This window comes from Oncorhynchus tshawytscha, linkage group LG26 (genome assembly GCF_018296145.1).
Source record: "Oncorhynchus tshawytscha isolate Ot180627B linkage group LG26, Otsh_v2.0, whole genome shotgun sequence".
Lineage (NCBI taxonomy): Eukaryota > Metazoa > Chordata > Actinopteri > Salmoniformes > Salmonidae > Oncorhynchus > Oncorhynchus tshawytscha.
The window spans coordinates 27418147-27994862 of NC_056454.1; the positions used below are offsets into that span (position 1 = coordinate 27418147).

The following is a 576716-nucleotide window of genomic DNA, read 5'->3' on the forward strand; positions in this document are numbered from 1 at the left end:
CGTTGTTGTTTTGCTATGAAGACCTTAAGTAAATATTCTGGATTTACCCTTACCTCTGCCTGCTGTGTTTCTCTGCACGTGGGTCCAAGTTCGTACTAGCACCATTGTCACAGTAGACCTGGGCCACAAAATGGACCCAGCAGAGATTTCTCCGTCGTCCGAGGGACACTCCGAGCTCCACCACTTACGGTCGGCTCTCACTCACCATGGAACAGTGATTGGTCACCATGAGGCGCGGTGGAAGAAATTGTCGGGGGATTTAGGAACTCTTGTGTACACTCTGCAGACGGGACAGACGGGAGCAACTGCTGCTGCTGCACCTGTGGCGGTTTCTAACCCTCCACTTCCTACCAGCTCATCATCTTCCTCCCCACCGGAGCACTATGAGGGGCATCCTGGGATGTATCCTGGGTTCCTGTTCCAATGTTCATTGGTCTTCGAGCTGCAGGCATCAACGTTTCCCACCGAGCGTTCCAGAGTGGCATATGTCATCTCCTTGCTCTGCGGACGGGCTCTGGTATGGGCCACGGCTATCTGGGAGCAGCAATCAGACATTTGTTTCAATTGGCAAAGCTTCACCCAGGAGATGAGGGTTTTTGATGACCCCATCAGTGGCAGGAACGCTGCTCAAAGACTCATTGTGATTCGGCAGGGCAGCCAGAGCGTAGCTGATTACGCCATTGACTTTTGGACGCTCGCCTCTGAGAGAGGTTGGAATATAGAGGCACTTCACTCAGTCTTTCTGAATGGACTCAGTGAGGTTCTCAAGGACGAACTGAACAACCCTGACACTCTGGAGGAGCTTATCGTATTGGCCATCCAGATTTACAATCGGCTTTGGGAACGTGGTCATGAGGACGGAGGGGTTCCTAGTTGGTTCCAGTGTTTCCGGCCCTGCTGAGGGTGTCGATTCTTCAATTGTTCCACTGCTATAAGCTGGGTCTGCTTGTCCTGTACCCCGGCAGGGTTCTCAATTCGGCTATGGTTCTCCTTTATATCCTTCAGAGGAGCCGATACAATTGGGAGGCAGCAGACTTTCCGCTCTAGCTCAGCTAGTATTCAGCATGTTTTCCACCTTCACAGACTTCCTCTGGACATAGTCTCCGACCGGGGCCCCCCAATTCTGTACTCTTCTGGGGTCATCAGCCAGTCTGTCCTCAGGTTATCACCCTCAATCCAATGTTCAAACTGAGCAGGTGAACCAGGATCTGGAGACAACCTTACGGTGCTGTGTGTTCACCAACCCCGCCATTTGGAGTCAGCATCTTCCATGGGTGGAGTATGCACACAACACTCTCCAGTGTTCCTCCACTGGCCTGTCACCATTCCAGGTGTTGTACGGTTACCAGCCCCCCCTGTTCCCAGATCAGGAGATTGAAGTGACGGTTCCGTCCGCCCAATGCCCCAACTCTTGTTTCCGCCGGACCTGGAAGAGGGCTCGGTCAGCGCTCCTGAGGTCCTCAGCTCGGGTTCAACGACAGGCCAACAGTCATCGCCGTCCGAGTCCCCTCCTGAGTCCAGGCCAGATGGTCTGGTTGTCTACTAGGAATCTACCTCTACATGTGGAATCTAGGAAGTTGGCTCCCAGGTACATTGGTCCATTCAAGGTTCTACGGCGCATCAATCCAGTCGCCTATCGCCTTCGTCTTCCCTGGTCCATGAGGGTTCATCCCACCTACCACGTCTCCAGACTCAAGCCTGTGGTGTTCAGTCCTCTGGTTCTGGCCACTCGGCCTCCACCTCCGCCTCGCATGACAGCCAGCCTACACGGTGTGATGCATCCTCTCCAGTCTATAATTCTGGCAAGGCACTCAGTATCTCATGGACTGGGAGGGTTACAGGCCTGAGGAAGGTTCCTGGGTTCTGGCCCAGGACATTTTGGACTCCGGACTCATTCGGGACTTCCGTCAACGTTCAGCTATCCCTGGTGGAACGTCGGGAGTAGTTCCTTGAGGGGGGGGGTGTACCTGTCACAGGTCAGAATCACCATTGAGTGTACTACCTGAGGTTGCCACTGGAGAGCACCCTTGGGTTCCTTCTAGTATCCAGGTGACCCTGAATGGGCTTATTGGGATCACCTGCTGGATGACTATTTAGGTTCCTCTGTGGACTGGGTCAGTTGCTCGTACTAGCACGAGTTCGTACTAGCACAATTGTCACAATATCTGTACATTTTAAATCTGCCTATCAGCAGAAGAACTGACCATAGGATTTATCGGCAGTGTCAATCAGATGACCTAAGAAGAAAAGGGAAAACCAACAAATATTTAAACCATGGCACAGTACAAGGATTATTTGTCTAATCGAGACACTGTGTTATGTTAGCTTTCAGAGATTGAATTGACATCATGACACAAAGCACCCCGATACAATCCAGTATAACTGGATGAACCAGATGCTCCAGTGCTTGAAGGAAAACTTTATTCTCTGCTCTCTCTCTGAATTCTGCAAAAGTGCACATGAAAGTCAGTTATGTTTTATTTTTAAGAATTTGACACTGTGAATGAACCGCCTTCTAGGCTGGCAAGGGAAGTTTCACACAGCGGGAGGTTTAATGCTTAAAACAGAATTATTATTATTTTTACTACCTTATTCCCCAGCCAGGAGTCCCAGTTGCAGAAGCCACCGTGGCCCGACCAACCTAATGACCTAATTGCTTCATGGATGGCTTGGGAGGTGGAGCAACCCAGAGAGCCCAACTCAAACCAGCTAATGTATTTGGCCATCTTGAAGCAGCTTGGCTCATAACATTCCAACTACGATGTGGAAACAATCCCACCGACATCGGCCCCAGAGTAATATTTCCAGAGCAACAGATATAGAAGACAACTGTGTGAGTTATTGAAACCAAACCACAGTTAGAAACATCATACCCCTCTTCCTCATTCTTCAGTGTCTAATTGTTCAATCTGACCTCTAGATCATGTTGCAAAGAAAGAATGAAAGATCTAAAATTGACTAGATCAGGGATGAGCATCTGGCAGCTCGCAACAGTAAATTGAGACCCCAACTCTGGGTCTCAACTTAGTGTTGCGAGTTAGAATAATAGAATTCACCAGGTGCAATTTCAAAATTTGGTTGTGCATCATCAGTTTTTCTGTTGTTATGTCAGTCACTGATAGTCAATTAGCCCATGTCAGCAAAACATTTTTAGATTGCTAAGTTAGTTTAGTGGCCAGCTATTACCAGCCGAGGGGCCACCATTGATTTTGATAGTCAGTCTGACTCAGATATCATATTAAAAATGTAAACATTTCGCTCCATCCTATGGCAAAATGTGTAGAATTGCAGGGCATTAGCTGTAAAACAGCTAATTTTCCTCTCCACCCCATGACAAAATTTGTATAATTGCATGAAATTTGTTATAAAATTGCAGAATCTTCTCTCCGCCCCATGGCAAAATGTGTAGAATTGCAGCAAACTTGCTTTAAAATGACAACATTTGTAGAACTGCACAAAATGTACTCCAATTTATTCTCATCTCCGCTGTCAAGATGGCGGCCACAAAAATGTGAGATGGGGGGTGGATGTGGGTACTCAGATCCGCAAGCAACTGCGGCCCCTCATGATAAAGTTCAATTTTTTTGTGGCCCCCACCCCAATTAAAGTTGCCCATCACTGGACTGGATAGTAATTCTCCATTTCTCCAGTGGCCTGTGTTACAACAGGTTGACTCGTGTTGTCTTCAGGACATCTGTGAGGGCAGTTGAACAGCAGAGGGGGGGGGTCCTCTCCACATACCCCCCCCTCCTCCATTCTCTCCCACTCCAGCCTCTTGCCCCTCTCTCTGCTCTCCATCCTCAGAGTCCTCAAAGTTGTTGTCCAAAAGTTGTCAGAGCCCATTTCATCATTAGCTCTATTATACCTCCATACCTCCATTGTTCCCATACCTTCATCATTCACCTCCTCCTTAAACTGAAAACACAGGGTCATTGAGACATCTAAACCACATACCCCCCTCTGAGTGGTACAGTGTAAAGGCTTCCGCATGCCCTGTTTCGGCTGGCGCCTGACTAAAATCGGCTAGGTGAATGGAATGAGTGTTCTCTCATAATTCCCTTAAAACAGGGGTTCCCAGATTTTTTCCACTCGGGGCCCCCCTTCCGGCATTGGGGAACATCCCACTCCCCCCCCACCTGCATGCACGCGCCACACAAACCTTTCACACCCCTTTTGTTGGTGGAGAGCATTTTGCAGGTAAAAGCTTATTTTCTGCAATTCTAAACACTTTGTCATGGGTGCAAAGAACATTTTTCAGTTTTAAAGCACATTTTCTTGCAATTCTATACATTTTTCAATGTCTAATGTGTATTCATGTGATATTTGAGTGACTTAAAAATTACAACCATATCTATGGGCTAAAAAACCTAAATTAAAAAAAGTTTGCTGACATGGGCTACTTGATCTGGACATTTCTGACAATTTATACATAGCTCTCTAAGGTATGCAATGACTAACATGACAAGAGGAACTGATAATGCACTACCCAATTTAGAAATTGCACCTTGTGCATTCTACTATTTCAACTTTCAAGAGCACATTTAAAGCCGGACTATGTTCCTTGAAAAAAATAAGGGGCAAATTTGGGCAGTCTTGATACAACAACTTGAACAGAAATACAATGGTTCATTGGATCAGTATAAAACTTTGCACATACACTTTTGTCATCTAGTGGCCAAAATCTAAATTGCACCTGGGCTGGAATAATACATTATGGCCTTTCTCTTGCATTTGAAAGATGATGGTACAGAAAAAATATTTTAAAACTTTTTTTTTTTGTATTATCTTTTACCAGATCTAATGTGTTATATTCTATTAAATTAATTTCACATTCCTACAAGCTTCAAAGTGTTTCCTTTCAATTGGTATCAAGAATATGCATATCCTTGCTTCAGGTCCTGAGCTACAGGCAGTTAGATTTGGGTATGTCATTTTAGGCGAAAATGTAAAAAAAGGGGCGGATCCTTATTAACAGCAAAAAGTAGCAAATCTGATGTTGAAGAGAGATAATAAAATATGTCTAGTGAGATATAATGTAAATCCACGGTGAGATTCAAAATGACCATACATGGGAAATATTTGTTACAGTATTAGTGTTAGCCACCTGTTGATTAGGCAACAATTGGACCCTCCCCATACACTCTACTTGTTGTGTGTGGTTGTTTATCTACACACATTAGGCTGTGTGTGTGTAAGATAGTGTAAGATAGAGAGACAAGGCACATGCATTAACACATGCAATCCACACTTACATTTACTTTATAGTAAATGTTTACTGGAATGTAAAACTTATGGAAGACCTATAGCACATTCCTGTTTTAACAGGAACACTCCTGATCACTGTTACACTGTTAGTATAGTACTCACATGGTGTCAATATATAGCTAATCCATTCCAAACCAAAACGTCTACAGCATGGTTTTGACATTATAGGTCTCTTTTGTTTCATTACCAGCATTCCCCCTGGCTCTCTCACTCACTCACTCACTCACTCACTCACTCACTCACTCACTCACTCACTCACACACTCACACACTCACACACTCACACACCTGACCTAACCGTCTGCTACCAAGCTCAATTGAAGGCGGCTGACGCTTTACTGTAACCCTGTGAACTACCATCAGAGAGACCGCCATAGTCATGGGGCTCTGGGTAAATGTCTGCACCGGCACCAAATCGGTCACATACTGTACATATAGTCATATACACTCAGCGGACAGTTTATTAGGTACACCCATCTAGTATCATGTCGGACACCGCTTTGCCTCCGGAACAGCCTGAATTCTTCTGGGAATTGATTCTACAAGGAGTGGTGGTATTCAAGGGTTGCTCAATTGGTATCAAAGGGGGATACCTAGTCTGTTGTACAACTGAATGCCTTCAACTGAAATGTGTCTTCCGTATTTAACCCTCTGAATCAGAGAGGTTTGGGGGGCTTCCTTAATCGACCATCCACGTTTTCGGTGCCCAGGGAACAGTGGATTAACAGCCTGGCTCAGGGGCAGAATGACAGCTTTTTACTTTGTCAGCTCAGGGATTCAATCCAGCAACCTTCGGTTACTGGCCCATCGCTCTAACCACTAGGCTACCTGCTACCCCATCAAGGGACCTAACATGTGCCAGGAAAACATTCCCCACACCATTACAACACCGCCACCAGCCTGTACCATTGACACTAGGCAGGATACAAATACTGACTCTGCCACTAGCATGACGCAACTGGAACCGGGATTCGTCAGACCAGGCAAAGTATTTCCACTCAATTTTCCTATGTTGGTGAGGCCGGACATTTCTGAGATATTGGAACAGGCGCGCCTGACACCGACGATCATATCACGCTCAAAGTCACTTAGGTCACTCCTTTTGTCCATTCTAGCGTTCAATCGAACAGTAACTGAATGCCTTAATGCCTGTCTGCCTGCTCCATATAACAAGCCATGGCCACGTGACTCAGTATCTGTAGGAGCAAACCATTTGTGAACATGGTGGTGTTCCTAATAAACTGGCCACTGAGTGTACATTGCAAGGTCACAGATTGTCACAAGGAACACTGAACCACATATGACAGTGTATGGCAAAGATACTGTATATGCCAAATATTAATTGAGGCTGACATGATGTTATGGATATCATGTCTAGGGGTAGAAGATAGCCAAAGCCATCTATCTGAAATGAACAAAGTACTTCACATGATAACTATGTTAACCCAAAAGAAACACTACAAATTCCACAGCTAGTGAGCCAGACTGGATCAACAGGTTTCTTATTCACGGCACGCATCATCTAAAAACACATGCCTGAGCCCACATTTCCAAGGCCCCTGCCACCATTGTTGAATTATACCCCATTACGAAGCATGAACAAGTTTGTCCAGAGGGTAGAAAATAACAATTAGGTAAGGTAAGGTAGTCTGGTTTTTGACTCACTTTAACCTGGTAGAACTCTACACAGCTCCTAGACCTGTCCCTCTTAGGATCTTCAGGATTGCCGTCTCCCAGTAATAGCTCCATGTCAAACTTTTTCTGTCCCAGTGGCATCGCCGCTGGGTGTATGTCTGAGTTTCTGTGTGCAGTTGAGATTCAGCAAGTTTGAGGTTCAGTCTGTCTAACTTGACTTATGTATCTCTCTTCTTTTTCTCTTTCTCACCTCTCTCCTTCCCTCTCGGTCTCAGACGTGCCCTACCTACACATTCACATCAACAAGTGTCTGGGTGTGTGCTGCCTCAGGTCCTGGTAGCAAACAGGTAGAGAGGGGATATCTGAAGCTGAGCGGTATTACTCAGTCTTCCATTTGTAAATGGAGAAAGCCTGGCTAATCTAATCACTTCTCCGCTCTTTGGCTGGCCTAGCTTTCTCCTGGCTGCTCCATGCATGTTGTCCCATCCAGAGTAGCCCCAGTGTGGATGGGTGAGTCAGGCATTGTGCTCCTCTGTACAGGCTAGCTCTGTCCATCCCTCTCAGCTCAGCATTCTGTCAGGTGGAAGATCTGCTCACACACACAGGCCAGGGGGAGGGGATAGGGGAGGGGCTCAGGGGGTAGGGGTGGGGTTTGGGGCATCCTCCATACAGATTTTAAAAAGGAGGGAAGCAGGGAGCAAATCATCCCTAATCCCCAACACCCCCTCCCTTCGCCGCCCCCGCCCTTCGTTGCCCTGTCGCCATCCCCAATGTGGTCAGCAGAGTTGTGGGGTGATGATTGTGCATGTGAGAGGGGGGCAGTGTGTGTCACTGCTTTGCAACCTACACACGCACAGCATATACAGCATACACACACAAATAGACAAGCTTTATCATTGCAGATATCTGTTTTGGATACTGTCACTTAACATATTACTCTCTATCTCCAAATTCCACGTTACTCTTCTCCACCTCTGTGTGAATTCTCATCGAACTCCTCTATAGCCAGTCAGCTCTTCAATCGCTCTTCTCCCCTCTCTGTGTCCTCTATTCCCTTATCTCAACCTCTCTTCCCGTTTATGCTTGTAGATGAGAGAGGACAGAGAGAGGAGAGGGAGTGGAGACAGTGGATCACTTAAGCCTCTTTGTGATGTCCAGACTAAACACTGCAGTCAGACAGTTCAGTGCTGCGGCAACCTAGACAGACTGACGGCTAAAGGCTGAGGTCAGAATAACAAACAGTGTAGACTGAGTGTGTCAGTGTCACTCAGGGCTGCTCCCTGTCCATGGGCTCCTTCACACCAAGCACTGATTCAATGCCCATTCAAATTCAAACTGTCTATGTTGACATGAAAATAAATGTCATTGTTTTGTCCCAAGAAGCACAAAACTCATGATAGTAAAGACAAGCAGTGCTCGTCTTCTGGTTTGGCACTGCCCACTCTCATGCAAGTCACACTTGTTGGGCTGAGAGCATGCGCTTTGAGTCTGTCTGTCAGGTAGTGTGTGTACTGTACAGAGTATACCATACATTAGGAACAACTTCCTCATATTGAGTTGCACCACCCCCTTTAGCCCTCAGAACAGCCTCAATTCATCGGAGCATGGACTCTACAAGGTGTCGGAAGCGTTCCACAGGGATGCTGGCCCATGTTGACTCCAATGCTTCCTACAGTTGTGTCAAGTTAGCTGGATGTCCTTTGGGTGGTGGACCATTCTTGAAACACACAGAAAACTGTTGAGTGTGAAAAAACCCAGCAGCATTGCAATTCTTGACACAAACTGGTGCGCCTGGCACCTACTACCATACCCCGTTCAAAGGCAACTTAAATATTTTGTCTTGCCCATTCACCCTCTGAATATACACACACATAGACAATGTCTCTAGTCTTAAAAATCCTTCTTTAACCTGTCTCCTCCCCTTCATCTACATTGAAGTAGATTTAACAAGTGAAATCAATAAGGGATCATAGCTTTCACCTGGATTCACCTGGTCAGTCTATGTAGTGGAAAGGGCAGGTGTTCTTAATGGTTTGTATACTCAGTGCGTTTGTGTGTATGCGTCTGTCTCCAGGTACCGTATATGTGTGTGTGTTTACATACATGTACTATACAATACAGAACGTTGCATTGTCTTACAGAACATGCGCCAGGTCGGACAGCCAGTCTGTTGGCACAAAAAACAGGGTAATAAAACACATCATGTGTCTGTAAACCTGTCTGTCAGCAGAGAGGATTAGGGGATTCCACCCCTTCCTGCCTACCACCAACAAAATGTCAGACTGACAGACATGATTAAGGAGGTTTGGTGTGGAAACCAAAACACACTAAGAAAGATATAGGAAACCATCCCTGTAGAGCGCAGTCAAAAATTTGCTCTCCCTTATCTCTCCCTGCTTACCCTGTCTTTCTTCCCCCTCTCTCCCTCTATACCTCCATCCTTACCCCTTCTCTCTCTCCTTTGCTCTGCACCCTAAAATTAACATATTAAGATGATTATTTGGATGTTTTTTTTTTTTCATGGTTATTGTCCATAATTGTCAGTTACACTGTTACATGATAATTGTTGCAGCCCTAGGCAGGAGTTAGGAAATGTGTGTCAGGGTTCAACCTCATTTGGATTTTATGGCTAACATGCTGACTAGACCGCACGTGCACCATCGTGCGCATGTTGATTTTGTCCACCCACACCAGACGCGATCAGGACACGCAGGTTGAAATATTAAAACAAACTCTTAACCAACTATATTAATTTGGGGACAGGTCGAAAAGCATTAAACATTTATGGTAATTTAGCTTGCTGGCTTGCTGTTGCTATCCAATTTGTCCTGGGATATAAACATTGGGTCGTTATTTTACCTGAAATGCACAAGGTCCTCTACTCTGACAATTAATCCTCAGATAAAAGGGTAAACCAAGTTAGTTTCTAGGAATCTCTCCTCCTTCAGGCTTCTTCTTCCTCTTCTTCTTTGGACTTTATATGGCGGTCGGCAACCAACTTTAAGCTACATTACCACCACCAACTGGACTGGAGGGTGGGCCTCAGTTCATCTTTCATTCACCCACGTGGGTATACGCTCCTAAAAACCAATGAGGAAGAGGGAGAGGCGTGACTTCCAGCGTGTCAAGCGTCACAAATAGAACTAAGTTGTATTTTAGCGCCTGGCTACGCAGATGCTCATTGATGCGCGTGAGCAGTGTGGGTGTCAATGATTGAATAACATGTACATATGTGTACATTTATTTTGGTGTGGTCAACATGTAAGAAGGTTTCGGCTGAGGGAAAGAGCTGCATGCCACACTTTATGCAAGCTTGAGTGTCAGACATGCTGACAGAAAGAGGCTGGCTCGAGGTATACTGTAATTCTGTCACACAATAGAGCTATTTATGATAACAGGCTTTTGTTAGTGTGTTGTCATGATGCAAACTGACATGACTATGTAATTATATGGTAATGAAGCCAAGGTTTCTAACCCTAGAGCCAAGGTCCCCCTGAGAACACTACACAATGAACATGGAGGGAAAGTTTGCCAAGACCACCTGAGTATCTGAATATTATTCACAGTTCATAAAGTTTCTCAATACATACATTTAAAATTACTGAAAGTACACTAGTCAAAAATAACCAAACACTTGGCCTTAACCAGTCTGTCTTTGCAGGAGTTAACCTCTTCTCTGAGAGAGATGTTGCAAGAGAAAAGGTCTCTCTGGGAAAGACGGACATATTTTGATGAAACGTGAGACTACTTAGTTCTATGTATACTTTGTTGATTAAGTACCATTAGTGTTAGCAAACTTATCACAACATGCATACGTTTATTTTCTCCAATTTCAATAGTTTATGAAAGCAATGAGTGTGTATATCTAAGAATTGAACTCCTATCAGCACGCTAAGAGGCAAATGTATTTGTTTATGTAGTACATTTATGTAGTTTATGTAGTCATTTATCATGATGGGGATTTTCTCTACCTTAAGTTAGGACAGAGTTTCACCAATTGCATGGAATTATGTTAAAGAAAATATCCTTACACACACTTGCACACAAAACTCAATCTAAACAGCCTCATAATGTAGCAGCACCAGCAGCCCTTCACACCACATTTTAAAACAACAACCTTTGCTCTCGTCTTCTTTGCTAATGGGATCATGGCCCACTGAAGCTTTATTAATCCCTAGCAGTCAGCTGACAAGTCATGCTAACAATGAGTTTAAAGGGAGACGGTAAGAATACAACCAATTAGATATCTGTTTGTCTGGGCCAACCAGGGCCTACAGTCACCCCACCACACCACAACACTGTTTTTACACAACACTGTTTTTACTTAAAACTATTCAAATTATTTTCCCGCAGGAGAGCTAGACCGTTAGACAGAGCGTGTCCTCAGGCAACACGGTGATTGTTTGAATAGCACTAGGCTAGCCAACCTGATTAGCACATAATGAGAGGAGCAGGCAGGGCTACAAGGGGTTAATGAGTCTCTGGCTGCTGTTGAAACCTATGGATATGAACTAGCAGCTTGCTAATAGAGAGGAGAGTGGAGTATCACTTCATTAATCCCAACTTGGGAAATTGTTTTATCACAGCATGCATAATAGCAAGCTAAGCTGCTAGCCAGGCTAACATCTATTGTTTCTTGCTTCATCTCACTCTCAGAAACTCAAACTTAAAATTCGTCCCCTATGCCTGTCAGTCTTTGTGCATCTGTGTATGTACGTCATTGTAATTGCATCTGTGTATGTACGTCATTGTAATTGCATCTGTGTATGTGCGTCATTGTAACTTGTAATTATTGCCAATGACTTGTTCTTGGGGACAAACATTTATTGAATATCATCTTTCACTCTATAAGCTCAGGGTTTAAGGGGGCTGTGTTGGCTTTCTGCCATAACTGTCTGAAGCTATAAAGCTCTCCTCTCACTCTCCATGTCTGCCACTCTCCCCTCTCACCTTCTCCATCTCCCTTCGTCTACCTCTCACCCTATCCATCTCTCTAACTTGTTTATGTCCATGTGTAGGATGAACTCTTCACTCTCCCTCTGTCTCCTTCCTAAAAGTGTTTATCCATCACTGAAGTTTTATGGCCCCGCGAAATGAAAGGAAAAATCATAAATCTTTTGATATGGAACCAGCAATGACTTTTTTGTCTGCTATCCAGGCAGTAAATATAACATAACCTATGTTCTTGACATGCCAGAGTTAATCTGCTGAGGGAAAGTTTATAAAGACATGTGGTTTACATGTAAGTACCATTAGCCTGTGAGTCTCTGCTCATGGGTGTCTGGTTGTTATTATGCCCAGCCTAGGAACTGGAAGAGGGCAGGAGACAGGTTGAGTCACATAAAAGACAAAAAGGTGAGGTGAGTCACTGCCTGGACACGACAGACAAAAGGACAGGACTCATCACTCAGTCACAGGGGGAATCAAGATATTATCACTGCTGTGTGTTTGTGCATTACTGGGTTACACACAGGTTGGTATGGGTTTACAGTTGAAGTAGGAAGTTTACATACACTTAGGTTGGAGTCATTAAAACTCGTTTTTCAACCACTCCACAAATGTCTTGTTAACAAACTATAGTTTTGGCAAGTCGGTTAGGACATCTACTTTGTGCATGACAAGTCATTTTTCCAACAATTGTTTATAGACAGATTATTTCACTTATAATTCACAGTATCACATTTCAAGTGAGTCAGAACATACACTAAGTTGACTGTGCCTTTAAACAGCTTGGAAAATTCCAGAAAATTATGTCATGGCTTTAGAAGCTTCTGATGGGCTAATTGACATAATTTGAGTCATTTGGAGGTGTACCTGTGGATGCATTTCAAGGCCTACCTTCAAACTCAGTGCCTCTTTGCTTGATGTCATGGGAAAATAAAGGAAATCAGTCAAGACCTCAGAAAATAAATTGTAGACCTCCACAAGTCTGGTTCGTCCTTGAGAACAATTTCCAAACGCCTGAAGGTACCACGTTCATCTGTACAAACAATAGTACGCAAGTATAAACACCATGGGACGACGCAGCCGTCATACCGCTCAGGAAGGAGATTCTGTCGTTCTGTCTCTTAGAGATGAACGTACTTAGGTGCGAAAAGTACAAATCAATCCCAGAACAACAGCAAAGGACCGTTTGAAGATGCTGGAGGAAACAGGTACAAAAGTATCTATATCCACAGTAAAACGAGTCCTATATCGACATAACCTGAAGGCAACTCAGCAAGGAAAAAGCCACTGCTCCAAAACCGACATAAAAAAGCCAGACTACGGTTTGCAACTGCACATGGGGACAAAGATCGTAATTTTGGAGAAATGTCCTCTGGTCTGATGATACAAAAATAGAACTGTTTGGCCATAATGACCATCATTATGTTTGGAGGAAAAAGGGGGAGGCTTGCAAGCCGAAGAACACCCTCCCAACCGTGAAGCACTGGAGTGGCAGCATCATGTTGTGGGGGTGCTTTGCTGCAGGAAGGACTGGTGCACTTCACAAAATAGATGTCTTCATGAGGCAGGACAATTGTATGGATATATTGAAGCAACATCAGCCAGGAAGTTAAAGCTTGGTCACAAATGGGTCTTCTAAATAGACAATGACCCCAAGCATACTTCCAAAGTTGTAGCAAAATGGCTTAAGGACAACAAAGTCAAGGTATTGGAGTGGCTATCATAAATCCCTGACCTCAATCCTATGGACAATTTGTGGGCAGAACTGAAAACACGTGTGTGATCAAGGAGGCCTACAAACCTGACTCAATTACTGTCAGGAGGAATGGGCCAAAATTCACCCAACTTATTGTGGGAAGCTTGTGGAAGGCTACCTGAAACTTTTGACCCAAGTTCAACAATTTAAAGGCAGTGCTACCAAATACTAATTGAGTGTATGTAAACTCGGTCTCAACCTTTAAGTCTTTACTGAAGACTTATCTCTTCAGTGGGTCATATGATTGAGTGTAGTCTGGCCCAGGAGTGTAAAGGTGAATGGAAAGGCTCTGGAGCAACGAACCACCCTTGCTGTCTCTGCCTGGCCAGTTCCCCTCTTTCCACTGGGATTCTCTGCCTCTAACCCTATTACAGGGGCTGAGTCACTGGCTTACTGGGGCTCTCTCATGCCGTCCCTGGAAGGGGTGCGTCACCTGAGTGGGTTGATTCACTGATGTGGTCATCCTGTCTGGGTTGGCGCCCCCCCTTGGGTTGTGCCATGGCGGAGATCTTTGTGGGCTATACTCAGCCTTGTCTCAGGATGGTAAGTTGGTGGTTGAAGATATCCCTCTAGTGGTGTGGGGGCTGTGCTTTGGCAAAGTGGGTAGGGTTATATCCTTCCTGTTTGGCCCCGTCCGGGGATGTCCTCGGATGGGGCCACAGTGTCTCCTGACCCCTCCTGTCTCAGCCTCCAGTATTTATGCTGCAGTAGTTTATGTGTCGGGGGGCTAGGGTCAGTTTGTTATATCTGGAGTACTTCTCCTGTCCTATTCGGTGTCCTATGTGAATTTAAGTGTGCTTTCTCTAATTCTCTCTTTCTTTCTCTCTCTCGGAGGACCTGAGCCCTAGGACCATGCCCCAGGACTACCTGACATGATGACTCCTTGCTGTCCCCAGTCCACCTGGCCGTGCTGCTGCTCCAGTTTCAACTGTTCTGCCTTATTATTATTCGACCATGCTGGTCATTTATGAACATTTGAAAATCTTGGCCATGTTCTGTTATAATCTCCACCCGGCACAGCCAGAAGAGGACTGGCCACCCCACATAGCCTGGTTCCTCTCTAGGTTTCTTCCTAGGTTTTGGCCTTTCTAGGGAGTTTTTCCTAGCCACCGTGCTTCTACACCTGCATTGCTTGCTGTTTGGGGTTTTAGGCTGGGTTTCTGTACCGCACTTTGAGATATCAGCTGATGTACGAAGGGCTATATAAATAAATTTGATTTGATTTGATTTAAACTTCTGACCCACTGGGACCCACTGGGAAATAAATAATTCTCTCTACTACTATTCTGACATTTCACATTCTTAAAATAAAGTGCTGATCCTAACTGACCTAAGACATTTAATTTTACTAGGATTAAATGTCAGGAATTGTCAAAAACCGAGTTTAAACGTATTTGGCTAAGGTGTATGTGTTTGGTATGTTATTGTGTCTGGTATGTTATTGTGTCTGTCGCCCTATGCAACAATATATTGATATGGACGTTAAAATTAGACAAATATTCCAAATTATTGTCTCCCACTGTTAGAGGCTAATATTCCCTATGGAATATTAGCCCCCCCCACACACACACACACACACACACACACACACACACACACACACACTTCTGACGTGCCTCTGCAAACAGTCTGACCTGTCTATCTCCTTATGGCCTCTCCACGGAGACCCCTATTTTTTACAACATAATGGTCACTACCTGCTCTTAAGAAAATGCGTTTAGTACCTACAGCTTTATTATGTTAGAGAGGGCGGGGGGGGGGGTGAGGGCAATATACCGAAATTACACTCAACAAGGGGCCAAGAAAGAGTCAAATTTAGGAAGAAGAGGACCACAGTTGCTAGGCATTGAAAGTATATATGTAGTGACCAAAAAGCCTTCATGTATGTACACTTCATCCATACATACACACTCCACCAGTTTATATCCCTGGCTTTCCATTGGTCAGTTGGAACAATGGGGCTGTCTATTCCCTCTGACAGGTGTCCTGACCTCCTCTTGGGTATTTGTCATCTACAACGCTCCAGGTTAACATTCCTGAGTTGTGATTGGGTGGGGAGAAGAGGAGGGAGTCAGGGGTGCAGTCATCCAGTAAGGTATGTCATCAATCAGTTGGCTATGCTATAGAACTGTAGTGGGGTTATGAAATGTTTATGTAGCTACAGGCCAGTGGTCCTATGTCTCTTTAGAATTGATTAAAGAACAAGTACACTGAACAGTTGTCTGTATACTCTGCAGAGATAGGTTGACAATACCTTATGATTTAGTGCTGTAGTCTATAGAAAGGGTACGGACACAGCTTTGGTAAAGCTAGTGACCTACAAAAAAGAACGAAACATAACAATCGTTCTTTAACCAGGCAAGTGACCTGAGGGAACCTTGAAAAAGAGCAGGTGAGGAGAGAAGAGAGCGAGAGCGAGAAAGAAAGTGTGTATGATCTACCCACTCATTAGTCTTCTGAGTAATCTTGAGGGGTGTTCTGCACAAAAACAAAGGTAATCGTGACTACTGACTGTTGTGCCTATTGTTTGGTACAGGGCACGCAGCAGGCTGGCACAGGCAGTAATCACACTGATTCATATAATCTAGTTATCTGCTTCTGTTGTCAGCACTCCCTCTCACGCATCTATTAAGAACATACAAACATGATGTCCCCAAGCAGTAATTTGTGTTAAATTATCATTAGGAACACCACTAATCTATCACATAAAATGACAAATTAGAACACATTTCGTTTTCCACGATCCAGCATGTAATGTACTACCAAGAATCTTCGAGAGACTATAAACCCTAGCGTCTGATCTCGCCAGTAGCCAATAACTCCAATCACGCATGGCCTTTGGAAGCTGACTTCATGCTCCTGCTCTGACTCAGTTTCCATTGACCCATATTGGGTTTTATGCATGCTAAAGTTATCACCATCATGATTTTATCATCCCTTTATATTCTCCCTAAACTGCATGCTGCTTGCGTGTTGCTGACCTAATTCCTGGGGCTGTAGATGCATTTCTGTTGGGTTCAATCCTCTCCATGGCTGACATATGATGCAGGGTCTCGTTAATCTAATCTATATATAACAGCCACCATGATGCCGCAAATTAACCCCTTTTGTGAGAGAGGCTCTCTGGCTTCAGTGCTAATGGGAGAATTGGCATCATCTGCTAACTTGGCTGGCTCGAAACGCTAATCAGGGCTATTCATCTGCAATGGAGACAATAGCCTAGCATGCTAAAGCCAGGCGGGCAGCCATCAATAATCAGTAGGGGAGAATATCAAATCAGCTGGCTAACCCAGAGTGATTGTGATGTTTTAAATGACCAAATGTCAAAGGTGAAATTACCTAAACATACACATAATGATACATAACATTGCTAGTTTTATATTTTGCAGAAACAAGCTGATAGTTGGGTAGTAGTATACTCTAGTGTGGACAAGAGACACATGGCTTGTCCTCACAACATCTAGTAAATGTCAGAATATGGTTCAGAATATGTTTTTCACCCCAATTTTGCTGATACTGGGGAAATAATTTGATCCCAATTGACCTGAAATAGTTGAAGCAAAGTCATATATGAGAGAGAGAGAGAGAGAGAGAGAAGAGAGAGAACATAAATAAGGAAAGGAGGACGGGTCCAGTCCCTTTGAGGAATATTGCGCGTGTGTACAGTATGTGTAGAGGTTTCTCTGTGACAGAGGCACATAAGCCCAACCAGCCAGGCATGAGGCTGATGATGACTCATTTCTGCTTGGAGGGCCAGCCCAGCACTCCTTCTCTGTCAAAGGCAATCCTCCTCTCCTCCTCTCCCTGCCAGCACCTCGCATGGCCCCTCACTCCGATTCTCTGGTTCAGGGAAATAGTCTGGAAATACCGTTTCTTGTGCTGTGGCCTATTTCAAAACATCACTGCCAGCCATTCCCCCCTATACAGCAGCACTCTGTCAGGCTGGCTGAAGTAAACTTGCCATGAATGGAAATAAACGTGTTTACAGTTTTCAGATGACTGTACTAAAAATCCAGACATTTGTTTGAACCGTTCGTGTAGCAGCAAATTCATCACATTGGACATTTTGTGTTATTTGAAAATAGAGGTAACAGGTTTGTTTGCACAGTGTCAAAGTTGAGTAATGGTTTACCGCCAAAAAATACTTTCACTCTCTGATGTAGAATTTCCAAAATCCTGGTAAAAAAAATATATTTAAAAAAATACTTATATTATAATATAAATATTATAACACTATAAATCATTATTATGTGGTTAACCTTAAAAATCAAAATGAAAATTATTCAAATCTAAAAGTTAAAATTCAACCAGAGAGTGCTCTTCGATCATGGGAAAAGGCCTTGACCGTTGCACTTGAATCATGTCCAAGGTGAATGGCTGAGCCGGTTACACTATGAAACCACACATTATTGCAGAGACTTAGCTATTAGATATTACCGGTCACAATTGATATGGTCAAAACAATGTTCTTCTGCGCCAGCAGAAACTCACATCAATACCTTTGTCAGATCACACTGTGAAACGAAGAATTGATGCTATAGCTAGCAATAAAGAGGAAACTGACTGAACAACTCAAACTCCCCAGCTTATGCTCTCCAAAAGTAACGTTAGCTGTGAGAGCTGAGATGCCACGCATTGACATTTGTTGGCTACATGTCGGGGGATGCAATTCATGAGGAAATATTGTTCTGTCTCACGATTCCCGACCATGACACGGCACAGGGGATGTTCAGTGTGCTGCGTGGCTACTGTTTAGTGACGAAAAACACATTCCATGGGATCGGATGGTGGGCTTTTGCACAGATGGGGCTCTATCTATAACGGGACGGGGGGCAGGATTCTGCACTCTAGTTATGAATGTGTCTCCCTCTGCCATGTGAACGCATTGCATGATACACCGACTGAGCTATAATGGATACACCGAGAGCAACTGGCAACAAAAGTGCTGAGCACAGAACTCAGAGATATGCACTAGGTAACTTTGATTGTAAACTACATTGCACACGCCTGTTCGCAAAACTATGTGGAGATATGGGATCAGATCATGACATTGTTCTATTTAATACCGAAGCTTGGTGGTTATCGAGGGGAAGTGTTGAAAAGATTTTTTCCGCATTCGCAATGGATGTAAAAAACAGGCTTTGTTGACTTTCTGTGTAATGAAAATAAAATGTGTCTCCTTGCCTATGTAACAGACACATTTGGGACACCAACTGAACGCAAGCATGCAGGGGAAGTACAAAAAATACATCTACAGATGAGTAATAGGTCAAATGGAACAGCTGACTGAGCTGTCATGTGACTGAATGCTGCAGACAACGCATTTATGGGTCACTATGGAGGAGTTTTGGTTCCTTATTCAAAAGGGAATACTGTGCCGTCTCCCTCCGAGCATTACAACTCATGGTATGCTGGTTTAGTGTTCTCGACTGCATCAAAAACAAATATCTATCCAGGTTGGATGTGACAGGAGAGGTGCAGTGCTCACTGTCGACCACACCCCGAAGTTATGTCAGACTAATTAGCAATTTATTGTCATAGCCCCACATTAAAAATATATGATGATGAGTTGAGAATACAATCAGAAACACAGTTAGAATGTTTTTCAAATGGGCCTCCTGAGTGGCGCCGTGGTCTAAGGCACTGCAACGCAGTGTTGCGGCGTCACTACAGCCCGGGTTTCGATCCCAGGCTGTGTCACAAATGGCCGTGACTGGATGTCCCAATGGGCTGCACACAATTAGCCCAACGTAGTCCGGGTTAGGGGAGGGTTTGGCCGGGGCGGCTTTACTTGGCTCATTGCACACTAACGACTCCTTGTGGCGTGCCGGGCGCCTGCAGGCTAACTTTGGTCGTCAGTTGAACAGTGTTTCCTCCGACACCTTGGTGCAGCTGGATTCCAGGTTAAGCGAGTGAGTCTTAAGCACAGCTTGGCGGGTCATGTTTCGGAGGACGCATGACTCAACCTTCGCCTCTGCCGAGCCCTTTGGGGAGTTGCAGCGATGAGGGGGAGAAATTGGGGAGAAAAAGGGGGTACATAATTTTTTTAATATAATAATGTTTTGCAATTGACTGCCATAGTCCCAATTAAAATTATTTTCACGTGGTTGGGGTTGTGGGCCAAAAAAGTTTGGGAATCCCTGGTGTAGATGAAGGGGAGGAGACAGATTTTTAAGCCTTGAGACAATTGAGACATGGATTATGTATGTGCCGCGTTCAGACGGTAAATGGGCAAGACAAAAGATGTAAGTGCCTTTGAACGGGGTGTGATAGTAGGTGCCAGGCACACTGGTTTGAGTGTGTCAAGAACTGCAACGCTGCTGGGTTTTTCCATGCTCAACAGTTTCCCGTGTCTATCAAGAATAATCCACCACCGAAAGGACATCCAGCCAACTTGACACAACAGTGGAAAGCATTCGATACCTTGTAGAGTCCATGCCCCAACGCATTGAGGCTGTTCTGAGGGCAAAAGGGGGTGCAACTCAATAGTGTATGTTTAGGTTGATTAAACAGCCAGCACATACCTCAACACACTAACCTCCCATACATCACATTTACGGTACCTTGATGTACGGTAAAAATGTAGGCCATAACTGAAAATATATTATAATAATTCTGTAATGTCCTACTTCAACACTGTCTGTTCTGTATGACAGATTTACATGCTGCTCTCGAGACTCAAGAATAATGTGATTTACCTGCATGTATTCCAGCAGTTTCTTTGATGATTTCGATGTGGAAAAGGGGGTACTCGCATGCTCATGGTCAAATAAATACTTAATCCACAGTAAATTATTCTCAAAAGGCATAGGCCTATAGAACTCTTCACTTACGACATGCAACATCATGAGTTACTGTCATAAATCTGTTATTCAGACTACTACCCAGAACATAGAAAAGTTGTGTTTTGACTAGAGACACTGGATATCAGTAGTAAACTAGGTACCCACTGTGGTCCGAAACTGATAGATACAAAGGCTGTGGATGCTGGTTAATAGAAAATGGCTCTTCAGTGATGTACTATAGTTTGAGGTATTTGTATTTTACGGCTGTTCTCACATCATTGGGTTTCTTCATTATAATGTATTAATAAATGATACACATTCAACATTCCCTATAGCACCCTTGGACATCTGTCTTTTGCAAAAGTGTGTGTGTATGTGTGTGATGATCCAAAAGCAACGGCTCATCCAAACACTATCTGTTTTATTAGACGAGGCAGCAGAGGCTTTTGCCATATATGGTCATAAAAGCATCACCTCGGTAGCAGTGTTCTCTCATTTTGCTGTCTGTCAGTGTGGTGAGAGCTAGCTAGCATTACAGCTCTATCACCACCCATCTGCCTCACAGCATCAACTTCATCCATGTTCAGGGTATTGCTGTTATCCCTTTTGAAGAGTAACAATTGCGTGCTCCTGTTTCAATGCTCCCAAATGAGCTTTATGAAGGTAAGAACGGAACCTTCTCCACACCTGTTGGCCTCTCAACCACGTCTGTGGATGCACACACACACACACACACAATTAAGAGAGCCTCTGAGACTCAGAGAGCAGATCAGGCAGGATTTCTTCACCCTATCCCGCTAGTAGCCAAACCCAACACACAGGCAATCAAAACCACAGCTCCACAAATCTGGAAACAGGCAGATGTTGGGCAATGCCCAGGAATTCCTTTGGGACTAGCAGCGAACCCACCACTAAGCTATGTGTGGCACCAGGACCTTGTTTTACCAAACTCTAAAAATATCCCTATGTCTGTAATGCTCGCTCTGAAGTGCATCCACATAATAACCTTGAAAATATTTGCACTACATTGAACATGTAGCTGAGTTGATTTATGTAGGTCAATCTGTAGGAGGTCCTTGAAGATGCCATTAGAATAAGTGTAGTAGGATCATTGGGATTTCCTGGTGGAAACAGTCCACTACTTTTAAAGTCCTCAACTACTATAAAGCTTTTTGTCCTGCAAAGCCCAGACCAGCCAGACCTAGCCAAGGCTGAATCCAGTCCCCTTACCCTCAGCATAGTAGACCCCAGATGGGGAAGCCCTGAGCAGGAGAAGAGGGTAGTGAGGTCTGGAGACCTGTGTGTATCATGGTGAAATAGAGCAGATCTAATTCACCCAGGGGGAGGGAGGGAAGGGGGGATGGGGCAGTACAGGAGAGGGAGAGACTCAGCCCCATGTTGTTGTTTATGGTGGCTGATGATGATGTCTCTAGACAGAGTCTACGTATCCATGGTTATGTATAGCCCCCCTTCTCTCATCTGCTAACCCCACACTCTCCTCAGTATAAATGGTTGAATGTGTACCAAATTCATTTAGATGGGTCCCTGGATAGTTTGTTAAATACCAAGTCTCCATCAGCATATGAGCTCTCGGTTATAGCAAGCATGCTACTGTTGCTATACATTATATATAAAACTACCACACACATATGTAGAAATCAGGAGGCACAAAGTTCTTTTTATAAAGCAATTCCCTCTGTGTATGATGGGTTTCGGAAGTGTCAGTGGTATGCTCTCTTTACTTCTCTTCTCTGCATTTCTGATGTGGCTGTATTTTGGGTGTGTTGCAGGGTATATATAGTCACATACATCCAGAAGGCACCAATCAAGTTAACCACAATCCCAAACTCCTCCAGGAAACCCCAACATGTGGCCACTCCAAAAACAGCTTGTTGATTGGCTGAGAGGGTAGCTAAAAACAGCCCACTGATTGGCTAAGAGGAAGGCAGGAGGAGAAAGGACAGAGATGCAAGTTAGAAACGACTGCACTAAGTGACGGTGGGACCAAACACAATCGTAACTGTGGTTTCAAGCAAAACATTGCCTATACATGAAGGAATATATTTTGTTATGTAACATCCAAGTCACATTTAACAACATCACACAGATGCTTTTTCCTCATGGAGTAATGGCCTTAGCCATCTGATGTTATTGTTTTACAGAATGGGTTGTGAAGACACCACCGACGGGCAAATACATAGGTGAATACTAAAAGAAACACAGAGTGTAAGTCAAACCTCTGAGTCAATATGAAAGCAATGGAAGGGGATGACATACTCTGACAAACAACCATATAATTCAAAAGGTGGTAAACCACAGCAGAATTGATGCCCGAGGGGAGTCCAATATAGGGGGTGGCTGTATGGCGCCAACATAATGCTGATGGCACATGCTTACATGGTCATGATGATGACTGCTCATGTTTAGCTAAAGAAAGTGTTATTCACTGCTTATGACAGTGTTCTTCGACTCTCATGAAGGTATTATGTTGTTTATCTGTAATTTCTTATATATATTTTTAAAAATCTTTAATTAAATAGGCAAGTCAGTTAACTAAGAACAAATTATTATTCTCAATGACGGCCTAGGAACAGTGGGTTAACTGCCTTGTTCAGGGGCAGAATGACAGATTTGTACCTTGTCAGCTCAGGGATTTGAACTTGCAACCTTTCGGCTGCTAGTCCAACGCTCTAACCACTAGGCTACCCTGCCGCAAAGCAGTTACATTACAAGAGCCATGGCCTTCCCTTAATTAACTGGTACTTGTTTCAGATGCTGTATATGTCCTCCTGTGTAAGTAAATATTGCAGAAGCTCTATGACATAAACAGCATTCCTCCCTACAGCAGTATTTGTGTATGTACTGTATGGTGGGTCAGCAGGAAGTGGCACTAAGGGATGAACAGAGGGCGCTTTTCCCACCATCCCCCAGCCTGAGTTTAAAAACATATGGCGACTGACCGGACTCCCCTACTGTGTGCCCTCTCGACTCTCAAACTCCCACAACCCTTTGCCCTGCCTTGGCACCGCCACAATGTATATGTATAGGTTTGTTTGTGTGTGTGTGTTTTTGGTTTTACTATCCTTGTGGGGACCTGAAGTCCCCACAAGGATAGGACTTTCTGACATTCTGACATTTCACTGGGCCCCACAAGGAAAAAGGCTATTTTAGGATTAGGGGTTAGGGTTACAATTATAATTCGGGTTAGGGAAAGTAGGATTTTTAATGGGAATCAATTGTTTGGCCCCGTAAGGAGAGTAAAACAAATGTGTGTGTGTGTGTGTGTGTGTGTGTGTGTGTGTGTGTGTGTGTGTGTGTGTGTGACGTGCATGCATGTGTATTAGTGCATGTTAGTGTATGTGTATTGAGATCTTGGCAATTTTCTCCCAGTTTCAGTAGCCTGCAACAAAAGGGCCATTAAGGGACAATGTATCCTCCTATGCCCTCTCTCTATGCAGTTACATAAAGCCTCCCCGTCCAAACCCCTCATAGCTAAATATGTGGGAAATACAATCAGCTGTATATCCACCCATTACACAACCAGTACAGGTCATCAGAGCGAGAGGCAGAAAGGAGATCAGCTGGGCTGTTTCCTTCCTCAACTAAATTCATTCTAAATGCCTCGACTCTGTGGCTGAAACTAGCCCTCGGCTAGGAGTTAGCGGTGCTTAGCGTAACATAGAGCTAACCTCCACCGGTCTCCTCTCCACAAGATCCCCTCAGAGACCCTGGCTGCTGCCGCTACATGAAAGTAACCTCCGGTCAAGCATGAATGTCAGAGGAACATTGTGAAAATGTGTTAAAGAAGTGGTAAAGTGGAGTTCTGTGGTTTGAATTGCTGAGAAACGTTGTTTGTTGGTGAACGACAATCACCCAAGAGGGAACGTGTGCCTCATGAAGTACTGTAAGACTATCTAGATATGAATAATCTAACAGCAGATTGTCCTTGCATAACCTACGTCAGAAGTTGAGAGACCCAGGGTTTCTAAGTTAAAGTATTCTAGTAATCTCCTACCCAGAGCCAGGTTGATTGTTTTCCCAAACCTCAATTGCAATCACAAGATTAGGTCATAAAAAAAAGGATTAGGTTAGAAACTACTGGATTACATTACAGTATGTACCACATGAACTGACATCCTTTCATAACAGAGGAGATTTTTGTCTTGAATCCTGGGAAAACAAGAGGATAGGAGTTTACTTTAAAAGAGGACTTTGATTTGTTTCTTCCATAATGTAACCGTTACGTGGGCCTGAAGGTCAGCAAACAGGGTGCATACTTGGACTACAGAGGCTGCCAGAGAGCATTGTGGAGAGACGGTGGAGTGTGGTCTTACACTGTAGTGTTCCTCAGACTTCCCATTTTGACCGATCAAGCATTTTTCTAACACTTTATTTGAAAACAACCATAGACACCATTATCAGAGCCAACGTATGGTGACTAGTTAAATGCTTGTCCTCGTTCTAGTCTTCGCAATTGGTAAACAACAAACACTTATCAAACAGCAAATTTCTTAAAGCAGGGAAACAAAAACAGATGAACGTGATCTGGCTGAAGCTGTCATCAGATATGCATGTACATTATAAATATCTATGACACGTAGGTCTATACACACACACACACACACAATGACAAAGTGAAAACATGTTTTTAGAAATTTGTGGAAATGTATTGAAAATTAAATACAGAAATTGCATTTACATAAGTTTTCACACCCCTTTGCTATGACACTCCAAATTGAGCTCAGGTTCTCAAACTTAAGTAAAATGGGGAACAGCGGTAAACAGCAATCTTCAAGTCTTTCCACAGATTTTCAATGGGATTCAAGTCTGTGCTTTGGCCGTGCCACTCAGGGGCTTTCACATTCTTATTCTGAAGCCATCCCAACATTGGTTTGGCTGTATGCTTGGGGTCATTGTCCTGAAGCAGATTCTCATCAGGGATTTGCCAGTGTATGTCTCCATTCATTGCTCCCTCTACCCTTACCAATCTCCCAGTTCCTGCCGCTGAAAAGCCTCCCCATAGCATGATGCGGCCACCACCCATGCTTCACAGTAGACATTGTGTTAGATGGGTGATGTGCTGTGGCTGACTTTCTCCAGACATAGCACTTTGCATTCGGGCCAAAGAGTTACATTTTTGTCTCATCAGACCACAGAATCTTTTGCCTTATGTTCTCAGTCTTTCATCTGCCTTTTTGTAAACTTCAGGTGTGCTGTCATGTACCTCTTTTTCAGGAGTGGCTTCCGTTTGGTCACTCTCCCATAAAGCCCAGATTGGTGAAGTGATGAAGAGACTGTTGTCCTTCTGGCGGGATCTCCCATCTCAACCAAGGAACTCCTGTCAGAGTTCTGTCAGAGTGGTCATTGGGTTCTTGGTCACTTTCCTGACCAAGGTCCTTCTTGGAAACTTTCAACAATATAAATTGTTTTATACCCTTCCCCAGTTATATGCCTCATCACAATTCTTTCTCAGAACTAGAAGCACAAGCATTTAGCTACACTCGCATTAACATCTGCTAACCTTGTGTATGTGACAAATAACATTTTATTTGATCTGATCTAAGGACAGTTCGTTGGACTTCATGATATAGTTTTTGCTCTGACAAGCACTGTCAACTGTAGGACCTTATATAGACAGGTGTGTTTCTTTCTAAATGTCCAAACAATTGAATTGGTCACAGGTGGACTCCAATCAAGTTGTAGAAACATGTCAAGGATGATCAAATGAAATTGAATGCACCGGAGCTCAATTTAGAGTGTCATAGCAAAGGGGTGTGAATACTTATGTAAATGAAATATTGATATATTTCATTTTTCAATAAATGAGCAAACATTGCTAAAAAAAACATTTTCACTTTGTCATTATGGGGTATTGTGTATAGATGGGTGAAGAAAACAAACAATTGAATCCATTTTGAATTCAGGCTGTAACAATAAAATGTGGAATAAGTCAATGGATATGAATAGTTTCTGAAGGCATTGTAACATAGAGGGACACATTCTCTGGTCGACAAGTTCTCCGTCAGTGAAGAGAGGTGCTTTGAGTTCTGAGTTTTGTTTGTCACTTCCAGATGGCGGATAAGGCAACTATGTATTTGGGTCAGTAATGTTTCACACTTGCTTTAATCCAAAAAAGGCCAACTTCATCAACACTTGTTGGCGCTCTGAAGGAAGGGACCTGAGTCACGCAAACAAAATCTCACAACTAAACAATGTTACCATCACGTCATGTTTAACACACTTTCAACAAAATACACTTTCAAGAAATTTGCCAACGGGCCTAGGCACTTAATTAACCAGTGTTGACTGGTATAGTGATTTTATATTAAGCAGATTCTACAGCTCTTTTTAAAAATCAAGCAATATGTTATATGACATGATATTCCTTCATTTAAATTAGATTCCAAAGTCTTCATCAAGTTACTGTTTACCAATAAGATCCCTGGACACTACTTTACTGAAGGGCGGAGGCCAACAATTTCATAACATATCAGCCAGTAAACACACACAACACATCGCACACAGCATGCATGCATGCACACACACACACAACCTGTGTACAAAATGACAGCACTGGTCACGTCTTTTAACAATTAAGGAAATGGCTGTCATTATGAATGAACCATTAACATCAGGGTTGGGCTATTCTCTTTATTTACAATTAAACAGAGACTGGTTTGTTCTATTTACAGACTCATCTATGTGCTCCTTGGCACATTGATAACCCATTGAGTTGAATGTGTGGGGTAAAAAATAAACGCCCACCTACAGTAGCTAAGACTGCAAGAGAAGAACACTGAATTCCTGGAGTCATGTAGACAAGGTTGAACCAGGTCAAACAGAAAAAGAATGTGTGTGTGGTCACCCCTCTACTTCCCACAACAAACAGTCTCCCCTGCCTCCTCTCACCCCGTCACTAACTGTCATTCAATGGCAGTGGTGTAAAGTACTTTTAAGTAAAAATTACTTTAAAGTACTACTTAAGTAGTTTTTTTTCAGTATCTGTACTTTACTATTTACATTTTTGACAACATTTACTTCACTATATTCCTAAAGAAAATAATGTACTTTTTACTCCATACATTTTCCCTGACAACCAAAAGTACTCGTTACATTTTGAATGCTTAGCAGGACAGAAAAATGGTCCAATTCACTCACTTATCAAGAGAACATCCCTGGTCATCCCTACTGTCTCTGATCTGACGGACTCACTAAACACAAATGCTTCGTTTGTTAATTATATCTGAGTGTTGGAGTGTGCCCCTGGCTATCCGTAAATCAAAAACAAGACAATTGTGCTGTCTGGTTTGCTAAATATAAGGAATTTGCAATGATTTATACTTTTACTTTTGATACTTAAGTATATTTAAAACCAAATACTTTTATACTTGAGTTATTTTTTATTAAAAGGTATCTTTACTTTTGCTCAAGTATAAGAATTGAGTACTTTTTCCATCATTGTTCAATGGTCTGATACCCATCTAAGGGCTTAAGCAAAGAATTATGTTAAATAATTCTGTAAATATCCCTAAGCACTTCCATGGTATATCCCATCTCTCTCTCTGTCCCTCTCTTGCGCTGTCCATTCAGATTCAACCTGCACCAATTTCACAGTCCTAATTCTTCTCATACAGTACATATCTCCCCTAATACAGCTGTTCGAAGTTCATCTAGAAATGATGTGCACAGGGCTATACACAGAGTGCACAAAACATTAGGAGCACCTTCCTTATATTGAGTTGCACCCCCTTTTTTCCCTCAGAATAGACTGAATTCGTCGGGGCATGGACTCTACAAGGTGTCGAAAGTATTCCACAGAGATGCTAGCCCATGTTGACTCCAATGCTTCCCAGAGTTGTGTCAAGTTGGCTGGGTATCCTTTGGGTGGTGGACCATTCTTGATACACATGGGAAACTTGAGCATGAAAAACCCAGCAGCGTTGCAGTTCTTGGCACACTGAAACCGGTGCTTCTGGCACCTACTACCATACCCCTTTCAAAGGCACTGAAATCTTGTCTTGCCTATTCACCATCTGAATGGCACACATACACAATCCATATCTCAATTGTCCTCCACTTCATCTACACTGATTGAAGTGGATTTAATAGTTGACATCAATAAGGGATCATAGCTTTCACTTGGATTCACCTGGTCAGTTTGTAATGAAGAGGAAGAGCACGTGTTCCTGTTTTGTACACTCAGTTTACATTCATCAGTGTGTCAGGTTTACAGCATGTCACTCTGTGTTAAACCTGAAATAGACATGTGTGTGTGTGTGTGTATATATACAGTGAGGGGAAAAAGTATTTGATCCCCTGCTGATTTTGTATGTTTGCCCACTGACAAAGAAATTATCAGTCTATAATTGTAATGGTAGGTTTATTTGAACAGTGAGAGGCAGAACAAAAACAAAATCCAGAAAAACATGTCAAAAATGTTATAAATTGATTTGCATTTTAATGAGGGAAATAAGTATTTGACCCCCTCTCAATCAGAAAGATTTCTGGCTCCCAGATGTCTTTTATACAGGTAATGAGCTGAGATTAGGAGCACACTTAAAGGGAGTGCTCCTAATCTTAGCTTGTTACCTGTATAAAAGACACCTGTCCACAGAAGCAATCAATTAATCAGATTCCAAACTCTCCACCATGGCCAAGACCAAAGAGCTCTCCAAGGATGTCAGGGACAAGATTGTAGACCTACACAATGCTGGAATGGGCTACGAGACCATCGCCAAGCAGCTTGGTGAGAAGGTGAAAACAGTTGGTGCGATTATTCGCAAATGGAAGAAACACAAAAGAACTGTCAATCTCCCTCAGCCTGGGGCTCCATGCAAGATCTCACCTCGTGGAGTTGCAATGATCATGAGAACGGTGAGGAATCAGCCCAGAACTACACGGGAGGATCTTGTCAATGATCTCAAGACAGCTGGGACCATAGTCGCCAAGAAAACAATTGGTAACACACTACGCCGTGAAGGACTGAAATCCTGCAGCGCCCGCAAGGTCCCCCTGATCAAGAAAGCACATGTACATGCCCGTCTGAAGTTTGCCAATGAACATCTGAATGATTCAGAGGACAACTGGGTGAAAGTGTTGTGGTCAGAATGGAGAATGGAGCAAAATGGAGCTCTTTGGCATCAACTCACCTCACCGTGTTTGGAGGAGGAGGAATGCTGCCTATGACCCCAAGAACACCATCCCCACCGTCAAACATGGAGGTGGAAACATTATGCTTTGGGGGTGTTTTTCTGCTAAGGGGACAGGACAACTTCACCGCATCAAAGGGACGATGGACGGGGCCATGTACCGTCAAATCTTGGGTGAGAACCTCCTTCACTCAGCCAGGGCATTGAAAATGGGTCGTGGATGAGTATTCCAGCATGACAATGACCCAAAACACACGGCCAAGGCAACAAAGGAGTGGCTCAAGAGGAAGCACATTTTTTTGTCCTGGAGTGGCCTAGCCAGTCTCCAGAACTTAATCCCATCGAACATCTGTGGAGGGAGCTGAAGGTTCGAGTTGCTAAACGTCAGCCTCAAAACCTCAATGACTTGGAGAAGATCTGCAAAGAGGAATGGGACAAAATCCCTCCTGAGATGTGTGCAAACCTGGAGGCCAACTACAAGAAACGTCTGAACTCTGATTGCCAACAAGGGTTTTGCCACCAAGTACTAAGTCATGTTTTGCAGAGGGGTCAAATACTTATTTCCCTCATTAAAATGCAAATCCATTTATAACATTTTTGACATGCGTTTTTCTGGATTTTTTTGTTGTTATTCTGTCTCTCACTGTTCAAATAAACCTACCATTATAATTAGACTGATCATTTCTTTGTCAGTGGGCAAACATACAAAATCAGCAGGGGATCAAATACTTTTTCCCTCACTGTATATCAGTGTGTAATGTAATGAAAGATGGCTCTCTTTACAGGGGCTGAGTCACTGGCTTACTGGGGCTCTCTCATGCCGTCCCTGGAAGGGGTGCGTCACCTGAGTGGGTTGATTCACTGATGTGGTCATCCTGTCTGGGTTGGCGCCCCCCCTTGGGTTGTGCCATGGCGGAGATCTTTGTGGGGTATACTCAGCCTTGTCTCAGGATGGTAAGTTGGTGGTTGAAGATATCCCTCTAGTGGTGTGGGGGCTGTGCTTTGGCAAAGTGGGTGGGGTTATATCCTTCCTGTTTGGCCCTGTCTGGGGATGTCCTCGGATGGGGCCACAGTGTCTCCTGACCCCTCCTGTCTCAGCCTCCAGTATTTATGCTGCAGTAGTTAATGTGTCGGGGGGCTAGGGTCAGTTTGTTATATCTGGAGTACCTCTCCTGTCCTATTCGGTGTCCTGTGTGAATCTAAGTGTGCATTCTCTAATTCTCTCTTTCTCTCTCTCGGAGGACCTGAGCCCTAGGACCATGCCCCAGGACTACCTGACATGATGACTCCTTGCTGTCCCCAGTCCACCTGGCCGTGCTGCTGCTCCAGTTTCAACTGTTCTGCCTTATTATTATTCGACCATGCTGGTCATTTATGAACATTTGAACATCTTGGCCATGTTCTGTTATAATCTCCACCCGGCACAGCCAGAAGAGGACTGGCCACCCCACATAGCCTGGTTCCTCTCTAGGTTTCTTCCTAGGTTTTGGCCTTTCTAGGGAGTTTTTCCTAGCCACCGTGCTTCTACACCTGCATTGCTTGCTGTTTGGGGTTTTAGGCTGGGTTTCTGTACAGCACTTTGAGATATCAGCTGATGTACGAAGGGCTATATAAATAAATTTGATTTGATTTGATTTAAGCAGCTGAGCCCATTAATCCTATAAGGTACACATACGTTATGGCAGGGCTGAGGAGGCTCCATATGTGAGGTCTTCATTAAGGCACTTTCACAGGCTGTCAGTGTTCATTAACACACACACACACGTCCACTCTTCCTCATATACACATCGCCGACGCTGCTTTCCAACCCATGTGTTGTCCTAAGTGCTCGCTCTTCTTTCATTTCCGCTTTATTCACATTTCACACAACTCCCACCTCTGTCAACCTGACATTTCATCCCTCTCTCATCACACCTATTTTCACACTTTAGTCCTTCACTCCACAGTTCCAAAACTTGATCATAGTGTAAGCATACTTCAGCCGCAGGCTTACGTGTTTTGGCATCACAAATGTAGACAGACCCGTACAGAATATTCTTGTTTAGTAAACAACAAGATAAGATTACTTTGGTCCTAAAAAAAAATCTATGCTATATTGGGAGACATGCTTGGAACCATAACCATACTGTAACTTTGCTTAATTTAAAAATGAGTGTGGTCAAAAAAAAGCAAGCAAAATCCAAACTAATCAATCGAGTCCTGTTATCAGAGACTAGGCCTACCGTACGTGTCCTCCATGTTGGTCTGTGGAAGCTAGGAGCATCGATGCTGCATTGGCAGAGTTCTGCGCTGAGGGGGAGGATGATAGAACATTCTGGAAACATTACAGACATTCTCCAGTGAGCTCATCTAAACACATACAAGACTCATTCTGTAATCAATTAGAGCCTGGAGAGAAGATGAGGGGGGGGCATTATTTGGATGAGTAGTGGTGCAGCACCTGCTGCTGGGGGAAGGTTTCAGTCAGGAAGCGAAACGTGGCGCCAATGCATGGATGTCCTGCACCTGTGCTCAGCCACGCTATTGGCCAGTGATGTGTGTGTGTGTGCGTGCGTGCGTGGGGGGAGGGGGTAGTAACCTGATCAAATAAGAGACTAGTGAAGGGGGTGCATGAGAACCTACTAAAGACCCTGGTTGTTGTAGCATCAGATCAGCTCTGCTCCGTAGCCAGGTCTGTTTACTGCACACACGAGGAGTCTCTAAAGGGATACCTGCTTTCTGTTACACAAATAACCTAATTCCTTACTAAACAGAGTACAAAAATGAACACCCTATATCCGGAGTATGAAAGAGACAGGTATGCATCATCACTATGTGTCCGTGGCACAATCCCCATTTCATAATAATTGTAATTACATGTGTGCAATGTGTTGCCATTCCTCTAAATATTTTAAATTCTATTCAGAGGAGCCTTGATGTTAAAATGATCATCATATAAAACTCTGGAACCAGTCAAGCTAGGTCAACAGTGTTTTGGGGGGTTCTTTTCTTCAGCACATGCAGATTGAATTTCCAGAGAATGATTAAAAACATGATTATGGAAATGGTACCATGTGAGGAGCACAGGAAGACAAGCCCCCAATAGCATTGTCTGTTCTAGTTAAAGATTATTGTCTTAGTCAATCGTTGTTGGTTAATGGCTATTGTCCTGACAATGACGGGGACTGTTCAGCTCTAAGAAAGGTTGCAGTTTTGGATGGGGTCCTGGTTCTGGTCATGTATACAGCACCAGTCATCCTGGTTAATAATCATCTGTCTAGGCATTGGCACTGAGGCTTGGAAACAATCTGTCCTGGTCTACTAATCAGGCCCTAACATGGGGCCTGAACCAGGAATTTTAGCGTCACAGAGATAGCCATGTCAAATTCTTCCCCTTGGTTAAAATCTACATCCTGTTATGGTTTCTCCATCAATTCACCTTAACAAGATCTTATCTAACTTCTAACTCATCCAAGTCCCCATTACTGTACACATACTTCTAACTCTCACTCCTAAGACTCAAAAACATCCATTTATTTTCATTTAGAACTAAAGTTAATCATTAAACAGCCACTAGGGAGATTAGAATACCTATTGTGTTGATCAGGTATGTCGTAACCTCCAGCTATCAACATCAGGGCTATTCTTCTGGCATGGTACATTCTTAACAAAAGGCCAAAACCTACAGCTAACACCTCTGTGTGTCAACATCCTCAAAAGTTAACTGGTCTTGATTTCTGCATTGCTGAAGCATACAGTACTGTACACATACTTCTAGACAAAGCCCATGAGAACAATGGAGGATTTAAGTCAATGGGCGAAAAGTCACGTTGCCACTTCCGCTTTTGTTGAAAGCACATTCCACATATGTATGGGAATGCTATCTGAATTAATAGATGGTTTAACTCCAATCTTGAAGTTGAAATGAGGGCATTAAGAAATTCTGAGCATTGGAATGTGGTCATACAGGAATCAAGTGAATGGGGCAATGTTTTTATATTATGGTTGGTCTGAAAACATGCGCAATCTCCAGCCTCATTGACTTATATTCACAGAGAGGAGAGCCAGGCAGTGCTGGGGCCAGGCGCAGGCGGTATGGCTGGATTTCCATGTGGCCCACACTCCGCACTGTAAAACAAAGAAAAGATACAAAAACGCACAACGCTCAAATATTTAGTCTGACTCCAGCTTAAGAGCTGAAACAGCAAGTAGGATTTGATATAACTTTTTCAGCTTCTCCTGCAAATAGGACAAGTATTTTTTCCACCACCGTTTTAAATATACTAATCTGATCCACTTGTGCGACATTGTCTGTTTAACAGGAAAGAGCCTATAGAACGCAACCATATTAATTCCTCTCATCTCTCACTCTGAGTTGACTATTCTATTGGCTCTTGTGCAATATCTTAAAACAGCCAGAACACCCAGTTCACAGTCATGTTGTTGTGCCTAGACCGAAACGTCAATGACGACCTTTATTTTTCTCATCCTAAATATCGTGCACACTTTTCAACAGCATGTAAACCATTACAGAAAAGTCTTAATGGCTGTCACAGATTGGGCTGCTGCACGACACCAATAAAATCATTTTTTGTACATGATGTAATTTCAGTCCTCTCTCACTGGAACTCTCCCTGGCCCTTCACTTCTGTAACCAGTCACTGCTAATTAAATCCTGTTCCCCAATGAACTGACAATACCTCAACATGATATATCCATGGTAACTGATTGTTTTACAAGATGGTGGTGGGTTCCAACGGACGAGGTCATTGGAGTGGGGAGATTAGTTCCACATGTACACTGAACAAAAATATAAACACAACATGTAAAGTGTCGGTCCCATGTTTCATGAGCTGAAATAAAAGATCCCAGAAATGTTCCATATGCACAAAATACTTAGTTCTCTCAAATTTTGTGCACAAATTTGTTTACTTCCCTGTTAGTGAGCATTTCTCCTTTGCCAAGAGAATCCATCCACCTGACAGGTGTGGCATATCAATAACCTGATTAAACAGCATGATTATTACACAGGTGCACCTTGTGCTGGGGACAATAAAAGGCCACTAAAATGTGCAGTTGTCACAACACAATGCCACAGATGTCTCAAGTTGAGGGAGCGGGCAATTGGCATGCTGACTGCAGGAATGTCCACAAGAGCTGTTGCCAAAGACTTGAATGTTAATTTCTCTACCATAAGCCGCATCCAATGTTGTTTTAGAGAATTTGTCAGTACGTCCAACCGGCTTCACAACCGCAGACCACGTTTATGGCGTTGTGTGGGCGACCGGTTTGCTGATGTCAACATTGTGAACATAGTGCCCCATGGTGGCAGTGAGCTTATGGTATGGGCAGGCATAAGCTACGGACAACAAACACAATTGCATTTTATTTGAATGCACAGAGACAACGTGATGAAATCCTGAAACCCATCGTCGTGCCATTCATCTGCCGACATCACCTTATGTTTTAGCATGAAAATGCACGGGCCCTTGTCGCAAGGATCCGAACACACAATTCCTGGAAGCTGAAAATGTCCCACTTCTTCCATGGCCTGCATACTCACCAGTCATGTCACTTATTGAGCACATTTGGGATGCTCTGGATCGAGATGTACGACAGCGTGTTCCAGTTCCCGCCAATATCCAGCAACTTCGCACAGCCATTGAAGAGGAGTGGGACAACATTCCATAGGCCACAATCACCTGCCTGATCAACTCTATGCGAAGGAGATGAGTCGTGCTGCATGAGGCAAATGGTGGTCACACCAGATACTGACTGGTTTTTGGAATATTTTTAAGGTATCTGTATTCCCAGTAATGTGAAATCCAGTGCCTAATTAATGTATTTGAATTGACTGATTTCCTTATAGGAACTGTAACTTAGTAAAATCTTTGAAACGGTTATATGTTGCGTTTATATTTTTGTTCAGTATAAATTACTCAAATCCAGTTGGATGGAGAGACACAGTCCTATATTGTGTAAACATAGGGGTTTAGGCTGATTGGTCTATGCTTACATCTGGCTAATATAGTCCAGTACATTACAAGAGACAAAAAGTGACCTAATAGCCACATTTAGCGGTATCTTCATCATAACCACCACTCAAGATAACTCGTGATTTGACAAGCTCTTCATCAGACAGTACACAGAGAACAGCGTCAGTGCGTCTGAGTGTGTGTATGAGCACGCCTGTGCACGTCTCCCTGTTTGGTTGAGTGCTAATGCAGCCTTGTGTCACCCAGAGCAGTGTCTTCTCTCATTAGGAAGTAGTGTGGCACCTAGAGCTGGGAGATAGGAGCTAACTCTGTGATTTAACATGAGGGGACGGCCATGGGACTGTTAGCGAGGTTAGTGGTTATACTAATGCTAGGCAGTCAAAGGGTCGTTTAAGGGACCATATGAAATGTGACTGGGGAAGAGCAATCCGAGAGAGTGAAGAGAGACAGGAGGCAAGATAGGGACAGAGAGGGCAAGCCTGGAGAAAACAGTGAAGAAGGGTGGAAAAGGAAGGGAGGGAGGGACTAGAGGGAGTGCCTGCAGAGGGCATGGGGTACCCCAGCAGGTTGAGGGGGTGACAATGGGCAAAAGGGTGGTTGTAAGGGTGTGGGCCGCCAGTCAAATTATCACTTGGTTGAACCCATGACCTAGATGAGATACATCTCTACCAAATATTGATGTCATTCCTTAGAAATCAACAAGCAAACAAGGCTTTCAAGCACCCAAACCTTGTGCTCGCCATGCAGCTAGCTTAGTCAGAACAGCACAGGCCCTTGGCAGAATAAAAAGAACACAGAGAAAGATTGACATATGAGAATACACACCCACTACAGTCTTAAATTGAGCTTTCATAAAAGCTTTTCATCAAACAGAACCTCAATTTGTCGTAGTAAAAAGTGTCTAATATCTTTTTCCACAAAACACCGAATTATGGTTGGTTTTATATACACTAGCATACCTTTGAAGCTCAAGATCGGGTGTAAGAGTTGTGAGCTCGAGCCAAACATTCTCCCTAACTAGAGCTGAAGAGCCTTCCTCCATATCTCAGGAAGATATTCATTAGAGAGGGCATGGAACGTTTTTCCTGTAGATAAGACTCCTCTCTATCCTAAAATCAGACATGACTATAGATAGAGTAGGCCGGGGATCCATCTTCAAACGTCCAATCAGATTGACTACGATGATGGATAAATTCATGGAACCAATGGCAATGCCTTCCTTGAATTTGACATACTTCAAGGATGGTCACTACTTCCGGCGCCGACAGAGATGGCCGCCTCGCTTCGCGTTCCTAGGAAAATATGCAGTTTTTTGTTTTTTTACCTGTTATTTCTTACATTAGTACCCCAGGTCATCTTAGGTTTCATTACATACAGTCGAGAAGAACTACTGAATATAAGATCAGCGTCAACTCACCATCAGTACGACCAAGAATGTTTTTCGCAACGCGGATCCTGTGTTCTGCCTTTCAACCAGGACAACGGAATGGATCCTATGCGGCGACCCAAAAAAACGACTCCGAAAAAGAGGGAAACGAGGCGGTCTTCTGGTCAGACTCCGGAGACGGGCACATCGTGCACCACTCCCTAGCATTCTTCTCGCCAATGTCCAGTCTCTTGACAACAAGGTTGATGAAATCCGAGCAAGGGTAGCATTCCAGAGGGACATCAGAGACTGTAGTGCCGCTTTTGATACCATCGATCACCACATTCTTTTGGAGAGATTGGAAACCCAAATTGGTCTACACGGACAAGTTCTGGCCTGGTTTAGATCTTATCTGTCGGAAAGATATCAGTTTGTCTCTGTGAATGGTTTGTCCTCTGACAAATCAACTGTAAATTTCGGTGTTCCTCAAGGTTCCGTTTTAGGACCACTATTGTTCTCACTATATATTTTACCTCTTGGGGATGTTATTCGAAAACATAATGTAAACTTTCACTGCTATGCGGATGACACACAGCTGTACATTTCAATGAAACATGCCCTGCCTATCTAAGGTCTTGAAAGCCAAGTCAACAAACAGGTCACTGACCATCTCGAATCCCACCGTACCTTCTCCGCTGTGCAATCTGGCTTCCGAGCCGGTCACGGGTGCACCTCAGCCACACTCAAGGTACTAAACGATATCATAACCGCCATCGATAAAAGACAGTACTGTGCAGCCGTCTTCATCGACCTTGCCAAGGCTTTCGACTCTGTCAATCACCATATTCTCATCGGCAGACTCAGTAGCCTCTGTTTTTCGGATGACTGCCTTGCCTGGTTCACCAATTACTTTGCAGACAGAGTTCAGTGTGTCAAATCGGAGGGCATGCTGTCCGGTCCTCTGGCAGTCTCTATGGGGGTACCACAGGGTTCAATTCTCGGGCCGACTCTTTTCTCTGTGTATATCAATGATGTTGCTCTTGCTGCGGGCGATTCCCTGATCCACCTCTACGCAGACGACACCATTCTATATACTTTCGGCCCGTCATTGGACACTGTGCTATCTAACCTCCAAACAAGCTTCAATGCCATACAACACTCCTTCCGTGGCCTCCAACTCCTCTTAAACGCTAGTAAACCAAATGCATGCTTTTCAACCGATCGCTGCCTGCACCCGCATGCCCGACTAGCATCACCACCCTGGATGGTTCCGACCTTGAATATGTGGACATCTATAAGTACCTAGGTGTCTGGCTAGACTGCAAACTCTCCTTCCAGACTCATATCAAACACCTCCAATCAAAAATCAAATCAAGAGTCGGCTTTCTATTCCGCAACAAAGCCTCCTTCACTCACGCCGCCAAGCTTACCCTAGTAAAACTGACTATCCTACCAATCCTCGACTTCGGCGATGTCATCTACAAAATTCCAACACTCTACTCAGCAAACTGGATGCAGTATATCACAGTGCCATCCGTTTTGTCACTAAAGCACCTTATACCTGACTTGTAAGTCGGCTCATATTCGTCGCCAGACCCACTGGCTCCAGGTCATCTACAAGTCCATGCTAGGTAAAGCTCCGCCTTATCTCAGTTCACTGGTCACGATGGCAACACCCATCCGTAGCACGCGCTCCAGCAGGTGTATCTCACTGATCATCCCTAAAGCCAACACCTCATTTGCCGCCTTTCGTTCCAGTACTCTGCTGCCTGTGACTTGCAAAAATCGCTGAAGTTGGAGACTTTTATCTCCCTCACCAATCAAACATCAGCTTCTGAGCAGCTAACCGATCGCTGCAGCTACATAGTCTATTGGTAAATAGCCCACCCATTTTCACCTACCTCATCCCCATACTGTTTTTATTTATTTACTTTTCTGCTCTTTTGCACACCAATATCTCTACCTGTACATGACCATCTGATCATATATCACTCCAGTGTTAATCTGCAAAATTGTAACTATTGTCTACCTCCTCATGCCTTTTGCACACATTGTACATTGTATATAGACTCCCCCTTTGTTTTCTACTGTGTTATTGACTTGTTAATTTGTTTATTCCATGTGTAACTCTGTGTTGTCTGCTCACACTGCTATGCTTTATCTTGGCCAGGTCGCAGTTGTAAATGAGAACTTGTTCTCAACTAGCCTACCTGGTTAAATAAAGGTGAAATAAAATAAAATAAAAATAAAATGGTGAAGCCCCAAAATTGCCCTCGCTAGAAGCATGTGTTTCAGACATAAGGAAGTGGATGGCTGCAAACTTTCTACTATTAAACTCGGACAAAACAGAGATGCTTGTTCTAGGTCCCAAGAAACAAAGAGATATTCTGTTGAATCTGACAATTAATCTTAATGGTTGTACAGTCGTCTCAAATAAAACTGTGAAGGACCTCGGCGTTACTCTGGACCCTGATCTCTCTTTTGAAGAACATATCAAGACCATTTCAAGGACATCTTTTTTCCATCTACGTAACATTGCAAAAATCAGAAACTTTCTGTCCAAAAATGATGCAGAAAAATTAATCCATGCTTTTGTCACTTCTAGGTTAGACTACTGCAATGCTCTATTTTCCGGCTACCCGGATAAAGCACTAAATAAACTTCAGTTAGTGCTAAATACGGCTGCTAGAATCCTGACTAGAACCAAAAAATTTGATCATATTACTCCAGTGCTAGCCTCTCTACACTGGCTTCCTGTCAAAGCAAGGGCTGATTTCAAGGTTTTACTGCTAACCTACAAAGCATTACATGGGCTTGCTCCTACCTATCTCTCTGATTTGGTCCTGCCGTACATACCTACACGTACGCTACGGTCACAAGACGCAGGCCTCCTAATTGTCCCTAGAATTTCTAAGCAAACAGCTGGAGGCAGGGCTTTCTCCTATAGAGCTCCATTTTTATGGAACGGTCTGCCTACCCATGTCAGAGACGCAAACTCGGTCTCAACCTTTAAGTCTTTACTGAAGACTCATCTCTTCAGTGGGTCATATGATTGAGTGTAGTCTGGCCCAGGAGTGGGAAGGTGAACGGAAAGGCTCTGGAGCAACGAACCGCCCTTGCTGTCTCTGCCTGGCCGGTTCCCCTCTTTCCACTGGGATTCTCTGCCTCTAACCCTATTACAGGGGCTGGGTCACTGGCTTACTGGGGCTCTCTCATGCCGTCCCTGGAGGGGGTGCGTCACCTGAGTGGGTTGATTCACTGTTGTGGTCATCCTGTCTGGGTTGGCGCCCCCCTTGGGTTGTGCCGTGGCGGAGATCTTTGTGGGCTATACTCAGCCTTGTCTCAGGATGGTAAGTTGGTGGTTGAAGATATCCCTCTAGTGGTGTGGGGGCTGTGCTTTGGCAAAGTGGGTGGGGTTATATCCTTCCTGTTTGGCCCTGTCCGGGGTGACCTCGGATGGGGCCACAGTGTCTCCTGACCCCTCCTGTCTCAGCCTCCAGTATTTATGCTGCAGTAGTTTATGTGTCGGGGGCTGGGGTCAGTTTGTTATATCTGGAGTACTTCTCCTGTCCTATTCGGTGTCCTGTGTGAATCTAAGTGTGCGTTCTCTAATTCTCTCCTTCTCTCTTTCTTTCTCTCTCTCGGAGGACCCGAGCCCTAGGACCTGAGCTCCAGGACTACCTGACATGATGACTCCTTGCTGTCCCCAGTCCACCTGGCCATGCTGCTGTTCCAGTTTCAACTGACCTGAGCCCTAGGACCATGCCCCAGGACTACCTGACATGATGACTCCTTGCTGTCCCCAGTCCACCTGGCCATGCTGCTGCTCCAGTTTCAACTTCCACCTGACTGTGCTGCTGCTCCAGTTTCAACTGTTCTGCCTTATTATTATTCGACCATGCTGGTCATTTATGAACATTTGAACATCTTGGCCATGTTCTGTTATAATCTCCACCCGGCACAGCCAGAAGAGGACTGGCCACCCCACATAGCCTGGTTCCTCTCTAGGTTTCTTCCTAGGTTTTGGCCTTTCTAGGGAGTTTTTCCTAGCCACCGTGCTTCTACACCTGCATTGCTTGCTGTTTGGGGTTTTAGGCTGGGTTTCTGTACAGCACTTTGAGATATCAGCTGATGTACGAAGGGCTATATAAATAAATTTGATTTGATTTGATTTAACGTTCTTTGCTTCACGGAAACATGGCTCACTGGAGAGACGCTATCGGAGGCGGTGGAGCCAGCGGGTTTCTCCACGCATCGCGCCGACAGAAACAAACATCTTTCTGGTAAGAAGAGGGGCGGGGGCGTATGCCTTATGGCTAACGAGACATGGTGTGATGAAAGAAACATACAGGAAGTCAAATCCTTCTGTTCACCTGATTTAGAATTCCTCACAATCAAATGTAGACCGCATTATCTACCAAGAGAATTCTCTTCGATTATAATCACAGCCGTATATATCCCCCCCAAGCAGACATATCGATGGCTCTGAACGAACTTTATTTGACTCTTTGCAAACTGGAATCCATTTATCCGGAGGCTGCATTCATTGTAGCTGGGGATTTTAACAAGGCTAATCTGAAAACAAGACTCCCTAAATTTTATCAGCATATCGATTGCGCAACCAGTGGTGGAAAAAACTTGGATTATTGTTACTCTAACTTCCGCGACGCATATAAGGCCCTGCCCCGCCCTCCTTTCGGAAAAGCTGACCACGACTCCATTTTGTTGATCCCTGCCTACAGACAGAAACTAAAACAAGAGGCTCCCACGCTGAGGTCTGTCCAACGCTGGTCCGACCAAGCTGACTCCACACTCCAAGACTGCTTCCATCACGTGGACTGGGATATGTTTCGTATTGCGTCAGATAACAATATTGACGAATACGCTGATTCGGTGTGCGAGTTCATTAGAACGTGCATTGAAGATGTCGTTCCCATAGCAACGATTAAAACATTCCCTAACCAGAAACCGTGGATTGATGGCAGCATTCGTGTGAAACTGAAAGCGCGAACCACTGCTTTTAATCAGGGCAAGGTGTCTGGTAACATGACTGAATACAAACAGTGCAGCTATTCCCTCCCCAAGGCTATTAAACAAGCTAAGCGTCAGTACAGAGACAAAGTAGAATCTCAATTCAACGGCTCAGACACAAGAGGCATGTGGCAGGGTCTACAGTCAATCACGGACTACAGGAAGAAATCCAGCCCAGTCACGGACCAGGATGTCTTGCTCCCAGGCAGACTAAATAACTTTTTTGCCCGCTTTGAGGACAATACAGTGCCACTGACACGGCCTGCAATGAAAACATGCGGTCTCTCCTTCACTGCAGCCGAGGTGAGTAAGACATTTAAACGTGTTAACCCTCGCAAGGCTGCAGGCCCAGATGGCATCCCCAGCCACGCCCTCAGAGCATGCGCAGACCAGCTGGCCGGTGTGTTTACGGACATATTCAATCAATCCCTATACCAGTCTGCTGTTCCCACATGCTTCAAGAGGGCCACCATTGTTCCTGTTCCCAAGAAAGCTAAGGTAACTGAGCTAAACGACTACCGCCCGTAGCACTCACATCCGTCATCATGAAGTGCTTTGAGAGACTAGTCAAGGACCATATCACCTCCACCCCACCTGACACCCTAGACCCACTCCAATTTGCTTACCGCCCAAATAGGTCCACAGACGATGCAATCTCAACCACACTGCACACTGCCCTAACCCATCTGGACAAGAGGAATACCTATGTGAGAATGCTGTTCATCGACTACAGCTCGGCATTCAACACCATAGTACCCTCCAAGCTCGTCATCAAGCTCGAGACCCTGGGTCTCGACCCCGCCCTGTGCAACTGGGTACTGGACTTCCTGACGGGCCGCCCCCAGGTGGTGAGGGTAGGCAACAACATCTCCTCCCCGCTGATCCTCAACACTGGGGCCCCACAAGGGTGCGTTCTGAGCCCTCTCCTGTACTCCCTGTTCACCCACGACTGCGTGGCCACGCACGCCTCCAACTCAATCATCAAGTTTGCGGACGACACAACAGTGGTAGGCTTGATTACCAACAACGACGAGACGGCCTACAGGGAGGAGGTGAGAGCCCTCGGAGTGTGGTGTCAGGAAAATAACCTCACACTCAACGTCAACAAAACTAAGGAGATGATTGTGGACTTCAGGAAACAGCAGAGGGAACACCCCCCTATCCACATCGATGGAACAGTAGTGAAGAGGGTAGCAAGTTTTAAGTTCCTCGGCATACACATCACAGACAAACTGAATTGGTCCACTCACACAGACAGCATCGTGAAGAAGGCGCAGCAGCGCCTCTTCAACCTCAGGAGGCTGAAGAAATTTGGCTTGTCACCAAAAGCACTCACAAACTTCTACAGATGCACAATCGAGAGCATCCTGGCGGGCTGTATCACCGCCTGGTACGGCAACTGCTCCGCCCTCAACCGTAAGGCTCTCCAGAGGGTAGTGAGGTCTGCACAATGCATCACCGGGGGCAAACTACCTGCCCTCCAGGACACCTACACCACCCGATGTTACAGGAAGGCCATAAAGATCATCAAGGACATCAACCACCCGAGCCACTGCCTGTTCACCCCGCTATCATCCAGAAGGCGAGGTCAGTACAGGTGCATCAAAGCTGGGACCGAGAGACTGAAAAACAGCTTCTATCTCAAGGCCATCAGACTGTTAAACAGCCACCACTAACATTGAGTGGCTGCTGCCAACACACTGACACTGACACTGACACTGACTCAACTCCAGCCACTTTAATAATGGGAATTGATGGGAAATGATGTAAATATATCACTAGCCACTTTAAACAATGCTACCTAATATAATGTTTACATACCCTACATTATTCATCTCATATGCATACGTATATACTGTACTCTATATCATCGACTGCATCCTTATGTAATACATGTATCACTAGCCACTTTAACTATGCCACTTTGTTTACATACTCATCTCATATGTATATAGTGTACTCGATATCAGCTACTGTATCTTGCCTATGCTGCTCTGTACCATCACTCATTCATATATCCTTACAGTGCCTTGCGAAAGTATTCGGCCCCCTTGAACTTTGCGACCTTTTGCCACATTTCAGGCTTCAAACATAAAGATATAAAACTGTATTTTTTTGTGAAGAATCAACAACAAGTGGGACACAATCATGAAGTGGAACGACATTTATTGGATATTTCAAACTTTTTTAACAAATCAAAAACTGATAAATTGGGCGTGCAAAATTATTCAGCACCTTTAAGTTAATACTTTGTAGCGCCACCTTTTGCTGCGATTACAGCTGTAAGTCGCTTGGGGTATGTCTCTATCAGTTTTGCACATCGAGAGACTGAAATTTTTTCCCATTCCTCCTTGCAAAACAGCTCGAGCTCAGTGAGGTTGGATGGAGAGCATTTGTGAACAGCAGTTTTCAGTTCTTTCCACAGATTCTCGATTGGATTCAGGTCTGGACTTTGACTTGGCCATTCTAACACCTGGATATGTTTATTTTTGAACCATTCCATTGTAGATTTTGCTTTATGTTTTGGATCATTGTCTTGTTGGAAGACAAATCTCCGTCCCAGTCTCAGGTCTTTTGCAGACTCCATCAGGTTTTCTTCCAGAATGGTCCTGTATTTGGCTCCATCCATCTTCCCATCAATTTGAACCATCTTCCCTGTCCCTGCTGAAGAAAAGCAGGCCCAAACCATGATGCTGCCACCACCATGTTTGACAGTGGGGATGTTGTGTTCAGGGTGATGAGCTGTGTTGCTTTTACGCCAAACATAACGTTTTGCATTGTTGCCAAAAAGTTCAATTTTGGTTTCATCTGACCAGAGCACCTTCTTCCACATGTTTGGTGTGTCTCCCAGGTGGCTTGTGGCAAACTTTAAACAACACTTTTTATGGATATCTTTAAGAAATGGCTTTCTTCTTGCCACTCTTCCATAAAGGTCAGATTTGTGCAATATACGACTGATTGTTGTCCTATGGACAGAGTCTCCCACCTCAGCTGTAGATCTCTGCAGTTCATCCAGAGTGATCATGGGCCTCTTGGCTGCATCTCTGATCAGTCTTCTCCTTGTATGAGCTGAAAGTTTAGAGGGACGGCCAGGTCTTGGTAGATTTGCAGTGGTCTGATACTCCTTCCATTTCAATATTATCGCTTGCACAGTGCTCCTTGGGATGTTTAAAGCTTGGGAAATCTTTTTGTATCCAAATCCGGCTTTAAACTTCTTCACAACAGTATCTCGGACCTGCCTGGTGTGTTCCTTGTTCTTCATGATGCTCTCTGCGCTTTTAACGGACCTCTGAGACTGTCACAGTGCAGGTGCATTTATACGGAGACTTGATTACACACAGGTGGATTGTATTTATCATCATTAGTCATTTAGGTCAACATTGGATCATTCAGAGATCCTCACTGAACTTCTGGAGAGAGTTTGCTGCACTGAAAGTAAAGGGGCTGAATAATTTTGCACGCCCAATTTTTCAGTTTTAGATTTGTTAAAAAAGTTTGAAATATCCAATAAATGTTGTTCCACTTCATGATTGTGTCCCACTTGTTGTTGATTCTTCACAAAAAAATACAGTTTTATATCTTTATGTTTGAAGCCTGAAATGTGGCAAAAGGTCGCAAAGTTCAAGGGGGCTGAATACTTTCGCAAGGCACTGTATGTACATATTCTTTATCCCCTTACACTGTGTATAAGACAGTAGTTTTAAAATTGTTAGTTAGATTACTTGTTGGTTATTACTGCATTGTCGGAACTAGAAGCACAAGCATTTCGCTACACTCGCATTAACATCTGCTAACCATGTGTATGTGACAAATAAAATTTGATTTGATTTGATTTGAAAAAGACTCATCAGGATTTCCATGTGTAAATATGTTTTACGGCTGTGAGTGTATGCATGGCACTTTGTCCAGCTGGCCAACATGTGTGTGTGTATTGTGTTTGTTTCATCACCTAAGTCACATCTTCAAGTGTTTTTACAGCACAGAGCTCAGGTGTTTTCAGCACTTGTGTGTGTGAGATTGGCAGGTGTCGTCTCATCGCCTGTAATTTAGGTGTGTAATGTGTGGCAGAGATGGAAGCTATGTCATTGCTCTGTCGATCTACTCTCAGTGACAGATTCAGGGAATACATACACTGGTTTCCTACTGTTTATGGAAGGAAAAGCGGAGGGCCCAATGGCTTTTCAAATGACAAGGATGACAAGCTAGAATTCTGATAGTGTGTGTTTGTGCATTGCGGACACATCTGTGTGTGACTTTCTTCCTAGAGAGACATTTGTTGTGTCGGTTGCATAATTGCTCAAAAGCGTACAGACACAAGAGCTCTCTTCATATATCAGCAGACACAGTGTACAGTAAAGTCTAACCATTCACACTATAATATCCCAGGAGTGGACCACACAGCAGCTCTGTCTCACACTCTGACAACACTGAGTCCATGTGATGATACACACAAAGCTCATAAGCCATTAGCTTGAACAAGAGTCAAGACAGACAAACCAAGCCATGAGGATCTATACATTGAGTAACAGCAACAATGTAATGCCGGTAAAGCCATGTGACACAAGAGGATGAAGCTGACCCCCTGGTTGAGATTATGATAGATCCTACATCTGTGCCTGAAGTGAACATCTTCCCAGAGCCATGTGAAGAGGCCCAGACCCACTGGGCACAGACATCAGTTCAATGTATAGTTTTGATTTATATTTGGTTGAGTTGTCAACTAACGTGAAATCAACAAAAAAGTCACCATATCATTGGGTTTAGTGAAAAAAAAAATGGGGTGACATCTTTTGGGGGGAAATGCACTTACATTGATGGCTTTTTGCAAACCAAATCAGTTTCCCACATTGATTCAACGTCATCAGTGATTTTTTTGGGTTGAAATTATGTGGAAGCAACATTGACAACCAGTTTTTAACCAGTGGGGAGTTTCAATTAGAGACTGATGGATCACAGTAGAGCAGACTTTTCCAATATCCCACTGAACCATCTTACCTCACAGGCCTAACAGAGAGCCAGAGAACACAGGACTCCAATCCACTTTGGTTTATACCAGAGCATAGCTGGGAGCTTTAGTAAAGAGAGTGGGAGAAGGTATATCTCACCTAGAAAAAAGGGGATTTGCAATCTGTGATTGCTACATCAATTTTATTTATATACATGTATACCTGTTGATTGAAGAATATAACCTATAGATGCTTTATTAGCTTAGCTCAACTGTCATACCCCAGCAGAACACAAAATATACTGAACAAAAATATAAACATATAAAGCATTGGTCCCATGTTTAATGAGTTGAAATAAAAGATCACGGAAACCTTCTATACGCACAAAAAGCTTGTGTCTCTCCAATTGTATGCACAAATTAGTTTACATCCCCGCTAGTCAGCATTTCTCCTTTGCCAATATAATCCATCCACCGGCATATCAAGAAGCTGATTAAACATTATCTGTTCACAGGTGCACCTTGTGCTGGGGACAATAAAAGCCCACTCTAAAATGTGCAGTTTTGTCACAACACAATGCCACAGATGTCTCAAGTTGAGGGAGCGTGCAGTTTGTATGCCGACTGCAGGAATGTTCACCAGAGCTGTTGCCAGAGTATTTCATGTTAATTTCTCTACCATACGCCACCTCCAAAGTCATTTTAGAGAATTTGGCAGTAAGTCCAACCCGCCTCACAATCACAGACTGTGTAACCACGCCAGCCCAGGACCTCGACATCAGGCTTCTTCACCTGCAGGATCGTCTGAGACCAGCCAACAGGACAGCTGATGAAACTGAGGAGTATTTCTGTCTGTAATGTTGGGAAAAACTCATTCTGATTGGCTGCACCTCTGCCGAGTCATGTGAAATCCATAGATTAGGGCCCAATTTATTTATTTAAATTGACTGATTTTCTTACATGAACTGTAACTCAGTAAAATAGTTGAAATTGTTGCGTTTATATTTTTGTACAGTGTACAAGCTTGTTTTCGTCATGTGTAAACAAACACTGTATAGCCTCAAAACACGGTTAAAACTAGAGGATAACAGGTGACTGACGTTTCGACGTCTTCCTCAGACTTCTGTACAATGAATTAAAGGGAGCTAAAATAAATCACTCTGCCTTTTTTGATGAGTGCTCCAACTAATTTCTGGCTTGAATTAGTCCTTTTGGATGTTTTTCTTGGTAAACTCTTCTCATTTTCAAGTAGTGAGTCATCATAGATAACACACTGTGGTGTGAAAACCAAATTATTTGCTTGTCATAAACTGTATTTATGGACCACAATCAACGGTACAAATCAAATCTTATTGGTCACATACACGTGTTTAGCAGATGTTATTGCGGGTGTAGAGAAATGCTTGTTTCTCTAGCTCCAACAGTGCAGTAATATTGAACAATTTCATAACATATACCTAATACACACAATCTAACTAAAGGAATGGAATTAAGAATATATAAATACATGGACGAGCAATGTCAGAGCAGCCTAGACTAAGATACAGTAGAATAGAATACAGTATATACATATGAGAAATGCAAGATAAGTAAACATTAAAGTGACTTGTGTTCCATTTATGAACTTGGCAAGTGATTTCAAGTCTATGTATATAGGCAGCAGCCTCTAATGTGCTAGTGATGGCTATTTAACAGTCTGATGGCCTTGAGATAGAAGTTGTTTTTCCAGTCTCTCGGTCCCAGCTTTGATGCACCTGTACTGACCTAGTCTTCTGGATGATAGAGAGGTGAACAGGCAGTGGCTCTGGTGGTTGTTGTCCTTGATCTTCTTGGCCTTCCTGTGACATCAGATGCTGTAGGTGTCCTGGAGGGCAGGTAGTTTGCCCCCATGATGCGTTGGGCAGAACGCACTACTCTCTGGAGACATTTGTCTCTGCCAAGTTTTCTAAAGAAATAGTGGTCATATTCATAATATTGATGTAGTGATTCATGCATAACATGGCCTGAGAATTAAACCAAGGATATTACAAAGCCCAACTAAAACTTAATAAGTGCCATACTCTGCACTTAAAAAATATGAGCTATAGTAAAGGTTGTGTATCTTACGGTACTTATAGTGAATGGAGGCTTTGGCTGACCACCAAACATCTCCAACTCCTATACCTCCTCACCTAGTACAATCTTCCACCCAGGACTCAGGGCCCAGGACTCCCATCACAGAGCAGCTGACAGATTATCATAACACACCCACGCTCACACACCCACACTCACACTCCCGCTCACACAGTGGAACCCTCTGTGGTGACCCATGCCTCGCCCTGAGAATGTGTGTATCAATGCTGAGAAGCAGGTCAAGCATTCTGAAAGTGCAGCAAAGTGAAATAATTGTCACACTGATTTACCCAGACGGTTTAGGGTTTACCACTCAGATACACCCCCACCTCTAAAGGCCCCACTCTCCTGCCCAGTACCATGTCAAAGGCCCCCAATTCAAAGGCAATGGTCCCCGATGGTCTCTGATGAGACTGAGTGTGATGGTTGAGGGTCCCTTTGGGTTTGAAATATGAGGACCTGAAGACCATCTGAAGACAGAAAGCCTCTATTGAGTAATACATGGAACCAATGAGCACATTGAGTAGGATCACTGTATTGTGGGGATACAATATGGTCCTCTGTATATCTCCCATTACATTTAATGTAACATTTCACAAAAAGAGCAATACTGTTGGTCAGTTTATTATTATTATTTATTTTTTTACATATATTTAACTAAGCAAGTCAGTTAAGAACAAATTCTTACATACAATGACGGCCTACCGAAAGGCCTCCTGATGGGATTTTAAATTTAAAAAACTAAAAATAGGACAAAACACATCACGACAAGAGAACACGGCACTACATAAAGAGAGACCTAAGACAACATAGCAAGGCAGCAACACATGACAACACAGCATGGTAGCAACACAACATGACAACATGTTAGCAGCACAACATGGTACAAACATTATTGGGCACTGACAACAGCACAAAGGGCAAGAAAGTAGAGACAACAATACATCACATAAAGCAGCCACAACTGTCAGTAAGAGTGTCCATGATTGAGTCTTTGAATGAAGAGATGGAGATAAAACTGTCCAGTTCGAGTGTTTGTTGCAACTCGTTCCAGTTGCTAGCTGCAGCGTACTGAAAAGAGGAGCGACCAGGGATGTGTGTGCTTTGGGGACCTTTAACAGAATGTGACTGGCGAAACGGGTGTTGTATGTGGAGGATGAGGGCTGCAGTATATGATATCTCAGATAGGGGGGAGTGAGACCTATGAGGGTTTTATAAATAAGCATCAACCAGTGGGTCGATGCTTATTGCGACGGGTATATAGAGATGGCCAGTTTACAGAGGAGTATAAAGTGCAGTGATGTGTCCTATAAGGAGCATTGGTGGCAAATCTGATGGCCGAATGGTAAAGAACATCTAGCCACTCGAGAGCACCCTTACCTTCCGATCTATAAATTGCGTCTCCGTAATCTAACATGGTAGGATGGTCATCTGAATTAGGGTTAGTTTGGCAGTTGGGGTGAAAGAGGAGTGATTACGATAGAGGAAACCAAGTCTAGATGTAACTTTAGCCTGCAGCTTTGATATGTGCTGAAAGAAGGACAGTGTACCATCTAGCCATACTCCCAAGTACTTGTATGAGGTGACTACCTCAAGCTCTAAACCCTCAGAGGTAGTAATCACACCTGTGGGGAGAGGGGTAATTCTTCTTACCAAACCACATGAACTTTGTTTTGGAGGTGTTCAGAATGAGGTTAAGGGCAGAGAAAGCTTGTTGGACACGAAGAAAGCTTTGTTGTAGAGAAAAAGCTTTGTTGTAGAGCATTAAATCCAGCTGACCTGGATTTAATTAGAAGATCTGTCTCTATGTTTTATTCACAGCCATTGGCGATACCTACATATATACAATAATGAGTGGTAGAATCAGAACAAAATTGTAATACAAATATTTGTTTGTCGTTTTGATCATATTGATACATTAAGAGTGCCTATGCACATGGTGGAATCAATAAGTGCTTTTCAGGTTAACAGCTCTTCCTTTTGTGTGCATAGCAATGGGCTTTTAGAGGGGAGGACAGAGAGGCTGAAAAGGGTAAAGAGGCAATTGTTCATTCCTTGCCCCTGCTCTTTTCACCTTGTGACCGAGTGGTCCAGAGAGAAGAGGGGCCACTTAGTACCAAACCCTAAGTCTACTAGAGTGTCTGCAGACCTTTTCATGCGTTTCAGGGACAAAGGCCTGAGCAGGGAGGCAAATGCTGTTAGCACACCATACTGGGGGGGGGGAAAGGTTTGGGGGAAGGTTTTTAAATGTGAAGCTGCAAACAAAGGTGACGGTTTCAGACATAACATCCTCCTATTAGAAATGATATGCATCGACCTATAGAAGTGGTCGTGATCCAGAAACAGCTAAATATAATGAGAGATAGGCAGTGGCAGCGAAGGTCTATGTTAAAAAACAGCCATAGAGAAATCAAATGCATCTCAATTAATCTTAATTAACCTCCTCATTAAGTGGAAGTGGTATGATTCTGTTTTGGGGGGTGTGGGGCGGTACTGGGTATTGTTGATATGAAACATGGGGGGCGGGGGAATCACCCGAGGATGGTAGTGACCCACATTTCGGGAAAAGATATGGGGGGGGCAGCCCACCTCATTGGTTCATTACCGGTGGTAAGCACGCTTATCCCCCTGCCAGACTTTAGTGTCTGCAGCCAGCCCTGGTAAATACCATAGGCCAGATTTCTCCACAGCCCCAGATTCGTATATCGCTCTACACTCTATCCATCTGTCTGATAGGCTAAAGTCAGTAGGGTAAACCCATGCCTCTGTTTGCCATGTCTACTCTACCCTCCTCCCTATGCCACTTACGGTTTACAGCCATGAAGCAACCAACCAATCAATAATAGGGAAGCTTTTTGGGACCTTAACACACTTTATAAGCGCATAGTCATGCCCATGGGCCATTGTGCTCATGAACTGCCTTTTTAGAGCTCTATTGAGCAGAAATGTGCATAGCCACACAGATCTACAGTACACACTATGCCATACCAGACTGAGACAAAGGACTCCTTTCTTTGTCATAACTGGTCTAGGCCTAGGGTCCTTTGCCATTAATCCATTTGCATTCAAACCAATATTGGCCGTTTACTCCTTTATACCTGCAGGCATTTTAACACCATCACAAAGGTAGTCTCCTTTCACTTTGGATTGTGGCCAGGAGACATATTTCATGTGACAGTGCAACAGAGGTGAGAAATGTATTCTTACAATGTGTGCATGTCAAGCTGTTCTCGGGGCTAAAACCTGCCAAATACACTACCGGTCAAACGTTTTTGAACACTTGCTCATTCAAGGTTTTAAAAAAAATCTTTACTATTTTCTACATTGTATAAGAATAGTGACGACATCAAAACTATGAAATAACACATATGGAATCATGTCGTAACAACAAAACAAAAAAGTGTTAAACAATTCAAAATAAATGTTATATTTGAGATTCTTCAATGTAGCCACCCTTTGCCTTGATGACAGCTTTGCACACTGAACCAGCTTCATGAAGTAGTCACCTGGAATGCATTTCAATTAACAGATGTGCCTTTGTAACGGATGTGAAAGGGCTAGCTTAGTTAGCGGTGCGCGCTAAATAGCGTTTCAATCGGTGACGTCACTTGCTCTGAGACCTTGAAGTAGTAGTTCCCCTTGCTCTGCAAGGGCCGCGGCTTTTGTGGAGCGATGGGTAACGATGCTTCGTGGGACTGTTGTTGATGTGTGCAGAGGGTCCCCGTTCGCGCCCGGGTATGGGCGCGGTCTAAAGTTATACTGTTACACCTTCTTAAAAGTTCATTTGTGGAATTTCTTTCCTTCTTAATGCGTTTGAGCCAATCAGTTGTGTTGTGACATGGTAGGGGGAGGTATACAAAAGATAGCCCTATTTGGTATAAGACCAAGTCCATATTATGGCAAGAACAGCTCAAATAAGCAAAGAGAAACGACAGTCCATCATTACTTTAAGACATGAAGGTCAGTCAATCAGGAACATTTCAAGAACTTTGAAAGTTTCTTCAAGTGCAGTCGCAAACCATCAAGCGCTATGATCAAACTGGCTCTCATGAGGACCGCTACAGGAAGGAAGAGTTACCTCTGCTGCAGAGGACAAGTTAGAGTTACCAGCCTCAGAAATTGCAACCCAAATAAATGCTTCACAGAGTTCAAGTAACAGACACGTCTCAACATCAACTGTTCAGAGGAGACTGTGTGAATCAGGCCTTCATGGTCAAATTGCTGCAAAGAAACCACTGCTAAAGGACACCAATAATAAGAAGAGACTTGCTTGGGCCAAAAAACACAAGCAATGGACTGGTGGAAATTTGTCCTTTGGTCGGGAGTCCAAATTGAAGACCTTTGGTTCCAACCGCCATGTCTTCGTGAGACACAGTGTGGGTGAACACATGATCTCAGCTGGTGTGGTTCCCACTGTGAAGCATGGAGGAGGAGGTGTGATGGTGCTTTGCTGGTGACACTTTCAGTGATATATTTAGAATTTACGGCACACTTAACCAGCATGGCTACCACAGCATTCTGCAGCGATACGCCATCCCATCTGGTTTGGGCTTAGGGGGACTATCATTTCTTTTTCAACAGGACAATAACCCAACAAACCTCCAGGGTGTTTAAGGGCTATTTGACCAAGAAGGAGAGTGGTGGAGAGCTGCATCAGATGACCTGGCCTCCACAATCCCCCGACCTCAACCAAATTGAGATGGTTTGGGATGAGTCGGACCGCAGAGTGAAGGAAAAGAAGCCAACAAGTGCTCAGCATATGTGGGAACTCCTTCAAGACTGTTGGAAAAGCATTCCAGGTGAAGCTTGTTGAGAGAATGCCAAGAGTGTGCAAAGCTGTCATCAAGGCATCAAGGGTGGCTACTTTGAAGAATCTCAAATATATTTAGATTTGTTTAACACTTTTTTTTGTTACTACATGATTCCATATGTGTTATTTCGAAGTTTTTGATGTCTTCATTATTATTCTACAATGTAGAAAATAGTAAAACAAAGAAAAACCCTTGAATAAGTAGGTGTTCTAAAACGTTTGACCGGTAGTGTATATAAAGCTCACCAGCCTCACCTGGTTTAATGTACCTCAGGCTGATAGACGCAGGCCGAAGGGCAAAATTGTTGTATGGTTTACTACATTACCTATGCCATCCGGCCTGTCTGCTCCCAATAAGCTGTCACTTACCATTATTTGGCTCTATTGCACGGCTCACACTGTCCTCAGGCACCGGGTTTGGAATACTGCAGCTATGCACAAATCAAAGTGATGCCTCCTCAGCCCCACTGCTGTGTATCAATGAATGTATACTGCGGGAATAAAACAAAAATATGTCATTGTAAATGCATGTAGGCCAATATTTACTAAATCAATCTGACACTAAATCAACTGAGTAGCTTACAGTTAACAGCTTAGCTGTTTCTCCAAAAATGTAGCTAGGCTAGTAGTAAGTTCAGAAATATGTTAGTGTGACCTACTGGACTATAGTAGCCCCAATAAATACATTTAGCCTTTAAGTACTACTGAATACTACCCTGACCAAGAATGCTCTCAAATGCAATCAAACACAGACTATTGGGGAAGTTAGGCCACTAGTGGCCAAAGCCTCAAAGCCTACTACTTAAAAATTGTTACATTAAATGCAAGTTAAAATAATATAAGAACAGCGGCTGGAATTAAGTCTATACAAAATACATGAAAATGCCAGTTGGTCACAATAATGACATTGAACTAAATCTACTGCCATTAGATAAATTAGGGTAACTTACATGTAAAACTATTTTCAAACTGTCCTTTCTCACTATCTAATCCAAAGAACTTGTTTCACCTATAGTCAATAACATTTACATGAGTAACATCTTCATACAACTAATTGTAATAGTATTGATCATTTAAAATAAAGGGTTTAGAATGAGGACACTTTTAAAACACTGAAACATGTATTGGACACTACAGAGACAAGGCACATGGTGCAGGTCCCATAGCAATCTTCTCAAAAGGCTGATTACAGTTGCGTTTTAAAGGGATAACAGTAATTGATTATCGCCCCATAGGTCCCACCTGTTACATTAGTTCTAGAAAAGCCAATCAGGTTGGAAAAAAACGATGCTTGATCTGAGTTCAAAACAGTGTCTTATCTGTAGACTAGCCTACAAGCATGTTTAAAATGCAGGACGTCATCATCACGAACCTGTGCATGCATGGTCAGGGTGTTCTGTGATTCATAGACTGCATCAAAGTGCAGGTTTCGGGCGCCAGGTCATGGATTGCAATGCTATGGCGCACCCAAGTGGGGATATTTTGCTTTGCAACCATTTCCATCCTCTCCCTCCATCTGTTCGTGCGTGCCTGTATAAGCACGTGACATAATTGGAGTAGAAAAGGAGTACACCAGAATTATTTCAATCGATCATTTGTGGAGTGCACCGGAGTCGTCAATTAAAAAATGTCGAACAGATCGCATCAAGCCGACACCCGAAATATGCGGTATTGCTTACACTCCACCAGATAAATTCTTATAATTCTCTTTTCCCAGTCCACATAATGTCATTCATGTTGTTTAGAGTTGTAACGTCAGCTACCTGTCAGCTACCCAAGTTTTGGTGAGGTAGGTTTGCTACCTATCTACACAATATTCCTAGCAAGTGAAGTTAATTACGGTCCATTTTCTTAAGTAAATGTATGTACAGTGTAATTCACAAAATGACAAGTTTGAGCAAGTTTACATTTTGTTGATTTGAACTAAGCTTATGAGTTTGGTCCAGACACGTCACGCCTGCATGCCAAACTTGCACGCGCTAACGTTACAGTAGAGTACCACAGTACGAGTCATAATATCCATAACCTAGCGGTCAAACAAGGAAATGGTTCCAATCGTTTTTCCACCATTTATTTTCCCCATAGAGGATTTTTGAATCACTTAAATTAAGGGCTGTGTTTCGTGTAGGCTTACCCTGGTGTGACGTCTTGATAATCGTGTAAAATCTCTCTAGGACAAGGTTACTTTTTTTCCAATATACCATGTCCCTGTTTGACTGCTAGGTTTTATGGGTAGTATGACACATCCACTGTGGGGTTGTGCCAAGACATTTGTACTGGACCATTAGGGCACAGGAAAAATGGGGTTGCTGGATAAAGCACCTCCTTCTCCCAACCTCATCAAACTGCACAAAGTGTTATAAGAGAGACACATTTTCAGCGGTGGAAAGTACAAATTAGGTCGTTTTTTTGGCTATCTGTACTGTACTATTGATATTTTTGACATATTTTACTAAACTACATTCCCGATGAAAAATAATGTACTTTTTACTTCATACCTTTCCCTCACACCCAAATGTACTCGTTACATTTTGACAGGAAAATGGTCAAATTCACACACTTATAAAGAAAACATCCCTGGTCATCCCTACTCCCTCTGATCTGGCGGACTCACTAAACACATGCTTCATTTGTAAATTATGTCTGAGTGTTGGCGTGTGCCCCTGGCTATCCGTCAATAAAAAATAACATTGTGTAGTCTGGTTTACTTTTGATACCTGTGTACATTTTTGAAATTCCATTTACTTTTAATACTTAAGTATATTTAAAACCAAATACTTTTACTCAAACAGTACATTTATATTTTGCAACGGGGCTATACATTTGGGTGTGTGAACCTTTTGGGGCGGTAAGCAAATTGGAGTGGGTCTAGGGTGTCAGGTAGGGTGGAGGTGATATGGTTCTTGGCTAGTCTCTCAAAGCACTTCATGATGACGGAAGTGAGTGCTACGGGGCGATAGTCGTTTAGCTCAGTTACCTTAGCTTTCTTGGGAACATGAACAATGGTGACTCTTGAAGCATGTGGGGACAGCAGACTGGGATAACGATTGATTGAATATGTCCGTAAACACACCAGCCAGCTGGTCTGCGCATGCTCTGAGGACGCAGCTGGGGATGCCGTCTGGGCCTGCAGCCTTGCGAGGGTTAACACGTTTAAATGTTTTACTCACGTCGGCTGCAGTGAAGGAGAGTCCACAGGGTTTGGTAGCGGGCCGTGTCAGAGGCACTGTATTGTCCTCAAAGCGGGCAAAGAAGTTGTTTAGTCTGTCTGGGAGCAAGACATCCTGATCCGCGACGGGGCTGGTTTTCTTTTTGTAATCTGTGATTGACTGTTGACCCAGCCACATACCTTGTGTCTGAGCCGTTGAATTGTGACTCTACTTTGTCTCTATACTGACGCTTAGCTTGTTTGATTGCCTTGCGGAGGGAATAGCTACACTGTTTTTATTCGTTCATGTTTCCAGTCACCTTGCCCTGATTAAAAGCAGAGGTTTGCGCTTTCAGTTTTGCGCGAATGCTGCCATCATTCCACGGTTTCTGGTTTGGGAATGTTTTAATAGTTGCTGTGGGTATGACATCGCCGATGCACTTGCTAATAAACTCACCGAATCAGCGTATTTGTCAATGTTGTTTGACGCAATGCGGAACATATCCCAGTCCACATGATCGAAGCAATCTTGAAGTGTGAAATCAGATTAGTCGGACCGGCGTTGAACAGACCTGAGCACGGGAGCTTCCTGTTTTAGTTTCTGTCTATAGGCTGGAAGCAACAAAATTAAGTCGTGGTCAGCTTCCCCGAAGGGAGGGCGGGGGAGGGCCTTATATGTGTCGCGGAAGCTAGAATAACAATGATCCAGGGTTTTACCAGCCCTGGTTGCACAATCGATATGCTGATAGAATTTAGGGAGTCTTGTTTTCCGATTGGCCTTGTTAAAATCCCCATCTACAATTAATGCAGCCTCAGGATATGTGGTTTCCCGTTTACATAGAGTCAAATGAAGTTCTTTCAGGGCCATCGATGTGTCTGCTTGGGGGGGGGGGTATATGCGGCTGTGACTATAATCGAAGAGAATTCTCTTGGTCGACATTTGATTGTGAGGAATTCTAAGTCAGGTGAACAGAAGGACTTGAGTTCCTGTATGTTATTATGATCACACCATGTCTCGTTAATCATAAGGCCCCCCCCGCCCTTCTTCTTACCAGAAACATGATTGTTTCTGTCGGCGCGATGCGTGAAGAAACCAGCTTGCTGTACCGACTCCGATTGCGTGTTTCGAGTGAGCCATGTTTCCGTGAAGCAAAGAACGTTACAGTCTCTCTGGAATGCTACCCTTGCTCGGATTTCATCTACCTTGTTGTCAAGAGATTGGACATCGGCGAGTAGTTTTCTCGGGAGCGGTGAGCGATGTGCCCGTCTCCGGAGCCTGACCAGAAGACCGCTTCGTCTGCCTCTTTTACGGCGTCATTGTTTTGGTTCGCCGGCTGGGATCCGATCCATTGTCCTGGGTGGTGGGCAAAACAGAGGATCCGCTTCGGGAAAGTCATATTCCTGGTCGTAATGATGGTGAGTTGACGTCGCTCTTATATCTAGTAGTTCCTCCCGACTGTATGTAATAAAACCTAAGATTACCTGGGGTACCAATGTAAGAAATAACACACAAAAAAAACAAAATACTGCATAGTTTCCTAGGAACACGAAGGGAGGCGGCCATCTGTCGGCGCCGGAAGTATGTTCGTATTTTCTACTCTCTTGTGGGAAACCCTCACTGTTGCGCAGATATTTAGAAACTAAATTGAACTTTCCACAGCTATATTCAATGTGCGGGACAAAATTGAGGCTATGATTAAGAAGGTGGAGCCCATTTCTGTCTGCATTAACAAGGACAACACACAGGCTTTTCATCATTGTATGATTTTTAAATTTTTAAATGAAGTGTGCAAATGAACAAGATTATGGACAATGTCAAATGTGATATAGCGAAGCACCTGAGTGAGCTGGGTGTGCAATTACACAGACACTTTCCCGAAAATGCCCTGCCTCCAGTCCAGTTACCGATATCTGAACAAGAGAGCCTCATTGAAATTGTAACAAGCGGTTCTGTGAAAATGTAATCAGAAGCCACTGCCAGATTTCTGGATAGGGTTGTGCTTAGTTTCTTGCCTTGGCAAATCGCACTGTTAAGACACTGATGCCCTTTGCAACCACATACCTATGTGAGTGTATTCTCGGCCCTCACTAGCATAAAACTAAATACAGGCACAGACTGTGTGGAAAATTATTTAAGACAGACTCTCCAATACAACCCAACATTGCAGAGTTATGTGCATCCTTTCAAGCACCCTTTTTTCATTAACCTGTGGCGTGTTATTCACGATTTAATGAAAAAATAATTTAGCCATCTTAAATATAAAACCTTAAGAGCAAAAGTATTATATTATTTGTGCCCTGGTCCAAAATAGTTCTTTGTCACTTCCCACATGCTGGGTTGTGACAACAACTCACACTCATTCTTATGTGTAATAAATGACAATGACAAAAAACAAAAAACAATGACAAAAAACAACATTTGAGAGTGCGCTGACCCTGGTGCAAGAGCTGGAGGTTGAATTTTAAAAATGTTTAACCCCTTTTTCGTGGTATCCAAATGGTGTCTCATCGCTGCAACTCCCGTATGGACTCGGGAGAGGCAAAGGTCGAGAGCAATGTCACAGGAGAGCAAGCCACAGGAGTCGCTAGTGCACGATGAGACAAGGATATCCCTGCCGGCCAAACCCTCCCTAACCCGGACGACGCTGGGCCAATTGTGCGTCGCCCCATGGACTTCCCAGTCGCGGCCGGCTGCGACAGAGCCTGGGCTCGAACCCAGAATCTCTTAGACCACTGCGCCACCCGGGAGGCCAATTTTGAATGGGTACGGGACTATAAAAGGTTTGGGAACCACTGCACTAGTTCATCTGACTCGGAAGTAGATGAAGGGCCTCATTTGCCAAAATACCGAAGTATCCCTTTAATGTGTATTGGGCTTGACCATAATGGCTTTAATCAGGGCTGATCAAATAGTGAGTGGATGTTCCCATTCCTTACTATGGCTATTTTTCTGATGATGCGAGGTAATTCCTTCGTCAGGAAGGGGGTGCTGGTGACGGAGCTGACCCACATGGAGCAGCACTTCCCGTCCATCAGGAGGAAGCTGGAACGGGTGTAGGAGAGGATGAGAGCCCTAGACATGGCCAAGCAGGTCGGACAGCACCACTCCCTGGAGAGCTACTGTGACCTGGAGCAGGTACACACACTCACTAAACTGCACCTCCTGGTTGTAGTGGCACTTAAAGGAAAACAATGTGTGTTTGTGTTAAACAGTTGGTCGAGACCCTGCAAGCTCCTGTGTACGTCCAGTCTTTTGACCTGAATTACAATTTGAATGCCCATACTGTAGCCATGTGGACTGACCTAAACTCTGCTACTGTAGTTTGAACTCACATCTGACCTAAGGCCTGTGTGTTTCAGCTGTGTAGTTCATCAACATGAGCTGAATAGGAGACTGAAGATCAACATTCGGAATGCCAAGGTTGCGCCCGAGTGGCGCAGCGGTCTAAGGCACTGCATCTCTATAGTGACGCGTCTAGCACTGACACCCTGGTTCGAATCCAGGCTGTATCACAACTGGCCGTGATTGGGAGTCCCATAGTGCGGCACACAATTGGCCCAGCATCGTAAATAAGAATTTGTTCTTAACTGACTTGCCTAGTTAATTATATATACATTTTTTTATGTAAGTCCTGTAATTGACAATTTTTTTAGGGTTGGTCTTTTAATTATTATTTTTTTACCTGGTTTAAGTGACTTGAGTCTGAGCAAGAGAGGCCCAGCAGTAGGCAGGGCCCAACAGGAATGATGAGACCTCCCCATCCAGCAATAGAGACCCTGTTCCCCCTCCAGGAGCAGGAAAGCTTGTGGATGACTAGGCCTACCCGGGACCCCTGTCCCAGCCCTGGCCCTCACCCAATCTCAGATTCCGGACCCAACGTCATAATGGAGGAGATTATAGGAGATTGAACAAGCAGACAAAGGGAATTTAAATCCAGCCATCAACTCACCACATCCAAAACCACTGCAGCTAGGTTCTCAACTGGAGGTTAGTGGCAATATCACAGTAACATTTAGAGCAGAGGTCGGCAACAGGCGGAAAGTGTTTGTTTTATTTTAACCTCCCCAAAGATAAAAAAAAATATATATAAAAAATAATAATAATATACAGTACATATATTGTTAGGATTAGATTTTTTTTGTAAAATTCAGCTAAAAATTGTTAATTCAGGAAAGCTGTTCCCAAGTAGTCCTACAAATAAAGAGACGTGATTGTGTCTCAATGTAATCAAAGTATGAAATTGTTCATTTTCAAACACAATCTGTTTTTGGTTTTTACTTATGGTCAATTTGCAGTGTACAAATTATGTTCTGACCACCCGCTCAGACAAAAATCGTCTCGCGGCCGAATCTAGTTGCCTGCCCCTTGTGAGAGCGCATGTTAGTGCATGTCTGTTGAGGTAAACCGCGCCCCAATATCCTGAGAATAATAATGGTGTTTTTTGATTCCTGGTTGTAGTTATCCCAGCACACCTATCTGAGCTGCAAAGGCCACTGAGAGCCCAGAGGAGCAACAAGAAGATCCAGGAGGACCTCCCACCTGTCAGTCAGATCAACACTGTTGATCTACACAACACACATTTCACATGACAACATACACAAGATTCTCTCTTGCGCCGTCTCGCCCTCTCAGACCTGCGAACGTTCGCTCCACCTGGACAGCCACAACGTGTGACTTCATCTCCTAATATCTGACAGGAGCCATGGTCATAAAGGTGACGCAACATCACATACCACACTGTTGAGTCTCAGTATTCTCACTGTTGAGTGGTGGCATATTTCACCATCCTTTGATTTAACACTAATTCCTCTGTACTAACCTTTTCCTCTCCTCTCTCAGAGAACACAGAGCAGCGTCCGGTGACAGTCACTGTACTGCCCCAGCCGGGCTGGGAAAGACGCCAGCATCACAGACTTGCGGGTTAGTGAGGGCTTCGCTCTGAAAGAGGAGGCCACGGTGAGTAACAGAACTGTGTGGATGTATGTTTTACAGTTGAGTAGAAGATGTTTCCTAGGACCCATGTCTATCTACTGGCTCTAGTTATCTGCCCTCTCTCTGTCCCTGTGTCCTGTGCTATGGAGTGTCCCCCATTCTTAAACTAGAGGAGTTCTCCAACTGACTCCAAGGGCTTTCAAAACAGGACACCTGACTCAGAAAACCAGACCCCCTCCTTTGACCGGTTTGTCTCCCCTCCCAAGCCTGCCCCATGTACCAACCCCTCCCCAGACAGAAATGAAAAGTTTATCAACATTTGATATTTTTTGCTTTGAACTGGACAAATTTTACAGAAATTATAAATGAGCCCCATTGAACACACATTAAGGCCAGGCTAAACACCACATGAGGGACAGAGTTTTACTGTGTGTGTTGCAAATGTATTTCTTGCACTTGATGCATGTGTACTGTCTTCCTACATGTGCATGTGTACTGTCTTCCTGTCCTTCTTGGGTCCTCACACATTGCAGTGCTTCTTATTGCTACTGGCTGCATCTAGAATGATAAACACTTAGTTAGTTCAGGAATTTTACTAACATCTCACTCTCATATATAGTTACAGCAGGCCAAGGTAGGAGAGTCAGACACACACACACAACATAACTCACACTTCCGGTATTGGAGTTGTTGGTTCTGTGGGTCGGGCGGATGGGTCACCAGCATCCTTCTGAATCCTCTTCATGATGGCTGCAGAAGCTGGGGTCCTTGGGAAATGTCGCCTCCTCTGGATATGAGGTCTTACCAATGCCTTGCTCAGCGCCTCGAATGCGCCGTCTCCGCTGGCGCTTCCCTCTGTCCACCCTTCCTTTTGTAGTATTGTAATCCATTACGGTTTTTGATGTTCCAGGCCGCAGATTCACCCATCCCTATGCAGCATAATCATGAGTATCACATTTGCCTTTCTTTGTCACGTAGGACACCAGGGACGTGTCGGCCGTGAACACAAACTAAGCCTGTTCCATGTATTCAACAGCTGAGGTGGGAGCTCTGGCTTGTTTTTTTTTTCCATACTGTTCCTACCAGCTTCCTCTTGAGCTCCTGTCCCAGCTTATACGAAGTAAAAAAGTTATTGCATGTGATGTTGTGGCCACGGAGTCCCTGTGTCACATCCAGGACAACTCGTATCCCTTGGTTCTTCTCAGGCTCCTATCTGGCTTCCCCGTATACACTTGCAAGTTCCACACATATGATGAAGCAGCGGCCCCTAAATGATATAAGCTGCTCAACAGTAACATTGGGCCCAGGGTTGTAAAACATGGGAAGGCGGTCCACCCACTTGTCCCACACTGACCTGATTGCAGCTAGCTTGTCTCTCTGCCGCTGAGCTGGTCTGGTGTCTCGGTTATCAAAGCGGATAATCCTGGAAATGTGAACGTTTTCCAGAGACATTGTTGCGCAGAAAAGTTCTCTGCATCCCACGGGAATCTGTGGATTTCCCATTGGATCTGAAAACACAACTGGATAATAAGGATAATAATAAGGATAATAACCCCAAAGTATGCATGTAAATGATTTTGGTCCGTCTCGCTCCAAAAACACACTTCCCTCCAAATTAGTGCAGTCCAGAATGATTTTCTGGATGGTGTCTTGGATGAACAGTTCAAAAGAAGACTGTCCTGCACATGGGTAACCGCCATCCGTCGGCCCTGGTTGCATCCTTATCAAATTGGCAGCCATGTGTGGTGGCTCATTCCTTGGACAAGACCATTCAATTTCCAAAAAATGTTTACATCCATATTTATCCTGCTGATGGGCTGGTCCTGGGGCTGGCTGAGGGTCAATCACATCTTCTTCCAACTCAGACTCCAAATTGAGAGACATGATCCTGAATCTACAAAGTGGAAGATGCTCCTTCCACACTAGCTTCTCTCTGCAAAAATGATTTCTTAGGCCCTCTGAGCAGAGAATTTGCCATACTGATTGATTGTGGTGAGTCACACATGCAAAGCTATTTTATTTGTGTCCCTCCCTGGCTGGGGTAGTGTATGGGGAAAATACATATTTCTGCCTGTGTTGGCATAATTGATCTCTTTCAGGCAGAGCGTACACCTGGCATCCACGTTATCGACAGAGGGAAAGTGTGGTGTTCCCGTCGCCTCTATTGGCATCCATCTTAAGCCAGGCCCAGCTACACTTGATCCCTGAATCCACTGATTTAAACCTGTCCAATTTACCATGCTATTGTTTGAGGAGAGTGCACAGTTATGAACATAAAATGATATTAATAAACCAATTGGGCACATTTGGAACATAATTACAATGGTTCATTGGATCAGTCTAAAACTGCACATACACTGCAGCCATCGAGTGGCCAAAATCTAAATTGCACCCCCAGCTGGAATACATTAAGGCCTTTCTCTTGCATTTCTTTGTATCATCTTTTACCAGATATAATGCGGTTTTTTTCTACATTCATTTCACATTTCCACAAACTTAAGTGTTTCCTTTCAAATGGTACCAAGAATGTATATCCTTGCTTCAGGTCCCGAGCTACAGGCAGTTAGATGTGGGTGTCGTTTTAGGCGAAAATTTAAATGTGGCGGATCCTTAGCAAGCAATGCCTCTTTCACCCAATTCTCATTCTGAAAAGTAACTAGAGTGAAAACATTAGTTCATAGATAACTAACTAGTTAACATTTCACAGATTGCCAGGGTCCAGTGAGCAACTAACATTATAGCTTGAACGGCAAGGAGTCATATACCAGTTAATACTATACCTAATTGGTTCCTCAATAACGTTACCTCATCTGATGTAACATTACCCAGCTGTCTGACTTTGGACAGCAAATTTTTACACCATAAACTAAGTTTGATAATGTTGCTCAACATTTCTCTGGCCAGCTAACGGATAATTTGATCCAGCTACTGTAGCAAGATAACAATTCTTGTTCCACCACACTTGCTCCCTCACCTCAAACTTTCCAAATGTCTGTTTTTTGGTTACAGCTCAAGTATGCTTCTTCACCAAATCAAAAACTGCCTTTCCACTCTCTTTCCAGAGCACGCGCTGATGCAGCAACTAGCAAGATGGTTGGCTCTTCAGTCTCGTGCTGCATTCTGTTATATGAACGATTGGATGGGCCCAGGCCTTGGATACAGACATTGTTACACGCATCACTGGTTATCGTACAGCCATTAGTGACCCAAACGCGCATTTTAGACAAGCTGTTGGGTTTCGCTGGTCTCAACCCAGTCAATGTTCTGGTCAGACACGTGGACTGCCCACACACACCTCACCGTGGACCCAATCTTCACTGGAGATTGGAGCATAAGTAAATCCCATTGATGTGCAAAAGTTTGAGTTACAGGAAGGAATAGGGTGGCTTTATTTCCTTCCACTTAATCTTTAGTCAGTTTTCACATACGAAACAAATACGCAAATATAACATCTTGCTTCATCTCCCCATCAGGCTGCGTCAGATCCCGGCCCATCTGTATAGATTTCCCTGTAAGGCCATCAAGGTGTGAGTGGCGGGCTTCAGACCCCTGCCTCTAACTGGAGAAGGAGCGCCTGTCCTACCGGCCAGAGTGGAGCATGAACCCTGCTGCACCGCATCCGTTATAGTGAGCAAGATCTGCCTTAGTTACCACCGTCATATCAGTGTAAATCATAACAAGCTGGATACAATGACACGTTGTGGATTATTTGCATGCCCTGGCAACGGTGGTCTCTGTACAACCAGGGTGATGGCAGCAGCAGTCTATGTATTGTGGTTATTCACCATATACCATTCAGCCAATTAGGTAATTGTGAGATCTTGGTGCAGTTAGTCATCTCAGCCAATCATCTCAATGAAGCAAGTGTACTTTTCATGATAATGGTGTTGTCTCAGGCCACTGAGCTGGCTGTGTTCCTGTATGAGGATGCAGCTCTGGTCTACTTGCCTCTGGTGGAGAAAGGACTGGCTGGCACTACAGCAAAAGTCAAAATATGGGTTTGACACTCACTTAGGAGTGCTTTTCAAAGACAGTTTAACATGTGAACACTGCTCAGTTTGCTAGCTTGAACAATGTCAAGTCTTTCTGTAGTCTGCGTATGAAATCCAGTATATCTCACTTCTCTCTCCTTTGACCTCGCCAGAGTTCTGAAGAACGTGTCCACATCACAGGCGTTTCCTGTTTGTTGTGCATTGAGATTTATGCTAGTACTTTATTTAAGTACTTGGTGAAACATTTTATTTAAAGTTTAGTTTTTTTTAGCAGAATGTGTAAAAAGGGCAGACCACTTTTCTAAATATTTTACATCTGAAATACTGTCTGTATGAAGGGTACAGAAGTATTAGTTTAGTTTTTAAACGGCTTCACTGTTTTACTCTTAAAAACAATACCCGAATGTACTCACTGATTTGATTAAACATTTATTTTACCAAAAAAATACAATCAACTAAGAAAATAAATATGGATTAGACATTTTTTTACAAGTCACTCATCACTACATTCAACTCAAACATACTAAAAACCTATGTCAAACAACTCTCACTCCAACATAACTGTGCTTCAGCTTTAGTTCCCATGACGATACCTCATATTGCATAAACAATCCTAGGGCCTGTTGTCCATGACAATGTTACCATCCTTGTCTTTAACTCTGAGGCGTCCGGTGGGGTAGCGGGTCTCCTGTCTGCCATCAGTATAGACTGTCTTCAACGTGCCATCTGGGTACTCCCTCCTCTTATAGTCTGCTGTGTGGATCTCCTTCTGGCCTGTGTTGAACTGGATCTCTTTACTGCCATCCCTGGAGGAGAACATGAGAACAGTGGTGAAAGATACAAGACAGAAAAAGAAAAAAAAAAACACTTAAACCACTGACTTCACGAAAGGGGCAAAGATTGGGCACTCCTCATCAAGAGCTTTTATCTGATCAGATGCATGCTAGAGTATGTAGGTGACGTATAGATATATAGACAGAGGTGTGAGCTCTGTGGACTTACAAGTTAACTTGTATGATGGTCCCGTCAGTGAGGACACTCTCCTCCCTCCCATCTGGATAGAGGTTCTTGACGGTCTGGTCAGGGAATGTGATCTCCTTCCGGCCATCAGGGAAATGCTTCTCTGCAGAAAGAAATGAGGACTTACACACGTTTAAAGCAGCACAGTGATGAAGGGGATAATTTACGTTTAATAGTAAAATAACATTACTGTCAAATAAATGCAATCAAGTCTCACCAGTCTGGTTGTTGGGGAACTGCAGAACCTCGATGCCGTCAGGATAGGTGGTGTGAGTGGTCTGGGCATCCGCATAGTAGTAGATCTGTAAGAGGACTATATTAGTTGAGACACTTACACATATATCTGGGATTCATGCAAGTCTAATATCCCATTAACACCACTGAATATGAAATGTGTTGCCAGGGAAGGGTCACTGTCAATGACTCACCACTCTCTGGTCAGCCATGACCTGCTTGATGTCCCCGTTGAAGAAGGTGACTTTGACTGTCAGTCCATCCGCTGACACCTCCTTCCTGGTCCCATTGGGAAAGATGATGAGTCTCCCTCCACAGGCCAGAACCCTCTCCATCTAAGACAATAACACACACCCGAGTCAATGGAAAGCACTTTGAGCTCCTGGAAAAGCAGGATCACAGAATTTCCTCCCAATCCTTCTCGTCCCCCCTCACCTTTCCATCAGAGTGGGTGAGGACATCTTGACCTGGCTCTTGTTGCTCTTTGACCTCTGTCTCAGTCTGCAGACCTCGAGCTCTCTGTGTGTAAAGCCAGACAGTTTACATTGAGACACCGCAGCATACCTCAACAACAAAGGTGGTGTATACACACAGATCCTATTAAATTACTAATAGAGTTCTAATATGTAATTATATGGGTGTATAGCAGTGTTGAGCCATGTCATGGCAGTGCTTTCATTAAATAATCAGACTCCAGGGATTTAACTCACAGGGGACAGGTTGTTTGAGTGGTCGTGGCTCTGTGCTGGGAGGTGGCTCCTGGTCAAAGATTCTGGTCTATCCTCTGAGCTGTAACTGTGAGCGGGGCTGGGTGCTGGTGTAGGGCCTGACCTCTTCAGGATGCCCCTGATACCTCCTGTTAAACAGACAATGTAGAACAATATCTCTACCTATAACTAAATACAAAATATTTACCTCCCTTTGTTGAATCCATAGTAAATCTCATGATCAGTCCATATTCAGGGATGCAAACTGGTGAGGGCCCAAAAAGGTGACACTTTTTTGTTGTTGTACTGAAACATGCAAAAAAATCCCTGCTTGCAGGAAATGCAGGTTTTACCTAATTGAACAAAGAATATGATCTACATGATCAGCCTGTGTGTAAAATAGTGGTTAATGTGAACCTAACTCACTGCTAAAAAATGTAAGGAGAAGCATTCCAATGTTATTTGTTGCCTAGACTTTACTGCAAATGACAAGTCTTGAGAAAAAAACAATACACTAGTATTGCTGTTAGCCATGACAGCCTTTATAATAGAATACTTGTGACCACACACACATCTAAATATTGCACTTAAGTAGAAATAGAACGAAAACAGGCATTCTATTTTTGCTCTATTATAGTGGCCACTACAGTCGACATCGATCAAGCGCGCAAGGCTACAGGTGTGCAAAAATAACATTCACAGAGTAAAAAAAAGGTACTAATCCCCTCTCACTCACAAGTGTTACTGTCAAGTTCAACACAACAAAAGCAATATCTTTGGGCTACACTGCACATTATTACATTGTACACTTTCTGCCTGTAGACATCTGTTCCACAATGTGCCAGTAGAGTATGATACCCTTTGTTGGCATAATTGATCTCTTTCAGGCAGAGAGTACACCTGGCATACCCCTTTTTATCCACTGTGTTGAGAAAGAGGGTAAGTGTGTGGCGTTTCTTTCACCTCTATAGTGGCATCCAGCTTAAACCAGGCCCAACTCTAGCTACATTTAACTGTTTAACAATCAATGCCTCATTTTCACTTAATTCTGTCATTCTGAAAATTAACTGTTCTGTAGAGGGAAAATAGTTCACAGTAGTTAGTTCGTTAGCTAGTTAACATTTCACAGATTGCCAGTAAGCAACTAACGCATTATAACTTGAGGAACGGCAGGGAGTTGTACAACGTTGCCAGTTAACACTATAGCAAATTGGTTACGTTAGGTTACTAATGTTTGCTCATCTGATGTTGTGACATTAGCTAGCAAACGTTAGTTGTCTAACTTTATTAACCAGCTAATTTTCACCCCAAACTCAATTATTTGATCAGTTAAGTTGGCTAATGTTGCTCAACATTTCTCTGGCAAGCTATAACGGATAATTTGATGCAGCTAGCAAGACACTTAACAATACTTGTTCCACCACACTTTCTCCATCACCTCAAACCAAATGCCAGTTATCGGTTACAGCTCATTAAGTACGCTTCATCACCTTCTCACCTACCTCCGTGGTCGGGCTTCTCACCTACCTCCGTGGTCGGGCTTCTCACCTACCTCCGTGGTCGGGCTTCTCACCTACCTCCGTGGTCGGGCTTCTCACCTACCTCTTCGTTAATGTTCAGGGGACGCGCTACTGTAAATTAACTGGCAAACTGCCTTTCCATGCCTCTTTCCAGAGCGCGCGCACTGATGCTGTAACTAGCAAATTGGTTGTCCTTTCTTCAGTCACGTGCTGCATTCTGTTACGTGAAAGGTTGGCTGAGCCTTGGATACAGTCAGTATTGCTCAAAATGCGCATCACTTGTTCGGATACAGCCAGTAGTCATCCAAAGCCCCCCACACACACACACACACAAACTGTTGTCATCGGACCTACAGGAATGTCACCTATTTTGGATTCAAAATGGCTACATTTTGCAGAAAGGTGACTAGTTTGCATCCCTGATAATGCAGCTACCTTCCTTGTACCTTGAGTGGTGGGGCTGTGTCCTGATGGGCTGCCTTTAGAGATGTTGCTCTGTGGTTGGCTGCTCCTCACCGTGTCAGGAGGACTCTGAACAAACAAATACACACTGTGTTAGGGTTGTTATCCTGAGTCCGGCACAGGACAGAGAATTTAACCACCGCCAGAACACAGACAAACTGGAAAAATCACAAGAAAGTGGTAGTAGTGAATCTGTAAACTCACTGCCAATTTGAGGCACCTGGCTTCAAGAGCAATGTAACTGTCCAACGGCCTGGGTCCCTCCCTCCCCCTTTCCCTCCTGTCGTTCTCTCTTTCGCTGTCTGTCCCAATCTTCCTCCAGGTGCTGAGGCGTAGTTTCTCCATGGTGCGGACCTCGTCTTTCAGGTTGCTGTTGTCTGAGCTCAGGGAGTCTATCTGCTGCCGGAGACGGTTATGTGTGGTGGACCAGCGGCTCTCTCTCCGCTTCAACTCCTCCTGCAGGAAACTCAGCTGCTTCTTCATGGCCTGAGGGCGACAGGGCAGGGTTAATGGTGGTTATAAGACCTCTTCAAAATAAAGGGGGAAAGTGTCTCTCACCTGGATCTCGTCACGCTCCCTCTTGTCTGGTATGGCTCTGGCGGCAGAGGCATGCCTCTCAAACACCTTGCGTTCCTTCTGCAGCTTCTTGGTCTCCTCCCTCTTGAACTCCTCAAACTTGGCCAGCTCCTCAGCCTTGCGCTGCTCAAACTCTGCACACTCCTTCCTGGAATAGAGACAAAATCTGTTTGTCAGACACTTTTATACCCTAGATGAATCCATTTAATATACATTTTGTAACAATGCTTTGTATAGAACCATAGATGGGTGGGTTGTTTAGCAACAAAACGCAGAAAAGAAACGAGGTTGGCTAAAGCCCTATTTGGACAGGATTACTTTTACTGGCGGTCGGATAATGTAATTATGTGCACAAGCAAAAAAACACCACTCCAAATGTTTCCTCTCTAAATGTTCATTGAAAACGTAAATACATTTGCACAATGAGTCTCAAATACATCGTTACATTTGTTAGTTGGTTAGCTAGCTAGCTATTTGTTCTTGCAAAAAGAGTCAAAGCACCTCAAAACAAGATATTGTATCAATAACAAGATGCATAAAACCACACAGCGTTCTGCCTCTGCGATGTGTGCGCATTGTTTTTGTGAAGTTGTCAGGCAATCCGTCTATTGAGGAAAACCCTGCCCATTCCAGTTCAGACTAAATGCGTTACCGGAGTTTCTCCTGGTTCTTTTCGTTCTCCTGTCTGAGTCTGGCCAAGGCAGCATTCTCTGTCCTGAAACGTTCAATCTCCAGCTCCAGCTCCACCAGCCTCTCCCTCAGCTGCCTGGACTGCTGCTGGCCTGACCACACACAATACAAAATAGCTTTATGCTGGTGCTACCAACTTTGGAGAAAAAGTCAGAGCCCTGCTGTTGACGTACTCCATTGAGTTAAGAGTGTATGCACTGTCTCACCTGATCCGTCCTCAGTCTTTCTAGGTTCTGGTGGAGAAGGGGCCTGGGTTTTGGGCTTTAGCGAAGGGAACAGCCTGGCCATGAGCTGGGAAGCGAGAGGAGGATCTGGCTCTTGGTTGGCTGCTGTGATAACAGACATCCTCTCCAGCTCCGTCCCTTTGGCCTCAGCCACCTTTCTCTTCAGTGTCCTCTCTGAGGGTGAAATGTCATTCACTGTTGCTGTGGAAGTGTGTCGGTTTCCTGTTGCAGCGCCTCTTGTTCTGCTGTTGTCCTCAACGATGCTGCCAGCCTCCTCCAGGTCGTTCCAGGTGTCATCATCATCAAACACCAACAGACCCTCGTGGTCCGCATTTTCTCTGTCCTCCAAAAGGGTGGAGTCGTCAAGGTCACTCTGCCCGCCCTCCTCTGCCTGGCTTGTGCCTCCCTCTCTGTCCTGATATGACCTCTTGTCATATGGAGAGTTGGATGCAGGGAGCGGGTTTTCCCAGAGGTTGCTGGAAACTGTAGTCTGGTATGACGGTCGAGCTACTTCCTCCCGATCCCCGAATTCAGAGCTGCTGCGGAACAAGATGTCAGAGATTTCCTCATGTTTGCCGTCGCTCACTTCATCTTCTTCCTCCTCATCAGTGGCTTTGCTGTTTTCCCTCATTACCCTCTTTGCCCTCACAGCAGATACTCCTGGTGATTCAGATGAGCTGGTCCCTGTGCCTTGGCCACTTCTACTGGTGCCCCGGCTGTGAACCCCTTTAGGCAGCGAGGGGGATTTGATGGGCGTGGAGGAGAGGCGTCGCGGACGGCTCCCCCTGCTGCCCTGAAGGGGATGTTGCTGGTCCAGCTGCAGCACCTGTAGGTTTACATTTAAATGTATTAAGCAACAGTGTAGCCTAAATACTCTCAGTGGCCGGTTCAGTGTTTCCACTGCAATTATTTTGCTGTGGAGCTGCAGCACGGCAAAATCATTGACACCACACAAAAAAAAATATTTCTGCTGAGGCGCACTTTGAAGATGCTAGAACAGTCCATATTTCAAATTTTTAAAAATATATACACTTTTTTAATTTTCCTCTGCAAACAAAACAAGTAATTTATAGAAAAGTATTCTATTATGGTGTCGGATTTTATCTATTTATCTAGTTGGCTTGTTGTGTGTTATATGCGAGATAAATATTTATCTCGTGGCGCATTCATCTTGTAATTGCCATAGGGAGGGAAACAGCAACAATCGAAAACTAAGGTTTTATTGGCATTTTTCTAAAAGAGAGTGAACCATTTTAAACCCAGAGTTTTTAGCAGTGGCATGGTTATGCATGTTACCTCTACACAATTAGCAGTGGGTCCATAGGGAGACTGGAGCTAAATGTAACACCGGTGAAACAGATAATATTTTTAGTTGAGCAAGAGTAGTAGCAACAAGGGGGAGAAATGGTGATATGAAGTTTGTGAGATGTCCAGGCAGGGGACATATTACACCAGGTGGCAAGTTATCTCAACAGGTATAAAACTACATTATATACACTGTGTTTATGCATGTTTTTGGGGACATATAATTCATCAATAGGATAATAATTAGTTGAAAGATCACATTTGGGATCTGGCTAATGATTAGCCCAATAGGGTAAATGCAGATAGGGAACCCCATGCTTCAGCCTATTTATTTGCACTTTGCGGCATCTGTTGAGCTACAGGTACATGTTTTTTTGCTAATATCATACCTGATAACATGGACCATGCATAGGCTATATACATATATATACACATGGCCCAATATGCTAAAATAATTCAACACAATTTTACAAATGTGTTATTGGGCTCATTCTGGAGGTGGAAATGTATATTTTAGGTGTCAGTTAGCATACTTTTACTTTCATTTTGGCGTTGAATGCCCCCCTCCCCTCAACAACCTACAATTTTTTCCAGAGGAAACACTGGGCCAGTTTTAGGTACACTACCTTGTTTCACAGAAATGGTTTGCTCCTACAGACAGTGAGTCACATGGCTTGCTATATAATATAAAGAAGTCTGACAGGCAGAGGCATTCAGTTACTGTTCGATTGAACTTTAGAATGGGCAAAACGAGTGACATAAGCAACTTTGCGTGGTATGATCATCGGTGCCAGGCGTGCCAGTATCTCACAAACATCCGGCCTCCTGGGCAATTCACGCACAACAGTGTCTAGGGATTAGAGAATGGTGCGACAAACAAAACATCAGTCAGCGGCATTCCTGTGGATGAAAACAGCTTGTTGATGAGAGGTCGAATGAGAATGGCAAGAAACGTACACGCTAACAGGTGGGCCACAAACAGGCAAATAACGGCGCAGTACAACAGTGTGCAGAACGGCATCTCGGAACACACAACTCGTTGGTCCTTGTCATGGATGGGCTATTGCAGCAGATGACCACACCAGGTTCCACTCCTATCAGCTAAAAACAAGAAGCGGCTCCAGTAGGCACGAGATAACAAACACTGGACAATTGAAGAGTGGAAAACATTGCCTGGTCCGTTGAATTATGCTGATGGCTGAATCAGGATTTGGTGTAAGCAGCATGAGTCCATGGCCCCATCCTGCCTGGTGTCAACTAGAGGTCGACCTATTATAATTTTTCAACGCCGATAGCGATTATTGGAGGACCAAAAAAAAGCCGATACCGATTAATTGGCAGATATATATATATGTTTGTAACAATGACAATTACAACAATACTGAATGAACAATGAACACTTATTTTAAATTAATACATAGAAATAAAATCAATTTAGTCTCAAATAAATAATGAAACATGTTTAATTTTGTTTAAGTAATGCAAAAACAAAGTGTTGGAGAAGTAAAAGTGCAATATGTGCCATGTAAAGAAGCTAACGTTTAAGTTCCTTGCTCAGAACATGAGAACATATGAAAGCTGGTGGTTCCTTTTAACACGAGTCTTCAATATTCCCAGGTAAGAAGTTTTAGGTTGTAGCTATTTTAGGACCATTTCTCTCTATACCATTTGTATTTCATATACCTTTGACTATTGGATGTTCTAATAGATACTTTAGTATTGCCAGCCTAGTTGATAGACTTGAAGTCATAAACAGTGCATTGCTTGAAGCACAGCGAAGAGCTGCTGGCAAACGCAGTAAAGTGCTGTTTGAATTAATACGAGCAGGCTTACGAGCCTGCTGCTGCCTACAACCGCTCAGTCAGACTGCTCTATCAAATCATAGTTATAATTATAATATAATAACACATGAGCCTTAGGTCATTAATATGGTTATATCCGGAAACTATCGTTTCGAAAACATTTATTCTTTCAGTGAAATACGGAACCGTTCCGTATTTTATCTAACAGGTGGCATCCATAAGTCTAAATATTGCTGTTACATTGCACAACCTTCAATGTTAAGTCATAATTACGTAAAGTTCTGGCAAATTAGTTCGCAACGAGCCAGGTGGCCCAAACTGTTGCATATCCCCTTGACTCTGTGTGCAACGAACTCAAGAGAAGTGACACAATTTCCCTAGTTAAAATAAATTCATGTTAGCAGGCAATATTAACTAAATATGCAGGATTAAAAATATATACTTGTGTATTGATTTTAAGAAAGGCTTGTTTATGTTTAGGTACACATTGGTGCAACGACAGTGCTTTTTTTCGCGAATGCGCTTGTTAAATCACCCGTTTGGCGAAGTAGGCTGTGATTCAATGATAAATGAACAGGCACCACATCGATTATATGCAACGCAGGACAAGCTAGATAAACTAGTAATATCATCAACCATGTGTAGTTAACTAGTGATTATGTTAAGATTGATTGTTTTTTATAAGACATGTTTAATGCTAGCTAGCACCTTACCTTGGCTCCTTGCTGCACTCGCATAACAGGTAGTCAGCCTGCTACGCAGTCTCCTCGTGGAGTGCAATGTAATCGGCCATGATGGGTGTCCAAAAATGCTGATTACCAATTGTTATGAAAACTTGAAATCAGCCCTAATTAATCGGCCATTCCGATTAATCAGTCGACCTCTAGTGTCAACAGTACAGGCTGGTGGTGTAATGGTGTGGGGGATGTTTTCCTGGCACACATTAGGTCCCTTGATACCAATTGAGCAACGTTTCCAAGAATTCAGCCTGTTCTGGAGGCACGGTGGGGTCCGCCCAGTACCTAAAACTGGCCACTGAGTGCATGTGAAACATACATAAAATGTTATGCAATTCATTATAAAAAAAGACAGGTAAAAAAGCATCACAAACCTTCATGACAAAGGATGAGTTGGAAGAGAAGGAGAGTTCCTCGGCTGCCTGCTCCAGCAGCTCAAACTCCCCCAGCTCCACACTCTCCTTCTGACGGTCACAGTCCCAGTGCTGCAGCTTCTCCTGGAATGACAGCTCAAAGGAATACTCCGGAACACCTGATTTTCCCTCTGCTGCTCCATCCGGTCTCGATGGACCACTTCCATTCCTCTGCAGTGCTCCAGTCCTCTCCTCAAGCCCAAACTGTTTAGTTACAGCTGCAGGAGTTCTACTCACAGGTTGAGAAGTCCCGTCCACCTTGTTACTAATCACCTCCCTTGGCCTTAGACAGTTAGTCATCTCAATGTTCTGTCTCTGATGACTGCCCAGGACTCTGGGCCTCACTGCGGCCAGCTTGTCTGTCTTGCCCTCTGGTCTGACACTGTCCAGAAGAGGTGAGTACGGGTCTCTTGGTCTGTTCTCCTTGTTGAGCACAGCAGTCTTGCGCTGTACGGGGGGGCGCTGACTGACCTTCTGGGTGGGCTCTGAGGTCCAACGGGTGCTGACCTTGGCCTGGGGATCTTTTTGGGGTCTCCCTTTGTTGGGCATAGGGGCTTTGCTTCGGTTGGTGAATCTGGAGAGGCCCTCCCCTCGCCTCAGGAAGGCTCTCTTGGTATTAGCTCTGGGACTGGCTCCCTCAGCTGCCTCTGGGCTCTGTTGGAGAGACAGCTTAGCATTAGCAATGTTCCATGCAAAACAAAGGGAATGGTACTGCAGCTCCAAAGACCACCATACCTTAATCAAACTCAACTTGTCATTTGGTTGAGCTACCATTTTATTTGATCTACAGCTCATTTTTAGTGTAGTGTAGCAAAAATAGGGTTGGTCTCTGACCTGCTGCTGCTGGGTGGTCTTCAGTCTCTGTTCCTCCAGTCTCAGCTGTTCCTCCAGGAGCGCCTCAAACGTCTGCTTCTGCCCCCCTATCCCTGGTTTAATGGGTCTGGAGATGACCATAGACACGGGAGCACACAGCCAAATCAATGATTTGTATTCTGTGCTGTCAGTTAACTGAGAATAGTGAAATAAATCATGTTTAGACATTTCCATCTCAAATATGAAGTTAAACATGTACCTGTCCTGTGAATCTAGTTCACAGTCATCTCCTCTGTATGCTTTGTAGTCTTCAGTCATGGAGGGAGCAGAATAGGAAGATAATGTGACTTCCTCATCACCACCCCTATCATCAGCATCCCCATTCAGCTGATGACATTTGTGTGGATTGCTCCATGCTTCTGTCCCTGTTTGAGTACAACAGAGGTTTTAAGTCAATCATGTAAAAGCCCCTTTAAATGCGTTTCGGCACCGAAGCACTTTTCCTACCCAGTGTTTGGTCCTTTTCCTGCTCCTGGCCCCTTGGAGGCTGCCGGAATGTAGGCCCCCGTCTCCAGAGCTGGGAAGACGCAGGCCCTTGTGGGGGGCCTATAGGGAAACTCTTGGCTGCTGGGGGTCTGTGAGAGAGGGGGTAGCCCCCCAATAGAGTGTTCTCTCCCCAGTCTGCTCCCGTCAACTTGGAGATCTCTATGTAATCTGTGAGAGATCACACAGGTCGTCTAAATCAGGGGTGTCAAATTCAATAACTGGAGCTACCTGCTCCATACAGCCTGCTGAGCAATAACACGGCAATAACACAGTGAGTGGAGTGTGTTTTTCAGTACCTGCTCCATCCTGCTGAGCCACATGCACCATGCCCAGTAACCTTTGTTGCTCCTCCTGGAGACTGACAAGTTCCTCTAGCTGGTGGGCTTTCAGCTGCTCCTGCATGTGCTGCTGCCACTGCCTCAGCTGTAACACAGCACATACAGTACCCATAAGCACCGCTACAACATTAGACGTAGGCCTACCTATCTGGAAGTGACAAGCCATTCCAAACAGTCATCATGATCTCAAATATTTTATGAAGCCATTCAATACTGGTTTCTTACCCGTTCGAGTTTGAGCATTAGGGGTAGGTCCTGAGACTGATCTACAAACTTCTCCATACTGTCCATCTCTCCAGGTAATGTCAACCCTTGAGACGCCACTGTCTGCAGTCCAGCAAATTGTCTGTCAGACAAAGTCCTATCCACTGGTAGCTGATTCTGTTTGCTCAATTCTGTCCCGGACTCAGCATCATGGACGAGGGAACTGATACTCAGGCAACTGCTGCTACTGGAGACCGGGAGGGGAACAAACTGAGAGGCGAAGGAGTCATTCACATCCCGGGATCTCCAGACAGAGCTGTGTCGAAGAGACTCAGCCAGGTCCAGGGAGGGTTTCAGGATAACCCCGGCACAGGAGCTGCTCGTCATCCATCGGTCAAGGAACTTTGTTTGGGACTGCTGAGCCTGCAACCCAGCTGGAGATGACATGACTTGCTCTCCAGACAGGGCTAATCCGAGATTAGAGCAGATTTTAGAGACAGGTCAAGAGTAAAACAGTGTGACCCATTCAGCATGCCAGATCAAGTGCCTGGTTACCTAATTTAGCTAATTATACCACGTCACAGTGTGGTTATGCTTTGCCTACAGAAATGTACAGTTTAAAAGGACAGTTGTTAGCAACAGTTTAATACCTGTACTGTAGTTTGCTAACAGTGCATTTCCACATCATGACAATTTACAGAGTAACGTTAGTCGCAAGAAGTTGTACATCCCTGAATAGTAAAGTACCTGTAACTAGCTAGTAATATGACATATTGTCAAATAATGACATATAGTTTATAGTGTTAAACTACTCAAAAACAGCTTCGTTAGCAGGCAAACGTTACCTGTCATTGTATTGACAACGCCTTGGTTTGGCTAACTAACGTTTGCAACTAGTTATCTTGCATTATAACAAAGTTTTACCTTTGCAGGAGAGTAAGACAAAAGTTGTGCTTTGATATTATAATGATAGACACATAGCTAACATACATAACGTACCTTGTTTACAGACAGTATTCAATTTATTTTCAGTGTTTGAAGACAACAAATGGGAGATTCGAAGTATACCGCCATCCCAAAACAAAGCCCGCGAGGGAGAAAAATAGGACAAGTTGCATTTTGGGTAATGTAGTACATGGCGTTGAAATCCAAGACGAGGAAGTGGTTTTCAAACCATTGCCATTCGTCAATAGGGCATTTCAAGAGTTCAAATGCATTTCTGGAGGATGTACTGGAGTCCCAACTAGCGGTCCAAACACTTAAAAGACCCTCAGCCCTCAAACTACGTGGACACTTCTGATGACGTACCATGACGTCTGACGAGTATACGCTTGCATGGCAAGGGGCGAGGGAGGAAGGAATTAATTTTATATGGACCGCCCTTACCCGGAAATTTGTCACTCGTTCATCCCGTGATGATTGTGTTTTCAGCTTCTTTTTTTCCTGCTGCTCTTCCTTCTGTGTGTTTTGCGCCACAGACTCTGGGTCAGTTGTATCTGTCTTAATAACCTGCCGTTCTCTTTGTATCTAATTTAAAGACACTGGATCAGTCAGAGCAGCAGGGGGATGGGATCTCCCTGGAGGAGCATCTCAATGCCCTGTGCCTCCTCCGATCCCTCGGCCCGACCCCAAAGCAACTGTGTACTCAACTGGAGTAGATTCTCCTCCGATCTTTTCCAGGACACCCACGAGAGCACCAAAGTGATGTCAACCGCCCTCTACACCCAGTCTGTCATGGAAAGAGCAGGTGTTCTTAATATTTTGTATACTCTTGTATGTTTTACATATATTGGATTTGCAAAAAGTCCGATGAAATTTTAACCCCAAGATTATGTCATCATGGTAACCAATTTTCAACAGAGAAACCTTGTATAAAATATGTAGAATTTCAAGGTTTTACTGCAAACCTAAAAAGCATTACATGGACTTGCTCCTACCTCTCTGAGTTGGTCCTGCCTTAAGTACCTACACTACCGTTCAAAAGTTAGGGGTCAGTTAGAAATGTCCTTATTTTTGAAAGAAAAGCACCTTTTTGACCATTAAAATAACATCAAATTGATCAGAAAATATATCAGCAACCATCACTCCTTTGTTCCAATGGCACATTGTGTTACCTAATCCAAGTTTATAATTTTAAAAGGCTAATTGATCATTTGAAAACCCTTTTGCAATTATGTTAGCACAGCTGAAAACTGTTGCTCTGATTAAAGAAGCAATTCAACTGGCCTTCTTTAGACTTGAGTATCTGGAGCATCAGCATTTGTGGGTTTGATTACAGGCTCAAAATGGCCAGAAACAAAGACCTTTCTTCTGAAACTCGTCAGTCTATTCTTGTTCTGATAGATTAAGGCTATTTCATGCAAGAAATTGAGAAGAAACTGAAGATCTCGTACAACGCTGTGTACTACTCCCTTCACAGAACAGTGCAAACTGGCGCTAACCAGAATAGAAAGAGGGGTGGGAGGCCCCGGTGCACAACTGAGTAAGAGGACTAGTACATAAGTGTCTTCACAAGTCCTCAACTGGCAGCCTCATTAAATAGTACCCACACAACACCAGTCTCAACGTCAACAGTGAAGAGGCAGAGTTCCTCTGTCTAGTGTCTATGTTCTTTTGCCCATCTTAATATTTTATTTTTATTGGCCAGTCTGAGATATGGCTTTTTCTTTGTAACTCTGCCTAGAAGGCCAGCATCCCGGAGTTGCCTCTTCACTTTTGACGTTAAGACTGGTGTTTTGCGGGTATTAAGTGTATGTTGTGTAGTACGATGTTAGTAGCCCATGTGCCTCACCCTGGTAATTTGGTCTATTTGCCCCGCTTAATTTCGCCGACTGTTCTGAGTTGGTGGTGGACATGTAGCCTATAACCTGTTTTAGAGAAATGTAATCATTGTATATTGTAAGAGCTTTCATTGTCAGCTTATATGCCCCCTTTATTTATCCTACGGTTCTGACTTGGTGTACTGGGAGAACACTGTAAGAATGGCCCATGTTCTGATTTCTGTGTCCCTATACATTTCAAAAGTGCTAAACAAATTGTTATATTGACTACGTCCGTCCTAGGTCGCTTATTAATATGTACATTGAAATTACGAATGGCCTCTTATCCGCTTGTCGTCCCCTTATGCCATAGTTTGTGCATCTCAATTGTCATTAGAAACCGTGTTTGTTTAAGCAAGTCAGCCATATCAGCTATGTTTTTTTAAAGGCAGTAAATGAGGCTGAATGAACTGTTTTGCCGCCAGACAAGGCTCCGCTGATAGCCAGGTGTAGCAGTGGTAAGCTGTTGGGACTGCTGTTGGGACAAATTTATGTAGGCCCTAACAGTTTGTGGGCACCGTTTGTCACCGTTATAGTGCAATTACTGTATTATTTAGTGTAGTGTTGTGGCTTTGCTGGCATGCATACATATTTTGTTGCCCCACCAAGATTTACATGCTAAAATTGCCACTGGTCACATGCAAGAGCCAGTAATGGTCAGTCACATGAATGAAGAAAACGTTAATGATGAATGAATTATGAATAAGCTAAATCATGCAATTATAACTTGTCTGTGTATAATAAATCTAACGGGACTGCCCCGAAAGAGCTCCTGATTGACATGTGCACTTGGTGCATTGACTTAGTTGGAACCAGTCCAGTGTGCTAATAATAAATTATGATTAATATTCATATTTAATATTGACTTTGAGTGTCCCTGTGTAGAATTTCCACAACAATGGATTCACTGCTATCAAAGTCATTTCAAAGAGTAGGTTTATCAGAGCAAATGAAGCGTAACCATATTTGATGAATTATATACAGTTTATTCAGAAAGTATTCATACCTCTTGACTGTTGAAGGAGAATGGGAGAAACTACCCCAAATACAGGTGTGCCTGAATTCAATATATTTTTTCTCACCCATCTACAGTACACACAAATATCCCATAATGACAAACTGAAAACATGATTTTAAACATTTGCTATAGAGCAATGTTTCATTTTGTTTAAAATAATGAATAAATAAAGCTGTAAAACAATGGTTCAAATGGACCAATCTGTGTTAGTTACAATACGCTAATCTGAGGTCAGTCAGACATTACCTTGTCAGTTTAAGTGAGTTGAGCAATAAAAATAAAACAATATACGTATGAAGCAGACAGAAAAAACATCCAAACCAATATAATATATTATTCTCACAAACATTTCCCTATATGTTTGAAAATGAAATATAGAAAAATCTAATTTATACGGAACAAAAATATAAATGCAACATGTAAAGGGTTGGTCCCATGTTTCATGTGCTGAAGTAAAATGTCCCTGAAATGTTCCATACATACAAAAAGCTTATCTCATTTTGTGCACATTTTTTTTTACATCCTATAGTGAGCATTTTTCCTTTGCCAAGATAATCCATCCATCTGACAGGTGTGGCATATAAAGAAGCTGATTAAACAGAATGATCATTACACAAGTGCACCTTGTGCTGGGGACAATAAAAGGCCACTCTAAAATGAGCAATTTTGTCACACAACACCACGCCACAGATGTCACAAGTTTTGAGGGTTCGCACAATTGGCATGTTGACTGCAGGAATGTCCACCAGATCTGTTGCTAGTAAATGTCATGTTCATTTCTATACCAATGTCGTTTTAGAGAATTTGGCAGTACGTTTAACTGGCCTCACAATCGTAGACCACGCGTAACCACGCCAGCCCAGGACCTCCACATCCGGCTTCTTCACCTGCGGGATCGTCTGAGACTGTGGGTTTGTACAACCAAAGAATTTCTGCACATACTGTCAGAAACCATCTCTGGGAACATCATCTGCGTGATCGTTGTCCTCACCAGGGTCTTGACCTGACTGCAGTTCAGCGTCGTAAGCAACTTCATAGGGCCAAGGCTCACCTTCGATGGCCACTGGCACGCTGAATAAGTCTGCTCTTCACGGAGGAATCCTAATTTCAACTGTACAGAGCAGATGGCAGACAACGTGTATGGTGTTGTGTGAGCAAGCGTTTTACTGATGTCAACGTTGTGAACAGAGTGCCCCATGGTGGCGGTGGGGTTATGGTATGGGCAGGCATATGTTACAGACAATGAACACAATTGCATTTTATTGATGGCAATTTGAATTCACAAAGACACAGTGATGAGATCCTGAGGCCCATTGTCGTGCCATTGATCCGCCACCATCACCTCATATTTTAGCATCATAATGCACGGCCCCATGTTGCAAGGATCTGTACACAATTCCTGGAAGCTGAAAATGTCCCAGTTCTTCCATGGCCTGCATACTCACCAGACATGCCACCCATTGAGCATGTTTGGGATGCTCTGGATTGAGGTGTATGACTGCGTGTTCCAGTTCCCACCAATATCCAGCAACTTCGCAGCAACTTGGAAGAGGAGTGGAACAACATTCCACAATCAACAGTCTGATTGACTCTATGCGGATATGTCACACTGCATGATGCAAATGGTGGTCACACCAGATACTGACTTGACTGGTTTTCATGCCCTCGCCCCTACCTTTTTTCAAAGGTATCTGTGACCAACAGATGTATATCTGTGTTCCCAGTCATGTGAAATCCATAGATTAGGGCCTAATACATTTATTTAAATTGATTGATTTCCTTATGAACTGTAATTTAGTGAAATCTTTGAAATTGTTGCATGTTGCGTTTATATTTCTGTTCAGTGTGTATATACTATATAGTACCAGTCAAAACTTTGGACACACCAACTCATATTTCTCTTTATTTTTATTATTTTCTACATTGTAGAATAATAGTGAAGACATCAAAACTATGAAATAACACAAGGAATCATGTAGTAATTAAAAAAGTGTTAAACAAATCTAAATACAGTTGAAGTCGGAAGTTTACATACACTTAGGTTGGAGTTTTTCAACCACTCCACAAATTTCTTGTTAACAAACTATAGTTTTGGCAAGTCTGTTACTTTGTGCATGACACAAGTCATTTTTCCAACAATTGTTTACAGACAGATTATTTAACTTATAATTCACTGTGTCACAATTCAAGTGGGTCAGAAGTTTACATACACTAAGTTGACTATGCCTTTAAACAGCTTGGAAAATTCCAGAAAATGATGTCATGGCTTTAGAAGCTTCTGATAGGTGAATTGACATCATTTGAGTCAATTGGAGGTTAACCTGTGGATGTATTTCAAGGCCTACCTTCAAACTCAGTGCCTCTTTGCTTGACATCATGGGAACAAACAAAAAAAATCAGCCAAGACCCCCACAAGTCTAGTTCATCCTTGGGAGCAATTTCCAAATGCCTGGAGGTACCACGTTCATCTGTACAAACAATAGTATGCAAGTATAAACACCATGGGACCACGCAGACGTCATACCGCTCAGGAAGGAGACGCGTTCTTTCTCCTAGAGATGAACGCACTTTGGAGTGAAAAGTGCAAATCAATCCCAGAACAACAGCAAAGGACCTTGTGAAGATGCTGGAGGAAACGGGTACAAAAGTATCTATATCCACAGTAAAATGAGTCCTATATCGACATAACCTGAAAGGCCACCCAGCAAGGAAGAAGCCACTGCTCCAAAACCCCCATTAAAAAAAAAACAGTCTACGGTTTGCAACTGCATATGGGGACACAGCTTGTACTTTTTGGAGAAATGTCCTCTGGTCTGATGAAACAAAAATATAACTATTTGGCCATAATGACCATTGTTATGCTTGGAGGAAAAAGGGGGATGCTTTCAAGCCGAAGAACACCATCCCAACCGTGAAGCACGGGTGTGGCGGCATCATGATGTGAGGGTGCTTTGCTGCAGGAGGGACTGGTGCACTTCACAAAATAGATGGCATCATGAGAGGGGAAAAGTATGGGGATAAATTGAAGCAACATCTCAAGACATCAGTCAGGAAGTTAAAGCTTGGTCGTAAATAGGTCTTCCAAATGGACAATGACCCCAAGCATACTTCCAAAGTTACAAAGTTGTGGCAAAATGGCTTAAGAACAAGAAAGTCAAGGTATTGGAGTGGCCATCACAAAGCCCTGACCTCAATCCACTCTGTCAGGTGGAATGGGCCAAAATTCATCCAACTTATTGTGGGAAGCTTGAGGAAGGCTACCCGAAACGTTTGACCAAAGTTAAACAATTTAATGGCAATGCTACCAAATACTAATTGAGTGTATGTAAACTTCTGACCCACTGGGAATGTGATGAAATAAATAAAAGCTGAAATAAATAATTTTCTCTACTATTATTCTGACATTTCACATGCTCAAACGGTCAGAAACAGACTCCATGAGGGTGGTATGAGGGCCCGACGTCCACAGGTGGGGGTTGTGCTTACAGCCCAACACCGTGCAGGACGTTTGGCATTTGCCAGAGAACACCAAGATTGGCAAATTCGCCACTGGCGCCCTGTGCTCTTCACAGATGAAAGCAGGTTCACACTGAGCACATGTGACAGACGTGACAGAGTCTGGAGATGCCGTGGAGAACATTCTGCTTCCTGCAACATCCTCCAGCATGACCGGTTTGGCGGTGGGTCAGTCATGGTGTGGGGTGGCATTTCTTTGGGGGGGCTGCACAGCCCTCCATGTGCTCGCCAGAGGTAGCCTGACTGCCATTAGGTACAGAGATGAGATCCTCAGACCCCTTGTGAGACCATATGCTGGTGCAGTTGGCCCTGGGTTCCTCCTTATGCAAGACAATGCTAGACCTCATGTGGCTGGAGTGTGTCAGCAGTTCCTGCAAGAGGAAGGCATTGATGCTATGGACTGGCCCGCCCGTTCCCCAGACCTGAATCCAATTGAGCACATCTGGGACATCATGTCTCGCTCCATCCACCAACAGACTTTGCACCACAGACTGTCCAGGAGTTTACGGATGCTTTAGTCCAGGTCTGGGAGGAGATCCCTCAGGAGACCATCCGCCACCTCATCAGGAGCATGCCCAGGCATTGTAGGGAGGTCATACAGGCACGTGGAGGCCATACACACTACCGAGCCTCATTTTGACTTGTTTTAAGGACATTACATCAAAGTTGGATCAGCCTGTAGTGTGGTTTTCCACTTTAATTTTGTGTGACTCCAAATCCAGACCTCCATGGGTTGATAAATTTGATTTCCATTGATCATTTGTGTGTGATTTTGTTGTCAGCACATTCAACTATGTAAAGAAAAAAGTATTTAATAAGAATATTTCATTCATTCAGATCTAGGATGTGTTATTTTAGTGTTCCCTTTTATTTATTTGAGCAGTGTCTATATATTTCCTGATTAATCTGAATATTTTGTTCCTATATTTGAAATGTACTGTAACTTTGCCTGTTCCTGAAAATTACAGGCATCTACTAGGTGCTGCTATAATGCCTTTTTAAATCCATTTAAAATCCAATTTATTCAACACCAAAATATCTAACAGACCAAGAAGGAAGACAACTGTTTATCAAGTGCCACACTTTTCTTAATTTGTGCCCTTAAACTAAACTCAGAATCAAACTGAAAAACATTTTGAAATTCAGGAAGAAATGTGTTAAGTATCAAAGAAAACTTCAAAGTGGAATTTCATGTTTTTATTAAAGCCATAATTTCTCAAGTGCAAGATGCGTTATGGTATGCTTAGATAAGTTAATGAAGTGCCAAATGAAACTAAAGAGCTATACAAGGTACAATTAATATATTCATAAATCATAAGGAGTTATCCTTAGGCATTAGATAAACATGTATGAAGAGAGCTGTACAAGGCAAGACATAAAAAACACCAAGAAGAATTATGCAAATATAAATCAGGTAAATGTGCATATGAAGAGAACTGTGCAAGACAACAAAAAACACCAAGAGTTATGCTTAGATAATAAGGTAGAGCTAACAGAGAGATCTTTACAAGGCACAAAATATCAGAACTATTTCAAAACAAAGTATTAGCCTAGAAACCACAGATTTAACATATTTTGAGCACACAAGTCTGCCTAACTGGAACTCATATACTACCCTTGGCAGCATATGTAGGAAATAGAATGCCTTCAGTTTAGGGATAACATCAGCACAGAACTTCACATCAATAGGCACATCAATAACAACCACCTCGGACAGAGCCCAGACAACAGTTTGCATATCTCCAGTCCTGTGCAGAACATGCCCAATTGCTCCTGCATGTAGTACCCACAGGCTCCATTATGTTGCCGCTGAGGAACTCCATCCACCAGCTTCACGTCGAGGAGTTTGCCAGAGACTCACACTTCACTCAGAACAGGACATTTTAATTTCTAGAAGTTCTTGAGAGTTTAACACTCCATCTGTGGGCTTGCAGAAAGACATGGCTCATTGACACACTACTGTGCCTCTACTCTCCAAACTAAACCCACAGCTCTCCATCCATGTGTAGGCCACCTGCTCGTTTTTCTTGCCATATGTGGTTTCTGAGTTTCCATGGAACCTGGGGAAGAGATGCTCCTGCACAAAGTGGTCAGGATTTGTTGAGGTGCGCACAGGAACATTCTTTACTGAGCTTGCAGTGATCTGAAATTTAAGTGTGTCATACCATGCATAGGAGGCACTCTGTGCTTTAGTAACCTCATCCAAGCTGGCACATTTACACTCCTCCAGCTTAACATAAAAGTCATAAAATTACAAGCAGAGGTAGCGGTAGAGATGGAGAAGCGGCTGGAGTGCTGTCAGAGAACTCAAAAGATCTCGCTCAACCTTTTTGGAGCTAAATTCCACTGTGTCCCCAAATTCCACTGGCATTGCTCATCTCTACACCCCTGTCAATCCTTCATACACGGCATTCTGCACCTTCAATAAAAAATTACTGTTAGAATACTCAATTACAGTACAGAGCACTAGTTTACATGGAGTTCACAGTTGACTAGTTTACAGTTTTGATAAGCTGATCTGTAAAAAAGTCTGACCATTAAGTGTCTGATCACAATTAAAAATAAAGTAACATTCTACCTTGAAGCAATGTGTTGAAAAACAGATGGTAATATGCAAATGAGCGCATATTTAAGGACGGGTTGCCTCATTTGCATATATATATTTTTTTTTAAAGAAATGAAACTTATAATACAATAATGTCTTGTATTTATGTATACTTTCAACTGGTCAAGTTTCAGTCTGATGAGAGTAAAGAGAAAAAAATCCCTATTAGCCTGTGGTTCCCGAATTTAAGCCAATAGAAGGCAACACAACATTGTAGAAGGGCGTGGCGTGTTATAATGGGGCGTAGTCGTGTTATTCTTCTATACAAGGAAGTTTACAGTTGCTAGTAAAGATTGTCGTACAGTAGCAAAATACGTGTGAGTACAGTTACAGCCACCTGTAACATATAATGTAAAGTTATCTTCACTGTAAGACAGCCACAGTAACGGACACCTACTTACGGTAAAACAGTTACATATTTTCTTTATAGGTTTGAATCTATAGCATTTTTCCAAAGATATTGATTTTACTGTGACTATTGTCGACAAGTGGGCTATTTTACTCAACTGGTTATGCACTGATTTTAGTTTCAGGTAGCTGACTGAACTTCACCCAAGTTCATCAGAAACTTCCTTCCCCATGGAGTGGAGTTTTGTCAGCTAGTTGCATAGCTGTCTACGACAGGGGCTTATTACTGTTTCGTTTTTATGTGCTCACATCCATGTATTTGTATACATTTGATTGATAGCCCACATGTATTAATTATCCAGGTAGCGAGAACACACATTTTCAACCTGACAAAAAGCTAAAATATCTGTTGTTACACTCGCACTTCCGCATCTGTAACAGCCAAACATGTTTTGTTTTTTTACCCCCACAGCCCTTGCGCTGACACTTTCTCTCCGGAATCCACGTTGAAACCGGATGCAGTTTGATTGCCATCCTAAATGGAGGCCCAATTCACTAGATTTAGCTCGAGGGAGCGAGTGAACAACTTTTGTCACTTGCGGGGTTGTTATGACCCACACTTCAATGCAAACTAGTCACATTGGTGGCGGTGAAGTGTCAAATGTAATCAACAAGGCTGCATTTTCGGCATGTCAGAAAAAAGTATGACGCTAGCTTATATACACACATACTGATTTTAGCGTTGGCAAATTGGCTTAGTCTCGTAGTGAGCAGCATATAAAACGTTGCTCCATTCATAAACATTTGTTTGCAATTCTGAAATGTATTGGAATAAATTACCAAACTATAAAACTAGCTAGCCAGCTCTAGGTAACTGTAGCGAGCTACGTTAGCGAGATACGTTAGCTTCCTAGGTATATTCATAGCTTTAGGTTAGTTGTTTTTAAGCTCAACTTCAAGATTTCCACCAATGACGTTGCATCTCTGATCATCACGCTCCCTTGCTTGGGCAAGGGGCATTTGAGGTACACTGATGTGAGGATGTAAAACGTTAAGGGCCGAGGGCTGTTAAGCTGCGTTTCAACTCAGAAAAGTCACACCCTTGTCCACTTACCCTCGCCTTATGCCCTTGTGGGAATCCCCGTCACCATATTGGACGTCGGTCCAAACAAGGGAAGTGTACAATTATGTTCACTTCGGGCCTTGAAACCCCCCCATAATTTAATTCGCGTTGATTGTACATCCGCTAAGAAAAGTCAACCGAAACGTAAAACCTCAACGTCAATATGGATAAGTCAACATACAAGTGTAAGTAAACAGGTTAGAAATGGTGCTTCTAATGCACATGACGGCACAACCAGGTCTCATAAAAGTAATTATGGTTTCGGTTTGGTTAGCTTTTGGAAATTGGTTAGCTTTGAAATTTGGTTAGCTTTTGGAAATTGTAGAAATAACACATTTTCCTTCAGAAGTTCCAGCTAGGCAGGATAACGTTAGCTAATTCATTTTCTAGCTATCATACAGTAGGCGTATATTAATAATTATATAGTTACTATAAGTAGACATGCAATCATAATTGACTGTAGAGCATATAAAGCATCTACAAGCTACCAGTGGCTGAAAACAATCATTGCGGAATGAACGAGTGACGAATTTCCGGTCAAGGGCGGTCCATTTAAAAATCATTCCTTCCTCCCTTGCCCTGCAAGTGTATACTCGTCAGACGTCATGGTACGTCATCAGAAGGGATAAGGTTAGTCTGTTAAGTGTTTGGAATTTGAAATCAGGTGTGTGTGTGTGTGTGTGTGTGTGTGTGTGTGTGTGTGTGTGTGTGTGTGTGTGTGTGTGTGTGTGTTCAAACTGGTCTCAGAGCATTTCGTATTATTCTGTACGTACATCAAGAGACCACATAGTATGTTATGTTTTGTATGGTATATATTAATTTGTTGATGTTCATCACCGATTTTGTATGATGTGTTACGAACTGCAATTTGTATTATGTTCCGATTTTCTAAAAACGTACAATATTTTACAAATTTGCAAAATGTATGATATGTTACGAATTCAAGCTAGGTGGCTAACATTAGGATTAAGGTTAGAGTTAAATTAAGGAGATGGGTTAGGGGAAGGATTAGTTTAAAGGGTTAATGGAGTGTCTTGGATTTACAGACAGAATAATATGAAATGCTCTGAGACCCGTCCGGTGTGTTTGATAAGACCATGTCATAAAGGTTTTTCTCTCCTTCAACAGCTATGGCTCTGTTTGACAACTGTTTTGTGGTTTTGGAGCTGAAGAATTTGCCTTATAAGGAGAAGAATAGGCTGAAGCTGGCAATAACAGAGAATGGGGGCAGCATTTCCTATGTGATCAATAAGCAGGTCAGGTGCACAGTAACACAAACAATTTTGAATTCATAGGCTAGATTCAAACATGTTGGCGATATTGATGATCTGTCTTTCTTGCTCTCTTTCTCTCTTGATATATCGCTCTCTTTCTGTCATCCCCACAGTGTACTCTCGTAGTGACGAGCAGTATGTCCAGTCTGAGCTCCAGTCGGGTGCGGAGCATGAAGAAGCATCAGACTCCAGTAGTAGGGGTGGAGTATGTGTCACTCTGCCTGGAGAAGGGAGTCCTGCTGCCTGTAGAGGACTACTGCCTGCCCCCCCCTCCCTCTACCTCTCTCATCCCACCCAGGCCTGCCTCTCCCTTGCCATCTCAGTCAGGTACAAGCCAAACCTTTCCCCTTTCAGTCAAATATAATCTTTCCCAAATTGAAATACGCTTCTTTGGTGATTAAAATATACAATGTTACACAACAATGTTGCCAAAACAGTTGTCACGCAAGTAAATAGGCAAGTAAATAGACTCAGTAATGAATAGATGCTTTATCTTTCTCATCTATGCTTTAATTATAAGTAATCCCTAAGTAATAATACAACTCAGCTTCTTCATCACTGTCAGTTTCAGGCATCACCATTCTCTTTGCATGCAGGCTTTTACGTGTGTGTATTTCCAATGAAAAGCTTCTTGCACATTCAGCAAGCAGAGCAAGGGTTTGTCATCTTTGAGCATTCTCCTCTGACACAATCACAGTGGGTGGTGTCTCTCGCTCTGTTCCCAGCATGTTGACTCATTCACCCAGTGTGTTCTTTTGAGTTAATCAGTCAGGAGGCTGTTTTTTTCCCTACAGTTGTCTTTAACTGACAAAGGCACTGTGTGCTCACTATGGGTGTGTTTCATCTCATTTTTCTGTGTTTGAAGAACGATGCCTTTTTTACGAAGGGGTGTATGTGTAATATATGGATGTTTTGAATAGATTTGAACTTTGACATAGGGTGTGTTTGTGTGCGTGTTATGTGTGTTAGTGTTGAAGGGGACGAGCCAGCCGGCTGAAGTTCAGACCCAGACAGTGAATGCTGTAAATCAAGCCGAGAGGGCGGGGAATCAGGAGAGTACTTACCTGGGCAAATTCAGGTGTGTACCTACTGTACCACTTACCTGTCAATCACTGCCTGACTAGATGTCATACTTTTCCTTCCTGACTTTGACCTGGTCATGGCCCCACATTCGATGACATAGGTCTTATACCAGAGTACTAACCAGTTGAATAACCTAGGTTATGTAATTGTTGTATGCAACTTATGTAATTGCCCTGCAATAATGTATGTATTTATTTATTTAACCTTTATTTAACTAGACAAGTCAGTTAAGAACAAATCCTTATTTACAATGACGGCCCACCCGTAGTGTAGTAACAAGCTACATGACTCATTTGTGTTTTCTTTTTTTTCTTTTAGAGTGTATACTGAAAGTGACAATGATCTACCAACATATCCAACAAATTTCCAAGTGGCCAAATACTCAATTTTTGGAAAGGTAAGCCCACCCATAGGCAGTACAGTTCATTTATCTCACGTCAGCTTTACTTGTTGATCCTGTTGATTGACACACCTGTCTTTACTTTGTGTGTGTGTGTGTGGCAAGAAAAAGTCTGTGAACCCTTTAGAATTACCTGCATTTCTGCATAAATTGGTAATAAAATGTTATCTGATCTTCATCTAAGTCACAACAATAGGCAAACACAGTCTGCTTAAACTAATAACACACAAATAATTGTTCATGTTTTTATTGACCACACCGTGTAAACATTGACAGTGCAGGTTGGAAAAAGTATGTGAACCCTTGGATTTAATAAAAGGTTGACCCTCTTTTTGCAGCCATAACCTCAACCAAACGTTTTCTGTAGTTGCGGATCAGACCTGCACAACGGTCAGGAGGAATTTTGGACCAGTCGTCTTTACAAAACTGTTTCAGTTCCACAATATTCTTGGGATGTCTGGTGTGAACTGCTCTTTTGAGGTCATGCTACAGCATCTCAGTCGGGTTGAGGCCCCGCGTGTCCCCAGGCCCCGTGTGTCCCCAGGCCCCACTGGCTCCAGGTCATCTATAAGTCTATGCTAGGTAAAGCTCCGCCTTATCTCAGTTCACTGGTCACGATAACAACACCCACCCGTAGCACACGTTCCAGCATGTGTATCTCACTGATGATCCCCAAAGCCAACACCTCATTTGGCCGCCTTTCCTTCCAGTTCTCTGCTGCCAGTGACTGGAACGAATTGTAAAAATTGCTGAAGTTGGAGACTTTTATTTCCCTCACCAACTTTAAACATCAACTATCTGAGCAGCTAACCGATTGCTGCAGCTGTACATAGTCCATCTGTAAATAGCCCACTCAATCTACCTACCTCATCCCCATACTGTTTTTATTTTATTTACTTTTCTACTCTTTTTCACCCCAGTATCTCTACTTGCACATCATCATCTGCTCATTTATCACTCCAGTGTTAATCTGATAAAATGTAACTATTCGCTCCTATGGCCTATTATCGCCTACCTCCTCTTGCCTTTTGCACACACTGTATATAGACTTTCTTTTTTCTACTGTGTCATTGACTTGTTTATTGTGTTATTGGCTTGTTTATTGTTTACTCCATGTGTAACTCTGTTGTTGTCTGTGTCACACTGCTTTGCTTTATCTTGGCCAGGTCGCAGTTGCAAATGAGAACTTTTTCTCAACTAGCCTACCTGGTTAAATAAAGGTTAAATAAAAAAAAATACATTCTCCAGCAAAATGTCTTAATAACCTTGGGAATAATTTTTCCGTCGACGATAGCAAGCTGTCCAGGCCTTGAGACAGCAAAGCAGCTCCAAACCATGATGCTCCCTCCAACATTGTTTACAGTTGGGATGAGGTTTTAATGTTGGTGTGCTGAGCCTTTTCTTTTCTCCACACATAGTGCTGTGTGTTCCTTCCAAACAACACAACTTTAGTTTCATCTGTCCACAGAATATTTTGCCAGTAGCGCTGTGGAACATTCAGGTGCTCTTTTGCGAACTTCAGATGTGCAGCAATGTTTTTTTTGGACAGCAGTGGCTTCTTCCATGGTGTCCTCCCATGAACACCCTTCATGTTTAGTGTTTTACGTATTGAAGACTCGTCAACAGGGATGTTAGCATCTTCCATAGATTTCTGTAAATCTTTAGCTGACACTCTAGGATTCTTCTTAACCTCATTGAGCCTTCTGCTGTCATCTTTGCAGGATGGCCACTCCAAGGAGAGTAGCAACAGTGCTGAAATTTCTCAATTTATAGACAATTTGTCTTACCGTGGACTACCTTTTAGAGATACTTTTGTAACCCTTTCCAGCTTTATGCAAGGCAACAATTCTTAATCTTAGGTCTTCTGAGATCTCTTTTGTTCGAGGCATGGTTCTTCTCAGGCAATGCTATTTGTGAATTGCAAATGCACATTTTATAAATGTTTTTTATGGGGCAGGGCAGCTCTAACCAAAATCTCAAATCTCGTCTCATTGATTTGACTCCAGGTTAGTTGACTCCTGACTCTAATTAGCTTTTGAAGAAGTCATTAGCCTAGGGGTTCACATACTTTTTCCAACCTACACTGTGAATGTTTAAATGATGTATTCAATACAGACAATACAAATACAATAATGTGTGGGTTATTAGTTTAAGCGCACTGTGTTTGTCTATTGTTGTGACTTAAAATGTTATCTGATCTTCATCTAAGTCAAATTTATGAAAAAATCCAGGTAATTCCAAAGGGTTCACTTACTTTTCCTTGCCACTGTACATATATAAATGTGTATGTATTTAAACTCAGCAAAAAAAAAAAAATCCTCTCACTGTCAACTGTGTTTATTTTCAGCAAACTTAACGTGTAAATATTTGTATGAACATAACAAGATTCAACAACTGAGACATAAACTGAACAAGTTCCACAGACATGTGACTAACAGAAATTGAATAATGTGTCCCTGAATAAAGGAGGGGTCAAATTCAAATGTAACAGTGAGTATCTGGTGTGGCCACCAGCTGCATTAAGTACTGCAGTGCATCTCTTCCTCAAGGACTGCACCAGATTTGCCAGTTCTTGCTGTGAGATGTTACCCCACTCTTCCACCAAGGCACCTGCAAGTTCAGACATTTCTGGAGGGAATGGCCCTAGCCCTCACCCTCCGATCCAACAGGTCCCAGACGTGCTCAATGGGATTGAGATCCGGGCTCTTCGCTGGCCATGGCAGAACACTGACATTTCTGTGTCGCAGGAAATCACGCACAGAACGAGCAGTATGGCTGGTGGCATTGTCATGCTGGAGGGTCATGTCAGGATGAGCCTACAGGAAGGGTGCCATATGAGGGAGGAGGATGTCTTCGCTGTTACGCACAGCGCTGAGATTGCCTGCAATGACAACAAGCTCAGTCCGATGATGTGACACACCGCCCCAGACCATGACAGACCGTCCACCTCCAAATCGATCCTGCTCCAGAGTACATGCCTTCGTGTAACACTCATTCCTTCGACGATAAACACGAATCTGACCATCACCCCTGGTGAGACAAAACCGCGACTCGTCAGCGAAGAGCACTTTTTGCCAGTCCTGTCTGGTCCACCGTCTCCTGTCTGGTCCAGCGACGGTGGGTTTGTCCCCTTAGGCAACCTTGTTGCCAGTGATGTCTGGTGAGGACTTGCCTTACAACAGGCCTACAAGCTCTCAGTCCAGCCTCTCTCAGCCTATTGCGGACAGTCTGAGCACTGATGGAGGGATTGTGCATTCCCGGTGTAACTCAGGCAGTTGTTGTTGCCATCCTGTAGCTGTCCCGCAGGTGTGATGTTCGGATGTACCGATCCTGTGCAGGTGTTGTTACATGTAGTCTGCCACTGCGAGGACGATCAGCTGTCCGTCCTGTCTCCCTGTAGCGCTGTCTTAGGCGTCTCACAGTAAGGACATAGCAATTTATTGCCCTGGCCCCATCTGCAGTCCTCATGCCTCCTTGCAGCATGCCTAAGGCACATTCACACAGATGCCCAGGGTCCCTGCTCATCTTTCTTTTGTTTTTTTCAGAGTCAGTAGAAAGGCCTCTTTCGTGTCCTAAGTTTTCATAACTGTGACCATAATTGCCTACTGTCTGTAAACTGTTTCTTAATTAACGACTATTCCACAGCTGCATGTTCATTAATTATTTATGGTTCATTGAACAAGCATGGGAAACCGTGTTTAAACCCTTTACAATGAACATCTTTGAAGTTATTTTGATTTTTACAAATTATCTTTGATAGACAGGGTCCAGAAAATGGGACGTTTCTTTTTTTGCTGAGTTTATATATACACTGCTCAAAAAAATAAAGGGAGCACTAAAATAACACCTCCTAAATCTGAATGAATGAAATATTCTTATTAAATACTTTTTTCTTTACATAGTTGAATGTGCTGACAACAAAATCACACAAAAATGATCAATGGAAATCAAATTTATCAACCCATGGAGGTCTGGATTTGGAGTCACACTCAAAATTAAAGTGGAAAACCACACTACAGGCTGATCCAACTTTTATGTAATGTCCTTAAAACAAGTCAAAATTAGGCTCAGTAGTGTGTGTGGCCTCCACGTGCCTGTATGACCTCCCTACAACGCCTGGGCATGCTCCTGATGAGGTGGCGGATGGTCTCCTGAGGGATCTCCTCCCAGACCTGGACTAAAGCATCCGCCAACTCCTGGACAGTCTGTGGTGCAACGTGGCGTTGGTGGATGGAGCGAGACATGATGTCCCAGATGTGCTCAATTGGATTCAGGTCTGGGGAATGGGCGGGCCAGTCCATAGCATCAATGCCTTCCTCTTGCAGGAACTGCTGACACACTCCAGCCACATGAGGTCTAGCATTGTCTTGCATTAGGAGGAACCCAGGGACAATCGCACCAGCATATGGTCTCACAAGGGGTCTGAGGATCTCATCTCTGTACCTAATGGCAGTCAGGCTACCTCTGGCAAGCACATGGAGGGCTGTGCGGCCCCCCAAAGAAATGCCACCCCCACACCATGACTGACCCACCGCCAAACCGGTCATGCTGTCAATCAGTGTTGCTTCCTAAGTGGACAGTTTGATTTCATAGAAGTGTGATTGACTTGGAGTTACATTGTGTTGTTTAAGTGTTCCCTTTATTTTTTTGAGCAGTGTATATATAATATACAGTTGAAGTCGGAAGTTTACATACACTTAGGTTGAAGTCATTAAAACCCGTTTTTCAACCACAAATTTCTTGTTAATTAACAAACTATAGTTTTGGCAAGTCGGTTAGGACATCTACTTTATGCATGACACAAGTCATTTTTCCAACAATTGTTTACAGACAGAATTGTGACACTTACTGTGTCGCAATTCCAGTGGGTCAGAAGTTTACATACACTAAGTTGACTGTGCCTTTAAACAGCTTGTAAAATTCCAGAAAATGATGTCATGGCTTTAGAATCTTCTGATAGGCTAATTGACATAATTTGAGTCAGTTGGAGGTGTACCTCTGGAAAATCAAGAAAAATCAGCCAAGACCTCAGAAAACAAATTGTAGACCTCCACATGTCTGGTTCATCCTTGGGAGCAATTTCCACATGCCAGAAGGTACCACGTTCACCTGTTCAAACAATAGTATGCAAGTATAAACACCATGGGACCACTCATCCGTCATACTGCTCAGGAAGGAGACGTGTTCTTTCTCCTAGAGATGAACGTACTTTGGTGTGAAAAGTGCAAATCAATCCCAGAACAACAGCAAAGGACCTTGTGAAGATGCTGGAGGAAACAGGTGCAAACGTATCTATATCCACAGTAAAACAAGTCCTATATGGACTTAACCTGAAAGGCCGCTATAAAAAAAGCCAGACTACGGTTTGCAATCGCACATGGGGACAAAGATTGTACCTTTTGGAGAAATGTCCTCTGGTCTAATGAAACAAAAATAGAACTGTTTGGCCATAATGATCGTTGTTATGTTTGGAGGAAAAAGGGGGAGGATTGCAAGCCGAAGAACACCATCCCAACCGTGAAGCACGGGGATGGCAGCATCATGTTGTAGGGGTGCTTTGCTGCAGGAGGGACTGGGGCACGTCACAAAATAGATGGCATCGTGAGGATGGACAATTATGTGGATATATTGAAGCAACATCTCAAGACATCAGTCAGGAAGTTAAAGCTTGGTTGCAAATGGGTCTTCCAAATGGACAATGACCCCAAGCATACTTCCAAAGTTGTGGCAAAATGGCTTAAGGACAACAAAGTCAAGGTATTGGAGTGGCCATTACAAAGCCCTGACCTCAATCCTATAGACAATATGTGGGCAGAACTGAAAAAGTGTGTGCGAGCAAGGAGGCCTACAAACCTGACTCAGTTACACCAGCTCTGTCAGGAGGAATGGGCCAAAATTCACCCAACTTATTGTGGGAAGCTTGTGGAAGTCTACCTGAAACATTTGACACAATTAAACAATTTAAAGGCAGTGCTACCAAATACTAATTGAGTGTATGTAAACTTCTGACCCACTGGAAATGTGATGAAAGAAATCATTCTCTACAATTATTCTGACATTTCATATTCTTAAAATAAAGTGGTGATCCTAACTGACCTAAGACGGGGAATTTTTACTTTGATTAAATGTCAGGAATTGTGAAACTGAGTTGAAATGTATTTGGCTTAGGTGTATGTACACTTCTGACTTCAACTGTATATACACATATACATACACATATATATGTGTATCATACTATGCACTGTGTGTACCTATGTGTTTTCCAGGCTAACAGCAGCACATGGTCGGTGTTGGAGCTGCAGAGTGGCAGCGCAGAGGGGGGACAGCAGCAGTACCGTGTGGTGAGGTACTGGAGAGAGGACCATGGTGCTAAGGTGAGCTCATGTCTTTGGTCACTGATTCACAGGATCCATGGATTCTTGGCTAGTTATTATGTCGTTAGGATGAACTATCCCTACTATCCCTATTTGGGTGGACTATCCCTACTACCTGTTTGGTCTGCTGTCTTGTCTGTCAGTCAGCAGCTGTGCAAGACAAGCAGGTGTTCCTCTCCATGTCAGAGGAGGCTGTGGAGGTCTACCAGACTCTCAGGAAGGAGCTGCAGGTCAGAGGACTCACACTGAGGACCACCCTCCCTCCAGAGGCTCCGGATCTGGGCTCTGCCAGCCTGCAGCAGGTCAGACACCCCCCCTTATGTATAGACACATAGTTTCTTAAAAATACAGACAGACACAACATATTATATCAGATTTGCCCCTTTTTACCCATCACCTGATAAATATTCTAATAGATGTTGGCACTCCACTGTAAGATTTGGATTCTATGTGATTCAAATCAAATCAAATCAAATTTTATTTGTCACATACACATGGTTAGCAGATGTTAATGCGAGTGTAGCGAAATGCTTGTGCTTCTAGTTCCGACAATGCAGTAATAACGAGCAAGTAATCTAACTAACAATTCCAAAAAAAAACTACTGTCTTATACACAGTGTAAGGGGATAAAGAATATGTACATAAGGATATATGAATGAGTGATGGTACAGAGCAGCATAGGCAAGATACAGTAGATGATATCGAGTACAGTATATACATATGAGATAAGTATGTAAACCAAGTGGCATAGTTAAAGTGGCTAGTGATACATGTATTACATAAGGATGCAGTCGATGATATAGAGTACAGTATCAACGTATGCATATGAGATGAACAATGTAGGGTAAGTAACATTATATAAGGTAGCATTGTTTAAAGTGGCTAGTGATATATTTACATAATTTCCCATCAATTCCCATGATTAAAGTGGCTGGAGTAGAGTCAGTGTCATTGACAGTGTGTTGGCAGTAGCCACTCAATGTTAGTGGTGGCTGTTTAACAGTCTGATGGCCTTGAGATAGAAGCTGTTTTTCAGTCTCTCGGTCCCAGCTTTGATGCACCTGTACTGACCTCGCCTTCTGGATGACAGCGGGGTGAACAGGCAGTGGCTCGGGTGGTTGATGTCCTTGATGATCTTTATGGCCTTCCTGTAGCATCGGGTGGTGTAGGTGTCCTGGAGGGCAGGTAGTTTGCCCCCGGTGATGCGTTGTGCAGACCTCACTACCCTCTGGAGAGCCTTACGGTTGAGGGCGGTGCAGTTGCCATACCAGGCGGTGATACAGCCCGCCAGGATGCTCTCGATTGTGCATCTGTAGAAGTTTGTGAGTGCTTTTGGTGACAAGCCGAATTTCTTCAGCCTCCTGAGGTTGAAGAGGCGCTGCTGCGCCTTCCTCACGATGCTGTCTGTGTGAGTGGACCAATTCAGTTTGTCTGTGATGTGTATGCCGAGGAACTTAAAACTTGCTACCCTCTCCACTACTGTTCCATCGATGTGGATGGGGGGTGTTCCCTCTGCTGTTTCCTGAAGTCCACAATCATCTCCTTAGTTTTGTTGACGTTGAGTGTGAGGTTATTTTCCTGACACCACACTCCGAGGGCCCTCACCTCCTCCCTGTAGGCCGTCTCGTCGTTGTTGGTAATCAAGCCTACCACTGTTGTGTCGTCCGCAAACTTGATGATTGAGTTGGAGGCGTGCATGGCCACGCAGTCGTGGGTGAACAGGGAGTACAGGAGGGGGCTCAGAACGCACCCTTGTGGGGCCCCAGTGTTGAGGATCAGCGGGGAGGAGATGTTGTTGCCTACCCTCACCACCTGGGGGCGGCCCGTCAGGAAGTCCAGTACCCAGTTGCACAGGGCGGGGTCGAGACCCAGGGTCTCGAGCTTGATGACGAGCTTGGAGGGTACTATGGTGTTGAATGCCGAGCTGTAGTCGATGAACAGCATTCTCACATAGGTATTCCTCTTGTCCAGATGGGTTAGGGCAGTGTGCAGTGTGGTTGAGATTGCATCGTCTGTGGACCTATTTGGGCGGTAAGCAAATTGGAGTGGGTCAAGGGTGTCAGGTAGGGTGGAGGTGATATGGTCCTTGACTAGTCTCTCAAAGCACTTCATGATGACGGATGTGAGTGCTACGGGCGGTAGTCGTTTAGCTCAGTTACCTTAGCTTTCTTGGGAACAGGAACAATGGTGGCCCTCTTGAAGCATGTGGGAACAGCAGACTGGTATAGGGATTGGTTGAATATGTCCGTAAACACACCGGCCAGCTGGTCTGCGCATGCTCTGAGGGCGCGGCTGGGGATGCCGTCTGGGCCTGCAGCCTTGCGAGGGTTAACACGTTTAAATGTCTTACTCACTTCGGCTGCAGTGAAGGAGAGACCGCATGATTCCGTTGCAGGCCGTGTCAGTGGCACTGTATTGTCCTCAAAGCGGGCAAAAAGTTATTTAGTCTGCCTGGGAGCAAGACATCCTGGTCCGTGACTGGGCTGGGTTTCTTCCTGTAGTCCGTGATTGACTGTAGACCCTGCCACATACCTCTTGTGTCTGAGCCGTTGAATTGAGATTCTACTTTGTCTCTGTACTGGCGCTTAGCTTGTTTGATAGCCTTGCTGAGGGAATAGCTGCACTGTTTGTATTCAGTCATGTTACCAGACACCTTGCCCTGATTAAAAGCAGTGGTTCGTGCCTTCAGTTTCACACGAATGCTGCCATCAATCCACGGTTTCTGGTTAGGGAATGTTTTAATCGTTGCTATGGGAACGACATCTTCAACGCACGTTCTAATGAACTCGCACACGTATCAGCGTATTCGTCAATGTTGTTGTCTGACGCAATACGAAACATCTCCCAGTCCACGTGATGGAAGCAGTCTTGGAGTGTGGAGTCAGCTTGGTCGGACCAGCGTTGGACAGACCTCAGCGTGGGAGCTTCTTGTTTTAGTTTCTGTCTGTAGGCAGGGATCAACAAAATGGAGTCGTGGTCAGCTTTTCCGAAAGGGGGGCGGGGCAGGGCCTTATATGCGTCGCGGAAGTTAGAGTAACAATGATCCAGGGTCTTTCCACCCCTGGTTGCGCAATCAATATGCTGATAAAATTTAGGGAGTCTTGTTTTCAGATTAGCCTTGTTAAAATCCCCAGCTACAATGAATGCAGCCTCCGGATAAATCGTTTCCAGTTTGCAGAGAGTTAAATAAAGTTCGTTCAGAGCCATCGATGTGTCTGCTTGGGGGATATATACGGCTGTGATTATAATCGAAGAGAATTCTCTTGGTAGATAATGCGGTCTACATTTGATTGTGAGGAATTCTAAATCAGGTGAACAGAAGGATTTGAGTTCCTGTATGTTTCCTTCATCACACCATGTCACGTTGGCCATAAGGCATACGCCCCCGCCCGTCTTCTTACCAGAGAGATGTTTGTTTCTGTCGGCGCGATGCGTGGAGAAACCCGCTGGCTGCACCGCTTCGGATTGCGTCTCTCCAGTGAGCCATGTTTCCGTGAAGCAGAGAACGTTACAGTCTCTGATGTCCCTCTGGAATGCTACCCTTGCTCGGATTTCATCAACCTTGTTGTCAAGAGACTGGACATTGGCAAGAAGAATGCTAGGGAGTGGTGCACGATGTGCCCGTCTCCGGAGTCTGACCAGAAGACCGCTTCGTTTCCCTCTTTTTCTGAGTCGTTTTTTTTTTTTTGGTCGCTGCATGTGATCCACTCGGTTACACTGGTTGTAAGGCAGAACTCAGGATCCGCATCGCGAAAAACATATTCTTGGTCGTACTGATGGTGAGTTGACGCTGATCTTATATTCAGTAGTTCTTGTCGGCTGTATGTAAAGAAACCTAAGATGACCTGGGGTACTAGTGTAAGAAATAACACGTAAAAAAACAAAAAACTGCATAGTTTCCTAGGAACGCGAAGCGAGGCGGCCATCTCTGTCGGCGCCGGAACTACTGATTCTGTACAGCAATACAGTAATCAATGCTGTGGGTGCCAGTCAGGGGTTGATTGACATGTCTTGTATGATTGACAGCTGCTGCTGGAGGAGAAGCTGAGTTGCAGCAGCCTATCACAGGAAGTGGGCGTGTTCGTGGAGCTGCTCTGGGCAGAGGCCCTTGGTTGTCTGGACAATGTCCTCAGGGTTCCAATCACCAGCCTCAGTCTCAACGACGTAAGTGAGCTGTGGTTGGCTCGCAGTGTTCATGATGCATACTGTATTAGTCTGTCTGTCTGTTGGTCTCTGAGTACTTGTGCTCATTAAAGCTGTATCATTGTTGTGTAGGTGAGCAGGGCTGAGGGGCTGCTGCTACAGGTCCAGAGGAAGCTGAGGGCGAGACAGGGGGAGGGGCCAGACACTGAGGTGGCTTCTCTAATGGAGGAGGTCTACACCCTCCTGCCACACAAAACTGATATGTCCCATCTCCCTCTCCACACTAAACTCATCTCATCGCAACTGGACCTCTGCCAGGTAACACACAACACTGTTATTTTTTATCAGAATGAACACAGTTTAAATGACCTGGGATCCAGTCCCACCCTAACCACTTATTGACTTTCTTCCCTCTACATATATATAGTCCTAGCCCATATCGTGTGTGTGTGTGTGTGTGTGTGTGTGTGTGTGTCTATATATATATATATATATATATATATATATATATATATATATATATATATATATATATATATATATATCTCACACAATTAAATGAACACTAACATGGATCTTTGTTGTAGTTGATCAGAGACGTGCTGAATGTGAGCGAGGCAACACTGAGAAGCCCCATCCCTTCTTGTCTGGGGAAGTACCGCGCCCTGAGGTGTAGCATTGAAAGAGTTCCCCCTGGTCCTGAATTTCTGTATGTCACCGAACTTCTACAGGACAGGTACTGACCCACTCAAACAGGGCCTAAAATGTACTTTTTGGTCCACCAGCCACTGTGGCAGGTAGATGAACAAATCTTTCAGTCACATCCATAATTACATTTTTAAAAAACATCAAAAACAGATTGTGGGGGTTCGTTTCCTTGCCGCTCATTGGTGAAATTAACATTATGACAATATCTTTAATTAAATCATTAAAAATCCTTTATTAATGCAATTGCAGACAGAAGTTGACAACAGGAACATAATGCATGTTTCCGAGTAAGTTCTGCATCAAAGAAAAGGTTTTTATTTTATTAAACCCGAAGTCCAGCCCTAGTGATGTCACTGCCTACGTCATTATCTTCTACTTATGAAACCAAAACCATGCCTACGCAACACAAAAACTCTTGTTTATATAGCTATCTAAAAGCTTAGCAGTAAATGTCCAAGTTGATTTATAGTGGAATGTCTGACTAATCTCTTACACTCCCCTGCAGAGTTCTTTCTTCACAGTCACACATTTCTCAGACAGTTTCTTCATAATAGGCAGAGAGACTAGAAAAGTACTGTGGAACCATATGAAACCTCATAATGTATATATATTGGTAATCTGTAGTCTAGGACCCTATAAATGTAAGGAGGGAGGGGTCTTATAACTCCTCCCCTTCTATTAATACAACATAAGTGTAATCAATTATTATAATACATCAAACATTTGGTACAACCCCTATCATGACCCCTAGGTGAACCTCTTTCAAGATGACCGTGCTTTGTAATGTTTCTATAGCAATAAATGTATTGGTAAGAAGCTATGTGGTACATTGCTCAATTTCATTACATTTTTTTGTGACCTGAGTCAAAATTTTCAGCTGCCATTTTAAGAGAGGGAGGTTACTGTGGTAATGGGGCCCCTCGAGTCATGACGTGTGTGTGTGTGTGTGTGTGTGTGTGTGTGTGTGTGTGTGTGTGTGTGTGGATCTGACTTGGGCATCTCTTCGCTATCAGTTGAAGCAGCAACTGTCAAACTAACATTGAAAAACAACCCAGCTTGTGAACAAAACAATGTAAATAGCCAAGAAACATGAGGACAAAGTCTAACTTTGTAAACTTTTGAGTAAATTAGACCAACTTTTATGCGTGTGCGCAGCGCCTCCAACAATGTATCTATCAGCACTTCACTCAGTGCGCACAGCTCCCTTGCCAGGCAGTTTTGCTGCGTGAGGTAGAATATAGGATTCCTATTTCTGCAATTAGCAGTTATGAAACCAATCTGCAGAAATACTTTGAAAAAAGCTACTGAAGCATTTTCTAACCCAACTCGCACATGTGCTCATACTTGACTTTTTACTTTCTATTTGCGGATGTAATGCTCGGATTGTAGAGCCCTGCAAATTGACCACCAGCCAACGTGGCTGGTGAAATTGACATTCTTACACACCAGTACCTAAATCTATACATGGGTGGCAGGTGTTCATTTTATGCCCTACACTCCAGTGTGTGTGTGCATGCTTGTGTGTTTAACTCTCCATCTCTCTCCTACAGACAGGTGCAGATCTTGCAGGTGCTGAGAGTAAACAGAGGGGTAGAGCTACAGATGTTTAGGGAGGAGCTGGGGAATGTTAAGCCCCTCCTCCACTCCTCCAGCCCCAGCAGCTTTGTGGGGATCCTGTCTCGGTGAGCACACACACGCACACCAATGATTGACATATTGTACATGACTGACGTGATATGTTGCCAATTCTCTGTCTATAGGGGTCTGTTGCTGCCCAGAGTTGGAGTGGAGCATCATGGGATTGAGAGAACAGACATTGGGAACTTGGGCGGTGGCATCTACTTCAGTGATGCAATCAGGTCAGTCGACAACATTATATGCCAAATAAATTATATTGAAACAATGCAAATATATTCTGTTTGTATATATGAACAGCACTAGTTTGAAATAATGTAATATATTCTCTGTTTATCAGCAGCAGTATGAAATATTGTCAATATACTCTCTGTGTGTATCCTCAGTACCAGTTTGAAGTACTCTAAGCCCAGTGTGACGGACGGCAGTCGGCTGCTGCTGGTGTGTGACGTGGCGTTGGGGCGCTGTACTGACCTCCAGAAGAGGGACAGCAGCCTGACTCACTCCCCTGAGGGATACCACAGTGTACACGGGGTTCGCCACACCCCCAAGAAACCCTCAGAGTTTGACGTAACCCTTCAAAAAAAAATCTGTACCTGCGTTTGTTCAGTGCTAATGCTGACATTGTAATGTTCAGATTGTGTGCGTGCTTCCGTCCGTGCGTGCGGTTCCCTACTTGTTTGTGTTTCTGATATGTGTGTGTATTCCAGGATGATGAGTATGTGGTGTACAGCCCGGAGCAGGTGAGGCTGCAATATGTGGTACAGTTCAGACTGGAGGAGGACCAGCTGAAGGACTTCCAGCCCACCATAGATACTTCTTCTACCGAGCTTCCGCTTCCTGTCTCTCCGTCTGATCTCTGTAAGAACTCAGTTCAATTAAATACATCTTTATTGTAAACTTACAACCAAACTCGAGGCCATACGTAAAGCTGACCCAATAGAAACAGTAACAAAGCATTCTCTCCAACCCTGTTTTGGTAAAAAGCTGATGGATGGGGCTGGATAAATGTAACCCTCTCAAATTCATAAACAGAGCTATGCATTCAAGGACTGGCCAGCCATGATATCAAAAGTATAGATATAACCATGTTTTGAGGTTATACATATAATTAATTTATATGTCCAAAAATTGATGTAACAACTGCTGATGGCCCCTTTTTTAAAGTGCAAAAAAATAGACAAGACTTAAAATAAGTACATTTGCTTGCTCTGAGGCTGTTATTGATGACCTGTGTGTAGTGTCCTGTTGTGAGGCTGAGGAGGATGTTGGGAGCTGTAAGAACCCTCTAGAGGAGGTGACTGCAGGCCTGTTGGACTGCTCTGGACAACCACTCCCCCTACAGGCCGTTCATGTCAGGGCCAGGCTGATGGATCTGCTCTCCCAGGTACGACTGGACTGGACAAGATTAGTCCATTTCAGTCCAGTCTAAACTCGACTATACTGGACTGTACCATACTTGACTGGACATCAGTCCTTAAGTAACAGGCCTCTCTCCTATTGGCTACCAGGTCATCATCTTCCAGACATACACCAATCAGAGCACCGTCCCCATCGAAGCCAAGTACGTCTTCCCATTGGATGATTCTGCTGCTGTGTGTGGTTTTGAGGCCTTCATCAATGGGAAACATGTAATGGGACAGGTAATTCACCCTCACCCTCTCAGCAGCACATGGTGATCAGTTATGCATGTGTAGTATTGTGTTGTGAGCTGTTGTGTTGTTTCCCAGGTGAAGGAGAAGCAGCAGGCGCGTAAAGAGTATAAACAGGCCATAGAGAGAGGCCATGGAGCTTACCTAATGGACCAGGATGCACCTGTAAGTCTCTCCATACCTCCTTACCTCTCTGCAGACACACTTTGTCACTTTACATTGATCAGGAAATAGAATGTGTCAAACGTGAACATGCTCTCTTTAGTACAGACAGTGTGTCATATGTTGAACTCTCAGATCATTATTTTAAATCAGATAATGATGATCCTATGGTTGAAATAATCTGTGGTTTCAGTCTTATCATGTCTTGCGTCATGACGGTGATGTCATCTTTGCGTGCCCTCAGGATGTTTTCACCATCAGCGTTGGGAACCTGCCTGCCGGTGCCACCGTCCTTATCAAAGTTACCTTTGTCACCGAGCTGGTCGTCATGGAGGGCTTGATCAACTTCTCATTGCCCGGTAGTGTGGCGCCATGGCAACAGAGCTCAGCGCTCAACCAGAGGACTCAGGTAGGAGGGACTAGATTGATTGATTTTATATGTTATTAATGATGCGTTTAGGTTTGCGTCATGTGTGTGCCATTGTGTGTGTCTGTAGGTGACTTTGGAAAAGGTATGTGTGACCAACCTGGATTCCCAAGGGTGAGTGTTCCTCTTAACCAGCTCTGTAGATGGATGGGTACACCATTCCTGTATCCTTATCATTAGTTCTGATATTCCCTAATAATCCCTTGTCCTCATATTGACCTGTAGTGTCTGTCTCTCCTCGTTCTGACCTGTAGTGTGTGTCTGTCTCTCTCCTCATACTGACCTGTAGTGTCTCTCTCTCTCCTCATACTGACCTGTAGTGTCTCTCTCTCTCCTCATACTGACCTGTAGTGTCTCTCTCTCTCCTCATACTGACCTGTAGTGTGTGTCTGTCTCTCTCCTCATACTGACCTGTAGTGTCTCTCTCTCTCTCCTCATACTGACCTGTAGTGTCTCTCTCTCTCTCTCCTCATACTGACCTGTAGTGTCTCTCTCTCTCTCTCTCCTCATACTGACCTGTAGTGTGTGTCTGTCTCTCTCCTCATACTGACCTGTAGTGTGTGTCTGTCTCTCTCCTCATACTGACCTGTAGTGTGTGTCTGTCTCTCTCCTCATACTGACCTGTAGTGTCTGTCTCTCCTGTTCTGACCTGTAGTGTGTCTGTCTCTCTCCTCATACTGACCTGTAGTGTGTGTCTGTCTCTCTCCTCATACTGACCTGTAGTGTGTGTCTGTCTCTCTCCTCATACTGACCTGTAGTGTGTGTCTGTCTCTCTCCTCATACTGACCTGTAGTGTCTGTCTCTCCTGTCTGACCTGTAGTGTGTGTCTGTCTCTCTCCTCATACTGACCTGTAGTGTCTCTCTCTCTCCTCATACTGACCTGTAGTGTGTGTCTGTCTCTCTCCTCATACTGACCTGTAGTGTGTGTCTGTCTCTCTCCTCATACTGACCTGTAGTGTGTGTCTGTCTCTCTCCTCATACTGACCTGTAGTGTGTGTCTGTCTCTCTCCTCATACTGACCTGTAGTGTGTGTCTGTCTCTCTCCTCATACTGACCTGTAGTGTGTGTCTGTCTCTCTCCTCATACTGACCTGTAGTGTGTGTCTGTCTCTCTCCTCATACTGACCTGTAGTGTGTGTCTGTCTCTCTCCTCATACTGACCTGTAGTGTCTGTCTGTCTCTCTCCTCATACTGACCTGTAGTGTCTGTCTCTCTTCATACTGACCTGTAGTGTCTGTCTGTCTGTCTCTCCTCATACTGACCTGTAGTGTCTGTCTGTCTGTCTCTCCTCATACTGACCTGTAGTGTCTGTCTGTCTGTCTGTCTCTCCTCATACTGACCTGTAGTGTCTGTCTCCTCATACTGACCTGTAGTGTCTGTCTCTCTTCATACTGACCTGTAGTGTCTGTCTCTTCATACTGACCTGTAGTGTCTGTCTGTCTCTCTTCATACTGACCTGTAGTGTCTGTCTGTCTCTCCTCATACTGACCTGTAGTGTCTGTCTGTCTCCTCATACTGACCTGTAGCGTGTGTCTGTTTCAATCCTCATACTGACCTGTAGCGTCTGTCTGTCTCCTCATACTGACCTGTAGTGTGTGTCTGTCTCTCTCTCCTCATACTGACCTGTAGTGTGTGTCTGTCTCTCCTTAGGGAGTTCAGTCTGGATATGTCCATTGAGATGCCCAACGAGATCATCAACCTGCACTGTCTCACACACAAAGTCAAGATCAAGGTAACACAGCAGACTGAGCAATGTATGTGCATGCTTCCTTGTGTGTGCGTGTTTGTAACATGGTGTGTGTGTTGTGTTAACCCCAGAGGACCGACTGTAAGGCGGTGGTGAGGACATGTCCAGGTGAGACTCTGGGTCCAGATGGGTTCCTGGTCTGCTTCAGTCTGGCTCAGATCCACCTACCCAGGATGTGGGTGGAGAAACACCCAGATAAAGACAGCCAGGTCAGTATCTCTCCTTCTGTCTCTCTTAAATACGGCCTGGTCTGTATCCCTTTCTCTCTCCATCTTTCCTTCCTTCTCTCTGTCTAATCATATCCATCTCTTTACGTTTCTCCCCCTTCCAGGCCTGTATGCTGGTATTTTACCCAGACTTTGAGCCCTGCCCCACCTCCAGCGCCATGTCCGGCTCCAGTGAGGTGATCCTGCTGTTGGACTCGTCTGAGTCCATGAGAGGAGAAGCTCTCCAGAACGCCAGGAGAATCGCCCTGCAGCTTCTGAATACCCTGGACCACCACAGCATTCGAGTCAATGTCATCTCCTTTGGCTCAGGTGGGCTCCTATTCAAACAGTCTCCAAACTGAGCTAAATCAACTTCATGTATCATGTCGTTTGCATTCGCTTTGTTAGTGGGGGATTTTTGTTGTTGCTTACTTCAGACTGATGAGTTAGACAGTAAGACACTGTAACTTTTCCCCCATACTCATCTCTCTGACTGTGGTTTTGTCTCATAGACCAGAAGGATGCTTTTCTCTCTGCCAACCCTCTAGTCGAGGCCCTCCAACCAGCCAAGAAGTTCATCATGGTGAGTGCTGACAGACAGGCCCAGGGGCCAATCACAATCTTTTATCATTAGTCTCTAGAATATTAGGCAAACATAAATTTTTTGAGCATATACAAAGCTCACTCAGAATATTTTAATGGAATATTCACAATCATTGGAGTATTATGTGCATGTAAATGTTGTCCTTGATCAAATTCTCATTTTCTGAATGATCCTTTCACCTGTTGTTGTTAGTCCTCCTCACCTGTTGGGGGCAGCACTGAGCTGTGGAGGCCCCTGCGCAGCCTGAGTCTGTTGCCTCCGTCGCAGGGCGTAAGGAACCTGCTGCTGCTATCAGACGGTCACGTCCAGAACCAAGCCCTGACCCTGCAGCTGGTCAGACAGCATGCCCAGCACAGCCGCCTCTTCACCTGCGGCCTCAGCCCAACAGCTAATCGGCACATGTTGCGGGCCCTGGCCCAGGCAGGGGGAGGGGCCTATGAGTTCTTTGACACAAAGACAAAGCACACCTGGCGAGAGAAGGTACCAGCACACTTTTACAGCGACCTCTCCTATGTCTTTAGATGTCTGTATATTATCTTTGGTTCCAATACAACCACATAACATGTGGTCAACTTGGGCGAACTATCCCTTTAAACAGATGTTTTTCTGTGTGTGTCTCAGGTGGCGTGCCAGGTGAAGCGCATCGTGTCTCCAGGCTGCAGCTCTGTGTCTGTGAAGTGGCAGCAGTTTAACCCCTCAGCTCCCCCCCCTGTTCAGGCGCCCTCTCAGCTCCACGCACTCTTCACTGACTGCCACACCCTGGTCTACGGCTTCGTGCCACACTGTACACAGGTATACTGTCACAGAGGCGTGTTTGTGTGTGCGTGCGTGAACATGATATGCCCAGATCACAAAGCCCTGTGAGACTAACTTGTCCATGTGTCGGGTTCCGTAGGCCACTCTTCTTGGAGACCTGAGTGGTCAGAACATTGAGACAATGGTGTCCACCACTGAGCTACAGAAAACCAGGGGCACGGTGAGACCACCACACTCACATCACCTTACTGTTTATACTGTCTCAGTCACACCTATAATGTGTGTGTGTGTGTGTGTGTGTGTGTGTGTGTGTGTGTGTGTGTGTGTGTGTGTGTGTGTGTGTGTGTGTGTGTGTACACGCGCGCATGTGTTTCAGTTCCTTCATAAGCTCACAGCGAGGGCCGTTATCAGAGACTATGAGGATGGCAGTCTTCACACCAACGAGGCTGAACATGAGGTGTGTGTGAACATTAGATTGTGAATGGAGTAGTGTTGTCACAACCAGTATCACTATACTACAACACCAGATTTTTTTTACCAAAAAAGAAAACACAAAGCAGGCTAATGGTCCTTTAAACACCTACTTTGTGTAAAATATTGTGTGCTATAGCTTGGAAAAGAAAGGTGACAACATAAGGCTATTTTTGACCAACATTAGGAGTGTTTTCCTCTGGAAATTAAGGCTGCTTCATGTTTTGTTTCCCTTCCTTCCTTCCTTCCTTCCTTCCTTCCTTCCTTCCTAGTATTGCGGTACTGGTGTCATGACAACCCTAGAATGGAGTGTGTACACTGTACCTATTCTGTGTGTACGGAAAGTTTTTGTTTTATATATATAGTATCAATTCTCTCAGGGGAAGAAATCAGTGATGAAGTCCTTCATCATTGAGCTGAGCAAAGAGTTCTCCATCCTGTCTCAGTTCACCAGCTTTGTTGCCATCGAGGAGAGGGTACGTCTGCCAAACGCTAGTGTGTGTGCGCACACACATCGACAATACTTCAATACAAATGTAGAAAAATACAATGTTCTGGTGTGTTCTTTCTCTCCCAGGACTCAGAGCAGCCTGACGTGGGCTTCACAGATGTTCCCAAACTGATATCAGACGAGGACGTCGACTTCTTACCTTACCTTAGCTGGCAGCAGGAGGAATATGAGGGAGATGGGATGGACTCGGGATCAGTCATCAGTCAATGTCAAACAATGTCAAACTTGCTGAATGGTGGGCTTGGGCATGTTTTATGCAGAAATATCTGTCTAGAGGGGAGGGGGATGGGGGAGGAGCATGAATCGATGGTTCAACTCCAGGTGGATGACGGATCATGGGAAGGATCTGTGAACTTACGTTCAAAATTTCTCAATCAGAGGGCTACGGATGAGGTGCCTCTTGGTAGGAGACTTAATTCCTCTTGCTTCATGGGCTCTATGGTTCTTGCCAGCCCAGTGACCTTTTCCGCTGCTACCGAACCTCTAGATATGACTTTGAAGAGTGAAGGAGCTGTGACGGATGAAGAGATGGAGTGCTTTGATAACATGGTAGTGATCTGCTTCTTTCTTGCTGTTAACTATAAAGAAAGATTATTCCTGTAAATTCATAGTTTAATCACTGAACTGTTCTTGTCTTTGTTTTACAGGACTTTGAATTACGGGAATCTGAACACCCCCTTCGTGGCTCAGTAATCATGCATAGTGAGGCTCTGTCCTCTTCTTCCTCTCCAATTCTCCACACGCATTCAGGCAGCCAATGCATACCAGGCACCCCATACCTTACTACCAGTATGGTGCCTATGGCTATGGAGCTGTCTGAGACCTTCTACTCTCGCCCAAAGATAGTGAGGCGTGCGAAGAGTAGAGAGGGAGACTTTAGACGGGCGGACAGACACAGGAAGGTTTGTGACGGTCCGGCATTTGACCCTGTAGAGACACAGAAGAAGTCTCTCTCTGTTGCTGATGTGCCTCGTCCTCCTCCCTCTGTTCATCATCTTCAGATGAAGTCTTGCGTTGTTGCTGATGCTCTTCCTCCTCCACCCCCTGCTTCTGTCCTCAGTTCTCCTGGTCCTCCTCCATCTCGACTGCAGTCTTTCTTTGCCACAGTTTCAGATGTTCTTCCTCCTCCACCCCCTGCTCCTGTCCTCTGTTCTCCTTGTCCTCCTCCATTTCGACCTCAGTCTTTCTCTGCCGGAGGTTCAGGTTCTCTTCCTCCTCCCTCTGCTCTTGTCTCCAATGAGTTTCGAGCGATTAGATACGAGATGGGAGTTCATGACAGACCTGAAGTTGGGGCTATCTCCCATACTGCAACCTTCCCGAAACTGCGAGCCAGTGGGAACGTGCTACTTTCCAAACCCCGAGAGCCCTATCCTGTGGAACTGTCGTCAATGTGTGAGGCTAGCAAAATGTGGACCTTGGATAATAACTTATCCGAGTATAAGGATTGTGCACTAGTGGAAATAGACCACTGGCAACCTTCTGTTGTCCCTGCCTCTGTGCCCCCATCAGGGTTTGGTTTCGGGGACGGAAGGGCAGGTTCTCAAAGCAGACAACCTCACGGCTCTTTGTTTGGGGCCACAGCCAGTGCATGTTACATTCCAGGTTTATATAAGGCTTCTTCAGCAGGCGGACCACCTCTTGGAGGCTCAGCCAGATCAATGGGGTTAAGTTTTGAGGCACCACTTACTGGCGGACACCTCAGCTCCCTTTCACCTACCACTCATGGCACCTATCTGACCCAATCTTTAGGGGCCTTAGTTGGATCCTCTCAGTTTGGTAGCTCTCTCAGTACACTACAACAACATAATGTACTACCACAAGCACAAAAACCTCTGGATATGAAAAAGAAAGTACAAAAACTTGTCGGAGACAGTGAAAGGTATGTGTCAGCGTCCGTTCGTCCGTCACTTTGTCTGTCTGTGTATGACCTCTATTGGAGACATGTATTGTTATGTGTAGCACTGTGGTATCCTAATGAGGTAGGTTTTGATTTCAGGATGGGAGGTCTTGAATTCAGGGAGAGAGGTCTTGAATTCAGGAAGAAAATTCTTGATGTAGTAAAATGGACAGAGATTTTTGCCCTCCAGCACTCGGTAAGTACAGTAAACGTTCCCTTTTCTAAAGGCCCGTCTCATCTGCATAGAAAATACTATTATTGATAGAAAATATGAACTAATCATATCTCTGTATATACATTCTATTGTTTATTGATAGTGCAGGAGCATGGATTGAATTCAGAAACAGATTTTCCAGATACTCAAAGCATTGTATGGGGAACTCACTTCATCGATACCAATGTGTGGCACCATTTGCCAATGAGCAATGGGAACCATTTTGTGCTAAAAGGCTAATAACATGTTTTTTTTGTTCCAGGAAGGTTACTGGGAGTGCTCTGCCAGCCTGGGCTACCTCCTCGGTGTGGATGTGGACTACTTTGCAAATGTCTTCCTGAAGAATAGAGGCATCAGCTCTCTAGGTAGGCTACACTACAGACTGATACTAGAGAACTGTTTGTCTGGGAGTCTATGAACATTCAGTTTGGGCTGTTTTTGAGCAGTAAGAAAAATGACAAAAATATTGTGTGCGCGTGTCATCCAGGCGCTACAGAGGGTAGTGCGTACGGCCCAGTATATCACTGGGGCCAAACTTCCTGCCATCCAGGACCTATATACTAGGCGATGTAAGTCGAAGGCCCAAAAAATTGTCAAAGACTCCAGTCACCTAAGTCATAGACTGTTCTCTCTGCTACCACGTGGCAAGCGGTACCAGAGCGCCAAGTCTAGGTCCAAAAGGCTCCTTAACAGCTTCTACTCCCAAGCCATAAGACTGCTGAACAATTAATCAAATGGCCACTCAAACTGTTTACTTTGACCCCCCCCACCCTTTGTACACTGCTGCTATTCACCGTTTATTATCTATCCATATTCACTTTACCCCTACCTACATTTACAAATGACTCAACTAACCTGTCTCCTGCCCATTGACTCATTACCGGTACCCCCTCTATATACAATATAGCCTCATTTTATTGTTACTTTAAAAATTAAATAAACTTTAGTTATTTTATTAAATATTTTCTTAACTGTATTGTTGTTGAAGGGCTTGTTAGTAAGCATTTCACGGTAAGGTCTACACTTGTTGTATTCAGCGCATTTGACAAATAAAAATGGATTTGATGTGTGCCAGGTGTGAGGGCCCATGCTGACATCCTTAGGCTGGTGGCCAGTCTGCTGGTGCTGCAGCTGATGAGGGTGAGGAGGCTAGATGAGGGGAAGCTGCTGCTCAGCCTGTTCCGTCTGGACCTGGACCACTCTCCTCCTCAGCCCAGGTACAGTGGGTCTCCTCTCTCTGCTCCACTATATAACACCCCAAGCACTCTGTTCTATCTACAAGGTTTGAGGGCAGTTCATGTGATTCATGTGTCTGTGTTTCTCTTGGGATAAGGGTATATATGTGTTTTATTTTTGTTTGGTGCATTTCTCGATGCGTGTGTGTGCGCGCATGCACTAAATATGGTTACTGTGTGTGTTCCCCCAGGTGTGAGCGCTGGGAGGCAGTGAGGAGGGCGGTGGACTGGGTGTGTTGGGCAGACAGGGAGTACCCGTGTGTGTGCAGCAGGCTGGAGTTTGGCTGGGACTGGGAGTCGTCCACACGGCAGCTCCTGGGCATCGACCCCCCGCACCCCCTCTCTCCCCTCATCCTCCTCGGGATCACAGGGGGAGTGAGGGCCCAATGACTTCCAGAAGGATAAAGGTGTATGACCAGTATATACATCTGCAGCTATTGCTTTTACTATTTCACTTATTACGAGGTTAAGGTACTATGCTATACTGATAACCTCTTCAGTGATCAAATCAGTTTTGTAATTACAAATCTTTGCATTTAAAGGTGTGATTTTATGTTTTCTCAAAATACAAGAGCAATCATTTCTAAAATGTATTGATACTCCTCAATCTATGGCCATGTTCTATATCCATACAGCTGTCATTGTGTGATTTCAGACCTTGCTCCAATTTTCTTTCTGTTTTCTTTGTCTGACTGAAATAATCCTCTGATGGATAAGCAGAACAGCAGGGTAATGTGGTCATGCTATTGGTCACTCGGGTTCCTATTCGATCCTTTACACACACACCTTAAAGCCTTTCTTAAAGAATGGTTTGATTTAAAGTGTCTGTTTCACAATATATAAACATAGTCAGCTTGAATCTGTGTGTGTTACAGCACGAAAGTCAAATCCAAAAGAATCCGACTCGCTAGTGTTGTGTTCACCACAAGGTGTCGCTATAAGAAAGGTCAAGGTTAATGACTATTAATAAAGATGTAAATCAATGCATACTGGGAGAAGAATAAGATGGATGCCTACACCATACAGTAAAGTCACATTCATCTTACCTTTCAGCCTGGACTCTATTACTGAGTAAGGTCTTCAGTTACTACATACAGTACTACTTTTATTTGATTTTATTTTTATTTCACCTTTATTTAACCAGGTAGGCTAGTTGAGAACAAGTTCTCATTTGCAACTGCGACCTGGCCAAGATAAAGCATAGCAGTGTGAACAGACAACACAGAGTTACACATGGAGTAAACAATTAACAATTCAATAACACAGTAGAAAAAAAAGGGGGAGTCTATATACATTGTGTGCAAAAGGCATGAGGAGATAGCTGGTTGAGTAAGAACCTTTGTGTTCTGGATCCAATAGCTGCTGAAACTCCAGAACTTTAATATTCTGACAACAACAACAAAAAATCTGAGTTAGCTTGCCATGATTCCACAACATCCATATCACTGTCAGTCCCCCTTCCTGTTGTCTCTTCTGACCCCTGATGACCTGAAGGTGTCAGAGGAAGATCCTCTTGGCCTTCTCTATGGCTATTTTGTCCAGTTTTGTCTTCAAATGATTGTTCACTTCTTTTGACAGAATTTCCTCATACAACCTTTGGTAATATGGTTGACCAACTTGGCCACACTTGTTTCTGCTAGTGAGACAGGTGCATGAACACACAAGTGCCAGAAAATAAGGCCCCCACCAACCAGAGGCACGCCAATGACCAGGGAAAGAAAGTAGATGGTTATATATTTGTCAGTGAAAAGATCAGATCCAAACAATAAAGCCACTTTTCATCCATCCCTGGGCAGTCTAAATATTTACATAATCTAACCAGGGGCAGCAGGTAGCCTAGTGGTTAGAGCGTTGGGCCAGTAACTGAAAGGTTGCTGGAACGAATCCCTGAGCTGCCACGGTAAAAATCTGTCGTTCTGCCCCTGAGCAAGGCAGTTAAGGCAGCCCCCCACATCTCTCTGATTCAGAGGGGTTGGGTTAAATGCAGATTTTACATGTGGGATATATTAGCATTAAGGCATCTTCAGATATTCCAGTCCTCACCTGAACAAACATAAGTAATAGCTGCTTGTTTGTAGAAAAGGCTACTTCTTCAGATGTTCTAGAGTTTTCACCTGAATGAACATCACAGGTAAAATCCTAGGCTGTGTCACACACTGGAGGGGACATTGTTAATTAGCACACATGCTTCACATTTTTTTGTTGTCTTGCAGCCCAGGGGAAGATAATATGGCCTTTAAATATGTATTTTATTGATGTATCTAATTTAATGTATTTAATTTGTGATACATTTGTCAGTTACCATTGAACATTTGACCAGCATTTAGCCTTTTTGCATTATAAAAAAAAAACAATTTTGAACATAATATAAATTGTCACAACTGAGTCCGTCTTGTATTCAGTGATGACAAGTCTCTCTTCAGAGGTCAGGTTTGTTCTACTGGGAAGTCCCACATCTTTGCGGTGGTTGTTGGTCTTATAGCACACAAACCAGTCTCAGTTTATGAGAGTACCTATCCAGTTGAGTACTAAAGTCAGAAATGTGATCACAAGTTTGGTAGATGAACAGAAGCAAATGCAGCAGCTATAATTCCTGAAACACACACTGCATCTCTTGCGGCAAAACATCTTCTGCTAGATCTTAACAATTAGCATGATAACACAAGTTATTATAATGGGTGGACACAGCATGTGCACTATGCCATGAGGGCCTATGGGTTGTATGCTGTACCATGCAGGCTTGAAGAAGCACGGAAGGTTCAAAATGTACTCTAAAATGAAGACAAACAGGAAAACTGAAACATTGGCAGCTTTGGTCAACAGGGAGACAAGTCTAAGGAATGTCAAAACTGAAAATTTGCCATGGTGGCTGAAAAAAAGTCACAATTCTACAAAGAATTATTCAAAATAGTAGTTTGATTCTATGAAGGTCTGAGGGACAGTTTTGTTGATTCCCTGAATATTTGATAAAGAGTATTGTAGTCCTGCAGATGGTCTGAGAAGGAATTACTGGATTTGCAGATGTTCAAAGGAGAAAATATATTGCTCTCTTCTGGGCTGATGTGTTATATTATTGAGGCTCTCTTGATCACGTTTCAGGTAAGACTCAGATGCAGACAGTGTCGAAGTAACAAAAGTTTATTACTAGAACAGGGGGCAGGAAAAACAACAGGTCAAGGGCAGGCAGAGGTCAGTAATCCAGATGGGGTGAAAAAGGTCCAGAACGGCAGGCAGTCTCAGGGTCAGAGCAGGCAGGGGTCAGTAATCCAGATGGGTGAAAAAGGTCCAGAACGGCAGGCAGTCTCAGGGTCAGAGCAGGCAGGGGTCAATAATCCAGATGGGTGAAAAAGGTCCAGAACGGCAGGCAGTCTCAGGGTCAGAGCAGGCAGGGGTCAGTAATCCAGATGGGTGAAAAAGGTCCAGAACGGCAGGCAGTCTCAGGGTCAGAGCAGGCAGGGGTCAATAATCCAGTGTGGTGTGGCAAGGTCCAGAATGGAAGGCAGAATGGGCAAAACTATGAACTAGAACGGACAGGAGCAAGGGGAAAACGGTAGTAGGTTTCACAAAACAAAACAAACTGGCAGACAACCAGAACACAGGTATAAATGCACTGGGGATAATGGGAAAGATTGGTGAAACCTGGAGGGGGGTGAAGACAAGAACAAAGACAGGTGAAACAGATCAGGGTGTGACACTCTTAAATAGCGATATCTTGTGTAGCCTGGCGGAAATAAAGCCAGCACAGGACACAAAACTAATTTGTGGTTGCTCATTCTGTCAAAGTGTAAAATATCAAATCAGATAAATTAGGGTGATATCACAGCAAAGTGAAGTCACAATCAGGTTCAGTCTATCTCACGATGAAATGAATTACATCTAATTACAATCAAATAAAGTCTAAGTACATTATCTTAGTGAAGTGCATAAACACTTTACATGCACTGTCCACATGATACCATAATCCCACATGGAACAGCAGTTCCACATCTTGATTTGATTTTGTCCTGTTCTTTAACTTTGATTCTTGGTTGAGATGGAGATGTGAATCCAACATATCAATTACTTTTAATGATATCTCAACTGCAATCCAGGTCATTTGGTTAAGCTATTAGAAGAAGCATAGTGATAACACATTAAATTGTATAAATACAAAATATCTGACATTTGTTCCAATTTGAACTTTGTTGTGTTTTTAAATGGTTGAAAATGCAATAATAACACATTTAGATGAACTAAACCAAAATAACACATTGGGAATTCAACAAACTTCTGGCTGACATTTTGAGTGGGTGAATAAAGGTTGAAATCTCATTGATCAAGGTCTCTACCAAATATTACCCAATATTCCACGTTGAAATTATGTGGTGTGTCCAGTAGGTTAAGTGTTTTGGCATTCAGGTCCAAGAAGTTACTTTCTGACCACTTCTACCACAGGAAAATATGTAAAGAAAGTTTCATTCAAATCAAAAGGTGTGCGGTCAAAAAGTGATTGAAATCAAATGTAACAGTCAATTCAGAAAATAAAACAACAATTCCACATTTTCCTCATAGAGAAGCATTGAGGAAAATTGGAATTGGGATTCCAGTTTTGGCTACTTTCTGAATTGAAAGAACTGGAGTCATCAACTCCAATGTGAAACAGGTGATGTATGGATCTGAAACATGGAGATTAAACAAACAGACGATAACAAAGATGTCGAACCAAGTCCTCTAAAGGGGAACTGAACTGGAACCCATTAAACTACAAATAAAAAGAGGTGTTGTTGCATTGTATACACCCTGAACTGGAACCCATTAAACTACAAATAAAAAGAGGTGTTGTTGCATTGTATACACCCTGAAATGGACCCCCCAGGGGGAAAGAAGAAGGGGTCGACCCAGAAACCTTTGGAGGAGAGATGTCCAGGCAGAAATGACAAGAGAGCGGCCTAAACTAGTGCAACCTGGAAAAAATTGCTCGCCCAAACTAAGGGAGATGGACATTCGTCAAAGGCCTATGTGTCTATGGATTCAAGGGTAAGTCTGATTGTATCCATATATCCAGGGTTTGGGAGTAAGTGATTGCATCAAATCCCCCCAAAATTGTCACATTAAACAGCAGCAGTAAAATAACAATAGTGAGGCTATATACAGGGGGTACCGGTACAGTGTCAATGTGCGGGGGCACCGGTTAGTTGAGGTAATTGAGGTAATATGTACATGTAGGTAGAGTTAAAGTGACTGCATAGATAATATACAGAGAGTAGCAGCAGCGTAAAAGAGGGAGGGCAATGCAAACAGTCTGGGTAGCCTGTTGATTAGCTGTTCAGGAGTCTTATGGCTTGGGGGTAGAAGCTGTTAAGAAGCCTTTTGGACATAGACTTGGCGCTCTGGTACTGCTTGCCGTGCGGTAGCAGAGAGAACAGTCTATGACTTATGTGTCTGGAGTCTTTGACCATTTTTTGGGCCTTCCTCTGACACCGCCTGGTATAGAGGTCCTGGATAGCAGGAAGCCTGGCCCCAGCGATGTACTGGGCCATACGCACTACCCTCTGTAGTGCCTTGCGGTCAGAGGCTGACCTGTTTCATATCAGGCAGTGATGCAACCAGTCAGAATGCTCTCTGGTGTAGCTGTGGAAACTTTTGAGGATCGGAGGACCCATGCCAAATGATTTCAGTCTCCTGAGGGGGAAAAGGCTTTGTCGTGCCCTCTTCATGACTGTCTTGGTGTGCTTAGACCATGTTAGTTTGTTGGTGATGTGGACACCAAGGAACTTAAAGCTCTCAACCTGCTTCACTACAGCCCCGTCGATGAGAATGGGGGTGTGTTCGATCCTCCTTTTCCTGTAGTCCACAATCATCTCCTTTGTCGTGATCACGTTGAGGGAGAGGTTGTTGTCATGGCACCACATGGCCAGGTCTCTGACCTCCTCCCTGTAGGCTGTCTCATCGTTGTTGGTGATCAGACCTACCACTGTTGTGTCATCGGCAAACTTGATGATGGGATTGGAGTCGTGCCTGGCCATGCAGTCATGAGGGAACAGGGAGTACAGGAGGGACTGAGCACACACCCCCGAGGGGCCCACATTTTGAGGATCAGCATGGTGAATGTGTTGTTACCTACCCTTACCACCTGGGGGCGGCCTATCAGGAAGTCCAGGATCCAGTATTAGAGGGAGGTGTTTAGTCCCAGGTTCCTTAGCTTAGTGATAAGCTTTGAGGGCACTATGGTGTTGAACGCTGAGTTGTAGTCAATGAATAGCATTCTCATATAGGTGTTCCTTTTGTCCAGGTGGGAAAGGGCAGCGTTGAGTGCAATAGAGATTGCATCATCTATGTATCTTTTGGGGTGGTATGCAAATTGAGTGTGTCTAGGGTTTATGGGATAATGGTGTTGATGTGAGCCATGACCAGTTTTTCAAAGCACTTCATGGCTGCAGATGTGAGTGCTGCGGGTCAGTAGTCATTTTTTATTATTTTATTTTTTACCTTTATTCAACTAGGCAAGTCAGTTAAGAACAAATTCTTATTTTCAATGACGGCCTAGGAACAGTGGGTTAACTGCCTGTTCAGGGGCAGAACGACAGATTTGTACCTTATCAGCTCGGGGGTTTGAAGTTGCAACCTTACGGTTACTAGTCCAATGCTCTAACCACTAGGCTACCCTGCCGCAGGTTACCTTAGTGTTCTTGGGCATAGGGACTATGGTGGTCTGCTTGAAACATGTTGGTATTACAGACTCAGTTAGGGACAGGTTGAAAATGTCATTGAAGACACTTGCCAGTTGGTCAGCGCATGCTCAGAGTACACGTCCTGGTAATCTGTCTGGCCCTGCGGCCTTGTGAATGTTGACCTGTTTAAAGGTCTTACTCACATTCTATGTAGAACGTGATCACACAGTCGTCCGGAGCAGCTGATGCTCTCATGCATGTTTCAGTGTTACTTACCTCGGAGCGAGCATAGAAGTAATTTAGCTTGTCTGGTAGGCTTGTGTCACTGGGCAGCCCGCAGCCGTCCTTCCCTTTGTAGTCTGTAATACTTTGCAAGCCCTGCCACATCCAACGAGCATCGGAGCCGGTGTAGTTCTATCTTAGCCCTGTATTGATGCTTTGCCTGTTTGATGGTTCGTCGGAGGGCATAGCGGGATTTCATATAAGCTTCCGGGTTACAGTCCAGCTCCTTGAAAGCAGCATCTCTACCTTTTAGCTCAGTGAGGATGTTGCCTGTAATCCATGGCTTCTGGTTGGGGTATGTACATACAGTCACTGTTGGGAAGAAGTCATCGATGCACTTATTGAAGAAGCCAGTGGCTGGTGGTGTACCCCTCAATCCCATCGGAAGAATCCCAGAACATATTCCAGTCTGTGTTAGCAAAACAGTCATGTTGCTTAGCATCTGCTTCATTTCACCACTTTTTTATTGACCGAGTTACTGGTGCTTCCTTCTTTAGTTTTTGCTTGTAAGCAGGAATCAGGAGGATAGAATTATGGTCAGATTTGCAAAATGGAGGGCGAGGGAGAGCTTTGTATGCGTCTCTCTGTGTGGAGTAAAGGTGGTCGAGTTTTTTCCCCCTCTGGTTGCACGTTCAACATGCTGGTAGAAATGAGGTAAAATTGATTTAAAAGTTTCCCTGCATTAAAGTCCCTGGCCATAAAGTCCCCGGCCACTATGACCGCAGCCTCTGATGAGCATGTAATAAATTATATGTAATCTGATAACAAAAAAACTGTAACTGTAATCAGTTACGTTACCAGCAAAAATACTGTAATCAGATTAGATACTTTTGAAAAACTAGATAATTAGTTATTGGATTACTGTTAAATTCAGAAAGGATGCTTGTGAGAAAAAAACGGGGAAAAAACGACACCTTTTTGTTTTCTCAAAGACATTAAATTCATCATCTAAAAAAGGCGCAACTTTGAGTTTGTTCCTCCTGAGGGAGTCTGAACACAAGTCAAAGACCACTATGACACACCAACTACATTTGATGGTTCCTTTTTTGTCTTCTAATGCCTCTTAAGGGGAAAGTAATTCACAAGTAACTGAAAGTAATCAGATTACATTACTGAGTTTGGGTAATCCAAGTTAGGTTACTGATTACAATTGTGGACAAGTAACTAGTAACTAACAGTGACAATATTGACTCAAGAAGAGTTCAATGTTTGATATTGCATTAATACCTTACGGTGGGTGTGGAGCTTCTGTCAATCTCATATGTAGCTGCTGTAGACAACACAACATACGGTACTGTATGTGGACTCTGGTCAAGGGAGCAGCTGGAACTATCATAACCCTGTAAATAAAGACACAGCTACCAAGGAGCCATGGCCTCCCTTGGACAGATCATCTTCTGGGGGTGAGGCCACTATTCAATGTGTCTTTCTAAAAAATATGGTGGTTGGAGGCCAGCAACAGCTTTGCTTCATATCACCAACATGTGCATAGTCAGTTGAATTTATCATTGGATATTGTGATGTTCAATTGACTTGGAAGGTCCTTGCTAGATCTTGCTTGATTTTTTTCATCTACATTTCCAGGATGATAGTCATGATCTTTGTGGCCGCTGGACTCATCATCCTCATCTTGTCTGTGTCATTTGCAGGTATGTAGTGAACAATGTGCAGACAAGTAGATGCCGAGGGATTATGGTCATTGTAGTTAATTATCACGTTTTATGCGCTAAACTATGTACAATATTGGTCTGTTGGAAACTACAACTCCCTGCTTCACACAGTTCTGGCTGGATCTGACATACGTATAGAAAATGTGCAATGTGCGATTGAAATCACATAAAAACACGAACAAAATATAATTCAAATAATTGAAGCAATGTCAATTAGTTGTTTAAAAAAGAAAAAATAATCTAAATGTCGGTTAATCGCTCAGCACTATACCTCAGGAATCTTGATTTAATGTTGTCCGGGAAGTAGGCTATTTTTCTTGGCCACCATAACAACATACACCCCAAAATGTTCGGCCAAGGCTTGAGATCAGCATTAATTCCCGCTCTTTGGCTGTTGTTAAATCGCTTGTAGAATCACACATGCTCTTGTCAATTGGCTGTCATTCAGTAAATTATTTCCTGAATCAGAAGATGTTGTTTGATAATGTCCCCACATAATTAAACAGATAGACATCAGACAACTATCCATTATTATTGAAGAACCCTGTTAAACACAGTATACATTTTTGTTTTATTAATCATATTAAAGTTTCTCTCTGTTTGAAACATTGGATTTTGCAATCACATACATTATTTTGGATATGAAAACTGTATTCACAACGTAACATACGGAGATGCGAAATGTTAGGTTACAGTATACTTTGAGACAGCCCCAAAAAAAAAGTGTCTGACAGCAATATCCATGAATTTCACAGGATCAAGGTCAATGTGTAATTAAATTGTTAAATGCTTACTATACGATATAACATCAAACAACAGTATCATAAATGTAAGGGAAAAAAGGTTGTTTTGTCACACTAGTTTTGTGAAGACTCCAAGCACGAGAATGGGTTTAATCATAGGTTTTGATTCAAGTTATCAATTCTATTGAATGTATCTATGTTCCCCCTTTATATCTTAATTTATTCACATGAAAAAAAATACAAATGATTGTTAATGACTTTGCTCCAAACAGTTGTCTACTACAAGATATGCTCACTGGTACAATAGTTTATAGAAAAACCCATATATTATTATTATTATTATTTTTTTTACCTTTATTTTTAAAATACTGTGTATTCACTTGTGTCATCCTCATTGTCAATATCCATGTCATGTCTCTGTTAACATGTAACATGCATTTGAGCATATGTGAGTGCATGCGTACCTGTCTGTGTGTGTGTGCCAGTGTATGTGGGTAACAAAAGTCTCTATGAACTGCACACAGTATCTCTGTGTTAATCAAACCTCCTGTATGTTGTGTTCTCTTTTGCTGTGTGCTGTCCTTTAGTTCAGGGTTTAGGGGGTTCCCAGGGCACTGTGGATAGCAATAACAAGTGGCCCATCGGGAACCTGGGGGAGGATGTCATCCTGAGCTGCAAGTTCAAGACTTCAACTAACAGCGGGGAATCGACCAGTCAGGTGTCAATCACATGGAAGAAGAAGGGACTCAGCGAAGTGGTGTACAGGTACAATAAAGGAGCAGTCCAGCTGACGGAGCAGAACCCCCAGTTTAAAGATAGAACCCAGCTGTTCTCTGACGCCATAGGTGGAGGCAATGCCTCTATGTTGCTGAGGAACGTGAAAATGAAAGATGAGGGGGTGTACTACTGCAGTGTGAATGCCCCTAGTGGCTCAGGGACTGACAGTGTTAACCTCAGAGTTGCAGGTAAGAAGACAAGTCTTAGGCATTCTCAATATTTCACAATTCACATTTGTAGAACTACACACAAAGTAGCTTTCTCTTAAAATATGCTTAATTTCAGCTTTCTCGGCCCCCAAATTTAAGTGGGTCAACACTACCCTGACGGCAGAGGGAGAGAGATGGTTCCCAAAACCAGATGTCCTCTGGTTGGACGTCAATGACAACGTCCTAAACGAGAGTGAAACTAGCTTTTTCAACAATTCCGCCGGGATAACCCGATTCATCAGCTCCCTTCAGCAAATTACATTGAATGACAGCTACACCTGCATCATCCAAAACTATCTGGTGAAGGCTGTCTCCCGGGCAACCGTCAAAGGTCCAGTAAGCACCTTTCGGGGCAAAGAAAATAGTATTTTATACTGAACAAATATCTGGATGAGAAGGGCATGTTAGACGACTCTCTCCCAGTTTAAAAACATTTACACAAGTGAAGTCACTCCCTCAAGTGATGACACCTACATCCTCTTCAGTCTATATCACCATGACAACCTGGCCAACCGTGACAGCTAAACAAAAAATAAAGTGACAATTGATGTGGCATTTAACCCTACAGTCTCTTCAGTCTATATCACCATGACTACCTGACCAACCAGGACAGCTAAACAAAAAATAAAGTAACAAATAATGACTGGTGGCCAGGGTTGGGTAGGTTACTTTCTAAATGTAATCCGTTACATGTCCAAATACCCATACTAGAGTACTACTACATACTTAAACTGCATACTAATTTCGGCATTTGATTTAGTAAAATTCACTCATCTTTTCCAACTCATGTGCTTGACAACAGCTGATAATCAGATAAATTGACACGCTGTACCAAAATAAACTAATGGCGGGGGTCAACACAATCGTGCATTTCTTGATGCATTCGGAGTACTATTTTTTATTTTATTTCACATACTATGAAACGTTCTTTTGTCGCTTACTATTTAGTACGCTAGTATAGATATTCAGTCACGGCCAGTCACTAGTTACCTGTCCAAAATTGTAATCAGTAACACAACCTAACTTTTGGATTACCCAAACTCAGTAATGTAATCTGATTACTTTCAGTTACTTTTGGATCCAACAAACGCATTTGGTGTGTCATAATAGTGGTCTCTAACTCACTCAAGACTCACTCAAGTGGAACAAATGTAAACATACACCTTTTTTCAATGCTGAATTGAATGTCATTGAGAAAACAGAAAGGTGTCAATGTCTTTTTTTAACAAACATCCTACCAAAATGTAAAAGTAATCTAAGAAGTAATCATCTAGATTTAAAAGTAATCATCTAGTTTTGCAAAAGGATCTGTAATCTGATTACAATATTTTTGCTGGTAATGTAACTGATTAGTTACAGTTTTTTAAAAATGAGTTTACATGTCCTGCCCAACCCTGCGTTTGGTAGTGTGCCTACTGTATAGTCAGCATCTTTCCTTTTTATTACAGATATAGAGATATCAACGACGACTTTCTTCTCATTCTCTACTGCAGCTGCACCACCCATACTACTACCCCAACGGCACGTCCTAGCAGCTACAACCAGTTTCTTTTTCTGGATCTACCAACTAACCTGATTAACACATGCACACAAACTACTCTTCATAGCCTACAGGCAAGATGACTAAAATTACTGTCTGTGGTGAAGTGAACTGGTCTGGTGACTTTCGACTTGCCTTGGTCTGCCTGGAGTCTGATGGATTTTGTGTTGGATTAACAAGTGGCGACAAACTGTGTATGTGTGTGTGTGTTTGTGGCCCAGTGGCGACCCGTCATTCAGGGCAGGTGGGGCAGTACCCCACCTGTTTTGAGCCCTACATTTTTAGCAAAAAAATGTATAACAATAATATTTGTTTTTTGGGGGGGCTTGCCTGCTTTGCATGTTATTTTGGCATTACATGTCACATATCAGTTTGCAAACAATGTAAAAATATATATATATATAATTGAGTTATTAAAGCTGCATACAAACATGGTCTCTTTTTTTTTCTTGAGTAAGGCAGCTCCAAAATGCAGGTGCTTCAGCCTAGCTCAGTGTTTTCTGTGGTGGGGCAAGCCGGCTTTTTTTCAAATAGGCTTGGTCGATTTCGGACACCGGTAAATTCTTCAACAAAAACCTGTACAAAGTGTTTTGAAAACAACGAGACAAGACTATAAAAAGACCATGTCACCTATAGACAAAAAGTTGGAGAAGGACCATGTGGATTCCCCGCCAACCCCGACCACAAACTCGAGCTCTAACAACGGAGATAAGGGGGGCGTCGTGGTCAATGAGAGCGCAGCGTGCAGCGTTTGTAGACGTTGATATCGTGAGCCTAAAATTCTGCCATGTTTATACACTTTTTACGCAGGCTGCGGTCGTCAACTGGAACCGTTTTCGGTGTCCCCTGGTGTACACAATGGCAAAGCGGTACATCTGGAAGGCGAGTCGCCCTCCTCTGCCATCACGGGTTTCTGTCCCGAGTGTGACTCTGAGGTGGACATCCCGTTGTCCGGGGTAGAATGGCTGACCACTGACCACTTGGCCCTGGATGAAGTGTTTCTGGAGACACTGATGAGCGAAAACTCTGTGGTATGCGACCTGTGCAGCGACTGGGACACAGAGAAACGTTGTGAGGTTTGCTGTGTCAACCTTTGTGAGTTCTGTCAAGCACAAAGGTGAGTGCAAGAATTTGTAGGCCAAACTCATGAGTCACGACCAATGTCCAATTTGTTGCAAGTTAACTAATAAAAAGGGCTTTAATGGGGTTCGTTTTAGCTTTGGAATGATTATAACATGGTAATTACATAGGCATGTAATTACTGTGTGGTTTATTGTGACCTACCATATGAGTTCACCATATCCATCTTCCTATCTTCCCCAGGAGACAGAAGAGGACGTCGACTCACACCGTCGAATGTCTGGAGGACCTGAAAACCCAGGATCGTCTCTCTCGGCCCGTCCTGTGTTCCCTCCACCCCGTCAGGAGCTGCGTCTCTTCTGTGAGATCTGCGACCTGCCCATCTGCCTGGAGTGTGCCGCCACCTTCCACCGTGACCACTACTGCCTCCCGACACTTGACGTCATCGACCGCCATGGGGACTGTATCCGGTAGCTGGTAACCGGGCTCCTGCTGTCACGGCTGGACCGGCTGGAGGAGTCGCTGCGGAAGGTGGACCTATCCCAGGAGGTCTTGCAGGCCAGGATGGATGCGACGGCGGATGAGGTGCGTTCCTTTGCGAGGGGCTACGCTAGTGCTGTGGAGTCACACTGCCTGTCGCTGCTACGGTGTTTAGTGGAGCTGCGTCTGCAGTGCAGGAACCAGCTCCACCTACAAAGGGCTCAGCTACAGCAGGCCCTGTCAGACGCCCGTGGGGGGATGGCATTCACAGAGCGGTTGCTGATGTGCGGGTCGGACTCAGAGAACCTGAGTGCCAAGGGCGTGACCCTCCGCAGGCTGGTCAACCTGGTGGAGACTGACTACGACCCCCACCCAGCAACCATCGCCCCCGATAACAGTAGCAGTATCTGCTTCCTGCCACGTGAGAGTGCAGGGAAGGTGGGGGGGTACCCGGTGGTGGAGGTGATCCACGCAAAGACACTGGAGCTCAGCAGGTGTACCATCGAGGGGGAAGGTGAGACCCAGACCAAGGCTTTGTCCTGAAACAACCCTTAGCCCCGCCTCCTACACCCTATTTCCCTTAGCCCCTACTTCCGAGACAGTTCCACTGTCCCACTTTTAACAGCCATGAAGTTATCTCTTTAACTATAGTAAATTTTCTCTTCATACTATCCTCTCTGTTTTCTATGGACTTCTAGTAGAAACTATTGGGGTGAGGGAATGATTCCTAAGTCTTGACCCCAGACTGGTTACAGAGGCTTGGGGCTTGAGTTCAGACATTTCTTGGGCGTAAAATGTTCAGGTGATGCTTTTTTCCACAGACCTACGTGCACACACACACACACACACACACACACACACACACACACACACACACACACACACACACACACACACACACACACACACACACACACACACACACACACACACACACACACACACACACACACACACACACACACACACACACACACACACACACACACACACACACACACACACACACACACACTCAAACAGCGCCCTGAGGCAATGGTATGTAGGGGATAACTACCTGGTGACATTCCTTGTCTCTATGGAAACATTTAAAGTGGCAGGCATTTCCTTTGTCAGATGACAGGTATTTGAGACTCACACACTACTCTGTAGCAGCATGCCCACTGTGATAGTGCAAACAGCTATTCTCTGCTTTGACTAACGGTTACCTGTTGAGCTGAGCTGGGGATGCAGGGCTATAGCAAATAGAGGCTTCTGAGAAACCATCTCTCTGTGTCAAAGTAAACTGACCTTTGTCGTATTCATGTAATGTTAATACATAATGCAGGTGTGTGTGTTTTGTCTTTCTGCCTGTCACAGAGCTTGAAGACTGTTTGTTATAAGGTTGGAGAAAGAACCTGCAGCCCAGGTCACTGTTTCTTTACTTTCCATGTTCTTGTGCCTGAGAGTAAGGCTGTTTTAGGATTAGTGCCCATGTTTAACGTTTATATGGAAAGCTGAAAATAACATAAGGCTTTAGTATCGACACATCAGAAAATCCAGGCTTAAGCCATTCCTATCAAACATATTTGTAAATGTGTGCCTTTGTTCATGTCTGTGAAAACTACACAGGCTCTGAGATAAGAGATTTAAGTCAGCGGTTTGGCCCACTCTAGTAGGCCTAGGACAGGTGAAGCAGTAAACTGTTTTAAGAGCAACAGGTGCTGGTGCAGTGTGACAGCCACGGTGCACGGCTTTTACTGGAGCACACACGGCCAGTGTCTCTAGAGACCATAGACTAGACTGTGGGTATACAGTGCCTTGCAGAAGTATTCACCCCCTTGGCATTTTTCCTATTTTGTTGCATTACAAACTGTAATTTAAATAGATTTTTATTTGGATTTTATGTAATGGACATACACCAAATATTCCAAATTGTTGAAGTGAAATTAAAAAAATAACTTGTTTCAAAAAAATAAAAAATGGAAAAGTGGTGCGTGCATTTGTATTCACCCCCTTTGCTATGAAGCTCCTAAATAAGATCTGGTGCAACCAATTACCTTCAGGAGTCACATAATTAGTTAAATAAAGTCCACCTGTGTGCAATCTAAGTGTCACATGATCTCAGTATATTTACACCTGTTCTGAAAGGCCCCAGAGTCCACAACACCATTAAGCAAGCGGCACCATGATGACCAAGGAGCGCTCCAAACAGGTCAGGAACAAAGTTGTGGAGAAGTACAGATCAAGGTTGGGTTACAAAAAAATATTATAAACTTTGAACATCCCATGGAGCACCATTAAATCCATTATTAAAACATTTAAATAATGTGGCACCACAAAAAACCTGCCAAGAGAGGGCCACGCACCAAAACTCACGGACCAGGTAAGGAGGGCATTAATCAGAGGGGCAACAAAGAGACCAAAGATAACCCTACAAAGCTCCACAGCGGAGATTGGAGTATCTGTCCATACGACCACTTTAAGCTGCACACCCCACAGAGCTGGGCTTTACAGAAGAGTGACCAGAAAAAAGCCATTGCTTAAAGAAAAAAATAAGCAAACCCATTTGGTGTTCACCGAAAGGCATGTGGGAGACTCCCCAAAAATATGGGAGAAGGTACTCTGGTTAGATGAGACTAAAATGGAGCTTTTTGGCCATCAAGAAAAACGCTATGTCTGACGCAAACCCAACACCTCTCATCACCCTGAGAACATCATCCCCACAGTGAAGCATGGTGTTGGCAGCATCATGGTGTGGGTATGTTTTTCATCGGCAGGGACTGGGAAACAGGTCCCTGCCGTCCCTGGTCCTGGTCAGCATGGTCCACAAGGAGAAGAAAGACAGGTGAGGAACCATCTGATCTGCAGCATGCACATCTACCTCTTTGTCTGTAGTACTGGGTGTGCAGGGTTTTGTTCCATCCCAGCTAACACATCTGATTGAGTTAATCAAGTTCTTGATTATTCCAGTAGGTGCTATTTAGTCACGATCATGATGTGATAAAAAATAGAATCAAAATCACGTGGCTTGATCGAATCGCAGAGTTGACAAGGTAAAAATCTGTCGTTTTGCCCCTGAACAAGGCAGTTAACCCACTGTTCCTAGGCTGTCATTGTAAATATGAATTTGTTCATAACTGACTTGCCTGGTTAAATAAAAAAATATGTACAGCGGTAGTTATATTACAGTGAGCCATGTCAATAATACAGTATATATATAAATACGCGGTGTGTATAAACAGTGTAACTAAAATGTAATGTACAGATAAATTAGAATGAGCTGTGTAAGAAAACAGTACAGTGCCTTCAGAAAGTATTCAGACTCCTTAACTTTTTCCACATTTTGTTGTCTTACTTAAAATGTATTCAATTTACTTAAAATGTATTCAATTTAGATTTTTTTCATCATTGGCCAACACACAGTACTCCATAATGTCGAAGTGGAATTTTGTTTTGGACATTTTTAGAAATTCATTCAACTTAAAAGCTGAAATGTCTTGAATCAATAAGTATTCAAGCCTAAATAAGTTCAGGAGTAAAAATGTGATTAACAAGTCACATAATAAGTTGCATGGGCTCACTCTGATATACCACGGCTTTCAGCCAATCAGCATTCAGGGTTCAAACCAACCAGTTTATAATATGATTTCTGAATATCTACCTCATCTCTGTACCCCACACATACAATTGTCTGTAAGGTCCCTCAGTCGAGCAGTGACTTTAAAACATTAAAACACAGATTCAACCACAAAGACCAGGGAAGTTTTCTATTGGTAGATGGGAAACAAAACAAAAAAGAAGACATTGAATATCCCTTTGAGCAAGGTGAATGTATTAATTACACTTTGGATGGTGTATCAATACATCCAGTCACTACAAAGATTTTTGTTTGATTTATTTAACCTTTATTTAACTAGGCAAGTCAGTTAAAAACAAATTCTTATTTACAATGACGGCCTACCAAAAGGCAAAAGGCCTCCTGCAGGGATGGGGGCTGGGATTAAAAATGTTAAATAAATCAAATATAAATATAGGACAAAACACACAGCACGACAAGAGAGACAACACAACACTACAAGATACAGATGTCCTTCCTAACTCAGTTGCCGGAGAGGAAGGAAACCGCTCTGGGATTTCACCTTGAGGTGACTTTAAAACAGTTACAGAGTTGAATGGCTATGATAGGAGAAAACTGAGGGTGGATCAACAGCATTTTAGTTACACAACAATACTATCTGAAATGACAGAGTGAAAAGAAGGAAGCCTGTATAGAATAAAAATATTCCAAAACTTGCATCCTGTTTGCAGTAAGAATCTTAAGTAATACTGCAAACAATTTGGCAAAGCAATGAACTTTATGTCCTGAATACAAAGTGTTATGTTTGGGGCAAATCCAAAACAACACATTACTAAGTACCGTTCTCCATATTTTCAAGCACAGTGGTGGCTGCATCAAATTATGGGTATGCTTGTAATAGTTAAGGACTAGGAGGTTTTTCAGGACAAAAAGGAAACGTAATGGTGCTAAGCACAGGCCAAATTGGGAGATGAATTCACCTTTCAGCAGGACAATAACCTAAATACAAGGCCTAATCTACACTGGAGTTGTTTACCAAGAAGACAGTTAATGTTCCTGAGTGGCCGAGTAACAGTTTTGACTTAAATCTACATGAAAATCTATGGCAAGACCTGAAATAGTTGCCTAGCAATGATCAACAACCAATTTGACAGAGCTTGAAGAATGTTTTAAATAATAATGGACAACTGTTGCATAATCCAGGTGTGGAAAGCTCTTAGAGACTTACCCAGAAAGACACACCTTTAATTGCTGCCAACGCTGCATCTACAAAGTATTGACTCAAGGGTGGGAATACTTATGAAGACAGTGAATGTTCTGTATTTAATTTACAATTAATTTGCCTCAATTTCTAAAAACATGTTATTACTTTGTCATTATGGGGTATTGTATGTAGATGGGGGGGGTTATTTAATCCATTTTGAATTCAGGCTGTAACACAACAAAATAAGGAATAAGTCAAGGGGTATGAATACTTTCTGAAGGCATTGTATTTGAATACACAGTGTGGAAAATAGTATAAAAGAAACAGGACGTGTCCAGTGTTTAATGTCTTTATACACACTGAGTGTACAAAACAGTATGAACTCCTGCTCTTTCCATGACATAGACTGACCAGGTGAATCCAGTTGAAAGTTATGATCACTTATTGATGTAATTTGTTAAACCCACCTCAATCAGTATAGATGAAGGGGATGAGACCGGTTAAAGAAGGATTTTTAAGCCTTGAGACAATTTAGACATGGATTGTATGTGTGTGCTATTCAGGGGGTGAATGGGCAAGAAAAAAGTTTGAAGTGTCTTTGAACAGGGTATGTATGGTAGTAGGTGCCAGGCGCACAGGTTTGTGTCAAGAACTGCAACGCTGCTGGGCTTTTCACGCTTAACCAGTTTCCCATGTGTATCAAGAATGGTCCATCACCCAATGGACATTTAGCCAACTTGACACAACCGTGGGAAGGATTGGAGTCAACATGGGTCAGCATCCCTGTGGAAGCTTTCGACACCGATGTAGTGTCCGTGCCCCGATGAATTGAGGCTGTTCTGAGGGCAAAAAGGGGTTGTGCTTTGTAGTCTCTGTGTACATGGGACAGCAGCGTTGGCTGTGAGTGTGTTTGTGAGTATGGGTGTATACATGTGTGTGAATGTACATGTGAGTAAAGGAGTCTGCTTATGCTTTAATAAAGGGGTCATACAAGGTTTGAATGTTTTACTGTTCCTTACATCATAATACATTATATCTGTTGGTGTTAAGAAAAGGGTTACTTGTGTTCTCTGCAGCAGATTGGAGGTGGCGGTGGTGGATAACAGTGATGGCTCCTATTCCATCTCCTACACCCCTGTAGAGCCAGGGTCCTACTCTGTGTGGGACCAACCCCGGGTCAGGGGTCAGCATGGCCCTGTATTTCCATTTTGTATTCAATTATTCTTATACTCATTTCTGTCATTAATTTCTTTTCACTTCCTTTCTAAGCCAGGTTTCCCCTTTTGTTCTAAATGTGAAGAGAAAGGTCCAGCGGCACAGTGGAATGTTCCACTGTTTTTCTTTCTGTTCCAGTGGGGGTTCTAAAGAGGCGCGCTGTGGTTGTACCGGCACCATGCCAGGTAGGTACAGCAGACTACAGAGTATTTGGCTAGGTATGTTTGAAATGGGAAATATTATATACACTTATCTGTGGATCTCAAAGGCGAGGCCACATCTAGTACTGGTGTAAGGACACTGCTAGGTATGTCCTCTATGGGAAGTGTGCCAAGTAGGTGCAGCAGAGTTAAGGCTACTACAGGAGCAGAATGCTAGGTACAGCTGAAGTTGGAAGTTTACATACACCTTAGCCAAATACATTTGAACTCAGTTTTACACAATTCCTAACATTTAATCCTAGTAAAAATTCCCTGTCTTAGGTCAGTTAGAATCACCACTTTATTTTAAGAATGTGAAATGTCAGAATAATAGGAGAGATAATTATTTATTTAGCTTTTATTTCTTTCATCACATTCCCAGTGGGTCAGAAGTTTACATGCACTCAATTAGTATTTGGTAGCATTGCCTATAATTTGTTTAACTTGGGTCAAATGTTTCGGGTAGCCTTCCACAAGCTTCCCACAATAAGTTGGGTGAATTTTGGCTCATTCCTCCTGATAGATCTGGTGTAACTGAATCAGGTTTGTCAGTTCTGCCCACACATTTTCTATAGGATTGAGGTCAGGGCTTTGTGGTGGCTTTGTGGTGGCTACTCCAATACCTTGACTTTGTTGTCCTTAAGCCATTTTGCCACAACTTTGGAAGTATGCTTGGGGTCATTGTCCATTTAGAAGACCCATTTGCAACCAAGCTTTAACTTCCTGGCTAATGTCTTGAGATGTTGCTTCAATATATCCACGTCATTTTCCACCCTCATGATGCCATCTATTTTGTGAAATGCACCAGTCCCTCCTGCAGCAAAGCACCCCCACAACAATGCTGCCAACCCCGTGCTTCACGTTTGGGATGGTGTTCTTCGGCTTGCAAGCCTTCCCCTTTTTCCACCAAACATAACGATGGTCATTATGACCAAACAGTTCTATTTTTGTTTCATCAGACCAGAGGACATTTTTTTGCACCTGCTTCCTCCAGTATCTTCACAAGATCCTTTGCTGTTGTTCTGCACTTTTCGCACCAAAGTACGTTCATCTCTAGGAGACAGAACGTGTCTCCTTCCTGAGCGGTATGACGGTTGCATGGTTCCATGGTGTTTATACTTGCGTACTATTGTTTGTACAGATGAACTTGGTACCTTCAGGCATTTGGAAATTGCTCTCAAGGATGAACCAGACTTGTGGACGTCTACATTTTTTTTTATGAGGTCCTGGCTGATTTCTTTTGATTTTCCCATGATGTCAATCAAAGAGGCACTGAGTTTGAAAGTAGGCCTTGAAATACATCCACAGGTACACCTCCAATTGACTCAAATGATGTCAATTAGAAGCTTCTAAAGCTATGACATAATTTGCTGGAATTTTCCAAGCTGTTTAAAGGCACCGTCAACTTAGTGTATGTAAACTTCTGACCCACTGGAATTGTGACACGGTGTTAAATAAGTTAAATAATGTCTCTGTAAACAACTGTTGTAAAAATGACTTGTGTCGTGCACAAAGTAGATGTCCTAACCGACTTGCCAAAACTATAGTTTGTTAACAAGACATTTGTGGAGGGGTTGAAAAACAAGTTTTAATGACTCCAACCTAAGTGAATGTAAACTTCTGACTTCCACTCTATGTGCAGAATTGGACATGTGCTTTGTCTGGTGCGCTCAGTGGACAAGGCACATCAGGTAACAGGAACTCTTTTTGGCTCTGTGAAGACATGAGTCTGTGTCTGTCAGTCGAGAAGTGTGTGTTCGCTGTCCACCATGACATTAAGCACCAGACAGATGTACTAAGTATTTTCACAACGGCCACGATAGCTTTGCTTTTAATCTCTTACTCCTTTCTGAAAATATCAGATACAAAACTATGAATATTAACACTCTTGCCTTATGTGTGCGCAGGAGGGTTCCGGGGCTGTGGTCACGGCCATAAGGGTCTCCCCGGTAAGCCCCACTGGTTGTGCTGTGGCAGTGTGGTGGAGGCATCAGATTGCCTGCCCCAGAGCGTGATAACGGCAGTGGGGGGGACAGGGTCAGGCTCGCCTCGGGGCCATCTGAGGACAGTACAGCTCTGAGGGACAGGACCAGGACACCCCTAACACCACCCCTAACAGCACCTACAAATCAACCATTTCAGATGATTAACGAAATAGTGGGAAAGAAGTGGTACAGTTGGGGATAAAAGTGAGAAGAATGAATGTAATTGAAAGACCATTCTCTTTCATCTTAAAAAAATCACTTGATGATGTGTTGGTACAATATTAGCAACAGTTATATCATTTCCATCCTGAATACAAAGCATAACATTCATAATAAATGTAGTCATGGTTTAGAATAATAGGCTGAAAGTTTGTTGTCACTGCAGTTCCGTTCTCCACCACTTGATGAGAGTAGTGTGCTATTCACTCTAACTTCAGCCCATCATACCATTTTAATGGAAATATTCCATTACACAGGAGCGCCTTAGAGAATACTTATTAGTGGGGACAGTGCCAAATCAAGCGTGATACCTATCTAATTACGCTGTATTGGAAATGAGTAATAATGTAATCACCATTATCATGTTTAGTTTGTTGGACAGTTGTTGATGTTGCCTACGTGGAAGCTGTACCACTACATGTTGGTTGAAAAGCTGTTGTACTACTGGTATCATTGTGTTAGACTTAACAAACAAACACACTCTCACCCTCCCTGAGGTAGCTGACCCTCCTCCCTGTACAGTTGTTTGGTGGGAGCAGGGAGGTGTAAAGATCTTTAGAAATGATGATGTTGAGGGGGTGGATGACTCAAATACTAACCTCTGTTACCTGATCTCGAGAACACAAGTGTTGAAATCACATTACAATTACACATTACAACACATTAAACCATTGTCTGCGGAGTGGATCCGAGAGAGAAGAGGTTTATGTCCCACATAAACGCTTTAAACCCCTGATTGGAAACTGAGACGTGTCTTGTAAGCTTAAAAACCTCTTCTAATACAACATAACAGAAAAATGTGATGGACAATAATTTGTCTCACACTCCCTCATTCCGCTCCTTTGTCTTCCTTGTATTTTTATTCCTTCTCGCACAAAGAATCTACCTGGTTCATTCACGGACTCTCCCCCTTTCTGTTGGTGTGCTGAGCTGTGACCATCACTCATCGATCCTTTGCATATTTGTGTGTGTGAGGTGATAACTCCATCTTTATTGTTCCTGTAAAGAGCTTGCCACGACATATCGCCAAGACAACCCTGTGAATGACGTCATACTCTGATAGGCTCTTCATCTCAGGGCTCCAAGAGATGAACCACAAGTTCTTCATCATTGCAAATGTTGAAATAGGGGTAATTTAAAAGTACACGAACCCAGAGCGGTTTATAATTATAAATGTACGGTGATGGAATTAGAGTAGAGTCTATCCATGATGAATTTTGAATAATTTATTTAAAATGGTTTATATTAGTTCAACCTCTATTATGCATGTACATTGCAGAACATATTAGTAAATCCCCTTTGGACAAGATGGATACGGCACACAGGCCAGATAGAGTGCGCTGAGCAGGAAGAATCAACTGCATTGTGGCTAATGTTCCATGATGCGATGAGTGGAGTCAGATCATTTTCTTTGTGTGTGTGTGACATAAATAAAGACTCTGACAACGGGTCACACTGAACACAGTGTAACCTGATTTCAGAAAAGGGCCAGAGCCATATCATCACACTAATGTACTTACATAGCTCTAAATTGACCCCACATCACACAGGAGAGTGGAGTGCCCCATGGCAATCTCCAGGCAATAATGTGAACCTGGCCATACAGGACTGAATCTACAGACACCTGGGCCTAAAAGAGACAGAAATAAACTGGTAGCCAGAGTACCTGAATACTAGACAGTTCAATTATCCCCACAAACACTGCTCTGACTGACTGAGTCTCCATCAGATCATCTGATTCCAAACACCACCACTCCAGTCCTGTTTGTAGAGCTCTCTTTATCTAGTACACCTGCTCGTCATGTCACATCACCTGGGAATCGTCATCTGTGTTCTTGGCACCGTAGGATGGCACAGAGATGCCCCATTGCCCTGATCATCAGATATGGAGTAACCCTCACCAACCCCCTCCCCATGTTATCATCACTGGAACATACATTTGACAGATACCCTCTATGACATAGCATGGGAGCCTATCCTCTTGCCCCGGCATAGATCCCCAGGGTGCTATGATGGTACTCTACTTTATCGACTGGATTTAAACCATCGTAATTTGCCACCCTGTTCACACGGCACTCCAAAGCCAGGTGCTGTTTCATTATGTTATGTTTACCTGCTGGAGTATGCCTTTTCATTTGCTGCACCAGGGCCTTGTTGTTCTAAACCTTAATCTCCCTCACCGTCTCTTTCTTCCACTTGTCCTTTCTTTGTTTCTTTTCCTTCACCACTCTTTTTTCTCTCTCTAGAAGTGTTTGTAATGAACACTTTGTCTTTGCTGCATTGTTTTGTTGGGCTTGAAGTTCACCATGAGTCCTGTCCAGGCCAATGATCCGTACCCCTCTGACATTGATAACAAGAGGTGCAGCGAAGCAAACGGCCCCCCTCCCTCCGGAACCTGATATGGCTTTAAAAGTGTCAGCCTTTTGTGTCAGCTCAGCATTTTTGTTTTGGTGTCTTTTTAGGCACAGAGCCAGCCACTCAAATGTACAGTTTGCAAGTGTGCGTGACACATGATGCATCTCCAAAGAAGACTCTACAGTGATTACGGCACACTCTGTGCCACAGCACCACACTACTAATTCACTCAGTAAGGGGTGTCACATAAATCTGCCCAGTGGCCCTGTGGTGCGGAGTGGGACCTGAGCTAATGGCATCTCAAGGACCCACTGACTGACTTGGGCTCTGTCCCCCCACTCAGCAGGACGTGACTGCATTTCAAGATGGATTTACTTTATAATGTGTCAAAAAATCTTCACTCCAGCCCCCCTCTGACATATTGTACTTCCGGCGCCGACAGAGATGGCCGCCTCGCTTCGCGTTCCTAGGAAACTATGCAGTTTTTTGTTTTTTTACGTGTTATTTCTTACACTAGTACCCCAGGTCATCTTAGGTTTCTTTACATACAGCCGACAAGAACTACTGAATATAAGATCAGCGTCAACTCACCATCAGTACGACCAAGAATATGTTTTTCGCGACGCGGATCCTGTGTTCTGCCTTACAACCAGTGTAACCGAGTGGATCACATGCAGCGACCAAAAAAAAAAACGACTCAGAAAAAGAGGGAAACGAAGCGGTCTTCTGGTCAGACTCCGGAGACGGGCACATCGTGCACCACTCCCTAGCATTCTTCTTGCCAATGTCCAGTCTCTTGACAACAAGGTTGATGAAATCCGAGCAAGGGTAGCATTCCAGAGGGACATCAGAGACTAACGTTCTCTGCTTCACGGAAACATGGCTAACTGGAGAGACGCAATCCGAAGCGGTGCAGCCAGCGGGTTTCTCCACGCATCGCGCCGACAGAAACAAACATCTTTCTGGTAAGAAGAGGGGCGGGGGCGTATGTCTTATGGCCAACGTGACATGGTGTGATGAAAGAAACATACAGGAACTCAAATCCTTCTGTTCACCTGATTTAGAATTCCTCACAATCAAATGTAGACCGCATTATCTACCAAGAGAATTCTCTTCGATTATAATCACAGCCGTATATATCCCCCCAAGCAGACACATCGATGGCTCTGAACGATCTTTATTTAACTCTCTGCAAACTGGAAACGATTTATCCGGAGGCTGCATTCATTGTAGCTGGGGATTTTAACAAGGCTAATCTGAAAACAAGACTCCCTAAATTTTATCAGCATATCGATTGCGCAACCAGGGGTGGAAAGACCCTGGATCATTGTTACTCTAACTTCCGCGACGCATATAAGGCCCTGCCCCGCCCCCCTTTCGGAAAAGCTGACCACGACTCCATTTTGTTGATCCCTGCCTACAGACAGAAACTAAAACAAGAAGCTCCCACGCTGAGGTCTGTCCAACGCTGGTCCGACCAAGCTGACTCCACACTCCAAGACTGCTTCCATCACGTGGACTGGGAGATGTTTCGTATTGCGTCAGACAACAACATTGACGAATACGCTCATTAGAACGTGCGTTGAAGATGTCGTTCCCATAGCAACGATTAAAACATTCCCTAACCAGAAACCGTGGATTGATGGCAGCATTCGTGTGAAACTGAAGGCACGAACCACTGCTTTTAATCAGGGCAAGGTGTCTGGTAACATGGCTGAATACAAACAGTGCAGCTATTCCCTCCGCAAGGCTATCAAACAAGCTAAGCGCCAGTACAGAGACAAAGTAGAATCTCAATTCAACGGCTCAGACACAAGAGGTATGTGGCAGGGTCTACAGTCAATCACGGACTACAGGAAGAAATCCAGCCCAGTCACGGACCAGGATGTCTTGCTCCCAGGCAGACTAACTAACTTTTTTGCCCGCTTTGAGGACAATACAGTGCCACTGACACGGCCTGCAACGGAAACATGCGGTCTCTCCTTCACTGCAGCCGAAGTGAGTAAGACATTTAAACGTGTTAACCCTCGCAAGGCTGCAGGCCCAGACGGCATCCCCAGCCGCGCCCTCAGAGCATGCGCAGACCAGCTGGCCGGTGTGTTTACGGACATATTCAATCAATCCCTATACCAGTCTGCTGTTCCCACATGCTTCAAGAGGGCCACCATTGTTCCTGTTCCCAAGAAAGCTAAGGTAACTGAGCTAAACGACTACCGCCCCGTAGCACTCACATCCGTCATCATGAAGTGCTTTGAGAGACTAGTCAAGGACCATATCACCTCCACCCTACCTGACACCCTTGACCCACTCCAATTTGCTTACCGCCCAAATAGGTCCACAGACGATGCAATCTCAACCACACTGCACACTGCCCTAACCCATCTGGACAAGAGGAATACCTATGTGAGAATGCTGTTCATCGACTACAGCTCGGCATTCAACACCATAGTACCCTCCAAGCTCGTCATCAAGCTCGAGACCCTGGGTCTCGACCCCGCCCTGTGCAACTGGGTACTGGACTTCCTGACGGGCCGCCCCCAGGTGGTGAGGGTAGGCAACAACATCTCCTCCCCGCTGATCCTCAACACTGGGGCCCCACAAGGGTGCGTTCTGAGCCCTCTCCTGTACTCCCTGTTCACCCACGACTGCGTGGCCATGCACGCCTCCAACTCAATCATCAAGTTTGCGGACGACACAACAGTGGTAGGCTTGATTACCAACAACGACGAGACGGCCTACAGGGAGGAGGTGAGGGCCCTCGGAGTGTGGTGTCAGGAAAATAACCTCACACTCAACGTCAACAAAACTAAGGAGATGATTGTGGACTTCAGGAAACAGCAGAGGGAACACCCCCATCCACATCGATGGAACAGTAGTGGAGAGGGTAGCAAGTTTTAAGTTCCTCGGCATACACATCACAGACAAACTGAATTGGTCCACTCACACAGACAGCATCGTGAGGAAGGCGCAGCAGCGCCTCTTCAACCTCAGGAGGCTGAAGAAATTCGGCTTGTCACCAAAAGCACTCACAAACTTCTACAGATGCACAATCGAGAGCATCCTGGCGGGCTGTATCACCGCCTGGTATGGCAACTGCACCGCCCTCAACCATAAGGCTCTCCAGAGGGTAGTGAGGTCTGCACAACGCATCACCGGGGGCAAACTACCTGCCCTCCAGGACACCTACACCACCCGATGCTACAGGAAGGCCATAAAGATCATCAAGGACATCAACCACCCGAGCCACTGCCTGTTCACCCCGCTGCCATCCAGAAGGCGAGGTCAGTACAGGTGCATCAAAGCTGGGACCGAGAGACTGAAAAACAGCTTCTATCTCAAGGCCATCAGACTGTTAAACAGCCACCACTAACATTGAGTGGCTACTGCCAACACACTGTCAATGACACTGACTCTACTCCAGCCACTTTAATCATGGGAATCGATGGGAAATTATGTAAATATATCACTAGCCACTTTAAACAATGCTACCTTATATAATGTTACTTACCCTACATTGTTCATCTCATATGCATACGTTGATACTGTACTCTATATCATCGACTGCATCCTTATGTAATACATGTATCACTAGCCACTTTAACTATGCCACTTGGTTTACATACTTATCTCATATGTATATACTGTACTCGATATCATCTACTGTATCTTGCCTATGCTGCTCTGTACCATCACTCATTCATATATCCTTATGTACATATTCTTTATCCCCTTACACTGTGTATGACAGTAGTTTTTTTTGGAATTGTTAGTTAGATTACTTGCTCGTTATTACTGCATTGTCGGAACTAGAAGCACAAGCATTTCGCTACACTCGCATTAACATCTGCTAACCATGTGTATGTGACAAATAAAATTTGATTTGATTTGATTTGATTTATAAAACGGGCAGACAAGACAACACAACCATTATCACAACTTATACACTATGTTTAAAGTCAAAGACTGAAGCAATATTTTCAGACTTGGTGTAAAAATGGGCAGAAAACACATTTTGTCAGGGTCAAAAGCAGCACTCTGATTATAAGCTGACAGACTGAAGATAATTGACTGTGCGCTGTTGCCCAATGGTAGGCAACAAGAGAGTGCATTTTGCTAAGTGTATTTTATAGGATCTAGGATCATGTGCCACTAAATGTCTTTCTACACAATTACAATGTCGTTTTCGACACTTAAAAAAACATCCACTTTCCCATAATTCCCTTGCCCTTAACTGAAGGCCTTGCAAAAAGTATCCCTAGGCAGATGGGTTGTCTCCCACAATGTTAACAATGATGCCCTAGGGCCCTAGGTCTGGAATTTCCAGGACTAGACCAATGGTTCCAAACCTTTTTAGGTTACTGTACCACCAACTCAATTTCTCTGTCCTGAGTACCCCTGAACTATTGAAGCTCATTCTTGCCATCATTTTAATTTTAATACTGAGTAAAAAATGTTTGATATTAAGTCAACCTTTCGAGATGGTAGAACATACATATAGGATATGTTTCATAATCTGTAGCATTGTGTGGCAATTTCCATCTATCCACGTTGCAGAGATCAGGAAAGCAGAGCCGCCGGCATTTGCCCCAACACTTTTGATTCAGTTTGCTAAAAAATATTGACACAAAAAGGTTGAAAACTCATACACAATTAATCCGATTTTCAGTTTGATCAGCTGCAGATAGCCTAGAGAAGCCTATGCGCTCTGATCCCCTCTGGCCATTGGAAACAAAGTGGTAACATCATGTATTCATAGCCTAAGCTATATATTTATACCCTAAAATAGGGCGATTTATTTGTGTGAAGAGAAAATGTGAATGTGATCTAATTTGGTTTAAATTCAAACTTTGGTTGGCTAAACTACCTAGATTTATCAATCCAAAATTATTTACTGGAATGAATCAATCAACAGAAAAGTGATGACATACTGTGTGAGTAACTTTTAAATTACAGATGCAAAGGCCTACATGATGCAACCCTGCATAAAACAAGCTCAGCCCTGTTAGTTATATTGTCCAATCGCAGTTGTTGACTAGTTTTTTATAAAACCATGACCAGATTAGAAAAAATCTGTTCCCATCATAGCCCATATAAAACTGTTTTACAGCTGATTTATTTATATGTGGTGCCACCTCTGAAAGCACCACGCAATATTACAAATTAAGAAACATTTCATATAAGTATGTTCTACTATCTTGAAATGTTGATATTGTATCAACAATTGTATTTATTTTTCATGGAGTGAATGAGCTTCCATCCCGAACCCTCATGTTCATTTTACCAGTAAACCAATGGTCTCATGAGCCTCATACTCATCGTGGATAGGCCAAGTAGCTCTCTGGTTGGGAAACACTGAACTAAACTTCCTTGCAAAGCACTAATTGCTAGATCCATATTCAGCCATTGTGCATTGTAGTCTTTCACATGCAAAACAAATATATTTTTAATACAAGGACTAGCTACAAAGTACAGTCAGTGCTAAATCACACAGACATACACGTTGCAAAACTGACTTGCCTATTTAAATAAAGTTTAAATAAATACAAATAAAACACGTTGCAAAAATACTTTTGTAATTGATAGACGCTCCCTAAATGTACCAGGCTGGGTAGTCGATGTTCGAGATTGTGGGAGGAGCCGTGGTTCGTTGTAGAGTTGCAGCAGTATCAACATCCCTTGACAGAGGCTAGCTATTTAGAGAGCTGTAGAGCTATCAAGAATGAAATGAGCAAAGGGAAAGCAAAACTACAAAATGAAATCATAGATAGCGAGTTACCCGAATATATTTCTGAACACGGCTATTTGGAAACGGTGGACTAGGATGCATGTCTGTCACCGATTTACTCAAAGGCATTATTGAGGTGATGCAGCAGCGGCGAAAAATCGTAACGGACTGCCTCCGGAGGATAGCTAGCCAGCTTGCTAACAGTAGCTAGCTAGCCAGATGCCTTTACAGAAAAAGGCGCAGTCTTTAGCAGGCCAACTCTTTTCCTAACCTCAACATATCCGAGAAACGTAGCTAGCTAATATTACAATACAATATTGCGGGTGCACAATCGGGTAGCTAAGTTAATGTTATTGCTTTTCTCCATTAGTAATAGCTAGATGGCTAGCCAATCCTGTCAATTCAGTGGATGAATTTGGTATTCTGTGGAGACGTTGCGCGATAGACGCAGGCCCGGGTGAGGAAGCTGATAAAATACAGGATATTGGGAATATTCATACAAATTAGCAAGACAAGACCAATTTTTAACCACATAATTTAACAGGAACATAAGTAGCTAGCTAGTTGTCATTTTAACACTTATTTTGCTACTATTGAAATGGTCAAGGGAGAATGTATCTCTGTATTAGAACCTTGTCGAGGATGCGACAATATCTGATTAAAATGTTTCACTATTTGAAAGCATAATAACTGTCCTGTTAAATGAACTTACAATATGTGTTAGTTAGACATTAACAAAACATTTCGAGTTGGTTTTGATTCTGTCGTTGCTTATCCAGCTCATAGTGTTCGGATCACAACCAAAGAACATGGATCAGAATGACAGAATTTGCACGGTAAGATTTGTTTCCTCTACAATTATGCTTATTAGATATTTTTAAGTGTGACTTTGCTTACAATTACACTATTATATTAGGTACTGCAATGGAAATATGTATCGCATTAGATTTCAGGGATATCACTGATAAGTGGAGGTGATGTGCATTGATGTTGTGATGGTATCACGCGCTCACGCAGGTGATTTTGCCATCATCTAGCTACGTATCACTATTTGATGTAACCTTTAGCCAGCCTAACTGAAAGTATCTTTCCATTTTCAAACCGGGTTGACATAAAGGTCTGCCGACTCTCCTTGGAAACGTTTCCTTGTGCTTTATAATTGCGTTCAATGAATACAGTACATTCTGTATGGGCAGTTAATCCTTATGGACTAACAGATTGTGTTTATTCAAAATACAGTTACTCCCAAAGTCAGATGTGCAGGTTCCTAGGTCTTTTGTAAGGTTAATGATTTGGTGTTACTGACTTAAAAGCCTCATTGTTATATTTTGTGATGATTATTCTGACTGTAAAGACAGGTATTGTTCAGGCTACTGAACCAAAGTGTGTATGGTATGTACCAATTATATACCTGCTCTGTCCTCATAACTTTCTCCTTCAATTTCAGAATAAAAAACATAAATTCAATCGTGACCAGTCACTTCACTGAGGGATCTCAACACTTGATTTCTGGACACGTACTCGCCCCCGGAATGAGATAATACAGCATAAGATAATACAGCCGTGACATTTGTCCACCCTGAGTTCATTTCCACAGTCCAACATGACCACACCAGCTCTACTGCCACTGTCGGGCCGCAGGATACCCACCCTGTCACCCGGCGCTGCCTCTTTCCCACACCACAGGGCCACTCTGAGGCTCTCAGAGAAGTTTATCCTCCTCCTCATCCTCAGTGCCTTCATCACTTTATGCTTTGGGGCTTTCTTCTTCCTCCCGGACAACTCAAAACACAAGCGCTTTGACCTGGGCTTGGAAGATGTGCTGATTCCGCATATCGAGGCACCCAAGGGGGCTAAGCATCCTGGTGGACAGGTGGTCATACATGGACAGGGGGGCCATGATGAACACAGACACAGGTAAGAGAGCTGCGCATTCCTCAGCATATCTAGTGTTGTTGCCTCTGCTTTACACATACCAGTATGAATTGAAATACACTACAAAGTGCAAAAGTGTAATCTCCAAAGTTATGAAGAAAAATGGAAGACTTGCAACCTTTTTTCTTTGCTCCTCTATATGAAGAACTCAACAGCTTATTGGGCCCTCAGTAGGATTTACAGTACCTTGCAAAAGTATTTTGATTTCTTCACATTGTCTTACAAAGTGAGATTAAAATGGATTTATTTAATGACTATATATGTTATTACATTTTTATTCATCTTTAAAACTTTGACATGACATAATATTTTGTGCAGATTTTTGACAATGACAAATCAATTTAAATTTGACTTTGCAAGGCATTGTATATAATAGATCTGTTTCGCTCTCCTCTGTCTCTCTCCATCTCTCTCTCTCTCTCTCTCTCTCTCTCTCTCTCTCTCTCTCTATGTGTGTGTGTGTCTCTTCCTTATCTCCAGCAAAATGTGTGTCCACAGTAGAGGTCGACCGATTAATCGGAATGGCCAATTAATTAGGGCCGATTTCAAGTTTTCATAACAATCGGAAATCGGTATTTTTGGACACTGATTTGGCCTATTTTTATTTATTTATTATTTTTTATTTTTTGTACACCTTTATTTAACTAGGCAAGTCAGTTAAGAACACATTCTTATTTTCAATGATGGCCTCGTTCAGGGGCAGAACGACAGATTTTCACCTTGTCAGCTCGGGGGATTCAATCTTGCAGCCTTACATTTAACTAGTCCAACGCTATAACCACCTGCCTCTCGTTGCACTCCACAAGGAGACTGCCGGTTACACGAATGCAGTAAGCCAAGGTAAGTTGCTAGCTAGCATTAAACTTATCTTATAAAAAACAATCAATCAATCATAATCACTAGTTAACTACATATGGTTGATGACATTACTAGTTTATCGTGTCCTGCGTTGTATATAATCTGACTGAGCATACAAGTATCTGACTGAGCGGTGGTAGGCAGCAGCAGGCTAGTAAGCATTCATTCAAACAGCACTTCTGTGAATTTTGCCTGCAGCTCTTCGTTGTGCGTCAAGCATTGCGCTGTTTATGACTTCAAGCATATCAACTCCCGAGATGAGGCTGGTGTAACTGATGTGAAATGGCTAGCTAATTAGCGGGGTGCGTGCTAATAGCGTTTCAAATGTCACTCGCACTGAGACTTGGAGTGGTTGTTCCCCTTGCTCTGCATGGGTAATGCTGCTTCGAGGGTGGCTGTTGTCGTTGTGAGTGAGGAGAGGGACGGAAGCTATACTGTTACACTGGCAATACTAAAGTTCCTATAAGAACATCCAATAGTCAAAGGTTAATAAAATACAAATGGTATAGAGGGAAATAGTCCAATAATTCCTATAATAATAACTAAAACCTAAAACTTCTTACCTGGGAATATTGAAGACTCATGTTAAAAGGAAACACCAGCTTTCATATGTTCTCATGTTCTGAGCAAGGAACTTAAATGTTAGCTTTCTTACATGGCACATATTGTACTTTTACTTTCTTCTCCAACACTTTGTTTTTGCATTATTTAGACCACATTGAACATGTTTCATTATTTATTTGAGGCTGAATTTATTTTATTGATGTATTATATAAAGTTAAAATAAGTGTTCATTCAGTATTGTTGTAATTGTCATTATTACAAATGAAAAAAAAAAAAAAACAAATCGGCCGATTAATCGGCACCAGCTTTTTTTTTTTGGGTCATCCAATAATCGGTATCGGCATTGAAAAATCATAATCGGTCGACCTCTAGTCCACAGGTCTTATTCAAGAGCAACCTGAGCACTGTGTCACATGACTACAGTGCCTTGCGAAAGTATTCGGCCCCATTGAACTTTGTGACCTTTTGCCACTTTTCAGGCTTCAAACATAAAGATATAAAACTGTATTTTTTTGTGAAGAATCAACAACAAGTGGGACACAATCATGAAGTGGAACGACATTTATTGGATATTTCAAACTTTTTTAACAAATCAAAAACTGAAAAATTGGGCGTGCAAAATTATTCAGCCCCCTTAAGTTAATACTTTGTAGCGCCACCTTTTGCTGCGATTACAGCTGTAAGTCGCTTGGGGTATGTCTCTATCAGTTTTGCACATCGAGAGACTGAAATTCCAATAAATGTCGTTCCACTTCATGATTGTGTCCCACTTGTTGTTGATTCTTCACAAAAAAATACAGTTTTATATCTTTATGTTTGAAGCCTGAAATGTGGCAAAAGGTCGCAAAGTTCAAGGGGGCCGAATACTGTCGCAAGGCACTGTATATAGCCAGGTAGGAAACAACTAGTGAGGGGGGGTCACAGAAACCAACACAGTAAGAGCTTACTCTAGCCTTAATGCATCTGGGTTACTCTTAAAATCTCACACCTAGCCTTTGGTTAATGGCTATGTGTGCAGGATGTATATCACTGACATTGGCCTCTACTGACTGTGCTCAACTCATTTAACTGTTGAATTTGAATGAAGACACACACCCTTGTAGTCCCAGCTCAGCGTGAAGAGCAGTGGTGGTGTCAATTATTGTTTCACAAATAAAAATAAAGAAATATCAGAACGAGCAATATCAAGAGTCCAGAATTGAAATATGTGTGTGTGTAATGGCTTCACACAGAATGAAAGTAGGGCACTACTAGCATTTTAGGATTTTAGTAACTAGCTTGCTCCTTATATAATACTTTTAACCTACTTTAATGCTTTGATTTACCTGTAAATTGTTATCACAAAAAGCAGAGTCCCTGTTTACTTCCTGTCTGTGAGAGAGGTGGGTAAAGCGGATTTGTCCGAACAGGTGCGGACATTTGTGGAAACAGTCGTTAGTTGTAGAGTAGCAAATGTTACAGCTTTTTCTCTGCCTCTCACTCAGCAGGGACCTCGGTGTTGCCACCACCCTCCCCTTTGGCACATTTTAATTTGGCAGAAAATTTGCCATAGCTTATTTGTGGTTTGATGTCTGGGAAGAGACGAGACCAAGATCATAAGTGGTACACGACATGTCAATGTGAACAACACTGCAGTATTTATTATTTTGTATTTATGAAATAAACAAAATTCAGTCTGACTGTAGATGGGTTAGTTTGCATTGCAAGAAGGTGTCGGTTTGAGGAGATGGGATATAGTTTATCTACATGAAGAGTTTTGAAAGGCCACTGCGTTTAACCTCCTATAACAATTCATTCGTTTGTTTAGAGTGTTTGTCACTCACAGCTCATGGAAATGTTTTTGACTTTGCATTTTAAGCAGCTGACTCAGCCATTGAAAAAAAACATAATCATTGCATGTTAGTGAGGGTCATTTCCATGTAAAAGGACCCATGAGCACCAATGTGAAGTTCATAGACGCATGTCAAATGAAAGCAGATTTTTTTTATTTGACCTATCTATACACAATACCCCATAATGACAAAGTGAAAACATGTTTTTAGAAATTGTTACAAAGTTATTGAAAATGAAATACAGAAATATCTCTTTTTACATACATTTGACACCCAGTCAATACATGTTACAATCATCTTTGGCAGCGATTACAGTTGTGAGTCTCTCTGGGTAGGTCAAGCTCTTTGCACACCTGGATTGTACATTATTCTTTTTAAAATTCTTCAACCTCTATCAAGTTGGTTGCTGTCCTTTGCTCATTGCTAGAAAGCCATTTTCAAGTCTTGACACAGATTTTCCAGCAGATTTAAGTCAAAACTGTATCTAGGACACTCAGGAACATTCAATGTCTTGGTAAGCAACTCGAGTGTATAGTTGGCCTTGTGTTTTAGCTTATTGCCCTGATGAAAGGTGAATTTGTCTCCCAGTGTCTGTTGGAAAGCAGACTGAACCAGGTTGCCCTGTAGTATTTTGCCTGTGCTTAGCTCTATTCTGTTTTATTTGTATCCTGAAAAACTCCCCAGTCCATAATGATTACAAGCATACCCTTCACATGATGCACTATGCTTGAAAATATGAAGAGTGGTACTCAGTGTGGTGTGGATTTGCCCCAAACATAATGCATGTTTTGGAATATTTGTATTCTCTACAGGCTTCCTTCTTTTCACGCTGTCATTTAGTTTAGTATTTTGGAGTAACTACAATGTTATTGATCCATCCTCAGTTTTCTTCTATCACAGCCATTCAACTGTGCAGGCCAGTGACACAAAATCTCAATTTAATCCATTTTAAATGCAGGTTGAAACACAACAATACATTTGACCGGCCATTCTTACCGGGCTATAGGTTAATTTGCCTTTAGTGGAATTAAATTGGTGCTTGTGTATTTTCGTTAGTCTTCGTGTATTTTATTTATCCCACGCACACAGCATACAGTGTCTTGTTTGAGGAGCGGAATTATCTATCACATGTCAGACAGCACAAGAGCAGCGCCTAAAAATCACAACTGCTGTTACTGGAGTGAAATGTGCTTTTATAAGCCCAGTCATTGCACAACAAATAACAATTATGAATGCAATTGTGTGATAAAAACAGTTTTGATAACCACAATTTAAAAAAAGATCTGCTATTTTTATTTCCCGGAGTCACCACCTCACTGTTGACGTTGAGACTGGTGTTTTGCGGGTACTATTTTAATGAAGCTGCCAGTTGAGGAATTGTGAGGTGTCTGTTTCTCAAACTAGACACTCTAATGTACTTGTCCTCTTGCTCAGTTGTGCACCAGGGCCTACCACTCTTTCTATTCTGGTTAGGGCCAGTTTGCGCTATTCTGTGAAGGGAGTAGTACACAGCATTGTACGAGATCTTCAGTTTCTTGGCAATTTCTGAAGGAATAGCCTTCATTTTTAGAACAAGAATAGACTGACGAGTTTCAGAAGAAAGGTCTTTGTTTCTGGCCATTTTGAGCCTGTAATCGAACCCACAAATGCTGATGCTCCAGATACTCAACTAGTCTAAAGAAGGCCAGTTTTATTGCTTCTTTAAACAGAACAACAGTTTTCAGCTGTGCTAACATAATTGCAAAAGGGTTTTCTAATGATCAATTAGCCTTTTAAAATGATAAACTTGAATTACGTAACACAACGTGTCATTGGAACACAAGAGTGATGGTTGCTGATATTGGGCCTCTGTACACATACAGTGGGGCAAAAAAGTATTTAGTCAGCCACCAATTGTGCAAGTTCTCCCACTTAAAAAGATGAGAGGCCTGTAATTTTCATCATAGGTACACTTCAACTATGACAGACAAAATGAGAAAAGAAATACAGAAAATCACATTGTAGGATTTTTTATGAATTTATTTGCAAATTATGGTGGAAAATATGTATGTGTAGATGGTTCTCAGTGGTGATGAGAGAAGTAGAATACGTTGGTTTGAAGAGTCGTATACTGGTCCCGCATAAATGTGCTTTTCTAAATACTTTACTTAAGACAGCTAATCAGCTGTACCAGTGATTGTCCTGAAGGTGAACTTCTAGCCTCTACCTTGTGTTGATATTCAGAGTTCGAACCACTTTGGATGTGAGCTGTAGCTACACACCTCTCTGGCCGAAATGTTAATTTCTATACCAATCCTTTTATACACTCTAGTCGAAAGTGATGGTTCCTCCAGGCTGACACACTCTCTGACCTCACTCGGGCGTGGCTACTTACTGTGCAAAGTTTCTAGAAAACAAATTATCTCTGATGGCTCCTAAAATCACATCCCTCTCCTAACAAAAATACTTCCATTTTTAAAAGACAACGTGGAGGATGGAGCCTTCGTACATATATAGTGTGTGTACTTTTCAACTTACTGTATTTCCTTTAAACATTTTAATGACATCAAATCAAATGTATTTATATAGCCCTTCGTACATCAGCTGATATCTCAAAGTGCTGTACAGAAACCCAGCCTAAAACCCCAAACAGCAAGCAATGCAGGTGTAGAAGCACGGTGGCTAGGAAAAACTCCCTAGAAAGGCCAAAACCTAGGAAGAAACCTAGAGAGGAACCAGGCTATGTGGGGTGGCCAGTCCTCTTCTGGCTGTGCCGGGTGGAGATTATAACAAAACATGGCCAAGATGTTCAAAAGTTCATAAATGACCAGCATGGTCAAATAATAATAATCACAGGCAGAACAGTTGAAACTGGAGCAGCAGCACGGCCAGGTGGACCTTGTCCTTGGGGACAGCAAGGAGTCATCATGTCAGGTAGTCCCGAGGCATGGTCCTAGGGCTCAGGTCCTCCGAGAGAGAGAAAGAAAGAGAGAGAGAGAATTAGAGAGAGCACACTTTAAATTCACACAGGACACCGAATAGGACAGGAGAAGTACTCCAGATATAACAAACTGACCCTAGCCCCCCGACACAAACTACTGCAGCATAAATACTGGAGGCTGAGACAGGAGGGGTCAGGAGACACTGTGGCCCCATCCGAGGACACCCCGGACAGGGCCAATCAGGAAGGATATCACAAAATAACAACCAATATGACAGGTTGGAACAACCAATATGACATTAGTTTTCTATAGCTAGCCTCTGACCGTCCACCACGTTCTCTGTAAGGAATATTTTCCCAGTATTCACTTTTGAACGTGTTAAAGTTTCAGTGGGGAAAGTCTCTGGGAGCAAAGGAACATTCCTGTGTGAATCCTCTTCTTTAATTTACAACAGGACGTGAGGTGTCAAGCCCCCCACCAGCTCCCTCCTCCACTCACTCTACGGGGGTCTGGCTGAAGTTATCCACTGCAAAGGTGTTCTGACCCAACTGGATCCCCTCAGGGTAGTCATGACGTAACACATGGAGTCATGTAGTAACCAAAAAAGTGTTAAACAAATCAAAATATATTTAACATTTTAGATTCTTCAAAGTAGCCACCCTTTGCCTTGATGACAGCTCTGCACACTCTTGGCATTCTCTCAACCAGCTTCATCTGGAATGCTTTTACAACAGTCTTGAAGGAGTTTCCATATATGCTGAGTGCTTGTTGGCTGCTTTTCCTTCACTCTGCGGTCTAACTCATCCCAAACCATCTCAATTGGGTTGTGGTCGAGTGATTGTGGAGGCCAGGTCATCTGATGCAGCACTCCATCCCTCTCCTTCTTGGTCAAATAGCCCTTACACAGCCTGGAGGTGTGTTGGGCTACTGTCCTTTTGAAAAACAAATGATAGTCCCCCTAAGCCCAAACCAGATGGCATGGCGTATCTTTGCAGAATGCTGTGGTAGCCATGCTGGTTAAGGTTGCCTTGAATTTGAAATAAATCACAGACAGTGTCACCAGCACCATCTCCATGCTTCACGGTGGGAACCACACATGCAGAGATTATCTGTTCACCTACTGTGCATCTCACAAAGATCATTTTTACTCATCAGACCAAATGACAGATTTCCACCGGTCTAATGTCCATTGCTCGTGTTTCTTGGCCCAAGTAAGCCTCTTCTTCTTATTGGTGTTCCTTAGTAGTGGTTTCTTTTCAGCAATTCGACCATGAAAGCCTGATTCACGCGGTTTCCTCTGAACAGTTGATGTTGAGATGTGTCTGTTACTTGAACTCTGTGAAGCATTTATTTGGGCTGCAATTTCTGAGGCTGGTAACTCTAATGAACTTATCCTCTGCAGCAGAGGTAACTCTGGGTCTTCCTTTCCTGCGGCGGTCCTCAGAGCCAGTTTAATCATAGCGCTTGATGGTTTTTGCGACTGCGCTTGAAGAAACTTTGAAAGTTCTTGAAATATATCTTAGTTTTTGATTATTCAAAGTAGCCACCCTTTGCCTTGATGACAGCTTTGCACACTTTAAGCGTTCTCACAGCCAGCTTCATGAGGTAGTCACCTGGAATGCATTTCAATTAACTTCTCACGGCTGAGATCCCGTTAACGGGATCGATATGACAACAGCCAGTGAAAGTGCAGGGCGACAAATTCAAACAACAGAAATCTCATAATTAAAATTCCTCAAACATACAAGTATTTTACGCCCTTTTAAAGATAAACTTCTTGTTAATCCCACCACAGTGTCCGATTTCAAAAAGGCTTTTCGACGAAAGCACACCGTCTGATTATGTTAGGTTAGTACCTAGTCACAGAAAAACACAGCCATTTTTCCAGCCACAGAGAGGAGTCACAAAAAGCAGAAATAAAGAGAAAATGAATCACTAACCTTTTGACACTCATAGGACTTTGTTACACAATACATGTATGTTTTGTTAGGTAAAGTTCATATTTATATCCAAAAATCTTAGTTTACATTGGCGCGTTATGTTCAGTAATGTTTTGCCTCCAAAACATCCGGTGATTTTGCAGAGAGCCACATCAATTTACAGAAATACTCATAATAAACATTGATAAAAGATACAAGTGTTATACATGGAAATTTAGATAAACTTCTCATTAATGCAACTGCTTTGTCAGATTTCAAAAACCTTTACGGAAAAAGCACACCATGCAATAATCTGAGTACGGTGCTCAGACACAAAAACAAGACACCCGCCATGTTGTGGAGTCAACAGAAGTCAGAAATATCATTATAAATATTCACTTACCTTTGATCTTCATCAGAATGCACTCCCAGGAATCCCAGTTCCACAATAAATGTTTGTTTTCTTTGATAAAGTCCAACATATATGTCCAAATGCCTCCTTATTGTTCGCGCCTTCAGTTCCATTATCCAAATAAATGACGCCCAGGCCAGACGAAAAGTTGTAAAAAAATCCATTACAGTTCGTAGAAACATGTCAAACAATGCATAGAATCAATCTTTAGGATGTTTTTAACATAAATCTTCAATAATGTTTCAACCGGAGAATTCCTTTGACTTTAGAAATGCAATGGAACGCAGCTACCTCTCATGGGGCCTGAATGAGCTCATGGCTTTCTGGCAGACCCCTTACCTCAATCAGCTCTTATTCTCTCCTCCTTTACAGTAAAAGCCTGAAACAAGGTTCTAAAGACTATTAACATTTAGTGGAAGCCTTAGGAAGTGCAATCGGACCACATTTCCACTGTATCTTGGATAGGCAAAGAGTTCAAAAACTACAAACCTCAGATTTCCCACTTCCTGGTTGGATTTTCTTCTCAGGTTTTTGCCTGCCATATGAGTTCTGTTATACTCACAGACATCATTCAAACAGTTTTAGAAACGTCAGTGTTTTCTATCCAAATATATAATATGCATATCTTAGCTTCTGGGCCTGAGTAGCAGGCAGTTTACTCTGGGCACCTTATTCATCAGAGCTACTCAATACTGCCCCCAGCCATAAGAAGTTAACAGCTGTGCCTTGTTAAAAGTTAATTTGTGTAATTTCTTGATGTGTCTGTTACTTGAACTCTGAAGTATTTAATAACACCCTCATATGAAGAGGAATGGAATGTGGGATGTGATAGAATGCATTGACCGTATTGTAAAGGAGTGAGTACTTGAATCAGTTACATGCTTTTTACTCCTATTATTGTATACCCCTAAACAGTATAATTAGCTTTTCTATATATACAGTGTGCTGTGTTTTATGTGTTTATTCTCATGGTTGAGTTGAAATGTTATAATCGTAATGTTATAATGGTTGAGGATGAGTTGAGAAATCAAAGTAAGCCTTGCTGCCAGATCTTGTGTTGTTTAGATGTAATTTTCTCGGTACCACCTGTTTTCAGTCCGTTTGTTTTGAATCCTATCAACACATCTAGTTATCTGGAGGGTTCAGCCAGCATTCAGCAAATGGATTTTGGGAGTGACTCACCACCTGGATTTGGTATTTTGAAATGGTGCTGTTTACATTAGATAAAAGTAGAGACTCGGAGCTACAAAAGGGTATATCATGCACTGTATTTGAAGAACAATGGAAAAGTAATTCTGCTTTGAATGTTGATTAGCTTGTAAACTCACTTTTGTCTTTGAATGTTTTTCTATCTAGTGAAAAGCTCTTCTTTGTCTACACTCATGGCCAAAAGTTTTGAACGACACAAATATTAATTTCCACAAAGTTAGCTGCTTTAGATATTTTTGTCAGATGCTACTATGGAATACTGAAGTATAATTACATGCATTTCATAAGTGTCAAAGGCTTTTATTGACAATTATATGAAGTTGATGCAAAGAGTCAATATTTGCAGTGCTGACCCTTCTTTTTCAAGACCTCTGCAATCCGCCCTGGCATGCTGTCAATTAAGTTCTGGGCCACATCCTGACTGATGGCAGCCCATTCTTGCATGATCAATGCTTGGAGTTTGTCAGAATTTGCGGGTTTTTGTTTGTCCACCCGCCTCTTGAGGATTGACCACAAGTTCTCAATGGGATTAAAGTCTGGGGAGTTTCCTGGCTATGGACCCAAAATATCGATGTTTTGTTCTCTGGGCCACTTAGTTATCACTTTTGCCTTATGGCAAGGTGCTCCATCATGATGGAAAAGGCATTGTTCGTCACCAAACTGTTCCTGGATGGTTGGGAGAAGTTGCTCTCGGAGGATGTGTTGGTTCCATTCTTTATTCATGGCTGTTTTCTTAGGCAAAATTGTGAGTGAGCCCACTCCCTTGGCTGAGAAGCAACCCCACATATGAATGGTCTCAGGATGCTTTACTGTTGGCATGACACAGGACTGATGGTAGCGCTCACCTTGTCTTCTCCGGACAAGCTTTTTTTCTGGATGCCCAAACAATCGGAAAGGGGATTCGTCAGAGAAAATGACTTTACCCCAGTCCTCAGCAGTCCAATCCCTGTGTCTTTTGCAGAATATCAGTCTGTCCCTGATGTTTTTCCTGGAGAGAAGTGGCTTCTTTGCTGCCCTTCTTGATACCAGGCCATCCTCAAATTCTTTGCCTCACTGTGCGTGCAGATGCACTCACACCTGCCTGCTGCCATTCCCGAGCAAGCTCTGTTTATTTTTATTTATTTTATTTTACTTTTATTTAACCAGGTAGGCAAGTTGAGAACAAGTTCTCATTTACAATTGCGACCTGGCCAAGATAAAGCAAAGCAGTTCGACAGATACAACGACACAGAGTTACACATGGAGTAAAACAAACATACAGTCAATAATACAGTATAAACAAGTCTATATACAATGTGAGCAAATGAGGTGAGAAGGGAGGTAAAGGCAAAAAAGGCCATGGTGGCAAAGTAAATACAATATAGCAAGTAAAACACTGGAATGGTAGTTTTGCAATGGAAGAATGTGCAAAGTAGAAATAAAAATAATGGGGTGCAAAGGAGCAAAATAAATAAATAAATAAAAATTAAATACAGTTGGGAAAGAGGTAGTTGTTTGGGCTAAATTATAGGTGGGCTATGTACAGGTGCAGTAATCTGTGAGCTGCTCTGACAGTTGGTGCTTAAAGCTAGTGAGGGAGATAAGTGTTTCCAGTTTCAGAGATTTTTGTAGTTCGTTCCAGTCATTGGCAGCAGAGAACTGGAAGGAGAGGCGGCCAAAGAAAGAATTGGTTTTGGGGGTGACTAGAGAGATATACCTGCTGGAGCGTGTGCTACAGGTGGGAGATGCTATGGTGACCAGCGAGCTGAGATAAGGGGGACTTTACCTAGCAGGGTCTTGTAGATGACATGGAGCCAGTGGGTTTGGCGACGAGTATGAAGCGAGGGCCAGCCAACGAGAGCGTACAGGTCGCAATGGTGGGTAGTATATGGGGCTTTGGTGACAAAACGGATTGCACTGTGATAGACTGCATCCAATTTGTTGAGTAGGGTATTGGAGGCTATTTTGTAAATGACATCGCCAAAGTCGAGGATTGGTAGGATGGTCAGTTTTACAAGGGTATGTTTGGCAGCATGAGTGAAGGATGCTTTGTTGCGAAATAGGAAGCCAATTCTAGATTTAACTTTGGATTGGAGATGTTTGATATGGGTCTGGAAGGAGAGTTTACAGTCTAACCAGACACCTAAGTATTTGTAGTTGTCCACGTATTCTAAGTCAGAGCCGTCCAGAGTAGTGATGTTGGACAGGCGGTTAGGTGCAGGTAGCGATCGGTTGAAGAGCATGCATTTAGTTTTACTTGTATTTAAGAGCAATTGGAGGCCACGGAAGGAGAGTTGTATGGCATTGAAACTTGCCTGGAGGGTTGTTAACACAGTGTCCAAAGAAGGGCCGGAAGTATACAGAATGGTGTCGTCTGCGTAGAGGTGGATCAGAGACTCACCAGCAGCAAGAGCGACCTCATTGATGTATACAGAGAAGAGAGTCGGTCCAAGAATTGAACCCTGTGGCACCCCCATAGAGACTGCCAGAGGTCCGGACAGCAGACCCTCCGATTTGACACACTGAACTCTATCAGAGAAGTAGTTGGTGAACCAGGCGAGGCAATCATTTGAGAAACCAAGGCTGTCGAGTCTGCCGATGAGGATGTGGTGATTGACAGAGTCGAAAGCCTTGGCCAGATCAATGAATATGGCTGCACAGTAATGTTTCTTATCGATGGCGGTTAAGATATCGTTTAGGACCTTGAGCGTGGCTGAGGTGCACCCATGACCAGCTCTGAAACCAGATTGCATAGCAGAGAAGGTATGGTGAGATTTGAAATGGTCGGTAATCTGTTTGTTGACTTGGCTTTCGAAGACCTTAGAAAGGCACGGTAGGATAGATATAGGTCTGTAGCAGTTTGGGTCAAGAGTGTCCCCCCCTTTGAAGAGGGGGATGACCGCAGCTGCTTTCCAATCTTTGGGAATCTCAGATGACACGAAAGAGAGGTTGAACAGGCTAGTAATAGGGGTTGCAACAATTTCGGCAGACAATTTTAGAAAGAAAGGGTCCAGATTGTCTAGCCCGGCTGATTTGTAGGGGTCCAGATTTTGCAGCTCTTTCAGAACATCAGCTGAATGGATTTGGGAGAAGGATAAATGGGGAAGGCTTGGGCGAGTTGCTGTTGGGGGTGCAGTGCTGTTGACCGGGGTAGGAGTAGCCAGGTGGAAAGCATGGCCAGCCGTAGAAAAATGCTTATTGAAATTCTCAATTATGGTGGATTTATCAGTGGTGACAGTGTTTCCTATCTTCAGTGCAGTGGGCAGCTGGGAGGAGGTGTTCTTATTCTCCATGGACTTTACAGTGTCCCAGAACTTTTTGAGTTAGTGTTGCAGGAAGCAAATTTCTGCTTGAAAAAGCTAGCCTTGGCTTTTCTAACTGCCTGTGTATAATGGTTTCTAGCTTCCCTGAACAGCTGCATATCACGGGGGCTGTTCGATGCTAATGCAGAACGCCATAGGATGTTTTTGTGTTGGTTAAGGGCAGTCAGGTCTGGGGAGAACCAAGGGCTATATCTGTTCCTGGTTCTAAATTTCTTGAATGGGGCATGTTTATTTAAGATGGTTAGGAAGGCATTTAAAAAAATATCCAGGCATCCTCTACTGACGGGATGAGATCAATATCCTTCCAGGATACCCCGGCCAGGTCGATTAGAAAGGCCTGCTCGCAGAAGTGTTTCAGGGAGCGTTTTACAGTGATGAGTGGAGGTCGTTTGACCGCTGACCCATTACAGATGCAGGCAATGAGGCAGTGATCGCTGAGATCTTGGTTGAAGACAGCAGAGGTGTATTTAGAGGGGAAGTTGGTTAGGATGATATCTATGAGGGTGCCCGTGTTTAAGGCTTTGGGGAGGTACCTGGTAGGTTCATTGATAATTTGTGTGAGATTGAGGGCATCAAGTTTAGATTGTAGGATGGCTGGGGTGTTAAGTATGTTCCAGTTTAGGTCGCCTAGCAGCACGAACTCTGAAGATAGATGGGGGGCAATCAGTTCACATATGGTGTCCAGAGCACAGCTGGGGGCAGAGGGTGGTCTATAGCAGGCGGCAACGGTGAGAGACTTGTTTTTAGAGAGGTGGATTTTTAAAAGTAGAAGTTCAAATTGTTTGGGTACAGACCTGGATAGTAGGACAGAACTCTGCAGGCTATCTTTGCAGTAGATTGCAACACCGCCCCCTTTGGCAGTTCTATCTTGTCTGAAAATGTTGTAGTTTCAAATTAAAATTTCTGAATTTTTGGTGGTCTTCCTAAGCCAGGATTCAGACACAGCTAGAACATCCGGGTTTGCAGAGTGTGCTAAAGCAGTGAATAGAACAAACTTAGGGAGGAGGCTTCTAATGTTAACATGCATGAAACCAAGGCTATTACGGTTACAGAAGTCGTCAAAAGAGAGCGCCTGGGGAATAGGAGTGGAGCTAGGCACTGCAGGGCCTGGATTCACCTCTACATCGCCAGAGGAACATAGGAGGAGTAGAATAAGGGTACGGCTAAAAGCTATGAGAATTGGTCGTCTAGAACGTCTGGAACATAGAGTAAAAGGAGGTTTCTGGGGGCGGTAAAATAGCATCAAGGTATAATGTACAGACAAAGGTATGGTAGTATGTGAATACAGTGGAGGTAAACCTAGGTATTGAGTGATGAAGAGAGAGATATTGTCTCTAGAAACATCATTGAAACCAGGAGATGTCATTGCATGTGTGGGTGGTGGAACTAATAGGTTGGATAAGGTATAGTGAGCAGGACTAGAGGCTCTACAGTGAAATAAGCCAATAAACACTAACCAGAACAGCAATGGACAAGACATATTGACATTAAGGAGAGGCATGCTTAGTCGAGTGATCAAAAGGGTCTAGTGAGTGGAGAGGTTGGTTGGGGGTCACGGCGATTTAGACAGCTAGCCAGGCCATCGGTAGCAAGCTAGCATAGGATGGAGGTCTGTTGTTAGCCACCTCTTGCGTTCCGTCAGTAGATTAGTGGGGTTCCGTGTGGTAGAGGGGATTAATCCAAATCACAACAACAAAAATAAAAACAATAGATATAGTTATAGAGGCCCAAGAAGAAAACATAATAATAAAAATAAATAAATTGTCCGATTGTCTATTCAGATAGCAGCCAGTAAGACAGCTAATGGTTAGCAGGCCGCAGATGGGCGTTCAGGTAACGTCGCGACGGAGGAGCCAGCCGGATCTCCTTCGGGTAGATAATGTCGGCAGTCCAGTCGTGAAGGCCCGGTGGGGCTCCGCGTAGGCAGTAAAACGGGTCCGGATAGGTGACTGCAGCCCAGGAGTGATTTATGGAACTCAGGAGTGATTGACAGAGCTGGCTAGCTCCGGAATAATTGATGTTTGCTCCGGAATCGACGAAGGCCGATAGTCACACGGATAGCAGCTAGCTAGCTGTGAGATCCGGCTATGAATGTCCAGAGAGCAGTCGAAATCCAGGGACATGGAGAGAAAAATTGGTCCGGTATGTTCCGTTCCGAGCCGCGCTGCGCCGTACAGAACTGGCGATAGATTTTCGAGCTAAAGGATAGCTGATGACCACAAACCGTGGTTAGCTGAATACTAACGATTTGCCAGTAAAGAAGCGAACTAGCTTCTGAACTAGCTTCTGATTAGCTTCTGGATTAGCTTCTGGCTAGTTTCAGGCTAGCTTCTTGGAGTTTCTGGCTAGCTTCTTGGAGGATTACAGATTTGAGGTAAATAATACTTTTTTATAAATATAAATTGGTGAGGCGGGTTGCAGGAGAGTGTTTTGAAAACACTTGATCCCCCAGAATACTTATGCAATACTTACACTTATGCAGCTCCACTACACAGTACATTTAAAAAAAAGTCTCGTTCGACAGGATTACCAACACAGACTGACGAGCTTCTATGGCAGACCAATCCGAACATGGCTAGTGGGAAGGTTGCTCTCTCTTTCTGTGGCTTAACCCACAAGGCTCGTAATTTAACAATTGTATTCGTATTTACAGATCTCATACAAGTTTGTTTTTAAGGCACATGAAAATTCACATGTTCGAGAAGGCATTTCTGCCAAAAAAGCATTTTGATAAAATTTAAAAAAAATTAAAGACCTAACGGCTCTCCGGTGAAGTCGTGACTTGCAACATACACCTAGTAGGTATAATTTATGTTATTGTCCATAAAATGTAGGTCAAACCATTGCACAAGAGGACACTTAATAGTTTTTTTGAACAAGGAACATCTTTGTCTTCCAAGTCAGTAAGAGATTGTACTTGGTCTCTCGAAGAAACATTTTGCCTAACCAGTGTCATCATACTTGAGCCACACTTACCAGGGTTGGGATCAATTCATAAATTGAAAAATAGCCTACTCACTGAGTCAGTGTGCTCCTCTTCCGTAGTAGGTGCAGCAGCATCAGTCTCTGCCAGACAGAACTCAATGCCAGAGCTGTGGTTGCACTAAGCCACAGGTAAACGTAATTACATAAACCGCCCCAGCAATGCATCGCCAATAATCAGGTTTATTGCCATGGTAACCCCTTCATCTCTTATTGCCTTGCCAGGGACATATTGAATTGCCAGGGACCTCATGATACGATATTATCACAATACTTAGGTGCCGATACGATAGGTATTGTGATTCTCATGATTCTATATGTATTGCGATTCGATACTGTGATTTTGTTGCGAATCGATGTTCCAAACATATTGTTCACCATATGTCTGCTGCAGAAGGACAAGTGAGCCATGGGAAAACACATTTTGATTTCAAAAGAAGATGGACAACAAGCTATGAAGGAAAAATACTGGAGTTTTGGTGCAGGTAAAGCCAACTAGCACATAAATAATATTGCGATATTGTCAAAACAATAAAAAATTATATCCCGATATGTAACGGTATCATCTTTTTCCCCAACACTAGTTGGCACATATACAGCAGCTGTGGCCTTGCCCTCCAATTCACCTAAATGTAGCATAGCACCTCTGGATCATAGTTAGGGCTGACACTCCAGTCTGCTAATTTATCATAATTAGTGTGATCTCAGGAATCATACCTCTGTTCCGCGCTTCATTCTCTATGTCAGACACACAGCATATGACTTGATACATCTGCAGATTTTTGTGTTTGTATTTTGAGTGTGCCGTTGCACTGAACCATTAATAAAAATAATACACCCACATACAGTGCTTTCGGAAGGTATTCAGACCCCTTGAATTTTTCCACATTTTGTTACGTTACAGCTTTATTCTAAAATGGATTATTTAAAAAACTCCTCAGCAATCTACACACAATACCTCATAATGACAAAGCAGAAATACGTTTTTAGAAATGATTGCAAATGTATTTAAAAAAAAACAACACAATTATTCAGCCCTTTTGCTATGACAATTGAGCTCAGGTGCATCCTGTTTCCATTGATCATCCTTGACATGTTTCTACAAGTTGATGGGAGTCCACCTGTGGTCAATTCAATTGATTGGACATGATTTGAAACAGAACACACCTGTCTATGTAAGGTCCTACAGTTGACAGTGCATGTCAGAGCAAAAACCCAGCCATGAGGTCAAAGGAATTGTCTGTAGAGCTCCAAGACAGGATTGTGTTGAGGCACAGATCTGGAAAAGGGTACCAAAACAATTCTGCAGCATTGAAGGTCTCCAAGAACACAGTGGGCTCCATTCTTAAATAGAAGTTTGGAACCACCAAGACTCTAACTAGAGCTGGCCACCCAGCCAAACTAAGCAATCGGGGGAGAAGGGCCTTAGTCATGGAGTTGACCAAGAACCTGATGGTCACTGACAGAGCTCCAGAGTTCTTCTATGAAGATGGGAGAACCTTCCTGAAGGACAACCATCTCTGCAGCACTCCACCAATCAGGCCTTTATGGTAGAGTGGCCAGACGGAAGCCACTTCTCAGTACAAGGCACATGAGTCCGCTTGGAGTTTATTTTATATAAATCAGCAAACATTTCTAAAAACCTATTTTTGCATTGTCATTATGGGGTATTGTGTGTAGACTGATGAGGGGAAAAAAACCATTTTGGATAAGGCTAACGTAAAAAAAATGTGGAAAAAGTTGAGGGTTCTGAATACTTTCTGAAGGCACTGTAGACGCACTAATACACATGTGCGCACATACACACACAACTCTCATAAAGCAAAACACATTGGATTGCAGATCTGGTGAAACATCAGTTGATAGTCAGCCAATCACACTGAGTAGGAGGCTAGTGTGTATCTGAACTTCTGAACTGGGCTTCTCATCCGCTGTCTCTCAGTATGTAGCTAAACCATGGGCACTGCTGTCTCGTCATACATGGTGAGGCCTACTACTAATAGGCCTGTGCTGCTGCTTCTTCTCTCAAGGGTTTTTCATCATGTGAAATCGGTGTAACCGCTAACACCATGCAGAGCGCTGGGAAGGCTTTTGTTTCTTCATAATTTCTATTAACATGCTGTTGTGTTTTTATCAGATCAGCTCCCTATGTCTCATTTCCCCTCTTGTTTTGTCTCTTATCTGCTCCTGTTTTCCCCCATCATGTAGTGCACAGCTGCACCCTCTTAGACTGTTGGAAAGCTGGCAGCGCTACGAGTTGCTGCATGAGGGGGGCTCACGTTCAGTTGGTTGCATCCATGGTGAACGACTGTGTCACGTCACAGGGATTTCGCTTTGTGAATACACTGTACCGGGGTCAGCGTTGCTGGCTGTCCATGAATAATGTATTCTGTGTGTTTCACTTATGACCCAGAGTCTCTGGCAGGGCCTCTGTTCTTAGGCACTCAGGTCTCTCTCTACTAGTTTCTGCCACCATGAAATGTTTAGGCAACTTAATGGCCCTTGATGTGGGATTCTTATGGACTTCCTGTAGAGGGTTTTGTGTGTGTCTCTGACCATTACAAGATTGTATTCAAGTTGTAAACAGTGTGTGTAATACATCCTGATCCTAAATGTTACTGTGTTGTAGCTTGTGACTGTGCTGTTGCCAGCAACAGTTTTTCAATGTCATCCCAGAGCTCACTTGCGGCTCTGGCTAATGAAGTAGGAGCTCCACCACTGGGGCCACACTGCACACCTGCCTGGCGAGGAGGAGTGTAGAGACAGACACTGCTGAGAGGGAGCAACGCAAACAAAGCCCTAGAGAACATCACCTTACATGGCTGAGAGGTGTTCTTGGCTATAGAAGAAAGACAGCCATAGAAATAAATGACTGAAATATGTCTATGACTAGACTATAATACATGGCCATGAAGACCATGCCTGAAAACAACATGTTTGCCCTAGAGGAAAACATGTCTGAAGCGCAAGAAGCCATGCAAGAAGCCATGCAAGAAGCCATGAATACAGAGCACATGGCTGAAAAGCCGATCAATTTAGTTCAACACACACACGCCATACTGCAGCAGTCCGACTCCACTGTGAGTGAACCACAGAGCCTGTGGCTGAAACAGTAAATGAAGCTTGGATCGTTTTGGACTCAGTGCACCGTCACACAGCGCTGATTAGCCCAGACCTCCCTAGGGGTGGGGAGAGACAAATGGAGGAGACTCCAGTATCCTGCTCATTACTTACGGGACGACAGAGTGTCATCCTGCCACGGTGCCAGCCTCTCCCTTAGTAGCGCTGAGTGTGTGTGTGTGTAAACTAGTCGTCAGCGCCTGTTGGAGTATCTCTCACTTTGTCAGCCTATAGCAGCTCCAGTTCGCTAATGGTGGCAATGTGCATCCTTGAGAGAAACACTTGTTTGTGTTTGCATGTCTGTCTGGAACACAATGCTTTCTCAAAAACAACGGACGGACGGGGGGGTGGGGTGATGCCATGGCTGGCTGTGCAGCACTTTAGCTTCAGCGCTTGTGGCATAACTGCCATCCAACCGAAAGGAGCTGTAGTCTACACTCCACTATGAATCCTGTCAATTTAGTAAATTAATTCAAACTTAGATTATTTTGTGTGTGTGTGTATACTGTATGTGGACACCCCTTCAAAGTAGTGGATTCGGCTATTTCAGCCACACCCGTTGCTGACCGGTGTATACAATTTGAGCACACAGCCATGCAATCTCATAAACAAACATTGGCAGTAGAATGGCCTTACTGAAGAGCTCAGTGACTTTGAACATTTCACAGTCATAGGATGCCACCTTTCCAACAAGTCAGTTTGTCAGACTTCTGCCCTCCTAGACCTGCCCCTGTCAACTGTAAGTGTTATTGTAATTGGAAACGTCTAGGAGCAACAATGGCTCAGCTGAGAAGTGGTAGGCCACACAAGCTCACAGAACGGAACTGCCAAGTGCTGAAGCACGTAGTGTGTAAAAATCTTCTGTCCTCGGTTGCAACACTCACTACGGAGTTCCAAACTGCCTCTGGAAGCAGTGTCAGCACAATAACTGTTTGTCGGGAGCTTAATGAAATGGTTTTCCTTGGCTGAGCAGCAGCACACAAGCCTAAGATCACCATGCGCAATGCCAAGCGTCGGCTGGAGTGGCGTAAAGCAGGTAGTGTGACTCTCGCCTTTGGACTCTGAAACGGTTAAAAACATGTTCTTTTGGAGTAATGAATCACATTTCATCTGGCAGACTGACAAACTAATCTGGGTTTGGTGGATGCCAGGAGAACGCTACCTGCCCTAATGTATAGTTTGGTGGTGGAGGAGGAATTATGGTCTGGGGCTGGTTTTCATGGTTCGGGCTAGGCACCCTTAGTTCCAGTGAAGGGAAATCTTAACCCTACAGCCTACAATGACATTATAGACGATTCTGTGCTTCCAACTTTGTGGCAACAGTTTGGGGAAAGCCCAAACAGATATGGTTTGTCGAGATTGGTGTGGAAGAGCTTGACTGGCCTGCACAGAGCCCTGACCTCAACCCCATCAAACACCTTTGTGATGAATTGGGACGTTGACTGCAAGCCAGGCCTGATCTCCCAACATCAGTCCCTGACCTCACTAATGCTCTTGTGGCCGAATGAAAGCAAGTCCCCGCAGCAATGTTCCTACATCTAGTGGAAAGCCTTCCCAGAAGAGTGGAGGCTGGTATACAGTGTATTCTGAAAGTAGTCAGACCCCTTGACTTTTTCCATATTTGCTAACGTTACACCCTTATTCTAAAATGGATTAAATGTTTTTTTCCCACTCATCAATCTACACACACTACCACACAATGAAAAAAACAGGTTTTTAGAATTGTTTGCAAATGTATACCACAAAAACAGAAATTTCACTTGATCTGGTTTGAGACACTGAAGTGGACTTTGAACAGTGGACATTATGCATTCTGCACCTCTTGGTATTTAGAACGCCCCTCTTCCACCTGCTTGACATTCATGTATTCCTCGCAAAGAGGGGAAACGATTTCAAATGATCGGAGCATGGGCGTGATTTCCAGAGCAAATGACTGATTCTCAAAATAAATAGGATCTGAAACCAGCGAAGATGGCTGCAGTTTGAAGACCCCGGCACAATGAGAGAGAGGGAAAGACACTGTGAATCAGCTATCAAATCCTCAGAGCCGCCAGATGTAATTAATTCTATGGAACGGGAGACCAATGGATGAAGTAATTTCCATGGGTGTGAGACACCTGGGTGCAGCGGAAGTGTTTCATGGCATTACATTATTCATGTCAATCCCCAAAACAGCATCTCTACATTTGAAAATCCTCTTTCGCTCACACATTCTGTTCCTCCCCCTCTCTCTCTGTGTTGCTTGCTGGTGCTGTCAACACTAGCTAGCTAACCCAGCATGCTGCTGCGCCTTAAATCCCTGTTGTTAATTCCCTTTCCGCTACCTTGTAAATAGTCAGGAGGAAAATTGAGGTGAAAAAAACGAAGGCTTACCCATTCCCCCCTAATCCTCGTCTAAAGAGCATATGCCTGGGCCAGAACTGGAGATGAGTAACTCTAAACCCACTGTCCATCTGGACTGATGTTATCAGGACACACACAGATGGAAAGATGGAACATGACCAAACAGAGAGCTGTGGAGAGAGCAGAAAGTAGGAGAGGGTAGTTATTAGGGATACTGGGGTGTTTTGTGTGTGTGTGTGCCAGGTTTAAGGATATGGGGATTGGGGACACAAACTACTTGGCACAAAGGTATGGAGTCAGGGACACACTTATGTTGGATACTGTTTTGTCTAGTAGTGCAATTTTTCCACAGCATTCTAAATTAAATAATTCTCCCAAAACCACTAATTCCTATGATTCACAGCGTTAACTCTGGAAACGATTTTTTTGTGAAGAAATGTTAAATACTGTTTTAATAAGGTTGGTACGAACATGTGGAAATCTGTTGCAGCTCAAGTTGATTACAAAACCCACAATACAATGCTCTCTCTCTGGGCTGGCTGACTGGCTAGCAAGGTTCTATCTAGTAATCGTAGCTACACACAATAATACCATAATCAATATCAGCATGCGAACACGGCCACCTCTAGCCTTTTGGGGGGCCCTAAGCAAGTTATGGTTGGGGGGCCACCACCTTGTGGCAAAACATTTCATTAGCCCCCCTCTTGAAGGTGGAGAGAAATGTTTGTTTTAAAGTTAATTTCCTGCAATTATACACATTTTGCCATGGGGCAGCATATAGCCTAGTGGTTAGAGCGTTGGGCCAATAACCGAAAGATTGCTGGATCGAATCCCTGAGCTGACAAGGTAAACATTTGTCGTTCTGCCCCTGATCAAGGCAGTTAACCCACTGTTCCCCGGGCGCCGATGACGTGGATGATGATTAAGGCAGCACCTCTCTGATTCAGAGGGGTTGGGTTAAATGCAGAGGACACATTTCAGTTGAAGGCATTCAGTTGTACAACTGACTAGGTATCCCCCTTTCCCATATAATTTTTTGTTTTGTTTTAAAGGCCCAGTGCAGTCAAAAACGTGATTTGTTTTTGTCTTTTATACATCTTTCCAAACTGAGGTTGGACTATATTGTAAACATGATGATAATGCTCTTTTAGTGTAAGAGCTATTTGAAAAGACTTCAGCCTGTTTTTAGTGGGATGGAGTTTTGGCCTTCCATGGTGACATCACCTTGTGGAAAATTAGTTAATAGACCAATAAGAAAGAGGGTTCCAAACCTCTGCCAATAACGCCAAGTTTTCCCCTCTCCACTCAGACCACTCTAAGACAGTCCAAGTGAAATTCTTGCTTGAGAAATTGCTCTCTGCTAAGAAGCTATTTTTTAAATATTTTTTTTACCATTTTAATTGAAAACATTGACAGTAAGGTACTTAATTATTTGATGTTGAAAACTGCTGCATTGGATCTTTTTTTTAAAGCACGTTTTCTGCAATTCCCATTTTGCCATGGGGTGGAGAGATGATCTTTTCAGTTTTAAAACTAATTTCCAGCAATTCTACAGATTTTGTGGTGACTTATTATGTTAATATGATGTGAGTGAGAATGACTAACAAAATCAATGGGGCACCCCTGGAAGTCAGGGCCCCTTAGCACGTGCCTGGTCGGTATTTGACAAAGGTTACTACAAGTTTAGATAAATGGCTAGACTAACTTACCAGTCTAAAACATGTTAGATGACATGGGTAATTGAGTGACTGTCAGTGACTGACATAAGAGAGAAACTGCTTGTGCACAACCAAATTTTGAAATTGCACCTGGTGTATTCTACAATTCTTACTCTCAACAGTAAGTTGATATCCCGACTGAGTTCCAACAACATGCTATTTTATCGTGGCCCCCTAGGGCCCTAAGCAACAGCTTAAGTCGGTGAAAGAATGAGTTGAATAATTTGGTCCACTATACTTTGTCATGACGGTATAGACAGATGGATGTGTTCCAGACAAGTATGCCCATACCATCTATTGGCTGATTGTCAAATCTGGAGTGCAGGTAATTGTTTTAAAAGCGTTAGGGAATAACACATCACATTTCATATCTCCAGTGATGGGAACCTTATGATGCGTTACAACACGATTTCCTGATTTCACAAATGGACGCCTTAGAAGTTAAATAATAGTTATTTTACTGACTCATAGAACATAGACTATCACCAAATTGACAGGCATTTCATGAGTGACATTTCTGGAGTGGATTATCCCTTAAATAGCTTTTTGGGACACACAACATTGTTGACAATAGTAGGGATTGGCAGATAGAGAATGCTAGACTTCCATCAGGGCCTGTTCTCTTTCTGAAAAGATCCATGTTATCTCATCTCTGGCTCATCTGCTAAACGCTGCAGTGAAAACTCAGGCTCCGTTATATAAAATAAAAAAACAATCTTACCCTGGCTGGCTTTCTTCTCACACAGAATGAGCTCTGATCAAAGCCTAATGGCCATACTGAACAGTGCAGTGGTAGCTAAGGCAATGAGTCATGCTGCCCCGAGCCCCCCAGACCACAAGCCTCAGAGAGGCAGAGACCTAATGCTAGCCAGCCCTGGGGAATGAAGGCTCCCTGCTCCTGAAAAAGGTTTGATCCCTGTACCTCAGACACAACCATAAGCCAGTGACCACTACGCCGACATTTAGATGAGATTGTCCCTGTGTGTGTGAGAGAGGGAAATAGAGGAAGGAGGATGGGGTATATGAACAAGTCTTAAATATACATTGGATGTTCACATAGGCTATCATTAATGGATTCTCTGAAGCTGTGTGAAAAAGCCACAAGCTCCCTGTTAGAGGTCTGCATGGGTATGATTTCTTCTTCTGAGGATCACCACTTTATATGAAGAATGTAAAATGTCAGAATAATAGAGTGATTTATTGCTGCTTTGATTTATTTCATCACATTCCCAGTGGGTCAGATGTTTACATGCACTCAATTAGTATTTGATAGCATTGCTTTAAATGGTTTAACTTGGGTCAGACATTTCGGGTAGCCTTCCACAATCTTCCCACAATAAGTTGGGTGAATTCTGGCCCATTCCTCCTGATAGCTGGTGTAACTGAGTCAGGTTTGTAGGCCTCCTTGCTCCCACACCCTTTTTCAGTTCTGCCTTTCTATAGGATTGAGGTCAGGACTTTGTGATGGCCACTCCAATACCTTGACTTTGTTGTCCTTAAGCCATTTTGCCACAACTTTGGAAGTATTCCTCCAAACATAACGATGGTCATTATGGCCAAACAGTTCTATTTTTGTTTCATCAGACCAGAGGACATTTCTCCAAAAAGTTTGTCCCCATGTCTTTGTCCCCATGTGCAGTTGCAAACCGTAGTCTGTTTTTTTATGGTGGTTTTGGAGCAGTGGTTTCTTCCTTGCTGAGCAGCCTTTTAGGTTGTGTCGATATAGGACTCGTTTTTACTCTGGATATAGATACTTTGTACCTGTTTTCTCCAGCATCTTCACAAGGTCCTTTGCTGTTGTTCTGGGATTGATTTGCACTTTTCGCACCTAAGTACGTTCATCTCTAGGAGACTTCCTGAGCGGTATGACGGCTGCGTGGTCCCATGGTGTTTATACTTGCGTACTATTGTTTGTACAGATGAACTTGGTACCTTCAGGCGTTTGGAAATTGCTCCCAAGGATGAACCAGACTTGTGGAGGTCTACAATTTGTTTTGAGGTCCTGGCTGATTTCTTTTGATTTTCCCATGACATCAAGCAAAGAGGCACTGAGTTTGAAGGTAGGCCTTGAAATACATCCACAGGTACACCTCCAATTGACTCAAATGATGTCAATTAGCCTATCAGATGCTTCTAAAGCCATGGCATAATTTTCTGAAATTTTCCAAGCTGTTTAAAGGCACAGTCAACTTAGTGCATGTGAACTTCTGACCCACTGGAATTGTGATACAGTTAATTATAAGTTAAATAATCTGTCTGTAAACAATTGTTGGAAAAATGACTACACAAAGTAGATGTCCTAACCAACGTGCCAGAACTATAGTTTGTTAAAAAGAAATTTGTGGAGTGGTTGAAAAACAAGTTTTAATGACTCCAACCTAAGTGTATGTAAACTTCTGACTTCAACTGTATTGGTTTCTTGCTACATTTTGAACCTAAAATGTTTTTATTTTTTGTCCGCTGTAAACGTGACAGACGAAAGCAGCACAATTGAAGTTGAATTCACCGATGCGAGATTTCATAAAGTAGCTGTTGTCTCATTTTATACTCTTGTGTGTCATATTTGGCCCGCTGGCCTTGTTTGACACATGTGCGCTAGCTTATTAGCCACGTTATGACTGACTGACTTGTGAGCATTGCTCCTGCTAGTTTGATTGTATTGACATTCCCAGTCGTCCGTTTTTGTTCAAAATATTGAGTAATTGAAACTGAAACATTGCATCCCGAATGGGTGGAGGCAGCAAACATGAATATGCAAGACCAGCTGTGATTTACAACCCGAAAGCAATATTTTGTGACTATCAAGAAATGTATTGGTGAATTATATTTATCATGTATTGAACTGCATCCATCTATTTTGCCAAAAATGCATTACTGTATGTCATGGAATTGAGTCATATAGAACCTATTTTTAAAACCTCTAAGTTGTTTTTTAAGCATAAACTGGGAATTTTTCTTTTTTTACTTATGAATGTCTCTGTTTCAGGGGGGGGGGGGAGTGTATTACAAATGAGGAAGGGAAAAATATCTGTGATACTTGTCCTTGGTGCTCGTACAATCTGAAACATAAAATGTTGCAATTCTACATAGAGTGTATTATATTCCTGTACGTGCATAAAATGTATACAGAAATGTCCTACCTATGCTGGAGATGTAAGAAACAAAAGGGGACTATTTTTCCATATGTTGTGGGCCTGTCCAGAGTAATCTAATTATTGGGACGGCATAATATTGTTTAGATCTCAGTGTATATCAATCAACTTTACCAGGGCAATAAATGTTTAGGTGACTTCTATCAACAGAAGTTGTGTAATTTAGCCCTTATATCGGCAAAGAAATGTATTGCTCTGCACTGGGAGTCACCCGATTCTCTAACAGTTGCCCATAGGTTTGTGTAATTATCGCGCTAGATACCGTGCGTTATAATATAATCTGCAAACCCAGGTTATTTTTATGTATGTGGGCAGAATACCTGGAATATGTTAAACATAAAGGGTTTAATGTATGAATTTGTACAGTCCCTAAAATAACTAAATGCTTACTGACTAACAATCTTTGTGGAAGGGTGCCTCCGGGTCTGGCCCTCGTGGCCCTGGGTGCTTGGTCCCTACTGGCTCTAGCACACCAGATCCAACTAGCCATTTAACTAGCAAACCTTGGATCTGAGTGGTCTGTTGTGCTGCTGTCAGGATGGATCGGTATGTGGAGTGGCCTAGGGGCGCCAGGGCCGATGTGAGAGGCACCGTCGCAGACTGTTAAATAACTCTGCAGGTGAGGAAATAAGACAGATGGAGCTACTTAGGAAAAGCTCATGATAGATAAATGAATTGAAATGTGCCAATAAGTATACTTCAACAACCTAATGTAGGCCAATAAGTGCAAATACCTAGAGCAAATACCAATGTTTGAGTAATTGTACTTTTCTATTTTATTATAATTATTTGTTTTGTTTGTTTTTGCTTGGTTTCTTGTGTTGTTATTTATGTTCATGACTTGCTTGGTATGATTTGTCTGCTGCTTTCCCATCCATAGGATAGAGATGTGAGGGAGGGGGGGGGAGGGGTTGAGGGGGAGAGGGTAGATGGGGAAATTGGGGTGAGGTTAAAAGTGGCTTGATGGGCAAGAAAAAAACAATACATCCTGTAGGATGAATGACTGTTCAATTGTATTATATGTCATTGTGCAGGAATAATTGTAAAAAATTCAATAAATAAAAAAGATGCCATTGGAAGAGGCTAATGAAAGCAGGAAGTGATTATGACTGGAGGCACTAATCAGTAAGGTGGATGTGATTGCTCTGGTCTGATGAAGGAAACATGCAGGTTAGGCAGGGCGCTTGATTGCTCGGGCCTGGGCTCACGTCTTTGTCAAGATAAATGAGTCAGGCAGATGTTGACATGCTCTTAATTGAGTGTTTGACATTATGAGCCTCGCATGAAATCACTGTGACGCTAGAGTGACTCAGAATGGCTCCGAGGAGGAGAGAGCGAGGGATGAGGGAGTGAGCACAAGAAAGGGCTAGGTTCAGGCAGATTAATGGGTGAATCCATTACCACAAGAGTATTTGTGTGCCCATTAGGCCCGGTGCTGTGTAGTAATGTATCCTGTCGTCATCCTGGCCTTTCCCTCTCACAGGTCCTCCTCTGAAGCCATTAGAGCACAGTGGGGGGCTGAAAACACACTCTCATTTCACACTGCTTGCCATGTCTCTCACACACACACACACAGTGTTTCCCTTTGCCGGTAATTGCCAGCTTTTGGCTAATAACAAAAAAGAAAAAGCTGATTAATAAAATTGTTGCCGGCCAAATTGACCTTAACTTGCTTCAAAGTAGCCTAGGCAAAATCCAACCATAGAAACAAGGTGGCAATTATTTTAAAGACTTCCTCATATGCTGTTGAAACTAGCATTTCTCTCTTGTTCTATTGGTTTTCTTATCAACTTTATTTCATTGTCCAGAAGCCAAACGCACAATCCTAGTCATATTGGCGTCCCATCCTAGTTGTTGCATCTTTAGATTCCCCCTCTAAGTTTCTAACAGAGATGTTGATCTCTGTCACATATGGAACTGCTCTCATTAGATGTGCTGTTTAGCACAGTGTTTTCCCAAGAATTGCATTTTGGCAAATGTTTGGAAATCACATTTTATTGGCTACTTCATTACAGGAGTTGCATGTTCTGTTAAGATGAATTACCATAATCTAAAAGTGATTTCTGCAATTCTGAGCACTGTGGGTGAACGCACTATTGGGTTTACTCCAATTGATATGGTTCATTCATGGTTGATATGGCTGGTAAATTAAAATCTTCCCATCTTCCCATGTTGTCAGTGGCCACATTGTCCTAACGTAAACCCTCATGACCGCAATAGTCAGTCAGTGAACATATCGCACTAAATAGCACATAAATATCATATAGGAGTATATGTTTGTGAGGACGTAGTCATAAATGCATAGGCCTCCAGCCCTCCGGTGGGATAGAACTGCCAGGACAGTGTCTTTATCTGGACTGAGTCAGTTCTAACCACACACAGTGGAAACACATTTCCTATCAATTAAAGTCTGCAGATAGACACACACACCGACATGAAAATGTATTCATGTTTTGAGTTGAGCGTTATGTAAGTAGTGTGGAGCTGTTATTTTGGTCCTGAAGAGTGGATCGGCACACATTAGGGAACTGTATGGTAATGAAACACAACAGACCTTCACTGTGTCTATTCTGGCAGCCAGTTTACTTTTAAAGAAGGGTAATTAGTATAAAATGCCTGTCTGTCTTGGTGAATTAGTGGCTGCGGTGAAATGGCTCATATCTGTGCTACAGTAGGTGATCCCTAACCCCCCTTTCCCCAATGGTCTCTTCCATTCTCCTCTCCCATCTTTTCTTCTAGCTCTTCATTGTGCAGCTGTCTCTCCTCTGCCAGCCTGAGGGCTCATCTTGAGTGAAGTGAGCTGTAATGGCAGATGTCATCAACACACGTCTCCATTCCCACAGTATCCACCTGACCCTTTTTTTTTTTTTTTTTTTTTTAGCTCTCTGTAATCTCTGTCGCTCCCTTCTTCTTTTCTCTTTGCCCTGCATTTGTATACTTTTTTCACTGTACCCCTGGGTCTGTTAGTCTCTTGCTCCCTCCTGCCTGCCTGCCGTGGGGTCAGGTTGTACTTTGTATTGCAGCTGCTAAAATGGATGGCTTTTAGTGTTCTGTTCTCTCCCTTTCTCTCACACACATCCCCTGCTCCCAGTCAGGGTTCGGCCCTCAGGTTCTCAGCCAGCATCTCCAGGGCCCCACAGCTGAGTCCACACACACATTAGACATCTTGTCCCCTCGCGCAGGTCATGTGGAATGACAATGTTTCACTTCTCTTTTCTCTTTTGTATTAGAAAGCTGTCTCCTGCCTCTTGTTGTTGGGTCATTCTATATGATTTCAATCACTTTCTGGCTGCACCACTTTTGATTTTAGAATTCAAATAGTGTATTCGGAAAGTATTTCAGACCCGTTGACTTTTTCCATATTTTGTTGCGTTACAGCCTTATTCTAAAATTGATTAAATTGTTGTTTTCCCCTCATCAATCTACACATAATACCTGATAATGACCAAGCAAAAACAGTGTGTTAAAAGTAAAAAACTGAAATATCACATTTACATAAGAATTCAGACCCTTTACTCAGTACTTTGTTGAAGCGCTTTAGCAGAGATTACAGCCTAGAGTCTTCTTGTGTATGATGCTACAAGCTTGGCATACCTGTATTTGGGGAGTTTCTCTCATTCTTCTTTGCAGTTCCTCTCAAGCTCTGCCAGGTTGGATGGGGAGCATCGCTGCACAACTATTTTCAGGTCTCTCCAGAGATGTTAGATGGGATTCAAGTCTGGGCTCTGGCTGGGCCGTTTAAGGAGATTCAGAGACTTGTCCCGAAGCCATTCCTACGCTGTCTTGGCTGTGTGCTTAAGGTCGTTGCCCTGTTGGAAAGTGAACCTTCGCCCCAGTCTGAGGTCCTGAGCGCTCTGGAGCAGGTTTTTATCAAGGATCTCTCTGTACTTTGCTCCGTTTATCTCTCCCTCAATCCTGATTAGTCTCCCAGTCCCTGCCTCTGAAAAACATCCCCACAGCATGATGCTGCCACCACCATGCTTCACTGTAGGGATGGTGCCAGGTTTCCTCCAGGCGTGACGCTTGGCATTCAGCCAAAGAGTTCAATCTTGGTTTCATCAGACCAGAGAATCTGGTTTTTCATGGTTTGAGAGTCCTTTAGGTGCCTTTTGGCAAACTCCAATTGGGCTGTCATGTGTATTTTACTGAGGAGTGGCTTCCGTCTGGCAAATCCACCATAAAGCCCTGATTGGTGTAGTGCCGCAGAGATGGTTGTCCTTCTCCCATCTGTACAGAGGAACTCTGGAGCTCTGTCAGAGTGACCATCGGGTTCTTGGTAAACTCCCTGACCAAGGCCCTTCTCCCCCGATTCCTCAGTTTGGCTTGGTGGCCAGCTCTAAGAAGACTCTTGGTGGTTCCAAACTTTTTCCAAGTAAGAATGATGGAGGCCATTGTGTTCTTGGGGACCTTTATTGCTGCAAACATTTTTTGGTACCCTTCCTCGACACAATCCTGTCTCGGAACTCTACGGACAATTCCTTCAACCTCAGCTTGGTTTTTGCTCTGACATGCACTGTCAACAGTGGGACCTTATATAGACAGGTGTGGCTTCCAAATCATGTCCAATCAAGTTGTAGAAACATCTCAAGGATGATCAATGGAAACAAGGTGCACCTGAGCTCAATTTTGAGTTTCACAGCAAAGGGTCTGAACACTTATGTAAATAAGAAACATTTTTGAAGTATATATATAAAAAAAAATGTATACGTTTGCAAAAATGTCAAACTGTATTCGCTATGTCATTATGGGATATTGTGTGTGGATTGATTAGGGATTTTTTTTTAAATTCCATTTTAGAATAATGTCTGTAACATAACAAAATGTGGAAAAAGCCAAGGGGTGAGTACTTTCCGAATGCATTGTAGAACATCCCTGTTTTATAGTCTCCAACAATGGTATATTATAGAACAGCAAGAGGACCGGATTGAAAGAGGAACATATATTGTCGACGTTGCAGCTGCTTCTTTGTCCTGAAGTAGGCCTTGCAGGCAAAGTGTTGATGATAAAATGTCTCCTTTTGATCCTTTTTTTGTATTTTCTTTTCCACAGTACATGGCTCCAGGGAATATCCTAAGCCTTGACCATGTAGCCTAAATCTTTACTTAACTTCTTATGGGGCAGGTAGGTGGGACGGTAGCGTCAATAAAGCTTAACTTCTTGTTAATCCAGCCGCTGTGTCAGATTTCAAAAAGGCTTTACAGCGAAAGCACACCATGCGATTATCTGAGGACAGTGCCCCGCATACAAAAACATGAAAAACATTTTTCAACCAGGCAGGTTTGACACAAGTCAGAAATAGCTATATAATAAATGCCTTACCTCTGAAGATCTTGTCTGTTGGCACTCCAAAAGGTCCCAGTTACATCACAAATGGTCCTTTTGTTCGATAAAGTCCTTCTTTATATCCATAAAAACTCAGTTTAGCTGGCGCGCTTCAATAATCCACCGGTTTCCCTCCTTCAAAATGCATACAAAATGAATCCCAAACGTTACCAATAAACTTATCCAAACAAGTCAAACAACATTTATAATCAAACCTCCGGTACCCTAATATGTAAATAAACAATACAATTTAAGACGGAGAATAGTATGTTCATTACCGGAGATAAATAACATAGAACGTGCATGGAAACACTACAGCCAAAATGGAAGCCACTTAGAAATCTACAACTTCTAGCTAATTTTTCCAAAAACCAGCCTGAAACTCTTTCTAAAGACTGTTGACATCTAGTGGAAGCCCTAGGAACTGCAATCTGGGAGGACTTCATGTACTCATAATAAACATGAAAGCCATTAGAAACAGTGGTAGGCTGAAATTATTTTTTGTTGTTGGATGGTTTGTCCTCGGGGTTTCGGCTGCCATATCAGTTATGTTAAACTCACAGACATTATTTGAACAATTTTAGAAACTTTAGGGTGTTTTCTATCCAAATCTAACAATTATATGCATATCCTAGTAACAGGCAGTTTACTTTGGGCACACCTTTCATCCGGACATGAAAATACTGCCCCCTACCCAAGAAAGGTTAACTTTACCATTGTATGACAATGTTTGAATCTTACTGTTTGGTGCCCACTTCCTGCTGTACCTTTTAGGTGCCCACTTCCTGTCTGAGGTTATTCACTTCCTGGTTATGTTGTAACCTGTGTGCTGACTTCCTGTTGTGCCCCTTTAGGGAGGAGGAGGAGAGCCTGCGCGATAAGATTCGTGTGGACCACGAGCGTGCGCTGCAGGAAGCCAAGGAGAAGCTGAGGAAGTCCCGGGACGAGCTGCGGGCTGAGATCCAGACGGAAAAGAGCAAGGTGGTGGAGGACCTAAAGAAGAAGAAGGAGGTGCCCAAGCCCCTGCCCCCTGTCCCCATGCCCAAGGTGGTGGGGGTCAACGATGGAGACCCCGTGGAGCCTGACGTCAAGGAAAAACGAGACAAGATCAGAGAGGTGAGGCAGAAGGAGGGAGAAGGGGTGGGGTTGGGGGGTGTGGATGAGTGTGTGTGTGTGCCGGTGCGCGTGTCCTTATCTTTGTCTTTTGTCTGTCCCTATGTCACGGTCTTCTCTGTATGAAAGGGAGATCTAGGAGACGGAGATGTGTCTGATAGACAGCCAACCTGAGACCGTTTTCCCCATCCGTCCATTCTTCCAGATAATTACCTCTATCATGCCTTTCTGAATGCCACTTAGTCAGAACACTTACTGCGGCACGAGGCAAGCCCATTTGCTCTAAACCTTGCTTTTGTCTCCCAATGAGCCTTTTGTTCCCACATATTATCATTCAGAGAGTATGCTGCCTGCCATACACTCATAGCTATACAGCGGCTGCCTGATTACTTTGTGATTGTGAGCACCAATCATAGCTCTACAGAACAAAGGCCAACTGTCATCAACAGCAATGTTTTCAAGGAGGGAGGATGGCTATGTGTCGTGTTATTGCAAAATGTTGTAAAATCTTGCGAGACTCTTCATCAACCGCTTTTAGTTACTCCTTGTCTGTCACAAATTGTCTAACCAATCTTGTCATGGAATAGGAATGTGACACACCATCTGTCCAACCAATATCGTCCCTGGAATCATCTCTGCCTCATAATGTTTCAACTTGGACATGTAGCCTTGATCAAGGGCACATCAACAGATTTTTCACCTTGTCGGCTCCGGTGGTTCGAACCAGTGATCTTTCGGTTACTGGCCCAACACACTAACCGCTAGGCTAACTGCCAATCATGTCACTGGGTCTTGAAAAATATCTGACTTAAATGTGAACACAAACTAAATGCAGCGGGGATGTTGTGTGTAATTGTCATGCCACTCAGCCGTTGTCCCTAGAAATAGAACCATCTTCAATGTTCAGATTCCCACCATATACACTACATGACCAAAAGTATGTGGACACTTGTTGAACATCTCATTCCAAAATCATGGTCATTAATAGGAGTTGGTCCCCCCCTTTGCTGGAGTTGGTCCCCCCCTTTGCTGCTTTAACAGCCTCCATTCTTCTGGGAAGGCTTTCCACTAGATGTTGGCACATTGCTGCGGGCACTTGCTTCCATTCAGCCATGAGCATTAGTGAGGTCGGGCAGTGATGTTGTGCGATTAGGCCCGCAATTGGCGTTCCAATTCATTCCAAAGGTGTTCGATGGGGTTGAGGTCAGAGCTCTGTGCAGGCCAGTCAAGTTCTTCCACACAATCTCGACAAACCATTTCTGTATGGACCTCGCTTTGTGCACGGGTGCATTGTCATAGTAAAACAGGAAAGGGCCTTCCCCAAACTGTTGCCACAAAGTTGGTAGCATAGAATTGTTTCAAATGTAATTGTATGCTGTAGCACTAAGATTTCCCTTCAATGGGCCTAGCTCGAACCATGAAAAACAGCCCCAGACCATTTCTCCTCCTTCACCAAACATTACAGTTGACACTATGCATTCTGGCAGGTAGCGTTCTCCTGGTATCTACCAAACCCAGATACGTCCGTCGGACTGCCAGATGGTGAAGCGTGATTCATCACTCCCGAGAATGTGTTTCCTCTGCTCCAGAGTCCAATGGCGGCAAGCTTTAAACCACTCCAGCCGACGCTTGGCATTGCGCACTTATCTTAGGCTTGTGTGGGGCTGCTCAGCCATGGAAACCCATTTCATGAAGCTCCCGACGAACAGTTCTTGTGCTGACGTTGCTTCCAGAGGCAGTTTGGAACTCAATAGTGAGTGTAGCAACCGAGGACAGACTATTTTTACGAGCTAGCCACTTCAGCGCTTGGCGGTCCCGTTCTGTGAGCTTGTGTGGCGTGGCCTATGACTTCATGGCTGAGCTGTTGTAGCTCCTAGATGTTACAGTTGACTGGGGCAGCTCTAGCAGGACAGACATTTGACAAACTGACTAGTTGTAAAGGTGGCATCCTATGACGGTGCCACGTTGAAATTCACTGAGCTCTTCAGTAAGGCCATTCTACTGCCAATGTTTTTTTATTTGACCTTTTATTTAACTAGTCAAGTCAGTTAATTAAGAACAAATTCTTATTTTCAATGACGACCTATGAACAGTGGGTTATCTGCCTTGTTCAGGGGCAGAATGACAGATTTTTACCTTGTCAGCTCAGGGATTTGATCTTGCAACCTTTCTGTTACTATTCCAAGTCTCTAACCACTAGGCTACCCTGCCGCCCCAGGGTAGTTTGTCTATGGAGATTGCATGGCTGTGTGCTCGATTTTATACACCTGTCAGCAACGGTTGTGGCTAGAATAGCCGAATCCACTAATTTGAAGGGGTGTCCACATACTGTTGTATATGTAGTGTACCATATCTCCTCCACCATATTCATTTTTCCTATTGGGACCAGAGCAGAAATGCTTGCAGGGATTTTTATGCCATTGAAATCCTTTGTCGGGCCGCCTAAGCGTTTTTCCAAACAATATATATGTTTTTAAAAAATCAAATAAAAATAAAAAAGTGTAAACTTTTTCAGTGTAAACTTGAATGACTAAAACCAGATTTTAAAGTACAGTACCAGTCAACATTTTGGACACCTACTCATTCCAGGGTTTTTCTTTATTTTTACTATTTTCTACATTGTAGAATAATAATGAAGACATCAAAACTATGAAATAACACATGGAATCATGTAGTAACCAAAAAAGTGATGAACAAATCAAAATATATTTTATGTTTGAGATTCTTCAAAGTAGCCACCCTTTGCCTTGGTGACAGCTTTGCACACTCTTGGCATTCTCTCAACCAGCTTCACCTGGAATACTTTTCCAACAGTCTTGAATGAGTTCACACATTGGAGAAATGTGATGAATTGCAGTAAATTTGCTTAAATATAACATTTCTCTACACCGCCAAGATAGGGGTCCTCTACAATAACAGAAAGGCCTGTGTTGTACTGCATTTATAAAGAGATATGTGTGTGGTATTCCCCATGGAGCTGGGTACTGTAACTGTAAAGCCCTGATAAATCGATAGTGTAATTAGGGCTTTTAAATGGTGGCCCATAAAGACCGTAGAGAAGAGGATGAGGCCACCCTCCTCCTCTCTCCCTGCCTCCATCTCTCTCTCCATGAGCAATCCCCACAGTACATAGCAAATGGCTCTGTGTGATCCTTAATATGATCCATATGACACCACTCTATCTAAGATGGTGTGTTTAAATATCACACGTCTCCTTTAGGGTATGATAAAGCGCTCTCTCAATTCAATTCAATTCAATTCAAAGGGCTTTATTGGCATGGGAAATATATGTTTACATTGCCAAAGAAAGTGAAATGGATAATAAACAAAAGTGAAATAAACAAACAAATCAAAAATGATCAGTGAACATTACACTCACAAAAGTCAAAGGAATAGAGACATTTCAGATGTCATATTATGGCTATGTACAGTGTTATAACGATGTGCAAATAGTTCAAGTACAAAATGGAAAATAAATATAATTATGGGTTGTAATTTACAATGGTGTTTGTTCTTCACTTGTTGCCGTTTTCTTTTGAAAACAGGTCACAAATCTTGCTACTGTGATGGCACACTGGTATTTCACCCAATAGATATGAGAGTTTATCAATATTTGTTTTTGTTTTCGAAATCTTTGTGGGTCTGTGTAATCTAAGGGAAATATTTGTCTCTGTGGTCATACTTTTTGCAGTACAATTTCCACCTCATTTTGTGTGCAGTGTGCACATAGCTTGTCTTCTCTTAATTTCTTGATGCACCCATCCCGTTACCGGGAACATTTTCGTCAACATCCGCTGAATTGCAGAGCGCCAAATTCAAATTAAATTACTAAAAATATTTTAAATCACAAGTTAAATCACAAGTGCAATGTAGCAAAACACAGTTTAGCTTGTTGTTAATCCACATGGCGTGTCAGATTTCAAAAAAGCTTTTCGGCGAAAGCGTACCAACCATTTATGTAAGGACATCTCTCTCAGCAGACAAAACATTAAACAGCTAGCAGCCAAGTAGATTGGTCACGAAAGTCAGAAAAGCAATAAAATGAATCACTTACCTTTGATGATCTTCGGATGATTGCACTCACGAGACTCCCAGTTACACAAATGTTCCTTTTGTTCCATAAAGATGATTTTTATCCAAAATACCTCCATTTGGTTGGCGCGTTATGTTCAGAAATCCACAGGCTTGAACGGTCACGACGGGGCAGACAAATTCCAAATAGTATCTATAAAGTTCGTAGAAACATGTCAAACGTTTTTTATAATCAATCCTCAGTTTGTTTTTACAATATATAATCAATCATATTTAAACGGGGACTGTAGCTTCTTCAATAGGACAGAGAGAGAAATAGTCCAACGCTCTAACCACTAGGCTACCCTGCCGCCCCATATACAAGGGGTACCGAGTCGATGTACAAATAAAATGCTTACTTACAAGCCCTTATTAACCAACAATGCAGTTAAGAAAATATTTACTAAATTAACTAAAGTAAAAAAGTTACACAATGACGAGGCTATATACAGGGGTTACCGGTACCGAGTCAATGTGTGGGGGTACAGGTTAGTCGGCGTAATTGAGGTAATATGTATATGTAGGTAGGGGTAAAGTGACTATGCATAGATAATAAACAGCGAGTAGCAGCAGTGTAAAAAAAAGGGGGATCAATGCAAATAGTCAGAGTAGCCATTTGACAACAGTCTTATGGCCTGGGGGTAGAAGGTGTTAAGGAGTCTTTTGGACCTAGACTTAGCGCTCCGGTACCACTTGCCGTGTGGTAGCAGAGAGAACAGTCTGACTAGGGTGGCTGGAGTCATTGACAATTTTTAGGGCCTTCCTCTGGCACTGCCTGGTATAGAGGTCCTGGATGGCAGGAAGCTTGGCCCCAGTGATCCTCTGACACTGCCTGGTATAGAGGTACTAGATTGCAGGAAGCGTGGCCCCAGTGATGTACTGGGCCGTACGCACTACCCTTTGCGGTAGGATGACGTGCATATGCCATACCAGGTAACAATGCCAACCAGTCAGGATGTTTTTTAGGATGAATTACTTCTCACTCTGAAGCACCATTCTGTGTTATTTGTGAAACAGAAAAGTAATCACCGCCATGCATCTATAGAATAAGTAAATATGAGAAAATAAGATCCATTCCCCACAGCACAGCGCTATAAGCCTAATTCCCCATCTAACACGACTCTCCACTCTGCAACAGATTAATCTCAAGAGAGCCAATCTAGGTTTCTGCTCTGTGTGATACACACTGTAGTAAGCCATGCCCATCTGATACCGCCCTATATCCCCAGAAGAGAAGCACTATCTGGTGACCAGCATCCATAATTCATGAGAATGTATGCCTCTATACATTATGTATGGATGTCATGGATCTATATTTCAACACTGTCCTCTCTGCTGGAACCCACCTCTGTAAGTGTGGACTTGTTTGGCCCCGCTATTTCATTACCATTTTGGTGTCGTTTAGCACATCTCTGAAATGGAGGTGGTGAAAAGAAAGGGAGATGGGTGGAAAAGACACGTCTGTATTCCAGGCAAACCATAGCAGCTAAATGCTAAGTATAAGCCTAAGAAGCAGGGTGGTGCTACGTTTGATTAGTGCTGGGCTGATGGAGAGAATGTGACAGGAATTGGCACAGGACAAAACAACCCCCAATTCTGCTCACCTCGGGACTGTTGCCACGGTAGCGCACCTCGGTGTTGTTATCTCTGTATGTGGTGTTTGAACAGATTAAACGGAAGCAGGGAAAATAATTTATCCTGCCTGGATTAGCGTGAGAGATGAGAGAGGTAGAAATGGATAGGGCGCTATCGAAATTGTCATACCTTCATACCGACCTTGTGCCATACTGGGATATCCAGTAATACTGGCACTGAACACAAGGGGATCTGTTTTCAAACCCCACTAAATCCAAAGGTTACCAATGCTAACAAGTAGATGTAAAATCTCATAGAGAATGTGAACTAAATGCTAACAAGCACATTGCAAACATTTTTATGCAGTCTGACCTAAACTTTACAAGTATACTAGTAACCAAAAAATGCTACTCTGCTGCACGCACAAAACAATCAGAGAGGAGATTTTCTGCTCTTACCAAGTGACTAACTAGCGATCAACTAGCAACTAAATTAGCACACCAAATGCACAACTGCAGAGCATTAAGCATTTTTTTTTTTTTTTACTGTTAACTTAATAGTTCTAAGATATCTAGAAGGCAAGTATTTAGTCTTAAATTCTGTACTGTAACTAGATCACATGACGCATACTGCACAACAGTGAGTGACTCACAAGGCTCCAGTCTCGGTCTCTCATCATTGTGTGCTTGTAAACAAACATCACGTGACTGGGGACTACCGGTAACCTTCATAATGAAAAATTATGTGACAGGTTAAATGAAGAATGCAATCTTCTTTATCTCCTAACGTATTGTATGAGTTGACTGCAGGTATTTACTTAAAAAGTACCTACAAATATTCAACTGTTTAACAGTGTTGACGCCTAGAAACGGAGAAGTTTTTTTGTTCCATGTTGTCATCCTCCTGGCTTACTGGGTTGCGTACCTGCCTTCATGTGTCTAGGGGTTTGACTGCTTCACAATTGTTTTTATGAGGCCGACTCTGTGTGACGCTGAGTGGTGTGTGTTTGAGAAGAGGTAGGAGACTGCACGCAAGATAACTTCTTTGTTTCACAATTTTTATGGTTTATTTTTAGTCGTTACATTTCTGTTGCCCCATAAAACGTAATGTTCTCCCTATTGTATAGTATTTCTACTTGCCTGACCCAGACAATCTCGTCATGACAATGCAATAATCCATTTCGTATCCTTTCAACTCGAACAATACGTAGTACTGGGGAACGGGATTGTGGTGTCCATGCCCTCTGTATGTGGCTGCCTTTTGAAACACTCAATGACAGGTGAACTCTCTGGCACTAATTTATAAACTATATTCTCTTAGGGAGCATCTGCAAACGGACAGCCTTTGATCCATGGTCCTCTCACCACTCGTTAGGGACCGTTCAGTCTTGGCAGGGAGAGTGAGAGGAAAGGAGTGTTTCTTTGTTTAGAGTGTTGGCCAGGCTCTCTGGGACCTATAGAGGTCAGAAGAGGGGTGTGGTGTGTTGGCCTGCGATACAAGGAGCCCTGGGGGGAAAGGACTGGGGAGCACAGGGACCACCACTTCAGTGCCAGGTTCATGGCTGACCATATACCCAGCATAGTGAGAGAGAAAGAGGGGGCGAGGGAAGGGGCATAGTGGTGCAGACAGTACCCAAGGTCGGAGAGACAGGGAGAGGGAGGTAGAATATCAGTTAATTTATCCCAAAGAAAAGTCACAGCAGTGTAGAGAGAAAGTGCCAGAGGGAATGGGCCCAGGGAGGTTTAGAGCATGGTCATTCATTTGAAGGCAAAAGCTTCTCAACCAAAAAAGGTGACTTTTTAAACATGATCTACTTTAATATTGTACTACGACCCAAACTTGTTCACCTGACTGCCCTGTTTACTGGCTGTGATTTGTATGACAGGGTGTAGTTCCTGAACCGACCACTTGTCGTGCTTCCATGTTCACACATTGTGACTGGGTCTGAAACCATGATGAGCGTTCTCAGTGGTGAGATCAGTGTGAGAGGACCATATGTTACAATGGAACAGCAACCGTATCATCCTCTGTTATCTGTTAGGACCCGATGCTAAGAGCTGTTAAAGGGGCCATCTGAGCTACTTTACTGTCTTCTTTTAAAGGGAATTTATCACCCTGCCTGGGTGCCATGAATGTATTTACAGCAGTCACATTTTCACTGCCCTCATGCATCTTCTGAAGGGCCGTCCGTTAGAGCAGATAGGATCCGCTGGTGGGGGAAGGATGGAGGGAGATTTTAAATCAATCAGGCTGACTCCAGAGGTTACCCAGGGCAGCACATTCATAACTCCAGACACAGCTCCCCAAAACTCCAGAGCACCGCAGTAGTTCCGATTGCTTCTCAAGATAATTCCGAGCCCCACCCGATATCTGATATCAGGACAGATTTTTCTCCACAACACACATTGCATTGTTTTGAGAGCCGAACCGTGGCCCGCCAAATAACATCAATATATTTTGTTTTTACGACTTCAGAGTAGTAGGCTATTACTTCCCTATTCAACTTTTGTATAAAAGGAATCCATGCCATGAATTAAGAATGGTATTTTTAAAACGTTTTACAGTGAGAGCACATTGACAACTCAAATCGCTCTTAAAAAAAGGGCCGCCTTATTAGTCTTCTTACCTAATGAAAGCCTAAAGCCGATGTAACATAGAATGTAAAGGTTTTCTTTCTTTCTGTATTTATTTATTTAACCTTTATTTGACCAGGCAAGTCAATTTAAGAACAAATTCTTATTTACAGTGATGGTCTACCAAGAAGCAGAAGGCCTCCAGCGGGGATGATGGCTGTGATTAAAAATACAAATGTTGGACAAAACACACATCACGACAAGAGACATTACAACACTACATAAAGAGAGACCTAAGACAACAACACATGGCAGCAACACATGACAACACAACATGGTAGCAACACATGACAACAACACAGTAGCAGCACAGAATGGTAGCAGCGTAAACATGGTATTAAGCACATACAGCAGCACGAAGGGCAAAAAGGTAGAGACAACAATACACCACGTGAAGCAGCCACTCAGTAAGAGTGTCCATGATTGAGTCTATGAATGTAAAGAAGGAGATAAAACTGTCCAGTTTGAGTGTTTATTGCAGCTCGCTGCAGTAGCTACCTGCAGGGAACTGAAAAGAGGAGCAACCCAGAGATCTGTGTGCTTTGAAGACCTTTAACAGGATGTGACTGGAAGAACGGGTGTTGTATGTGAAGGATGAGGGTTGCAGTAGGTATCTGTTATGTTTCTCAGCAAGAAAACCAAAATTGTCACTCAAACAGAAAGGGGAACTAACAAAGAGTCACTGACAACAACCAAAATGAAACAGGTGTGGTTTTAGGAGGGGTTCTGAAAGACACTCGTGGGGGTCTCCACTGAAAGTTGATTAGCAACGACAACTAGGACCTAAAAGACACCCACCATGAGCAACCACAATTTGCCCAAGAAGAAGTTAACAAAATAAAAACCCACACCAAACTTAATGGAAGAAAACCAAAAAGTTCAGTGAAACAAAAACAGGGAAAATCAGACTAAGGAATATTTTTCTAGAAATCAAATAGGGAGACTCAACATCTCTCAAGATAACTGGAGCACTAGGCCACTAGGTCACTCTTAAATATCACCTGGGCCAGCACAGTTGAAACACCTTCTGACTAACGAGATGGACAAGGCAGCAGTCTTCTTACCGAACCACATGACCTTTGTTTTGGAGGTGTTCAGGACAGGGAAAGATTTTTGGACACTAAGAAAGCTTTGTTATAGAGCATATAACACAAAATCCGGGCAGGGCCCAGCTGAGTGTAAGACTATCATCTGCATATAAGTGGATGAGAGAGCTTCCTACTGCCTGAGCTATGTTGTTGATGTAAATTGAGAAGAGCGTATGGCCTAGGATCAAGCCTTGGGCTACTCCCCTGGTGACAGGCAGTGTCTGAGACTGCAGATGTTCTGATTTTATACACTGCACTCTTAGAGAAGTAGTTAGCAAACTAGGCCAAAGCCCCTCAGAGACACCAATACTCCTTAGCTGACCCACAACAATGGAATGGTCTACCTAGGGCTGTTACGGTGACCGTATTACTGCCACATCGACGGTCATGAGTCATGACGGCAGTCAAATTCCACGTGACCTTTTAGTCATGGTCATTAGCCATATCTAAGCTCTGATGCTGGTGATAAGTCATTAGTAGCCTACCAAACTGCCTGGTACTCTATTGTCCCTCTAATCCCTCAGACATCAATGCAAATGTTATCGAAAATCTAATCAAAACACTTAATGAAAGCTCAGGTTCCGCAACATTGCTATAGGCTATGCAATTGCGTGAGAAAACAGAGGGATGTCCTCTATTAAAAAGAGGAGGATCGTCTGGGTGGAGGGTTTGGCCAGCAGGGATGTCCTTGTCCCATCGTGCTCTAGCAACTCCTGTGGTGGGCCAGGCGCATGCACGCTGACACGTCACCAGGTGAACAGTGTTTCCTCCGACACGTTGGTGTGGCTGGCTTCCGGGTTAAGCGCGGGCATTGTGTCAGGAAGCAGTGCGGCTTGGTTTGGTCGTGTTTCGGAGGACGCATGGCTCTCCACCTTCGCCTCTCCTGAGTCCATACGGGAGTTGCAGAGATGTGAGAAGACTGTAACTGAGCGTTTTGTTCTAAAGAACCTTCAATATTGTTTAAATAATCAAATAATATAAACTTAAATAAATAATTAACAGATTAAAATGTAGGATGCAAAAATACTTTTATTTAGTAGGCTATAGCCTAGGGCAGGGGTCAGCAACAGGTGGCCTGTGGGTGATTTATAAAAATGTTTTACCCCCAAATATTTTAATTAAAAAAGTAAATATAAATAAATATATAATATAATATATATAATATATATATAAAAAAATATATAAATATAATTTGGGGGTGGGGGGGTGTTTTTTGTCAAAATACTCAAATCACCAGGGATTCATTAAAAAATGTGTTTAATTTGAGGAAATCTGTTCCCAAATATTCCCACAAATAAAAGAAAGAGATGTGATCGTGTCTCAATGTAATCAAGGTATGAAATTGTTATTTTCAAATACAATCTCTTTTTGGGCTTAGTTCTGGTCCATTTGCAATGTATAAATTATTATAATTATGGAGGGATGAAACAAGTTTCAGCACCACACAAATAATTGACAGTTCTCTGATCCACTGGGTGTGTGGCTGGTAGCCTATATGCTTTCCTCTCTGTTCAGAGTGGAATTCACAACGCAATGCCAAACAACAAGCTCCTGGGTTTGTAAAAAAAAATATTATCTTGATTTAAAAAATTTCCGACCCGGAATATAATTGTTCTGAACCCGTGAGCCGACCCGCAGGTTGATAGAATGTTTTCATTACACCCACCAGCTTTTATCCGGTCAACCGCAGGAAACCTTGGGTATCCAACCCAAATGCAGGACTCTAGGATTGGTCTGTGGTGGGGTAGCTTCTGCTTTAGGAATCACCAGTGGGTGATGATTGAGGATGCTGGGGGTGGGTGCCTGGTGGCCAAGGGGTTGGCTATCATTTGAAGGTCAGAGCAGAGCTCCTAGCTGGCTGTTTCTCAGGACAGGAGACAGGAAGGCAAAGGGAGCACTGGCAGGCCGCACTGCGGACCTCTGAGTTTATAGGCTGTCCACCTCCGTCCCGTCATCCTCCTCTGCCTGAGTTTTGCAGGAACAGGAACAATCCAGTAAACAACAACCTCTAGTCTAACCCGTGGGTGGAGGTGCTACTCAGATTGTTAGGCGTCATTCAGCTGGATAAAGGAAGGTCCCCCTTCCTCACCATCTCTACCTGCTCTTGTCTTTTTCTGTCTATCTTTGTCTCGCTCTTTCTATCCCTCTTTTCCTTTCTCTGCTTTATCTGCTTAGATACTCTTTATGTAGTGCTGTCTTTTTACGTGCTTCTCTCTCTCTCGCTTTCTGTCTCCCTCATCTCTCCCTTCCCTCTTTCTGTGCCTCTGCTCCAGTCCTGGCCTTGCTTCTCCAGGAAGTTGTCCAAGAGATGTGATTTACTCTAAAAGGATGTCACCCTCACGGTTCACTGCAAGGCACGCTTTGAAAAAGCGATCAACCGAGGAAATAATGTCTTCATATAACGTGCCCAAGAGCTCAGCCCACAACAGGCAATGTCACGCTCCTCCTTTTCAAAAATCGGATGATATTTAGAACAAAAGCCACATTCCAGCAGCAGAGTGCTCAGATTATGAAATTACAAGGTGATGTGTCCTCGGAGGCACAGGTGATGAAATCCACTTTTCTTTCCACTTCAGTGTGTACGTATCAGAACTGGTTATGAATTCCCCAGAATGATTAATAATAAAATCTGCCTTTCTCGTCAACCCTAAGAGCTGAAGAGATATACACATCTCAGTGATTGTGGACGAGCGGAGAGAGAGCAGGGCAGAGATTTTAATCTCGTCCAGACTGACCTTAGTAACACTGGGCAACTCTCTGGGCTGGAGACCGTTCCAAGGCAAGGTCGAGCGTATAATGTGGCATGATTAATAAATCTACAGAGGTATCTACACCACTCAATATTCAAATGAGGAGAGAGTCTAATCGACAATCTGTAGTGATACAACACCAGACCCTATTTTCTCTAGGCAGAGGGAGATGGGTTTATATTAGCCTTCTCCTTGGTTCTAAAGGCAGACATTAATCCACACCATGATGGATAGTGGGTAGAAATGACTACATAATTATACTTGTGTGGATATCAACATAAGCAATGTCAGCGTAAGACAGACTGCATGACCTCTGCTGTATGACCTAAACACACGGTTCGGGACGTATTGTGGTTTTGGGGTCACGGTTTGGTTTTTGTACAGTTACCAAAAACTGCTAAGCACCTGCTCCCAATTTCTCCCAATGTGCTATTTACAAACAAATGCATGACTGGCTCAGCTGTTCAGGGGAACTACGGTAAACTTCATAATGCAAAAAAATGTGACAGATGAAATGAGGAACATGATCTGCTTTATCTCCCAATGCAGTGGTCACCAACCGGGCGATCACGATTGACTGGTCCCTCCAAGGCATTCCTTGTCTATCAACAAACATTTATGTAATACATAAAAATAAAAAAAACACTGATCAAGCCTTTGCATTCCTATTATTTTTTAATTCATTTGTGCAGTTGTTAGTAGGTGCGCTTGATTCAGCAGCCCTAGCGCCAGGAAGGCAAAGTGCCATAGACTGTAAAAAGAACTCGAACTCACAGCAAAGTTCGTACTGTGAGAATAAAAAATAAAAAATGTGACTAGAGAGTCTCAATGAATACTGGAAAGAGCTGCTGTTTTTGAGTAAGTTAATGTTTAAGTTATTCAGCACTGTCAGCACTTTTATAAGCCTTAAAATGTGCGTACTGCAGCTGCAATGAATGAGTTTAACAAAATGTTCCGATAAGCTTGCGTTGTTATTGTTAGTGGCTTGTCTTTTTTTAATATTGAGGAATATTTAACTTTCTCTGGTCATAGGAGTAACAACATGAATTGGTGCATGAGTCAGAAATAATGCAGTGCGACTTCAGTTTTGCCATCAGCTGGACTGTGTCCTCTTTTCACAGCCTCATCGCTGCAACAGACTGACTATCAGATGCAGTCCTGTAAAAATAAAATCTATATAATATTATGTTCACTCAGCTGGGTCTCACGAGTAATACAACAAATGATCTATTGCCAGTGTGATCAAATACCAATTAAAAACATTATTTCAAAATTGTCTGAGAAGAACAACATTGGCAGGGCAATTCAAGCATAACCAATATGCAGTGATAATGTATTGGGCCTATGGCCTACTGCACAAACCTCATTGCAACCAAACAGTTTTTAATTGGTTAAGGTTAATGTTACAAAATCAAAGTCATGTTTAAAAAAAACATTTTTTTTTAAGAATCCGAGCGTTAGATCTTGGCTTGCATTTTGACTCCGAGATCTTGACTCAGGACAGTGGTCACCAACATTTCTAACGTATTGCACAAGTTGACTGCAGGTATTTACTACAAATATTAAAATGTATTGAAAAACTTAAAATAAGTGGTTTCAACGGCATTGATGGTATTTAAAACCATCCCGTGGCTATTTCCAAATACCCCAGTTTACGTTATACCGCCCAAGCCTACTCTGGACGACCGCAAAGTTGGAGTTTGGGCCACCTACCTCCCTAAAATGTTTTATCTAATGTGTCAGCCACTCACAAAGTATATACTACCGATCACTGTCCATGGTTCTGAAATTGTGATGTCTATCGATAAGCTATCAGACTATGTGGCGCCAGTGCTTGTAGTAGCCTATAGATTTGCTTTAATTGATGCAGGTTTTTTCTCGTGTTAAGCCTAACGTTTATGTTTCATTAAGCTATAGGCTTACATTGTCACAATGCTGCTATTTAGACTCCTGGCTGGTGGCGATGATGTATTTACTTGTTCAGTAATTCAAGTGGGAAATTCAGACGTTGCAGATTGTAAAATACATTTTCAGTGTACCAGCATACTAATCAGTAATCAATAGATGTTTTTATTTCGTTTTTATTAATGGAAAATAAATATGAAAATGTATAATTTAGATAATTATTCAAACCCCTGAATCAATACATGTTAGAATCACATTTGGCAGTGATTACATCTGTGAGTCTTTCTGTGTAAGTCTCTAAGAGTTTTGCACAGCTAGATTATACAATATTTCCCCCTTTTTAAATTTTTTTTTTTTATTCTTCAAGCTCAAGTTGCTTTTTGATCATTGCTAGACAATCATTTTCAAGTCTTGTCAATAGATATTTAAGCAGGTTTTAAGTCAACTGTAACTAGTACACTCATGAACATTCAATGTTGTCTTGGTAAGCAACCCCAGTGTATATTTGGCCTTTTGTTTGGGTAATTGTCCTTCTGAAAGTTGAATATGTCTCCCATTGTCTGTTGGAAATGAGACTGAACCAGGTTTTCCTCAAGGATTTTGCCTGTGCTTAGTTCTGTTCCTTTTATTTTTATAAAGAAACAAAAACTATTTTCATCCTTGCCGATGACAAGCCTACCCATAACATGATGCAGCCACCACCATGCTTGAAAATATGAAGAGTGGTAGTGATATGTTTGTGGCAAATCCAACAAAACATAATGCTTTGTATTCAGGACATTTTTTTATTACAGTAATACTTTAGTGCATTATTGAAAACAGGATGCATTTAAAAAAAAAAATTAAATTCTGTACAGGCTTTCTTCTTTTCACTGTCATTTATGTTAGTATTGTGATCTAACTTCAATGTTGTTGATCCAGCCTCAGTTTTCTCCGGTCACATCCATTAAACTCTGTAACTGTTTTAAAGTCACTTGGCCTCATGGTGAAACACTGTGTCTGAGTTGTTTCCTTCCTCTCTGGCAACTGAGTTAGGAAGAGTGCCTGTATTTTTGTTATGACTGGGTGTATTGATACACCATACAAAGTGTAATTAATAACTGCACTATGATCAAAGGGATATTCAATGTCTGCTTAAAATTGTTTCGTTTTTTAAAATCTACCAATAAGTGCACTTTGCGAACCTTTGGAAAAGCACTCTGGTCTTTGTGGCTTAAAATTCACTGCTTGACTGAGGGACCTTACAGACAATTGTATGTGTGGGGTACAGAGATGGGGTCGTCATTTAAAAATCATGTTAACCATTATTATTCCACACAGTGAGTTCATGCAACTTGTGACTTTTTTTTAGCAAATTATTACTCCTAGGTTGAATACTTATTGACACAAGACATTGTTTTATTAATATTTAAACATTTCTAAACATTTCTAAATACCTCATTTGTAAATATCTAATTCCACTTTGACATTATGGGATATTGTGTGTAGATCAGTGACACAAAATATAAATTTAATACATTTTAATTTCAGGCTGTAACACAACAAAATGTGTAAAAAGTCGAGAGGTGTGAATACTTCCTGAAGGCGCTGTATATACAGGATTTAGCTGGTAGCCTATTTATATTACACATTGGAACTCGAAATCCACGCTGTCGGGACTATCCGTCTCATCACTCGTAGGCTTACAAGTGTTAACAAAAGGGGGGTCGCTCTCATGAGCGCTGCTGAGTCTTTGGCAGTCATCAGCTTGGTTTTCTGGAAGAGGAACTGTCACTATCCGCGAGGGGAGGAAAAAGAAGCAAGGCCACTGACATTGCCAGGCCTGGGCAGTGAGATCTGTTGCGACTGGAAGACTGCTAGTGCTAGCTGCTGCATAAGTAGGCCTACTAGCTTCCACCTGTGATGGCGTTTCATCAGTCGAGGACGAGCTGGTTGCTTTGCTGGTTTTCAGCAATTTGGCACGAGTTTGGACTTACCTTTTTGTTTATCCATCTTGAACAACACACTGACGCTCCATCCTAGTCTGACCTGATTCACCTAACTTTTTTTTACTTGACAACCCATAAGGTGAGGAGGCTGAGGCAGGTTGTCGGCGGCGCCGCTGAGAAATGGGCTAATTAGGTGCATGACAACTACATTGTCTGTCTGGCTCTCATGTAGATTGGACAATACAAACACTTTGCTTGCTACATGTGGAATTATTCTTGCTTCTCCGTCTTGCTCCGCTGGGGGGTTCTACTAAGCTATATGGAATTGTTTTAAGAAGATCATACCAAGGATCATTTTGACTTTTTATTTTGAATTTCAAGACCCCTTGAAGTAAACATTTTTATAATTATAATGATATTTGACAATCTTTTTTGGCCTGATTAGCCCATACATTGAATAACATATTCTCTACATGGAACAACAGATAGTCCCCCCCCCCAAAAAAAAATCTAATTTAAGTTTGTTTTGAAGTGTCTGTCCTATATCTGAGAGATATAAGAAAGATCAGGTAATGTTTTTTAATGAAAAAAAAAAAACATATTTAACCCTATATTTTTGGCACTAAACCTTCTCCATATACTATACTTCCATTCATTTTTTTCAACTGGTACCAGGGGACCTTCAGACTAGTCTTGTGAGGCCTGCATTCTAGATCAAAATGGAAAACATCTCACGTTTTTCTCCTGTTAGAAGGTGAACCTTTGCCCCAGTCTGAGATCCTGAGCGCTCTGGAGCAGGTTTTCATCAAGGATCTCTCTGTACTTTGCTCCTTTCATCTTTCTGTTGATCAACCAACCAAAAAACATCCCCACAGCATGATGCTGCCACCATCATGCTTCACCGTAGGGATGGTGCCAGGTTTCCTCCAGACGTGATGCTACGCATTCAGGCCAAAGAGTTCAGTCTTGGTTTCATCAGACCAGAGAATCGTGTTTCTAATCGTCTGAAAGGCTTTATGTCCATGAGTGGCCCAGCCAGAGCCCAGACTTGAACCCGATCGAACATCTCTGGAGAGACCTAAAAACTCTAAGCCGGCTGTCACCTGCCTTTTACTGAGGAGTAGCTTCCATCTGGACACTGCCATAAAGGCCTGATTGGTGGTGCTGCAGAGATGGTTGTTCCTCTGTAAGGTTCTCCCATCTCCACAGAGGAATTCTTAAGCTCTGTCAGAGTGACCATCGGGTTCTTGGTCACCTCCCATGATTTGCTCAGTTTGGGACAGGCAGCCAGCCAGCTCTAGGAAGAGTCTTGGTGGTTTCAAACTTCTTCCATTTAAGAATTATTGAGGCCACTGTCTTGGGGACCTTGAATGCTGCAGAAACTTTTTGGTACCCTTCCCCAGATCTGTGCCTCGACACAATCCTGTCTCGGAGCTCTACGGACAATCTCTTGCAATGCAAATAGTCTGTGTAGCCATTTGATTAGCTGTTCAGGAGTTTTATGGCTTGGGGGTAGAAGCTGTTTAGAAGCCTCTTGAACCTAGACTTGGCGCTCCGATACTGCTTGCCGTGCGGTAGCAGAGAGAACGGAGTCTTTGACAATTTTTAGGGCCTTCTTCTGACACCGCCTGGTATAGAGGCCGTACGCTTTACCACCTGTAGTGCCTTGCGGTCGAAGGCTGAGCAGTTGCCATACCAGGCAGTGATGCAACCCGTCAGGATGCTCTCGATGGTGCAGTAGTAAAACCTTTTGAGGATCTGAGGACCCATGCCAAATCTTTCCAGTCTCATGCGGGGGAATAGGTTTTGTCGTGCCCTCTTCACGACTGTCTTGGTGTGCTTGGACCATGTTAGCTTGTTGGTGATGTGGACGCCAAGGAACTTGAAGCTTTCAACCTGCTCCACTACAGCCCCGTCGATGAGAATGGGGGCATGCTCAGTCCTCCTTTTCCTGTAGTCCACAATCATCTCATTTGTCACGTTGATGGAGAGGTTGTTGTCCTGGCACCACACAGTCAGGTCTCTGACCTCCTCCCTATAGGCTGTCTCATCGTTGTCGTGATCAGGCCTACCAAATGCTTAATGCAGTGCATGCAACAATAGAGTTTATTAAATAATATTTAGTCATCTAGCACACTCCAATTGATCATTATGGTGGAAATAACTATTTCCACTTAACTATTTCCACCCTAGAAACTAAAATTAGCATACCTTGTTGGACAAATCCAGGTAGTGACTCCTGGTTTAAGTAAAATGTATTCCGTTGGTGCCTATTGAACATGACCCAAGACAAGCATCATGATTCCACTACTTATCAAGTCAACTCCTATAGTCTCTATGTGCCAGTAACACCATACATGCTATACTTCCTGAGTATTATCAATATCATCAAAAACATAATTTGGTAACGGAAATTAGTAAAAATAGATTAGGATCAGTTTCACTCTTCCCATTCACCAATCAATCCATCAGTTTCCAAAACCCAATTAATTTTCCAACCCAAATTTAGCATGACATTGCTCAGTGATTCACATTGGTCCTATCACTCAAAGGCAAAACCCCTCAATTTAACACACATCGACATTGGCAGGATGCGCATTGATATTAACATACAGTATAGTTATCCTATAATTCTACTATTAACTTTTATCATGATTATAATTACAGATCAGTATCTTAATGCATTCTTAATCTAAATTACCATACATTTGTGTAGTGTGTAGACCTCTACAATCAACCTGATACCCCAAAATAAACTATTTTAGACAAGTCTTAATCAATTTTGGGCACAGTTCACCAATCCCCCCCTTCAGGCACTGAATCTTCTGTCGTCTTCTTCATTGTCAGCTTCAGAAAGCTTTACAGTTCAAAGTGGATGGCCCATGATAATGTCCCAATTTCAATGTCTTACCTGGGCTGCCACCATCTTTACCACTCATTATGTCTTGTCCATTTGTCAACCAGTATACTAGCAACATAAGAGAAGTTTGGAACAGATCTGTCCCCATGCTCACTCCACGTGGACTCCTGTCACACTCCTGAGAGAAAAGCAGTTGACAGCTTAGATCGGATGCTGTACACCGGTTGCTGGCTCAGACTCAGGTCTCTTGGTAGAAGTGGTGCGGACAGGGTCGTATTGAACGCCGTTGTCGCTTTTCTTCAGCGAGTTAAGAGGGGGTTTTGAGGTACATGCTGTTCGCTCCAATTATCTCTTCCATGCCTTAAGACACCTACTGACGTCACTTTTCATGATAACCTTAAGAGAGGACAGATCAGAACAACAGTTTAGTTCAGTTCATTTTTGATTCAGGAAATCCAGACAAGCATAAATTATTACGTTTACCAATTATTCTTAGTACCAATGTCTAAACAAGTCAAAGAGAATAACAACACATTCTATTGAAACAATGTTTTGCAAATTGGTTTATACTCCCCATCACACTGTCAACTTCACCGCAGAGCCACAGGTTCAGGAAGTCAGACCTATAACCCATCGGGAGAAATCCCAACAATCCAGCAGACCTAATCTGGTGAGATTTGTATCAGAACAGAACAAACAACACAACAATACACTCCTTCACATATCACTCAATACACTCCTACATATCACTTAAGGTGTGTAAACTTCAATCCAAAACCTCAGAGGACTCCCTGATTTTGACACATGTCTCCCAATGTGAGTAATGTGTAAAAAAACAACAAAAAAACCCCACTACTAATGGTTAAAAATAAAACAAAGTCATTTCAAATAACAAAATAGAATTAGAATCACTACCCTTAACTCCATAAAGAAAAATAATTGTACACATACGGACATAGGAAAATAGACTTAAGACAGCCTACCCTTGCACCAGGCTGGGAAGACTGAATCTGCAATGGGTAAGCAGCTTGGTTTGAAGAAATCAACTGTGGGAGCAATTATTAGGAAATGGAAGACATACAAGACCACTGATAATCTCCCTCGATCTGGGGCTCCACGCAAGATCTCACCCCGTGGGGACAAAATGATCACAAGAACGGTGAGCAAAAATCCCAGAACCACACAGGGGAACCTAGTGAATGACCTGCAGAGAGCTGGGACCAAAGTAACAAAGCCTACCATCAGTAAGTAACACACTACGCCGCCAGGGACTCAAATCCTGCAGTGCCAGACGTGTCCCCCTGCTTAAGCCAGTACATGTCCAAGCCCGTCTGAAGTTTGCTAGAGAGCATTTGGGTGATCTAGAAGAAGATTGGGAGAATGTCATATGGTCAGATGAAACCAAAATATAACTTTTTGGTAAAAACTCAAATCGTTGTGTTTGGAGGACAAAGAATGCTGAGTTGCATCCAAAGAATACCATACCTACTGTGAAGCATGGGGGTGGAAACATCATGCTTTGGGGCTGTTTTTCTGCAAAGGGACCAGGACGATTGATCCGTGTAAAGGAAAGAATTAATGGGGCCATGTATCATGAGATTTTGAGTGGAAACCTCCTTCCATCAGCAAGGGCATTGAAGATGAAACGTGGCTGGGTCTTTCAGAATGACAGTGATCCCAAACACACCGCCCGGGCAACGAAGGAGTGGCTTCGTAAGAAGCATTTCAAGGTCCTGGAATGGCCTAGCCAGTCTCCAGATCTCAACCCCATAGAAAATCTTTGGAGGGAGTTGAAAGTTTGTGTTGCCCAGCAACAGCCCCAAAACATCACTGCTCTAGAGGAGATCTGCATGGAGGAATGGGCCAAAATTCCAGCAACCGTGTGTAAACCTTGTGAAGACTTACAGAAAACATTTGACCTCTGTCATTGCCAACAAAGGGTATATAACAAAGTATTGAGATACTTTTGTTATTGACCAAATACTTATTTTCCACCATAATTTGCAAATCAATTAATTAAAAATCCTACAATGTGATTTTCTGGATTTTTTTCTTCTCATTTTGTCTGTCATAGTTGAAGTGTACCTATGATGACAATTACAGGCCTCTCATCTTTTTAAGTGGGAGAACGTGCACAATTGGTGGCTGACTAAATACTTTTTTGCCCCACTGTAGACACTTTTCAGAACAAGGTTTTTTTTTCTCCAATAGGGCTTCACCAAGTACCGTGTTTCACACGGAACCCACAGTAACCCTGGCCCCTCGCCCCTATAGTTCGCACCAATCCCCGCTGTGATCAATTCAGTGTCAGGACGGCTCTAAGTCGCCCGCAACCGACCAAAGTCCAGGGATCTGAATACTTTCCAAATGCACTGTATATCCAGTATATAAGGCCCTTGTGTGAATTAAACCCACAATCTTAGTGTTCTTTGTTACCATGCTCAAACCAACACATCCAGAACCATGAGGTTGGCTGTGAGTTTCTTACACATTTTTCTGGCTCAGAGATAAATCACCAGAGGTTGGTCTGTGTGTTTCTCCATCTCTGTGGAGCGTGGGTTTTATTTAACAGACACTGAGAACCCCACCACAAGCTGTCCCAAGCCCATAGTTAGACAGGCAGGATGGCTGCTAACCGACGAGCAGAAGGCCATCAACAGTCACTGGGAATAAAAGCCAAGAGTAGAGAAGACCACGGTTGGGAACATAGCTAGCACTGTCTTATTGCAGTGTGTAGATTTGCCCTCTTTTTGCTGAGGCACATTATTCCTCTGTCTTAGTGTGATTTGTGTATCCCTCATCAGTGCTCCCATGGTCTCAGTGAAGAAGCTGAGGATCAGCTAAGCTGGAGAAGAATGTGGACGTCTGAGAACAGGAACCAGACCGAACCAGAGCCAACCAAAACCCTCTCTCTTTTCAAAGCAGATATAAATACTTGCAAAGCAGATATAAATACTTGCAATGCCACTTAACACATTATGCTTCTGGCCTTCGTCCCAAATGACTAGGGCCCGTAGGGTGCACTACATTTGACTAGGGCCCGTAGGGTGCACTACATAGGGAAACGGGTGCTGTTTGGGACACATCCCTGGCCTGGTCTCACGCTACAGGCAGCGGCATGGTAACGTATGTGTGTATGTCTGCAATGATCTTGACATTCAATATGTGCTCGAGAGGGTAACCTAACCTGAAGGAGCAGCATCTGTTGAAACACACCATAAAGTCATGCATGAAGGGAGAGTTTAATTGGCTATGGCATTTTAGAATCAGACTCCCTACAACAGAAGTGATCTTGAATGCTGGTCAAGATGTTACCCCAGTCAGTCAATTCAGTAATGGTTGTTGGGTTTTAGACTCTAGAAATGATATTGAGTGCTGGTCATAATGTTATAACAACAAACTGTCATTTTTGTGTCATGTTAATGGTATGTTAAGTGAAATGTCCAGTCAGTGTGTATAATGTTAATATACAGTTCAGGTCAAAGGTTTGGACACACCTGATCATTCCAGGGTTTTTCTTTATTATTACTATTTTCTACATTGTGGAGTAATAGTGAAGACATCAACTATGCAATAACACAAAAAAAGTGTTTTAGATTTTTCAAAGTAGCCACCCTTTGCCTTGATGACAGCTGTGTACACTCTTGGCATTATTTCAACCAGCTTCACTTGGAATACTTTTCCAACAGTCTTGAAGGAGTTCCCACATGCTGAGCACTTGTCTGCTGCTTTTCCATCACTCTGCGTTCCGACTCATCCCAAACCATCTCAATTTGGTTGAGGTTGGGTGATTGTGGAGGCCAGGTCATCTGATGCAGCATTCCATCAATCTCCTTCTTGGTCAAATAGCCCTTACCCAGCCTGGAGGTGTGTTGGGTCAATGTCCTGTTGAAAACAAATGATAGTCCCACTAAGAGCAAAACCAGATGGGATGGCTTATCGCTGCAGAATGCTGTGGTAGCCATGCTGTATAAGTGTGCCTTGAATTCTAAATAAATCATAGACAGTGTCACCAGCAAAGCACCATCACGCCACCTCCATGCTTCACAGTGGGACCCACACATGCGGAGATCATCCGTTCACCTACCCTGCGTCTCACAAAGACACGGCAGTTGGACCCAAAAATCTCACATTTGAACTCATCAGACCAAAGGACAGATTTCCATCGGTCGAATGTCAATTTCTGGTGTTTCTTGGCCCAAGAAAGTCTCTTCTTATTATTGATGTACTTTTAGTAGTGGTTTCTTTGCAGCAATTCAACAATGAAATCAAATCAAATGTTATTTGTCACATACACATGGTTAGCAGATGTTAATGCGAGTGTAGCAAAATGCTTGTGCTTCTAGTTCCGACAATGCAGTAATAACCAACAAGTAATCTAACTAACAATTCCAAAACTACTCTCTTATACACAGTGTAAGGGGATAAAGAATATGTACATAAGGATATATGAATGAGTGATGGTACAGAGCAGCATAGGCAAGATACAGTAGATGGTATCGAGTACAGTATATACATATGAGATGAGTATGTAAACAAAGTGGAATAGTTAAAGTGTAGTGATACATGTATTACATAAGGATGCAGTCGATGATATAGAGTACAGTATATACGTATGCATATGAGATGAATAATGTAGGGTAAGTAACATTATATAAGGTAGCATTGTTTAAAGTGGCTAGTGATATATGATATGATTTACATCATTTCCCATCAATTCCCATTATTAAAGTGGCTGGAGTTGAGTCAGTGTCAGTGTGTTGGCAGCAGCCACTCAATGTTAGTGGTGGCTGTTTAACAGTCTGATGGCCTTGAAATAGAAGCTGTTTTTCAGTCTCTCGGTCCCAGCTTTGATGCACCTGTACTGACCTCGCCTTCTGGATGATAGCGGGGTGAACAGGCAGTGGCTCGGGTGGTTGATGTCCTTGATGATCTTTATGGCCTTCCTGTAACATCGGGTGGTGTAGGTGTCCTGGAGGGCAGGTAGTTTGCCCCCGGTGATGCATTGTGCAGACCTCACTACCCTCTGGAGAGCCTTACGGTTGTGGGCGGAGCAGTTGCCGTACCAGGCGGTGATACAGCCCACCAGGATGCTCTCGATTGTGCATCTGTAGAAGTTTGTGAGTGCTTTTGGTGACAAGCTGAATTTCTTCAGCCTCCTGAGGTTGAAGAGGCGCTGCTGCGCCTTCTTCACGATGCTGTCTGTGTGAGTGGACCAATTCAGTTTGTCTGTGATGTGTATGCCGAGGAACTTAAAACTTGCTACCCTCTCCACTACTGTTCCATCGATGTGGATAGGGGGGTGTTCCCTCTGCTGTTTCCTGAAGTCCACAATCATCTCCTTAGTTTTGTTGACGTTGAGTGTGAGGTTATTTTCCTGACACCACACTCCGAGGGCCCTCACCTCCTCCCTGTAGGCCGTCTCGTCGTTGTTGGTAATCAAGCCTACCACTGTTGTGTCGTCCGCAAACTTGATGATTGAGTTGGAGGCGTGCGTGGCCACGCAGTCGTGGGTGAACAGGGAGTACAGGAGAGGGCTCAGAACGCACCCTTGTGGGGCCCCAGTGTTGAGGATCAGCGGGGTGGAGATGTTGTTGCCTACCCTCACCACCTGGGGGCGGCCCGTCAGGAAGTCCAGTACCCAGTTGCACAGGGCGGGGTCGAGACCCAGGGTCTTGAGCTTGATGACGAGCTTGGAGGGTACTAGGGTGTTGAATGCCGAGCTGTAGTCGATGAACAGCATTCTCACATAGGTATTCCTCTTGTCCAGATGGGTTAGGGCAGTGTGCAGTGTGGTTGAGATTGCATCGTCTGTGGACCTATTTGGGCGGTAAGCAAATTGGAGTGGGTCTAGGGTGTCAGGTAGGGTGGAGGTGATATGGTTCTTGACTAGTCTCTCAAAGCACTTCATGATGACGGAAGTGAGTGCTACGGGGCGGTAGTCGTTTTAGCTTAGCTTTCTTGGGAACAGGAACAATGGTGGCCCTCTTGAAGCATGTGGGAACAGCAGACTGGTATAGGGATTGATTGAATATGTCCGTAAACACACCGGCCAGCTGGTCTGCGCATGCTCTGAGGGCGCGGCTGGGGATGCCGTCTGGGCCTGCAGCCTTGCGAGGGTTAACACGTTTAAATGTCTTACTCACCTCGGCTGCAGTGAAGGAGAGTCCGCATGTTTTCGTTGCAGGCCGTGTCAGTGGCACTGTATTGTCCTCAAAGCGGGCAAAAAAGTTATTTAGTCTGCCTGGGAGCAAGACATCCTGGTCCGTGACTGGGCTGGATTTCTTCTTGAAGTCCGTGATTGACTGTAGACCCTGCCACATGCCTCTTGTGTCTGAGCCGTTGAATTGAGATTCTACTTTGTCTCTGTACTGACGCTTAGCTTGTTTGATAGCCTTGTGGAGGGAATAGCTGCACTGTTTGTGTTCGGTCATGTTACCAGTCACCTTGCCCTGATTAAAAGCAGTGGTTCGCGCTTTCAGTTTCACGCGAATGCTGCCATCAATCCACGGTTTCTGGTTAGGGAATGTTTTAATCGTTGCTATGGGAACGACATCTTCAACGCACGTTCTAATGAACTCGCACACCGAATCAGCGTATTCGTCAATATTGTTATCTGAAGCAATACGAAACATATCCCAGTCCACGTGATGGAAGCAGTCTTGGAGTGTGGAGTCAGCTTGGTCGGACCAGCGTTGGACAGACCTCTTGTTTTAGTTTCTGTCTGTAGGCAGGGATCAACAAAATGGAGTCGTGGTCAGCTTTTCCGAAAGGAGGGCCGGGCAGGGCCTTATATGCGTCGCGGAAGTTAGAGTAACAATGATCCAAGGTTTTTCCACCACTGGTTGCGCAATCGATATGCTGATAAAATTTAGGGAGTCTTGTTTTCAGATTAGCCTTGTTAAAATCCCCAGCTACAATGAATGCAGCCTCCGGATAAATGGATTCCAGTTTGCAAAGAGTCAAATAAAGTTCGTTCAGAGCCATCGATGTGTCTGCTTGGGGGGGATATATACGGCTGTGATTTATAATCGAAGAGAATTCTCTTGGTAGATAATGCGGCCTACATTTGATTGTGAGGAATTCTAAATCAGGTGAACAGAAGGATTTGACTTCCTGTACGTTTCTTTCATCACACCATGTCTCGTTAGCCATAAGGCATACGCCCCCGCCCCTCTTCTTACCAGAAAGATGTTTGTTTCTGTCGGCGCGATGCGTGGAGAAACCCGCTGGCTGCACCGCCTCCGATAGCGTCTCTCCAGTGAGCCATGTTTCCGTGAAGCAAAGAACGTTACAGTCTCTGATGTCCCTCTGGAATGCTACCCTTGCTCGGATTTCATCAACCTTGTTGTCAAGAGACTGGACATTGGTGAGAAGAATGCTAGGGAGTGGTGCACGATGTGCCCGTCTCCGGAGTCTGACCAGAAGACCGCCTCGTTTCCCTCTTTTTCGGAGTCGTTTTTTTGGGTCGCCGCATAGGATCCATTCCGTTGTCCTGGTTGAAAGGCAGAACACAGGATCCGCGTCGCGAAAAACATATTCTTGGTCGTACTGATGGTGAGTTGACGCTGATCTTATATTCAGTAGTTCTTCTCGACTGTATGTAATGAAACCTAAGATGACCTGGGGTACTAATGTAAGAAATAACACGGAAAAAAACAAAACACTGCATAGTTTCCTAGGAACGCGAAGCGAGGCGGCCATCTCTGTCGGCGCCGGAAGTAGTAAAGGTCTGATTTCATGCAGTCTCCTCTGAACAGTTGATCTTGAGATGTCTGTTACTTGAACTCTGAAGCATTTATTATGGCATTTATTATGGAGAGAGTTTCATTTTAGTGCTGGCTGGTTTTTGCGACTTCACTTTTAAACTTTAAAAGTTCTTGAAATTTTCCGGATTGACTGACCTTCATGTCTTAAAGTAATGATGGACCACCCCTACCTTGTCACAACACAACTGATTGGCTCAAACACATTAAATCAAATCAAATCAAATCAAATTTTATTTGTCACATACACATGGTTAGCAGATGTTAATGCGAGTGTAGCGAAATGCTTGTGCTTCTAGTTCCGACAATGCAGTAATAATGAGCAAGTAATCTAACTAACAATTCCAAAAAAAACTACTGTCTTACACAGTGTAAGGGGATAAAGAATATGTACATAAGGATATATGAATGAGTGATGGTACAGAGCAGCATAGGCAAGATACAGTAGATGATATCGAGTACAGTATATACATATGAGATAAGTATGTAAACCAAGTGGCATAGTTAAAGTGGCTAGTGATACATGTATTACATAAGGATGCAGTCGATGATATAGAGTACAGTATCAACGTATGCATATGAGATGAACAATGTAGGGTAAGTAACATTATATAAGGTAGCATTGTTTAAAGTGGCTAGTGATATATTTACATAATTTCCCATCAATTCCCATGATTAAAGTGGCTGGAGTAGAGTCAGTGTCATTGACAGTGTGTTGGCAGTAGCCACTCAATGTTAGTGGTGGCTGTTTAACAGTCTGATGGCCTTGAGATAGAAGCTGTTTTTCAGTCTCTCGGTCCCAGATTTGATGCACCTGTACTGACCTCGCCTTCTGGATGGCAGCGGGGTGAACAGGCAGTGGCTCGGGTGGTTGATGTCCTTGATGATCTTTATGGCCTTCCTGTAGCATCGGGTGGTGTAGGTGTCCTGGAGGGCAGGTAGTTTGCCCCCGGTGATGCGTTGTGCAGACCTCACTACCCTCTGGAGAGCCTTACGGTTGAGGGCGGTGCAGTTGCCATACCAGGCGGTGATACAGCCCGCCAGGATGCTCTCGATTGTGCATCTGTAGAAGTTTGTGAGTGCTTTTGGTGACAAGCCAAATTTCTTCAGCCTCCTGAGGTTGAAGAGGCGCTGCTGCGCCTTCCTCACGATGCTGTCTGTGTGAGTGGACCAATTCAGTTTGTCTGTGATGTGTATGCCGAGGAACTTAAAACTTGCTACCCTCTCCACTACTGTTCCATCGATGTGGATGGGGGTGTTCCCTCTGCTGTTTCCTGAAGTCCACAATCATCTCCTTAGTTTTGTTGACGTTGAGTGTGAGGTTATTTTCCTGACACCACACTCCGAGGGCCCTCACCTCCTCCCTGTAGGCCGTCTCGTCGTTGTTGGTAATCAAGCCTACCACTGTTGTGTCGTCCGCAAACTTGATGATTGAGTTGGAGGCGTGCATGGCCACGCAGTCGTGGGTGAACAGGGAGTACAGGAGAGGGCTCAGAACGCACCCTTGTGGGGCCCCAGTGTTGAGGATCAGCGGGGAGGAGATGTTGTTGCCTACCCTCACCACCTGGGGGCGGCCCGTCAGGAAGTCCAGTACCCAGTTGCACAGGGCGGGGTCGAGACCCAGGGTCTTGGAGGGTACTTTGACGAGCTTGGAGCATTAACTTCTTGCGTCGAGCCATCCGGGATCGTGAATACAGCCTCAAGCTCATTACCATAACGCAACGTTAACTATTCATGAAAATCGCAAATGAAATGAAATTAATATGCTGGCTCTCAAGCTTAGCCTTTTGTTAACAACACTGTCATCTCAGATTTTCAAAATATGCTTCTCAACCATAGCAAAACAAGCATTTGTGTAACAGCTAGCGCAGCTAGCGTAGCATTTAGCATTAGCATCAGCAGGCAACATTTTCACAAAAACCAGAAAATCATTCAAATAAAATCATTTACCTTTGAAGAACTTCAGATGTTTTCAATGAGGAGACTCAGTTAGATAGCAAATGCTCAGTTTTTCCTGAAAGATTATTTGTTTAGGAGAAATTGCTCCGTTTGGTGCGTCACGTTTGGCTAACAAAAAAAAACGAAAATTCAGTCTTCAAAACGCCAAACTTTTTTCCAAATTAACTCCATAATATCGACTGAAACATGGTAAACGTTGTTTAGAATCAATCCTCAAGGTGTTTTTCACATATCTCTTCATGATATATCGTTCGTTGAAAGCCTCCTCTCTCTCAATCACTGGATGACTGCGTGCAGCTTGTAGATTACGCACCAATTTAGACAAAGGACACCGGGCGGACCCCTGGTAAATGTAGTCTCTTATGGCCAATCTTCCAATGATATGCCTACAAATACGTCACAATGCTGCAGACACCTTGGAGAAACGATAGAAAGGGCAGGCTCATTCCCGGCGCATTCACAGCCTTATAAGGAGACAATGGAAAACAGAGCTTCAAAAATTCTGCCCATTTCCTGTTTGAAGTTTCATCTTGGTTTCGCCTGTAGCATGAGTTCTGTGGCACTCACAGTTTTGGAAACCTTAGAATGATTTCTTTCCAAAGATGCCAATTATATGCATAGTCGAGCATCTTTTCGTGTCAAAATATTGCGCTTAAAACGGGCACGTTTTTTTATCCATAAATTAAAAGAGCGCCCCCTATATCCAAGAAGTTAAGAAGGAAAGAAATTCCATAAATTAACTTTAAACAAGGCACACATGTTAATTGAAATGCATTCCCGGTGACTACCTCATGAAGCTGGGTGAGAGAAAGCCAGGAGTGTGCTAAGCTGTCATCAAGGCAAAGGGTTGCTACTTTGAAGAATCTCAAATATAAAATCTATTTAGATTTGTTTATCACTTTTTTGGTTACTACATGATTCCATATGTGTTATTTCATAGTTTTGATGTCTTCACTATTATTCTACAATGTATAAAAAAAATAAGAAAAACCCTTGAGTGAGTATGTGTCCAAACTTTTGACTCGTACTGTACATTTGAATATTCAGTTTCTGTAAATCCTATATTCTTTAACAGATGGGCCAATCAGCATTTTATAAACCTGCCAATTAGAGGTCTACCTCGCCATCAGGAGCCAATGGGTTAAGTGGTGTTTTCCCAGTAAGTTAATGTGATTTATAATCTCCTGCTGTGTGGAGACCGAGTGCGTCATTGAATGCCAGCAAGCCAAGAACACAATGAAACTCCTGGCCATGTGTTCTATTGGCTTTGCTCCCTTCCTCCCTTGCCTTGGTGCTGCTGGGAGAAGAGAGGTGAGAGGAGAGGCTGGCAGAGGAGAGCGAAAGGAGAAGAGGAGACTCTGGCTCGAACAGGAGGAAAACCTGGTCTCACATTTTTGGATGGCTGCCATGGCAGACAGAGACAGACCAACAGGGTGAGAAAATATCCTCCTGGGATAGCTAATCCCACCAGACTACGGCCATGATTTAGGAGGAAAAAGGGAAATGTTGAGCGTGCAGTAGAGATTTGGGAAAGCATGACTCTCTGTCAGTCAGCAGCAGTTTCTCTTGAATTTCCCTTGCGTCTCCTCTTCTCTCCTTTGGTCAGAATCACTGTCTTCGTGTCAAGGCTTACCTCACTATCCTGTCTGTTTCTCCCTCTTTATTCTCAGTTCATCTCTTACGGCTCCTCTGTAAAGGTCATGTTAAGAATACAGCTGTGTTTTTATCCTTAAGACACATGTGTGGTCAGTGCCTCCAGACAGTCAAGGAAAACACAATGAAAAAGATTAGAGAGAGGAGCCCTACGGCGCCAATTTATCAATGTTGTCTGAAGAGAAGTAGTTACACGGCAAACACACACACAGACTGTGTCCTGTCCACCCAGCCATGGTGTGAGATGTGTGGTGAGGTACCTGCTGGCCATTGACCTAGAAACTGAGTGACAGAGGAACTGACAGAGTTGTGGTCACACCAGGGGCTGGGGCTTGGGGTGTGTAAAGAGCTTGGGTGTGTTTAAGGGGCTGGAGTGGAGGTTGGGCCAGTGGCTGAGGGGGCACGGGGATGTCAATCTCAGTTGTATCATTTTCCAGAACAAAGGCCTAGGTGCCATTCTCTTTCCAGTGTCAAGGCTGAAATGATGGTGAAAAAAGAATTGTGTGTTAATGCTGATTGTTTGTGCTGTCAAGATGTTATGTGCAGGACTGTATGTATGAGTCATTTATAAAATAAAAGGTATGTGACAAGCCTCTTGTAAGGTTCTCCCTTTAGAGTCTATAGTTCAAGATAGGTTCATGGTGTTGTAGCAGACAAAACAAAATGCTTTGATTGTCTTTCTCTAAATGCTCTGCGTTTCTATTCCAGGTGGAACAAGAGTCAAGACTCGCGTTACGTTGCTGTATTGCAGATGTGTCTAAAGCGTGTGTGTGTGTGTGTGTTGTAGATGATGAAGCATGCGTGGGACAGCTACAGACAGTACGGATGGGGACACAACGAGTTGAAACCTCTCGCCAAGAAAGGACATTCCACCAATATCTTTGGTAAGTGCCATGGCGTTTTTCTGAACCACACACACGTAAATTCACCTTTCCTCTCCATATGTGCACACCCTCCCTCAGAAATACTGGACATGTTCATGCTTGGCCATCATCCATTAACAGTGGACCCCATCCAACCAACCCAGTCTGTCTCTGGGATGTTGCTGTTGTTACTGTTCGGTTCTGCAGCTGCTTTCTGAGATAAAGCAGATCAGACAACTTGGACTGCGGCTCATTTGTGGCGTGTGTACTGTGCATGTATGCGTTTTCTGTATGGAAAATGAGAATGTCCAGTGAAGCAAATTGTCCATAAGCTCTTGTGGTGTTTGATGAGCTGCTGTTAAATGGTGAATGAGCTGCAGTACTGTGGTGTGGTCAGTCTGTCTCTCCTGGTTCTCTGGGATGGCTGCTGGATATATATCCACACTGGGTAGTGATCTCATGTTCGTTGGCCAGAAAACAAAGTGGAGGAGAGGAGGCAGAACCCCACACTGATGAGTACCATCAGCTCACACTTCTCACTAAACCACATTATTGATGAGTCTTTCTCTCTCTGCTTTTGTATCTTGCTCCTCTCTCGCTCTGTCTGATTTTGAGAGGCTCTACAGACAGGACTACTAGGCTATATTGATCCTTCTATCAGTGTGTATGTGTGTGTCAGTTTGTTTGGTGTTTCTATCAGAGAGAATATGTTGGAAGAAGCTTTCAGACTCTGTGATCTCTGTGCTTCCCTCGCTAGAGCCCCCCTCCTCACAGCGTCTCATATATTCTCACAATGCGTCATCTCTACTGTCTGTCTCTACAGTGCCTTCACATGTCAAAGAAAGGGGAATGATCTCTGTGTGTTTGTGCTAACCCAAGCCTATCTAAGTTTCGCCCGCTATGATAGTGGTACAGGCCTGGATTTCTAACAAGAGGATTGGGTGTCCATTGTCCTCGTGGCACCAGTCTCTGTCAGATAACCCTGTTAGTGTCGTGTAGAAACCGAAGAGCTGATGTTCACAGTAGATAGTAAAAGTTTTGAACACGGAATGGTTCACGCAGGGATAATAACAAACGCCTGTCCTTGTAATGGAGCACAATTCAGTTGAGGTTGGGGTGAGAGAGTGTGGAGCTGAGACTGAGCTAACAATACAGCAGTGTGTTCAGATGGAGGTAACGGAGTGAAGTGGTAACAGAGTTGACATCATGCTGAGTTAAGGGGTAACTGAGTTAAAGTCATGTTGGGTTAGCCCCCTAGAGACAATGTCCACGCCCCTGCGGAAATCTAATTGGCATAATAAAACAATCCCCATCAAAATCAGTCAGTTTAAGCTAGAGAAATCAGTCAGTTTAAGCTAGAGAAATCAGTCAGTTTAAGCTAGAGAAATCAGTCAGTTTAAGCTAGAGAAATCAGTCAGTTTAAGCTAGAGAAATCAGTCAGTTTAAGCTAGAGAAATCAGTCAGTTTAAGCTAGAGAAATCAGTCAGTTTAAGCTAGAGAAATCAGTCAGTTTAAGCTAGAGAAATCAGTCAGTTTAGCTAGAGAAATCAGTCAGTTTAGCTAGAGATTTTTGACCCTCTCAGGCTCTGTCAGGTTGGATGGGGAGTGTCGTTGCACAGCTATTTTCAGGTCTCTCCAGAGATGTTTGATCGGATTCAAGTCCGGGCTCTGGCTGGGATACTCAAAGACATTCAGAGACTTGTGTTGAAGCCAGTCCTGCATTGTCTTGGCTGTGTGCTTAGGGTTGTTGTCATGTTGGAAGGTGAACCTTCACCCCAATATGAGGTCCTGAGCACTCTGGAGCAGGTTTTCATCAAGGATCTCTCTGTGCTTTGCTCCGTTTATCTTTTTCTCGATCCTGACTAGTCTCCCAGTCCCTGCCGCTGAAAAACATCCCCACTGCATGATGCTGCGCCACCATGCTTCACCGTAGAGATGGTGCCAGATTTCTTCCAGGTGTGACGCTTGGCATTCAGGCCAAAAGTGTTCAATCTTGCTTTCATCAGACCAGAGAAACTTGTTTCTCAAACCACTCTACCGTAAAGGCATGATTGGTGGAGTGCTGCAGAGATGGTGGTCCTTCTGGAAGGTTGTCCTGTGCCTCAACACAATCCTGTCTCTGAGCTCTACGGACAATTTCTTCGACCTCATGTCTTGGTTTTTGCTCTGACATGCACTGTCAAATGTGGGACCTTATATAGACAGGTGTGCCTTTCCAAATCATGTCCAATCAATTGAATTTACCCCAGGTGGACTCCAATCAAGTTGTAGAAAGATCTCAAGGATGATCAATGGAAACAGGATGCACCAGGATGCAAAGTGTCTGAATACTTATGTAAATAAGGTATTTCTGTTTTTTAATTAAAAAAAAAATCTGTTTTCCCCTTGTCATTATGGGGTATTGTGTGTAAATGTAGTTTAATTTTTCAAAATCCATTTTAGAATAAGGCTGTAACATAACACAATCTGGAAAAGTCAAGGGGTCTGAATACTTTCCGAATGCACATGTTTAAAAAAAAAAGTGTAATATTTCCCGATCTTATCTCTCAGATATAGGACAGGCACTTCAGAACAAACTTATTTAAAATAAAAAAAAATTGGGGGGGGGGCTTTACGGCGAAAGCACACCAAACGATTATTTTAGGTCAGCATGTAGTCACAGAAAACCATAAAGCCATTTCCAGCCAAGGAGAGCCCTCACAAAAGTCAGAAATAGCGATTCAATTATTCACAGATCATCAGATGGCACTCACAGGACTTCATGTTACACAATTAATGTGTGTTTTGTTCGATAAAGTTAATCTTTGTCCTAAAACCTCATTTTTAATTGGTGTGTTATGTTCAGAAATGCATTGTCTCAAGCAAACATCCGGTGAGAGCCACATCAAATTACAGAAATACTCATAATAAACATTGATAAAAGAAACAAGTGTTATGCATGGAATTATAGATAAACTTCTCCTTAACTTCTTGCGTCGAGCCATCCCGGATCCGGGATCGTGAATACAGCCTCAAGCTCATTACCATAACGCAACGTTAACTATTCATGAAAATCGCAAATGAAATGAAATTAATATGCTAGCTCTCAAGCTTAGCCTTTTGTTAACAACACTCATCTCAGATTTTCAAAATATGCTTCTCAACCATAGCAAAACAAGCATTTGTGTAACAGCTAGCGCAGCTAGCATAGCATTTAGCATTAGCAGGCAACATTTTCACAAAAAACAGAAAATCATTCAAATAAAATCATTACCTTTGAAGAACTTCAGATGTTTTCAATGAGGAGACTCTCAGTTAGATAGCAAATGCTCAGTTTTTCCTGAAAGATTATTTGTTTAGGAGAAATCGCTCCGTTTGGTGCGTCACGTTTAGCTACGAAAAAAACCTGTATCCAGGAGTGTAATTATCCCCGCAGCTCATTAGCATAACACAACGTTAACTATTCATGAAAATCACAAATGAAATGAAATTAATATGCTAGCTCTCAAGCTTAGCCTTTTGTTTACAACACTGTCATCTCAGATTTTCAAAATATGCTTCTCAACCATTGCAAAATAAGCATTTGTGTAACAGCTAGCGCGGCTAGCGTAGCATTTAGCGTTAGCATCAGCAGACAACATTTTAACAAAAACCAGAAAATCATTCAAATAAAATCATTACCTTTGAAGAACTTCAGATGTTTTCAATGAGGAGACTCAGTTAGATAGAAAATGCTCAGTTTTTCCTGAAAGATTATTTGTTTAGGAGAAATTGCTCCGTTTGGTGCGTCACGTTTGGCTACCAAAAAAAAAACATATTCAGTCTTCAAAACGCCAAACTTTTTTCCAAATTAACTCCATAATATCGACTGAAACATGGTAAACGTTATTTAGAATCAATCCTCAAGGTGTTTTTCACATATCTCTTCATGATATATCGTTCGTTGAAAGCCTCCTCTCTCCTCTCAATCACTGTATGACTGTGTGCAGCTTGTAGATTACGCACCAATTTAGACAAAGGACACCGGGCGGACCCCTGGTAAATGTAGTCTCTTATGGCCAATCTTCCAATGATATGCCTACAAATACGTCACAATACTGCAGACACCTTGGAGAAACGATAGAAAGGGCAGGCTCATTCCCGGGGGATTCACAGCCATATAAGGAGACAATGGGAAACAGAGCTTCAAAAATTCTGCCCATTTCCTGGTTGAAGTTTCATCTTGGTTTCGCCTGTAGCATGAGTTCTGTGGCACTCACAGATAATATCTTTGCAGTTTTGGAAACCTTAGAATGATTTCTTTCCAAAGCTGCAATTATATGCATAGTCGAGCATCTTTTCGTGACAAAATATTGCGCTTAAAACGGGCACGTTTTTTTATCCATAAATTAATAGAGCGCCCCCTATATCCAAGAAGTTAATGCAACCGCTGTGTCAGATCTCAATAATACTTTACGCCGATTATGTTTGGTCAGAGCCAAGTCACATCAAAACATACAGCCATTTTCCAAAGAAGGAGAGGTGTCACAAAAGTCAGAAATAGCATTGTCAATATTCACTTGCCTTTGATGATCTTCATCAGAATGCACTCCCAGGAATCCCAGTTCCACAATAAATGTTTGTTTTGTTTGATAAAGTCCATCATTTTTGTCCAAATACCTACTTTTTGTTCGCGCGTTTAGTTCACAAATCCAAACTCACAGGCCGCGGGCAAGTCCAGGCAAAAGTTCAGACGAAAAGTCCACAAAGTTATATCAGAGGTCATAGAAACATGTCAAACGATGTATAGAATCAATCTTTAGGATTTTTTAAAATCATAAATCTTCAACAATGTTTCAATCGGACAATTCCTTTGTCTTTAGAAAGGAAAAGGAACGCCGCTAACTCTCACGGGCACGCGCGAGACTGAGCTCATGGCATTCTGCCAGACACCTGACCAAAACAGCTCTCATTCTCTCCCCCTTCACAGTAGGAGAAACAAGGTTCTAAAGACAGTTGATATCTAGTGGAAGCCTTAGGAAGTGCAATATGACCCCATAGACACTGTATATTCGATAGGCAATGACTTGAAAAACCTCAGATTTCTCACTTCCTGGTTGGATTTTTTCTCAGGTTTTTGCCTGCCATATGAGTTATGCTATACTCACAGACATCATTCAAACAGTTTTAGGAACTTCAGAGTGTTTTCTATCCAAATCTACTAATTATATGCATATTCTAGATTTTGGGCCTGAGTAGCAGGCTGTTTACTCTGGGCACCTTATTATCCAAGCTACTCAATACTGCCCCCCAGTCCCAAAGAAGTTAAGGGGTAACAGCTGAGGTAGCCTCCCGAAATCATGTTGTTGTCTTGCTTCCTTTTGAGGTCTGGAGAATTTTGAATAAGCCAAAACAGCTAGAATGACTTCCAGTGGCTAGATTTTTATTGGATGTTACATTTTAAGAACCCTTCCCCGCATGCCCGTAGAATTGGTGTTATGGTCTTCACTGTTTTCTGACCGGGTAGAACATATTTTGCAGAGAGTTGTTGCTTATGCTAGTTTGCAACATTGCAGAAAATGTAAGAAAAACTTAGGAAACTGAATTCTGTTTTGCCAGAAGTGTGCTCTTTACACAGATTCGAGTCAATGAAGGCATTACAACTCCTCTGCTTGAACACTACAAAAAAAAGAGTGTCTACCTACAAGCTATATTAAAAGTTTAGTGTATCAAGTGTGGCTGTCTGCGATATATTGAAAGGGAAAGTGGAGAAATGGAAACATATTTTGATGGGGTTTTAATCAGTGATTTCTCCTACAGCACTAATCTAGTGGGCACCTTTGGGAGCTCTGTCTAAGCAAGCATTTGATTGGTTTGACGTGTTGCGAGGCGTAACTGATTTGCACCAGGTTTCCACCCCCTTTTTGCTACTTTCTGCCATTGATTTCACCAGGATTTCCGATTAGGGAAGCCTGGTTCCTGACAGGCTACAGCTGAGGTTACACCACTTGTCAAACTTGGAAAATACACTCTGGGTGATGCCACAGGCTTGGAGAATACACTCTGGATGATGCCACAGGCTTGGAGAATACACTCTGGATGATGCCACAGGCTTGGAGAATACACTCTGGATGATGCCACAGGCTTGGAGAATACACTTTGGGTGATGCCACAGGCTTGGAGAATACACTCTGGATGATGCCACAGGCTTGGAGAATACACTCTGGATGATGCCACAGGCTTGGAGAATACACTCTGGGTGATGCCACAGGCTTGGAGAATACACTCTAACAGGCACACTATTACAGGCTACTCTGTCTGGCAGAAGACTGGTCTGCAGTTCAGTGATACTGATGACAACCTACCTATGCTCATATTGGATGCAGTCCAGCAGTAGCAGAGTTTACAGGGCTACAGCTGGACTGCTGTCCTGTGTCTTACGTTCCCAAGCAAAAAAAACTATAGAATATTGCTCATACAGAAGGGGAAATAAGAGTTACTGACAACCAAAATGAAACAGGTGGAGTTTTAGGAGGGTTTCTGAAAGACACCACTGAAAGTTGGCTAGCAACAACAACTAAAACCTAAGACACCCACCATGAACGCCCACTGAATTTGCCCAAGAAGAGGCAAACAAAATAATAAAACACACCAAACTTTAAAGAAAGGAAGCAAACCAAAATGGTGGAGCAAAACAAAAACAGGGAAGAACAGACAAAGGAATGCTTTTCGTGAAATCAAATAGGGAGAGCCAACTAAAGGTCTTGACCCTCCTAATCTCTCAAGACAACTTGAGCACTTGGCCAGCCACTCTTAAATAGAACCTGGGCCAGTACCTGTGAAACACCTTCTGACTAGTGAGACGCAACCAGCACAGGTGTAACACATACTGACAAACGAGGTGACACCAATCAGTGCTTCCTACGTGCTAACGAGCTGTATGTGCTGAAGTCCAACCTCAAAACATAAAGAGAAAAAACAAAACCTGTAACACGTGTTACTAGACCAGTTATCAACAGTATCACTGAGCCTGAGCCACACCTTGCAGCACTGTAAACTCAGTGCTGCAATACTCTGTCTGTGTCCCTATAACACAGAACCAGGTAAGGACAACAAGTCTTACCACACTGCAGTTCTCTGTGGGCATAGTCCTTACCTTGTGGTGGATGTTGTGGTATCGTAGTTTACTATAGGCTCATATCCCTAACTGAGTGCCTTGCTTACTCGCCTAACAGGGAATCATAGTCACTCAGTCAGTCCCATCAACTGAGCATTGATTGAGTTGGAAAGCGTTTGACCTGTTTTCCAGGTCAGCAATCGGTCACAGAGAGCAGAGCAGCGAGGGCCGTCCTGTTTACTGTGGATGGATGGAGAACAGACGGACAACCTCTGATCTTTAAACACACTGACCTACTCTGGTGTTTACAGGAAACTGCTCTCCAGGGAGCACAGGGTCAGGTTACGTTGATATCAGCTGTTAACTGGACTGACAGCCACACCACTGGCCAGGCAGTCCCTCTGCAGGGCCAGGCAGACATAATACACACAACAATGTCAACAACCTTCTCATGTTTTATAAACATTTACAGCATTAATGTGGCCATATAAGGAGATGTTATTTTATTAATCAAGTGATTTTTTTTTTGTGGTGAAATTTGATTGCCAACACTACCAATCCAACTGGAGTCCATGTCGACAGTATTTCCAGTGCACTTAGGATCTGCTAACTCATTCATGCAATGACTCCTTATGCAGTGGTTGTCTTTGTGTAAGTGCATGACTACTTGCATTGCCTGGATGTTGAATGTACTTTATCCAAGCCCAGTAGAGCCCACAACTGAGGATATTATGCAACCAGGGCTGCATCTTATTCCAAAAACTTGCTCCCTCTCTTCACTCCTCGTTCACTCTTCTTCACAGATCGGATAGGTTGATGCATGGTGACATCGCAAAGTACGGTACCCTTGTTGCATTGTGGGATTGGATGAGAGTAACGGAGACATCATATGGACACCTGCGTGCACTTCCTACAACCCTAGACAGCACAGCAGGGCTCACATTGTATTACCCTCAAACAGTAGAATCCAGGAAGTCTTCCAGGGAGCATGTCTCCCTCCGCCCCCACCCTACTCTGCTATGGTCAGCTCAGAGAGCAGTTGCCATAGCAATTGAAGGGGCAGCTGAGTTCAGGTTTGTTTGGGCACCTGGTTGTCCCTCAGACCCCAAGCTGCAAGGCTTTGATCCCCAGGCCTGCTAATCAATTGCTACACTACAGACCTGTTAGCCTTCAGTGCTTTGTTTCTCTGTAATACACTACAGATCTGCTAGCCTAGCTGTTGGCACTTTGCTTTCCTATCACAACAGTCCTGCAGGGGAGGATAAATGAATTGATAAGGTAATAAGATTATTTGTTAGTACAGATTTAATAGATCATTTGATCATAAATGTGGATGCCATCCCATGGTCAACAGCTCCCTTTGCTTCCTCCTCAGTTTGCAGCCCGTTAGTTAGTTGTTTTTCAGCATGTAGGTCATATGATCGATTCCCAGTAGGGATGTTAACCATTAATCTGTTAGCCTCCAGAAAATACATTTGAACGGTCATGCTTAGCGATCTATAAGTTAATTTACATAATTGAATGGAATTAAATTGCCGCCTATGTATTTTCGTTAGTCTCCATGAATCTTATTTAACGCATGCGCACAGCATACAGAGCCTAGTTTCGCTCTAGCTGTTACTGGAGCGAAACATTATTTTAGAAGCCCAGTTACTGCGCAACAAATAACAATTAGAAATGTAATTGCGTGTTAACTGTTTTGATGGCCACATTTAAAAATAGCTACTATTTTAAATTCTCGATCTCAACTCGTAATTAAAGAACGCCTTCCATTCGCCATTCTGGTGCTATAATCAGACCCAGGCTGTATCACATTCGGTCGTATACATTATCTCTGGCTATAGTCAGCGGTAATGTAGGCAGGCTATCACCACCACTTTTCAATGTGTGCTTAAGGCAGTATAGTTGTTTTGAAACCTGAACATTTTACTTTACATGAGGCATGTCTTACCTTGCTTCAAAGTAGCATAGCCAAATCCAACCATAGAAATGTGAAGGACATTACTGCTCTCCTCTTCTATTGGTTTTCATATCAACTTTCTTTCATTGTCCAGTTGCCAATTTAGGCACAATCCTAGTACTATTAGCAACTCATCCTAGTTGCTGCTATTAGATTCCCCATGTTTTCTAACAGAGATGTTGATCTCTGTCACATATGGAACTGCTCTCATTAGATGTGCTGTTTAGCACAGTGTTTTCCCAAGAATTGCATTTTGGCAAATGTTTGAAATGTACATTTCAGCTGCTTCATTGCAGGCTAAAGCCTTTTGACAGTAAGACAATAAGCTTGCTATTGCTGCATGTTTCCATTAACCCTTGTGTAGTCTTAACATTCTGTGTACTTCTGTGTACTTGTCCTAAGGGTCAAAAATGACCCACCTTCACTAAACCCCTAAAATAAAGCAGCTTAATTGAATTTTAAAACCCAAATCTATTTTGCATGAAGAAACAACCTGTCATTCATCACCAACTTTGTGAATATCTGGGTTTTCCCTCTTCACAACGCAGTAAGACTGCATTTAATCAGTGGACACCACTCGTTTTTATTACGACACACCTGTCATAATTGTTTTCTTTACTAAAGTAGAGGTTTATTATTATTAGTGCTAAATGTACTGCATAGCTGTAAACAATTTTTTTTTTTGCAAGATATATCACTTGTATAGCCTAAAAGTAGCAGAAATGTTTTGAATGCATTTTATTGAAGGGAAACATTAAACATTTTTGGCAACAAATTGATATATTCTTATACTGTACAATGAGGATTTAATCTACAAAATACTAGTCTTCTCCCATTTTTTAAAACTATTACCCCCACCAACAAGATGTATAAACAACAATAATTAAGAATAAACTAAGATAAGATAATAGATACAAAACAAGAATGTGAAGAACATAAATCAATCAACTCTAATTAGCACATGTAGGACAGTATGCAAGTTTGTGTGCATGGACTTTGCAGATGTATTTCTCACATGTGCAGCACATAGTATTTGTGTTACAGTCCTTCTTTGGGGGGCAGAATTGGCATCTCCTCCTCTTGCCTGCCCCAGCTGCAGCCTCAGGTGGATCAGGACAAGATTCAGCCCCCTGAACAGCTTTCACAAGTGCTGCAGAGGCTGCTGTGCCGGGGAGGTGCACCCTTTTTTGAATGTGTGGGGTTACTAGTGCCTTTCCCAGCTGCTCCAGGAACACCCTCTTGTTCCGCTTATCAGGCATCCAGGTAGGGTTGCTCTTGTTCCATATCACAAAGGCATTGTATGAGGACACATCAATGATGTTAGGGAAGATGACCAGGGGCCAGCGGGCTGTCATCCTCCTGCAGCTGTAAGTTACAATCACCTTGTCCAAGTTGTCCACGCCTCCTTTGTTGTGGTTGTAGTCCAGGATGATGGCTGGCTTCCTGTCCTCATGATCACTGAACTCAGCTGTTTTGTGCAGTGTGCTCAGGAGGACCACATTCTTTTTAGAGTGGTGGTGGGGGTGAAGGCAAACTTTGAGAAGGCCTCTCTCCCCCTTGTTGCGAGGAGTGCAGGAGGGAGCTCAAGCTTGTTCTTTCTAACTGTGCCAACCATCTTCCTCTTCAGGAGCTCCTGGCAGAGTCCAATCAGTAACATACATAATCTCAATTGTGTGTGTGTGTGTGTGTGTGTGTGTGTGTGTGTGTGTGTGTGTGTGTGTGTGTGTGTGTGTAAATTATTTTATAACTGCTGGGTCAAAAATGACCCTAAGACAATCTTTGTACCCTGGTGGTGTACAGCTTTCATGGAAATATGAACAATGGCGATGTTTCACTTTTTCTAATGTTGGTCACTCTAGGAAAAGTCAAGTTGGAAAAAATATAATTTAGGGGGGTTTCTCTGCTGTTAAACATAGTGGCAGGTCATTTTTTACCCTTAAGACAACACAAAGGTCAAGGCTCTTAATGTAAAATGTATGTATCTTGTATGCATGTCTAGTATTTTGTTGGTCACCTCATTTTACTGGTTGAAAATGTTTTAACCGTTTGTTGACCGGTTAATGAGGGTCGGTTCGTCGGCAGCAAAATTGACCGAAATTTGCATCCCTAGTTCCAAGGGCGGAATAGCACACTGGGCTGTGAAACGGTGCCATTGCAACATGCAACAGTGAGAGGTCTAAATCACACACACAGCATGACCGGCAGAGGAGAAATGAGGAGAGGAGAGAGAGGAAAACCTAGAAGTGGATGTCTGATAATGGGATTAAGAACTAAAGAAGATAATTCAGAACCTAGAGGGCTGAGCCTGTCCGAGGAGAGAATACACATACCATCCACTGTCCAGAGGGAGGAGGGAGAAAACAGGGAAAAAGAGAGGGAGAAAGGAGGGAGGTGCTGAGGAAATGCATTTGATGGAGAGAAAAACATGATGGTGATGAGATGTGGAGGGATAGAGAAGTAGAGAAAGATGTGGAGAGAATATGAAGCAAAATGAGGAAGAGGGAGGGAGAACTGAGGTGTCTGTGTTCAGATGGGATAAGATCTGGATAGAATTCACCGATGGTAATGTATGGAAGACCTCTGGAAAATACAGGGAGGAATGTTCATCATACAATATGAATCAACCAGAGAAAATAATCCACTACAGTTACGCCACAAACAAGGATGGTTGAGCCAGGTTTCACAGAACAACATAGGATGTAATCGGTAAGAATTTCAGCATTCTAAACCATTCCTACAGTGGCTCTAAACATGAGCAGCTATTATGACAGCGATGGATTCCTCCAATCACGCCTCGGGGGACTTGGGATTGACAAGACTAAGGCCCTCCCCCAAGTGTTATATTCTCACCTCTCCTCCTCAATATTCATAAGCTCACTACACTATTCCTTTTCCTATCAGCCCCCCTGTCGGAGCACTGATAACATCTCCAATTACACATATACTCTTCTGCTGATTGTCAAACTGTGTTCTCCGGGTGGCTAATATCCTCCTAATGAACAAAGTAATTTCCTTGTTGGTCGACCGTGTTGAAGAGCGTGAGAGAGGGAGTGTATCTCTGCTCTTGCGGGAAATGATACAGCAGTGGTGATGTTAGCTCTCATAGTCTTACAGCTTCCGAGACCTGTTGGGCTGGGCTCTGCTTTTCTGTGTTTTGGGGTCAGTGGGATGGATGCTTTAAGAACTGTGGCAGTGGATGAAGCAGTGTTTTCTGTAATTAAATGGATTAGCCAGCAAAATAGAAAAAGTATCCAGCCAGGTAGTCCCTTGGCTGTTGGGGTCCGTGGGGGCATGCAGAACAAGCTCTGTTTTGGTGTCCTCTTGCACATTCTAATGCATTGATTCCATACAAAATACACAGCTAAATTATTGAATACTTCAACGACTTTACCTCCCAGATTGGTAAAATTAGTTGTGGTATTGTGCAGAAAGAATTTACAATTAAAATGACAATTAAAATGTGTGAATTCAGTGTGTTAGTTGTTTTGGATATTGTCTAGGCCTATCTTCTAAGTAAGAACCTTTTTTAAACATTAAATATGTCTTCTCTTGAAATGAAAGCCTATTTAGTTTTACTGCAAGATATGATTTGCTACAATTATGTTTGTTCTTCAAATTATGTATTTTATTGTCTGCTGCTGTGGGCACTTAGGGTAAGGAAACCAATGTGTCGTTTTTTAATTTGGGTGAACTATCTCTTTAACAGTTTGACCTGTCAATCAATCACTGTGGGTGGGATTTTGAGGGAAGGCAGTCGATTAGTAATCTAGTCAGAAATGTAGTTTATTGTGGCAAAAACCTAAGAAAAACTGTTGTGTTCAAGTAAACATGGAATTCCATTTGAGAAACAATATTGAATAGCAGGAAATGGTTTTAAAAAATGCAAACATTTTTAGGGGGATGTCCCCCAGACCCTCCGCCAGATTTTGCACCCCAGGTTTTTAAGAAGGCAGGAACTCATGAATAGACCTACAGGTATGATTGAAATGAAAAATTAAGCAGATGTTAAACATGGCCTACACAGAAAGCAGAGAGCAGAAAGCAGCAGACTACTCCATTGCCGTCACTTTAATCAAATCAGTCGGCCTATATCAATGTCTTTCGTAATACCATGTAAGTATCATGCTTTTATAACTTTCAATCTTTTTTCATATTTTGGACCAGATTGGGGCTCACTCTCCACTACCTATTGTTCCTGCAGTGAGGATTCAACATTTTCATCAAATGTTTTCATGATTTATCAGCAGATAATCACCAAAAAGCAGAACTAGTCTACCAGTATGCAAATTAAAAATAACACAGGTACCAAGAGGCCAGACAATGAGTCTGTTATCGGCTTTAGCTGATAATTGGCGCTTATGGAGTGTGGAGTGTGGAGGGACGATGTGGTGGTGATGACTTTATAATGACAGCTGGAGGATCCAGAGACACTTATCTCCTCTGGAGAGTATGGAGGAGGGAGATGAGGCTGAACCTAGTGGTGAGGCTAGTTAGAGCAGCTGCCAGCCTGTATCACATTCTCACTAAGGGCTGAGGAACTCCCCAGTCAATACCTGCCCGGCACTCAGAAATGAGCAGACACCTCCAATAAGCCAGCACGCCCTAACTCTCTCTCTCTCCAGGGAGTTGGGGGTGTGTGTGGTGCACTTCTCCATTTATTCATGTGTTGGTTTGTTTGAGCGTTTGTGTGTGTGTGTGTGTGAGATATTTCATGTCAATCCGTAATGAAGTAGTACATTCGTGCAGGACTACACAATAGTGAGTACTGTGCCAGTTGTAAACACCCGTCTGTTTGGTGCATTAGTTCTGTAGCATACAGTGGGTTTCTAGGGGTGCGTCTTACATGGGCTCTGTCCTTGTCAAGTGCATTGGGGTCATCTAAATCCTCCAGTCCCTTAGAGAGGAGTGGATGTTTGGGAAGGAATTGTTGCATGTGGCCTTGATTAACATCCAGTGGCTCTACAGTATTTCTTTATTTTTCCCAGTGCTGCTAGGGAGTTTGGGGGTCGGCCTGGACCTGCTGGCAGCATTAGAGAGAGACACCATGAGAAAAGAGTCTGCATCCAAAAAGGCTCTGGTCAAAAGAGTACACTACTGTATATAGGGAATAGGGGGCAAGGGTAGAGACTGAAGCTAGCTCTGCTCCCTCCCAACAGGATGTTGTCACATTTTCTTCTCCGCTCCTCCAGCTCTCCACTTCTCCCCTATTCCCAGCATTTCACTCCGGTTAAACTTTTAACAGGCAGGCTGATGCTAAATTGGACGGCAGGCAGGAAAGCAGACTGATTTGCCGGCTGCTGAGTCCACTAGGAATGCGTATAAGCCTCTCAAACACAGCGGAGGAAAAAGGGAGAAAGAGAAAGTTGGAACTTTAATGACAGCCTAAAGGAGCACGAAATTAGCTTTTTCTCCCCGCCTAATGTTTGACAACACATCAAATGTGACAAGAGAGGCTGTGTTCTTCTGAGTAACTCTACGAACAATTGGATGGGCCACTCAGGAGCCAATTCTCCACAACTCTGTGCAGCTCTGGAGTTGATAACATTTTCTATAAATATTAGTACTAACGACTGGAGGGGGCCACTTGAAGATGGTACAGGACGTCATGTTCAGAAGATCATGCAGGGAAAGACATTATGGAAGAGGAAGGAAGAACATTTACTGCTGCTGCTCACCACAGTGTAGGTGTCCCTAAAACGAGGCCTCACTCACATTCACTCGCTCACATTCATATTTGCTGAGCGTGTAGCTTAGTAAATATTCATCAGGCCACTTATGGGGACTGGCTGGTCTCACGGCACAGAACCCACATCACACACTCCCTCTGGAGATGGGCCACGGTGGGGGAAGAGGGCTTGAGAGAGAAAGAAATTGAGAGATAGAGGGAGAGAGCGAGAGACTTGGAGAAGAGAGAGAAGCTCCAAAAAGCAAAACTGTTTTAGGCAGGGGCCAACAGAGTTAGGAAGGGGAGGCACCTCACCTTTTTAATGGAAAGAACATTGGTGTGTCCTAGGTCGGAGATGAATGTTCTCCATACTGAGAGTGATTGCATCTTCCGGAGGTGTAGTTATCACCAAGACTCAAAGTCTACACTGAGAGACTGGATGTGAGAATGGATTTTCTCCGGGTGTGAAAAGTCTACTTGTCAGCAGATGTGAACTCTTAACACGCACACGCACACTTCCATTCTCTCCCACGCACATGCACATTACGTGCACACACTGAGTTTAAAATCCAGAATCTCAGCCTACACAATCCTGATTTATCCAGTGCTTTAGTCAATGGTTTAGCCTACTGTATGTCAATACATGACTAGCAAAATAGGTGAAAGGTTAATTGTACCCTGTTTCTAATAAAACAGCCATAGACCTAAAAGAGCCGTATCAAATATTATTTCCATAAGTACAGTCCCTGGTGAGGTGCTTTCCAACTAGAGAGACCCTGGTTTCCCCTTTCAAAGTCCTTGAGCTCGAAGTTGGGCATTGATAGATTAACATAATCACTGTGAGATTATACTGTTTTCAGTACCTCCATACCGCTGGTGTTTAAAGGATCTAGTGACCTTTCTTATCTTCAGCTATGCCACTGTACTGAATGCACTGACGTCTCCACACACAGTTCTCTTTGGCTGAGCTTGTGTATTCCCCAAGTAGCTTGCTAACTTTACTCAACTATCCAGAAACTTTCCCACTCTTGGCCTTCAGCAATAGAAGTAATTTGTTGACATTTTACACAAGATATGGTAATCTGAGAGGGGCCTGGTACACTTAAAGGAACACAAATTGGACATTACAAAGGCTTCTGTAGAGAGATGGAGCGCCAATGGAAAGCCAGAAGGCAAGTCTTCCCCATGATTAGACGTTTGAAGCCCACATGATCTCTGCTTTATTCGTGAATATCAATAATTAGGAGTTTTTCATAGTTCTCCCTCTTTTAAATGAGAGCGTGAAGAAGAGCTTTCAGCAAGAAAGTCCCTCCACCACCCAAAAGAGTTATCAGATGACTTATCCGATGTAATCTCCAATGTAATGTTTTCAAACCTAAGGCATCCAGCAAACTCTGGTCATTATTGATATTTTGACTTTCCGGGTACAACAATATTAGACGAGCAGAAAAAACGAATGTCTGTAAAATCCTAATTGGGATTCCCAGCTCTACCCATTTACACACAATGCCCCATAATGACAAAGTGAAAACATGTTTTGCAAATGTATTTAAAATTATATACAGAAATATCTAATTTACATAAGCATTCACACCACTGAGTCAATACTTTGTAAAAGCACCTTTGGCAACAATTACAGCTGTGAGTCTTTCTGGGTAATTAAAATATGTATAAATATTTATCGTTTTTTTAACCTTTATTTGTCTAGGCAAGTCAGTTAAGAAGAAATTCTTATTTACAATGACGGCCCACCTCGGCCAAACCCTCCCCTAACCCGGACAACGCTGAGCCAATTGTGCGCCGCCCTATGGGAATCCCGATCACGGCCGGTTGTGATACAGCCCAGAATCGAACCAGGGTCTGTAGTGATGCCTCTAGCACTGAGATGCAGTGCCTTAGACTGCTGCGCCACTTTCTAAGAGCTTTCCACACCTGGATTGTGCAATCTTTGCCAATTTTATTTTCTAAATTCTTCAAGCTCTGTCATATTGGTTGTCGATCATTGCTAGACAACCATTTTCAGGTCTTGCCATAGATTTTCAAGTAGATTTAAGTCAAAACTGTAACTCGGCCACTCAGGAACATTCAATGTCATCTTGGTAAGCAACTCCATTGTAGATTTGGCCTTGTGTTTTAGCTTATTGTCTTGCTGAAAGGTGAATTCATCTCCCAGTGTCTGGTGGAAAGTAGACTGAACCAAGTTTCCCTCTAGTATTTTGCCTGTGCTTAGGTCCATCCCCATTTCTTTTGGATCCTGAAAAACTCCCCAGTCCTTAACGATTACAAGCATACCATTGATGCAGCCTCAATGGAGAATATGGAGAGTGGTACTCAGTAATGTGTTGTAATGTTTGGGGCAAATCCAAAGAACTTTGTATTCAGGACAAAAAATGAATTGCTTTGCCATATTTTTTTTGCCTTGTTGCAAACAGGATGAATGTTTTGGAATACTTTTATTCTGTACAGGCTTCCTTTTCACTCTGTCAATGTCACAGCCATTAAACTCTAACTGTTTTAAAGTCACCATTGGCCTCATGGTGAAACCCCTAGTAGTTTTCTTCTTCTCCGGCAACTGAGTTAGGAAGGACGCCTGTACCTTTGTAGTGACTGATTGTATTGATATACCATCTAAAGTGCATTTAATCTTTTTTTTACTAATCTACCAATAGCTGCCCTTCTTTTTGAGGCATTGGGAAACCTCCCTGGTCTTTGTGGTTGAATGTGTGTTTGAAATTCACTACTCAACTGAGGGACCTTAGAGATCATTTGTATGTGTGGGGTACAGAGATGAGGTAGTCATTCAAAAATCATGTTAAACACTTGCACAACTTGTGTGACATAAAGCAAATGATTACTTCTGAACTTATTTAGGCTTTCTATAACAAACGGGTTGAATACTTATTGACTCAATACATTTTAGCTTTTCATTTCTATGAATTTGTAAAATTTGCAAAAAACAACATTCCACTTTGACATTATGGGGTATTGTGTGTAGACCAGTGACAAAATAAAATCAGCATTTAAAGTGAAGGGGTGTGAATACTTTTTGAAGGCACTGAATGTCTGCTGCATAGGGACAAGAGAGCCATGAGAAATTGAGTTTTGATCAGTCATGGAAATCAAAGTGCTGAAAACATGTTGGCTCACCATTTAAAAAGAAGATTTAGAACAAGCTACAGAAGGAAAAAATAATAGCGTTTTGGCGCAGGTACAGCTGACTAGAGCAAAAATAATATTATCCACTATGGCGTAGCAGTCAGACGTTGTGTCCCGTGCATATATATATATTTTTCTTCATATATATTTTGTATATATATTTTATATTTTAACCTCAATTTCAACATACTCTTCTGCCACCTGCCTCACCCAATGTGGTATGGATCTGCTATTTTCTATACTTTAGAACCGGAACCCCCAACAGAAGCTAGCCAGCTAACTAGCTAGTAGTCAGTTAGCCACTGCTAGCGGTCATCAGCTAACCTCAGCCCGGTCAACTCCTGCCAGTCTGCACAGCGCGATTCAACCCAGAGCATATCGGACTGCTTTTTCTCTACCACATCTCTGGATTCCTACAGCAAGGTCTGAACTTTTTCACCTGGATCATCGCAGCTAGCTAGCTGCTATCCGAGTGGCTACTCCCGGCTAACGTCTCTGTCCCGACGCAAGCACCAGTTAGCCTGGAGCGAGCCTCGTGCTAGGGCCATCTCCCGGCTACCTGAAGAGGCCCATCAGACACTTCTTGGGCTACAATACCTATTCTGCCAATTGGCCTGGACCCCTTTTACTGCCGACACAGAGCCCCGCCGATCCATCACGACTGGTCTACCGACATAATCCCCCCGAGGGGGTTTCAACAGGCTCCTCCATTGCGACGTCCCCCTAAGGCCGCCTGCTAGCCCCGGCCCGCAAGCTGTCTGAATCGCCGTGTCTCCAGCTCGCCTAGTTACTCTCTGGACCCTATGATCACTTGGCTACACATGCCTCTCCCTAATGTCAATATACCTTGTCCATTGCTGTTTTGGTTAGTGATTGTCTTATTTCACTGTAGAGCCTCCAGCCCTGCTCAATATGCCCTTTTGTTCCACCTCCCACACATGCGGTGACTTAACCTGGTTTAAATAGTCTTTTGTCTCTAGAGACAAAACCGATCTCATCGTCACTCAATGCCTAGGTTTACATCCACTGTACTCACATCCTACCATACCCTTGTCTGTACATTATGCCTTGAATCTATTCTTCCGCGCCCAGTAACCTGCTCCTTTTACTCTCTGTTCCGAATGCACGGAACGACGACCAGTTCTTATAGCCTTTAGCCGTACCCTTATCCTACTCCTCCTCAGTTCCTCTGGTGATGTAGAGGTTAATCCAGGCTCTGCAGCGCGTAGCTCCACTCCAATTCCCCAGGCGCTCTCATTTTTTAAAACTTCTGTAACCGTAATAGCCTTGGTTTCATGCATGTTAACATTAGAAGCCTCCTCCCTAAGTTTGTTTTATTCACTGCTTTAGCACACTGCCAACCCGGATGTCCTAGCCGTGTCTGAATCCTGGAATCCTAGGAAGGCCACCAAAAATCCCTAACTACAACATTTTCCGACAAGATAGAACTGCCAAAGGGGGAGGAGTTGCAATCTACTGCAGAGATAACCGGCATAGTTCTGTCATACTATCCAGGTCTGTGCCCAAACAATTTGAGCTTCTACTTAGAAAAATCCACCTTTCCAGAAAGTCTCTCACCGTTGCCGCTTGTTATAGAACACCTTCAGCCCCCAGCTGTGCCCTGGACACCATATGTGAATTAAATGCTCCCCATCTAACTTCAGAGCTCGTACTGTTAGGTGACCTAAACTGGCACATGCTTAACACCCCGGCCGTCCTACAATCAAAGTTAGATGCCCTCAATCTCACAAATTATCAAGGAACCTGCCAGATACAACCCCAAATCCGTAAACACGGGCACCCTCATAGATATCATCCTGACCAACCTGCCCTCTAAATACACCTCTGCTGTTTTCAACCAGGATCTCAGCGATCACTGCCTCATTGCCTGCGTCCGTAATGGGTCTGTGGTCAAATGAACACCCCTCATCACTGTCAAACGGTCCCTAAAACACTTCAGCGTGCAGGCCTTTCTAATCGACCTGGCCGGGGTATCCTGGAAGAATATTGACCTCTTTCCGTCAGTAGAGGATGTCTGGTCATTCTTTAAAAGTGCTTTCCTCACCATCTTAAATTAGCATGCCCAATTCAAAACATTTAGAACCCGGATTAGATGACCAGCACAAAAACATTCTGTGGCGTACTGCATTAGCATCGAATAGTCCCCGCAATATGCAACTTTTCAGGGAAGTTAGGAACCAATATACACAGGCAGTTAGGAAAGCAAATGCTAGCTTTTTCAAACAGAAATTTGCATCCTGTAGCACAAAGTTCAAAAAGTTCTGGGACACTGTAAAGTCCATAAGAGCACCTCCTCCCAGCTTCCCACTGCACTGAAGCTAGGAAACACTTTCACCACCGATAAATCTACATTAATCAATAAGCATTTTTCTACGGCTGGCCATGCTTTCCACCTGGCTACCTCTATCCCGGTCAACAGCTCTGCACCCCCTACAGCAACTTTCCCAAGCCTCCCCATTTCTCCTTCACCCAAATCCAGACAGCTGATGTTCTGAAAGAGCTGCAAAACCTGGACGCCTACAAATCAGCTGGGCTAGACAATCTGGACCCTCTATTTCTAAAATTATGCGCAGCAATTGTTACAACCCCTATCGCTAGCCTGTTCAACCTCTCTTTCATATCGTCTGAGCTCCCCAAAGATTGGAAGGGGGAGACACTCACCCAAACTGTTACAGACCTATATCCATCCTACCCTGCATTTTCTAAGGTCTTCGAAAGCCAAGATAACAAACAGATCACAGACTATTTCGATTCCCACTGTACCTTCTCCACAATGCAATATGGTTTCCGAGCTGGTCATGTGTGCACCTTAGCAAAGCTCAAGGTCCTAAACGATATCATAACCGCCATCGCTAAAAGATAATACTGTGCAGCTGTATTCATCAACCTGTGTTCATTCTACATTCTTATCGGCAGACTCAACAGCCTTGGTTACTCAAATGACTGCCTCTCTTGGTTCACCAACTACTTCTCAGATAGAGTTCAGTGTGTCAAATCGGAGGGTCTGTTGTCCGAAGCTCTGGCAGTTTCTATGGGGGTGCCACAGGGTTCAATTCTCGGGCCGACTCTTTTCTCTGTGTATATCAATGATGTCGCTCTTCCTGCTGGTGATTCTCTGATCTACCTCTATGCAGACAACACCATTCTGTATACTTCTGGCCCTTCTTTGGACACTGTGTTAACAAACCTCCAGACGAGCTTGAATGCCATACAACTCTCCTTCTGTGTCCTCCAACTGCTCTTAAATGCAAGTAAAACTAGATGCATGCTCTTCAACCGATTGCTGCCCGCACCTGCCTGCCCGTCCAGCATCACTACTCTGGTCGGTTCTGGCTTAGAATATGTGGACAACTACAAATACCTTGGTGTCTGGTTAGACTGTAAACTTTCCTTCCAGACTCACGTTAAGCATCTCCAATCCAAAATCAAATCTAGAATCGGCTTCCTATTTCGCGACAAAACATCCTTCACTCATGCTGACAAACATGCCCTCGTAAAACTGACTATCCTACCGATCCTGGACTTTGGCGATGTCATTTACAAAATAGCCTTCAACACTCTTCTCAGCAAATTGGATGCAATCTATCACAGTGCCATCCGTTTTGTCACCAAAGCCCCATATACTACCCACCACTGCGACCTGTATGCTCTCGTTGGCTGACCCTCGCTTCATATTCGTCACCAAACCCACTGGCTCCAGGTCGTCTATAAGTCTTTGCTAGGTAAAGCCCCGCCTTATCTCAGTTCACTGGTCACCATAGCAGCACCCACCTGTAGCAAGCGCCCCAACAGGTATATTTCAATGGTCACCCCCAAAGCCAATTCCTCCTTTGGCCGCCTTTCCTTCCAGTTTTCTGCTGCCAATGACTGGAACGAATTGCAAAAATCACTGAAGCTTTAGACTCATATTTCCCTCTCTAACTTTAAGCATCAACTGTTAGAGCATCTTACAGATCATTGCACCTGTAAATAGCCCATCCAACTACCTCATCCCCGTATTATTTATTTATTTTTCTCCTTTGCAACCCATTATCTCTACTTGCACATTCATCTTCTATACGTCTATCACTCCAGTGTTTAATTGCTCAATTGTAATTACTTCGCCACTACGGCCTATTTATTGCCTTACCTCCCTAATCTGACCTCATTTGCACACACTGTATATAGACTTTTCTATTGTGTTATTGACTGTACGTTTGTTTATCCCATGGGTAACTCTGTGTTGTCTGTGTCACACTGCTTTGCTTTATCTTGGCCAGGTCGCAGTTGTAACTGAGAACTTGTTATCAACTGGCCTACCTGGTTAAATAAAGGTGAAATAAAAAATTAAGAAATAGGCAACTCTAGATTTTTTTTACCCCATCACTAGCATTTGGTGTAATCTTGAACCCAGTAGCAAGAAAAACTCTGATCAGGCCTACTGTGTTGTTACGAGTCCCACTGTGTTCTGGTTACATGCTCTGGTGTTATAGCCCTGTGGAGCTAACAGCAAACCCTTTGGTAAGAGAGATCTATGACGTATGGCTTTAATCTAGTCATTAGCATTACCAGTTTCACTGTGTTCTTAGTGGGATGGAGCCTCAAGTGTGTCTGGCTTGGCCAGCACCTTACTGGTGATGACTGGGGATTTACTGCAGGCCAATCTATGAATGTAGGGTCAGTTCCTCCGTGAAGGCCCAGTCAGAGATGCTCAAAGGAGCCGGCCAGTGGACAGATGCAGCAGGAGATGTTTCAATGCAGAGCCATATAATTTGAGTAACTTGGTGGTGGGCATAGGAGGAGCGGAGCGTGGTCTGAGTTAGCCATGGAGAAGGTTGGCTGCTCCGACTACACACTGCTCATTAAGCCAGACCCACTTGCTGTTTACCCAGAAGAAACAGATAGAGTGAGAGAGATGAGAACAGGGTGAGAGTGAAGGAGAGGTGAGAGGAAGGGTGAGGGAGAATGCTAAATGCGCACAGGGGAGAGACAGCGAGGCGCTGGAGAAAGATTGCTAGATAGACAGAGAAGATAGAGGGGGGCTGAGAGGAGGCTTTAGCATATACTCAGCGACTGTCTGTCTGGTTTTCTCCCATAACTCCAATGGGCCCAGGGTTGAGCTATCCCTCCCCCTGCATTTCCCCCCTCATTCACACACCCGCCAGTTTACAAGACAAAATGAAGTCTGAATAATGAAACCATCACGGTTCGTGCCATGTGTGGAGTCATACTGGAGTGCTAGGAAATCTGTCACCTAATGAAACTGGCAGAGGGTCAGAGGGAGGGAGGGAATGTGTAGCTGTGATGATTGTTCCCCAAATAAACCTCATCCTGGGAAATTTGTTTCAGATAAATAATGTCTGGCATCTTTAAATACTACCAGGTGAAAATGCCAATCCAGGTTAATGTGATATGATTGGCCCAATTTGAAAGGTCGTAAGGGAGGGAGGGACCGAGGGAAAACATTTTTATTTATGGTAAGACTGATGGAAGTGACAAGTACATAAAAATGGAGGACAGACAGATGGAGGGAGGGATTAGATAAATATGTTGAGATGAAAATGATGTACAGAAAGGGACTAGGGAGAGAGGGAGAGGAAGGACATCATTTTATTCATTAATTACATTTCAATTCACTTCCTTCATTTAATGTAAATTAATTCTGATGGGTAGAGGGTTGGATTCCAGTGTGTAGCTCAATGAAGGACAGATGGAGTGAGCGGGCATAGATTACATGGTCGTAGAGGAGGGTAAAGGGACAGACATGGTTCCCTGCTGGCAGTGGGCGTGACACGTGGCGGTCCTGACTCCTACCAGGAGGGCCAATCTGTCCAGATCTCAGGCAGCCCAGAGTCTTAGCAGAGCAGCCCAGAGTCTTAGCAGAGCAGCCCAGAGTCTTAGCAGAGCAGCCCAGAGTCTTAGCAGAGCAGCCCAGAGTCTTAGCAGAGCAGCCCAGAGTCTTAGCCTCAGTCTCATCTTCAGCTAGCCAGCCCGGTGAATGTATTTTTAGAGTTATTTAAGGCTGCTGTCAATAATGATAATAACACTGCAACTCCTGCGGAACTACAGCCTGGCTTGTCCTTTATAATAGAGTTACTGATAAGACCCGGGCTGCAGGGTTCAATCCAGCCACAGCAGCACCCACTAGTAGTCCAACCAGCCACAGAATTAGAGCACCAGTACTCTAATAAGATCAAATATAAGCCTAGTCAGGCTGTGGTATTAACAAGAGATGTAGGCCTTGTTAAGAACTATCAAAAAGAGCAACACTATTAAGACTATTACACTGAACTTCAGCATTAGAGTTCTAGTATTAATCTGAGCTGCAGTAGTATAACTCTAGTATTAATCTGAGCTGCAGTAGTAGAACTAGTATTAATCTGAGCTGTAGTAGTATACCTCTAGTATTAATTTGAGCTGCAGCAGTATAACTCTAGTATTATTCTGAGCTGCAGTAGTAGAGCTCTAGTATTAATCTGAGCTACGTTATTAGAGCAGAAGTCTTAAAAAGAGGGCCGTATTAGAGAGCATGGTAGGGCTAGTGATCAAGCTTTGGTCTTAATTGAAGTGAATTATAATGACCTACGCTCACCACCATGGGCAGACTGCATCACTCCCTTGGCCTGTGGTGACATTGAGGGAGGGATTGGAGAGAAAGAGGAGTGGAGTGTGAGTGATTTGGCTGTCAGTCATGTTTTAATGAAGATCACTGCTAGCCGTAGTGGTGTCTCCATTGAAGGTGAGCTAGTAATTGCGTTAGACTCTGAAAAGGGGAGGACCACTCTTCCCATCCCTCTGACTTTAAAATGGTGAAAGCCCGGAATGGCAATACAATGGCAATGACCAAGCTAAAATGGGTTATATCCATCTAGAGATCACCATCTATCTATGTGGTGCAGGGGCCCAAAGTCATGCCCTCTGTAATGACACAGCACCTCCGACTGTTATGGGGACAGCACCTGCTACTGTTATGGGGACAGCACCTCCTACTGTTATGGGGACAGCACCTCCTACTGTTATGGGGACAACACCTCCTACTGTTATGCGGACAGCACCTCCTACTGTTATGCGGACAGCACCTCCTACTGATAGGAGGACAGCACCTCCTGCTGATAGGAGGACAGCACCTCCTGCTGATAGGAGGACAGCACCTCCTGCTGATAGGAGGACAGCACCTCCTACTGATAGGAGGACAGCACCTCCTACTGATAGGAGGACAGCACCTCCTACTGATAGGAGGACAGCACCTCCTACTGTTATGGGGACAGCACCATCTACTGTTATGGGGACAGCACCTCTTACTGTTATGGGGACAGCACCACCTACTGTTATGGGGACAAGACCTCCTACTGTTATGGGGACAGCACCTCCTACTGTTATGGGGACAGCACCTCCTACTGTTATGGGGACAGCAACTCCTACTGTTATGGGGACAGCAACTCCTACTGTTATGGGGACAGCAACTCCTACTGTTATGGGGACAGCAACTCCTACTGTTATGGGGACAGCACCACCTACTGTTATGGGGACGGCAACTCCTACTGTTATGGGGACGGCACCTGCTACTGTTATGGGGACGGCACCTCTTACTGTTATGGGGATAAGACATCCTACTGATAGGAGGACAGCACCTCCTACTGCTAGGAGGACAGCACCTCCTACTGCTAGGACAGCACCTCCTACTGATAGGAGGACAGCACCTCCTACTGTTATGGGGACAAGACCTCCTACTGATAGGACTGTGACCTGACCAGGAAAAACTCTTGGCCCATGAGTTGTGGGTTTCATTTTTCTGACATGGGCCACATATGCTGGGCATATGGTAATAAGTCACTTTAAGACCCTATCCATGTGTCTGTTTGTCCTCTGTCCAGGTAATTCCCAGATGGGGGCGACCATAGTGGACGCCTTAGACAGCCTGTACATGATGGGCCTCCACGACGAGTTCAAGGATGGACAGGAGTGGATCGAGCAGAACCTGGACTTCAGTGTGGTGAGTAGAGAACAAAACCTTTTAGTTCCTGTACTCACTCCAGGAGTAAAACAGTTGCACTTAGCCTCCTTCTGGCCTGTGGTCTTCAGTGCCATATTGTTCAGAGAACCAAAAACCAGCAAACAACATGCTTGATGCCACTTGTACCTGGAAATTAGATCTACTAACAGCCATACAGCCAGGGGGTGCTAGAGTGACAGACTCACAGACAGCAGATATGAGTTGCGCTTTGCAGACTGCCCAGGCTACAGACAGAATGCACTCTTGTTTTATCTCTGACCGGTAGTGAAGCCTGTTGATACATGAGAAGAGGAGTGTCTAGCGTTGCTGTGATGGGAGGGAGGGAGAACTGGACACCCGCTGGTAACCAGGAGACTGGAGTAGGAGTCATGGAAACGATGTGGGCAGGGAGAGCGTTGCAGACTGTGCTGATGCAGAACACAGACCTGGGGAGTGTAGAGCTCTCAAACCAGACCACATATCAGGGTCATTTGTGTACAATCAGTGTATACCCTCAATACCAGTCAGCTTCTCTCTCTGAGCATCTTCACCTCAGTCTTGGTTCTCTGCTCTACAAATGTTTCTCTTTCTGGCTCGCTCCCTCTCCCCTCCCCCCTCTCTATTTCTCTCCCAGGATGGAGTTATTAAAGCCCTGCTGAACTAATGACATCGCAGGCAGAGTGTGTGTGTTTGTGTTTCTGACTGGCTGATGCTGTGAGAGGTAATTAACTTCTGGACCCATCCGGTCAACTCTAGTGGAGAGAGAGAGAGAGAGAGAGAGAGCGAGAGAGACTGAAGGGGAGAGAGCGAGAGAGACTGAAGGGGAGAGAGCGAGAGAGACTGAAGGGGAGAGAGCGAGAGAGACTGAAGGGGAGAGAGCGAGAGAGACTGAAGAAGGGAGAGAGCGAGAGAGACTGAAGGGGAGAGAGCGAGAGAGACTGAAGGGGAGAGAGCGAGAGAGACTGAAGGGGAGAGAGCGAGAGAGACTGAAGGGGAGAGAGCGAGAGAGACTGAAGGGGAGAGAGCGAGAGAGACTGAAGGGGAGAGAGCGAGAGAGACTGAAGGAGAGAGCGAGAGAGAGACTGAAGGAGAGAGCGAGAGAGACTGAAGGGGAGAGAGCGAGAGAGACTGAAGGGGAGAGAGCGAGAGAGACTGAAGGGGAGAGATAGAGAGAGACTGAAGGGGAGAGAGCGAGAGAGACTGAAGGGGAGAGAGCGAGAGAGACTGAAGGGGAGAGAGCGAGAGAGACTGAAGGGGGAGAGAGCGAGAGAGACTGAAGGGGAGAGAGCGAGAGAGACTGAAGGGGAGAGAGAGAGAGACTGAAGGGGAGAGAGAGAGAGACTGAAGGGGAGAGAGAGAGACTGAAGGGGAGAGAGAGAGAGACTGAAGGGGGAGAGAGAGAGAGACTGAAGGGGAGAGAGAGAGACTGAAGGGGAAAGAGAGAGAGAGAGAGAGACTGAAGGGGAGAAGAGAGAGAGAGAGACTGAAGGGGAGAGAGAGAGAGGAGAGAGAGAGACTGAAGGGGAGAGAGAGAGACTGAAGGGGAAAGAGAGAGAGAGAGACTGAAGGGGAAAGAGAGAGAGAGAGAGAGAGAGACTGAAGGGGAGAGAGAGAGAGAGAGACTGAAGGGGAGAGAGAGAGAGACTGAAGGGGAGAGAGAGAGACTGAAGGGGAGAGAGAGAGAGACTGAAGGGGGAGAGAGAGAGAGAGAGAGAGAGACTGAAGACTGAAGAGGAGAGAGAGAGAGAGAGACTGAAGGAGAGAGAGAGAGAGACTGAAGGGAGAGAGAGAGAGAGACTGAAGGGGAGAGAGAGGAGAGAGAGAGACTGAAGAGACTGAAGAGAGAGAGAGACTGAAGGGAGAGAGAGAGACTGAAGGGGAGAGAGAGAGAGACTGAAGGAAGGAGAGAGACTGAAGAGAGAGACTGAAGGGGAGAGAGAGAGAGAGAAGAGGAGAGAAGGGAGGAGAGAGAGAGAGAGACTGAAGGGGGAGAGAGAGAGAGAGACTGAAAGGGGAGAGAGAGAGAGAGAGAGACTGAAAGGGGAGAGAGAGAGAGAGAGAGACTGAAGGAGAGAGAGAGAGAGAGAGAGACTGAAGGGGAGGAGAGAGAGAGAGACTGAAGGGGAGGGAGAGAGAGAGACTGAAGGATGGAGAGAGACTGAAGGGAGAGAGAGAGACTGAAGGAGAGATATGGGACAGAGAGAGACTGAAGGGGAGAGAATGAAGGGAGAGAGAGAGACTGAAGGGGAAAGAGAGAGAGAGAGAGAGACTGAAGGGGAGGAGAGAGAGAGAGACTGAAGGGGATGGATCAGAGAGGGAGAGAGAGAGACTGAAGGATGGACTGAAGAATAGAGAGAGAGAGAGACTGAAGGGGAGAGAGATGGAAGAGGGAGAGAGAGAGACTGAAGGGATCAGAAGATGGGAGAGAGAGAGACTGAAGGGGAGAGGGAGAGAGAGACTGAAGGGGGAGAGAGAGAGACTGAAGGGATGAGAGAGAGAGACTGAAGGGGGAGAGAGAGAGACTGAAGGGGAGAGAGAGAGAGAGAGAGAGAGAGAGAGAGGACTGAATAGGGAGAGAGAGAGACTGAAGGGGAGAGAGAGAGAGAGACTGAAGGGGAGAGAGAGAGAGAGACTGAAGGGGAGAGAGAGAGAGACTGAAGGATGGGGGAGAGAGGAGAGAGAGAGAGACTGAAGGGGAGAGAGAGAGAGAGACTGAAGGGGAGAGAGAGAGAGAGACTGAAGGGGAGGAGAGAGAGAGACTGAAGGGGAGAGAGAGAGAGAGACTGAAGGGGGATGAGAGAGAGAGATGGAAGGGGGAGAGAGAGAGACTGAAGGATGGAGAGAGAGAGAGAGAGAGAGAGAGAGGAGAGAGAGAGAGAGAGAGAGACTGAAGGGGAGAGAGAGAGAGAGAGACTGAAGGGGAGAATAGAGAGAGAGAGACTGAAGGATGGAGAGAATAGAGAGAGAGAGACTGAAGGAGAGAGAGAGAGAGAGAGACTGAAGGATGGAGAGAGATGGGAGAGAGAGACTGAAGGATGGATGGAGAGAGAGAGACTGAAGGATGGATCAGAATAGGGAGAGAGAGACTGAAGGGATCAGAATAGAGAGAGAGAGACTGAAGGATGGATCAGAGAGAGAGAGACTGAAGGATGGAGAATATGGGAGAGAGAGACTGAAGGATGGAGAGAGACTGGGAGAGAGAGAGACTGAAGGGGAGAGAGAGAGAGACTGAAGGGGGAGAGAGAGAGACTGAAGGATGGGAGAGAGAGAGAGAGACTGAAGGGAGAGAATAGAGAGAGAGACTGAAGGATGGACAGAATAGGGGAGAGAGAGAGACTGAAGGATGGATCAGAATAGGGACAGAGAGAGACTGAAGGATGGATCAGAATAAGGGGAGAGAGAGACTGAAGGATGGATCAGAATATGGGACAGAGAGAGACTGAAGGATGGAGAGAAGAGACAGAGAGAGACTGAAGGAGAGAGAGAGAGACTGAAGGATGGATCAGAATAGAGAGAGAGACTGAAGGATGGAGAGAGAGAGACTGAAGGGGAGAGAGAGAGAGAGAGACTGAAGGATGGAGAGAGAGACTGAAGGGAGAGAGAGAGACTGAAGGAGGAGAGAGAGACTGAAGGGGAGAGAGAGAGAGACTGAAGGGGAGAGAGAGAGACTATGGAAGGAGAGAGAGAGAGAGAGAGAGACTGAAGGGGAGAGAGAGAGAGACTGAAGGGGAGAGAATAGGGAGAGAGAGAGACTGAAGGATGGAGAGAGAGATAAGGGGGAGAGAGAGACTGAAGGGGAGAATATGGGAGAGAGAGAGACTGAAGGGGGAGAGATGGGAGAGAGAGACTGAAGGGGAGAGAATATGGGACAGAGAGAGACTGAAGGATGGAGAGAGAGAGAGAGACTGAAGGATGGAGAGAGAGAGACTGAAGGGGAGAGAATAGAGAGAGAGACTGAAGGGGAATATGGGAGAGAGAGAGACTGAAGGAGAGAGAGAGAATAGAGAGAGAGAGAGACTGAAGGATGGAGATGGGAGAGAGAGAGACTGAAGGATGGAGAGAGAGAGAGAGACTGAAGGATGGAGATGGGACAGAGAGAGACTGAAGGGGAGAGAGATGGGAGAGAGAGAGACTGAAGGATGGATCAGAATATGGGAGAGAGAGAGACTGAAGGATGGAGAGAATATGGGACAGAGAGAGACTGAAGGGGAGAATATGGGAGAGAGAGAGACTGAAGGATGGGAGAGAGAGAGAGACTGAAGGGGAGAGAGAGAGAGAGACTGAAGGGGGAGAGAGAGAGACTGAAGGGGAGGAGAGAGAGAGAGGGATGAAGGAGAGAGAGAGAGACTGAAGGATGGAGAGAGAGAGAGACTGAAGGGGAGAGAGAAGAGACTGAAGGGGGAGGAGAGAACTGAAGGGGGAGAGAGAGAGACTGAAGGGGAGATGGGAGAGAGAGACTGAAGGGGAGATGGGACAGAGAGAGACTGAAGGATGGAGAGAGAGAGAGACTGAAGGGGAGGAGAGAGAGAGAGAGACTGAAGGGGAGAGAGAGAGAGACTGAAGGATGGAGAGAATATGGGAGAGAGAGAGACTGAAGGAAGAGAGAGAGACTGAAGGATGGAAGAATAGGGAGAGAGAGACTGAAGGAGAGAGATAGAGAGAAAGAGAGACTGAAGGAGGAGGAAGAGAGACAGAGAGAGACTGAAGGATGGAGAGAAAGGAGAGAGAGAGACTGAAGGATGGAGAGAGAGAGAGAGACTGAAGGAGAGAGAGAGAGAGACTGAAGGAGAGAGAGAGAGAGACTGAAGGAGAGAGAGAGAGAGACTGAAGGAGAGAGAGAGAGAGACTGAAGGGGAGAGAGAGAGAGACTGAAGGGGGGGGAGAGAGAGAGAAGGATGGACTGAAGGGGATGGGAGAGAGAGAGACTGAAGGAGATGAGAGAGAGAGAGAGAGAGACTGAAGGGGAGAGAGGAGAGAGAGACTGAAGGGGAGAAGAGAGAGAGAGAGAGACTGAAGGATGGAGAGAGATGGGAGAGAGAGAGACTGAAGGATGGAGAGAGAGAGACTGAAGGGGAGAGAGAGAGAGACTGAAGGATGGAGAGAGAGAGAGAGACTGAAGGATGGAGAGAATATGGGAGAGAGAGACTGAAGGATGGAGAAGAGAGGGAGAGAGAGAGACTGAAGGAAGGATCAGAGAGGGAGAGAGAGAGACTGAAGGATGGAGAGAGAGACTGAAGGGGAGAGAGAGAGGAGAGAGAGAGACTGAAGGGGAGGGAGAGAGAGAGACTGAAGGAGAGAGAGAGAGACTGAAGGAGGATCAGAATGGGGGGAGAGAGAGACTGAAGGATGAGATCAGAGACTGAAGGGGAGAGAGAGAGAGACTGAAGGATGGAGAATATGGGAGAGAGAGACTGAAGGATGGAGAATAGAGACAGAGAGAGACTGAAGGGGAGAGAGAGAGAGAGACTGAAGGGGAGAGAGAGAGAGACTGAAGAGAGAGAGAGAGAGAGACTGAAGGGGAGAGAGAGAGAGAGATGGAAGGGGATGGGAGAGAGAGAGACTGAAGGGGAGAGAGAGAGACTGAAGAGAGAGACTGAAGGGGAGAGAGAGACAGAGAGAGACTGAAGGGGAGAGAATAGAGACTGAAGAGAGAGACTGAAGGATGGAGAGAGAGAGAGAGAGACTGAAGGGAGAGAGAGAGAGAGAGAGAGACTGAAAGGAGAGAGAGAGAGAGAGAGACTGAAGGGGAGAGAGAGAGACTGAAGGGGAGAGAGAGAGAGAGAGACTGAAGGGGGGAGAGAGAGAGACTGAAGGAGACTGAAGGGGAGAGAGAGAGAGACTGAAGGGGGAGAGAGAGAGAAGATGGACTGAAGGGAGAGAGAGAGACTGAAGGATGGAGAGAGAGAGAGACTGAAGGGGAGAGAGAGAGAGAGACTGAAGGGGAGAGAGAGAGAGACTGAAGGGGAGAGAGAGAGAGAGACTGAAGAGAGAGAGAGAGAGGATGAGACTGAAGGGGAGAGAGAGAGAGAGACTGAAGGGGAGAGAGAGAGAGAGAAGAGACTGAAGGAGGAGAGAGAGAGAGAGACTGAAGGGGGGGAGAGAGAGAGAGACTGAAGGGAGAGAGAGAGAGACTGAAGGGGAGAGAGAGAGAGAGAGACTGAAGGGGAGAGAGAGAGAGAGAGACTGAAGGGGAGAGAGAGAGAGAGACTGAAGGGGAGAGAGACTGAAGAGGGAGAGAGAGAGAGAGACTGAAGGATGGAGAGAAGAAGGGGAGAGAGAGAGACTGAAGGGAGAGAGGATGGAGAGAATAGGGGAGAGAGAGAGACTGAAGGATGGAGAGAGATAGAGAGAGAGAGAGACTGAAGGAGATGAAGAAGAGAGAGAGAGAGAGACTGAAGGGGAGAGAGAGAGAGACTGAAGGGGAGAGAGAGGACAGAGAGAGACTGAAGGGGAGAAGAGAGAGAGAGAGACTGAAGGGGAGAGAGAGAGAGAGACTGAAGGGGAGAGAGAGAGAGAGACTGAAGGGGAGAGAGAGAGAGAGACTGAAGATGGGGGGAGAGAGAGAGACTGAAGGGGAGAGAGAGAGAGAGACTGAAGGGGAGAGAGAGAGAGAGAGAGAGAGAGACTGAAGGATGGAGAGAGAGAGAGAGAGAGAGAGACTGAAGGGGAGAGAAGAGAGAGAGAGAGAGAGAGAGACTGAAGGGAGAGAGAGAGAGAGAGAGACTGAAGGGGAGAGAGAGAGAGAGAGAGACTGAAGGAGGAGAGAGAGAAGGGGAAGAGAGAGAGAAGACTGGAGAGAGAGAGAGAGAGAGAGACTGAAGGATGGGAATAGAGAGAGAGAGAGAGAGAGACTGAAGGGGAGAGAGAGAGAGAGAGACTGAAGGGGAGAGAGAGAGAGAGACTGAAGGGGAGAGAGAGAGAGACTGAAGGGGAGAGAGAGAGAGAGAGACTGAAGGGGAGAGAGAGAGAGAGACTGAAGGGAGAGAGAGAGAGAGAGAGACTGAAGGGGAGAGAGAGAGAGACTGAAGGGGAGAGAGAGAGAGAGAGAGAGACTGAAGGAGAGAGAGAGAGAGAGAGAGACTGAAGGGGAGAGAGAGAGAGAGAGACTGAAGGGGAGAGAGAGAGAGAGAGACTGAAGGGGGAGAGAGAGAGAGAGAGACTGAAGGGGAGGGAGAGAGAGACTGAAGGAGAGAGAGAGAGACTGAAGGAGAGAGAGAGAGACTGAAGGAGAGAGAGAGAGACTGAAGGAGAGAGAGCCTGAAGGGGAGAGAGAGAGAGACTGAAGGGGAGAGAGAGAGAGACTGAAGGGGAGAGAGAGAGAGACTGAAGGGGAGAGAGAGAGAGACTGAAGGGGAGAGAGAGAGAGACTGAAGGGGAGAGAGAGAGAGACTGAAGGGGAGAGAGAGAGAGACTGAAGGGGAGAGAGAGAGAGAGACTGAAGGGGAGAGAGAGAGAGACTGAAGGAGAGAGAGACTGTGACTGAAGGAGAGAGAGAGACTGTGACTGAAGGAAGGAGAGAGAGAGACTGTGACTGAAGGAGAGAGATAGAGAGAAACTGTGACTGAAGGAGAGAGGGAGAGAGACTGAGAGAGACTGAAAGAGAGAGAGTGAAGGAGAGAGAGTGACTGAAGGAGAGAGAGAGAGACTGACTGAAGGAGAGAGAGAGAGAGACTGAAGGAGAGAGAGAGAGACTGACTGAAGGAGAGAGAGAGAGACTGACTGACTGAGGAGAGAGAGAGAGACAGACTGAAGGAGAGAGAGAGAGAGAAGCGATTCCCAAACCTTCCACAACAAAGCCATCACCTTCAGAGAGAGGAACCTGGAGAAGAGTCCCCTAAGCAAGCTGGTCCTGGGGCTCTGTACACAAACAGAGCCCCAGGACAGCAGCACAATTAGACCCAATCAAATCATGAGAAAACAAAAAGATTATTACTTGACACATTGGAAAGAATTAACAAAAGAACAGAGCAAACTAGAATGCTATTTGGCCCTAAACAGAGAGTACACAGTGGCAGAGTACCTGACCACTGTAACGGACCCAAACTTAAGAAAAGCTTTGACTATGTAAAGACTCAGTGAGCATAGCCTTGCTATTGAGAAAGGCCGCCGTAGGCAGACGTGGCTCTCAAGAGCAGACAGGCTATGTGCACACTGCCCACAAACTGAGATGGAAACTGAGCTGCACTTCCTAACCTCCTGTCCAATGTATGACCATATTAGAGACACATATTTCCCTCTGATTACACAGATCCACTAAGAATTCGAAAACAAACCCCATTTTGATAAACTCCCATATCTACTGGGTGAAATTCCACAGTGTGCCATCACAGCAGCAAGATTTGTGACCTGTTGCCACAAGAAAAGGGCAACCAGTGAAGAACAAACACCATTGTAAATACAACCCATATTTATGCTTATTTATTTTCCCTTGTGTACCCTTAACCATTTGTACATCGTTGCAACACTGTATATATACGTAATATGACATTTGTAATGTCTTTATTGTTTTGAAACTTCTGTATGTGTAATGTTTACTGTTAATTTTTGTTCATTTCACTTTTGTATATTATCTACCTCACTTGCTTTGGCAATGTTAACGCATGTTTCCCATGCCAATAATGCCCCTTGAATTGAATTGAATTGAGAGACGGACGGAGAGAGCGAGGGGGACGGAGAGCGAGAGCGAGGGGGACGGAGAGCGAGAGCGAGGGGGACGGAGAGCGAGGGGGACTGGGAGAGCGAGAGCGAGGGGGACGGAGAGCGAGGGGGACCTGGAGAGCGAGGGGACGGAGAGCGAGGGGGACCTGAGAGAGCGAGAGAGGGGGACCTGAGAGAGCGAGAGAGGGGGACGGAGAGAGCGAGAGAGGGGGACGAGAGAGAGCGAGAGAGGGGGACAGAGAGAGAGAAAGAGAGAGGGGGACAGAGAGAGAGAAAGAGAGAGGGGGATGGAGAGAAAGAGAGAGGGGGACGGAGAGAAAGAGAGAGGGGGACTGAGAGAGAGAGAGGAAGACGGAGAGAAAGAGGGGGACGGAGAGAGAGAGAGAGAGGGGGACACAGAGAGAGAGGAACAAGAGAGAGAGAGGACAAGGAGAGAGAGAGGGAGGGACAAGGAGAGAGAGAGGGAGGGACAAGGAGAGAGGGAGGGACAAGGAGAGAGGGAGGGACAAGGAGAGAGGGAGGGACAAGGAGAGAGGGAGGGACAAAGAGAGAGAGAGGGACAAGGAGAGAGAGAGAGAGAGGGACAGAGAGAGAGAAAGAGGGTGACAGAGAGAGGGAGGGGGGACAAGGAGAGAGGAGGGAGGGACAAAGAGAGAGACAGAGGGACAAAGAGAGAGACAGAGGGATAGAGAGAGAGAGAGAGGGAGAGAGAGAGGGGGGGACGAGAGAGAGAGAGAGGGGGACGGAGAGAGAGAGAGGGGGATGGAGAGAAAGAGGGGGAGAGGGGGACAGAGAGAGGGGATGAGAGAGAGAGGGGGACAGAGAGAGCGAGAGAGAGAGGGGGGACGGAGAGAAAGAGGGGAGAGGGGGACAGAGAGAGGGGGGGGACAGAGAGAGAGGGACGGAGAGAGAGAGAAAGAGAGAGAGGGGGATGGAGAGAGAGAGAAAGAGAGAGGGGGATGGAGAGACAGAGAGAGAAAGAGAGAGGGGGATGGAGAGACAGAGGGGGAGAGAGAGGGGGACCGGAGAGAGAGGGGACTGAGAGAGAGGGGGACGGAGAGAGAGAGGAACAGAGAGAGAGAGGGACAAAGAGAGAGAGAGGGACAAAGAGAGAGAGAGAGGGACAAAGAGAGAGAGAGAGGGACAAGGAGAGAGGGAGGGAGGGACAAGGAGAGAGGGAGGGAGGACAAGGAGAGAGGGAGAGGGACAGAGAGAGAGAGAGGGGGGTGAGAGAGGAACAGAGAGAGAGGGACAAAGAGAGAGAGAGAGAGGGGACAAGGAGAGAGGGAGGGAGGGACAAAGAGAGAGAGAGGGACAAAGAGAGAGAGAGGGAGGGGACTGAGAGAGAGGGGAGAGAGAGGGAGAGGGGGGCAGAGAAAGAGGGGGGGGACGGAGAGAGAGAGAGAGAGAGAGGGACTGAGAGAGAGAGAGAGGGGGACGGAGAGAGAGAGAGGGGGGCAGAGAGAGAGGGGGGGGACGGAGAGAGAGGGGGACAGAGAGAGAGAGGGACAGAGAGAGAGAGAGGGAAGGGATGGAGAGAGAAAGAGAGGGGGAGAGAGAGGGGACAGAGAGAGAGGGAGGGATGGAGAGAGAGAGAGGGGGACAGAGAGAGAGGGGGGGCGAGAGAGAGAGAGAGAGGGGCCGGACAGAGAGAGAGAGAGAGAGGGGTCGGACAGAGAGAGAGAGAGAGAGGGGGATGGAGAGGAGAGAGAGAGAGAGAGAGGGGGACGGAGAGAGAGAGAGGGGGACGGAGAGAGAGAGAGGGGGACGGAGAGAGAGAGGGGGACAGAGAGAGAGAGGGGGGTTGAGAGAGGAACAGAGAGAGAGGGACAAAGAGAGAGAGAGAGGGACAAAGAGAGAGAGAAAGAGAGAGAGAGAGGGACAAAGAGAGAGAGAGGGGGACAGAGAGCGAGAGAGAGGGGGACAGAGAGAGAGAGAAGGGGACAGAGAGAGAAAGAGGGACTGACGGACAGAGAGAGAGGGATGAACAGAGGGGGACGGAGAGAGGGAGAGGGGGAGAGAGAGAGAGGGGGACGGAGAGAGAGAGAGGGGGACAGAGAGAGAGAGAGAGGGGGACAGAGAGAGAGAGGGGGTGGGGAGGAGAGAGGAACAACGAGAGAGAGAGGGACAAAAGAGAGAGAGAGGGACAAGGAGAGAGTGAGGGACAAAGAGACAGGGACAAAGAGAGAGAGAGAGAGGGACAAAGAGATTTTTAGAGAGGGACAAAGAGAGAGGGACAGAGATTTAGAGAGGGACAAAGAGAGAGAGAGAGAGAGGGACAAAGAGAGAGAGAGGGACAGAGAGAGAGAGGGAGGAGACAGAGAGAGAGAAAGAGAGGGGGACAGAGAGAGGGAGGGGGCAGAGAGAGAGAGGGACAAAGAGAGAGAGAGGGGGACAAAGGGAGAGAGGGGGACAAAGAGAGAGAGAGAGGGACAAAGAGAGAGTGGGGGACAAGGAGAGAGGGAGGAGGGACAAAGAGAGGGAGGGAGGGACAAAAGAGAGAGAGAGGGACAAAGAGAGAGAGGGACAAAGAGAGAGAGGGAGGGGACCTGAGAGAGGGGGGACAGAGAGAGAGAGGGGGACAGGGGGCAGAGAAAAGGGGGGACGGAGAGAGAGAGAGGGGGGGGCAGAGAGAGAGAGAGGGGGACAGAGGGGGACAGAGAGAGAGAGGGGGATAGAGAGGAGAGAGGGGGACAAAGAGAGAGAGGGGGACAAAGAGAGAGAGGGGGACAAAGAGAGAGAGGGAGGGACAAAAAAGGAGAGAGAGGGACAAAGAAAGGAGAGAGAGGGACAAAGAAAGGGAGAGAGAGGGACAAAGAAAGGAGAGAGAGAGGGACAAATAGAGAGAGGGGGGTTGAGAGAGAGGGGGGACAAAGAGAGAGAGAGAGAGAGAGGGGGGACAAAGAAAGAGAGAGAGAGGGACAAAGAGAGAGAGAGTGAGAGAGAGAGGAACAGAGAGAGAGAGAGGGACAGAGAGAGAGAGAGAGAGAGAGAGAGAGAGGGACAAAGAGAGAGCGGGGGACAGAGAGAGAGGGACGGACAGAGAGAGAGAAAGAGGGACGGACGGACAGAGAGAGAGGGACGGACGGAGAGGGATGAACGGAGAGAGAGCTGGGGGGACGGAGAGAGGGAGGGACAGAGAGAGAGAGAGGGGGACGGAGAGAGAGAGAGAGGGGGACAGAGAGAGAGTGGGACGGAGAGAAAGAGAGAGTGGGACTGGAGAGAAAGAGAGTGGGATGGAGAGAAAGAGAGAGTGGGACGGAGAGAAAGAGAGAGGGGGACGGAGAGAAAGAGAGGGGGACGGAGAGAAAGAGAGAGGGGGACAGAGAGAGAGAGAGAGAGAGAGAGGGGGACTGAGAGAGAGAGAGAGAGAAAGAGGGACTGACGGACAGAGAGAGGGGGATGAACAGAGAGGGGGACTTGAGAAAGGAGAGAGAGAGGGACGGAGAGAGAGAGGGGGACGAGAGAGAGAGGGGGGACGGAGAGAGAGGGGGACGGAGAGAAAGAGAGAGGGGGACGGAGAGAAAGAGAGAGGGGGACGGAGTTAAAGAGAGGGGGACGGACAGAGGGGAGAGAAAGAGGGACTGACGGACTGAGAGAGAGAGGGAGAGAGAGAGGGGGGACGGAGGGAGAGAGAGGGGGACGGAGAGAGAGAGAGAGGGGGACGGAGTTAAAGAGAGAGGGGGACAGAGAGAGAGAAAGAGGGACTGACGGACAGAGAGAGAGAGGGATGAACAGAGGGGGACGGAGAGAGGGAGAGGGGGAGAGAGAGAGGGGGACGGAGAGAAAGAGAGAGGGGGACGGAGAGAAAGAGAGAGGGGGACGGAGTTAAAGAGAGGGGGACGGACAGAGGGAGAGAAAGAGGGACTGACGGACAGAGAGAGGGGAGAGAGAGGGGGGACGGAGAGAGAGAGAGGGGGACGGAGAGAGAGAGAGAGGGGGACGGAGTTAAAGAGAGAGGGGGACAGAGAGAGAGAAAGAGGGACTGATGGACAGAGAGAGAGAGGGATGAACAGAGGGGGACGGAGAGAGGGAGAGGGGGAGAGAGAGAGAGGGGGGGAGAGAGAGAGGGGGACAGAGAGAGAGAGAGAGAGAGAGGGACGGAGAGAAAGAGGGGACTGAGAGAGAGAGGGGGGGACAGAGAGAGAGAGAGGGGTGGGGGTGAGAGCAACAAAGAGAGAGAGAGAGAGGGGACAAGGAGAGAGAGAGGGAGGGACAAAGAGAGAGACAGAGGGACAAAGAGAGAGAGGGACAAGGAGAGAGGGAGGGAGGGACAAAGAGAGAGAGAGAGACAAAGAGAGAGAGGGAGGGACAAAGAGAGAGAGGGGGACAAAGAGAGAGAGAGGGGGACAGAGAGAGAGAGAGAGAGAGGGACAGAGAGAAGAGAGGGAGGGGGATGGAGAGAGAAAGAGGGGGGGAGAGAGGGGGACAGAGAGAGGGGGGGGGGACAGAGAGAGAGAGAGAGGGAGGGGGATGGAGAGAGAAAGAGAGGGGAGAGAGAGAGAGGGGGGGGAGAGAGAGAGAGAGGGGGCAGAGAGGGGGCTGATGGAGAGAGAGAGGGGGACGGAGTTAAAGAGAGAGGGATGAACAGAGAGGGGGACGGAGAGAGGGAGAGGGGTGGGGGATGAGAGAGGAACAAAGAGAGAGAGCGAGAGGGACAAGGAGAGGGGGAGGGAGGGACAAAGAGAGAGAGAGGGACAAAGAGAGAGAGAGGGGGACAAAGAGAGAGAGAGGGGGACAAAGAGAAGAGAGAGAGAGGGACGACTTGAGAGAGAGAGAGGGAGGGGGATGGAGAGAGAAGAGAGAGGGGAGAGAGAGGGGGACAGAGAGAGGGAGGGGGGAGAGAGAGAGAGGGGGCAGAGGGAGAGGCAGAGAGAGAGGGGGGAGAGAGAGAGGGGGACAGAGAGAGAGAGAGGGGACAGAGAGAGAGGGGGGGAGAGAGAGAGAAGGGGGGAGAGAGAGAGAGAGGACAAAGAGAGAGAGAGGGGGACAGAGAGAGAGAGAGAGGGACAGAGAGAGAGAGGGACAGAGAGAGAGGGAGGGGGATGGAGAGAGAAAGAGAGGGGGACAGAGAGAGGGAGGGGGGACAGAGAGAGAGAGAGGGAGGGGGATGGAGAGAGAAAGAGAGGGGAGAGAGAGGGGACAGAGAGAGAGAGAGCGGGGGACAGAGAGAGGGGGGGAGAGAGAGAGAAGGGGTCGGAGAGAGAGAGAGAGAGGGGGACGGAGAGAGAGAGAGAGGGGGACGGAGAGAGAGAGAGAGGGGGACTGAGAGAGAGGGGAGGGGGACAGAGAGAGAGAGAGAGGGGGACGGAGAGAGAGAGAGGGGGACAGAGAGAGAGAGGGGGGGGTTGAGAGAGGAACAGAGAGAGAGAGGGACAAAGAGAGAGAAAGAGAGAGAGAGAGGGACAAAGAGAGAGAGAGAGAGGGGGACGGAGAGAAAGAGAGAGGGGGACAGAGAGAGGGAGGGAGGGGGACAGAGAGAAAGAGAGGGGGATGTAGAGACAGAGAGAGAGAGGGGGACGGAGAGAGAGAGAGGGGGTGAGAGGAACAGAGAGAGAGAGAGAGGGACAAAGAGAGAGAGAGGGACAAAGAGAGAGAGAGGGGGACAGAGAGAGAGAGACAAAGAGAGAGAGAGGGACAAAGAGAGAGCGGGACAGAGAGAGGGAGGGGGACAGAGAGAGAAAGAGAGGGGGACTGAGAGAGAGAGAGAGCGGGACGGAGAGAGAGAGAGCGGGACGGAGAGAGAGAGGGGGACGGAGAGAAAGAGAGAGAGGGACGGAGAGAGAGAGGGGGACAGAGAGAGAGAGAGCGGGGGACAGAGAGAGAGGGGGGCGGAGAGAGAGAGAGGGGGACGGAGAGAGAGAGAGAGAGAGGGGGACGGAGAGAGAGAGAAGGGGGACTGAGAGAGAGAGAGAGAGAGGGGGACAGAGAGAGAGAGAGGGGGACAGAGAGAGAGAGAGGGGGACGAGAGAGAGAGGGGGACGGAGAGAGAGGGGAGGGGGACAGAGAGAGAGAGAGAGAGAGAGAGGGGGACTGAGAGAGAGAGGGGGACAGAGAGAGAGAGGGGGGCTGAGAGAGGAACAGAGAGAGAGAGGGACAAAGAGAGAGAGAGGGACAAAGAGAGAGAGAAAGAGAGAGAGAGAGGGACAAAAAGAGAGAGAGAGAGAGAGGGGGACGGAGAGAAAGAGAGAGGGGGACAGAGAGAGGGAGGGAGGGGGACAGAGAGAAAGAGAGGGGGATGTAGAGACAGAGAGAGAGGGGGACGGAGAGAGAGAGAGGGGGAGAGAGGAACAGAGAGAGAGAGAGAGGGACAAAGAGAGAGAGAGAGGGACAAAGAGAGAGAGAGGGGGACAGAGAGAGAGAGACAAAGAGAGAGAGAGGGACAAAGAGAGAGCGGGACAGAGAGAGGGAGGGGGACAGAGAGAGAAAGAGAGGGGGACGGAGAGAAAGAGAGAGGGGGACGGAGAGAGAGAGAGGGGGGACGGAGAGAGAGGGGGACGGAGAGAAAGAGAGGGGGACGGAGAGAAAGAGAGAGGGGGACGGAGAGCGAGAGAGGGGGACGGAGAGCAAGAGAGAGGGGGACAGAGAGCGAGAGAGAGAGGGGGACAGAGAGCGAGAGAGAGGGGGACACGGAGAGAGGGGGATGAGGGAGAGGGGGAGGACTGAGAGAGAGAGAGAGAGAGGGGGACAGAGAGAGGGGGACTGGAGAGAGAGGGGGACGGGAGAGAGTGAGAGAGGGGGACCTGAGAGAGAGAGAGGGGGACAGAGAGAGAGAGGGGGACAGAGAGAGAGAGAGAGGGGGACAGAGAGAGAGAGAGAGGGGGACCTGAGAGAAAGAGAGAGGGGGACAGAGAGAGGGAGGGAGGGGGACAGAGAGAAAGAGAGGGGGATGTAGAGACAGAGAGAGAGGGGGCGGAGAGAGAGAGAGATAGAGGGGGTGAGAGGAACAGAGAGAGAGAGAGAGAGGGACAAAGAGAGAGAGAGGGACAAAGAGAGAGAGAGAGAGAGGGAGGGGGACGGAGAGAGAAAGAGAGGGGGACGGAGAGAGAGAGAGGGGGAGAGAGAGAGGGAGGGGGACAGAGAGAGAGAGGGAGGGGGACAGAGAGAGAGAGAGAGAGAGAGGGGGACGGAGAGAAAGAGAGAGGGGACAGAGAGAAAGAGAGAGGGGGACAGAGAGAAAGAGAGAGGGGGACAGAGAGAAAGAGAGAGGGGGACAGAGAGAAAGAGAGAGGGGGACAGAGAGAAAGAGAGAGGGGGACAGAGAGAAAGAGAGAGGGGGACGGAGAAAGCGAGAGGGGGACGGAGAGCGAGAGAGGGACGGAGAGCGAGAGAGAGGGGGACAGAGAGAGAGAGGGGGACGGAGAGCGGGAGGGGGATGGCGAGAGAGGGGGATGAGGGAGAGGGGGAGGACGGAGAGAGAGAGAGAGAGGGGGACAGAGAGGGGGACGGCGAGAGAGAGAGAGAGGGGGACGGCGAGAGAGAGAGGGGGACGGAGAGAGAGAGAGACGGGGACGGGGGGTGGAGAGAGAGAGAGGGGGACAGAGAGAGAGAGGGGGACAGAGAGAGAGGGGGACGGAGAGAGCGAGAGAGGGGGACAGAGAGAGAGAGAGGGACAAAGAGAGAGAGAGGGACAAAGAGAGAGAGAGACAAAGAGAGAGAGGGAGGGGGACAGAGAGAGGGAGGGGGACAGAGAGAGAGGGGGACAGAGAGAGAGAAAGAGAGGGGGACGGAGAGAGGGAGGGGGACAGAGAGCGAGAGAGGGGGACAGAGAGCAAGAGAGAGGGGGACAGAGCGAGAGAGAGGGGGACAGAGAGAGAGAGAGGGGGACGGAGAGAGGGAGGGGGATGGCGAGAGAGGGGGATGAGGGAGAGGGGGAGGACGGAGAGAGAGAGAGAGGGGGACAGAGAGAGAGAGGGGGACAGACAGAGAGAGAGAGGGGGACGGAGAGAAAGAGAGAGGGGGACAGAGGGAGGGAGGGGGACAGAGAGAAAAGAGGGGGATGTAGAGACAGAGAGAGAGGGGGGCAGAGAGAGAGAAAGAGAGAGGGGGTTGGAGAGAGAGAGAGAGGGGGACGAGAGAGAGAGAGAGGGGGACAGAGAGAGAGGGGGACGGAGAGAGAGAGAGGGGGACAGAGAGAGAGAGGGGGACAGAGAGAGAGAGGGGACGGAGAGAGAGAGAGGGGGACGGAGAGAGAGAAAAGGGGGACGGAGAGAGAGAAAGAGGGACTGGAGAGAGAGAGAGAGAGGGACAGAGAGAGAGAGAGGGGGACAGAGAGAGAGGGGGACAGAGAGAGAGAGAGGGGGACAGAGAGAGAGAGAGGGGGACAGAGAGAGAGAGAGGGGAACAGAGAGAGAGAGAGGGGGACAGAGAGAGAGAGAGAGAGAGAGAGAGAGAGAGAGAGAGAGAGAGAGGGGGACAGAGAGAGAGAGAGGGGGACAGAGAGAGGGAGGGAGGGGGACAGAGAGAAAGAGAGATAGAGGGGGTGAGAGGAACAGAGAGAGAGAGAGGGACAAAGAGAGAGAGAGAGGGACAAAGAGAGAGCGGGACAGAGAGAGAGAGAGAGGGAGGGGGACGGAGAGAGAAAGAGAGGGGGACGGAGAGAGAAAGAGAGGGGGACGGAGAGAGAGAGGGGGACGGAGAGAGAGAGAGGGAGAGAGAGAGAGAGGGGGACGGAGAGAGAGAGAGAGGGGGACGGAGAGCGAGAGAGGGGAACGGAGAGCGAGAGGGGGACGGAGAGCGAGAGAGGGACGGAGAGCGAGCGAGGGGGACGGAGAGCGAGAGAGGGGACGGAGAGCGAGAGGGGGACGGAGAGCAAGAGAGAGGGGGACGGAGAGCGAGAGAGAGGGGGACGGAGAGAAAGAGAGAGGGGTACAGAGAGAGAGGGGGGGGACAGAGAGAGGGGGACAGAGAGAGAGAGGGGGACGGAGAAAGGGAGGGGGATGGCGAGAGAGGGGGAGGACGGAGAGAGAGAGAGAGGGGGACGGAGAGAGGGGGACGGTGAGAGAGAGAGAGGGGGACAGAGAGAGAGAGAGAGGGGGACGGAGAGAGAGAGAGGGGGGGAGAGAGAGAGAGGGGGACGGAGAGAGAGAGAGGGGGACGGAGAGAGAGAGAAGGGGACAGAGAGAGAGGGGGACGGAGAGAGAGGGAGAGGGGGGTGAGAGAGAGAGAGGGACAAAGAGAGAGAGAGAGACAAAGAGAGAGGGACAGAGAGAGAGAGAGGGAGGGGGACAGAGAGAGGGAGGGGGGCAGAGAGAGAGAAAGAGAGAGGGGGACGGAGAGAGGGGGTTGAGAGAGAGAGAGAGGGGGACAGAGAGAGGGGGGCCAGAGAGAGAGAGGGGGACAGAGAGAGAGAGAGGGACAAAGAGAGAGAGAGAGAGAGAGAGACAGAGAGAGGGAGGGGGACGGAGAGAGAGAAAGAGAGGGGGACCTGAGAGAGAGAGAGAGATGAACAGAGAGAGAGGACAGAGAGAGAGAGGGACAAAGAGAGAGAGAGAGGGACAAAGAGAGAGAGAGCGAGAGAGGGACGGACGAACAGAGAGAGAGAGAGAGGGGCGAACGGAGAGAGAGAGAGAGAGAGAGAGAGAGGGGCGAACGGAGAGAGAGAGGGGCGAACAGAGAGAGAGAGAGACAGACGGACAGAAGGGAGCGAGAGATACGGACGGACGGAAGGGAGAGAGCTAGGGAGACGGACGGGAGGGAGGGAGACGAAAGGGGAGGGAGGGAGAGAGCAAGATGGACAGACTGACGGAAGGAGGGAGAGAGAGACGGAAGGAGTGAGAGACCAACCGGAGGGACGGAAGAGACAGACAGGAGGGACGGAAGGAGAGGGCGGGAGGGAGAGACTGACGGACAAAAGGAGAGGGAGGGAGGGAGAGACAGATCAAAGTAGATGGCTTGAAGGGGAAGGACGGACCAACAGAAGGGAGGGACGGATGGACGGACAGAAGGAAGGAAGGGACGGACGGACAGAGTGCGAGGGAGGGAGGGAGGGAGGGAGGGAGGGAGGGAGGGAGGGAGGGAGGGAGGGAGGGAGGGAGGGAGGGAGGGAGGGAGGAGGGGAGGAGGAAAGATGGAGAAAGATGAGAGAGCAAAATTGGAGGAATGGATGTTAGTAATCTGAAGTGGGAGTGTTGATCTAGATCAGTTCTATCTGTAATGCCTCCACACTCACTGTATTTAGGCATTAACAGTTAAACTCATAAACTGTCATGGATGTTATTCCCTGATCTCCCTCCCCTCCTCAGCCTCTGATGAAAATAGCAATTCCCAAATGAGAAACGGGAATGATTTCAAGTTCTTCAAAATAGTTGTGTTTTGAAGAAGTGTTTTGTAGCTTGCGGTGGTTCTAAAATATAATTTGAATCTTCTGTACTTAGACTTCAGTGTAAATGAAAGGTTTGTTTGAGCTGTATGTTTGCATCAAACCCATGCTCCTCTCCTTTGTTGCTTCTTACTTCCAGGCTAAAATGAGAGCAAAGATTTCCAGTTACTGACTATATTAAAGACATCAGTCTTTGTCAAACTTAATCATGGGCTTACGGCTTCATAGAGGGAGTGAGGGTGTGTGTGTGACGTGTGTGTGACGTGTGTGTGTGTGCGGTGTGCGACGTGTGTGTGTGCGACGGGTGCGTGTGTGTGACGGTTGTGTGTGTGCGTGTGTGTGTGAGCTCGTACATGTGTTAAAGCCTCTACTAATGAATGATTAATTAGCTGCCATGTTGGGCTGTCCTTTGTGGTGAGTCATTGTTAGCTGGATGGCTCCTGGAAGGCCTGTGCTACAGCACCCTGCGATGATGGATGACTCTCAATGCAGTCGGAAATGAATCGTCACGCTTTAAAAATGACTGAATTAATGGAGTCTGTTTAGTCAACACTGGGTTAGGAATTAATTTACCAGAGTTTAAAGTAAGATTTGATGTGAATCGATAGCACGTGGGAGATTAATTAGTACATGATGTCCCACTCGGATTAGATGAACCTCTGGAGTAACATTCAGATGGTTTCCAAGGAAATTCTGACATGTTTTAAATGTTACATGTTACACTTTTTAAACGTTACATCGTATATATCGAAGGAGTTGAAGCACTGTAGTTAAAGTATATCTGTCAGTTGTCACCTTAAACATTATAAATTCATGTCTTTATAGGAGTCACAGAGCTGCAAAACCTGGACCCGTACAAATCAGCTGGGCTTGACAATCTGGACCCTCTATTTCTGAAACTATCCGCCGCCATTGTCGCAACCCCTATTACCAGCCTGTTCAACCTCTCTTTCATATCTTTCATACATTATAAATTCATGTCTGAGATCCCCAAGGATTGGAAAGCTGCCGCAGTCATCCCCCTCTTCAAAGGGGGAGACACCCTGGACCCAAACTTTTACAGACCTATATCCATCCTGCCCTGCCTATCTAAGGTCTTCGAAAGCCAAGTCAACAAACAGGTCACTGAACATCTCGAATCCCACCGTACCTTCTCCGCTGTGCAATCTGGTTTCCGAGCCGGTCACGGGTGCACCTCAGCCACGCTCAAGGTACTAAACGATATCATAACCGCCATCGATAAAAGACAGTACTGTGCAGCCGTCTTCATCGACCTTGCCAAGGCTTTCGACTCTGTCAATCACCATATTCTTATCGGCAGACTCAGTAGCCTCGGTTTTTCGAATGACTGCCTTGCCTGGTTCACCAATTACTTTGCAGACAGAGTTCAGTGTGTCAAATCGGAGGGCATGCTGTCCGGTCCTCTGGCAGTCTCTATGGGGGTGCCACAGGGTTCAACCCTCGGGCCGACTCTTTTCTCTGTGTATATCAATGATGTTGCTCTTGCTGCGGGCGATTCCCTGTTCCACCTCTACGCAGACGACACCATTCTATATACTTCCGGCCCGTCCTTGGACACTGCTATCTAACCTGCAAACGAGCTTCAATGCCATACAACACTCCTTCCGTGGCATCCAACTGCTCTTAAACGCTAGTAAAACCAAATGCATGCTTTTCAACCGTTCGCTGCCTGCACCTGCACGCCTGACCAGCATCACCACCCTGGATGGTTCCGACCTTGAATATGTGGACATCTATAAGTACCTAGGTGTCTGGTTAGACTGTAAACTCTCCTTCCAGACTCATATCAAACATCTCCAATCGAAAATCAAGTCAAGAGTCGGCTTTCTATTCCGCAACAAAGCCTCCTTCACTCACGCCGCCAAACTTACCCTAGTAAAACTGACTATCCTATCGATCCTCGACTTCGATGATGTCATCTACAAAATTGCTTCCAACACTCTACTCAGCAAACTGGATGCAGTTTATCACAGTGCCATCCGTTTTGTCACTAAAGCACCTTATACCACCCACCACTGCGACTTGTATGCTCTAGTCGGCTGGCCCTCGCTACATATTCGTCGCCAGACCCACTGGCTCCAGGTCATCTACAAGTCCATGCTAGGTAAAGCTCCGCCTTATCTCAGTTCACTGGTCACGATGGCAACACCCATCCGTAGCACGCGCTCCAGCAGGTGTATCTCACTGATCATCCCTAAAGCCAACACCTCATTTGGCCGCCTTTCGTTCCAGTTCTCTGCTGCCTGTGACTGGAACGAATTGCAAAAATCGCTGAAGTTGGAGACTTTTATCTCCCTCACCAACTTCAAACATCTGCTATCTGAGCAGCTAACCAATCGCTGCAGCTCTACATATTCTATCGGTAAATAGCCCACCCATTTTTACCTACCTCATCCCCATACTGTTTTTATTTATTTACTTTTCTGCTCTTTTGCACACCAATATCTCTACCTGTACATGACCATCTGATCATTTATCACTCCAGTGTTAATCTGCAAAATTGTAATTATTCGCCTACCTCCTCATGCCTTTTGCACACAATGTATATAGACTCCCCTTTTCTTCTACTGTGTTATTGACTTGTTAATTGTTTACTCCATGTGTAACTCTGTGTTGTCTGTTCACACTGCTAGGCTTTATCTTGGCCAGGTCGCAGTTGGAAATGAGAACTTGTTCTCAACTAGCCTACCTGGTTAAATAAAGGTGAAATAAAAATAAAATAAACATGAATGACACTAATTAGAGTGTGAGACACCTGAATGACACGAATTAGTGTGAGACACCTGAATGACTCTCATTAGTGTGAGACACCTGAATGACACTCATTAGTGTGAGACACCTGAATGACTCTCATTAGTGTGAGACACCTGAATGACACGAATTAGTGTGAGACACCTGAATGACACGAATTAGTGTGAGACACCTGAATGACTCTCATTAGTGTGAGACACCTGAATGACACTCATTAGTGTGAGACACCTGAATGACACGAATTAGTGTGAGACACCTGAATGACACGAATTAGTGTGAGACACCTGAATGACACTCATTAGTGTGAGACACCTGAATGACACGAATTAGTGTGAGACACCTGAATGACACGAATTAGTGTGAGACACCTGAATGACACGAATTAGTGTGAGACACCTGAATGACACTCATTAGTGTGAGACACCTGAATGACACGAATTAGTGTGAGACACCTGAATGACACGAATTAGTGTGAGACACCTGAATGACACGAATTAGTGTGAGACACCTGAATGACACGAATTAGTGTGAGACACCTGAATGACACGAATTAGTGTGAGACACCTGAATGACACGAATTAGTGTGAGACACCTGAATGACACGAATTAGTGTGAGACACCTGAATGACACTCATTAGTGTGAGACACCTGAATGACTCTCATTAGTGTGAGACACCTGAATGACTCTCATTAGTGTGAGACACCTGAATGACACGAATTAGTGTGAGACACCTGAATGACACGAATTAGTGTGAGACACCTGAATGACACTCATTAGTGTGAGACACCTGAATGACACTCATTAGTGTGAGACACCTGAATGACTCTCATTAGTGTGAGACACCTGAATGACTCTCATTAGTGTGAGACACCTGAATGACACGAATTAGTGTGAGACACCTGAATGACACGAATTAGTGTGAGACACCTGAATGACACTCATTAGTGTGAGACACCTGAATGACACTCATTAGTGTGAGACACCTGAATGACTCTCATTAGTGTGAGACACCTGAATGACTCTCATTAGTGTGAGACACCTGAATGACTCTCATTAGTGTGAGACACCTGAATGACAAGAATTAGTGTGAGACACCTGAATGACACGAATTAGTGTGAGACACCTGAATGACACTCATTAGTGTGAGACACCTGAATGACACGAATTAGTGTGAGACACCTGAATGACACGAATTAGTGTGAGACACCTGAATGACACGAATTAGTGTGAGACACCTGAATGACACTCATTAGTGTGAGACACCTGAATGACACGAATTAGTGTGAGACACCTGAATGACACGAATTAGTGTGAGACACCTGAATGACACGAATTAGTGTGAGACACCTGAATGACACGAATTAGTGTGAGACACCTGAATGACACGAATTAGTGTGAGACACCTGAATGACACGAATTAGTGTGAGACACCTGAATGACACGAATTAGTGTGAGACACCTGAATGACACTCATTAGTGTGAGACACCTGAATGACACTCATTAGTGTGAGACACCTGAATGACTCTCATTAGTGTGAGACACCTGAATGACTCTCATTAGTGTGAGACACCTGAATGACACGAATTAGTGTGAGACACCTGAATGACACGAATTAGTGTGAGACACCTGAATGACACTCATTAGTGTGAGACACCTGAATGACACTCATTAGTGTGAGACACCTGAATGACTCTCATTAGTGTGAGACACCTGAATGACTCTCATTAGTGTGAGACACCTGAATGACACGAATTAGTGTGAGACACCTGAATGACACGAATTAGTGTGAGACACCTGAATGACACTCATTAGTGTGAGACACCTGAATGACACTCATTAGTGTGAGACACCTGAATGACTCTCATTAGTGTGAGACACCTGAATGACTCTCATTAGTGTGAGACACCTGAATGACACGAATTAGTGTGAGACACCTGAATGACTCTCATTAGTGTGAGACACCTGAATGACTCTCATTAGTGTGAGACACCTGAATGACACTAATTAGAGTGTGAGACACCTGAATGACTGTGAATGATTGTTTGTGTGCAGAACCTGAATGACTGATGACATTTTCAGTCACCTGAATGACACTTTTTTATTTTTGTTGACCTGTGCAGTTTGTGTGGGTCACCCGTATGACGGCGATCATTTTGTTGTGCTGTGCAGTAGTGCCAACACAGGGTGGTTTTATGACCGCGTTCTCTGTCTGGCACGTAAGTGTCATTGTAAACAGGTAGCGGTGCTGAAGGGGAGATGGATGCTGACGAGGCCTTGAGCTTTAAGAGTTCTCACCACCGTCCTTCAGAGGGGGAGCACGACACAGTGCCTCAACACCCACTTTAACAAATCTCCCCTCCCCTGTCTTCCCCCTTCTCCACTCGCCCAGGGTGACAGTTGGATTAACAGCCCGTTGAGGTTATTACATAGGGAATCAGGCTGTGCTTGTGGTAGAACTTGGAAAGGTGTTCTCTGTATTAGTCAGACATGAATTTGGTGTTCCAGCCTTGGTCTGAATGGTAGGCTATTTGAATTCAGGAATGTGTGCCATTACACACACATAGTGTTTGGTATTACTGTGCAAGATATCTGATGTAATTTTGGCACAAGGCTGCTCTGGCAGTTCTGTGTGGTGTCTTTCTTTCGCTCTCTCACTTTCTCTCTTTCTCTGGCTGATTCTCCCCTCTGTTTCTTCAGAATGCTGAGGTATCTGTCTTCGAGGTCAACATCCGCTTCACCGGAGGACTGCTGGCCGCCTACTACCTCTCTGGACAGGAGGTATCTGCTCATCTGGGATTCGTTTGTCTGTCTTGTCTGTCTTGTCCTGTCTTGTCTGTCCTGTCCTGTCTTGTCTGTCCTGTCTCGTCTGTCTTGAAGCTGACCTTATTTAGTTAATTGGTGGATTGTTTGGTCGACTGAGATTTCTTTAGTCGAGCAGTCGCAAATAGATACTTTTTTTCATGGTGCACAAGACACCGTTCTGATTCGCGCCTCTCTCAGTGGACTAATCTATTGTGGAGGCCACCGGAATGGCACAGTCCATCACTCTAAGACATGCAACTGTAATTGTATATGGTTATATTATGTAAGAATAATGGTGCAACACTAATAAATATCATATAATTTTATTACAAATGCGCTTTCTCCTGCGTTTGATAGCGGTCGCTGTCTGCGGTCATGAAACATAATCTACAGTGCTGTTGAATTGACTCCTTTCCCTATATGTTGCTATGTGCATAATGAAAGTTAACCAGCATATTGCTGTTGAGAAAAATGCAGCCGAGCCGATTTTCTTTTTTTTTTTTACACAGCGTGGCCATCCCGCTCCCTCTTGAGTCATTTGTGTCTCAATGATTTAATTAAACAGTGCGCTTAAAACACGTGTCAAACTCATTCCACAGAGAGCCGAGTGTCTGCAGATTTTCGCTCCACCGTTGTACTTGTTTGATGAATTAAGGTCACTAATTAGTAAGGAACTCCCCTCACCTAATGAAAACTACCACAAGTCTCTCTCTCTGTCGAGCTCCCCTGCCATGCGGTATCAGTCATCCTCTTCTTCCTGCTCCTATTAAAGGAGTGTGAGTGGTGGAATTGAGCTCCAGCCATACGGCTCTGCCGGTCACAGACTACTCAGCTGTTGGGAGCAGATCCCTGGCCACGCTCCCTCTTGATGATCATCCCTCCTTCTTCTCACTCTCACCGCCTCTCCCTCTCTCCCACTCTGAATAAATGGTGATAATTCTGCAGAGGCTGGAGGAGTGGTGGGATAGGGAATCAGAAAGATGTTGAGTGGGGAATGGGAGGGGTGATAACGTTCGTGAGAGCGCTTTATTCCGTGTTCCCAGTCGAGGTCGACCGATTCATCGGCATGTCCGATAAAGTAGGACCGATTTCAAGTTTTCATAACAATCAGTAATCTGCATTTTTGATGCCGATTATGGCCGATTACATTGCCCTCCACGAGGAGACTCCGTGGCAGGCTGACCACCTGTTACGCGAGTGCAGCAAGGAGCCAAGGTAAGTTGCTAGCTATCATTAAACGTATCTTATAAAAAACAATCAATCTTCACATAATCACTAGTTAACTACACATGGTTGATGATATTGCTAGTTTAACTAGCTTGTCCTGCGTTGCATATAATCAATGTGGTGGCTGTTAATTTATCATCGAATCACAGCTTCAACTTCGCGTAACTACTTCAACTTCGCCAAATGGGTGGTGATTTAACAAAAGCGCATTGCCGAAAAAAGCACAGTCGTTGCACAAATGTACCTAACCATAAACATCAATGCCTTTCTTAAAATCAATACGCAGAAGTATATATTTTTAACCTGCATATTTAGTTAAAATAAATTAATGTTAGCAGGCGATATTAACTAGGGAAATTGTGTCATTTCTCTTGCGTTCATTGCACGCATAGTCGGGGTATATGCAACATTTTGGGCCGCTTGGCTCGTTGCGAATTAATTTGCCAGAATTGTACATAATTCTGACATAAATTTGAAGGTTGTGCAATGTAACAGCAATATTTAAACTTAGCGTTGCCACCCGTTCGAATAAATACGGAATGGTTCTGTATTTCACTGAGAGAATAAATGTTTTGTTTTCTAAATGATAGTTTCCGAATTAGACCTTATTAATGACCAAATGCTCGTATTTCTGTGTTTAATATATTATAATTAAGTCTATGATTTGATATTTCATAGAGCAGTCTGACTGAGCGGTGGTAGGCAGCAGCAGGCTCGTAAGCATTCATTCAAACTTTACTGCGTTTGCCAGCAGCTCTGAGCAATGCTCATAAACAGCTCTGTGCTTCAAGCATTGCTCAGAGCTGCTTATGACTTCAAGCCTATCAACTCCCGAGATTTGGCTGACGATACTAAAGTGCCTATTAGAACATCTAATAGTCAAAGGTATATGAAATACAAATGGTATAGAGAGAAATAGTCGACGCGTCATAATTCCTATCCCTACAACCTAAAACTTCTTAATTGGGAATATTGAAGAACTGGGAATATTGAACCACCAGTTTTCATATGTTCTGAGCAAGGAACTTAAACGTTAGATTTTTTATATGGCACATATTGCACTTTTACTTTCTTCTCCAACACTGTGTTTTTACATTCTTTAAACCAAATTGAGCATGTTTCATTATTTGAGACTAAATAGATTTTATTTATGTATTATATTAAGTTAAAAATTAGTGTTCATTGTTCATTCAGTATTGTTGTAATTGTCATTATAACAAATATATATATAAATATTGTCCGATTAATCGGTATCGGCTTTTTTTTTGGTCCTCCAATAAACGGTATCGGCGTTGAAAAATCTTAATCGGTCGACCTCTAGTTCCCAGGGCATGTGTGTGGCAGAACTAGCCCCAACACACACTAATGGATGATGTTCACTTCTCTGTCCCCTCAGCCCTCCCCTCCACCCCTCTCTCATCTTCTTTCCCTTCTTCGCTCTTCTCCTCTTCCACACTGGCTCTCTCCTCTGTTCTTTCTCTACTCTTCTCTATAACTACTTTATGTTCCCTCTCTTGTCACAACCTTCTCTACACAACCCTTCTCTTTTATTTTCTCCCCTGAGAGGTGCTCGTGCCACTGAGACATAAGCAAGACACTTAACCCTAATTTGCTCCAGGGGTTTACGTGAAAGGTGCTAGTGTCTTTGGGATATGTAATTGAGGTGAAGGTTGCTAGTGCCTCTGGGATACAGTGCCTTCAGAAAGTATTAATACCCCTTGACTTATTCCACATTTTGTTGTGTTACAGCATGAATTCAAAATGGATTACATGTATTTTTTTTTCACACCAATCTACACAAAATACCCCATAAATGACAAAGTGAAAACATGTTTTATGAAATGTTTACAAAGTTATTGAGAATTAAATGCATAAATATCTAATTTACATAAGTATTCACACCCCTGAGTCAATACACGTTAGAATCCGTTTCAGCTGTGAGTCTCTAAGATCTTTTCACACCTAGATTGTATCATATTTGCACCTTATTCTGTTTAAAACTCTTCAAGTTGCTTGTTGATCATTGCTAAATAGCCATTTTCAAGCCAATTTAAGTCAAAACTGTAACTAGGCCATCCAGGAACATTGAATGTCATCTTGGTAAGCAACTCCAGTGTATATTTGGCCTTTTAGGTTATTGTCCTGCTGAAAGGCGAATTTGTTTCCCAGTGTCTGTTGGAAAGCAGACAGAGCTAGATTTTCCTCAAGGATTTTGCCTGTGCTTAGCTCTATTCCGTTTATTTTTATGCAAAACTATTCCCTGGTCTTTGCCGAAGACAAGCATACACATAACATGATGCAGCCACCACCATGCTTGAAAATGTACTCTGTTATGTGCTGATGGATATGCCCCAAATAACACTTTGTATTCAGAACATAGTTTTTTTTTTTTTGCCAAATTATTTTAATTCATTCTTAGTATTTTGGAGTAACTACACTTGTTGATTCATCCTCAGTTTTCTCCTATTACAGCCTTTACTCTGGACCCTGATCTCTCTTTTGATGAACATATCAAGAATATTTCAAGGGTAGCTTTTTTCCATCTTTGTAACATTGTAAAAACCAAACTTTTGTCCAAAAATTAAGTTAGTACTAAACACATATTACTCCAGTGGTTGCCTCTCTACACTGGCTTTCTGTAAAGGCTAGGGCTGATTTCAAGGTTTTACTGCTAACCTACAAAGCATTACATGGACTTGCTCCAACATATCTCTCCGATTTGGTCCTGCTGTACGTACCTACGGGTTCGCTACGGTCACAAGACGCAGGCCTCCTAATTGTCCCTAGAATTTCAAAGCAAACAGCTGGAGGCAGGGCTTTCTCCTATAGAGCTCCATTTTTATGGAATGGTCTGCCTATCCATGTGGGAGATTCAGACTCTGTCTCGATCTTTAAGTCTTTATTGAAGACTCATCTCTTCAGTAGGTCCTATGGTTGAGTGTAGTCTGTCCCAGGGGTGCAAAGGTGAACGGCAAGGCACTGGAGCGACGAACCACCCTGGCTCTCTCTGCCTGGTCTTTGTGGTTGAATATGTGTTTGAAATTCACTGCTCGACTGAGGGACCCTATAGATAATGGTAAAAATCATGTTAAGCATTATTATTACAGAGTGAGTCCATGCAACTTATTATGTGACTTTTTAATCAAATGTTTACACCTGAACTTATTTAGCCTTGCCATAACAAAGGGGTTGAATACTTTTAATGTTTTATTAATTTGAAAATAATAATTAAAGCAAATATCCACTTTGACATTATGAAGTATTGTGTCTAGGCCGGTGACACAATCTCAATTGAATCAATTCAGGCTGTAACAAAATATGTCAAAAGTCAAGGGGTGTGAGTACTTTCTGAAGGAAACGTAGAGTTTAGGTGAAAGGTGCTCATTTCTCTGGGATATGTAGTTGAGGTAAAAGGTGCTCATTTCTCTGGGATATGTAGTTGCGATGAAATGAGCTCATTTCTCTGGGATATGTAGTTGCGGTGAAATGTGCTCATTTCTCTGGGATATGTAGTTTAGGGGAAATATGCTCATTTCTCTGGGATATGTAGTTTAGGGAAAATGTGCTCATTTCTCTGGGATATGTAGTTGAGGGGAAATGTGCTCATTTCTCTGGGATGTGTAGTTTAGGGAAAATGTGCTCATTTCTCTGGGATATGTAGTTGAGGTGAAAGCTTGCGCTCTTCTGTCAACAGAGTAATAACCTCTCCGCAGGGGGAGAGAGAACTAGGGAGGGAGAGACTGGGGGAGGGTGAGAGAGAGAAACGAAGAGAGAAAGACAGAAACACAGCCAGCTGATTGCAAAGAGAAAACCGGAGAAGGGAGCAGGGCTTGTAATGTAAGATAATGAGTTGAGAGTCAAGGAAAACTGCAGACACTGACACACTGCAGCTAGACATGGCCTGCTGGAGTCACCCTGTAAAAAGAGGGAGGGAGGCAGATGGAGGGAGTAAGGGATGTTGTGATACACAACAAAAGACCTAGACCGCTGTACAATTATTTTTGCTTCTCTCTAACCTGTCTCTGCGATACATGTTTTTCCTCCCTCCCTCCATCTTCCTACTTCGCTATCCGTCTTTCAGTGAGTCGCTGTGAGCTGAGGCTATGGATCTGTCTGATTTGCTGGGGAGCGCTTGACTCCTTTTCATATTGTCAAACATGGAGCCCATCAAAGGCAGAACACTGCTTCCTCTGTCACACTGACTGACTGGTTGCAACTGCACCTGCAGGCAGAGGGGAGGGGGGGGGGGATTGTGGGAGGTGAGTGACGGAAGAGCGTGCAACGTGGAAGGGTGCGAAGGAGGGGGTTGAGAGAGAAGGGGAGAGCAAGAGATGTGATTGCTACACTGCAGATGAACAGTATCCATGAATATGGATGTGAGCGATTCAGCTATGTCTTACAGGCCATATAGAAGATAATCATGCAATGACTGGCTGAGCTGGAGAGCCCAGGTAAAACCGCTGCTTGATGAAACCGCTGCTTGATTGAAATTCAGTCAGGCAGTTGTAGTTAAATCCCCAAGAACACAGTCCCATGGATTCCCAAGCTTGTTTCAATAAAGCACTACGGACTGATATAATAGAATATAAAAGATGACAAATAATAAAGGAACAACAAGTTAAACGATGAATAACTAGCATGATGAAGAACAAACGTAGTAAGCCCCATGAAGGACGGACAGCGTTTGTTTACTTAATCCTGTCTCTTCCTGGGGTCCTTGAGGGCCTTTTTTTCCAAAACAGGCTCATTCACCAGATTTCACAGTATACCTTCTGATCCTTTTATGGGACTCGTTTACATTTACACAGTGACATCCTCCCCCGGGGAGAGAGATATGAGAGTGTGTGTTTGTTTGTGCACGTGTGTGTGCGCACCTCTGTATGCGTGTGTTCTCTCTGGCAGGCCGAGTGGTCATGGGGTTCTATCTCAGAGAGAGCAAGGCTCATATCCTCCTATGTGTAATAACAGGTTCCACTCCTGAGTTAGAGGATCGGTTGGAGCAGCTGATTCCAGGCAGAACGACGACCAGCCAGCGCTACAAATCTGCAGTCTGGGAATACTGCCGACCTGGCCTCACAGCTAATCCTGATGGCGAGAGGGAGAGAGTTTGTTCAGCCCCAAATTGCCCTTGTTCCTCGTTCGCCTGGTCTATGGGACTGAGGGACGGAGAGAGAAAGACAGCAAGGGTGTTCAAGTGAAGGGGGATTGAGAGCGAGATAGTGGGTGCTCTCTCATTCAACTCAAACTGCTCTCGCCCCTTTATTTGGTCGGCTACAGGTCAGGACTAAAAGTGGCATTGAGAGAGAACATTTTTCAACCCGAGCTTTGCTCTGAGGCACATAAAAAAAAGGCACACTCAGGTAGGGCCTCCATTTTCAAAACATCTCTTTCAGATGTTATGAGTGAAGAGAGGGGAATGTTTGTGTGAATTTGGTGCGTGTTGTGAGTGAATCAATAAGTTTATGAGATGGAATAGCCTATATCTCTCAGTCATTGATTGGCGTGTAGCTACATTAAAAGTCTCTAGTTCTCCGCTCTGGCCTGCCCCTGTATTCATAGTACTATTTTCCTCCCTCGAGCTGGATGGCAGCTCACCACTTCGTCCATTGATACCACTGAGAAAATAGAGAACAAACTGTTAGCCAAAAACCTGTTCTAAAATTGTGTGTTAGTCAAGCACATAACCACTTATTTCATAGTTGGCACCTTAGCTAAAGCATCATTAACGACGAAGGTAGCAACAGCGTTTAGTCAACTAAGCGAGAACAATTTCTTCCGCTGTCTCTGCGTGGATGGAAACGAAAATAGCAGAGAGCTGTTCCGCTAATACCATCCTCTACAGAAATATGTTCAACTGTTAAAGATGAGTAGTCCAATGTTAATTAATCAGTTGTTGATCTGCCCTCTTGGTATAGCTGTAGGCCTATGTCAACAGTAGGCTGCTGATGATGTGATAAAAGTCAGTTCACCAATGACAACTAGGCATGTTGAATGAATGGTGGCTTAGTAAGACCTAACTTGATGGATGAGGTCAGTGATGGAGATGTGTAACAAGCTCATACAGGCCTAGTTTTGTTCTTTCATATTCCAAATAGCCTACAGTAAGCTAGACTGCTACAACATTTCACTAGACTATCCACATAAAGACACATTAATTAGAATAATCATTACCCCTAAATTGAACATAGTGGCATTGAGACAACCTCAATTTAATTTAGAATCAAACATAAGACTTTTGTGTTGGCTACATTGTTTGATATAATTTAAGGCTCTAGGTTTCAGGAAAATTGCTGTTAAATGCTCCAACTTCCTGTGGGGGATTTTGGTGGGAGTGAAATGGGCTGCTTGGGAGAGGAAAATATCATCCCTTGAGAGGGCAAGAACAAGATGTACAGTACCAGTCAAAAGTTTGGACACATCTACTCATTTCAGGGTTTTTCTTTATTTTTTACTATTTAGAATAATAGTGAAGACATCAAAACTATGAAATAACACATAATGGAATCATGTAGTAACCAAAAAAGTGTTAAACAAATCAAAATCTATTTGCGATTTTTCAAACTCATCATCAAAGCAAAGGGTGGCTATTTTGAAGATTCTCAAATATAAAATATATTTGGATTTGTTTAACACTTTTTTGGTTACTACATGATTGGGAGAGGAAGGTTGAGGTTTACAGGGTTAGAGTAGTGCAGAAGTTGTCATATGCTGAGGCAGTGAAGAAAGTAGAGGAAGATGGGTCAAGGGGGGGGGATCCTGAGAGGAGTCATGTGAGTAGATCTACACCAGTACAGAAGGATAGGCCAACAAGTGATCCATGCTTCAGTAAGATTGGATTTTTAGCATTTATAGCAATGCTTATCAACTGTACTGCAGGGATGGAGTGTAAGTCTATGCTGACTGCAGGAATGTCCACCAGAGCTGTTGCCAGAGAACGGAATGTTAATTTCTCTACCATAGCCCCCCTCCAATGTCATTTTAGAGAATTTGGCAGTACGTCCAACCGGCCTCACAACCGCAGACCACTTGTAACCATGCCAGCCCAGTACCTCCATATCCGGCTTTTCCCCTTGCGGGATCGTCTGAGACCAGCCACCCAGACAGCTGATGAAACTGAGGAGTATTTCTGTCTGTAATAAAGCCCTTTTGTGGGGGGAAAAAATATTCTGATTGGGGGGGCTTGGCTTCCAAGTGGGTGGGCCTGTGCCCTCACAGGCCCACCCAAGGCTATGCACGTGCCCAGTCATGTGAAATCCATAGATTAGGGCCTACAAAATGTATTTCTTTATCATTTGACGTGTATGGCGTTGACAGCGTTGACGCTCGCAGCCCGTCTGTTTTCTGTCTATTCATTACTGTGCGTTCTAATTCCAGCGTGTACACGTGAGTTAAAAAAAAGCTTTTCGATTGATTTGGGTGTTACTCTGTGGGTAAGGGGCAATAAGGGACACTAGCTACTTACTGTAGGTTTCCATCCAATTGGCGACAGATTTCCATGCGAATATTCTAAAATCGGCATAAAAAACAATATGCAAACTTTCCCACCAGAGATGTGTCCATCAAATTGACTTGTTGCGGGTAAAAGGCTGTGCGTGATTTTCAACTCTACTGATGGTTTGTCACAAAACAATGTGCATTATGTGGTGAATGTGCCCAATCCGGTCTTGGCACATGTGCTCTAGCAAACAGCTGGCAGATACAGTGCAGGTATAGCCTACATTATCAGATTATTATGGACAAAGGAGCGAGATTATAACTTTTAATTGTCAAACGGCAGCCAAGCATCAATTCATGTCACCAGAATACGACTCTCAATATTTTTGGAAAGGATCATCAAGATGCACTTTCATCACCCTGAAGTTCATGATAGCTTATTAAATCTGTAGCCTAATAGACCTCGTACTTTCCCGAGTCGTAGTAGGAGGACCACATGCGTCATCGCATGACTACAAGTTTACGATATGATGATTATTACATCAATATTTGCGCATAAAAGCATTTACACTGACATTTCTCGCATAATTAATTTTACAGATACAAAAAGATCCCACCTTTTCTAGCGCATTTCGTTTTGTCTACATTTGGAACGTTTTTATTTTCCCAATGTGTACTTGACTTGCATAAAAGGAGTGTTGAACATTTTGTTTCAGTAACCTACCTCTTGAAATGAAGAGAGAAACCCAGTTTAGACTGTTGGGATGTGCGGGCTAATGTCCCACACCTCTTGATGACAGTGTGATAAAACAGTGTAGTCTTAAGAGCTTTATTGCAGCTGTCAGACAGGCTTGGAATCAATGGATGGGGTGTACATTGAGTGTACAAAACATTAAGAACACCTTCCTAATATTGAGTTGCACCCCTTCATGGACTCTACAAGGTGTCGAAAGCGTTCCACAGGGATGCCGGCCCATGTTGACTAATGCTTCCCACAGTTGTCAACTTGGCTGGATGTCCTTTGGGTGGTGGACCATTCTTGATACACACGGGGAACTGTTGAGTATGAAAAACCCATCACTGTTGCAGTTTTTGACACAAACCGGTGGCACTTCAATCTTTTTTCTTGCCCATTCACCCCCTGAATAGCACACACATACAATCCATGTCTCAATTGTCTCAAGGCTTAAAAACCCTTCTTTAACCTGTCTCCTGCCCTTAATCTACACTGATTGAGGTGGATTTAACAAGTGATATCAATAAGGGATCATAGTTTTCACCTGGTCAGTCGATGTCATAAAAAGAGCAGGTGTCTTTTTTAATGTTTTGTACACTCACTGTATATACACATTGACACACAGCTGGGAAAGTGTGACTACGTACTTGAGTGTGTGTACTCTGTTATTCTAATGTGGTTCAACTGTTATTCTAGTGGTCTCTGAGGGGGAGTTTTGCCCTCCACCTCCACAATATGCTCAGCCTCTCCTATAAACCAGTTCAGATGCTTTGCCATGTTCATTTGGCCACTGTTTCTCTGTCCCGTGTAAATGCTTAACGTTTTTTCGGCTGTCTTGTTAAGTCTCTTGTAAAAATATGTTCTCCATCACTGAAGCTTTTTCTCAGCTTTTCCTATAAAGCTTTCATTCACCCTCTCTCTCTTTCCCTCTGTCGATAGGTGTTTAAGGTGAAGGCGGTCCAGTTGGCTGAGAAGCTGCTCCCAGCCTTCAACACTCCCACAGGCATCCCCTGGGCCATGGTCAACCTCAAGAGGTCAGTCTCAGACCACAACACAACCTTAGATTTACATCTGACCACAACCTAACCCTAGATCTACATCCATAACTGCAACAATGGCATGTCAGTAAGATTCTCTACTCAATGATTGAAAGTGAATCCTTTCTCCCTCTCTGTGTGTAGTGGTGTGGGGCGTAACTGGGGCTGGGCGTCAGCAGGCAGTAGTATCCTGGCAGAGTTTGGAACACTACACATGGAGTTTGTCCACCTCACTTACCTCACCGGGAACCCTGCCTACTACCAAAAGGTGAGACACCTCCTTAGTACTGGTGTCTAAGTCTGCGTGTTCCCCTGGGTGAGAGATATATCCATGTCTCCTCTAACCCTGTCAGGTAATGCACATACGGAAGCTGCTGGCCAAAATGGACCGACCCAACGGGCTCTACCCCAACTATCTGAACCCTCGCACCGGTCGCTGGGGCCAACGTAAGTACCTCTTGTCTCTCTCAACTTCAGAGAATAACACTGGTGTGGGTGTGGGTGTGGGTTGAGCTCAATTCAGAATTTTGGAATTGACTCCCATTCAGCTCATGAGTTTGAATTGAATTGGCCACACCGCCACAGGATGTAGAATTTGAGTGACAGGAAGTAGAATTTAATTCAGTGCAATTCAAAGAAATTCCACTCAGCCATAGAACATGAGAGTTACATAGAATCTGACCGGTCACACTTCCAGCTACCAAACAATATATAACTTATATATAACAATATATAACAATGTTCATATACTTTTTTTACTTTGTGCTTAGAATAGCCAATTATATTTCCACCAACCATTTCATTTGGCCTGAGGGTGAACTTGAGGTTTAAACTATTGCATTCTGGGGAATGTCGTATTTTCCCCATATTGAACGATATGTAATAACGTACAATATTTGCATATAGGTTTTCATTTTAAGAGATGGTCCTGAAAATAAATAGTTTAAACAATATTTTATATGCATGTATATAACAACATGTTTTATGTACAAGATGTATATTTGTATAGACTACACCTAATATAAAATAGAAGAAGCGTTTGAATTTCATTTAATTTTACTGAATTCAATTCTATTTCCTTTTATTCAAATGCAGGTGCAATGGGCGCTAGGCTATGTAAATGAATGTGTGTGAGTAGTGTTGTTTTTTTCTTTAATAAATATGTATAATTAGAAGCTGTTGGCAGGCGGCATCTTAACTAACTCTGTTTATTATCCTGAATGAGAGAGAGGTTTAATTACTGTCTCTGCCTCTCACTGCTCAACCTGACCCCCCCACACACACACACACACACACACAGAGCCCCACAGTGTCTACCCCTCTCCAATGTTGTTTGCGTAGTTTTTTGTTATTTCTCTTTTTCTCTCAATCTCTCCATCCCTCATATGAGAATGAATTATTCATAGCAACTTCTCTCTCTCTCTTTTGCCAGGGGAATGCCAATTTTGCATAGAAAACATTTGACTTTGTGTCTGTGAGTCTCTTCAGCTCATCTCTCTCTCTCTCTGCACACTTTGCTCTGAGTGTGTCTTTGCAGGAGATGGAAGGAGGATTGTCACTCAAAGTAATGAGCAGTGTGTGACTGGAAAATCACAAAGTAATCGTGTGCCATAAGTCTATACCACTGTGTGTGAGAGATGTGAATGTATGCGTTGTAGCCATATAGAAAGTGCCAGTGTAATATCGAAGAGATGTCTGTAGGTATTTAAAACCAACCCATAGAGAGAGAGACAGACATAAAGACAGACATACGAGTAGTGTTATCGTCGTAAAGTCCCAGCTGTCAACTACTATAAAAACTGTCTGTTCCAGCAGCACATTTGTTAGCATTAGCTCTCCCCTGACTAACATAACACACCACTATAACATCTGCTGAAGAGATGCCCATCTCACCTACACACCTCTCCACAGTGCTGGACATGCTACAAGCCCAGCCAGCACATTTCACACAGCATTCATTTACCATTAGCCATAAGCATTTAGGCGTTAGCCCCAGCACTAGCTGTGGACTCGGACCGCTAATGGCTCTCGCCCCACTGCTCTCAATGACTCCCTCAGCATCGTTAGCTTCACTGTTGGTTAACACTGCTGAGTCATAAGCTGGCTAGCTCTGTTAACATCAGAGCATGGCTTTAGTCAGAGGGAGGCAACAACACAATAGCAAGTCCTTGCTGGCTAACAAATAAAGCTAAACAGTGTCAGGTGACAGGCCTCATGGGGAAAACACAATCGTCCTTCTGAGTGTCTTTACTCGACTTCAACTATACCACATTGTTTTATACTGCGGATTCATGACTCAGGGTAGTCTGTGAGAGATTGTGTGTTGTGTGCATTTCGTGCACGCGTGCCTACCCATCTGTGTCCTCTCACTGAGTGAGAGTTGGCACAGCCTCCGGATCACTGTAATGTGGTGTCACTGTAACTAGGCCAGCTATAAAGGCTGAATCAACTTCTACTGGGACATTGGGGACATTAAGAAGGAGTACATCAGAGAGAGAGTAAACAACCACAATCTTCTCTGCCATCACACTGAAAGGGGGACAAAGCGTCTCCATGTCGTTTTTTTCTGTAAATTTAAAACCCCTGGCTCTGGTTGGGGTTTGGATGAAAACATCCAATGAATAAATTATCATCTTCCCCTTTTTGTCACTCTATCTTCATTATTTTTCTCTCCCTCACTTTGTCCCACCCTCTCTTTTTCCCACCCTCTCATCCTTCTCCCGTCTCCTCTCTTCCCCCCCCGCTTGTAGACCATACATCAGTTGGAGGTCTGGGGGACAGTTTCTATGAGTACTTGCTGAAGGCCTGGCTCATGTCAGACAAGACCGACACAGAGGCCCGCAAGACCTACGACGACGCCATTGAGGTACGCACCACCCTTACCTTGTCTCCATGGAGACAAGCCACCTTTAACTGGTCTCCATGGAGATGTCTTTGATTGACATACACACAGCTGTGTTTCAACTATCCTACCCAGAAATAGCAACTACCTTGCTCTATATCCTTATGACCAGATAGTTAGGATTGCTCCTCAACTCCTCAAAGTAATTTAACTGCAGTATACTGGGCTCAATCTTTGCATTTTAATCAGTGAGCGATTTAACAGGAAGTAGATGCCTGAACTCTGTTGCCAGTTATTGACGTTGATTGATCAAGTACATTATGTGCCAGGGAAGAGGATGGAAAGAAGATTCTGCTGCTGCTCTCAAGGACTGAAGCTGAGGACACTTAAACAGCTTTGTTCCTGTTCCCTCTACTGTGCCAGGGACTAACTACCTGTCCTTTATCTATCTCTCCTCCCTAAACCCACACACACCTACTCCTTCTACCATCACCACCACCCACACACCCTGCTCCCTAAACCCACACACACCTACTCCTACCATCACCACCACCCATATATATCCTTTCCACATCTCCTTCCAGGCAATTGAGCGCCACCTGATCCGTAAGTCCAACGGCGGCCTGACGTTTATCGGGGAGTGGAAGAATGGCCACCTGGAGAGGAAGATGGGTCACCTGACCTGCTTCGCCGGGGGGATGTTCGCTCTGGGGGCCGACGGCTCACCTGACGACAAGGCTGGACACTACCTACAGCTGGGGGCTGAGATCGCACACACCTGCCATGAGTCCTACGACCGCACTGGTGAGATGGAGAAACACACACACCTAAACTTATAGGGAAAACAAATTAAGTTTAGGGTTAAATGGTAACTTATTATAGGGTGGTTTGGTTGCCATGGATTTTAGTTGTCGCCAAGTGAATATAAGCGTGATGGTGAATCAGATTTTGTGTGAGCTTAAAATAATGATATTTTTTTGATCTTCCTGAAAGTGAAGTTTTACAGTGATGATATTTCCTAGTCTTATCCGGCCGTCTCTTTTTATGAACTTGTGTTCTGTTCCCACACACAGTGACAAGGCGTGCAGAACAAATCTGTCTGCTTCTTGATCACTGTAATCGGTTCCTATTACATTCTAACTCCAAACATTTAATTGGCAGGAAATGTGTTGTGGACCCATCTCCCTCCCTCCCTCTCTCCATAGTGTTGAAGCTGGGTCCAGAGGCCTTTAAGTTTGACAGTGGTCTGGAAGCAGTGGCGGTGCGTCAGAATGAGAAATACTACATCCTGAGGCCAGAGGTCATCGAGACCTACTGGTACATGTGGAGGTTCACCCATGACCCCAAGTACAGGCAGTGGGGCTGGGAGGCAGCACAGGTGAGCCACTGGAAAATCACTCACTAGTATTACTACTACCACATGTGACCTCCCGGCTTGATCCAGTCTTATGTAGCAAAATTTGAAATTGTGTTTTTTACATTGAATAAAAGTAGAGACTCAGAGTTAGAAAATTAAATATCATACACTACAGTTGAGGAACACTGGGAAAGTAATTCTGCTTTGGAAGTTGATAAACTTGTAACCTCAATTTTGAGTAAATGGCCTTGAATATTTTGGTACACCTACTGGAGTGCTCTTCTTTGTCTTCACCCATTCAGAATCATTCACATCCTCTTAAGCCTTATCCCCACCCATCTCTTCAAGGATTCAGTGACATCATGAACATTCTATTGTCGTCCGACATCAAACTTGTCGTTATGAAAAAGTATGAACACAGAAACTACTTGCTGCATGACATCAGCAGCCTGGTGGTCCAAAAGAGCATAACTAGTGTATTTTAACACCAATAAACCCACCTAAAAATGAATTTAGTATACTGTACCAGACAAAAGTTTGTACACACCTAAAAGTCAGGCAAAACATAAAACCTCAACATACAAGTGTAAGTAAAAACAAATGTAAATAAGTTAGAAATTGTGCTACTACTGCATAAACACGTCTCGTAAAAGTAATTATGTTTTTGTTTAGTTAGCTTTTGGAAATTGTAGAAATAAAATATTTTCCTTCAGAAGTTCCAGCTAGGCAGGCTAACGTTAGTTAGCTAATTTAATTTGCTAGCTATCATACAGTAGGCATATTAATAATTATATAGTTAATATAAGTACTTTAGACATGCAATCATAATTGACTGTAGAGCATATAAAGCACCCACAAGCTACCAGTGGCTGAAAACACAATCGTCGCGGAACGAGTGACGAATTTACGGCACTTGCCCTGCAAGTGTATACTCGTCAGACGTCATGATACGTCATCAGAAGTGTCCACTTAATTTAAGGGCTGAGGGGATGGGGTGTGTCTTTTAAGTGTTTGGAATGTAGCCAGTGTCACCAGCAAAGCACCCCCCACAACATCACACCTCCCCCGTGCTTTACGGTGGGAACCACACATGCGGAAATCATCTGTTCACCTACTCTGCATCTCACAAAGACACAGCGATTGGAACCAAAAATCTCAATTTTGAACTCAGACCAAAGGACAGATTTCCACCGGTCTAATGTCCATTGCTCGTGTTTCTTGGCCCAAGCAAGTCTCTTCTTCTTATTGGTGTCCTTTAGTAGTTGTTTCTTTGCAGCAATTCGACCATAAAGGCGTGATTCACGCGGTCTCCTCTGAACAGTTGATGTTGAGATGTGTCTGTTGCTTGAACTCTGAAGCATTTATTTGGGCTGCAATTTCTGAGAATGGTAACTCTAATGAACTTATCCTCTGCAGCAGAGGTAACACTGGGTCTTCCATTCCTGTGGCGGTCCTCATGAGAGCCAGTTTCATCATAGCACTTGATAGTTTTTGCGACTGCACTTGAAGGAACTTTCAAAGTTCTTTAAATTTTCCAGATTGACTGACGTTCATGTCTTAAAGTAATGATGGACTGTCGTTTCTCTTTGCTTATTTGAGCTGTTCTTGACATAATATGGACTTGGTCTTTTACCAAATAAGGCTATCTTCTGTATACCAACCCTATCTTGTCACAACACAACTGATTGGCTCAAATGCATTAAGAAGGAAAGATATTCCCCAAATGAACTTTTAACAAGGCACACCTGTTAATTGAAATGCATTCCAGGTGACTACCTCATGAAGCTGGTTGAGTGTGCAAAGCTGTCATCAAGGCAAAGGGTGGCTACTTTGAAGAATCTCAAATCTATTTTGATTTGTTTACACTTTTTTAGGTTATTACATTATTTCATAGTTTTGATGTCTTAACTATTATTCTACAATGTAGAAAATAGTTTTAAAAAATAAGAAAAACCCTTGAATGAGTAGGTTTGTACGAACTTTTGACTGGTACTGGATTTCAGCTTACGGTTGTGAGTGTGACGGAATAAAAGCGGGGCGTTCATATGTAGAATATTAGAACTTGGACACTGTCTCATTGGCCTAGCGTTATATCCTAACTTGACTTTGGTGCAGGTCATGTTCCTTCACATTACCATCTCAGGTAAACACATACTATATCAAATAAAATCAAAGTTAACTTGTCACATGCTCAGGATACAGAAGATGTAGTTAAATGGTTACTTGCACAGTGGAGTCTTTTGTTTAGAGATGTAGCTAGCTAGCTATCTAGCTAAACCATAATCCAAACTCATAACGTTACTACCCTGCATGAATCTGCAGGTAGCTAACCCACCAGGTTCGATGTTAGCTAGCTAGCTAACATTAGGCTATAAATAGCAATGCAAATGGCTCTGAGATTCAAATAATATTACTACACAGATTATACACGTGACATTAGCTAGCGAGCCAGCCAGCTAAAGTTAGCTAGCGAGCCAGCAGGCTAAGCAGAAACTTAGTCAAGCTAGCTACATTTTCAGATATTCTGTCTTACCCGTTACCACTGCCAGAAGAGGACTGGCCACCCCTCATAGCCTCATATTCCTCTCTAGGTTTCTTCCTAGGTTCTGGCCTTTCTAGGGAGTTTTTCCTAGCCACCGTGCTTCTACACCTGCATTGCTTGCTGTTTGGGGTTTTAGGCTGGGTTTCTGTACAGCACTTTGAGATATCAGCTGATGTAAGAAGGGCTTTATAAATACATTTGATTTGATTCCGCTGCTCTATGTTCGCTACATACTTCAGTCTGAGACTGCCATCGTTGAAGTTGTTTGTGGGGATGTCAAAATTAGGGGTGTTATCAGCAATTGGATCATCTCTAACCAATCAGAGTATCAAAGAAAATGCTGCTTTACCCATGTGTGTTCTGGCTCTGGCCCAACCCATTGGTTTCTGGGACCAATCATAATGGTTAGAATGTGTTTGTGTTCTAGAACTTGTCGGGGAGATACTCAGATCCAGACTAATTGCTGAGAAGAAACTAACGTCCGTGGGCCTGGCGTAACGTTTGGCCGGAGCAAGAGTTTGGGTAGCCAGGCAACTTCTCTGCACCAGTGTAGATCTGAAAGAATTGGATAAGTGTATCGACCCATTGCAACTGTAAAAGGAGAGCGGATCAGTGTGTGAACACACAACAGACTAATCCTACTTGAGGAAGGAGTATTTACTGTTCTCATATTTTTCTCTCTCCCGTTATCATCTTTTTGTCATATCTGTTCCCCACTGAGGCTTTTATTTTCAAAGGTCAGATTGAAACACTTCTGCCTCCTTTCTCTCAATCCTCCTCTCAACCACTTTCACTCTGCTCTCTCGTTCTCTCTTTCTCTGGCTTCCCTCCACTCCCCATCTCCTCCTCCTTGCCACCACTCACCCATCTCATCTATCTCCCTCTTTTCTTCTATCCCTCTTTCTTCCCTTCTCCTTATATCTCCTCCTTTTCCTCCTTTCTCTATCTATTCCTGTGTGTGGAGTGTGTGCGCTGCCCTCTGGCTTTTGGTAATGTTGGTGCTCTTGAGAGCTGAGAGCTGTTGTGGGTCTGAATGCAGCCTCCCTCAGCCTGAGTGATTGAGTGGATATGGAGGGAGTACACTTCTTAATTCTTCCACTACTGCTCCTCTGCACCACACAGCCCTCTTCCTTCCCTCTCCTCCTCTCTCTTACTCTTTCATTTTCACTTGCTCTCATTTTCTATTTGCTCTGTCTCTCTTATTCCTTCATCTTCTTTCTCTCTTTTGAACAGAAACTTGGCTTTGCTTTTCTCTGTGTCTATGGCACTCTCCCTCGCTCTCTGTTGCTTTCACCCTCTGTCATGCCCCTTTCTCTCCTTCTCTACCTCTCATAAAAAGCACCAGACAGGTTCTACACAGATTCTGATCTCCCATCAGCTCATGTTTGATCACACACACACACATTTTCCGTAAGTACATGGAGTAGAAAACATGGGCATGCCCCCTGGGATTTTTTTTTTTTCAGAATGAACTCTATTTTGGTGGCCCCTCCTAGTACCTTCTAATGCCTTGATTCCATCCAAAATACACAGTTAAATTATTGAATACTTTACCTTCCAGATTGGTAATATTGCGTAGAAAGACATGACTTAAAATGACTGAAAATGTATGAGTTCAGTGTTTTATTTTTGCATATTGTCATTGCATAGCCCTATATAATTAGGACTATTTTCTAAGTAAGAAACTTTTTTAACATTAAACCTCTCTTCTAAAGTCATATTTTACAGTTTTGCTGCAAGATATAAATTGCCACTTTGATGTTCAAATTTGTTTGTTTGTTATTCAAATTATGCTCTGTGGACTCTTGGGGTAAAGAAACCAATGTGTCGTTTTGTAATTTGGGTGAACTATCCCTTTAACAGTTTGGCCTGTCAATCAATTACTGTGGGTAGGGTTGTCAGGGGAGGGGGCAGGATGTTTGTGAGTCACAGAGTTGTTAGGGTTTCAGACCTGTCAATCAAACACTGTGGGTGGGAATTTGAAGGAAGGCAGTAGATTAGTAATCTAGTCAGAAAAATGAGTCTTATCTACTAGCGGTGTAACGGTGCAGGTATTTGTACCAAACTGTTTGGTATGGGGACCTCGGTTCGGTCCGCACTGTGAAAAAAACACTACACCTACATGCTATGTCTACGCTGCCTTATAGGCCTATGCCTCTGGAGTAAATCTGAGATTTAAAAAATATATATAATTCTGCCTATTCCGTTATTAAAACAACTTGAGCCTATGCGCATGTTGTAATCAAAATTCGAATCTTATTGGGTGCATTTCAAACTGTCCTTTTGTGTGGCGCAACCGGGAACTAGTTCTGTACGATGGCGAGTGGTGGATAAACCAGAATTGGAGGATCCTCCATCATTGTTTAAATCTCCAGTTTGGGAACATTTTGTCTTCCCACTAGATTACAACGGCGATGGACAGAGTTGTGGATAAAACGGTAACATTATGTCGTCACACTCAACGAGAATAACCTATGCAGCTGCAACACCTCAAATATTTTGACACATTTACACTAACATCACCCCAGTATACTGGAGCAAGACGGAAACGCAAAGAAACAGCACCACAACATCGCCTCTCCTCTGCATTCAAGCAGCCTTAGGCAACTGATTCTAACCAGGGCAAAGAAATTACAAAAGTAATAGGTAGGCTATGTTTATACAGTGCCTTGCGAATGTATTCGGCCCCCTTGAACTTTGCGACCTTTTGCCACATTTCAGGCTTCAAACATGAAGATATAAAACTGTATTTTTTTGTGAAGAATCAACAACAAGTGGAACACAATCATGAAGTGGAACGACATTTATTGGATATTTCAAACTTTTTTAACAAATCAAAAACTGAAAAATTGGGCATGCAAAATTATTCAGCCCCCTTAAGTTAATACTTTGTAGCGCCACCTTTTGCTGCGATTACAGCTGTAAGTCGCTTGGGGTATGTCTCTATCAGTTTTGCACATCGAGAGACTGAACTTTTTTCCCATTCCATCCTTCCAAAACAGCTCGAGCTCAGTGAGGTTGGATGGAGAGCATTTGTGAACAACAGTTTTCAGTTCTTTCCACAGATTCTCGGTTGGATTCAGGTCTGGACTTTGACTTGGCCATTCTAACACCTGGATATGTTTATTTTTGAACCATTCCATTGTAGATTTTGCTTTATGTTTTGGATCATTGTCTTGTTGGAAGACAAATCTCCGTCCCAGTCTCAGGTCTTTTGCAGACTCCATCAGGTTTTCTTCCAGAATGGTCCTGTATTTGGCTCCATCCATCTTCCCATCAATTTGAACCATCTTCCCTGTCCCTGCTGAAGAAAAGCAGGCCCAAACCATGACGCTGCCACCACCATGTTTGACAGTGGGGATGGTGTATTCAGGGTGATGAGCTGTGTTGCTTTTACGCCAAACATAACGTTTTGCATTGTTGCCAAAAAGTTCAATTTTGGTTTAATCTGACCAGAGCACCTTCTTCCACATGTTTGGTGTGTCTCCCAGGTGGCTTGTGGCAAACTTTAAATGACACTTTTTATGGATATCTTTAAGAAATGGCTTTCTTCTTGTCACTCTTCCATAAAGGCCAGATTTGTGCAATATACGACTGATTGTTGTCCTATGGACAGAGTCTCCCACCTCAGCTGTAGATCTCTGCAGTTCATCCAGAGTGATCATGGGCCTCTTGGCTGCATCTCTGATCAGTCTTCTCCTTGTATGAGCTGAAAGTTTAGAGGGACGGCCAGGTCTTGGTAGATTTGCAGTGGTCTGATACTCCTTCCATTTCAATATTATCGCTTGCACAGTGCTCCTTGGGATGTTTAAAGCTTGGGAAATCTTTTTGTATCCAAATCCGGCTTTAAACTTCTTCACAACAGTATCTCGGACCTGCCTGGTGTGTTCCTTGTTCTTCATGATGCTCTCTGCGCCTTTAACGGACCTCTGAGACTATCACAGTGCAGGTGCATTTATACGGAGATTTGATTACACACAGGTGGATTGTATTTATCCTCATTAGTCATTTAGGTCAACATTGGATCATTCAGAGATCCTCACTGAACTTCTGGAGAGAGTTTGCTGCACTGAAAGTAAAGGGGTTGAATAATTTTGCACGCCCAATTTTTCAGTTTTTGATTTGTTAAAAAAGTTTGAAATATCCAATAAATGTCGTTCCACTTCATGATTGTGTCCCACTTGTTGTTGATTCTTCACAAAAAAAATACAGTTTTATATGTTTATGTTTGAAGCCTGAAATGTGGCAAAAGGTCGCAAAGTTCAAGGGGGCCGAATACTTTCGCAAGGCGCTGTATATACAGTACCAATCAAAAGTTTGGACACACTTACTCATTCAAGGGTTTTTCTTTATTTGTACTATTTTTTACATTGTAGAATAATAGTGAAGACATCAAAACTATGAAATAACACACATGGAGTCATGTAGTAACCAAAAAAGTATATTTATATATTTTGATTCTTCGAAATAGCCACCCTTTGCCTTAATGACAGCTTTGCACACTCTTGGTATTCTCTCAACCAGCTTCACCTGGAATGCTTTTCCAACAGTCTTGAAGGAGTTCCCACATATTCTAAGCACTTGTCTGCTTTTCCTTCACTCTGCGGTCCATCTCAATTGGGTTGAGGTTGGGTGATTGTGGAGGTCGGATATATATATATATATTAGTCAGCAGCAGGTCACAGTGAAATATCAGGCACTGAGCAGGCTGTTTCTGAGTGGGTGGGGAGGGTGAGGGCCGGAGAGTGAGTAGTGGGGAGGGCCGGAGTGGTTGGGTTTATGTTGAGTGCACTGGTTGAGAAAGCTCTGCAGGGGGCTGCTGAGTCTCGTGAGTGAGAGGAGAGAGCAGCACAAGCACACATCGTGACAACTTTTTACCAGTTGTAGGTATGCTATTTAGATTGTCAATATAGAGACATCTATTTCCAACCATTTTTCTATAAAACATATTAACGCATTAGAACTGATGCGCATCAAGAAATGATGGAGACAAAGCACTGGAAACCCACTTTAGGCACACTCGAGCACTTTAGATATATTTGCTTGGGGGTGGTTTAAAGTAAATGGTATTCTAATGTCGACTTTGATTATGGAAAACCATATCAAGCAAAGGGTTTTACTCATGCTCAGTTCTTGGGTCTTGAGCTCTGCGTGAGGGGAAATTTGAAATGGAAAGTTATGGATATCCCTCGTCTGCTTCTGTTATGCGAGGAAAGTCCACAAGGAAACTGACATTAAGTGTGGAGAATGATACATTTGCATCTGTTGGCTATCAAATATCCTATTCATTTCTATGCCATTGTAGGCTTCTGTAGCCTACCATTTGACACAATAAATATGTTGAAATGACAATATCGCTGGAGTCGTTGCAAATCAGTTTGTGCCACTTATGTAGGCTACCTGGAGCTGGCAAATGAATTTAATAAATAACTTCTGTTTATTGTTGTTGAAGCCTTGTCTTATTATACTATTACTAATGGCCATTTTTAGTTAATTAAATTGGAAGTTATCAATTGTGATCATGGTCATACAGCTCTATCACAAATGTATCATTCTCCACATTTAATGTCAGTTTCGTTGTGGACTTTTCCCTGAAATGAGATGTCGGCCTATCAGGGGCCATTTAAGCTACCTGCATGTAGCTCAGAAAAAGTTTAATTACAATCATAAACCCAGATTTTAGTCAGTAGCCTATGCCTTTTGAAATGACAAGTCAATCTTGCAAATAGGCAATTTATGGTTTGTAGTCTTAAAACGTCTTATGGCTGGGGGCAGTATTGAGTAGCTTGGATGAATAAGGTGCCCAGAGTAAACTGCCTGCTACTCAATCCCAGTTGCTAATATATGCATATTATTAGTATATTTGGATAGAAAACACTCTGAAGTTTCTAAAACTGTTTGAATGATGTCTGTGTGTATAACAGAACTCATATGGCAGGCAAAAACCTGAGAAAAAAATCCAACCAGGAAGTGGGAAATCTGAGGTTGGTTGATATTCAGCTCATTCCCTATTGAAGATACAGTGGGATATTGGCAATGTTGCACTTCCTAAGGCTTCCACTAGATGTCAACCGTCTTTAGAAACTTGTTTGAGGCTTCTACTGTAAAGGAGGGGCTCATATGGGCTCTTGAGTCAGTGGTCTGGCAGAGTGCCACAAACTCGTGACACTCGTTCACGTGAGAGGTAGCAGACAAAGGAATTATCCGGTTGGAACATTATTGAAGATTTATGTTAAAAACATCCTAAAGATTAATTCTATATTCTATTCTATTCTATATCGTTTGATATGTTTGTAAAGGACTGTAATGGAACTTTTAGACATTTCGTCTGCTCCTAGTGAACACACTTTGTGAGATTGGATTTGTTTACAAAACGCGATAACAAAAGTAGCTATTTGGACATAAATGATGAACATTATCGAACAAAACAAACATTTATTGTGGAACTGGGATTCCTGGGAGTGCATTCTGATGAAGATCATCAAAGGTAAGTGGATATTTATAATGCTTTTTCTGACTTCTGTTGACTGCACAATATGGCGGATATCTTTTTGGCTTGTAGGGTCTCTGAGCACCGTACTCAGATTATTGCATGGTTTGCTTTTTCCGTAAATCTTTTTTGAAATCTGACACAGCGGTTGCATTAAGGAAAAGTTTATCTAAAGTTCCATGTATAACACTTGTATTTTCATCAACATTTATAATGAGTATTTCTGTGAATTGACGTGGCTCTGTTTTTGGAACTACTGAACATAACGCGCCAATGTATACAGAGATTATTTGATATAAATATGAACTTTATCGAACAAAACATACGTGTATTGTGTAACATGAAGTCATATGATTGTCATCTGATGAAGATCATCAAAGGTTAGTGATTAATTCTATCTCTATTTCTGATTTTTGTGACTCCACTCTTTGGCTGGAAAAAAGGCTGTGTTTTTCTGTGACTTGGCTCTGACCTAACATAATCATTTGGTGCTTTCGCTGTAAGGCCTGTTTGAAATCGGACACTGTGGTGGGATTAACAACAAGATTACCTTTAAAATGGTATAAAATACTTGTATGTTTGAGGAATTTTAATTATGAGATTTGTAGTGGAAATTTCCTGTATTTACCAAATCATGAGAGTAAACCACACACAAGTCAGAGTTATCATAAAGTCCATCTTTAATTATATGAGCTCCATCACAACCCTGTGACTCTCAGATCAATTCAGTGTCTATAAATTAATTCTCTGAGAGTGCTTACAAAACAGTTCTTAGTATCATTTATAGCCAAGACACCCATCTCAACTCACATGATGAATAACAGATCTTAGGAACATTACAAAGGAAGACTTTACTTGAGAGAGGAGTATTCCATAGCCAGACAGCATTAGCTATACATTATTGTTCAGTTTGCTCTCCTAAAACGAGGTTCTACTTCTCGTTCTTGGTACAACATAGTACCAAGACATTAGGATATATATCAATTGTCATTTTAGACACTCCCATCCTGGACAAGCTCACGGAGACACAGTGACTGGCACACAGACACAGTGGAGCCAAGAGATAATTGGTTCCCCCTCAATCATCCCTTCACATGGTTTAAAAGATATGTTTACATATGAAGACAAGCTTGACCTCTCCCCTTTCTACGGCCCAAGTAACTGACCCCATGACAGAGAAAGGATAACTGCAAATGGCCACCACTATAGTACAACAAGATACATTCTATATGAGAAGTAACTCACAAGCATATAATGACAATAAAACATCTTATCTATGTTACCCAACTATTCTGATTCATCCCAAACAGATTTCTGTTGTTTGAATTTGGCGCCCTGCACTTTCACTGGCTGTTGTCATATCGATCCCGTTAACGGGATCTCAGCCCTATGAAGTTTTTAATATCTGGCACATAATAACAGCACAATTGCCAGAAAGTAGGCTAACATTTGTCAATGTTTCTTAAACAGAGATTTCGAGATTCTCTGTCCAACTTTAATCACTCATCTAATCACAAATATCCTATCGGATTTATTTATAGTTATGCAAATGCACAAACATTTTATTTATAATCATTTGAGAGTTTAATAAGGGCAAATATATATTTTCTCTTGCTACATATTCAAATTCCTTTAACCAGTGGTGTATTGTATTTAGAAAAAATACTTTTTGCTACTACTTATGTAGTTTTTGGGGGGTATCTGTACCTTACTATGTATATTTTTTTACAATCTTTACTTTTACTTCACTATATTCCTAAAGAAAATAATGTACATTTTACTCCATGCATTTTCCCTGGCACCTAAAAGTACTCGCTACATTTTGAATGCTTAGCAGGACATGAAAATGGTCCAATTCACACTTATCAAGAGAACATCCCTGGTCATCCCTACTGCCTCTGATCGGGCAGACTCACTAAACACGCATGCTTCATTTGTGAATGATGTCTGAGTGCTGGAGTGTGCCTCTGGCTTTCTGTAAATACAATAAAAACAAGAAAATGGTGCCATCTGGTTTGCTTAATATAAGGAATTTGATATGATTTGTACTTTTACTTTTGATACTTAAGTATATTTAAAACCAATACTTTTAGACTTTTACTCGGTGACTCACTTTTACTTAAGTAATTTTCTATTAAGGTATCTTTACTTTTACTCAAGAGTGACAATTGGGTACTTTTTTTCACCACTGCCTTTAACCTCACTTTAAGCTTGCAATAATTCATATTTTGATGGAAATACGAAATTTGCTTCAAAGTCATTACAAACTACGTTGATATTCCCTCGATAATGTTATGGAAAAATGGTTTATTGAATAAATGTGGCAACTGCTTGCTTGCTGCGCACCCCCAAAAATTGGGCTAGTTTTCAAGCTTTGTGGGCAGGTTTTGAATGGTCATTGGACTAGAAATTTCAGCTAGACATGGCAACCCTGCTGAGAAGTCACTTTAGCAGTCACTGGCAAGTTTCAACATGGGCTTTGAATCTTAGGAAAATAAAAACAAGATGTTTGGACATAACTAGATTTATCAATAGCAAAGGGATATAGGAGATTGACATTATTCAGTCATTTTGACACCTTTTGTAAACTGGTCAGCACTTGCTGTTCGGTCATCAATCAAACCACAGTAAATAGCCGATGCGCCCCGGCTCCGCAGCTGGCTATAGCATAAGCCTATAGAACATACGAAAGAAAATAAATGAATGTGCCACAAAACGATAATTATGTTGATTTCATCTCATCTTTACCACTTACATGGAATGTGTAAATTCACTCACAGGAGACGATGAAGAAGCATCATGCTCACCTTCTTCTGTGAAAATAAATTTGACTGCAGCCAACCACAGAGCACAAAAATAAGAGGTACCGGGCGGGGGGACAGACAGCAGACTGACAAACCAGCAGTGTTTCCTTGTCATCTCTCACTTTGTGTCTGACCGGCTGTCTTATCAAATTAAAAGTGTATTTGTCACATGCACCGAATACAACAAGTGTAGACCTTACAGTGAAATGCTTACTTACAAGCCCTTAACCAACAATGCAGCTTTAAGAAACATAAGCTTTAAGTAAAAAATAGATAAGTAAAAAATGTTTTTTTTTAAAGTAACAAATGATTAAAGAGCAGCAGTAAAATAACAGTAGCGGGGCTATATTCTGGGGGTACAGAGTCAATGTGCGGGGGCACCGGTTAGTTGAGTTATGTACATGTAGGTAAAGTTAGTGACTGACTATGCTTAGATAGTGACTATGCTTAGATAATAAATTGAGAGTCGCAGCAGTGTAAAAGAGGGGGGCAATGCAAATAGTCTGGGTAGCCATTTGATTAGCTCTTCAGGAGTCCTATGGCCAGGAGTCCTATTTTTGGTGATGTGGACACCAAGAAACTTGAAGCTCTCAACCTGCTCCACTACAGCCCTGTCAATGAGAATGGGGGCATGCTCTGTCCTCCTTTTCCTGTAGTTTACATCTAATCATCTCATCTCAGCTCTCAACCTGCTCCACTACAGCCCTGTCAATGAGAATGGGGGCATGCTCTGTCCTCCTTTTCCTGTAGTTTACATCTAATCATCTCATCTAATCATAATCATCTCATCTCCTTTGTTTTGATCACGTTGAGGGAGAGGTTGTTATCCTGGCACCACACGGCCAGGTCTCTGACCTCCTCCCTATAGGCTGTTTCGTTGTTGATGATCAGGCCTACCACTGTTGTGTTATCGGCAAACTTGATGATGGTGTTGGAGTCGTACCTAGCCATGCAGTCATGAGTGAACAGGGAGTACAGGAGGGGACTGAGCACGCACCCCTGAGGGGCCCCCGTGTTGAGGATCAGTGTGGCGGATGTGTTGTTACCTACCCTTACTACCTGGGGGTGGCCCATCAGGAAGTCCAGGATCCAGTTGCAGAGGGAGGTGTTTAGTCTCAGGGTCCATAGCAATCGCCGATCGCTGCAGCTGTACATAGTCGATCGGTATATAGCCCACCCAATTTACCTACCTCATCCCCATACTGTTTTTATTTTATTTACTTTTCTGCTCTTTTGCACACCAGTATCTCTACCTGCACATGTTCATCTGATCATTTATCACTCCAGTGTTAATCTGCTAAATTGTAATTATTCACTCCTATGGCCTATTTATTGCCTACCTCCTCATGCCTTTTGCACACAATGTATATAGATTATTTTTTTTCAACTATATTATTGACTTGTTTATTGTTTACTCCATGTGTAACTCTGTGTTGTTGTCTGTTCACACTGCTATGCTTTATCTTGGCCAGGTCGCAGTTGCAAATGAGAACTAAAAATAAATAAAAAATGATCACTAGAAGATGCATATTGTTCGTTCTAGCGGGAGACAGCAATGTGGACTTTTCTGACTCACGAATTAAACCGTGAATCGTAAATGAAAAGAAGCCTAGTTCATTTATGAAATGAAAAAAGTAGCCGGATGACAATTAGTCTGTTATTGGCTGTTTAGCCGACAGACAGCGCTCATGGAAAACACTGACGCACGCTCATACACACATACTGTTTTACCTTAGGCACTGGGTAGTAGCTCCTGGGCACCTTACCTTTCTAATTCCTAAACTTGACCATTAGTGAAATAAAATCTTAGATCAGTGTCTAGGGGCTCCTTCATCGAACTTCATCTGAGTGTGTGTGAGTCATGTATTTTGAAGTTAGTTGTGCCCAGCTGTTGTAGTGCATAGCCCTCAGAAATGAGCCCAGCAGAGAGAAGCTGTGTACATACACACACACACAAAACGATATGCATAATCATGGTAGCAATTATTATGGAAAAAAAGGTTAGAATAAAGGTGGACACAACCGTTCACCTGACACAATCCTAACATTACACTGTTGATTGGGTGTGCATTTTACATTTACGGTACTTTTCACCCCATTTGTTGATAATGAAATCTGTAAATACTCTGGATACATTCGTAAAATGATAGGGGCAGGTGAAACATTTTTTATTTACATTTTTATTTCACCTTTATTCAATTTAACACGGTAGGCCAGTTCAGAACAAGTTCTCATTTACAACTGCGACCTGGCCAAGATAAAGCAAAGCAGTGCGACACAAACAACAACACGGGGGTTACACATTAACAAACGTACAGTCAATAACACAATAGAAAAATCTATGTACAGTGTGTGCAAATGTAGAAGAGTAAGGAGGTAATGCAATAAATAGGCCATAGAGGTGAAATAATTACAATTTAGCATTATCACTGGAGTGATAAATGTGCAGATGATGATGTGCAAGTAGAAATGCTGGGGTGCAAAAGAACAAGAGGATAAGTAACAATATGGGGATGAGGTAGTTGGGTGTGCTATTTACAGATTGGCTGTGTACAGGTACAGTGATCAGTAAGGTGCTCTGAAAGCTGATGCTTAAAATTAGAGAGGGAAATATAAGACTCCATAATTTGCAAATAAATTCATTAAAAATGTGATTTTCTGGATTTTTTTTCACTCATTTTGTCTGTCATAGTTGAAGTGTACCTATGATGAAAATGACAGGCCTCATCTTTTTAAGTGGGAGAACTTGCACAATTGGTGGCTGACTAAATACTTTTTTGCCCCACTGTATATGGGGCTTTGGTGGCAAAACGGATGGCACTGTGATAGACTACATCCATTTTGCTGAGTAGAGTGTTGGAGGCTATATTAGAATTACATCGCCGAATTCAAGGATCGGTAGGATAGTCAGTTTTGCAGCATGAGTGAAGGAGGCTTTGTTGCGAAATTCGGAAGCCGATTCTAGATTTAATTTTGGATTGGAGATGCTTAATGTGAGTCTGGAAGGAGAGTTCACAGTCTAGACACCTAGGTATTTGTAGTGTCCACATATTCTAAATCAGAACCGTCCAGAGTAGTGATGCTAGTCGGGCAGGAGGGTGCGGGCAGCAATCGGTTGAAGAGCATGCACTTAATTTTACTAGCATTTAAAAGCAGGAGGAGGCCACGGAAGGAGTGTTGTAGGGCATTGAAGCTCGTTTGGAGGTTTGTTAGCACAGTGTCCAAAGAAGTGCCAAATGTATACAGAATGGTGTCATCTGCGTAGAGGTGGATCAGAGAATCACCAGCAGGAAGAGCGACATCATTGATATATACAGAGAAAAGAGTCGGCCCGAGAATTGAACGCTGTGGCACCCCCATAGAGACTGCCAGAGGTACGGACAACAGGCCCTCCGATTTGACACACTGAACTCTATCTGAGAAGTAGTTGGTGAACCAGGCGAGGCAGTCATTTGAGAAGCCAAGGCTATTGAGTCTGCCGATAAGAATGCGGTGATTGACCGCCTTGGCCAGGTTGATGAAGACTGCTGCACAGTACTCTTTTATCGATGGTGGTTATGATATCGTTTAGGACCTTGAGCTTGGTTGAGGTGCACACATGACCAGCTCGGAAACCAGATTGCATAGTGGAGAAGGTACGGGTGCATTCGAAATGGTCGGTGATCTGTTTGTTAACTTGCCTTTCCAAGATTGTAGAAAGGCAGGGCAGGATGGATATAGATTCTTAACAGTTTGGGTCTAGAGTGTCTCCCCCTTTGAAGAGGGGGATGACCGTGACAGCTTTCCAATCTTTGGGGATCTCAGACGATAGGAAAGAGAGGTTGAATAGGCCAGTAATAGGGGTTTCAACAATTTCGGTGGATAATTTTAGAAAGAGAAGGTCCAGATTGTCTAGCCCAGGTGATTTGTAGGAGTCCAGATTTTGCTGCTCTTTCAGAACATCAGCTGTCTGGATTTGGGTGAAGGAGAAGCAGGGGTGGGACTTGGGCATGTTGCTACAGGGGGTGCTGAGATTTTGGCCGGGGTAGGGGTAGCCAGGTGGAAAGCATGGCCAGCCGTAGAAAAATGCTTATTGAAATGATCGATTATCGTAGATTTATCGGTGGTGAAAGTGTTTCCTATCTTCAGTGCAGTGGGCAGCTGGGAGGAGGTGTTCTTATTCTCCATGGACTTTAGTGTCCCAAAACTTTATGGAATTAGTGCTACAGGATCCAAATTTCTGTTTGAAAAATCTATCCTTAGCTTTCCTAACTGACTGAGTATATTGGTTCCTGACTTCTCTGAAAAGTTGCATATCGCGGGGACTATTCGATGCTAATGCAGAACGCCACAGGATGTTTTTGTGCTGATCAAGGGCAGTCAAGCCTGGGTTGAACCAAGGCTATATCTGCTCTTAGTTCTACATGTTTTGAATGGGGCATGCTTATTTAAGATGGTGAGGAAAGCACTTTTAAAGTGCAACCAGGCATCCTCTACTGACGGGATGAGGTCAATATCCTTCCAGGATACCCGGGCCAGGTCGATTAGAAAGGCCTGCTCGCTGAAATGTTTTAGGGAGCATTTGACAGTGATGAGGGGTGGTCGTTTCACTGCGGACCCATAGCGGATACAGGCAAAGAGGCAGTGATCGCTGAGATCCTGGTTGAAGACAGCAGAGGCATATTTAGTGGGCAAGTTGGTCAGGATGATGTCTAAGAGGGTGCCCATGGTTACGGATTTAGCGTTGTACCTGGTAGGTTCCTTGATAATTTGTGTGAGATTGAGGGCATCTAGCTTAGATTGTAGGACGGCTGGGGTGTTAAACATGTCCCAGTTTAGGTCACTTAACAGTATGAACTCTGAAGATAGATGGGGGCAATCAATTCACATATGGTGTCTAGGGCACAGCTGGGGGCTGAAGGGGGTCTATAACAAGCGGCAATGGTGAGAGACTTGTTTCTGGAAAGGTGGATTTTTAAAAGTAGAAGCTCCAGCCTCAATAGCTAAGGCATATTGAGGCTGGAGGCTCTACAGTGAAATAAGACAATCACTAACCAAAACAGCAATAGACATGGCATATTGGCATTAGGGAGAGGCATATGTAAAGGTTCTGAGCTTGCGGTGGGAATCCGGAGATATGGTAGAGAAAAAGCAGTCCGATATGCTCTGGGTTTATATCGCGCTGTGCAGACTGGCAGGAATTGACCGGGCTGAGGCTGGCTGATGTCCGAGTTAACGGTGTAGAACGCTAGCTAGTTAGCTGGCTAGCTTCTGATGGGGGTTCCGGTTCTAAAGTGTAGAAAATAGCAGAGCCGTACCACATTGGGTGAGGCGTGTTGCAGGAGAGTTTGTTCAGTCCGTAGAAGGAAATTGAGATTAAAAATATATAGGAAGAAAACGATATATACACGGGATGGGACAAGACAAAACAGACGTCCGACTGCTACGCCATCTTGGAACGTAAGACAGAGTTTGAGTCAGTGGGCTAACTGGTGTCTCCAAGTGGCCACACACCTCTCCAAAGTGGGCACAGTTCCTAAGTAATTTCATTGCACTTGTATAACTCAAAGAAGAGTACAATCTTTGTGTTTTCACAAGGCAATTCAGAGAAATTGTAATTTTGGTGCCCATAGAAAGGAGTCAACAGTGCTTGCTTGTATGACATCAAAGCGGTATTTATTATAATAAATCTAAATACATAATCATCTTAATTTACAGCATTTCCCGCACTCAGACAACAAAATATGTGCAAATGTTGCCCAATTAGCTGCAGGGAAGGGGGCAACTTCTTGTCATGTGCGGTGCTCAAGTTCAGAACGTTTGTCAGTCAAAACCCATACAGCGCGGTGAAGCACAGAGCCTGATGTAATTTATAGCATGTTACTGTAACCCATCAATAGGTTAGAGTGTAAAGGGCTAATGTATGGTGATTAACAGTGCTGCTCTCTGTCTCCCCCTCCAGGCTATAGATAAGTACTGCAGGGTCAGCGGGGGGTTCTCCGGGGTCAAGGATGTCTACTCGTCCAACCCAACCTACGACGACGTTCAGCAGAGCTTCTTCCTGGCCGAGACGCTCAAGTAAGTCCTCAGCCATTTTGAATCAAGACTGCACACCCAATAGCTCTCGGGTTGGCCAGCCCCTGTTCTAGGGTGATATTACACTGGTTGTTGTTTTAGGCTGAGGTGAGGTGGAGTGGATGGGGCAGCTCCCCTGTGTCCTGTTCATTCACTTCCAATTAGTTTGAGATGGGGATGTCCTGGCCTGGCAGCCCCTGGAATGCACTGGAACTGTGTGCTTTACTACCCTCTGCTGGTGACTGTTTATTGCTGTTCACATTGTCTCACCTGTACCATACAAATAGCACTGATGAACAGAATATAGCAGCTGAATATTGTCTACTCTTTCCCTCCTCCTTGTCTTTCTACCTCGCCCTCCCTCTATCTTGTCCAGGTATCTGTACCTGTTGTTCTCCAGTGATGACCTGATGCCTTTGGAGAGCTGGGTGTTCAACACGGAGGCCCACCCCCTGCCGGTACTGCACCTGGCCAACCTCACCCTCCCAGGGAGCCAGGCCCAGCGGTAGAGACCAGGGGTCCTCCAGGGGACCAATGCGTCCTTGCCTCCCTGCCTCCATCTCTCCCTCTCACTACTACAGACTGCAGAAGGAGAGAGCTCAGACCATTGTAGAGTGGAGGGGACTGGAACAATAGCTCCCTTTCTTATTCTTTCATTCTCTCGCTCTCACTTTCTATAGCTCTCTGCTGATCAGAAGGACGGTGGGTGCATTCAGCTTTTGTGATTGCCCTCGTAATGTGACTTTTTTTGTCAGGAGGCTTGATTTGTTTTCACCAAACTGTCTCATAACGGACGCATACAGGGGCGAGAGGGTGTATGGAGTCTGAACGAACAAACAGACAGACTTCTCTGAAGGGATATGTATATTCCAGACAGAGTCAGACTGACAGTAAAACTGAAGACTATGCGATCAGTGGGGTTTGTTGATTTTTGTTTTTTTCATTCTATCTTTTGGACACTGATTGGCGGGGACACAACAATGTGACGCTCCTGGTCCGTCTGCCATTTTCTGTTTACTCTCTTGACCTGGAACTGTATCAGTGTTGCTTTGTGGATAGGAGCAACGGCTTAATGCGTCCCCCTCTGGCACCTTTCTAAAGTGGGCCTGTGAAATGGAATTGATATCCCTTGCGTTCTCTATGCTACATTCGGCCATTTCTGTTCTTTCTCTATCATTCTCTCTTTCCATCTCTCATCATTAGCAGGTGACATATTGTAGCTTAGCCTGGCCTCAAATAATTTTGTTGCTGCTATTCAACTGATGCTGCTTCTCTCTCTCCTCTCAACCTTGTCTTATCACTCCATTCCACCTCCATCTTCTCTTTCTTGTCATATTTCTTCACTTCTCCAGTCACTCCTCTTGCCTGGTCAATTTCTGTTCCTGTCTTTCCATAAATCACTAACACTCCACAGGCAAATTGGACAGGTCTTGATTTGGCCGTGATTCTTGTCTGCTGATAAAATGGCCCCTGTGGATAAATTGTTATGCACTTTGTTGCTTGGATTACTGAGAGGGAAAATGGAGTGAAGTTACAGCACTGTAGGAGCTGAAGACACAAAGCCCTTCATTTATTATCTCTGTGTCTTTGACTCCTTTTAAAATGACTGACACCGAGGCATATTGTTGCTCTAACACTACCACTGATGGGTATAGCCTGGAGTTTTTCCTGTTCAGGAACAACTCCCCACCCTACTGATAGGGTTCTACCTAAACTGTTTCTTGTTCTCATTCCAATCACCACTCGCATATTAGGACTTGGGTTCCGTCACCTGTGCGATGAGTATGTTGAATGATATGCCATTCATTCTCTATGGGCTGTGTTCTTATTGGACCTTTTGTGTTTCATATGAATGTTGTTTCTGCAACAGTAGATGGAACGGAAGGAACTCTGCTGTGTTTAGTGAGGAATCTGTGATTGGTGCATTGGAGTGGATGGGGATATACTTTAGGTTTAGGGGACTGAAGGTAACACTGCGAAATAGAAATGTACCCTGGAAGAAATACAATTTTTGTTGGAAGTATCAAATAATTTAAAGCCTTATCAAGTGTTGCTATGTGTGACGCCTTTGGCCAATACTTTTTTTTAATGTATTTTTATTTTACAAAATGTTATTCATACACAAGCTCATACACCACAAGCTCATACACACCACAAGCTCATACCCCACAAACTCATACACCAGTTTGCTAGAAACCCAGCTGTCGCTCTAGCAGACCAATGATGATGAAGGAATAGTAATGAGGATAATGTTGGGGTTGGGCTGATTACAGAACAACTCCCCTTGCCAATCGATAAAGCCATACTATATTTGTGTTGCTGCTTAGCTAATTGGTTGGTTTCTGTCACTAATTTCTCATGTCTTGAATGAGTACCACCTGGCTGCACCTGTACAACACTTGTCTCACTCTATTCCTCTTTCACACCCTTTCTACTCATTCCTATCCCTCCAGCTTCTATTCCTCTCTTTCTCCCCTGCTATTGCTCCCTCAGTCCCCATCTGTCAGCAGCTGTGTCTCCCTCCTCGTGGTGGTGGCAGTAGCAGCAGCCTACTGGGGTAGAATGCTTATGAAGTATGTTTACCACCTCCACCTCACTCTGACATCCTCACTCTGACATCATCACTGCTTCCTGTCTGGGTAGAAAGCCCAGGCGTTCTTTGGCACCGTCAGTCGCCGGGAGGATGTTGATTTTGAAAAAAAGTGTTCCGTATTTGTATTTTTACTGAACAAAAAAAGACCTGTAAATATGTTTAAAATGAGACAATAAAGATGTTATGGAAAGTGAACAGAATAACTAAAATGGTGTCTTAGTAATGTTTGTTTCCTGTTGTTCACTCTGTTCCCTTATCTAACGCATTTACTTGCAGGATTTAGCTTGCGGTGCTCAGCACCTTTTTACTATACTTTTTATAGAATGTTTATAGAAGGTGAAGTCAAGTCTTCTCTTTCAGATCCTGTCCTGAGGGGGGCAGTCTTGCTTAATATCCAAAATACAAACATCAATTCAACAGCTAGTAAGGCTTAACAATAACGTTTCAAAGATTTTAAGATTCTATTCGAGACTTTGAACACCCAAAGTGTGATCGGACACTTGGCAGGGATGATTTGTGTTATAATCCCAGTATCTAAAGATTAAAGTTTACTGTGCTGTCCCTCATATGTGGTACTGCCTGGGATGGGAATTACCGGAATTGCAAAGAGAACTCCTGTGCACTTTATCTTTGCATGTGTCGTTGATTGTCTGTTTCCGTTTCAATCTAGGACCTTTCTGCCCCAGTCAGCCTGCTGTGCCCTGCTCTCCATGATGTTATCTGAGTATGAAGCCGTTAACAGTTACAGGGAGCAGCAGGTCATAGTCCTGGCATGCAGCCTCTGCCTACAACACCACAGCATGGCACACTACGCTCTCTCTCTCCCTGTCATAACAACTGCTGTTAATAGAAGACAAAACAGCATGTCAGTGCAGAGACATTCTTTTTTCACAGTTTTGTTTTTGTTTCTGTTCATCTAAGTGATTTGAGCAGATCAGTTCAGTAATGTTTCTTCCATCTGTCCAAATTGGGATGGCGGCCTCTCCTGCTCGCATCCACCCCTCATTTCTCAGTTTGTCATCAGTTGCCGTGACAATGGGCTGACGGGTCAGGATGGATAGGCAGAGAGCAGGGTCTGACCCTTGGATATCCATCTGACCTGAGGAGAACCCTTGTGTCATATGGTTTCCAGATAACGATCTTCAGACGTACAGGCCGCATCTTAACAGTCTAAAATGGCTTCCTCTTCATCTGCACGGATCTGAAAGCACAGGATAGGTGAAAGCACAGGATAGGTGAAAGCCCTATGGTATTTGCATACTGTTGATTTTCTTCCACCTGTCCACGTCTTTCAGATCACTGCAGTTCAAGGAAAAGAGACAAATAGAATAAACAAAGCCACTTAAGACTTGAGATGCACTGATGTACTGGTCCAGATGGCCAGAAAGAGAACTGGCAACAATGAAGCGTAGCAAAACACATGAGTCAATTAAGCCTTGACTGTTTCTAGAAGGCCTTTCAATTACATTATAAGGATATATTTGCCTGTGCTCTTGAAGAAGGGACTAGTTGGATGTGGGTAATAAAGAAGCTTAGGAAAATATTTGGGCATAGATTTCTATCGCTGGTTGTGTGCACTGGTTGCTCCTCTAAATGTCATTATTAGTTGACTATGAACTGGCAAAATGTCCTGCTCCTGTAGGCTCATTCATCTGCACACACCCTGGAGTGGAACAGAGTTGAGTGTATATTTGTGTGTAGAGGAACAGGACAGGTGTGTCGAAGATGGAACTCTGCCAAGGTCACAGTGATCTGAATGGGTAAATACGGACTTGATGTCCCAAGCAAATAACTCTTTCACTTTTTACATGCACAGTACCATGGATTCAAGAATCTTAGCTAGACAAGGAAGCCTTGAAATAATGAAGATCCCTACTTCCTCCGCCCTTATGGAGTGGCAGCACGAGCTGATTTCCGTACGTTTGGATTATTTGTTGGTAACAATGTTAAATTTAAAAAATGTGGGTTATTGATCCAACAATAATGAGCGCTGCACACGTAAGCAGACTAGGATCCAATTGGTCGGCCCCTGTGGATTTCTTGTCTATTGCTAGCACAGCATCCAGGACTTATTTTTATGTAAATATCCTAAAAGAAAAGCTTTGAATATAATTTCTCTGATCATTCAGCACGTTTCCCCTATCATTATCCAGCCCAATATCATTGTGGATAGACTTAGAAGCATTTCACTGTAAGGTCTACACCTGTTGTATTCGGCGCGTGTGACAAATCAAATTTGATTTGAAGTTATTTCAACGATATAGCCCGCTGAAATAAAATGGTGATTAAATGCATCAATGATATCATTTTTTCCCGTAATGAGGTCAGTGTCTGAATTAATTTGTCGTGGCAGAGAGGAGGATGTACAACCCTTCGGGGATCAGGGGATAGCTGAAATTACAATCCAAGGTCACAAAAATAAAGATAATATCAAAAAGCATGTTCACTGAAGTTCCTCTTTGTAATGACATGATGCTTAGATTTTTGTATTCTCACATCTCTAACACAAACATCTGGGCAATGGTCACTCATGTCATGGGCAAATACACCAGCAGAAACGGGTGTATTCGTTAAAATAAGATCAATCAGATTTGACTTTGAAGGATCTCTAGGATTGGGCCGTGTAGGCTTAGTCACCAGCTGGGTTAGATTCAGATCATTACACATGTTTTTTTAGATTGTCTGAAGCCTGCATTTCCCAATCATAATTTAGGTCACCCAGGATAACTTCTGATTTAGTAAAAGAAGACAACAAACTAGTTAACTGCTAGAGTGCACCAAGATTAGCTGAGGGAAGACAGTAGACCCCTATAACAGTTATGGATACATTTTTCCCCAGACCAAGTCTTAAAGATAGTAGCTCAAATTCTTTGGCAAGGGAAATGGATTTCAGTAAAGAGACAAATTATTTTTAATAAAAATGGCCTTCCTCTACCTTGTCTGTCTCAGTTCTGAACACATGATAACCCTCAATATTAATATCAGAGTCCAGAATGATTCAAGCTTCAGTCAATACCAGAATAACCAGATTTGTTTGCATAGCCCAGATCTTGATGTTATCCAGTTTAGGAAGTAAGCTCCTAATGTTCAGATGCATCAACCAATTTTTTTTAACGATTTTTAAAGTCACATGGAAACTCCAACTCAAACAAGCTACGTTCAGTAGATGGTTGCAGGCCCTGTCTGATGGTTGATATTGATATAGTTGGTATGGCTATAAGATTGCATAGAACTGCACCATTTGGTCTATCCCTATTAGCAATAGAGGAAGGAGTAGAAATTGGAATTACTTTTCCAAGGTTAACACCATAGGGACTGAGGCCGCAGCCAATGTCAAAATTAGGAACACTCAGAGTAACCAATGATGGAATGATATAAACTGACTTACATGGGCTTTGGTTGCTATCATGCAACAGCCCAAGCCCTCTACGTGCTTTGAAAACCGAGGTGCTATTCAAGTTTAAGGAATTCATAATTCAACAAAAAGCACTGGGTGAACAGACCACAATGGGCTTCTCTTTTGAGCTAACAATAGGATATCTACGGGTGCAGTTCAAACAAATGGTTACAAGGTTACAACTGACAACATCCCTGGCAGTATAGACAACAGTACGACGATAACACTTAGAGTGGATGGGAGGTATTACCTAAGTGGGACATGGTCTGTGTCTGAGTCGATATCTTAACACAGCCTTGAAATATGAAAAGAGGGTCCAGGCTCCTAGATGGTTTGGGTGGAGTCCATCTCTTTAGAGCATCTTTTGTTTCCAAAAAGTGTCTAGATTGTCAATAAAAGTTATGCCAATAGAGTGGCAGTAGTCTTTAAGCCAGATATGACGTGCTAAGAGCCTGCTGAACATTTCGCAGCCGCAACCCACTGACCCTGTTCATTCTAATATTGTGCGTTTGGGGCATCTAAGCCCTCGTGGGGCATGTAAGCCCTGAACGCTGCCTATCATGGCAGCAGTGTCTCCCAGTCTGTGTGCCACCCCCAAGACCACAGCCAATCACATGCAAGCAACTAACAAGACTACCTAGCTAACTAGCTAGCTCAAAAAACTAGCCAAGTTAGCTGCATTGTTCCTTGCATGCGATTGGCTGTATTCTTGGGGGCAGCACGCAGCCTGGGAGACAATGCTGTCAGGCATCATTCAGGGCTTAAATGCCCCGCATACACTTTAGATGATGTTTCAATACACCCAGTCACTACAAAGATACAGGTGTCCTCCTTAACTCAGTTGCCGGAGAGGAAGGAAACCGCACAGGGATTTCACCATGAGGCCAATGGTGACTTTAAAACTGTTGCAGAGTTTATTGGCTGTCATAGGAGAACATTGAGGATGGATCAACAACATTGTATACTCCACAATACTAACCTCATTGACAGAGTGAAAAGAAGGAAGCTTGTACAAAATAAAAATATTCAAAAATATGCTATGCAATTAACTTTTTGTCCTGAATATAAAGTGTTATGTTTGGGGCAAATCCAATACAACACATCACTTAGTATCACTCTCTATATTTTCAAGCATAGTGGTGGCTGCATAATTTTATGGATATGCCTGTAATCGTTAAGGACTCAGGAGTTTTTCAGGATCCAAAAGAAATGGAATGGAGCTAAGCACAGGCAAAATCCTAAAAGAAAACCTGGTTCAGTCTGCTTTCCACCAGACACTGGGAGATGAATTCACCTTTCAGCAGGACAATAACCTAAAACACAAGGCCAAATCTACAGTGGAGTTGCTTACCAAGAAGATAGTGAATGTTCCTGAGTAGCCAAGTTACTGTTTTCACTTAAATTTACATGAAAATCTATGGCAAAACCTGAAAAAGGTTGTCTAGCAATGAACAACAACAAATTTGACAGAGCTTGAAGAATTTTGAAAATAATAATGGGAAAATATGCACAATCCAGGTGTGGAAAGCTCTTAGAGACCCAGAAATCCAGAAATACTAACAGCTGTAATTGCTCCTAAAGGTGCTTCTACAAAGTATTGACTACTTACAGTACCAGTCAAAAGTTTGTACACACCTACTCATTACAGAGTTTTTCTTTATTTTTACTATGTTCTACATTATAGAATAATAATGAAGACATCAAAACTATGAAATAATAATATGGAATCATATAGTAACCAAAAAAGTACTTAAGTGTTAAACTTTTATATTTTAGATTCTTCAAAGTAGCCACCCTTTGCCTTGACAGCTTTGCACACTCTTGGCATTCTCTCAACCAGCTTCATGAGGTAGTCACATGGAATGCATTTCAATTAACAGGTGTGGAATTTCTTTCCTTCTTATTGTGTTTGAGCCAATCAGTTGTGTTGTGACAAGGTAGGGTTTGTATACCGAAGATATAGCCCTATTTTGTAAAAGACCAAGTCCTGTATGTAAATTATATGTTTCTGTATTTTATTTTTATTGAATTTGCAAAAATTCTAAAAACATATTTGGGGTATTGTGTGTATATGGGTGAAAGAAAAACATTGATTTAATCCATTTTGAATTTGGGCTGTGACACAACAAAATGTAGAACAAGTCAAGGGGTTTGAATAATTTCTGAAGGCACTGTATGCCTTTAGTTTTCCATGTGGACCAATTCATCAGTGTATTCTGAAACGCTATCCAAGGATTGTTCAACAGTGTTGTGTTTTTTGGGAGTGATATTGGTTCTTGTAGAATCCGTTTAATTTTCCTCCATATTGAGATAGTTTTCTGAACTATCAAGTTCTTAATGTTCTTAGCTTTACAGTATCCTTTGAAAAAAGACGCATGAAAAGATTATAGAGCATGTGTATCTTCAATATTTACCCATAGATCCTCTTTAGTGCACATAACACAATGTCTCAAGTAAAAGCCTTGGGTGGCGAGTTGATACAATTTAAAGTCTGGAAGGTTAAACCCACCCTCAGACTTAAGGAGATATAAAACTTCCCTTTTTATTTTGTGAATTTTATTTGCCCATATAAAGTCTGTTATGGCAGAGTGTACTTTTTTAAAGAATATCTTCAGTGGGGTAATTGGTACTACCGAGAATAAATACAAAAACTTTGGGAGCCATGCCATTCTAAAGAGGTTTATTCTACCTGTAAGATTTCTGGGTTCCATTTAAACAGACAGTTCCATTTAAATCGATCTGCTTTCATATTGTTGAGTAATGGGATGAAGTTATCTTTATATGTTTGTTGTCACTAATTAAGCTTCCTAAGTATTTGATATTTTTTTGTGGTCCACTTAAAGGATTTCTGTAGATCATGAGTATTATTTTTATTTTTCCTATTGCCATTATGGCATTTTTTTCCAGAAAGATTTTAGATATTTTTGAATATTCAGATTTTTTTTTTTTTGCAAGGGTGGCATAGAGTTTTCAATATTGGTCAGGATTATCAGGATGATCTGCAATTAAGTTTAGTTTATATTTGTATTAAATGTATTATTTCAGCAGGAAAGTTGAAGGTGTTCAAAGTTTTGAATATAAAAAGGCCATTCAAGATGGTTGAAAGCCTTTTTGGAAACAACAGGCATTATTTATAAACCTATATTGTGTTTTTTAGCGTATTGTATTATACTGAAACATGTTCTTGAATTTGTTTGTAAATGTCTATTTTTAATAACCCTTGTTTGGTTCATATGTATTAAGAATTTTGTCGTTCTGTTGCTTATGAGCTTTGTTATTATTTTATTCTGTCAAGATGTGTCTAAAGGCGAAGTCAGGTGGTGTCTAAAGGCGAAGTCAGGTGGTGTCTAAAGGCGAAGTCAGGTGGTGTCTAAAGGCGAAGTCAGGTGCAGGAGAGCAGAGTATGATAAATAAAGCACACTTTTTATTATAGTTCCAAAACGGGAGCACAACAAAACAAACGTGCTCAAAAACACAGAACAATAAAGTAAAGCGCTAAACGAACATCGGTTGACATGAAAACAATTACACACAAAACATGATGGGAAACGGAGGGTTAAAAACAATTAGATTGATTGGGGAAATGAAAACCAGGTGTGTATGAAAACCAGACAAGACAAATGGATATATGAAAAATGGAGCGGTGACGCCGCCCAAACAAGGAGAGGTGCCGACTTCGGTGGAAGTCGTGACATATTCTCACAATTTATTAAATTTATGAGTCTGTAATCAGCAGGGGACTCTCCAGATTTTTCTGGTTTTAATATAACTGAAATATCTGTTTGATACATGAACTAGGAAGTACTGCATTGAGTGACGTGTGTTGTCATTTGTGTAAATAGGGATGATACTTTGCCCCAGAATGTTAAATAAAATTCTATGGGAAAGCCATCCATACCTGCTGTTTTTCTCATCATAAATGTTTTAACAGTGTCTCATATTTCCTTGGGTGATTCCCATTTTTAGTGATGATTTTTTTTGTCTGCTGACAAAAAAGTTGTTTCAGGGTTGTTGAGTCTAAGAAGCCTGTAGGAGAAGTACAACTGTTTAACTGATTAATATCGATTTTCATAAGCTTTAAAAATTGTCATTAATAACATTGTTGTTTCTAATTAAAGCATTTGTATCCTTATCTTTTAAAATAATAACTGGTTTGGGGTGTATTTGTTTTGTAAGGGCTGTATTTTCAATGACGGCCTAGGAACAGTGGGTTAACTGCCTGTTCAGGGGCAGAATGACAGATTTTGTACCTTGTCAGCTTGGGGATTTGAACTTCCAACCTTTCGGTTACTAGTCCAATGCTCTAACCACTAGGCTACCCTGCCACTACGCTTGCCATTTAATAGTATGCTTTATTGAGTTTAACCTGTAGTTGTTGGCTCTCTTAAAAGTAAAATATCATATTCCTGCTAAAGTTCAGACATTTTATTTTAATTGCTTGTAAAGGTTTTTTACAGTTTTTTTTCTAAGATAGTGATTTATTTTTTTATTTCAAATGTAATTTTTGACCGAGTATGAGATTATCATTTCCTTAACGTCCGCCTTAAGAGTATCAAAAATTATGTCTGGGCTGGCTTTTCTCTGTCCTACATTTGTAATGGTAAAGGTTGTTATTTTCGTACAATGCATTTGGAAAGTATTCAAACCCCTTGACTTTTTCCACATTTGAACTACAGCCTTATTCTAAAATGGATGAAAAGTTTTTTCCCCTCATCAATCTACACAAAATACACCATAAAGACAAAGCAAAAACAGGCTGTTTTTGTAGAAATGTTTGCAAATGTATTAAAAATAAAAAACTTAAATATGACATATTCATAAGTATTCAAACCCTTTAGTCAGTACTTTGCTGAAGCACCTTTGGCAGCGATTTCAGCCTTGAGTCTTCTTGGGTATGACGCTACAAGCACACTTGTATTTGGGGAGTTTCTACCATTCTTCTCTGCAGATCCTCTCAAGTTCTGTCAGGTTGGATGGGGAGCTTTGCTGCACAGCTATTTTCAGGTCTGTCCAGAGATGTTCAATTGGGTTCAAGTCCGGGCTCTGGCTGGGCCACTCAAGGACATTCAGAGACTTGTCCCGAAGCCACTCCTGCATTGTCTTGCCTGTGTGTTTAGGGTCGTTGTCCTGTTGGAAGGTGAACCTTCGCCCCAGTCTGAGGTCCATGAAAAGTTTCACGCCCTGACCTTAGAGAGCCTTTTTATGTCTCTATTTTGGTTTGGTCAGGGTGTGATTTGGGTGGGCATTCTATGTTCTTTATTTCTTTGTTTCTGGCCCAATGTGGTTCCCAATCAGAGGCAGCTGTCTATCATTGTCTCTGATTGGGGATCATACTTAGGCAGCCCTTTCCCTCCTTCTGTGTGGGAACTTGTTGGGTCGTTGTATTCTTTATTGTTTTGTCTTTTCTAAAGTTTCACTTCGTTAATAAATTATGTAGAACTCAAAGTACGCTGCGCCTTGGTCTCATCCTTCCGACGACACCCGTTACAGAAGATCCCACCACAAAAAGACCAAGCAGCCTTTCCTAGAGGAATAGACATGGGAGAAGATACTGGAAGGCAATGGACCCTGGGAACAGGCTGGTGAATATCGCCTTCCTAAGGAGGAGCTGGAGGCAGCAAAGGCGGAACGCTGATGCTACGAGGAGTTGGCTCAACGAGGCGTGCACGAGAGGCAGCCCCAGAAATGTTTTGGGGGGTGGCAAACGGGGAGATTTAGAGGAGTCAGGTTATAGACCTGAGCCAACTCCTCGTGCTTACCGTGTGGAGAGAGTGACTAGGCAGGCACCATGTTATGCAGTGATGTGCACTGTGTCTCCGGTGCGCATGCACAGCCCGGTGCGCTCTATTCCAGCTCCTCACATTTGTTGAGCTAGAGTGGGCATCCAGCCAGGACGGGTTGTGCCGGCTCAGCGCTCCTGGACTCCGGTGCGTCTCTCCGGTCCAGGATATCCTGCACCGGCTCTGCGCACTGTGTCTCCGGTGCGTCTCCACAGCCCAGTACGTCCTGTGCCAGCACCCCGCAGTTGCCAGGCAAAGGGTGAGCATCCAGCCAGGGCAGGTTGTGCCAGCTCTGCGCTCCAGACCTCCAGTGCATCTCCACGGCCCAGTATATCCTGTTCCAGCTCCACGAACCCAGCCTCCAGTGGTGATCCATGGCACAAAGCCTGCAGTGGTGATCCATGGCACGAAGCCTCCAGTGGTGATCCATGGCACGAAGCCTCCAGTGGTGATCCATGGCACGAAGCCTCCAGTGGTGATCCATGGCACGAAGCCTCCAGTGATGATCCATGGCACGTAGCCTCCAGTGATGATCCATGGCACGAAGCCTCCAGTGATGATCCATGGCACGAAGCCTCCAGCGACGGTCCCCAGTCCAGAGCCTCCAGCGACGGTCCCCAGTCCGGAGCCTCCAGTGACAGTCTCCAGTCCAGGGTCCGCAACGATGGTCCCCAGTCCGGGGCCGGCAACGATGGTCCCCAGTCCGGGTCCCGCAACAAGTGTCCCCAGTCCGGGGCCCGCCAACGAGGGTCCCCAGTCCGGGGCCCGCGGCGAGGGTCCCCAGTCCGGAGTCGGCGATGAGGGTCCCCGCACCAGAGGCGCCACCAAAGTGGGGTGAGCGAGAGGTGGAGCGGGCTCTACGTCCCGCAACACTGCGGATAGATGCTCACCCAGGCCCTCCCCTATAAGAATTCTATGTTCTTTATTTCTTTGTTTCTGGCCGAGTGTGGTTCCCAATCAGAGGAAGCTGTCTATCGTTGTCTCTGATTGGGGATCATACTTAGGCAGCCCTTTTCCCTCCTTCTGTGTGAGATCTTGTTCTTTGTTTGTGTGCAGGTAGCTTGCACAACGAAGCTGTTCGGTCGTTGTATTCTTTATTGTTTTGTCTTTTCTAAAGGTTCACTTCGTTAATAAATTATGTGGAACTCAAAGAACGCTGCGCCTTGGTCTCATCCTTCCGATGACACCCGTTACAAGAAGGTTTTCATCAAGGATCTCTCTGTACTTTGCGCCGTTCATCTTTCCCTCGACCCTGACCAATCTCCTAGTCCCTGTCGCTGAAAAACATCCCCACAGCATGATGCTGCCACCACCATGCTTCACCATAGGGATGGTGCCAGGTTTCCTCCAGATGTGACACTTGGCATTCAGGCCAAATAGTTCAATCTTGGTTTCATCAGACCAGAGAATCTTGTTTCTCATGGTCTGAGAGTCTTTGGGTGCCTTTTGGCAAACTTCAAGCTGGCTGTCACGTGCCTTTTAATGAGGAGTGGCTTCCGTCTGGCCACTCTACCATAAAGGCCTGATTGGTGGAGTGTTTCAGAGATGGTTGTCCTTCTGGAAGGTTCTCCCATCTCCACAGATGAACTCTGGTTCCATCAGGTTCTTGTTCACCTCCCTAATCAAGGCTCTTCTCCCCCGATTGCTCAGTTTGGACAGGCGGACAGTTCTAGGAAGAGTTTTAGTGGTTCTAAACTTCTTCCATTTAAGAATGATGGAGACCACTGTGTTCTTATTCAATGCTCCAGAAAAGTTTTGGTACAGTACCCTTCCCCAGATCTGTGCCTCGACACAATCCTGTCTCGGAGCTCTACAGACAATTTCTTTGACCTCATGGCTTGGTTTTTGCTCTGATGTGGTGTGCGCCTTTCCAAATCATGTCCAATCAATTGAATTTACCACAGGTGGACCCCAATCAAGTTGTAGATCAATGGAAACAGGATGCACCTGAGCTTAATTTTGAGTCTCATAGCAAAGGTTCTGAATACTTAAATAAATAAGGTATTTCTGTTTTATTTTATTTTAATACATTTACAAAAAAATTGTCTAACTTGTCCAATGTGTGATTTTTGTTGCCTGCTAAAATAATAGTTCCTGTCTGGATTTGATCTAATATAGCTTGAATTATATCTATAAACACCTAAATTGCCCCTGGGGCGATATACAATGAAATCAATGTGTATTTTTCATTATGTAAATTACAATTTAACATTAGAAAACTGCATTTTTGGTCTGTGTGCTGGGCTATAAGGGAAAGGTGTATTCTTATTCATCAGGATACCTACCCGTCTGCTGTTCCTACAGTAGGTAGCAGCATAGGCCTCTCCAACCCAGTTCTTCTTTAAATATTCCATTTCTCCTTTTTTGAAATGTAACTCTTGCAGGAAACCACATCTGCTGACAATCTCTTTAAATGTTCAAGAACAATATGTTTTCTTTTGACATCATGGAGCCTGTGCACATTCCATGTAATTGGTTGTATTTTGTTGGTCTTTACTTGTATAGAATCAAAGTTAACCTTGTCTGTTCCATCTATCGTTGAAGAACCAGATAAAACAGTTTAGCCGACATGTCGTGCAGGACTGTGGACGTTCCATGTAATGAGAGAGTATTGTTCATATATTTTTTTAAGATCACACGGACTATCACCTGTTTCAGTCAATGCAATGCCCCCAGCTTGGTCAGAGGATGGAGTATAGTGCTACTCTCTCTGTTGCAATACCACTGAATGGAAAACACTTTTGCGCTACGTCAAGTATGGGCAACTCCAGTCCTTGGGGGCCTGATTGGTGTCACACTTTTGCCTCAGACACAGCTAACACACCTGATTCCAATAATCAACTAATCATGATCTTCATTTTAGAAAGCAATTAGTTGAGTCAGCTGTGCTTGCTAGGGATGGGGGAAAGTGTGACACCAGTCCGGCCCCCGAGGGCTGGAGTTGCCCATCCCTGTGCTATATGATGGACAACTACCAAGCTGATTTGTAACAAAAGTTCAGTAATGATTTGCTCTCCTGCTGCGCTGTTACTGTATAGACATGTTTACAATTAATATTATTCATGCCTAGTAATGTGTAAAACATGTTAAGTGTATTAGTGTCGGAGATATTTGTGAAACACTGATGGATTGGGCATGTAGTTCCTGCTGTGTTTATGTTATTAGTCATCCTAGTGTTTATCTGGCCTCAGTCTCCTACAAAAATGTCTGTGTATGTTAGGAAAAAGGGGATCCAAAATGAAGGAGAGCAGGAGGGAGAGGGGGATATAGTGAAGAAATGGGGTAGAAAAGAACAGGGATAAGATGGATGGGAGATGGAGGCAAAGGGTATATGGGCAGGGAGAAAGAAAGGGAAGGGATAAAGATCAAGGATGGAGTGGAAAAACTGACCCTCTCTCTTTTAAACAGCTTGGTGAGGTCACTGGAAAACGTGAAGGTAGGTCTAGTAACACACAGACTCGTCCCAATAAAGTTGGTAACACTCAAATGAAGTCCCCATAAGGCGAAAGTTTATGGGACCATGCTTGCTTTGTGATGATCATTTAGAAAGTGTCAACCTCTGCTCTCTCAAATGAAGAGTTGGGACTGGGGACTGATCCCTTTTGGGTTGTGGCTTAAGTTAAGTGAAAACGGGTTTTGCTAGAAAGTCTGATTTTCTTTACCTCATGGGTCAGAAAAATTACTTTAAAATATTTACATGGGTCCCTCCCAATGCAACGGGGATTAGAAACCACTGTCATCGCAGAGAAATTAACAATGAGGCTCGCGTTAGGTGACTTTTCACACCAGTGATAACAAGAGGATCCTTTCAGTAAAAGATAACATTCACCCACAAACAGATGCACCTCTTTCAACTCAGACCCCTCACTTTCATTCAACACCCCATTAAGTTCAGTTCAGGGGGAAGCCTTACAGCCTACACTCAGCTCAGCCCTGCAATTGCACAGCACTGTAAGTATGTTGACCCCTGGATTACCTCATGGCTCTGTAACCTCAGCCTCTGCACTTTCTTAACTTGGCTCGGTCTTCATGGAGAGTGACAGACACATTTATTTTCAGCTGTGCTCTATTAAACAGTAATTGCTGAGCAAGGAGAGGGTCTATAGCAGTCAGAAGGCACTTCAGTGGAACCTGATGAACATGTTGTCTCTGACCTAGTCAGTGTTAAATGTCACTGAGGGATCCCACTACAGAATGTCCTATACTGTATGTTCCATTATAAAACAATGAGAGTAGTATTATTAACACATAGAATTAGTTAGTTCCAGAATCCAGATCAACGAATTAAAAAAACAGCACTTCCTCTCAGGTCGAGCTTTATTTGAAAGCACTTTTTCTCAATGCACTGTACCTAGAGAAGATGAAAGTGAAAATTCCTGCCCTCTTCAACAAGACCCGTTCTGAATCCGTAGCCCATAACCCGCCGGCTTTAGATCTGAAACGCAGACCAGGGCTTTTTCCGTTATGCAGATTGGAGTCCTCAGGAAGAGGCTCCCTGCTTCACGCCTGTGTGTCTGTGGGAGGATCCTCTCCAGAGGGCTCCCTGAAGATGTTTTTTTTTTACTGCCACTGAGAATCAATAGGACCTGGGGGTTGCTGATGATGTCAGAGGAAGTGCTGAGTTATCAATGTGATAGGGCATGAGTCACGCTGCAGAGAGAGACAACATTTGCATGGACATCGGCAAACGTACTGGAGTGTTTCATGTGTTAATGGCAGCTGTGTGTGTGTGTGTGTGTGTGTGTGTGTGTGTGTGTTTATACTTACTGGTTTGATTCCCACCATAATAAAGAATGTGTGTACGGTGCAGAAGAGTGTTTGTGTGGGTTTAATTGCTGCTGTGCGTGTCTGTTCATGTGTGTATGTGTGTGCGTGTGTTTAATGTGTTAATGGCCCCTGCCTACCCATCCGTGGCATGGACAGTGAGTCACATCCCCTTGGCACAGGGCCCAACAGCAGCAGGTGGCACTGCTTCTACCTCTCAGCACTGTTTCTACCTCTCAGCACTGTTTCTACCTCTCAGCACTGTTTCTACCTCTCAGCACTGTTTTTATGCTCTCAGCACTGTTTCTACCTCTTAACACTGTTTTTATCCTCTCAGCACTGATCTATCTCTCAACACTGTTTTTATCCTCTCAGCACTGTTTTTATCCTCTCAGCACTGTTTCTACTTTTCAACACTGTGTCTACCTGTCAACACGGCAAAACACACACATACACACTTACTCCTCCTGCCACACACTCACTTCTCTTGCCCCACACAAACCTCTTGCTATACACACAATCCTCTCGTCACACACTCCTTCTACATACACTCCTCATGCCATACACACACATTCATCCTGCTACACACACTCCTGCTCTGTATGTGTGTGTATGTGTAGGGCTCCCAATTGGGGCAGTGGTCTAAGGCACTGCATCCCAGTGCTAGAGGCGTCACTACAGACCCTGGTTCGATTCCAGGCTGAATCACAACCAGCCGTGATTGGGAGTCCCATAGGGCGGCGCACAATTGTCCCAGCGTCGTCCGGGTCTGGCTGGGTTAATTTGTCATTGTAAATAAGAATTTTTCTTAACTGACTTCCCTAGTTAAATAAAGGTGTGTGTTTGTGTGTGTGTGGTCCCAAGCGAAAAGAACCAGGTGCAAAATTGATGTGAAACTCCAGAGAGAAAAGAAACACAAATCTTCTTAAGCTGCGGGGAACAACACTCTTACTTACAGCACCTCACACTCAAGCTGTTGCACAATGTGAAGATTCTGCTTCAGAGAAACTACACTTTAAGAAACCACTTAGCACTGTCAGCACCTGCATAAACAAATGCAGAGAAAGTGTGTAGATGTAGGCCTACTGTATAGTAGAATTCATTTTCCCATTGGGCAACAATTCAAATCAAATGGTAAGAAGATAAGAAAGAAAAACAGAGGAATAGACAGTAGGATAGCTTATTAGTCACTTTGTGTTACCACTTTTTCCAGTAACAAAGAGATAAATGCATCAGTGGGTGTGCAACCCAAGCATTATTGAAATGTACTGTAGTCATACCATAGACGTGTAATGATAGTGTACATCTATTTTTGTATTTTCTCAGTTGAGTCTTTCCCTTAAATGTTTTTGTACAGCTCATGTGCCACGTTTGACTGTGTGTAATAGCTCTGTTCTGTTCTGTCGTGAGTCACTCCTACTGTCAAACAGATTTTAGTATAATATGCAGCGTGGCTGTGAGCCCTTGGCTGCCGTCTTCAGCACATAATCGCCTCATTCGCTTTCTTTGGAAGTTTCTCTCAGTTGTAACATTAATGCTTTGGCAAAATGTACTCAATATTTGTCTCTTCTCTCTCTCTCTCTCTCTCTCTCTCTCTCTCTCTCTCTCTCTCTCTCTCTCTCTCTCTCTCTCTCTCTCTCTCTCTCTCTCTCTCTCTCTCTCTCTCTCTCTCTCTCTCTCTCTCTCTCTCTCTCTCTCTCTCTCTCATATATATATATTTTCTCTCATTCCCTCTGTCCCCCCTGAAACTCCTTGTAAGAGAGAGGAAAAGAGAGGATGAGAGAGAGAGAGAGAGAGAGAGAGAGAGAGAGAGACGGGAATTCCCCTGGTTTCACATCTCATGGCCCATCAGTTCTCCTTCTGACTGTTGGCTGTGAGTCTGCTGATTCACCAGATGAGGGGGACTGTTCTACTCCATTGACTAATGTTCTACTGCGTTTCCCACCCCGAAGGTTAACCCCTGCAGCAGCCCAATCTCACCCACACACACACACACAACTGAAAACCAAGTTTATTATTTGTTTCCTTTCTTTGAATTTCCCCTCCCCTGTCATACATTATCAAAACCAAAAGTTCTATGGAAAGTGCATCATGAGAGGAGTATGTTAAGTTGGAACCTACCCTGAAGCAGGCTCCTACATACAGCTTTTCTCAGAGGTCTTTCTTTTGACCTAGAAGGGCCAATAGCTATCCAGCTGCAGCTTGAGGTCACGTTTCCTGCAAAACACAACAGGCTGTTCTTTGTGGCTTAAAGTTGAATCTGCCCTTTTCACAGGATTCCAACTCTTCCATGAAAAATTAAAGGATGCAGCTGTTGATTTTTTTGATATATGCTGTGTTCAAAATACATTTTTTATTTTATTTGTCCCAGTTATGAAAAAGTCGGTATAGTGCTTTCGGAAAGTATTTAGACCCTTTGACTCTTTCCACATTTTTTTGTGTTACAGCCTTATTCTAATGTGGATTGTTGTTTGTTTTTCTCCTTATTTTTCTGATCTACACACTATACCCCATAATGGCAGAGCAAAAACTGTTTTTGTAGAAATGTTTGCAAATGTATAAAAAATAAATAAAAACTGAAGTATAACATTGACATAAGAATTCAGACCCTTACCTCAATACTTTGTTGAAGCTCCTTTGGCAGCGATTAGAGCCTCCAGTCTTCTTTGGTATGACGCAACAAGTTTGGCACACCTGTATTTGGGGAGTTTCTTTCATTCTTCTCTGCAGATCCTCTCAAGCTCTGTCAGGTTGGATGGGGAGCATCTCTGCACATCTATTTTCAGGTGTCTCCAGAGATGTTCGCTCGGGTTCAAGTCCGGGCTCTGGCTGGGCCCCTCAAGGACATTCAGAAACTTGTCTCGAAGACACTCCTGTGTTGTCTTGGCTTTGTGCTTAAGGTCGTTGTCCCTTTGGAAGGTGAACCTTCGCCCCAGTCTGAGGTCCTAAACACTCTGGAGCAGGTTTTCATCAAGGATTTCTCTGTACTTTGCTCCGTTCATCTTTCCCTCAATCCTGACTAGTCTCCCAGTCCCTGCTGCTGAAAAACATCACCACAGCATGATGCTGCCACCACCATGGTTCACCGTAGGGATGATGCTAGGTTTCCTCCAGACGTGACGCTTGGCATTCAGGCTAAAGAGTTCAATCTTGGTTTCATCAGACCAGAGACTCTTGTTTGGTCTGAGAGTCCTTTAGGTGCCTTTTGGCAAACTCCAAGCGGGCTGTCATGTGCATTTTACTGAGGAGTGGCTTCTGTCTGGCCACTCTACCATAAAGGCCTGATTGGTGGAGTGCTGCAGAGATGGTTGTCCTTCGGGAAAGTTCTCCCATCTCCACAGAGGAACTCTGGAGCTCTGTCAGAGTGACCATTGGGTTCTTGGTCACCTCCCTAACCAAGGACCTTCTCCCCAATTCCTCAGCTTGGCCGGGCGGCCAGCTCTAGGAAGAGTCTTGTTGGTTCCAAAGTCTTCCATTTAAGAATGATGGAGGCCACTGTGTTCTTGGGGACCTTTAATGCTGCATACATGTTTTGGTACCCTTCCCCAGATCTGTGGCACGACATAATCCTGTCTCGGGAACTCTACGGACAATTCCTTTGACCGCATGGCTTGATTTTTGCTCTGACATACAGTCAATTATGGGATCTTATATAGAGAGGTTTGTGCCTTTCCAAATCATGTCCAATCAATTGAATTTACCCCAGGTGGACACCAATCAAGTTGTAGAAACATCTCAAGGATGATCAATGGAAACAGGATGCACCTGAGCTCAATTTCGAGTCTCATAGCAAAGGTTCTGAATACTTATGTAAATAAGGTATTTCTAAAAACCTGTTTTCACTTTGTCATTATGGGGTATTGTGTGTAGATTGATGGGGAAAACCATTTATTTAATCCATTTTAGTATAAGGCTATAATTTTTCAAATAGATTACCAACGAAACAAGGTTTGAGAGTTTTCACTAATTGCAAATCCATGCCCTACTAATCATGTCCGTAAAACATAACAGTTCAAAAAGGAAGAACTGAGTTGTGTTTAGGAGATTAGATTGCAGCAAAAGTATCACATCTCTGTTAAATGTGTTATGTGTCAAATTTGTTTGTCAACCGGGAAACCAAATCATCCAACGACAGCATTCGAATGAAGGCAGCAGACGCTTCTGGTAACCTGGCAACACAAAAACCTCTCTAGCCAATCAAGGGCTTCGCTCAGCGCATTAATATAATGAAATAGAAAAACTAGCTATCTAGTTGTTAGAAAATGCCAAGTCGGTCAATGCTACAGAATTATTAAGAAGTTCGATTAAAGGTAAATATTTTGTATTCACAATTTTAATTGACTCAACTGAATCTCGTTAGGTTTTTGTGAATAGGGAACGTGTTTTAAAGTGCTGGGCTGGGGATGGTGTAGTGCGACGTGGAGGGCTGTTCAGCCAGTTGCTCTTCGGCATATAAGAAGAAGGCGTTTCTTTTAGTAGATGCGCACTTACAGGCACTGACATTTTAGTGTAAGACTCACGACTGGATTTATGGAAGTGTCTGCACGTTTCCTCCGCTAACATTTTCTAATTGTGTAATTTGAATGCCTTGAGAGGATACCTTCATAACCGTATGTATAATTTTCATATCAGCTCATTCTGTGTGTACTTCTGACTATAACCCTTTTCATCTAGGTAGTTGATGCGATTTACCAAACGTTTTGATTTGCCTGTTTGTGAGATGTAAACTTTAGCTAGGCTCGCCAGCACTTCACTTCTTACCTGTTTAAAAAAAAAAAAAAATGGTTTAGGTATCAATTTTAAACGCTGTAGTTTTCTATCTTGTAACCATTTCGCGTCGTTTGCTGTGGCCATCTAACGAATTGTTGAAGTGCATTTTCGAAATAGTTACGGTACTTGCACGAACTTGTTCTGTCGGCTTCCCATGTTCAACCCGTTTCACGGGCACGTGCTGTAAAATGTGGAATTAGCCAGTCAGTCAAATTTATTGTAAAGTTAGCTAGGCCGATTTATTCATGCCTGTGTTATTTCCCCAAATGTAAATATTTCGCACATGTATTCCTAAAAATAATCTTCCCCCTTGAAATGAAATGTTAAGTTGTTAGGTAGTTAGTTAAAATCTTAACATTTAAAAAAATATATTGTTTGATTAGTCAAATATAAAATACTTTAGGGCACTATGTTTGTGACCTCCAAATGATTGCTCTCTAGCACCTTTCTGTTTTACTCTGCTGCTTAGTTCTCGATTGAAAACATTCTCACTCTGTTCTAGAGGTTCTGGAGGCATCATAGTAGCTAGTGATCAAAGGCTGGAATTCCAGTGCATTCTGTTTTGGCATCTCCTCACAGACATGCATGTTCTGTGGAGTCAGAAACGACTGTTATTTTTGGTACCCATAAACTAATATATTTTCTTGTTCTGTCCTAGTTAATTTAAAGACAATTAGAAGATGGCTAACAAGGCAGAGTCCACAATGAGCACTACCACTAGTGAGAGTGTGTCCCACAGTGTGCTGAGCTGGGACCAGGTGGGCCGTCTCAATGAGGTCCTGACAGCTGTGGTGCCAGTCCACGGCAGAGGGAACTTCCCAACCCTGGAGGTGCGGCTGAAAGACATTGTTCAGATGGTGCGCACCCGTCTGGAGCTGAGGGGAATTAAAGTGAAAGACGTTCGTCTGAACGGCTCTACAGCCAGCCATGTGCTGGTGCAGGACATTGGCTGGAGCTACAAGGACCTGGACATCATCTTTAGGGTGGACCTGCCCCTGGAGTCAGGGTTCCAGCTGGTCAAAGATGTGGTGCTGGGCACTCTGCTGGACTTCCTCCCTGAGGGGGTGAACAAGGAGAAGATCACCCCCATGACCCTAAAGGAGGTCTATGTTCAGAAGCTAGTCAAGGTGTATACTGAGCAGGACCGCTGGAGCCTCATCTCCCTCTCCAACAACAACGGGCGCAACGTGGAGCTGAAGTTTGTGGACTCTATCCGCCGGCAGTTTGAGTTCAGCGTGGATTCATTCCAGATCGTGTTGGACTCGCTGCTCTCCTTTTACGACTTCTCGCCGGAGAACCCTATGTCTAGCCACTTCCACCCCACCGTGGTGGGTGAGAGCGTGTACGGGGACTTTGGTGCGTCTCTGGACCACCTCATGAACAAACTGATCGCCACCAAGCGACCGGAGGAGATCCGTGGCGGCGGCCTTCTCAAGTACTGCAACCTACTGGTGAGAGACTTCCGGCCCACCTCGGAGGAGGAGTTCAAGGGCCTGGAGCGTTATATGTGCTCCCGCTTCTTCATCGACTTCCCTGACATTGGTGAGCAGCAACGGAAGCTGGAAGCCTACTTACAGAGCCACTTTGTGGGTGAGGAGAAGAGCAAGTATGACTACCTCATGATCCTGCGGCGCGTGGTCAACGAGAGCACGGTGTGCCTCATGGGCCACGAGAGGCGGCAGACCCTTAACCTAATCTCGCTGACAGCCTTCAGGGTGCTGGCTGAGCAGAACGCCATCCCAGACGCATCCAGTGTCACCTGCTACTACCAGCCGGCGCCCTATGTCCGAGACCACAACTTCAGCAACTACTACGTTGCCTCGTGTAACCAGAATATTCCAACATGGCTGCCATGTAACTGAGAGACCCATATAACATGAAGACTGCTGCTTTGAGAAAGGGGAAAAAAAAGTCAGATGTGCCAAAAAAAATAGAAATGAGAAATTTCACTCTGTAGTCATAAAGGATATATTTAAATGGCCAAGTGTTTAGTTTTTATTTTGGTCTCCCTTCTCCTTTCTCATTCCTTATCTACAGAGGTGTCAAGATCATTGGATCAAAAGTGATATTTTTTAAGTGTTATTTTGATTATATTTTTTTGCCTTTTCTCAGATTGTAATGTTTTTGTTTGTTTCCCCTAATGAGAAAATTGGCTTCAAATTAACATCCTGATTCAAGAATGAGTTCTACTTGGTGCCCACATGTTAAGTGTATTTGGTCCATCTTCAAAGAAAGGGAAACAAATATTTAGAAGTTTTATTTGGGTTTTGCTCCTGTGTGTATTGAAGAAAAAGAAAAAAAAGCTGAAAATTGTTGTTAAAAAATTTTTCAAAAAAAAGTGTAAAAAAATAATTGTTAACTAAAGAGATGTGAAGCACAAAGTGTAAAAGGTAATCCTGAGATGACATCAATGTTTAGTTCACTGATGAGCAGTATGGGTTTGCTCATCAGTGTTTTGAGGAATTTTCTACTAGTGAGATGACTGTCCCCATCTCATTTAGAAGGCATCTAAACGGGAGGCAGAGGAGTGGCTCATTTTGTTTTTAAAGCAAAGGTGTAAAAAGAAAGGTAATCTGACCCAATATCACTAGCACAGTGCTGCCAGAGTGCCTGTGCTGTGTAGACTTTGTAGAGAAAAATGTGTATTTTATTTTCTGCTGTGACTAGCCTCCTTCCTAAATCTGTTCAGCCAATACAATGTATAGACAATAGTTCATAATATATAGGGTGCATCTCAATAGTGTTAAGTGGCTTCTTCTCCCTAGTATCCTCTCCTCCATGCAACAGGTCAAGTAGAAATGTAGACTGCCTATCCAAACCTTTCACCTGTTTGTGGTAATGCTTGAAAGGAGCCTAGCAAAGGAAGCCATGCACGAGTATTGAGAAGCACACCATACAGTGTAATTCTTTGGGCCTTTTTGCTCACCGATCGTGGCTAATGTATGTTGTGGGGAGTTGCTATTCTTTTCTTTTAAACCTCTTCCAAAACATTGGCGCAGCAGTGACCACTCAGATGTCAGAGTTTACGGTCCATGTGGTGGGGTCTGTACTGTAAGCTCATTCAGAGAACAGGACAGGGCCTTCACCTCCCTCCTTCTGGAGTCTAGTCTGAAAGTCAGGGAGAGACTGTCCTTTCCCTTAAAAGGAGCCCCACTTGGCGGGGCCCTGGAACCCCTTGCAGGCCTTCCTTTGCAGGCAGTGGCCTGAAATGGGATCCCAGTCTGGTGCAGGCCAGCCAATAGCTGTAACGGCAGCCAATAATTAAAGTGGGGAGGGAGTGTGTGTACGGTAGAGAATGACAAGGTTGTGCCAGCGTGTGACGGCAACCTTATGCGTGGGGTGCTGACTCACTTCCCTCTCCACCACCCCCTAAGGGTTTGCAGGGGGCAGGTTTGAACCCTTTTCTGGTCATGGGAGGATAGGGGAGCACTGCTGCCTGCCTGGCACATTCAACAAAATGTAAGTGTCTGGATTTCCGTTCCCATTTTGGAGCTCACGCGTCTTGATTTACATGGCAGAAGTTGTACTCTGCTCTACGACAGGCATCCGAGTACACCCTCCCACCCTAATTAAACTTTAAAACCCATTTAGAAATTGCACCCCCCATCTCCTTTTCTACTGACCTGACAATTTTAATTTCCAGTCTATTGAGCCAACTGTTCGCCTTAAGTATTTCTGTCCAACCAAACCCAGGGACTTATTTTTGGACCTTGAAGGCAACACGGCTTTCACTGATGGATGAGCAGCAGTGACTCAACCGTTTGTCGTCCCCCCCCGGGTTGGCTCTCCAACACAGAAATGCTAAATTGCTCTTGAACTCCTTGTGTAAGTGCCAGCAGCCTGCTCCCTGTCCCTCTACTCTGCTTACACTCCCTAGGTGCCAGCTGCTGCTCTATCAACTTGTGCAAACTAACATGCACATCCAGATAACCACATCCTAGCTCTTATCTGCCCCGTTCACAGGCCTGGGGGTCGGCATGGTCTCTGGAGCGGGTCACACCCATGGGTCGGGGCACGTTGAGCTGGCTCAGCAGCCCAAACTAAACGTGGACACTGCTTTTAGTCCAAGGGCCACCCACTAATAAAGGCTTCAGAAAAGGCATTCTGTGACCCAAGAAACAAAACTGCAAAGTTTCAACATCATTATGTAGACAATTATATGAACATTCATTAAATATTATAAATCAATGGTACAATTTCAAATCAGGTCATTATGGTTCATTTCCCCTAGCAACGGAGGTTGCCATGTTAGTAGTAACACTTTCTGTTGTCCATGCTTGCAGAAACCAATGTACGGACCTGAGGAATCACGAAATAATACGAGATAAGAAACTGTTCCAAGGTGTTTAAATGGCTTTATGTAGCTGTTGGAACCTTGAATGTTTTGAGAGCTGTGTTGGCTAGCAAATGTGCTGTCTTTAGTTTGGCAAGCAGCAATGATGGCCCTTGTAGGCTATACGTCTTACATTAACTGAGAACGACTGTACGTGGTTAAAACGCATGTAATAGTTTCAGGGTTCATCTGGATCGGTGTTGCTTGAGCCTATGCAAGGACAAACACTGAACTCATGAATAGTTCTGTGTGCAACAAAAGTAACCAATGTCCTTTTTTTGATTATTTTTTTAAAAATATTTTTTAAATGACAAATGAATGCAATTTTTTGAACCAGTGTTCATATTCATAACATTATCTACATATTTTTTTTTTTTTTTTTTTACATTTCACCATCTTGTGTGCTGGGTCACGGAACAGCAATTTATTTTGTGGGTGGCAATGGGACAATTTTAACCTGGGTTAGCTTTAGCTTAGCCACCATGTGGGCACATTCGGTGTGGACCAAAGTGAACCAGCAACTAAGCACTTAAGTGCCTTTACATTTGGTGGGATACATTTTTTTTTTTGTGGGTGGGAGAAGAGAATTAGTTAAGAATAGTTGCTACTAGTTACCATGAAATTGTCATTTGCGTTTGGTTGAATTCTATTTTTAGTTTATGGGTTGAGACACTGCCATTGAATTATGTATGTAGACTTTATTTTTTTTGGTGTCATGTGAAGTGTTTTTCTTCTTAAGCCCAACCCCAAACCATACTTTGAAACTTAGCTGTCTAGTCATTCCAGTAATTATTTGTCATGCTCTGTCTGCATTTCTTTTTTTGCCCCCACCTCCCTCCCCTTCAATTTATCAAAACCAAAGCAACACCTGCAGCTAGTGCAATGACAAGCCATACATAACTGTCTGGCGTCAAATGACTTGTACACCCCACTCAATGGAAGCACTTTAGAGGCCTTGTCTTACTCCATACCCAGCTAGCGGAGAGTGTACATGTACATAAGCTATGGAGGAGACTGTATGTTGGAGGTGAGCTGGTTCTCAGGGAGGTTAAATGTGTTGAAGGGCTGTTTCAGACTTTTGAAGGCTGGGGTGTGAACTTTTTGAACCTTGGAACGTTTTTGAATTGTGCTCTCATCTTGGCCACCAGATTCCTATACTTGGTATTTGTCTCCCTCTCTGGTGTATATTGGAGAAGACTTCTCATCTGTCTCCGCGCTGAGACCATTTTTAATTTGTGAAAGCTTGTTGCGTTTGGAGCCGACGGTCTTAACCTTGGTTCTGATGAGTCACTTTTTTCCCACAGCATTACTTCATAATTCAGGTGAATTATTCAGGTGGAGAGGAGCTGTCAGTCATTCCCACAAATGTTTACCACCATGCAAAGTGATGACTCAATTGAGCTTTGAGCCAGAACCAGCTGCTCAGTAGCTCTCCAGAACCAGGGTTTGTAAACCCACTGATATTGAATTTGTGTAAATTCTGTGTCCCTTACCCTGCCTGAATGTGTTATGGTTATTGTGGTCTCTGTCTTTATCCTAACTGGGAATGTGTGCCTATTTATCAATTGTAAACAGAGATGAGTGTTATGTATGCTCCCCTAGATAAGAATGGGTGTGACCAGGCTTGGCTATATGATATTTCGCTGCCCATATTTGGGGTTGTATGTTTCATGGATGGTGCAAGTGATGTTTGTCCTATTTTTGCCCCTCGTCTGCTGTAATTCCATGTGATTTTGTGTTATGGTCCCCTCCATTGTCTGGATTTCGGGGGGGGGTTGGGTGTGATTTTTCAAAGAGCAAGTCTTATCTTTTTGGAAAGTGATGTTCCCTTTTTGAAGCTCTTTGCTATTTTTGCATTAAGAGTTGTGGAATTTTACAGCAGATGTTTTTTGTGTGTGTGTACGAGGATGACTGTGTGGATGTGAGTTAAGTTAAAGATGAAATTCTTGCACATTTTATTTTTTGAAATGGTTTAATGGCAAAGAGCTGTCTGCTTTCTGATTATGACGTTGATGATATTATACTATTTCATTTCAGCACTTTTACCTTTTAGTTTTCATTTTGGATCGAAATGTACATCAGGAAAATGTGTTTGAAGAGGGAAAAACAACATTTAAATAAAGTATTGAATCCCAAATGTTGTCAGAGTAATGGTGTTGCTATTCTGTTAATTCTTACCATTTTTAAATGTTTAGGTTTTAAAATGTTTGGTTGCACTTTGAGGTGTCAGTGGGTACGTGTTATTTTATTTTTTAACTTAGTGAGCACTAGTACAATAGTTAAGCTAATTTGTTCCTCAACTTAATGTGTAGTAAATCTGTCTTTCAACTTTTTTTATTATTATTAGACTAAAGCAACTTGGTCAATAACCTCGAGCCTCTGTTTTTCTCATTTCGATCACAATAAGGAAATGGTTACGAACACTCAGTTCAGCAATTACAGGCGTACGAATAAGACCTAACTCATTTTGATGCGGTCTGTTCCATGTAATGGTTTTCTAATGGGCGGGACATTGTTTTCCCAACATGCTGTATTGGACCACTTGGAAGCATCAGGGCCTACCTAGGGTCCAATGGCTAACTATCCATCAGTATTCACTTCACTATTCTCTCTGAGAGCAGGTCAGCCAACAATCTGGATTCTGGTGAGATTTTGGTATTCTAGTGCTTTCATACCTTGAAGTGTGAACCTGATCAATCACACTTTTTTTTTTGGTTAAAGAACTGGGTAAAAAGTGTTCAAACTATCCATCCATACGTAATGCTGGAAACCTCAAGCGTAGACACTGAATCACACCCTGCTGCCATTAATAAAAAGGTGACTTATCAGCTGGGAATTACTCATGGTGTAACTTAAGTGACACAGCTGTGTCCCCCGCACAAACTCTCAACCACTTTTTCCACCTCCATCAATGCCGTTAACCCAAGGCACTCGCACTGTCTTTCTGTATAATTTAAACTCTTCCTCTGACTTTATTGAATTGATCGCATAACCGTCTCCCGTAAGTGATTCAAGTCTAGGTTGAAAACGAAAGGAGACCGGGAATCTGGCATTCGGGCTCCTAGACTTTTGCAGATTCAGTGCCTCTTTTTAATTTCCTGCTGGACACTTTTTAAAATTTTTATAAAGATGCTTTTAATGTATGATCTTAATTACAAATTTTCTCCCACCTGTCTTTGCTTCTTTATTTTACAATGTGATGCGCTTTGTTACTTGTATTGAAAGCTCTATGTAAAATGTAATTCAGACTCCATATGCTGATGGCACTGTGACATCCCTGCCGTGCGATCGATCTGAGCAGTACCGAATAGACTTACTTAGCCATTAAAGCCAAGTGGGGGACTGATGTAAATCTGTAAAATCTTTAAATAGCCTCTGTCACTAAATTCCAAAGCACACTTCTGTCAGACGTGGCCCTTTCTGAGTGTAGATTGTGGCTTCTCACTCTCTCCTACACCCAGGTTCTGTTATCTCGGGTTGTAAATTCCTGGTGGAGGCTCTCCCCCTTTTCATGCAGAGAGAGAGACCACAGTGAACAAGGGATTTTACTTGGCTGCTAAATCCCCAAAATTGAAGTTTTAAACAATTATGTCCACCTTTTGAGAGTATACAAAAGGTCCATGGACACTTAAGGGACAGTTATGTTGAGTGTGTTTCATTTTGTGACTTCACAAAGGACAGGAAACACACAACTATATCTCAATCTGTACAATTCTCAATTATGGGGTTTGCATCTAATTCTTGTATAAAATTAATGAGTAAAGAAATATTTGTTAAATGAAATAACGTGATGTTAACCTTTAATTTTGAGAGAATTATATTCCCTGTAAAGTTTAAATAGTCAGTGACCACGCCCCCATGAGTACAGACATGATCTGGCATCATAGAACCGCCTTTTCTATTGTTACGAATAAAACCACCTCCTGGCGTAAACCGAGGACTAGAATACAGACAGCCGCCGAAACATCTATCTATGAGAACATTTCTGAATGGTACTCTGAAGTATCCATTCTAACCACGAAATACCTTCAGGGAAACAGAAAGAGAGAGACTCGAACTGACTCTCCAGCAGACGGACTGACAATTCCAACAGAAAAGACAATATATGGGCGTAAATATATTGATTTGCAATTATTCCCGATTGAGTGAGCGTTCATGTGCAAAGGATTAGCATTTTAATTAATATAATTATCCACTGTGTAGTAAAGCCATTTTGTCTTTCCCGCTTCTTTCTCAGTCCACACCCCCGTCCCTTTGTCCACCAAAGCCGTCATATCGGTTTAGACCACTAGGCGATCTTCCCTATCATTGTTAGTAACCAATATCTACTGTTTGTTTGTTTTATGCATTTCTGTGATTGTTTAGTTAGTAAATAACCGATTAAGCCAATTGGTGTACAGATGATTTATAGGACAGGCTGGGTTTGTGCAGATAACCAACAATTTACGATGTTCAGATGAGATTGACGTGAGGTAAAGAATAATTCATTAAGACTAATTGATCAGATATTAAAATATCTGAAGAAAAATTCTAACTTTGTAATCTGAAGATTTTCCGTGGTGCCCCGACTTCCTAGTTAATTCAATTTATATGATTAGTTTAATCACGTAATAATAATTACAGAGAATTGATTTGGTAAAATAAGTCTTCACCTTTTAATGAAGCCAAAGACATGACACTTCACTCTGTCGGTGTCCTCAGTATAACTGCATGCCTGTCATGCTCTAAAGGCTTTCTCGGCTACAGGATGGTAAATCTCTCGTTTCCTGTGGGCATCAGTGGCCACATAGAGGTAGGTAACAGGAGGGTGGGCACAATGCATCCCTCCCAGGTCCCTGTCCAGCCCAATAGACAATCACCATCCGAAACCCACACACAAAAACAGCCCAGCGTATGGCCAGGCCAAACAATGCTTGATTTCTGGAATACTGCAAATAGAAATATGCAGAGAGACAATGAAAATGCAACATGCAGCAGAATGCTTAGAGAGGGAGGAAAGGGGCAAGGGAGAGACCCCATCGGGACAAGGCCACAATGAACCCGACTGTCCTCTCTCGCACACACACACAGTTGTGGTAATATATCCTAAAAGATACAGAAGGGTTCCCCAACTGGTGGCCAGTGGGTGGTTATATTTGGCCCCCCCAAATTTTCAGAGCAAAATATACATTTCTGTTTTTTATATTAAAATGTTATTGTTGGACATGAAAGACTGTAAAAACACCAGGAAATCAGTTTCAAATTATATATAATAATAATAATTTTAGAAATCTTTCCCCAAGTATTCCCATAAAGATGTGATTTTATACAAATGTAAGCAAATTTTGAAATGAATGTTTTAGTCAAATATCAGTTTGGGCTTCTGTGGTCAATTTGACTTTTTAAAATTATGTTCCGTCCCCCAGACCATCCGCTCAAGAAAATCGGCCTGCGGCTGAATCAAGTTAATGATCGCTACAATATCTCCTCTGCTCTACTTGGTTTGTATCTGAGGTCTCTGGGCCAAATGCCACTAATTAGCTCTGTGGTTGATTAAGGTTGATGTAACTCACATGTACAACCCAAAAATGTGTTGATCAAGGTGATCTATAGCACCGATCTCATCTGTTTTAAAGGGTGTGATGACATGACTGATTGTGTGTTTGTTGTGCTTGATACAGACTGGGACCACATGTTAGTGAACCCCCACGTAGTAGGCTCAAAGTCAGGAGAAGTTCAGAGAAGGGGAAAGAGTTTCTGTGTAACACAGCCTCAGCTCCACAAGCAGTGCAGGGGGCAATGTAATACCTAGTCAATTGTACAACTGAATGCATTCAACTGAAATGAGCTGTGTTCTCTATAGAGCAGTGTAAAACAGAGATCCACTCAGTGTGTAAGTGTGTGTAAAAGGGGGAAGAAATAAAGTGTGACACCTCTTATCGCAATGAGTCCTGGTCAGCATGACTGTACAACACTCTGAGGCATCCTCCTGGCTCTGCAGGCCTGAGTCGTGGCCCGTGGAACTAACTTCTGAGAAATATAGCAGTTTGAGCAAACTGTCCCTCCCGTTCAGGAAATGGATAAGCTGCACAAACATCCCCCATTTCCCCCCAGCAACAGCCCTAAAGCAAGGAGTGCCATTTATAACAGGAGACATACTCAAGAGGGGGGTTCGCCTTGAGGCAGATACCAATGTGGTTGAAACGGAGAGGGCAAGACAGAGAGTGAGAGAATAGACTGGCCTGCATGCACTACTGCATGTTTCTGGCGGAGACATTTCTCAGAAGCACCTCTATATCACCATTTGACCCCCTCCCCTAACTTCCAGTTATGTGTGTGAACTTCCAGTTATGAAATATTGAAATCAGTTAAGATACTTTTGAAAAACTAGATATTAATTATTGGATTACTTTGAATTCCAGAAAAGATCCAAAAAATACATTGTCACCTTTTTGTGTTTTCTCAATGGAATTCAATTCATCATTGAAAAAAGGCGCAAGTTTAAGTTTGTTCCACCTGAGTGAGTCTGACCACAAGACAGAGACCACTGTGATAACACACCAAAAGCTTTTGATGGATCCTTTTTGTCTTCTAATGCCACTTAAGGCGAAAGTAATCCAAAATAACAAAGTAATCATATTACGTTACTGAGTTTGGGTAATCCAAAAGCTACATGACTAATTACAATTTTGGACAGGCAACTAGTAACTGTAATGGATTACATTTAGAAAGTAACCTACCCAACCCTGAAACTCAGCATATGTCAGCTCAATCTGAAATTACTTAAAAATGTCTATTGCCCAATCTGTAACACTTCAGCGATACAGGTTGAATAGAGCCCTAAAACCATAATAATTTGGGGAGACTGTATTAATAATGTAGGCATTAGCTGTGCAGCTCCCAGAGCCCAATTCTAGGAGACTCCAGGATTGACCCTTTTGACTCATAACATACTGTTATCATCTGCTGTTGCCTAGTCAGTTTATCAGTACCTATAGTGTATGTACATATCTACCTCAATTACTTCGTACCTCTGCACATCGCCTCAGTACTGGTACCGGTACCCAGTGTATGTAGCCAAGTTATCGTTACTCATTGTGTATTTATTACTCGTTATTATTTCCCTTTTTCGTCTCTGCATTGTTGGGAAGGGCCCGTAAGTAAGCATTTCACTGTTAGTTAACAAAGCATGTGACAAATAAAATTGTATTTGATTTCAAGGGTTGATTCTGGACCAGTTAGTGCTCCCCCCCACTACAGCAGAAAATCTTTGATGAATGGATAGATAGAGTAAAGGTGAACATTCGTCAGCGTTTGTCTCCAACATGAAACAGTGCAGATATTTCAGAGGAGTAATTCTTGGCTGCTCTGATAGACAGAAATGTGCAGTGGCGAGCCTTAGGCTACATGTTTTACAATCACATGCAGAGTCACTCGTAGGTCTTATGTGTTCTGTGTACTAAAGAAATGTGGTTTGATGGTGATCTGTTCAGACTATTCTCCTAAGCGTGTGTAACTGTAAGTAATTACTGATATGTATGTATGTATGTGTGTGTTATATATATAATCATCTGGAAGTCAGGTTTCTGTGGAGTCCGCATTTATTCCACATCAAAGGAAGAGATGTAAGATGTATTGGACTCAAGCACATGGTGATCATTGACAACCTTGAAATCATCCACATAAGAGAGTGCCCATTGGGACTGAAGTCCTTTACTAATCAACAGCTACATAGAAAATTAAATGGGCAGCACTCCAAAGGACGCCTTCTTCATCCTCCAGTGTATCAAAATCAGTGAAACTGAAAGCCAGAAACAGAACAGACTTTCTGTGATCAGAAACTAAAAGAGCATGTCTCTCTTAATCGCTGTTAGTGTAGCAGTGTTGACCCTTCTGCCTGACCTCTCTCTCACCCATTCCACTGTGGAGAGCAGAGCGAAAGGTGGCCAGGTGTGTGTGTTGCTTTGTCCACCACACCATTGTACCCAAGTAATCCCTCCTTCACAACAGGAAGTCTGTGAATGATGGATTTACCCCGCTTTTCATCCCATCCCTCGCTCCTTCCAGCTTTGTCTCTGTCCAGAGTTTTAATCCGGCTTTGATGAATAAATGGATAACAAAAAAAAGACAAGATAAAGGTGATGGATGGAGGGTTAAGGACAGGGCAGGTGGAGGGAAAGGGGCACGGGAGCAGAGGAAAGGGAGAAAAGAGGGAAATAGAATAGCGCGGACAGGTTTTAGTCAATGAGACCACTTCACAGCTTCCTGGAAGAGATTGCTCTTTTCTGTGGAAGGCAAGTGTAATGGAAAAAAACGATTCCGTGTCAAACACCTGCTGTTTATCCCTCCACTGCTTATCTGTTGTTTTCTCCCGTCCTTACAGTAATGTTGGGCCATGGCACAGATGCTTCCATAATAGTTTGATAGAAGCCATTTTTAAATCAAATGTTCAACGTGGACTTGAATCATTACAATTCATATATTAGTACAGTATGTTTATACATGTACATATTGTCAAACTGGATTAGACTAAACAAAAATCCTACACTGAAAAAACAATCATGGCAACGTCTTTTGAATGTTCCTTGTTGTGATTAATGTGATTTGTTAGTGAGCTTACAAGTTAGGGTGAGATAAGAAGGAACTGGTAATAAAAGTTCACAAAAACATTGTATAAGTGTATCTCTCAAAAGCGCACACACCCTCACATTATCGGTAAGCAGCAGATACAATTTCAAACAGCACAAGGTCAGAATAAATCAGAATGGTACAACTGTTTATTTTCATGTCTTTACCTCAAAATGAAAAACTCTCTACATCATTAACATGACACGGAATGTATTGGGATGCAGCTCAAATCTCTGATTACATATTCTCTCTAATAGACCAATAAAACAACACTAACTACAGCTGATACTTACATTCACTTACATGTCTCAGGAAAGCTTGTGCGTTAATTGACAGAAGAGCAAGGCTGGCATACAGTGAAAACAATCACAATGTAATAGAGGAGGTAACAAAGGAGAAATCAATTTCAACATACTTATGAAGAAACTGACTCCATGGTAAAGTTCAACATACTTATGAAGAAACTGACTCCATGGTAAAGTTCAACATACTTATGAAGAAACTGACTCCATGGTAAAGTTCAACATACTTATGAAGAAACTGACTCCATGGTAAAGTTCAACATACTTATGAAGAAACTGACTCCATGGTAAAGTTCAACATACTTATGAAGAAACTGACTCCATGGTAAAGTTCAACATACTTATGAAGTAACTGACTCCATGGTAAAGTTCAACATACTTATGAAGAAACTGACTCCATGGTAAAGTTCAACATACTTATGAAGAAACTGACTCCATGGTAAAGTTCAACATACTTATGAAGAAACTGACTCCATGGTAAAGTTCAACATACTTATGAAGAAACTGACTCCATGGTAAAGTTCAACATACTTATGAAGAAACTGACTCCATGGTAAAGTTCAACATACTTATGAAGAAACTGACTCCATGGTAAAGTTCAACATACTTATGAAGTAACTGGGCAGCAGGGTGGCCTAGTGGTTAGAGCGTTGGACTAGTAACCTTCATAAGTATATTTAACTTTACCATGGAGTCAGGTTGCAAGTTCGAATCCCCGAGCTGACAAGGTACAAATCCGTCGTTCTGCCCCTGAACAGGCAGTTAACCCACTGTTCCTAGGCCGTCATTGAAAATAAGAATTTGTTCTTAACTGACTTGCCTAGTAAAATAAAGGTAAAATAAAACTGACCGCATGCGGAACACAATCATTAGTTCATTTGGTATTCAGAAATCCAAAATTACGCATTGACGTCACTAGGAGATTTGTGCAAAATAAATTCTGGATACAAGATGTTTAAAGTTAGGATGCTGCACTATTATTGCATTCCTAACATCTGGCGTGTAACTTTAACTGTGATAATGGGCATTGGAAGATGCAGCATCCCATGGTATAAATTCAATGTAAAGAAAAATAGGAACCGTTTGGTTCTTCATTAAAAAAAACATTCTTACACACAGTACCGCACTAAGTACACTCCAGAAACAAACTATCTGCCTGTGTTTTCAAGAGAAAAAAAAGAATGGTAGTATTTATTATTTTATCAAACGCTCTTAATCCATTCAACAATTAACTTCTATGGCATTTAATGAATGTTCTCTGACAGAAGCAGTAGAAGTGTGTTGATGGTTTCATTGTTTCAAGTGACACACACACACACACACACACACACACACACACACACACACACACACACACACACACACACACACACACACACACACACACACACACACACACACACACACACACACACACACACACACACACACACACACACACACACACACACACACACACACACACACACACACACACACACACACACACACACACACACACACACACACACAAAAAAAAAAAAAAAAAAAAAAATTTTTTTTACCCAAATAAAATATGATTTGACCTAAAAACAGATTCACATTTAAACAGCTTGTGAACATATACAACATCCAAAACCTACCATTCGGTGAAGTTTTGCAAATATAAAAATGTGAAACATTAACATGAGCGATGTCACTCTCACACAGGAGGGCAGGTTTTTAAGATAGGCCAGCGGAGTGTCCTGGGATAGGTTGGTGAGTTCACACAGGCTCCGTCACAGAGAGATACATCCTTCTATCCGTCTGTCATCTGATTGCATCACACTGCTAATAAAAACATCATCTTAGGTTCATCAGTATCCAGGCTTTTCAGAGTGTCAGTGTCCGGTATACTGTCCTTGTGAGGTCCCAGACAAAGCCCACTGAGGCCCTGGGTGGCTTATAGTCTGGTCAGAGAGCTAAACCACAGGGGTCCTGCCGGTCAGAACATGGAAGTGGAGCCAGTCATGTGACTGTAGATGTAGTTATGCTGCGTTCATAACCAAGTATGAAAGTGTTAATTACCAGTTGGATGCACTCACATGCTTTGAACTCTTAAAGTCTTATTAATGAATATATTCTTTCTACAGCTTATCAGTGTACACCCAATATGTACACCCAAGATGCTTATTCTGCATTATGGTTGAACCAAATTACATGTAACAAACATTTTATTAAATTGGAAACAATTAAATGTATACAGTACCAGTCAAGAATTTGGACACACCTACTCATTCAAGGGTTTTTCTAAATTTGTACTATTTTCTACATTGTTGAATAATAGTGAAGACAAACTATGAAATAACACATGGAATCATGTAGTAACCAAAGAGTGTTATATATGCTAAATATATGCTATTTTAGATTCCTCAAAGTAGCCACCCATTGCCTTGATGACAGCTTTGCACACTTTTGGCATTCTTTCAACCAGCTTCACCTGGAATGCTTTTCCAACAGTCTTGAAGGAGTTCCCATATATGCTGAGCACTTGTTGGTTGCTTTTCCTTCACTCTGCAGTCCAACTCATCCCAAACCATCTCAATTGGGTTGAGGTCAGGTGATTGTGGAGGCCAGGTCATCTGATGCAGCACACCATCACTCTCCTTCTTGGTCAAATAGCCCTTACACAGCCTGGAGGTGTGTTGGGTCATTGTCCTGTTGAAAAACAAATGATAGTCCCACGAAGTGCAAACCAGATAAAATGGCGTTATCACTGCAGAATGCTGTGGTAGCCATGCTGGTTAAGTGTGCCTTGAATTCTGAATAAATCACAGACAGTGTCACCAGCAAAGCACTATCACACCTCCTTCTCCATGCTTCATGGTGGAAATACACATTGCGACTGAACTTGAAGAAACTTTGAAAGTTCTTGGAATTTTCCGTATTGACTGACCTTCATGTCTTAAAGTAATGGACTGTCGTTTCGCTTTGCTTGTTTGAGCTGTTCTTGCCATATGGACTTTTTTTTCTCCAAATAGGGCTATCTTCTGTATACCAACTCTACTGTATCTTGTCATAACACAACTAATTGGCTCAAATGCATTAACTTTTAACAAGGCACACCTGTTCGTTGAAATGCATTCCAGGTGACCTCATGAAGCTGGGTGAGAGAATGCCAAGAGTTTGCAAAGCTGTCATCAAGGCAAAAGGTTGCTACTTTGAAGAATCTCAAATCTATTTTAATTTGTTTAACACTTTTCTTGGTTACTACATGATTCCATGTGTTATTTCATAGTTTTGATGTCTCTATTATTCTACAATGTAGAAAAGTTTTATTTTTTTAACTAACCTAGAACGAGTGTGTCCAAACTTCTGACTGTTACTGTGAAATTAATTTAAACAATGTATGTTGATGCTAATATTATGTAGAATATCTCATTATGTTGCCATATGATAATAGCCTAATATATTCATGCTGTAAACTATGGTCTTAACAGTGTCACTCAATTCATTCTAATCAACCTAGTAACCCTGACACACCCCTCACTGTTGTCATTGGTTGCACCGTTTGTCCACATAAAGGGTAATGTCATGAATGCTTGAACTAGGTCAAGGCGGCACAGGGATGCCAAAACGTTGGTTTACCCAATAAATTACTGGGAGTTCATAGTGTGCAACTATTTTTTATAGCAAACCAGCTGCCTCAACCATAAATTAAAAGTACAGCTATTATGCTTGTAAACAAGTGAGAGTTCACAAACCATATTAATATATACTGCTTTGTTGTTGCATTTATCTGCTGGAAATTATGTGGTTGGAGCACAGGGGTGATAGACAAGGTTCCCACTAGTAATTACCAGTTGGAGGGGCATTCAAGTGGATTTTTCCCAGTCGTATGTGGTAGAAACCTTCTCACTTGGATATGAATGCAGAATGAGTCTCAGGGTGTTTCTCAATATGCATACTACCGTGCTCCAAACTCTCACTCGCATTGAGTACGTTCTTATGAGGACGAGAGTGTGGAGAATGCATAACACATCACATCTGAGAAGCACTCACACTCCCCCTACTGTATTACCTCACGCTTTACCTCCATCACAGAACCTTCTTCCAGCCACAATGGCAACAAGACAAAACAAGATATTCACAAAGCAACATTTTACTTTATAATTATCAGCTAGATATGAGAATCGTAAATGTAGCTAACCAGATACTTCATTAACAGGCAAAAATGACCTAAAGCTAATATTTTGCAATATGTAAATTATTTGTAGCTATCTGGCTGGCTAACAGTGGTAGCTAGCCAGTTAGCCCTATTGACTTATGTGCTTGTTATCTACGGTCCGTAGGCAGTTAAACATGCCAAAATTAACACAGCATGTATTTATTAACATATAATGATAAAGTATTGTAGTCAGGAAACATTTGAGATGTGAATAGGCAACATGTCGGAGTGTATTTACTCTGCTTCAGCTAAAATAATGGCCACCAATGATTTCAGGAAATTCTCCATCATTTCTAACGTTGTTGCATCATATTTCCTTAATACTTTCCATTGAAGCTAGCATCAATGCATACTTCAAAATATGTACAAAACGGAGTGTGCATTCAAGAAGTGCCTTCGGTGCTATTTCGTATACTTTGATTTGGACTCATACTTCAACCCTCCTGTGCGCCTATATGCGTGGAATATGGAAGTATGCATTTTGAGAAACACCCTCATAGTCCTTGGCTTTTCTCTCTCTCTCTGCTGGAGTTCTGATTGGTTCACACCTAAAACACACACGGACAAATACATACAGGTCGTGTCATTACAATCAGGCTATAAACATTGCTTGACATTTTACTATCAGGTTACACACTGCACTGTGTGTATATATAGTAGTAGTCGGCGGAGAGCATTTTTACTGCGAAAAAGATGTTACCAAAAGGCAATGAAAGCAGAAGTGAAAGATCAAATGAAAGATATTAAAGAGTGATTGTATAATTCTCTCATTCATTTGTAGGCCTGGTTTGCCTCTGAGTTGAGTTTGAGTTGAGTAGAGCACACAAACCTGAGTGTATATACAGTTGAAGTCGGAAGTTCACAGACCCCTTAGCCAAATACATTTAAACTCAGTTGGTCACAATTCCTGTCATTTAATAGTAAAAATTCGTAAAAACTAGTAAAAATTCCCTGTCTTAGGTCAGTTAGGATGACCACTTTATTTTAAGAAATGTGAAATGTCAGAATAATAGTAGTGAGAACGATTTATTTCAGCTTTTACTTCATCATATTTTACTACAGCTTTTATTTCATCACATTCCCAGTAGGTCAGAAGTTTACATACACTCAATTAGTATTTGGTAGCATTGCCTATAAATTGCTGAACTTGGGTCAAGCGTTTTGGCTACCTTCCCACTATAAGTTGAGGAATGGGCCAAAATTCACCCCTGACAGAATTGGTGTAACTGAGTCAGGTTTGTAGGCCTCCTTGCTCAAACATGCTTTTTCAGTTCTGCCCTGAAATGTTCTTTAGGATTGAGGTCAGGGCTTTGTGATGGCCACTCTAATACCTTGACTTTGTTGTCCTTAAGCCATTTTGCCACAACTTTGGAAGTATGCTTGAGGTCATTGTCCATTTGGAAGACCCGTTTGCAACCAAGCTTTAACTTCCTGTCTGATGTCTTGAGATGTTGCTTCAATATATTCACATAATTTTCCTACATCATGATGCCATCTATTTTGTGAAGTGCACCAGTCCCTCCTGCAGCAAAGCACCCCCACAACATGATGCTGCCACCCCCCGTGCTTCACGGTTGGGATGGTGTTCTTTGGTTTGCAAGCCTCCCCGTTTTTTCTCCAAATATAATGATGGTCAACAGTTCTCTTATCGTTGTTTCATCAGACCAGAGGAAATTTCTCCAAAAAGTACGATCTTTGTCCCCATGTGCAGTTGCAAACCGTAGTCTTGCTTTTATATGGCGGTTTTGGAGCAGTGGCTTCTTCCTTGCTGAGAGGCCTTCAGGTTATGTCGATGTAGGACTCGTTTTACTGTGGATATAGATACTTTGTACCGGTTTCCTCCATCATCTTCACAAGGTCCTTTGCTGTTGTTCTGGGATTGATTTGCACTTTTCGCACCAAAGTACGTTCATCTCTAGGAGACAGAACGCGTCTATCATCTCTAGGAGACAGAACGCATCTACTTCCTGAATGGTATGACAGCTGCGTGGTCCCATGGTGTTTATACATGCATACTATTGTTTGTACAGATGAACATGGTACCTTCAGGCATTTGGAAATTGCTCCCAAGGAGGAACCAGACTTGGTTCTTGGCTGGTCTTGGCTGATTTCCCAATGATGTCACGCAGAGGCACTGAGTTTGAAGGTAGGCCTTGAAATACATCCACAGGTACACCTCCAATTGACTCAAATGATGTCACTTAGCCTATCAGAAGCTTCTAAAGCCATGACATAATTTTCTGGAATTTTCCAAGCTGTTTAAAAAGGCACAGTCAACTTAGTGTATGTAAACTTCTGACCCACTGGAATTGTAATACAGTCATTTGTAAGTGAAACAATCTGTAAACAATTATTGGAAAAAAATTACTTGTGTCATGCACAAAGTAGATGTCCTAACCGACTTGCCAAAACTATAGTGTGTTAACAAGAAATTTGTGGAGTGGTTGAAAAATGAGTTTTAAATGACTCCAACCTAAGTGTAGGTAAACTTCAGACTTCAACTGTACACAAACTGGCATATTTCAACTAAATGTCTCTGGATAGGAATGCCTACTGAGTAGACAACCCTGAAGTCATTAAAATGGCAGTGTTTGCTGGTACATTATTGTAATGTACTGAGTTGCATCCACAACAGTAGACATCTCACTATTCTAGAATTTTTCACATAGAAAGTGGTAAGCAGGCCAGTGTACAGTAATACTCATTACTTCCTCTGGGCAGTGCAATTCCCTGTGTCGACTATTTCCTCATGAGGTAAATTTCTCTCTGTTCACAGCCTTGTGGCTAAACCCTCATGGTACCAACGCTTGGTCTGAAAATTGAAAGATCATTTAAAATAATGTTCTGCAGGGAAAGCTAACGGGCTAGGGCTAACACCGGCCGCTCTGCAGGGAAAGCTAACGGGCTAGGGCTAACACCGGCCGCTCTGCAGGGAAAGCTAACGGGCTAGGGATAACACCGGCCGCTCTGCAGGGAAAGCTGAAGGGTTAGGGCTAACACCAGCCGCTCTGCAGGGAAAGCTAACGGGCTAGGGCTAACACCAGCCGCTCTGCAGGGAAAGCTGAAGGGTTAGGGCTAACACCTGCCTCTGCAGTCCAGCTGTTGATGCACTCATAGGCCAGGATAGTGAGGGGAGAGACTGAGGTAGTTACCATAGTTAGCATGAAGAGCTAAAAGTGCAACACTTTGCAACATCAACTAATCTACATACAGATAGATCCATAATGGAGCCTCCACTTCAAAAAAATTCCCTTCCCTACCCAATCTAACCCTACACAGGCCCAGGCAAAAACATCATCTAACCCAACACAGGCAAGGCAAAACAAGGACAAGAAGAGAGATATCAGCACAGTGGTGTATATACGCAGATATAGACCACATACACATTTTCAGTGGGCATTGCGCATACTCCCTTCTTCATCCACACTGATACGCATCCAAGTAGTCCAGCGGAAGTGCAGTGTATTCAGAATAGTTGACTTTCTCCACGTTACAGCCTTATTCTAAAATTGATACAATTATTTAAAATGAATTAACAGAAATACCTTATTTACATAAGTATTCAGACACTTTGCTATGGTGCATCCTGTTTCCATCGATCATCCTTGAGATGTTTCTACAGCTGATTGGAGTCTACCTGTGGTCAATTAAATTGATTGGACATGATTTGGAAAGACACACACACACACACACACACACACACACACACACACACACAGGTCTATTTAAGGTCCCACAGTTGACAATGCATATCAGAGCAAAAACAAAGCCATGAGGTCAAAGGAATTGTGCGTAGAGCTCCAAAACAGGTTTGTGTTGAGACAGATCTGGGGAAGGGTACAAAAACATTTCTGCAGCACTGAAGGTCCCCAGTGGCCTCAATCATTCTTTTTATTTTTGTTAGATTAATTTTTTTCACAAACAAATAAAAAATAAAACACTGTACAGCATAAAACTTTGAGCATGACATCAATACAAATCCTCCAACATAGCACAGTCAAATAGTATCTCACAAGTTACAATACAGAACTGAATGGGTTCACAAGTAATCACCTCCCAGTCTTAGAAACATTACAAATAAAATGCATCCAGCTTCTAGAATTGTCGTTTCTATCGGTGATACTAGCAAGCATTTGTTCATTAGATGCAACCTCCAACATTGATTGGAGGCATGACCCTTCCAAATTCTAAGGATTACTCTAGCTGTTGTAACGATACCAACAGTGATCAGTGCAAATTCCTAATTTGTTACCTAATGTAACTCTGTTCTATTGCCCAAGAGACATTCCTCCAGATATTTCAAAACATATTTCCAGGAAGGTATAACTAATGTTCATTCCCATATTGCGTGTTGCATATCACAGTGTCTTTTTAACATTTCCAACACAGAGAATTGTTGGTCAGCCCCATCTTATGAAGCCCTGTTGGGGTCTAATAAAACCTATGTAGTATCTTATATTAAGTACATTTCCCCCTGGCTTCCCTTATGTTCCTCCCTGAGCTGGACAAGATCTTCAAACGGGTATCATCCTCCATTTCACACTTTAGGTCAATTTGATATATTGTTCTGAGTTGTTTACAATCTTTACTCTGCAGATGACAAAATATTGAGTAGAAAATGGCTGCTTTATGTTTGGGTAATTCCAAATACTCCGCTATTGGGTTCTTTCCTGGATTTCATTGATAGCCGGTTAACAAACATTCTCTCAATTGTAAATATTTCCAGAAGTGTCCCTCGTCTCCAACATCCTATTTTCGTACCAAATCGGAGTAGGACATTAAAACATCTTCATTGTACAGATCACCTATAGTATGAATTCCTTTCATTAGCCACTGTTTCCAGTACACAGCCTTCTTCCCAATCCGTAGCCTAGGATTGTGCCACAATGATGAGTATCCTTGTTTTAGATGTGAAATTCCACATCTTGTGTACTGTTCCTACACTTCTGAGTGTAACAAAATTGAGTTGAGAGAGGTCTATTTAAACTCCCATGTAAGACTGTGAGAGTATCAACAGAAGTGATTGGATAACTTTATTGTTATCTATTGTTATACAATCCAAGCCAGCATCCCTTTGCCCCAAAGCTTTGCCAATTTAGCCATTTCAAATGATAAATTGTACAATTTAACATCTGGTAAAGCCAAGCCTCCAACATCCCTTGGTGAGCACATTTTCTTCATATTAATCCTGTGTTTTTCCCTATCCCACAAAGTATTTAGTTAATTTGTCATGTTGTTCAGTCTGAAATATTCATAGGTAACATTGCATAGATATAATAAAATTGTGGGACCACAGCTACTTTAATCACATTGATCTTTCCCCATAAAGTTACCTTTTACCATTTTTCTAAATTGGTCTTAATCTTTAATCGTAGTGGCTCAAAATTTGTCTCTTCACTTGGTCCAAATTTGAGCTCAACTTAATGCCCAAATATTTAATCCCAGTAGGAACCCATTTGAAATTAAATAGGGTAACGGTTCCATAGTAACGTGTCATTAATTGGCATTGCTTCTGACTAATTGCAAGATGGCGCTGACAGAGATGGTCGCCTCGCTTCGAGTCCTTAGGAAACTATACAGCATTTTGTTTTTTTAATGTATTATTTCTTACATTGTTACCCCAGGAAATATTTAAAAAGTCTTATTACTACATACAGACAAACTGAGCAACAGCACCTCTTCAACCTCAGGAGGCTGAAGAAATGTGGCTTGTCACCCAAAACCCTCAAACTTTTACAGATGCACAATCGAGGACATCCTATCGGGCTGTATCACAGCCTGGTACGGCAACTACATCGCCCTCAACCGCAAGGCTCTCCAGAGGGTGGTGCGGTCTGCACAACGCATCACCGGGGGCAAACTACCTGTCCTCAAATGACACCTACAGCACCCGATGTCACAGGAAGGCCAAAAAGATCAAGGACAACCACCCGAGCCAATGCCTGTTCACACCGCTACCATCCAGAAGGAGAATTCAGTACAGGTGCATCAAAGCTGGGAACGAGGGACTGAAAAACAGCTTCTATCATGACCATCAGACTGTTAAACAGCCATCACTAACTCAGAGAGGCTGCTCCCTACATTGAGACCCAATCAGTGGCAAATTTAATAAATGGATCACTAATCACTTTAAACAATGCCACTTTAATAATGATGTTTACATATCTTATCTTACTCATAGCCTATGTATATACACTGTATTTTATGCCATCTATTGCACTTGCGTATGCCGCTCGGCCATCGCTCATCCATATATTTCTACAGTGCCTTGCGAAAGTATTCGGCCCCCTTGAACTTTGCGACCTTTTGCCACATTTCAGGCTTCAAACATTAAGATATAAAACTGTATTTTTTTGTGAAGAATCAACAACAAGTGGGACACAATCATGAAGTGGAACGACATTTATTGGATATTTCAAACTTTTTTAACAAATCAAAAACTGAAAAATTGGGCGTGCAAAATTATTCAGCCCCCTTAAGTTAATACTTTGTAGCGCCACCTTTTGCTGCGATTACAGCTGTAAGTCGCTTGGGGTGTCTCTATCAGTTTTGCACATCGAGAGACAAATTTTTTCCCATTCCTCCTTGCAAAAACAGCTCGAGCTCAGTGAGGTTGGATGGAGAGCATTTGTGAACAGCAGTTTTCAGTTCTTTCCACAGATTCTCGATTGGATTCAGGTCTGGACTTTGACTTGGCCATTCTAACACCTGGATATGTTTATTTTTGAACCATTCAATTGTAGATTTTGCTTTATGTTTTGGATCATTGTCTTGTTGGAAGACCAATCTCCGTCCCAGTCTCAGGTCTTTTGCAGACTCCATCAGGTTCTCTTCCAGAATGGTCCTGTATTTGGCTCCATCCATCTTCCCATCAATTTGAACCATCTTCCCTGTCCCTGCTGAAGAAAAGCAGGCCCAAACCATGATGCTGCCACCACCATGTTTGACAGTGGGGATGGTGTGTTCAGGGTGATGAGCTGTGTTGCTTTTACACCAAACATAACATTTTGCATTGTTGCCAAAAAGTTCAATTTTGGTTTCATCTGACCAGAGCACCTTCTTCCACATGTTTGGTGTGTCTCCCAGGTGGCTTGTGGCAAACTTTAAATGACACTTTTTATGGATATCTTTAAGAAATGGCTTTCTTCTTGCCACTCTTCCATAAAGGCCAGATTTGTGCAATATACGACTGATTGTTGTCCTATGGACAGAGTCTCCCACCTCAGCTGTAGATCTCTGCAGTTCATCCAGAGTGATCATGGGCCTCTTGGCTGCATCTCTGATCAGTCTTCTCCTTGTATGAGCTGAAAGTTGAGGGACGGCCAGGTCTTGGTAGATTTGCAGTGGTCTGATACTCCTTCCATTTCAATATTATCGCTTGCACAGTGCTCCTTGGGATGTTTAAAGCTTAGGAAATCTTTTTGTATCCAAATCCGGCTTTAAACTTCTTCACAACAGTATCTCGGACCTGCCTGGTGTGTTCCTTGTTCTTCATGATGCTCTCTGCGCTTTTAACGGACCTCTGAGACTATCACAGTGCAGGTGCATTTATACGGAGACTTGATTACACACAGGTGGATTGTATTTATCATCATTAGTCATTTAGGTCAACATTGGATCATTCAGAGATCCTCACCGAACTTCTGGAGAGAATTTGCTGCACTGAAAGTAAGGGGCTGAACAATTTTGCACGCCCAATTTTTCAGTTTTTGATTTGTTAAAAAAGTTTGAAATATCCAATAAATGTCGTCCCACTTCATGATTGTGTCCCACTTGTTGTTGATTCTTCACAAAAAAATACAGTTTTATATCTTTATGTTTGAAGCCTGAAATGTGGCAAAAGGTCGCAAAGTTCAAGGGGGCCGAATACTTTCGCAAGGCACTGTATGTACATATTCGCATTCACCCCTTTAGAATTGTGTGTATTATTAGGTAGTTGTTGGGAAATTGTTAGATATTACTGCACTGTTGGAACTAGAAGCACAAGCATTTCGCTACACTCGCATTAACCTCCGCTAACCATGTGTATGTGGTCGATAAAACTGTATTTGATTTATTCCTATTGATTTTGTAGCCTGCCATACTAGAATATGATTCAATACAAGTAAGTAATCGTGGTACAGACTGAAGAGGATCAGAGTCCAGCAGTAGAATATCATCTGCATACATAAGCAGCTTGAATTATTTTCCTCCTCAATGTACACCCCTTATTTCTGGATCTGTTCTTATCATTGTCGCAAGGGCTCTAAAACTATGGTGAACAGGAGAGGGGAGAGCGAGCAACACTGCTTTGTGCCTCTAGAAAGACAAAAAAAGGAGACATAATTCCATTTGTACTGATGCTTTAGGATTAGAATAGAGGACCCTATCCATTTACAAGTCAGGTCCAGAACCACATTTTTCTAGGGTTCTTAAGAGAAAATCCCACTCTACCCTATCAAATGCCTTAGAATCTAAGGAGAAAGCAGCGATAAGAACTATATTTGATCGGTTTAACTAAATGAGATGTAAGAGCCTCATATCAGTTGAAGTCTGGTTCTTAATAAATCCTACTTGGTCTCTATGTATAATATTAGGTAGTGCCTTCTAAGCGTATTGCTAGGGTCTTCGTAAAAATCTTACTATCCACATTGAGGCTGATCGGTCTAAAATTCCCAGGTTCTGTAGTATCTCTATCCTTTTTAGGAATCAGCCATATCAAAGCCTCATTAAAGGTGTCCGGAAGGGAGCCATTTTTAAATGCCTCCTGGGAAAACCACTGTCAATACAGGTTTAAGAATGTCAATATAATTTTTATAATATTCTACAGGAAGGCTGTCCAGACCCAGGGATTTCCCTGCTTTCATAGATAAAATGGCAGCTCTAACATCCTCTTCTGTTATAGTACAGTCCATGTCCTCTTACCTAGATTATCAGATAGCCAGGTATTCTGTACTCATATCTATAGGGCTCGCTGAAAAGGAGGATGTGTATAAATTAGTGATGCACCGATATTACTTTTTTGGCAGATACAGATATCCAATTATTTCCTTGTCAAGAAAACAATTAGATATTTAACATTTTAGAAGCCTTTTAAGCATTCTAGTACAGTTAAATAGTTGAAACCCACACATGGATGCAGCCGTCTAAGGCACTGCATGTCAGTGCAAGAGGAGTCACTACAGTCCCTGGTTCGAATCCAGGCTGTATCACATCCGGCCATGATTGGGAGGGCGATGATTGGCCTAGTATCATCTGGGGTAGTCTTACATTGTAAATAAGAATTTGTTCTTACATGACTTGCCATGTTAAATAAAAGGTGGCACACACAAAAAAAGTTATTTTGTTGGCATTTACATACACTACCGTTCAAAGGTTTGGGGTCACTTAGAATTGACCTTTTTTAAAAAGGCAACTTTTTTGTCCATTAAAATACAGTGTAGACATTGTTAATGTTGTAAATGACTATTGTAGCTGAAAACGGCAGATTTTTTTGTGTGTAATATCTACACAGGCGTACAGAAGCTCATTATCACCAACCATCACTCCTGTGTTCCAATGGCACTGTGTTATCTAATCGACGTTTATCATTTACAAAAAAGGCTAAATAATCATTAGAAAACCCTTTTGCAATTATGTTAGCACAGCTGAAAACTGTTGTTCTGATTTAAAAAGGCAATAAAACTGGCCTTCTTTAGACTAGTTGAGTATCTGGAGCATCAGCATTTGTGGGTTCGATTACAGGCTCAAAATGGCCAGAAACAAACTACGTTTCTTCTGAAACTCGTCAATCTATTCTTGTTCTGAGAAATTAAGGCTATTCCATGTGAGAAATTAACAAGAAACTGAAGATCTCATACAACGCTGTGTACTACTCCCTTCACAGAACAGAGCAAATTGTCTCTAACCAGAATAGAAAGACTGGGAGACCCCGGTGCACAACTGAGCAAGAGGACAAGTACATTAGAGTGTCTAGTTTGAGAAACAGAGGCCTCACAAGTCCTCAACTGGCAGCTTCATTAAATAGTACCCGCAAACCACCAGTCAACGTCAACATTGAAGAGGCGATTCCGGGATGTTGGCCTTCTAGGCAGACTGGCAAATAAAAAGATGGGCACAACAAACACTGGACAGAGATATGGCTTTTCCTTTGCAACTCTGCAGTTTCTGTTTTCAGGCTGGTTGTATTGGTGCTGGCTACAGTTGAAGTTGGAAGTTCACATACACTTAGGTTGGAATAATTAAAACTCTTTAACCACTCTGCAAATTTCTTGTTAACAAACTATAGTTTTGGCAAGTGGGTTAGGACATCTACTGTGTGCAGGACAAGTAATTTTTCCAACAATTGTTTACAGACATTATTTCGGAAGTTTACAAACACGAAATTGACTTTGCCTTTAAACAGCTTGGATAATTCCAGAAAATAATGTCATAGCTTTAGAAGCTTCTGATAGGCTAATTGACATCAATTGAGTCAATTGGGGGTGTACCTGTGGATGTATTTCAAGGCCTACCCTCAAAATCAGTGCCTCTTTGCTTAACATCATAGAAAATCAGAAATCAGCCAAGACCTCAGAAAAAAAATTGTAGACCACCACAAGTCTGGTTCATCCTTGGGAGCAATTTCCAAATGCCTGAAGGTACAATGTTCATCTGTTCAAACAATAGTACGAAAGTATAAACACCATGGGACCACGCAGCTGTCATACCGCTCAGGAAGGAGACGCATTCTGTCTCTTAGAGATAAAATGTCCTTTGGATGCGAAAAGTGCAAATCAATCCCAGAACATCAGCAAAGACCTTGTGAAGATGCTGGAGGAAACGGGTACAAAAGTATCTATATCCACAGTAAAACGAGTCCTATATCAACATAACCTGAAAGGCCACTCAGCAAGGAAGAGGCAACTGCTCAAAAACCACCATAAAAAAGCCAGACTACGGTTTGGAACTGCACATGGGGACAAAGATTGTACTTTTTGGGGAAATGTCCTCTGGTCTGATGAAACAAAAACAGAACTGTTTGGCCATAATAACCATCGTAATGTTTGGAGGAAAAAGGGGGAGGCTTGCAAGCAGAAGAACACCATCCCAACCGTGAAGCAAGGGGGTAGAAGCATCATGTTGTGGGGGTGCTTTGCTGCAGGAGGGACTGGTGCACTTCACAAAATAGATAGCATCATGAGGATGGAAAATTATGTGGATATATTGAAGCAACGTTTCAAGACATCAGTCAGGAAGTTAAAGCTTGGTCGCAAATGGGTCTTCCAAATGGACAATGACCCCAAGCAGACTTCCAAAGTTATGGCAAAATGGCTTTAGAGGGCCTCCCGGGTGGCACAGTGGTTAAGGGCGCTGTACTGCAACGCCAGCTGTGCCATCAGAGACTCTGGGTTCGCGCCCAGGCTTTGTCGTAACCAGCCGCGACCGGGAGGTCTGTGGGGCGACGCACAATTGGCCTAGTGTCGTCCGGGTTAGGGAGGTAGGGATGTCCTTGTCTCATCGCGCACCAGCGACTCCCGTGGCAGGCCGGGCGCAGTGCGCTAACCAAGGTTGCCAGGTGCACTGTGTTCCCTCCGACACATTGGTACGGCTGGCTTCCGGGTTGGATGCGCGCTGTATTAAGAAGCAGTGTGGCTTGGTTGGGTTGTGTATTGGAGGACGCATGACTTTCAACCTTCGTCTCTCCGGAGCACGTACGGGAGTTGTAGCGATGAGACAAGATAGTAGCTACTAAAACAATTGGATACCATGAAATTGGGGAGGAAAAAAAGGGGTCAAATTAAATACATTTAAAAAAAAAAAAAAATGGCTTAAGGACATCAAAGTCACAGTATTGGAGTGGCCATCACAAAGCCCTGACCTCAATCCTATAGAACATTTCTGGGCAGAACTGAAAAAGAGTGTGTGAGCAAGGAGGCCTACAAACCTGACTGAGTTACACCAGCTCTGTCAGGAGGAATGGGCCAAAATTCACCCAACTTATTGTGGGAAGCTTGAGGAAGGCTACCCAAAACATTTGGCCCAAGCTAAACATTTTATAGGCAATGCTACCAAATACTAATTGAGTGCATGTACATTTCTGACCCACTGGGAATGTGATGAAAGAAATAAAAGCTGAAATAAATCACTATTATTCTGACATTTCACATTCTTAAAATAAAGCGGTGATCCTAAATGACCTAAGACAGGGAATTTTTACTAGGATTGAATGTTAGGAATTGGGAAAAACTGAGTTTGTAGGCAATGGTGTATGTATGTGTATGTAAACTTCCGACTTCAACTGTAGCTTCCCCCGAAGTTGCGGTCGAACAAATGATGCTTTATTACCAAAGCGGTATTGAAAACACATCACTCATGGCCGGTGTTTGCAGACGTTTATACAGCTTTGACAGTGGTACTGTATCTTTTGGCACGCAAAGACCCAAATGGCGTGACGCTAATAGCAGTGGTAGGGCAACATCTGAAAAATAGCGGACTTGGTAGTGTGTACCGGCGCTTGAACAGTCGGCAAAAGCCAACATCACCCACAACAGAGAACGGTTGATTGTCAAGGGCAATGAATTCCATTATCTTTGCTTTAATGAATTTCGGCCTTTGAACTTTCTTACTCTTTCAAATGACTGCTCGACTTGTTGACTGCTCGACCCACACAGCAGACATTGTGGACTAAGTTAGGAACGCTGCGTTGCACGTGTAGCGCATCATTACATCATGTACCTACGTTATATTAGGTATGCACGTCAGCTTTGACATCGGCGTTAAAATAGACATCGGCCGATACCGATGTTGGCATTTTTAGTTAATATTGTCCGATTCCAATATGTTCACCTATATAATCATGCATCTCTAATATAAATCTTCATAAAAACATTGAAACACACTTTCTCTTTGATTGAAGTCACTATCTTATTGCCCTTCTTAATTGCTGGAATTATGTTAGAAGTGTTCAGCATTTTTAGTTGTCTTACTAGTAGCCTGCCTATCGTCTCACCTCCCTCATAAAAACTGGTTTAAAAAGTATAAAAACAGTACATATTCTGCCTTTTTGTTATCCATTTCATTTAACTGAAACGTCAATTTGCAGCCAGTTTGAAATGTGCCATCTGTAAAATGTCTTGTCAAATCCCTTCCAAACCACATACTGGGTGTCTAATATTTTTACTGCTTCAACCCTTTCACTCTTCTTTTTGGACGCATGTGCCATTATTTTCCATCGAATATATGCTTTATAGGTTTCCCATACCGTGAAACTCTGTTCTGGTTGAGCCTATGTTGATCTCAAAAAAGGATGTAAGATCATCTGTTAGCGATTGGCTAAATATCTCATCTTGTAATAGCATGGTCTATATCAATATGGAACTCTACTATAGCATGATCTATGACGGCAATGGGTCCAATCTTGAAATGAATCACGTTATCAACCATGAAATTAGATATCAAGAAGAAATCTCTTCTAGTGTGTGTCTTATGGAAGTGGGAGAAAATAGGTATCTTCTCTATCATTAGGATGGATGCATCTCCATATGTCTGTAAGGCCCATATCCTCTGCTAGGATATGTATTGCAAGTCTATCCTTTGGCGTGGAGTTACTTGTAAATGTACTTCTATCAATCATCACTAGGTTGAAGTCTCCAGCAAGGACGATCTGCCCCTCCATATTTCCCAGTATAACGTTTACCTCAGGATGTAGATATATATCGGTGTCCTCATTGTAGGGAGCATATATGCTGCATAACACTACATTAATCCCATTTATAAGAGCCTCGATGCAGATAAGCCTGCCAAACTCGTCAGTGTTGCTTCAAAATTAAGTATTTTCTTCATCAGAATAATCCCCCAATTTGTTTGGAATGAAATGAGCTATGATAAACTTCTGCAACCCCAGCCGCCACTAAATTTCAGTGCCTCTATTTGTTAAATGTGATTCCTGGGTGAACACAATATTTGCCTGTTTTGATTTTAAAATGTCAATATTTTTCCTTGGTTACCACAACCATTTATATTCCAATAGATTATGTTTACATAACCATTAGCCATATTTGTGTTGATTAGTTACAGCCTGTGAGTGTGAAGTGTCCCATTTAACACACGTATATAACATTTCACGATATATGCTCCAGCTGTACAATAAAACAGTGTAAATAAACGTAGAAAACCAATCCCAAAATAAAACATAGCAACTAGGAACGTAACGTTGCTTCTTGATGATAGATAACATGCAGTCTCAACTCAAAATTCCTTATGGTCTGTGAGGCACTTGAAAGCCTAGGCTAAATTAGCAACACTCCCCTGTGTCCCGCAAACACATAAGCTACCTTCATTTGTATAGTAAACAGCATACAATTCAACTTGTATTTTACTTCGTATCATCTTCTTTATCTAGGCTAAACACCTTACTCTAGCAAAAATCTCTGCCTCCTTGTTGTCCTTGAAAATAATTATCTTTCCCTTCCAAGAAAAGAGCAGGGTCGCTGGGAATGCCAGTGTGTGCGTGATGTTCTTCTCATGGATGTTTCTTTACCATTGCAAACGTCTTCCTCTTTATTGCCAGTTCCTTGGACAAGTCCGGGTAAATAAGACAGCTGGCGGCCTACACACTGAACCACCCTTTTCTTTTGCTGCTTTAAGTACCTTGTCCCAGGTTGTAAATCCTAGGAAGTGGATGAGAACCGTTCTCGGGGGCCTATTCTCGTCAGGCATGGTTAAACTGCGATGGGTTCGTTCAAGTCATCAAATCCAAATCCTTCTTCGGTGATTTTCTGCACACACACACACAAGATTAGTCCACCACCAACCTCACTCCCCTCTTTCAGATTAACCAACATCACCGTATTTCTCCTACTTCTGTTCAAGTTCTTCGATACAATTCCACAATATATCCAGCTTTTTCTTGTGATTCTCACTACCATTCTCCAGACGGGAGATGGCATCCTCCACTGTCAAAATCCATCCCTCTGCCCCATCCATCCTCTTTTGTATCGCATCAACTTTTTCCTTTAGTTCTGAAGTTTTTATCCATGTCTTGGTGGGGGGGGATTCAGGAGGACTTGCTGTTTGTTTGCTAGCCAATGTGGCCTTCTGTGAATAGGATGAAAGTTTAGTGTGTATTGACATTCCAATAACGCCACCTTAGCGAGACGTTTCAAAATGTGAATTCTCTTTATATTAAACTGTACTACAAGTCAATATATTAAGACAAAAATGAAAGTGTGTGCCGTTAAATTTCAGTATTTACATTTGGGTATTAGGAGCTCTCTAATGTGCTGCCTTCTTTTTTGGCGGTCCCACGTGAGTCCTGCTTCCATCATTCTTAAAATGGAGGAAGTTTGGAACCACCAAGACTTTTCCTAGAGCTGGCTGCCCGGCAAAACTGAGCAATCGGGGAAGAAGGGCCTTGGTCAGGAAGGTGACCAAGAACCAGATGGTCACTCTGACAGAGCTCCAGAGTTCCTCTGTGGAGATGGGGGAATCATCCAGAAGGACAACCATCTTTACAGCACTCTACCAACCAGATGGAAGCCACTCCTCAGTAAAAAGCACATGACCTCCCACTTCAAGTTTGCCAAAAGGCACCTAAAGGACTCAGACCATGAGAAAATGATTCTCTAGTCTCTAGAAACCAATATTGAACGCTTTGGCCTGAATGCCAAGCGTCACGTCTGGAGGAAACCTTGCACCCTCCCTACGGGGAAGCATGGGTGGCAGCATCATGCTGTGGGGATATTTTTCAGCTGCGGGACTGGGAGACTAGTCAGGATCGAGGGAAAGATGAAAGGAGAAAAGTACACTGATGTCCTGCTCCAGAGCGCTCAGGACATCAGACTGGGTCGAAGGTTCACCTTCCAACAGGACAACGACCCTAAGCACACAGTCAAAATAAGGCACGAGTGGCTTTGGGACAAGTTTCTGAATGTCCTTGAGTGGCCCAGCCAGAGCACAGACTTGAACATCTCTGGACAGACCTGAAAATATATGTGCGGAGATGCTCCCCATCCAACCTGGTAGAGAATAAATGAAAGAAACTCCAAATACAGGTGTCCCAAGCTTGTAGCGTCATACACAAGAAACTCAAGGCTGAACTCTCTGCCAAAGTACTGAGTAAAGGGTCTGAATACTTATGTAAATGTAATATACACACATTTTCTACAATTTATAGAAACCAATTTTTGCATCGTCATTATTGGGTATTGTGTGTAGATTAGTGAGGGAAAACAAAATTTTAATCAATTTTAAAATAAGGCTGTTATGTAACAAAATGCGAGTCAAGGGGTTTGAATACTTTCCGAATGTATATGCCATATCAATGAATAAGGCTGATGGAACAGATTAGAATGTTTAGCTTAAAAATGTTGCTAAACTACTATTTCTTCACATTTTAGGCACAGCAATGTACACATAGCAGTAGACTTACGCATGAATGTTCCAAAATTCAATTGCAGGAAAACACCATTCTAAAATAAGCACCGCACATGCGAGCGGTTTCATGGCCAGAGATGGAAATATCGGTTAGAAACTTTGAAAGAAGGGAGATTTAAAGATGCAACAACTTTCATGGGCCGCTAATATGACTAGGATAATGCCGTCGGCTGCGAGACAATGAAAGTTTAAAGAAAACCAATAGAACGCATGAGTAAGTCTAAAAACAAAATGCTACTTTGAAGCAAGGTAATGCCTCATAATATGAAGTAAAATGTCCAGGTGTCAAACAATGAAGCAACAGGAAAAGTATAGGGATGCTAATAATAGGCCTAAATGTCTTCTGGTAGATGGAAAAGCTTTCCCAAAAACTCTATTAAAAATGTTAGGCATAGTCTACTTTGGAGCTAGTTATCTGCCAGAATATAATGATAATTAGCATCAATCCAGTGGTCATTTCTTTTGCAAACTCCATCTCATGTACAACAGAAATACTGCTAACCAAACAGTGCTACGTGCCTGCACACATCGAGTTAAAAGGCAACTACACTCAAATCAACATTAGATTTTTCCCAGACCTCAAATGTGGTCTCCTGATGTGGTTTAAGCATTGTTATGGCATTAGAACATACAATTGTGTTGTATTTATGCAAAAAAAAAAGTGGCTGAGAGCAAAATCTGAAACCTGTAAATTTCTGACTCAGTTGACAGTCTCATTTATCAGTTTCAATAGGAGGACTAATATTAGCCTACTTGCCCAGTACAACTTGGGTTGGCCTGACTGTGAAAGACCAATATGGAATTTATGATTTTAGGTCATTCAGAGTGTAAAAGTCACAGTTTCTCATAGAATTCTTCCCATAGGGCACCTTTCCTTCACAGGGCGGGCGTTTTGGAAATGTTTTAGCATAATTAGAGTATACCCACTTCTCCAGGCACCACTATCAGCGCATAAGCTTACAAATGAACCAACTCCACAAACTAACAAGTCACCCAGAGCCAGTAAGGAATCATTGCATCGTTTCCCCTCTCTCTGCTTCATCTCAATACAAGATCAAAAAAAGATATATTGAAAGAGCTATTGTGTAACGCTCATTCCTTTTCAGTTCTGCTTTTCCTTTCCATCTGATTTAGGGTGATAACTCCAGCTGACAAATTGAGTTTTAAGTAGAACACACAGACCTGTGTAAGTATACTAAACAGGCATATCAAGTGTTTACATCAGTGGAGGTATTTTAGCGACTGACCAGTAACTTTGAAATAACCCAGAATAAATAACTAAAATAAATATGCACTATGCAGAAATCGCTTCACCATTTCCTGGTTGCTAAAATTAATAGATTGCCTAATTTCAGTTTGTGACAAAGAAGCAAGTATAGTGTAGAGAATCATCTAAACCGCTGTGAAATATACAGTACCAGTCAAAAGTTTGGACACACCTTCTCATTCAACAGTTTCATTATTTTTACTATTTTCTACATTGTAGAATAATAGTGAAGACATCAAAATTATGAAAGAACATATGGAATCAAGTAGTAATCAAATAAGTGTTAAACGATTCAAAATATATTTGAGATTCTTCAAAGTAGCCACTCTTCGCTTTGTGGTCAGCTTTGCACACTCTTTGGTAAAAGACTATGTCCATATTATGGCAAGAACAGCTCAAATAAGCAAAGAGAAATGAGAGTCCATCATTACTTTAAGACATGAATGTCAGTCAATCCGGAAAATTTCAAGAACTTTGTAAGCTTCTTCAAGTGCAGTCGCAAAAACCTTCAAGCGCTATGATGAAACTGGCTCTCATGAGGACCGCCACAGGAAAGGAGAACCAGAAAGGAGAATCAGTCCTTTGGTCTGAGGAGTTCAAATGTGAGATTTTTGGTTCCAACCGCCGTGTCTTTGTGAGACGCAGAGTAGGTGAACGGATGATCTCCACATGTGTGGTTCCCACTGTGAAGCATGGATGTGTGATGGTGTGTGGGTGCTTTGCTGGTGACACTGTCTGTGATTTACTTAGAATAAGGCATACTTAACCAGCATGGCTATCACAGCATTCTGCAGTGATACGCCATCCCATCTGATTTACACTTAGTGGGACCATCATTTGTTTATCAACAGAACAATGACCCAACACACCTCCAAGCTGTGTTAGGGCTATTTGACCGAGAAGGAGAGTGATGAAGTGCTGCATCAGATGCCCTGGCCTCCACAATCACCAGACCTCAACCCAGTTGAGATGGTTTGGACTGCAGAGTGAAGGAAAAGCAGCCAACAAGTGCTCAGCAAGACTGCTGCAAGTGCTCAGCAAGACTCCTTCAAGACTATTGAAAAAGCATTCCAGGTGAAGCTGGTTGAGTGAATGCCAAGAGTGTGCAAAGCTGTCAACGGATGGCTATTTGAAGAATCTCAAATATATTTTGATTTCTTTAACACTTATGGTTACTACATGATTCCATGTGTTATTTCATAGTTTTGATGTCTTCACTATTATTCTACAATGTAGAAAATAGTTTTAAAAATTAAGTCATTGAATGAGTAGGTGTCCAAACTTTTGACTTTCCAAAACCGATAATATTGTATTTTCACCTGGTGTACAAAACCGAAAGTAGAAGAAGAAAAAATGAAACTTAAACACGGGAAGCATAGAAATAGCGCACATAGAACAGATCTACTGCGTCTTAGACTTGCTTTCAATGAGAATGACAGATCTAAGTCACATTTCTATGTGAAATTGGTTGGGTTACGCAAAAAGTGACATATTGCAGCTTTAACATATTACATATCAATTCCGGTTTAATTTCCAGTGATGGATCATCCATTTTAGCAAATGTCTTGGGTTTACTCAAAAGTATTTGCTGAACAGTTTGCTGGTTATTTCTCTTTTTGCAGACAATTCGGTCCTTTGAACAAACCAACAAAAATAGCCTGAAGATAAGGTACATGTTACATTTTAAAATCGTAACACACAAAGTGCAACACTTAGAATCTGATACAATGTGGGAATATAGTGTAGCCCTGTAGATGTAGGTCAGCAAGGTTGGTAAGCTAGACAGAGAGAATGGTGTGTGTAGGGCCTCACCCGTGCATCGTACTCCAGGACAAAGGGAGGGATATCTATCTGTTCAGGCAGGATACAGGTGAACAGCTGCTGGAGGGTCTCTACATGATGGACCTTCTGCTTCATCCCTGACACACTGAATGTAGTGAAGAACCAGGTGGACACCTGACACAAGAGAAATTAACATAAGATAAGAAACTGGTGAAAATGGGGGGGTATTTACAATTGGACTTGCCCTGAAGGTTAAATTGTAATAGTTGTTTATAACACAGATGTGTTTTGGCTGAAGCCTTCCACTGTATTTAAGTGGTAATCTATTGAGACGAATGTACTTCTCACTAAAATCCACTTATTAGGTTTGATTGAATAAGGCCAATAGACTTCCCTCTCCTCTTTACTACGCAAGTGTGTGCTTTGCTTCCCATTCCAAACCATTTAAACCCATTTTCAGCATGCATTCTAATGACCCCAGCACAATGCCTGGCCCGTCTCTCATACACACCTCAGAGTCAAGTTACCTCGGAGTTCCTGGATCCTTTAAATTGACCAATTAGTAGATTGCTAAACTGTGAGCCTTCTCCCATCTAAAGGGCTGATTCAACTCAGTAACAAAGCAGATGAGACCAGAGGTTGAAGCTTGAACAGGGTAATGTGTCAGGGAGGCTCACAGCCAAAAGAAGTCTTGGTGAAACTACAGAACAGTAGTGGGGTGCTGTGTGTGTGTGTGAAAAGAGCCCTGCTGATCTTGGTCAGAAAAGATTGTAAACTTAACAGAGGGCATAAAACAGTCAATTCAGAAAGTAAACCAAATTCCAAGTCCAAATTTTCCTCATTGAAAATAATTTTTATTTCAGTGTACCTGAACTCACTGGAATTGACCCCAACCCTGGTATATACTGTACATATCCTAATAATGCCTAGTAGTAGAAATACACCTAACAAGTGTTTGAGAAGCAGTAAAACAGGGGTACTGTTGACTTTACCTTAGAGCGAAAAGAGGGGTGTACAAAGTAGAAAGCCCTCAAGTTATTCTTAAACCTGGAATACAAAACAAAGCAAAAGCCATTTATTGACATGTCACTATTGGCTAGCATGTTAAATAGTTATAATTATTATAATGATTTATTATTGCCCTTGAGAAAGAAAAAACGCAATATCAAAAATATGCATGGAAAGAAGACTTAAGCACAAGAAGCATAGAAATAGCGCACATAGAACAGATCTACTGCTTCTTAGACTTGCTAGCAATGAGTGACAGATCTATACGTCACATTTCTATGTGAATTTGGTTGGGTCGCCAAAAACGTTACATTGTAGCTTTAACATTCAACTAAATAGCAATTCCAGTTTCATTTCCAGTGATGGATCACCCATTTTAACTGCCATCAAGTTCTTCAAGCAGCTTAGGTTTACTCAAGTATTTCCAGAACAGTTTGCTGGTTATTCTTCTTTTTGTAGACAATTGGGTCCTTTGAACAAACCAAAGACAGATTTTTTACACAACGACCAAAATGTCCATAAAAGTGCTCCAATTGTTGCGGTGTCCTCAGGCCAAGGTACTGTCAAAAGAAAACAAACTAGAAAAAAACTTAAAATCACCCAAGGCCATCCAACAGCATGCGCACACACACACCTCTACCCTTTCCAATGCCTCTCTGACATGGACATGCAACATCAATAGTCTACACCTACCTATGTAACTAACATGCAATTACATGGTTTTAGTCCCCAAATGTGGAACCAACCCATCATCACTCGGAGGCACATTGTGTAGACAGTAACCACCCATGGCCAGTACAGTAGTCTGCCTGCTTCCAAGCCGAAACAATTCGGAAGAGTTTGTGCATATATTATGACAACATTTTGTGACGATTTGGACTTCAGTAAGGCTGTTTGGGCACACGTCATTTTTTCTTGAGGCAAGCCGAAGTCAGTGCCACGTTGTCAGTGCCACGTTGTCAGTGCCAGGTCAACAGTACAGATTCTTCAATAAAGTCTTGTCATTCAATGAAAGATGATTTTTTTTTTTGCATGCAAACGAGTTAGAGGAATACTGCACCAAAAATCTTAGATGTAAAATTGCGTGACTAAGACCTCCTCGGCTAAAACGTAGCAGTTTCTCGTTTTTCAAGTGAAGGTCTTTTAAGGGAGTATGCGAGCACACTCGTTCGGTTCAGCCGAACTGAAGCATGCTGACACTTTTACAGGACACTTGGAAAAATAACACCCCAAACAAATGACCATTTTAACCATTGTTTCATCGGTGTTCTGAGAGACCTAAAAGACACCACAGGGAGGTGGAGTAGAGCCTTGTTTGGGCCAGTCCTCAAGGAACAAAATCTGTCTCTTTGGTGGACCAGCCGCTCTCCCCAGCCAGACAGGATCATGAGTCTCTCTCTTCTTGGCCTAGGGGAAGAATAGTATTGCCAAAATGGACCTCTGCTCCAAGAGCCAACGCTAAAGAGCTATAGGTAAGATGATTCCTAATGTAGCAGGTCCATTTATTGGTCTAGAACATAGATGGGCAGCTGGCTCGATCAATTTCCAAAAAGGAACTCATTCGGGGTCTCAACTTACTGTTGAGTGTTAGAATAGTAATTCTGAAATTTGGTTGTGCATAAGCAGTTTTTCCTCTTATGTCAGTCACTGACAGTCACTCAATTATCCCATGTCAGCTAACATTTTTTAGATTGGTAAATTAGTCTAGCCAACAATTTAAACTTGTAGTAATCATAGTCGAATTACTGCCTGGGGGAACCATTGATTTACTTCTCACTCAGATATATTAAAAATGGCAAACATTTCTCCCCACTGTCAAGAGTGAGGCAGTTAAATGTTTTGCTCTCAAGGTGGGCCCCCCTCAACAAAATTTCACGTAGGGCCCCAAAAAAGGCTAGGGCTGGCTCTGACTGTATGTGTGGGTATGGATGTGGGTACACACAGCCCTCCACCCTCAAAATTTCCCATCCCTGGTCTAGAGCAGCAGTGCAGTGCAGACATGGAGGACTACACAGTTTCTCTTATGTGGGACATAACTTGCTCATCACAACTACTGGGAAAATAAGTCAGAAGTGCCAAGAGTTATCAAACATGTTCTTCTGGTTGTAAAGCTGGTTTATTTGGATGATAGACCTACTACCCCATCAGCATACTGTTTACTGGTGGAAACTCAGTGAACAAAAATATAAGCACCATTACACAGGTGCACCTTGGGTTGGGGACAATAAAAGGCCACTACAATTTGCACAATGCCACAGATGTCAAGTTTAGGGAGTGTGCAATTGGCATGTTGACTGCAGGAATGTCCACCAATTCTCTGGCAACAGCTCTGATCTCTACCATAAGCTGCCTCCAACGTCGTTTTAGAGAATTTAGCAGTACATCCAACCGGCCTCACAACACGTATAAGACATTGTGTGGGCGAGTGGTTTGCTGATGTCAACGTTGTGAATAGAGTGCCCTATGGTGGCTTTGGGTCATAAGCTACGGACAACGAACACAATTGCATTTTATTGATGGCAATTTCAATGCACAGAGATACCGAGACAAGATCCTGAGGCCCATTGTCATGCAATTAATCCGCCGCCATCACCTCATGTTTCAGCATTATAATGCACAGCCCCATGTCGCAAGGACCTGGAAGCTGAAAATGTCTCAGTTCTTCCATGGCCTGCAGGCTCACCAGACATATCAACCATTGAGCCTGTTTGAGATGCTCTGGATCGACAAGTAGAACAGCGTGTTCCAGTTCACGCCAATATCCACGCCAACTACGCACAGCCATTGAAGAGGAGTGGGACAACATTCCACAGGCCACAATCAACAGCAGGGAATCTGGTGTTTTGCGGGTACTATTTAATGAAGCTGCCAGTTGAGGACTTGAGAAACAGACGCCTCACAAGTCCTCAACTGGCAGCTTTATTAAATAGTACCCGCAAAACACCAGCCTCAACGTCAACAGTGAGGAGGCAACTCCGGGATGCTGGCCTTCTAGGCAGAGTTGCAAAGAAAAAGCCATAGCTCAGAGATTAAGATGGGCAAAAGAACAGACACCGAACAGAGGAAATCTGCCTAGAAGGCCAGCATCCCGGAGTCGCCTCCTCACTGTTGACGTTGAGACTGGTGTTTCGCAGGTACTATTTAATGAAGCTGCCAGTTGAGGACTTGTGAGGCCTCCGTTTATCAAACTAGACACTAATGTACTTGTCCTCTTGCTCAGTTGTGTACTGGGACCTCCCATTCCTCTTTCTATTCTGGTTAGAGCCAGATAAAAATACAGTCGGTTGTAGAATCTCTCAATGACTATAACAACTAGCTTCAAAGACTGTAATCTCACATTGTTCACAAAAGAGGAAGTTGTGTAGTACGACCACTGCTGAGAAGTTGGAGTACTGTGGGTGGTCCTGCCTTATCTATGGCTGTGGGGTTGAGGTGAGAAGGCTTCTGGTTTTCAGCTCTAGTGCAGTGTGAATGTGTCCGTAGACAGGGAAAAAAGTATTTAGTAGTCGACCTCGTCTTAGACTTACTAAAGCAGAGGGTACGCATGGTTATGGTGTATAGTGTTGACATTGGCACTGCCAAGTTAAAATGTATGGTGCTGTGACATTTTGAAACAGAAGAGGGGAGATTAGAAGTCACGTAAAACCTGATGCCATTTTCTTCAATTGCACATGAAATTCATTCATGGCCGATTGTTGTCAGCAACGAGCTGTTTGATCAGTGAAGTTTGTAGAGTTGGCCAGAAAAGCAAATATTTTCGTAATGTTGGTGTCTGTGATTTGGGCTGTGTCACCGCCAATATCTAATTTTCCGGGAACCTTCTCAGAGCGTTGGGCAGCCGTTCCATAACAGACTCCAGGTTTCCAAAACGTATGTGTACCCGAAAGCTAACCCGTTTCAATTCTCGGAAAGTGGTAATTTGTACATGTAGGTAGGGGTAAAGTGACTATGTATAGATAATAAACAGCGAGTAGCAGCAGTGTAAAAAACAAAGGGGGGGGGGGTTAAAGACCCCAGAACAATTTCACGGTAAATCCCCAGTCACAGGGAGAACGGTTTCATCTTACGCATTCAGATTTGATTCACTTGTCGTACCTGGTAACCAACAGTCTGTAATCGTCTCTAGACTTCAGTTCTCTCTCTTCACTAAATCAGTAAAATATGTGGTGTGCCTCTTACTTCGTGTCTACAATCTCATGAAGCTTCTTAAGGAATTCAGAGTCCAGATGGTTGTGTTCTCCGGTCAGAGTGTGAAAGTAAACCATCACATACTCCTTCACTGTGATGTGGTCCATGACATGGATGAAGTACAGCAGGGCCTGTAGTGAAGTAATACACACATGGTGGAGAGATCAAGGTTTGTTCACAGAGCAACAATATTGATTTATTTTCTATTGTGCAACTAAAACGGTGATGTTCATGATGTTGCCTCCAAATGAAGCCTGGTACCTTTTCCATGTCGATGAGGGTGACAGGAATATTTCTGCCCACAAGAACCATCACTGTCCTGCCACACATGTCAACACCTGTGGAAACACACACCACTAAAAGATAAGCCCAGCAGCCTGCCAGTATTACTACACTGCCTCCTAGAGGAGACAGGAACAATTACATTCAGTGAAAAAGGAGGGTGTCATGAGCCTCACTATATTATATCTATGGCTGAAAAAGTATAAAAAGCGATCCAACTAACTAAATTAACGAGTTTGAGGAAAGAGAAAGCAAGAGAAGGAGTGAAAGATGTCCTGCCATGACAGAGGCTGTTTCATTACTGGTCATTTTTATCCTGAGAAAGAAATTATAAAACTGATTATTTCACCCCCGGATGCTGTGTTCAATGAGCTGGAAAAAGGATTTCACATACAGACACACACTGAACTCACCAGTTTGATATAAGGCTTTCAGTGCTGCTATGTCAGACAAGTCCTCTGCTCTGGCTCGACATAACCAGCGGTTATAACTGCAACGATAGGAGAGGTTAACACACATTACAGAAACACTGTACTGTAAATGTTGGTAAAACTAGGGTATAGGATGCATGGTAGGGATGTAGTGTACAAGTTGTGTAACACACTTTCTCTGGTGCTGTTTCTGCATGGTTGCATCAGACAGCTGGCCCTGCAGGATTAGTTTGCGCTGTTTGTCCACGTCTCCCTCCATCCGGGAAAATGCATGAGTCCCCACCTGGCCCAGGTCTGAGTCTAGAGTCTCTGCCTCAGAGTCAACTACACAGCACACACACAGATACAACAATCTATGAAAATGACTAAACTCTTAAAGAAAATACACTCTCCCTAATTGTTATATAAATATATACATTCAAATATATTTTGAAACCATTGCTCTGAAAAGTCTGTGTGTGTGTGTTTATTCCAGTGTTTGTTGTCGTTGGGCCTGACTCACACCTCTAGGTCTGGAGTTTTTAATCTAGGGCTGAGCCCCATATGGACAAAAGTCATCCAAGGAGATGCAATATTAAGGCATAAAAGCATACACATGGCTAATGTGAGTAACTAAAGATAATATACCAGTCCAGTATATTCATATACATCAACACATCTAGACAACTAAAACAACCTTACGGAATGAGAAACCTTTTCAACATTCAAGAAAATATCTGAACACAAGAGGGATTCTGCATTCCTTTATTGAAGACATACCGGTAAGTGGCAAAATGAAGGAAACACCAACAAAGGGTCTTAACAGGGCATTGGGCCACCACGAGCCAGAACAGCTTCAACTCACCTTGGCATAGATTCTACAAGCATCTGGAACTATATTAGAGGGATGTGACACCATTTTTCCATGAGATATTCCATCATTTGGTGTTTTGTTGGTGGTGGAAAACACTTTCTCAGGCACCACTCCAGAATCTCCCATAAGTGTTTAATTTGGTTGACATCTGGTGACTGAGATGGCCATGGCATATGGTTTACATCGTTTTCATGCTCATCAAACCATTCAGTGACTACTCATGCCCTGTGTATGGGGGCATAGCCATGGTAGCCAAAATAATGTCTTGCCTAGCATTTTCATACCCTAAATATGATGGGATGTTAATTGCTCCAGAACCACACCTGTGTGGAAGTACCTGCTTTCAATATACTTTGTATCCCTCATTTACTCAAGTGTTTCCATTATTTTTCCAGTTACCTGTACATCCTCCTCTCTGCCATCAGAGCACCTGTCAGGGCAGCGCTCAGTGGAAAAGATGAACCAACAGAAAGACATGGTTAATTTAACAATTGGGCTCCTAATGCCTTCCACACCGATGTAAGAGCCATCACTCTGTCTGTCTGTGTGTAGTGTGTGTTCCACCACTGGCCGAAGGTATGACTGAGATGTTCCACTAACTCGACTATGAAAGATCATCCTGCATTCTTCTCCCATGTCCACTGAGTGCGTTTCCATGGATACAAATGACCTGGTTTTAAACCAGGTAGTACTGGCCAGGACTGTGCTGTTCAGACTCCAGGAAATACAGCTGCTGCTTAGAGATGAAGAACTGCCGGTGGCGGCAGGTCTATTATCACCATGTATTTATACAATGCATCACCTACATGGAATGGATGTTGTTCAGGGCCTAAACTGGCGGATAAGATGTTTATTTCACCAGCCACGTTGGCAGGTGGTCAGGACTCCACAGTGAGAGCATTTCACTTGTATTTGCAAATAAAAATAGAGTTAGAAGTCAAGCATGAGCACATTTAGAGCCTTAAAAAAGTGTTTGTTTTTGAAGTGTTTGTCTTTCTGTTTCATAGCTGGTACCTAATCACACAAAGACCTATGACTCCTATTATATATATATATATATACCCTACCTCGCGCATTGTGCATAAACACTGCCTGGCTGGGGAGCTGTGTGCACTGTGATTGAAGTGAAGATTCATTTTTTCAAGTCTACTAAAGTGAGCGTTTTTTTTCTTTGTGTTTCTTAGCTATTTACAATGTTTTGTTCACAAGCTAGATTGCTTTTTAATGTTTGAGTACAGTATCATGTCTTCGCTGAAGCAGTCAGATTCTCATATGTCAGTCACACTGTCACTGACAACTCCAGCCGCTCCAAGTGCCGTCACCTCCTGCCCTTAAAACAGCAGCTGAACATTTGGCTCATCTATTTTGGCTAAAAGATTTGAGTCACATCTTTGGGGTAAAAATGTTGCAATATACCAGATCACTTCTTGCTAGTAATACATATATTGCTTTAGAAACATTACAAAGCATGCTCATCCGTTTTTTTGTTTATGGTATAATTATGTCGGAAAAAATATTTTGGCTGGTAAAAAATCTGATTGGCTGGTAGATTTTAATTTATTATTATTATTATTTTTTATTTTTTTTATCTACCTGCCACAGTGGCTGGTGGATCAAAAAGTTTATTTCAGGCCCTGATGTTGTTGCTATGGTAACCCTATTGAAACCACCATGCACAACAGCTCAGAGATGAGTCACATCTAGGGGGTTGTGGGAAATGTAGTCTTACCTTCCAGACAGCCTGGATTCTCGGCGATGCGGATCTGTCTCTCTGGGACTACAGGCTCACCTTCAGAGTTCCCGATGTCAGTCGGGATTAGGGGCAGGCTGGCACACTCCTCTTCCTCAGAACGAGGGTAGTAGAGAGGCAGCAGTTTCCTGTATGTGGGCTGTGACACACAAAATGATGTTAACCACACAGATATTAGATGCCACACACTCACACATGCTTTCTAACACAAAAACCTTCACACACATCCTCAGTTTCTAATCACTATGTGCATTTTCCCTCTTATCGGTGAAATACACTGTCTTTTTGTGTGTTTGCCATCTTCGACATGAATAATTACCTCAAACTGAAACATTCATGTTATATTTGATATATTTAATGTTCTCTATGAAAAACAAATATTGAGTAATCACAAGACAACTTCGCCTTCGAAACACAGCTTAAATATTTCATGCTCCAAACATTCCCCTTAAGTTGAATTTCACACCAGAAAAGAAATTAACAAGCCAGTGCAATTATATGCATGTAAAACCTAAGCATGTAAAACATAGCATGTAAAACAAGAAAAAAAGAACACACCTCTTCTGTGTCTGTCACAGCGAACACCACCGTCTCTATGCTCTCTCCATAGTTCTCCAGAAACCTGCGGACCGTTCCTGCAAACACACAGTTATACACACCGTAACAGACAACAGATATGCTAGCTGATGTGTAGTGAGCATTCTGGCAGAAAATGGTTGCTTTGTATCACCCAAGTGGGTGCTAAACATTGGTGGTGGGATAGGTGAGTTTCCCTCTTACAATGTAAAGTGCTTTGAGCACCTACTGCATTTGTAAAGGTGCTATATAAAATGCAATAAATTATTGCACACACCTTCATATGTTTCATATAGGTCAGGGGTCATGGATGAGTTACTGAACATCATGCCAGTGTCAATAGTTGACAGCCACAAGTTAACTACATGAAATTGTGACAGTGTACTATCCGCTAATGTATAAGAGATCATTAACTTAGTGAATGTATGCTGTGCGTGTGAGTGTGTGTTGTGTGTGTGTGTATGCTGTGCGTGTCTTACTGAGGGCAATGTGTGTGGCGTCCTCCAGTGGGTATCCTCTCTTAGTTGTGCTGACCACACAGACGGCCACAGATGCCATAGCCTGCTCTCTGCAGACACAAACAGCTCAAACATACTAACAGTAGCCACACCACAAACCCCATTCAATTGACAGTGCAGTACACACCACAGAGTAAAGTGGTTTATGTACATATTACCTCACCTGTACGCCTGCACAATGACTCAGTACTGGTACCCCCTGTATATAGCTGTGTTATGTTATTGTGTGTAACTTCTGCATTTAAAATAATAAATAACATAATATCAAATATTTTCTTTAAAAAAAAATGCATTGTTGGTTAAGTAAGCTTTTCACCTGCTGTATTCAGTGCATGTGACAAAAAAGTGATTTGAGAAACATGGTGACCGAGATGGCCATGGCATATGGTTTACATCGTTTTCATGCTCATCAAACCATTCAGTGACTACTCAGACCCTGTGTATAGAGGCATGAGGCTGTAAGGGAGCACCTCACGTTACACACACACCTGTGTGCTATTGTGGGGAGAGAACACTTCTCTCGTATGTAAACAAGCTGTGATCTAATCAACATGCCTAATCAACTTGCACAGTGGTTTAGATGGTACAATGATTATCTACACTATACTTGCTTGTTTTGTAACAAACTGAAATTAGGCAAACTATTCGAATTTCTGCAACCAGGAAATGGCAGAACAATTTCTGCATAGTGCATCTTTAATGTCTTACTTGGCGAGCTGCATGACGTTCCTATAGCAGTTGTACAGAGAGTTCTCAGCAGCCGTCCTGTACTTGGTTTTGTACTTGGGGCCCACCGTGTGGATGATAAAGCGTGCCGCCAGGTTAAAGCCTTTGGTCATCTTTGCCTCGCCTGTCCGACATCCTGTGGATAAACACATACATACCGGTAATACAAGTATATCAAGATCCCACAAAGAACACACCAAGAGAACATTCTTCACCTTCAACACAGCCTAGAAGGGGATTTACATAGCAACAATACCCAATGGACACAAACCAACACTTTTTCCTTTTCTAAAATATGCATTTGTATAAAAACCTGTCTGTAATGTGTAGTCTCCACAGTGCTCACATTATGTTAACAAATGACATTCACTTTCCCAGCTTAACACATGGTCATGATCAGTAGAGACAAACCAACAGAAGTTAATTGGACAACAAAAATAAGCATTCTGATTGATCAAGTTGAGATAGTGTTTTGAAACAGATGCGGTACTTTCTCATGTTTCGTGCCCACTGAGCGCAAACCAGTCATGTTGTCATTAACCTGATGAGTTAGTGGTGCCCCCTACCTTTCAGTTTGAGCATCTCGTCTCGAAGTTCAGGCCCAGCGTAAGTGTGGATGCTCTCAGAGATAGGGTTCTTGTCCGTCAGAGTCTCATTACTCGTGTTTACGATCGCTGTGCAGTTCAGCAGGGCAACATTGCCATTACTGAGAGATGACAGCAGAATGAAAGAGGGTCAGATGTCTTAACTGTATTGGCCATACTCAAGCTCCATCTCATATCTCCCTTTGACATCAAAAAGAAGAAGAAACTGTACTATGAAACAAAGTTATATAAACAATGAAAGCTTTGGATTACCTTCAATACAATTTTGGGCAAAAAGGTAAACTTTGATCCATATTCCCTCTGATATTGCCAACTACTTGTATTACTTTTTCATTGGCAAGATTGTAGGCATGACGCGCCAACAACAATAATAATCACAAAAATAATAATATGTTTGGGCAAAAGAACACAGCATTAGCCTTTGCAAAATGCATAGAAATTAAGAAGAAGATTGTGGGAGCCGTTTTGTTAGACTTAAGTGCAGTTTTTGACATTATCGAAACTGCTGGAAAAACATACGGTACCAGTCAAAAGTTGACACACCTACTCATTCAAGGGTTTTTCTTTATTTTACTATTTTCTACATTGTAGAATTCGAATCATAGTCGCACACCTCATGTAGCCTAGCCCATAGGCGTATATGTTTTGTTAAGGTTTGTTAAAGTGGCCAAATAAGTTCTTAAAATTAAGCACATGAATCTGTTTTACAACGGGTGCAGAGCCTAACTGCCATACATTAGCAGCGCTTGAGTTTTAAGTTTGGGGAAGATCATTTTTCACCATAAAAAAAAAAATCACCTTTATAATAAAAGCATTACATGCATAATCACATTTACATTCACTTTTGAGAATGGTGTTTTCCAGCTAACGGAACATTCACGCTAATAACCTACTGCCGTGTGAGCATTGCTGCGCTTATGTGAAGAAATAGCCTAATAGTGTATCCAAATTTTAAGATAAACGTTCTGATTGGTTGTGTCAGCCTCATTGCATTATTTAATTTTTGATGCTAGTGGTTGTATTAATTTGGGCTTCATCTCATCCCACAACATGTTTGGAATATTTCTTTCTAGATAGAATAGGACAACTTTTGTACTATGGGGGATAGTAGACCGACATATTCTAGTGCTTTTGCTGTTCGTTAGGCCTACTCATCTTGTTGGCTGACAAAGTGGAAGAACTGTCCAATTTCAATATCTTTAATATGCGCCTCGGAATTTGGTTAAGGACGTGCGCAGTTGCGTCCCCGATATGTTGGTCTTCACTTGTTGCCTGTGAGAAAGACCCGATCATGTGACGGAGAGCCATGTGAGTGAGGTGCATCGGAGCATGCAGCTGGGAGAAGGGAATTTTAATGATTATATTCAGCCTAAGGGCACAACGGCCACAAAAGGCATGTTTTTCTTTTAGGCGGCATTACTACCACACAAAGGGGATGCCGCAAGGAAATTGGAGGCATTATCAAGTGCTTGTCAAATATTGTGCAAGTGTGTACAGCCTGCACAAAGAAAACAAAGCAGAGCTCACACCTTTCATGCAACTTTTTTCAAATCATCATTAGAGTCACATCATGCAGACCTAGAATGTATTCAAAATTAAACATATAGCCCTAAAGTTACATAAATAGCTCTAAATTAAGCATATAGGAGTACCTGTTTCTTTGTTAAGCACTCCTTCAAATCATTTAGGGAAAATATCCTTACTATTTAGCTATGTTCAATTGTATTCTTCATACTAGAGGTCAACCGATAAATCAGGGCCGATTTCAAGTTCATATAACAAATCGGTAATCTGCATTTTTGGAAACCGATTGTGGCCGATCACATTGCACTCCACAAGGAGACTGCGTGGCAGGCTGCCTGCCTGTTACGCGAGTGCAGCAAGAAGCCAAGGTAAGTTGCTAGCTAGCATTAAACTTATAAAAAACAATCTTAACATAATCACTAGTTAACTACACATGGTTGATGATATTACTAGTTTATCTAGCTTGTCCTGCGTTGCATATAATCGATGCGGTGCCTGTTAATTTATCATCGAATCACAGCCTACTTCGCCAAACGGGTGATGATTTAACAAGCATAGTCGCAAAAAAAAAAGCACAGTCGTTGCACCATTGTGTACCTAACCATAAACATCAATGCCTTTCTTTAAAATCAATACACAAGTATATATTTTTAAAACCTGCATATTTAGTTAATATTGCCTGCTAACATGAATTTATTTTAACTAGGGAAATTGTGTCACTTCTGTTGGGTTCCGTGTAAGTCAGGGTATATGCAGCAGTTTGGGCCACCTGGCTCGTTTCGAACTGTGTGAAGACCATTTCTTCCTATCAAAGACCGTAATTAATTTGCCAGAATTGTACATTATGACATAACATTGAAGGTTGTGCAATGTAACAGCACTATTTAGAGTTAGGGATGCCACCCGTTAGATAAAATATGGAACGGTTCCGTATTTCACTTAAAGAATAAACGTTTTGTTTTCGAAATGATAGTTTCCGGATTTGACCATATTAATGACCTAAGGCTTGTATTTCTGTGTGTTATGTTAGACTTGAGTCTATGATTTGATAGAGCAGTCTGTCTGAGTGGTGGTAGGCAGCAGCAGGCTCGTAAGTATTCATTCAAACAGCACTTTCCTGCATTTGCCAGCAGCTCTTTGCTGTGCTTCAAGCATTGAGCCGTTTAGGACTTCAAGCCTATCAACTCCTGAAATTAGGCTGGTGTAACCGATGTGAAATGGCTAGCTAGTTAGCGGGGTGCACGCTAATAGCGTTTCAATCTGTGACGCCACTCGCTCTGAGACTGAAGTAGTTGTTCCACTTGCTCTGCAAGGGCCGATACCCATCGCTTTTGTGGAGCGATGGGTAACGATGCTTCGAGGGTGGCTGTTGTCGATGTGTCCCTGGGTCGAGCCCAGGTAGGGGCGAGAAGAGGGACGGAAGCTATACTGTTACACTGGCAATACTATAGTGCCTATAAGAACATCCAATAGTCAAAGGTATATGAAATACAAACAGTATAGAGAGAAATAGTCCTATAATAACTACAACCTAAAACTTCTTACCTGGGAATATTGAAGACTCATGTTAAAAGGAACCACCAGCTTTCATATGTTCTCATGTTCTGAGCAAGGAACTTAAATGTTAGCTTTCTTACATGGCACATATTGTACTTTTACTTTCTTCTCCAACACTTTGTTTTTGCATTATTTAAACCAAATTGAACATGTTTCATTATTTATTTGAGACTAAATTGATTTTATTTATGTATTATATTAAGTTAATACTGAATGAACACTTAGTTGTTATTGTCATTATTACAAATAAATAAAAATTGGCCAATATCAGCTTTTATTTGGTCCTCCAATAATCGGTATCGGCGTTGAAAAATCATAATCGGTCGGCCACTATTTCATACTATAAAATGCCACAGAATTCTAAGCAAATCTTGTCTACTAAATGAACTAGTGTAGCCCATAGCCATATTAACATAAGGACAATAGAGTATGCTATTATGTTTTTCTGAAATAGACTACATTTTCTTCATACCATGTTTCTTTATAACTGTCTAATAAAAAACATGAGCTGGCGCACACCCAGAAAAATTATTTTGTTTGGAGGTGTTGACTAACGGCAAATAAACTAAGATAGAGAGTCGCACACTCCATATAAATCAAAATTTAATGGTCACATACACATGGTTAGCAGATGTTAATGAGAGTGTAGCGAAATGCTTGTGCTTCTAGTTCCGACAATGCAGTAATAACCAACAAGTAATCTAGCTAACAATTCCAAAACTACTACCTTATACACACAAGTGTAAGGGGATAAAGAATATGTACATAAGGATATATGAATGAGTGATGGTACAGAGCGGCATAGGCAAGATACAGTAGATGGTATTGAGTGCAGTATATACATATGAGATGAGTATGTAAACAAAGTGGCATAGTTAAAGTGGCTAGTGATACATGTATTACATAAAGATGCAGTAGATGAGAGTACAGTATATACATATGAGAAGAATAATGTAGGGTATGTAAACATTATATTAGGTAGCATTGTTTAAAGTGGCTAGTGATATATTTTACATCATTTCCCATCAATTCCCATTATTAAAGTGGCTGGAGTTGAGTCAGTGTTGGCAGCAGCCACTCAATGTTAGTGGTGGCTGTTTAACAGTCTGATGGCCTTGAGATAGAAGCTGTTTTTCAGTCTCTCGGTCCCAGCTTTGATGCACCTGTACTGACCTCGCCTTCTGGATGATAGCGGGGTGAACAGGCAGTGGCTCGGGTGGTTGTTGTCCTTGATGATCTTTATGGCCTTCCTGTGACATCGGGTGGTGTAGGTGTCCTGGAGGGCAGGTAGTTTGCCCCCGGTGATGCGTTGTGCAGACCTCACTACCCTCTGGAGAGCCTTAAGGTTGTGGGCGGAGCAGTTGCCGTACCAGGCGGTGATACAGCCCGCCAGGATGCTCTCGATTGTGCATCTGTAGAAGTTTGTGAGTGCTTTTGGTGACAAGCCAAATTTCTTCAGCCTCCTGAGGTTGAAGAGGCGCTGCTGCGCCTTCTTCACGATGCGGTCTGTGTGGGTGGACCAATTCAGTTTGTCTGTGATGTGTACGCCGAGGAACTTAAAACTTACTACCCTCTCCACTACTGTTCCATCAATGTGGATAGGGGGGTGTTCCCTCTGCTGTTTCCTGAAGTCCACAATCATCTCCTTAGTTTTGTTGACGTTGAGTGTGAGGTTATTTTCCTGACACCACACTCCGAGGGCCCTCACCTCCTCCCTGTAGGCCGTCTCGTCGTTGTTGGTAATCAAGCCTACCACTGTTGTGTCGTCCGCAAACTTGATGATTGAGTTGGAGGCGTGCGTGGCCACGCAGTTGTGGGTGAACAGGAAGTACAGGAGAGGGCTCAGAACACACCCTTGTGGGGCCCCAGTGTTGAGGATCAGCGGGGTGGAAATGTTGTTGCCTACCCTCACCACCTGGGGGCGGCCCGTCAGGAAGTCCAGTACCCAGTTGCACAGGGCGGGGTCGAGACCCAGGGTCTCGAGCTTGATGACGAGCTTGGAGGGCACTATGGTGTTAAATGCCGAGCTGTAGTCGATGAACAGCATTCTCACATAGGTATTCCTCTTGTCCAGATGGGTTAGGGCAGTGTGCAGTGTGGTTGAGATTGCATCGTCTGTGGACCTATTTGGGCGGTAAGCAAACAAAGCACTTCATGATGACAGAAGTGAGTGCTACGGGGCGGTAGTTGTTTAGCTCAGTTACCTTAGCTTTCTTGGGAACAGGAACAATGGTGGCCCTCTTGAAGCATGTGGGAACAACAGACCGGGATAGGGATTGATTGAATATGTCCGTAAACACACCAGCCAGCTGGTCTGCGCATGCTCTGAGGGCGTGGCTGGGGATGCCGTCTGGGCCTGCAGCCTTGCCAGGGTTGACACGTTTAAATGTTTTCCTCACGTCGGCTGCAGTGAAGGAGAGTCCGCATGTTTTAGTTGTGGGCCGTGTCATATATAAACTCCCAGTAATTTATTGGGTAAATAAATTACTGGGAGTTTATATATGGAGTGTGTGACTGTCTAAAATAAATAATGGATTTATTGTGAAAGTGTAGGCTATATTACATGGATTTATTACACTTTTTAAAACAGATGTTCCAAAGGTCTGCATCAGTGGCTTGTAGGCTATGCGTGGAAGCCAGGAGATGCTAAGCATGTTCATGCCAATTAACGGTCAATTACCATGAGACCGGCAGTTATTTGCTTGAAAATCACCAGCTGACAAAATGTCATGACCGCCACAATCCTAAGTGTTTCGTATCAAGAAATTGACTGCATCACTTCTTGTCTTTGTGAGAGGTATTGACATGTTGAAGCACTGAACATGCTAGCAGTAAAATCTGATTTTAAAAAAACACCTCACAGAACAACATGAACTGTGACGAGACACACACACATTCCAACAAACTCTACACACACTAATATTGTATAATGTATTGTTTTATTTAGGATGTAGGCTATTATTTTACAATGATGTATTGATTTATTCCTGTTGTTTGGACGCCAGGAAGAGTAGCCCCTCCCATGGCAGCAGCTAACAGGGATCCCAAAAAATACATCAATGGCTGCATTAACACAGGCAGCCCAATTCTGATATTTTTTCCCAATAATTCATATTTTCACCAATCACATCAGATCTTTTCACAGATATTTTTCTGCTGATTTGATTGGTAAAAAGACAAATTACAAAAAAAAAATCAGATTTGGTCTGCCTGTGTAAATGCAGCCTATGTAAACAACAGTTTAAGTTAGCCTACATGTGTGTTTAAAGTGAGAATCCTGCCCATAGGGCTTTGTCCAGCTGCATAAGGGTAACTACTCAAGCAGGGTAACTACTCAAGCAGCGTGACGTACTGGGTCATGACATCCTAAGGCAGGGCTAGCCAACCCTGTTCCTGAAGAGCTAGTCCTGTAGGTTCACTCCAACCCTAATCTAGCACACCTGATTCTAATGATTAGCTTGTTGATAAGCTGAGTCAGGTTAGTTAAAATTGGGCTGAAGCAAAAACCTACAAGCCTGTAGCTCTCCAGGAACCAGGTTGGAGAGACTCATCTCAATGACTATGAAAAAGAATGAAACTTCAAAAACCTTTATTTTGGAAATCAAATCAGAAGGCAACTGTGCTACTTAGGTTTTTGTATTCACAAGCAAAGCACACACACGATCAAGTTTACGGTGAAACACGTCTGTTTCACTTCACTAAAATGCTTGATTGAGGTAGCAAAACAAGCTATGGAAAAATCATAATTGCGTCCTCGCACTTCCTTGGCAAATTACTGCAGTGCTACTTCAAAAAGGTTGGATGTGAATGAGCAAAGTATCTTAGGCCTTGCACACACTTGTTGTTAAAGGAGAAGTGCACAGCCTCGTTTTTCATCAATACTCTGTCAAATCACAGTTATGCCAAGACAGCAAGAACCAGTGTCTGGAATGTGTTTCATGTGACACTTGTTCTACAACACCTTGCTAGCTACATTATTTGATCATGCTAGCGAATAGCTAGTGTAACCAACTCTCAGCAACAACACCAGGCACAGTCTCACATTTGACAAACCCATCTGATTGTTACACAGAAGCCCATTTTCACTAGAGGAGCTATTTCCCAATCAATATTTGCAGTGCACATCAAGCTACAGTGTCTTCTGGGAAATGTGTTTTGCGCCGGGGTTTACTCATTTTCAACTATTCAATTAGTCATCCTAAGGAGATGTCTCCACCCAGGGCACTGGGACACACAAAACTCTCACCCAGTCTTTTCCGTGAAAACAGTGCCACCAAGTGTTAATAGGAAAAAGGGGGCATTCATTTTTTTACACAATTGTAATCCAATCCCTCAAGTAAGTAACGATGCAGTCACTTACCAAACTCTTTTGGACAAGTGACTTTATGACCAAAATTATTCTATTTACACTTTGTAGTCAATTGAGATACTATAATACATGTTTCTGACTTATATCGATGCCACATAGGCCATTTTCAAAAGAAGTTGGTTTTCAAGGGCAGTTGACCTTTAACGTTTTAAGCAAGTGACACTTGTGCTGATCCTTGCTCAAAGTGAGTGCAAGTCAATCAAGACACTGTGTCAACTCCTGGAAATTAAGTCAAAACAGGAGCAGAAAAGTGCTTTTCCTAAGACCTGTGTAAATAGGCCCAAGTTCAGCCCAGAGATCTGTTCCTTTAACTGCAGCAGGAATGTGAGGAGGGATTGGGGCAGCCTGGGTACAAATGTCTTACTGAGAGACTCCTACCAGTGGAACCTCTGAACACATCATGTGCTCAGCCTCCACAACAAAGAGGATTTATAAGGTAGAGGCTGGAATGATGGAGGTGGGAGAGAGAAAGAGAGTGTGTTTATTGAGGGGGGTGATCCACAGTGGTGCAATGATCCACAGTGGTGCAAAGAGCCAGGGCTACAACTTGAGACCTTATAGCCATCAACAAATGCATTTGATATGAGTTTGACAATAACGATTGTGAGAGAAAAGGAGAGAAACCCCAAGATGGAGGAGGAAAAAAAAGAGAAAGCAAGAGAGCAAAAGAGAGAGACCAAGAGATAGAAGTGGTACTAGAGACAGAGGTCCAGTGTGTATGTGTGCGACTCACTAGAGCACTATTTTCCTGTTGATGTCCTCTCTGTAGGGAAAGGGGGATAGGAAGGCCTGCTGGCTGAAGTTGTACTCCTTCTCCTCTCCCTCAGGGTCCAGCTGCCACTCCCAGGTGGACAGAGTCTGGACCTCCACAAACTGAGAGCGTGCTCCCAGAGGATCCATTCCTGCACTGCGCTGGCCGGCACCTCAATACTCGACACTGCAAACAAAGCCAGAGAAAGACTTAAGTGTATTTTCAGTGTCCACATCCAGGAACCAAATAGGAAGGAAGGGAAAGGGGGATACCTAGTCAGTTGTACAAGTGAATGCATTCAACGGAAATGTGTCTTCCGCATTTAACCCAACCACTCTCCTGAGTGACACAGCAGTCTAGGGCACTGCATCACAGTGCTAGATACACTATAGACACTATAGACACCCTGGTTCGAATCCAGGCTGTATCACAACCGGCCGTGACTTCGAGTCATATAGGGCGGCACACAATTGGCCCGGGTTTGGCCGGTGTAGGCCGTCGTTGTAAATAAGAGTTTGTTCTTAACGGACTTGCCTATTTAAATAAAAAGGTTACATTTAAAAGTTTAAAAAACCCTCAAAATAAGCATCTATGACAAGGAAAAACAGACAGTCACAATTGGTGATTACATGGGTGTTTCAGTGTTCATAATTAAGTAGGCTTGGTAATATATAAAAATAAAAATAAATTGTAAAGCGAAAGCATTTTTGCACAATCAAAGAAAGGCTTTGACTGACAGTTTTAAAATCGCTTCCAGTGTCTAGAGTCAAGACAGTAACAAACCATCCCGTTTTCAGTACTTCTAACCTCTAGTATACAGCCTGAAAACGAAGCCTCACATAATGAATGCATTTGTGTGAGGTTAGGTGGCAGTTAAAGAAAATTGGGTGAAACAGGCAAGCAAGGTCTGGCTCCGTTTTTTTCCAGAACCTGCAGCTATTTAAGATTGTGTTTTCGAGACTATCAGCTAACTACATACCATGTTAACACCTATGACTGAGGGCCTCTGTCTAACATTCGACTGGCCGCGTTCTAGGAACAGTTCTGTTTCGAAGCTTATGGCACGAGAGGGGAGGGCGTTACCGTGAAGTGAACCTAAACAGACAGGGAATTCAAAAGCACCATAAGGACGTATTGAAATGCAGAATGAAGATAAACATATAGCTAGTTGGTCTATATTTTTGTTGACCGCAGCATGGGTCAAATACACTTGACGAACAATAGTATTCCTCTCACATTTCCCAGTGTTTTTGCTTGTGCGACTACTCATATTAAGGTATTTCCATTTTAATGGATAAATATGGGAAAACATCTAATTATGAAAAAACGAAATATGTCATAATCACCAACCATGGAGCTCGAGCTCAGCTGACCATCACATTCCCAGTGTAGCATTTGCCTTCTTTTTTACTTTGATTCGCAAATGTATCTGCTAGCACGGCAGAAAATAGTAGCATGCCGAAAATGGAAAGGAATTTAAAGATGTATCTATATATCAGGAAGCTACAGGAGAAAATGTTACACCTACCCGTTTTCTTTTGTCCACGAATCTATTAGTTGTCGACTCCGAGCATGACTGAATTACAAAAAGCGAAGAATACAGGGGGTGTTCGTGATGATCTTGACATCCCAAACATGGCAAAACTCGATCTGATATAGCCAATTTCCATCGTACTGTCACGTTTACTACAGTTTGGTGAGTTCCTGATCAGCTGATTCGCGACAGAGAGGAAGACGCGAAGCGAGAGGGTTCACTCTGCCCAAAATCTGTCTACTCAAACAAGACCGCGAAGTAGTGATTGATGCACGTCGGATGAATCGTGTGGTGACTGAAGAAAAAGTGAAGAGTCCATCTGTGCTTTTGTTTTTTGAGCCCGAGTGGAGCAGCGGTCTAAGGCACTGCATCTCAGTGCTAGAGGCGTCAATACAGACACCCTGGTTCGAATCCAGGCTGTATTACAACCGGCCATGATTGGGAGTTCCATAGGATGGTGCACAATTGGCCCAGCGTGTCTGGGTTTGGCCAGTGTAGGGCCGTCATTGTAAATAAGAATTTGACCTGCCTAGTTAAATAAAAGTTACATTTAAAAAATGTATATATTAACGACAGAGTCAGAGCATTTATCCCAACACCAATGCAGTGTGGGCTCCTGAGTGGCACAGCAGTCTAAGGCACTGAATCTCAGTGCAAGAGGTGTCACTACAGACCCAGACAGGTTGAATTCCAGGTTTATCACAACCAGCTGTGATTGGGAGTCCCATAGGGCAGTGCACAGGGTAGGCCGTCATTGTAACTAATAATTTGTTCTTAACTGTAACGTTGTTGTTTTTTTAAAGCTTTTGATCATGTTTCACACCATGGTGTTGAACACTGAGCTGTAGTCAATTAATAGCATTCTCACAATACATTCCTCTTGTCCAGGTGGGAAAGGGCAGTGTGGAGTGCAATAGAGATTGTGGGTCTGTTGGGGCAGGATGCGAGTAGGAGTGGGCCCAGGGTGTCTGGGATGATGGTGTTGATGTGAGCTATGAGCAACCTTTCAAAGCATTTCATGGCTACAGATGTTGTAGGAAATTATCTGTACCTGCAATTTTTTTTTCTCCGCCCCATGGCAAGATGTGTAGAATTGTAGAAAACTTGCTATGAACTCTATGGAAGCCCAATAATCCATCCCACCAAAACAGGCTGAAATTTCAAACAGCTCTTACACTAAACATGATTTTCACAATTTCACAGTTTTATTCCAACCTCATAGTGTGGAAATATAAAACACAGGAACATCACGTCTCTGATTACACTAGGCCTTTAAAACAGCAACATTTTCTCTATGCCCCATGGCAAAATGTGTAGAATTTTAGGAAATGTACTTTAAAACTTTTCTCACCACGAGGGGGGCCACTGAAATGTTTTACCTCGAGGTGAGAGGACCCCAAACCAAATATTGCTTCATACTGTACTGTCATGCTAGAATGGTCCCACCTGATCTCGCCTCCTCCCGCCTGTCTTCCATCTTTGAGGACATGTATTTCCATTGTTAGAGTGGTCACTCGACTATCTTGTCAATATGAAATAAAATCTTTGAACACGACAAATAACACACCTATCCCTCCGTAGAAGACACACACACAAAAAATATTACGGAATAATGTCTAGGGTCTCACGATAAATCACAACATTTGTGTAATACGCATAGGCCAACGCCACTCAGAGGAGCCGTTGGAATTGTATGTAAATCCTCGAGAGTTGTATATATTGTCGGTAAATTTAGGCATTTAGATATGGTCAAATATATGGCTGAGGAGATATTTTCTGTAAATCAACAACACAATACCCATTATACAGACTAAAGTAATGGATACATATAAAAGTCAATGTGATTGATCGTTAGTTTCATATATTGCAAAACAACCATAAGTACAATACTCAGGTAACACATGTTTTTAATATACGCATTGTCGTATCTGCCTTTCTGAAATTTGAGAGACATCCATGTGTGCTTATGTGTTTGTGTTCGACCGACTGTGTTTGATTAGTAGGGTCTTCCTCGTGTGCCAAGAAGTCAGAAAACATCACTGACTGGATGCCTCAATCTGGGAATTAGTAACATTATTCAAGTAAGATAAATAATTGGGAAAAGTATACATCATAAATGTGTAAACGAAACGGTTATCAATCAGTCACAAAACATGTTTTGCTTGTTTTACTGTGTAATTTAGTTGGTTTATTAGCGATGCTGTGGAACACCACGTGGGCCTAACGTTAAAGCTAGCGACATAGCTAGCCAGCTACTGCAGCGGAACTTGGCTATGGTCACTGGATCTCACTAAGTCTTCGAACAAATGCAGTTCTCAGAATTGACTTAGCTAGTTATTACAGTAGTACAAGTAACTGCTGTATACATTGTTTTGTATGATGTAGCTATAATGTAGCCTGGTCCCAGATCTGTGTGTGCTCTTGCCTAACGGTAACGTTACTCCTTTGCTGTCCTTGGCTATGGTCTCACATGGCCACTGGATCTCACCAAGTCTTCTAACAAATGTAGTTGTCAGAATTGACTTAGCTAGCTAGCTATTACAGTACTACTAGTAACTGTTGTATACATTGTTTTGTAGCTATAATGTAGCCTGGTCCCAGATCTGTTTGTGCTCTTGCCTAACGTTACTCCTTGTCAAGCCAAGCAGGACAATTCCATAAGGAGTTTTTAGCAAGGGGCAGAAACAGATTGGCACCCAGGCTTGCTATAATGCACATTGTACACTTGTTTCACCATTTAGCCTACATAATGCTGATGCACTTGCCCTTCTGTAATGCATTGAAGTCAGAAGGGCTAGCTGATGCTCCAGTTGTCATTCCTTGTCTGTTCTCCAATCCATCATCATATGATATTCATCATCACTGTCTCATCCTCTCTAGCCTGTGATATTACCCTGATCTTGCGACCATGGGGTTGACCAAGCAGTACCTGCGCTATGCTGCCAGCGCCGTGTTCGGAGTAATTGGGAGCCAGAAGGCCAACATCGCCTTTGTCACCATGCGAGGAGGGGAGAGAGGACGCTTTGTGGCTGTGGCTGCCTGCGAGCATGTCTTCATATGGGACGTGCGTAAAGCAGAGAAGGTGAGAGACTTGGGATGGTCTATTCATGTAGGGTTGACTCAGTAGGCTACTGCTGCTGTCATAGCCGATATCAGGGTCATCATTGCTGACAGTGCTCTTATAATTGGGTCTGAAATGTCCTAACCCATGGCTGTCGATAACTCAAATAAGATGACTTGGCCAGTGATACCAAGTTGTAACTGTATATATCACCAGTATTTCCTCATAGTGAGAGATGATATATTAGGTCAGATGTCTTCCTTTGAAACTGTCCTCTCCCCTGTCCCAGGTTCTTATTCTCAAGGGGAACAAGCACGAGGTGACTTACCTCTGCCCCTCCCCCGATGGCATCTATGTTGCTGTGGGTTACGAGGACGGGGCTGTGCGCATCTTCAGCCTATTGAACGGCGAGAGCAACGTGTCCTTCAACGGGCACAAGTCCGCAGTCACTGTGATCCACTACGACACTCTCGGTTCTCGGCTGGTGACCGGATCCAGGGTAAGAACAGAACTATGCTGCCATAGAGATGGCAAGGTCCCCAGGGATGTCCACTGTCCTGACGTCATGGTCAAGCTAAGGCATTTGCATTTAAAATATGGTTAGTAATATGCCGATTATTATCTCTTCCTTTCAGGACACGGATGTGATTGTGTGGGATGTGATCAACGAGTGTGGTCTGTACCGACTGAAAGGACACAAAGATGCTGTCACACAGGCCCTGTTCCTCAAAGACAAGAACCTTCTGGTCACCAGGTAGTACATCAGTCATATGTAGGGCTCTGACTTTCTGTCTTGGCCCTTGGTACTGTTAAGGCGTCGGCATACTCCCTTAAAGGTGTTTAACAGTCATTCTGAAAAGTACTTTTTCTCCCATGGCTAACTACCAGGAAGTTTGAAAAGACAGGCTGATTGGGCAGGGAGCTTATATTCATGAGCTCGCCTTGACTGACAGCTCTTTGAAACGCCTATGTTGAGGAACTTGGATGCAGTGTTGCAGTAAAATCATCTCAAGTTAATTTGGTGATACATAAAGCAACTCAAACAACATTGAAATTGTATCAATGATATCACTTTTTTTTATATATACATCTCCCATTTGGCATGTCTCTTGTAATGCGGTTCATAGCAGCGCTGATGGATGTGTTGACATGACAACTGCTTCAGAGTTGTGAATGACCCCCCCCCACACTTTGTTCTATGCTGATTGAATATCATGTTACCATTGGTGTATTAAAATGAGAGTTAAGGTGATGTCACCTTGTCCTGTTAATAATGATTCCAAGTTTTTGACATGGGGGAGGGGACCAGTAACTTTATGATCAAACTTTATCAATGTAGAAGCAAGTCATGTTTCATACTTTGGTTAGGTCTCCTTCAAATATCTTCCAAATTTAATGAAAAAACAATATTTTGACCTTAAGACCGCCGCTCAATTTTTTTAGATGCCGTAGCCAGTATACACTTCCTCAACAAAAAAGATCTGTCATTAATTTATGTTTTTGCAGAGGAGATCTTAGTCACTTAATTTGACATCTAACTAAGATGTTTGGTGCAGTATTTCTCACGAGAACACTTTATTGAAGAATCCCTACTGTTGACCAATTACCAACGAAAGGGTGTAGCCTTCGGCTACCGACTTTGTCTTGCATCGAGAAAAAATGTTGTTTGCACGAACACCTGAAAAAACCCTTGCCGAAGACCAAAACTAACAACTTCACAAAATGTCAGAATATATGTTTGAACTGTTTTGGGAAGCATTCTCACGCCTTTAGTGTTCTGCCGTTGAAAGACGAGGAGCGCAGGTTGGATACCAGCTAGGGAAAGTTACATCCCCCCCCTGATGTCTGAATGATCTTTCTGTTGTTTTCTCCAGCTCCAAGGACAGCTTTGTAAAGTGGTGGGACCTGGACACTCAGCACTGCTTTAAGACCATGCTGGGACATCGCAGTGAGGTGAGTGCTCCTGCCTATCTTAACATTTGATTGTCACATGTGTTGTTGACATTGTATGGTGTACTAAGAGGTGATTGGATCCCTTGTCTGATTAGTTAGTCATTTATGAGAGACACTTATCTGATTGGATCACCTTGGTTGTGTGTTTGTCAGGTCTGGGGCATGGCACTGCTGAACCAAGAGAGTAGATTGATAACAGGCTCAGCCGACAGTGAGCTCCGGGCCTGGGACATCAACTACCTACAGGAGGTAAGCACAGAGGAGCTATAATGAGCCTTCTACACACATAACTACATATTTTGGACAATAATGAAAAGGTCTAAAATATCTCATCTGAATAAAAGGCTAGTTGAGTCCTTCACTCTCTCTCGGTTTGTCCGTCGTTCAGGGCAGAGAGGCTGGTGAACCAAAGGAGAAGAAAGGAAAAAGCCTACTTGATGATGATGATGAGGAGGAGGAAGTTGTGGACGAGAGCCCTGAGGAGGTAGGACAGACCATGATCCACTACAGGGCAAAACACCATGATTGGTTGCCTGCAGCACAAGTGAATCAGTTCATCTAGAAAATAACTCTGAAGAAGTATAGTAGCTAGTAATGAATGGCATATGTAACGGTAGCTAACACTGTTCCGTACAGATTTTGTGTACTGCTGCATTCAAACGAGGCTGCGATGAAAACTAATGGGACTGAGTGATTGTTGGCATCAAAATCCGGGGTGTAAACTAAGTTTCTATTCAAGCGTTGATTGACATGTTAATAGACCAATAGTTTTTGAGAAAAGTTGAAAAAATCTGACCCCTCTGACGCTGTACGATACATTGTGACGTATCACAATGTATTGTACTACGCATTATGCAACACGTGTGCTGTACAGCCTTTCCACCAGGGGTAGCACTTCTCTCACAGATAAAAAACTAAACAAGAAAGTGTAAGGGACAAGCAAAGGGGAATGGATACCTAGTCAATTGTAGTCAACTGAATGCAGTCATTGTTTGCGTCATCACTGCAAGCCATCATGACTCAAAAGCCGTGACAGCCGCTGTTTTCATCTGAAGATAACTTTAGTGTCGCCCTAAAATCCCTCAAATTCGACATAAACCTTCAAATAGGTATGTGATGACACATTATATAAACTCTTTATAGTGTTTTATAACAATTTTAGAGGTGATCAGTTGGACAAATCGGGTGAAAAAAGCCGTTTCCGCATGCGACATATCTCCCCTTTCACTATTACTCAGTAGCCTTCACTTCCCCACCCGCCATTTTTTTAAAGATCCGACGGAGCTCCATTGCCTTCTTCAATCATGCAGAGATGGGCAGCATGAAGGTCTCGTCATTGATTTGGCTGGTAATTGTGCCTTACAATGGTATTCATATTACAGTTGACCTGTAAGTGTATACATTTTTTGGTCATGTGTACGGAACACTGTCAAGTACGGAAGTTTGTTAGTTATTGTTGCTGTCTAATACATGTGTATCTGAAATCTGTATGTGTTTCATACTTTTCCCTCTTGCCCTCTTTCCCTCGGCCCCTCTCTCTCTGTCTCCTCTCTCTCCTCTCTCTCTCTCTCTCTCTCTCTCTGTCTCTCTCCTCTCTCTCTCTCTCTCTCTGTCTCCTCTCTCTGTCTCCTCTCTTTCTCTCCTCTCTCTCTGTCTCCTCTCTCTGTCTCCTCTCTTTCTCTCCTCTCTCTCTGTCTCCTCTTTCTGTCTCCTCTCTCTGTCTCCTCTCTCTGTCTCCTCTCTCTCTCTCCCTCTCTCTCTCTCTCTCTCTCTCTCTCTCTCTCTGTCTCCTCTCTCTGTCTCTCCTCTCTCTCTGTCTCCTCTCTCTGTCTCCTCTCTCTCTCCTCTCTCTCCTCTCTCTCTCTCTCTCTCCTCTGTCTCCTCTCTGTCTCCTCTCTCTCTCTCCTCTCTCTCCTCTCTCTGTCTCCTCTCTCTGTCTCTCTCTCTCTCTCTCTCTCTCTCTCTCTCTCTCTCTCTCTCTCTCTGTCTCTCTCTCTGTCTCTCTCTCCTCTCTGTCTCCTCTGTCTCCTCTCTCTCTCCTCTCTCTCTCTCTCTCTGTCTCCTCTCTGTCTCCTCTCTGTCTCCTCTCTCTGTCTCTGTCTCTCTCTGTCTCTGTCTCTCTCTGTCTCTCTCTCTCTCTCTCTCTCTCTCTCTCTCTCTCTCTCTCTCTCTCTCTCTCTCTCTCTCTCTCTCTCTCTCTCTCTCTCTCTGTCTCTCTCTCTGTCTGTCTCTCTCTCCTCTCTCTCTCTCTCTCTCTCTCTCTCTCTGTCTCCTCTCTCTCTCTGTCTCCTCCTCTCTCTCTCTCTCTCTCTCCTCTCTGTCTCCTCTCTCTCTCTGTCTCCTCCCTCTCTCTCTCTTCTCTCTCTCCTCTCTCTCTCTCTCTCTCTCTGTCTCATCTCTCTCTCTCCTCTCTCTCTGTCTCTCTCTCCTCTCTCTCTCTCTCTCTCTCTCTCTCTCTTTCACAGAGGATCCTGAGTTGTAAGAAAGCTGGCTCTTTGCTGAGAGAGGCCAGGGACAGGGTAGTCTCCATGACTACCGATGCCAAGGCCAAGGTCCTGGCGTGCCATGTTAGTATTGACCTTTTAATGTTGGTACAGTCTTACTTACCCTCCAGTAATATTGATTTATTGTCATACATTTCTCAGATCACTAATGTAATGTGTATTCTTCCCTCTGATCTTTCCTCTTTGTCCACATCCTTCTCTCTCAGGGCTCAGACACAGTGCTGGAGGTGTTCAGTGTGCTGCCGGAGGACGAGGTGGAGAGGGTGATGGCCAAGAAGCTGAAGAGAGCCAAGAAGAAGGCCAGGTATGTTGCACACAGTAGAGATCACACTGTCACCTCAGCCACGGCAGGGACCAGTCTGCAGATAGCCTAAGTTGGGCCAGGCTGATACTGCAAAGCCTTCAGAGATGATTTGAAATAAGAAAATGTGTGGAATCTAATTCCAATCAAACAAAATACTTCCAATGTTGATGAAATTGGTGAAATGTAAAGATGAGGTGCTGCTGCCCTCTGGTGTAGGGATGCGCAGCATGCAGAGGACGCCCCAGAGCCTGTGGTGGAGAGGAAACTGGCAAATGAGATTGTGAGACTAACCAACATCAAGGCCTCCGCCAATATCAGGTACACAGCAACACACACACGTGCACTCTCTCACACACTCAATCAATCAACCAACCAACATTTAGTGTCATGTATATCCCAGATGGGTGGACTGCCTGATGTGTGCGGGTGGGGAGTTGAAGGTAGCCATGCTGCTTCAGAACAACACCGTGGAGACCTACAGCCTCAAGACGTCTGACAAGAATCCCACGGGCATTAAGACCTCTCGGCTCACCCTGGGAGGCCACCGCACCGATGCCCGCACGCTGGCCTTCAGCTCAGACAACATCGCTGTCCTCTCCGCCTCTGGGGACACCGTCAAAGTCTGGAACAGGTGGGAAAGTCAGGTCACACAGGACTGACGTGACCGTGTGGTTTCACTGTACAAGTTCAATCTAGTTCACTAAGCTGGCTTTCCAGCATCTTTTAAAGGCAACACATGTTATGACTCCTAGACACATACTGTATTATGAGCAGTTTTCTACATTCTGATTGGGTATCTAACGGGAAGTCTCTACCCCGTCACAGGTCTACCCTGCAGGTGATTCGCACCATGGCGTGTGACTACGCCCTCTGCTCCCTGTTTGTCCCTGGAGACCGGCAGATCATCCTAGGGACCAAGGTAACACGCATGCACACACTAACGTACACCAAACTACTGTATAAGTGTATTATTCAGTATTAATCTATTGTGTGTAACCCAGGCTAACCTTCTCTCTATCAGAGTGGTAAGATTCAGATCTTTGACCTGGCATCAGGTACCCTCCTGGAGACTGTCGACGCCCATAACGGAGCTCTGTGGTCCCTCTGTCTGTCTCCTGATCAGGTACTGTCTGTATCTGCCTCTTTCTGTCCATGTTTGACATCATCCACAATACATGTAGTGTACAACTCCATAGGCCCCTTATCTGTAAACAAAAGCCCATAAAATAGTATTTAAAAAAATAAAATAAAAAACATTGCTCTGACTGTTTATTTGACTGTAATTATGTGATTTCCTTAGAGGGGGATAGTGACTGGCGGGGCTGACAAGACGGTGAAGTTCTGGGAGTTTGAGCTGATTAAGGACGAAGACGCTGCACAGAAGTAAGCCAAGCTTTATTCACATAGTGTCAATAACACTTAGAATGCAGTTTCATACTAGAGGCAACTAGTTTTATGCCCAGTCAGGCTGCACGCTGTTATTCAAGTGAGCTTTTATCAAGTGAGCACTTGACTGGAGTTTCTGTTTACTCTGCTCTAATTGTGTGTGTGTGTTGCAGGAGGCTGACGGTGAAACACGTGCGTACACTGCAGCTGGATGAGGATGTGTTGTGTGTGAAATATTCTCCTGACCAGAGACTGTTGGCTGTCTCCCTGCTGGACTGCACCGTCAAGGTCTTCTACACAGACACACTGAAGTTCTTCTTATCTCTGTATGGACACAAGCTGCCGGTGCTCTGCCTGGACATCTCTCATGTGAGTACCGGTACTCATCCTGGCAACCCCAAACTAAACGAAAAACGAATGGAATGAGTGACATTAGATGAAAATGGAATGTGCATACTTGAGTGTGTGTTGGTTAAAGTTGCTGCGTGTATGTTTTCAATCTGTCTTGACTCTGGATGTTACTTGTCCATCTCTCAGGACAGTGCCTTGATAGCAACTGGCTCTGCAGACAGAAACGTCAAGATCTGGGGTCTGGACTTTGGGGACTGTCACAGATCTATGTTTGCCCACGATGACAGGTAGAGAAAAAATACATAAAAACATATATTATATATACACACAGTTGCAAGAAAAAGTATGTGAACCCTTTGGAGTTACCTGGATTTCTACATACATTTGTTAAAAATTTGATCTGATCTTCCTCTTATGTCACAATAGACAAACACAGTGTGCTTCAACAAACACCACACCAATTATTGTATTTTTCTGGTCTATATTGAATACATCATTTAAACATTCACAGTGTAGGTTGGAAAAAGTATGTGAACCCCATAGGCTAATGACTTCTTCAAAAGCTAATTAGAGTCAGGAGTCAACTAACCTGGAGTCAAATCAATGAGATGAGATTTGAGATGTTGGTTAGAGCTGCCCTGCAATATAAAATCTGAGTTTGCTATTCACGTGAAGCATTGCCTGATGTGAACAATGTCTTGAACAAAAGAGATCTCAGAAGACCTAAGATTAACAATTGTTGACTTGCATAAAGCTGGAAAGGGTTGCAAAAGTATCTCTAAAAGCCTTGATGTTCATCAGTCCACGGTAAGATACATTGAGAAAGTTCAGCACTGTTGCTACTCTCCCTAGGAGTGGCTGTCCTGCAAAGATAACTGCAAGAGCACAGCGCAGAATGCTCAATGAGGTTAAGAAGAATCCTAGTGTCAGCTAAAGACTTACAGAAATCTCTGGAACATGCTAACATCTCTGTTGACCAGTCTACGATACGTAAAACACTAAACATGAAGGGTGTTCATGGGAGGACACCATAGAAGAAGCCACTGCTGTCCAAAAAAACATTGCTGCACGTCTGAAGTTCACAAAAGAGCACCTGAATGTTCCACAGCGCTACTGGCAAAATATTCTGTGGACGGATGAATCTACAGTTGAGTTGTTTGGAAGGAACACACAGCACTATGTGTGGAGAAAAAAAGGCTCAGCACACCAACATCAAAACCTCATCCCAACTGTAAAATATGGTGGAGGGAGCATCATGGTTTGGGGCTGCTTTGCTGCCTCAGGGCCTGAACAGCTTGGTATCATTGACGGAAAAATGAATTCCCATGTTTATCAAGACATTTTGCCAGAGAATGTAAGGCGATCTGTCCGCCAATTGAAGCTCAACAGAAGTTGGGTGATGCAACAGGACACCGACCCAAAACACAGAAGTAAATTAACAACAGAATGGCTTCAACAGAAGAAAATACATCTTCTAGAGTTGCCCAGTCAAAGTTCTGACCTCAACCCGATTGAATGCTGTGGCATGACCTCGAGCGGTTCACACCAGACATCCCAAGAATATTGCTGAACTGAAACAGTTTTGTAAAGAAGAATGGTCCTCCTGACCATTGTGCAGATCTGATACGCAACTACAGAAAACGTTTGGTTGAGGTTATTGCTGTCAAAGGAGGGCACACCAGTTATTAAATCCAAGGGTTCACATATTTTTCCCACCCTGCACTAAGAATGTTTACACGGTGTGGTCAATAAAAACATGAAAACGTATTGTTTGTGTGTTATTAGTTTAAGCAGACTGTGTTTGCCTATTGTTGTGATTTAGATAAAGATCAGGTCAAATTTTATGACCAATTTATGCAGAAATCCAGGTAATTCCAAAGGGTTCACATACTTTTTCTTGTGTGTGTATGTATATATATATATATGTGTATATATATATATATATGTATATATATATATATATATATATATATATATATATAAATATACACACACACACACACAGTTGAAGTCAGAAGTTTACATACACCTTAACCGAATACTTTTAAACTCAGTTTTTCACAATTCCTGACATTTAATCGTAGTAAAAATTCCCTGTCTTAGGTCCGTTAGGATCACCACTTTATTTTAAGAATGTGAAATATCAGAATAATAGTAGCGAATGATTTATTTCAGCTTTTATTTCTTTTATCACATCCCCAGTGGGTCAGAAGTTTACATACACTCAATTAGTATTTGGTAGCATTGCCTTTAAATTGTTGAATTTGGGTCAAACGTTTCGGGTAGCCTTCCTCAAGCTTCCCACAATAAGTTGGGTGATTTTTGGCCCATTTCTCCTGACAGAGCTGGTGTAACTGAGTCAGGTTTGTAGGCCTCCTTGCTCACACACGCTTTTTCAGTTCTCCCCAGAAATGTTCTATAGGATTGAGGTCAGGGCTTTGTGATGGCCACTCCAATACCTTGACTTTGTTTGACTTTACTTGTCAAAAGTAACAGTCAGTATCTGTTGTGGCCACCAGCTGCATTAAGTACTGCAGTGCAACTCCTCCTCAAGGACTGCACCAGATTTTCCAGTTCTTGCTGTGAGATGTTACCCCACTCTATCACCAAGGCACCTTCAAGTTCCCGGATATTTCAGTGGGGGAATGGCCCTAGCCCTCACCCTCCGATCCAAAAGGTCCCAGACGTGCTCAATGGGATTGAGATCCGGGCTCTTCGCTAGCCATGGCAGAACACTGACATTCCTGTCTTGCGTCAGTGAAGAGCACTTTTTGCCAGTCCTGTCTGGTCCAGCGACGGTGGGTTTGTGCCCTTCGGCGACGTTGTTGCCGGTGATGTCTAGTGAGGACCTGTCCTACAACATGCCTATAAACCCTCAGTCCAGCCTCTCTCAGCCTATTGGGGACAGTCTGAGCACTGATGGAGAGAGTGTGCGTTCCTGGTGTAACTCAGGCAATTGTTGTTGCCATTCTGTACCTGTCCCGCAGGTGTGATGCTCAGATGTACTGATCCTGTGCCGGTGTTACACGTGGTCTTCCACTGCGAGGACGATCGGCTGTCCATCCGGTCTCCCTGTAGCTCTGTCTTAGGCGTCTCACAGTACGGACGTTGCAATTTATTGCCCTGGCCACATCTGCAGTCCTCATGCCTCCTTGCAGCATGCCTAAGGCACATTCACGCAGATGAGCAGGGACCCTGGGCATCTTTCTTTTGGTATTTTTCAGAGTCTGTAGAAAGGCCTCTTTCGTGTCCTACGTTTTCATAACTGTGACCTTAATTGCCTACCGTCTGTAAGCTGTTAGTGTCTTAACGACCGTTGCACATGTGTATGTTCATTAATTGTTTATGGTTCATTGAACATAACATTTATGGTTCATTGAAGCAGTGTTTAAACCCTTTACAATGAAGATTTGTGAAGTTATTTGGATTTTTACAAATTATCTTTGAAAGAAAGGGTTCTGAAAAGGGGACGTTTTTTTTGTTGAGTTTATATATTAATATGAATATAGAATATACTGCAAGAACACCTCGTCCTAAGCTGTCAGCCATATGGTCAGTGTAAATGGCTCAGTGTGGAAGCTTGACCAACGGTCTTGAATGATATAATTTAATAGATGTTGGCTTCATTCTCCCCATTTCCAGTAAAATATTTAATTTAAACTCCAGTTTCTGAAACACTGTCCTTGTTAGCTGCCTCTGACATCACCCCATCTGCTCTTTCATGTCGCTGTTTTTTTTTCCATTTCTCGTCCGCTTTTTTCTCTCTATTTTCTCAGCGTCATGTTCCTTCAGTTTGTCCCCAAAACCCATCTGTTCTTCACAGCGGGGAAGGACAAGAAGATCAAACAGTGGGACGCAGACAAGTTTGAGCACATCCAGACCTTAGAGGTGACATTCACTCCCATGCTGTTGGCTACATTTCCCATATGGAGATGAGGCCTAGAGTTCATGATACAATTTTGGGGAAAATTGATAAGTTACATAACCAATTACCTAAATGCTCTTTCTTTCCCATTGGAGGAATTACATTTCCCTTCCTTAATTGACTAAATTGAAAATGGATTTGACCCCACCCCTAGTGTTGACCTTTAACCGCTGACCCATGTGTGTGACGTGCTATCCTCAGGGTCACCATCGGGAGGTTTGGTGTCTGGCCATCAGTCCTAACGGGGACCACATTGTGTCCTCGTCTCACGACAAGTCCCTGAGGCTCTGGGAGAGGACCAGAGAACCCATCATCCTGGAGGAAGAGAGGGAGATGGTGGGTAGTGGTGCCCCAGAAACATGCTCTGTCTGTGGGTAAAAGGGAAGGGAGATAGTGGACACCAATCAGGTTTTATCTTGAACTTTTTCACCCTCTCAAATGTTTTTCTTTAGGAGAGAGAGGCTGAGTTTGAGGAGGGCATGGCCAAAGGGGATGAGCCTGTGGTAAGTGCTGACTTTATTTCAAACCAGTGGAAATGAAAATGTTTGTTTTCTCAGTGTCGTTCAGTCTCTGTCTTGTGTGTCTCACAGGTTCCAGGAGAGAACAAGGATGCAGAGGCAGCACCAGCGGCGAAGAAAACCATAGAGACAGTCAAAGCTGTGAGTCTCCATGTCAAGTAACTAGACTGCAGAGATGGAGAGGTTGTGTGTGTGTGTGTGTGCACGTTCGGATAGGTGTGTGTGTGTGTGTGTGTGTGTAGTTTTTAATGGCCAGTGTGTGTGTCTCTTCAGGCTGAGCGTGTCATGGAGGCTCTGGAGCTGTACAGATCAGAGAGCAGGAAAATGGAGGAGCATCAGATAGCCTGCCAGTCAGCCGGAAAACAGTTGCCTCCACCTAAGGCCAATCCTATCCTTGTGGCCTTTGGAAACGTTTCTGTAAGTTTTTAATTCCTTCTGAAATAATCATAATACATACATAGCTCAGCGTACTAGATTAGTGAGGAACAGAACTATCATGTTAACTTCGTAACCACATCCTCCTCCCTCTCTTGCAGCCGTCTCGCTACGTCTTGGACGTAATAAAGAAGGTCCGGTCCAGTGAGCTGGAGGTGTCTTTGCTGGTCCTGCCATTCCCCTACATTCCAGACCTGCTGTCTCTCTTCAACTGCTATGTCCAGGACGGCCTGGAGGTGGAGCTAGTGTGCCGTTGTCTCTTCTTCCTGCTCAGGTATGCTAGCCTCTGACGCCAGGCTTCTCAAGTAGTGTGAAAACCTGGAGAAGTTCTCCTCAGGAAGAGGTGGAGTTTAGATTTAAACAAGTGACGCATTGCCACTTATCAAGCCAATCAACTATTTTGAATGGGTGGAGCTCCAAAAAGATGTGCTGTTTCTGAATAATTGTCTGGCTTGCAACAAGCTAGCTACCATAAGATAAAACAAATGACACTGCATAGGCTAATAAATCTTTGTCTGACACATGGTAGGAAAATAGGGAAAACAAGGAAATGCCTCTCCTGAAGGGAAACATAATTTCTACTCCGAGCCAACAAAATGTGAGCGTTAACAGCCAGCGCTTCCTTTCAATCGCAAAATCCAATTCTTAGTTCTCCAGACTTACCAAATTTGAGTCAACACAACGATATTTGGAAGGATGACTCCTTGAGACTACGGTTATGCTAACAAACAATCTCGCACCAATCATTAGTGTTTGTTACTCAGTTTGTGTGTTTCTCACATATGCAAACAACCTCACACAAGTGTGTGTCTGGTACCTGAAGTGTGAGTAGATGAGCCTAAAGTACTGTCAGGGTCAGTCTTCACTGTGCTTGTCCTTGTCTTTCCAGAATCCACTTTGGCCAGATCTCCAGTAACCAGATGCTGCTGACCGTCATAGACGAGCTTAGAATCAACACCATTTCTAAAGTCCGAGAGATCAGGGTGAGTCTAGTCAGAAAATATAGAAAATGTACTCTAAAGGCTAATGATCCTCAAGTCCTATAAAACTGTACCTCTTCTTCTGCTCCAGGATGTTCTGGGTTTCAACAGTGCTGGTCTTCAGTTCCTCCAGAGGGAGGTCGAGAGCAAAGAGGAGATCATGTTTTTCGCGGACGCCACCGGTCTCCTTAAAGAGAAGAGGAGGAAGAGGAAGAAGAGAGAGAGAGCTATTCTCACTATTGCCTGAATCACCACAGGATTTTATATATATATATATATACCCCACATCATGACCAGTAGGCTACTGCAGGGGTGGCCTTAAGCAGAGAGATTTACACTGTTAGTTTTATATCTGAACTGTTATAGGATCCTGATAGGACATAACACTGTGTTATTCAATGACATGCTTCATTTCCCAAATAAACTGTGTCTGAGTTACTCATGTTGAGCCTCACTCCCTCAGGTTTTACAGAAGGCCTGTGAATGAATAAATCCACTGCTCCCTAACTCAAGTCCAAAGGACGTACTGTATGTATACACAGCAGATCCCTCTGCAACCACAGGCTCGTATAAAACATTCATATAAAACTCCTTCTTTAATAGTTACATTTCGAGTTGGACTTTTCCCTCTCTGGTTGGTCTTAGCTTCCTGTCACATGGGTTTTGGACAGGTATGATTTAGGCCTGTTTCTCTGGGTCTTCCTGTAACACAGCCTAGGGGAGTGATTCATGGCTGGATCAGGGCCAAACCGGACCCAAGTGGGCTTTGGGGGGGTGGGTGTCAGATCAGTCACAGGCCACCAGAGTCTCAGACCACCAAGACTACTGCTCCCAAAGAGCACACAGGACAGAACTAGATTCAGTCAGCTACTGGGAACCCCTCCTCCCTCTTCTCTCCAGTTATTTTATACTGCCATCAGTGGGAGAAAGGCAGATTCAGCTTTACTTCACTGCTCTTGTAACCCAGGCTGAATTTAGGGGGTCTGTACCTTGTGTACGTAGACTACATATTTCAAGAAGACTAGCAAGACTAGAGTATAGTACCCACATCTGCCATCTCAGTTTTCAGTGCCAAATTTTGCTGAAAGATGGACTGCTTACGTTTTCCCACCCAACCCTGAATGTTAATCCTGTAACAGCAGTGTTTCACACCTACATCAAACACGTTTTTATCCTGTTTATATCCTGACTGCAGGGTGCCGGGAATGAATGAAATGGACACCTTAAAACACCTCCCTCTGTTCACTTTTTAATCTCACGTCAGACAAAAAAACAAATTTACTCTGTATTTATAAGGCTGTAAAAAGGGACGGCAGCTCTTTACGAGGCTGGATTTGGCTCTTTAAGCCATAAATGTCACACCTACCAAAATTAAAAATTCTTCAGAAAAAACCTGACTCAGACACACACACTGTTACAACCCAACAGCAATAGATTACAAAAACTAATCTAAATGGCATTCGAATGCATCATTTATTATCAAAACAGAATGAAAACTTTTAGATAAAAAAACGTTTATTTAGCAAACAAAGTTTGACCCCAATATTACCCCAAGTCACTTTTCAGTAAAACCTCTGAATTCAATTTAACCGTGCCATATTCAGTACAGCCTCCAGCGCACTTTTCCAGTTTATTGTGTGTAATCGCTTTCTCTGCCTCAAACAATATCTAAAAGTGAGTGATTTCATATCAATATTTCCCTGGTGTTTTTGTCAACATGTCATATTCTGGCTGTTAACCGAACACCCATAACAGCTATAGCACACAGTGAGTGAAATGTTTATGATGTTTCCTCCCTCCATCTCAGTCATCTGCACTGTGGCTACAGATACTCACGGACCCCGAGTTTATTATTCATTTCAGCTCCATAGCTTTTCACAGACAACAGGCCAGTGTACCTGGGAGAAAGGGCAGTGGGTTCCATAGCTGTGACTGTTCTTGAAAATGACAGACTCTTGGCTCTTCAGATGAGTAAACTGTCAGAGAGAAATTTAGAATAAGTGCTTACCTCTAGTAGACTTATTTAAAAGGTGTTCCTGGATAAATTACTATGGATTGACAAATCCAGTTTCAAGATCAGTGTTTATAAGAGAATGGAATAACTATCCAAAAGTAAGCTATAAGCACAGGTCAGGTCGAAAGCAGATATGTATCGTCATTGCTCTGTTCATGCAGAGGACCCCTCCTATATGTACAAAAGTGTTAAGAGGCTGTACAGATAATATGATGACATGCTGTATCAGGTGTGCCAAGTACAATGTTTTCCAAAATAGTCAGCCGTGGCACACTATTGGATTGGAGCGAGAGAGAAAAGAGTCGTTTTTTTCTTCAGTAGTGTATTGGCTTAGACAGTCACAAGCTCCCGCAGTCTCACGTCAGAATTAAACGTTCATTCATGTTTCTCAAATTTCAAAGGTGTTCCAAATGTCAAATAGTTTAACGTTAAGGTTAGGCACTAACTCCGAAGGGTTAAGGTTTGGGATAGGCTTAAAACAAAAATCTCAAAAACAATTTTCTATCACTGGTTTCTAACAGGCCTCTAATGCACCAGAGGCATTAAATCCACATTTTTAAGGTTATGGTAAAATGTAGGCATTAACGCCGAAGAGTTGAGGTTTGGGATAGGCTTAATACAAAAATCTCAAAAACAACATTCTTTCATTGGATTCAAACATGAAACCTTTTGCACACCGTATGGTGAGGCAGACACTCACTGTTGGTCCTAGTGGCTGGTTTCTATGACATCTCCCAAAGTCTAATACTGACTTGTATCACAGGTGACCTAGCTGAGACAGTAGGCTACACTACTGAAATTGACCACTGGGTGGAAGGCTTACCTTTCCCAAAACACTTGGCGGTAGCCACATATGGCGTCCATGTGAATCTAAAGGCCCCTATCCAAGTGTAGATTACAGCCCTAGCACCTGTTCTGCTGTTCAGCTCATAATGGTTAAGGTTAGGACAGGGTCCAACACTGACTGACCACTGATCCAAACTCCACATCAATACAGCATCGTCATCATATTAGTTGCATACCACAGCATGGAGGTGACAGACCCCAAATAATCCATTATCTATAGTGTTCAAGTTCAAACAGAACATGACCCCTATCTTTCACATAGATTTATATGTCTTCTAGTATTACAGTGTCAGTGTGGCATTTCTTTGGCCTCTGTTTGGATGCTTTTGCTTAGCAACCGCAAACAAGTCTGAGAAGTTGTTCAGATGAGCTATGAGCAACACCTGCTGAACTGGAGGAAGTGTTCAGCTTTTCGAACAGATTAAAACAGTGAACAGTAAGTTAACAATTAGTCAGTTAGTGAGTGAATCATTTCACAAGTCATTCCAGTAGTGAGCCATGTGTTAGGTTAAATCTGCATCCAGCACTAGCTGAATAAGCCTGCAGCTACCTGACTAAGATATGGGGTGGCGGATCGGTCCGAGGAGACCCTGAGTCATAACCTGGTTGCTGTGGGAGCGCGGCAGGAGAAGGCGAGGTTTTGGTGGTCATCTAAGTGATGAGGTGGCAGAACGCTCAGTCATGCCCAGCTCTGACCACCTCTCTCTGGGGTAGTTACCATATGAACGCGCCCTTTTACTCTCTTTATTTACCTCTTCTTTTTCTTTACTTTCTATTTGAATTTTTTATTCACTGTGGCGTTATTTTTCTGAATAACCCCGTATGGTTAGTGTGTCTTGCATTCTTTCTGTTCTATCTCCCACCACATTCATAAAGCTACAGCGGTCATGTGGATGAACCATGATTTCCATCTAATTATTTGTAGGCTATCTCCACTTTCAACATTTGAAAAAGTAGATGGAAATATTGTATAATAGGATTCCCATTTCCTCATGATCCATTCCAGCAGTGTTCCATAGAGAGTCATGGCTGTTATACTGCAGCCCGAGGAGGTGAAAGTGGTGGAGCTCCCTCCACAGCGTCAGGCAGTCACACATGTCGAGTGGGTCAGCAGCACGCCTCCACTCATCTGGGCGGAAGAGAGGAACATGGTTTAATAGTCTGGAGAGATCAGGGGAGAGAAAACCATTTCTCCCCCTGCCCCGCACCGAGGTCAACCCTCCCTGGGCCCTCATGAAGCCCCCCACACGGACACGGACACGCACACACAAACAAATACAGAAACAGACACACATCCATCCCATTATCTGAAAACAGACATACAAACGCACACACACTTTCACCTTTCAAGAGCTCTCCCCAGAAATCCACATAGCTGATGTAATTAGTCATTTTAGAGCCCTGCACTTCATATTACTACCCATAAACAGACATTCAATACTTTCCTTTGAGAGCCCTGTTTATCCTACAGTTTTATAGTCCATGCTGGACCTCTCCATGTTTATTCTCTAGAACAATAATGCCACTATACTCCACTGCTGGAATGCAATTAATTTGTCCAATTAAACACAGAAAATAAATACAAAGCCATTAGACTAGCTCTGCTCCGATTTGTTCCAAAAACACTTGAACAACGGCACTCTGCCTGAGGTTTTATGGAGTAGGTTTTAAAGCAGCAGGGCTGATGGATGAAATGACATGGAATGAGATGTTTGTCAAAGGTTTAATCAGTTATTATCTAAATATACTTTGACATAAATCTGGATTACACACAAGCAGTGGGGACTTAGTTTGTGAAAGGAAAAACACTGTGGAAACGAATGGAATACATACACTTTCACAAAGTAGCTACTGAGCACAATATCTTTGTCAAATGGATATAGTAGACCGTATTATGCTACAAACCATGAAGTAGCCTAAATACACAAAGCATTTATTGCAATGAGCATCATTAAAGCTAACATTAGGAGGGGGCATACAATGCCTTCGGAAGGTATTCAAACACCTTGACTTTTTCCACATTTTGGTAGATTACAGCCTTATTCTAAAATTGATTAAATGTTTTTTTCAATTTTTCAATCTACACACAATACCACATAACGACAAAGAAAAAACAGGATTTTAGACATTTTTGCTCATTTATTAAAGAAAAAAGCTGAAATATGTAAATGTGATAAGTATTCAGACCCTTTACTCAGTACTTTGTTGAAGAACCTTTGGCAGCCTCAAATCTTATTGGTTATGACGACAAGCCTGGCACACCTATATTTGGGGAGTTTCTTTTATTATTCTCTTAAAATCCTCTCAAGCTCTGTCAGGTTGGATTGGGAGCGTTGCTGCACATCTATTTTCAGGTCTCTCCAGAGATGTTCAATCAGGTCCGGGCTCTGGCCAGGCCACTCAAGGACATTCAGAGACTTCTCCCGAAGTCACTCCTGCGTTGTCTTGGCTGTGTGCTTAGGGTCGTTGTCCTGTTGGAAGGTGAACTTTCGTCCCAATCTGAGGTCATGAGCGCTCTGGAGCAGGTATTCATCAAGGATCTCTCTGTACTTTTCTCTGTTCGTCTTTGCCTCGATCCGGACTAGTCTTCCAGTCCCTGCCGCTGAAAAACATCCTCACCGCATGATGCTGCCACCACCATGCTTCACCGTAGGGATGGAGCCAAGTTTCCTCCAGATGTGACGCGTGGCATTCATGCCAAAGGGTTTAATCTTGGTTTCATCAGACCAGAAAATCTTGTTTCTCATGGTCTGAGAGTCTTTAGGTGCCTTTTGGCAAAGACTGTCATTTGCCAGTCAACAGGTGGACTACAATCAAGTTGTAGAAACATCTCAAGGATGATCAATGGAAATAGGATGCATCTGAGGTCAATTTAGAGTCACATAGCAAAGGTTCTGAATACTTGTGTAAATCAGCTATTTCTATTGCAAAAATGTCTAAAAACCTGTGTTCACTTTGTCATTGTCTGGTATAGTGTGTAGATTGCTGAGTATTTAAAAAAATGTTATCCATTTTAGAATATGACTGTAACGTAACAAAATGTGGAAAAAGTCAAGGGGTCTGAATACATTCTCAAAGCACAGAAATTATACTAATTTAAATGTAAATGGTCTCAACAAACTATGTATTTCCAAATAGAACTATGTACAAAGTAATGCAAACAACTGTGCTAGAAATTACAATGGCCAAACAAATAATCAATCTAAGCTCTAAAAAGGCTGAAACTAATTTGTGGGATGTTTTCCTGGGGAGTGGAGTGTAGAGCGCAGTGTGTCTGTCATTGTGATGAAGTTCCTACCGTCACATTGGGAGTGAATCTCATAGGAGGTTGGACAGAGGGCCCACAATCCCCCAGACAGACAGACAATTTCCTGTGTCAGAAAAGCCTGGCTGCATAGATCTATAAACGCAGTGATCCGGGAACACAGGAACCAGTACGTATAGGACCAAACCACAAACACATAGCAACGATGACATACAGGTTTATATAGAGTTACATCAAAGAATCCCAAAAACCTGTACCCACATCATAAATATTGCACTGTACAGACTCACACTCACAAACACACTGGAGGGCTTTGTGCACCCTGCTGTCCTTACCTCGTAGGTCAAAAGTTTCATTTTGAGTTGCATGATTGAGTCAGCCTGAATACTGGAATGTTTCTCTATAGTACATGAACGTAGTTCTTCCCTTACCTTAATTTGACCAATTGGTCCCGAGTGGTGCAGCGGTCTAAGGCACTACATCTCAGTGCTAGAGGCGTCACTACAGACCCTGGTTTGATTCTAGGCTGTATCACAACCGGCCGTGATTGGGAGTCCCATAGGGCAGCCCACATTTGGCCCAGCGTCATCCAGGTTAGGGTTTGGCCGGGGTAGGCCGTCATTGTAAATAAGAATTTGTTCTTAACTGACTTGCCTAGTTAAATAAATGTTAAATAAAATATATATATATACTGTAAGGCCTAACTGCAGGCGTGTTGAACATATTGTATGGACTAGGAGAAGATAACTACCCATATCAGTTCATTTCAGCAGCATAGGAGGACTGGAGAGATAACTGGTGATCTACCCCTCGACACACAAACAATTAACACACATTGAGGAAGTCTAACTACCCAAACATCCTGTAGTGTAGCGAGAGAGATGGCATGGATGATCAATTCCAGTGGGCATGTCTCGGTTTGACCTACCATTGAATCAAGGTGTCAAAACCAGCTACAAAGTCGAGGAAACATGGAATAATCAGACGGAATTAGAAGCTATCCAAAAATGCCTGTGAGTAATGAGTGCAGAGTGAACCATGTCAAAGTGTGTCAAAATAGCCCAAGAGGGAGAAGGGTTTGAATCTTTAAAGGGAAAGAGTGGCTCATTTAAAGGGGAACATGTGGAATCTGTGTCTAACATGTCAGGATAGCCTTTAGGGATGAGAAATTGAAGCCTGACGTGGGCACGGCTATTCCCTTTAAAGCTTTTTTTTTTAAAGAGAGAGGAAAATAAAATAAATGTGTGAAAGGAGGGTAAGGATGGCCTGTCAAAGATCCCCCACCCCCCAGACCACCCAGAAACAGGGTCGAACTGTCAGTCAACCAGAAACAAACATGCTCTTTAGTCTTTTATTACCACCGTGAAACTGATAAATACAATATAGTAATTATCTGGGAAGGCCGATGCATTAGTTTAATATGGGGCAAAGTTAACAGATATTTTCATGAGCTATTCCAGACCATTGGAATCTAGTTGTTTTACATCTTTGCTATGTTATACATTGGGTAGATTCAGACTCTCTAGCAGCTCTACTGTCAGCAAAGGTAAATGTAGGCAGATTGCGGGGACAATAAAGCTAGTATATTCACTCTTTCCATATTTCAGAGTTGAGTAGCTAATATTTATCCTCCTGTAAGGTTAGACTGGCTGCCAGCCTGTTGGATTATTGCCCGCTCACTACGATCACTGATCCAAACAAACACACACATAATGCACACAAGCACACAGACATACTCGTATCCAGAGGTCAGATGAGGGTGCAAAGTGTGTGTCCCCTGTGTGTGTGTTGGACCCAGTCATCTGTCAGCAGGAAGGTTTGGGCTCTGAGCTCAGGGTAATCCTGGTGTCAGTGATCAGACCTCTGACCGGACCGGGCAGCCTACACCAGCTTGGGCACACGCACACACACAAGCACACACACACCACCAAAACACGCAGTCTAATCCTCGTCTAATCCCCCCCCACCTCACCTCATGCTGGACACCACGATTCACAAAGGTCGAGATTTCAGCCCCCTCTTTCCAAAGCCCCCAGAACAAAGAGGGAGAGTCACTGACTGCTTCATATTAGTGTTTAATTAAGTTAAAAGACCTCTCCTTTCTCTGCCGCACTAGTCTCTCCACAGACCAATAACCCAATTGAAGTCGTCTATTCTTTCATGGCTCTGAGCAGGCATTCCAATGGGCTGGGATCACCGCCCTGCCGTCCGCCCCACCGTGTAGCTCCAGCTATACAGCTAGGGCCTTGTGGTTGCCTCTGGCCATGGCTGATCTCTCACTCGTGATTAATTCAATAAAACCATTAAGCGGTTCACTCCCTCCCTCCCTCTCTCCCTCCCCTCCTCTCTAACCTCGCACTCCATCCCTGACTAGCCCCCAGGCGTGCTCACACTGACAGATCTCTGCTTAGCACCTTCATACATTGCAGATAACCTTTTTATCACCAGCCGGCTAAACAGAGTCAGGCCTGATCTCCAGAGGTTGGTGCTAGCTGTAGAGGGATGGAGGGATGGATGGAGGGGAGGGAAGGAAGGAAAACAGATTAAATCTCTTTGAAAGTACTCTCCCTTTGGATGTTTTATCGATGGTGGAGCAAAAAATGGTGTTTTCAGCTGTTCGGAAGATAAGTGCCATGTGTGAGATCATTAGATATGTGTTATCCTGGTCTCTAAGCTTTCTTTAGGCTTTTCCCTTCTTCTCCTCTCTATTCCTCTGTTCATTTTACTAACATTTTCAGCTGCTCTCAAGTAACATTTTATCTGGCTAACTTGCGGCAGGGCCATAAATCTATCTAAAGCACACAGTGACTCCCACGCTTCGATTACACCACTTTGGCAGCACTTTTTATTTCATACCCAAATTACTGGGACAAAAAAATCTGTAAAATGATATAAATCCTTCATTTATCATGCACTACTACTGTTATAGTCCATTCAAAGTCTATGTTGATTTAAGCTCTTCGTATTTCATCTGGGTTTAGCCAAGTAGTTAAGAAGAATTATTAACACATAACCACCCCTTTGAATGCTATGTTTGTCCCTTCTATCCTTTTTGTATATATTTCTTTACAAATAAATGAGTTTCCTTTCTATTTAGCAAAGGTTAAATCAAAGGTTGGAAATGAGGTGATCGTAGATAAGACAGGTCTTGAGTAGAGTTGGTCTGGGGTGTTAAGGACTGCTCTCTCTCTCTCTCTCTCTCTCTCTCTGGTGAGGTTTTCAGAGTGTTGGTGAAGTGAGGGCAGAGAGGTCTGGCCTGGGCAGAGTGCCACTAAGCAGTGGGGGGGCCTCATTCTGAAGCTGCCTCACACACTGCCTGAGTAGAATATAAATGACACCCGAGGCGAATAACAGCTCATATCATATGAGAGCGTTGTGTTCGAATTGTAAAAATGAAGTGTGGGTGACACCACCGCTGCTTTCGGTTCCTCTCGCTGCACACTTGGGGCATTCACATTTTTTAGGGGGTAAGAGTATCTTTTAACACTCCAGAGACTCTAGCAATGGATACATCCACCCACCATCACATCAATGATAGTAGGGAGAGAGACATAGAGAGAGATAGAAAGAGAGAGGGAGTAAAAGACAGGTTGTCCAGCCGTAATGAGCGACAGTAACTCATGTCAGAGCTGGGCTGTGAGTTATGACCTTTTTAGTCAGGATGGGGTTAATGTTTTCACTTCCAATGGCCTGACACCCTACCTAAGGAGCGCGTGGACAGCTTGATGCGTCTGCGCCAGAATTTATAACCGCGATCATTGTCTCTGTTATTTTTGCCCTCTGAACTCTCCGCCCTGACACTCGTCTGCCTTTGCAGCCGTCTCTCGCATGGTGTACTCTGAAAGTGCCAGATCCCTTTCGCCATGTTTCAGCGTGGCGGTAAATCTGGAAGGCTGGCAGGCTGGAGCCATAGTTGCCAGAGTGGGAGGACAGGGGGAGAATGGAGATGGGATACGGGTGGTAGGATATATGGAGGGGGAAACGAGATGAGGGTGGTAGGATATATGGAGGTAGAAACGAGGTGAGGGTGGTAGGACAGGGGGAGAGTGCAGACGAGGTGAGGGTGGTAGGATATATGGAGGGGGAAAGGAGGTGAGGGTGGGAGGACAGGGGAAGAGTGCAGACGAGGTGAGGGTGGGAGGACAGGGGGAGAGTGGTGACGAGGTGAGGGTGGGAGGACAGGGGGAGAGTGGTGACGAGGTGAGGGTGGGAGGACAGGGGGAGAGTGGTGACGAGATGAGGGTGGGAGGACAGGGGGAGAGTGGAGATGAGGTGAGGGTGGGAGGACAGGGGAGAGTGGTGACGAGGTGAGGGTGGGAGGACAGGGGGAGTGGTGACGAGGTGAGGGTGGGAGGACAGGGGAGAGTGCAGACGAGGTGAGGGTGGGAGGACAGGGGAGAGTGCAGACGAGGTGAGGGTGGGAGGACAGGGGGAGAGTGGAGACGAGGTGAGGGTGGGAGGACAGGGGGAGAGTGCAGACGAGGTGAGGGTGGGAGGACAGGAGGAGAGTGCAGACGAGGTGAGGGTGGGAGGACAGGAGGAGAGTGCAGACGAGGTGAGGGTGGGAGGACAGGAGGAGAGTGCAGACGAGGTGAGGGTGGGAGGGAGGGAGGGAGGACAGGGGGAGAGTGCAGACGAGGTGAGGGTGGGAGGACAGGGGGAGAGTGGTGACGAGGTGAGGGTGGGAGGACAGGGGGAGAGTGCAGACGAGGTGAGGGTGGGAGGACAGGGGGAGAGTGGAGACGAGGTGAGGGTGGGAGGACAGGGGGAGAGTGCAGACGAGGTGAGGGTGGGCGGACAGGAGGAGAGTGCAGACGAGGTGAGGGTGGGAGGACAGGAGGAGAGTGCAGACGAGGTGAGGGTGGGAGGACAGGGGGAGAGTGGTGACGAGGTGAGGGTGGGAGGACAGGGGGAGAGTGCAGACGAGGTGAGGGTGGGAGGACAGGGGAGAGTGCAGACGAGGTGAGGGTGGGAGGACAGGGGGAGAGTGGTGACGAGGTGAGGGTGGGAGGACAGGGGAGAGTGCAGACGAGGTGAGGGTGGGAGGACAGGGGGAGAGTGGTGACGGGGTGACCACGGGTGGCCTTTGGCTGACCTTTGGGTTTTGAGTGGCAGACAACCCTCTGACTCCTGATCTTGTCACCAGGTGTGAGTTTCTGCATTTCAGTTGACGTGAGGAGCTGAATAGTCAGTAATTTCAGCTTTGACTAATTACTTGCCCGTGTGTCTTTTTGGACTTGTTTTTGTCACCCACAGTCACAAGCCTCAGTGTCAGACATTTTGTTTCAGAGACATTTTCCATTAGTTGTCAACCTGTCAACGTGGCTTGGAACTCAACAGCCTTCCAAATTTAGACAGAAATGCTGATCTCCCCACCCAAGTAAATAAGCTCAGTGATGTCATGATATGTTGTTGACTACTGTCTGCAGTATTATTCTTGGTTGCTCAGATCCTCAACGTGAGTCCAATCTCCCAGTGTAGTGTGTGTAGTATTTTGCAGTTGCTATGTGTGCCAAATGTGTGTGCGTGCTTGTGTGTGTGTGGTGCTGGGGGACCCACAGTGCTGCCTGTGCTGTGGTCTCATGGTGTGGATAGGCCCCTCAGGGCCTCTAAACTCCCAGACCCCAGCAACCCGAATCCCAGCACACATGTTTGGCCCAAGCCTATAAAACACACATATTAAGCACCTGATAATTCAGAGAAAAGTGAGGGAAAAGCATAGGAATGCGCATCGAAGGCCTTGTCTTGTTTATACACACCACTTTACAAGAGCCTGTCGCTACTGCTGTGTCGGCAGGCCAAGAGAGGTACACTGAGATAAAAAGGTTCAAGGAGACTACCTTCTGCCATGACTCTTCCTCCTCTCTCTGCTTCTCTTCATCCCTTCATTCCTCCGAGGGTGAAAGGGCAGTCTTCTAGGTGCCCAGTGCTGAGCCCATAAATTGATGTTGGTGTGCCCTGACCAGCCTGCCAGGCCGATGTGTCAGCAAAGGACAGGGCTACTACGTGTTTATGTGTGTGTATGTAAGGTGTGTGTGCGTTTGTGTGTAACGAGGGCAAAGGAACACTGAGAAATAAGTAGGGCAGGAGAGAGGAACATGGAGGAGAGAATAGGGGAGAGTGAGAGAGGGAGGAGGACAGGGAGGACTGGAGAAGTGAGGAGAGGGTCATAAATTAATCAAGAGGTCGTGGTGTGGCGGAGTGGTTTTGAAGAGAGGGGAGAAAAAAAGCCTTGGAAATTCGCTGACAAGATTAATATGCAGTTGATGGGAAGGTTTTCACGACAGGGTGCCAACAAATAAACACAATTCAGGGATGCCACGTCCCTCGTGGGGTGGGCTCTATGAACGGACACCGCCGTTCCCCAAATTCCAGGAAGGCGATCCGGTGTCAGGTGGTCCCAGCCGCTCGCCCTCAAGGGACGAAAAGGTTATCCTGTTCTCCGGGAAACCGGGAGATCTCGGCACGATAAGATTCACTGAGACAGCTGCGGACTAATCTCCAATCCATGCCAGCCGTAATATGGTACAGATCACACTCGGCTATCCGATAGCAGTGTGAAAATGAGCCAAATCATTTAACATACATTTTAATCAATTTTCTTACCGCAACTTGTGTGTTACAACAGCACAATGTTTTCACACCCAGAACCACAATGCTGGAATAGATGTATTTCTGTCAACTTTCATTTGATTTGACCGTTGGTCTTTAAAGAAGGGTGAAGTGGCATGCGTGGGCCTCAGAGGGTTCACTACGGCTGTGTTTCTGTTTCAGTTGGTGGTCACTTTAATGATGTGGTAGTCATCGCTGGGCTCATGGCAGGACCCTGATCAGAGGCTGGCTAACTGGGGCCGTGCTGGATCCCTGCACCGGGCTCAATGAAAAGTCACAAATGGCCGTTTTTTTACTACCCAGAAGCCACCAGACTGGGTGAGGTGTGTTCCTCTCCGGATCCCCAACTGAGCCACTTTTAAAACCTAGCAGCCACCGCTAAGCTAAACCATCCAGAGCCCCAAAACCAGCATGCCAACTAATCTAGGCCCAGATCACAATGTGAAATCACCCTTCCTTTGGCAAGAAGGAATGATGACATCACAATGTGAAATCACCCTTCCTTTGGCAAGAAGGAATGATGACATCACAATGTGAAATCACCCTTCCTTTGGCAAGAAGGAATGATGACATCACAATGTGACACCCTGATTCTCCAAAATAGCCTTATAGTACCTATGACAGTGGATCTCTAACAGCGCTGTTGGTGAAATACATCCTAAGTAACAAATGGTTCCTGCCCTTTACAGGAAGTGGATTGAGGAAGCGGATTGAGAGAGATATTTTAGGGGTGTTCCAAACCAACTGGAGGCTCTAATTTGAGAAACAGAGGTAGCAGAACTTGACCCTGGCAAAGTTTCCTCCAGAGATCTTGAGTACCCTGCTGGATCAGTTCTTACTGTTCTCCTCGTTGGAAAGGTTTATCGTCCCGTCCTGGCTATTAGTATCTCTGCATGGGCAGGGCTTACTTGGAATTCATAATTGAAATAACATGTAACAGATTGTGAATGACGTGTAACAAATGACTAGTAACATGTAACAAATTATTATTGACATGTAACACGTTTAAATCTCTTCTATCTTTATCAATTCTGATGAGACGATGGCTGCTGAGTCATTAGCCTCACAGCAACACTCTGAGAAACTCAACACTCCCCAACACTCTCCTGAGCACACAAAGCCCCTCAAACACTCACTTTCACCCAGCCTCCCAGTCACCCAGTCACCCAGTCAGCCAGTCACCCAGTCAGCCAGCCTTCTTCACTCTTTTCTTATCCTGTTCTCCTCACTCTTCTCTGAGCCTTCGCACTGTTGCATCTTCTCTTTTATTGTCTCACTATCCCTCACTCTTCTCTCTTCTTCTTTCCACTGGGTTTCTCAGCCAAACCCTTGACAGGTAACAATCATCAGGCCTCAGCCCAGAGAGGGGCCTGGTGGGAAAATAAGGAGCTTCTGATGTCACGGCTACAGAGTTACGCAGGGAGATGTAAATGAGCTGTCGTTCAGGCTGACCACTCTGTGCATGATCCAAATAACCCCCAGCAGGACCCCTCCCGCCCGCTGACCCCCCCGTCCTCCCCTGGCCCCCTCCACAGCCACGGACCCCCATGCTGTCTTTGAGCTGACACATGCCGTGTGTCTCAGCACGGAGGAAGTGTGGAGGACACACCTGCTACAGCACACAGGCCTTAGCTGCTAACCGCTGACACACTGACGGATCACAGGGGCCCTTTGTCGAACAGAGAAATTAACACTGACGCTCGCTCATTAGAGTCCCATTGTAGCATTAGCACTTTGTCCTCCGTTAAAGATTTCCACGGCAACACACTGACTTTCTTAATGTACTGTAGGGCAGGGTGCTAATGCTACTTTGGCTGAAATGGCCAGGCTGTGTGAAAAATATGTTCCTGGCTGTCTGACAATCAGCCAAACTTCGTAGCCAATCAGCCTGCATGTAGCAAATGAACACATTTATGTAGACACATAGAAACTAAGTCTGAGAGAGGTATATTGGTATATATATATATGTGTGTGTGGGGGGGGGATAATGTTCAGCACTGGTTTCAAGGTCACTGGCCCATGTCTCTCCCCCTCCCCCCTGCAGGGGGATTGTAATAGCTCTGATGACAGACATGTAGGACCAGCTGGGACAGTTTAACCCCTGTGCAGAACAGGTCCCTCACACACATACACACACCCTTATAAATACACATTCAAAGTAAATAGAGACCCCCGGGCTCCGGTAAATAAAGGCAAGAAAATAAGGATTGTTATTGTTGAATATGGTAAGGCTGTCTGGTCCATTAACTTTTTAAATTCTTATACTGGACGCACAGACTCATGGGAGGGTATTCCTCTGACAAAACAGTTTGTCCAGAATTTAGCTGAATGACTGGTGTCTCATACCTTGTAAGACGAGCGTATAATTTCATCGCGGTCATGTGCTAAATTCCACTTAACTCACAACACCTGGCTGTTGACAGTCAGAGCTCTCGCCATTTTAATTGGACATGCCTCCAGCAGATCAAAGTTAACCCCTCCGACATGACGCACGTATACCGATTCATCGAGTGAAACAATGTGCTGTGACCTGATGTCCTCATTACTAATGTGTCTATAGCCCTGTTTATACCTTGTTCTAACATGCATCCTTCATCCTGATATTGTCCTGTTCTTGTCTGATTACACTTATAATATCTGATCACAGTCAGATTACAATGCATATTTTATTTGTCTACAGCTGTCTAAATATGTGGGCACAATCAGAATGTGGACAAGATCAGGACAAAGGACACATGCTAGCATCAGGTATAAACAGGGATACTGTCACGCGGAGCAGAACAGGTGAACCCAAGAGCAGACTCAGACGAGGAGACTGGGATGAGGTAACCAAGGTATTTATTGAAACACGGGGGGAAGATTGAGTGCAGGCCAGGGGAAGCTTGGGCGGGTTGCAGGACACCAGGTGCGGAGGCTGAGGCTGGAGCGACAGGGGTTGAGACAGGGTAAGCAGGTCCGGAGGGCATCCAAGGAAGGATAGAGTGGGGAATCCAGGACAGAGTAGCAGGACTGACGGGAAGTCGGACTGGAGACAGGGACCAGAGTCAGAGCAGGCAGAATTGTAACGGAGAGGAAAACAGTGTCAGGCAAGGGAAAACAGGCACAACAGGAACAAACGGCTAGAAACATGGACTGACTGAGCAGAGATTATGATCTGGCAGTGTGGAAGAGACAGGACTGAGTATATGTAGAGGTCTTGATTATGGAACAGTTTGCAGCTGGTGGGGGATCTGCTCTGACTCCAGCACACCTGTCTCTGCCCACACAATCACAAACACACTACTCACCATTGCCCCATACACTACCCGCCATTGCGACCTGTACACTCTCGTTGGTTGGCCCTCGCTTCATACTCGTCACCAAACCCACTGGTTACAGGTTACCTACAAGTCTCTGCTAGGTAAAGCCCCGCCTTATCTCAGTTCACTGGTCACCATAGCAGCACCCACTCGTAGCATGCGCTCCAGCGGGTATATCTCACTGGTCACCCCCAAAGCCAATTCCTCCTTTGGTTGTCTTCCCTTCCAGTTCTCTGCTGCCAATGACTAGAACGAACTGCAAAAATCTCTGAAGCTGGAGACTCATATCTCCCTCACTAGCTTTAAGCACCAGCTGTCAGAGCAGCTCACAGATCACTGCACCTGTACATCTGTAAACAGCCCATCTATCTACCTACCTCATCCCCATACTGTATTTATTTATTTATTTATTTATTCATCTTGCTCCTTTGCACCCCAGTATCTCTACTTGCACATTCATCTTCTGCACATTCTACCATTCCAGTGTTTAATTGCTATATTGTAATTACTTTGCCACCATGGCCTATTTATTGCCTTAACTCCCTTATCTTACCTCATTTGCACTCACTGTATATATACTTTTTGTTTTCTTTTGTTCTACTGTATTATTGACTATGTTTGTTTATTCCATGTGTAACTCTGTGTTGTTGTATGTGTCGAATTACTATGCTTTATCTTGGCCAGGTCGCAGTAGATAAATGAAAACTTGTTCTCAACTAGCCTACCTGGTTAAATAAAGGTGAAATAAATTACATTTAAAAAACACACACACAGAGAGAGGGAGATAGCACTGGGGGAGTAGCGGGAGGTCAAGGAGACACAGGATGAGCACTAGAGGGCATGGCAGGAGCAGATGTGACAGATAATGTGAGACGACGTGGTTGGTAAGGGACTCGGTGTTCTGCAATATGTGTGTGGAGAACACCTGTGTCATCACCACCTCTGGCTCCCTGTTGAAATCTGGAGTCCCTCTCCTCTTCTTGTTCCTCTTCCCTTTCCTGGGCATGGTGGGGCTCTCCTCAGGTAACCTCTAGTAGTGTAGTCTGGACTGGCCTGGAGGTTAAGGCCCACCAAGTTCAGTATAGCAGGCTGTAGTGTAGTCTGGCCTGGTGCTCCAGACTCTGGCCTTGAGATTCAGGCCTAGTGGGTACCTACACAGTGAGAGACTGGCTGTGTGTAACAGGCTGCTGTAGTGTACCGTAGTCTGAGGTTCAGTGGGTCCTACTGGCAGAGCAGAGCAGAGGGCACTGGGGGTGCTGATCCAGGAGCAGCTGGAGAAACACTGGTCACATGGGAGCAGGCTTTCCCCTAAACAGCTGGGATAACAAACCCTCTCAACCCAGCAGCCACCCAGGCAATACACCCAACCAACCTGGCAAGGCAATACACACAGCCTCCAAACTATGCCCCATAGATACTACATGGTCTGTAGAGGTGAAAGCAGTAACTATCGAGTAGGTGTTATTCAAATGTTCCTCAGTTCACATAGGGACAAATCCAAACCTAATTTAAATGCACATATGTTTCTGACATATGCATGACTTAAGTGAAAAAAGTGACATCTGTTCATGCCAAGTTAGGAATAAGTCCAGAAGTTTTTACATACTGTAAATTAGTGTTTCCAGGTCTAGTGATAGCTGAGGGAGTCCTCCAAAGGCACAGTGCAATGAACGTGACTTCTGTGGATTCCTGTGGATAACTCTCTCTCACACACACACACACACACACACACACACACACACACACACACACACACACACACACACACACACACACACACACACACACACACACACACACACACACACACAAAGGGCAGCTGGACTGGGCCTCTCCCTGGAAGCAGCTCCCTGTTGGATCCTCCCCACCTGCCTGTCCACACCCTGATGGCCCTGAGTTAAGGTCCTGGGCTTAGTGCTGGGCTAATTGTGTGTGTGTGTGTGTGTGTGTGTGTGTGTGCGTGCGTGTGTGAGAGAGATAAAGAACTACTCCAGTAAGAATTGATTGATTAATTACGCATGTATGTATTTCAATGTTGAGAGTGTTCAGACAAAGAGACATGCACATTATCATCGAGAAAGGAGAGCATAGACAGCTCAAATTTTCAGACAGAGAGAGAAAAGGCCGGAGAGGGACCTGTGTTTAGCCAATGAGATGACAACGTTCTGTTGGGAGGTGCTCTGATGGGTGAAGGGCCAGAGGAGGGGGTGAGGGGACAGAGGAGGGGGTTGAGGGGACAGAGGAGGGGTTGGGGGGTAATACATCATGTTTCCGTTGGGGGATCCTTAACATGCAACAACATTGTTCACAGCTTATCAGAAAGTTCATGTCACACCCAGGGATGTCCACAGGACTGCCAGCCTGACAGATCATCCTCTCTGACAAAGACGGATGGAAGCAGAATGTCAGCAGGGCGCAGGACGTGTGGCCATCCAGAACACCCACACTAAATTTAGGGGTAATGGCAGGGGGCGGGGGGTGTAGTTGTATTTTGTGGCAGGAAAAATCATCTCTCTCTCTCTCTCTCTCTCTCTCTCTCTATCTCTCTCTCGTAACAGAGCTATTATTTGCTGCATGCAGGCTGAAAATGTTTTTTTTTTATGGATGAATGTTAACTGTGCGTGACGGTGAGTGTGTTTCCATCCAGCAGATTAGAGGAGATAAGTGGAGGTACAGCCGCTGGGCAGCATCATTCACTTTAAGAAGTGTCAGCATGGCCAGTCAATTTATAGCTTCCCTCCCATCGGCACTGGTAAGTGATTCGCTGTGTAACCGTATCCGTTAAACCCCTCTGTCTCCCACCTCCCACCTCCCACCTTCAACAATATCCTCCACAAAACACGCACGTCCACAAGCACACATGCACACACCTGCTGAGTATATCCCAGCTCTGTCGTTTTCATCCTGATACTCCCTCTCTTCCACAGGTTCCACCGCAGTAACCTTTCACATTTAAACTAACTCCAACCAACCAGAACCTCCTGCCAATGCTTGGACTGTGTGTGACGACTGGGAGGGGAGGTTGTGCCAAGCTGTGGCCAAGGGGCTAGAGATGGTGGATTGCAGGGTTGGTCCTTGTCTGCTGTTTTCTGTTGACAAAAAACTAGGCGCTCTTTAATGTTATATCCACATTTGATAGACTGTACACTGTGAGCCATTCTCTTTTTCCTAGAACTGTCCACTGTAGAGTAAAAGTTTAGATTTAAAAAATAAAAACGTTTTTTCACAGATTTTGTCTTAATTGAGACATTGTTTTACCCCACATGTTTTTGTTCCGGGTGAAAACCCCAACAAAGGCTCTGCCTTCTAGAACCAACATTCCAGAACATTACTTTCCCCAGAAGCACAGGGATTTCATCAGCTTTAAATGATTTACATTTTCACAGGGACATTTGTTTTCTGTCAGCCTCCATATCTAAACACCCCATGACATGAGGACATGTCTCGGAGGTCAGAGGTCAAATCAGTTTAAACCCATTACAAGCTGAAACAATAACACGTAATAAGCTATTTAGTTCAATTAGATTCAACCATTTATCCTCTAAAGGACAACTAAGGAAAAAAATGCAATTTACATTGTAACACCTTACATAAGGTGCATTAATATGTCATTTAATATGCTCTAAACACTTTTCAAGTCAATTGTGCATACAGGATGATTTTATATGCATTAATATGTCATTACAAGTTACATATTAAGTTATAAGGAGTTATAATCCATTAGTTATGAAATCAAATTAGTTACATCTTAGAAGATCTTATTTTGAGCTACTACTGTGTTGTAGTAGTGGTGTGGTGTCCAGATGTGCCGTTGAGGGACGGTTTCACGGCCTGAGCTCTGGACAGACACACCACTCTACCATCTGAGGAGTGACACACACACACACACACACACACACACACACACACACACACACACACACACACACACACACACACACACACACACACACACACACACACACACACACACACACATACAAATACATGCACACACATGTGTAATGAAAGTGAGGGTGTGTAAGAGAAAGTGACCTTATTTGAAAAGATCTGGGTGTGTCGGTTGGCTAACTCACCTCTAATACCCCTCTATCACACATGACAGCGTTCATCCAAACACAGAGTTCCCACTGACCCGTTAAGCAGGTCACTAACACACTCCACAGGAACAGTGTACACCCAGCATCCCGTCACCACACACTGAGCATCCCGGGGCTTAACATTTCTAAAGTCAAATCAGGATTTGGTGGAAATAAAAGGAAAGAAAGTGAAAGATTGCGAATCTATTTTTGTCGTTATTTTGTTTGGCTCCCTAATATTTACATTTAATTCAGATATAAATGAACATCATTGAGAGGGAAAATGTCACTTCTTATGTTATAACCCTAAATCTAGCTTCATGTCCACAGCACGCTTCAACCCTAACCCTAATCATTACCCTAACCCTGACCCTTAAATATAGCTTCATGTCCACAGCCTAGCTCAACCCTAACCCTAATCATTACCCTAACCCTGACCCCTAAATCTAGCTTCATGTCCACAGCCTAGCTCAACCCTAACCCTAATCATTACCCTAACCCTGACCCCTAAATCTAGCTTCATGTCCACAGCACGCTTCAACCCTAACCCTAATCATTACCCTAACCCTGACCCTTAAATATAGCTTCATGTCCACAGCCTAGCTCAACCCTAACCCTAATCATTACCCTAACCCTGACCCCTAAATCTAGCTTCATGTCCACAGCCTAGCTCAACCCTAACCCTAATCATTACCCTAACCCTGACCCCTAAATCTAGCTTCATGTCCACAGCCTAGCTCAACCCTAACCCTAATCATTAACCTAACCCTGACCCCTAAATCTAGCTTCATGTCCACAGCACGCTTCAACCCTAACCCTAATCATTACCCTAGCCCTGACCCCTAAATCTAGCTTCATGTCCACAGCCTAGCTCAACCCTAACCCTAATCATTAACCTAACCCTGACCCCTAAATCTAGCTTCATGTCCACAGCACGCTTCAACCCTAACCCTAATCATTACCCTAACCCTGACCCCTAAATCTAGCTTCATGTCCACAGCACGCTTCAACCCTAACCCTAATCATTACCCTAACCCTGACCCCTAAATCTAGCTTCATGTCCACAGCCTAGCTCAACCCTAACCCTAATCATTACCCTAACCCTGACCCCTAAATCTAGCTTCATGTCCACAGCACGCTTCAACCCTAACCCTAATCATTACCCTAACCCTGACCCCTAAATCTAGCTTCATGTCCACAGCCTAGCTCAACCCTAACCCTAATCATTACCCTAAACTTGACCCCTAAATCTAGCTTCATGTCCACAGCCCAGATCAACCCTAACCCTAGCTTCATGTCCACAGCCCAGATCAACCCTAACCCTAGCCATTACCCTAACTCTAACCCTAGCTTCATGTTCACACCCTGGCTAAACCCTAACCCTAAACCTAACTCTAACCCTAAACATAACCCTAATCCTAGCTCAACTTTAACCCTCAACCCTAACCCTAATTCTAACCTTAACCTTGGTTTATCATACTTTGTATCCTGCTTTTCTCTTTGCACACATAATGTGATTGTGCTCGGCTCGCCCTTTGACCCGAGCCATAACGACCAATAGAGCAGGAACCTATCTCCTGTTTCTGTAGCGTGAGGTAGCTTGATGTACAAGTACACCCCCTGGACAAGACACTAGTCTGTTGCAGGGCCTTTCTACAAATGAATCTTCTTAATGCTGAGTGCCAAGCTGACTGGGTCCTGGGGATCAACCTGGGATCGAACCCCCAACCCTCCATGTCAGGGCGGACACTCCAATCACAAGGCCTAATTGAGAAACCCTAATTGATTGGTCAGAGAATGATCCGTGACTGGTGATTGGTAGTTCTGGTTGATTGACAGGCAGATGCAGGAGGCAGTGCCTGGGTGGAAGAGCAAACTATTTTCCTTTCTCTCTAACTCTCTCATTTTTTCTCTCTCGCTCCAAGTTACTGTGCTCAGAGCTTGTCTACAAAGGGGCCAGGGGGATATTTACAGCATGTAGACACGTGAAGGTCAGACGCGTAAAGTGGCCCTGATGGCTTTCCCAAATGGCATCTCCTGCAATACCGAACACTGATTGGAGCATGTCATTTACGGTGGCCAGCAAGTGTCCCAAAACACTGCAGGGAGAAATCTGCAGTAAATCGGGGGCTGAGAACTGGCTTTGTTGAAATCTCTGAGCGATAATGAAACTGTGGAGGTGATCGTGTGTGTGTGTGTATGTGTTTGGTAAAGGGGGGAGTGTAGACAGTTCCCTGAAGTAGGAAAAATGGGACGGAAACCCATTCTGAAGCTGGGAGTCGGAGCTATAAAGGGATGTCTGGGGCACCACAGTCATGTCCAGCAAATAATTCACGTTGAAAAGTTTTTTCCTCCTTAATTTCTGGTCTGGCAGGCCTTTCCCCTCTGGATAATTTAGTGGCTCTTCCTGGGGAAGGGTGGGCATGGGAATGAATCACGTACAGACTGAGCCTTTAGCTGCTCTAACACTGAGAGAACATGTTTAATATGTAGGTCTACCACTGTCCTCTCTCTCTGTGTGTTTAATATGTAGGTCTACCACTGACCTCTCCCTCTGTGTGTTTAATATGTAGGTCTACCACTGACCTCTCCCTCTGTGTGTTTAATATGTAGGTCTACCACTGTCCTCTCTCTCTGTGTGTTTAATATGTAGGTCTACGACTGACCTCTCCCTCTGTGTGTTTAATATGTATGTCTACCACTGTCCTCTCTCTCTGTGTGTTTAATATGTAGGTCTACCACTGACCTCTCTCTGTGTGTGTTTAATATGTAGGTCTACCACTGACCTCTCCCTCTGTGTGTTTAATATGTAGGTCTACCACTGTCCTCTCTCTCTGTGTGTTTAATATGTAGGTCTACCACTGTCCTCTCTCTCTGTGTGTTTAATATGTAGGTCTACGACTGACCTCTCCCTCTGTGTGTTTAATATGTAGGTCTACCACTGACCTCTCCCTCTGTGTGTTTAATATGTAGGTCTACCACTGACCTCTCTCTGTGTGTGTTTAATATGTAGGTCTACCACTGACCTCTCTCTCTGTGTGTTTAATATGTAGGTCTACCACTGACCTCTCTCTCTGTGTGTTTAATATGTAGGTCTACCACTGACCTCTCTCTGTGTGTGTTTAATATGTAGGTCTACCACTGTCCTCTCTCTCTGTGTGTTTAATATGTAGGTCTACCACTGTCCTCTCTCTCTGTGTGTTTAATATGTAGGTCTACCACTGACCTCTCTCTCTGTGTGTTTAATATGTAGGTCTACCACTGACCTCTCTCTCTGTGTGTTTAATATGTAGGTCTACCACTGACCTCTCTCTCTGTGTGTTTAATATGTAGGTCTACCACTGACCTCTCTCTGTGTGTGTTTAATATGTAGGTCTACGACTGACCTCTCTCTGTGTGTGTTTAATATGTAGGTCTACCACTGTCCTCTCTCTCTGTGTGTTTAATATGTAGGTCTACCACTGACCTCTCTCTCTGTGTTTAATATGTAGGTCTACCACTGACCTCTCTCTGTGTGTGTTTAATATGTAGGTCTACCACTGATCTCTCTCTGTGTGTGTTTAATATGTAGGTCTACGACTGACCTCTCTCTGTGTGTGTTTAATATGTAGGTCTACCACTGACCTCTCTCTCTGTGTGTGTTTAATATGTAGGTCTACCACTGACCTCTCTCTGTGTGTGTTTAATATGTAGGTCTACGACTGACCTCTCTCTGTGTGTGTTTAATATGTAGGTCTACCACTGACCTCTCTCTCTGTGTTTAATATGTAGGTCTACCACTGACCTCTCTCTGTGTGTGTTTAATATGTAGGTCTACCACTGACCTCTCTCTCTGTGTTTAATATGTAGGTCTACCACTGACCTCTCTCTGTGTGTGTTTAATATGTAGGTCTACGACTGACCTCTCTCTGTGTGTGTTTAATATGTAGGTCTACCACTGACCTCTCTCTCTGTGTTTAATATGTAGGTCTACCACTGACCTCTCTCTGTGTGTGTTTAATATGTAGGTCTACCACTGACCTCTCTCTCTGTGTTTAATATGTAGGTCTACCACTGTCCTCTCTCTCTGTGTTTAATATGTAGGTCTACCACTGACCTCTCTCTCTGTGTTTAATATGTAGGTCTACGACTGACCTCTCTCTCTCTGTGTTTAATATGTAGGTCTACCACTGACCTCTCTCTGTGTTTAATATGTAGGTCTACCACTGACCTCTCTCTGTGTGTTTAATATGTAGGTCTACCACTGATCTCTCTCTCTGTGTTTAATATGTAGGTCTACGACTGACCTCTCTCTCTGTGTGTTTAATATGTAGGTCTACCACTGACCTCTCTCTGTGTGTGTTTAATATGTAGGTCTACCACTGACCTCTCTCTGTGTGTGTTTAATATGTAGGTCTACCACTGTCCTCTCTCTCTGTGTTTAATATGTAGGTCTACCACTGACCTCTCTCTGTGTGTGTTTAATATGTAGGTCTACGACTGACCTCTCTCTGTGTGTTTAATATGTAGGTCTACCACTGACCTCTCTCTGTGTGTGTTTAATATGTAGGTCTACCACTGATCTCTCTCTGTGTGTTTAATATGTAGGTCTACCACTGACCTCTCTCTGTGTGTTTAATATGTAGGTCTACCACTGACCTCTCTCTGTGTGTGTTTAATATGTAGGTCTACCACTGACCTCTCTCTCTGTGTTTAATATGTAGGTCTACCACTGACCTCTCTCTCTGTGTTTAATATGTAGGTCTACGACTGACCTCTCTCTGTGTGTTTAATATGTAAGTCTACCACTGACCTCTCTCTGTGTGTTTAATATGTAGGTCTACCACTGACCTCTCTCTGTGTGTGTTTAATATGTAGGTCTACGACTGACCTCTCTCTGTGTGTGTTTAATATGTAGGTCTACCACTGTCCTCTCTCTCTGTGTGTTTAATATGTAGGTCTACCACTGACCTCTCTCTCTGTGTGTTTAATATGTAGGTCTACCACTGACCTCTCTCTGTGTGTGTTTAATATGTAGGTCTACCACTGTCCTCTCTCTCTGTGTGTTTAATATGTAGGTCTACCACTGACCTCTCTCTCTGTGTTTTTAATATGTAGGTCTACCACTGACTCTCTCTCTGTGTTTAATATGTAGGTCTACGACTGACCTCTCTCTGTGTGTGTTTAATATGTAGGTCTACCACTGACCTCTCTCTGTGTGTTTAATATGTAGGTCTACCACTGATCCTCTCTGTGTTTAATATGTAGGTCTACCACTGACCTCTCTCTGTCTGTTTAATATGTAGGTCTACCACTGACCTCTCTGTGTGTTTAATATGTAGGTCTACCACTGACCTCTCTCTCTGTGTTTAATATGTAGGTCTGACTGACCTCTCTCTGTGTGTTTAATATGTAGGTCTACCACTGACCTCTCTCTGTGTGTGTTTAATATGTAGGTCTCTGACTCTGTGTTTAATATGTAGGTCTGACTGACCTCTCTCTCTGTGTGTTTAATATGTAGGTCTACCACTGACCTCTCTCTGTGTGTGTTTAATATGTAGGTCTACCACTGATCTCTCTCTCTGTGTTTAATATGTAGGTCTACCACTGACCTCTCTCTCTGTGTTTAATATGTAGGTCTACCACTGACCTCTCTCTGTGTTTAATATGTAGGTCTACCACTGTCCTCTCTCTCTGTGTTTAATATGTAGGTCTACCACTGACCTCTCTCTGACCACTGTCCTCTCTCTCTGTGTTTAATATGTAGGTCTACCACTGACCTCTCTCTCTGTGTTTAATATGTAGGTCTACCACTGACCTCTCTCTGTGTGTGTTTAATATGTAGGTCTACCACTGACCTCTCTCTGTGTTTAATATGTAGGTCTACCACTGACTCTCTCTCTGTGTTTAATATGTAGGTCTACCACTGACCTCTCTCTCTGTGTTTAATATGTAGGTCTACCACTGACCTCTCTCTCTGTGTGTTTAATATGTAGGTCTACCACTGACCTCTCTCTCTCTGTGTTTAATATGTAGGTCTACCACTGACCTCTCTCTGTGTGTTTAATATGTAGGTCTACCACTGACCTCTCTCTCTGTGTTTAATATGTAGGTCTACCACTGACCTCTCTCTATGTTTAATATGTAGGTCTACCACTGACCTCTCTCTATGTGTTTAATATGTAGGTCTACCACTGTCCTCTCTCTCTGTGTGTTTAATATGTAGGTCTACCACTGTCCTCTCTCTCTGTGTTTAATATGTAGGTGTACGACTGACCTCTCTCTGTGTGTTTAATATGTAGGTCTACCACTGACCTCTCTCTCTGTGTTTAATATGTAGGTCTACCACTGACCTCTCTCTGTGTGTGTTTAATATGTAGGTCTACCACTGACCTCTCTCTGTGTGTGTTTAATATGTAGGTCTACCACTGACCTCTCTCTGTGTGTTTAATATGTAGGTCTACCACTGACCTCTCTCTCTGTGTTTAATATGTAGGTCTACCACTGACCTCTCTCTCTGTGTTTAATATGTAGGTCTACCACTGACCTCTCTCTCTGTGTTTAATATGTAGGTCTACCACTGACCTCTCTCTCTGTGTGTTTAATATGTAGGTCTACCACTGACCTCTCTCTCTGTGTTTAATATGTAGGTCTACCACTGACCTCTCTCTGTGTGTGTTTAATATGTAGGTCTACCGACTGACCTCTCTCTGTGTGTGTTTAATATGTAGGTCTACCACTGACCTCTCTCTCTGTGTTTAATATGTAGGTCTACCACTGACCTCTCTCTGTGTGTTTAATATGTAGGTCTACCACTGACCTCTCTCTGTGTGTGTTTAATATGTAGGTCTACCACTGACCTCTCTCTCTGTGTTTAATATGTAGGTCTACCACTGACCTCTCTCTCTGTGTTTAATATGTAGGTCTACCACTGACCTCTCTCTCTGTGTTTAATATGTAGGTCTACCACTGACCTCTCTCTCTGTGTTTAATATGTAGGTCTACCACTGACCTCTCTCTGTGTTTAATATGTAGGTCTACCACTGTCCTCTCTCTCTGTGTTTAATATGTAGGTCTACGACTGACCTCTCTCTCTGTGTGTTTAATATGTAGGTCTACGACTGACCCTCTCTGTGTGTGTTTAATATGTAGGTCTACCACTGTCCTCTCTCTCTGTGTTTAATATGTAGGTCTACCACTGATCTCTCTCTCTGTGTTTAATATGTAGGTCTACCACTGACCTCTCTCTGTGTGTGTTTAATATGTAGGTCTACCACTGACCTCTCTCTCTCTGTGTTTAATATGTAGGTCTACCACTGACCTCTCTCTCTGTGTTTAATATGTAGGTCTACCACTGACCTCTCTCTGTGTGTTTAATATGTAGGTCTACCACTGACCTCTCTCTCTGTGTGTTTAATATGTAGGTCTACCACTGACCTCTCTCTGTGTGTTTAATATGTAGGTCTACCACTGACCTCTCTCTGTGTGTGTTTAATATGTAGGTCTACCACTGTCCTCTCTCTCTGTGTGTTTAATATGTAGGTCTACCACTGACTCTCTCTCTGTGTTTAATATGTAGGTCTACCACTGACCTCTCTCTGTGTGTGTTTAATATGTAGGTCTACCACTGACCTCTCTCTGTGTGTGTTTAATATGTAGGTCTACCACTGACCTCTCTCTGTGTGTGTTTAATATGTAGGTCTACCACTGACCTCTCTCTGTGTGTTTAATATGTAGGTCTACCACTGACCTCTCTCTGTGTGTTTAATATGTAGGTCTACCACTGTCCTCTCTCTGTGTGTTTAATATGTAGGTCTACCACTGACCTCTCTCTCTGTGTTTAATATGTAGGTCTACCACTGACCTCTCTCTGTGTGTGTTTAATATGTAGGTCTACCACTGACCTCTCTCTGTGTGTGTTTAATATGTAGGTCTACCACTGACCTCTCTCTGTGTGTGTTTAATATGTAGGTCTACCACTGACCTCTCTCTCTGTGTTTAATATGTAGGTCTACCACTGACTCTCTCTGTGTGTTTAATATGTAGGTCTACCACTGACCTCTCTCTCTGTGTTTAATATGTAGGTCTACCACTGACCTCTCTCTGTGTTTAATATGTAGGTCTACCACTGACCTCTCTCTCTGTGTGTTTAATATGTAGGTCTACCACTGACCTCTCTCTCTGTGTGTTTAATATGTAGGTCTACCACTGACCTCTCTCTGTGTGTGTTTAATATGTAGGTCTACCACTGACCTCTCTCTCTGTGTTTAATATGTAGGTCTACCACTGACCTCTCTCTGTGTTTAATATGTAGTCTACCACTGACCTCTCTCTCTGTGTGTTTAATATGTAGGTCTACCACTGACCTCTCTCTCTGTGTTTAATATGTAGGTCTACCACTGACCTCTCTCTCTGTGTTTAATATGTAGGTCTACCACTGACCTCTCTCTGTGTTTAATATGTAGGTCTACCACTGTCCTCTCTCTCTGTGTTTAATATGTAGGTCTACCACTGACCTCTCTCTGTGTGTTTAATATGTAGGTCTACCACTGTCCTCTCTCTGTGTGTTTAATATGTAGGTCTACCACTGACCTCTCTCTCTGTGTGTTTAATATGTAGGTCTACCACTGACCTCTCTCTGTGTGTGTTTAATATGTAGGTCTACCACTGACCTCTCTCTCTGTGTTTAATATGTAGGTCTACCACTGATCTCTCTCTCTGTGTTTAATATGTAGGTCTACCACTGACCTCTCTCTGTGTGTGTTTAATATGTAGGTCTACCACTGACCTCTCTCTCTGTGTGTTTAATATGTAGGTCTACCACTGACCTCTCTCTCTGTGTTTAATATGTAGGTCTACCACTGACCTCTCTCTGTGTGTTTAATATGTAGGTCTACCACTGACCTCTCTCTCTGTGTGTTTAATATGTAGGTCTACCACTGACCTCTCTCTGTGTGTGTTTAATATGTAGGTCTACCACTGACCTCTCTCTGTGTGTGTTTAATATGTAGGTCTACCACTGACCTCTCTCTCTGTGTGTTTAATATGTAGGTCTACCACTGACCTCTCTCTCTGTGTTTAATATGTAGGTCTACCACTGACCTCTCTCTGTGTGTGTTTAATATGTAGGTCTACCACTGATCTCTCTCTGTGTGTTTAATATGTAGGTCTACCACTGACCTCTCTCTGTGTTTAATATGTAGGTCTACCACTGACTCTCTCTCTCTGTGTTTAATATGTAGGTCTACCACTGATCTCTCTCTCTGTGTTTAATATGTAGGTCTACCACTGACCTCTCTCTCTGTGTTTAATATGTAGGTCTACCACTGACCTCTCTCTATGTTTAATATGTAGGTCTACCACTGTCCTCTCTCTCTGTGTTTAATATGTAGGTCTACCACTGACCCTCTCTCTGTGTTTAATATGTAGGTCTACCACTGTCCTCTCTCTCTGTGTTTAATATGTAGGTCTACGACTGACCTCTCTCTGTGTGTGTTTAATATGTAGGTCTACGACTGACCTCTCTCTGTGTGTGTTTAATATGTAGGTCTACCACTGTCCTCTCTCTCTGTGTTTAATATGTAGGTCTACCACTGATCTCTCTCTCTGTGTTTAATATGTAGGTCTACCACTGACCTCTCTCTGTGTGTGTTTAATATGTAGGTCTACCACTGACCTCTCTCTCTCTGTGTTTAATATGTAGGTCTACCACTGACCTCTCTCTCTGTGTTTAATATGTAGGTCTACCACTGACCTCTCTCTGTGTGTTTAATATGTAGGTCTACGACTGACTCTCTCTCTGTGTGTTTAATATGTAGGTCTACCACTGACCTCTCTCTGTGTGTGTTTAATATGTAGGTCTACCACTGACCTCTCTCTGTGTGTGTTTAATATGTAGGTCTACCACTGTCCTCTCTCTCTGTGTGTTTAATATGTAGGTCTACCACTGACCTCTCTCTCTGTGTTTAATATGTAGGTCTACCACTGACCTCTCTGTGTGTGTTTAATATGTAGGTCTACCACTGACTCTCTCTGTGTGTGTTTAATATGTAGGTCTACCACTGACCTCTCTCTGTGTGTGTTTAATATGTAGGTCTACCACTGACCTCTCTCTGTGTGTTTAATATGTAGGTCTACCACTGACCTCTCTCTGTGTGTGTTTAATATGTAGGTCTACCACTGACCTCTCTCTGTGTGTGTTTAATATGTAGGTCTACCACTGACCTCTCTCTCTGTGTTTAATATGTAGGTCTACCACTGACCTCTCTCTGTGTGTGTTTAATATGTAGGTCTACCACTGACCTCTCTCTGTGTGTGTTTAATATGTAGGTCTACCACTGACCTCTCTCTCTGTGTTTAATATGTAGGTCTACCACTGACCTCTCTCTGTGTGTGTTTAATATGTAGGTCTACCACTGACCTCTCTCTCTGTGTTTAATATGTAGGTCTACCACTGACCTCTCTCTGTGTGTGTTTAATATGTAGGTCTACCACTGTCCTCTCTCTCTGTGTGTTTAATATGTAGGTCTACCACTGACCTCTCTCTGTGTGTTTAATATGTAGGTCTACCACTGTCCCTCTCTCTGTGTGTTTAATATGTAGGTCTACCACTGACCTCTCTCTCTGTGTGTTTAATATGTAGGTCTACCACTGACCTCTCTCTGTGTGTTTAATATGTAGGTCTACCACTGACCTCTCTCTCTGTGTGTTTAATATGTAGGTCTACCACTGACCTCTCTCTGTGTGTGTTTAATATGTAGGTCTACCACTGACCTCTCTCTGTGTGTGTTTAATATGTAGGTCTACCACTGTCCTCTCTCTGTGTGTTTAATATGTAGGTCTACCACTGACCTCTCTGTGTGTTTAATATGTAGGTCTGTGTTTAATATGTAGGTCTACCACTGACCTCTCTCTGTGTGTGTTTAATATGTAGGTCTACCACTGACCTCTCTCTGTGTGTTTAATATGTAGGTCTACCACTGACCTCTCTCTGTGTGTGTTTAATATGTAGGTCTACCACTGACCTCTCTCTGTGTGTGTTTAATATGTAGGTCTACCACTGACCTCTCTCTGTGTGTTTAATATGTAGGTCTACCACTGACTCTCTCTGTGTGTTTAATATGTAGGTCTACCACTGACCTCTCTCTCTGTGTTTAATATGTAGGTCTACCACTGACCTCTCTCTCTGTGTGTTTAATATGTAGGTCTACCACTGACCTCTCTCTCTGTGTTTAATATGTAGGTCTACCACTGACCTCTCTCTGTGTGTTTAATATGTAGGTCTACCACTGACCTCTCTCTGTGTGTGTTTAATATGTAGGTCTACCACTGACCTCTCTCTGTGTTTAATATGTAGGTCTACCACTGTCTACCACTCTCTCTGTGTGTTTAATATGTAGGTCTACCACTGACCTCTCTCTGTGTTTAATATGTAGGTCTACCACTGTGTGTTTAATATGTAGGTCTACCACTGACTGACCTCTCTGTGTGTGTTTTATGTAGGTCTACCACTGATCTCTCTCTGTGTTTAATATGTAGGTCTACCACTGACCTCTCTGTGTGTGTTTAATATGTAGGTCTACCACTGACCTCTCTCTGTGTGTGTTTAATATGTAGGTCTACCACTGACCTCTCTCTGTGTGTTTAATATGTAGGTCTACCACTGACCTCTCTCTCTGTGTGTTTAATATGTAGGTCTACCACTGACCTCTCTCTGTGTGTTTAATATGTAGGTCTACCACTGACCTCTCTCTGTGTGTGTTTAATATGTAGGTCTACCACTGACCTCTCTCTGTGTGTTTAATATGTAGGTCTACCACTGACCTCTCTCTCTGTGTTTAATATGTAGGTCTACCACTGACCTCTCTCTGTGTGTTTAATATGTAGGTCTACCACTGACCTCTCTCTGTGTGTGTTTAATATGTAGGTCTACCACTGACCTCTCTCTCTGTGTTTAATATGTAGGTCTACCACTGACCTCTCTCTCTGTGTGTTTAATATGTAGGTCTACCACTGACCTCTCTCTGTGTGTTTAATATGTAGGTCTACCACTGACCTCTCTCTGTGTGTTTAATATGTAGGTCTACCACTGACCTCTCTCTGTGTGTGTTTAATATGTAGGTCTACCACTGACCTCTCTCTGTGTGTGTTTAATATGTAGGTCTACCACTGACCTCTCTCTGTGTGTTTAATATGTAGGTCTACCACTGACCTCTCTCTCTGTGTGTTTAATATGTAGGTCTACCACTGACCTCTCTCTGTGTGTGTTTAATATGTAGGTCTACCACTGACCTCTCTCTCTGTGTGTTTAATATGTAGGTCTACCACTGACCTCTCTCTGTGTGTTTAATATGTAGGTCTACCACTGACCCTCTCTCTGTGTTTAATATGTAGGTCTACCACTGACCTCTCTCTCTGTGTTTAATATGTAGGTCTACCACTGACCTCTCTCTGTGTGTTTAATATGTAGGTCTACCACTGACCTCTCTCTGTGTGTGTTTAATATGTAGGTCTACCACTGACCTCTCTCTGTGTGTGTTTAATATGTAGGTCTACCACTGACTCTCTCTCTGTGTTTAATATGTAGGTCTACCACTGACCTCTCTCTGTGTTTAATATGTAGGTCTACCACTGACCTCTCTCTGTGTGTTTAATATGTAGGTCTACCACTGACCTCTCTCTCTGTGTGTTTAATATGTAGGTCTACCACTGACCTCTCTCTGTGTGTGTTTAATATGTAGGTCTACCACTGACCTCTCTCTGTGTGTGTTTAATATGTAGGTCTACCACTGACCTCTCTCTCTGTGTTTAATATGTAGGTCTACCACTGACCTCTCTCTGTGTGTGTTTAATATGTAGGTCTACCACTGACCTCTCTCTGTGTGTGTTTAATATGTAGGTCTACCACTGATCTCTCTCTCTGTGTTTAATATGTAGGTCTACCACTGACCTCTCTCTCTGTGTTTAATATGTAGGTCTACCACTGACCTCTCTGTGTGTGTTTAATATGTAGGTCTACCACTGACCCTCTCTCTGTGTTTAATATGTAGGTCTACCACTGACCTCTCTCTGTGTTTAATATGTAGGTCTACCACTGACCTCTCTCTCTGTGTGTTTAATATGTAGGTCTACCACTGACCTCTCTCTGTGTGTTTAATATGTAGGTCTACCACTGACCTCTCTCTGTGTGTGTTTAATATGTAGGTCTACCACTGACCTCTCTCTGTGTTTAATATGTAGGTCTACCACTGACCTCTCTCTCTGTGTTTAATATGTAGGTCTACCACTGACCTCTCTCTGTGTGTTTAATATGTAGGTCTACCACTGACCTCTCTCTCTGTGTTTAATATGTAGGTCTACCACTGACCTCTCTCTCTGTGTTTAATATGTAGGTCTACCACTGACCTCTCTCTGTGTGTTTAATATGTAGGTCTACCACTGACCTCTCTCTGTGTGTTTAATATGTAGGTCTACCACTGACCTCTCTCTGTGTGTGTTTAATATGTAGGTCTACCACTGACCTCTCTCTGTGTGTGTTTAATATGTAGGTCTACCACTGACCTCTCTCTCTGTGTTTAATATGTAGGTCTACCACTGACCTCTCTCTGTGTGTTTAATATGTAGGTCTACCACTGACCTCTCTGTGTGTGTTTAATATGTAGGTCTACCACTGACCTCTCTCTGTGTTTAATATGTAGGTCTACCACTGACCTCTCTCTCTGTGTTTAATATGTAGGTCTACGACTGACCTCTCTCTGTGTGTTTAATATGTAGGTCTACCACTGACCTCTCTCTGTGTGTGTTTAATATGTAGGTCTACCACTGACCTCTCTCTCTGTGTGTTTAATATGTAGGTCTACCACTGACCTCTCTCTGTGTGTGTTTAATATGTAGGTCTACCACTGATCTCTCTCTCTGTGTTTAATATGTAGGTCTACCACTGACCTCTCTCTGTGTTTAATATGTAGGTCTACCACTGACCTCTCTCTCTGTGTGTTTAATATGTAGGTCTACCACTGACCTCTCTCTGTGTGTGTTTAATATGTAGGTCTACCACTGACCTCTCTCTGTGTGTGTTTAATATGTAGGTCTACCACTGATCCTCTCTCTCTGTGTTTAATATGTAGGTCTACCACTGACCTCTCTCTGTGTTTAATATGTAGGTCTACCACTGACCTCTCTCTGTGTGTTTAATATGTAGGTCTACCACTGTCCTCTCTCTCTCTGTGTTTAATATGTAGGTCTACGACTGACCTCTCTCTGTGTGTTTAATATGTAGGTCTACCACTGACCTCTCTCTGTGTGTGTTTAATATGTAGGTCTACCACTGACCTCTCTCTCTGTGTTTAATATGTAGGTCTACCACTGACCTCTCTGTGTGTGTTTAATATGTAGGTCTACCACTGACCTCTCTCTGTGTGTGTTTAAGGTCTACCATGATCTCTCTCTCTGTGTTTAATATGTAGGTCTACCACTGACCCTCTCTCTCTGTGTTTAATATGTAGGTCTACCACTGACCTCTCTCTGTGTTTAATATGTAGGTCTACCACTGTCCTCTCTCTGTGTGTTTAATATGTAGGTCTACCACTGACCTCTCTCTGTGTGTTTAATATGTAGGTCTACCACTGTCCTCTCTCTGTGTGTTTAATATGTAGGTCTACGACTGACCTCTCTCTGTGTGTGTTTAATATGTAGGTCTACCACTGACCTCTCTCTGTGTGTGTTTAATATGTAGGTCTACCACTGTCCTCTCTCTCTGTGTTTAATATGTAGGTCTACCACTGACCTCTCTCTGTGTGTTTAATATGTAGGTCTACCACTGACTCTCTCTGTGTGTGTTTAATATGTAGGTCTACCACTGACCTCTCTCTCTGTGTTTAATATGTAGGTCTACCACTGACCTCTCTCTCTGTGTTTAATATGTAGGTCTACCACTGACCTCTCTCTGTGTGTTTAATATGTAGGTCTACCACTGACCTCTCTCTGTGTGTTTAATATGTAGGTCTACCACTGACCTCTCTCTGTGTGTGTTTAATATGTAGGTCTACCACTGACTCTCTCTGTGTGTTTAATATGTAGGTCTACCACTGACCTCTCTCTGTGTGTTTAATATGTAGGTCTACCACTGACCTCTCTCTGTGTGTTTAATATGTAGGTCTACCACTGACCCTCTCTCTCTGTGTTTAATATGTAGGTCTACCACTGACCTCTCTCTGTGTGTTTAATATGTAGGTCTACCACTGACCTCTCTCTGTGTGTTTAATATGTAGGTCTACCACTGACCTCTCTCTGTGTGTTTAATATGTAGGTCTACCACTGACCTCTCTCTGTGTGTTTAATATGTAGGTCTACCACTGACCTCTCTCTGTGTGTGTTTAATATGTAGGTCTACGACTGACCTCTCTCTGTGTGTGTTTAATATGTAGGTCTACCACTGACCTCTCTCTGTGTGTTTAATATGTAGGTCTACCACTGACCTCTCTCTGTGTGTTTAATATGTAGGTCTACCACTGACCTCTCTCTGTGTGTGTTTAATATGTAGGTCTACCACTGTCCTCTCTCTCTGTGTGTTTAATATGTAGGTCTACCACTGACCCTCTCTCTGTGTTTTTAATATGTAGGTCTACCACTGACCTCTCTCTCTGTGTTTAATATGTAGGTCTACCACTGACCTCTCTCTCTGTGTTTAATATGTAGGTCTACGACTGACCTCTCTCTGTGTGTTTAATATGTAGGTCTACCACTGACCTCTCTCTGTGTGTGTTTAATATGTAGGTCTACCACTGATCTCTCTGTGTGTGTTTAATATGTAGGTCTACCACTGATCTCTCTCTCTGTGTTTAATATGTAGGTCTACCACTGACCTCTCTCTGTGTTTAATATGTAGGTCTACCACTGACCTCTCTCTGTGTGTTTAATATGTAGGTCTACCACTGATCTCTCTCTCTGTGTTTAATATGTAGGTCTACGACTGACCTCTCTCTCTGTGTGTTTAATATGTAGGTCTACCACTGACCTCTCTCTGTGTGTGTTTAATATGTAGGTCTACGACTGTCCTCTCTCTCTGTGTTTAATATGTAGGTCTACCACTGACCTCTCTCTGTGTGTGTTTAATATGTAGGTCTACCACTGACCTCTCTCTGTGTGTGTTTAATATGTAGGTCTACCACTGACCTCTCTCTCTGTGTTTAATATGTAGGTCTACCACTGACCTCTCTCTGTGTTTAATATGTAGGTCTACCACTGACCTCTCTCTGTGTTTAATATGTAGGTCTACCACTGTCCTCTCTCTGTGTTTAATATGTAGGTCTACCACTGACCTCTCTCTGTGTTTAATATGTAGGTCTACCACTGACCTCTCTCTGTGTTTAATATGTAGGTCTACGACTGACCTCTCTCTGTGTGTGTTTAATATGTAGGTCTACGACTGACCTCTCTCTGTGTGTGTTTAATATGTAGGTCTACCACTGTCCCTCTCTCTGTGTTTAATATGTAGGTCTACCACTGACCTCTCTCTCTGTGTTTAATATGTAGGTCTACCACTGACTCTCTCTGTGTGTGTTTAATATGTAGGTCTACCACTGACCTCTCTCTCTGTGTTTAATATGTAGGTCTACCACTGACCTCTCTCTCTGTGTTTAATATGTAGGTCTACCACTGACCTCTCTGTGTGTTTAATATGTAGGTCTACCACTGACCCTCTCTCTGTGTGTTTAATATGTAGGTCTACCACTGACCTCTCTCTGTGTGTTTAATATGTAGGTCTACCACTGACCTCTCTCTGTGTGTGTTTAATATGTAGGTCTACCACTGTCCTCTCTCTCTGTGTGTTTAATATGTAGGTCTACCACTGACCTCTCTCTCTGTGTTTAATATGTAGGTCTACCACTGACCTCTCTCTGTGTGTGTTTAATATGTAGGTCTACCACTGACCTCTCTCTGTGTGTGTTTAATATGTAGGTCTACCACTGACCTCTCTCTGTGTGTTTAATATGTAGGTCTACCACTGACCTCTCTCTGTGTGTTTAATATGTAGGTCTACCACTGACTCTCTCTCTGTGTGTTTAATATGTAGGTCTACCACTGACCTCTCTCTCTGTGTTTAATATGTAGGTCTACCACTGACCTCTCTCTGTGTTTAATATGTAGGTCTACCACTGACCTCTCTCTGTGTGTTTAATATGTAGGTCTACCACTGACCTCTCTCTGTGTTTAATATGTAGGTCTACCACTGACCTCTCTCTCTGTGTTTAATATGTAGGTCTACCACTGACCTCTCTCTGTGTGTGTTTAATATGTAGGTCTACCACTGACCTCTCTCTGTGTGTGTTTAATATGTAGGTCTACCACTGACTCTCTCTCTGTGTTTAATATGTAGGTCTACCACTGACCTCTCTCTCTGTGTTTAATATGTAGGTCTACCACTGACCTCTCTCTGTGTGTGTTTAATATGTAGGTCTACCACTGACCTCTCTCTCTCTGTGTTTAATATGTAGGTCTACCACTCTCTCTCTGTGTTTAATATGTAGGTCTACCACTGACCTCTCTCTGTGTGTTTAATATGTAGGTCTACCACTGACCTCTCTCTCTGTGTGTTTAATATGTAGGTCTACCACTGACCTGACCTCTCTCTGTGTGTGTTTAATATGTAGGTCTACCACTGACCTCTCTCTGTGTGTGTTTAATATGTAGGTCTACCACTGACCTCTCTCTGTGTGTTTAATATGTAGGTCTACCACTGACCTCTCTCTCTGTGTTTAATATGTAGGTCTACCACTGACCTCTCTCTGTGTGTTTAATATGTAGGTCTACCACTGACCTCTCTCTGTGTGTGTTTAATATGTAGGTCTACCACTGACCTCTCTCTGTGTGTGTTTAATATGTAGGTCTACCACTGACCTCTCTCTGTGTGTGTTTAATATGTAGGTCTACCACTGACCTCTCTCTGTGTGTGTTTAATATGTAGGTCTACCACTGACCTCTCTCTGTGTGTTTAATATGTAGGTCTACTGTGTTTAACTGACCCTCTCTCTCTCTGTGTGTGTTTAATATGTAGGTCTACCACTGACCTCTCTCTGTGTGTGTTTAATATGTAGGTCTACCACTGACCTCTCTCTCTGTGTTTAATATGTAGGTCTACCACTGACCTCTCTCTGTGTTTAATATGTAGGTCTACCACTGACCTCTCTCTGTGTGTTTAATATGTAGGTCTACCACTGACCTCTCTCTCTGTGTTTAATATGTAGGTCTACCACTGACCTCTCTCTGTGTGTTTAATATGTAGGTCTACCACACTGACCACTCTCTCTGTGTTTAATATGTAGGTCTACCACTGACCTCTCTCTGTGTGTGTTTAATATGTAGGTCTACCACTGACCTCTCTCTGTGTGTGTTTAATATGTAGGTCTACCACTGACCTCTCTCTCTGTGTTTAATATGTAGGTCTACCACTGACCTCTCTCTGTGTGTTTAATATGTAGGTCTACCACTGACCTCTCTCTGTGTTTAATATGTAGGTCTACCACTGACCTCTCTCTCTGTGTTTAATATGTAGGTCTACCACTGACCTCTCTCTGTGTGTTTAATATGTAGGTCTACCACTGACCTCTCTCTGTGTGTTTAATATGTAGGTCTACCACTGACCCTCTCTCTGTGTTTAATATGTAGGTCTAACTGACCTCTCTCTGTGTGTTTAATATGTAGGTCTACCACTGACCTCTCTCTCTGTGTTTAATATGTAGGTCTACCACTGACCTCTCTCTCTGTGTTTAATATGTAGGTCTACCACTGACCTCTCTCTGTGTGTGTTTAATATGTAGGTCTACCACTGATCTCTCTCTGTGTGTGTTTAATATGTAGGTCTACCACTGACCTCTCTCTCTGTGTTTAATATGTAGGTCTACCACTGACCTCTCTCGTGTGTGTTTAATATGTAGGTCTACCACTGACCTCTCTCTGTGTGTTTAATATGTAGGTCTACCACTGACCTCTCTCTGTGTGTTTAATATGTAGGTCTACCACTGACCTCTCTCTGTGTGTTTAATATGTAGGTCTACCACTGACCTCTCTCTGTGTGTTTAATATGTAGGTCTACCACTGACCTCTCTCTGTGTGTTTAATATGTAGGTCTACCACTGACCTCTCTCTCTGTGTTTAATATGTAGGTCTACCACTGACCTCTCTCTGTGTGTTTAATATGTAGGTCTACCACTGACCTCTCTCTGTGTGTGTTTAATATGTAGGTCTACCACTGACCTCTCTCTGTGTGTGTTTAATATGTAGGTCTACCACTGACCTCTCTCTCTGTGTTTAATATGTAGGTCTACCACTGACCTCTCTCTGTGTGTTTAATATGTAGGTCTACCACTGACCTCTCTCTGTGTGTGTTTAATATGTAGGTCTACCACTGACCTCTCTCTGTGTGTTTAATATGTAGGTCTACCACTGACCTCTCTCTGTGTGTGTTTAATATGTAGGTCTACCACTGACCTCTCTCTGTGTGTTTAATATGTAGGTCTACCACTGACTCTCTCTCTGTGTGTGTTTAATATGTAGGTCTACCACTGACCTCTCTCTGTGTGTTTAATATGTAGGTCTACCACTGACCTCTCTCTCTGTGTGTTTAATATGTAGGTCTACCACTGACCTCTCTCTGTGTGTTTAATATGTAGGTCTACCACTGACCTCTCTCTCTGTGTGTTTAATATGTAGGTCTACCACTGACCTCTCTCTCTGTGTTTAATATGTAGGTCTACGACTGACCTCTCTCTGTGTGTTTAATATGTAGGTCTACCACTGACCTCTCTCTGTGTGTGTTTAATATGTAGGTCTACCACTGATCTCTCTCTGTGTGTGTTTAATATGTAGGTCTACCACTGATCTCTCTCTCTGTGTTTAATATGTAGGTCTACCACTGACCTCTCTCTCTGTGTTTAATATGTAGGTCTACCACTGACTCTCTCTGTGTGTTTAATATGTAGGTCTACCACTGACCTCTCTCTCTGTGTTTAATATGTAGGTCTACCACTGACCTCTCTCTGTGTGTTTAATATGTAGGTCTACCACTGACCTCTCTCTGTGTGTTTAATATGTAGGTCTACCACTGACCTCTCTCTGTGTTTAATATGTAGGTCTACCACTGACCTCTCTCTCTACCACTGACCTCTCTCTGTGTTTAATATGTAGGTCTACCACTGACCTCTCTCTGTGTGTTTAATATGTAGGTCTACCACTGACCTCTCTCTCTGTGTTTAATATGTAGGTCTACCACTGACCTCTCTGTGTGTGTTTAATATGTAGGTCTACCACTGACCTCTCTCTCTGTGTTTAATATGTAGGTCTACCACTGACCTCTCTCTGTGTGTGTTTAATATGTAGGTCTACCACTGACCTCTCTCTGTGTTTAATATGTAGGTCTACCACTGACCTCTCTCTGTGTGTGTTTAATATGTAGGTCTACCACTGACCTCTCTCTGTGTGTGTTTAATATGTAGGTCTACCACTGACTCTCTCTCTGTGTTTAATATGTAGGTCTACCACTGACCTCTCTCTGTGTGTGTTTAATATGTAGGTCTACCACTGACCTCTCTCTCTGTGTTTAATATGTAGGTCTACCACTGACCTCTCTCTCTGTGTTTAATATGTAGGTCTACGACTGACCTCTCTCTCTCTGTGTTTAATATGTAGGTCTACCACTGACCTCTCTCTGTGTGTTTAATATGTAGGTCTACCACTGACCTCTCTCTCTGTGTTTAATATGTAGGTCTACGACTGACCTCTCTCTGTGTGTTTAATATGTAGGTCTACCACTGACCTCTCTCTCTGTGTGTTTAATATGTAGGTCTACCACTGACCTCTCTCTGTGTTTAATATGTAGGTCTACGACTGACCTCTCTCTGTGTGTTTAATATGTAGGTCTACCACTGATCTCTCTCTGTGTGTTTAATATGTAGGTCTACCACTGATCTCTCTCTGTGTTTAATATGTAGGTCTACCACTGACCTCTCTCTGTGTTTAATATGTAGGTCTACCACTGACCTCTCTCTGTGTGTTTAATATGTAGGTCTACCACTGATCTCTCTCTCTGTGTTTAATATGTAGGTCTACGACTGACCTCTCTCTGTGTGTTTAATATGTAGGTCTACCACTGACCTCTCTCTGTGTGTGTTTAATATGTAGGTCTACCACTGACCTCTCTCTGTGTGTTTAATATGTAGGTCTACCACTGTCCTCTCTCTCTGTGTTTAATATGTAGGTCTACCACTGACCTCTCTCTGTGTGTGTTTAATATGTAGGTCTACGACTGACCTCTCTCTGTGTGTGTTTAATATGTAGGTCTACCACTGACCCTCTCTGTGTGTGTTTAATATGTAGGTCTACAACTGACCTCTCTCTCTGTGTTTAATATGTAGGTCTACCACTGACCTCTCTCTGTGTGTTTAATATGTAGGTCTACCACTGACCTCTCTCTGTGTGTGTTTAATATGTAGGTCTACCACTGACCTCTCTCTCTGTGTTTAATATGTAGGTCTACCACTGACCTCTCTCTCTGTGTTTAATATGTAGGTCTACGACTGACCTCTCTCTCTGTGTGTTTAATATGTAGGTCTACCACTGACCTCTCTCTGTGTGTTTAATATGTAGGTCTACCACTGACCTCTCTCTGTGTGTGTTTAATATGTAGGTCTACGACTGACCTCTCTGTGTGTGTTTAATATGTAGGTCTACCACTGATCTCTCTCTGTGTGTTTAATATGTAGGTCTACCACTGACCTCTCTCTGTGTGTGTTTAATATGTAGGTCTACCACTGATCTCTCTCTGTGTGTTTAATATGTAGGTCTACCACTGTCCTCTCTCTCTGTGTGTTTAATATGTAGGTCTACCACTGACCTCTCTCTCTGTGTTTTTAATATGTAGGTCTACCACTGACCTCTCTCTCTGTGTTTAATATGTAGGTCTACCACTGACCTCTCTCTCTGTGTTTAATATGTAGGTCTACGACTGACCTCTCTCTGTGTGTTTAATATGTAGGTCTACCACTGACCTCTCTCTGTGTGTGTTTAATATGTAGGTCTACCACTGACCTCTCTCTGTGTGTGTTTAATATGTAGGTCTACCACTGATCTCTCTCTCTGTGTTTAATATGTAGGTCTACCACTGACCTCTCTCTGTGTTTAATATGTAGGTCTACCACTGACCTCTCTCTGTGTGTTTAATATGTAGGTCTACCACTGATCTCTCTCTCTGTGTTTAATATGTAGGTCTACGACTGACCTCTCTCTCTGTGTGTTTAATATGTAGGTCTACCACTGACCTCTCTCTGTGTGTGTTTAATATGTAGGTCTACCACTGACCTCTCTCTCTGTGTGTGTTTAATATGTAGGTCTACGACTGACCTCTCTCTCTGTGTGTGTTTAATATGTAGGTCTACCACTGATCTCTCTGTCTGTGTTTAATATGTAGGTCTACCACTGATCTCTCTCTCTGTGTTTAATATGTAGGTCTACCACTGACCTCTCTCTCTGTGTTTAATATGTAGGTCTACCACTGACCTCTCTCTATGTTTAATATGTAGGTCTACCACTGTCCTCTCTCTCTGTGTTTAATATGTAGGTCTACCACTGACCTCTCTCTATGTTTAATATGTAGGTCTACCACTGTCCTCTCTCTCTGTGTTTAATATGTAGGTCTACGACTGACCTCTCTCTGTGTGTGTTTAATATGTAGGTCTACGACTGACCTCTCTCTGTGTGTGTTTAATATGTAGGTCTACCACTGTCTCTCTCTCTGTGTTTAATATGTAGGTCTACCACTGATCTCTCTCTCTGTGTTTAATATGTAGGTCTACCACTGACCTCTCTCTGTGTGTGTTTAATATGTAGGTCTACCACTGACCTCTCTCTCTCTGTGTTTAATATGTAGGTCTACCACTGACCTCTCTCTCTGTGTTTAATATGTAGGTCTACCACTGACCTCTCTCTGTGTGTTTAATATGTAGGTCTACCACTGACCTCTCTCTGTGTGTGTTTAATATGTAGGTCTACCACTGACCTCTCTCTCTGTGTTTAATATGTAGGTCTACCACTGACCTCTCTCTGTGTGTTTAATATGTAGGTCTACCACTGACCTCTCTCTCTGTGTGTTTAATATGTAGGTCTACCACTGACCTCTCTCTCTGTGTTTAATATGTAGGTCTACCACTGACCTCTCTCTGTGTGTTTAATATGTAGGTCTACCACTGACCTCTCTCTGTGTGTTTAATATGTAGGTCTACCACTGACCTCTCTCTGTGTGTGTTTAATATGTAGGTCTACCACTGACCTCTCTCTCTGTGTTTTTAATATGTAGGTCTACCACTGACCTCTCTCTCTGTGTTTAATATGTAGGTCTACCACTGACCTCTCTCTATGTTTAATATGTAGGTCTACCACTGACCTCTCTCTCTCTGTGTTTAATATGTAGGTGTACGACTGACCTCTCTCTGTGTGTTTAATATGTAGGTCTACCACTGACCTCTCTCTCTGTGTTTAATATGTAGGTCTACCACTGACCTCTCTCTCTCTGTGTGTTTAATATGTAGGTCTACCACTGACCTCTCTCTGTGTGTTTAATATGTAGGTCTACCACTGACCTCTCTCTCTCTGTGTGTTTAATATGTAGGTCTACCACTGACCTCTCTCTGTGTGTTTAATATGTAGGTCTACCACTGATCTCTGTCTGTGTATACAGTACATATATTGTTTCAGTTTGAAAGACTTTTAACTCTATATCCCTCACAGGGCTATAACTACATATGAGAACACCAAGGTTCAGACCACATTTTTACTAATTTGATATTTTTTAAATATAAAACTATATTTTTTTGTACAAAATAAAGAAAATCAATTAGTGGTAAGCATGTAAATTCTGCTCCCAGCGTTGATCAAAGCTCAAGGTGCTTATATTCTTGATCTGACTGAGTTGTAATCACGCCTGCCTCTCTGTGAATGAGTGGAATCATGGACAGTGGTTTGTTTGTTATGTTCGCCCGCGAACATGCCTCCAGATTTGCCTTTTTTTAGCCGCACATCCAACAATCTCTCAAACGGCTATCTCCGCCCTCTTGCGGTACAGACCAAGGACCTGAGATGTGAAACAAACTACCCTAGCTTGTAGTTGGCTCAAGTAGGCAACTACAGACGCTGCTGACAGTGTTTTTGCTAGATGCTGGACAAAATGCAATTTTAAAACTGTCCCGCGACTCTTGCTGTGTCTACAGACATCCACCAAACAAAAACCAGCTCTCTGAGAATGACTGCTGGTAAATAGTCGCTTACTGATATGTCAATCAGGTCGCTAGCTGCCGGCAGAGACTTCTATTGCAGTAACGTTGAAGGGCTCTGGCTAGTATTCCTTATCCAAGAAGGATGAAGTAAGAAGCTAACGTTAAACAGAACCTACATCAGCTGGAGCAAAAAATAGGCTACTAAGTTGTCAGTAACTTTGCTTTACAGAGAGTAGGCTACTGAGACAGACAGTGATGTGTCACTCAGTGGTGAGGCTGAGGCAGGCTGCAATGCATGCAGGAGAAGCAGAGGAGACAGAGAGAGAGAGAGAGCGGTCAGTACATAGGTTCCCAAACTTGGGGTCTGGGGCCTCATGTGGGGTCCCCTGAGAAAATCTGTACTAATCTTAACAAACAAGTCAGGGAGATATGTTTCAGTATGAACATCCCCATATGGCCTATCTTCCCTATAGGCCGATACCTACATTAAAATGCAAGCAATGCAGTTCTAAAAATGTAATCGTTTTTGTTTATATCGGTGGTTGTTTGTCTTATCTTCATCGCCCACTGGAGTTTATAGTTGACCCATTACCCACTTCTTTTTGGACCTAAATCATTGATATGAATACAGAATTGTAAGTAATATTCTATTAACTCATGTAAATGTGATAATATGATCATCTGTGTGCTCCATTGATGTCTGCTGATGCAGAGCTTGATTAGTAATGCCTTGGAGGACAAATGTAAACGCTTTGTAATGTGAGAAAAGAGATATCTATGTAACGAGTTGACGGTTTTATGTAATTCATCATTACAACTGACGAAACAGTCACTGATGCTACGTGTCAGTGTGAATCAGTTCTCATATCCCCCCTTTCCCCCCTATAACATTACAATTGTATAGCTAATAGGCTCTGTGTTTGTAGATCGACTGAGGTGAATGAACCTACAGCAAGTGATAATGGCCCCCTTACGGATCTCACTGAAATGCAAACCCTGGTTAGGGCCCTGATCCCTCATAGAATGAATTCCGATATGGGTCCATGCCACACCTAGGTTCAAACACATAATTACTTAACTCGTTTGAAAATACAGCTCAAAACAACTACTTATATTTGAAGTACTGTATTTACATGCCTTTGTAAAAACCAAATATTCTGCCAGATGGTATTTGAAAAACATTTGGAAAGTACTAAATCAACAGTAGCTGTATATGTATGGTTCATGCAAAGGCACGTTGGCGTCGAGGTTTTAACAGAGCTAAAGACCTGTTGCTAAGTGCTTAGTGTTTAGAAGGACAGGGGTTAGTACTGGTAGTGCTGTGAGTGTTGTAGAGAGTGTTGTAGAGAGTATCTCTCTCCTTCTCCTCCCTCACACATACAGTACCTTGTAAAAGGTTATCATATGCCTTTTCTTATATTCATCTGGCCTTAGAACTGGGTGGTCTGTTTGACCCCAACCCCCCATTGTCAAAGGTCATCATAGTACAACGTGTCCTCAGACATTCATGCCATGTTTGAATCCAGGAATCCATGCTATGGAATGTGTACACATGTATTGGTTACATACAGTAATAACTTACATCAAATTGTATCAGAATAACTAAAATCAGCTGCTAATTGAACAAATAAATATGTATTTGGAATTCTGCACTCCATAATGTATGAATTACAATCCGAAATTCTAAATTGGGTAGGCAGCACAGTGGGTTGGCCCTGGTTCTGGGTAGGCAGCACAGTGGGTTGGCCCTGGTTCTGGGTAGGCAGCACAGTGGGTTGGCCCTGGTTCTGGGTAGGCAACACAGTGGCATGGCTCGGGTTCAGTTTAGCTGTGGTAGCTTGGTTCTGGCCAAGTCCAGTCCTGGACATTACCAGAGCCTGAGGGCGAGGAGTGTTTTATGAGGAAGATCACATCCTTGCTGAGGTGGGACAAAGTGAGAAGAAGCTCTAATCATGTCCTTTCCCATTTTCCCCATCACTGTGACATTCACCAGTCATTTTATCAGAAGGGTGAAAAGATTGATGGAATGTTGTGGCTTTACGCTACAGCTGAAAATCTGTCTGTCTGAGCTGTTGATTTCAGTTATTGTCAACAGACAATACACAGTGATATGCACACACACATACACACACACGCACACACACACACACACACACACACACACACACACACACACACACACACACACACACACACACACACACACACACACACACACACACATCTGTCTGTCTGAGCTGTTGATTTCAGTATTATTGTCAACAGACAATACACAGTGATATGCACACACACATACACACACACGCACACACACACACACACACACACACACACACACACACACACACACACACACACACACACACACACACACACACACACACACACACACACACACACACACACACACACACACACACACACACACACACACACACACACAGCTGATAGCTTTAACATATCAAGTCCGGCTTAGTGTTTTACAGTCCTGGCCTTCCAGCATGACTCCTGAAATAGATATCACAGAGAACCAAATTTGGTGTGACTGTGCTGTCAAAGACAATCTCTCAGTTCCTCTATTTAACTCAAATTCTTGAATCACGTTTTACTACCAGTGGCTAAAATGTTGGCGAGAGCGTGAGACGCTGACACATTACTGTAAATATTTGTCCTCGTCTTTCATTCCGAGGTATTTGGAACCATGAATGCATTATTCACACTTATCTTTCATCAGTTCTTGGAATAGTGCTTGTTGACCTGTAAAACTGCTATTTCCAAGTATTTATAGCAGCACCCAGGAACGTAAGACACTCCCATCAATAACTAACTAACCCCGGCTAGCTGGGCGGGCCAGCACAATCAGCCTCTTGTTTCATCAGCCTCACAGCATCACAACATCACACTGCTAGTGGAACACTTAGTGACTGTCACAGCATCTCACCCTGGCCCATTTAACACAGCAGCCCAGTGACGCCATGGCACCCGGAGTATTTCATATTACAGCTCCTACGACAACATAGCGCCTGGCCTGTGCATTCAGCAGGTGTGGGAGCATGGCTCCCCTAGCTGCTGCAGCTATCTCAACATCACAACACTTAGTATTCAACAGTTCTCACCAGACCCTAGATATTGTATGGATAGACAAGGGGGAACGCTTGGCGTCACATTACACTGTGTGTGTGTGTGTGTGTGTGTTGACATATGTTTCTTTACACATGCATGTTGTTTTTCAAGTTTTATATGTGTTAGTTTTAGCATGCCTGCGCACTTGTTTGCTTATACTATATGTAGCTCTATGGGTCTAATCTCGTTGAGCTAGGGCAGGACAGATGCATTCAGATCATAGTAACTCCAAATGTACAGGAATGGACATATTGGTATAAATACCCATTCAGGATTCAGACAGAGAGCTAAATGATGTCATATGCGTGACATAAGCTCTGCAACAGGAGCGATGCCAAATGGTTTTCTAGATCTTCCTCTGTATCGTTTCCTCTGCCATTCTTTCTCACTCTCCCTATCGTTCCTTCTCATTCTCTACCAGGCCAAACCTCACAATAACAGCACAATGGTGCCACTGTTCTCTCTGTCCACAGAGACACAACACAGCTGCACTGAGACACATGGGACTGAGACAGACACCCATCAGTTATGTCATAGAAGCACACACACGGTGAGATCCTCTCACACTTCCACATGCTGTTCATTTCACAGCTGTGGCCTTTAGCACAAAACAAACAGACACATATTTCCTTTACTGAAAGTATTCAAGTATTAACAGCTAGGTGCTAAAACTAACACATATAAAACTTGAAAAACAACATGCATGTGTAAAGAAACATATGACAACACACACACGCACACACACACACACACACACACACACACACACACACACACACACACACACACACACACACACACACACACACACACACACACACACACACACACACACACTATTAGCCCAGCACTAAGCCCAGACATGAAACCGGCCACAAAGTCCAGAAGTGACACCTTAGTCCAGGATTTCATTTTGTGAAATGGCGTTAGAAAAACACACGATGTAGCCAGTTGTTTGGGGGGCAAATGGAGCAGACATCATAAAGGCAGGTTTTATTAGCTGTTGCTTGATTTGTTCCTGCAGCCCATAGAGTGAGCTGCTAAATCAATGCATCCAGCTGTTCTCCCGGTCGGGCTCTCTGGACGCGCAGCAGGTGTATGGCCCACTACGCCTGGCTGTCACACACACCCGCTCACATAACAAATAATAATGGCCTCCACACACGGCCCATCCATCACCGTTATGGCCCGGCCCAGAGAGACCGCCACTCACACACTCACACAGGGGTCCCCCCGAGCACACACTCATGACATGAGGCATGTAGGTGTGCACACACAGCAGTGTGCATAAAGACACAAGTTCACACACAGTCGCTGACATACACATAGAGTACACACTTTTGCAGACGCGAAAAAGATGCAAACACACAAACGCTTACACGTGCGCATACACACACACACACACACACACGCACGCGCGGTCTGACGCAAAGGGGCTATCTATCATGGTTATGGCCCCGCTCCACTCAGAACTCTGCCTTACAGCAGGCCCGTAAACGACTTAAGCCAGTGAAGAAATTTTTTCCATGGACACCAAATGGGACCTTTTTTTCTCCCCCTCCGCTGCTGTTGTCATAGAGGATATCTGGAGTTTTCAGACAGAGAGGGAAAAAGAGGAGATCTAATACACTTATTTATTTGGGCTTTCCAAACACAATAGTCGAATTGTGGCGGGCCAAAATCAATTAGTCTTCCAAACAGCAGGGGTCCACATCTGGTGTAACTCTAAACTGGAGGCCATGGAGGGGTGGGGGAGGAACGGGGAAAGAGGTGAGGGATTCAGCAGGTGATGGCCGCAAACTCCACAATAATCTGAAGTGCAGAGAATGAGGAGGAGGAGGAGGAGAGTAGCTATGTGATATGCAGTACAGTACCTCATTATATCTGTCCAGATATAGCCCTGATCTACCATCATAGAAATACAATACATCCCTCCCTCCGTGTGTGTGACCTGCAGGATACTATCATGTGGAGACACTGGCAGGGAGAGGGACATGTCCCGATACAGATCCAAACAGCTGCTCCACAGTTGCCCTCTTTCACACATGAAACAGTGGAGAACAGTGTGTGTGTGTGTGCGTGTGTATGTGTGTGTGTGTGTGTGTGTGTGTGTGTGAGACACATGAAAGAGTAAGGCAGCAAAAGGCATCACTAAGAAATATTCAGTGCCTCATAAATCAGTGCTGTACTGGTGCATAGCTTTAACAGAACCAGACACATGTACAACAGTGTATGTGTGTGTGTGTGTGTGTGTGTGTGTGTGTGTGTGTGTGTGTGTGTGTGTGTGTGTGTGTGTGTGTGTGTGTGTGTGTGTGTGTGTGTGTGTGTGTGTGTGTGTGTGTGTGTGTGTGTGTGTGTCTGTGTCTGTGTCTGTGTGTGTGTGGCTGAGAATGTGTGTCTCATTCTTTTAGAGACAAAGTACCCACTATTCTGTCCTATAGGGACAGTCACATAATATAACCTAATTGTAATCCGATCAAGTGTTGGCAGGTCGGTTGACATTCATCATGGTAAAGCCATGTTCCAATTCTCTGACTGTGGAGGTTGTTGGTTTGCCGTTGAGTTGCATAGATACTAACCATGGTGCAATGGACCCTGTTGGTTGTCCATCGAGGGTCTGGAACTGACTAGAAAACCTTTAGGAGCCCCTGTCACTATGCACTTCCTTCTTCTATGGACCTGTATTTAAGACGGTACTTCAGGTGTGCAGTTGTTGTTCTATGCAATGCGACCCTGTTAGGCAGGGTCAAGGGATGTCGGGGAAACAGGTCATTATGAGAAGTTGTTGTTCATTTACCTACCTGATTAAATACATCAAATAATGAATACAACAGAATGGGTGTGAGGTGTGAACTTCTTGGAAAAAGATCTTTCTATTCAGGAGTTATCCATGTGTGGATACCTACCTCTACTTCATCCCACTAAGGAAAACCCAGGATGTATCATTAGTTCCCATCTCAATGGTTTTTAAATAGCTTGTACTGTATATGATTTTTTTTTCTTACAAAAATTCCACTATTAAACATGTTGCATGTTGTACCCCTGAGAGTTAACACATTTTATATGTGACATTTCATTTCCTTAACATAACAGCTCTACTCAGGTTGACTTCAACAGGGGCTCAGTTTACCCTGATATATTATCTGATATATCATCTGCCGTGAACCAGGTCAGCTGGTCTAATTAAACTACCGCTTCGGACTAGAGGAAATTGTAAAGAATGAAACAAATGACTACTGAATTAATACGGCCTCATGAGAGAATGACTGTGTGGTGTATGAGTGTGTGCATACTGTATGGGATTGGCTCTCTTTATAACCCTTGTTTATTTTATTTTCAGGTGCAGCTGCCCAGGGGTAGGTGCAGTTGAAAGGGAAGCTGACATTTTGTTTTGAAGCTAAGGCCTTTTTGGAAACCTTGGTTTTGCTAAGAAGGTATCACTTATAATGAAATGATGACTCTGAGGTCACTTTGTTAATTGTTTTGTGTTATAGCCTCTCTCCATGTTTCGTGCAGAGCTAACGCTAACTTGATTTATGGAAATTGGGAGAGAAATAAAATAAACAGTGAATTGTGATCTGCCTCGGACCCTCCTTCCATGTTCTTCCACTTAATCCCAAACTATAAGAACCTGTGTAGGCTATGGTAGAAGTATGCTCTTGGTGTAAACCTAGGGTGAGGCAGTCGGATCTATTCTACTGAATTTAGTTTAGTCACAACCCCTTTCGGCCAGGGTGTATGACACAAACACAAAACAGTGCATTGGGAAAGTAATCAGACCCCTTGACTTTTTCCACATTTAGTTACATTACAGCCTTATTCTAAAATTAATTTAATATTTTTTTTCTCATCAATCTACACACAATACCCCATATTGACAAAACAAAAACAGGTTTTTATACATTTTATAAAAACTTAAATATAAATTTACTTAAGAACTCAGGCCCTTTACTCAGTACTTTGTTGAATAACCTTAGGCCACAATTAGCCTTGAGTCTTCTTTGGTATGATGCTACAAGCTTGGCACATCTGTATTTGGGGAGTTTCTCGCTTTCTTCTCTAGAGATCCTCTCAAGCTCTGTCAGGTTGGACCAGGAGCGTTGCTGCACAGCTATTTTCAGGTCTCTTCAGAATGTTTGACCGGGTTCAAGTCCGGGCTCTGTCTGGGCCACTCAAGGACATTCAGAGTCTTGTGTCGAAGCCACTCCTGCATTGTCTTGGCTGTGTGCTTAGGGTTGTTGTCCTGTTGGAAGGTGAACCTTCGCCGCAGTCTGAGGTCTTGAGTGCTCTGGAGTAGGTTTTCATCAAGGATATCTCTGTACTTTGCTCTGTTCATCTTTGCCTCGATCCTGACTAGTCTCCCAGTCCCTGCCTCTGAAAAACAACCCAAAGCATGATGCTTCACCACCATGCTTCACCGTAGGGATGGTGCCAGGTTTCCTCAAGATGTGATGCTTGGCATTCAGGCCAAAGAGTTCAGTCTTGGTTTCATCAGACCAGAGAATCTTGTTTCTCATGCTCTGAGAGTCTTTTAGGTGCCTTTCAGCAAACATTTACTGTGCTTTTTACTGAGGAGTGGCTTCCGTCTGGCCAATGTACCATAAAGGTCTATTGGTGGAGTGCTGCAGAGATGACTGTCCTTCTGGAAGGTTCTTCTGGAAGGTTCTTACATTTAAGAATGATGGAGTTCTTGGGGACCTTCAATGCTGCAGAGATGTTTTGGTACCCTTCCCCAAATCTGTGCCTCGACACAATCCGTCTCGGAGCTCCACGGACAATTCCTTTGATCTCATGGCTTGGTTTTTGCTCTGACATGCACTGTCAACTGTGGGACTTATATAGAGAGGTGTGCCTTTCCAAATCATGTCCAATCAATTGAATTTACCACAGGGGGACTCCAATCAAGTTGTAGAAACATCTCAAGGATGATCAATTGAAACAGGATGCACCTGAACTCAATTTCGAGTCTCATAGCAAAGGGTCTGAATACTTATGTAAATAAGGTATTTCTGTTTTGTTTTTTTCGCTTTGTCATTATGGGGTATTGTGTGTTGATTGCTGTGGAATTTGTATTTATTTAATCAATTTTAGAATAACGCCATAACGTAACAAAATGTGGAAAAAGTCAAAAGGTCTGAATGCTTTCTGAAGGCACTGTAAGTATGTATAACTTTGTGAAGGTATTTAAAAAGGTAGTTTTATTTGCATGTGTGGATGTGTTTGTAGATGAGGGCTAAAAGGATCATGTTTGCTGACTTTTTAGCCTGGTACACACTAAAATATATTTGAAGTGAATTTATAAGACGTCTCGTTTTCCCATCAGTGCACTACAGTCTCCAGACAGTGGCTATCATCACCTACCTTCTAATCTACAGGCTTGTTCTTAACCAAGTATCTATAAGGACCAAACTAATCCCTGCACTCTCACTGCTTCCTCCTTCTCTCCCTCTAGTTTCCTGTCTATTTCCGCTGCTGCAACTAATCTGCTCCTGAGACTCTCAAGTTCTACCTGTATGTCTTTCCATTAATCCCAGGGACCAGTTTTATGCCATGGAGCGGAGGAGAAGGAGAGGGAGTTGAGTATTGTGGGTATTGGGTATTGTGTGTAGATTAATGAGGGGAAAAAACTACTTAATCAATTTTAGAATAAGACTGTAACATAACAAAATGTGGAAAAAGTAAAGGGGTCTGATTACTTTTCGAATGCACTGTACGTTGGTCCAGTTGTTCCAGACCTAGAGGATCAAGTTGAGCCTTTTTTGGATTTCCCTCTGGTGGCCAAGCTTACATGTTTCAAGACATTTCATTGGTTGGCGCCCTACTACCATACATTTTTTGCATTGATTGATTTTTTCATTTGTACCCGGTAATACAAGTGACTCATGGTATCCAGGTGGCTAACTGTGACATGTTTTCCAATGACAAAACATGTCACCAAGCATTTGTTTTTTACACTTTAGGTTTAAGCAAGAGTTAATGGTCCCTTCTTTTCTGTAGATTGTTTTCAGGGGAAGGAAACATACAGTGCCTTCAGAAAGTATTCATACCCCTTGACCTACAGTGGCTTGCGAAAGTATTCACCCCCTCGGCATTTTTGCTATTTTGTTGCCTTGCAACCTGGAATTAAAATATATTTTTGGGGGTGGGGTTGTATCATTTGATTTACACAACATGCCTGCCAGTTTAAAGATGCAACATGTTTTATTATTGTGAAAAAAACAAGAAATAAGACAAAAACACAGAAAGCTTGAGTGTGCATAACTATTCACCCCCCCCAAAAAAAAAAAAAGTCAATACTTTGTAGAGCCACCTTTTGCTGCAGTTACAGCTGCAAGTCTCTTGGGGTATGTCTCTGTAAGCTTGACACATCTAGCCACTGGGATTTTTTCCCATTCTTCAAGGCAAAACTGCTCCAACTCCTTCAAGTTGGATGGGTTCTGCTGGTGTACAGCAATCTTTAAGTCATACCACAGATTGGATTGATTGGATTGAGGTTTGGGCTTTTTCTTGATGGCCAAAAAGTTCAATTTTAGTCTCATCTGACCAGAGTACCTTCTTCCATATGTTTGGGGAGTCTCCCACATGCCTTTATGCAAACACCAAACATGTTTGCTTATTTTTTCTGGCCACTCTTCCGTAAAGACCAGCTCCCTGGAGTGTACGGCTTAAAGTGATCCTATGGACAGATACTCCAATGTCCGCTGTGGAGCTTTGCAGCTCCTTCAGGGTTATCTTTGGTCTCTTTGTTGTCTCTCTGATTAATGCCCTCCTTGCCTGGTCCGTGAGTTTTGGTGGGCAACCCTCTCTTGGCAGGTTTGTTGTGGTGCCATATTCTTTCTATTTTTAAAAATAATGGATTTAATGGTGCTCCGTGGGATGGTCAAAGTTGTATATATTTTTTTATAACCCAACCCTGATCTGTACTTCTCCACAACTTTGTTTCTGACCTGTTTGAAGACCTTGGTCTTCATGGTGCCCCTTGCTTAGTGGTGTTGCAGACTCTGGGGCCTTTCAGAACAGGTGTATATATACTGAGATCATGTGACAGATCATGTGACACTTAGATTACATACAGGTCGATTTTATGTAACTAATATGTGACTTCTGAAGGTAATTGTTTGCACCAGATCTTATTTAGGGGCTTCATAGCAAAGGGAGTGAATACATACGCACGCACCCCTTTTCCATTTTTTTTATTTTTTATTTTTTGAAGCAATTCATTTTTTTCATTTCACTTCACCAATTTCTACTATTTTGTGTATGTCCATTACATTAAATAAAAATGAAAATACATTTAAATTACAGGTTGTAATGCAACAAAAGAGGAAAAACGCCAAGGGAGATGAATGCTTTTGCAAGGCACTGTATTACACATTTTGTTGTGTTACAGCCTGAATTCAAAATTGATTACATATATTTTTTTTCTCAACCATCTACACACAACACCCCATAATGACAAAGTGAAAGCATATTTTTAGGACATTTTTGCAAATATGTTGAAAATACATAAGTATATTTGGGTGGCAGTTGGCCTAGAGGTTAGAGTGCTGGGCCAGTAACCGAAAGTTTGCTCGATTGAATCCCTGAGCTGACAACGTAAAAATCTATCATTCTGCCCCTGATCAAGGCAGTTAACCCACTGTTCCCAGTCAGTCATTGTAAATAATAATTTGTTCTTAACTGACTTGCCTAGTTAAATAAAGGTAAAAAAGTATTCACATCCCTGTGTCAGTACTTTGTAGAAGCACCTTTGGTGGTGAATACAGCTGTGAGGCTTTTTGGTTAAGTGTATAAGAGAGTTGCACACCTGGATTATAAAATATTTGTCCATTATTCTTTTTAAAATTCTTCAAGCTCTGTCAAAATGATTGTTGATTTTCTCTTGTTGCCATAGATTTTCAAGCCAATATAGCCCTTTCCTGGAGTCAAATAACCAAATCGCCCTCTAGTGGCCTCATGGATGGAAAGTTAATATAATATTTTTCATAATTTCAGAAATAATCAACTTTTTTTTAATAACGCAGAAAATCTGGTGTTTATGTCAAACTGTTGTTTGTATTATTTCAGGCTCTGATGTATATAACATGTAATGTCAAAATTGAATACATTTAAACTCTATATCTGACATGGTACAGGTGGATTATTTTTTAAGATCATAACCAAGTGTGTGAGGTGTATACTTTTGTTTCAAAGTAGATGTGTTTAGGACTACCAGCAAACACTCTGTGTAACCCTGATTTGGCCCACTGCACTAAAAAGATTAAGTCAAAACTCTAAAAAGGTTGTCAAAACTGTAACTAGGCTACTCAGGAACATTTAATATAATCTTGGTAAGCAACTCCAGTAAAGATGTGTTCTTGTGTTTTGGTAATTGCCCTGTTGAAAGGTGAATTAGTCTCCCAGTGGCTGGTGGAAAGCAGACTGAAACTGCTTAAAGTTGTGTTCCTTCTTTTTATCCTAAGAAACTCCCTAGTCCTTGCCGATGACAAGCATACCCATAACATGATTCAGTCACCACCATTCTTGAAAATATGAAGCGTGGTTGGTATTCAGTGACGTGTTGTGTTGGATTTGCCCCAAACATAGCGCTTTGTATTCAATGTAAAAGGTAAATTTTTTGCCAAATTTTTTGCAGTATTACTTAAGTGCCTTGTGGGAAATAGGATGCATGTTTTGGAATATTTGTATTCTGTACAGGCCTCCTTCTTTTCACCCTGTCATTTAGATTAGTATTGTGGAGTAACTACAATGTTGTTGATCCATCCTCACTTTTCTCATATCACAAACATTAAACCCTGTAACTGTTTTAAAATCACCATTGGTCTCATGGTGAAATTCCTGAGCAGTTTCCTTCCTCTCCGACAACTGAGTTAAGAAGGAGGCCTGTATCTTTGCAGTGACTGTGTGTATTGATACACTATCCAAAACCTAATTAATGTGGAAGGACCACCAGAGGGCAGGCTGGGCTCATGGATAGTAGCCCAACAAGGCATGGGAGACAAGGTAACCAGAGGCAATTAAGCACAGCTGACGGTACTAATGACATACTCTCCTTCCCCTATAAGAGAGAGAATGGAACCAGCAGAGATGGGGTGGGAAACTATCTCTGGAAGATGGCCACCGAGAGAGAGGAGCTATCCAGGAAGAACCACTAAGACGGTGACAATCCTGTGACTTTTTGTTGTAGTTTAAAGATAATCCTATTGTGTTCCTGTTTCATCTGGAGAAGAAGATGTATGTTTTTCCTTAGAAGATTTTCATTGATTATGTTGGAGTGTTTGTGTTGACCAAATGCCCTCAATAGAGAACTGTGTTCAATCAAGAAAACCTACTCCTGACTCGTTTATTCCACCTTCCCGCTTTAGAGTGACGCCCAATTACTTGGTCCGCTCACATTGGTGGAGAATGCGGGCATTAGTTGGACGAGTGACACAAGGATAAGTGAATAAATCAAGATTCTTCCAGTAGACCCGGAGGAACCATTCAAGAACGATGGATAACGCCCTACTACAACAATTGATCACGGCACAGCAGACAACCATAGAACTCCTGCAACAACAGCTGAGCCGACGAGAAGAACCTAGAGTTAAGCCAAGAGCGGCTGCTCACGCCATCTTACCTCGTCTCTCCAAGGAGGATGATATTGAGGCCTTCCTCATGACCTTCGAAAGGACGGCCACCTTGGAAGAGTGGCCGCCCACAGAATGGGCGAGTGCATTAGCCCCTCTTTTGACCGGGGTGGCTCAGGAAGCCTATTTTGACCTGGATTCCCGCGAAGCTGCAGACTATGGGCGACTAAAAACCGAGATCCTGTCCCGGTACCAGCTGACTGCCAGAGATAGGGCTGTAAAGTTCCATCAATGGACCTATACAGCTGATCAACCCGTCCGTGCCCAGATCTTCGCATTAATACGACTGACGAAACAGTGGCTAGAACCTGGAAAGGGAGTAGGACATGTGATAGAGACTCTCGTAGTGGACAAGATATTCAGAGAATTACCCAGTGACTTAAAAAGGGTTGTGGGGCAAGCCAACCCGTTGTCAGCCGACAACATAGCCCAGGCGGTGGAAACATATCGGTCTACAGGGGAGTTGTTAAAAAGTGACAAAGAGGAACGGAAGGAGTCTTCCAATCCCGTACCACGAAACGTCCAAGCCCCCCCCGGAGGTGGGAAAAGTCAGCCACCACACAGCAGGGTCGGTGTTATAAATGTCAGTCTCCCAACCATTATGCCCCACAATGTCCTAGCAAGGATGAGCCCATGGTCACGGAGTCATCACTGCCTACCCCCACACATCCCATTTTGAGGGGGCAGGATCAGCACTGTTGGTTAGCAGAGATAGCCCCAGCCTCAGAGATTCCGGTGCGAGTCGAAGGACAAGATGTGGTAGCTATTCTCGACTCGGGAAGTATGGTTACGTTAGTAGAGGAGTGGATGGTGACCAACGCAACACTGCTACCAGACAAAGTAGCCGTATCCTGTATCCATGGAGACACCCACTATTACCCCACTGTGAATCTGCCTATTCTCACTCCAAAAGGAAGGTGTACAGTCAGGGCAGAGAAAGTGCCCCAGCTGAAGGTGCCATTATTGATCGGGAGAGACTGTCCCCTATATAAGGAGCTTCGGCAGATGACGTTATGCACAGGAAGAAGGGGGACAGGAAAGAAGAGAAAATCCAAGCCCGAGGTAGTAGTCCTACAAGGAGACGTAGCCGCGTCCTCGTCCTCTGCAGCAGAGGAAGAAATAGCGACCCAACGTTTACGACAGATATTCCAGGAAACCACTGAGGAAGACACATGTGAAGGGTTATACACAACGCAGGAAGGAAGGAGCAACCAGGTGCTAAGGGATATATTTGAAGCTCCATCCGAGGAGGGAACCTGGAAGGGATTCTCCTCGGTCACCCCTGATGGGGATGTGGAACATCCTCCACATCCCTCTACCGAGGTCGACCTGCCCCAGGAATTAAAGGGACAGTTCGGCACCTCGCAGCATAGAGACCCAGACCTAAGGGAGGCCATGAGGAAGGTGAAGGTGATCGACGGGAGGAACGTCGAAGGATCAGGTGAGCCCCCCCTTCCTTACTATGCAATCAGGCGGGGTCTCTTATACTGGGTCGTACGACGAAGGGGGGAAAACCACAAATTAATAATGGTGCCTAGGCCATACAGGGATACAGTTCTACAGTTAGCCCATTCCCACGTCCTAGGAGGACACCTGGCACGAGACAAGACTATTGACAGAATCATGCAGAGATTCTATTGGCCCCGGGTCACCCGGGATGTGGCCAGGTATTGTAGGACGTGTGATCAATGTCAACGTACAGCCCCACGGCCACACCTACGTAACCCTTTGATTCCTCTCCCCATCATAGAGACTCCCTTTGAACGCATAGCTATGGACCTCGTAGGACCCCTCCCAAAATCCGCCAGAGGACACGAGTACATCCTAGTGGTTATAGATTACGCTACCAAGTTCCCGGAGGCCATACCCCTGTGTAACATGTCGTCAAAGGGAATTGCCAAGGAGTTATTCCTGATGTTCTCTCGTGTGGGCCTCCCCAAGACTATCTTAACCGATCAAGGAACCCCGTTCATGTCCCGGTTGATGAAGGACTTGTGTCGGTTATATCAGGTTCAACAGATTCATACAAGCATATTCCACCCTCAAACAGATGGGTTGTGTGAACGCTTGAACAAAACGATTAAAAGCATGTTGAGAAGAGTGGTGTCCCGAGACGGGAAAAACTGGGACATGCTTCTCCCACACTTAATGTTTGCCCTGCGAGAAGTACCCCAGGCATCCACTGGATTCTCTCCGTTTGAATTGCTCTATGGCAGACCCTGTCGAGGAATCCTCGACTTAGCCAAGGAGACCTGGGAGACCCAACCATGCCCCTTTCGATCCACAATAGAACACGTTACCCTGATGAGAGACCGCCTGTCAGCAGTGTGGCCCATTGTCAAGGAGCATATGGAGAAGGCCCAAAGGACCCAAGGCCGGGCCTATGATAAGTCCGCGACCCCCCGTGAGTTCACCGTGGGAGAGAAAGTGATGGTGCTTGTGCCCACGGCCGAACATCGCTTGCTGGCGCAGTGGAGGGGGCCCTACGAGGTAATGAAAAGGGTCTCACCGGTCAATTACCTCATCAAGCAACCTGACAGGAGGAAGAAGGTCCAACTCTATCACATAAACCTGCTGAAGACGTACCATGGACGAGAGGAGGAGGTGGCTTTGATGGCCCTGGAGGGCAAAGGAAAAGAGGAGGCTCTACCACAGGTGCGCCGTGGCAAAACTCTCCTACCGGAGCAGTCAAGACAGCTAGACAAGCTGATTATAAACTTCGGTCGAATATTCTCTCCATTCCCAGGACAAACAGATGTCCTGTTCCACCATATCCACACTGAACCCGGCAAGAAGGTGCATATCCACCCTTACAGGATTCCTGAGGCTCGCCGAGTCATCGCTAAGAAAGAGGTGAGGGAGATGTTGAGGATGGGCGTGATCGAGCCCTCGACGAGTGAGTGGTCCAGTCCCGTAGTCCTGGTCCCCAAATCCGATGGTAGTATGAGACTCTGCAACGACTTTAGGGGCGTGAATGCCATCTCTACATTCGATGCGTATCCCATGCCCCGCGTGGATGAACTCTTGGAGCGCTTAGGAAAGGCCAAGTTCATCACTACCCTGGATTTGACAAAGGGATATTGGCAAGTGCCGGTGGCTCCGGAGGATCGCCCAAAGACTGGCTTCACCACCCCAGAGGGGCTTTTCCAGTATGTGAGGATGCCCTTCGGACTGCACGGTGCCGCTGCAACTTTCCAACGCCTCATGGATGCCATTCTACGGCCCCATCAAGAGTATGCAGCGGCGTACATAGACGATGTGGTCATCCACAGCGAGGACTGGGATAGTCACCTCCTGCGATTACGGGCGGTGCTCGTGAGTTTGGAAGCCACAGGGTTGACAGCCAATCCAAATAAATGCTGCCTGGGCCTGTCCGAAGCGGAATACCTGGGGTACACCGTGGGGAATGGGAAAATACGCCCACAGGCAGAGAAGACCAGGGCAATTCGTGACTGGCCTCGACCCCGGACCAAGCGAGACGTTCGGGCCTTCTTAGGGATAACAGGATATTATCGCCGTTTTATCCCGGGATATGCAACCATTGCCAACCCCCTCACAAACCTCATCAGGAAAAACCTGCCAAACCAGGTAGAGTGGAAAGACGAGACGGAAGAGGCCTTTCAATTGCTAAAAGATGGCCTGTGTTCTGATCCCGTTCTACAGGCTCCGGACTTCTCACAAGAGTTCATTGTGCAGGTCGACGCCTCGGATACAGGGCTCGGGGCCGTACTAGCTCAGGGTTAAGGTGAAGCAGAGAAGCCGATTCTCTTCATTAGTAGGAAGCTCAGCGATCGGGAACAGATGTATGCGACTGTAGAGAAAGAGGCCTTAGCCATCAAGTGGGCCCTCGATTATCTCCGGTACTACCTACTGGGTCGGAGGTTTGCATTAGTTACTGACCATGCGCCCCTCACGTGGATGGCTGGTAAGAGAAACAATAACAACAGAATAGCCAGATGGTTTTTGTCTTTACAACCGTTCTCTTTCCATGTCATCCACAGGGCCGGATCGAGAACGGGAATGCAGACGCGCTGTCCCGACGCGACCAAGACGGTGCGTCTGGCGCCCGACCCTCCGGTTCGGTCCTGGGGGGGAAGGTATGTGGAAGGACCACCAGAGGGCAGGCTGGGCTCATGGATAGTAGCCCAACAAGGCATGGGAGACAAGGTAACCAGAGGCAATTAAGCACAGCTGACGGTACTAATGACATACTCTCCTTCCCCTATAAGAGAGAGAATGGAACCAGCAGAGATGGGGGGGAAACTATCTCTGGAAGATGGCCACCGAGAGAGAGGAGCTATCCAGGAAGAACCACTAAGACAGTGACAATCCCGTGACTTTTTGTTGTAGTTTAAAGATAATCCTATTGTGTTCCTGTTTCATCTGGAGAAGAAGATGTATGTTTTTCCTTAGAAGATTTTCATTGATTATGTTGGAGTGTTTGTGTTGACCAAATGCCCTCAATAGAGAACTGTGTTCAATCAAGAAAACCTACTCCTGACTCGTTTATTCCACCTTCCCGCTTTAGAGTGACGCCCAATTACTTGGTCCGCTCACATTAATAACTTAAACCATGCTCAAAGGGATATTCAGCGCCTGCTTCTTTTATTTTATTATACTATAAACTGTAATCTGTCCTAGTTGGTATGGCACATTTTTTACGTACCTACTGTGAAAAATACTAGGATCTGGCGAGTGTAACACGGAAATCGATGCTTCCTTGCCTGGTTGCAAAAATTAAAATGGTTCGCCTGATGGAAACAAAACAAGCAATGAGTTACATCCATTTGAATTCAATAACTTTTGACAGCACCCCTTTTGATTTGAGCAAAATCTTTGCCCATTGTAGAAGTGCTCGGAAATGAACTTTTTGGACCTGAATGTCAAAACATTCAAGAGATAAAGATGCTCAAAGTTGACCTATTTTGCATGTCCCACCATACCATGAGCCATGCATGTCTTCATCACTGTAAAAGATAAATGATTGAGATTGATATAATTTAAAAGCTTACAAACATAGTTGACAAACTATTTGATAATTTCTTGAAAAAAAAAGTTTAATAATATTTATCTTTTTTTCCCCATAAACGTAAATTATCCAAAAACATGTCAGCTTCATATTTGCATGTGTTGTACCTTAGACCCTATTTTACATCATCTGAGGTTTTGTGTTATGCCAGCCATCGTTTGAGACAAAACATGCTCTTGAATACAGAGTGGGTGTTACGTTTTGGCTGATAAATGTACTAAAATGGGAATACAATTTCAACTTTCAAATGGTACCACAAAGATTGTTGGAAGTCCACACACCGAGAATGTTCACTTGAATGGGAATATATGTTGTTTTAAATTATACTGTCAATCCCCCATAGGAAACCTATTGAAATCATAGAAATATAGATACTAGAACAGACAATAGCAATTCAGTTGACATTCGAAGGTGGGTGGACCAAGCAGAGAGAGGAGTTAGTACAGTGGTTCCCAAACATGGTGTCGGGCCTCATGTGGGGTCCGCTGAGAAAATCTGTACTAATCTTAACAAACAAGTTAGGAAGATATGTTTCAGTATGAACATCCCCACATGGCCTATCTTCCCAATAAGCCTATAAAATGTAATATACCCACTGGAGTTTATAGTATACCGATTACTCACTTTTTTTTACCACTACACCACTAAATGCTTCTTCTTAGCTTTTTCCTTGGTCATCAAAAGCAGTCAATGGAAACTGTGGATCAAACTTCAGACCTTAACGTCAGTGGTGTGGTCCAATCAATCGACCCCACTACAGAGACAGTCACAACGCTGAGCTGAAGTATTATTACTCATTACTCCTGTACCTATCCCACACAGCACCAGATTAACAACAAAACCCAGATGGAGGTATCAGCAACCACTTTTGCAATAGAGTACAGCAATGGAAGCTTCATCAGCACTCACTTAAGAACAAATGTAGTTATTTAGTGATGCCAACTGTGAGGACAGATGCTGGGAGATGAGAAGCAAGTAGAGGGAGTGAATATTTAATGAATAACGGACATGGAACAAAACAAGGACAGCGTCTGGACAAGGGGAACACAACGACATTAATGCATCCACCAGGGAAGAAACTGAGGAAGTGATAGAGCTTAGGAAGGCAATCAATAAAGTAATATGTGCGTAACGATGGTGACAGGTGTGCGTAATGATGGGCCACCCTCAAGCTCCAGAGAGGGGGAGCGAGAGCAGGCGTGACAGTACCCCCCTAGGGGCGTCACCAGGCATCCCATCTGGGTGAGCCTGACGGGCCGGCTGAGGCATGACAGCCTGACAACCTGGCTGAGGCGTGGTATCCCGACGAGCCGGCTGAGGCATGACGTGGGATGGGAGGTAAGAAAACCGCTCGAGCCTGTTAAGGCATGGAAGCCTGACAAGCCAGCTGAGGCACCTCCGGTTCCTTCGGCAGCGGCACCCGGACCTGACGTCACCCAAAACAAAAACATAACAAATACTCCCTGATGCTTCCAATATTGGTGTCTGCATTCTGTGAGGACAGACGCTGGGAGACGAGAAGCAAGTACAGGAAGTGAATATTTAATAAATAACGGACATGAAACAAAACAAGGACAGCGTCTGGACAAGGGTAACACAATGACATTAATTATTTTCTAAATGTTTTATTTAACTAGGCAATTCAGTTAAGAACAAACTCCTATTACAATGACGGCCTACCAAAAGGCAAAAGGCCTCCTGCAGGCCTTAGGACAAAATACACATCACAACAAGAGAGACAACACAACACTACATAAAGAGAGACCTAAGACAACAACATAGCAAGGCAGCAACACATGACAACACAGCATGGTAGCAACACAACATAACAACAACGTGGTAGCAACACAACATGGTAGCAGCACAAAATATGGTACAAACATTATTGGACACAGACAATAGCACAAAGGGCAAGAATGTAGAGACAACAATATATCACACAAAGCAGCCACATTAATGCAGCCACCGGGGAAGAAACTGAGGAAGTGACAGATATAAGGGAGGCAATGAATAAAGTAATATAGTCCAGGTGAGTCCCATGAAATGCTGTTGCGCGTAACGATGTTGACAGGTGTGCGTAATGATGCACCCTTGAGCACCAGAGAGGAGGACTGGGAGCAGGCGTGACAGCACATTGCATCTCACCAATGGTCTTACGAGAACAGGGTATTGAGCTGAGGACCAGAGTCTATGCCTGCAATCTGACCTCCCAGTAGGCCTACAATGTGCTCCCTATATTTTCAAACTACACGCTCCAGATTCTTCAACCTGGTTGTCCCCTGCTCCCAGGACCAGATTATCAACACGCATGAGAATTGAGAGAGCCATCCTCCCAGGACCAGATGACCACCATGCAGGAGAATGGAGAGAGTCATCCTCCCAGGACCAGATGACCACCATGCAGGAGAATGGAGAGAGCCATCCTCCCAGGACCAGATGACTACCACGCATGAGAATGGAGAGAGCCATCCTCCCAGGACTAGATGACCACCATTCATGAGAATGGAGAGAGTCACACAGGTCAGGGAGAGTTTGAGAGGCAGGTTTATGGAACCCCCTAGACTCTCAGGCTCCAGTCGTGGGGGATGAGGAATGGAATGTGCGGCTCAGGGTTATAAGGTGCTGTTAACAGTTACTGGCAGGGAACAGCCACCTCTAAATATGAGCAGCACATTTCCAAAAGAAGGAATTGTGCAGGGGACAGAGTGCTGAGGGTGTCCATATGGATGGTACATCAGAGTAGGGCCAGCCCACTGCAACAAGTCAGGTGCAGGTGGGGGATCCCCCACAGAGGCGGGCCAGGAGGGCCGCTGTGTCCAGCGCCAGGAAAGAAAAGCAGGCACAGCGGTGGCGGCTCCCCAACTGAGGCAGGCAAGTCCCCCAGTGCAGGAACCAGAGGAGAGCCCAGGGAAAGCCTGGAGCAGGCCCCAATGGTAGACCGAAGGTCAGGACCAGGTCAGGAGGCAGATGGTGGATCAGCTCGGACCCCATGAGCAGGAATAGGTAGTGCCCCTGGCACAGGACATTGGGGGGTGCATGCTTGGGTATGGGCATCCTGGACACCCGAACGAGACCCAGGGCTGTGGTTGGGTCAGGTGAAGCTGTACTGTCAGTAGCTGGTGACAATGGTGTGGCTAGGTCCATCCATGGGCAAAAGTCAGGGATGAACAGGTCATCGGAGGTAGCAACAGACAAGGCTGCTGGCGACAGTTCGCCGGGTAACTTTGGTTGGTGATGATCTGGAGGCGTTGAGGAAAAGTCAACAACATTGGCTCACTAACGTGTGGCGATGCTGCTGGAATCGCATAGGCCGCCCGAGCTGGGGATCGGGAATGACATCTGTTGTGGGCTCAGTCTCCGAAGCAGGCAACTCCTGAGGACCAGCAGGTGCCAAGGACATGACGTGTCCCTGCCCGGTCTCAGTCACAGCCGTGCCCAACAACACTTCCAGGGCTGGAGAGGCAATATGTTCACACCCGATGGTCACAGTCACACCTGGCAATGGTGCCAGGGCTGAAAAGACAATTTCTTGATGCTGTCCTCCATATGACTGTTTCATGTTCTCCACTGCTAAATGTTGGAGAGGGCTCTCCTGACCTGGTCTTCTGTTGCACAATACAAAGAAGACTGTATATTCTGTTCAATACGGGAAAAATAGGCTTCCTGTACTCCATATGACGTATGCAGCGATGTCCACGGTGCTGCAACTCCCTGGTACTTCAACGTAGAAGAATAATCCACATGGTGGGTTGTTGGGGATGCGCCCCATCTGGTGCTGAGTAGTATCCTACAGGTGGAGGGGGGGTCCATAGGGTCCATGCTGCACCGTCGGCAGGCGTTGGGCTCCCATAGGCTCCAGAGAGGGGGTATAATCCACATTTATTTTTTATTTATTTATTTTATTTTACCTTTATTTAACCAGGTAGGCAAGTTGAGAACAAGTTCTCATTTACAATTGCGACCTGGTCAAGATAAAGCAAAGCAGTTCGACAGATACAACGACACAGAGTTACACATGGAGTAAAACAAACATACAGTCAATAATACATGGTAGTAGGTCACTGGATACTCCGGAGCCATACTCCACTGGACTGCAGCTGGGCAGTGTGGAAAGTACCCTGTGTGGTCTCTGTTGGCCGCCATGCTGTAGTGGTGTCAGCAAAGTCACAAATCAGGTGAGACTAAAGAACATGAAAGAGAGGGACAAAAAATAGCCGTTGTTGCTGCTGAATTTTTAAGGGAAAATACATACAAAAATGTCCTGATAATTTAGTCCATATACCCCAATCACAACTGAAACACCAATCTTTTCTATATTACTTTAAACTGTGTTCTTCCTCTTAATGGTTCAGAAAGTCACCACCACACCATTTCTTTAACCTCTATGGGATTGGTTGAGCTAACGTGCGCTAATGTGATTAGCATGCCATTGTAAGAAACAAGAACATTTCCTATGTCTTATATGGGTAGAAATGTAAAATGTGTGTTAATATAACTGCACTGTCCAATTTACAGTAAATATTACAGTGAAAACATATCATGTTATTGTTTGAGGAGAGTGCACAACATCAAAAAAACGTTTATCACGGTAACTGGTTTGATACATTCACCTCTGAATGTAAATAATGTACTTACTTTCAGTAATCTTGCTTTGATTTGTCATTCTGAGGGTCCCAGAGATAAAATGTAGCATATTTTGTTTGATAAAATCAATTTTTATATTAAAATGTAGGAACTGGGTTCTACAGTTTGAACCCCTGCTGTCTCTGGTTCCACACCCACCTCGCCCGGGCCATCTAGAAGTGTGAAAGTTAGTGTACAAGCCAATGATCCATGATGTATGACAGTCCTGGGTGTGTGTAAACTTAAATGTTGTATTACCATATAATTGTTGTATGTTCTCTATAGTTACGCACTTGAAAATGTATCAATTGACCAATTTGGTACATTTGGGCAGACTTGATACAAAATATTGTCCAGTACTACAATGCTTCACTGGATCAATCTGACATTTTGCACACATACACATCTAGTGGCCAAAACCCAAATTGCACCTAAACTGCAATATTATATTATGGCCTTTTTAATATTATATTCTCCTACATTAATTTCACATTTCCACAAACTTCAAAGTGTTTCCTTTCAAATGGTATCTATAATAGGCATATCCTTGCTTCCGGCCCTGAGCTACAGGCAGTTAGATTTGGTATGTCATTTTAGGCGAAAATAGAAAAAAACGTTTCGATCCTTATTAACTACTGGATCATTTTATGTCTAAACCCATTATTCTATTTGTGTACCATTCACCACACTTGGCTAGTACATGGTTGAATAACTAATGTCTTACACGGAACCCAAACTGGCTGCGTGCGTGCGCCATCGTGCATACATTTCTTTTGTCCCCCTACACCAAACACGATCACGACACGCAGGTTAAAATATCAAAACTCTGAACCAATGACATTAATTTGGGGACAGGTTGAAAAGCATTAAACATGTACGGCAATTTAGCTAGTTAGCTTGCATTTGCTAGCTAATTTGTCCTATTTAGCTAGTTGCTGTTGCTAGCTAATTTGTCCTATTTAGCCAGTTGCTGTTGCTAGCTAATTTGTCTTAATTAGCTAGCTCGCTGTTGCTAGCTAATTTGTCCTATTTAGCTAGCTCGCTGTTGCTAGTTAATTTGTCCTGGGATATAAACATTGAGTTGTTATTTTACCTGAAATGCACAAGGTCCTAGTTTTTTTTACTGGGACCGATTTGTATGTATATAATCCTTTATGACCATATGTACCTCTGTGATTTCACAGTGTGCGGACCTTCCATGAACAGTGTGTGTTTAACATGATTTTTGAATGACTACCTCATCTCTGTACCCCACACATACAATTATCTCGAAGGTCCCTCAGTCGAGCAGTGAATTTCAAACACAGATTCAACCACAAAGACCAGGGAGGTTTTCCAATGTGTCACAAAGAAGGGCTCCTATTGGTAGATACAAAAATTATGTATAATATGTATTTAATTGAACCTTTATTTAACTAGGCAAGTCAGTCAAGAACAAATTCTTATTTACAATGACGGCCTATCCCGGCCAAACCCGGCTGACGCTGGGCCAATTGTGCGCTGCCCTATGGGACTCCCAATCACGGCTGGATGTGATACAGCCTGGATAGATTTGTAATAAAAAAACAGACATTAATTATCGCTTTGAGCATGGTGAAGTTATTAATTACATTTTAGATGATTTATCAATACACACAGTCACTACAAACATACAGGCATCCTTCCAAACTCAGTTGCTGAAGAGGAAGTAAACTGCACAGGGATTTCACCATGATGACAATGGTGACTTTAAAACAGTTACAGAATTTAATGGCTGTGACATACGGAAATATATAGGAGAAAACTGAGGATGAATCAACAACATTGAAGTTACTTCACAATACTAACACATATGACAGAGTGAAAAGAAGGAAGCCTGTACAGAATAAAAAATATTCCAAAACATGCATCCAACAAGGCACTAAAGTAATACTGCAAAAAATGTGGCTAATTACACAACAACATAGGTATACATTTATGAAATGGTCATTAACTTTGACTTGTTTTAAAATATTTATACATTGGGGTGCTCGTGAATATAGATACCCAAAGCTCATCACCATCACAGAATCATCCCAAAGTGCAATTTTAACCATCCCAAACTGAAAATGAACCATCCCAAATAAAAATACTTTTTTAATTTTTAGATTTTGACATGGCAACCTGTTTCTGCTCTAGTTCCTAGTTGATTTAAAAGGATAATAAGAGTACCGCTGAAATAGATAAATGAGGCTGTCAACTGAGCCAGACATTCATATGAAAAAATGTGCCTCTAAAAAGGCCAACATTGGAATAATATTGAAATATATTTTGCATAAATGTACAGGTAACTGACAAAATGAAGGAAACACTTGAGTAAATGAGGGATACAAAGTATATTGAAAGCAGGTACTTCCACACAGGTGTGCTTCCTGAGTTAATTAAGAAATTAACATCCCACAATGCTTAGGATGATGTAGGATATAAAAATGTCTAGTTGCCCATTTTTTAGGCTACCGAGGCCAGAAGAAAATATCTCAGGGGTCTCAAAGGAGCATAGGGGATGTAAAGGGTGTGTGTGTGTGTGTGTGTGTGTGTGTGTGTGTGTGTGTGTGTTTGTCAGTCAGTCACCAGATCTCAACCCAATTGAATACTTATGGGAGATTCTGGAGTGGCACCTAAAACATCTCAAAGTGTAGCCTAGGTGATATGTCCACACCGATGCTACAATTTTTTAATTTTATCCCCTTTATTTCCCCAATTTCCATCTTGTCTCATTGCTGCAACTCCCCAATTGGCTCGGGAGGCAAAGGTCAAGTCATGCGTCCTCCGAAACATGACCCACCAAACCACGCTTCTTAACACCCACCTGCTTAACCCGGAAGCCAGCAGCACCAATGTGTCAGAGGAAACACCTTTCAACTGAAAACCGAGGTCAGCCTGCAGGTGCCCGGCCCGTCACAAGGATTCGCTAGAGCTAGTAAATCCCTCCCGGGCAAACCCTCCTCTCCCCTAACACGGACGACGCTGGGCTCCGCCCTATGGGACTCCCGATCACGGTCGAATGTGATATAGCCCGGGATCGAAAGAAGGTCTGTAGTGATGCCTCTAGCACTGCGATGCTAGAGGCCGCTGTGCCACTCGGGAGGCCATAACCAAACTTCTAAATACATAAATATAGGCAAAACGCCAGTCATGAAGGACAAATACAATATATTGTAGGATAATTAATATTAACGTCTAATGGCTTGATTCTGTTCACGTACTCGAGGCACAAGAGCACAGAGAAAGGTCAGCCAGTGCTTGTTGCGCACAGCACAAACCACACACTTTGCAATCTGAGCAAAGGCAGTAAGCATTTTGAAACTATTTAACCATAAACAGAACTTAATTGATTAAAGAACCCCGAGGTTTTATGTCATCTTATGAGACATGTCTTAGGCCTACCTTGTTTCGAAGTAGCCTAGCCTGGACAAAATCAGATCATAGTTGAGTAAATTATTTTATAAACATACCATACCAGCATTTTCTCATGTTCTATCGGTTTTCAAATCAACTTTCTTTCATTGTCCAGCAGCCACAGACACAATCCTAGTCATATCAACAACCCATGCTAGTTGTTGCATGTTTGGATTTAATCTCTTTCTACATTTCGAATGGATATTTTCATCTCTGTCACATGAAATCGCTTGCATGTGTGGTGCGCTTTTTAGAGCATTGTGTTCCCTCAAATTGCATTTCGGAACGTGTAGCCTATAAAGTACCACAGTATGAGTCATAATACCCATAAAACCTAGCGGTCAAACAAGGAAATGTTTCCAATAATTTTTCAACCATTCATTTTTTTCCCATAGGGGATTTTAGAAAATCTTAAAATAAGTTGAGTTTCTGAGGCTGAGTTTCGTGTAACTTACCCTTAAGCCTCGTAAGTTACACGAAACTCAGCCTCAGAAACTCAACTTATTTTAAGATTTTCTAAAATCCCCTATGGGAAAAATGAATGGTTGAAAAATGATTGGAAACATTTCCTTGCGTGACGTTTTGATAACCATGTAAATCTCTCTAGGAAAAGGTGACTTTTAGGACAAGGTGTGTGGTCCAAGTCTGGGATTACGAGTCTTTTCTAGGCTTAAAAGGAGGATAAACATTCATGCTGTCAATCCAGCATGACTTCTGCTGAGTTCAAAACAACTGGAAACTCGGAACTGGGAAATCTCAGACCAGTGAGTTCAAGACTTTGCTCTACTTTTTTTCATGAAACTTTTTCACCCCGGACGCTTTATTTGGACATGGCTCTACACGACCTCCACCAGCCGAAGCTAAGTAGTAACATTAACATTATGCCTTCTAATTGCAGTCGCTGTACTCATAATATACAGGAGAACGATCGCCTTATGGTGAGGATTGTTGTGCTGCAAGCCCAGCTTCAGACGCAATCGTTAGGCAAGGGTAATTTAAGTGTAGGAAAGGTTGAAATAGCGTCTGTGCCACCAATAAGTACAGATAGTAGTATAAATCCCCTCGCACAGTCCCCGCAGCCAGACAAATTTCTCATGGCTTCTGGAAGGCAATGCTGCAGGTCATGGCTTCAGGAAGACAATGCTGTAGGAATGCTCAACCGGTAGCTCATTCAGCTGACAGAAACTTTCAACCGGTTTTCCCCATTAAGCAAGGAGTTGGAGTCAGAGGCCAAGCCTTCTCTGGTCTCTCCTCCAACTGTTACGGGGTCTTGAGACGCCAAAGCCTCCCACCATTAGCTCTGACAAATTGAAAACCCTAGTCATTGGTGACTTCATTACCTGCAGTATTAGACTTAAATGTAATCATCCAGCGATCATGCACTGTTTACCAGGGGGCAGGGCTACTGACGTTAAGGCTAATCTGAAGGTGGTGCTGGCTAAGGCTAAAACTGGTGAGTGTAGAGAGTATAGGGATATTGTTATCCAGGTCGGCACCAACGATGTTAGGATGAACCAGTCAGAGGTCACATAGCTTCAGCTGTCAGCATCGAGTAATTGTCTCTGGCCCCCTCCCAGTTAGGGGGAGTGATGAGCTCTACAGTCTCACAACTCAATTGCTGGTTGAAAACTGTTTTCTGCCCCTCCCAAAAGACTGGGACTCACCCACAAACAGGACCAAGCCTAGACTGCTGAGGAGAGATGGACTCCATCCTAGTTGGAGGGGTGCTCTCATCTTATTTATTAACATAGACAGGGCTCTAAGATAGGGTGCAGGCCAGGCAGCAGGCTGTTAGCCAGCCTGCCAGCTTAGTGGAGTCTGCCACTAGCACAGTCAGTGTAGTCAGCTCAGCTATCCCCATTGAGACCGTGTCTGTGCCTCGATCTAGGTTGGGCAAAACTAAACATGGTGGTGTTCGCACTAGCAATCTCACTGGAATAAAGACCTCCTCCATTCCTGTCATTATTGAAAGAGATTGTGATATCTCATATCTCAAAATATGGCAACTTAATGTTAGATTCCTCACTCCCAAGGCAGTTATAGTCAATGAACTAATCACTTATCATAATCTTGATGTGATTGGCCTGACTGAAACATGGCTTAAGCCTCATTCATTTACTGTGTTAAATGAGGCCTCTCCTCCTGGTTACACTAGTGACCATATCCTCCGCGCATCCCGCAAAGGTGGAGGTGTTGCTAACATGTACGATAGCAAATTTCAATTTATCCCCCAAAACTTTGCTGCATTTTCATCTTTTGAGCTTCTAGTCATGAAATCTATAAAGCCTACTCAATCACTTTTATAGCTAATGTTTACAGGCCTTCTGGGCCGTATACAGTGTTCCTCACTGAGTTCCCTGAATTCCTATCGGACCTTGTAGTCATGGCAGATAATATTCACATTTTTGGTGACTTTAATATTCACATGGAAAAGTCCACAGACCCACTCCAAAAGGCTTTCGGAGCCATCATCAACTCAATGGGTTATGTCCAACATATCTTTGGACCTACTCACTGCCACAATCATACTCTGGACCTAGTTTTGTCCCGTGAAATAAATATTGTTGATCTCAATGTTTTTCCTCATAATCCTGGGCTATCGGACCATAATTTTATTATGTTTGCAATCGCAACAAATAATCTGCTCAGACCCCAACCAAGGATCATCAAAAGCCGTGCTATAAATTCTCGGTCAACCCAAAGATTTATAGATGCCCTTCTAGACTCCCTCCACCTACCCAAGGACGTCAGAGTACAAAAACCGGTTAACAACCTAACCGATGAACTAAATTTAACCTAAATATAACCCTACCTTTTCTGGTATACAGAAAATACCTGAGCCCAGAAGCAATCTTCCAGAAAATTGGAACGGAAATGGCGCCACACCAAACTGGATGTCTTTTGATTAGCTTGGAATGACAGTACCATGCAGTATCGAAGAGCCCTCACTGCTCCACGATCATTCTATTTTTCCAACTTAATTGAGGAGAATAAGTTCAATCCAAAATGTATTCCCCAAGAGAGGATGGCTTTCACTTTAGCAGTGATAAATTCATGAACTTTTGGGGTGGCAGGTGCATTGGGCCAGTAACTGAATGGTTGGTGGATCAAATCCCTGATCTGACAAGGTAAAAATCTGCCATTCTACTCCTGAACAAGGCAGTTAGCCCACTGTTCCCTGTCATTGTAAGTAAAAATTTGTTCTTAACTGACTTTCCTAGTTAAATAAAAAAGTTATTTGACAAAATCATAATTGGAAAGCAAATTATGAACCTTAAATCTGTATATTTCTCCAAAGCTCAGTTGTCCTGAGTCTGCACAACACTGCCAGGATCAAGGGAAACATGCAATGTTTTTAATCCTATATATCTTAACACATTGATGAAAATAGTCATGGCCTCTTAACCTTCAAGCTGCATACTGGACCCTATTCCAACTAAACTACTGAAAGAGCTGCTTCCTGTGCTTGGTCCTCCTATGTTGAACATAATAAACGCCTCCCTGTCCACCGGATGTGTACCAAACTCACTAAAAGTGGCAGTAATAAAGCCTCTCTTGAAAAAGCCAAACCTTGACCCAGAAAATATAAAAAACTATCGGCCTATATTGAATCTCCCATTCCTCAAAAACATTTTTTTTTAAAATAGCTTTTGCGCAGCAAGTCACTGCCTTTCTGAAAACAAACAATGTATACAAAATGCTTCAGTCTGGTTTTAAACCCCATCATAGCACTGAGACTGCACTCGTGAAGGTGGTAAATGACCTTTTAATGGCGTCAGACCAAAGCTTTGCATCTGTCCTTGTGCTCCTAGACCTTTTGATACCATCGATCACCACATTCTTTTGGAGAGATTGGAAACCCAAATTGGTCTACACGGACAAGTTCTGGCCTGGTTTAGATCTTATCTGTCAGAAAGATATCAGTTTGTCTCTGTGGATGGTTTGTCCTCTGACAAATCAACTGTAAATATCGGTGTTCCTCAAGGTTCCATTTTAGGACCACTATTGTTTTCACTATATATTTTACCTCTTGGTGATGTCATTCGGAAACATAATGTTAACTTTCACTGCTGTTCGGAAAATACACAGCTGTACATTTCAATGAAGCATGGTGAAGCCCCAAAATTGTCCTCCCTGGAAGCCTGTGTTTCAGACATAAGGAAGTGGATTTTTACTTTTAAACTCAGACTAAACAGATATGCTAGTTCTAGGTCCCAAAAAACAAAGAGATCTTCTGTTGGATCTGACAATTAATGTTGTACATTTGTCTCAAATGCTCTGAAAAAAAAGCTTTGACTGGGAAAATACGTTTTGAACAGTCATCCAACTCAGAATTCCAAATCGGGAACTCAGAACTATTTCTAGAGCTCCTGCCTGAAGATCACTGACATTATATGCAGCCACTTTACCTACCTGTTCAAGTGAGCACAGCACAACAATGTGAGTCCAAAGGTATATTGTATGCTGCTGCATAAATTATGTAATATGCCAGGGAGATATGTATACTGTAGTCAAGAAAGTAATACTTATTGTATGTTGTGTAGTAAGCTGTTAGTAGACCAAATATGTGCCTCACCCAAATTATTTGGTCCCTTCCCCTCATTTAACTTACTGTTCTGACTTGGTGGTGCACATGTAGCCTATAGCCTGTTTTTAGAGAAATGTAATCATTAAATATTGTAAGAGCTTACATTGTCTGCTTATATGCCCTAATTTATCCTATGGTTCTGACTTGGTGTACAGGGAGAATACTGTAAGAGCGGTCCATGTTCTGAATTCTGTCACTGTACATTTCAAAAGTGCTGAACAAATAGTTATATTGACTATGTCCCTCCGAGCTCGCTCATTAATGATTTAATCTAAATTACCGATTGCCTCTTATCCGTTCATGCGGTAGCAGAGAGAACAGTCTATGAATAGGGTGGCTGGAGTCTTTGACAATTTTTAGGGCCTTCCTCTGACACCGCCTGATATATAGGTCCTGGATGGCGGGAAGCTTGGTCCCATTGATGTACTGGGCATTACGCATTACCCTCTATAGTGCCTTGCGGTCGGAGGCCGAGCAGTAGCCATACAAGGCAGTGATGCAACCAGTGGGGCATGCTCTCGATGGTGCAGCTGTAGAACCTTTTGAGGATCTGAGGACCCATGCCAAATCTTTTCAGTGTCCTGAGGAGGAATAGATTTTGTCGTGCCCTCTTCACGACTGTCTTGGTGTGCTAAGACCATGTTAGTTTGTTGGTGATGTGGACACCAAGGAACTTGAGGCTCTCAACCTGCTCCACTACAGCCCCGTCGATGAGAATGGGGGTGTGTATTGTCCTCGTTAACCTGTAGTCCACAATCATCTCCTTTGTCTTCATCACGTTAAATGAAGAGGTTGTTGTCCTGGCACCACACGGCCAGGTCTCTGACCTCCTCCCTATAGGCTGTCTCGTTGTTGTTGGTAATCAGGCCTAACAATGTTGTGTCATCTGGCAAACTTAATGATGGTGTTGGAGTTGTGCCTGGGCGTGCAGTTATGGGTGAACAGGAGGGGAATGAGAACGCACCCCTGAGGGGCCCCTGTGTTGAAGATCAGCGTGGCGGATGTGTTGTCACCTACCCTTATGAAGACAGCTTGTCTGTCGAAACGTTGGACATAAATATTTTTGCATCTGAGCTCCTAGAGTATGCTGCTCTTTTTTAATTGTTACTTACCCTTACCACCTGGGGGGCGGCCTGTCAGGATGTCCAGGATCCAGTTACAGAGGGAGGTGTTTAGTCCCAGGGTCCTTAGCTTATTGATGAGCTTTGAGGGCACTATGGTGTTGAACGCTGAGCTGTAGTCAATGAATAGCGTTCTCACATAGGTGTTCCTTTTGTCGAGGAGGGAAAGGGCAGTGTGGAGTGCAATAGAGATTGCATCATCTGTGAATCTGTTAGGGCGGCATGCAAATTGGAGTGGGTCTTGGGTTTCTGGGATAGTGGTGTTAATTTGAGCCATGACCAGCCTTTCAAAGCACTTCATGGCTACAGACGTGAGTGCTACGGGTCGGTAGTCATTTAGGCAGGTTACCTTAGTGTTCTTGGGCACAGGGACTATGGTGGTCTGCTTAAAACATGTTGGTATTACAGACTTGGACAGGGAGAGGTTGAAAATGTCAGTGAAGACACTTGCCAGTTGGTCAGGGCCTGCTCGCAGTACACGTCCTGGTAATCCGTCTGCCCCTGCGGCCTTGTAAATGTTGACCTGTTTAAAGCTCTTACTCACATCGGCTGTGGAGAGCGTGATCTCACAGTCTTCTGGAACAGCTGGTGCTCTCATGCATGTTTCAGTGTTATTTGTCTCAAAGCAAGCATAAAAGTAGTTTAGCTTGTCTGGTAGGCTCGTGTCACTGGGCAGCTCTGGCTGTGCTTCCCTTTGTAGTCTGTAGTGGTTTGCAAGCCCTGCCACATCCGATTAGCATCAGAGCCGGTGTAGTATGATTCGATCTTAGTCCTGTATTGACGCTTTGCCTGTTTGATGGTTTGTCGGAGGGTGGAGTGTGATTTCTCATAAGTTTCCGGGTTAGAGTCCCGCTCCTTGAAAGCGGAAGCTCTAACCTTTAGCTCATTGCGGATGTTGCCTGTAATCCATGGCTTCTGGTTGGGGTATGTACGTACGGTCACTGTGGGGACGACTTCATCAATGCACTTATGGATGAAGCCAATGACTGATGTGGTGTACTCCTCAATGCCATCAAAGGAATTCCTGAACATATTCCATTCTGTGTTAGCAAAACAGTCATGTAGCTTAGTATCTGCTTCATTTGACCACTTTTTTATCGATCGAGTCACTGGTGCTTCCTGCTTTCATTTTTGTTTGTAAGCAGGACTCAGGAGGATAGAATTATGGTCAGATTTGCCAAATGGAAGGCGAGGGAGAGCTTTTTATGTGACTGTGTGTGGAGTAAAGGTGGTCCAGAGTTTTTTTCCCTCTGGTTGCACATTTAACGTGCTGATAGAAATTTGGTAAGACAGATTTAAGTTTCCCTGCATTGAAGTCCCTGGATACTAGGAGCACCGCCTCTGGGTGAGCGTTTTCCTGTTTGCTTATGGCGGGAATACAGCTCATTCAGTGCGGTCTTAGTGCCAGGATCAGTCTGTGGTGGTAAGTGGATAGCTACAAAAAATACAGATGAAAACCAAGCTTCTCATGGTTAGGTATTTGCTATTTTTCAAAAAACAACAGGACTGACATACTTTTGAATTTTTTCTCCATTCAGCCAGCGGGTCAGACGCCGGGCATCAAACACACTGGGAATTCTCTTCAACTATAACCTGAACATCCATCGTCACTCCTGATATTACTCCTCTGACAGGTGCTCTAGTCTGAAGTTCAAAACCCAAAACTTCTGTGGTCCGGAATCATTTGAGGTCCACTGCAATCTTCCTCTGCTCTTCAGAAATATAATTTATAAAAATAAGACCACTTCTGGTCACTCTGACAGACCATTTTCAACACTTCATATGGGTTTCCCACATATACATCCTCACTCAACAAACGCATCCCAACAAGAAGAGACTCATCATCATTCACACACATATCCTCCACTCCAGTTTAAGACAATATGAGATGGTTTCTGACAGTTTGTGCAGAAATTCTTTGGTTATGCAAACCCAGTTTCATCAGTTGTCCGGGTGGCTGGTCTCAGACAATCCCGCAGGTGAAGAAGCCGGATATGCAGGTCCTGGGCTGGCATGGTTACACTTGGTCTGTGGTTGTGAGGCCGGTTGGATGTACAGTACTGAAAAATTCTCTAAAACAACGTTTGAGGCGGCATATGGTAGAAAATTTACATAAAATTATCTGGGAACAGCTCTGAGGGACATTCCTGCAGTCAACATGCCAACTGCACGCTCCTTCAAAACTTGAGATATCTGTGGCATTGTGTTGTGTGACAACTATGGGGCCTTTTATTGTACCCAGCACAAGGTGCACCTGTGTAATTATAATGCTGTTTAATAAGCTTTTTGATATGTCACACCTATCAGGTGGATGCATTATCTTGGCAAAGGAGAAATGCTCAGTAACAGGGATGTAAACAATTTGTGCACAAAATCTGAAATAAAAAAGCTTTTTGTGCGTTTGGAAAGTTGATGGGGTCTTTTATTTTAGCTCATGAAACATAGGACCAACACTTTACATGTTGCGTTTATATTTTTGTTCGGTGTGGTTACAGTGCGGCAGGTAGGCTAGTAGTTAGAGCGTTGGGCCAATAACAGAAAGGTTTGCTAGACCGAATCCCCGAGCTGACAAAGTAAAAATCTGTCATTCTGCCCCTCTCTATTATGCAGCATGCATATTTGTTTTACCATTCTGAATGACTAAAGAATCCAGATGTTCGACTGTAATATTAATACCCTTGGTGTCGATGTCCGCGTGGAAATATAATTAGCATAATACAATAATCCCCATCAAAATCCATCTGTTTAAAATCGAGATATCTGGTTTTGTGCATGCACTGCGTCTCAATCCACCGCATCCACCACTTTTGGCCTTCGGCATCTGCGGTGGAAGGTGGCAGAGCTACAGCTGTTTGTCAGTCCAGGTGACATTCCAAAAATCGCTCTTCTCACGAAAACGTCTGCAGAGTCCGTATGGTTTTGCTCTACGACCCCCACAAACTTCACAGGACTTGTCTGAAGTCAATACCGCCAATGTGCCAGCTTCTGTCTGTAGCATCCAAACAGTTTGGGCTACAAACTATTATGACTGCACCATCGAAAGCTGAGGCTCTCAAGAACACATACCGTACATGTTGTTTTGCTCTTCGACTTCCACAAGCCTCAAATTTCCTGACATTTCTTGTCTCTCAGATATAGCAGACACTTCGAAATATGCTAACCTTTGATGTATTTTTTCACTATCTGTTTTGCCATATATCAATGTGTTATTTAATGTGTTTCTATGGGCTAATAGCAACAAGTCCAAATTCAATGATTCATAAAAAATAAAATAAAATGTATTTTTACTTACAAAATTCCTAAAATTCGAAATCAAATAGCTAAATGAACCATGGTATGACCATCTGAAAACAACCCACCCCCTCACCCCCAAAATTTTTGGAATCCCACACTCACATATTTTGGACTTTTATGATGGTGGCGAACGCAATTACAATCATGGTCTTGAAATGGACTTGCATTGTTCTGGTTTCTGTCTTCACTCGGACTCGCCCCACTCACGGTCTCGATCTTGACTTGGACTCGATTTGCTCCAGTCTTGGTCTTGAATTGGTCTCACTTTAGGTGGTCTCACACTGATTTTCAGTCCCCTACTCGTTCATAAAAGATGATTGTTTTTGGAATTTTGGAATAATAAAAAGTGTTGTAGTCCATATCTGCATACCCTGTGATAAAAGTTACTCCATCAAACATCTGTTCACATATTGTACTATAGAGATAATGTTTTGCAAGATGGTCTCAATATCCCACTTCTAACACCAGTGTATCACAGTCTGGTCAGCAAATTACATTACATGACCACAGACACAAATAACATGAGTTTCAACGAAGACATATAATATACTGTACATGACCCTATCTGCTGTTTGGAGACATAACATCTCCTATTATAAACCAAGAACATTTGCCCTTTACCCTTTCAGTCTGCCTGTGTGGCAGGTTTACCTCTTCCTGGTACAATAAAGTCCTAAAGTTTTTTTCTGCTAGAGTCCCCAAAGGGATGATGGCTGGCTCTGTGCCCCTAAAGCTGGCCTATATTTCAGAGGAGGAAGCTGTCTGCCTGGACACAGGGTGCAGTATATCTGCAGTCCCGCTGGGGCAGAAGCCCCCTGTCTCTTCGCTCCCCAGGGGAGCTGGGGCTGACAGGTCACCCCCCCCCACCCCTGCCAAAGGCCCTTTAAGTAACTTTTAAATAGCTGATATTTCTTCCTCACTTCCAACAGGAGGAAAGCATAAAAAAAAGAACAGAGAAGAAAAATCACAGGGTTTAAAAAAAAAGAACATCTGCATTGGACATCGTTGAATGGCACTTACGGTACCCACACACTTGATTTACTTTGGGCAACATAATGTCTTCATAGAGAACAGTCACACTAGCAGCACACACACAGAGCAGATGGAGTCTGTTATGCATGGGTTTCATTTTTAACCTAATCACAACTTGCTTTGCTGGCAAGTGGGTGAGTTCTGAATTGAACCGTTTCAGAATCGTGAGGGATTTGATACACTGCAGTTTGGAGTGCAGTGATGGGTGGCCAGGGAACCATGGAGGAGGTGGGGTGTAGGAGTGGGGGCTCCCTAGTTGAAAACACATTTTTGATTGCTCTCATGTGCCTAGGCATTATGTACTGCTCTCATTAATTCTGTGAGGGCTTTTTCTTTTAAGGGAGTTTAGTCCAAACAGGCGTCCTTCCAGTCCTGTGTATTTATGTTGGGCTACAGACAGACGCACACTGACCCCAAGCTGCCACTGTTTACAGATCCTGTGTGTGATGGCCTCCTTGCGCTAATATGTTAACAACGAGCAGCCTTGAAGAACGGCAGCCCTCGGCCCCTGGGCATGCTAAAGATATTACATTAGTTTACGACTAAACAGCGGGAGAGAGAGTGGAGGACAGGCGAGAGGGTGAGAGCAGGATATCCCGGCCAGCGGATGCACCACGGGGCGGAGGACGTGTTTGGATGATCAGGGTCACTTTACTGATCCTGTTACTGAGCCAACCTCCCCAAACTGTCTGTCAAATGATAGTAGGTTCCACTGTTGGGCTAACCCTGGCATTGTGTCCTTAAGAAACACAAGGGGTTCGCCTGCTCTCTTCGCTATAGCCATGGAACCCCTTGCTACTCGCATTCGGCATGTGCCGATATAGCTTCTGTTAAAATAAAGGACACACAGCACAAAATGTCCCTATATGCAAACGATTTTCTTTTGTTTTTGTCCAAACCTAAAACTTCCACCCTTACTTAACTTGATAAACACATTTGGTTCCTTCTCTGGCTACAAGATAAACTGGCAAAAAAGTGAGTTGATGCCAATATTACGGACTGTGGATATGCAATTTCTGCAATCTACCCCGTTTAGAACAGTGATGGACAAGTTCACAAGCCTTGGCATTGTAGTGACAAGAGACCGTGATCAGCTATTGAAAGTGAATTGGGACATGAAAATATATCAGCTTAAACAAAATATAGATTTTTGGAAAACTCTGCCTATCTCCTTGGTTGGTCGTATAAACGCTATTAAAATGGTTGTCCTACCCAGGTTTCTTTACCTCTTCCAATGTCTACCCAATTTCATACCACAAAGCTATTTTAAGAAACTGGATTAAACAGTAACTCCATTTTTATGGGATAACAAGGCAGCCAGAATCTCAAAGAAGCATTTATGCAAGTACAAAATAGAGGGGGGCTTTGGCCTTCCTCACTTTAAACTGTATTATTGGGCTGCTAATCTGAACATTGTGTCTTTCTGGAGGGAAAGTTTACCTGCGATGAGACAGAAGGATATGCCTGCATGGCTTTTGATTGAGCAGGCCTCCTGTCAACGTTCCTCACTCCCTGCACTTGTTAATAGCCCATCATACGTGAAAAAATCCACTTATGACTCTAACCCAGTCATTTGTCATACGCTTAGGACCTGGAAACAGATTAGGTATTTTCTTAACATACCCACTGTATACATTGACAGCCCGATTTGCCTGAATCATGCTTTCCACCCCACATTGGATGATGTGGTGTTTTCACAGTGGAGGGAGAAGGGGCTCACAACAATTGGTAATCTATACATAGATGGTCAGTTAGCTTCATTTCAACAATTACAGGGAAAGTTCAACATGCCAACAACACATTTTTTCAGATACCTCCAAATCAGGAATTTCGTAAGGACACATATCCCACAGTATGGCATGAAGCCAAATAGTCCTACATTAGATAGCTTGATCCTTGTCAAACCCCATTCAAAAGGGTCGGTCTCTAGACTGAATGATGTGCTACAGGTCCACATAGAGGTATCCACAGACACCATTAAAAGGGCTTGGGAACAAGAACTTGGTTCAGAAATCTCAGATGAGGACTAGACATACCTACAAAGCATTACATGGGCTTGCTCCTACCTATCTCTCTGATTTGGTCCTGCCGTACATACCTACACGTACGCTACGGTCACAAGACGCAGGCCTCCTAATTGTCCCTAGAATTTCTAAGCAAACAGCTGGAGGCAGGGCTTTCTCCTATAGAGCTCCATTTTTATGGAACGGTCTGCCTACCCATGTCAGAGACGCAAACTCAGTCTCAACCTTTAAGTCTTTACTGAAGACTCATCTCTTCAGTGGGTCATATGATTGAGTGTAGTCTGGCCCAGGAGTGGGAAGGTGAACGGAAAGGCTCTGGAGCAACGAACCGCCCTTGCTGTCTCTGCCTGGCCGGTTCCCCTCTTTCCACTGGGATTCTCTGCCTCTAACCCTATTACAGGGGCTGGGTCACTGGCTTACTGGGGCTCTCTCATGCCGTCCCTGGAGGGGTGCGTCACCTGAGTGGGTTGATTCACTGTTGTGGTCATCCTGTCTGGGTTGGCGCCCCCCTTGGGTTGTGCCGTGGCGGAGATCTTTGTGGGCTATACTCAGCCTTGTCTCAGGATGGTAAGTTGGTGGTTGAAGATATCCCTCTAGTGGTGTGGGGCTGTGCTTTGGCAAAGTGGGTGGGGTTATATCCTTCCTGTTTGGCCCTGTCCGGGGTGACCTCGGATGGGGCCACAGTGTCTCCTGACCCCTCCTGTCTCAGCCTCCAGTATTTATGCTGCAGTAGTTTATGTGTCGGGGGGCTGGGGTCAGTTTGTTATATCTGGAGTACTTCTCCTGTCCTATTCGGTGTCCTGTGTGAATCTAAGTGTGCGTTCTCTAATTCTCTCCTTCTCTCTTTCTTTCTCTCTCTCGGAGGACCTGAGCCCTAGGACCTGAGCTCCAGGACTACTTGACATGATGACTCCTTGCTGTCCCCAGTCCACCTGGCCATGCTGCTGTTCCAGTTTCAACTGACCTGAGCCCTAGGACCATGCCCCAGGACTACCTGACATGATGACTCCTTGCTGTCCCCAGTCCACCTGGCCATGCTGCTGCTCCAGTTTCAACTTCCACCTGACTGTGCTGCTGCTCCAGTTTCAACTGTTCTGCCTTATTATTATTCGACCATGCTGGTCATTTATGAACATTTGAACATCTTGGCCATGTTCTGTTATAATCTCCACCCGGCACAGCCAGAAGAGGACTGGCCACCCCACATAGCCTGGTTCCTCTCTAGGTTTCTTCCTAGGTTTTGGCCTTTCTAGGGAGTTTTTCCTAGCCACCGTGCTTCTACACCTGCATTGCTTGCTGTTTGGGGTTTTAGGCTGGATTTCTGTACAGCACTTTGAGATATCAGCTGATGTACGAAGGGCTATATAAATAAATTTGATTTGATTTGATTTGATTTGAGGTAGAAGCTCTCAGGAATATAAACCACAGTTCAGTGAATGCCAGACACAACCTTAAACAGTTTAAGGTGATACACAGGTTACATTACTCAAAAGTAAAACTGCATAAAATATTCCCGGACACCTCACCACTGTGTGAGAGGTGCAAGCAGGATGAGGGGACGTTGACCCACTTATTCTGGACATGTCCTAAGTTACATGTTTACTGGGCTCTCATTTTTGATTACTTATCTAGAGCCTTTGATAGAGTTCTAGCCCCAGACCCACTGACCGCTCTGTTTGGTACAGTTGATGGGAATAACCACGAAGGGAAAGCTGTCTCTCTTTGTACTCTATTAGCCAAAAGGCTCATATTGCAATTTTGGAAACTGGAGACTATACCTACCTTTGAAATGTGGCTACGGGATCTAGGGAATGTAATACATATGAAAAAGATTTGATACAATACCTCCAATAGAAGTCCAATGTTTTACAAAATATGGCAGCCGATACTGGATAAATGGTCTAGTCCCGCTTCATAACTGGGTTGACGATCTGCTGCTACTCTGTGCTGTACTCCACTCAATATTTATTTTTGGCCTAACTACACTGCTTGTAATGACTATATGCTGTCTTCTTATACATGTACCACCTAATAGGATTTTGTTTTATTTTGTGTATGTGTGAGTTAGGTTTTGTTTTGTCCTCTAAATTGGCCATCCCATTCAACAGTACAAGGAATGTCATTGTTAGTATTGCTGTCTTTTTTATTAGATTTTTTATTGTAAAATAATAAACATATTATGTAAAAAAAGAAACACAAGGGGGTTTAAATGGCTTTGGTACTGCAAAAACGGATTCCAATACTTAACAACCTATGATCTTCACCTACTCTTTTAACTCCATCAAATAGACAAATGTTCAGTTGCCATCTAAGATTCTACAGTATATCATCAAAACTACTGAACCATGAACCCAAAAGCTAGTAGTGAATCTTTAGTTGATATAAAGCCTATTTTGTTGATCGGCCTGTGAGAGCACTGGGCCACGCAGCACGGGCTGAAAAGCGTATATACAGACGTACAGTTTCAGGTCCATAAATCTGCTCCCCCCTGCAGAGAGAGATGAAACTGTCTCCTATAGGACTGGTATGGACAGGGAAGAGACCGATCATATATCACATCATCGCTGTGCTCACAGCAGCACAGGTTAGAGATATACACCCGGCCCCCTCCGGCACGGGCCGGCATGGCAAAAACACTGCAGAAACCACAGCTCAGGCCTAAAGCCTGGTCTGTCAGGAGTCCAAGCTGTCTATGAGCTTAACAAGAAGATACAGCCATAAACATGATCTTCCCAGACAGAGGAAGGTTTGGAACGAGGATGTGCTGTGCATATGGAATGCAATGGATTCAATGTATTGTAATGCTCTATGAATTTTGCACAAATAGCTAAGAGTGAGTGTATGGGTATTGGTAAGAGTGCTAGGTCTGGACCAGACAGGTTGTGGGTTCATAAAGAGCAACAGATAGAGAAGTGGACGTTGAATCTGAGGCAGTGGCATCATTAGGGCTTCCGGTGCTGCAGCCCCAAATATTTTCTGTCCAGCCCCAAACCTTTTGATGGTTGAAGAATTACAGCCTGTATGTGTGATATGAGTTCCCATAACAACGCTTCACTGACACGCTAGGCATTATGCCATAGAGAAGAACTGAGCACATCTTCGTGACTGTCATGGTTTCACCATTACTTTACTGAAAACTGTGTGTCTCTAGCCAAAACCTTTCAACAGATAAATTATACCGGAGCTATGTTGAATTTATCTTTCACAAATGTTATAAATAAACCATATCTAGGGCCATTTTAAAACTACAGGTGTAGGATCTTAATATGAACCAGTATGCTACAGCAGGAAAACCATCCTGCAGCAACATGAAATGTGAATTATTATGTGGATTATAAATAATGGATATTTTTGTGGGGGTTGCTACATGTTTTCTAATGTAGCAACTCCTGCAAGTTCTCCTGTAACAGGGTGATCAAATTAAGATCCTACATCTGTAGGGTACTCACAGAGCGCTGATTTGTTCAATAATAACTTTGTTCAGTCATGTTACCTTATTAGCTAACAACCTGTTAACTGGACAGGCAGACATTTGGTTTAAGACTGCACATGGAGAAAAAGATTGTGAACCCAAAAGTATACTTTTTATCCTAGTGGGGGGAGTGGGAAAAAATGACATAATTTTGGTGGGTGTAGTCCTAGATAGATTTAGGATATGCTATGTTGTCTTCGGGAGATTTTCATTTCAATTTCTTTCTTCCACATTAGCTGATGTAAGTCAGTGGAACAATTCATATTCCTTATGATGAGCTATCATATTATAGGATTAGAATTGTGCTTCTCAGCAAGAACCGTACTGTTATTCCTCATACTTTTATTATTCCACTTCTTCACAATTTTGTTAGTGTAACTACTTATTTGAAATTGAATATGCCTACATGTGTTTTTGAAAATAAATGACAAGAGGCTATGCATTTTTGTCGGCACTCATGTAGATAGGCTATGGCATGGACATGTTTATTGTAAGTCATAAAATAGAGAATAGGCTATATTGAAATGCCTGTTACTTCAAGTATTTTGTCATTTATTAAGTAATGTGAAAGCTGCTGGGCAGAGATGGTAAGGGGACTCTCAATAGCTCATAAATGTAAAAGATCTTGCCTATGTATTGTAAGATGACAAGTGTCTGCAACTAGTCAGCCCCACCACCTTCAGATTATTCTTGAAGATGGGGTGACTTGGAGAAAATAATCGTTATAGCATGAACATTTTCAAACCCCTTGCATTTGGGAAACACCCCATGCAGGACTTTCTTCAAGTCCTATTTTAAAGGGATGGTTCACCCACATTAATGAATGTTTTTATTTGATTTTAACAGTAGATCTACAGTACATGGTAACACTTTATTTGGATAGTCCATCTGTAGATGCTCTACAGCAGGGATCATCAACTAGATTCAGCCGCTGACCAATTTTTTTCTTGGACGGATGGTTGGGGGCCGGAAGATAATTACAAATAATTAGCAAATTGACCGCAAAAAGCCCAAACAGATATAATACTTGACTAAACCATAATGATTTCAAAACTTGCTTACATTTATATATGATCCTGTGTCTCTCTATTGTGTGTGGAAATACTTGGGAAAAGATTTCCCAAATTAAAATCACATGGAGCTGATTTCCTGTTGTTTTTAACATTTTTTGTGTCCAACAATTAAATTATTATTTTATTTATTTATTCATTAAACATGGGGTTGGGGGACCCGGCTCTACAGACTATCATTAACATTTCAACTAACTCTCTGCTAACCCTAACCCTTACCCTTATTCTAAACCTAACCGTAAACTTAGCTAGTAGTTGCTTATCAACAAATAGTTAGTTGATAGTATGACCATCTACAGATGGACTATCTGGACTATCCAAATAAAGACCATCTAATCACTCAATGTTCATTTCCATGTGCACCCGATTGATGCTTTCCATTTTTCTTCCCATGTGGGACAGACCGTGAGTGTGTGGCTGGGAGGGAAACCTTTCTGTTCTTGTTCTCTTTCCCTGGTAAACTATCCAGCTGTGTAAATGTGTTGCAGGACGTGTGAGACAGTCAAGGAAATAAATGAGCTGTTGAGTAATTAGCTGTTCATCCCTGACCTGACTCTCTTTCTCTCCTCCACCCCATCTCTCTCGCGTTCTCTCTTTCACCCCATCTCTCCATCTTTCTCTTCCTCTCCACTGTGTGAGGGAAGAGTCTGTCCACTGTTCTTGATGGTGTGATAATGGTATTTTAAGTATGTTCTGAGAACACATCCCACACTCACTGACACACACAGTTTAATTTTCCATCGTCACTCTCATGAGTCCACCAAACCCTCCTTCATGTCTCCTCTTGTTTCCGTCTGAAAAGAGATCTATGTTTTCACTTCCTGGTGTGGAGCTCTGCACCTCTGGTGTTTGCTGCTCTCACAGTTAACATGGATGAGCTAGAGAGAGAGAAAGGGAAAGAAAGAGAGAGCGAGGCAGAGGGAGGGAGAGAGAGAGAAAGACAGAGAGGGAGGTAGCAGCAGGAAGAGGTGATGAAAGGGCCATCTGGCCAGGGAGTTGGTGTATATCAGCGTATTAATCCACAATCCCAGAGTGACGAGTTGGAGTGAGAGAGAAAAGGGAGCAGGACAAGGAGGACTGGAGATGACGGACTAACCCCTGCTTTTATCGCCAGGGAAAGGAAAGGATCAATCATTAGGAACGATCACAACATCCTGAGAAACGGGATTCAAACCTGTCAGACATGGTCTGCTCCCACTGGGACAGCTGACCACAGTAGATTGTTAACATTTTACCTCAAAAGCACAAATCCATGGTGTCAAAATGACTTACTTGTAGAGCTTTTTGCACAATGGTTTTATAAAACATTGATCGTGTCTGAATCGCACACAAAACATTTAACTGGCAGTCACATTTTTCCCGACCAATAAACTGTGTAGAATACAAGCATGTTGCAGATGTAGTTTAATCCAAGATCACTCAACAATGTGGATGACCCACCGTGGCTTTCGGCTGAACCCTTACCAAACTAATACCACAGGGTCAGGGGTCATGGGGAGTGGGGAGCGGGGTGTAAAGGAATATCAGTGAGCAGTGTGGTGTCAGGGCTGGGGCTGTGGGTGTGAGTAGAGGGGTTAGAGGAGAGACTTGCTGATTGAATATCCATGTTTATTCTTCCATGGGGAGACGACTGTCATTGCCAAATTCCTGTGAATGAAGTATGGCCGTCCAACCTGTGAACTGGACTGTCCACCTACGAAGGGTTTAAAGTAGACAATGTGTCACTTCCCCAACAGCGCTGAGACTTCACACCAGGCTAAGGCCTTGTCCACAGGCAACCCCCTAGCCCACTATCCTCTATACACTTGTATAGAACTAAAGGAATTTGATAGGATTAGGTAATATGGTAGGAGCTCCATCTTGCCCTTCATCTCATAACTTTATCAGACCAACTGGTGGGGCTATTGTTGGGCAGAAACATAGGGTTGTGGCTTTAAGGACTATAGTTAGCCAATCCAGACCAGAGAGAGAAAAAGCAAAAAATGATGACTGGCCAATCAAACAACTCATTTACAGTATTTACAAGCTGCCGACAAGTCGTCTGAAAATCACATGGCGACCCCTGGGTGCCCACACCACACACCTTTCCTGTTTCAGACTGTTGTTGTGACATGACGTCATAATGTACTTTCCCCACTGCCTGCGTCACCTTACTACTTTACTACCTGGAGAGTCTATAACAGTTCTGTGTCACTCGTAGACAGAATAACCCACTGTTGGAAGGGTATTGCTGAGCCCTGTACAGTCCCATACACTACAGTGACTTGGGGAATGGGTTACTTTCTTTACATTTTCCGGTAGAAGTCTAACTTCATATTGAGATATTATATATCACATTGAGTTATCTGCTGCGTTTCCTGGAACGCATGGCTCTTATTGAGAGGGGGCTGAATTCCTCCATGTTCCAGCCCCTCTGCGGTAGGCCCCGGCCTGGCCTGCTTTGTGGTTCTGCACCCCTGCCTTGGCTCTGGCTCTCTGGTCCCCATCTGATTATAAACCTGCTCAGGTTTTCACCTGCTGAGACCATGAAACTCAACCTGGCCGTAAAAGCAGCCCTCTCTCAGCTCCAGTAGTGTTGCTGAACCTGGCGCTCCCTGATAAACACTGAAATATGCTCCAAACCTGCTTATCTCTTGCTCAACTTTCTTTCTTTCTTTCTCACTCTCTCTCTCTCTTTCTTTTCTCTCCTGTCGTTCTCCGATGCGAGGGTATCTGGAGCGGATGTCGACGCAACGGTTCTGACGCTGTGGGGCGGAGGTGGGTGCTTTCCTAGCAGTCAATGCGAGGCAGCCCGGCCCGTACCTTGGGAAACCTATCAGTGTTGTTTTTTTATGAGGAGAGAGAAGGATAGAGCTGTACTCTATAAAAGTTATTTTAAAAGGTTTTCCCCCTTGTCCCTGGCATGTACGACCTGCACTGGAGCGTGTAATCGTAACACCATGTCCATGGCTGGAGAGGACACACAGGCCAAATTGTCTGTGTCATCGCCCGCGTCTGGCTGTGAAATACAGGGTCTGACATCATCGCCCCTCATCGAGAGGGAGGCAAGGAGGGACTCTGGGTGGGTGGGGGGAACCGTAGGGGAAGTGGGGGGGCTGAAGCTGCTGGGAATGTTGTATCTGCTCAAATCGTTACGTTGTATCCCCCAGGTAGACATTTAAAATTATTACCTGGTTCCTTTCTCCCTTTAAATGTTGTTTCCGCTCTCTCCCCAGCTCGCCTCCTCTGTCTCTACCCCCCCCTCTCTCTCTGTCACTTCCTTCTCCTCTCTTTCTTTTTTTTTTTCATTTGGATGAACTGCAGTTGTCTGTGAGGGAAACTTGTCCTCCTTCCACCCAGCTGTATATCAGGACCTGGACAGACAACCAGAAGTGACTGAGCCCTCTGCATCTGAAATCAGATCTGTCACCATCAAAAATGTCATGATCCTAGAAAAGCGGTGCTAAAATTGGTGGTAGAAACGAAAGTGAACGACATCTAATCTGACGGGCAGGATCTTTTGATGTGCTGTGCTGCAGCCGCCAGAGAACCAACACGAGGCGAGAGCTGACCTGCCAGCTCCTCAGGACTTAAAAAAAAGTGTTTGACAGATGACATAGGACAGAGCTTTTCTGCCTTGGCCCTCTGGGACCCGTCCAGAGAGAAAAACATTAGCCATGACCTTGACGTTTCAGATGCAAATTACATTTCAGAGGAGACATCTAGTCAACCACCAGATGACCCCTACGCTTACTATTTACTACTACTTTACTACACACACACATGCATACACACAGTACACAAACTCAGTTTGTGAAATCACACCTAATCCAAATAATCACCATGTACATTTGAACTTATTCAGGCTGCGGACAAAGAGAATAAAAACATGTATTTATAAAGCATCAGTGTTATACAGTATATTTGAATGGGTATGACTCATGGAGGAGTGTCTCGGTTAGCTGCATGGTTCAATTTCAGCAGGAGGGTTCTGTATAGAGCTCACATCGGGAGTGTGCATCATAGCTACATAGCAGTGAAGATGTGTCTATTACATTTTGGATGACCCTCTCGATACCAAATGTAGACATCCTCGCTCCTACATCTCCATGTATTCTGCCCCCGCTTCCTGCCCACTCTTTACAACTCTCCCTCCCTCTCTTCATCGCTCCCTCCATACCCCCATGCAGAAGGGTCCTTTTGGTTGTGTACAGCTCCTGCCGCATGCTCCGTTCACAGGCGCCCAGGGACAAAGAGGTGCCTGACCAGGGAAGCAGGGGCCTGTAAATTCAGTCCCCTCTACCCTTAACTCTGACCCAGACCACTAAAACACACAGGGTAGGACACACCACCCTTTAAAACTCTCAGCCCATGTTCAGAAATGATAGACAAATAACCTACTAACGTTGCTTTTAAGAACTCATTCAACACGTTTATAATGTTCAGTATCTGTAATATATCATTGTGTTTATAACATACTATATTAACCCCTGATTAATTGTCCCTGGGCTAATGCCTAAGCTTTAGCTTAGCGGGCTAGTACAGTCTTGTGGTGTTCAGTCTCAGTCGGTCAAACAGAGAACCCTATTGTGAGGTCTGGGTCTTTGGACCAGAGTGAAGGCTGTGATTTCAGGTGGGCTGGTTCCTCTGAACAGGTGGTCCACACGTGCTGAGAGCCCTTCACATACTCATATTATTTACAAGGAGGACCTCTCTGTCATCGGACGACTTTTATCAATTGGGGCATTTTGAGGGTTTTTACTTGGGTAGAGGGTGGCGAGTTGCGGAAAAGGGAGGTTTCACTCACTTTTATTTCTATCCCTCTACCCCCTCCATTCCCTTCTCACAAAAATACACATCTGTCAAGATGAATTTTATAAACATGTCCTGTTACATCAAGCTGCTGCTGAGACTCTTTTAACATTTTTTTTTAAGCCCCGAAATAAAACATAGAGGGGAGTGCTATCTGAAGAAAGAGAACAGGGAACGGTAGGGACCACACGGAACCCACACGGAACTGTTGCCTGCTGGGATCCTTGGGGGAACCCTCAGCGATACAGTGAGGTAATTCAGACCATCTGCAGTAGAGAGGGGCCTTTCTCTTTTAGGAGTATCTATAAACCAGGTTAGGCTAGTGGACAGCCCCAGACAGACAGACAGGCAGGCAGACAGACAGGCATGCAGGCAGACCTGATATTTACACAGCACCCTCATAACACTGACGGCTGCTCCACCACTTCAGCAGTATCCTGTAGGTCTACATTCATCACTGTAAAGAGGAGTGGAGCAGCTCCCCATGCTTTTGATACTGTTACACACACACACACACACACACCTACGTACAGTACACAGACACAGACACAGACTAAGAGAATTACACAGGCGAGGCCCCATACACTACACGCCCAGTATAGAGTAGCTGTCACTAGGGTCTGAAGATACGTCCTATTCTGTAATCTATGTGGTGTGTAATTTCAGATAAGGACATTAAATGTACAGTAAATGCTTGCTGGTGAAACATTAGAGAACCCTTTCATCTCATTATTATCAGAGGTATATTAGTAAGGTTACCGTGTCAAATTATCAGACCACCTGATGTGCCGACATCTCACAGAAAAGGGCTTTTTAGGGTACTGCTGTGGACCACAAGGGAGACAGAAAACCCCCCTGCAACCAAGAAAGCAGCCAATCACACACACACTACATAAAAAGCCCTGGGGAGATGTGGCGCAATGTAACTATATATGCACTCGATATCACTGCCATCACTACTTTGCACTTCTCAAAATATATGCAAAGGTTCACATTTATGTTCATTAGAGGTGGGGTAGGAGACCATATCCAAACACCTTCGCTTGCAAATCTGACGTGGGAGTCTTGAGATGTCCACTATCAAATGTCGGAAAGAATCTTCATCAGTTGTTTAAAAACACACACCTGACTCAATCCATCTGAATCCATCTGAATCCATCTCAATTCATTACAGTGTGTAATACTACAACTGTCAATAAGTTCACGCTCACTTCTTCAAGCCCGGCGATCGAATGCCTTTTTTTATTGTCTGTTCATATTCATCCGTGTTACCTAAACGATTCGCCTCAGAAAAAAAATACAATTGAATTCATCAGAAAAAAAGAAGAAGTAAAGAATTGACTAGAATCCAAGTGTTTTAGCACCTGAACCCTAGCGAGTATAATAAACGTCACTGGGATATTTATAGCGTAGTATATGGAGAATGTCCAATTCCCTTCGCAATAACGAGAATGCATCTGTTAACCGTATCAGAGCAGCCCCTTAGCCTGAAGAAAGATCGGGTGAAAATAGAAAAGTACACTGTGTCAGCCCCTCGACGTGCCACCGTACACTTTCTATTAACTTACACGTTAAGCCCCCCGTAACCCAAACCCTACCAACTGCAGCCCGCTTTGCCCTGTTGGGCCCAGGAACCAGGCTATATATAACCTGCAACAGAGCCACGAGAATACAGCACTGAGCACACACAGTCATATCAGCCACATGACCCTTAGCTAATTGTAGCTACAGGCTAATGTATGTTTTTTTTACTGTACAGGTTTTTATGTATTAAACTGTGGTGAGAAGTTGCCAAAAAGTTATATGATAATAGTATAATGTAGATAATATAGCAGTCGTGAACACATTTTACATAACCCATCATTGGATATAAAACAACGTTGATTTGTAATTCAGAACAGCTCCTGTTGAGGGAGTTGAGGTGTTAGTGATGACCAGTGAGTTTACAGTCAGGCGGTTTCTAGTGTTGTGGAAAAGGAGTTGCTGTAAGGCCCTGGCAGAGTAGCACTATGGCAGAGCGGAGTGTGGACCTGGTGTGAAGCTGTTGTTCGGCCACAGTGACAGATCCCTGTGTCCTCACGGTATTCTGTAAGTTTCATCTGTGGCCACAGACTCTCTTCTCAGCCATGAAGAGACACTAAAATAAATAACCATACTGTATAAGTAAATAACTACACTGTGACAAACCCACAGCAACTGCCTGTCTGAGACACTTGAGATTCACACACCCACACATCATTTACACAAATACAAGCTCACATAAAGATACAAAGACTGGCCTACACCAACATTATGAGTTGGGCTGTTCCACCAATTCAATGTCTTTTGAGATATGTATCTTGGCGGGGAATTTTGTTGTTGATTTCACCTAATTTCAACATAAACAACACATGCTCCTGTCATAAACAACACATGCTCCTGTCATAAACAACACATGCTCCTGTCATAAAGAGCACATGCTCCTGTCATAAAGAGCACATGCTCCTGTCATAAAGAGCACATGCTCCTGTCATAAACAGCACATGCTCCTGTCATAAAGAGCACATGCTCCTGTCATAAAGTGCACATGCTCCTGTCATAAACAACACATGCTCCTGTCATAAAGAGCACATGCTCCTGTCATAAAGAGCACATGCTCCTGTCATAAAGAGCACATGCTCCTGTCATAAACAGCACATGCTCCTGTCATAAAGAGCACATGCTCCTGTCATAAAGAGCACATGCTCCTGTCATAAAGAGCACATGCTCCTGTCATAAAGCACATGCTCCTGTCATAAAGAGCACATGCTCCTGTCATAAACAGCACATGCTCCTGTCATAAAGAGCACATGCTCCTGTCATAAAGAGCACATGCTCCTGTCATAAACAGCACATGCTCCTGTCATAAAGAGCACATGCTCCTGTCATAAAGAGCACATGCTCCTGTCATGCTCCTGTTTTTCGTCATTAATCTTGTTTTGGAGGCAACTCTGCAGAGTAGATACTAGCTGGCATAGCCACAGTCATGAAATGTTAAACCTAACCTTAACCCTTAACTTAACCGCACTGCTAAGACTAATGCCTAACCCTAACCTTTAATATAGCCAATTTTGTCTTTGCAGCTGGCCTATCTAGCAGAAATTGCTCAGTTCTGCCTCAAGGACAAGACTCATCCCAATAAATGTCAACCTGCATATTAAAACAAGAGTTCAGTTCAAGTAACTGGGTTGACCTGAAAATGAGGGACAGGTTTTTTTTCTTCCTTAAAATGAATCCTTCATCACATGAAATAAAGAATCATCTTCAGAAATGACTGTGTCAAAGCAACAAAATAACTAGGGCTTTATAATAATGGTGAAACGTTGGAGAAATGTTGGGGTTACTGTCACGCCCTGGTCAAAGTATTTTGTGTTTATCTTCATGTATTGGGTCAGGCCAGGGTGTGGCATGGGGTTTTTGTATTGTGGTGTGTTTTGTCTTGGGGTTTTGGTGATGGTATTGGGATTGTAGCTTAGTGGGGTATCTAGCAAAGTCTATGGCTGTCTGGAGTGGTTCTCAATCAGAGGCAGGTGTTTATCATTGTCTCTGATTGGGAACCATATTTAGGCAGCCATATTCTTTGAGTTTGTCGTGGGTGATTGTCCTTAGTGTCCTTGTTCCTGTCTATGTGTTAGTTTACACAAGTATAGGCTGTTTCGGTTTTCATTACGTTTATTGTTTTTGTAGTGTTTGTATTTAGATTCGTGTTACGTTTGTTTATTAAATTATGGATCGCAATCTACACGCTGCATTTTGGTCCGACTCTCCTTCACACCTAGAAAACCGTTACAGAATCACCCACCACAAACGGACCAAGCAGCGTGTCAACAGGCAGGAGCAGCCCAAAGAGGAGATGCGCAATAAGGATTTCTGGACATGGGAGGAAATCCTCGACGGGAGAGGACCCTGGGCTAAACCAGGGGAGTGTAGCCGCCCAAAGGTGCAGCAGGAGAAGAGGCAACAGGAGCAGCCCAAAGAGGAGGACAGTATGGACTATACTTCTTGGGAGGAGATAGACAGGTGGGCGGTCGACCCAGGGAGAGTGCCGGTGCCCGCCTGGGATTCGATGGAGCAGTGCGCAGAAGGTTATCGGAGAATGGAGTTGGTGAAGCAAGCACGGCGGCGCGGACGGAAGCCCGAGAGTCAGCCCCAAAAATGTATTGGGGGGCTCACAGGGAGTATGGCTACGCCAGGTAGGAGACCTGCGCAAACTCCCTGTGCTTACCGGGGGGCTAGAGAGACGGGCAGGCACCGTGTTATGCAGTGGTGCGCACGGTGTCGCCAGTGCGGGTGCATAGCCCGGTGCGGTATATTCCAGCTCCGCGTATCGGCCGGGCTAGAGTGGGCATCGAGCCAGGTAAGGTTGGGAAGGCTCGGTGCTCAAGAGCTCCAGTGCGCCTGCACGGTCCGGTCTATCCAGTACCACCTCCACACACCAGCCCTCCACCACGCATCAGGCCTACAGTGCGCCTCGCCTCTCCAGCGCTGCCGGAACCTTTCTCCTCTCCTGCGCTGCCGGAGTCTCCCGCCTGTTCAGCGCAGCCAGAGCCTTCCTCCTCTACAGCGCTGCTGGAGTCTCCCACCTGTTCAGCGCAGCCAGAGCTGTCAGCCTGCATGGAGCAGCCAGAGTTGTCAGTCTGCATGAAGCAGCCAGAGCTGCCGGCCTGCATGGAGCAGCCAGAGCTGTCGGCCTACATGGAGCAGCCAGAGCTGTCAGTCTACATGGAGCAGCCAGAGCTGTCAGTCTACATGGAGCAGCCAGAGCTGTCAGTCTGCATGGAGCAGCCAGAGATGTCAGTCTGCATGAAGCAGCCAGAGCTGTCAGTCTGCATGAAGCAGTCAGAGCTGCCAGTCTGCAAGGAGCTGCCAGTCTGCAAGGAGCTGCCAGTCTGCACGGAGCTGTCAGTCTGCAAGGAGCTGTCAGTCTGCAAGGAGCTGCCAGTCTGTAAGGAGCTGTCAGTCTGCAAGGAGCTGCCAGTCTGCACGGAGCCGCCAGAGCTGCCAGTCTGTAAGAAGCCGCCAGAGTTGTCAGCCTACATGGAGCAGCCAGAGCCGCCAGTCAGCGTGGAGCAGCCAGAGCCGCCAGTCAGCATGGAGCAGCCAGATCCCTCAGTCTGCCAGGATCCGCCAGTCAGCCAGACTCTTCCAGATCTGCCAGTCAGCCAGACTCTTCCAGATCCGCCAGTCAGCCAGACTCTTCCAGATCCGCCAGTCAGCCAGACTCTTCCAGATCCGCCAGTCAGCCAGACTCTTCCAGATCCGCCAGTCAGCCAGACTCTTCCAGATCCGCCAGTCAGCCAGACTCTTCCAGATCTGCCAGTCAACCAAACTCTTCCAGATCTGCCAGTCAACCAGACTCTTCCAGATCTGCTAGTCAACCAGACTCTTCCAGATCCGCCAGTCAGCCGGGATCTGCCAGAACTGCCGGTCGGCCGGGATCCGCCAGTCGGCCAGGATCCGCCAGTCGGCCGGGATCCGCCAGTCGGCCGGGATCCGCCAGTCGGCCAGGATCCGCCAGTCGGCCAGGATCCGCCAGTCGGCCAGGATCCGCCAGTCGGCCAGGATCCGCCAGTCAGCCAGGATCCGCCAGTCAGCCAGGATCTGCCAGCCAGCCAGGATCTGGTAGACCCATCAACCTGCCTGAGCTTCCTCTCACTCCTGAGCTTCCTCTCACTCCTGAGCTTCCTCTCACTCCTGAGCTTCCTCTCACTCCTGAGCTTCCTCTCACTCCTGAGCTTCCTCTCACTCCCGAGCTTTCTCTCACTCCCGAGCTTCCCCTCAGTCCCGAGCTGCCTCAGTCCCGAGCTGTCCTTCAGTCCCGATCTGCTCCTCAGTCCAGTGGGGTTCTGGGTGAGGACTACTAGGCCATGGTCGGCGGCGAGGGTGGACTATCCAGGGACGCGAGGAGAGGGGACTAAGACATTGACTGAGTGGGGTCCACGTCCCTCGCCGGAGCCGCCACCATGGACAGACGCCCACCCGGACCCTCCCTATTGTTTTGAGGTGCGTTCGGGAGTCCGCACCTTAGGGGGGGGGTTCTGTCACGCCCTGGTCGAAGTATTTTGTGTTTATCTTCATGTATTGGGTCAGGCCAGGGTGTGGCATGGGGTTTTTGTATTGTGGTGTGTTTTGTCTTGGGGTTTTGGTGTTGGTATTGGGATTGTAGCTTAGTGGGGTATCTAGCAAAGTCTATGGCTGTCTGGAGTGGTTCTCAATCAGAGGCAGGTGTTTATCGTTGTCTCTGATTGGGAACCATATTTAGGCAGCCATATTCTTTGAGTTTGTCGTGGGTGATTGTCCTTAGTGTCCTTGTTCCTGTCTGTGTTAGGTTACACAAGTATAGGCTGTTTCGGTTTTCGTTACGTTTATTGTTTTTGTAGTGTTTGTATTTAGATTCGTGTTACGTTTGTTTATTAAATTATGGATCGCAATCTACACGCTGCATTTTGGTCCGACTCTCCTTCACACCTAGAAAACCGTTACAGTTACATGGGGTAGAATCTTCCTGGATGTCAAAGAGGGTGCACATAGGGACAGAATTTGGGCACTTTAGCAAGTGTCTTGTTCATATAAAAAATCTGATTGATTGAATTCATAGAATATAACATGCTTTTCAAATGTATTAGTGTGTGTGTGTGTGTGTGTGTGTGTGTGTGTGTGTGTGTGTGTGTGTGTGTGTGTGTGTGTGTGTGTGTGTGTGTGTGTGTGTGTGTGTGTGTGTGTGTGTGTGTGTGTGTGTGTGTGTGTGTGTGTGTGTGTGTGTGTGTGTGTGTATGCATGAGAGTGTGAGTGAGAGAGCATTTGTAGCTTGGTGCCCATATAAATCATTTCAGCACAGCTGCGCCCTGTCCCTCTATCTATCCTTGGATAAGCCTTCTCAGATCTCCCCCCGACATCAGCTGGCCTCGCCTTGCTCACAGGCTGGCCAGCTATCAAACCTCTCTGTGTGTGTATGTGTGTGTGTGTGTTTACTAAGCTCTCAGATGATGAGTAAGCTCCCTATCTTTCTCTCCATCAGCAGCTTCTCTGAGGACAGAAAGAGGTTTGATTAGGACCCTGTCTGTCTATACACTCTATGAGTTTTTCAGGACACTATCTGTCTGTCTGAACGAGGCCTATCGGTATGCTGGACAATAGTAAGAGTCAAAATTCACCCAAGGCTGAAAAATGTCAAAACAACGTTGGCTAAGCTGGAACACTAGTGCGTGCCCATAGCAAATGAATGGAATTGAACATTCGCAGAGCCTATTTTGCCTGGAGTGATGCTCAGAATTCCATTTCGCCTAAATGGCATAAAAAAATGCATCCCTTTTTATTTACCACCACAATCTGTTAGTCGGACGAAACTGGAAAAAAAAACAGCTCGTGTAGAAAGTAAACATCCGCACCTCGATGGTGTCAACTATACTTATACTTATGTCTGCGTAATGCCTAAGTAGGGCAGAAAGGAAAACTTCGTATTATTTATGGTCTAGTGATTGATCACAAGCGAGCTCGCTGCCCAGACTTACATATTTACGAAGAGGAGATTCTCCTGATTAAAATGGTGCCTGACTTGAAAAATTCTAAATATACACATTGCGAGATATTTGGTGAAATAGACCGGCATGGCTCTACAATGTGGGGAGCTCAGCGTTCCAAGGGCAAAAATTATTTTGGTGCTAGCATTTGATGACAACCGAGCTCGCTGCCAGACTTACATAATTAGAAAGAGGAGATTCTCATGATTAAAATGGCGTCCGACTTGAGAAAATCTAAATATATACTTTACGAGATATTTGGCAAAATAGACAGACATGCCTATATTTCTCTGACAGGAAACAATAGGACAACCTCAGAGTTCTATGAGTAATTTGTTGTTGTTTACATTTTAAACTATCAACAACGTGAGCAGGTCTCATTGTCAACAATAGCGAATCAGGCATTGTGAACAATAAGCTGGGAGTAGAACGTTCGGAAGGCGAGTGCCACGGTGCTCAGTACAACTAATAGGAGCTGGCAAGGTGAAAAATGCCCTAAAATAAGGCCTGTTTTTTTCATGATTACTTCAAAACGACTGCAAGCAGCTGGGAAACATGGTCATATTATGAAACTGGGCTCCATGGCGGATGCAATGAACCAGTTTTCATCAGAAAAAAGCATTGTTAAAAATATAATGTATCCAGCCTACTATAGGACTAGGAGATGAGATGATAGAGGGTTTAAGAAGGCCCTAACATGGAAACTACCTTTTAACACTCCTAAATCAGGTGGAGCAGGGTTGTATGTCAATCATAATGCTTTATGAAGTAGACTTTACAGAAACGTTACAGAGATGTTGTAAAGACTTACACTCCACTGCTGTACAGTATGTTGAACTAAAGCTCAATTTTGGTCACCCTCATTATTTATCCTCCCATCCTCCATTCTCTTCTCACTTTCTTTTATTTTCTTTCTTGCTTTCTTTCTTTCTTTCTTATTTGTCTGTGAATCAGACAGAGGGGCCTGGTGAGCCAAGGCAGTCAGGGCGGAAAGTATGACTTTTACATAAAACTAAATGCACCGGACCCGAGGGAGGGAGAAGAGTAAAGAGAGGGATAGAGAGAGAATGCGGGGAGAAAGTAGAAGGTAGAAAGGGGTGGCGAGAGGGGGGAAGATGGAGGGATTGAGAGAGGGAGTGGTGAGAGAAGACAAGAGGGGGGTAAAGAGGGGAGCAGATGGAGTTTGAATCAGACTCCTGGTGACTGGGCAGTCAGATTTCATATTTCACATCTACTATGTCTTGCTCACACAAACAGAAACACAAAAACACACGCACACATTTGCGCACTAGAAAGTCCCCCAACCATATGAGGTCAGTACAAAGTGCAGCAGTTTGAGTGATTGAGTATCTTTCTCACTGAAATGACCTTTATCGTCAACCAAACCTCTCCACCACCACCCACGACAAAACATACTGTTTCTTGAAAATCAAATCAAATTTTATTTGTCACATGTGCCGAATTCAACAGGTGCAGACCTTACTGTGAAATGCTTACTTACAAGCCCTTGCATTTCAAGAAACAGAGTTAAGAAAATATTTACAAAATAAACTAAAGTAAAAAAAAATTTTTTTTAAATAACACAATAAAATAACAATAACGAGGCTATATTACAGAGGGTACCGGTACCGAGTCAATGTGCCGGGGAACAGGTTAGTCGAGGTATTTGTAAATGTAGGTAGGGGTAAAGCGTGACTATGCAGAGATAATAAACAGTGAATAGCAGCAGTGTAAAGGCAAGGGGGCGTCAATGTAAACAATTGATTAATTGTTCAGCATTCTTATGGCTTGGGAGTAGAAGCTGTGAAAGAGTCTTTTGGACCTAGACTTAGCGCTCCGGTACCGCTTGCCGTGCAATAACAGAGAGAACCATTTATGACTTAGGTGACAGGCGTCATTGACAATTTTTTGGGCCTTCCTCTGACACCACCTAGCATATACTGTAGGTCCTAGACGGCAGGAAGCTTGGTCCCAGTGATGTACTGGGCCATATGCACCCTCTGTAGCGCCTTTTGATCGGATGCAGAGCAGTTGCCATACCAGACGGTGATGCAACTGGTCAGGATGCTCTCGATGGTAGAGCTCTATAACCTTTTGAGGATCTGGGGACCCATGCTAAATATTTTCAGTCACCAGAGGGGGAAAAGGCTCTGTCGTTCCCTCTTCACACCGTCTTGGTGTGTTTTTACCATGATAGTTTGTTGGTGATATCGACATCAAGTAACTGAAACTCTTGACCCACTCCACTACAGCCCTGTTGATGTGAATGGGGGTGTGTTCAGCACTCCTTTTCCTGTAGTCCATGATCAGCTCCTTTGTCTTGCTCACGTTGAGGGCGAGGTTGTTGTCCTGGGACCACACTGCCAGGTCTCTGACCTCCCCACTATAGGATGTCTCATCGTTGTCGGTGATCAGGCCTACCACTGTTGTGTCGATAGCAAACGTAATGAGGGTGTTGGTGTTGTGTTTGTCCACGCAGTGTTGGGGAACAGGGAGTACAGGAGGGGACTAAGCACGCACCCTTGAGGGCACCCCGTGTTGAGGATCAGCGTGGCAGATGTGTTGTTGCCTACCCTTACCACCTGGGGGCGGCCCGTCAGGAAGTCCAGGATCCAGTTGCAGCGGGAGGTGTTTAGTCCCAAGTCCCATAGCTTAGTGATGAGCTTTGTGAGCACTATGGTGTTGAAAGCTGAGCTGTAGTCATTGAATAGCATTCTCACATAGGTGTTCCTTTTGTCCAGGTGGGAAAGGGCAGTCTGAGGACTATGGTGGTCTGCTTGAAACATGTAGGTATTACAGACTTGGTCAGGGAGAGATTGAAAATGTAAGTGAAGACACTTGCCAGTTGGTTCCCGCATGCTCTGAGTACACGTCCTGGTAATCAGGATGTTGACCTGTTTAAATGTCTTGCTCACATCGGCTATGGAGAGCGTGATCACAGAGTCGTCCAGAACAGCTGGTGCTCTCATTGCATGCTTCAGTGTTGCTTGCCTTGAAGCAAGCATAAAAGGCATTTAGCTCGTCTGGTAGGCTCGTGTCACTGGGCAGCTCGCGGCTGGGTTTCCCTTTGTAGTCGGTATTAGTTTACAAGCCCTGCCACATCCAACGAGCGTCAGAGCCAGTGTAGTAGGATTTAATCTTAGTTCTGTATTGACGCTTTGCCTGTTTTGATGGTTTGTCTGAAAGCCTAGCGGGATTGTCTATAAGCATCCTGATTAGTGTCCTGCTCCTTGAAAACAGCAGTTCTAGCCTTTAGCTCGGTGCCGGTAATCCATGGCTTCTGGTTGGGATACATACCTTTTGTCACTGTGGGGACGACGTCTTTGATGCACTTATTGATGAAGCTGGTGACTGAGGTGGAACATATTCCAATCTGTGCTAGCAAAACAGGTCTGTAGTGTATAATGCATGTCATCTGACCACTTCCGAGTCACTGGTACTTCCTGCTTTAGTTTTTGCTTGTAAGCAAGAATCAGGAGGATATAATTCATATTTGCCAAATGGAGTGTGAGGGAGAGCTTTGTATGCATATCTGTGTGTGGATTAAAGTAGCTATTTTCCTCTGGTTGCACATGTGACGTGAGATGAAACAGATTTAAATTTGCCTGCATTAAAGTCCCCGACCACTAACAGTGACGCTTCTGGATTGAACCTAGTATACTGTTAGAAAATTAAGTTGTAAACTACCAGAAAACCAATTCAACGGCATTCTCACATTTTCCTGTTCCTGCGTCAGAACATAATGAGTAGACATAGAAGGTGAACACGTTCTCTTCAATATTTTCCAGCCAAAGGCCAATACGTTCAAGAAGCTATGCTGCTGTATGAATCAGTCATCACACCCAGGCCAACAGCACACACACACACACACACACACACACACACACACACACACACACACACACACACACACACACACACACACACACACACACACACACACACACACACACATACACACACACACACACACACATACGCAAACACATACACATACACACACACACCCAGCTCGACTGCAATCAGCCAGATTCTGCTCGAGGAAAGGCTTGGGTGAGAGCGAGTGTTTTTTGGACTAAGGCCTTTTGCATGTGTAATAAAGCGCAATAAGGATACATTAGCCATTACCTTCTCAGCAGAGTGCCTTAATGATCTGGAGAGGCAATAGCATGGAAAGCCAGACTCACACATCACCCACACAATAAATGTAGGGAGGGAGAGAAAGGGAGGAAGGGAGAGAGAGAATGAGATTGAAATGAAAGGAAAAGTAAAGAAATGGAGGGAGAGAGATGAATAAACTGGGAAGTGGAGAAAAATGGTCTATAGGCTAAGAAAATGTACAATCAATTTAAAGGTCAGTGCTAGGGTTAGAGCTAGTGGGGTTATGGTTAAGACCAAGGCTAGGGTTAGAGCTAGTGGGGTTAGGGTTAAGACCAAGGCTAGGGTTAGAGCTAGTGGGGTTATGGTTAAGACCAAGGCTAGGGTTAGAGCTAGTGGGGTTAGGGTTAAGACCAAGGCTAGGGTTAGAGCTAGTGGGGTTAGGGTTAAGACCAAGGCTAGGGTTAGAGCTAGTGGGGTTAGGGTTAAGACCAAGGCTAGGGTTAGAGCTAGGTGAGTTAGGGTTAGCTAGTGGGGTTAAGACCAAGGCTAGGGTTAGAGCTAGTTAGGGTTAGGGTTAAGACCTAGGCTAGGGTTAGAGCTAGTGTGAGTTAGGGTTAAGACCAAGGCTAGGGTTAGAGGTAGTGGGGTTAGGGTTAGGGTTAAGACCAAGGCTAGGGTTAGAGCTAGTGGAGTTAGGGTTAGGGTTAAGACCAAGGCTAGGGTTAGAGCTAGTTAGGGTTATTGTTAAGACAAAGGCTAGGGTTAGAGCTAGTGGGGTTATTGTTAAGACCAAGGCTAGGGTTAGAGCTAGGTGAGTTAGGGTTAGGGTTAAGACCTAGGCTAGGGTTAGAGCTAGTGTGGTTAGAGTTAGGGTTAAGACCAAGGCTAGGGTTAGAGGTAGTGGGGTTAGGGTTAGGGTTAAGACCAAGGCTAGGGTTAGAGCTAGTGGAGTTAGGGTTAGGGTTAAGACCAAGGCTAGGGTTAGAGCTAGTGGGGTTAGGGTTAGGGTTAAGACCAAGGATAGGGTTAGAGCTAGGTGGGTTAGGGTTAGGGTTAAGACCTAGGCTAGGGTTAGAGCTAGTGGGGTTAGGGTTAGGGTTAAGACCAATTCTAGGGTTAGAGCTAGTGGGGTAAGAGTTAGGGTTAAGACCAAGGCTAGGGTTAGAGGTAGTGGGGTTAGGGTTAGGGTTAAGACCAAGGCTAGGGTTAGAGCTAGTGGAGTTCGGGTTATGGTTAAGACCAAGGCTAGGGTTAGAGCTAGTGGGGTTAGGGTTATGGTTAAGACCAAGGCTAGGGTTAGAGCTAGTGGGGTTATGGTTAAGACCAAGGCTAGGGTTAGAGCTAGGTGGGTTAGGGTTAGGGTTAAGACCAAGGCTAGGGTTAGAGCTAGTGGGGTTAGGGTTAGGGTTAAGACCAATTCTAGGGTTAGAGCTAGTGGGGTTAGGGTTAGGGTTAAGACTAAGGCTAGGGTTAGAGCTAGTGGGGTTAGGGTTAGGGTTAAGACCAAGGCTAGGGTTAGAGCTAGTGGTGTTAGGATTAGGGTTAAGACCAAGGTTAGGGTTAGAGCTAGTGGGGTTAGGGTTAAGACCAAGGCTAGGGTTAGAGCTAGTGGGGTTAGGGTTAAGACCAATGCTAGGGTTAGAGCTAGGTGGGTTAGGGTTATTGTTAAGACCAAGGCTAGGGTTAGAGCTCGTGGGGTTAGGGTTAAGACCAAGGCTAGGGTTAGAGCTAGGTGGGTTAGGGTTAGGGTTAAGACCAAGGCTATGGTTAGAGCTAGTGGGGTTAAGGTTAAGAACAAGGCTAGGGTTAGAGCTAGTGGCGTTAGGGTTAAGACCAAGGCTAGGGTTAGAGCAAGTGGGGTTAGGGTTAAGACCAAGGCTAGGGTTAGAGCTAGTGGGGTTAGGGTTAAGACCAAGGCAAGGGTTAGAGCTAGTGGGCTTAGGGTTATGGTTAAGACCAAGGCTAGGGTTAGAGCTAGTGGGGTTAGGGTTAAGACCAAGGCTAGGGTTAGAGCTAGTGTGGTTAGAGTTAGGTTAAGACCAAGGCTAGGGTTAGAGGTAGTGGGGTTAGGGTTAGGGTTAAGACCAAGGCTAGGGTTAGAGCTAGTGGAGTTAGGGTTATGGTTAAGACCAAGGCTAGGGTTAGAGCTAGTGGGGTTAGGGTTAAGACCAAGGCTAGGGTTAGAGCTAGGTGGGTTAGGGTTTGGGTTAAGACCACGGCTAGGGTTAGAGCTAGTGGGGTTAGGGTTAGGGTTAAGACCAATTCTAGGGTTAGAGCTAGTGGGGTTAGAGTTAGGGTTAAGACCAAGGCTAGGGTTAGAGCTAGTTAGGGTTAGGGTTAAGACCAAGGATAGGGTTAGAGCTAGTGGGGTTAGGGTTAGGGTTAAGACCAAGGCTAGGGTTAGAGCTAGTGGGGTTAGGGTTATGGTTAAGACCAAGGCTAGGGTTAGAGCTAGTGGGGTTATGGTTAAGACCAAGGCTAGGGTTAGAGCTAGTGGTGTTAGGGTTAGGGTTAAGACCAATTCTAGGGTTAGAGCTAGTGGGGTTAGGGTTAGGGTTAAGACCAAGGCTAGGGTTAGAGCTAGTTAGGGTTAAGACCAAGGCTAGGGTTAGAGCTAGTGGGGTTAGGGTTATGGTTAATACCAAGGCTAGGGTTAGAGCTAGTAGTGTTAGGGTTAGGGTTAAGACCAAGGTTAGGGTTAGAGCTAGTGGGGTTAGGGTTAAGACCAAGGCTAGGGTTAGAGCTAGTGGGGTTAGGGTTAAGACCAATGCTAGGGTTAGAGCTAGGTGGGTTAGGGTTATTGTTAAGACCAAGGCTAGGGTTAGAGCTAGTGGGGTTAGGGTTAAGACCAAGGCTAGGGTTAGAGCTAGGTGGGTTAGGGTTAGGGTTAAGACCAAGGCTATGGTTAGAGCTAGTGGGGTTAGGGTTAAGACCAAGGCTAGGGTTAGAGCTAGTGGGGTTAGGGTTAAGACCAAGTCTAGGGTTAGAGCTAGTGGGGGGTTAGGGTTAAGACCAAGGCTAGGGTTAGAGCTAGTGGGGTTAGGGTTAAGACCAAGGCTAGGGTTAGAGCTAGTGGGCTTAGGGTTATGGTTAAGACCAAGGCTAGGGTTAGAGCTAGTGGGGTTAGGGTTAAGACCAAGGCTAGGGTTAGAGCTAGTGTGGTTAGAGTTAGGGTTAAGACCAAGGCTAGGGTTAGAGCTAGTGGGGTTAGGGGTTAGGGTTAAGACCAAGGCTAGGGTTAGAGCTAGTGGAGTTAGGGTTATGGTTAAGACCAAGGCTAGGGTTAGAGCTAGTGGGGTTAGGGTTAAGACCAAGGCTAGGGTTAGAGCTAGGTGGGTTAGGGTTAGGGTTAAGACCAAGGCTAGGGTTAGAGCTAGTGGGGTTAGGGTTAGGGTTAAGACCAATTCTAGGGTTAGAGCTAGTGGGGTTAGAGTTAGGGTTAAGACCAAGGCTAGGGTTAGAGCTAGTTAGGGTTAGGGTTAAGACCAAGGCTAGGGTTAGAGCTAGTGGGGTTAGGGTTATGGTTAAGACCAAGGCTAGGGTTAGAGCTAGTGGGGTTAGGGTTATGGTTAAGACCAAGGCTAGGGTTAGAGCTAGTGGGGTTATGGTTAAGACCAAGGCTAGGGTTAGAGCTAGTGGGGTTAGGGTTAGGGTTAAGACCAAGGCTAGGGTTAGAGCTAGTGGGGTTAGGGTTAGGGTTAAGACCAATTCTAGGGTTAGAGCTAGTGGGGTTAGGGTTAGGGTTAAGACCAAGGCTAGGGTTAGAGCTAGTGGGGTTAGGGTTAGGGTTAAGACCAAGGCTAGGGTTAGAGCTAGTGGGTTAGGATTAGGTTAAGACCAAGGTTAGGGTTAGAGCCAGTGGGGTTAGGGTTAAGACCAAGGCTAGGGTTAGAGCTAGTGGGGTTAGGGTTAAGACCAAGGCTAGGGTTAGAGCTAGTGGGGTTAGGGTTAAGACCAAGGCTAGGGTTAGAGCTAGTGGGCTTAGGGTTATGGTTAAGACCAAGGCTAGGGTTAGAGCTAGTGGGGTTAGGGTTAAGACCAAGGCTAGGGTTAGAGCTAGTGTGGTTAGAGTTAGGGTTAAGACCAAGGCTAGGGTTAGAGGTAGTGGGGTTAGGGTTAGGGTTAAGACCAAGGCTAGGGTTAGAGCTAGTGGAGTTAGGGTTATGGTTAAGACCAAGGCTAGGGTTAGAGCTAGTGGGGTTAGGGTTAAGACCAAGGCTAGGGTTAGAGCTAGGTGGGTTAGGGTTTGGGTTAAGACCAAGGCTAGGGTTAGAGCTAGTGGGGTTAGGGTTAGGGTTAAGACCAATTCTAGGGTTAGAGCTAGTGGGGTTAGAGTTAGGTTAAGACCAAGGCTAGGGTTAGAGCTAGTTGGGGTTAGGGTTAAGACCAAGGATAGGGTTAGAGCTAGTGGGGTTAGGGTTAGGGTTAAGACCAAGGCTAGGGTTAGAGCTAGTGGGGTTAGGGTTATGGTTAAGACCAAGGCTAGGGTTAGAGCTAGTGGGGTTATGGTTAAGACCAAGGCTAGGGTTAGAGCTAGTGGGGTTAGGGTTAGGGTTAAGACCAAGGCTAGGGTTAGAGCTAGTGGGGTTAGGGTTAGGGTTAAGACCAATTCTAGGGTTAGAGCTAGTGGGGTTAGGGTTAGGGTTAAGACCAAGGCTAGGGTTAGAGCTAGTGGGGTTAGGGTTAGGGTTAAGACCAAGGCTAGGGTTAGAGCTAGTGGTGTTAGGATTAGGGTTAAGACCAAGGTTAGGGTTAGAGCTAGTGGGGTTAGGGTTAAGACCAAGGCTAGGGTTAGAGCTAGTGGGGTTAGGGTTAAGACCAATGCTAGGGTTAGAGCTAGGTGGGTTAGGGTTATTGTTAAGACCAAGGCTAGGGTTAGAGCTAGTGGGGTTAGGGTTAAGACCAAGGCTAGGGTTAGAGCTAGGTGGGTTAGGGTTAGGGTTAAGACCAAGGCTATGGTTAGAGCTAGTGGGGTTAGGGTTAAGACCAAGGCTAGGGTTAGAGCTAGTGGGGTTAGGGTTAAGACCAAGGCTAGGGTTAGAGCTAGTGGGGTTAGGGTTAAGACCAAGGCTAGGGTTAGAGCTAGTGGGGTTAGGGTTAAGACCAAGGCTAGGGTTAGAGCTAGTGTGCTTAGAGTTAGGGTTAAGACCAAGGCTAGGGTTAGAGCTAGTGGGGTTAAGGTTAAGACCAAGGCTAGGGTTAGAGCTAGTGTGGTTAGAGTTAGGGTTAAGACCAAGGCTAGGGTTAGAGCTAGTGGAGTTAGGGTTATGGTTAAGACCAAGGCTAGGGTTAGAGCTAGTGGGGTTAGGGTTAAGACCAAGGCTAGGGTTAGAGCTAGGTGGGTTAGGGTTAGGGTTAAGACCAAGGCTAGGGTTAGAGCTAGTGGGGTTAGGGTTAGGGTTAAGACCAATTCTAGGGTTAGAGCTAGTGGGGTTAGAGTTAGGGTTAAGACCAAGGCTAGGGTTAGAGCTAGTTAGGGTTAGGGTTAAGACCAAGGATAGGGTTAGAGCTAGTGGGGTTAGGGTTAGGGTTAAGACCAAGGCTAGGGTTAGAGCTAGTGGGGTTAGGGTTATGGTTAAGACCAAGGCTAGGGTTAGAGCTAGTGGGGTTATGGTTAAGACCAAGGCTAGGGTTAGAGCTAGTGGGGTTAGGGTTAGGGTTAAGACCAAGGCTAGGGTTAGAGCTAGTGGGGTTAGGGTTAGGTTAAGACCAAGGCTAGGGTTAGAGCTAGTTAGGGTTAAGACCAAGGCTAGGGTTAGAGCTAGTGGGGTTAGGGTTATGGTTAAGACCAAGGCTAGGGTTAGAGCTAGTAGTGTTAGGGTTAGGGTTAAGACCAAGGCTAGGGTTAGAGCTAGTGGGGTTAGGGGTTAAGACCAAGGCTAGGGTTAGAGCTAGTGGGGTTAGGGTTAAGACCAATGCTAGGGTTAGAGCTAGGTGGGTTAGGGTTATTGTTAAGACCAAGGCTAGGGTTAGAGCTAGTGGGGTTAGGGTTAAGACCAAGGCTAGGGTTAGAGCTAGGTGGGTTAGGGTTAGGGTTAAGACCAAGGCTATGGTTAGAGCTAGTGGGGTTAGGGTTAAGACCAAGGCTAGGGTTAGAGCTAGTGGGGTTAGGGTTAAGACCAAGTCTAGGGTTAGAGCTAGTGGGGTTAGGGTTAAGACCAAGGCTAGGGTTAGAGCTAGTGGGGTTAGGGTTAAGAGCAAGGCTAGGGTTAGAGCTAGTGGGCTTAGGGTTATGGTTAAGACCAAGGCTAGGGTTAGAGCTAGTGGGGTTAGGGTTAAGACCAAGGCTAGGGTTAGAGCTAGTGTGGTTAGAGTTAAGGTTAAGACCAAGGCTAGGGTTAGAGCTAGTGGGGTTAGGGTTAGGGTTAAGACCAAGGCTAGGGTTAGAGCTAGTGGAGTTAGGGTTATGGTTAAGACCAAGGCTAGGGTTAGAGCTAGTGGGGTTAGGGTTAAGACCAAGGCTAGGGTTAGAGCTAGGTGGGTTAGGGTTTGGGTTAAGACCAAGGCTAGGGTTAGAGCTAGTGGGGTTAGGGTTAGGGTTAAGACCAATTCTAGGGTTAGAGCTAGTGGGGTTAGAGTTAGGGTTAAGACCAAGGCTAGGGTTAGAGCTAGTTAGGGTTAGGGTTAAGACCAAGGATAGGGTTAGAGCTAGTGGGGTTAGGGTTAGGGTTAAGACCAAGGCTAGGGTTAGAGCTAGTGGGGTTAGGGTTATGGTTAAGACCAAGGCTAGGGTTAGAGCTAGTGGGGGTTATGGTTAAGACCAAGGCTAGGGTTAGAGCTAGTGGGGTTAGGGTTAGGGTTAAGACCAAGGCTAGGGTTAGAGCTAGTGGGGTTAGGGTTAGGGTTAAGACCAAGGCTAGGGTTAGAGCTAGTTAGGGTTAAGACCAAGGCTAGGGTTAGAGCTAGTGGGGTTAGGGTTATGGTTAATACCAAGGCTAGGGTTAGAGCTAGTAGTGTTAGGGTTAGGGTTAAGACCAAGGCTAGGGTTAGAGCTAGTGGAGTTAGGGTTAGGGTTAAGACTAAGGCTAGGGTTAGAGCTAGTGGGGTTAGGGTTAGGGTTAAGACCAAGGCTAGGGTTAGAGCTAGTGGTGTTAGGATTAGGGTTAAGACCAAGGTTAGGGTTAGAGCTAGTGGGGTTAGGGTTAAGACCAAGGCTAGGGTTAGACCTAGTGGGGTTAGGGTTAAGACCAAGGCTAGGGTTAGAGCTAGGTGGGTTAGGGTTATGGTTAAGACCAAGGCCAGGGTTAGAGCTAGTGGGGTTAGGGTTAAGACCAAGGCTAGGGTTAGAGCTAGGTGGGTTAGGGTTAGGGTTAAGACCAAGGCTATGGTTAGAGCTAGTGGGGTTAGGGTTAAGACCAAGGCTAGGGTTAGAGCTAGTGGCGTTAGGGGGTTAAGACCAAGGCTAGGGTTAGAGCTAGTGGGGTTAGGGTTAAGACCAAGGCTAGGGTTAGAGCTAGTGGGGTTAGGGTTAAGACCAAGGCAAGGGTTAGAGCTAGTGGGGTTAGGGTTATGGTTAAGACCAAGGCTAGGGTTAGAGCTAGTGGGGTTAAGGTTAAGACCAAGGCTAGGGTTAGAGCTAGTGTGGTTAGAGTTAGGGTTAAGACCAAGGCTAGGGTTAGAGCTAGTGGGGTTAAGGTTAAGACCAAGGCTAGGGTTAGAGCTAGTGTGGTTAGAGTTAGGGTTAAGACCAAGGCTAGGGTTAGAGCTAGTGGAGTTAGGGTTATGGTTAAGACCAAGGCTAGGGTTAGAGCTAGTGGGGTTAGGGTTAAGACCAAGGCTAGGGTTAGAGCTAGGTGGGTTAGGGTTAGGGTTAAGACCAAGGCTAGGGTTAGAGCTAGTGGGGTTAGGGTTAGGGTTAAGACCAATTCTAGGGTTAGAGCTAGTGGGGTTAGAGTTAGGGTTAAGACCAAGGCTAGGGTTAGAGCTAGTTAGGGTTAGGGTTATGACCAAGGCTAGGGTTAGAGCTAGTGGGGTTAGGGTTATGGTTAAGACCAAGGCTAGGGTTAGAGCTAGTAGAGTTAGGGTTAGGGTTAAGACCAAGGCTAGGGTTAGAGCTAGTGGCATTAGGGTTAGGGTTAAGACCAATTCTAGGGTTAGAGCTAGTGGGGTTATGGTTAAGACCAAGGCTAGGGTTAGAGCTAGGTGGGTTAGGGTTAGGGTTAAGACCAAGGCTAGGGTTAGAGCTAGTGGGGTTAGGGTTATGGTTAAGACCAAGGCTAGGGTTAGAGCTAGTGGGGTTATGGTTAAGACCACGGCTAGGGTTAGAGCTAGGTGGGTTAGTGTTAGGGTTAAGACCAAGGCTAGGGTTAGAGCTAGTGGGGTTAGGGTTAAAACCAAGGCCAGGGTTAGAGCTAGTGGGGTTAGGGTTAAGACCAAGGCTAGGGTTAGAGCTAGTGGGGTTAGGGTTAAGACCAAGGCTAGGGTTAGAGCTAGGTGGGTTAGGGTTATTGTTAAGACCAAGGCTAGGGTTAGAGCTCGTGGGGTTAGGGTTAAGACCAAGGCTAGGGTTAGAGCTAGGTGGGTTAGGGTTAGGGTTAAGACCAAGGCTATGGTTAGAGCTAGTGGGGTTAGGGTTAAGACCAAGGCTAGGGTTAGAGCTAGTGGCGTTAGGGTTAAGACCAAGGCTAGGGTTAGAGCTAGTGGCGTTAGGGTTAAGACCAAGGCTAGGGTTAGAGCTAGTGGGGTTAGGGTTAAGACCAAGGCTAGGGTTAGAGCTAGTGGGGTTAGGGTTAAGACCAAGGCAAGGGTTAGAGCTAGTGGGGTTACGGTTATGGTTAAGACCAAGGCTAGGGTTAGAGCTAGTGGGGTTAAGGTTAAGACCAAGGCTATGGTTAGAGCTAGTGTGGTTAGAGTTAAGGTTAAGACCAAGGCTAGGGTTAGAGCTAGTGTGGTTAGAGTTAGGGTTAAGACCAAGGCTAGGGTTAGAGGTAGTGAGGTTAGGGTTAGGGTTAAGACCAAGGCTAGGGTTAGAGCTAGTGGGGTTAGGGTTAGGGTTAAGACCAAGGCTAGGGTTAGAGCTAGTGGGGTTAGGGTTAAGACCAAGGCTAGGGTTAGAGCTAGGTGGGTTAGGGTTAGGGTTAAGACCAAGGTTAGGGTTAGAGCTAGTGGGGTTAGGGTTAAGACCAAGGCTAGGGTTAGTGCTAGTGGGGTTAGGGTTAAGACCAAGGCTAGGATTAGAGCTAGTGGGGTTAGAGTTAGGGTTAAGACCAAGGCTAGGGTTAGAGGTAGTGGGGTTAGGGTTAGGGTTAAGACCAATGCTAGGGTTAGAGCTAGTGGGGTTAGGGTTAGGGTTAAGACCAATTCTAGGGTTAGAGCTAGTGGGCTTAGGGTTAGGGTTAAGACCAAGGCTAGGGTTAGAGCTAGTGGGGTTAGGGTTATGGTTAAGACCAAGGCTAGGGTTATAGCTAGTGGGGTCATGGTTAAGACCAAGGCTAGGGTTAGAGCTAGGTGGGTTAGGGTTAGGGTTAAGACCAAGGCTAGTGTTAGAGCTAGTGGGGTTATTGTTAAGACCAAGGCTAGGGTTAGAGCTAGTGGGGTTAGGGTTAAGACCAAGGCTAGGGTTAGAGCTAGGTGGGTTAGGGTTAGGGTTAAGACCAAGGCTAGGGTTAGAGCTAGTGGGGTTAGGGTTAAGACCAAGGCTAGGGTTAGAGCTAGTGGGGTTAGGGTTAAGACCAGGGCTAGGGTTAGAGCTAGTGGGTTAGGGTTAAGACCAAGGCTAGGGTTAGAGCTAGTGGGGTTATGGTTAAGACCAAGGCTAGGGTTAGAGCTAGTTGGGTTAGGGTTAGGTTAAGACCAAGGCTAGGGTTAGAGCTAGTTAGGGTTAGGGTTAAGACCAAGGCTAGGGTTAGAGCTAGTGGGGTTAGGGTTATGGTTAAGACCAAGGCTAGGGTTAGAGCTAGTGGGGTTATGGTTAAGACCAAGGCTAGGGTTAGAGCTAGTGGGGTTAGGGTTAGGGTTAAGACCAAGGCTAGGGTTAGAGCTAGTGGGGTTAGGGTTAGGGTTAAGACCAAGGCTAGGGTTAGAGCTAGTTAGGGTTAAGACCAAGGCTAGGGTTAGAGCTAGTGGGGTTAGGGTTATGGTTAATACCAAGGCTAGGGATAGAGCTAGTAGTGTTAGGGTTAGGGTTAAGACCAAGGCTAGGGTTAGAGCTAGTGGGGTTAGGGTTAGTGTTAAGACCAAGGCTAGGGTTAGAGCTAGTGGTGTTAGGATTAGGGTTAAGACCAAGGTTAGGGTTAGAGCTAGTGGGGTTAGGGTTAAGACCAAGGCTAGGGTTAGAGCTAGTGGGGTTAGGGTTAAGACCAAGGCTAGGGTTAGAGCTAGGTGGGTTAGGGTTAGGGTTAAGACCAAGGCTAGGGTTAGAGCAAGTGGGGTTAGGGTTAAGACCAAGGCTAGGGTTAGAGCTAGGTGGGTTAGGGTTAGGGTTAAGACCAAGGCTAGGGTTAGAGCTAGTGGGGTTAGGGTTAAGACCAAGGCTAGGGTTAGAGCTAGTGGGGTTAGGGTTAAGACCAAGGCTAGGGTTAGAGCTAGTGGGGTTAGGGTTAAGACCAAGGCTAGGGTTAGAGCTAGTGGGGTTAGGGTTAAGACCAAGGCAAGGGTTAGAGCTAGTGGGGTTAGGGTTATGGTTAAGACCAAGGCTAGGGTTAGAGCTAGGTGGGTTAGGGTTAGGGTTAAGACCAAGGCTAGGGTTAGAGCTAGTGGGGTTAGGGTTAGGGTTAAGACCAATTCTAGGGTTAGAGCTAGTGGGGTTAGAGTTAGGGTTAAGACCAAGGCTAGGGTTAGAGCTAGGGGTTAGGGTTAAGACCAAGGCTAGGGTTAGAGCTAGTGGGTTAGGGTTATGGTTAAGACCAAGGCTAGGGTTAGAGCTAGTAGAGTTAGGGTTAGGTTAAGACCAAGGCTAGGGTTAGAGCTAGTGGGGGGGTTAGGGTTAAGACCAAGGCTAGGGTTAGAGCTAGTGGGGTTAGGGTTAAGACCAAGGCTAGGGTTAGAGCTAGTGGGGTTATGGTTAAGACCAAGGCTAGGGTTAGAGCTAGGTGGGTTAGGGTTAGGGTTAAGACCAAGGCTAGGGTTAGAGCTAGTGGGGTTAGGGTTATGGTTAAGACCAAGGCTAGGGTTAGAGCTAGTGGGGTTATGGTTAAGACCAGGCTAGGGTTAGAGCTAGTGGGGTTAGGGTTAGGGTTAAGACCAAGGCTAGGGTTAGAGCTAGTGGGGTTAGGGTTAGGGTTAAGACCAAGGCTAGGGTTAGAGCTAGTGGGGTTAGGGTTAGGGTTAAGACCAAGGCTAGGGTTAGAGCTAGTGGGGTTAGGGTTAGGGTTAAGACCAAGGCTAGGGTTAGAGCTAGTGGGGTTAGGGTTAGGTTAAGACCAAGGCTAGGGTTAGAGCTAGTGGGGTTAGGGCTGGGTTAAGACCAAGGCTAGGGTTAGAGCTAGTGGGGTTAGGATTAGGGTTAAGACCAAGGTTAGGGTTAGAGCTAGTGGGGTTAGGGTTAAGACCAAGGCTAGGGTTAGAGCTAGTGGGGTTAGGGTTAAGACCAAGGCTAGGGTTAGAGCTAGGTGGGTTAGGGTTATTGTTAAGACCAAGGCTAGGGTTAGAGCTAGTGGGGTTAGGGTTAAGACCAAGGCTAGGGTTAGAGCTAGGTGGGTTAGGGTTATGGTTAAGACCAAGGCTAGGGTTAGAGCTAGTGGGGTTAGGGTTAGGGTTAAGACCAAGGCTAGGGTTAGAGCTAGTGGGGTTAGGATTAGGTTAAGACCAAGGTTAGGGTTAGAGCTAGTGGGGTTAGGGTTAAGACCAAGGCTAGGGTTAGAGCTAGTGGGGTTATGGTTAAGACCAAGGCTAGGGTTAGAGCTAGGTGGCTTAGGGTTAGGGTTAAGACCAAGGCTAGGGTTAGAGCTAGTGGGGTTAGGGTTATGGTTAAGACCAAGGCTAGGGTTAGAGCTAGTGGGGTTATGGTTAAGACCACGGCTAGGGTTAGAGCTAGGTGGGTTAGGGTTAGGGTTAAGACCAAGGCTAGGGTTAGAGCTAGTGGGGTTAGGGTTAGGGTTAAGACCAATTCTAGGGTTAGAGCTAGTGGGGTTAGGGTTAGGGTTAAGACCATGGCTAGGGTTAGAGCTAGTGGGGTTAGGGTTAGAGTTAAGACCAAGGCTAGGGTTAGAGCTAGTGGGGTTAGGGCTGGGTTAAGACCAAGGCTAGGGTTAGAGCTAGTGGGGTTAGGATTAGGGTTAAGACCAAGGTTAGGGTTAGAGCTAGTGGGGTTAGGGTTAAGACCAAGGCTAGGGTTAGAGCTAGTGGGGTTAGGGTTAAGACCAAGGCTAGGGTTAGAGCTAGGTGGGTTAGGGGGTTAAGACCAAGGCTAGGGTTAGAGCTAGTGGGGTTAGGGTTAAGACCAAGGCTAGGGTTAGAGCTAGGTGGGTTAGGGTTAGGGTTAAGACCAAGGCTAGGGTTAGAGCTAGTGGGGTTAGGGTTAAGACCAAGGCTAGGGTTAGAGCTAGTGGGGTTAGGGGGTTAAGACCAAGGCTAGGGTTAGAGCTACTGGGGTTGGGGTTAAGACCAACTCTAGGGTTTAGAGCTAGTGGGGTTAGGGTTAAGACCAAGGCTAGGGTTAGAGCTAGTGGGGTTAGGGTTAAGACCAAGGCTAGGGTTAGAGCTAGGTGGGTTAGGGTTATGGTTAAGACCAAGGCTAGGGTTAGAGCTAGTGGGGTTAGGGTTAGGGTTAAGACCAAGGCTAGGGTTAGAGCTAGTGGGGTTAGGGTTAGGGTTAAGACCAAGGCTAGGGTTAGAGCTAGTGGGGTTAGGGTTAGGGTTAAGACCAAGGCTAGGGTTAGAGCTAGTGGGGTTAGGGTTAGGTTAAGACCAAGGCTAGGGTTAGAGCTAGTGGGGTTAGGGTTAGGGTTAAGACCAAGGCTAGGGTTAGAGCTAGTGGGGTTAGGGTTAGGGTTAAGACCAAGGCTAGGGTTAGAGCTAGTGGGGTTAGGGTTAAGACCAAGGCTAGGGTTAGAGCTAGTGGGGTTAGGGTTAGAGTTAAGACCAAGGCTAGGGTTAGAGCTAGTGGGGTTAGGGTTGGGTTAAGACCAAGGCTAGGGTTAGAGCTAGTGGGGTTAGGGTTAGGGTTAAGACCAAGGCTAGGGTTAGAGCTAGTGGGGTTAGGGTTAAGACCAAGGCTAGGGTTAGAGCTAGTGGGGTTAGGGTTAAGACCAAGGCTAGGGTTAGAGCCAGGTGGGTTAGGGTTAGGTTAAGACCAAGGCTAGGGTTAGAGCTAGTGGGGTTAGGGTTAAGACCAAGGCTAGGGTTAGAGCTAGTGGGGGTTAGGGTTAAGACCAAGGCTAGGGTTAGAGCTAGTGGGGTTAGGGTTAGGGTTAAGACCAAGGCTAGGGTTAGAGCTAGTGGGGTTAGGGTTAAGACCAAGGCTAGGGTTAGAGCTAGTGGGGTTAGGGTTAAGACCAAGGCTAGGGTTAGAGCTAGGTGGGTTAGGGTTAGGTTAAGACCAAGGCTAGGGTTAGAGCTAGTGGGGTTAGGGTTAGGGTTAAGACCAAGGCTAGGGTTAGAGCTAGTGGGGTTAGGGTTATGGTTAAGACCAAGGCTAGGGTTAGAGCTAGTGGGGTTAGGGTTAAGACCAAGGCTAGGGTTAGAGCTAGGTGGGTTAGGGTTAGGTTAAGACCAAGGCTAGGGTTAGAGCTAGTAGGGTTAGGGTTAGGGTTAAGACCAAGGCTAGGGTTAGAGCTAGTGGGGTTAGGATTAGGGTTAAGACCAAGGCTAGGGTTAGAGCTAGTGGGGTTAGGGTTAAGACCAAGGCTAGGGTTAGAGCTAGTGGGGTTAGGGTTAAGACCAAGGCTAGGGTTAGAGCTAGGGGGGTTAGGGTTAGGGTTAAGACCAAGGCTAGGGTTAGAGCTAGTGGGGTTAGGGTTATGGTTAAGACCAAGGCTAGGGTTAGAGCTAGTGGGGTTATGGTTAAGACCAAGGCTAGGGTTAGAGCTAGGTGGGTTAGGGTTAGGGTTAAGACCAAGGCTAGGGTTAGAGCTAGTGGGGTTAGGGTTAGGGTTAAGACCAATTCTAGGGTTAGAGCTAGTGGGGTTAGGGTTAGGGTTAAGACCAAGGCTAGGGTTAGAGCTAGTGGGGTTAGGGTTAGAGTTAAGACCAAGGCTAGGGTTAGAGCTAGTGGGGTTAGGGTTGGGTTAAGACCAAGGCTAGGGTTAGAGCTAGTGGGGTTAGGGATTAGGGTTAAGACCAAGGCTAGGGTTAGAGCTAGTGGGGTTAGGGTTAAGACCAAGGCTAGGGTTAGAGCTAGTGGGGTTAGGGTTAAGACCAAGGCTAGGGTTAGAGCTAGGTGGGTTAGGGTTATTGTTAAGACCAAGGCTAGGGTTAGAGCTAGTGGGGTTAGGGGTTAAGACCAAGGCTAGGGTTAGAGCTAGGTGGGTTAGGGTTAGGGTTAAGACCAAGGCTAGGGTTAGAGCTAGTGGGGTTAGGGTTAAGACCAAGGCTAGGGTTAGAGCTAGTGGGGTTAGGGTTAAGACCAAGGCTAGGGTTAGAGCTAGTGGGGTTAGGGTTAAGACCAAGGCTAGGGTTAGAGCTAGTGGGGTTAGGGTTAAGACCAAGGCTAGGGTTAGTGCTAGTGGGGTTAGGGTTAAGACCAAGGCTAGGATTAGAGCTAGTGGGGTTAGAGTTAGGGTTAAGACCAAGGCTAGGGTTAGAGCTAGTGTGGTTAGGGTTAGGGTTAAGACCAAGGCTAGGGTTAGAGCTAGTGGGGTTAGGGTTAGGGTTAAGACCAAGGCTAGGGTTAGAGCTAGTGGGGTTAGGGTTAGGTTAAGACCAAGGCTAGGGTTAGAGCTAGTGGGGTTAGGGTTAGGTTAAGACCAAGGCTAGGGTTAGAGCTAGTGGGGTTAGGGTTAGGGTTAAGACCAAGGCTAGGGTTAGAGCTAGTGGGGTTAGGGTTAGGTTAAGACCAAGGCTAGGGTTAGAGCTAGTGGGGTTAGGGTTAAGACCAAGGCTAGGGTTAGAGCTAGTGGGGTTAGGGTTAGGTTAAGACCAAGGCTAGGGTTAGAGCTAGTGGGGTTAGGGTTGGGTTAAGACCAAGGCTAGGGTTAGAGCTAGTGGGGTTAGGATTAGGGTTAAGACCAAGGTTAGGGTTAGAGCTAGTGGGGTTAGGGTTAAGACCAAGGCTAGGGTTAGAGCTAGTGGGGTTAGGGTTAAGACCAAGGCTAGGGTTAGAGCTAGGTGGGTTAGGGTTAGGTTAAGACCAAGGCTAGGGTTAGAGCTAGTGGGGTTAGGGTTAAGACCAAGGCTAGGGTTAGAGCTAGGGGGTTAGGGTTAGGGTTAAGACCAAGGCTAGGGTTAGAGCTGGGGTTAGGGTTAGGGTTAGAGCTAGTGGGGGGGTTAAGGTTAAGACCAAGGCTAGGGTTAGAGCTAGTGGGGTTAGGGTTAAGACCAAGGCTAGGGTTAGAGCTAGTGTGGGTTAGGGGGTTAAGACCAAGGCTAGGGTTAGAGCTAGTGGGGTTAGGGTTAGGGTTAAGACCAAGGCTAGGGTTAGAGCTAGTGGGGTTAGGGTTAGGGTTAAGACCAAGGCTAGGGTTAGAGCTAGTGGGGTTAGGGTTAGGGTTAAGACCAAGGCTAGGGTTAGAGCTAGTGGGGTTAGGGTTAGGTTAAGACCAAGGCTAGGGTTAGAGCTAGTGGGGTTAGGGTTGGGTTAAGACCAAGGCTAGGGTTAGAGCTAGTGGGGTTAGGTTAGGGTTAAGACCAAGGCTAGGGTTAGAGCTAGTGGGGTTAGGGTTAAGACCAAGGCTAGGGTTAGAGCTAGTGGGGTTAGGGGTTAAGGGTTAGGGTTAGTGGGGTTAGGGTTAAGACCAAGGCTAGGGTTAGAGCTAGGTGGGTTAGGGTTAGGGTTAAGACCAAGGCTAGGGTTAGAGCTAGTGGGGTTAGGGGTTAAGACCAAGGCTAGGGTTAGAGCTAGTGGGTTAGGGTTATGGTTAAGACCAAGGCTAGGGTTAGAGCTAGTGGGGTTAGGATTAGGGTTAAGACCAAGGCTAGGGTTAGAGCTAGTGGGGTTAGGGTTAAGACCAAGGCTAGGGTTAGAGCTAGTGGGGTTAGGGTTAAGACCAAGGCTAGGGTTAGAGCTAGGTGGGTTAGGGTTAGGGTTAAGACCAAGGCTAGGGTTAGAGCTAGTGGGGTTAGGGTTAGGGTTAAGACCACTCTAGGGTTAGAGCTAGTGGGGTTAGGGTTAGGTTAAGACCAAGGCTAGGGTTAGAGCTAGTGGGGTTAGGGTTAGGTTAAGACCAAGGCTAGGGTTAGAGCTAGTGGGGTTAGGGTTAGGTTAAGACCAAGGCTAGGGTTAGAGCTAGTGGGGTTATGGTTAAGACCAAGGCTAGGGTTAGAGCTAGTGGGGTTAGGGTTAGGGTTAAGACCAAGGCTAGGGTTAGAGCTAGGGGGTTAGGGTTAGGGTTAAGACCAAGGCTAGGGTTAGAGCTAGTGGGGTTAGGGTTAGGGTTAAGACCAAGGCTAGGGTTAGAGCTAGTGGGGTTAGGGTTATGGTTAAGACCAAGGCTAGGGTTAGAGCTAGTGTTAGGGTTAGGGTTAAGACCAAGGCTAGGGTTAGAGCTAGTGGGGTTAGGGTTAGGTTAAGACCAAGGCTAGGGTTAGAGCTAGTGGGGTTAGGATTAGGGTTAAGACCAAGGTTAGGGTTAGAGCTAGTGGGGTTAGGGTTAAGACCAAGGCTAGGGTTAGAGCTAGTGGGGTTAGGGTTAAGACCAAGGCTAGGGTTAGAGCTAGGTGGGTTAGGGTTATTGTTAAGACCAAGGCTAGGGTTAGAGCTAGTGGGGTTAGGGTTAAGACCAAGGCTAGGGTTAGAGCTAGGTGGGTTAGGGTTAGGGTTAAGACCAAGGCTAGGGTTAGAGCTAGTGGGGGTTAGGGTTAAGACCAAGGCTAGGGTTAGAGCTAGTGGGGTTAGGGTTAAGACCAAGGCTAGGGTTAGAGCTAGTGGGGTTAGGGTTAGACCAAGCTAGGGTTAGAGCTAGTGGGGTTAGGGTTAAGACCAAGGCTAGGGTTAGAGCTAGTGGGGTTAGGGTTATGGTTAAGACCAAGGCTAGGGTTAGAGCTAGGTGGGTTAGGGTTAGGGTTAAGACCAAGGCTAGGGTTAGAGCTAGTGGGGTTAGGGTTAGGGTTAAGACCAATTCTAGGGTTAGAGCTAGTGGGGTTAGAGTTAGGGTTAAGACCAAGGCTAGGGTTAGAGCTAGTTAGGGTTAGGGTTAAGACCAAGGCTAGGGTTAGAGCTAGTGGGGTTAGGGTTATGGTTAAGACCAAGGCTAGGGTTAGAGCTAGTAGAGTTAGGGTTAGGGTTAATACCAAGGCTAGGGTTAGAGCTAGTGGGGTTAGGATTAGGGTTAAGACCAAGGTTAGGGTTAGAGCTAGTGGGGTTAGGGTTAAGACCAAGGCTAGGGTTAGAGCTAGTGGGGTTATGGTTAAGACCAAGGCTAGGGTTAGAGCTAGGTGGGTTAGGGTTAGGGTTAAGACCAAGGCTAGGGTTAGAGCTAGTGGGGTTAGGGTTATGGTTAAGACCAAGGCTAGGGTTAGAGCTAGTGGGGTTAGGGTTAAGACCAAGGCTAGGGTTAGAGCTAGTGGGGTTAGGGTTAGGGTTAAGACCAAGGCTAGGGTTAGAGCTAGTGGGGTTAGGGTTAGGGTTAAGACCAAGGCTAGGGTTAGAGCTAGTGGGGTTAGGGTTAGGGTTAAGACCAAGGCTAGGGTTAGAGCTAGTGGGGTTAGGGTTAGGGTTAAGACCAAGGCTAGGGTTAGAGCTAGTGGGGTTAGGGTTAGGTTAAGACCAAGGCTAGGGTTAGAGCTAGTGGGGTTAGGGTTAGGGTTAAGACCAAGGCTAGGGTTAGAGCTAGTGGGGTTAGGGTTAGGGTTAAGACCAAGGCTAGGGTTAGAGCTAGTGGGGTTAGGGTTAAGACCAAGGCTAGGGTTAGAGCTAGTGGGGTTAGGGTTAAGACCAAGGCTAGGGTTAGAGCTAGGTGGGTTAGGGTTATTGTTAAGACCAAGGCTAGGGTTAGAGCTAGTGGGGTTAGGGTTAAGACCAAGGCTAGGGTTAGAGCTAGGTGGGTTAGGGTTATGGTTAAGACCAAGGCTAGGGTTAGAGCTAGTAGAGTTAGGGTTAGGGTTAATACCAAGGCTAGGGTTAGAGCTAGTGGGGTTAGGATTAGGGTTAAGACCAAGGTTAGGGTTAGAGCTAGTGGGGTTAGGGTTAAGACCAAGGCTAGGGTTAGAGCTAGGTGGGTTGGGGTTATGGTTAAGACCAAGGCTAGGGTTAGAGCTAGGTGGCTTAGGGTTAGGGTTAAGACCAAGGCTAGGGTTAGAGCTAGTGGGGTTAGGGTTATGGTTAAGACCAAGGCTAGGGTTAGAGCTAGTGGGGTTATGGTTAAGACCACGGCTAGGGTTAGAGCTAGGTGGGTTAGGGTTAGGGTTAAGACCAAGGCTAGGGTTAGAGCTAGTGGGGTTAGGGTTAGGGTTAAGACCAAGGCTAGGGTTAGAGCTAGTGGGGTTAGGGTTAGGGTTAAGACCAAGGCTAGGGTTAGAGCTAGTGGGGTTAGGGTTAGGTTAAGACCAAGGCTAGGGTTAGAGCTAGTGGGGTTAGGGCTGGGTTAAGACCAAGGCTAGGGTTAGAGCTAGTGGGGTTAGGATTAGGGTTAAGACCAAGGTTAGGGTTAGAGCTAGTGGGGTTAGGGTTAAGACCAAGGCTAGGGTTAGAGCTAGTGGGGTTAGGGTTAAGACCAAGGCTAGGGTTAGAGCTAGGTGGGTTAGGGTTATTGTTAAGACCAAGGCTAGGGTTAGAGCTAGTGGGGTTAGGGTTAAGACCAAGGCTAGGGTTAGAGCTAGGTGGGTTAGGGTTAGGGTTAAGACCAAGGCTAGGGTTAGAGCTAGTGGGGTTAGGGTTAAGACCAAGGCTAGGGTTAGAGCTAGTGGGGTTAGGGTTAAGACCAAGGCTAGGGTTAGAGCTACTGGGGTTAGGGTTAAGACCAACTCTAGGTTTAGAGCTAGTGGGGTTAGGGTTAAGACCAAGGCTAGGGTTAGAGCTAGTGGGGTTAGGGTTAAGACCAAGGCTAGGGTTAGAGCTAGGTGGGTTAGGGTTATGGTTAAGACCAAGGCTAGGGTTAGAGCTAGTGGGGTTAGGGTTAGGGTTAAGACCAAGGCTAGGGTTAGAGCTAGTGGGGTTAGGGTTAGGGTTAAGACCAAGGCTAGGGTTAGAGCTAGTGGGGTTAGGGTTAGGTTAAGACCAAGGCTAGGGTTAGAGCTAGTGGGGTTAGGGTTAGGTTAAGACCAAGGCTAGGGTTAGAGCTAGTGGGGTTAGGGTTGGGTTAAGACCAAGGCTAGGGTTAGAGCTAGTGGGGTTAGGATTAGGGTTAAGACCAAGGTTAGGGTTAGAGCTAGTGGGGTTAGGGTTAAGACCAAGGCTAGGGTTAGAGCTAGTGGGGTTAGGGTTAGGTTAAGACCAAGGCTAGGGTTAGAGCTAGTGGGGTTAGGGTTGGGTTAAGACCAAGGCTAGGGTTAGAGCTAGTGGGGTTAGGATTAGGGTTAAGACCAAGGTTAGGGTTAGAGCTAGTGGGGTTAGGGTTAAGACCAAGGCTAGGGTTAGAGCTAGTGGGGTTAGGGGTTAAGACCAAGGCTAGGGTTAGAGCTAGGTGGGTTAGGGTTATTGTTAAGACCAAGGCTAGGGTTAGAGCTAGTGGGGTTAGGGTTAAGACCAAGGCTAGGTTAGAAGCTAGAGCTAGTGGGGTTAGGGTTAAGACCAAGGCTAGGGTTAGAGCTACTGGGGTTAGGGTTAAGACCAAGGCTAGGTTTAGAGCTAGTGGGGTTAGGGTTAAGACCAAGGCTAGGGTTAGAGCTAGTGGGGTTAGGTTAAGACCAAGGCTAGGGTTAGAGCTAGGTGGGTTAGGGTTATGGTTAAGACCAAGGCTAGGGTTAGAGCTAGTGGGGTTAGGGTTAGGTTAAGACCAATTCTAGGGTTAGAGCTAGTGGGGTTAGGGTTAGGGTTAAGACCATGGCTAGGGTTAGAGCTAGTGGGGTTAGGGTTAGGGTTAAGACCAAGGCTAGGGTTAGAGCTAGTGGGGTTAGGGTTAGGTTAAGACCAAGGCTAGGGTTAGAGCTAGTGGGGTTAGGGTTGGGTTAAGACCAAGGCTAGGGTTAGAGCTAGTGGGTTAGGTTAGGGTTAAGACCAAGGTTAGGGTTAGAGCTAGTGGGGTTAGGGTTAAGACCAAGGTTAGGGTTAGAGCTAGTGGGGTTAGGGTTAAGACCAAGGCTAGGGTTAGAGCTAGTGGGGTTAGGGTTAAGACCAAGGCTAGGGTTAGAGCTAGGTGGGTTAGGGTTAGGGTTAAGACCAAGGCTAGGGTTAGAGCTAGTGGGGTTAGGGTTAAGACCAAGGCTAGGGTTAGAGCTAGTGGGTTGGGGTTATGGTTAAGACCAAGGCTAGGGTTAGAGCTAGTGGGTTAGGTTAGGGTTAAGACCAAGGCTAGGGTTAGAGCTAGTGGGGTTAGGGTTAAGACCAAGGCTAGGGTTAGAGCTAGTGGGGTTATGGTTAAGACCAAGGCTAGGGTTAGAGCTAGGTGGGTTAGGGTTAGGGTTAAGACCAAGGCTAGGGTTAGAGCTAGTGGGGTTAGGGTTAGGTTAAGACCAAGGCTAGGGTTAGAGCTAGTGGGGTTAGGGTTAGGGTTAAGACCATGGCTAGGGTTAGAGCTAGTGGGGTTAGGGTTAGGGTTAAGACCAAGGCTAGGGTTAGAGCTAGTGGGGTTAGGGTTAGGTTAAGACCAAGGCTAGGGTTAGAGCTAGTGGGGTTAGGGCTGGGTTAAGACCAAGGCTAGGGTTAGAGCTAGTGGGGTTAGGATTAGGGTTAAGACCAAGGCTAGGGTTAGAGCTAGTGGGGTTAGGGTTAAGACCAAGGCTAGGGTTAGAGCTAGTGGGGTTAGGGTTAAGACCAAGGCTAGGGTTAGAGCTAGGTGGGTTAGGGTTAGGTTAAGACCAAGGCTAGGGTTAGAGCTAGTGGGGTTAGGGTTAAGACCAAGGCTAGGGTTAGAGCTAGTGGGTTAGGGTTAGGGTTAAGACCAAGGCTAGGGTTAGAGCTAGTGGGGTTAGGGTTAAGACCAAGGCTAGGGTTAGAGCTAGTGGGGTTAGGGGTTAAGACCAAGGCTAGGGTTAGAGCTACTGGGGTTAGGGTTAAGACCAACTCTAGGTTAGAGCTAGTGGGGTTAGGGTTAAGACCAAGGCTAGGGTTAGTGCTAGTGGGGTTAGGGTTAAGACCAAGGCTAGGGTTAGAGCTAGGTGGGTTAGGGTTATGGTTAAGACCAAGGCTAGGGTTAGAGCTAGTGGGGTTATGGTTAAGACCAAGGCTAGGGTTAGAGCTAGTGGGGTTAGGGTTAAGACCAAGGCTAGGGTTAGAGCTAGGTGGGTTAGGGTTAGGGTTAAGACCAAGGCTAGGGTTAGAGCTAGTGGGGTTAGGGTTAAGACCAAGGCTAGGGTTAGAGCTAGGTGGGTTAGGGTTAGGGTTAAGACCAAGGCTAGGGTTAGAGCTAGTGGGTTAGGGTTAAGACCAAGGCTAGGGTTAGAGCTAGTGGGGTTAGGGTTAAGACCAAGGCTAGGGTTAGAGCTAGTGGGGTTAGGGGGTTAAGACCAAGGCTAGGGTTAGAGCTAGTGGGGTTAGGGGGTTAAGACCAAGGCTAGGGTTAGAGCTAGTGGGGTTAGGGTTATGGTTAAGACCAAGGCTAGGGTTAGAGCTAGTGGGGTAGGGGGTTAAGACCAAGGCTAGGGTTAGAGCTAGTGTGGTTAGGTTTAGGTTAAGACCAAGGCTAGGGTTAGAGCTAGTGGGGTTAGGGTTAGGGTTAAGACCAAGGCTAGGGTTAGAGCTAGTAGGTTAGGGTTAGGGTTAAGACCAAGGCTAGGGTTAGAGCTAGTGGGTTAGGGTTATGGTTAAGACCAAGGCTAGGGTTAGAGCTAGTGGGGTTAGGGGTTAAGACCAAGGCTAGGGTTAGAGCTAGTGGGTTAGGGTTAGGGTTAAGACCAAGGCTAGGGTTAGAGCTAGTGGGGTTAGGGTTAGGGGTTAAGACCAAGGCTAGGGTTAGAGCTAGTGGGGTTAGGTTAGGGTTAAGACCAAGGCTAGGGTTAGAGCTAGTGGGGTTAGGTTAGGTTAAGACCAAGGCTAGGGTTAGAGCTAGTGGGGTTAGGTTAAGACCAAGGCTAGGGTTAGAGCTAGTGGGGTTATGGTTAAGACCAAGGCTAGGGTTAGAGCTAGGTGGGTTAGGGTTAGGGTTAAGACCAAGGCTAGGGTTAGAGCTAGTGGGGTTAGGGTTATGGTTAAGACCAAGGCTAGGGTTAGAGCTAGTGGGGTTATGGTTAAGACCACGGCTAGGGTTAGAGCTAGGTGGGTTAGGGTTAGGGTTAAGACCAAGGCTAGGGTTAGAGCTAGTGGGGTTAGGGTTAGGGTTAAGACCAATTCTAGGGTTAGAGCTAGTGGGGTTAGGGTTAGGGTTAAGACCATGGCTAGGGTTAGAGCTAGTGGGGTTAGGGTTAGGGTTAAGACCAAGGCTAGGGTTAGAGCTAGTGGGGTTAGGGTTAGAGTTAAGACCAAGGCTAGGGTTAGAGCTAGTGGGGTTAGGGCTGGGTTAAGACCAAGGCTAGGGTTAGAGCTAGTGGGGTTAGGATTAGGGTTAAGACCAAGGTTAGGGTTAGAGCTAGTGGGGTTAGGGTTAAGACCAAGGCTAGGGTTAGAGCTAGTGGGGTTAGGGTTAAGACCAAGGCTAGGGTTAGAGCTAGGTGGGTTAGGGTTAAGACCAAGGCTAGGGTTAGAGCTAGTGGGGTTAGGGTTAAGACCAAGGCTAGGGTTAGAGCTAGGTGGGTTAGGGTTATGGTTAAGACCAAGGCTAGGGTTAGAGCTAGTAGAGTTAGGGTTAGGGTTAATACCAAGGCTAGGGTTAGAGCTAGTGGGGTTAGGATTAGGGTTAAGACCAAGGTTAGGGTTAGAGCTAGTGGGGTTAGGGTTAAGACCAAGGCTAGGGTTAGAGCTAGTGGGGTTATGGTTAAGACCAAGGCTAGGGTTAGAGCTAGGTGGCTTAGGGTTAGGGTTAAGACCAAGGCTAGGGTTAGAGCTAGTGGGGTTAGGGTTATGGTTAAGACCAAGGCTAGGGTTAGAGCTAGTGGGGTTATGGTTAAGACCAGGCTAGGGTTAGAGCTAGGTGGGTTAGGGTTAGGTTAAGACCAAGGCTAGGGTTAGAGCTAGTGGGGTTAGGGTTAGGGTTAAGACCAATTCTAGGGTTAGAGCTAGTGGGGTTAGGGTTAGGTTAAGACCATGGCTAGGGTTAGAGCTAGTGGGGTTAGGGTTAGGGTTAAGACCAAGGCTAGGGTTAGAGCTAGTGGGGTTAGGGTTAGAGTTAAGACCAAGGCTAGGGTTAGAGCTAGTGGGGTTAGGGCTGGGTTAAGACCAAGGCTAGGGTTAGAGCTAGTGGGGTTAGGATTAGGGTTAAGACCAAGGTTAGGGTTAGAGCTAGTGGGGTTAGGGTTAAGACCAAGGCTAGGGTTAGAGCTAGTGGGGTTAGGGTTAAGACCAAGGCTAGGGTTAGAGCTAGGTGGGTTAGGGTTATTGTTAAGACCAAGGCTAGGGTTAGAGCTAGTGGGGTTAGGGTTAAGACCAAGGCTAGGGTTAGAGCTAGGTGGGTTAGGGTTAGGGTTAAGACCAAGGCTAGGGTTAGAGCTAGTGGGGTTAGGGTTAAGACCAAGGCTAGGGTTAGAGCTAGTGGGGTTAGGGTTAAGACCAAGGCTAGGGTTAGAGCTACTGGGGTTAGGGTTAAGACCAACTCTAGGTTTAGAGCTAGTGGGGTTAGGGTTAAGACCAAGGCTAGGGTTAGTGCTAGTGGGGTTAGGGTTAAGACCAAGGCTAGGGTTAGAGCTAGGTGGGTTAGGGTTATGGTTAAGACCAAGGCTAGGGTTAGAGCTAGTGGGGTCATGGTTAAGACCAAGGCTAGGGTTAGAGCTAGTGGGGTTAGGGTTAAGACCAAGGCTAGGGTTAGAGCTATGTGGGTTAGGGTTAGGGTTAAGACCAAGGCTAGGGTTAGAGCTAGTGGAGTTAGGGTTAAGACCAAGGCTAGGGTTAGAGCTAGGTGGGTTAGGGTTAGGTTAAGACCAAGGCTAGGGTTAGAGCTAGTGGAGTTAGGGTTAAGACCAAGGCTAGGGTTAGAGCTAGTGGGGTTAGGGTTAAGACCAAGGCTAGGGTTAGAGCTAGTGGGGTTAGGGTTAAGACCAAGGCTAGGGTTAGAGCTAGTGGGGTTATGGTTATGGTTAAGACCAAGGCTAGGGTTAGTGCTAGTGGGGTTAGGGTTAAGACCAAGGCTAGGGTTAGAGCTAGTGGGGTTAGAGTTAGGGTTAAGACCAAGGCTAGGGTTAGAGCTAGTGTGGTTAGAGTTAGGGTTAAGACCAAGGCTAGGGTTAGAGCTAGTGGGGTTAGGGTTAGGGTTAAGACCAAGGCTAGGGTTAGAGCTAGTGGGTTTAGGGTTAGGGTTAAGACCAAGGCTAGGGTTAGAGCTAGTGGGGTTAGGGTTATGGTTAAGACCAAGGCTAGGGTTAGAGGTAGTGGGGTCATGGTTAAGACCAAGGCTAGGGTTAGAGCTAGTGGGGTTAGGGTTAGGGTTCAGACCAATTCTAGGTTAGAGCTAGTGGGTTTAGGGTTAGGGTTAAGACCAAGGCTAGGGTTAGAGCTAGTGGGGTTAGGGTTAGGGTTAAGACCAAGGCTAGGGTTAAAGCTAGTGGGGTTAGGGTTAGGGTTAAGACCAAGGCTAGGGTTAGAGCTAGAAGGATTAGGGTTAAGACCAAGGCTAGGGTTAGAGCTAGTGGGGTTAGGGTTAAGACCAAGGCTAGGGTTAGAGCTAGGTGGGTTAGGGTTAGGGTTAAGACCAAGGTTAGGGTTAGAGCTAGTGGGGTTAGGGTTAAGACCAAGGCTAGGGTTAGAGCTAGTGGGATTAGGGTTAAGACCAAGGCAGGGTTAGAGCTAGGTGGGTTAGGGTTAGGTTAAGACCAAGGCTAGGGTTAGAGCTAGTGGGGTTAGGGTTAAGACCAAGGCTAGGGTTAGAGCTAGTGGGGTTAGGGTTAAAACCAAGGCTAGGGTTAGAGCTAGGTGGGTTAGGGTTAGGGTTAGGTTAAGACCAAGGCTAGGGTTAGAGCTAGTGGGGTTATGGTTAAGACCAAGGCTAGGGTTAGAGCTAGGTGGGTTAGGGTTAGGGTTAAGACCAAGGCTAGTGTTAGAGCTAGTGGGGTTAGGGGTAGGGTTAAGACCAAGGCTAGGGTTAGAGCCAGTTGGGGTTAGGGTTAAGACCAAGGCTAGGTTAGAGCTAGTGGGGTTAGGGTTATGGTTAAGACCAAGGCTAGGGTTAGAGCTAGTAGGGTTAGGGTTAGGGTTAAGACCAAGGCTAGGGTTAGAGCTAGTGGGGTTAGAGTTAGGGTTAAGACCAAGGCTAGGGTTAGAGCTAGTGGGGTTAGGGTTAGGGTTAAGACCAAGGCTAGGGTTAGAGCTAGTGGGGTTAGGATTAGGGTTAAGACCAAGGTTAGGGTTAGAGCTAGTGGGGTTAGGGTAAAGACCAAGGCTAGGGTTAGAGCTAGTGGGGTTAGGGTTAAGACCAAGGCTAGGGTTAGAGCTAGGTGGGTTGGGTTATTGTTAAGACCAAGGCTAGGGTTAGAGCTAGTGGGATTAGGGTTAAGACCAAGGCAGGGTTAGAGCTAGGTGGGTTAGGGTTAAGACCAAGGCTAGGTTAGAGCTAGTGGGGTTAGGGTTAAGACCAAGGCTAGGGTTAGAGCTAGTGGGGTTAGGGTTAAAACCAAGGCTAGGGTTAGAGCTAGGTGGGTTAGGGTTAGGGTTAAGACCAAGGCTAGGGTTAGAGCTAGTGGGGTTAGGGTTAAGACCAAGGCTAGGGTTAGAGCTAGTGGGGTTAGGTTTAAACCAAGGCTAGGGTTAGAGCTAGTGGGGTTAGGGTTAAGACCAAGGCTAGGGTTAGAGCTAGTGGGGTTAGGGTTAAGACCAAGGCTAGGGTTAGAGCTAGTGGGGTTAGGGGTTAAGACCAAGGCTAGGGTTAGAGCTAGTGGGGTTAGGTTAAGACCAAGGCTAGGGTTAGAGCTAGTGGGGTTAGGGTTAAGACCAAGGCTAGGGTTAGAGCTAGTGGGGTTAGGGTTAAGACCAAGGCTAGGGTTAGAGCTAGGTGGGTTAGGGTTAGGGTTAAGACCAAGGCTAGGGTTAGAGCTAGTGGGAGGGTTAGGGTTAAGACCAAGGCTAGGGTTAGAGCTAGTGGGGTTAGGGGTTAAGACCAAGGCTAGGGTTAGAGCTAGTGGGGTTAGGGTTAAGACCAAGGCTAGGGTTAGAGCTAGTGGGGTTATGGTTATGGTTAAGACCAAGGCTAGGGTTAGAGCTAGTGGGGTTAGGGGGTTAAGACCAAGGCTAGGGTTAGAGCTAGTGGGGTTAGGGTTAGGGTTAAGACCAAGGCTAGGGTTAGAGCTAGTGGGGTTAGGGTTAGGTTAAGACCAAGGCTAGGGTTAGAGCTAGTGGGGTTAGGGTTAAGACCAAGGCTAGGGTTAGAGCTAGTGGGGTTAGGGTTAAGACCAAGGCTAGGGTTAGAGCTAGGTGGGTTAGGGTTAGGGTTAAGACCAAGGCTAGGGTTAGAGCTAGTGGGGTTAGGGTTAAGACCAAGGCTAGGGTTAGAGCTAGTGGGTTAGGATTAGGTTAAGACCAAGGCTAGGGTTAGAGCTAGGTGGGTTAGGGTTAGGGTTAAGACCAAGGCTAGGGTTAGAGCTAGTGGGGTTAGGGTTAAGACCAAGGCTAGGGTTAGAGCTAGTGGGGTTAGGGTTAAGACCAAGGCTAGGGTTAGAGCTAGGTGGGTTAGGGGGTTAGGGTTAAGACCAAGGCTAGGGTTAGAGCTAGTGGGGTTATGGTTAAGACCAAGGCTTGGGTTAGAGCTAGGTGGGTTAGGGTTAGGGTTAAGACCAAGGCAGGGTTAGAGCTAGTGGGGTTAGGGGTAGGGTTAAGACCAAGGCTAGGGTTAGAGCTAGTTGGGGTTAGGGTTAAGACCAAGGCTAGGGTTAGAGCTAGTGGGGTTAGGGTTATGGTTAAGACCAAGGCTAGGGTTAGAGCTAGTAGGGTTAGGGTTAGGGTTAAGACCAAGGCTAGGGTTAGAGCTAGTGGGGTTAGAGTTAGGTTAAGACCAAGGCTAGGGTTAGAGCTAGTGGGGTTAGGGTTAGGTTAAGACCAAGGCTAGGGTTAGAGCTAGTGGGGTTAGGTTAGGGTTAAGACCAAGGCTAGGGTTAGAGCTAGTGGGGTTAGGGTAAAGACCAAGGCTAGGGTTAGAGCTAGTGGGGTTAGGGGGTTAAGACCAAGGCTAGGGTTAGAGCTAGGTGGGTTACGGTTAGGGTTAAGACCAAGGCTAGGGTTAGAGCTAGTGGGATTAGGGTTAAGACCAAGGCAGGGTTAGAGCTAGGTGGGTTAGGGTTAAGACCAAGGCTAGGGTTAGAGCTAGTGGGGTTAGGGTTAAGACCAAGGCTAGGGTTAGAGCTAGTGGGGTTAGGGTTAAACCAAGGCTAGGTTAGAGCTAGGTGGGTTAGGGTTAGGGTTAAGACCAAGGCTAGGGTTAGAGCTAGTGGGGTTATGGTTAAGACCAAGGCTAGGGTTAGAGCTAGTGGGGTTAGGGTTAAAACCAAGGCTAGGGTTAGAGCTAGTGGGGTTAGGGTTAAGACCAAGGCTAGGGTTAGAGCTAGTGGGGTTAGGGTTAAGACCAAGGCTAGGGTTAGAGCTAGTGGGGTTATGGTTAAGACCAAGGCTAGGGTTAGAGCTAGTGGGGTTAGGGTTAAAACCAAGGCTAGGGTTAGAGCTAGTGGGGTTAGGGTTAAGACCAAGGCTAGGGTTAGAGCTAGTGGGGTTAGGGTTAAGACCAAGGCTAGGGTTAGAGCTAGGTGGGTTAGGGTTAGGGTTAAGACCAAGGCTAGGGTTAGAGCTAGTGGAGTTAGGGTTAAGACCAAGGCTAGGGTTAGAGCTAGTGGGGTTAGGGTTAAGACCAAGGCTAGGGTTAGAGCTAGTGGGGTTAGGGTTAAGACCAAGGCTAGGGTTAGAGCTAGTGGGGTTATGTTTATGGTTAAGACCAAGGCTAGGGTTAGTGCTAGTGGGGTTAGGGTTAAGACCAAGGCTAGGGTTAGAGCTAGTGGGGTTAGAGTTAGGTTAAGACCAAGGCTAGGGTTAGAGCTAGTGTGGTTAGGTTAGGTTAAGACCAAGGCTAGGGTTAGAGCTAGTGGGGTTAGGGTTAGGGTTAAGACCAAGGCTAGGGTTAGAGCTAGTGGGTTTAGGTTAGGGTTAAGACCAAGGCTAGGGTTAGAGCTAGTGGGGTCATGGTTAAGACCAAGGCTAGGGTTAGAGCTAGGTGGGTTAGGGTTAGGGTTAAGACCAAGGCTAGTGTTAGAGCTAGTGGGGTTAGGGGTAGGGTTAAGACCAAGGCTAGGGTTAGAGCTAGTTAGGGTTAGGGTTAAGACCAAGGCTAGGGTTAGAGCTAGTGGGGTTAGGGTTAGGGTTATGACCAATTCTAGGGTTTGAGCTAGTGGGTTTAGGGTTAGGGTTAAGACCAAGGCTAGGGTTAGAGCTAGTGGGGTTAGGGTTAGGGTTAAGACCAAGGCTAGGGTTAGAGCTAGTGGGGTTAGGGTTAGGTTAAGACCAAGGCTAGGGTTAGAGCTAGTGGGGTTAGGGTTAAGACCAAGGCTAGGGTTAGAGCTAGTGGGGTTAGGGTTAAGACCAAGGCTAGGGTTAGAGCTAGGTGGGTTAGGGTTAGGGTTAAGACCAAGGCTAGGGTTAGAGCTAGTGGGGTTAGGGTTAAGACCAAGGCTAGGGTTAGAGCTAGTGGGATTAGGGTTAAGACCAAGGCAGGGTTAGAGCTAGGGGGTTAGGGTTAAGACCAAGGCTAGGGTTAGAGCTAGTGGGGTTAGGGTTAAGACCAAGGCTAGGGTTAGAGCTAGTGGGGTTAGGGTTAAGACCAAGGCTAGGGTTAGAGCTAGGTAGGGGGTTAGGGTTAAGACCAAGGCTAGGGTTAGAGCTAGTGGGGTTAGGGTTAAGACCAAGGCTAGGGTTAGGCTAGTGGGGTTAGGGTTAAGACCAAGGCTAGGGTTAGAGCTAGTGGGGTTAGGGTTAAGACCAAGGCTAGGGTTAGAGCTAGTGGGGTTATGGTTAAGACCAAGGCTAGGGTTAGAGCTAGTGGGGTTAGGGTTAAAACCAAGGCTAGGGTTAGAGCTAGTGGGGTTAGGGGGTTAAGACCAAGGCTAGGGTTAGAGCTAGTGGGGTTAGGGTTAAGACCAAGGCTAGGGTTAGAGCTAGTGGGGTTAGGGTTAAGACCAAGGCTAGGGTTAGAGCTAGTGGGGTTAGGGTTAAGACCAAGGCTAGGGTTAGAGCTAGTGGGGTTAGGGTTAAGACCAAGGCTAGGGTTAGAGCTAGGTGGGTTAGGGTTAGGGTTAAGACCAAGGCTAGGGTTAGAGCTAGTAGTTAGGGTTAAGACCAAGGCTAGGGTTAGAGCTAGTGGGGTTAGGGTTAAGACCAAGGCTAGGGTTAGAGCTAGTGGGGTTAGGGTTAAGACCAAGGCTAGGGTTAGAGCTAGTGGGGTTATGGTTATGGTTAAGACCAAGGCTAGGGTTAGAGCTAGTGGGGTTAGGGGTTAAGACCAAGGCTAGGGTTAGAGCTAGTGGGGTTAGGGTTAGGGTTAAGACCAAGGCTAGGGTTAGAGCTAGTGGGTTAGGGTTAGGGTTAAGACCAAGGCTAGGGTTAGAGCTAGTGGGGTTAGGGTTAGGGTTAAGACCAAGGCTAGGGTTAGAGCTAGAAGGATTAGGGTTAAGACCAAGGCTAGGGTTAGAGCTAGTGGGGTTAGGGTTAAGACCAAGGCTAGGGTTAGAGCTAGGTGGGTTAGGGTTAGGGTTAAGACCAAGGCTAGGGTTAGAGCTAGTGGGGTTAGGGTTAAGACCAAGGCTAGGGTTAGAGCTAGTGGGATTAGGGTTAAGACCAAGGCTAGGGTTAGAGCTAGGTGGGTTAGGGTTAGGGTTAAGACCAAGGCTAGGGTTAGAGCTAGTGGGGTTAGGGTTAAGACCAAGGCTAGGGTTAGAGCTAGTGGGGTTAGGGTTAAAACCAAGGCTAGGGTTAGAGCTAGGTGGGTTAGGGTTAGGGTTAGGGTTAAGACCAAGGCTAGGGTTAGAGCTAGTGGGGTTATGGTTAAGACCAAGGCTTGGGTTAGAGCTAGGTGGGTTAGGGTTAGGGTTAAGACCAAGGCTAGGTTAGAGCTAGTGGGGTTAGGGGTAGGGTTAAGACCAAGGCTAGGGTTAGAGCTAGTTGGGGTTAGGGTTAAGACCAAGGCTAGGGTTAGAGCTAGTGGGGTTAGGGTTATGGTTAAGACCAAGGCTAGGGTTAGAGCTAGTAGGGTTAGGGTTAGGGTTAAGACCAAGGCTAGGGTTAGAGCTAGTGGGGTTAGGTTAGGGTTAAGACCAAGGCTAGGGTTAGAGCTAGTGGGGTTAGGGTTAGGGTTAAGACCAAGGCTAGGGTTAGAGCTAGTGGGGTTAGGGATTAGGGTTAAGACCAAGGCTAGGGTTAGAGCTAGTGGGGTTAGGGTAAAGACCAAGGCTAGGGTTAGAGCTAGTGGGGTTAGGGTTAAGACCAAGGCTAGGGTTAGAGCTAGGTGGGTTAGGGTTAGGGTTAAGACCAAGGCTAGGGTTAGAGCTAGTGGGGTTATGGTTAAGACCAAGGCTAGGGTTAGAGCTAGTGGGGTTAGGGTTAAAACCAAGGCTAGGGTTAGAGCTAGTGGGGTTAGGGTTAAGACCAAGGCTAGGGTTAGAGCTAGTGGGGTTAGGGTTAAGACCAAGGCTAGGGTTAGAGCTAGTGGGGTTATGGTTAAGACCAAGGCTAGGGTTAGAGCTAGTGGGGTTAGGTTTAAAACCAAGGCTAGGGTTAGAGCTAGTGGGGTTAGGGTTAAGACCAAGGCTAGGGTTAGAGCTAGTGGGGTTAGGGTTAAGACCAAGGCAAGGGTTAGAGCTAGGTGGGTTAGGGTTAGGGTTAAGACCAAGGCTAGGGTTAGAGCTAGTGGAGTTAGGGTTAAGACCAAGGCTAGGGTTAGAGCTAGTGGGGTTAGGGTTAAGACCAAGGCTAGGGTTAGAGCTAGTGGGGTTAGGGTTAAGACCAAGGCTAGGGTTAGAGCTAGTGGGGTTATGGTTATGGTTAAGACCAAGGCTAGGGTTAGAGCTAGTGGGGTTAGGGTTAAGACCAAGGCTAGGGTTAGAGCTAGTGGGGTTAGGGTTAGGGTTAAGACCAAGGCTAGGGTTAGAGCTAGTGGGGTTAGGGTTAGGGTTAAGACCAAGGCTAGGGTTAGAGCTAGAAGGATTAGGGTTAAGACCAAGGCTAGGGTTAGAGCTAGTGGGGTTAGGGTTAAGACCAAGGCTAGGGTTAGAGCTAGGTGGGTTAGGGTTAGGGTTAAGACCAAGGTTAGGGTTAGAGCTAGTGGGGTTAGGGTTAAGACCAAGGCTAGGGTTAGAGCTAGTGGGATTAGGGTTAAGACCAAGGCAGGGTTAGAGCTAGGTGGGTTAGGGTTAGGGTTAAGACCAAGGCTAGGGTTAGAGCTAGTGGGGTTAGGGTTAAGACCAAGGCTAGGGTTAGAGCTAGTGGGGTTAGGGTTAAAACCAAGGCTAGGGTTAGAGCTAGGTGGGTTAGGGTTAGGGTTAGGGTTAAGACCAAGGCTAGGGTTAGAGCTAGTGGGGTTATGGTTAAGACCAAGGCTTGGGTTAGAGCTAGGTGGGTTAGGGTTAGGTTAAGACCAAGGCTAGTGTTAGAGCTAGTGGGGTTAGGGGTAGGGTTAAGACCAAGGCTAGGGTTAGAGCTAGTTAGGGTTAGGTTAAGACCAAGGCTAGGGTTAGAGCTAGTGGGGTTAGGGTTATGGTTAAGGTCAAGGCTAGGGTTAGAGCTAGTAGGGTTAGGGTTAGGGTTAAGACCAAGGCTAGGGTTAGAGCTAGTGGGGTTAGAGTTAGGTTAAGACCAAGGCTAGGGTTAGAGCTAGTGGGGTTAGGGTTAGGGTTAAGACCAAGGCTAGGGTTAGAGCTAGTGGGGTTAGGATTAGGTTAAGACCAAGGTTAGGGTTAGAGCTAGTGGGGTTAGGGTAAGACCAAGGCTAGGGTTAGAGCTAGTGGGGTTAGGGTTAAGACCAAGGCTAGGGTTAGAGCTAGGTGGGGGGTTATTGTTAAGACCAAGGCTAGGGTTAGAGCTAGTGGGATTAGGGTTAAGACCAAGGCAGGGTTAGAGCTAGGTGGGTTAGGGTTAAGACCAAGGCTAGGGTTAGAGCTAGTGGGGTTAGGGTTAAGACCAAGGCTAGGGTTAGAGCTAGTGGGGTTAGGGTTAAAACCAAGGCTAGGGTTAGAGCTAGGTGGGTTAGGGTTAGGGTTAAGACCAAGGCTAGGGTTAGAGCTAGTGGGGTTATGGTTAAGACCATGGCTAGGGTTAGAGCTAGTGGGGTTAGGTTTAAACCAAGGCTAGGGTTAGAGCTAGTGGGGTTAGGGTTAAGACCAAGGCTAGGGTTAGAGCTAGTGGGGTTAGGGTTAAGACCAAGGCTAGGGTTAGAGCTAGTGGGGTTATGGTTAAGACCAAGGCTAGGGTTAGAGCTAGTGGGGTTAGGTTTAAACCAAGGCTAGGGTTAGAGCTAGTGGGGTTAGGGTTAAGACCAAGGCTAGGGTTAGAGCTAGTGGGGTTAGGGTTAAGACCAAGGCTAGGGTTAGAGCTAGGTGGGTTAGGGTTAGGGTTAAGACCAAGGCTAGGGTTAGAGCTAGTGGAGTTAGGGTTAAGACCAAGGCTAGGGTTAGAGCTAGTGGGGTTAGGGTTAAGACCAAGACTAGGGTTAGAGCTAGTGGGGTTAGGGTTAAGACCAAGGCTAGGGTTAGAGCTAGTGGGGTTATGGTTTATGGTTAAGACCAAGGCTAGGGTTAGTGCTAGTGGGGTTAGGGTTAAGACCAAGGCTAGGGTTAGAGCTAGTGGGGTTAGAGTTAGGGTTAAGACCAAGGCTAGGGTTAGAGCTAGTGTGGTTAGAGTTAGGGTTAAGACCAAGGCTAGGGTTAGAGGTAGTGGGGTTAGGGTTAGGGTTAAGACCAAGGCTAGGGTTAGAGCTAGTGGGTTTAGAGTTAGGGTTAAGACCAAGGCTAGGGTTAGAGCTAGTGGGGTCATGGTTAAGACCAAGGCTAGGGTTAGAGCTAGGTGGGTTAGGGTTAGGGTTAAGACCAAGGCTAGTGTTAGAGCTAGTGGGGTTAGGGGTAGGGTTAAGACCAAGGCTAGGGTTAGAGCTAGTTAGGGTTAGGGTTAAGACCAAGGCTAGGGTTAGAGCTAGTGGGTTAGGGTTAGGGTTATGACCAAGGCTAGGGTTTGAGCTAGTGGGTTTAGGGTTAGGGTTAAGACCAAGGCTAGGGTTAGAGCTAGTGGGGTTAGGGTTAGGGTTAAGACCAAGGCTAGGGTTAGAGCTAGTGGGGTTAGGGTTAGGGTTATGACCAATTCTAGGTTTGAGCTAGTGGGTTTAGGGTTAGGGTTAAGACCAAGGCTAGGGTTAGAGCTAGTGGGGTTAGGGTTAGGGTTAAGACCAAGGCTAGTGTTAGAGCTAGTGGGGTTAGGGTTAGGGTTAAGACCAAGGCTAGGGTTAGAGCTAGTGGGGTTAGGGTTAAGACCAAGGCTAGGGTTAGAGCTAGTGGGGTTAGGGTTAAGACCAAGGCTAGGGTTAGAGCTAGTGGGGTTAGGGTTAAGACCAAGGCAGGGTTAGAGCTAGGTGGGTTAGGGTTAAGACCAAGGCTAGGGTTAGAGCTAGTGGGGTTAGGGTTAAGACCAAGGCTAGGGTTAGAGCTAGTGGGGTTAGGGTTAAAACCAAGGCTAGGGTTAGAGCTAGGTGGGTTAGGGTTAAGACCAAGGCTAGGGTTAGAGCTAGTGGGGTTAGGGTTAAGACCAAGGCTAGGGTTAGAGCTAGTGGGGTTAGGGTTAAGACCAAGGCTAGGGTTAGAGCTAGTGGGGTTAGGGTTAAGACCAAGGCTAGGGTTAGAGCTAGTGGGGTTATGGTTAAGACCAAGGCTAGGGTTAGAGCTAGTGGGGTTAGGTTTAAAACCAAGGCTAGGGTTAGAGCTAGTGGGGTTAGGGTTAAGACCAAGGCTAGGGTTAGAGCTAGTGGGGTTAGGGTTAAGACCAAGGCTAGGGTTAGAGCTAGTGGGGTTAGGGTTAAGACCAAGGCTAGGGTTAGAGCTAGTGGGGTTATTGTTAAGACCAAGGCTAGGGTTAGAGCTAGTGGGGTTAGGGTTAAGACCAAGGCTAGGGTTAGAGCTAGGTGGGTTAGGGTTAGGGTTAAGACCAAGGCTAGGGTTAGAGCTAGTGGGTTAGGGTTAAGACCAAGGCTAGGGTTAGAGCTAGTGGGGTTAGGGTTAAGACCAAGGCTAGGGTTAGAGCTAGTGGGGTTAGGGTTAAGACCAAGGCTAGGGTTAGAGCTAGTGGGGTTATGGTTATGGTTAAGACCAAGGCTAGGGTTAGTGCTAGTGGGGTTAGGGTTAAGACCAAGGCTAGGGTTAGAGCTAGTGGGGTTAGAGTTAGGGTTAAGACCAAGGCTAGGGTTAGAGCTAGTGTGGTTAGAGTTAGGTTAAGACCAAGGCTAGGGTTAGAGGTAGTGGGGTTAGGGTTAGGGTTAAGACCAAGGCTAGGTTAGAGCTAGTGGGTTTAGAGTTAGGTTAAGACCAAGGCTAGGGTTAGAGCTAGTGGGGTTCATGGTTAAGACCAAGGCTAGGGTTAGAGCTAGGTGGGTTAGGGTTAGGGTTAAGACCAAGGCTAGTGTTAGAGCTAGTGGGGTTAGGGGTAGGGTTAAGACCAAGGCTAGGGTTAGAGCTAGTTGGGGTTAGGGTTAAGACCAAGGCTAGGGTTAGAGCTAGTGGGGTTAGGGTTAGGGGTTAAGACCAAGGCTAGGGTTAGAGCTAGTGGGTTTAGGGTTAGGGTTAAGACCAAGGCTAGGGTTAGAGCTAGTGGGGTTAGGGTTAGGGTTAAGACCAAGGCTAGGGTTAGAGCTAGTGGGGTTAGGGTTAGGTTAAGACCAAGGCTATGGTTAGAGCTAGTGGGGTTAGGGTTAAGACCAAGGCTAGGGTTAGAGCTAGTGGGGTTAGGGTTAAGACCAAGGCTAGGGTTAGAGCTAGGTGGGTTAGGGTTAGGGTTAAGACCAAGGCTAGGGTTAGAGCTAGTGGGTTAGGGTTAGGGTTAAGACCAAGGCTAGGGTTAGAGCTAGTGGGGTTAGGGTTAAGACCAATGCTAGGGTTAGAGCTAGTGGGGTTAGGGTTAAAACCAAGGCTAGGGTTAGAGCTAGGTGGGTTAGGGTTAGGGTTAAGACCAAGGCTAGGGTTAGAGCTAGTGGGGTTATGGTTAAGACCAAGGCTTGGGTTAGAGCTAGGTGGGTTAGGGTTAGGGTTAAGACCAAGGCTAGTGTTAGAGCTAGTGGGGTTAGGGGTAGGGTTAAGACCAAGGCTAGGGTTAGAGCTAGTTAGGGTTAGGGTTAAGACCAAGGCTAGGGTTAGAGCTAGTGGGGTTAGGGTTATGGTTAAGACCAAGGCTAGGGTTAGAGCTAGTAGGGTTAGGGTTAGGGTTAAGACCAAGGCTAGGGTTAGAGCTAGTGGGGTTAGGGTTAGGGTTAAGACCAAGGCTAGGGTTAGAGCTAGTGGGGTTAGGGTTAAGACCAAGGCTAGGGTTAGAGCTAGTGGGGTTAGGGTTAAGACCAAGGCTGGGTTAGAGCTAGGTGGGTTAGGGTTATTGTTGAGACCAAGGCTAGGGTTAGAGCTAGTGGGATTAGGGTTAAGACCAAGGCAGGGTTAGAGCTAGTGGCGTTAGGGTTAAGACCAAGGCTAGGGTTAGAGCTAGTGGGGTTAGGTTTAAGACCAAGGCTAGGGTTAGAGATAGTGGGGTTAGGGTTAAGACCAAGGCAAGGGTTAGAGCTAGTGGGGTTAGGGTTATGGTTAAGACCAAGGCTAGGGTTAGAGCTAGTGGGGTTAGGGTTAAGACCAAGGCTAGGGTTAGAGCTAGTGTGGTTAGGTTAGGTTAAGACCAAGGCTAGGGTTAGAGCTAGTGGGGTTAGAGTTAGGGTCTAAGACCAAGGCTAGGGTTAGAGCTAGTGAGGTTAGGGTTAGGGTTAAGACCAAGGCTAGGGTTAGAGCTAGTTAGGGTTATGGTTAAGACCAAGGCTAGGGTTAGAGCTAGTGGGGTTAGGGTTAAGACCAAGGCTAGGGTTAGAGCTAGGTGGGTTAGGGTTAGGGTTAAGACCAAGGCTAGGGTTAGAGCTAGTGGGGTTAGGGTTAAAACCAAGGCTAGGGTTAGAGCTAGGTGGGGGGTTAGGGTTAAGACCAAGGCTAGGGTTAGAGCTAGTGGGGTTAGGGTTAAGACCAAGGCTAGGGTTAGAGCTAGGTGGGTTAGGGTTAGGGTTGAGACCAAGGCTAGGGTTAGAGCTAGTGGGGTTAGGGTTAAGACCAAGGCTAGGGTTAGAGCTAGTGGCGTTAGGGTTAAGACCAAGGCTAGGGTTAGAGCTAGTGGGGTTAGGTTTAAGACCAAGGCTAGGGTTAGATAGTGGGGTTAGGGTTAAGACCAAGGCAAGGGTTAGAGCTAGTGGGGTTAGGGTTATGGTTAAGACCAAGGCTAGGGTTAGAGCTAGTGGGGTTAGGGTTAAGACCAAGGCTAGGGTTAGAGCTAGTGTGGTTAGAGTTAAGGTTAAGACCAAGGCTAGGGTTAGAGCTAGTGTGGTTAGAGTTAGGGTCTAGACCAAGGCTAGGGTTAGAGGTAGTGAGGTTAGGGTTAGGGTTAAGAACAAGGCAAGGGTTAGAGCTAGTGGAGCAAGGGTTATGGTTAAGACCAAGGCTAGGGTTAGAGCTAGTGGGGTTAGGGTTAAGACCAAGGCTAGGGTTAGAGCTAGGTGGGTTAGGGTTAGGGTTAAGACCAAGGCTAGGGTTAGAGCTAGTGGGGTTAGGGTTAAAACCAAGGCTAGGGTTAGAGCTAGGTGGGTTAGGGTTAGGGTTAAGACCAAGGCTAGGGTTAGAGCTAGTGGGGTTATGGTTAAGACCAAGGCTAGGGTTAGAGCTAGTGGGGTTAGGTTTAAAACCAAGGCTAGGGTTAGAGCTAGTGGGGTTAGGGTTAAGACCAAGGCTAGGGATAGAGCTAGTGGGGTTAGGGTTAAGACCAAGGCTAGGGTTAGAGCTAGTGGGGTTAGGGTTAAGACCAAGGCTAGGGTTAGAGCTAGTGGGGTTAGGGTTAAGACCAAGGCTAGGGTTAGAACTAGTGGGGTTAGGGTTAAAACCAAGGCTAGGGTTAGAGCTAGGTGGGTTAGGGTTAGGGTTAAGACCAAGGCTAGGGTTAGAACTAGTGGGGTTATGGTTAAGACCAAGGCTTGGGTTAGAGCTAGGTGGGTTAGGGTTAGGGTTAAGACCAAGGCTAGTGTTAGAGCTAGTGGGGTTAGTGGTAGGGTTAAGACCAAGGCTAGGGTTAGAGCTAGTTAGGGTTAGGGTTAAGACCAAGGCTAGGGTTAGAGCTAGTGGGGTTAGGGTTATGGTTAAGACCAAGGCTAGGGTTAGTGCTAGTAGGGTTAGGGTTAGGGTTAAGACCAAGGCTAGGGTTAGAGCTAGTGGGGTTAGGGTTAGGGTTAAGACCAAGGCTAGGGTTAGAGCTAGTGGGGTTAGGGTTAAGACCAAGGCTAGGGTTAGAGCTAGTGGGGTTAGGGTTAAGACCAAGGCTAGGGTTAGAGCTAGGTGGGTTAGGGTTATGGTTAAGACCAAGGCTAGGGTTAGAGCTAGTGGGGTTAGGGTTAAGACCAAGGCTAGGGTTAGAGCTAGTGGCGTTAGGGTTAAGACCAAGGCTAGGGTTAGAGCTAGTGGGGTTAGGGTTAAGACCAAGGCTAGGGTTAGAGCTAGTGGGGTTAGGGTTAAGACCAAGGCAAGGGTTAGAGCTAGTGGGGTTTTGGGTTATGGTTAAGACCAAGGCTAGGGTTAGAGCTAGTGGGGTTAGGGTTAAGACCAAGGCTAGGGTTAGAGCTAGTGTGGTTAGAGTTAAGGTTAAGACCAAGGCTAGGGTTAGAGCTAGTGTGGTTAGAGTTAGGGTCAAGACCAAGGCTAGGGTTAGAGGTAGTGAGGTTAGGGTTAGGGTTAAGACCAAGGCTAGGGTTAGAGCTAGTGGAGTTAGGGTTATGGTTAAGACCAAGGCTAGGGTTAGAGCTAGTGGGGTTAGGGTTAAGACCAAGGCTAGGGTTAGAGCTAGGTGGGTTAGGGTTAGGGTTAAGACCAAAGCTAGGGTTAGAGCTAGTGGGGTTAGGGTTAAACCAAGGCTAGGGTTAGAGCTAGGTGGGTTAGGGTTAAGACCAAGGCTAGGGTTAGAGCTAGTAGGGTTAGGGTTAAGACCAAGGCTAGGGTTAGAGCTACTGGGGTTAGGGTTAAGACCAACTCTAGGTTTAGAGCTAGTGGGGTTAGGGTTAAGACCAAGGCTAGGGTTAGTGCTAGTGGGGTTAGGGTTAAGACCAAGGCTAGGGTTAGAGCTAGGTGGGTTAGGGTTATGGTTAAGACCAAGGCTAGGGTTAGAGCTAGTGGGGTCATGGTTAAGACCAAGGCTAGGGTTAGAGCTAGTGGGGTTAGGGTTAAGACCAAGGCTAGGGTTAGAGCTATGTGGGTTAGGGTTAGGTTAAGACCAAGGCTAGGGTTAGAGCTAGTGGAGTTAGGGTTAAGACCAAGGCTAGGGTTAGAGCTAGGTGGGTTAGGGTTAGGGTTAAGATCAAGGCTAGGGTTAGAGCTAGTGGAGTTAGGGTTAAGACCAAGGCTAGGGTTAGAGCTAGTGGGGTTAGGGTTAAGACCAAGGCTAGGGTTAGAGCTAGTGGGGTTAGGGTTAAGACCAAGGCTAGGGTTAGAGCTAGTGGGGTTATGGTTATGGTTAAGACCAAGGCTAGGGTTAGTGCTAGTGGGGTTAGGGTTAAGACCAAGGCTAGGGTTAGAGCTAGTGGGGTTAGAGTTAGGGTTAAGACCAAGGCTAGGGTTAGAGCTAGTGTGGTTAGAGTTAGGGTTAAGACCAAGGCTAGGGTTAGAGGTAGTGGGGTTAGGGTTAGGGTTAAGACCAAGGCTAGGGTTAGAGCTAGTGGGTTTAGGGTTAGGGTTAAGACCAAGGCCAGGGTTAGAGCTAGTGGGGTTAGGGTTATGGTTAAGACCAAGGCTAGGGTTAGAGGTAGTGGGGTCATGGTTAAGACCAAGGCTAGGGTTAGAGCTAGTGGGGTTAGGGTTAGGGTTCAGACCAATTCTAGTGTTAGAGCTAGTGGGTTTAGGGTTAGGGTTAAGACCAAGGCTAGGGTTAGAGCTAGTGGGGTTAGGGTTAGGGTTAAGACCAAGGCTAGGGTTAAAGCTAGTGGGGTTAGGGTTAGGGTTAAGACCAAGGCTAGGGTTAGAGCTAGAAGGATTAGGGTTAAGACCAAGGCTAGGGTTAGAGCTAGTGGGGTTAGGGTTAAGACCAAGGCTAGGGTTAGAGCTAGGTGGGTTAGGGTTAGGGTTAAGACCAAGGTTAGGGTTAGAGCTAGTGGGGTTAGGGTTAAGACCAAGGCTAGGGTTAGAGCTAGTGGGATTAGGGTTAAGACCAAGGCAGGGTTAGAGCTAGGTGGGTTAGGGTTAGGGTTAAGACCAAGGCTAGGGTTAGAGCTAGTGGGGTTAGGGTTAAGACCAAGGCTAGGGTTAGAGCTAGTGGGGTTAGGGTTAAAACCAAGGCTAGGGTTAGAGCTAGGTGGGTTAGGGTTAGGGTTAGGGTTAAGACCAAGGCTAGGGTTAGAGCTAGTGGGGTTATGGTTAAGACCAAGGCTTGGGTTAGAGCTAGGTGGGTTAGGGTTAGGGTTAAGACCAAGGCTAGTGTTAGAGCTAGTGGGGTTAGGGGTAGGGTTAAGACCAAGGCTAGGGTTAGAGCTAGTTAGGGTTAGGGTTAAGACCAAGGCTAGGGTTAGAGCTAGTGGGTTTAGGGTTAGGGTTAAGACCAAGGCTAGGGTTAGAGCTAGTGGGGTTAGGGTTAGGGTTAAGACCAAGGCTAGGGTTAGAGCTAGTGGGGTTAGGGTTAGGGTTAAGACCAAGGCTATGGTTAGAGCTAGTGGGGTTAGGGTTAAGACCAAGGCTAGGGTTAGAGCTAGTGGGGTTAGGGTTAAGACCAAGGCTAGGGTTAGAGCTAGGTGGGTTAGGGTTAGGGTTAAGACCAAGGCTAGGGTTAGAGCTAGGTGGGTTAGGGTTAGGGTTAAGACCAAGGCTAGGGTTAGAGCTAGTGGGGTTAGGGTTAAGACCAATGCTAGGGTTAGAGCTAGTGGGGTTAGGGTTAAACCAAGGCTAGGGTTAGAGCTAGGTGGGTTAGGGTTAGGTTAAGACCAAGGCTAGGGTTAGAGCTAGTGGGGTTATGGTTAAGACCAAGGCTTGGGTTAGAGCTAGGTGGGTTAGGGTTAGGTTAAGACCAAGGCTAGGTTAGAGCTAGTGGGGTTAGGGTTAGGGTTAAGACCAAGGCTAGGGTTAGAGCTAGTTAGGGTTAGGGTTAAGACCAAGGCTAGGGTTAGAGCTAGTGGGGTTAGGGTTATGGTTAAGACCAAGGCTAGGGTTAGAGCTAGTAGGGTTAGGGTTAGGGTTAAGACCAAGGCTAGGGTTAGAGCTAGTGGGGTTAGGGTTAGGGTTAAGACCAAGGCTAGGGTTAGAGCTAGTGGGGTTAGGGTTAAGACCAAGGCTAGGGTTAGAGCTAGTGGGGTTAGGTTAAGACCAAGGCTAGGGTTAGAGCTAGGTGGGTTAGGGTTATTGTTGAGACCAAGGCTAGGGTTAGAGCTAGTGGGTTAGGGTTAAGACCAAGGCTAGGGTTAGAGCTAGTGGGTTAGGGTTAAGACCAAGGCTAGGGTTAGAGCTAGTGGGGTTAGGTTTAAGACCAAGGCTAGGGTTAGAGCTAGTGGGGTTAGGGTTAAGACCAAGGCAAGGGTTAGAGCTAGTGGGGTTAGGGTTATGGTTAAGACCAAGGCTAGGGTTAGAGCTAGTGGGGTTAGGGTTAAGACCAAGGCTAGGGTTAGAGCTAGTGTGGTTAGAGTTAAGGTTAAGACCAAGGCTAGGGTTAGAGCTAGTGTGGTTAGAGTTAGGGTCTAGACCAAGGCTAGGGTTAGAGGTAGTGAGGTTAGGGTTAGGGTTAAGAACAAGGCAAGGGTTAGAGCTAGTGGAGTTAGGGTTATGGTTAAGACCAAGGCTAGGGTTAGAGCTAGTGGGGTTAGGGTTAAGACCAAGGCTAGGGTTAGAGCTAGGTGGGTTAGGGTTAGGGTTAAGACCAAGGCTAGGGTTAGAGCTAGTGGGGTTAGGGTTAAAACCAAGGCTAGGGTTAGAGCTAGGTGGGTTAGGGTTAGGTTAAGACCAAGGCTAGGGTTAGAGCTAGTGGGGTTATGGTTAAGACCAAGGCTAGGGTTAGAGCTAGTGGGGTTAGGTTTTAAACCAAGGCTAGGGTTAGAGCTAGTGGGGTTAGGGTTAAGACCAAGGCTAGGGATAGAGCTAGTGGGGTTAGGGTTAAGACCAAGGCTAGGGTTAGAGCTAGTGGGGTTAGGGTTAAGACCAAGGCTAGGGTTAGAGCTAGTGGGGTTAGGGTTAAGACCAAGGCTAGGGTTAGAACTAGTGGGGTTAGGGTTAAAACCAAGGCTAGGGTTAGAGCTAGGTGGGTTAGGGTTAGGGTTAAGACCAAGGCTAGGGTTAGAACTAGTGTGGTTATGGTTAAGACCAAGGCTTGGGTTAGAGCTAGGTGGGTTAGGGTTAGGGTTAAGACCAAGGCTAGTGTTAGAGCTAGTGGGGTTAGTGGTAGGGTTAAGACCAAGGCTAGGGTTAGAGCTAGTTAGGGTTAGGGTTAAGACCAAGGCTAGGGTTAGAGCTAGTGGGGTTAGGGTTATGGTTAAGACCAAGGCTAGGGTTAGAGCTAGTAGGGTTAGGGTTAGGGTTAAGACCAAGGCTAGGGTTAGAGCTAGTGGGGTTAGGGTTAGGGTTAAGACCAAGGCTAGGGTTAGAGCTAGTGGGGTTAGGGTTAAGACCAAGGCTAGGGTTAGAGCTAGTGGGGTTAGGGTTAAGACCAAGGCTAGGGTTAGAGCTAGGTGGGTTAGGGGGTTAAGACCAAGGCTAGGGTTAGAGCTAGTGGGATTAGGGTTAAGACCAAGGCTAGGGTTAGAGCTAGTGGGTTAGGGTTAAGACCAAGGCTAGGGTTAGAGCTAGTGGGGTTAGGGTTAAGACCAAGGCTAGGGTTAGAGCTAGTGGGGTTAGGGTTAAGACCAAGGCTAGGGTTAGAGCTAGTGGGGTTTGGGTTATGGTTAAGACCAAGGCTAGGGTTAGAGCTAGTGGGGTTAGGGTTAAGACCAAGGCTAGGGTTAGAGCTAGTGTGGTTAGAGTTAGGTTAAGACCAAGGCTAGGGTTAGAGCTAGTGTGGTTAGAGTTAGGGTCAAGACCAAGGCTAGGGTTAGAGGTAGTGAGGTTAGGGTTAGGGTTAAGACCAAGGCTAGGGTTAGAGCTAGTGGAGTTAGGGTTATGGTTAAGACCAAGGCTAGGGTTAGAGCTAGTGGGGTTAGGGTTAAGACCAAGGCTAGGGTTAGAGCTAGGTGGGTTAGGGTTAGGGTTAAGACCAAAGCTAGGGTTAGAGCTAGTGGGGTTAGGGTTAAAACCAAGGCTAGGGTTAGAGCTAGGTGGGTTAGGGTTAAGACCAAGGCTAGGGTTAGAGCTAGTAGGGTTAGGGTTAAGACCAAGGCTAGGGTTAGAGCTACTGGGGTTAGGGTTAAGACCAACTCTAGGTTTAGAGCTAGTGGGGTTAGGGTTAAGACCAAGGCTAGGGTTAGTGCTAGTGGGGTTAGGGTTAAGACCAAGGCTAGGGTTAGAGCTAGGTGGGTTAGGGTTATGGTTAAGACCAAGGCTAGGGTTAGAGCTAGTGGGGTCATGGTTAAGACCAAGGCTAGGGTTAGAGCTAGTGGGGTTAGGGTTAAGACCAAGGCTAGGGTTAGAGCTATGTGGGTTAGGGTTAGGGTTAAGACCAAGGCTAGGGTTAGAGCTAGTGGAGTTAGGTTAAGACCAAGGCTAGGGTTAGAGCTAGGTGGGTTAGGGTTAGGGTTAAGATCAAGGCTAGGGTTAGAGCTAGTGGAGTTAGGGTTAAGACCAAGGCTAGGGTTAGAGCTAGTGGGGTTAGGGTTAAGACCAAGGCTAGGGTTAGAGCTAGTGGGGTTAGGGTTAAGACCAAGGCTAGGGTTAGAGCTAGTGGGGTTATGGTTATGGTTAAGACCAAGGCTAGGGTTAGTGCTAGTGGGGTTAGGGTTAAGACCAAGGCTAGGGTTAGAGCTAGTGGGGTTAGAGTTAGGGTTAAGACCAAGGCTAGGGTTAGAGCTAGTGTGGTTAGAGTTAGGGTTAAGACCAAGGCTAGGGTTAGAGGTAGTGGGGTTAGGGTTAGGGTTAAGACCAAGGCTAGGGTTAGAGCTAGTGGGGTTAGGGTTAGGGTTAAGACCAAGGCTAGGGTTAGAGCTAGTGGGGTTAGGGTTATGGTTAAGACCAAGGCTAGGGTTAGAGGTAGTGGGGTCATGGTTAAGACCAAGGCTAGGGTTAGAGCTAGTGGGGTTAGGGTTAGGGTTCAGACCAATTCTAGTGTTAGAGCTAGTGGGTTTAGGGTAGGGTTAAGACCAAGGCTAGGGTTAGAGCTAGTGGGGTTAGGGTTAGGGTTAAGACCAAGGCTAGGGTTAAAGCTAGTGGGGTTAGGGTTAGGGTTAAGACCAAGGCTAGGGTTAGAGCTAGAAGGATTAGGGTTAAGACCAAGGCTAGGGTTAGAGCTAGTGGGGTTAGGGTTAAGACCAAGGCTAGGGTTAGAGCTAGGTGGGTTAGGGTTAGGTTAAGACCAAGGTTAGGGTTAGAGCTAGTGGGGTTAGGGTTAAGACCAAGGCTAGGGTTAGAGCTAGTGGGATTAGGGTTAAGACCAAGGCAGGGTTAGAGCTAGGTGGGTTAGGGTTAGGGTTAAGACCAAGGCTAGGGTTAGAGCTAGTGGGGTTAGGGTTAAGACCAAGGCTAGGGTTAGAGCTAGTGGGGTTAGGGTTAAAACCAAGGCTAGGGTTAGAGCTAGGTGGGTTAGGGTTAGGGTTAGGGTTAAGACCAAGGCTAGGGTTAGAGCTAGTGGGGTTATGGTTAAGACCAAGGCTTGGGTTAGAGCTAGGTGGGTTAGGGTTAGGGTTAAGACCAAGGCTAGTGTTAGAGCTAGTGGGGTTAGGGGTAGGGTTAAGACCAAGGCTAGGGTTAGAGCTAGTTAGGGTTAGGGTTAAGACCAAGGCTAGGGTTAGAGCTAGTGGGGTTAGGGTTATGGTTAAGGTCAAGGCTAGGGTTAGAGCTAGTAGGGTTAGGGTTAGGGTTAAGACCAAGGCTAGGGTTAGAGCTAGTGGGGTTAGGATTAGGTTAAGACCAAGGTTAGGGTTAGAGCTAGTGGGGTTAGGGTAAAGACCAAGGCTAGGGTTAGAGCTAGTGGGGTTAGGGTTAAGACCAAGGCTAGGGTTAGAGCTAGGTGGGTTACGGGTTGTTAAGACCAAGGCTAGGGTTAGAGCTAGTGGGATTAGGGTTAAGACCAAGGCAGGGTTAGAGCTAGGTGGGTTAGGGTTAAGACCAAGGCTAGGGTTAGAGCTAGTGGGGTTAGGGTTAAGACCAAGGCTAGGGTTAGAGCTAGTGGGGTTAGGGTTAAAACCAAGGCTAGGGTTAGAGCTAGGTGGGTTAGGGTTAGGGTTAAGACCAAGGCTAGGGTTAGAGCTAGTGGGGTTATGGTTAAGACCAAGGCTAGGGTTAGAGCTAGTGGGGTTAGGGTTTAAAACCAAGGCTAGGGTTAGAGCTAGTGGGGTTAGGGTTAAGACCAAGGCTAGGGTTAGAGCTAGTGGGGTTAGGGTTAAGACCAAGGCTAGGGTTAGAGCTAGTGGGGTTATGGTTAAGACCAAGGCTAGGGTTAGAGCTAGTGGGGTTAGGTTTAAAACCAAGGCTAGGGTTAGAGCTAGTGGGGTTAGGGTTAAGACCAAGGCTAGGGTTAGAGCTAGTGGGGTTAGGGTTAAGACCAAGGCTAGGGTTAGAGCTAGGTGGGTTAGGGTTAGGGTTAAGACCAAGGCTAGGGTTAGAGCTAGTGGAGTTAGGGTTAAGACCAAGGCTAGGGTTAGAGCTGGTGGGGTTAGGGTTAAGACCAAGACTAGGGTTAGAGCTAGTGGGGTTAGGGTTAAGACCAAGGCTAGGGTTAGAGCTAGTGGGGTTATGGTTATGGTTAAGACCAAGGCTAGGGTTAGTGCTAGTGGGGTTAGGGTTAAGACCAAGGCTAGGGTTAGAGCTAGTGGGGTTAGAGTTAGGGTTAAGACCAAGGCTAGGGTTAGAGCTAGTGTGGTTAGAGTTAGGGTTAAGACCAAGGCTAGGGTTAGAGGTAGTGGGGTTAGGGTTAGGGTTAAGACCAAGGCTAGGGTTAGAGCTAGTGGGTTTAGAGTTAGGGTTAAGACCAAGGCTAGGGTTAGAGCTAGTGGGGTCATGGTTAAGACCAAGGCTAGGGTTAGAGCTAGGTGGGTTAGGGTTAGGGTTAAGACCAAGGCTAGTGTTAGAGCTAGTGGGGTTAGGGGTAGGGTTAAGACCAAGGCTAGGGTTAGAGCTAGTTAGGGTTAGGGTTAAGACCAAGGCTAGGGTTAGAGCTAGTGGGGTTAGGGTTAGGGTTATGACCAATTCTAGGGTTTGAGCTAGTGGGTTTAGGGTTAGGGTTAAGACCAAGGCTAGGGTTAGAGCTAGTGGGGTTAGGGTTAGGGTTAAGACCAAGGCTAGTGTTAGAGCTAGTGGGGTTAGGGTTAGGGTTAAGACCAAGGCTAGGGTTAGAGCTAGTGGGGTTAGGGTTAAGACCAAGGCTAGGGTTAGAGCTAGTGGGGTTAGGGTTAAGACCAAGGCTAGGGTTAGAGCTAGGTGGGTTAGGGTTAGGGTTAAGACCAAGGTTAGGGTTAGAGCTAGTGGGGTTAGGGTTAAGACCAAGGCTAGGGTTAGAGCTAGTGGGATTAGGGTTAAGACCAAGGCAGGGTTAGAGCTAGGTGGGTTAGGGTTAAGACCAAGGCTAGGGTTAGAGCTAGTGGGGTTAGGGTTAAGACCAAGGCTAGGGTTAGAGCTAGTGGGGTTAGGGTTAAAACCAAGGCTAGGGTTAGAGCTAGTGGGTGGGTTAGGGTTAAGACCAAGGCTAGGGTTAGAGCTAGTGGGGTTAGGGTTAAGACCAAGGCTAGGGTTAGAGCTAGTGGGGTTAGGGTTAAGACCAAGGCTAGGGTTAGAGCTAGTGGGGTTAGGGTATAAGACCAAGGCTAGGGTTAGAGCTAGTGGGGTTATGGTTAAGACCAAGGCTAGGGTTAGAGCTAGTGGGGTTAGGTTTAAAACCAAGGCTAGGGTTAGAGCTAGTGGGGTTAGGGTTAAGACCAAGGCTAGGGTTAGAGCTAGTGGGGTTAGGGTTAAGACCAAGGCTAGGGTTAGAGCTAGTGGGGTTAGGGTTAAGACCAAGGCTAGGGTTAGAGCTAGTGGGGTTAGGGTTAAGACCAAGGCTAGGTTAGAGCTAGTGGGGTTAGGGTTAAGACCAAGGCTAGGGTTAGAGCTAGGTGGGTTAGGGTTAGGGTTAAGACCAAGGCTAGGGTTAGAGCTAGTGGGTTAGGGTTAAGACCAAGGCTAGGGGTTAGAGCTAGTGGGGTTAGGGTTAAGACCAAGGCTAGGGTTAGAGCTAGTGGGGTTATGGTTAAGACCACGGCTAGGGTTAGAGCTAGGTGGGTTAGGGTTAAGACCAAGGCTAGGGTTAGAGCTAGTGGGGTTAGGGTTAAGACCAAGGCTAGGGTTAGAGCTAGTGGGGTTAGGGTTAAGACCAAGGCTAGGGTTAGAGCTAGTGGGGTTATGGTTAAGACCAAGGCTAGGGTTAGAGCTAGTGGGGTTAGGTTTAAAACCAAGGCTAGGGTTAGAGCTAGTGGGGTTAGGGTTAAGACCAAGGCTAGGGTTAGAGCTAGTGGGGTTAGGGTTAAGACCAAGGCTAGGGTTAGAGCTAGTGGGGTTAGGGTTAAGACCAAGGCTAGTGTTAGAGCTAGTGGGGTTATTGTTAAGACCAAGGCTAGGCTTAGAGCTAGTGGGGTTAGGGTTAAGACCAAGGCTAGGGTTAGAGCTAGGTGGGTTAGGGTTAGGGTTAAGACCAAGGCTAGGGTTAGAGCTAGTGGGGTTAGGGTTAAGACCAAGGCTAGGGTTAGAGCTAGTGGGGTTAGGGTTAAGACCAAGGCTAGGGTTAGAGCTAGTGGGGTTAGGGTTAAGACCAAGGCTAGGGTTAGAGCTAGTGGGGTTATGGTTATGGTTAAGACCAAGGCTAGGGTTAGTGCTAGTGGGGTTAGGGTTAAGACCAAGGCTAGGGTTAGATCTAGTGGGGTTAGAGTTAGGGTTAAGACCAAGGCTAGGGTTAGAGCTAGTGTGGTTAGAGTTAGGGTTAAGACCAAGGCTAGGGTTAGAGGTAGTGGGGTTAGGGTTAGGGTTAAGACCAAGGCTAGGGTTAGAGCTAGTGGGTTTAGAGTTAGGGTTAAGACCAAGGCTAGGGTTAGAGCTAGTGGGGTCATGGTTAAGACCAAGGCTAGGGTTAGAGCTAGGTGGGTTAGGGTTAGGGTTAAGACCAAGGCTAGTGTTAGAGCTAGTGGGGTTAGGGGTAGGGTTAAGACCAAGGCTAGGGTTAGAGCTAGTTAGGGTTAGGGTTAAGACCAAGGCTAGGGTTAGAGCTAGTGGGGTTAGGGTTAGGGTTATGACCAATTCTAGGGTTCGAGCTAGTGGGTTTAGGGTTAGGGTTAAGACCAAGGCTAGGGTTAGAGCTAGTGGGGTTAGGGTTAGGGTTAAGACCAAGGCTAGGGTTAGAGCTAGTGGGGTTAGGGTTAGGGTTAAGACCAAGGCTATGGTTAGAGCTAGTGGGGTTAGGGTTAAGACCAAGGCTAGGGTTAGAGCTAGTGGGGTTAGGGTTAAGACCAAGGCTAGGGTTAGAGCTAGGTGGGTTAGGGTTAGGGTTAAGACCAAGGCTAGGGTTAGAGCTAGGTGGGTTAGGGTTAGGGTTAAGACCAAGGCTAGGGTTAGAGCTAGTGGGGTTAGGGTTAAGACCAATGCTAGGGTTAGAGCTAGTGGGGTTAGGGTTAAAACCAAGGCTAGGGTTAGAGCTAGGTGGGTTAGGGTTAGGTTAAGACCAAGGCTAGGGTTAGAGCTAGTGGGGTTATGGTTAAGACCAAGGCTTGGGTTAGAGCTAGGTGGGTTAGGGTTAGGTTAAGACCAAGGCTAGTGTTAGAGCTAGTGGGGTTAGGGGTAGGGTTAAGACCAAGGCTAGGGTTAGAGCTAGTTAGGGTTAGGGTTAAGACCAAGGCTAGGGTTAGAGCTAGTGGGGTTAGGGTTATGGTTAAGACCAAGGCTAGGGTTAGAGCTAGTAGGGTTAGGGTTAGGGTTAAGACCAAGGCTAGGGTTAGAGCTAGTGGGGTTAGGGTTAGGGTTAAGACCAAGGCTAGGGTTAGAGCTAGTGGGGTTAGGGTTAAGACCAAGGCTAGGGTTAGAGCTAGTGGGGTTAGGGTTAAGACCAAGGCTAGGGTTAGAGCTAGGTGGGTTAGGGTTATTGTTGAGACCAAGGCTAGGGTTAGAGCTAGTGGGATTAGGGTTAAGACCAAGGCTAGGGTTAGAGCTAGTGGCGTTAGGGTTAAGACCAAGGCTAGGGTTAGAGCTAGTGGGGTTAGGTTTAAGACCAAGGCTAGGGTTAGAGCTAGTGGGGTTAGGGTTAAGACCAAGGCAAGGGTTAGAGCTAGTGGGGTTAGGGTTATGGTTAAGACCAAGGCTAGGGTTAGAGCTAGTGGGGTTAGGGTTAAGACCAAGGCTAGGGTTAGAGCTAGTGTGGTTAGAGTTAAGGTTAAGACCAAGGCTAGGGTTAGAGCTAGTGTGGTTAGAGTTAGGGTTAAGACCAAGGCTAGGGTTAGAGGTAGTGAGGTTAGGGTTAGGGTTAAGACCAAGGCTAGGGTTAGAGCTAGTGGAGTTAGGGTTATGGTTAAGACCAAGGCTAGGGTTAGAGCTAGTGGGGTTAGGGTTAAGACCAAGGCTAGGGTTAGAGCTAGGTGGGTTAGGGTTAGGGTTAAGACCAAGGCTAGGGTTAGAGCTAGTGGGGTTAGGGTTAAAACCAAGGCTAGGGTTAGAGCTAGGTGGGTTAGGGTTAGGGTTAAGACCAAGGCTAGGGTTAGAGCTAGTGGGGTTAGGGTTAAGACCAAGGCTAGGGTTAGAGCTAGTGGGGTTAGGTTTAAAACCAAGGCTAGGGTTAGAGCTAGTGGGGTTAGGGTTAAGACCAAGGCTAGGGATAGAGCTAGTGGGGTTAGGGTTAAGACCAAGGCTAGGGTTAGAGCTAGTGGGGTTAGGGTTAAGACCTAGGCTAGGGTTAGAGCTAGTGGGGTTAGGGTTAAGACCAAGGCTAGGGTTAGAACTAGTGGGGTTAGGGTTAAAACCAAGGCTAGGGTTAGAGCTAGGTGGGTTAGGGTTAGGGTTAAGACCAAGGCTAGGGTTAGAACTAGTGGGGTTATGGTTAAGACCAAGGCTTGGGTTAGAGCTAGGTGGGTTAGGGTTAGGGTTAAGACCAAGGCTAGGTTAGAGCTAGTGGGGTTAGTGGTAGGGTTAAGACCAAGGCTAGGGTTAGAGCTAGTTAGGGTTAGGGTTAAGACCAAGGCTAGGGTTAGAGCTAGTGGGGTTAGGGTTATGGTTAAGACCAAGGCTAGGGTTAGAGCTAGTAGGGTTAGGGTTAGGGTTAAGACCAAGGCTAGGGTTAGAGCTAGTGGGGTTAGGGTTAGGGTTAAGACCAAGGCTAGGGTTAGAGCTAGTGGGGTTAGGGTTAAGACCAAGGCTAGGGTTAGAGCTAGTGGGGTTAGGGTTAAGACCAAGGCTAGGGTTAGAGCTAGGTGGGTTAGGGTTATTGTTAAGACCAAGGCTAGGGTTAGAGCTAGTGGGATTAGGGTTAAGACCAAGGCTAGGGTTAGAGCTAGTGGCGTTAGGGTTAAGACCAAGGCTAGGGTTAGAGCTAGTGGGGTTAGGGTTAAGACCAAGGCTAGGGTTAGAGCTAGTGGGGTTAGGGTTAAGACCAAGGCAAGGGTTAGAGCTAGTGGGGTTTTGGGTTATGGTTAAGACCAAGGCTAGGGTTAGAGCTAGTGGGGTTAGGGTTAAGACCAAGGCTAGGGTTAGAGCTAGTGTGGTTAGAGTTAAGGTTAAGACCAAGGCTAGGGTTAGAGCTAGTGTGGTTAGAGTTAGGTCAAGACCAAGGCTAGGGTTAGAGGTAGTGAGGTTAGGGTTAGGGTTAAGACCAAGGCTAGGGTTAGAGCTAGTGGAGTTAGGGTTATGGTTAAGACCAAGGCTAGGGTTAGAGCTAGTGGGGTTAGGGTTAAGACCAAGGCTAGGGTTAGAGCTAGGTGGGTTAGGGTTAGGGTTAAGACCAAAGCTAGGGTTAGAGCTAGTGGGGTTAGGGTTAAAACCAAGGCTAGGGTTAGAGCTAGGTGGGATAGGGTTAGGGTTAAGACCAAGGCTAGGGTTAGAGCTAGTGGGGTTATGGTTAAGACCAAGGCTAGGGTTAGAGCTAGTGGGGTTAGGTTTAAAACCAAGGCTAGGGGTTGGGGTTAGGGTTAAGACCAAGGCTAGGGTTAGAGCTAGTGGGGTTAGGGTTAAGACCAAGGCTAGGGTTAGAGCTAGTGGGGTTAGGGTTAAGACCAAGGCTAGGGTTAGAGCTAGTGGGGTTAGGGTTAAGACCAAGGCTAGGGTTAGAGCTAGTGGGGTTAGGGTTAAGACCAAGGCTAGGGTTAGAGCTAGTGGGGTTAGGATTAGGGTTAAGACCAAGGCTAGGGTTATTGTTAGAGTTAAGTTTGCCAAACAAACAAATTATGGAGTACTTACACCCCTTATATCCCTGTTTCTTTCCTAATTATGCAACACTGCTGTTCAGGATGGGAGCCTCCCTTTATTACATAATGTGCTGATTATGAGATGTTTAATGTGATGTACTTTGGCAGATTATATTATGTAATGCTGAACCACTGGTCTGTATTCTGATACAGGCCATTAGGTCCCACCATGGTAGTTGTTAATCGCTTTTTAGGACAACACCCTGGCAACAAAACTATTCAATTGAACCTATATTGAAACCAAACTATTTTAGGAGGGGGGCAACAGAACTAGACAGGTGGAGGACATCCCATCATTACAATAGCGGGGGAAACACTACTTCTAAGAGTGTGTCCATCATCTTTAGCTGAGAGCCTCATATTTTAAAGACTTGCCTACTGTTGCATTCTTCACCAAACATGGTCATTAAGACGTTAGTTAACCACCGCCAATCCTTCACATCTTACTCACTGACACACACACACACACACACAAAACACATGTAAGACAGGGAATGCCACTGATCAGCACGAAGTCACAAGACTTATCGCCCCTCATATTTAACCACTGCGAGATCTGGGCTATTTTGTTCCTTCCCACAGGTGTTAGGAGTTAATGCCACTGCTCATGTGATCGGCGTGGCCTTAGTGCAGCGGGATGCCAGGGAGGCCTGAGGGCTGTGAACAGGCCCGACAGCCTTCAGATGGGTTAGGAATAACAGTGTTAACAACCTCTCTCAGAGCATAGCACAGTGGTGCAGCTTCTCAACAAAACGAACCCAACATAGTCTTTCAACACAACACAACACAGCTCCTCAACATAACACAATGCAATGCCACAGCCTTTCAGAGACCTGGCACTACTACAACACAACTTTAAGGAGTTCGAATAGTGTAACAAAACACAACAGGAATACAGAGATAAACTGGGCAATATAAAGAAACCAAATTGGTATGACGGTAACACCAGAGAACATTCTCTAACATTTTTTGTTACCTTCATTTTGCCAAACAGTAAGCCATTTAGTGTAATACACCTGAATATGAGGCTGGTGTGAAATATTATTAAGATGGACAGTATAATGGTGTTCTCTGAGTATCAGTGACAAATCAACAGGAGAGGCTGTTTTCCATAGTGTTGCCTTACTGATTGAAATCTAGATCCCACTGGCTCCCCAGGAAGCCTCAGGCTCTGTAGCTGGTTGTGGATGTTTGTGGCACGCGCGCGCGCACACACGCACGCGCGCACACGCACACGCACACACACTTCTGTAGGGGTATCCAGTTCTTCTTAATGGTGAATTCCCACTCTGTTGGGGGTTATAATGGCATTTCCAGGCTAAATTGAATAACATGTCTTCAGCAATGAGGTGCAGAAACACTGAGGGCGCGGTTTGGCTGAAAGATAAAAGAAAGGGAGAGAAAGTGGGAGGCAGAATCAAACTTTTTTCCCCTATTAAAACGAGGCCTGGAAAACAATAGAGTTGGAGGTCGCAAACGATAGCCGGAGGACACAGAGGCGCCTTACAGACACTGGGCTGTAAAGGAGCTCTGTGATTGGGCAGGATCCACCACTACGACCAAAGGTTTCCCCAGCTCTCCGATAGGGCAGGGCTGATGATGACCTTTGACCCCAGAGTTGGTTGTAGTCCAGGCCAGCAGTATCTCTAGAGAGACAGGGAAGGGATGAGTGGCTGTCTGAGACTCCCCCTTCTGAGATCCAGACCACTCCACATTGCTCTCAGTCCTGTCCTCTGTGATTACTGTTTAATGTATTCAGGGCTCTTGCTCTGTGTGTTTTATACCTCTCTTTAAGTATAGACTTTGGCATCCTCACTACATCTTCATCCTGAGGTCCCTGGAGAACCTGAGATAGAGACAGATCAACGACATACAGTGTGCGAGAGGGAAAGTGTGAGAGAGAGAATGTGAGAGAGCGAGAGAGAGAGACTGCCTGTGCAGCATGTTGTTGGAAGATGGGGCAGACAGAGAGACAGGAGGAAATGGAGTGCTGTTCTTCAGTTTGGCTTTATTGAGATGAACACGTGAGGGAACTGGTAGAGAACAAAGGCTTTCTGCTCGTGTCGTAACAGACGCACACACGCTGGGAGTGGACAGAGCACTTTTTCTTGGAGAGCCTTTCATACATAAAATGATTATTTGCTTCACAGATGGCTTCATTTTGTGTCTGTCATTATGTCATCCAAGTTCTGAGAAAAATTAATTTCCTTTGCAAAAATGAGAAAAGCAGGAAAACTGCTTCATAAAAAGAGAAGAAAATGCTGGGCTTTTCTCATTCCACTAAAAGGGAAAAAAATGGAAAAGGGACTGCTGAACCATTTACTTACAAGACAGCAATTACCTGTTTAATAAATTAAGTAAATTAAAGAGAGGCTGTTCTTGTTTTCTGATAGTCAAGTAAGCTGCTTGCTTTGTTGATTTGAATTAATATAGTATGACTTAGATAAATAATATAGAATTATATAGAATAACGTTGACTGAAATGATTATGGCATAAGATGGCCTTCACTGCTGCTGGTATAAAGAGAACTAATGTACATCCATCCAGGAATTTGAACATGCTGCAGCACCAGCATCCACCAGGGGGGAGCTGTGAGTCTACTTTCTCCCAGAGCAGTCTTCATGTTTGCAGTTTAAGATACATTTGGCTCTGAGTGCATGTGACCATAATAGCCATTAAAGGTTTGGACAAGTGATATTGGAATGTTACATTTCATTTCCACAACTCCCAACATAACAGCTTGTCATGGGTGAGGACTGAGTAGTCACAACTCCCAACATAACAGCTTGTCAGGGGTGAGGACTGAGTAGTCACAACTCCCAACATAACAGCTTGTCAGGGGTGAGGACTGAGTAGCCACAACTCCCAACATAACAGCTTGTCAGGGGTGAGGACTGAGTAGTCACAACTCCCAACATAACAGCTTGTCAGGGGTGAGGACTGAGTAGCCACAACTCCCAACATAACAGCTTGTCAGGGGTGAGGACTGAGTAGCCACAACTCCCAACATAACAGCTTGTCAGGGGTGAGGACTGAGTAGCCACAACTCCCAACATAACAGCTTGTCAGGGGTGAGGACTGAGTAGTCACAACTCCCAACATAACAGCTTGTCAGGGGTGAGGACTGAGTAGCCACAACTCCCAACATAACAGCTTGTCAGGGGTGAGGACTGAGTAGCCACAACTCCCAACATAACAGCTTGTCAGGGGTGAGGACTGAGTAGTCACAACTCCCAACATAACAGCTTGTCAGGGGTGAGGACTGAGTAGCCACAACTCCCAACATAACAGCTTGTCAGGGGTGAGGACTGAGTAGCCACAACTCCCAACATAACAGCTTGTCAGGGGTGAGGACTGAGTAGTCACAACTCCCAACATAACAGCTTGTCAGGGGTGAGGACTGAGTAGCCACAACTCCCAACATAACAGCTTGTCAGGGGTGAGGACTGAGTAGCCACAACTCCCAACATAACAGCTTGTCAGGGGTGAGGACTGAGTAGCCACAACTCCCAACATAACAGCTTGTCAGGGGTGAGGACTGAGTAGCCACAACTCCCAGTGGCCCCTGACCCCTGGGCCAAGAGTACCAGTAAGTGTCTAGTTCTGCTGATAATACTAACCCAGCTAATTAACCCCATGCCAGGCCTTTAATTTGAACTGTTCAGTTCAGCGTCTCATCCAATGCTTGAGGAGCTGGGGATAATGAGAGACCAATAAATGTGACTGGATTTAAGCTCAGGGAGGCAGAGATTTGGTGCACCTGTCACAGCCAGATAGCAGTGAATGCAATTGATGGGCTCGACAAGGTCAATTTTGATTGCATAGGGCTCCATGCGGCCTCCTCGGATCTCTGGCGCAATGCCACAGGGATTGTTGGACACCTGTCAATCAGCCTGGAGAGGGAGAATATCCTGACTTGGCTACAGTGCCTCTTCTGTAAGACGGATAAGCCAGCACAAGGCTAACTCATGATATTCTCACGGAACCCATGTAACAAGATAATGATCTTACATTAATACACCAACATTGAGAAACATATTGCACACTAGCCCATTATGAAGGGTGAATGTGTAACATGCTGCAATACTACATTACGAGGACGAGGACTGTGTGTGTGTGTGTGTGTGTGGGTGTGTGTGTGTGTGTGTTGGAATTAATGTTCACAGCCAATGGAGAGAAATATTCGCAACAGAGCTATTGCTTACTGCCCTTGGTGACAACTTGTTTGTTGCAGGTCTGGAAAAGTCATCATCCAATTCAGGTCAGTGTGTTGAGTTCAATGTCTCAACACTGATCAATGTAAGACATACTAGCTAACTGAAATGTGTCTCACTACTGCAATCTTAATGTCATCATAAAAGAAATCATGTCCCCTCTTCATCAACAACAGTAAACATTGTTCCTGATGCACTGTATTGTAGCGTGTGTCAGTCTCACAGGGGGATGAGATTAAGGGTTTAAGCTGTGCTCACATTCGCACAGGTGAGGTCTCAGTCCCACTAGGAAATGGTATGTGTTCAAGGAAAAGACGGGACGTCCCGCGAAGCTGAAGGGGATCCCATCTGGGACTGACCTCTGACCTCTGACTGAGAGTGGGGGAGCAGGGGGGGGGAGAAGAGAGCGAGAAGGTCACCAAGATTTAATTTTGTTTTCCCGTCGAAGGAGGGTTTGAGGATTTAGGGAGGAATAAACCCCTCTCTCTCCCCTGGCTCTTCCCCCATGGTTCAGGGCCTTGCAGCTGTCCCATTTCCCTCACATTTGTCTCAGTCAGATTTCAATCTATAATTAGCAGAAAGAACTCTAACTCCACACACACGTGAGTGTGTGACTGCGAGTGCGGCCCGAAACTAATGGACTAAATCCACTCCCCCCCTACCCCTCCCAATGGCTGGAGTGGCAGGTTCACATGTAGAAACTTAAAGCAACTTCTTTCTCAATGGCTGAGGGAGGCAGACTTAAAGGGCAACCCCTTGGCGGTCTCCTCCACCATGCCAGAGCATCACTAAGCCCCCACTGAGCCTCAGTCCTCCTCGGTTCCCTCAGCATTCCAAATGTGGCACATACAGACAGACCCACCTGCTTCCCATCGCTTTTAATGATGAGTTTTATAGAACACTTGACGATTGTAGATCTAGATTGGAATCTGATCTGTGCTGACTGATGAGGTCACAGGGAGAAGGAAGGGGGCCATTACTCCACCAGGCATGCTGTCTATAGCAGGAAGGGAACACTGACAACTTTTCCATGACATCCCCTTACAGCCCTTCATGCTTTGCCTGGTTGTTTAATCCAAGAGCAAGGTCGTGATTTTATGGGTCAGCAGTTCCCCTCTGGACTAACTAACGTACAGACCTGTTCCCAACGCTGTGATTGGTCACCAGAGCCTTCCCACAAAGCCTTCGACCTCATCTTGATTTAGCCACCTGTTATTATTCTACTGCCCTAAGCCAGGGGAGGTAACAGCACAAAACCAAAAATAACGTTTGATGTAATTTTAGTAAATCTCAACCCTTGGATTATTTTATTATTGTTATTAGAATGTCAATCTTCCCCTCACCAGTAAGTGATGGTTCCCAGTGTTCTTCATGTTCAAATGGCACCTCCTGTTGTTGAGGAGAATTTACCTAAGGCCTTTATTAAGCTCACATAAGCATTTTGTGACAGCTTACATTTGTTCTCAAAATACACTTAACATGTATTAGTGTTTAAAGGTAGACTCAGTGATATGACATAGATGCTGAAAGTAAACAACATAGTGGGTCAATTTTCCGCAATAAGCGTGAGGCTCAACTTCTCCACTTGGTCCCGTAGCTACCACGCTGTAACAGTATGAAGCGAACCTGTGCACATGTGCAGATACTGTGTGAGAGCAAAGTCTTGCATTTTTCTCAACTCAATATCTGCAGTGTTGCTTGTGGCTACCTTTAAATACACAAAAACATTTATCAATACTGTACACACCACTAGATGAAGGCACATCAGAGTATGGACAGGGTTAAAAAAATAAATATGAATTTCAGTACTTGAGAATGCATCTTTGACATTTTTGTATTTTCAAATAAATAGCGAACTACACAACTTAATATCACATTAATTGAATCCTTTTCCTTTGAAAATACCAGACGATAAGAATAACAGTCAAATAGAGTAAACAACAAAGGTCACAGATGTCTTGAAAGGTGGGAATGGCCATTACAACGATGCAACAGCTTGAAATTCAAGCATGAGTATTTCCAGTTTAATACGGTGTAAGTCAGCGTGGAAAATGTGACAAATTCTGCATGCATTTCATACTGAGCAATATTTCAGATGAAACATGACACTTATCCTAGAGTAAACTGTGTCGTTAAAGATTTGACAAAGTTATTTTCTCAGTTTCTCACACTTCATTTGGGCATTACTCAGGGTTATGGAGGCTTTCTGTGGTTTATCGAGTTTTTCTGGAGTTTCACTCTCCACTCGCAACGCTTCAATCGCACATTATCTCCAAACAGATGTAGTTACCTGGCATGGCGTACAACCCTTACACCTTACATGCTAATGTAACAGTTTTATTGTTTCATTACTGCGCCAGGTGGTACTTAGCATCGACCTACTGGTACAGAATGGTAATCTGACTTTGGGGTAGGATTCAGAGAAGCTCATTTGGTTGGCATCTGACCCCTGGGCATGTGTTTGTGCATTTAGTCACGTCAAGTTCTGCGTTACAGCATTGTTATTGGAGGAGCCAAGGGCACGCATTTTTAATCATAATCTAAATTTAGTAAGGAAAGGTTGTAAACCGATAAATACTGTTAACTTGGCATGGCAGCAATACCGCCACAACGAGGGAGAATAAAATATTGAATGCGGTCTAGTGAGAAAAAAAGTTACACCAATTCAGTTTGATTGACAAATTCATATGGGGAGAACTTTACCATAGACCTTTACCATAGATGGGCCCTCTGATTTTCCGCAGTGACCGACAGTATGAGAAGGCATGTTGGGGGGAGGCGGCAGGGAGGGGGTTTGGAGGGCAGGATGGTCTTAGATCTCCATGTGCCAGTTCACTGTGAGCCTACTGAAATGACTTGGCACAGGGAAAATGTATTCAATTCAGGGGGACAAATAATTAACTGACATCAGCTGATGGATCCGGACCCTCCGGGGAAAGGTTACGGTACAAATATAGCACCTTTTTTCCCAATAAATCGTATGTGGGGCGCGGGATTGACAGAATATGTAGAATGGTAGGCACAGCGACATTGATTAATGTGACGGATGGGGTCTTTTAAGTCTACGCTGAAATAGAACATCAAACGCTTATCTCAAACAGCAAATCACCCTCATGCTACCAGCTATGAGCCAGCCGACAGTTACAACCAACACAGAGGTTGTGTGTCTCCCTTTGTCATGTGAGATGAGTTACTGTACAAAGATCAAAGCAACGCTGCTCCTATGTTTGGTTCAACAAAAAATACATACAAAAAATGGAAAAAGAAATGATCCAATATTTTTCCTGCTCCCATGCACCTGTGGTTGTATTGGATGTGCTTGCTTTGTAATTATTATTATATTCTTAAATTGTATTTCACCTCACTGGTAATCAGGTAATCAGTTATGTCATGTAAACAATAGAGACAAGTCCTAGTGTAAACAACAGCTGCACTAAATACATCCAGGAAGTAGGAGCAGACTAAAACGTAGTTGTGAAGGTGTGGCTATGATAGACTGCACCAGTATAAAACACTGTGAAGGCTGTCCGTAAACACCTTGGCGTAATGTATTAAGGTGTTGAGAGATGTACAGGAGTATACAGTTGACATACAATATGTCTCTCTTTTTTATCTTTCTCTCTCTCTCTCTGTTTCAGCAGCTGGAAAGGCTGCCTGTGGGCAGCGTAGTGGTTTAGCGCATTGGGCCAGTAAACAGAAGTTAGCTAGTTCAAATCCCTGAGCTGACTAGGTGAAAAATCTGTCAATGTGCCCTTGACCAGGGAGGGCACTTAACCCTAATTGCTCCTTTAAGTGTCTCTGGATAAGAATGTCTGCTAAATGACTAAAATGTAAATAGAGGGGGAAAAATTACACAGTGTTGTTGCTAAGTGGCGCAGAAAACTTTTAGCATATCTGCGGGTTCAAGCCTTCCAATGTCATAAAATTAGCACCTTTCCGGAAAGATGGTGAATGTCTGGACTGGAACCAGCCATAGCATTGGGGGATATTTTGGCAGGTGCTGGGACAGTGGTTAATGACAGAGCAGATAATATTTCTGTTTTTATTGACCTGTCAGTTCTTATCAGAGACTTTCTCTAAAAGCAATCCAAGGTGAGCCTGAGATGATATCCAGAGATTCAATCTCCAAAAATAGGAAAAATAGCCCAATGCGTGTGTTTACATCAATGCTAAAAGCTTCCTAAATATTCCCTGAAATATAATACAAACATTTGGCCGACATGCTTTACTCATAAACCTGTGGCCTGTAATGTTGACTTTGGCAAACGTGTTAACATTCTGGAAAAAGATTAACATAGATATACATTCTCACAAGGTGTAATGTAAATGTATATACACATATTCAAGCACTGACATACATGTTCATATACATTCACACACACAGACAAGCACACAAATGGGTTATGCTCTGCAAACAAGGTACAAATCCTGACAACTTTGCACACAAAGTTGAGCTCACTTTTAGCCTCCAAAGTAAACCATGGTTCTTTGGCCAGCCCTTGGACTTCACAAAGACCCAGTGTAGTTATCACCTAAAGTGTGAACGGACTGCTCTCTCTGCTTTTTATAAACAACGTGGCCAGCCAAGAAAAACACACAATTCACTTGATTTACTTTAAGAAGATGTAATCTCTGGCGGTGGATGTCTCAGAGTGTATCTTTGGCCAAAAAAGACTGAACTCTGGTACCACTTTTACATTCTTTCTCTTCAACACTTTTATTTAGCTTCCACATTTCTCGGCTTGAAAACGCTCATAGGCAACGAGAAGTTTTTGACTCTGAGGAGAGAGAAAACCGAATTCATACACGATATTAGTGGACATTATCTGTCAAAATGTTGACAGTCCTCGAGGGCAGCGGATTCACACCTCAACAGCTCCATGTCACTCATGGAGATCCACTAGTTCAAAATGGCTGAATAAAACACAACAGCCGTGTTCAAGAGGATCAAAACCGTAATGTATTATGGGTCAGTGCAGTCACCTGCAATGTCGGCTGCAATGTCGTACAAGCCCACTGACTACTCCTGAGATGTAAAGAACCAACCAACCATTTCCGACACAGACAATGCCTATACATTATCATCATTTCTAGGGTGGTTTTCCTAGCCACCGTGCTTCTACACCTGCACTGCTTGCGTTTTGGGGTTTTAGGCTGGGTTTCTGTACAGCACTTTGTGACATCAGCTAATGTAAGAAGGGCTTTATAAATACATTTGATTGATTGATTTGACATACTTACAGATGTCCTCACCAACCAAACAGAACCTAACTCCAAATGTACCCCCTCCCCATCACACTCTGCCTCTCCTTCAGCACCCTCCTCGTCCCCCAACACACACAAGTACTTACTGTATACACACACATACCATACCCCCCGCCGCTATGCCATCCAGCACAAACACACACGCACACACTAGCCGGGTCCACTCCCTGTGGCGAGGGTGGCTGTAAAGCAGCCTGAGGAGAGATTGATGTGTGCGGTGTGGAATCTTCATGTGATGTGACGATATCTGGAACACACATATGCAGCGGCGGCCCACAAGCATGCCTGGAGAGTCTCTAGGTCCTGCTTTTAGATTTCCACTCACCCAGACTTTTAATGTGAAAAGACCCTGCCACTGTCATTTGTGGTCTGCTAAAACTTTGAGGTGATTCAAAGACAAAACGTGTGTGTGTGGAGGAGTGGAGGGGATAGGACAAGGGGGTTTGTTTTGAAATGTCACAGGGGTTTAGTGAATGTGTTGTAAATGGAGTGATATTTTTCATTGGATTCTTCCCCTCATTACATTGTTTCAACTCAGCGTACGGTTTGCATATTGACTGTGTAGTATTAACATCCCATCACACTGCTACACACTGTTACTCCAGCATACTGAACAACATCCCATCACACTGCTACACACTGTTACACACTGTTACTCTAGCATACTGAACAACAACTCATCACACTGCTACACACTGTTACTCCAGCATACTGAACAACATCTCATCACACTGCTACACACTGTTACTCCAGCATACTGAACAACATCCCATCACACTGCTACACACTGTTACACACTGTTACTCTAGCATACTGAACAACATCTCATCACACTGCTACACACTGTTACTCCAGCATACTGAACAACATCTCATCACACTGCTACACACTGTTACTCCAGCATACTGAACAACATCTCATCACACTGCTACACACTGTTACTCCAGCATACTGAACAACATCCCATCACACTGCTACACACTGTTACACACTGTTACTCTAGCATACTGAACAACATCCCATCACACTGCTACACACTGTTACTCCAGCATACTGAACAACATCCCATCACACTGCTACACACTGTTACACACTGTTACTCTAGCATACTGAACAACATCTCATCACACTGCTACACACTGTTACTCCAGCATACTGAACAACATCTCATCACACTGCTACACACTGTTACTCCAGCATACTGAACAACATCCCATCACACTGCTACACACTGTTACTCCAGCATACTGAACAACATCCCATCACACTGCTACACACTGTTACTCTAGCATACTGAACAACATCCCATCACACTGCTACACACTGTTACTCTAGCATACTGAACAACATCCCATCACACTGCTACACACTGTTACTCCAGCATACTGAACAACATCCCATCACACTGCTACACACTGTTACTCCAGCATACTGAACAACATCCCATCACACTGCTCAATTAACCTTGATTTTTAATCATGTTCAGTTACTCAAATCAACATCAAGTGGATACATTTGCATGGGTCTCTGTCTTCACTCCCATGCAATAGGTTAAAATAAAGCTTTATGCATACGGTAGTTTGAGTGTTCTTTAGATGGTGGATGGATTACTTTATTTTTAAGCAAATACTGGATGGAGAGACCGATTACGCTGTTGATTTAATCATTAACCATATAGTTAGAGGTCTCATCATGGATATAACCCATTTTAGCATGGCCATTGCCATTGAGGGCTTTCACCATTTTAAAGCAGTCAACTGGGTGGGGATTCCTATGAGTCAGGTAATGAAGAAGATGAAAATGTACTACTTTAAAATGGAGATAGCATGCACAGTGCCATTGAGGCTGTCACAGACACTATGATAGCACAGATACAAAAATGAGTCCTCTATCTAGCTCTATGTCACAAACTAACCACATTCACAGCCATATATCTGGCAGATTTGAATATGCTGAGCCGCAGGGCGCCGGGCAAAGGCCGGTCACGTCACTGGGTGAAAGCAGGGAGGGAGGAGAGCCATTCTCAAATCCAACAGTAGTTTAAGCCGCTCAGTGATTTTGTCAACAAGGCACTTTTGCATGGGAAAACACAGAATCTTACTAATTAGTACACATCCTTAATTATGTAATTTGGTTTTGATCCGACTTTGCTGTGGGCTTTGAACGGGGCACCTGGCTCACGACCGGGAGGCAGTCCGGATCCAAATCAAATGCACTCAACTTTCAGCCAAGCAAAACATGCCTACATGGCACTCGGTCAAAATTAATCAAACCCCCTCGTCAAATACTTCCTGTTCTCTTCCAACAAATAGTAACATCTGACCAATCAGAATACAGCAAAGTAGATGCTAGGTAGATAATTAATTACAGTTACAATTCCAGACAACTGTTTCACTATATGGTAGAAGTACACAACATTGATTTAGAAAATAATAATATCTCTCATAAAATGAATCTACAATAATGAATATCCATTTCACAATTTGTTTCTGATCTGATTATAAAAAAGATTGTAATCTAAATAGTTTTGAATAACGGATTTGCATAATGTCTGTCTGAAAGTCCTATAGAGTTATATTGGTATACATCAGACACCTTGATCAGGCCCAATGGTACATTGTCAAATGATGAAGACGAATCATTTGCTTTTAATAATCATAAAACCATCGATGAAACTCACTTGCTGATGGGATAGATTTGGTGTGATATTTAGAATCATGAATTGCACTAATTAACACAATGCCATCAGACTGGACAATGCCATCAGACTGGAGCCGTCTGAAATAAACATAACGACATGGTGACATGATGATTGTAAACTATCAGGAATGTGGCACCAAGACAGACAGAGAGAGTGAGACTGATCAGCGGGCCTTACACTACATTAACCCAATGAAAGAAATGGGCAGATTTATGTTTCTATCAGGGGCCTTGGAATGGGTCCTTAAACCCATAATGATGTCTTGTTTTGGTTTCATTGGAGAATACACAGTCCAAGAGAACATTGTGACCTCTTCTGGTAATGTTATCTACTGGTTTATGTGATTAAAAAAGCTCTGAGCCAACTGACTGACATAAAATCTCCAGGAATGTTCCACTTGACCATTCAGAGGATACCAAGTGAGGACAAGGGGACTGTTTAGGTTACACGGTTCATTAGATTAACTGAAAATTGTATGATAGAAGGCAGCCGTTGCAGAGCGACACTGTCTCTTACATATGAAAATGCAGCATGTTTTGTTAAAATGTTCCATTAGAACACTTACATTGGGCTACCTAGACAACAGCCATGTATGATATAGCTACTGGCGCACCTCTAGCCCAAGATATACTCTTAAAGAACCTAACGTTACCGTTACTCCTTAAGGACCTTATATGTTATAGTCAGAGGTAGACTGGCTCTGGCAGCCAAAACAGCCAAATACTCCATCTAAACGTGATTCGATTTTCAATCGCAATATGGTTCTAGAAAAATAAAGCCCTTTCATATCACATCAAAATAATTTTACAAATGCAAAATACACACTTATTGTAGAGTGTTTTAACCGGCCTTATCATAGTTGCAACCAACAGTATTTTTCAGTGACAACATATTTCTTGCTGCCTTCTTCCGTTAGACACAAGTGTTCGGAGGATTCTAGATAGCTAATTAGCACAGGTGGACCCTCTGTCTTTCATTTGTCTCCCGTAAACAGGTGCTGTAACTTGGAAATATGGCCGTGTGGAAACACCAACCTTAACCCAATAGCCCTACTTCAACTTAACGTTTTGTTTTTGAAAATTATTTTGACGCTGATGTGAAAGATAAGGTGCTTTCAAAACCGTACCTCAGGCGATGCGTGTTAATATTCAGACCGAGCGTCGGGGCTCTTAACAACACTCCCCCGTACAGAGGACGCCTTCATCCAATGACTCTCATGTGCCATGTAATGGCACTGAGAGTCATGATCAAGGGCCAGGCCTCTAGTTAGTACACAAATGTCTCTCAGCCTTGTAAATATGGGGGCGGCAGGTAGCCTAGTGGTTAGAGCGTTGGGCTGGTAACCAGCAGGTAGCCTAGTGGTTAGAGCGTTGGGCTGGTAACCAGCAGGTAGCCTAGTGGTTAGAGCGTTGGGCTGGTAACCAGCAGGTAGCCTAGTGGTTAGAGCGTTGGGCTGGTAACCAGCAGGTAGCCTAGTGGTTAGAGCGTTGGACTAGTAACCAGCAGGTAGCCTAGCGGTTAGAGCGTTGGGCTGGTAACCAGCAGGTAGCCTAGTGGTTAGAGCGTTGGGCTGGTAACCAGCAGGTAGCCTAGTGGTTAGAGCGTTGGACTAGTAACCAGCAGGTAGCCTAGTGGTTAGAGCGTTGGGCTGGTAACCAGCAGGTAGCCTAGTGGTTAGAGCGTTGGACTAGTAACCAGCAGGTAGCCTAGTGGTTAGAGCGTTGGGCTGGTAACCAGCAGGTAGCCTAGTGGTTAGAGCGTTGGGCTGGTAACCAGCAGGTAGCCTAGTGGTTAGAGCGTTGGACTAGTAACCAGCAGGTAGCCTAGTGGTTAGAGCGTTGGGCTGGTAACCAGCAGGTAGCCTAGTGGTTAGAGCGTTGGGCTGGTAACCAGCAGGTAGCCTAGTGGTTAGAGCGTTGGACTAGTAACCAGCAGGTAGCCTAGTGGTTAGAGCGTTGGGCTGGTAACCAGCAGGTAGCCTAGTGGTTAGAGCGTTGGGCTGGTAACCAGCAGGTAGCCTAGTGGTTAGAGCGTTGGGCTGGTAACCAGCAGGTAGCCTAGTGGTTAGAGCGTTGGGCTGGTAACCAGCAGGTAGCCTAGTGGTTAGAGCGTTGGACTAGTAACCAGCAGGTAGCCTAGTGGTTAGAGCGTTGGGCTGGTAACCAGCAGGTAGCCTAGTGGTTAGAGCGTTGGGCTGGTAACCAGCAGGTAGCCTAGTGGTTAGAGCGTTGGGCTGGTAACCAGCAGGTAGCCTAGTGGTTAGAGCGTTGGGCTGGTAACCAGCAGGTAGCCTAGTGGTTAGAGCGTTGGGCTGGTAACCAGCAGGTAGCCTAGTGGTTAGAGCGTTGGGCTGGTAACCAGCAGGTAGCCTAGTGGTTAGAGCGTTGGGCTGGGTAACCAGCAGGTAGCCTAGTGGTTAGAGCGTTGGACTAGTAACCAGCAGGTAGCCTAGTGGTTAGCGTTGGGTGGTTAGAGCGTTGGGCTGGTAACCAGCAGGTAGCCTAGTGGTTAGAGCGTTGGGCTGGTAACCAGCAGGTAGCCTAGTGGTTAGAGCGTTGGACTGGTAACCAGCAGGTAGCCTAGTGGTTAGAGCGTTGGGCTGGTAACCAGCAGGTAGCCTAGTGGTTAGAGCGTTGGGCTGGTAACCAGCAGGTAGCCTAGTGGTTAGAGCGTTGGGCTGGTAACCAGCAGGTAGCCTAGTGGTTAGAGCGTTGGGCTGGTAACCAGCAGGTAGCCTAGTGGTTAGAGCGTTGGGCTGGTAACCAGCAGGTAGCCTAGTGGTTAGAGCGTTGGGCTGGTAACCAGCAGGTAGCCTAGTGGTTAGAGCGTTGGGCTGGTAACCAGCAGGTAGCCTAGTGGTTAGAGCGTTGGGCTGGTAACCAGCAGGTAGCCTAGTGGTTAGAGCGTTGGGCTGGTAACCAGCAGGTAGCCTAGTGGTTAGAGCGTTGGACTAGTAACCAGCAGGTAGCCTAGTGGTTAGAGCGTTGGGCTGGTAACCAGCAGGTAGCCTAGTGGTTAGAGCGTTGGGCTGGTAACCAGCAGGTAGCCTAGTGGTTAGAGCGTTGGGCTGGCTGGTAACCAGCAGGTAGCCTAGTGGTTAGAGCGTTGGGCTGGTAACCAGCAGGTAGCCTAGTGGTTAGAGCGTTGGGCTGGTAACCAGCAGGTAGCCTAGTGGTTAGAGCGTTGGGCTGGTAACCAGCAGGTAGCCTAACCAGTGGTTAGAGCGTTGGGCTGGTAACCAGCAGGTAGCCTAGTGGTTAGAGCGTTGGGCTGGTAACCAGCAGGTAGCCTAGTGGTTAGAGCGTTGGGCTGGTAACCAGCAGGTAGCCTAGTGGTTAGAGCGTTGGGCTGGTAACCAGCAGGTAGCCTAGTGGTTAGAGCGTTGGGCTGGTAACCAGCAGGTAGCCTAGTGGTTAGAGCGTTGGGCTGGTAACCAGCAGGTAGCCTAGTGGTTAGAGCGTTGGGCTGGTAACCAGCAGGTAGCCTAGTGGTTAGAGCGTTGGGCTGGTAACCAGCAGGTAGCCTAGCGGTTAGAGCGTTGGGCTGGTAACCAGCAGGTAGCCTAGCGGTTAGAGCGTTGGACTAGTAACCAGCAGGTAGCCTAGTGGTTAGAGCGTTGGACTGGTAACCAGCAGGTAGCCTAGTGGTTAGAGCGTTGGGCTGGTAACCATCAGGTAGCCTAGTGGTTAGAGCGTTGGACTAGTAACCAGCAGGTAGCCTAGTGGTTAGAGCGTTGGGCTGGTAACCAGCAGGTAGCCTAGTGGTTAGAGCGTTGGACTAGTAACCAGCAGGTAGCCTAGTGGTTAGAGCGTTGGACTAGTAACCAGCAGGTAGCCTAGTGGTTAGAGCGTTGGACTAGTAACCAGCAGGTAGCCTAGTGGTTAGAGCGTTGGACTAGTAACCAGCAGGTAGCCTAGTGGTTAGAGCGTTGGGCTGGTAACCAGCAGGTAGCCTAGCGGTTAGAGCGTTGGACTAGTAACCAGCAGGTAGCCTAGTGGTTAGAGCGTTGGGCTGGTAACCAGCAGGTAGCCTAGCGGTTAGAGCGTTGGACTAGTAACCAGCAGGTAGCCTAGTGGTTAGAGCGTTGGGCTGGTAACCAGCAGGTAGCCTAGTGGTTAGAGCGTTGGGCTGGTAAGTGTAAAGTTTGCTGGATTGAATCCCTGAGCTGACAACATAAAATCTCTTGTTCTGAACAAGGCAGTTAACCCACTGTTCCCTGGTAGGCCGTCATTGTAAATAAGAATTTGTTCTTAACTGACTTGCCTAGTTAATAATGGTAATTATCTTATCAGTGTAGTATACAAAGTACATTATAATTTACCATAGCACAGACCTGATGAACCTTTTAGCCAGGCACTCAGGACATGCACATCAACTATGCTAAGGGCCTCTTTACACTACACTACTTTGACAACACTAGTCCCAGGAAAGATACTTTTGTAGTGTAAAGGCGTCAGCATGCTTCAGTTCGCTGGCGTCTAGCCGAACTCGGTTAGCCGAACCGACCGAGTGTGCTTGCATACTCCCTTAAATAGTCAGAACTAATCTCAGATAACTCAAGAAATCTGTAATTATTGTTGATATTTTTGCCTAAGAGATCTTAGTCTTACCTACGTAGGTAGTGTGGGAGACATTTACGCCACATACCCCCCTCTGAGTGGTATAGTGTAAAGACAACAGCTTTCCCACACCACATGTCCCTGCAAGAATTACCTTAATTACAAGTAACTGTCCAGTGAAAACCATACTTTTGAAAGTTCATATTATGTTAGCTCGTATCCAAATAATGTTGTTGACTAGTCCTACACTCAGCAAATTGGATGCAGTCTATCACAGTGCCATCCGTTTTGTCACCAAAGCCCCATATACTAGCCTGTATGCTCTAGTTGGCTGGCCCTCACTTCATATTCGTCGCCAAACCCACTGGCTCCAGGTCATCTATAAGTTTTGCTATGTAAAGCCCCGCCTTATCTCAGCTCACTGGTCACCATAGCAGCACACACCCATAGCACATGCTCCAGCAGGTATATTTCACTGGTCACCCCCAAAGCCAACTCCTCTTTGGCTGCCTTTCCTTCCAGTTCTCTGCTGCCAATGACTGGAACGAATAGCAAAAATCACTGAAGCTGGAGACTCAGCTTACAGATCATTGAACCTGTACATTGCCTATCTGTAAATAGCCCACCCAACTACCTCATCCCCATATTGTTATTTATTTTTCTGCTCCTTTGCACCCCGGTATCTCTACTTGCACATTCGTCTTCTGCACATCTATCACTCCATTGTTTAATTGTAATTATTTCACCACTATGGCCTATTTATTGCCTTGCTAAATTGTAATTATTTCGCCACTATGGCCTATTTATTGCCTTACCTCCCTAATCTTACTTCATTTGCACACACTGTATATATATTTTTCTATTGTGTTATTGACTGTATGTTTGTTTATCCCATGTGTAACTCTGTGTTGTTTGTGTCGCACTGCTTTGCTTTATCTTGGCCAGGTCGCAGTTGTAAATGAGAACTTGTTCTCAACTGGTCTACCTGCTTAAATAAAGGTGAAATACGTTTTTTTTTTAATACTCATATTTGTGGCCAAATCATATATTGGATTAAAAAAAAAACACCTGTATCTCAAATAGACCGTTTAAAAAATGCTTGCTGTTTCCTCATAGAACATGGTGTCATGTTGGCTCATTGACGGAGCTGGCCAATCAGCTGTCTACTCGCAATAATATGTTTGATGATCGGTATACGCCCACACCATTCTTTTGTTGAGGTATGTCCACACCATTCCAACACAGAAAAGCTGCTTTTTAACATACTCAATTATTATTTATATTTTTTACTCATACTGTAATTACTTATAGGTCATATTTCATAGAAACCTGGGAACACTGGACAGTTACTTTAATACCAGTAGACTGCATTTTTGCTCTGTTAGCCAAATTGAAAATATCCATGCATTTGTGAATTGTTGCATTAATCAAGTGTGCAATATGGTTTAGATGAGGAGCTCTTGTATAGTTTGAATTGCTATCCTTATTTTGTTTGTCTGTATACTATATTTGCAGTATGCTAATAACTGCACTCGCACATGAAGCATGCATATGGCTTTGGCCACATCACATCCAAGGCTAAAGTAAGGATAGTGTAAACAGACAAATTGCAAATCTGGTGTTGAAGAGAGATAGATCTTACTACACATATTTTACTCATGTAAATCCTCCCTAAAAGGTAATATCACTTTGATAACCACCTTTCCATTAGGATACCAGTCAATAAACATGGTGCTGTTGATGAGAGGATAATGTCTATCTCCAAGACATCTCCATTGTCCTGAGGCACCCCTTGGTGTGGAGAATAAAGGTGATAAAACAAGACCCTGATTTATTAAGTACTAATTGTTGGTGTGAATGTCTCCCATGCAGATTGGGGGGGGTTACTGACAGTCTCCGCTGAGTGCAAACATTAATCGGCTGGCAGATTCATTGGGCTGAAACCCTGCTGGGGACGGAATATTTTTGAAAAGTTGCAAAGTTGTTGCCACCACTCGAAAATCGACCCTCATGTCTTCAAGGGGTATTGTTAGTTTTTTTCACCTCCAACAGGCCTGTGATTGATGATGGTTGACTGCAGAGAGAGAGAGCGAGAGAGAGAGAAAGAAAGTCTAAAATAAACCTGGCGTGGGGACGGTCAGGGCTGCTCAGGGGTCGTGCTGGCTGCTGGAGATGTGTGTTCACAGGCCAGCACACGGGACGCATGACAGGGATAGCAGACCATTGCGGGAGGGACCAAAAAGAGAGGCTCGTCTGGCAGAGCTATTTGTGGAGCAGAAATTCAGCTACTGACACAGACTGTCATCCCATGATGGATCAGTGGGATAGAGAGAAGCATGGAAGCAGGGCAGAGGAGAGGGTGTAACAGGGGACAAGGGGAGAAGTGGAGCAAGGGAGGGGGGATAGGGCAGCTTAATGCAACACTGGGGTTTTGGGGGGAAACATTTTGCCTGACATGAGACCTGTTGCAACAGTGAATCATGCCTGGAAAATCACTGACCTCAGATCTGTCTGTCAGAGTTGAGAAGTTAATTAAAGTCCACAATGCCCCAATGCATACCTACAACTCAAAATGTCCTAACTTAGGCCACAATGTTCCTGTCAACAATGAGTAACACCTCGTCTATACATGGTTTTTACAAATAATGTTTCTAATCATAATGTTTCTAATCATGAGATCCAGATAATAAGCTCAGTTTCCATGCACACTTGGTTTCCAATGTGTCATGCTCATTTTACACTAAATATCCCATTTGCAGGTGCCCTTTGGCTTTATTTACCATAACAATATACCTGACCTCCAGCACTGCCATGGACTGTAAACCAATGATTCCACCACAATACACAGTACCAGTAAAAAGTTTGGACACACCTACTCATTCAAGGGTTTTTCTTTATTTGTACTATTTTCTACATCGTAGAATAATAGTGAAGACATCAAAACCATGAAATAACACATATGGAATCATGTAGTAACCAAACAAATGTTAAACAAAATAAATGTTATATTTGAGATTTTTCAAAGTAGCCACCCTTTGCCTTGATGACAGCTTTGCACACTCTTGGCATTCTCTCAACCAGCTTCATGAGGTAGTCACCTGGAATGCATTTCAATTAACAGGTGTTCCTTGTTAAAAGTTCATTTGTGGAATCTCTTTCCTTCTTAATGTGTTTGAGCCAATCATTTGTGTTGTGACAAGGTAGGGGTGGATACAGATGATATCCATTATGGTCCACATAAAGTCCATATTATGGCAAGAACAGCTCAAATAAGCAAAGAGAAATGACAGTCCATCATTACTTTAAGACATGAAGGTCAGTCAATATGAAACATTTCAAGAACTTAAAAAAGTTTATTCAAGTGCAGTCGCAAAAACCATCAAGCACTATGATGAAACTGGCTCTCGTGAGGACCGCCACAGGAAGGGAAGACCCAGAGTTACCTCTGCTGATGAGAATAAGTTAATTAGTTAACTGCACCTCAGATTACAGTCCAAATAAATGCTTCACAGAGTTCAAGTAACAGACACAATTCAACATCAACTGTTCAGAGGAGACTGTGTGAATCAGGCCTTCATGGTCGAATTGCTGCAAAAAAACACTACTAAAGGACACAAATAATAATAAGAGACTTACTTGAGCCAAGAAACATGAGCAATGGACATTAGACTGGTGGAAATCTGTCCTTTGGTCTGATGAGTCCAAATTTGAGATTTTTGGTTCCAACAGCTGTGTCTTTGTGAGATGCAGAGTAGGTGAACAGATGATCTCCACATGTGTGGTTCCCACCATGCAGAAAAGAGGAGGAGGTGTGATGGTGTAGGGGTGCTTTGCTAGTGACACTGTCATGAATTGATTTAGAATTCAAGGCACACTTAGCCAGCATGGCTACCACAGCATTCTGCAGTGATAGGCCATTCCATCTGGTTTAAGCTTAGTGGACCATCATTTGTTTTTCAACAGGACAATGACCCAAAACACCCCTCCAGGCTGTGTAAGGTGTATTTGACCAAGAAGGAGAGTGATGGAGTGCTGCATCAGATGACCTGGCCTCCACAATCATCCGACCTCAACCCAATTGAGATGGTTTGGAATGTGTTGGACCGCAGAGTGAAGAAAAATCAGCCAGGTGCTCAGCATATGTGGGAACTCCTTCAAGACTGTTGGAAAAGCATTCCAAGTGAAGCAGGTTGAGATAATGCCAAGAGTGTGCAAAGCTGTCATCATGGCAAAGGGTGGCTACTTTGAAGAATCTAAAATCTTTTTTGATTTGTTGATCACTTTTTTTGTGTTATTGCATAGTTTTGATGTCTTCACTATTATTCCACAATGTAGAAAATAGTAAAAATAAAGAAAAACCCTTGAATGAGTAGGTGTGTCCAAACTTTTTGACTGGTACTATATATCTAACCCCACATCACAAGTCCCCGTCTCCCCAAAGTTGTGGTCCATATGGGGGCAAAGCGTTGACCCCCAGTCCATATGAGTGGTGCTCCCTCTTCCATCCACATGGCCAGGTTTGGAATAGCACCGGCTACCCCCGGGGCGAAAGTCTGCAGATCCCGTTACTGAACCCCCTAAGCCCACTGTGCCCTTTGTGATTTATATATCTGCTCTGAATTTACAGCTTGTGAAATACTCTCAGTTAACAGCAGACGGGAGAACTTAGGGTGTGTGGGGGGTTGGGGGCACACAGAAACAATGGATCTGTCCTGCAGGAGTAGGAACCAAGAATTTGAGAGAGAGAGAGACAGAGAGAGAGAGAGAGAGAGAAGGCTGTTGCACCTGGTCTAGAGAGGAGCGTATAAATTCCTCCAATAAGGAGAGGGGAAGTGTCGCATAGCTGGGAGTCATTCTTTTAAGATGTGAGGAAATTCCACTGGGCTTGATTTCTTTTTGAAATACAACAATACCTGATGTGCTGCGTACACTTTTATGGAGGCAGCAGAACCTGTGTCCATCTGTCCTGCTGGTTAAACCAATGATTGACATTGACCCTTCACTTTTCCTTTTTTCCTTATGCCTATCAGTAAAACAAACTTTTGTACATTACTAAACCTGACTAAACATAGCAATATTTTACACGGTGGAGAATAAGGTTACCTTAAGCTGTGGAAGCTGATCACTGAAGAAAAGTACCTCCACACACTTCGACAAAATCAAATTTCAGAAATGTAATGTGCCAAGTTTTCAGTCACAGTCGAGAACCACTACAACTCAAGCACTGGTTTAATTTGACTACCTAGATAGTTTAAATTACATTTTTAAGGGCCTCTTGGGTGGTGCAGTGGTCTAAGGCACTGCATTGCAGTGCTAGCTGTGCCACCAGAGATTCTAGGTTCAAACCCAGGCTTTGCCGTGACCGAGAAGCTCATGGGGCGATACATGTTTGACCCTGGGTTAGGGAGGGCTTGGCTGGCAGGGATATCCTTGTCTCATTGTGCACTAGTGACTCCTGTGGTGGGCTGTGCATGCTGGTGCATGCTGGTGCATGCTGGTGCATGCTGGTGCATGCTGGTGCATGCTGGTGCATGCTGGTGCATGCTGGTGCATGCTGGTGCATGCTGGTGCATGCTGGTGCATGCTGGTTCCTCTGTGTTGTGTCAAGTGTGGCTTGACTTGGTTGGGTTGGGTTGGGTTGGGTTGGGTTGTGTTTTTTGACCTTTGCCTACTGAGTCTGTACAGCAGTTTCAGCAATGAGATGATTGGATATCATGAAATAATGGGAAACTATGAGAATGCTGGAAAACCAGGAATAATCTTTATAGCAGATTTTGAGAAAGCCTTTGATTCAGTAAATCTAGAACAGAGAGAGAGAGAATCTCTCATGGGTATAAGTAATGTACAAGAATCCTTTATGAGGGCCTCCCGGGTGGCGCAGTTGTACTGCAGCGCCAGCTGTGCCACCAGAGACTTTGGGTTTGCGCCCAGGCTCTGTTGTAACCGGCCACGACCGGTAGGTCCGTGGGGCGACGCACAATTGGCCTAGCGTCGCCCGGGTTAGGGAAGGGTTGGCCGGTAGGGATATCCTTGTCTCATCGCACACCAGCGACTCCTGTGGCGGGCCAGTCGCAGTGCGCGCTAACCAGGTTGCCAGGTGCACGGTGTTTCCTCTGACACATTGGTGCGGCTGGCTTCCGGGTTGGATGCGCGCTGTGTTAAGAAGCAGTGCGGCTTGGTTGGGTTGTGTATCGGAGGACGCATGACTTTCAACCTTTGTCTCTCCTGAGCCCGTACGGGAGTTGTAGCGATGAGACAAGATAGTAGCTACTAAAAACAATTGGATACCACGAAATTGGGGAGAAAATGGGATTAAAAAATAAATAAAATAATCCTTTATGTAAAATAATAAACCACGGTTACTTCTCTGAGAACTTTGAATTGTCAAGAGACGCAAAACAAGGTTGCCCTCTGTCACCATACCTCTATGTATTATGTCCATTGAACTTAAAAATCAGAAATAAATCAAATCAAACTTTATTTGCCACATGCGCCAAATACAACAAGTGTAGAATTGACTGTGAAATGCTTACTTACAAGCCCTTATGCAACAGTGCAGTTCAAGAACAAGAAAATATTTACCAAGTAGGCTAAAATAAAAAGTAATAATAAAAACGAACACAATAAGAATAACAATAACGAGGCTATATACAGGGGGCACCGGTACTGAATCAGTGTGCGGGGGTACAGACTAGTTGAGGTCATCTGTACATGTAGGTGGGGGCGAAGTGACTATGCACAGGTAACAAACAAATAGTGAGTAGCAGCAGTGCCCAAACGGGTGGGGGGGGTTGGTGAATCGTTCGGTGAATGAATTGTTCAGCAGTCTAATGGCTTGGGGGTAGAAGCTGTTGAGGAGCCTTTTGGTCCTAGACTTGGCTCTCTGGTACCACTTGCCTTGTGGTAGCAGAGAAAACAGTCTATAACTTGGGTGACTAGAGTCTCTGACAATTTTATTGGTTTTCCTCTGACACCGCCTATTTTATAGGTCCTGGATGGCAGGAAGCTTGGCCCCAGTGATGTACTGGGCCATTCGCACTATCCTCTGTAGTGCCTTATGGTCAGATGCCGAGCAGTTGCCAAACCAGGCGGTGATGCAACTGGTCAGGATGCTCTCGATGGTGCAGCTGTAGAACCTTTTGAGGATCTGGGGACCTATGCCAGGTCTTTTCAGTCTCCTGAGGGGGGAAAGTTTTTGTCATGCTCTCTACAGTTGAAGTCGGAAGTTTACATACACCTTAGCCAAATACATTTAAACTCAGTTTATCACAATTCCTGACATTTAATCCTAGTAAAAATTCCCTGTTTTGGGTCAGATAGAACACCGCTTTATTTTAAGAATGTGAAATGTCAGAATAATAGTAGAGAATTATTTATTTCAGCTTTTATTTCTTTCATCACATTCCCAGTGGGTCAGAAGTTTACATACACTCAATTAGTATTTGGTAGCATTGGGTCAAACATTTCGGGTAGCCTTCCACAAGCTTCCCACAATAAGTTGGGTGAATTTTGGCCCATTCCGCCTGACAGAGCTGGTGTAACTGAGTCAGGTTTTATTTATTTTATTTCACCTTTATTTAACCAGGGAGTCTAGTTGAGAACAAGTTCTCATTCACATCTGCGACCTGGCCAAGATAAAGCAAATCAGTGCGACACAAACAACAACACAGAGTTACACATGGAATAAACAAACATACAGTCAATAATACAATAGAAAAAAGTCTATATACAGTGTGTGCAAATGAGGTAGGATAAGGGAGGTAAGGCAATAAATAGGCCATAGTGCCGAAATAATTACAATATAGCAATTAAACAATGGAGTGATAGATGAATGAAGATGAATGTGCAAGTAGAGATACTGGGGTGAAAAGGAGCAAAATAAATCAAATAAATAACAATATGGGGATGAGGATGAGGGATGAGGTAGTTGGATGGGCTATTTACAGATGGTCTATGTGCAGCTTGTTACCTGTATAAAAGACACCTGGGGGTCAGAATTTTTTCTGATTGAGAGGGGGTCAAATACTTATTTCCCTCATTAAAATGCAAATCAATTTATAACATTTTTTACATGCGTTTTTCAGATTTTTTTGTTGTTATTCTGTCTCTCACTGTTCAAATGAACCTACCATTAAAATTATAGACTGATCATTTCTTTGTCAGTGGGCAAACATACAAAATCAGCAGGGGATCAAATAATTTTTTCCCTCACCCTACAGGTGCAGTGATCTGTGAGCTGCTCTGACAGCTGGTGCTTAAAGCTAGTGAGGGAGATATATGTCTCCAGCTTCTGTGATTTTTGCAGTTCGCTCCAGTCATTGGCAGCAGAGGACTGGAAGGAAAGGTGGCCAAAGGAGATATTGGCTTTGGGGGTGACCAGTGAAATATACCTGCTGGAGCGTTTGCCACGGGTGGGTGCCTGCTATGGTGACCAGTGAGCTGAGATAAGGCGGGGCTTTAGCTAGCAAAGACTTATAGAAGACCTGGAGCCAGTGGGATTGGCAACGAATATGAAGCGAGGGCCAGCCAACGAGAGAATACAGGTCGCAGTAGTGGGTAGTATATGGGGCTTTGGTGACAAAATGTCAAAGATCGGTAAGCTAGTCAGTTTTACGAGGGTATGTTTGGCAGCATGAGTGAAGGAGGATTTGTTGCGAAATAGGAAGCCGATTCTAGATGTAATTTTGGATTGCAGATGCTTAATGTGAGTCTGGAAGGAGAGTTTACAGTCTAACCAGACACCTAGGTATTTGCAGTTGTCCACATATTCTAAGTCAGAACCGTCCAGAGTAGGGATGCTGGACGGGCGGGCAGGTGTGGGCAGCGATCGGTTGAAGAGCATGCATTTAGTTTTACTTGCATTTATGAGCAGTTGGAGGCCACGAGAGGGGAGTTGTATGGCATTGAAGCTTGTCTGGAGGTTGGTTAACACAGTGTCCAAAGAAGGGCCAGACGTATGCAGAATGGTGTTGTCTGCGTAGAGATGGATCAGAGAATCACCAGCAGCAAGAGCGACGTCATTGATGTATACAGAGAAAAGAGGTCCGGACAACAGGCCCTCCGATTTCACACACTGAACTCTGTCTGAGAAGTAGTTGGTGAAACAGGCGAGGCAGTCATTTGAGAAACCAAGGCTTTTGACTCTGCCAATAAGAATGTGGTGATTGACAGAGTCGAAAGCCTCTGCCAGGTCGATGAATACAACTGCACAGTATTGTCTCTTATCATTGGCGGTTATGATATCTTTTAGGACCTTGAGCATGGCTGAGGATCACCCATGACCAGCTCGGAAACCAGATTGCATAGCGGAGAAGGTACGGTGGGATTCGAAATGTTCAGTGATCTGTTTGTTAACTTGGCTTTCGAAGACCTTAGAAAGGCAGGGTAGGATAGGATCGGTCTGTAGCAGTTTGGGTCTAGAGTGTCTCCCCCTAAAGAACTGAAAACTGCTGTTCACAAATGCTCTCCATCCAACCTCACTGAGCTCGAGCTGTTTTGCAAGGAGGAATGGGAAAAAATGTCAGTCTCTCGATGTGCAAAACTGATAGAGACATACCCCAAGCGACTTACAGCTGTAATCGCAGCAAAAGGTGGCGCTACAAAGTATTAACATAAGGGGGCTGAATAATTTTGCACGCCCAATTTTTCAGTTTTTGATTTGTTAAAAAAGTTTGAAATATCCAATAAATGTCGTTCCACTTCATGATTGTGTCCCACTTGTTGTTGATTCTTCACAAAAAAATACAGTTTTATATCTTTATGTTTGAAGCCTGAAATGTGGCAAAAGGTCGCAAAGTTCAAGGGGGCCGAATACTTTCGCAAGGCACTGTAGATACTTTTGTACCCGTTTCCTCCTGCATCTTCACAGGGTCCTTTGCTGTTGTTCTGGGATTGATTTGCACTTTTTGCAACAAAGTACGTTCATCTCTAGGAGACAGAACGCGTCTCCTTTCTGAGCGGTATGATGGCTGCGTGGTCCCATGGCGTTTATACTTGCGTACTATTGTTTGTACAGATGAACGTGGTACCTTCAGGCGTTTGGAAATTGCTCCCAAGGATGAACCAGACTTGAGACCTACTATTTTTTCCTGAGGTCTTGGCTGATTTCTTTGTATTTTCCCATGATGTCAAGCAAAGAGGCACTGAGTTTGAATGTAGGCCTTGAAGTACATCCACAGGTACACCTCCAATTGACTCAAACTATGTCAATTAGCCTGTCAGAATCTGCTAAAGCCATGACATCATTTCCTGGAATTTTCCAAGCTGTTAAAGGCACAGTCAACTTCTTGTATGTAAACTTCAGACCCACTGGAATTGTGATACAGTGAATTATAAGTGAAATAATCTCTCTGTAAACAAATATTGGGAAAAGTACTTGTGTCATGCACAAAGGAGATGTCCTAACCGTCTTGCCAAAACTATAGTTTGTTAACAAGAAATGTGTGGAGTGGTTGAAAAACAAGTTTTAATGACTCCAACCTAAGTGTATATAAACTTCCGACTTCAACTGTAGGTCCTGGGTGGCAGAAAGCTTGGCCGTACACTCCGTAGAGCCTTATGGTCAGATGCCGAGCAGTTGCCATACCAGGTGGTGATGCAACCGGTCAAGATGCTCTCGATGTTGCAGCTGTAGAACGTTTTGAATATCTGGTGACCCATGCCCAATCTTTTCAGTCTCCTGAGGGGAAAAAAGGTGTTGTCGTGCCCTCTTCATGAATGTCTTGGTGTGTTTGGGCCATCACAGTTTGTTGGTGATTTGGACACCAATTAACTTGAAACTCTCGACCCGCTCCACTACAGCCTTGCCAATGTTAATGGGGGCCAGTTCGACCCTCCTTTTCCTGTAGTCCACGATCAGCTCCTTTGTCTTGTTCACACTGAGGGAGAGGTTGTTGTCCTGGCACCACACTGCCAGGTCTCTGACCTCCTCCCTATAGGCTGTCTCATCGCTGTCGGTGATCAGGCCTAACACTGTTGTGTCATCAGCAAACTTAATGATGGTGTTGGAGTCGTGCTTGGACACGCAGTCGTGGGTGAACAGGGACTACAGGAGGAGACTAAGCATGTATCCCTGAGGGATCAGCATGGCAGATGTGTTGTTGCCTTCCCTTACCACCTGGGGGCGGCCCGTCAGGAAGTCCAGGATCCAGTTGCAGAGGGAGGTGTTCAGTTCCAGGGTCCTTAGCTTAGTGATGAGCTTTGTGAGCACTATCAGGGTAGGGATAATAGAGTGGGGTGGGAGTATATATATATAAACACTGGATTTAGTGTTTAAATCAAGCAACATATCACCGCTTCTATCTCACATTTCTGCACCCTGAGATAACAACTGAGTGTTCTGATGGGAGCAGATTATCTTTCTGGTGAAAGTTAGAAGTAAACAAACAACAACAACTCCGGTAAATGTCATGGCCCCCAACAAGGGTTCTCTGGGGGGGCAGGAGTGGAAATATCATAAATCACACAGATTTTAGAATCTAATGACAAAACCTCATTCCTGTCTGAAAAGAGCCGAGCCATCCCCTCCTGACTGTCATCGAAGCCGGCCTATGAACATCGCAGCTGTCACCCAAGCTCGCCTGGACCGCCAAGGACATGCCATCGCACATCTCGCATGCTCTTTCTGTGAGCCAATTCTGGATTGGAGTGGCTGGCGAATTCCACTTTGCATTTTGTCACATTCACCCCCCCCCCTCCCTCCCAGATCCCCTCCTCCATCCCCACCCCTCCACCCCCACCCCACCCACTGCCCCACCGCCCGCTCCCCCCAACCCCATTCTCCTTCGTGTCTGACCATCTGTTCAAGGGGAATTCCTCATGTAAAATCACTTTATCCTTCTATCGCTCCTAAAACAGGTCGTGAAAAATTCATATGGAAATAGGGGTGAATGTGGGGTGAGGGGACAGCAGAAGGGTGGTGAGTGGTAGGAGGAGGTGGAGAGGGGTGCACCTTGCTAAATGTTGCTACTGTGAAAGGTGAGTAGAGGAGCTTTAGAGGCCATTTTCCACTCAACTAAAGCGCCTAACTCATGAATACACATACACACACACAACACACCATTCACACAAGTTTGCGCGCAGTTGTAACTAAATAGGCCTCAGCATGTCTGGTCTGTAACCTATACTACTCAAGCTGGCAACTCAGTCGTTGTAGAAAAAAAATAGATATAAAATGACACAGAGATGTCCAAGCATCCTGAGAGCATGTCTCAATGTTCCAAAACTGTAGTGTTTACTTAAACCTCTAAGTGCAAGATGAGCACTATACCAGTCTATAACACAAAATACACCAGAACAAATGCAGAGTACTCTCTATAGCGTTTATATATCCCCAGGTCATTAAAATCAGCACTGCCGACTTCTCTGAAAGACAAAACTATTCCAATTAAAAGTGGATGTAGAAAATGGTAAATAGTGACACTTGATCTAGAATTCCAAAGAGACTAAAGAGAAGTCATTATGTAATAGTTAATGTATACTAGTATAATAGTTACCAGGTAAATTGTGAATACATCATATTTAGGAAGAGGTCATCATCTCATGGAGTCTGGGAAGATGGAGAAACCACATGGAAAAAGTTGTAAGCAAGTTAGGTCCAAAAAAGAGATTTTCACCAAGTCAAATTAATTGATTGTGTTAGAGGTTTCATGATGCTTGTATCTAAACAAAAATAGATCATTTAAAGATTGTTCTATACATCAGTTGGAGTCTCTATAAGCTTCAATATGAGGTCCTAAACCTAGAATGAAAGTCTGTCCTTGTAGCTGTGTGGGCTAATATAATCAAACAGTTCAGCCAATGGTTGAGTCAAACGCAAGTTGAGCAAATTGAAGTGTTTTGTTCCCAGGCATAATAGAAGTTATTATTGCTAGAATATGAGGTAACAAAATGGCTTGGCCTATGTTGAAAGCTTTTTTTTAAAAGGTACAAAGTGTTTGTTAGGTGTTAAGCCTGTGCTAAAATATGCTTAAAATTATTAAAGACCAAAAAAAGCAATCGTGATTGTGTTGAATTCTGCTTGGGAGATAAAGATAGACATGGTTTTAAAAAGGTAGTGGTACTATAGTGCCTTAAGAAAGTATTCATACACTTGGACTTTTTTCACATTTTGTTGTGTTACAGTCTGAATTTCAAAATGGATTAAATTGAGAATTTTTTTTGTCACTGGCCTAAACACAAAACCCCATGTCAAAGTGGAATTCATTAAAAAGGAACAGCTGAAATGTCTTGAGTCAACAACTATTCAACCTCTTTGTTATGACAAGCCTAAATAAGTTTAGGAGTAAAAACAAGTCACGTAATAGGTTGCATGGACTTATTCCGTGTTCAGTAACAGTGCTTAACATGATTTTGAATGACTCCCCCATCTCTGTACCCCATACATACAATGATCTGTAAAGTCCCTCAGTCGAGCAACGAATTTCAAACACAGATTCAACCACAAAGACCAGGGAGGTTTTCCAATGCCTCGCAAAGAAGAGCACATATTGGTTGATGGGTAAAAATATCAAAAGCAGACATTGAATATCCCTTTATGCATGGTGAGGTTATTAATTACACTTTGGATGGTGTATCAATACACCCAGTCATTACAAAAATATAGCCATCCTTCCTAACTCAGTTGCCGTAGAGGAAGGAAACCGCTCAGGGATTTCACCATGGGGCCAATGGTGACTTTAAAACAGTTACAGTGTTTAATGGCTGTGACATATATACAGTATATATAGGAGAAAACGGAGGATGGATTAACAACATTGCAGTTGCTTCACAATACTAACCTAATTGACAGAGTGAAAAAAGGAAGCCTGTACAGAAAAAAAATATTCCAAAACATCCATCCTGCAACAAGACACTAAAGTAATACTTCAAAGCTATTCACTGTTTGTCCGCAATACAAAAGTGTTATCCAATACAACAAATTAATGAGTATGTCACGAGTCCGACCGAGGGTGGCTTCCCTTCCCGGTCGGGTGGCGCTCGGCGGTCGTCGTCACCGGCCTATTAGCTGCCACTGATTGTCTTTCCTCCCCCTCCTTGTATGTTTATTGGTAGCACCTGTTTGTGATGATTAGTTGGGCTTCTTTAGACAGCCGGCCCGCCTGTTTGTTGTGCGGGATTAATCATTGTAACCTTCGGCTCTGTAGTAGAGGAACGTGTTAGTTCCTGGTCGTGTATTTTTCAGTTGTACATTTTTCATTCCCTGTGTTTGGGGCCGTTTTGTTGTGAGCACCCTGTGGTGCGTTGGTGCAATTAAAAAGCACAGCATTGCACTCTCTGTCTCCTGCGTTTGACTCCACACCCACGACACCCGGAGCGTTACAGAGTATCACTCCTCCACTGGTGGAAAACGTGCTCAAAAGTCATACTTGAGTGAAAGTAAAAATACCTCAATAGAAAATGACTCAACTAAAAGTGAAAGTCACCCAGTAAAATATTACTTGTGTAAAAGTCTAAAGGTATTTGATTTTAAATATACTTAAGTATGAAAAGTAACTGGAATTGCTAAAATGTCATTAAGTATCAAAAGTAAAAGTATTAATAATTTCAAATTCCTTATACTATGCAAACCAGACAGCACAATTTATTTTTTATTTTTTATTTGTGGATAGCCAGGGGCACATTACAACACTCTGACATTAATTTACAAACAAAGCATTTGTGTTTAGTGAGTCCGCCAGATCAGAGGCAGTAGGAATGAACGGGGTGTTCTCTTGATATGTGCGGAAATTGGACCATTTTCCTGTCAAAATGTAACAAGTACTTTTGGGTGTCAGGGAAAATGTATGGGGTAAAAAGTACAATATTAGAAATGCAGTGAAGTAAAAGTAGAGGTTGTCAAAAACATAAATGGTAAAGTACAGATATCTCAAAAGTAGAACTACTACTTAAGTATTACTTTAAAGTATGTTTTACTTAAGTACTTTGCACCACTGCACTCCTTATATTTTTAAAACTTCTTATGGCTGGGGGGCAGTATTGAGTAGCTTGGATGAATAAGGTGCCCAGAGTAAACTGCCTGCTCCTCAGGCCCAGAAGCTAAGATATGCATATTATTAGTAGATATGGATAGAAAACACCCTGAAGTTTCTAAAACTGTTTGAATGATGTCTGTGAGCATAACAGAACTCATATGGCAGGCAAAAACATGAGACAAAATCCAACCAGGAAGTGGGAAATCTGAGGTTTGTACGTTTTCAAGTCTTTGCCTATCCAAGATACAGTATACATTTGGTCCGATTGCACTTCCTAAGGCTTCCACTAGATGTCAACCGTCTTTGGAACCTTGTTTCAGGCTTCTACTGTGAAGGGGGAGCGAATAAGAGCTGTTTGACTAAGAGGTCTGGCAGAATGCCATGAGCTAAGTCACGCGCGTGGCCGTGAAAGTGAGCTGCGTTCCCTTTCATTTCTAAAGACAAAGGAATTGTCCGGTTGGAACATTATTGAAGATTTATGATAAAAACATCCTAAAGATTGATTCTATACATCGTTTGACATGTTTCTACGAACTGTAATGGAACTTTTTGACTTTTTGTCTGGACCTAGTACTCGCGCCTTGTGAATTTGGATTTGTGAACTAAACGCGCAAACAAAAAGGAGGTATTTGGACATAAATGATGGACTTTATCCAACTTAACAAACATTTATTGTGGGATTCCTGGGAGTGCATTCCGATCAAGATCATCAAAGGTAAGTGAATATTTATAATGCCATTTCTGATTTCTGTTGACTCCACAACATCGCGGGTAGCACTCACAAACTTCTACAGATGCACAATCGAGAGCATCCTGGCGGGCTGTATCACCGCCTGGTATGGCAACTGCACCGCCCTCAACCGTAAGGCTCTCCAGAGGGTAGTGAGGTCTGCACAACGCATCACCGGGGGCAAACTACCTGCCCTCCAGGACACCTACACCACCCGATGCTACAGGAAGGCCATAAAGATCATCAAGGACATCAACCACCCGAGCCACTGCCTGTTCACCCCGCTGTCATCCAGAAGGCGAGGTCAGTACAGGTGCATCAAAGCTGGGACCGAGAGACTGAAAAACAGCTTCTATCTCAAGGCCATCAGACTGTTAAACAGCCACCACTAACATTGAGTGGCTACTGCCAACACACTGTCAATGACACTGACTCTACTCCAGCCACTTTAATAATGGGAATTGATGGGAAATGATGTAAATATATCACTAGCCACTTTAAACAATGCTACCTTATATAATGTTACTTACCCTACATTATTCATCTCATATGCATACGTAGATACTGTACTCTATATCATCTACTGCATCCTTATGTAATACATGTATCACTAGCCACTTTAACTATGCCACTTGGTTTACATACTCATCTCATATGTATATACTGTACTCGATATCATCTACTGTATCTTGCCTATGCTGCTCTGTACCATCACTCATTCATATATCCTTATGTACATATTCTTTATCCCCTTACACTGTGTATAAGACAGTAGTTTTTTTGGAATTGTTAGTTAGATTACTTGTTCGTTATTACTGCATTGTCGGAACTAGAAGCACAAGCATTTCGCTACACTCACATTAACATCTGCTAACCATGTGTATGTGACAAATAAAATTTGATTTGATTTGATTTGATTTGAGCTGTATGGCTTGTTTTGGTGCCTGAGCGCTGTACTCAGATTATTGCATGGTGTGCTTTCGCGGTAAAGCTTTTTTGAAATCTGACACAGCGGTTGCATTAAGGAGAAGTATATCTTCAATTCCATGCATAACACTTGTATTTTGATCAACATTTATGATGAGTATTTCTGTAATTTGATGTGGCTCTCTGCACTTTCACCGGATGTTTGTTTGAGACAATGCATTTCTGAACATAACGCGCCAATGTAAACTGAGATTTTTGGATATAAATATTAACTTTATCGAACAAAACACACATGTATTGTGTAACATGAAGTCCTATGAATGCCATCTGATGAAGATCATCAAAGGTTAGTGATTAATTTTATCTCTATTTCTGCTTTATGTGACTCCTCTCTTTGGCTGGAAAAATGGCTGTGTTTTTCTGTGACTAGGTGCTGACCTAACATAATCGCATGGTATGCTTTCGTCGTAAAGCCTTTTTGAAATCGGACACTGTGGTGGGATTAACAACAAGTTTATCTTTAAAATGGTGTATAATACTTGTACGTTTGAGGAATTTTAATTATGAGATTTCTGTTGTTTGAATTTGGCGCCCTGCACTTTCACTGGCTGTTGTCATATCGATCCCGTTAACGGGATTTCAGCCATAAGAAGTTTTAAGCATTGTGGTGGCTGCATCATGTTATGGGTATCCTTCTAATCTTTAAGGACTGGGGATTATTTCATAATAAAAAAAGAAACGGGTTGGAGCTAAGCACAAGCAAATTCCTAGAGGAAAGCCTGGTTCAGTCTGCTTTCCACCAGACACTGGGAGATTCATTCACCTTTCAGCAGGAAAGTAACTTAAAACCAAATCCACACTGGAGTTGCTTATCAAGAAGAGAGTGAATGGGGGACAAAATGGCGCCGTAGAGAGAACACGGTGTTTCAGCGAGCTCTCGTGGCATTCGTAAATTTATATTCTTACATTAATCTCCTAGCTTGAAAAAGTGGTAGAATTGGCTAAATAAGTTACCATATAATGAGTCTTGAAAAAATCTCCGACAACATGCCCAATAGAACTACTAAGAAGTCGACCAAAACCACCACCCCTGTGGATGTGCATGAGGAGCTAGCTAACGTTAGCGAAGCTAACACCATTGCGGATCCAGGCACAATGGACCTGATGATTCAAAAGATGACTGATAACATTACTAAAGTGATCGATGCTAAGATAAGAACGGTCTTGGAAGCAATAGCAGGCCATTCAGCTGAAATACAGAGCGTTGTGAAATGTGTTGTTGAGGCGGAAGGGAGAATTGCTGCAGTGGAAACTTCAACTACATCTATGGACGCTAAGATAAAAGCACTTGAGAAACAGGTGCGCGAAATGGCGGAGCACATTGACGACTTGGATAATCGAGGACGCAGATGCAATATTCGTGTTGTGGGACTCCCGGAAAATTCTGAAGGGACACGTTCAGTAAAATTCTTTGAGGAATGGATCCCTGGCTACCTACAAATGGACACTAAGGCTGGTCGTGTGAAGCTGGACAGAGCCCATTGCTCTCAAGCACCGATACCCGGTCCCAATCAGCGCCCATGGCCGGTGGTTATAAAGTTCCACAACTTCACCGACAAGCAGCGCGTCATGGATGCGGCTAGAAACATCGGCTCTGATGGTAGTCAACATAAAGGTCCAAAGGTCTCATTCTTCAATGATTATTCCACAGCGGTTGTACGAAGACGCAAAGCGTTTGATGAGGCGAAGGCTCGACTCAGGAGAATGAAGCTGGACTACGCACTGTTGTACCCGGCCACATTGAAGATTATGGTCAACGGATCACCTAAAAAGCTCTACACACCTGAAGAGGCTGCTGCGTTTATTGACTCTCTCGGGTAAATAACTTTAAGCTGCACCTCAACAGCATTGAATAACTTTGTTTATTTTTGGTTGAATCTGATCATGAAACAGTGGTGTGAGTCCTTACGTACT

The 576716-nt window shown here is 44.2% G+C and overlaps 7 protein-coding genes, 2 long non-coding RNA genes and 1 pseudogene across 18 annotated transcripts; 7 read left to right on the forward strand and 3 right to left on the reverse strand.

Moving 5' to 3' along the window:
* The first annotated feature begins 60487 nt into the window (after positions 1 to 60487).
* Positions 60488 to 62123, forward strand: LOC121840958. Its single transcript, XR_006080011.1, has 3 exons — positions 60488 to 60911; positions 61383 to 61638; positions 61764 to 62123. It is a non-coding gene; the product is annotated as an uncharacterized LOC121840958 (long non-coding RNA).
* A 4138-nt stretch (positions 62124 to 66261) lies between these two features.
* Positions 66262 to 78738, reverse strand: cenpj (centromere protein J). 2 transcript variants are annotated; one of them, XM_024389450.2, is made up of 18 exons: positions 78439 to 78738; positions 77461 to 77906; positions 77194 to 77320; positions 76859 to 77065; positions 76611 to 76776; positions 76373 to 76478; positions 75500 to 76192; positions 71264 to 72107; positions 71020 to 71149; positions 70350 to 70515; positions 69996 to 70277; positions 69776 to 69860; positions 67813 to 67958; positions 67538 to 67621; positions 67297 to 67437; positions 67086 to 67170; positions 66851 to 66971; positions 66262 to 66654 (listed from the first exon to the last, which is right to left on the reverse strand). In XM_024389450.2, exons 2-18 carry the CDS (start codon positions 77884 to 77886, stop codon positions 66462 to 66464), a joined length of 4002 nt encoding a protein of 1333 aa, XP_024245218.1. In that variant the 5' UTR covers positions 77887 to 77906; positions 78439 to 78738; the 3' UTR covers positions 66262 to 66461. The 2 variants fall into 2 exon arrangements, 1 of the variants encoding a protein (XP_024245218.1); XR_006080014.1 differs by having other exon boundaries at positions 66512 to 66654; positions 66851 to 66990.
* A 132-nt stretch (positions 78739 to 78870) lies between these two features.
* On the forward strand, positions 78871 to 115411 carry parp4 (poly (ADP-ribose) polymerase family, member 4). 6 transcript variants are annotated; one of them, XM_042306354.1, is made up of 34 exons: positions 78876 to 79186; positions 89997 to 90124; positions 90256 to 90469; positions 91112 to 91220; positions 91544 to 91622; positions 97892 to 97999; positions 98143 to 98301; positions 102026 to 102163; positions 102275 to 102460; positions 102730 to 102878; positions 104401 to 104532; positions 104611 to 104709; positions 104872 to 105055; positions 105196 to 105346; positions 105727 to 105872; positions 105997 to 106128; positions 106216 to 106302; positions 106544 to 106708; positions 106797 to 106840; positions 108376 to 108457; positions 108544 to 108681; positions 108804 to 109008; positions 109191 to 109261; positions 109475 to 109762; positions 109904 to 110074; positions 110178 to 110258; positions 110415 to 110495; positions 110890 to 110985; positions 111087 to 111569; positions 111668 to 112899; positions 113017 to 113113; positions 113394 to 113496; positions 114207 to 114348; positions 114558 to 115411. In XM_042306354.1, the coding sequence occupies exons 1-34, from the start codon at positions 79006 to 79008 to the stop codon at positions 114754 to 114756; spliced, it is 6060 nt and encodes a 2019-aa protein (XP_042162288.1). In that variant the 5' UTR covers positions 78876 to 79005; the 3' UTR covers positions 114757 to 115411. The 6 variants fall into 6 exon arrangements, with proteins under 6 accessions (XP_042162287.1, XP_042162286.1, XP_042162288.1 ...); XM_042306352.1 differs by having other exon boundaries at positions 78873 to 79186; positions 111668 to 113113; XM_042306355.1 differs by lacking the exon at positions 78876 to 79186 and adding an exon at positions 87644 to 87799 and having other exon boundaries at positions 111668 to 113113.
* Positions 85975 to 89497, reverse strand: LOC112225467. The gene is made up of 2 exons (XR_002949602.2): positions 88860 to 89497; positions 85975 to 87211 (listed from the first exon to the last, which is right to left on the reverse strand). It is a non-coding gene; the product is annotated as an uncharacterized LOC112225467 (long non-coding RNA).
* Positions 115412 to 121966: 6555 nt separating the features above from the next.
* Positions 121967 to 126550, forward strand: vtcn1 (V-set domain containing T cell activation inhibitor 1). Of its 3 annotated transcripts, none has more exons than XM_042307003.1 (5): positions 121971 to 122701; positions 122883 to 122947; positions 124299 to 124676; positions 124774 to 125028; positions 126191 to 126549. In XM_042307003.1, the coding sequence occupies exons 1-5, from the start codon at positions 122670 to 122672 to the stop codon at positions 126271 to 126273; spliced, it is 813 nt and encodes a 270-aa protein (XP_042162937.1). In that variant the 5' UTR covers positions 121971 to 122669; the 3' UTR covers positions 126274 to 126549. The 3 variants fall into 3 exon arrangements, with proteins under 3 accessions (XP_042162938.1, XP_042162937.1, XP_024245219.1); XM_024389451.2 differs by having other exon boundaries at positions 121973 to 122701; positions 126146 to 126548; XM_042307004.1 differs by lacking the exon at positions 124774 to 125028 and having other exon boundaries at positions 121967 to 122701; positions 126146 to 126550.
* A 454-nt stretch (positions 126551 to 127004) lies between these two features.
* Positions 127005 to 128673, forward strand: LOC112225035 (annotated as a pseudogene).
* Positions 128674 to 144159: 15486 nt separating this feature from the next.
* Positions 144160 to 295735, forward strand: LOC112225470 (mannosyl-oligosaccharide 1,2-alpha-mannosidase IB). Of its 2 annotated transcripts, XM_024389453.2 has the most exons (15): positions 144160 to 144716; positions 145039 to 145095; positions 145707 to 146176; positions 178703 to 178964; positions 209937 to 210033; positions 235743 to 235861; positions 260312 to 260392; positions 270753 to 270847; positions 270995 to 271118; positions 271204 to 271297; positions 273601 to 273716; positions 274277 to 274496; positions 274898 to 275070; positions 292827 to 292942; positions 293316 to 295735. In XM_024389453.2, exons 3-15 carry the CDS (start codon positions 145863 to 145865, stop codon positions 293446 to 293448), a joined length of 1944 nt encoding a protein of 647 aa, XP_024245221.1. In that variant the 5' UTR covers positions 144160 to 144716; positions 145039 to 145095; positions 145707 to 145862; the 3' UTR covers positions 293449 to 295735. The 2 variants fall into 2 exon arrangements, with proteins under 2 accessions (XP_024245221.1, XP_024245220.1); XM_024389452.2 differs by having other exon boundaries at positions 144160 to 145095.
* Positions 295736 to 313926: 18191 nt separating this feature from the next.
* On the forward strand, positions 313927 to 318014 carry LOC112225474 (terminal nucleotidyltransferase 5C). Its single transcript, XM_024389460.2, has 2 exons — positions 313927 to 314083; positions 314902 to 318014. The coding sequence occupies exon 2, from the start codon at positions 314924 to 314926 to the stop codon at positions 316103 to 316105; it is 1182 nt and encodes a 393-aa protein (XP_024245228.1). The 5' UTR covers positions 313927 to 314083; positions 314902 to 314923; the 3' UTR covers positions 316106 to 318014.
* Positions 318015 to 330894: 12880 nt separating this feature from the next.
* On the reverse strand, positions 330895 to 372057 carry LOC112225475 (ganglioside-induced differentiation-associated protein 2). The gene is made up of 14 exons (XM_024389461.2): positions 371782 to 372057; positions 370236 to 370439; positions 362014 to 362153; positions 361430 to 361583; positions 360683 to 360771; positions 360186 to 360262; positions 359607 to 359766; positions 357198 to 357348; positions 357007 to 357083; positions 356573 to 356649; positions 356303 to 356442; positions 352108 to 352162; positions 351146 to 351289; positions 330895 to 332219 (listed from the first exon to the last, which is right to left on the reverse strand). The coding sequence occupies exons 2-14, from the start codon at positions 370400 to 370402 to the stop codon at positions 332214 to 332216; spliced, it is 1437 nt and encodes a 478-aa protein (XP_024245229.1). The 5' UTR covers positions 370403 to 370439; positions 371782 to 372057; the 3' UTR covers positions 330895 to 332213.
* A 1405-nt stretch (positions 372058 to 373462) lies between these two features.
* On the forward strand, positions 373463 to 387642 carry wdr3 (WD repeat domain 3). Its single transcript, XM_024389462.2, has 25 exons — positions 373463 to 373478; positions 373788 to 373868; positions 374668 to 374869; positions 375138 to 375347; positions 375484 to 375602; positions 376723 to 376801; positions 376955 to 377050; positions 377190 to 377285; positions 379267 to 379368; positions 379512 to 379609; positions 379826 to 379927; positions 380010 to 380240; positions 380435 to 380528; positions 380631 to 380732; positions 380910 to 380992; positions 381169 to 381364; positions 381533 to 381633; positions 385123 to 385234; positions 385473 to 385607; positions 385724 to 385774; positions 385862 to 385930; positions 386063 to 386206; positions 386326 to 386498; positions 387114 to 387207; positions 387296 to 387642. The coding sequence occupies exons 3-25, from the start codon at positions 374696 to 374698 to the stop codon at positions 387449 to 387451; spliced, it is 2817 nt and encodes a 938-aa protein (XP_024245230.2). The 5' UTR covers positions 373463 to 373478; positions 373788 to 373868; positions 374668 to 374695; the 3' UTR covers positions 387452 to 387642.
* Positions 387643 to 576716: the final 189074 nt, after the last annotated feature.

What these genes read in the sequence shown, in the direction of transcription:
- cenpj (XM_024389450.2), bottom strand. Translation starts at nt 77,886, where the DNA reads ATGTCATCTCCAGCTGGGTTGCAGGCTCAGCAGTCCCAAACAAAGTTC. An exon ending in AAAGACTGAGGACGGATCAG is followed by an intron (nt 71,150 to 71,263) that starts GTGAGACAGTGC and finishes GTGTGTGGTCAG; the next exon opens with GCCAGCAGCAGTCCAGGCAG. An exon ending in TCACCCACTCTGATGGAAAG is followed by an intron (nt 67,438 to 67,537) that starts GTGAGGGGGGAC and finishes TTATTGTCTTAG; the next exon opens with ATGGAGAGGGTTCTGGCCTG.
- vtcn1 (XM_024389451.2), top strand. Translation starts at nt 122,670, where the DNA reads ATGGCCTCCCTTGGACAGATCATCTTCTGGGG. An exon ending in CTTGTCTGTGTCATTTGCAG is followed by an intron (nt 122,948 to 124,298) that starts GTATGTAGTGAA and finishes GCTGTCCTTTAG; the next exon opens with TTCAGGGTTTAGGGGGTTCC. An exon ending in CTCCCGGGCAACCGTCAAAG is followed by an intron (nt 125,029 to 126,145) that starts GTCCAGTAAGCA and finishes TTTTTATTACAG; the next exon opens with ATATAGAGATATCAACGACG.
- LOC112225475 (XM_024389461.2), bottom strand. Translation starts at nt 370,402, where the DNA reads ATGGATCCTCTGGGAGCACGCTCTCAGTTTGTGGAGGTCCAGACTCTG. An exon ending in CGAGATGCTCAAACTGAAAG is followed by an intron (nt 361,584 to 362,013) that starts GTAGGGGGCACC and finishes GTTTATCCACAG; the next exon opens with GATGTCGGACAGGCGAGGCA. An exon ending in AACGTCATGCAGCTCGCCAA is followed by an intron (nt 360,772 to 361,429) that starts GTAAGACATTAA and finishes TTGTGTCTGCAG; the next exon opens with AGAGCAGGCTATGGCATCTG.
- LOC112225474 (XM_024389460.2), top strand. Translation starts at nt 314,924, where the DNA reads ATGGCTAACAAGGCAGAGTCCACAATGAGCACTACCACTAGTGAGAGT.
- parp4 (XM_042306352.1), top strand. Translation starts at nt 79,006, where the DNA reads ATGGGATCTCCCTGGAGGAGCATCTCAATGCCCTGTGCCTCCTCCGAT. An exon ending in CCAGCCTCAGTCTCAACGAC is followed by an intron (nt 102,164 to 102,274) that starts GTAAGTGAGCTG and finishes ATTGTTGTGTAG; the next exon opens with GTGAGCAGGGCTGAGGGGCT. An exon ending in TGGAGTGCTTTGATAACATG is followed by an intron (nt 111,570 to 111,667) that starts GTAGTGATCTGC and finishes TTTGTTTTACAG; the next exon opens with GACTTTGAATTACGGGAATC.
- wdr3 (XM_024389462.2), top strand. Translation starts at nt 374,696, where the DNA reads ATGGGGTTGACCAAGCAGTACCTGCGCTATGCTGCCAGCGCCGTGTTC. An exon ending in AAGGCCTCCGCCAATATCAG is followed by an intron (nt 379,928 to 380,009) that starts GTACACAGCAAC and finishes TGTATATCCCAG; the next exon opens with ATGGGTGGACTGCCTGATGT. An exon ending in CTAAAGTCCGAGAGATCAGG is followed by an intron (nt 387,208 to 387,295) that starts GTGAGTCTAGTC and finishes CTTCTGCTCCAG; the next exon opens with GATGTTCTGGGTTTCAACAG.
- LOC112225470 (XM_024389452.2), top strand. Translation starts at nt 145,863, where the DNA reads ATGACCACACCAGCTCTACTGCCACTGTCGGGCCGCAGGATACCCACC. An exon ending in CATGATGAACACAGACACAG is followed by an intron (nt 146,177 to 178,702) that starts GTAAGAGAGCTG and finishes GTGCCCCTTTAG; the next exon opens with GGAGGAGGAGGAGAGCCTGC. An exon ending in GCCATGGTCAACCTCAAGAG is followed by an intron (nt 270,848 to 270,994) that starts GTCAGTCTCAGA and finishes CTCTGTGTGTAG; the next exon opens with TGGTGTGGGGCGTAACTGGG.